The sequence below is a fragment of the Mchenga conophoros genome, linkage group LG1, assembly GCF_057382185.1.
Source record: "Mchenga conophoros isolate Kocher_MC1m ecotype Shallow Benthic linkage group LG1, M_conophoros_male_GT1.1, whole genome shotgun sequence".
In the NCBI taxonomy this organism is placed as follows: Eukaryota; Metazoa; Chordata; class Actinopteri; order Cichliformes; family Cichlidae; genus Mchenga; species Mchenga conophoros.
The window spans coordinates 20,024,365-20,601,080 of record NC_140526.1 but is presented as its reverse complement, the minus strand read 5'-3'; the positions used below and the strand labels follow the sequence as shown (position 1 = coordinate 20,601,080).

The following is a 576,716-nucleotide window of genomic DNA, read 5'->3' as shown; positions in this document are numbered from 1 at the left end:
CAGACAGAAGGACAGGTGAAACAAGGCAATGATACCAAGGTTTTTATCAGCTTATGATGCTACTTCTTTTCTTTGCTTCTTTTGTTTTTACAGATATCGTTGCCAAAGCTTAGCGTTAAAAGGCTGTGTGATGTGTCTCCAGCAGCTGAAAAATCCATCCCTAAACTTCGGTCTATTATACTCCCTCTGGCACAAACAGACCTCCACCTACGCTTTGCTTCATATCAACGTGCCTGACATTTTGCAGTGTTTGACTGACGCTTTATCTCTGCCGCAGACTTTGTCTGAAGGGATGGTGTCAAGATTATGCCAATTTCCCATCTTATGTCAGGACAGTGAGATGTGGAATAAATTCTAACTAAGGAACTAAATGAAAATAAAGTCTATTGTTTACCGACTGGAAAAAAGTTTGCGTACATTTACTGGCAGAGATTTAGATTTATGGAAGCACTTAAAAAACATCCACCGTAAGTAGAAAGCTTTTCCCCACTGCAAGCATTCATCAAATAATGATGCAAAAGTGATGGTTCTTTATTGTCTTGTTAAACTGAGATAAACATTACCAGTAATAAAGAAATTGGGGTTTCGCAGCTACAATATCAAACTGTGGGTATATTAAAGGTATTGGTGTCTAAGAGCACATTAAGATTCAAGCAGTCACTTCAGAATGCTCTGAATACCTTTGATCATCTGTTCACATATGAATACAAAATATTAGCAGATCTTGTGATGCCATAAACTTTGTGAGAGAGAAACACAGCATTCATTTTTGTTTTACTTTATTTTGATTTATCACTGCCAGTGTTACAACCATGTTTCCATGGGCTTTGGTATAAATCTGGTATAAATAGACAGTTGTTGCTTTGGATGTAGGCTGGGGCAGCTGTGGTTTAGGTAAATGGGATGGTTTGAAATCTGGCTCCACTAGTCTGCATGTATCCTTGGGCAAGATGCTGAATCCTGAGTTTCAGCTATTGAAGTGTGTGTATGAATGTTAGGCAAAACACTTAGGCGTAGAAAAATGTACTTTTATAAATGTATGTGAGTGAGACTTGTAGTAAGAAACTACTTTGAGTGATGAGATTGAGTAGAAAAGCGCTATATTAGTACAAATGGTTTACTACTTATTTCAGGTTACTTTCACACCTCTTACAGCATTAATTTTTATGAATGATTTTATGAAAACTGAGAAAAAGATCTGCATCTGAAACATGAAGTTATGAAGAGACTCTAATGTCTCAGTGCCTTTTCTTTTCTCTTATTCTGTTCCATTTAAAGATGCAATAGACATGTCCAGTCAAAACAATATTTTAAAAGCAAAGTTTTTTATGCCATGCAAATTAATTTAATGCACATATATTGTATATAATCAAAATGACCGTGAAATTATTTATTATTTTTGAAGGATTTCCTTATTTTGCGATTCCTCTGAGGGCATTTTTTTTAATGTAATGTCAGTGTAACTGGAAATCGAATATTTTTAATATGCACATTTAAAGAAACCCTAGCACTCAGACAGTAATATGCAATTTCGCCCAGTTATTGGTTTGAACATAGTATTCCTGAATTAGATACCCAATACAGCAGAAACATATCAAATAAATTAGAAATGGGAATGGCATGTAACAAAGTGTCCCTGTCTGACATGAACCTATCTAAAACTCCATCTCCATTGGATCTCCCATCTCAGCTTGGAGAAGATGTAAAAATGATTTGGTTGCAGGTTTTTTGTTTTTTTTGTTTTTAACAGAACACAGATGTGTTTTTCATGCTGCTCTCTCTTGTACTTAAGACGTTGTGAGGACTCAAAATGCTGGGGAAAATAAGTTATATTAAAAATTTGGACATTGACAATAAAAAATCTGGACCCACCCTATGTTCTAGGGCAGAGGTCGGTAACCTTTACTAACACCAGAGACATTTGCATTAGAAATTGTTTTATGAAGCCACAAAACATATTTTACCTTTACAATGAACATGACACAGCCCATTAACTATAATTTAGCCATTTAACATAACTAATAGTTGGAACTATTTGCTTACCACATGTCACCACTCTGCAGTGGGCAAATTGTGATTATTTGGTACTTTAATATTTCTTAACATTTAACATTTTATTTTTCTTGGAGCTGTTTTGTTGCATTTTTGAATTCATAACCCCAAAATATTGAAATATTGTTTTCTAACTATTTACTTATTTTTTTACAAACAACAACAAAAGAAAATACAAAAGAGTAGCTTTAAAGCTATTAAGCCCATTTTGTGTTTGTGCAAATGGATCACAATAAGTAAACATATAGTGGTAAGTAAGTAAGTAAATTTTTATTTATATGGCACATTTCTAGATAAAAAGATCACAAAGTGCTTCACAAAGTATAAAATAAAAACAGACAAAAGTTAACCAATCTCCCTTGGTTTTCAGCCTTGTATGCTGAAAAACAAGTAGGCCCTGATCACATGACCTCAGGGACCTCCTAGGGACATAGGGCTGTAAAAGTTCAATGATGTAGGCTGGTGCTTGTCCTTGAAGAGCTTTAAAGGTCAGAACCAATATCTTAAAATGGACTCTGAATTCAACGGGGAGCCAGTGCAGCTGTATAAGCAACGGTGTTACATGAGAGTACTCAGATGTTTTTGTTACAAGCCTTGCTGCAGCATTTTGGACAATCTGCAGACGCTTCAGGGAGTTTCTGTTTAGACATGTAAACAGTGAATTACAGTAGTCCAATCATGATGAAATGAATGCATGAATAACAATCTCCAGTTCAGTATAAGATACTATAGGGCTCAATTTAGACGTGAAGATTTGACGTGAACATCCAGAGTAAGAGCAGAATCAAAGGTTACCCTGAGGTTCCTGATAGACAATTTCACAAATGTTGAAAGAGGACCAAGAGCATTCATTATGTTAGGTACATGTCTGTCCGGAGCACATACAAGGACTTCAGTCTTTTCTTCATTAAGTTGGAGGAAGTTGTCAGCTATCCAACCTTTGATGGATTCTAAGCACTCGTTTAGAGTCTGCAGCTTAGAAACATCTTAAGATAAGATAAGATAGGATAAGATAGAACTTTATTAATCCCTCGGGTGGGTTCCTCTGGGAAATTCGATTTCCAAAAAGCACAGCACCGACAGAAGTTACAGTTACAGAATATTATATATATATATATATATATATATATATATATTAGGGGTGCAACGATATTCGTATCGATATTGAACCGTTTGATACAGTGCTTTCGGTTCGGTACGCATATGTATCGAACAATACAACATTTGTAATTTATTTTATCAATTTTCCTTCTGACGATGCTGTCTGTGTGGAGCGCTCAGTGAATCTGTGTTCGACTACTCCGCCTAGGCTGCACTGTCCAGCGCAGATCCACTGAGCGCTCAACACAGACAGCATAGTCAGAAGGAAGAGCACAGGGCAAGCTAGCGAGACAGAAGTTAAGCTCTCCTTTTAACATGGACCTCCCCCACCCTCATTCAGATCTGGCGTTTGGAATTATTTTGGTTTTCATGTGACGTATGACTCTGAAGGTAAGCGAGTCATGGACTAAAGTAAAACAGTATGTTGGATGTGCCATGCAATGCTCAATTACATTGGTGTGAACTAGTGTGCTAGCGCAGTTAGCTCGTTAACGTGTTGGCCGTCTAGCCCCATGCACAGAGCGATCGGCGGTAGCTCGTTAACGGAGATTTGCCGTGTTGTGGCGTTAAGGTCATTTCAACGAGATTAACCTGAAAGCACTAGTGGGAACACAACGAATATGACTGCACATTTACGCCGACATCATCCTAGTGCAAAGACAAGTGGAAGCAGACAAAAAAAAGCAAGCATGCTACTAACTTTAACCGAGTCATTTAGACAGCTGTTAGCACAGGATTCTCCTTATGCTGCTGAGAATATAGCCCAGAAGAAGCAGATAGTATAGCTTTTATTTTGGAAAGAGCCATTTCTCTGTAATAAACTCTCTTTTCCAAAGATGAGTGATTCCTCAATCAGATACAGGGCTTGCAATATCGCTAGCCCGACGTCCCGGAGCTAGCGATTTTTTCAGTCGGGCTACCTATCTCTTCCCTGCCCGTCGGGCTATTGTAGGAAAAATATATGTCAATGCTTTTGCATTCTTTCAGAAATGTAGCTGGGTAATTATGTCATTGGCATCGGTGAGCCACTGTCAATATGTGACATATTGAAGTCGCGTTTGAATTTGCGCTCGTTTTTTTGCTTTCACTTTGCAATCGTGCGAACTGTGTATAGAGAGCGACAGCACTGATCTGTGAGTGATGATAATTTGTGCACCAATTCCTCTGACATGGTCTTATTAATCGTTAGCTTACTATGCAAACATGACAAGTGAAATCTCCCGCAGCTTACACATGTGAGAGGTTGATCGCGCAGAGAATCGCTGAGCTTATGTGAGTGAGTGTGTAAAAGCATTTCAGTTCTGCTGAGCCAAATAAGACAGGTCAGGGTGAAGAAGTGACAGCCAAAGAAAAGCTTACCACAAAACGGAGAAGTTATGACAAATCAGACTATAAGGCAAAAAGAAAGTGCAGCTTTATGGTTTCATGGACAAAAGAATTTCTGTGGCTGCAATATGATGAGCTAAATAACCAGGGCTGCACATAAGTGGTCCGCAGGTGCGCATTCGCTGTCAAAATAAAAAACACGCACAAGGGTTAGGGTTAAATTTAAAAACTGTACTTTTGAGTTAAAATATATATTTATAATTTTAATAAATGACAAATTAAAAATGCATGAACATTTTTTTGTATCGAAAAAATATCGAACCGTGACACCAAAGTATCGAACCGAACCGAACCGTGAATTTTGTGTATCGTTGCACCCCTAATATATATATATATATATATATATATATATACACACACACACACACACATACACAAACATATATAAATACAGAGACTAATATAAATAAAATGTACGAAGGGGATAAATAGAATAAATAGGAATAAGGTTTAAAATTCAGGAATTCAGGTTTAAAAGAAATATATAACTGGATGTCAGGTCATGAACAATAAAACAAACAAAATCAAGTTTTAATTAAATTTTGATTAAAAGTGCAGCCACAGATAAAGAATACCAATGAAATGAAAGGAAAAAAACTGTCTCTCATTGTTAATTTGGAGATTCAGAATATGAGGGAAATATCTGTATGCAAATCCTTAGAACAGGTTTAAAACCTCTAGGTCCTGTAACTCACAGAGTGAAGGTGACCATACCTTCAGTAAATATACTACTACTATACTACTAATGTATCTTATTTGAAGGGGGTCCAGTGAGAAGATGTGACTGAATTTTCAAGGAAGGAACCAAAACCCTGATGTGTACCTCCATTTTTTTTTGTAAATTCATATCCTAGAATTCTCTTCCAAGCTGGAAAAGTGGTACGGACGGCATGGTGTTCGGAAAGATGTGCTTCACCTGTAAGTTTTTGCTGAATGTGTGCTGGCTGCCATCATTTAAATGACAGTCTCGCAAAGCACTATAGCAGACGCTGCAGGTGGAGGAGGCATTCGGCTCTCAGCTCAATATTCCTTGAAAAACACAGAATTGTGCCGAATAATTATAATTTTGTTTAGATTTATGTCACAATCGTCACTTAGAACCATTTCAGGTGCATCATTTCTATTTATGACTGTTTTTGTATATAACTCTAGCTGTGTATGTCACACTGGTTTAGATTTGTTTTAGATATACGTTACCAAACTTCCAGGATATTCCTGCAAACACTTTGGTATACCAGGTAAACACTTCCCATCCAAAGGTTACAGGATTGGTTTTTCTGTGGCATTTGATGCTAACCTTTCTGAATTAGCCCTAAGATCAGTGTCATGTGATTATATGGTCTTGAGTTCATCTCATCACTTGTATGTTTTGCTTTTTAGAAACACGCTGTGCTTCCTGGATCTGAACTGAATCAAATCATGCCTGAAAAATTTCCTAAAGAACAGGCTATGATGTTCCTTTGACTATAATAAGAAGCTGGCTCATCTCCTTGGATTTTCTTCCTGACCTTGATCCTGTCTGAAGGATCTTTGTTTAGTTTCTTTTAAACTTTACTAAGATTTGGAAAACAAAGATACTTTTTTGGCTGGGTAATTTTTTAGTAGATACAGTCTCTTAGAAGATTATATAATTGCCAACAAAATTAATGTGAAAATAATCATGCTGCACTTAGTTTCCAGCCAGAATCTGGATCAGTCTGGAGAATCCAAAATAGAGAGAAATATTAAATAGAAAAATTAAATATTCCATGTCAAATATATATATATTCTATACGTTCTTAGGACTTGGTGCCCAATCTTATAGTGTTGATCTGATGATGATCACTCCCCCCTTGCCATTGCATTTATGTTGTACCTCAGTAATCTCTAGTTGTAATAGCAACTACCAAGACAGGTGTTGCAGGTAATATTTATTAAGTGAGTTTCAGAATAATTGTGTGAAAGTTAGATGCTTAAATTCTTAGAACCTGGGTAAAATAGTGGAAAATGAAACACTGAATTCCAGGTCTGATCTGTAAATATAAAGACATCTGGTATCTTTAATTAAAAAGGAAAAAAAAGTTAGAGTTATAAAAGTTATAAAAATATCTATCTGGCCAGTGTCTAATATCAATGTCAGTAAAGTGTGTGTGTGTGTGTGTGTGTGTGTGTGTGTGTGTGTGTGTGTGTGTGTGTGTGTGTGTGTTATTGGGTTTCACCATGGATACAGCAGATATTGTTCCAGTGGCTGTGAATCATTCTGTCAGACTAAATGAGCTGTCTGATAATTAGGGTTACTACATCAGCATGCAGTCATTGTTCAGACAGCTCCATCTCTCAGCTTTCTGTCTCTTTCCCATTCCACTCTCCTTCCACATTCACACAAGTTGTTAATTAAATTTCTTTATTTAGGTTGCCCATTGTTTCACTAATACGAATTTCAGGGTTTGATAAGGTATCGTGTGCCGACCAATTCATGACCAATCTCATGTCCACTGACGACAGCAAGTTTAACTACCCCCAAGTCCAAGAAAAGAAGTCAACAGCATCAACAGCAGACGTGCACAGCAGAATGAGCCAAGTGGCAATTGCAAATACATCACTTTTGTGGTACCTTTATAAGAAGTCTAACAATAGTACAAAGGCCAGTTTCCATCACTTTCAAACAGCGATCCTAACCATGCTCGTTCATGGCCACGAAACCTTGGCCTTAATGAAACAAGATCCTTCAGTGTTTCAGAAACGGCTGCAGATTGGGGGGAAATCTACTACACTGATTTCTGTGGAGCCAACAGTCTGCTTATTGGTGTGTCAAATGAAACACACCAAAGAAAACATGGACCAATTAGATCAGGGATGACTTGAAGTGCCGATAATTCGATCTCAGCACACTAGAACTAATACCATTAATAGAAAGGCTTGGAAGACTGGGAGCCACAGTGGTGTCCTAACTATGTGGTCAACCACCTGGACCAGTTGCTTGCTAGAGCTGTGGCAGAGAAGAAGACACAGTATTGTAGCATTAAAATATGATGTATGACATGTGTATAAAGGAAAAAAATATGCCATTGGTTTCAGAGGTTGGAAGTAAGTAGAAAAAAAAATACTTTGTTACTCTACTTAAGTACAGTTTTCAATTATCTGTACTTTACTTGAGTAGGTTTTGTTTCTGACTACTTTTTACTTTTACTCTCTACATTTTTAAACAAATATCTTTACTCTCTACTCCTTAAATTCAAATTCAAAACAGGCTCTTTACTTTTTCTTTAATGCATTTGAGAGAAGTTATTATTTCACCTCCAAACATCAAACCAATTTGAGCCTAAACAGGAACACATGAAAGGCAGTCCTGTACCCCCAGTAATCACCAGACGATGTCGCATAAAAAGAGACGACGTGTACCAAAGTCTATCAGTGCAAAGAACATCAGCAAACACACAAACGGTTTGTGTGCAGTTTGTCACATGGTGTGTTGGTCAGACACGGCTCATGCTCAGAATTAGGTTACATGACATGTAACAGTGACTTTAGCTGATGATGCTGAGATCCATTGACTGACTTCCAACTATCTAGAAAAAGCATAAACAGTGTACTGTCAGTGTAGAGGATGGAAAGCATACAGGACAACTCACGAAACATCTGCCCGCATCTGGTTTAATTAAGTTGTGGTTCAGCTTGAAGATATGCAAGGCTTATTTGAGAGTTTAAAAATGTGTTAGGTAGGATGTAGAATTATTGTAGAGACACTGACACTGCCCTGGATGCAATAAAGGCCTGAGTGTGTCATGAATTTTGGAGTAGATTTCTAGGAGGCCCTCCCCCACTTTGAACTGTGAAAGTAAGACAAAGAGAAGTTAATGTCAAGTGGAAATTCCCCAGTGGAGACCTGGGTGGGGGTCTCAGTGTTTGTAATATGCTAACTCTGTTTTCTCTGTTGTGCAGAGGAATTTGGTGTAGCTTAGGTGAGGAGATTACTTTTATGACCGGCAGGAAGTCACGTACGCAGAGACACACACACACACACACACACACACACACACACACACACACACACACACACACACACACACACACAGTGCTTAAACTGTTACACTCACACATCCACACGCACACTCACTCACGTGCACTCACACATACACACAGGTACGCACATACATTCACTCACGTGCACTCACATAGACACACAGGCACTCACGTGCTCGTGCATACACACAGACACAGAGTTTGCAGCACACCATGGGAGTTTTATGATGTGGTCACTTCTATAAAGCTGGCTGTAACAAACAAAGGAGTGGAAAATCTGCAGAGGGACACCAGCCTGGCACATCTCCCCTTCTAGAAGATGCATGCTTAAATGAAGATGAATAAAGATGAATAAAGGTTTTGTGAAAATGACTACTGAGCTCCGGTGGCGTCTCTGGATGCCCGAGGAATAAAAAGAACCGGGGTGAAACTAATTTCGTAACAGTCAGCTGGGGTCAGCTGATCAGAGCCGACACACTAAAAAAATCTACTGGAGCTCTTAATAGAAATGATTTTGACTTATGATTCTTTTCCCCACACTGAGCCATTACAGCCAATCTAACCCCCCTGCTGAATCCAATTTAACCCCTGACTGTACTGACTGACTGTTTAGAGGCAAAGTCACCCTCTACAATGTAGGCAACAGAAAATAATTCTCCTTCTTTTTCTTCAGATTCAAGCTGAGTATAACTGAATTTTTTTTTAAAGTTAGACTAAAGTTGTATTCCCATCTAGTCAGATTATTTTATCATTATGTTAATATTGCACAAGGTTCAGTTAGCTTTGAACAAAAATAGAAAGATCCTCCAAAGAATTTGTACTTCTACTTAAGTACAGAATGTCTGTACTTCTGTACTTTTGTCAACTCTGATTGGTTTGATTCTTATAGGTGCTTCTCTTCAGACAGATGGAAAATTTTAAAGATTTTATTTCAGTATGCTGAAGTTGTAGCACAGATGGCTTCATAAATAACAAGTATTATAGAAATGCAGCATTCTCCTTTTTTAAAACGTGTCTTTTTTTAAAATTATGCCTCAGACAATCAGTAATATAAAAATAACTACAGCCTGTATAATCACCAGTGACTTCTCAGACCACACCTATTAATGACCAAACAATTAGACCTTATGCTCCCCTTCTGGCGCTCTTTCACTCAACACTCTGCTGTGAGAGCATGCTTCCAGCACATTTTGATCTCAGTTTTACACCTACAAGTTTCGTGACAGACAGACACAAACAAACTTATAAACACCTACCAAAGTACTCAAAACCATCGTACACCGTACACAAACACACACAAGGTTAAAACAATACCAGCGCCGTTGTCGTGCCTGGTAAATATTTGCAAGGAGTGCTTGGATAAGTGGGGGCATATAATTTGATTTGTGGGTTATGAAATTGTTGCATAGTAATTGACTGAAATTGCATCTCAAGTGGATGTTTTGCTAGAAGCAACATCTTAGCCTTCGTATATCCATTTACAAACAACTCATCTCTCACTTGTCCTTCCATAAGTAAGAGGAATTAAGTTAATCCCCTTTCAAAACACTCAAATAGCAAGGATACAAACATTTTCATAAAACCTTACTAGACACAGAAAACACAATGAAAGCTGGAAGCAAAATGGTCTACATATTTTCTTTCTACAAGCAAATAATGCTCTCTCAATGACATAGACAAATACATGACTGTGGACCGTGTAGGAAAACCAGAGAACATCCACACGAGCACGGGGAGTATATGCAAAATCCGCACAGAAAGGATCAAGCCAACCGCCGGGTGATCGTGCTAACAGCTGCATCCACGTGCCTCCCTCCAGCGAGTGCCATTAGGAGTGAATTGCATTGATGTTAAACTTACATTATCTGTTGTTTAGTCCAGTGGTCTAAGAAATAAGAGGCCTTGTCTCCTTCACTTTATTACCCAGCTCCGCTATACTTTGCTCGCTAGCTTAAGTTCCCTTTCAATCTAATCAGCAAGGTAAACCAGCAGATTTATTCGTTTAATCTCATATTCATTTTTCCTGCTACTGCTATGATAAATCACAGGTGCTGGGTGAGTGGAAATGACAGTAAATGGAGGGAATGAAAGAGAGTTGTCAAGTCTGTGACACATGGGGATGCAGCAGTCAGAAACACATTTCTCTCTCTGTGCCAGCATGTCCATATTGAAGCCTCCACTTGACAGAAGTGATGCTGCAAACATCCATATTTATCAGCACCACTGCTGCCATGTTAATGATTCATAGATGGAGTCATTGTTAGAATATCAGCCCATATAAGACATTTGTGAGCACTTTGAGTGCTCAAACAAGTAGAAAGGCGCTATAAGCACCAGTCCATTTTAGATTGTTTTTTGTTTAGCTTTTCAATCATTTTATTTTATTTTATTATTTTTAATTAGATTTAGTGACTTAGTAAGCTGACCAAGACATGACTGATTGTAAGCCGTAATTATAAATAGTTAAATTTTCCAAAATCATAAAATCACATCAAATTTGGTCTAGATTTTTTAAAGTTTTATTTCATACATCACTTTATATCTTTTGATAAAGTCAAATTTCTGATCCTTTAGCATTTATGTATGCATAATTATGTTATGTTTTCTCTTATTTTTTGTTTTGTTTTTTATCATTAGTAGCAGTAACTAGTGTTTCTGTTGTGTTTCCCTTGGGCTTGTTTGTGTCTTGGCTTCTCTCTGTTCTCTTATTAAGTGTTAAGACTCATGCTGTTCATCTCCTTTTGGCTCCTTAGTCTTTTAGTTTGAAGGTTAGTGTTCCTGTGATGTCATGTAATAGTTTTGCTTCCTGTCTGCCATTCCCCACTACCCTGGTTGTTTTTACCTGTAGGTGAAAGGAGCTTGCAAAGAAAAGCGTCTGGACTTCTTTAAGTTACTTGAAGACGTTTCACCTCTCATCCGAGAAGCTTCTTCAGTTCTAAGGTCAAATGGTGGAGAGTCCCAGATATAAACCTAGTGGGAGAAAAACCTAGAGGTGAAACGTCTTCAAGTAACTTAAAGAAGTCCAGACGCTTTTCTTTGCAAGCTCCTTTGACTACGATGACCTGAATGACTGAGAACCTTCACAGACATATCTTACCTGTAGGTGATTGCGTGCCTCTGTTTTTCAGTTCCCTCCTGTGTCCAGTCCTTAATCAGCCCTTAATATATACATAAGGTCCTGTCTTTACTTGTTGTGTTGTACTGTTTATGGTTCTTACTTTGTTTCTCTGTGTTTTCTTCTTTATTTGTCCCAATAGTTTATGAATTTTACCCTTTTTGGATCATTTGTTGTTTAAACGTAGAAATCAGCTTTTATAAAGAGCTTGATTTTTGTTAACTGTTCTGCTTAACTGTCCACATGGTTACATTGTGACACTGCTACTCATTTATCAGATCCCAAAATTTTATTCAGATGAATTTAATAAATTCATGTATATTAGAGGTAACAAGGACCAACCAGAACTAAAATTCTAGACTGACAATTAACACCTTTGCTAAGATTTATTGTCATTTATTGTACTGCCATAAAATACAGCTTCAACCCTGTCTTCCCTGTGTCTTGGAGAACCCAGAGAGAACACAAGCACAGGGAGACCCAGCCAACTCAACTCATATTATACTGCTCAAAAACCAAAAAAAAAAAACAAACCCAAGGGAAGACTTGAATAACACATCTGATCTTTACAAATAAAACATTCAAGTTAAAAGTCTTTACTTACATAACTTGTGTAATTAACAGTCAGTGTAAGCCAAAATCATCAAATCTTTAAAGATTTGAGTCAAAATTTTGCCAGAAATCAAATAAAAGTGCTCTTTTAAATTCCTTTGTAAATTTTATACACCCCAAAAAAGTCATGCAGCTTACCATCTGATTAGGCAAATTAGTTTCCAAAGCTTGAGGGCTGAATAATACTGTGAAACTTTTATTATTTTACACGATGCTCCAGTAATGGAGCACTGCCTGAACTAAATCCTGATCTGATCATTAATTCTACTATATTTTCGTCTTCCTCAGAAACACTTGGTCACTGCCATTATTCATTATTTTTCACGGAAATCTGAAAAATTCTTTTAAATTGTGATTTAAGTTTTAACCAGTTTAAGTCATTTCTGCTGTTAACAAGCTATTCTTAAGCCTGCAGGTTCTTAAGCCTGTAGGTTTTTATGTCACGCCATTTATGCCATTTGTCAGCTTATTGGAACAGGACAGGCAGGAAAAATAAACAAATATAGGAAGTACAAATAAAATCAAATCTGAAATATACTCAATAAAATTATAAATGGTTTAACAGGAACACAAAATTTTACAAAATGTAAATAGAGAAAGATATAGACAAGGATGTAGAGTATGTCGATAATTTCTCCACGAAAATAAGAGTCACTGAATGATTTACGCATTTGCCTAACAAGCGATCAATCCTGGGAGGAGGTTGTATCAGGGAAGGCATAACAATGTGCCAAATCAAACATGCAGCACTACCTGCTGTGGTGACCACATTTTGAATAAGGGAGCGACTGAAAGTATTCTTAATTCCTATGAATTAAGAACATCAGTGTACACAGAAATCCTTGTGTTACCTATGGGCTTACCTATGTGCTCAAATGTGGTCTGTGATTCACCGTCTCATAAGGTAAGGCACAGAGTCCTTGTACCTGTGGTTTTTATGCAGCCTGACAGTCAAAGATAGTGGTAATATAGCGGTTCTGAAAAAAACAGTAGAGAACGGAAGCATAGCAGTAAAAGAAATGAATAAATGAAATCGAATGTCATTTATCAAGCAACAAGGTAGATTGTAGTTTCACACCAGCAAGCTGTAGTGCACAATTTGTGTTCATTTTATTCTGTTTTCAGCTATAAAATATGCTGTGTTTGTGATGTTTGGATAATAGATACCCATCTTTTCCTGTTCTTCCATTTAGTTACACCGAGAGAGAAACCGAGAGCACAGGGTACCAATATGTGAATGGTAAACAAGCTTCATATGAGGATGAAATCCTGGGGGATTCTATGGAAAGTAACTGCCTCTACTTAGATAAACAGCAGTGAATCCAGAACAGGAGGGAATGTAGACTGAGGGGGAGGGAAGCAAGCATGGGGAGAGATGTAAGCTCTCCAAGTCCAGTGCTCCATTATTCAACAATGATAGTTGTCACATGTAAAACGGCCGGTTAAAGAGCTAAACAACAGATCATTGAAGATTTTCAATGTGCAAAAATTGGCTGTTATGATGAGCCAATGAGCTGCCTGTTGTCTCAATTACAACTTTTTTTTTAAGATCTTATTTTTTATTCAATAAAGCTGCATTGTCAGACGGCACCATTTGTTAGTCTTGACAACAGATCATAATAATAAAGCAAAAACATTTGTGCATGTGAGCCCGACGGTGGCTGTCTTGTGCTGAAGACGATTGTGGCAGATGAGCATTGTTCTGCTCATTCATAGGCTTTTAAATGCATCCTTGTTTTCCTCAATAAGATTTCATCTGTGGCACCTATCAACTGATGTTGCCTAACCTCTTGTTAAGCTTGATAGAAGTCAGTCTACAAATTACAGTCTGTACAATAATTCTGTTTTCTTTTTCTTCCAGCTGCCTCCTTTAGGGTTCGCCACAGTGGATCATCTGCCTCCATCTTACCCCATCACCTGATCCTCCTTCATCACACCAGCCCTCTGCAGGTCCTCTTTCACTAAATCCATGAATCTTATTTGAGATTTTCCACTTTTCCTTCTGGCAGGCAGCTTCATATTCAGCATACTTTTTCCAATATATCCACTACCCCTCCTCTGCACATGTCTAACTGTCTCCAAACTGCTGAGCCTGAGCTGTGTCTCTGATATATTCATTTCTAATCTGATCTGACCATCTTCAACTCTGCCAGCTTCATATTCAGCCCTGGTCTCTTTATATGGTTCAAAATACAAGATAAATATAAGCTATATGATGATTCTGTGTCTGCAGCTCTATGTGTGAGGGTCTGCTTTCTGCATAATGGCAGGGCCAACAATGCCAAAAACATGACTAGTATTAGTATAATAATTAGTATATGCACTTATAAGCATGCTGTATCTGTATACATAAAAATACATAATGAGCTTTTCTCATTATACTTACAGTGTTGATTTTATTACATTAATTGTAGTAATGGACTGGCTATAATTGGATTATATGGTCTACTAAATGTATTACACTGTCAGTGTAGCCAATCCTCCTGCATCACTCCAGAAATGGCAGTGCCAAGCAGCTGAAGGATCCACCAGCACCACTTTGATTGAAAAGGCTCTTCTGGATAGAAACCTTGTAAGATATATCCTAAGGACACAATCTACCCCAATTTTTTTCACTAGCAGCACCATGAGGTTGAGGTTTTAATTTGTAAAAATGCTTCGATATGTAACCAAAATTATACAAAATAACAAATAGGCCTCCAATTTCGGATCCAGCTCGAAGCAATTCTCAGCCAAAATGCATTCTCAAAGAGCCAATCTTCCTCTTTTTCTCCCCCCCCCCCCCCAATTATTCCTTCAGCCGAAGTTGCTTTTCTTTAATTTATCCATGTACTATTTTGTGTTTTGCTGGCATTCTTTATAATAAATCAAAACCACTGATGTTTCCAAGACCTTGAATGTGACGTGAGCCATACAAAACTCCACCGTACATCAGTATCTGCTCTACTATTTTGTTTTTCCAAAGACCTGAATTCATAAGTAACTTCATCAAAAACCAGCATTTTAAAATGAAGAGTGTTTGGCGCTGGATGCCGGATGCCCAGAGACCTTTTTTTAAAAACCACTTGTGTTATGAATGCTGAATGTCGGCATATCTGGCTGCTAATAAGCTGCATTTTCTGAGGTAAGTACAACTGCAGGAGGAGGAGAAAAATGCTGCCATAACTGTAATTGCCAGGATTTTCAGGCACATTTTCCCCCAGTTGGCTCATTGTTATTCAACCCATGTTACTCAGCATCAAAGGTTTGACGCACAAATGGATGACGTCACATAATAAACATTTCTCTGCACAATCAACAGGAACCAACTGATAAGAGAAAGTCAGCTATGCTTGCAGACACACAAGCCAAGGAGACTTTGATTAAAACTGGCCAGTGCTGTCAAAAGTGGCCAGTTTTAACCAAAACATGTGACCTGAATTGTGGACTTTTCACACAACATGTAAATAATGTTCAGGTCTTATATTATTTACTGTTTGGGGGATGCCTTAGTTTTTTAATTGTTGCACTTGCATCTCTCTTATCTGCCTGATCACTCGGCCACATCTGGATAAAATACCGGAGGCCCGCTGATGTCTAGAGCAACAAATATTGGGAATATAAAAGCAATAAAAGATTAATAGTTTATCCTGGATTTTCCCATTTGTATACTTTTAACGAGACTGGCACACACTCCATTTGATTGGCTTATTGGCCTTACAAATAATTTTGTCATCCTGCCAAGCTTTACCATTGTGAATAATCTTATGATGGTTTAGAGCCTTTGTGGCCAAGGATGTGCTGTAAAGATGAAAGCACAATAATTCTGAGACCTTACTTGCTACAGCTCTTTCAGCTTTCACAATTACTCAACCACACAAGGGTAGTTACTGCAGTTATATAGCTGTAATTCTGTCAGAACTTAGTCTGGAGTAGAATGAACTAAGCTTTAGAGCGAGCACAGGTGACCTCATCTAACACAAAGACATCAATTATTTCAATTTATGATATTCTTGGAATTGAGCACATAAATGTTTTAATTTCAGTTTCCAAGCAATACCGTTCACTGGCAGATTTCACAAAAACTGTGGAGTAAAAAACATAACATTATACTGTGCAAAAGTCTTGAGCCAAACCTCTTTTTTTTAAAAATATATATATTTTGCTTCCAAAAAGGCTAATTTGTTATTTTTAAAATAGTCCCGAGGAATAGTTTTCCATTTCTGGAGAATTTAAAAGTTTCCCTTTGGAAATTGGCTGCTTTTTCACTCATTTTCACTCCAGTTCTCATGCCTGACCATTTTAAGAGAAATGTGTTTCTATGTTAAGCCACCTAACACTGATGTATGAATCACTCCATAAAAAAGGCACCTAAATCATGGGATGAACCAGTATTCTGTCTACATATAACATATAAATCCCAATTTTAAACTGTATCTTTTAGCACTGTTTTTAAGTGTTTATTTAGTTGAATCTACTAAAAATGTCAAAGGTATCACAGTTTCATAGGCATAAAATAATATTTTTGCACCAACAAAGTGGCATGCTATTGGCGCATATCCCGGGATGGTGTTAATCAATTTACTGCTCAATTTTAATTAATTAATTAATGTCCATCCATCCATCCATTCACTTCCGCTTATCCTTTTCAGGGTCGCGGGGGGCGCTGGAGCCTATCCCAGCTGTCATAGGGCGAGAGGCGGGGTACACCCTGGACAGGTCGCCAGTCTGTCGCAGGGCTAACACACAGGGACAGACAACCATTCGCACTCACATTCATTTGCACATTCACACCTAGTGACAATTTGGGTTATCCAATTAACCTATCCCCACAAGCTGCATGTCTTTGGACGGTGGGAGGAAGCCGGAGTACCCGGAGGGAACCCACGCAGACACGGGGAGAACATGCAAACTCCACACAGAAAGACCCCGGCCTGATGTTGGAATTGAACTCAGGACCTTCTTGCTGTGCGGCAACAGTGCTAACCACCGTGCCACCGTGCTGCCCAATTAATTAATTAATTAATTAATTAATGTAATTTATTTATATAGCACCAAATCACAACAAATGCCACAAGGCCCTTTGTACTGAAAGCTTAAGACTCTAACAATCAAACGACATTGACGCCTCATCAGAAATGGCTCAGAGGAAGAGTGGCTGTCAAGAAACCTTTTTAAAGAAGGGAAATGGGAGAAAGGGGTGTGGTATGCTAAATTACACAAGACCTGTGTTGAAAATCAGTGGCAACAGGTTAATCCAAATTGATCCAAATTTGAAATTTTTGGTTCAAATCATCATCTGTATGTAAGGACGGGGTCAGGAAAGAAGTATAATGTGGAGTATCTACAGTAATCTGTAAAACTTTGTGGAGGCTCAGTGAAGCATAAGATTTTGATCCACAATGCAGATCTCCAACCCAACTGATCGCAAACGGATTCATTTTTCAGCATGACAATGATCCCAAACACACTGTCAATGCAGAAAAAGCATACCTGGATAGAAAAACACACAGTGCCACACTATCAGTCATGGACTGGCCGTCACCAGAGCCCAGACCTCAACATTACTGAAGCAGTGTGGGATCATCTTTATAGAGAACAGAACAAAAGACAACAAATGCAAAAGCCAACATCTAGAGAAAAGCTTTGAATGTCCTTCATGAAACCTGGAAATCTATTAATGAAGTATACTTACAGATATTGCAAGAAAGCTTGCCTAGGGAAGTTCAGGCTATGTTGAAAAGTAAACAAATCGTGACTTTCAAATTCATTAGAATTGTACAAACTCAGTTTTTGCTTCATATACTGTGATTCCACGGATGACTGCCTAAATGTCAGTATTTATAAAACACTAATATCTAATTTGGTGCCTTATCTTTGACCCAAGGAATGGAAATGGCAGCCCAGATAAGCTACAGAGAAAGGTTCACATTTTGCTCCACGATAAATATGATTCAAAGGTTAAAATATTTATTTGATTTCCATTGTTTAGCTTTGATCTTTTTACCAAAGATTTCTCTATGACTGAAAAAAATGTAAAAATGTAAATAGCTCAATATTATTTAATCTGTTGTTCCTACCCAGTTCTGAAGCTAACTTATCATTCTATACAGAACTTAATAGTAAATAGAGACTTCAGTATGGTTACAATATGATGTATGATTCCTAAAAGGCTGCTGTATATAACGAAAGCAGCCTTTAATACCTTAGAATCTGGTCAGGTCAGTGGAAAGCAGCTGGATTCAAAATAAAGCTCCCTTACAGAAAATCAGCAAGGCTACCAAGGGACTGTGTAGTTTTCTGCTTGTGTGGTTCTATGTAAGTTGCAACCACTGGTGAAATTAAAGGTCAACACCAAAGCATAATATACCCTCTTAGATATTCTTTTTTTTTTTCAATGTCTAAAAGACCTTTTTCAAAAAGAGAATGAGACCCCTGTTGTGTAAGACTGGCTACAAATGCAACATAGTTGAATTCAGCTCTGATTCTGGGAAAACAACTGAAAGCAAAAAGAGCTTCAATGATATTCAATACTCAGGCTTTTTAAATGGGAGGAGAAAGGCTCTTATGCGAGGCTGAAATTCTAGCCTCACTGTAGGTATTTTTGTACATGGGAGTGAAGCAGAGGCACTGTGACATACAAACATTGTGTAACCGGGTCAAAATGTGCTGCTTAAATTGGATGGATTGTTTTGGGTTTTTGTTTATTTTTATTATTTCTTTAGGAATCTATAGCACCTGATTTCTGTCTTTCACTTCATGCACAATAAAAGATGTTTCTCAAATCATTATATTTGTACTAATAAGTCAGACTTTATTAATAGACTCTCTCCAATGTGTTTTTCAGTGCCCATGAAACACAAAGGAAACCTCATAAATACGGTCCTCATTTCATAGTGTTTAAATCACTTGTTATATTAAAGCATTTTGTTCATGAATGGGAATATTATGAACAAGCAGAGCTGTATAAATGCTATTTCAATGATATTTGTATTCAATTTGCAGTATGATTCATCTGCACTTTTTCTCTTTCGATTTGGTTTTTGCACTTCTTTCTCTGCACTGTCCTTCTTATTTGAGTCTAAAGGAGGAATACATTGATGTGTAGGTCCAACAAGAATATACTGTATGTCTGACACCCACCGCTTTAATAACGTCCAACCTGCCAGGTTGGTTGTGTCAGTGCTGGCGAAACCTTGTTATCAGTTAGACACGGTCAAGACAGACATGAAGTTTTCACACAATCGCTCATCAAACCTCGTGCTATACTATCTCCCCTAAACATCATCCTTGCTGGTAGAATTAGATAGCTTTGCAGCCCACACAAACACCCTCTCTCTCTCATACACACATACGCACACATGCACAGACAGATGAAATCAATGGCTACTTTCCCCTACATCAGGAAGTACTGTACAGTAGGTGGCCAATGGAGGAGTCTGCCCACTCACAGGATATTCAATTGCACACATGTAGAAACTCATCCTCTCTGTATCTCACTCATGTTCGCCTGAGATCAACTACATTTACAGATACAGCTTTGGGCAAGAAGTGCTTGCGTGTGCACGCCCACACATGTAGACTTGACATCGAAACACGCACACAAACCCTCTCTCTCTGTCACATGGAAACACTTTAGGATTTGAGCCACGCAGAGATGCTCAAAAGACACAGATAGATTTATGAATGAACTGTGAGGATATGTGCATTTCTGTCTTTTCTCAGAAATGTGCACTGAATATTTTACTTCTAGCTCAGCGAAAGATTTCATGTGATAAATATATGGATCTGATATTTGCAGACGTGGTAAATAAATAAAGTGCATTTAATTGAGTACTGTACTGAATTCACTCAAGTAAATCTATTATAGGCTACTTTGCACTACCTCTTGACTGCTGAACATTTCAAGGGCCCATATTACTACATGCATTAACAAGAAGTACTCTGAGAGCCCAAACCTACCTCAAGGTAGCTCACTCTCTTTGCAGTATTTATTTTTAAGGGAATAATACTGTGTTTTGTATATATCATTTTATTTTCTTTGTTCTTTTTAAATGTACTTTAAGAGGTTTGCAGTGCGGTAAAAACAAGTACAAAGTGCAGACTTTTGCATGTAGGAGTTGGTAATGGATATTAGGTATTGATTTGTAAATGAGTGGACATGAATAACTTAAGTTTATTATATAATGCAGCATATTTCTAACTAACTAGGCAGCTCATCCTCGTCCTCTTGACAACACATTTTTAAAGATATGATATATTTTGGGGTCAGCTTGAAAGAAAGACAGATGTGAAATGTAAAAATGAGATCAGACTTCAAATGTGACATAACATTTGGATATGGCCTAAAATGTGATATTTAGAATCCCCATACAAGAGTATCATTTGGTAAATGTTGCCAATAGAAACAAAGGCAGTAGAATTTTAATTTTAAAGATAAAAGATAATTTATGAAAGTTTGACCTTAGTTTCCTTTGAAGAAGCAGTCGGAGGTCCAAAGGAACATGATGTTTAGAATCCCCATATGTCTATATACTGTCAGTACAAATGTTAGCAGTAAGAAACATATTTTTAAACGGCTATAGCATTATTATCACTTTGACCTTCAGATCAATCTATTGCCCTTGAAGGAGAGGTCAGAGGTCAAATATGGCATGATGTTTACAATATTTATGTTGACAATCCACACCACACTCCTAGTTGACCTTGAACACCTCAGTGGATGTAAGTCAAATTTTAATGAATTGTTAACATGACCCAACTTTTTCTAGAATTCATTCAAAAGCTATCATGTTTCCAGGCAGACAGAATAACATGCACGCATGCAAATGATACCAATTCGCATTGCTGGAAACTGCAGCTGGTGGAAACCAGCTGCAGTTTCTGCTTTGTAAATAGATGCTTCATCGCTAACAATTCGTATTGTACTAAAATTAACAAATAAATGATTAAGCTTTATTTTTTTATCTACATCAAATGCCACTTTAAAGCAATGTTGCTTTTTTGTTGTACTTTATTCTGAATATTATATTCTTTTGATTCCACTGACATAAAATGTTAATACAGAGAGACAGACTACAGTCACGTTCACATCAATTTAGAATCACCAGTTAACCTAATCAAACTAAATGCATCTCTTTGGACTGTTGAAGGCAGCTGGAGTACCTGGAGAGAGAGTCCAGGGAAACATGGGGAGAACATGCAAACTCCACACACCAAGGCCCAGGTGGATGGTGGAGTCAACCGCATGACCTTTTGCTATTAGACAACAGCGCTAACCACAGTGCCACTGTGCTGCAGCAGAAGAGAATGAATGGATGGATAGACTTTTACCCATAACAGAACACCTGTATAAAGTGACATTGCTCTTTTTAAAGATCTGAGAGCTTGCACCCATTGATATTGGAATTCTACATCCTTTGAAAATAAGAAAGCATCAGGTAAGAAAGCATGCAGTCGAGGGTGCAATGAATATGAAGGAGGGAAAAGGAGGTAGAATATTAACCACAGACCTTCAGTCCATCTCCTCCAGGCTTTGCACTAAATAGAGAGAAATATTCTCATTAGGACAATGAGAAATACATATATCAAATATAGCTGTCACTTCTACTGTGGAGGATCTGTAGGGGAAAAAGTGTGTCACAGGCAGTTCGTCTTGTAGATGTGCTGTGTAGCTTTTGCAGAACAGATTTATCCCATGTGCAGCAGCTTCTCTTCAAAATTAATAACATGTAATGGATTCTTAGGAGAGGAAGAGGATTGATGACTGTGAAGCCAGTGTAAGAAAATTCATTGTGTAGTGTATTTTTAGAAGTCTACATTACAAATATCGCATCTTAGTTCCACTGCAGTTTCACATAGCAGAGAGTCACACAGAAGAATGTTGCTGAAACAGATGGTTTCCTGGTTACCTAAGTGGGAAAGGTCGGTGACACTTTCCAGCCCTCTTCTTACCCTTGTGTCATGTAGTTGCTGTATGTCTATTTATTTATTTATTTGAAGAAGAGACGATGGCACAGATTTGAGCTTGAAAAGGAGGTGAAGGAATGGTTGACACTAATGGTGTGTGATGGTGGAAATTGGACCATGATTGGTAGCGAGACGTCAGGCTGACAGCGTGTATGTCTTCTGTGGGACCTTTCTGGTAGTGATGACTTGGTGTCTGACTCATTGTTATTTCAGGTGATGAAACCTGTCAAGATGGGCTGGCCTGGAAGCTAGAAGGAACAAGTTGACGGAATAGGCTGTGAATAGAGTCAGAAGTGATATTTTTACTTTCTTCCACCTTAGTGTACAACAAATGGGGACAATTTAAATAGTAATGGTGGTGGAAACATGCATACCTGTTTTACAGGCTATTTTGTAGTACAGTGTTGCTGTCATGTTAATTCAGGTCTTTTCAGTTTGATTCACATATAGTGCCAATTCAGGACAATAGTTGCTTTATATTATATTATATTAGATTAGATTAGATTAGATTAGATTAGATTAGAGGATTAGGACATAGAACAGGAAATATGTTTTTTGACCTGCTGTGCTAAGTGGTTTCCTGGTAGTTTGCCCTAATGTGTAGGAGAAATATCTCTGCACATAACACTCAATATGCGCACACATATTAATAGATGTTAGGAAAATTAGCTCACTAAAATAGAATATAATAGAAATGGAAAGGTTAGATGGTTTTGGGCTGATAAAGGAATCTTTCCCTTTATGGTCCTGAATATTTAGATTTATACTAACACTAGTAAGAATTCCATTTTTAGATCCCTTTAAGTTACAGGGTATAGCAATGATGTGGGCAATACCTGATCATGTTGAAGAAACAATCATTTCAGCTAAACCACCCATGATTAATATAAAAAATTAGATGATAATAATAATAAAAACATCCACTTAGTTCATAAAATACTGAAAAGTTAACCGTGACTAGCCTGCTTCTGAGCTGAAGCATGGCTGCAGTAAATGCATTTACCACCCAGCGCTAATTGCCTCAGGTGTGCTGCTGATTGTAGTGTTAGCCTAGCAGCGAACGGCCACATATTTTGCTCATATTTTTGATTTCTTTAGAAAATTTCGTCAACTTTCTTTCTTTTCTTTTGTGTGTCTGTGGTTTACTTATGATTTGTTTCCACTTGTATCACCGTGTAGAACAATGTATACAGCCCTTAACCTCTCGACTTCGGACGACTTCAACATGTCAGAGTTTGACTCTCAGAGACAGCAGGAGCTCTCCCACCGCTCCGTCAAAATAAGCATAATAATCGTTTTGGGCGTCGTGGTCACGTTGGGAAACATTGCAGTTCTCCTGGCTATTACTTCCTCAGTGTCCGGCTGGTCGAGAAACTCTCGGTACTTTCTCCTCTCGCTCACTGCAGCAGACTCTGCGTTCGGACTGCTGGTCATGCCCTTGAACCTTTGGGTGAGTCTGCTAAAGGATTACACTGAAGGTCCAGATGGTTTTTGTCACCTTGTGGCCTTTTGCAATGCCACCGTCTACTCCACCTGCATGTACACACTGGCCATGATAAGCCTGGAGAGGTACATTGCGGTGTTTTACCCGCTTCAGTACTCATCTCTGCTGACAAGGAAAAGGACGCTGTTTCTGATTGCCTTCGCCTGGTGCTTTCCTCCCATTTTACTCTCGCCGATATCATTACCAGATGGCATCATCCAAGTTCATTTTTCCACCGCATCACTGGTCTGCAACCCATCTTACTCTACAAATATTGGATACTCCCTAAGCTTGACATGTGTAATATTTTTCCCTTGCTCTATCATCATGACATTTGCAAACCTAAAAGTCTGGTGTGCAGCCAAGAGACAGAGGTTAAAACTGCGCAAATATGACAGCGCGCGGCGCAGTAGGCTCAATGTGCCTTCCAGAGTGCTTGTGCCTGTGATGGGAGCCTACTACATCTGCTGGACTCCCTGCATGGCAGCAATGATCTACAATGGTAAGCAAAACCTCACTAGATACGTAAAGTGAGTGTGTGAGGATGGTGGATGATTTTCTTCTACCATCCTCATTTCATATATGAATATATCCCATGTAATATAGTCTGTTTATGTCTATAATTGTGGCATTTACTGGGACAAAATATCTGAGAACTACTCATATAACTGGCTTATTTTGTAGCAAGCTTTGCTTTTTTAGGTTTAGATAGTCTTTGATTATATAAGCTTAACTGGAAGAGGTAAACTTCACATGTACTTGTTTGTCTTGGTGTATTTCTTATTTGTGGTTTCAAAGGCCGTAAGAGAATTCAAAAGTAAGTATTTGAATGTGTTTATTAAAAATTGTATTAGATGGCTATTGATAGGTCCATTTCCCTTTAAAAAAATATTTTTGTTATTATTATTATTGTAAATAAAAAGCTGATTTGGGGCCAGTTATATGACTCAGACCTTTTTTGACTTTTCTCATTTACCCCAGCCATGTGCTGTCTTGGAGTAGTCACAACTGAAAAGTCACAGCTGAATATTTTTAGTAGTGAAGACCTTTTCCACAGAGTGCTGTAAATGATCTGATATTGGATGAATATCCTGTGAAACGAAGCCGACGGTTTAGCTTAATCTTTAAAGTGTGCTGCTGTCTAAATGCTGGTTTCACTGCAGTTTCCACCTGATCAGTGAATTTTGTATTTTCAGGTCAAGACTACAAATGTTAGTTTGATGGGTTATATCATTGCTTTCAGGGGTAAGGCAAGCACCTCCAAAGCAGACTTTTTTTAGTTTCTCTCATAATGCCAAGTGAAATATCCCCAGCTCCGTCTCAGGAGGTTCCTTTTGCAGTTATACTAACACTAATTATACTAACACTTTTAGGAATTTGTGTCACCCCATGAAGGGCCTCTGGTGTGAAAATTAGACAAAGAAAACATACAGAGCTACTTGCTCTGTAAAAAGGGAGCAGGTCAAAGTAGCCGCTGTCTTTTGCTAGGTACGTTGTTTTCACTTTGTTGATACTTGCCTTAACACTCATTGTTTTCTGCCTTACAGCAGTCACAGGTAGCAGTATACCAGAGTGGATTGAGTTTGTAGTGGTCTGGCTACCAACTTCCAATGGTTTCCTCAACTGCATCTTCTATTTCTGGATAAACCGAAACTTTCGCAAGAAATTCTGTCTAGTCCTTCAGAAACTAGCTCTGGCCCTCTGCCCTGAATTGGCCAGAACTTTTGGGTGTTGCACCACATCAAAGATGCAGTTTGCATCAGGAATTCTGGATAACAACAACAGTGTCCATGGGCGTTCCTCCAGTGTGTCATCTACCTGCACCTTGCTGTCTGTGGCTTAAGACCTAAAGAGCACCACCGGCATGGACACAAACATGGCCAGCAACCTCTGTACTGTGTTGCATTGTCTGACTGAGCTAGACAACTGAAGCCATGTTCTGACATAGTTCCATACAAGGTAATGAGGGTGAGAACTAAGCTTTAAAAGGGTCGCAGTACGAATGATTTGGTTATGATAGCAAACATTTAAAATTTCCTCTCTGCAGATTAAATCCAAATTTGCGATATCTTGATTGTAATATATTTTTTATTTTTTATCAAACTTCAGAATCAGTGTTCAGTTGACTGGAGCATGAATTTAGAACGGCTTTGGATTTTTTCTTTTACTTATTCACACTGCTGCAGAGATTTAATTTACAATTAGAGACAGTGTCTTTAAAACCACCTTTTATTTGTTTTATAACCAACCAACAAAGTTCTCTGTGCTCCCAAAAATTGACATTACATACAGTGATATAATCAGTCTTTCAGTGTCAGCCTGTTTAAACCTGTTGCACAGGTCACGATTAGCGAATTAGTTCGTTTTAAATTCTCTCTATATGAAACATTTCTGAACATCAGTATCTGATAATAAGCACACTGAAGGACTGAAACCATCTACCTCTTCTTCAATTTAAACTGTGCATCAAATACCTTGGCATATAACAGCTTGGAGAAGCTAACCTTTAAGTCACAGCTTTTCAGTGGGTGCAAGGAGGAAAGTAATTAAGCATCTATACTGTAGAAAGGTCACCACATTTGTGCTGGAAAGAGATAACTTGGATAAGATCTGAGGCTATGGTTGTTTACTTTGAGATATTAAGTCTAAGATCTTCCTCACACTATCTGCACTAAAGTTTTTGTCATGTTATCGGTTTATGTACATTTACAATGAATCGAGATTAGAATTCAGAAATTCCGTAACGTTTTATGCAGTTAATTTTAGCCTTTAGGTTTTCTGCTTGAGTTACATCATTGAAGTTTGTGCAAGGGCAAATGGAGGATCAAAAGTGTCACAAAATTGAAGTTAAAAAAGAAAAGAAAATCTGAATAACGTAATATTAACCTTTTGTATGTATATTGTTTGTGATTGAAAAATTCCTGATTATAAAAGAATTTATGTATTGATATATGGATAATTTATGAAATAAAGCATGATGCCTGTGAGTTGTTTCTTTTCAAGTCTTCAGTTTGAGTTTGATATTTACAGATGTATCATTGCAGAACTGAAATAAAGTTATAGTGAAAAATGTTTGCTGATCCTTTAGCATATATTTTTTTCTAGCTATGCGTGGTCTGATGCTCTACATCAGCATTGTTAGCTTCCAGTTAACATCTCTCTGCTTCTCTATGCTGTGGTATATAATAAATGCTAAACTGTACTATATGCTGTCAATGTTTTACCTGTTAATGTTTTTGTTTCAACTCATTGAAGTAGAGTAGCATTTTGCACTCGCTAGCTGTCTCACTCTCTCTGCCCTGTGACAGCCGGGATAGGCTCCAAATTAATGATGATTAAGTATAGCCTAGTCTATTATTTCAGTGGGAATTCTTTGTTTGAAGTGGTAATATTGAAGCAGTATGGCAAACCTGGATGATTAACAAGCTCAAAATGAAAATTCTTGTTTGTGGTCATTAGATAAACGTTCTTTTCACCCAGAGAAGAACTCGGCAAGTTAGTCTATGCACAAAAAAATGATACGCCATTCTATTTTGGTAATATTTTCACTGTTTTATACTTCTGGGCAAATTTTTGAATAATATGAGATGGATTATGTTAATTGCTACCTACCAGTGTCATGTTAGATAACAGGTTGAGCTGTAGATCCGGAGCTTTTAAAAAAAATAAATAAATAAAATAAGCAGAAAATGATCCTTTGGCTTATGCATAATAGATGGATACAAGTTCGACTGATATTATGCCCAGTATTGCTCATGACAAAGGGCACAAAAATGAAACAACAGCTCGATACATGCATAATGAAGGGAGCAAACTGTGAGGCAGCTGCAAGTGGTCCCATAAGTAGTTTTGCAAAGAATGATGTTAGAAAAAAACCCAACATGACCTGATGAATCTCATGTCATGTGAAACCATCTCAGCATCTAAGACTTTGTGTCCATACGGCTCCACCTGAGCTGTCCTTCTGATATACACATTTTTAATGTTGTCGATTTTGGTCTCTCCTAAGGAAGATCTTAACGTCTTCAACTTCACCGAATCCTGCTCGGTGTCTTTTTTTACAGCACCACTAAATCTAAAACATACATGATGGAGTCTCACTACCATCTCATATTGCTGCATAATACATAAACTCAGGCCTGGGTGAATTTAGTGATTTCATCAGCAGGTGTCCTTTACAAAAGAATGAAGTTCTTCTTCAGCTAGAGTTGAATGTTTTTGATGAACCTAGACAAGTTTTAAAATTTTTAAATTCTTTCTGACATTGGTTCTCTGCATGTTTTTGTCACTCATCTCTCTGTGCACAAGAACAGGATTTTAATGTCCTTCTTTGTTAAGTCACACTAAAAACGTTTTCTATGAATATGTGACCCTTTCAGCTAACTCAAACCCTGTCAGAGATCAGGTGTATTCCCGCATTACCCAGAAGTGATTTTCGTAGCATCTGAGGTGTTTGCCAAGCTGGTCTCTTAAGACACTGAAGTGTTGTGCATTAGAAGCCTCAGTTCTTCTTAAGCCTTACTGCTGCCAGAAATGACAGGTGATTTGGTTTGGGGAATGGTGATTGTCTTAGGGATTCACACGCAGTATATTCATACAGACACCATATGTCGTCTTATAAGAGCTTATCATTCTCTCTGGTCATAATTCCTGCCACAACAAGAAGTGGCTTCACTGGTCTTTGCTGAAAAGGTGATAAAATATCTAATATCTAGCTAGACAGAACACGGATCCCAATAAAGTCCAATGCATTGCTTCTATGGCTTTGGAAGTACAGTGCTTGAGACAATACTGTCAAAAGCTCCCTATTATAAAAATATTTTAATCTGTTGTTCATCTGCATTAGCCTCACTGCAGTTTTGTAAGCAGAATATTTTTACATTTTACTTTAAACTATTAACATTTTAAAGGCTTTAAGGGTATTACATGTTCAAACACCCTCTATCACACCCTGTTATTGTGTTTCTTTGCCCATAAACATTTGGAGATGTATGCTACAGAACTGTGTTTATGAAAATGAGAGAACTAGAGAGATTAATGATTTTAATATATACTTTGTAATGCTGTACCCACAATATTAAACTGCATGTTTAATATTGTGGGTCTCTAGTGTGCTGTCAAAATGGCTCTGAGTAGCGGAGAAATAGACTTGTGACCTCTGGGGATACCCTCATCTGGTATTGAGACATTGACAGCTGATCTATCGGGTATTATAAGTTGCTGGAGGATGCCGACATGGACTGGGTTTGCTCCACTGCATCCCATGTATGCTCAAATGGAAGATGGTGAGGTTTAGAAGCTAGGTTAACACCTTGGATCCCCCTTGGGACAGGTGCAATGGGCACCACATCTGGATGGAGGCTGCTGCTGTAAGAGAGTATGGTTGGCATGATGGGTTTGCTGGTCTGGACCAGTACCACACACATCATTTTTAGGTGTGTGATACATGTCAAAGAAATGTCCACATATTTCCTGGCAGAACATTTCACAGGCACAGAATAATCGCTGGTCTTCATTTTTAATGTAACTGGTTGTAAAGTTGGAGCTGAATGGTGTATAGTTTCACTGTTTCTGGCAAATGCTTAATCCAAGACTTGGCATATTATCATCTTGACATGGTACTGCCATCTTGTGTTTCTACTAAGTATAACATGGCAAAAAAATGTATCTATATTTATATAGAGAGGGATCAATATGTCTATAATGTTGCACAAAAGCAATTGGTATAATTTTATACCGTTGGATTTCTTTTCTGTTTCAGGATTTAACGTTTCTGTCCTACTAATTTTAAGTTTCATGAAGCCCAATACCAGTGTTACATGCACTATTCACGTAGCATTGGAGTCCTTTTTAAATAAACTACAACAGCATTTTGGTTTCTTGAAACAAGCCATACATTTATTTACTTAAGGAATGTGATTCTTTAATGAAAACCTGATTTAAAAGGATAAATCAACAGGCACGGATTTATGCTTCATGTGGCGTGTACTCTAAACTGTGATGGCTCTTGTGGAGATTGTAGACAGAGAAAAAACATCTTTCATTTCAATCACCCTTCCTGCTCTTTTCCACCTTTCACGCTTCCGGCAAAAAGTAGCTACACTATATATAGTAGTTAGACTATAAACTGCCTATGAGAAAATCAAATAAAAGTACTCGCCTGGAATTTTAAATTAAATCACAATGGGGCCATGATTACATTTCTAAGAGATACTATAACATTTTCTCTCACCTCTATATAAAAAAATTAAATGACTTCATGTTATAAATCTGTTGCTTATCACACTGGGCTACAGTGTTAGATTATAAGGGTTTTAATGGCATCTTTCCAAGGTAGTTGTGATGTTTGGTCTTAATTTGAACCTATGAAAGAGCTGCTGCTGTTGTTTAATAGCAGTTATAATTGTAAATGTTTACCAATTATCATTATTTAAACAGCACTAGTCGGAGGTATGAGGAACGATTTGCTAATATAACTGTGGTAAACACATAGCATACAAAGCTGCATTCAGTAAAGCTGCCTTATTTAATGATAAGGCCTTTTCAGAGGCTACCATTTAAGGTGCCAGTTGAAACAGAAGTATGTGTCTGTACTGCATGTTGCCTGACTTCTTGTTTTTGGGCTGTTTCCATGTTCCGAGCATCCTCCTAGCACTCAACAATAACTGAGGTCCAGCTTTTGGCTTGAAAGAACCCATTTGGCCATGTGAAGAGTGGAACTTTCCAAGAATCAAATTGCTTCAAACCCTTCATCAGAAAGCATGCCTCATCCACACAGTGCCCATTGACTGAAATGGCTTTTCTTTCACCACACTCCAATGTATCAAGAGCAAAAGCTAATTTATTATCGAGCAGGATTTACCAGTGGCCCTAATGTGACACTGAAACATATGTCGAGGAAATAGCAATCAGCAAAGGAATTAATTTTCTAGTATTTTGTATATTAAATCAGAACCTAAAAGTTGTGACGTTTTAGAGCCTTTACTGTGATGATAACATGTTTTAGCTTGTTTTGGGGTTCTTTCTTTCATTTTTCTCTATTTGGCCTTTTTTAAAATTTCGTTTAGACTTTTTGCTTTTAATTCAGCTTAGTTTCAACCACTTTCCAGAGTGTGTTTGCTCTAGTTTTTGAAAATGTTTCGTTTTTGTTTTGTTTCATTCTTCATTTCAGTCTTCATTAATAAATATTATATGGAGGGAAAATTTTTCTAGCAGAATTTAGGAAAATCAGTGCAAGTACTACAATAAAAACAGAACTTTTTGAAAGCAATTGACTACGTCTTGTAGACATCCAAGGTTACATAAGGGCAGTTAAATAAAATTTCTTATTTACCAAAGTAGCAAAAACTAAAACTAAGGATGTGTGTGTGTGCATGTATATATATAGTTTAAATGTTATTTCCCAACTAGTTTTAGTTTTTATTTTAGATTTAGTTAAGTCAGTTCTATATATATATGTGCTTTAACCATGGTGATTTTTGCAGTAGGAGTAAGATGAGAGTGTGAGTGCATCAGGGAACTGTTCTCAGCCCCTTCTTGTTTGCAGACTGACAGTTGAGGTCAGGCAGGAGTCTCTGTGGCCTTTGATGTTCATAAACAACACTAATCTTTACAAAGAGTAGGGAGCAGGTGGAAGAGAGCCTGGAAAGGTGGCAGTGTGCACTCGAGAGATGAGGAATGAAAGACGGTTGAAACGAGACAGAATACATGCAGTGAAGCAAGAAGTAGTGGTAGTGAAGGTCGACGAGTTTGACTACCTAAAGAGGCGTGACCTGCTACGATGCATAGTTTGGAGATGGTGGCACTGACAAAATGACAGGAGGCTGAGCTGAAGATGTCAAGATGTTCACTGGGAGTGACCAGGATGGACAAGATGAGTACATCAGAGTGGTAGGGAGACAGTTATAGTCGAGATGGTTTGGGCACGTGCAAAGAAGAGCGGGTGGATACACTGGACAAAGGATGTTGAATATAGAGACGGCAGGCAGGAGGGAAAGTCACAAATCACACAAATTAAAAGAAAAAAAAAAAGGAAACAGAAAACCTATATACATAAACCCTGATTTACATTTAATTATTTTCAGGAAGTAGTGACTGGCGAATTGCACGTCAAGGCCCATTTTATTGATAGTTTCAAAGAAAGGAAATGGCAGGTAAAATGTATAACAATGATATGTATTCATCTTATCTTTTATAATCAACAAACTTATTTTTGACATCTGCAGTTTTGTACTCGCATGTAAAAATAGCAGCAAGTTCATTCAGAACCTTTGAAATGACAGCTGACATCAATTTGTCTCTATTTGGAAAAAACTTTTTAATTACCATGAAATAAATTTAAATAAAGAATTTGAAAGCTTACCAAAACATATTTAACAAGACCAAATTAGCAACCTAGACAAAGGTTTAATAAATCAAATCAATAACAAATATAGGCCACAAATAATCATTAAACAGGGAAAGACAACTAAATGTAGACTGAAAGATACCCATCTATAGGTCAAATGCCAAACCCACTGATTATAGCCAAAGCTGCTACACAAGAAACACAGACCAGATTTTAAACTCTGCTGAATCAGCTGCTTGTGCCATTCACCCAAAACTTAAAGTTCAGATGCGTTACAATGAACAAAAGCTGTGAAAAAGCACTGGTTAAATAACAAACGGCATAGCAGAGGGAACATTAACAACTTGAAATAGAAATGAACTTTCTTTCAAGGGTATTCTGTCATTCCCTGTCATCTATTATACCTGGGTAATAAGTTGCATTGTATTTCTCTCTACATTTAAATGATTAGGTCATTTGAACGTGTATAAATTCCTGAAAAGAGAACATTGGCAGAAAGGGACAACTCCAAAAACAAATCAATGATGCAATATAATTAACTGCGATTTTCAAAAAGGATCCAACACAGACTTGAAAATGCATTCATAAAAGTGGAAAGATTATGAGTTTGCAACCGAGTGATAAAAGCAATCAAGCATTGCCTAACAGCTGAACTGTGCATAAAGGAGTGAATAAAATAAACCCTTTTATTGAGAGCTAACTGGCTATTCTGACTTTATTAAACCCAAGAAAATGCACTGGAGGTTATGCAAGTTATTATCCAATAAAAAAAGAAGAAGAAAAAAGAAACAGGCTGGAGGCTCGCTTCATCATCGCCCTGCATAACCTCTCCTTCAGCCTACCTATAGCTGGCGTAATGAAGATTCAAACTGTAGAACGTGCATATGAAAGTTTAGGGTAAAGACAACACGTGACATTTATGACAACTGGCACAGTGAAGAAAGCAAAGGCTGACAATTTCATAAAGTCTCTGCCCAACTATCTATTTGGTGCACCAAGTAGACGGACAAGGACAAAAACACTTAATCAAACTACTCTCTCCACTCTTCTTGCTGCTGAGGACGTTGACACTACCGCGCATGTCCAGGGTGAGGAGGTTTTGGTCAAACATTTCAAGGCCTCCGAGATGAAAAGACAGGGATGAAAACATGACGTCGCCACTCAAGAGGACCTCTGCTCAAAAATGAAGTAGCGATACACGATACCAATAACAACAACAGCAACAGCAGGTAACAACCAAATGGCCCAGGAGCTGCTGAAAAAAAAAAAATTACACAAACGTTAATTTGAAAACATTTTCATTTATACAGATATAAGGTGTCATTGCACTCGCCCCTCTGAAACAGTACAAAGAGAGCCTGAGACACATTCATCAGAATGACTAACCTGCTCCCCTCAGACTTTGCGACTTCTGCTTTCTACAGCACAAAATTGAAAAAAGGAGAAACACAAGTTGTGGAACAATGTGGAAAAGTCCAAATACAGTATCGTTTCATGGTGCATGGAACAGCCAATTTACCTTTGCAGTGTCCTTTTTTCTGTCATCCTATGAAGGAAAACAAAAGAAATCATATGATCGTTTTGTGATGCTGAGTAGAATTAAATAAATAAATACTGAAATTTATGTAACCATCAAGTGGGACTGGTGAAAGAACCAGAAGGCTAATTATCCCTCAAACATTCATTGATTTGTTGCAAGTGGAATCCACCAATTAAAAGTGATAATTTGAATACGGTTTGTGTGGTGTGCTGCCAGTTTCTATTAAAAGACAAAGAAACCAGCTCAGCGATTTTAATTATGTGGGAACCTAAGCAAAAGTCATCTGAACAGGAAGACAGCAGGAAACTTTCTTCAAACTCTGCAACTTCCTGTTGCACTGGAATGTTCATCTGGAGATAAGCTGGATTAATTTGCAGCAGTCCAAATTAAACAATTAATCACATGAACTGGACATCTTCCTATTTTTATTTTTGCAAGGCAGACCAGTCTTTTTTTTTCTACAGCCATTTTCTTGTGGCGTTAAAATGAGCAGCTCACACAAACTGTTTTGTAAAAGACCCATAAAGATTGATTTTACAAATAGCTTTCACATTTGAAGTCTAAAGAAACTTTATATGTGAAAGCACTGGATTTGTCTAACTGAAACTGCTGGAGATTCATTAGCACTCAGTGGAAGCACAATGGATAAACAACAGTATGAACAGAAAATCTATCATCTAATGGTATAATTATGGTAAATTAGTAAATTTAACCATGTTTTAAAGTATATTATAAATATTGTGAAACTGTTGGGTGTATAATAGAGTGGCTGATAAGCTACACTAAATTTCCAACAAGCATAACATAAAATATTGTTACTCATGTTTAATTGGATAATATTTTTATTGTATTTTTCTGATGCTTTTTATATTTATGCTGTGATCTCTCTAGTTTCAGTATTTCTTTATGCTCGAATTGCTCAAAACCAAATTACTGCCTCACAGGAAACAGAAAATGTGAACATTAGACTGAATGTGATATAGGAACTTAAATAGAGAGCTACTGCTCATGTGATAGACTTGGTAACAAATCAGTTTCCACCCACTTTTACGTCATCTTATACACGACACCATCTGGAGGTGACTCCAAACAACTTAGGTGCAAATGACTCAATCTTGTGACATTATTTAGTTACTCTGTTTGATTTGGAAGGGTTTAGGCAACAATAATAACAAAGACATAATAATAAAGACATTTAACTTCAGTAATTTAAAGATTGGTTTAGACGTGTGAAAGAAACACTACAGGCAGACAGGCAGTCTTTCCTCCTTACCTCGTGAAGCTCCCCAATGTAATACTGCTGGAGCATCTCCCTGGCATCCGAGGAGTGACCCACATCCTCGAAGCTCTCTGTGGCATCTGCACCCGCCTGCTCCAGTAAAACCTCCTCACCTCCTGGATGCTAAAATCAAAAGTGGTTGACCTGGTTACTCTGAAGCACCTGACATGCACAACTGTTTTAGTATACTTGTTTAAGTTATGAATAATGACAGTATTACAGCTGAAATCACAGACAAAACAGTGAAATGCACTAATATTATAGTCTTCCAGTGTTGGAATGCATACATGGTTGGAAAAGACGCACCCCGGGACATTCTCAGCCATTAGCTGGCATTCCCAGACCTCAACTCAACATTACTTACAGAAATTACAAGAACATATTAGAGTGAGTTTTCAAGATTGATACAACTATTTAAACTCTATTTTCCGTAATTTACAAACCTGCACCTACTCCCCATTTTACTATCAAAATACAAAGATTGAGGGGTGGCTATAGACGTTTGCACAGTACTGTTCAAAGACGTACCACTCTAGGAGCTAATTTTGTTACTTAAGCAAAAAGGTTTTTTTTTGTTTGTTTGTTTGTTTTTTACACAACATGCAACTTTTAACTTCCAGAGTTTTTACACATTTTAGCCAGATAAAGGATTTTATCACAACCAGCCCACTGATTTATAAATCACATTTTTATCAGCTGTGTTTATAAAGCTATAAACATTCAGCCCAAATCGTCTGAAGAACTATCATCGGACAGGGCTAGCTACTACTTGTTAACCAAACTTAGCTAATCTATCCTACAACATTTGGACACCCTTGCAGAAGAAATGATAAAACAATAAGAAGGTTCTTTAAAGTAGGCCAGTCGTAATTGTAGATTATTTATACTGGCGGTTTTGAGTTTAGGATTGGGTCGTTAGCAGCAAATTAGCCGAAGACAATTTGCAAAGCTTACACGTCAACACGTAACGATAAGGATCACGCTCATCCTGCACTTCCAGGAAGCCCAGACAAATGGCAAAACCAAGGGGTTCACGAAGAAGAATTAATAACGACTACTTTAATGACAAAGCATGAGCTACTAGTCAACAGAAAGTCTTTCTTACCTCTTCAAGGAAACTTGAAATGTCATATACTTTATCGTGGATGATAAGCCATGTGTCGTTGCTCATATTATGTACTCTTACGTCTTCTAACGTGTAACATTTTACGCCATCGTCTACTGTTTCGCAATTTTGCTCAACACTGGAGTTACCAGCTTCACTATTCGCGTTAGTGAGATTTTCTTTATTTTCCTCTCCCATTGTAACGTCAGTGCGACTGAGCGACTAGCTAACCTTAGCTTCTCTTAAACCTTAGCTATGGACGTAAAGATGGCTATAGCTATGTGTGCTGTTTGATTAGGCTCGAAAAGCCCCTGATAACACCGCAGGAAAAAAAAGTTAAAAGAAACACAATTTCAGTGCTGAGCAATTATATGTTACGAAAGCATTAGATACCCTAAACCGGTATCAGCAGACATGTGAAACGAACCAATGCCACCGTGTGTTGTTTGACCGTCGGGGCAGTAACCAAAGAAACTGTCACTTTCTCAGCAGTGACCAATCAGGTCGCCCAACTGATGATCACGAGACCATGGCGCAAGCCAAGGTTGTCAAGTGTGCGCTGTCATTGTGCATGTAAGGGACGTTTGCACAGTACTGTTCAAAGGTGACATAACATGTGTTTTACCCATTTTATCTGCGCTTAGATAACACTTTCTTTGTCCCGGTAAATACTGCAGACATTTTTTTTCAAAAAGATTTTATTTCATTTCCAAAGTTCCTTGGCAGGTTTATACTCCTTGGTACTCTCTGAATAGGAATTTTTATATTTAGTATTTTTCCTAATTCTTTTCTGTTTTTTTAAAAACCCGGATACAACCCACAGCGACACTATGTTATCTGCCTGTTGATAAACCCTGTGAAGCACATACTGATAGATCACCCACAGTGTGCTTGTTAACCCTTTTTTGGGACACTTGTCTTAGGTCAAATCTTAGACATGGGTTTTTACTAAGCTGAAGAAAATCTTTAGCCAAACTAACCCCAAAGTTTCAGTATTTCCACTTATGCCTTTGCATCAAAAACACGTTTGTTGTAGGTTCAAACTTTATCATAATCATTTGTATAGTCATTGGACAATGCTCGTCAACACCATAGTTTACTTTTTGGGAATTTTTGTGCTTTTACCAAAACTCTGCTGTTTATTTTATTGTATCAAGGTACTCTTTTCTATTTTCGTTTCCAAAGTTATTTTTCTACTTCATTTTTCTTGACATTTACACTCTTTCCTCGCCTGTAACTCTTATTATTATTATAATAAATATATAAATATGGGTAAAGTAAATAAAAGTAAATAAATATTTTTTCGCAATTACATTTTAGAACTGTGGGATGATATGTTTAGATACAGCTCATGTAGAAAATAAATGAAAAGGAACTTCTAGATTAATACGGATACAAGCTTAAAAGGGGGTTAGAAAGAGAAAAAGAAAACAAATGCAGGCCAAAGAAGCTAAAGGGATGTTATGTAACCTTTACTTAATGGGGGCTTAGCACTTTTCTTATTTTTATTTCTTTTTTGTTTTTTATTTAAGTGTTTGTCTTATAGTATGTTTCGCATTGAGTACCGCAGCAATTTCCTAACGTTGTAAATCTGCTCAACATCTGGCAATAAACCCTTTTCTGATTCTGAACATAAAATATAGAAAAAAATATAAGAGATGTAGTAATCACTTCAAACCAGAAGCGGCGCTTTTTCATATGTACGGTTTGGTATCGCCGTACAAAGAAGAAAAAGAAGAAGAAGAAGGATTGTGGGATTGCAATGGCTGCTCCCTCATCTGTAAACATACGCGTTGAGTTTACGAAAACCGATCGTTAATCGTTTTCTCTGACGCCATTAGTGGTGGTTTTGTGATTCATTTTGTGGTCCATAAGTTGGCCCCAGATGTTTACGTTCATGTGAGAGTGTTTGTATTTTACGCTGACAGAAACACGCGGCATTTTTGCGCCTTCTCGTCTGGACACTAGCAGCTCGAAGGCTAGCCGAGGCTAGCCGCTCAGTCTGAGGTATGTGATAGTTTTTTTTAAATGAAACTCTTACCCACGAGCTCTTTTATGGAGCAATGTTAGCTGCGTAAATATAATGCGTAGAGCTCACGTAAGCATGTTACCAACTACAGCGGAAGCGTATAGAGCCTCAAGTTAGATTTTGATACTATTAATGTGATAGGTACTAATACATATGTGACTTATTTCCCACCAAAGATTTATTTATTTCATTTTGGATCGGGGTAAAAAGTTATTATTGCTACTTCATATCCTGGAGGTTTTTTTTTTCCCCAAACATCAGTAGTTGGTCAATAAGTAAATAATTTAAATGTTATTACTCTGTGGTTTGGATTATTGATTGGAGCCTAGCTTGGACTCTGAGTATGACTGTGAAATGACGGCCTATCGATACAGTGCTGTGAAAAAGTATTTGTCTCCTTCCTGGTAAATATAACCCGAGTAAATACACACGATTGGAGTTGAATCCAATCGAGATGCTTTGCCAGGTGGCTGAATTAAAACAGTTCTGGACAGAAGTGTGTGCACGGTGATTCCTCTGGGATGATGTGAAAGACTCATTAGTAGTTATCACAAGCACTTGAGGCAATTACTTTTTTACACAGGACCAGGTTAACTTTTTTCCTTAATAAGTAAAATCATCATTTAAAATTTAGTTTGATGATCTGCAACATAAAAGTGTAATAAATATGCAAAAAAAAAAAACCTGAGATAGAATGTAATTATGTTATCAATGGTGATATCACCAGCGAAGATTACTAGCACTCCTCATATCATAACTTCTTCACAGATAATGGATGATGACGTGTCAATGCATAGGCTGGAAGGATCCGATCCGACCGTTCAAGTTGGAGGTCTGATTGTAAAGAAGAAGAGCGCTGCTGCAGAGCCCCATGTATTTCGGGCACCCACTCCACGCACATCTTTACTGGGCTTGGATCTTCTGGCAGCACAGAAAAGGAAGGAGCGTGAGACTAAGGAACAAGCAGATTCTAGCAGTGATGACAGGAGTAGCAAGAAGTCAAAGGTTTCCTCCTACAAAGACTGGGAGGAAGGTAAAAGTGACTCTGGATCTGATGAAGAAGACAGTGATGACAATAGCACTGCTAAAAAAGAGAGGTAAGTGTGAGCACTCTACAAAGAATAGATAGAAAGGTATTCCATTCATTTTATGAGCTTAAAAAGCTTTCATTGTGGCTTGTGGAAAAAGTTTTTACAATGTGCTGTTTTATAGTTTATTCGTATATGGGATCGTGACTTGGAAATGTTGCAGAGAGCAAAAAGTCACGGTGTACTTGACTGAGGAATTCTCATCAGAAATGCTATAATGTAATTGAGAATCTTTTATTTTTGTCTCGCTAGCAGGAAGTATCGTGTGACTGGTTCAGAGACGCCCTCAAACCCTGGAGGTGTCAGCGAAGAGTTCAGACGCAGACACCAGCAGAGGGAGAAGGAGAGGCGCGAGCATGGAGTCTATGCCTCTTCTAAAGAGGACAGAAACAGAGAGAGAGACCGAGAAAGGAGTAGAGATAAGGGCAGAGACCGACGCAGTGAAAGAGGTGACTCCATAAATCATTTGGTTTTCTAATAGTCATTAAAATTGACTTTTGGTTTTAGTCCATCCATCATGATTTTAGTGTGATATTTTTTTTTCCTTTTTTTAGTATTTGTAAGAAAGAACCACTCAAAACTCTGGATATTCCATTGTTTTTTTTGGTTTGTTTTTTTGTTTCAACGTTGTAGATCAGGTGATAATGAAAGCAAATATTAGATCAGTTGAGGATGCTGAGATTCCTTTGCTTTTGTCTGTTAGATGACCGCGAGAGCGGCTATAGCCGTGGCAGCAGCAGCAGTCGGTCGGAGCGTTGGGAGCGCAGTGAGAGGAGTGAACGCTCACAGAGGGATGGGTGGTCCGATCGCATCAGCCGGGGCAGTAAGAGAGATGAACCCCAAACTCCACAGAGTCGTCCCAGAGGTTGTTTTGCTTTTATTTGAATTTGTTTTATTGCCATGTACAAAATGTTGTGTATTCAACTTGATCACTTACCTTCTTTTGTTTTTACATAGATTCTTTCACTCCCTCCCGCTCCAACTGGGATGAGGATGACAGTGGTTTTGGCAGCTCAAGGCATTCCCAGTGGGAATCTCCTTCCCCTGCCCCGTCTCACAGAGAGTCCGACCGCTCGGAAAGAAGCCAACGCTCTGGCCGAGAAAGTGAGAGAAGGGACAGGTGAGCAACTGTCGTGTATTGTAGCTTACATTTTTGTGACTCAGGACCTGTAATTTTTATTTCTTTCTTTGTACTGATCAAAACTGATATTATATATGTGACCCCACACAGAATACAATATATTGAATTGCATTTAGAATTATCTTCAGCTCTAAATGTTATCTGGCAGCATGGCTATTTGTATTTTATAAAAAATATAATTCGCAGCTCTTTGCTGCGTATCACCAAGTGTTATGATCATACTGTTATCATCAGTTTCTTAGAGGCTTTTGTAAATATGATTGCACTTTGTGTGAAATGCTTAACTGCCACTCGATGCCAACATCATTTATTTGCTTTTAGATCAGTTAGATCAGGTCGTTATCCTGACGACACGCCCCTGCCTACCCCATCCTATAAGTATAATGAATGGGCCAATGACCGAAAGCATTTGGGGTCCACACCTCGTTTATCACAAGGAAAAGGTACTGTTAAAAAATTGAACCTTCATTCAACATTTATAGTATGCCGGAGAAATTTAATTTCTTTGTCTTTTCTTCAGGGAGGAAAGAAGAAGGTGGTGCAGGAATTATGTTTGATAATGAGAACGAGAAAGAACAGTGGGAGGAAGACCAGAAGGTGAGTACTAAATTATCACTCCTTCATGCCTCATACATAAGCATTTTTTTTCCTGTTATCTGATTATTTAACTGAAATTACAGCAAGCTGACAGAGACTGGTACATGATGGATGAAGGCTATGATGAGTTCCACAACCCTTTCACTTCCACCTCTGACGACTACATAAAGAAGAGAGAGCAGATACTTCAGAAGCAGACTCAAAAAAGAATATCTGCCCAGAAACGACAGATCAATGAGGTACAACCATTCTGCTTCAATATTTACCAAAATCAGAACTGTACACCTGCATGCAGTGGCAAATCTTCTGTGTATCTGCATACATGACTTGCCACTGCATGCAGGTGACCTTTGTGTGTGTGCATGTCTTTTAATAATAGTAATAATAATAATAATACATTTTATTTAAAAGCGCCTTTCAGAACACTCAAGGACGCAGAATAATAAAAGCAACATAAAAGCAAGCAGTTTACACAATCATAAAAGAATAAGCGATAAAACAAATTTCAAATAGCAGAGTGGAGAGGTTATGTGGAATAAGCTATTTTGAACAAATGAGTTTTGAGTTGGGTCTTAAAGAGAGAGATGGAAGAGATATTTCCAGAGTTGAGGAGCAGAGCAGCTGAAAGCCCTGCTCCCCATGGTGGCAAGACGGGGGGAAGGGACAGAGCGAGAAAGGGAAGAAGAAGGTCTAAGACACCGAGATGGGGCGGTGATCTTGTGTGGGCATACCTTTGTAAGAGGCTGTGATTCTTGTTAAAGGATAACGAACGGTGGGAGACCAATCGAATGCTGACCAGTGGTGTGGTGCAAAGGTTGGAAGTGGATGAAGATTTTGAGGAGGACAATGCCGCCAAGGTTCACCTGCTGGTTCATAACCTGGTCCCTCCCTTCCTGGATGGAAGAATAGTCTTCACTAAACAGGTAAAGCCTCTCATCATTAACATTTCCAATCTCTGAGATGTTATATTTGTCTCATGATTACGCTTGAGGAATTTCTTATCAATTTTAGTGTCAATATGTGCGTGTTTGTCCTCCCGCAGCCAGAACCTGTCATCCCTGTGAAAGATCCTACTTCTGATATGGCCATCATCTCTAGAAAGGGCAGCCAGCTGGTCCGTAAACATCGTGAGCAGAAAGAGCGAAAGAAGGTATGCTGGGCATGCAATTCCACTCAGACAGGTTCACAGAAAAGGATTTAGTGACCCTGCCTCAGACTTCATACTGAGGCTAGTTCAGTCTGAGAATGGTAATGGCATTTAGTGCAATGCACAATATAACTTAGTGTGCAAAAGTATGTAAAGCTGCTGCAGGATTCCTTGCCCTTTTGAACACTGAAGACATTTCTTTATAACTGGCTTTGGTTTTGGGATTGTTGTGTCATGCTGCAGAATGAACGTGGGACTGATGGGACACCTGCCTCATGGAATTACAAAATAAAGACTCTAGACATCTAAAATGCCTGAAAGTGTTGCACAGTAGATATATTATATAATAATAATATGATAATAACAGATCTATGATCATATTACAGATTCCTGATTATAATAATGTAATCTGTTAAATGCCCTATTGTGCAAGCTGTCATATACATTGTGTAGTTTGGTATTGCACAGTTGTGTAGGAAGCCACATACGATCCAAATCTCTAACAAATGAAATTAATATGTAAATGAATTGTGATAGGCTTACGAACGCATGTCTTATGCTACTGTTGTCCAACATTCCTTCATTAAATGAATAATCACAATATTTTAATTCGTGTCGGTGTGAGGAATAAATCATTAATGAGGCAAAACTATTGGATGACTCTGACACCAGATGCTGTATTCACTCTTTTTCTGATCTGAATATGTGTACCTGCCCTTAATTATGTTTTCAGGCACAGCACAAACACTGGGAATTGGCAGGCACCAAGTTGGGGGATATCATGGGTATTAAGAAGACGGAGGATGAAGACATGCCAGGGGGCAAAGCTGTAGGAGAGGACGGCAAAGTAGATTACAGGTGAGCTGACAGACATTTTCTCTATTAATAATCTGGCTTGTAGCATTGAAGTCTAGTGTTTGTCTGATCTACTGTATTCATTTTTTTGTTGTTTGCTTTACAGAGCAGAGCAAAAATTTGCAGACCACATGAAAGAGAAGAGCGAGGCCAGCAGTGAATTTGCTAAGAAGAAGAGCATTCTGGAGCAGAGACAGTACCTGCCTATCTTTGCAGTCAGACAGCAGCTTCTTAATATCATAAGGTATTGATACCAAGACTATGTTGGTTGTTTTCCACCTTTAAAATGTGTTTGACATTAAAAGACAGAGGGATGTGGGTGATTGGCTGTTTGGACAAATATTTGTTTATACTCATCAACTAAGCAGTTTATTTGATTTTCTTACTATTTAATGGATGGTGGAATTAGTTACAAGAAACCCGCATTAAAACTGAGATGAGTTCTTTGACTATAACCTTCAATTTTTAATTGTGTTTACTGCAAACTGCAGGGACAACAGCATAGTGATTGTTGTTGGGGAAACCGGCAGTGGGAAGACCACCCAGCTGACCCAGTACCTGCACGAGGATGGCTACACCAGATACGGCATGGTGGGTTGCACTCAGCCCAGAAGAGTGGCTGCCATGAGCGTGGCCAAGAGAGTCAGCGAGGAGATCGGCACCAACCTCGGAGAGGAGGTAAAGCCAACACACTGGAGCCATCTTGCATATTCTGTGTAACACTGCCATCTAGTGGGCAGGAGGAAAATATCAGGTTTGTTAGCGACCTGGAATGTGGTAGTGAATGAAATAATCAACTTCAAGTGCTGAAAAATAGTAGTAGGTAAAGGGAGAACCCATGTTTTTAGAGGGTTTAAAATAATTCTGTTTTACTTCTGTCAGTAGGTACTATCTTTGCTTTAATTGCTTCCCCCCTTTCATTTTTATTAAAATGAATATCTGTGCATGTCACACAGGAGTATTGGGTTAGTGGTCATTCTCTCACATTTTTTTTTTTTTTTCAGTTTCACTTGATTATTTTGACAATGTTTCCTCTAGGTTGGTTACGCAATCCGATTTGAGGACTGTACATCTGAGAAAACTCTGATAAAGTACATGACAGATGGAATCCTGCTCAGGGAGTCACTGAGGGAGTCGGACCTGGACCACTACAGTGCTGTTATAATGGACGAAGCTCACGAGCGCTCACTGAATACTGACGTGCTGTTCGGTCTGCTGCGTGAGGTCGGTACAACATACTTTTATGAGAAGAATACTCGATGATGTCAAGCAAGCTCTTCACTTCTGTTTGCTTTTCCTATCAGGTTGTATCTCGGCGCACCGATTTGAAACTCATAGTTACGTCTGCAACCATGGATTCTGACAAGTTTGCATCATTTTTTGGCAACGTACCTATATTCCATATTCCAGGGAGAACATTTCCAGTTGACATTTTGTTTAGCAAGGTATGTTTATGATTTTATTCCTTATTTCGGGTATAAGAGCCTTTCTGTGAACCTTGTATCATACGGGTAATAAATGTAAATTAGGTTGCCATATTTTTACCTCAACATGAAGCTGTCAGTTTATGAAATACAACTAGTTTATATATTATGCAAAGTCTGGATGATTTGTTGTGTGTGGTGCTTTGTAGACACCTCAGGAGGACTACGTGGAGGCAGCTGTGAAGCAAGCATTGCAGATTCACCTCAGTGGGCTGTTGGGAGACATCCTCATTTTTATGCCTGGGCAAGAGGACATTGAAGTAAGCAACATGACCGTGATATATATATTTCTTGTTTGGTTTGTGTGCTCTCACCAAACTTATTCTAGTTTTAGTAAAAAAAGAGAAAAGCAGAATTTTTGAGAAAACTAACTGAATCAATTTTGTGAACTTGGAAAACTAAACTAACTAAAATAAAATAAAAACATAGAGGAAATATCTTAGTTTTAGAGTCTGGTAAAGTTTTCAGTATTTCCTTGTTATTGCAGGTGACATCGGATCAGATTGTGGAGCGTTTGGAAGACTTGGAAAATGCTCCTGCTCTAGCTGTGCTTCCCATTTACTCTCAGCTTCCATCTGACCTCCAGGCCAAGATCTTCCAGAAGGTTTTTATCACTTGTGAATTAATTCAAATAAACATTTTACGCAAACTAATAACCTTCAGCTGATTAATTTTCTTTCGTCGCTTGCTAGGCTCCAGATGGTGTGAGAAAATGCATAGTCGCTACAAACATCGCAGAGACGTCCCTCACTGTGGATGGCATCATGTTTGTTGTGGATTCAGGCTATTGCAAACTTAAGGTAGCTCAATCCCACTGAAGATATTTTTATTACTGTACAGTATTTAAGGAAAGTGACACCATTGATATTTACTTCCCTTTTTTTCCCTATTCAAAAGGTTTTTAATCCTCGCATTGGAATGGACGCGCTCCAGGTTTATCCTATTAGCCAAGCTAATGCCAACCAGCGTGCTGGTCGAGCAGGACGTACAGGACCAGGGCAATGTTACAGGTAATATTCAGGCCCTTGTCTGCTTTATGCACACTCGGTATTTGTGCAGACACATTCACATGGCACATTACAGAATTTCTGAGCTGGAATTAGTGCATAGTTTACAGTTTTAGCAGTTTTGTTTTTTTAACTCAGGCTTTTTCTTGTTTTCAATACTGAAAGTCTCTTGATCCTTTAAGAGGGAAGATATTCTCATTCTGCCTGCTTTAAAACCCTCTCACAGTAACTACGTGCAATCCGGTTCCACATTACAATTGTAAATGTATTTTTGGCTGAATGGCACATATTCAGAAACAAACCACCCGGGGTTAGAGTCAGGCTTTTATTCTGCTCCTGCTTGTCTAAAAAGCTTGCATCATTCTGGTTGAACTGTTAATGTGTTCACAAATTGTGTTCATGTGTGTTGTGGCCATGCCTTCAAGACAGACAGAGGCAGCAAAGGAGGGAGAGTGCCAGAAGCCTAATCTCTGGAGGATTTCATGCAGTTTGACTGTTTGTACGGCAGGAAAGGAGATCCTTTTAGAGGTTTTACTTGACCTCTCGCTCTTTGGATATATTATAACTTATTATAACATATTATAGAGACTTGCTGACGTGCCTACACATAGTGAAACATTTTGTATTTGAAATGAGCTGTGAGGCCCACGTATGCTGAGATAAATCCTACCCACCTGCTCTTAACACACAAGCTCACAAAAATATACAAAGAATCGGTTTTGGAACAGCTTTACACGGCGCAGTCGAGGCGTTTGAGCAGCTGCGGATGTGAGAGCGCACAGAGAGATTCACGGTGATTTACTCAGCTCGTGTGGAGAATTCCCTGTTCAAAGATCCTTTGAGCGTGTGTGGGTGCCTGCAGTAGGCACCCACACACGCTCAAATCCCTCAATGTTCAAATCATCCTGTAATTATAAGCACCTACACCAGACTGCTGTAATTGCTGAAAGAGATACTTTAACCCATGCTCAGGAAGTTTCCCTGAATTCTAACTTATGGAGTTTCCCTTTGCAGTCGTTCTACAGTCGGGTCCATAAATATTTGGATAGTGACACTTTCTTTGCCTCTGTACATCACCACAGTGGACTTTCAATAAGATAAAATGTAGACTTTTGCTTTCATTCAAAGGGTTTGATAAAAAATTATTGCAATAACTGTTTAGGAATTCGAGACCAAGTTAGAGAATAAGTTCACTGAAAGGAGTATCATGACCGGTTGAGGCCTGTTCCCTCGTGGTTTAACGACTGAAGGATGTTAGGCTGAAAACAAAAAACTAAATAAACCTTTAAGAGACAGCAGAAACTTTAGGAGGGGTCAAATCAACAATTTGCTATGTTCTTAAAAATAATGATTATACTGACCAGGTCAGCAGCTTCACAACATCTAACAAAGTCAAAAACACCATCAAGTAGGTGGGGGTATCAGGAGTTTCCTTGATGAGGTGCAGACCACTGTTTAAAGTCAAGAATGGGAAATCCAGATTAGAGTTTGCCATAAAACATTTAAAAGAGCCCGCACAGTTCTAGGAAAAAAATGTAACAGATAAAAGCAAAATTAACTTGTTCACAAATCATGGGAAGAGAAGGGAAAAGGAAACATCTTCAAACTGTGTGAAAATGACTGAATTGTAATTGCAGTTCATGTAAAAAAATAAATAATGAAAATCTTCCAAATTAAAGCTGGAAGTCTGCATTTCAGTTATTTGACTGTGTGATTTAAAAATGGCACGCAGTGGCTTGTTTTACAGTCCAAAAGCTTATGGACCTGACTGTATGCTCGGTACTTTCCTAATGACACGTGTCCACATAATAACATGAGCATATTTCATCTTCTCCGTTCAAGCTCTCAGTTTGCTTCAAAAACAAGCAAACCAGTTTGACCGTTACTCTGTGTCTCCTCCGCCCGAACAGGCTGTACACTCAGAGCGCCTTTAAGAACGAGATGCTGACCACCACCATACCAGAGATCCAGAGAACCAACTTGGCCAACGTAGTCCTGCTGTTAAAGTCTCTGGGTGTTCAGGATTTGCTCCTTTTCCACTTCATGGATCCACCACCTGAGGATAACATGCTCAACTCCATGTACCAGCTCTGGATCTTGGGAGCTTTGGACAACACAGGTTTGTGTCTAGTGTCCAACCGGAAATCCTCCCCCCATTTAAATTGATTTCTAGTACGTCGACTTTTAAAAAAAAGCGTACAATTATTATATTACAAGTATTATATTTTCCGATTAGTGATGACATAAAATAAAACTAAGTCTAAATGTATTTCTATATCCTCCATTTGTGTTAAATGGACATGTAAAATTATATACCAAATTTGTTGTAGCAGGCTGGACTTAGCCCAGGTCAGTCGTTTTTTCCAGTAGGGCCAAACAATATAAATCATTTTCCTGACGTGATGATAGAGGATATTGGGTATTTAGGAATTGCATTTCCCCTCTGAGCGCTGCTTTGAGCTGATACATAGTGATTGTGACACCCCAAACAGGCACGAGACCGGCTTCTGTAAAGGATGCTGCATTGATAGTGCAGACGCTGCAAACAGGCCTGGAGGAGACAGTTGTGAGGTTTAGCCAGTGGAGTAATTGCCTAGTAACTGATCCTGTGTTTGATTTGACTGGTCGGGTCTCATTTTGGTCTCATCCTTAGCCAGATTCCAGGGGATTTAGGGATTTGGGGATAAGGGGGGACTTTTGATGATTCCCTGTATGGTGTGTTAACAGCAGATTATCTCTGATTAAGGCTTACCTGCCCCAAACTGGCTTCTCTGCTACTCTGCTTTTCCTCCTCGTAAGCTTCTTAGACTCTTTCGTCTAATCATTTAAATCAGAAACTGCAAAGTTTTTTGATCTCACACTCTATTTTTTCCCCTACAAGTATTCTCAGCTGTCAGCAGTTCATTCTACTCTCTCACAGTGAAAGATAAATAAGTGTCACACAATGCTGCCTTCTCCCTTACGCCAGCAGGCTTTTGATGGAAAAGCAGCTTATCCACTCATCTTAATACTTGTCCCTCCTACATTCTTTACATGTCATGTACGTTTATATTGCACACACGCTGAGTTTGTCACGGTGTCCTCTGTCGTCCTTTCAGGAGCTTTGACACCAACGGGACGTCTGATGGTGGAGTTTCCGCTTGACCCCGCCCTCTCTAAGATGCTGATAGTGTCCTGTGACATGGGCTGCAGTGCTGACATTCTCATCATCGTCTCCATGTTGTCTGTGCCAGCCATCTTTTACAGACCTAAGGTACAACTCCTTTTTTTTTTAATTTTTAAGAATGTGATTTGTTGTTTTTTTTCTCGAAAATAAATATGAGCTCCCGTCACATGACTTCTTGAATGTGAAAAGGTTTGCTCCAAATGATGACATGAGAATTGCATCAAAAGCCTGACATCTGCACTGTTTTAGTATATTTTGGTCCATATAAAGCCCAGGGAGCTCTTTGGAGTTTAAAAGCTTTCCTTTTTTTTTCCCTTTCGTATCGTTTCTGCCTCAGACGCGCACTGTTCTGGCTCACTCTTAGCACCCTCATGGCATTATTTTTAGTTGTTGCCTTTTCAGTGGAAAAGCTAATTCACTGTACCAGACAGAAGACAGACACAGTTGGTGACTAGCAGCTTAAAAGTCTGATAATTCCCTCAGGAATTAGTGGAGACTTAAATAAAAAAAACAAAAGTAAAGGAGAAAGTGAAGAAAATGAATGTTGGACTGTGCTACGTGGTGGGGAACATAACTCCATCCTAACAAATTTGACGTATAATATTACGTTTCTGCTACACGCTGGTTAGCTGTTACATTTTTAAACACTAATAAACACTTTTAAATATTAAACTCTGTCTGTGCGTTTTTTACAGGGTCGTGAGGAGGAGAGTGACCAGGTGAGGGAGAAGTTCTCAGTCCCCGAGAGTGACCACCTCACCTACCTTAATGTGTACATGCAGTGGAAGAACAACAATTACTCTAGCATCTGGTGCAACGAGCACTTCATCCACACCAAGGCCATGCGCAAGGTCAGACTTGCACTGCTTCACCTATTCTCTCGTTCACTTTGCACTTGTAAACTCTGCTATATGAATATTGTGCAGTTTTAATGGTTAATAGTGTCAAGTTTGCTGTTTGGGCAAAGTTTAAATCCTGTGAGATTTTCAGGGTGTTACATTATTGCAATGATATGTATTTTTAAAACAATCGTAAGCAGCCAGGTTGGACTTGTTTTGTCTGTTGGGGTCTACCTCCAATAAATCCGGTGTTTGTGCAGGTGCGTGAGGTACGCTCCCAGTTGAAGGACATCATGGTGCAGCAGAGGATGAACCTGGTTTCCTGTGGTTCAGACTGGGACATCATCAGAAAATGCATCTGTGCTGCTTACTTCCACCAGGCTGCCAAGCTCAAGGTACTTTCTTCACTTACGGTTTCCTTCAGTTAATATGTTACACCTGGTGGCGACTGGTTGTGGCAGATTTATAGCAGCATAATTACAGAGTGGTGAAATATCCCCCCTGGCCTCCCATTAATACAGCGGTAAAATCTGAAAGGAAATTTAAAATCATGACTATATAATCAAGGTTCTCAGTTTGACTTATGTGTAGGCAGCTAACCCAAGCAATCATAGTAATGCTGGATATACTTTAAATTTATTTTCCTGCTGTCCAACCCAGGTGGAGAAGCAAATTAGCCCAGATGACCTGCTTTGCTCTGACCTTATAGTGCAAACATAGACAGAGGCACACTGCAGGAACCAGGATCCTGAACATTTAATTTATTTATGCATGTGTTTGCTCCCAGGGCATTGGGGAATATGTGAATGTGAGGACAGGTATGCCATGTCACCTCCATCCTACCAGCTCCCTGTTTGGTATGGGCTACACTCCCGACTACATCATCTACCACGAGCTCGTAATGACCACAAAGGTAAGAAGACTGACTGCTGCATATTTTTGGCAAAAAACAGTTGATGGTTTTTAATGTTGCTGATGTTAACTTGTGCTTTGTGTTGCAGGAGTACATGCAGTGTGTGACTGCAGTGGATGGAGAGTGGCTAGCAGAACTGGGACCCATGTTTTATAGCATCAAACATGCTGGAAAAAGCAGACAGGTAAGTCAAGAAATGGGTGGAGCAGCATGCAGGTGGATGCTGGGGTTGTGGAAGGGGTGAAAGAGCAGGCGGCTCTGACAGGAAGGTCAGAAGGAGAGGTGGGAAATTTTGTGTAAATATAAAATATACATTTTTGTGTTGTTTTTGTTTTGACCCCTCAGATTTACTTTGTAACCCGTAGCTGTGGTCCTTATCAGCTTTTCGGTGTGGTGGCAACTTTTCTTAAAAAAAAGATTTTTTTAGACTCAGGAGTAACGTAGTTTCCATCCTAGTTGTGGAGCACTGGACTGGCTCTTTATTCACCTCAAAGTTGCGTGAGAGAGCGTGGGAGTTTGCCCAACCAGTCTACATGTGTTTTGTGGACCGTGTCCCTGTGAGCATCCTGTGAGTACAGGCTGACTGCCCCGTTGCTATGAACCATTTATTCCCTGTTCAGTCGTAGTGAGAGCTTGGTTTGCGTCGCCAGCAGTAAATCGGATCCTTTCCCATCAGGCCTGCCCTCGTTCATAACTTTTATGGATAGAAATCCTAGTCGCAGCCAAATGGTGTCAACTTTGACAGACTTAGGATCATGTCTCTGCTCTTCGCAGATGATGTGGTTGTCTTGGTCTAATCAGCTTCCACTACAGTGTAAAGTGGCTGGGATAAGAATTGGTACCTCCAAAGATTTATTTTTAGGGTTTACCTTTATTTTATATTTTTAGCAGCAAAGAGGAGAAGAGAAAGATGGGCAGAGAAAGCAGGGGAAGACATGCAGCCAAGGGCTGCAGGTCAGACTGGAATCCAGGCCCACTGCATTTCAGCTGTAGGGCATTCGGGCACCTGCTCAACCAGTGAGCTAAATCAGCATCCAGCACCTACAAGTCTGAGTCCATGTTCCTCGGGTAGATTGCTCACTCTGATTAGGGGATGAGCTGTTGCCCCAAATGGAGGAGTTTCTGTGGCAGGCCTCACAAGTGAGGGGATAGGGAGGCGTGAGATTGACACCTTATGAACACAAGCTCAAAAAAAATTAGATTATGGATACAATTGGCAAAAATGAGCTTCCTCTGAAGGTGGCTGGGGAATAGAGAGGGGGTGAGGGACTCAGAGTTGCTACATCTCAACATCGAAACCAGCCAGTTGAGGTGTGTTGGGCATTTGACGAGGCTGCCTTCTGGACGCCTTCCAGGTGAGGTGTTTCTGGCCGTAGTGGAAGAAGGCCCCCGGGGCAGAGCAGCATATGCTGGAAAAGTTAACCCCTCAGCTGGTTTCGGAACGCCTTGGAGTGCCTCCGGATGAGCTGGAGAAGTTGGCCTGGGAGAATGAGGTCCAGCACCTCCCTCTGGATAAGCGGCAGTGGTAGACAGGTGGAGTCACTTGTTCCAACCTGGAAATATCCTCAGGCAGAAAGACAGATCTATAAGTGAAACGAACTAGACTTACCTGCACCATAAAATTCTCTTCTCAGAAGAGCGGAGACTGTTAATAGCACTGATTTTAGAATAACATGTTAACATTGACTTGTGCATGTAAACATTTCTGTATTCTTCTTTTTAAACCATTTGTCCGTGTTCGACTTGTAGGAGAACCGTCGCAGGGCCAAGGAGGAGATCACCAACATGGAGGAGGAGATGGCCATGGCCGAGGAGCAGCTGCGAGCTCGTCGAGAAGAGCAGGAGAAGAAGAACAACGTCGGCAGCGTGAGGTAAGGCGGCAACAAATCTCCCCTCCTTTTGGTTCTCTACACGGGCCTCGTCCAACAATAGTTCCCTGTGGCCCTCATTTTCCATACACAGTCAAGATTAGAAACGTTTAATTTACCTACCCTGCTGCCAATCCCCTATCTCCACCCCTCCCTCCCTCCCTCTACTCCACCTTTCTCACTCTTCATGATGAGCTTTTCTCACCTCTGGTCCCTCCAGACGAGACAAAAAGAAATAATATTGACTCCTGGCTGACCCCCATTACTGCAGCAATTTAAATTGTGCCATAGCAGAACAGAGAAAGGAGGGGAATGTTCATTTTCAAATTAGACCAAAAAAATTAATTTCACACCCATCTCCGAGCTTTACATAGAGAAATAGGGTTATAAAGACAAATTTAAAAAAGTCCCTTTATTGTTAATTAATCAGCTGGTTTTTCTGTCTCGAGCTTAGTGTGGCCACATCTGTGACAGATATGTTGAAAATAATCACACTCGAGGTATAGGATTAAGAATCAGATTTAAGAAGAGGAAGCTGGGCGTGTGATAATGAAGTTGAAGGCTCTCCTGGGCTCGTGGCTGTCTTTGTCCTCTGGCGGGCCTCACGAGCGTCTCCTCTCTGAGTTCAGTGTGACTGGGATGAAATATGTTGTCGGGCGTGCTTTCGAGTGGCAGCTGCTTATCACCCGTCTCCCTGCTCAGCAGCGCAGATCACTGCTGTGAATTAGTAAACAGCCCTGTTGCTTGTGTTGTGTATAAATGGGGAGCATTGAGTGTTTTTGGAGCCTGTGTGTTTGTTCTATATGAAATGCTTAAGAGACAACGCAACGAGTTTTAACTCCAATGGTTAGCACCATCTCTCTGTGTGGAGTTTGCATGTTCTCCTTGTGTGGCTTCCTCCCACAGTATACACGGAGTCAGGTGAATCAGCGATTCTCAATTAACTTGAGGTGTGAATGGAGTGTGACTGGTCGGTTCTGTCTGTGTTAGCCCTGCAACAGACTGGCAACCTCTGCAGGGTGTATCCTGCACCTCACACTAAGACAGAAGAAGAAAGTGGTTGGATGGTCTTGTTTTCAGAAATAGAGATTTTGACAGTTTTATTCTGTAATGTGCTTGGTCTTCTTATGAATTCTACTCCCCCCCCCCCCCTAAAAATCCTAAATATTAAATACATTTCAAAAGAAAAGTCTCAGCTTCCTGTTGACACATTATGTTGAAAAGCATTTAGTAATAGTAAAGTGTAAATTGCACTTTCCAGCAGGTTCGAGTTACCACTTCTGCTGTTTGAGAGCGGGGAGCATTTAATAAACAAACAATATTTATCAGACAAACTGAACATGCGGTAAAAATCTAATTGAGTGCACTAATAGATGTAGTTATCTGTCATATAGTGCAGTTGCACACCAGTCAGCAGTGATTACACTTTAAAACTTTACATAACATTAAAAATTAGCTGGAACATGTTAGATCAAGTATTCAGATATATTTAGTCCTTTAGGAATGGTCAGTGGGCCAGCTGACACTACACTAAAAAAAAGCATATCACTGTTATAAAACATGCACCACCAGTCAGACATTCATGTTCATTGAGCTTAATGGAGCTACTGGAAGCGTTTGTGTTAAGGGAAGCACAACATTTTCTCCCAAAGTGACCGGTAAGCCAGAGAGCAGGGACAGATTGACAGAAGGAGGTTATGGCCTGATTGTTGTAATTGCTGCAGGTGTGTGTGTGTTAGCAGGAGGAAGGCACGAGAGAAGTGTCAGTGTCACACTGCTGTAATTAAAGATGATAGATTGCACTGTCAGAGGCGTCAGGCTCTACGTCCCAACACTCTTCACAGAGACACACCGCTCTGTCTTTTCATTCATTCTCCTCTTCACGCAGCTTTAAAAAACCCAGCTCTTTTAACCCAGAGTAGGAAACATTCAGTGTTGACCAAACACCGCAATAAGGAATAAAGCTCCTGTTGTGTATGTTGCCACAGGAAGTAACTTGTCTGCACCTGCTTCTCTCTCCTGATTCAGGGCGGTGAAAATCTGCACGCCAGGAAGGAAAGAAGAGGTCCCCATGACACCCAGACACACCCCCGCCCGCTTCGGACTGTAAAACGGCTTCTGGAAGTAAGAAGCTCCCGATCCATTTCCGCTTCTAAGCAGTCACTGTCATCGAGGCTCGGACCACACCAGCAAAAGCAAAAACAGAGCAGCTTTCAACCATTTCTTCCTCCCAGTGTGGCCGTCAGCTGCAGTTCATGTTCAGACCACTAGAGTGAGAACTTGTATAAGGCACAAGACTCGGAGACTAGCTGGGTTGATCAGAAAGCCTCCCTCCACCTCCATCACCTTCACTAGCTGTTTCCATGATGCATTTTAAGGAAAAAGGACTGTGCTGTTTTCTTTCTTTCTGTTCCCCCATAAACAGTATTTATATGTGCTTATTATTGAAAGGCTTTTAGAGAGGTGTTGACAATAATTGTACCTCCACTAAAAACTCAAACGTAATTTTCTATATTCCTGACGGTATTGTCAGAGTGCAGCTGATAAATGGTAAGCTGATGTAAGTGTTACGTGTCTTCATGTCCTTGTATTTACTAGTTCTTGCAGTGTTGTGACTTGAACGACACGTGCCACCTTGAAGTGCTCCTCTACAGACAGAAGCACTATTGAAAATGTACTTGTGGCACGAGTGTCTACTGACTCTACAGTCGTATTGTCATACGCCCTAATACTCACATGCAGGCTTAGGCAATTGACCTTTTTTAACTCCTGTTGACCTTGTTCCAACAACGTACTGTGGCTGATCATCGCTTCATTATTTCACCACGCTGGATTAAATATATAAACGGTGTCACTGTTATGGCAAACATTACCTTTTTTGGTTTTCCTTGAAACAGATGTTCAGAAATGCTCATATGCCTTTGTTGGTGTGCACCTTCCTCTTTACCCTCAGCTGATCAGAATGCCATGCAGCTTCACATAGACTGGTGTGTCGGTTTTTTGTCCTTTTACGTGAAACTCAGCTTATGTTTCTTTTTCTTTCTACATATTTTACAAATGAAAATAAACATTAGCAATTTAAATTTTTTTTTTAAATCCAGTGTAGTTCTGATGCATTTTCTGCACATTCATGCAAAACATTGGTTGGTTTTGCAGTGCTGTGAATAATGATTTGATAAGTGAAAATGATGCAACTCAGTTTTTGCTTATGTATCTATTAAAACTAAGTGGCAAACAATTAATTTAGAAGTCATTAACTATGATCATAAAGCATGTCCGCCGTTAAATCAGGTTCAACACCCAGAGGTTGGGCACTGAAAAGGTAACAATGTTCTCTGTTAACCAACCAGTTGAGTCCTATATTTTTCATCATATTTTATCAAAAAATACTCCAAAAGTCACAAAGAAGAAGTTTGAGAAGAAGATGACCGGGAGGAGACGACCACGACTGGAAAAGTTTGCCAAGTGTTAATAAGGAAGCATCCAAAAAAGCTTAGGTAACAGCTGATTAAAACAAACTGGAGGCTCAGAGGTTTGTCTGCACGTTGTCCAACTACCCAAACGCAGCCACATTGCTGATGATGCGAAATTTCCCCCGTCAGCTTCACATTTAAGAACTGAGGTGAGTGAAACTGATCAAAGGGAAACAAAGTGAAAGCCTCACATCTACATGTGTGCTGATATGTTTTGGATGAAGAGCTGGGCAATTAAAGCTGTATGTAAATCTTCAGGTTACAAGACTGTTGAACAACGCCTTGGATGGAGAGCCAGCGTCTTTATCACAGTCACACTTAGATTTTTTTTTTCCCTTGTTTTTTCATGTTTCTTAGAGGAAACCTTTCCTGCCAGCTGGCATCAATGTGCAAGGAAAGACGAAACGAAGCTCTGTCTGCTTGTGAATTCTACAAATGCCAGCAGTGTTTTCCCTCTCAGCTGACTTCCTTTTCCACAGGCCTTTCTTGTTGGTCAGTGATCGTCTGTCTCACTGTAACTCTAATGCAAATAAGCAATATTATGAGTCCCCTCAATCCCCTCATTTCTCCAAGTCATCTTGATTGAGTGTGGCAGGTGGAGGAGGGGATGGATATAATGGACTCCACCAACTTTAATGAGACAAATCTCAGCTATGGGCTGACATTTTGAAATTGTCCTTGTGAATGACAGTGTCAGCAGTCACCTTTACTAAAGCTTTCCAGGGACGGTGCCTGTAATGATGGAGGAATTAAAATGGCCTCCAAGGCGCTGCATGTAGGAGCCACAGGATTAGGGCGTAAAGCCACGCCTCTTAAACAGGCTCTCCTGCCACACCCCGAATAAAGCAGACGCCTTTTCATGGAAGTAGCTCATCCTCCACGGACTGTACATCGTCACCCCGAGATGTGATGGAGGGATTATGTTAGCTGTTGACCACTGTGAGATTTGTTGAGATGAGCTGTCTCTCACATTAACTGCCCCGCCCTCGCCTTCCCCTCAGTCGAGCGTCTGGTGGCTGACAGGGACAAGCTCCGCTGTCATTACAAACTTAATAAGAGCAGAAGTGAGATTGATGAGAAAAACAGAGGCATCAACTGCTCTTTTAATTAACTCTTGTCCCATAATGGTACCAGGACAAAGACACTGAGCAAAGAATGAGACATTTTCTTTCTCCTTCTACCTCTTTCTGTTTTGTTGCCTCGCTCACCCACAATAATGAACAGCCTTCTGGGACCCAATTACATCCAAGGCTGCATTAGGAACACAGCAGGCCCAGTGGAAACTTCAGCTGAGTTTTCCCTCCCCCCACCCTGCCTCCACACACTGTTACCCTGCTGGAGATGGCCTTCACTTGATTGAATTTTGAATGTTACGCACCCCACACCTCACCCCCATTTTCTGTAGTCCCTTACCTTCAACAGCTCTGAACCCACATGTGGTTTGTGATGGAAACAGGAGGCAATGTATGCTTGTTGTTAACCGTCCTTCACTTTAAAATGGCTTTCGCAGAGTGCCTTTGTATGCAATGCAAATGGGCAGCGGCAATTGATGCACAAAAGCCTGTTTGTGTCTAGTGTCCCTGTAAGAAACTGGAAAAAAAAAGAGAGAAGAGATTTAAAATAAATGACCTGTGGTGTCTTTAAACTACGCAACCATCGATTTGCTGTGATTTTTATTCGTTTATTTTTACAGCTATTCACGTTAGCGCCAAAGATCATGCCAAATTAGTTGTAATTGGGGGGTTTTCAGCACAAAAAAAGGGTTTTTAATCAGTTGCAAATCATTTTTTTCCACTAATTGCTATGATTATAGCAAAAATACTTACTTTTGCTATAAAATTCAGTTTAAATGATGTTTAATGTCAAGAATGTCATACGTGACATGGCCTGCTCCAAAATAACAGGTGTCATTTACAACATGAAAATGGTAAACAAGCTCAGTAATGGCTGAACTCAGCCCTAGTGCAATGGTGCTAAATGCTAAGTGCCAGCGTGATGCTGGGAGGATGTTTACCAAGTTCACCATGTTATGTTTGGGTTTTGACTCTCCTAATGATAACGTGAGTAGATTAGTTTATGTTGGACAATTCCAAAATAATTTCATACTTTAACTATATATTGTTATTATATATTATTTATAGTCGCTCAAAGGCAGCTTGGATCGTCTCCAGTCCCCCCATGACCCCCAGTTGGATAAGTGGAAGAGGATGGATGGAACCCTTCACTTTATCCTTTGTCTTTTAGCTCGTTTCCACCTCGCTTTCAGCCAGCCAAGTAGGTGGGGCTTCTTTGCTCCCAGTTAGAGTTCATCATAGAGATCCTAAAAACAATGGGGGGCCAAGACTGATCTCCCTCACTATTTGAAACACTATGTTCAATATGAGCACCTCCACTGTAATAGTTATACAGGCAGAACTGTGCAAAACTCTCGAGTCACCTTCATTTCTTTATATTTTGCTCCAAAGGGTCCAAAGTTTTTCTTTGAACATTGGATGCTTGTTTATTCATTTTCAGACCACTCTTGTACCTGACCATTTTAGACCTTTTTAAGCCACTTAACACGGACCTGTGAATCATTCAAGCATAAAAAGGGATCCAACTCGAGGGATGAACCAGTGTTGTCATTACGTGAAACTGTGCACACACAAAAAACAATTTTAAATAGCATGTTCAGGCACTTTGATATTAGTAGTAACTAAACACATGATGAAAATCGGTGCCAATTTTGAATCAAAATGTGAAATTTTTGGTTCAGATCACTGTCAGCCCATGAAGACCGTCAGGAGAGAGATACAACAGCACGTATTTGAAAAATGAATCAAAAGCACAAAAGGTCCTCTCGAACCAAATCAATGGACAAATGAACTCATACATGTGACCATCTTCAAGTGGCCATGAATGCACTGGCTAGATGTTTGAGTTCCTCTTTGTGTAAAAACACAATTACTATATAATTGGTCCATTTGCAGTGTTGACATTCCTGCACACAGATATTCACAGACAGGGCGACAGGACCTTTGTAGGTTATGTGCATGTTATAGTTACATTTGAAAGCCTGTAAATACAATCCTTTGGGAGATCCATGTTATTAATAACAATTATTGGTCTTCTTTAGTTTCCTCAGACACCTTAAGCGTTGCATATTGACCGCTATGCTGGAAAGAATGTTGTCCATTGATTTGACCAAGACAAGAACTGATGATGTCCTCTTGGTGTAAAGCAGGAGTGAAACCTTCCATATTGCCAGTGAGTGAAAATCTTACCAAGGAAAATCTATTCGAGCTCACGCTGCATCCTCAATGATGCTCTCTGACAAATCAAAGGAAAGATGGACACAATCGGTTTGGAATGACTGAGCGGTGCAGGACTACGGTAGAAGATTCAGTTTCGGTGGGTGAAGGTTTTTTGTTTTTTTTTTAAAGAGGGTGTTTTAATACTTTTATAGTAATGAAATTACCTTTAAACAGACTAACTTTTTTAAAGAGCGTTATTTATTTTTTAATTTTGGTGAAGCCAACTTAAATATTACCATTGAAACAAAAATATTTGCTAACAGAAGCAAATGGTGAGAAATTTAAGTGTTGCGGCATCGAGTGATGTTTTTACTGGTCCATTGTCTTATCCCTAACCAGCACTTTGTGTATACTGTACTACCATGCTTGGTCTAGATCCCTGTGGACTGCATGGCTACTAACAGCTCATCCACTATTGCTTAGGGGTTATATTTTATTCTAGAAGAAAGACTTTATACTGTCAAACTCAGACATCCCATGTGATTGAAGGCCGATGGGCATGGAACTCTCAGAGCTGCCCTCAAAGCTGCAACAATGCCTGCTTGTGGTGGGTGGAGTGGAAGAACAAAGGCAGACTTGTTACGGTTTAGATGCCTTTATTATTCTTTTATTTGGATGCAATTTCTTGTCTATCTGGGTACACTCATTAAGATTTTGGAGTTTGGCTTGTGGGTCTATTGCTCTAGGAGAAGATGCTTTTTGTGACTCCAAACAAAAGTGCTACACTTTTATAGAAAACAGTGTAAAGAAACTTAACCATGAAATATAGATTATTATTACTTTAAGCCAATAATTTGTTCAACTTAACAACACGAAAAATGTCATTCAGGACATTCTGACTAGGAAAGGAAAGAAACACATCAAACATTATAAACATTTATATTCCACCTTTATAGTCTGGTATTACAGAATTGTTGAACTATTTACTTTAAATAGGTAGTGTATACGATTGAAAAAAAAAATCATTAAGATGTTAAAGGCCCCTCACATTGGAGTGATGCAGTCTGTCCATTTCAAGAATTGCCTTCTTAAGGGTGAAGTAACTTCAAGGACAAGCTCTTCAGCTGAACCTCCATCCAGCTGCCATGACTGCTGGCTGCTGGATGGACAAATGCTGGCAAAGGTTTTCGCAGTGATGCTCCTCCTCCCTCGGCTCTCTGCTCTGCTAACCGAAAACTGCAAAAGCACAAGAAAGAGACATACATATACAATCAGACTTCTCATTAAGGATCCAGTGTTTTCAGAGCCTGAACTGTATTTCTCCCTCAAAAATACGGAGTCCTGGCTTCTGCTGCTTCACTTTTTTTTTTAGTCTTACCAAAATAAATGACCCAACTGTGAGAGTACCTCATCATTAAAAGAGGCAAAAATTCTCAAGTGTTAAATGCTCAGCTACATAAAACGTCTTTCAGCTACTTCCTTGTCACAGTAACTCACATGTTTGATTTTATACAGATGTTTGTGCCAGGTAACCTCCCTGACACAGCTCTTCCATGGATTTTTGTCTCCTTCGGGTCTCAAACCAGAGATCTTTTGAATGTGTGAACCACTACTCTGTGGAGAGTTACTCAGGAACATAACAAGGGCGTTATTTTTTAAATTATTATTACATGACAATGAATCATCCTGTAGTAGATACGCAAACAATCTGTGTACCCTTCTCTTTGTGTTGATTCATGCTCAACCATCCAGGCAAGGAAATCCAAAGAGTTGTTCATCCAGACGTAGCGTTTTCTGAAAACGCTACATCTAGATGAACAGAATCAACCCTTCTGTTTGTTTCACGCCACATCATACTTCATATGCATTACTAAGCTCTGCCAGTCACGTCTTTTTAAGCCTGTCACTTGCACAAATCTTATTCTCAAGTGACCCAGCAGCACAGCACGTAAGCCTCCAGCAGGTGCTGTGTCACCGAGGCCTGGTCGATATACAGTAGCTGAAGGGAGAAAACATCGACTGTCAGCTGACTAAATTACAAGAGCTAACATCCGTCTGTAACAATGCTGTCCAAATCCCCAATCAGCAATCACTTGTTATGGTTCTTTTTGTGTCAAAACACTCCCTCATTACACGACTGGACAAAAAGGTTGATGGCTTTCTCATTTGTAAAACAGGTCTCTAACCAGATGGAAATTCTAACCAAATGCAAATTTGCTCTGCTTATTCTGGCCAAGTTTCGACAGCGTCCCAATCCCTCTTAAGCTTCTTGTTGACCGCGTCTGCCAACTTTGTGTACACAATTGGCTCCTCAGCTATCCCAACTGCATTGTTAATGTCTGCCCTTTTGTACTGCTCAATTCCACCAGAATAAACAGAATCGCACGTGCAAAATTATTTTCCAACACAGATAATTAGCTGAAGAAACAATCCCGACTATGAATAATAACGTGCCTCGGTAACATTATAACTTTTAAGCATGGGAAAAGGAGGAATTTGAATGCCAAGGGAAATGAGCTTATCAAATAAAGCTTGAAAATGTGCAGTGAATGAAATGAGTCAATCATTTTAATGTGAGATGGGAGCCCTGAGGAGAATAAATAAGCAATCGTCACATCACGCAGGGAGAACAAATGAGCATGGTACACAATTAGGCAGGGTCACATTCTGCTAGAGCTGTGAGCGTGGGATGGGCTAATGAGCTGTGTGAGGGAGTGTGTGTCTGTCTGTTTGTGTGAATGTGAAGAGAAAGAAGAAGCAGGAGATGAAATACTAAAAATAAATAAATAAAAATGTTGATGCACAGCGCTCAAAATTCTGATGTGCACACCAAGACAGCCAGACACAAGCGGCAAGTCAGGGGAAAGACAAAGTTGACTTGGCATCTGGGCAAAGTAGATGTGCAGGTAGACAGAGCAATGGGCAGGTACAGCAGCCAAACAGACAAAAAGAAGAGAAGTGCCTCAGAAGGACCACGGTGCGCCTTTCAAAGGCGACTCATAGTTATTAACTATTCAATCACATAAAGGAGAGCTGAAGGCGTGAAAGGTTGCGGACCGAAGCACTTTTGCTTCAGTGCATTAAGAGCCTGGTCCAGCACTCGGGCTGCGTGAAAGAGAAATAGATTGCCTCCCAGGAAGATGACTGCTCAAAGGAGCTGGATTTTTCTCCTTAATAACAGCAATCTGCTGTGAAAATCTAATCCCAAGTACCATTTACACTGAATCTAGATAACTTCTGCTCGAAAAGCGCACAATATGAATTTTTCATTCCCTGATATACAAATAAACAGAACAAGCCCCCCATCAATCAGGGGACGCTCTCAAAGTAAGTGAACTGGAATAGCAAATTGTTAATGAATACCGCGCTGCTAGAAATGCACATTTTAAAATAGCACTGCGAGTACATTGTACTGTGCTGAAATGAAAATGCAACTCTTCTAAAGAGTGTAAAACACATTTGATTGTACAGAAATGGGGGGTACGTGACCTTTCTGGTCATAAAAACAGAAAATCTTAAGTGAAATTCTTGCAGTGTTGATAACCATATACAAAAAACAAGCCAAGCGTGGATACTGTCCCTCAATTGAAGTAATAGCTCCGTCTCTGCCATTAAAGTCAGATATGGATGCACCCTTTACCCCCCCCCTTCCTCTCCTCCTCGCTGGCCTAATTCCCCCTCCTCAGTGGTGGATAAGAGGGATCAGAAATGCATCCATATGCATGGCAAACTATCTGTAGAGGGGATGTTAGGTCTCAGCCTGGCCAGCTTTCTGAAAGTACTGGTAATGACACTTAATGAAAGCTAGGGAGCTGGAGTATGAGAGGGAAAGCCTTTCACCAGCCCCCCACCCTGCATCCAGACCAGGCCTTCAGACGCCATAAATAAACAAACATGCTGCGTGAGAATAGATGTGCTATTTTCCCAGCTTCTCCCATGCCATTCCATCCCTTATTTATCTATGTATTATTATTCCCTGTATTTCTGCTTCGCTTTTAAGACCAGCTCTGTAATCCCGGCTCCCCGCAGGCATTCTGAATGGCCCGAAACATTAGCTGGACGTTGCTCCAGTAACCCCGCAGCCCCTAATGGGCTCAGTTTTGCATTTGTACTCTCCTGCTCTCCACAAATACGCACAAATGCACAGACCTAAACTCAGTCAAGGTTCTGATGTGTCATACATCTCCTCACATTACTAATCACTCTACTTACTCTACCTTCCCTAATGGATTGGCAAAAACCCCCTTCTAGCCCTAGTTAAGCTGTCATCTTTTTAATTGTACTAGATGGCATTCAAAGTAGTGCTTGTGGCTCATGTGATACATTTGATATGGAGGAGTGGAGAAGAGATGGATAGAGAGGGCACTCTGCAGTGATGCCCGTGTAGAGGAGGGCGGTGGGGTTCAAAGTAAACACAAGGAATGAAGGGATAGAGAGGCTCTTCTTAGCACAAGCCCCTAATCAGTACAGTCAACACATAGCAGATTGGGTTCACATCTTTCTCCCCTCCCTCTGTCCTTCCATCACCAAAAACGTATCCCCTGAATCAGCCCCAATTTCCCTGCTTTCAATTTGAGAGGATGTCAGATAAGAATGTGTTGCAGGCAAATACCGGGCAACACAGACCTGGCTTACTTTGAAGCAAGGTGATATTGGTTGAGAAAAATGAAATGAGGCTTCATCTGGGAGATACCATTCCAGCACCAAATAACTATTTCCCAAGCAACACATAAAATTCATATTATATTTAGGGAATAACCCAAGTTTCCATGGTGATAGCTGAGTGACATGTTTACTTAAAGCCTCCTATGGGGTCCTGGGGAACACTAAGAGCGACCAACACTCATCTGTCTGTCTGGCAAGAGGAGAGAATGTCCTTGGGTTAGTTGTGGGGGAAAAGTTTGCCAACTCTGGAGGCTCAAACTGCATCAGGAATGTGAGACCTCTTCCGCCGCCTTTCCATGTCCTCTGATCACCACCTGTCCCTTTGCCACTCTTAACATTTCCCAGCTACAAATGTGTCTTCAGTGTTAACAAGCTTTAGCCATCAGTCAAGGCTGGGCCACACAAGTGAGGTGCACACAAAGTGGGTAGAGGGGTAGATTAGTGGAGTGGGGGGAGTGCTAAACATGGCTGTATGTAAAGGAGAGCCCCCGCTCTGAGACGGAGACAGAAATATGTTGGGGCTGCATTAGCAGCAGGACCCAGAGGCACCACCCATGGGGGAGGCAGACTTCAAACACTGTTGTGCAGGCTGTTCTGGGCTCTCGGGCTGCTGATTTCACAGCCGGGAAAAACACAGACCATTAGTCACACCAACACACTGAGGCCTATGCTAATCCCAGAACAAGAAAAAATCAACATGACAGCCAATAAAATCTGGGGAGTTATACAGCATCTTTGTTTTTCAGTTTGTGTGATGTGCTGGTGAGTGTTTCTATTGACCCACGTTTCAGATGAGCCACTCCAGGAACACTCGTGCTCCATCTGAAAGCTTGCTTCTTTGTCACTGACACCGTCTCTGGAGTCAACCGGAGCAAAAGCAGAGAGGGGCTTGTATAGATTTGCTGCCCCTCATTTTGAAGAGAAATGGGGTCTTTGCAAGGAGTATCATTTTCAGCCGGTCGTGGGCCGTCTCACATTTGAGTTTGCAATGTCTTGGTTGTCAGCTCAGAGAGAGGATGTAGAGGAAAGGAAGCACACTAACTTGCGGAGGGATATTCTGGCAGGGGTGGTGCTCGGACAACCATACCAACAACTTTTGCTCAAGTTTTTAATGGAAAACACTAAAAGGTCTTGTTTGTCGGTGAAGCAAATCAGGTGTCAGCTGATATCATGCTGCTGAACTCTATTTACTGCAATACCTGTTATATAGAGTATCAGCTAAAGTGTAGCTCAACACCAGGCTCACCGTATGACCTCTTCTGATTTATTTCTGTTTCACATACTGAAGCTGCAATATCTGGCGTAAAAAGGCTATTTAAGGTAGTTCGATTAAGTGTTTACTTTATATGCTCGTAGTTACCGATCCTTCACAGCTTAAGCCAAATCAAAATCACCTCTTTTTCTTTACATCTATATCAAATTTAAACCCAGTAAGAATAGACTGTTATGTAGATACCATATTGACCCAACTGTTTAATGCTTTATGGGGGAGGGAGTGAAAAGTGGAGCTGGCCTTCATTTCTAGAGAAAGTTCACATTTTATATAATGTCAGAAGTTTCCAAGACAAAATAAGTACAATTATTCAGAAGTATTGGAATTAAAAAAAAAAAAAAAAACCCCCAATGAGATTTCAAACTGGGGCCTTTCTTCTGTGAAGTTTGCATGGAGTCTCTCTAGGGACCCAGGCTTTCTCCTACATTTCAAAGGAAGCTTAGGTTAATTGGTGATTCTAAATTGGCCATAGGTGTGAGTGTGAATGGTCATCTGTTGGCCCTGCTACAGAATGGAAACCTCTTCAGGTTGTCGCCGACCTCTTGCCTTGCGGCAACTAGGATGAGCTCCAGCCTCCTGCGACCCTGAATTTGATAAGCAGAAGGAAACAGATGGATAGATGTACCTAGGTCTTCTCCTCTGCTGTCTTCTCATTGAGCGTAGCTTTGACCTCAATTTGCCGATTCCCCGCCCTCTTGCAGGTGAACCTGTAAACACAAAGAAAAAGGTGCACTGATTTTCTGTTTCAACTGAGAATAAACCACATAAATATAACTTTCCTATCTCTACTTTCTCTCTCTTGGCGTAGACTAGTTCTTTGCTCCTTTAGTTTCAGTGCCAGCTTTTCATTTGTTTGCCTGCAGCAACGTTGGGATGCGATAAAATGTGCATTAGCTATTGTTGGGATAAAAACCAATTACTACGAAAGTTCAGAAAGATCTTAAGAGTAGGAGTGTTTAATAAAGAAGACTTGGTTAAATTTCAGGACTGACTGGGTGACAGTGGAAAGCTTCTTGTGGACACGAGAACAGTCTAATGCAACACAAAACCTCTACCTTGTACTGGGACTGAGACAGAGGAAGCGAGAGATGGGGAGTAAAGGACAAAGGCAGTAGGAGGCAAGTAAAATATAAAAATCCCAAGGAGCTGTTTGAATAGCAGTGATGCTGCTCTGCAGTACCCTTGGTTTTTTTTTTTGGTTTTTTTCCCCAGACTCAAGCCTGTGAAGTCTTATAAATAAGGCACAAAGAGGCACAAAGGAGCATTTAGAAAAACTGGTTATGATGTGGACTGAGAAGACCTACAGTGATAAGAGTGACATTAAGGGCATAGCTGAGTCTGGGAGATGCTATCATTACCTTTATTAAAATGACACACAACTCCCACACTGCCAGCAGTGCAGCAACCAGACCTGGCCTGGTAGCTGCACTGCATGTTTAAAACTGCAAGACCCAAATCAATGCGAGAGAATAATGAATAAAAATTATCAACAAAAAACTAGTACAGCAACAGACTTTAACTGAGTGCAAGTGTCATGTTTTTATAGCAGGATTAACAAGAGAATGCTGGTATACAAAATAAACTAACATTAGTAGTAATTTGGTGTTGTGCACAGGGAACACAATGAAGCACGAGCATGTCTCAAGGGCCATCAACTCTTTAATGCTTTTGCACCAACACACTGACTCCTTTAGCACATGGATAATAACCATTTTTAAAGTAATGTTAATACTTCTTTATTATTTTAAACTGATATATACACAGCTTTTTTTTTTTTTAATCTGCAAACCCAGGGCGTGGAGCTCGACTGAGTTTTCCAAGGTTTCAGAAAGAAGGATCCTGTCCGAGTTACCGTCAATACTGGACAATCCCTCTCCACCATCTCTCTCATGTTGCACAGCACCTTAAACAAAAGAACTCATTTAACCACAATGCATCACAGAACGCCACGAGAAATCACTCCTATCTGCGGCCATTGAACTTTGTAAGTCCTCCTCCTTTTCACTTGTATTAGTCGATACTCAACATAGCACTGTTTTGACTTTGAAATGTTTGAATAGTTCTTTATTTAAGCATCTGTAAGAAAACATTTTCTTTCTTCTGTGATTAAATGAGTATTCTGATTGAATCTGATTAATGAATGTCACACATTAGTTGGCATTTTAAACTATGATCCTAGTTTTGACTTCCTTTAAAGACTTCTTTTGTTATAATAGCCTTTAATAGACTTTAAGGCAAAAATCTATCCACAGCCTGTCAGTAGCCATCCTGATGTGTCACTCATTTGCCGAGCTTCAGCCTCCGCATCATCATCTCCTGCTATTCAGAGAGTCAGTGGCTGTGAGCACACCAGCGCCATCACAATGACCTTTCCACAAGCCCAGGGAGCACGCAAAGCAGAGGAAAGGCAATAAAAGTAATGAAAGAAGCAAAGGCAATTAAAGTGGTATGTGTGAGGGGAGTGTGGCGGAGATGAGCCTAACTGGAGGCGGGCCTGGAATCAACTACAGCTCTATATCCCCCGTAATCCCTATGTGATCGCAGAGCAACCCTGGTGTGCTCCCAGTCTGATCATCCTCTTGCAGCATTCACCAGCTAATCCGTGAAAAAGGACAGCCGTGCACATACACGCCACATGCACACACATTAAAGTCACAACATGTATGCACATACCATTGACGCAACTGTTACAGTCTGACACAATATGCACTAAACAAAGTAAGGAAGCTGTTAAAAATATATTACCCAAACACACACACACACACACACACACACACACACACACACACACACACACACACACACACACACACACACACACACACACGTTTAGTTGTACTGTAGAAAATGAGTTGCTCTCTCTCCCGCCCTCTGCGGCACAGTGCTTCCTCACGGCCAGTGAGAATCATTAATGCCCTTCCTCTGATGCTGCCACACAACCAACAGCAATTATTTCTAAAAGCAAAAAGTGAAAACAGCTAACACACAAATGTACACAGCACATAATCATTATTTTGTTGTTGTTGTTGTTGTTGGGCTGGCTGTGTGGGGTTGACGAGGTGGCAGAAGCTTGGACTTAATTTTCTCTAACGGAGTTTACTGACCGCAAAATGACAAGGATGCTTTTGCTAAACTAATTAAGAGGCTGCAGAGCTGCTTTTACCATGTGACACTGACAGCACTTAAGGAAGCTGACGCCAGGCCTTCCAGATAAGCCGGAGATGTGCTCCTGGCTCAGGACTCGGCGCACACGCGCACGCACACACACACACACACACACACACACACACACACACACACACACACACACGTGGAGGAAATAAAATACATGCGTCTAAAATCATGCATGGAGTCACCAACATGGATATAAAGAATGGCACTGAAGAGCAAAGAGCAAGTAACAATGTGTACAACAAAAAAAAGTCCAGACCAAAACAAATATAAAACTAACAAAACAAATACAAATGCAGCACTGAGGTCTCCGGTGGACTGAAACCATGCGCTCTTCAGCTGTTAATGTGGGGGGGGGGGGAAAAAACCATTTAATACTACTGCTCATTTACGCCTTGAGCCCAGAAAAAGACCTCATTATCTTATCAGCTTTAGGAATACACAGAAGGGCAAAGCTACGATTCTCCCCTTTTCTTGACAACAGAATCTGATCTTGCCTGCAGTGTACAATTAGTGAACAGAGTGACCTGTGGAGGCCTACTTGAAACAGGCTGTGCGGTCCGCGCTAATGACCAAAATGCTCTGCAAGGGGCTGGCATCGTGCCCCTCCATCAGCTCTGGCCATCTTAAAAAGATACCGCTGTTGAGAGAAACGAGACGAGACTCCTTTTCTTTGCTATTATAAAGCACTCACATCATTGCTGTGCTTGGGGCTCGTAGGGCACTGGCAGCTCAAGGTGCTGCTTAAAGAAGGGAGAGCTGGTGTGTAACTAGACCTGATCAGTATCAGCTGTGGTCCTGGCTGCTTGGATGCTGAGAGCAGTTCTGGGCGAGTGCGATTGCTCTGAATCGTCATGTTAGAGTCAGCTGGTGGTCTGTATTTTGATCACCTCTTTAGTTTTAAGCTAGCCCTCTCCTGCTGGCCTTCGCTCTCAGCTGGAAAATCCTTTGCTGCAGATGAGACGTAACACGGGGAAGACTCGACACCCCACGATTCTTCTCTGCCTCTCACTCAGACAGGCCAATTTATAAGGTACATCTTAAACTCCAATGCAATCACACAACAGCTTCCGCATTAATTTTACTAAGCCAAGGTGAATATGGTTACCACATGAAAGGTTTATTCATTTTAAGCTCCAGTGTATGAATAGAATAGAATATTGTCATTGCACATGTACAACAAAAATATGGGTGCTCCATGCCAACTGTGCAGGAATAAATTATAAATAATAAAACTGCAGGAATAGATAACAAACAGGAAAAATAGAAATAGAGGAATATATACAAAACTAGAGAAAGGCAGGGTATCCAAAAGTTGTTCTAGATTTCTCAAAATTAAGCCTGTCTTGAAATTATAAAAGCCATTCTCCAAGCAGAGAATGACTAAGATAAGCAGACTCAAAATTGGGTTTGTCTCTTCCTAAATTGGATCATTTGATTAAAAAAAAGAAAAAATTTAAAAAAAAAAAAAAAAAAAAAAAAAAAAAAAAAAACCTGGAACAAAAGGAAAGATTTACATTTTCAGAGGTACATTTTTGTGGCTCTGCTTTGTACCTTTGCTTGCAGCTGAACCATACCAACCTCTGGATGGCACTCTGCAGCTCTATGACACACTCCCGGAGACTTCTTACATTCCTCTACCAGCTACAGAAAGAGATAATGGATGGCTGTCAGTTACGCACCTCTGTCCTCATCTCCCCTAATCAGCTCTCTCATCTCATGGAGCCAGAATCCCGGAGTTTCACAAAGGACTAAGTTTTACAGTCACGTTCCATCTTAACTCTGTGGCGAACATTTTAAGCGCATAGGTGGGCAGATGAAAGATACCCCTTATATGCATGAAAGAGATCAAATTGGGATTAAGGAGATTAATTTCTGATGGTAATTGAGAGAAAAACTTTTTCATCAGATTTATCCAACTTTCCAAAAGATGTCAAATGTGGTGTGATTTAATTTGCTAACAGATGAATGGTTGGTAAATTGCTGTGCTTCAGGCTTGTGTCCCTTTGGTTGGTGTTAAATCATATATCGTCAAATTTCATGACTTCAGAAAATCTGACTCATTTCTCTTGGCTTCCTCTGGGGTTAAAAAATAATTACTAGTTTTGAAACACAAATTCAGACTGAAACTAATTCAATTTGGGAGCATGGCTGGAGGGTGACTGTGAGTGGTGTATAAATGGTTCTAGCTAGGCTTCAATCAGAAGACGAGCATGGGGAAACAATCCCCCTTCAGAGATCACAAAACGACCTTGGAAATCAAACAGTGCAGACACTCGGATGCGACCGTATGGCTCGCCATATGGTGAACGTCATCAATGGATAAACACATAAATACAGACAACATTGTTTGTCACAAAAGTGGTAAATTGTCAGGACTGTCTCTTTATGTTTGCAAGCAATTAGATTCACAGATGGCGTTGGAGTTGGGACGTTGTCTGAAGCTGCGATTTGCTGCCAATACTGCAACAAGATCAGCTAAGTCATGTTACTGCAAAGTGGAAGTGAAGTAGCAGTCCACATAAAGTTACAGAGCAGGCCGACAAGCGCTGAGGCGTATAGTGTGTAAAAGTCAACAATGCTCTGAGTTCGGAACATTCTCTGCCATCAACATCAGCGCAAAAACTGTAAGCCAGGAGCTTCACGGCAGACTTTTCCATGGCTGAGGAGCTCCTCTATGTGTAATAAGTATATCCAGTTCTTTTGTCCATATAGTGCTTATCCTGTACCATTGAAGCCTCATATTGTTCCAGTAAACAGACACTACATGCAAATCAAACAGCTCAATTCCAAATCATTTAGTTTTTAACTTAAAATAAAAGAACAGGCCATGAACCTGCTTTTTAATTAGATGTCAAGTTTTTTTTTTTTTTTTTAATAAAAATGTTTAACTCTTAAACAGCTAATGAAATATTTCTGGCAAACCCCTTTAAATAATGTCTGCATTTCAATTATGTCTTGGTTGTTTGATTTAAAAATACTACGGTACTCTTAAGTCCTAGTAGATGTACCAATGGCAGGAATTTTAAAATCCTGTGTCGCTTCATTCTGAAGTCATTACATTCATAAGACTTTCAGAAAACTTGACCTATGATGTTAAGGTTGAGGTCATTGAGATTCACACTCCTCTGAGACTTAGTAGATAGACCTATTGTCCTAGATGACTTGCTTCTCAGGTTATCACAAACTTGGGTGTCCATGCTGCCTCCCTGCTCACTGGATGCGATTTGCTTCCCACATGTCGCACCAAAGCTGACGGCTGGATAACTTTGGAGGGGCTCCAAATGCCTAGTTAACGTGTTATTACCAGGTCATACGTTAATCGATGGTATCCTGCACGGTCATTGTTTTTTTGCCTGGAAGTTGAGAAAAGTTTATTTCGGTTCCTGCTCGCTTTATGTTGCTAACAGTTATTTCGCCTGCAGCCACGTAAAGTCACCAATGTCATTAACTTTCTTCTGTGGCTACTCGCCTCGTTGTTGTGACTTGGTTCCAGTTTGGATGCAGCTTTAGCAAACAAAAACTTCATAACTCCAGTAAGACAGCACATAAAGTCACTGTCTTCTTCATTTGTCCCTCTGTCCCATTTTAGTGATTATTCTGACCCGTTATTCCTGTTGCCTGGCTTGTTTTCAGTACATAAGTACATCCTTTAAATTTAGAAACAGCATTTGGATTAAAATGATTTAAAGTAATTGTGTACTGTATGTGGAAATATCACAAGGAACTGGAAAAAACTGGGGGGGGAAAATGCACACATTACTAAAAGGAAACCCAAAGCTAAACACCGCAAAGGAGGAGTGATTCAAATCCTCGGTTCAAAAGCCAATATTGCCACAATTAATGGAGCAGAAGAGGAAAAAGATTTAAATCCTGATAAGATTCAAGCAGATAAAACATGCACAGCCAAACCAACTGTGTGTTTACAGAGCAGTACACTGAGACACTTGCTTCAATCAATATATTGATGCTTTGTAATAGGCTCTAAATGACTCAGGCTCAAGACTGCTGGGCAGCAAACCTCACAGCTTCTGCTTCTGCACTTGATTTCGGCACAGACATAAAAGACTACCTGAAATTGCTTTGAAATACTAAACATTGTCAAACAGCAAATTACAAAAAAAAAAAAAAAGTTTGTTGACTCAAATTACAAAAATGCCAGTGGCAGAGTGGAAGTGTCAAAGACTGTCCCATAACACACTGCAAGTTGATTTGATTCCCATGAGTGCCATACTGAACTGTGATTGGTTCTCTGTCAAACTGATGATACATTGATCCTTAACTGTCATGCACATAGGATGAGATTATTTGCTCAATCATTCAAAGTGTGTCTGACAAAGGTTCTCCATGATAGACTAGCAACATGTCCAGCCTGTACCCCACCTGTTGCCCTATGACAGTGGGTACAGGCTCCACCAATTAAGAAAATCGATGGATGAAAGGTTAACATTAAACATGTGCTATTTCCCTGCCTGAAGACAAACTTGAGTGTGTTCTAGTTGCTTAGGTATATTGTCTTTCACTGAAGTTTCTTTGTGCTTGGTCCCTAAAAAGGATACGACAAGATGCTTCTAATGTGAGCTTAATAAACATTGATTGCAGTGATCCCAGACTGTAAACACTAAACAGTATATGAAAGCAGCTGCACAGTTTATTTTGTTATACCAAAAGGAAGGTAGACAAACATTAGGACGTCTCCATTTTTATACACAGGAGATCAATATTTTCACTGGATAAGTACAAATGATCCCTGGGAATTAAATAAAACATCATTTCACCAGAACTGGAAATGCAAGCTGGAACCTGCACGTTCTGTGAGCCTTACTGGAAATTAATATGATGGAGCAAAAACATTTTAAGCAGGAATGTGACCATAACTCTTAGGGTTAGGGCAACAGCCATGTACACAAAAAAAACCTAAAGACAATAATTTCTTTTTAACAGTAAGCCCAACTTTACTCAATACTGACAAATCAAGATCTTAAAATTAACTTCGTTCACGCATCTCTTAATTGATTTCTTCTCTATTGAGCCCAACCACAGGAATTAAGTGCTGTAAGTATGTCGTGCATGGAACTAAATCAATACAGCGCAGTGTGTGTGTGTGTGTGTGTGTGTGTGCGTGTGACTGAAACAGACAATGTTTTAACATTTATTGAGTCTTTTTTAAATAACTCTGCCCATAATGATATTGTGTACCAGATGTGTGCTATTTTTTTGATGATCATGTGTCATGTGGCTGAATTAAAAAAGTATGTGCAAGTGCTCTGACCAGGATCTCTTCACCAGGTGAAGAAATGGATTAAATATAAGAGAGTATGCAAACTCAGTGGCCTCTCTCCCTCCAACACGAGGACCACAGAGACAATTTAGAGCCCTTAAAAACCCACAGAGACTAATTTTGAGGAAAAAGGCTAGTGAGCCTTCTGCAAAGCCCATTTCTGTTTTCAGCTTTACTTCTAGATTTCCTATCATTTAGCTATGGAGGAGTTTAGAAAGCACTTCTATCACAATATGCTGTGTCACTGACCGTGTACGCAAGTGTCAGGAGCTACTGGTGGTGAAGGATACTCTGGGAAAAGCCTGGAGCTTTTCCAATGCTCACCTCCCTGTCTTCCATTGACAAGCGAGGTGAAGTAACAGCTAATCGATGGCTAGTGAATTCCCTGTGCACCCCCCTCGCCAAGCTGATCAATATTACTGGCAATTAGAATCCCCTATCTGCATGGCTGCAGGGACCTTGGGGTGGCTCACCAGCCCACAAACACCCAATTTAGTCCTCAGCCTATCACTTAATTACTAAATCCTTCTTAATGCCTATTGGCAGGTGGCGAGCATACTCACAGCAGCCCCGGTCGGTTGATTGAACACGAGACCTTTGGCAAGGTGCTGGTTAAGATGCTCGTGTCCCGCTTCAGCTGGACAGTTAAACATCTGATTTCACACGGGGCTTCCGACCCTAAATGATCCGCCTATTGAGTGACTGGCCCACACACATACATGGATGGTTTGGAATGGGATGAATGGTGGTGGTGGTGGGTGTGGGGGGAATGGGGAATATTATGAGTCACAGTGGTAGCACAACAGTCTGCCACAGATCCGTGAGATCCACAGCAGAAACCTCAAGTACTTTACAGTAAGATCATTTCCTCCTGTTTTTCTTACTAAGTAGGAATAAAATAAGATATAAATGAAATGTAATCTCAAGATAATACTGCATGAAATACAGCATACCTGCAGCTTCACAGTTAATGCCCTGGAGCTACTCAGTTGTCATAACTTCTGCCAGCTCCTCTTGTGGCTGCTGATGCTGACAACAAAGACCTCTCCCACCTGTCATGCAAATCCCTGTTTAGATGTACATCTACAAAAGAAATGTATACAAAAATTAATGTATAGAACCTTTCACTCAAACACATATCCTAGATAAACATTTGTCATTGCTGGAAACCTTTTCGTGGATAACACTTAAAAAGGTGGTTTCCAAAGTCTTTACAAAAAATTCACTGACCTGTTTTAAACAGACCCCCAACCTGGTGCATTTACCTTTTGAAATAATTCAGTATCTGTTTGACCACAGCTTCAGTGTCTTTATTTGCATATATATTTCTTTTTCCATGTGCACCATTGCATTGGGAGGATAGGCATATTTTGTATATACGAAGAATGCATTACCTAAAAAAGGCCCCAACTGAAACTCATGGGACATTTCCATGCCAGTGATCAGCTGGGGCATCACTCAGGTGAATGTTTCTCACAAAATATTAAAACCAGGGTTGGAGACAAGCTGAGTGGACACAAAACTTATCACTGTCATTCGCTTCCCTTATCCCCAAGTCCCCAGCTTCTAACATGATCAATCATCCTCTCTGTTTCAATGTCTTTGTCATTACTTTATTTGGGAGTTTAATAGCTTCTTTTAAAGAAAAACCTCTCCACTAAGACAGGATAGTAAGTTATTGATATAAATAAGTTACAGAAGATTCTAGAACAACATGAAATGTGATGTGTCACAACTGACCTAAACACATAAGCATACTGCCTTGGACCACTGCAGATTTGACACAAACTACTGGGAACTATATGACAACATTTTCTCAAACAGAAATGAGCTGCACTGCCTTTTCTGACCTGGGTCTTTGCAGGGGTCTTGTCTGAGCTTCTGTGCAAACCTCAGTGGGTTGACAGTAGAATATGTTGTGCCACTGTGTGTTGCATCAATGGAGTACTCCCAATCAGGCCTCTTTGCTTTTGCTACTGTGCATGCACAGCTCTTTTCTATAGAAACGCTACTGTCTTCAACAGATCCATGAGTCTGCTCCCTCATTCCATCCACTGCACTCCTGCGGAGGAAGTGAGAGGACATAATGAGTATAGTGTGTCAGAGTGCATGTGTGTGAGTTAATTGCTCAATTCATTTGGAGGTAAGGTGCCCAGTTGGTACCTGCCTCACTGGTTAGGCTATTGCTCCTTGTGCTAACCCTCTCATCTAGAACTGTTACCTCCATTTGACTGCACTGCCCCTTAACAGGACCTCTGCCTGCAGCCGATCCCCTTTTCTCTTTAAGGTGCCTGAGCAAATGTAACCTCTTACAATTTTTGAGGATAGAAAGTAGTTCGATAAGAAGCTCTTCTTTTTTTGGCAAATGTCAGTCTACCTGCCAGACAGCTGTCTTTACCTGAATCTGGACACTTCCACTCAGGTGGCCCTGCGTTTGCACGATGCGTACTCCACTGCTGGATGCCTTGAGCACACCTCTGGGGGAGAGCCTGCGTACACATGCACGCACACACACACACAAACACAAGGAGCTGTCACTTTCCTGTCACATAACCATGGAAATGGCCTGAGGTGAAGTGAGGACAGGTGCCCTGAGCTTTACAAATTCTCTTGAAGGACAGAGCAGAGGAGCGCCTTCCTTCTTCCACCCCCAAGCTATCTCCACACCTGCTGAACTGCACTCACTCAGTTACCTGCCCCTAATTTGGTATTTCCACAAAGATGACATATGTATCAGGCAGAGCAGGAAATGTCCTGGGCAGGGAGAGAACAGCTTTCTGACAGGTGTCACCTCCAATCTGCACAGGCCTGCTTCTGATGTGTTAACTATTCAATTAACCATCACATCACACTGAGTGGGTGCCAGCACCTAATTACCTATGAGACCCTTGCCTGTGAATGGGCTGAAATACGTGTGTGCGTGTGTGTGTATGACAGGTCACATATCATGTTACTGTTAACCACCTCATGATTCACATAGAATATATGTAGATTTTTTTTTACGTGTGTGTGTGTGTGTGTGTGTGTGTGTGTGTGTGTGTGTGTGTGTGTGTGTGTGTGTGTGTGTGTGTGTGTGTGTGTGTGTGTGTGTATATACTCCTTTCCATCCTTGGTTGCTTCCCAGCCTCATCATCGTTACACCTCTTAGCACCAACTAAATACTGCAAGAAAAGAGCCTTTTTGCTCAGAGTAAAATATGAGTGCAAACATTAAATGAAAATAAAAACAGTATCATTTAGCCCGTGTATTAAAATTACTCCTGTCGTGTGGCCCCTTCATCTCACACCATTAAAATAATGAGGTGTCACCGAGCTCTGCTTCCACAGCTCCGATGTTGACACCCATCAAGACAAATCTATATTTCATGGCCACTTACAGATGTATAAATAGCCAAATGAGGTGTGCTAACCATCTATAAAATGGCACTAAAAGGTTGCCAGAGGATGGCGAGTGTCATGAGGCAGTTGCGCTGGTAATCAATCTGAGGTGAGAGGAGAGGAAAGGGAAGAAGAGGAGAGGAATGGGCTGCACTGCATGGCTATGAGCAGAGGTGCAAGGCGGCGCAACAAGCAGGGCAGTAAATCACATCTGCACGGTACGCTCGCCCCACTGACACACAGCCACTTCAACTGACACGGGGCTTGCTCGACAGCCTGATGGATCACCACACTACACTCCATTAAAGGCAAACGGGCACGACGAGCACTGACACAACAAACAATTAGTCACTGCTGTGGGCATGTTCTTAAAATGCTGAGGGCCTTTCCCAGTGATGGGCACAAACCACCCTTATTTGGCATGGAAGAGCATTAAGTCCTTGTTATTGTAATACTAATAAAATAGAAGTGTTGGAATACGGTATAAAAATGATAATTGATAATTATACAGTCATTCAAATGCTTTACAGTAGAAACAAAGAACTGGACTGTTAAAAGGAACTCTGAATATATGGATACTACAAAAGGAAACCAGACACAATATAGATATTACATCTATGGTACAGAGGATATGTTAAAGGAGGTACAGTGACAATAACTGCAATAATACAAACTTTGTCAGATTGGTAAACACAGTCACTGGCCACTTCATTAGTTACACCTTGCTGGTAGCAGGCTGGACCCACTTTTGCTTTCAGATATGCCCTAATCCTCACGGCACAGATTCAACTAGGTACTGGAAACATTGCTCAGACTTTAGTGAATCCATGATGCAAATTTCCTATTGGACACCGAAGGTGGTATATTGCACTGAGATCTGATGACTATGAAGGGCAATGTAGCACAGTGAACGCATTGTTATATTTATGAAATCAGTTTGAGATGATTTGAGGTTTATGACATGGCACATTATCCTGCTGGAAGCAGCTATTAGAAGATGGATAGATGATAATAAAAGGACAGACACGGTGAGCAGCAATACTCAGATAGGCTGTGGGGTTTGAACTATACTCAGTTGGTACTTAAAGTCTTGCCAAGCAAATATCTCCCACAACATTACATGACCACAAACAACTTGAACTGTTGATACAAGGCAGGATGGATCCATGCTGGTGTCTCACCCAGCACCTGAATCTCACAGCAGAGAATGAAACTTATCAACCCAATCTTCTATTGCCCAACTTTGGTTAGCCCATTCAAATTGTAGCCACACTTTGTTTGTAGTTAACAAGAGTGTCACCCAGTGTGGTCTTCCGCTGCTGTAGCCCATCTACAATATTTAAAGGTTTGACATTCATAGATGCTCTTCTGCATTCCTTAGTTGTGACAAGTGGTTATTTGAGTTACTACTACAGCAGCTCGAAGCAGCCTGGCCATTCTCCTCCTATCTCTGACATCAACAAGGCATTTTCCCCCAGAGAAGTGCTGCTCACTCGCTATTTTCTCTTTTCACACCATTAAACTCAAGAGATGGTCGTGTGGGAAAATCCCAGCAGATGAGTACTTTCTGTAATACCCAGACCGTCTGGCTTCAACAACCACACCAAATGTTTAAAATCACTTAAATCATCTTTCTTTCCCATTCTGATGCTCAGTGTTGACCATGTCTACATGCCTAAATGCACAGAGTTGCAGCCATATGAGTGTCTGTGTTAATAAGCAATTGAAACAGGTACATTAGGTATATCCAGCACTCCTTGTTAAAAATCTTCTTTTATATTTTGTTATCATCACAACTGTTTAACTGTGTTGGATTCATATGAAAACAAAGGAACAATGTTTCAGTATTCTTAATAAGATCTTGCATTTGACGGAGATATCCGGATACTCTTCTTACAAGAAGAGTCTGTTTATTAGGCTTGTAGGTTAGAAGAAAATGACTGTGAATGTAAGTATGTGAGAAGCTGCAGTTCCACACTTCAATCACAGATGGAGGTGAGCTCCAGATTAGACCTATAGCCACCTCGACCTTCTCTCCTACTGGTCTCTACCATCATCTTTCTCCCTCAGCATGACGTTCCACTTTAGACCATCCATGCGCTGAGATGATGCCTCCTCGTTGTCTCGCTACAGGCTTGTGTATGTGCAGATACTCCTACAGTAGATAAAGCCAGTGATGCATACAAATGTATGCACAGAAAACCTGCAGTTCAGTCTCCATCTCTCATATATTTTCAGCGCATGCAGTTTAAGTTGTCACTTATAAAAACATTGTTTTAAACTTTTTGTAGCTCAAAGTCTTTCTGTAATACATCTCCATACATGCATCTCCCATACTCTGAAGATACCCTCTGTTACACGAAGATATGAAAGACCACAGAAGACAACTAAAGCGGCTGATCATAGAATTATTTCCATGGTTAAGAAAACGTCACAACACAACCAAGTCAAGAACACTAGCAGAGGTAGGCATCACATTGTCAAGGTCTACAGAGATACAATGAAAACATCGAAAAGAACCTGACTAATAGGGATGGAAGGCAGGAGGAAGAAAGAAAAGCTGATACAATGTAGTATCACAATCTTTTTGCATGGCAATATTATATCAATACAGGGACACTAATTATAAATAATTTCTTACATAAATTGCAAATTACATCTTTTAGTAGTATCCATCTATCCACTTATCCTTTTCAGGGTTGCAGGGGGTGCTGGAGCCTATCCCAGCTGTCATAGGGCGAGAGCCGGGGCACACCCTTGACAGGTCGCCAGTCTGTCGCAGGGCTAACACACAGAGACAGACAACCATTCACGCTCACATTCACTCACGCATTCACACCTATGGGCAATTTGGATTAATCAATTAACCTATCCCCACAAGCTGCATGTCTTTGGACTGTGGGAGGAAGCTGGAGTACCCGGAGGGAACCCACGCAAACATGGGGAGAACATGCAAATACCTGATGGCGGAATTGAACTCAGGACCTTCTTGCTGTGCGGCAACAGTGCTAACCACCGTGCCGCCCAATCTTTTAGTAGTAGAATAATAAAATTCATGCAAGACAGAGGCACTTGATAAAGAAATTTTGAAAAAAAAAAAAGCTGTCCATGTTTAAATCAAACATATGGACTTAGTTTGGAATTTTTAACCAAGAAAGGAACAACAGAGACAGATATGACACATGGGATTTACAATGAGTGTTGTACCAAAGTAAAACTAGGAATATTACGAAGATGAACACCCATCTCGTGCACCAATGTTAGACAGTAACATAAAGTTAAGCCAAGGAAGTAACACAAAGCATGGACATCACACTGTTTGGATTCATATGACTATAAACAGCTCATTATCTCAGAGGACTGGTGACTGCTGCCTGTTGCTGAAAATACCCATAACAGTGTTCCACATGTTTGTGTTAATTTAGGATGGACTCATTCGTAAAATAAACAGATCAGTCTGTCAAGCGCATAACAAACATACATGACAGCTTTTAATGACAGCTTTGTTCAGACTGACTGCTTAGCAACCTTTAGCAGCAATAAAAATGACTGAAGTGAGAGGAACTGACCGAGAACTTCATCCTTTCAGATAAAACAGACAGACAAAACTCACCTTTGGGGATATGCTTTGCAGCTGATGACATCAGAATATATCTCAATATGTTATTGCAATACTCAGCATATAACTAAATGCTTAAAATTACAATAACACTGTACTGTAAGTTAAATTTTGTGATGATATCATATCAATATGAAAAGAATGGATGAGGGGAAAAACTGCCCCTGATCCAAAGCTTACCACACCTGTCAAATCTGCTGGAGGTCATGTCATGGCCATTTATGATTGGGTCAATGGAGTTTATTGATGATGTATGTGCTGAAACAAGTAGCAAGTGAATTCTGAAGTCAGTATGCTACAGACCTGCAAAAATGAGAAGCAACTGAAGTTGGCTGCAACAAAGTTGGCTGCGTGGCAGGGGATTTTAAGGGACACTTGGTGATGTCCATGGCTTACAGACTTTGAGAAGTCACTGACTTCAAATGATTTGTATCCAAGAAAGAATCTTTTAATTAAACTGATATTCTTTTGTCCAATTACTTTTGCGCTCCTGAAAATGGATTAATACATTTACAAATGTCTGTAATTCCCAAAATGTTCATGCAATGCTTTTGTTGCTTTTGTTGTATCCTTTGAAATAAAGCTGAAAGTCTGTACTTCAATCACATCTTGATTATTTGATTTAAAATCCACTGCAGAGGCAAAATTACAAATATTTTCTAATTGTCCAGGTGGTTACAGAACTAACTGCATCATCTCCAGAAAGGTGCCAAATGCCACCTCAAACATCTGCCTTTACACACAGCTTCTGTTCATTATACTGTTGCTTACAAACACACCGTTCCTTCCCTTCAGCCCAATTAATGAGCAGTAACCTTTTTATCAAAATTACAAGCATTCATGAAATGACCAGATCACGTCTAAACACTAATTTTTAAGACCTGGAATTCCACCTTTTGTTTTTAGACAGGAATTCAACTGGTAACTTACTGGGAATGGTAGTATTTTTAACTCCTTATTTTTATTGTTCAATGTGCCATTTATGAAAGCGGCAAGCTAATCTCATACCTGGAGGCACATTGCAGATGCACTCTGGGTATTATGGTGTATCACTGGGTCCTTGAGAACAAAAGGATACTTTCACACATGCAAGACTGGCACTTGTAGAGCTTTTGGAGCTCCGGGGAACTGTTTAGCATCCGTGTCTCATGTCTTTCTCTAGAGCCCGCATATGGCTTTTCTATCTGAGAGAGAGAGGGGCACAGAGGTCAACTTTAACTGGCTTACAGGCTGCTGAAAAAAGACAAGTCTATCCTTAGGTTTGTCAGGGCCACATATTACTCTGTGCCGAACAGAAACTTTAAGGCTTGCAGTCTGTTTATCTGCCTGTAACGGTCACCTAGCTATCGGTTAGTCTTTGCAGTCCCATTCAGAGAGATCGCTACTATAACGCACCCCACCATTAAGACGACTTTGCTTGTTCACATTGTCACTCCAGCGTGTGCTTTCAGGTGGCGCGCTGACATGCCAGAATCGAGACGTAACACAGCATCTATCTCTATGTTGGCTCTGCTTGCATCAAAGTGAAACAACATTTTTGCTCCATTCTAGCTCTTCACCTTTCACACAGACCAGCAGATGTAGGTGCAACTGCCCCACCTTGAACACACCATGGAAAAGGGCTTCTCTGTGCTTGCCACACATAAATAGAGCTGTGCTACCATGGGCTTCTTATTGCAGAAATGTGTCTAAGATGCTTGTAGCTCACTGTGTGTTTCTCCTTTCTGCCTCCTGCTGGTAGGATCATCACAGCTCCAACAGAAAAACCTATGGGACAGCATGTGTGAGTGTGTGCCGTACTCCTGTATGTGTGTGTTTTGCACTGGTGCAGCTGGTGGGATAGAATGCAAGCACCAGTGGGGTTTCAGAGAGAGACAGATGTGTACCTACCATCTTCCTACAGCTCCGTTGCCACTTTAATGACACCGGCTCTAGTGTACATTAGATTATTAGACTCCAGAGTACAATATCCCAGACTGGATAATATTGTTTTTCCTCTGGCTGATGATGCATTACAAAAATAAGGAATGGTGTAACAGATGTCTCTCGGGGTAAAAATAATAAATCACACAGACTTGTAACACGGTCGAGAAAAAATGCGCCCACAAACACACCCACATCCATGAAACACTTCAGTGATTCATTTACTCTCTTTATTCCAACTGAGCAGCAAGCCAGGAGAGAGGAAATGAGACAGAGAAATGGAGGGGAAAAAGCAATTAGTTTGCATTTAACTTGCAAACATCATTAAGGCGTTGGTACTAATTGTGTTGTTTTAAACAGGCGAAATTTGATAATGACTTCATTAGCAACTCACTCTAATGATGACTCCTAGGGTTTAGCGAGAAAGAGGAATAAATACAGGGAGGCAACGAGTGAAGATGTGTGTATGTTTGTTCATGAAAGTGCGACGAGACAGGGGAAAGAACAAACGGACTGAGGCTGAATCACCGTTTAGACACAAAGAAAATGATACATGCAAAAAAAAAAAGTCACCACCGTGGGCTGAACAGGATAAACAGAATAATAAAAGCAGAACAGATGCGGCTAAAGAGGTGTGTGTGTATGAAGGTGTTTCTAAAGCTGTGTGCGTGTCCTCTGTAATGCAGGACGCGACTGCTGGAAAAGGGAAGAGGTCTAATCCATAATAAGGTGGTTCGCTGCATGGCTGCATACATTACTGCAAACATTACTGCATCAATCAGTACTAAGCTGCAGTGTAATTTTCTGACTCCCTATTTCTCTCCCTACCTCATCACAAAGACAACACCCCATGGCTATTTCTGATGAGATTCAGAGGTGGAGAGAGGGAATGAGGGTGAGGAGGAGGGGGTGTTTATGTGGAGCAACCTCTTCTCCTCTCCTCTCCTCTCCTCTCCTCTATCCAGCCCCCTGATTAATTTTCAACTAGATTGCTTGGCCGGCAGTATTATTAGCATAAAATTTCCATGGATTAAGCCCGGCTATGAAACCCTTTCATCAAGCTGCTTGTCTAACACAAAATTTCAAATCTCATTTTGTTTCTAATATCATTTTCATACTAGGGGTGTGATGAGTAGAGGGTCTAAAATGTGGATGGAGTAAGGCTGCTGATGAGGTAGTGAAGGGAAGGGGGGGGGGGGGGGGGTTTCAAAGATAAACAGAGTCATCAATCAAAATTAAAAAGAGCCCAGGGTTTGGAATGAGATCTCATACAAGCAGGCACACGTATGCACTCGTGTGTCTGCATGTGTGCAGGCCTGTATTTAACATGCAGCTGGCCTATCAGCCAAGGTGAGGGCCAGATGAATAGGTGAGGTGGTGAGTGTAGGTTTAATCTGAGCTCAGACAAAAGAAAACACGTGTCATGATCTTAATTCCTCATCCTCTGGCGGTTTATGTCACTGTTGTTTACTTCTGTGACCACGCACGGCACCGCCACACCTCTGCAAACTCTTAAAATGCCTGTCAGAGTTCTGGTGTTTGACAGCCACCACAATAAATAATTCTTGATTATAAAAATATGCAGCGCTGTCAAAGCCCCGCGTCGTACCATTAATTATGAAAAACAAGGAAGGAGAGCGGCAGGGGGTTATTTTAATAAGGATACTGAATCAATGCAATTTAATCAATCCGAGCTAATTAAAAAAAAAAACTATATTGTGAAACAATCAAGGTGTATAAACATTATTAAAATAAATGAACTGTGCTAAAAGAAGCGTGCTCTAATTAAATGATACAAATTGTCATTCCATGGTTGTAGTTAGTTTGCTGACACCTTGGAGAAAAGACTGTGACACACCCGACCAGCCTCGTGCCGTCCACTCCTTCTGCATCCTTAACACTAATCATTACACTAAGGCCATATGGTAAATCTTGCCTTGGCTAGATGGCACATTTTCTCTACATTTGGTCATTTGAAAAGAAGTGGATCATATGTGTATGTGCACCCAAAGATGGTGAACTGTCCATACACACACACATAATTATTTAGACCAGCGGTCCCCAACCTTTTTTGCGCCACGGACCGGTTTGTGCCCGACAATATTTTCACGGACCGCAGATAAATACAACAAAATAAAACTAGTACCGGTACCGAAAAAAATAAGATTTATTTACAACACACGTGAAAAGACCCAGGAAAACAGAGTTAATGAAAAAAACGATAACAAAATAACGCTAAAAACCGATAAAAACCCTGAAAACCATACATTTCACACCTGAGCCTCAACTCTCGCGGCCCGGTACCAAACAACTCCGGTCCGTGGCCCGGGGGTTGGGGACCCCTGATTTAGACAATTAAGATCATTTCACCTCATCTTTTAACTCAATGTATTTCTCTACAGGACAATTTTTTACTTTAAATTTTTTACAATCAGCATTTCTTTCAGATGGTTGAAGTGTAATAAAGAAAGTGTTATAAAAATGTGTATGAAACTATCAAAAACTGTGAGAATAAGTATGAAAAAGACAATGTAATCCCATAGTTTAATTATTCCACATATGTATGTGTTGTTGGAATAAAACTTTAAAAACAACAGTCTGTTTTTTTCACATTTTCACATACTTGTATTGACTTTCTTTGACCATAATAAAATGAAAACGGAAAAGTTGTACGCTGTTTTGCAGAGGACAATGTTCAGTTGTTATTTGAACATTGTAACGCTTAATGAACTGAAAATGCAATATTTTGTATTTCCTCTTTCGCTCTCCTAGGCCTTTACTGCAGCTGCCTTTAATTCGTGCTTGGTTTTGGGGTTTCTCTGCCCTACGCTTTATATTTAATAACAAAAAACACTCTATTGCTGAGAAATGCTTTTGTGTCATTATCCATTTGCACGCTAAAGCTCCGTATAGTCAGTTTTTTCGGGCCCTAGCTGAATCAGAGGAGACAGCATAGCCCTGTACCCTTCAGAATTCCTCACATCATCAATAAACACCAGTGATGTGCTTCAATAGGCAACCGTACATTCTAATATTGAGAGCTTGAAAAAAAGAAGGCAACTCGACTTCTTTAGGTTTGTGAAAATGTTTCACTTTCCATCAAACAACTGCGTATGCAGTGAAGTGAAGTGAGGAGTGTTCAGATTTCTATATGGGAGAAACCAAACAGCCACTCCGCAAACACACAGCGCAACATAGAAGAGCTTTGAGATCCCTTCCCAGGCACTTCAGCTCCCGCTCACACCTTGCCTCAGGTGACTGAATAGGTCCCGTGCTAGGTTGAGGCGAGGTCTCAGTGGTTTCACCCTCAACCCCCGGTGATGGTAAAGCCCTACACCTTTTTTCACACCAGGGCTTATGTGATGACTCACTGATCAACAGTGAGGCAACAACCCTCAGGACCAACTCCAAATGGGACAACCTTCACTACAGGTGAAATACCTGGGACTCTCCAACATTTCTTTTAGAACTGAAGCTTGGATTAGAGGTGAAATGTTTTCACCAGCCTGAAGTAGTTGCCTTCTTTTTTTCCAAGCTTTCAAGAATATATGACAAACACAGACATGTTAATGTCATAACACTGCTTCAACCATTGTTAACCCATGATATGGTATCAGGTCAAGTCTGGAGGAGGTAGGTTTTATGAATGTAACAAGATATAAACCACCTGTTACACTAAAGACCAAGAAGGTCATATTAAGAAAGAGAACACAATACCTTTCCTGGTGGAGCTTCTCCAGTTTCTGTCCAGTTCCCATTTGCAGGATTAACATGTTCACTGAAAACTCCTACTACACTGTTTGCACTGCAATCCAAACACACAAACAAATGACTCAAGGCCACAGTGCTGCCAAAACAAACAAGTGATCAGTGAATATGATTATGGATGGGATTATGGATGGGATTATGGATGCACAGTGACACACCCATGCAGAACAGTTGCTCTTGTTATATTTAACGCTAATTGGAATTCTATGTCCATGAGCAGTTTGTGACATGGAGCTCAAGTCCGTGGTGCAGAGGCACAAACATGCGTGCCTGCTTGCCCGCACACAAGAACACACTTATTTAATGTTCAGTGATTCGTTATCACTTATCAGGAATAATTGCTGCATGTTTGTGCAACTGTGAAATTGAACAAAATCCCACTCCATATAATTAAAGAAAACACAGTGAGCACACAATAATACTGAGAGGCCAGGAGAGCGTGAAGGCACGAATACAACCAAAGGCAAACACGGCCTATTATGTTCTTTCTCTATCTGAACCTCAGACTCGGATCCAACCTGTGGAGTCTTGTCAGGGTGTTCGTGAAATGTGATTTCTTCACCTATCACTGTGTATGTTACATTACCTCAGCTGTCTGAACAAGCTCCGTTTGGAGAAAAAAAACGTTCTCCTTCTCTTGTGTTTCTGACGCTCTTTTCATCTTTTAGCTTCCACCTACTTGTCTCACTTCCTTTCTGTCTTTTTCTGTCTGCTTGCATGAAAATGACTTCCTCTGTTGAGTCCAAGGAAACACCACATAAAGCAATTACTAACAAGCCTGATGTGCAAGCCCCTCCTTTCCCTTTGTGTAGGGCAGGGATAGAGTGGGGCCAAGTGCCCTTCAGCAAAAATGAATTTTCCAATTTCAGTTAGTTCTTCCATGAATAAATAAACAAATGAATAATTGAAAGGAGCAACATAAATAAATAACATCACAAACATTTCACCAGTACTCATAAGTATTCCGGAGATAACTTGGGCTGCATGCTAATGATAAAAACAGTACATGTAGCAGGTTGAGATGCATTATTCACCGCTCTGCTTTAAGCAAAATTATATAAATAAAAATCTTTCATGGAACTCAAAACATCTTCTCAGCATTGAAGTGACAGGCCGGTCCCATTTATAACACACAAGGACACTGTGGAAAACAAATAACTGACCAATCAGCTGCAGGCTGGAATAAAGAAATAAATAAAAAAACTGGCAGCTGTTGATAGGTTCTCCAAGATTCCAGAAAGCTGTCGAAAGAAATAAAAGAATTCTTCCAAGTACTAAGAAAGAGGGAAAAAATTCAAAGTAGTCCAACATAAATGGTGACAAGGTGAATTCTAATCCTGAACAGTTGTTGAAATATTTGGACATTAAAAAAAAAAAAAAGCCATTTTCAGTTACTGACAGAGATCGTCTACACAGAATTGATTTATATGTGAATTCAATTCTGTGAGCAACATTGCATCAGAGGATCTGAACTGAAAGATGGTGATTTCTAGCGTAATGGTTCCATTCTTGGTTGGAAAAAGCCTCGTTTGTAAAGGCATTTCCGACCGAATCCAAGCAGCGCCACACACACTCACCAGAGAGCACAACAAATCTGTGCGTGCTATAAAAAGCCGATGTGAGATATGGAATGAGAACCCAATGCACAGATGCCATAAGCAGGTCTGGTAATAAGAACAGACTGAGGCAAGGGTTATAGAATGATAAATCATTCAAAACACAGAGTCGCAGCAGCGTGACACAGGTTGTAGCAAAGTCCTGGATTATGAATAAAAATATCTGGCTTAAAACCACCGTGTTGTTGTTGGCACAAAGGCGATTAATCACTTTTTTGAAAGAAAGTCAGATGGCGCAAAACTACTGTGAGATAATAAACACCAGTTTTGGTGGGTTTTTTGGAGACCCTGGAAATATCAGTCTGACAGAAATGTCTTACAGCAAGCTACACTTAACTGCTTTAGGAAGCCCATGGATGCAACTTGTGGCCTTCGAGCACAAGGAAAAAACAAGTCAGCTGACCTTGCGATTACCTTTTTTGCTATTTATTTCATATGGGTATGTCCAGAGTTTCCTAATAACTCTGTTAAGTTTGTCAAAGTTTCAAGCAGTTTCATGTGTACCGGTACATAAAAATAAATAAAAAAAATAAATAGCGAATAATGTCAGGATATAAACTAAGTGAATAGTTAGTGTCCAACTAATGCACTCAGTAAACTAAGTCCAGATCAATTCTGGCTCATTCTGCTAATGTCCTACTCAACAGAAAAAGTGGCAAAGGTGCGAATCACATGAAAGCGGTCTTGAATGAGGATTTAAACACAGATTACCAATCTTAATGCGTTAGAATAAAGAACAGCACATCAGCAAACACGGTGGGAGGATGGCCTTTGTCCTCTGTGTGACTCGTTTCTATAAAGCTCATTAAGGGATACTGTTAACATGCTTCCTAAGCACAAACTGTTAATTAAAAACACAGGGCTAATATGCATTTTAACACCACACTTTTGAATGCCACGGAGGGGGAAAAAAAAAATCTAATTTTCTCCATGGTTCTGCTGATTGCAGGCTGAAGCGTTGCTGAAGTTAATTACAACCCTGTGATCTGATGTGATGAAGGAGTGACTGCACGGCACGCTGCCACAAGCTCTCCTCCCTCCACCCCACGACTGCAATCACCCTGAGTCTGCTCATCGTTATTGCATTACCACAATACCCATCTCATCCAGACTGAAGGTTCTGCCCTGTTGTTATCTCCTTTTTGTCTCTTTCTCTCACAGTCTTCATCTCTGTCACTAACATGTCCTACAGTCAGGGGTCACAAGGTTTAGGCTCTTGCAGACACAAGTCAATGCAAGAGATATTTTTTTAACCCTGCAGCTTCCTCCGTATTTAGTTCACAGTTATCTTTCACAATCTAGCAAGTTGGGCTAAAAAACCTGAAAACATGAAGGAGTTTACAATACAATACAATAACAATGCGGCTGTTAGGTGGTGTCTCGAGCCTAAATCTGTCTACAGACGTCCATAGTCTGTGAACTGTGCTGCCCTCACGTCACAGTGTGCTGCTGCGACATTAAAACAACACGTCTGTAACAGGTCTGATAAGTTTTCACTAAAAGACAGTCAGAGAGGGGGGGGGGGGGGGGGGGGAGGTTTATGAAGTGACAAACTCACACAGTGACAGGATCAGCCCATAAAAGTCCATGCGAATGAAATGAACGAGTGTTTGCTGGGTGTGAAAATATACTACGGCACACACCTCTGTAGACCCTTCTATTAATCAACCTGTCCACACTTTGTTTTGAGAGTAATCTCGTCCAACCACCAGAGAAGCACTCAGCAGTAAGTGGCGCTTGGCTGTGCTTTGAAGGCCGTGGTTTATTGCCATCCCAAAGCACGGCAAGACTGTGTTGTAAAAACACATCATCTCAGGGCTCAACACTTGCCTCCAGTTATGCACTTCACACGTGGTGATCTAGCGTGGGGCCTGAAGAACTCCTACACCATTCCTGCCCTTAGCGGTGCTATCACAGTTAGATATGTAATAAGCCTTCATTCGTTTCCAATACAAAACAGACAATCCTACTTATCATCACCTTTGTAAGGTCAACTCAGATCTAGCTCACTTATCTTAATAGGGACGATTAGGTTTTGTTTGTTTTTTTTTACCTCAATCATGCCAAAAAACAAAGGTGAAATTCCTGAAAATTTCCTCTATCGATGTTAAAACCTACTGAGGTGACTTGAGTGTAAAGATCGGTCACCTTCGACTCCAGAAACAGACTTCTTTGGAAGTATCAGAGTCACAGAGTCATTCAGTGTGTGTCTGTGCACAGGTGTTTCTTAATGTTTGTAATCTAAGGGCCAGACATTGCCCTTCAAGCATTTGACACAAAGCTGGGTCAAACACAGCAAAAGATATATGCAAATTTTCTATTAATTTATTTTATTATGTGAGAGATCAAGGCTCATCATTATCAGAACCTAGTGGCATACTTTGAGCCTTTTCAACAATTTTATTTGTTACCAAGGTTTTTCTGCATTGAACAAGTGTCAAGGCAGGGACACCATTCCTTCGAACATACTCTCTCCTCTTAACAAGAGTGAAAGGCACCTTACTCCACAAAAATCAAGTGCCTCTTCTCATGACTTGACATCCTCAAGAGTGCCCTCTTTTAATATTTTAATAATAGGATCAAGAGTGCAAACAAAATTCAAAGCAAATAAAGTGCTAAAATATTTACAATGACACTGTGCTGTGTGGTGGGAGAGTACAGACAAGCTGGGTGTGGAGGATGGAGTGCTGAGATAAAGCTCAGCGCAAATATGTCCATCTCTATAATACAGAGCAGCCAGGGGCTAATGAACATTAGCCACCAGTTCATTCCTGACATTAAAGAGCCTACTGTTTTAGGAAAATAAGGCTGGGCTGACCGCAGACACAGAGTTTTAACACAAGAGAATATATAATACTGACCTGACATTTCAAATCAAGTTAAATTTCATGCTGGAAGGAGTGAAGCACCCTGTCAGATGTTGTTGGCGAAACATAATGGAGGTCTGAAGAATAGTTTGCTGTTAAACTTCCTATCTTTCACATCCTTGACAGCGGAGATTATTTTGTACCAAAGTGCAACAATGTACGTCTGAATGCAACATCCGACCTTCAAGGATGCAAAGCTTAAATGTTTCTGAATGTACCACTGATGAAAAGAGCCTCCGACCACTGGCTTATAGGTGACACAGCTGCAGTTCCTCTTAAAGCAGAAATACTATTATGTTCTCAAAAGGAGGAGGTCTTTGGGTTAAGGCTTGAAGGTCCATAGCACTCCTAGCCTTTTTCTAGATATCCTATTAAAGATCAACCAAAAGAAATGATTAACTGAGGGTAAAGGTACACATGAGCACTTGTACATAGTGGCAAAGCCTTTGCTCTCTACTGAGGAAAACAGTCACGCGAGTGTATGTGTATTCACATATGAGTGTGCTTTTGGTCAATAGGAGGGCCAGCGACCTTTCTTTGCACCACTTGCCTCTCATCCTCCAGCAGTATCTTTGGCCCGTCTAGCTCCACCTGTAGCTCAGAAATCTCGTCTTTGTTCTGCCTCTTTTGCCTCCTTCTGCACAACAACACAGACAGGAGAGAGGGAGCAGAGGTGAGGCGTGCGGGGAATTGAAGCTGTCTGTTTTTAAAGGTGTCAGCACACCTAACTTTTGCATAATACATATCACACCTCAGAGATGATCCATTAGCAGGTTACAGCAAAAGAGCCGAGCAATAAACTGATGAGATATGGCTCCAACAGACACACAAACGCGTCACACACAAATACACACACACACACACAATATCCTCCATTTTTAGAGCCAGATGAGAGGGTGGGATTGTCCCTGCGGTGTAGCCTCGTGTGTGGCTGCATTTAAAACCACTTTTACTTCTGGGCTCTGACCCTACACTGCCTCCAGAGAAAGTGCAAAAGACAAAGTGTGCGATAGAAGGAAAAAAGAGAGAAATAGAGCAAAAGATGAAGACAGAGAGAGAGCCAGACTGAAAAAGGGAAAAAGCAAGCCACCACACCCCTCTGTACTTCCAGACACTGATTTATAATTTTAATATCTCTAATTTCCACAGCAGTGCCCATTTTCCAAATGTCATTTTCCAATTTATGTCAAACCGTGTGACCATTTTTCTTAATACAGCTTATGACAAGCTCGGTGGCAAGGCGGATATGCAATTCAGATTGAGTGTTTTACAGGCACAGCAGCAGACACACTAGGGTGTTTGTGTGTTTATCTTTATCAGTGTCTGCTCAGTATTTTGAAGGGGAAGCACTGAGAGCGTTATACACTCGGGAAAAATTGGGTTTGCTACAAAATATGTGCCTTCGGGGAAGAAAACCATAATTCTGCCATAAATCTAATTATTACAGTTATCATAATAAGAATTATGATGGTGGCAATGATAATGTATTAAAATATGCATTAACGTTAAGAGCTTGAAATGGAATGTGGGCTGGCTTTATGGCCGTTACATGAATATTGATGTTAATTAAAACAGAACCTCTCTTTTTATGTAACACTCCATCTTGTTGTAATGGTAAGAGTTGTACATGGTGGCGAGTCGGATGGAGATGAAGTCATTACTGGCTGGTTTGCCCCACAGAGGCAGTCTGGAGCTCCTCTTTGATGTGCTAGGGTCTTTCCAGGCAACCTCTAATCTCTGTGTGTTAATCTGGATTTTCCCATCATACGTTGAAGACTGCAACTGAACATTAACGGTTGGGGGAAAAAACCCTCAAAAGCAAAACTAACTTTTCTCGAGGTTGGTCACAAAAATTGCTGCAAAATATTTAAGCAGCCACACGCATGATTTTCAATGTTTTGATATAACATTTAGCAGTTTTAATGATGGCTACGTCACTGATCTATGAGCCATTCAAGCATTTAACTGAAGAGATGAACCAGTGTTGTATCTCCACACAAAACAACTCTACTGTTTTGTTGTAAGCAGTCTGTCAAAGAAAAAAAACAAAACACAAACTGGTTCATGTTTCTTTAACCGCCACAAATGAAAGAATATGAGGTATAAAAAAAGAACTCCCAAAGAACTATTACTTGAAAACTTGGCATGTCTTGGCTTTGAGTTCAGTCTGTTCTTAAAGAAACTGAGGGGATTGGACAAGTGTCAGGCTTAAATCAATCCATCTATAGCAGATTAACAGTATCTGAAAGTCATGTTGTTAAGAAAGAGGAAAAAATCCAAATGCAAAAAGACCTGATACAGGACCAGAGGGTTTATCTGACCCTTCAGATGATCCATTTACTCTTCACTGATGCCTCATCAGAAATGGTCTCAGTGGAAGGGTTGCTATTTCCATTCTTAAGGAAGGAAGCAAGTAAAGGCTCAGGCCAAATTACACAAGAAATGTAGGTCTCATGGATTAATAAATCCAGATATGAAGTTTTCAGTTTGTAATCATTATTAATATATATACAGAGAGGAGGTTAGGAGATAAGTACAACAGTGAGTATCTACAGACATCTATAAAACACCGCTCTGTCTTGGTTTTCGGTGCATTTCAGTCAGTAGTTTTAGAGATCTTGCGACTGTCAGATTTGATTCACCATGTAGCACCATCTAAACACCATCTGATTTATAAAGGCTTCATTTGTAAGTATAACAATGATCCCAAACCTGGATAAAAAGTCATGGATTGGCCTCCCCACAGCCCAGACCTCAGTATTACTGAAGCAGTGTGGGATCATCTTCAAGGAGAACAGAACAAAAGGCAGACAACATCCAAAGAAGCGCTTTGAATGCCCTTCAAGAAGCCCAAATAATTATTTCTGACTACAAGAAAGCTTGGCTAAGAGAGGCTGTGCTCATCGTACCACACATTGACTTTCGGGCATTTTAAAATTGTATGTTTTAAGAAATTGAGCTATATATTTTCCTGGGTGGCTCAGGAAATATTCACAGGTGTGTAGGTCTAGAAAGTCAATCCCATTTAATAACTGTTTTATATGCATTTTATGTTTTAACAATAATTCTGGGTTTTTATGGTAATAGTTTTAGTTTTAGCAGTTTTAATACTTTCTGCTTTTTCTAGTTGTCTTACTTTCTTTAATTGCATGTACTTCTTTGACTTTATATAATTAAAGAAATTCCTTCTCTATTTTCTAGCCACCCTTAAACCCACTAAACTGTGAATTAAAACACAATTTCATGTTGGGGTGTATAGTGAATATTAATATACTGTATGCAAAATAAATGTGCTTACTGCCAGCTGCTTGTTGGTAAATTGACATGCGTGTGAAAAAAGGACATTTAGTGAGCAGAAATAAATAAAATTTCTTCATTACGTCTCATAATTCCTTCAAATGGTCTTGCAGTTTTGATACGTCATGTAATGATGTACTGGTACTTCCATTAAATGATAAAGGAGAAAGTAAATTGCTTTTATAATAAAACCAGCTTGGGGAATCTGTAACAACAGTGTAAAGAGGCCACAAGACAATTAAATGCTTATGAGAATTACCTCATTAAGGTTGACATTCTCCACATCCAAGACTACTTGTATATACATTCCTTGAAATGACACCTGACTCCAGGCTGGTGGCTCCTCAGTGTTGCTGGGTTAAAGACAAGCCCAAACAACAGTTCTTGATCAGTCTACAAAAGCCAAAGAACTGCTGTGGCTTCAAGCATGTTTAAAAGCATTAATAATAGGTGGGATCTAAGTAATAGAATAAGGACTTTCTATGGCATTGTGGTGTTACGATCTGCTTAAGGTAATCTAAACAGTCTCACCTCTATCCCTCATCTCCCCTCTGAGCCAAACACTTATCGACTCTCTGAGTAGCGGCCCGCCAGCACATGTTCCCAACTATTGAAAAAAAAGGGTAAAAATAACAGGAACAAGTTGTCGGAAATGAAATTTCAATTCATCCAGTCCCTTTATACACTGGTGCGAGAGCCTGTCGTTGAGAGGGAGGGATCAATAGTGTTTAGACAGCGGGGCAGATTTTCTAAGCGCTGGATCAATAGGAAGGAGAGAGGAAAAAATACCCTGGCTTTTCTCTGGCTGTTGTAGTAAATACGAACAAATCAGTGGCCTTAGGCTAAATGGATTGACCAGCTGTTTCCGAGTTCTGTGTTGTAAATAAAGATCCATTCTGAGGTGCGTAACTGAGGCTCAAAGGCAAAAGTGTCACTATTCAGGTTGGGCCTGCACAGGTTGTGCTGGACCACACAAGTGTCCTGATCAGAAGGTGAGGAAGGCCAGGGAACAGAGGACAAGCCAGAGAGCCGAGGACAGCGAATCACAATAACTTATTAGGGTAGCTCAAACAACCTTTCATACGATTTAAACTTCAATAATTACATACACGGGGAGAACATAGTTACTTTCTTTCTTTATTTTATACATCTGGTTAAGTTTGAAATGTCCAACTTTTGCCACTTTTTATCTAGACCTTCACTGCATTACATAGCACTGAAGTGGGAGGCATTTTTCCACATGTGTTGCACATTTTATTGCCTTCTGAGAAGCATAGCAATACTCCGCTTCACTAATTTGAAATTCTATTGGTGCATTTACTCTTCCTTTCAATCACAAATAAATGTGGGAATGGCAATTTTATTTCTAAAGCACATTTTATTACAAACAAGCTCAGAAGACGTGAAATTTTTACCTCTACTTGCATGTGCCAGCGTCTCTCTCCCATCCGGTAATAAACATTGTACTGCTTCTGCAATGGAAATAGAACATATATTTATAACACAAGTACATAAATATAATCCAAACACCACACAAGTTTGTTGCACTCGTTGGTTTAGCTCTAGAGACAGTGCGGCCATTTTTTATTTATTCATTCATTTATTTAACTGTAGGATCAACAACTACTCGTCCTACATCATTTTACTTACATAATGAAATAAATAAATAACACAGTACTAGTTCTTAATATTATTTTGCAAACCAATAAGTTTAAGCAGGTGTACTGTTTCAAGCTGTATATTCACATTTCCTAGGACATTTACATTTCAGTTTCAATAAAAACGGGTGTTATGCAACTTTGTAACACTGATGATATAAAATGGAGACAGAAAGCAGCACTTCTACAAAAAAAAAATCACTATTATGCTTTGCAAGTATATGACTAACAAAGAGTGACAGAAGAAAACATAAAAACACAATATTTCGACTGATTAAAATAAAAGCTACTACATGAGGAATGTACAGACTGGTTCATGACCTAGGCATCTATGGCAGGTTAAATATCTCCACCAATATACTGAGCTAATCAAGGGGGTGAGATCCTGACAGGATGACTGATGGCCCGATTGCTTTGCACCACCTCTGGACTTATTAAAGAAAAACACCACAGGCCATGCTTTCACAAAACTCATTGGTCAACCACAGTGGAGAAAGTGATGGGTGAAATTCATCACTAAAAACTATCGAGCCCAAACAAAGCACACATTGGGGCACAGAACTACACAAGAACCTCTGGTCATCAGGGTACTGATTGCCTTCAGACTCGGGGAGAAGACACTTTAAAGGACATGAGTGTAGGGAAAAGGATGGCTGCCGAGTCTCGCCGCAGGGTTCACAAGGAAAAATAGAAGAAAGAATTCTTAGACTTTGCTCTGCAGCACTTGGAAACACCATTCGTTCCTCAGAAGAAATGTGGCTCAAATTCCCTTCCTCCAAACATTTTCTTATGCTCAGAAGAGTAACTGTTGAAACTTTATCAAACCGACGCCTGGAGAAAGGAAACCATATATAACCACATTCTCTTTCACTACACCAATCATATTGTTTACTAAGGTATCTTTTTACTGTAAGAAATGCACAAAGACATCACAGAAAACATGCTGTAGAACCGCTGGAACGTAACAGTCACACAATCTTCACGAGAATACATAAACAGAGCAGCTAGACATGTTGTACAACTCATTTGAGGGTAATTTCACAGTGTAATTGAGGCTTTGTGTGTATATGCGCCTGTTTGCAAGTGCTGCCTTTCACTGATTAAGGTGACCTTAGATTGTGCACTTACCGAATCTCGGGCTGAGCAGCAGAGGTTAGAGCACAACTCATTGGCTTCCTGAACACATTACCTTAATGATGCCATTCCTCACGCCTCCATTTCAACACATTTAGAGATGGAGCAGTTACATCGTCTATTAAGACATTCAAATGTCTCCCCTAGCTATTTACCCACTGCTCGAGCACAAAAGGGTAGCCCGAATTAACTGTGACAGCGCTGACTCGTTTCCCTTTCCAAACAGACAAAATACATAGAAAAAGTCATCATGCGGGAAAGGTCATTAAAAATTTAGATTACAGCTTCCTTGCTTTCCCGAAAACCCTTGTCTTTCTCTGCCTGTTAATGGGATTGTTTTAATATTAAAGTGTTCATTATGACAGATTGTGAGGCTGACTCTCAATGCTGCTTGTTTTCCTGTTCCTGGCATGTGATCAAACCTCATTTACCCGACTGGGGGATTGAATGAAATGTGCGATTATTAACCCTGTGTCTGCCTCTGGAGGAGGGGGTGGATGTTTGCCTCCTACACATTTTATCTTTTGGTGCACCTGAGTTTAAGCTGTTGCCGTTTCCTCTGTTCTGTGAATATTTGTGAAAGATTTTTTTTTTTAAAAAATGCCTTTAAACACACAAAATGCATATAAAGTCTGCCAGAAATGTATTTTTCTTCTTCAGTTCTTGTGGAGGTTACTGTCCAATGAGCAGCACATCCCCAGTGAGTGGTCTTTAATGTGCTCATGCCCCAGCAGACTACCTGCTCCATATTCTGGCCCGAGTAAGCAGCTTCCCCCTCCTGTTTTGAGGTATTTGGGGGTATTTTTGGGAGGAGACAAGGGCTATTGAAAGTGTTTATGTTCCTGGCTTGTACAGAGGGGTCTAATGTGTAACACAGAGCACTTCAGTATTCAGACGCCTGGGGCTATTCTCTAAGTGGTCTTTACTTTGAAAACACAGGTGCCCTCCAGGGCTTGATGAGTGGTTGTTGTGTGCATGTGTGTCCATGTATGAGGAAGCAGTAAGCTGGGAGGGCAGATAAAGGGGCCGCACTGTTTTATCCATACATCATCACTCCATGTTATAATTTGATTCAGTATGGTGGTCTTGCAGAAAGCCCTATGCTATTATCTTTAATAATGCAAGAAGGGATTAGGTACTCACTCTCTTCTGATAAATACAGACAAATCAGTTAATTCCACTGACACTCCCCACCAACTGCCACAACGCATGCACCAGTCCAACTCTCTGATTTGTTTTCTTTTGCTCTATAAAGCAGAATAGTTTAGTTTTTATGTCCTCCTCTAAACCAAAACCATACAGTGCACAAAAGATTTGTTATTGTTACAGAAAACTGTAACATAACTTAGATTTTGATATTTGAAAATCTAATGAGGTCTGGAGGGATCTCATAAATTAGAAAAATAAAGCTGCGCATGCTTCGCTGGTGCCGCTGCATAAAGAAACAGCAACATTTTTCATAAAATTAATAGGAGAGGTTTGACACGTCTCTCGCTATAATTACCAGTCAGGCAACCATGACCAAACAAGAAAATGCATTTTATGCCATACTGTAATATAAACATGCAGCTGTCATGTAAATACAGCATGACTGCACACATATTCTGACAGTGCCCTAGCGGAAAAGTAGTTTAAATGAGGATAATGAAACAAAATATGAGTTGGCTATGCATTTCACAGAGTTTATGGTGTCAGTGGGTGCAATGCTGATGGAAAGGCCTCATGGCCATTTTAAAGGCAATAGACCACTTAGCAGATCTCAGCTGGTCCTGATGCCGGCAACCTTGATAATGAGGAGCAGCTGGAGCAACAGTCATTAGACCTAGCCATCTCCACCTTCAGGAACTATCTTTTATTTCCATAAAACCTTTTATCCATTTCTGTCGCTGCTGCTATACTGTCTAACACCGACCCAGGGCCATTAATGACTACAGCAGTATAGTAAATGTCATTACATAGCTTGTCTCATCAATACTTCTAAAAACAGAACATCAATGGCAAAAAGAGGCACAGCAGATATAATATGTTTCTGGTGGTGTCACAATCTTGTAGGTCTAATTAAGCTGGAGTTCAGCAGAAAGGCAGCATGAGAGGAGAAGAGGGAAGGAGAGGGTGACCCAATTAAAACCAAATCGAAACTCAGATTCACTCTTCAGTGTGGCTCACGCACAGACTGAGTGGGAATCTGTGAAAACAAGGAGAACAAGCTTTATTAGTCCCTAAAAAGCTCTGTTGCTACATTAATATTCCAGTCTAATGAAAGCTTAGTTTTCCCCATTTCCCTACACTTGCCTGTCAGTGTTCAGTTCATAAATATTTTCTTATTATGATCGTGACGGGTTTTTTTTCCCCAGATATGAAAAAAATAAATAAAATTCAGAGCCAATTATCAGAATGACAGGTGAAATGGGAGCGTGCTGAGAAGAAATGAAGGGTTGCCATGGTGATATAGCAAAGAATCATAGTGGATACTGTATGTGTGGTCACATGACCGATGTCTGGCTGAACTGCAGCTACGCTCGGGCCCCTGCACACCAAAGGACACTTAACCTCAATCGCTGGTAGCAATCACAGGCCGATCAAACTGAATTTATTGGCTATTTCTGTCTCCGGGTCAGACCGCCGTAGTGCCTGCAGACTCGACCGCATCCAAATTCAGAACGTTCTCAAACCTTTTGACTAATGACAGCTTTAGAGGGCTGGGTACAGAGCTAAGGCATGTTCATGTATGCATTTATAGAATCTACATGAGGAAAAAAAAAGTCATCTGAGTTTTTATATAAATCACAAAAACCTCTGCAGAGATGTAAACTATAAAATTATGGTTATGGTTTTGATGGAGTTACATTTAGGTAAAAAGAGAAAGGCTTTTGTCGGTGAATTTTGTAAAAATATCTGTATGTTCTGATTTAAGAGACTACAGTCCTGAGATAAAGTATTTGCTGTATTTCTGAGTTTGTCACACTTAAATGTTTCAGATGATCAGAAAATTCTGATATCAGACAAAGAAAACATGAGTAAATACAAAAGCTGGTTTATAAATGAAGATTTCATTTATTAAGGGGAAAAAGTTATCCAAACTTTCCTGGCCCTGTGTCAAAAAGTAACTGCCCCCTAAACCTAACAACTGGTTTTGCCACTCTTGGCAGCAAAAAGTGCAACAAAGAGTTTGGCAGCGCGTTATTCACATTGCTGTGGGGGAATTTTAGCCCACTCTTATTTGGAGACTTGCTTAAATTTGGCCACATTGGAGGGTTGTAAAGTATGAAGAGCCTGTTTAAGGTCACGCCTAATCATCTCAATCAGATTCAAATCTGAGCTAGACTACTCTAAAACCTTCTTTTTGTTTTTTTAGCCACCAGAGGCAGACCTGCTTCAGATCAGTGTCCAACTGGAGAACGCAAGTGAGTTTGAGCTTCAAGGCACAAACTGATAGCCAAATGTCTCCTTTAGGATTTCCTGATAGAGAGCAAAATTCATGGTTCCATCAATTACGGAAAGTCGTCTCCTTCTTGAAGCAGCAAAGCAGCTCCAGACCATCACACTTCCACCACCGTGTTTGACTACTGGTATGACGTTCTTTATATGAAAATAAATTAACTGTAATTAACCACATTTTTTTTGAAAGCTGAGTTCAATTCCACTAGCCAAATCTACACCTGCTTACTACCAGACCAGTTGAATCAACTAATCACTTAAACAGATCCTCTCAGACAAAAAGGAAGAAGGCTAAAAGATCTAAAAAAAAAAACCTAAAAAAACCCCCAACACATCATCCTATGATCTAAAGAAACTCCAGAAAACACGAGAAACAAAGTTACTGACATCTATCATTGTTGAAAGGGATATAAAGCCATTTTCAGGGCTTTGTGACTCCAGCGAATCACAGTGAAAGCCTTTATCTACGAATGGAAAAAACTTGGAACAGGGGTAAATCTTCCCAGGAGTCGCTGGCCTACATTTATGCACAAATGACTCACCCAGGAGGTCACAAACAAAACCAGAACAACATTTAAAGAACAGCAGGCCTCACTGGTCTGAGTTAAGGTCGGTGTTCAACAATTAGAGAGAGATTGGGGCAGCAACGGCATCCATGGGAGAGCTCCAAGGTGAAACCCACTGCTGACCAAAAAGAAAACAAAGGCTCGTATCACATAAATAAAAACAATAAATTTAGGAAAATATTCTGTGGACTTACAAGACAAAGGTTAACCTTTTGTTGAAGGCTTGAGTCCTGTTACATCTGGCATACAAATGACACAGCATTTCATAAAAAGAACATCATACCAACAGTCAACACGGTGGTGGTAGTGTGATGGTCTGGAGTTTCTTAAGACCAACACGGCTAACTGATGGAACCATAAATTTTGCTCTCTAACAGAAAGGTTTTGGAGTGGTGCATTCAAAGCCCAGAGTTAAATCATATTTACTCATATTTAATTGACCTTAAATAGGTCGTTCGTAGTTGAAAAACCTGAAATAAAACAATTCTGCAAAGAAAAGTGGGGTAAAATTCCTCCACAGTGATGTGAAATATTCATTGCGGTTCTTGCTGCCAAGGATCACACAACCAGTTATTAGGTTTAGGGGGCAATTACTTTTGATACAGGGTCAGGTAGGTTTAGTTTGAGCTTTTTGTCCTTAATAAATGAAATCATTGTTTAAAAACTGCACTTTATATTCACTAAGATCATCCCTGTCTAATATTGGAATTAGTTTGATGATCTGAAACATGTGTGACAAATATGCAAAGACATCAGGAAGGGGCAACTACTTTATCACAGCACTGAATATATGTGTGTATTTGTGAACTGTGTCCCACTCTGTGATCCCCTTATTAAGAATACAAACCTCTATGCATGGACAAGGATTAATATTTGAGAATGTGTAAAATGGAATTGGAAATGAAATGACTTGGATCAAAAGTTAATTAAGAAGCACCTTGCACAAATATATCTTTTTAGATTGCGCCTGCTCTAACGGTGCTTTAGCATGTAAGGCTTAAACCAGTCTAACTGAACCAGTCACCAGCAGACTTGCATTAAAACTGCTCTAAAACTAGAACAGAACCACATGCTGGTGTTTCAGTCTTTGTATCTGCCTCAATGGAAAGACAAAGTCTGCTTGAGGATGCACTTAAAGTGCTAGTTTTTCATACTGAATCACTTAATACAAAGGAAAAGAGTGAAGCTCAGAAGCAGCGTGGTAGGTTTTTAAAAATAACTCATTATTACCATATTTATAATTTTAGAATATGTATGCACTTTATTAAAAGTCATTCAAAAGTGAAATTCAACATACAGAAATGCAGATGTGCCACTGATAATGATGCCAGAGTGAAGTGTGTGGAACAGAAATTATACAAATAAATGAATAAAAAAAAATCATCCAACCAGAGCAATTATGGATCTAATCAGAGCTTTCTGCATGAAGGTACAGTTCTCCTATCTCGCTCCCATTTGCATCATAACACAGTGTGCAATATTAATTTCCGAGTTTACTGCTTATTGGAAGTGCAAACTATGAAAGCCATTAAGGCTCCAAATAGGAAAGCAATTTGCTGTCACATGGATTCGGCTCTATTAAAAAGAAAAATCTTGTTAACCATTTGGAATTAGAGTCATTTGGCAAAAGGCATTCTGCAGCACTCCAGTAAAATAAGTAATTATGCTTCTCTTCTTTCTGTCCCTCTCTTTCATTTGCACAGGCAAGGTGGGGAGCGGTGGATGGGGAGAGCGACTGGATGCAAAGGTAATTAAACTTGTTGGCTATCTGTTTGGATAATGTAAGGATCAGGCCAGTTGAGAGCCTTGGAGGCAAAAGCAAGATGAGAAACACATCTATTTTTCTTTTTCAGTCTGCCAGCCCCCAGGTTTACTTTCGTCTGGTCCATATATCACCTATCCCACAATCTAAGCAGGCAAGCAGCCATTAAGAAGAAAAAAACAAACAAACTAGATGTGACTATTCCTCAGTTTACTTCAGTTTCATTCAGGTTCCAACTGAGTAAAATCTCAGCAGTTCTCAATTGTGAGTAGCTTACTATTTAAATTAAACCATCTCCACAGGTCTTGATGTGTTTGCCGTAAACATAATGCGTACTTTAAATTCTGCATGTTACATATATTTGTCATTTCTGCCGTAACTTTTCTTTGTTTTGAGAAAAACCAGCGCAGCTAAATTGGGATCCAATAACAACATAGTTGGAATTCTTTTTTGCTGTTGTGTATATATACCAAACAGCCATGAGAACAAAACTATCCTTTTAATTAGGTCCTTATTGTAATGCCAACATATGATCTCTGGGATGCCCTGTGGGTTCTGAGGTGGTGCTTCCATAGATCAGACTGGTTCCGACATGTCCAACAAATGCATAATAACGTTGCGATCTGGATAGTTTGACTGCTATTACCGAGTCTGATTGTATGTCCAATAGAAAATTTGGGCCCATACAGGTTACACAAATCTGAGTCTGAATACAGTAGAAAAAAGCCCTGCAGGTAGCTCAATTGTGGAAAAGCTCCAACACGATGAGTCTGATGTTGCTTTTCTATAACACGCAACTGTCCAAAAAAATACAGCAGCACTGACAAAGAGGAACTGAGAAGCCCAATGACGGATCAGATAATTGGAACTGAAATCAGTTCTCGCTTCCCACCCCCATCACTTGGGCCCTTTCTTGTTTTTCAACAGTTTTTCTATACGCTACTCTTGGAGAGTCGGAAAAGGATCCATTTATTTGATAATGATGATGGGTGGAGAGCACTGTTGGTCCAAAATCTTTTCTTTGAGTTCTCTTGGTAATTGTGATTGTCACTGCAAATATTCCCCGTCGTTTTGATATTAATGCAACCATTCACCCCATGGTAGTTTTTTCCTGTAGAATGAGGCATCATTACCCTGAACTTAAGCATTACAGTTAGTTCTGCTGGGTTGTATCAGTGTCCAGTAGACTTATTTTTGCTTTTAGTAATTTTTTATCCCCCTGCTATGATCTAAATACAAAAATTCCTAGGTTTGGTTTAGGAAAAGGATTCTGGTGAAGTTTTGGTGTGAGACTGGGCAACTTCACTTATTCTATCAAATCATTTACACTTCAAAACATGTAATCTGCCCACAGGTTCCTAACCCTTTGCTTGGCTGATCATCAAGAGAAGCTCCAAACGCTTTAATTTCTATGCCAACCAGACTCATTTCAAGTCAGCTGTTACCCTGAACCTTTGGTTTAGCAGTATTTTCTGGATACTATCATAACCTCTTAATCATCATTATTCCAGATCAATAGTTACTCTACTGATGGCTCCCTCACTCCTCCATGAGACTGAAAACAAAAAATAAAAAAATAAAATAAAGGCGATTTATGGGGTGGCATGTTTAGCCTCAAAGGTGTTTTATGGTTGGACCTGGAGGGCCTATTTAGGAAGCACTGCGTGCTCTGTCCTGACCACAGGTATTGATCGTCAGCAATGGCCATGGCGTGGCTGACTAGTTAAAGCCCTGCATGTGCCCTCACGGGGAGATGAAAATGAGGCCTTTGTGTGTAATGATCTGTGTATGAGCAGGGAGGGGAGGCCACAGAGACAGAGGAGGAGAAATTAAATCATTCCTTTGCTCTTTCAGGAGAGGCACTGCACCAAGCCATGCTTGGCTGCTTAATGTGGGATCTGTTTTTGAGAGGAAAATTAAAAAGAGCGAAAGAAGGGAGTTAGAGAGCAGAGAAAAGAGAGATAAATGGCTGGATGTGGAAAAAGTAAATGAGAGCATCCTGATTCGGGGAGCTGTGTGTGGATGTCCCTAATGGGGTAGGCTGATGTGTGTTGTCTGGTAGCTGACCACCACAGTTACAACTACGGTTACACTGGCCTCTACCGATCTCACACCAGGCCCTGCCAGCATAGAGATGAACGCACTCAATGGCAATTAGCAGAAAACGCTGGTGCATAACAAGTGCAGTGGAGACGCTGGTCTAATTTGAGAAGGGGTGAAACGATGGATAAAATGCTTTTAATCATATGAGGCCTGTTCTTGTCTGTGAGGCTCTGGAGAGCCAAGAGAGAAGATACACATGGTTGTGAAGCCACACAAGTCTCACAATAGAGAAAAAAAAGCACTTCCTCAAATTGGTCAGTTTGCAAACAGCCAGGTTGGGAGAGCTGTGCTACATCTCTACGTTACTGTGAAGTCATTAGTCACAAAAAAAAGAAAAAAAAAAGAACAAATATTGATTCACTCGATTCCACTGTGAATATGACGTTTATTGATGGGCTAAATTCATGAGTAGTCTACAAGACATGTGAATTGGACAATCAAGCAGTGTCAAAATGACTGGAAAAATAGGCGTAGTTTGGGAAAAGAGTGGCACTTCCTTTACAACAGTTGAATGAATCACCTTAAAGCACAGTGATGGTAGGTGTGAAGGCGCCAATCATTGACAACAACTGACACTGTACTGTATTCACTGCTGTAAGTAAAAGGATTCAAAAGATTTTTGTGGCACATCCTGAACAAACAGAACCAAAAAAGGCAAGAAAATAGGCTGGAAAACTTTATCCTCTTCCTTGAGTGAAACACTACTGATTTGGGGTTTTTAACCTTGTCATCTCTTAACAAAAAAAAAAAGAAAAAAGAAAAGAAAAAAACAACAACTGTGGAAACTGAACTGCTAGGGTTGCACAAGACCCTCTGCATGACCCCCATCCTCAAAGCCTCTAACATCCACCCCACAGGGGCGAGTGCCTGTTCATTTTACCTCACAGGCCTCATTAACGCAGCCCTCTGCCATCATTAAGACGTTTGTGGTTAAATTAATTGAAAGACAGATTAAAAATAAATTAAGAAAAATGCGTTGCAGAATGCCTACGTGCACTTCATAAATCACCGGGGCAAAGCCAGGAGCCGGCTTCCCATAATTAACTGCAGACTATTTATTTTATCCTGACGGTATAAATTAGAATTCAGACGCACAGATTATATTAGGGCTGTCTGCCATGCGGAACTGCTGAGGGGTGTGCAGAATATTTTAAGGATACAAAGAGGAGAACAGAGAGAGAGAAGAAGAGAGGGAGAGATAATACGTAGAAAGGCAAACAATATGTAAATGCATACAAAGCAGAAAGATAACATTTGCGTCCCATAGAAAAAGAATTTACTCAGGCAGTGCATAAAGAAACAGCAGACAAAGTAATTAACAACGGCAATCAAATGCATGATTAAATGAAACAACAAAAGCCTGATTAAATGAACTGTGCCAATTGTTCCATCGACTCCTCGTCAGTAAGAGCAGGATACAAATTCAGCTGCAAGTTTAACCAACGCTCCTTGTATACACCGGTGATCAGTAATAGAGATTGTGACATAATACTGGCTAGCCCTTCTCCTCATTCTTCCCTGCCGTTTTCCACCCTCCTGTACTCCAACCTGACCACTTCATATGCAAATGAAAACTAAACCTCATCTGCCAGTCAGTCTCAAACACCCCCCACAGACGCACTTGTGTCTTAGTCTCTCTGTTGCTATCTGTTCGTCTCTCTATGCTACAGTCAGTACTAGCCACACACTGCCTCCTCGTGGGCACAGTGCCCAGGCTGGCATGAAGCCAGACCTGCTCTGCCACACTGGACTGGCAAAATGCTGCCCCTCTCTCTCTCCACACTCCAGATTCCCCACACATCCTTTCATCAGAATGCCTGCGGCCCTCTCCTCTTCCTTTCCCCGTCTTTATTCTGCACCACAGCTGAGATCAACACTTTGAAAGTGTGCCCTCCAACCACCCAGAGAAAAATAATGCTACCACTAGCACTGCCAGGGAAGAAATAAAGAGCTCACACATTTGAATGCTTGGCTATTATGCAATCACATTGAAGGCAAAACCTAGTTATCTATAAACAATATTACATCAAGGCAGCGTATCAGGTATTAGGTGCATAGTAGGGGGATATGAACAGGCAGTGTGAGCCCTGAGATGTATTCAGCTTTGTACGTTTTTATGAATCAACACAAAGAAGCAACTTGATCGTCCTTGTTTGGTTTGACTGTACACTTCTAGGTACGACAATATGATGCGGGACTATTTTTGATTAAAAAAATAAAATATAATGTTCACAGCTGCCCATAGCCAGTGGTATATAGAGGCTGAATTTAAAGACAGAAGATATTTAAATAATGATAATAGTCCATGTAAAAAAAAAAAAAAAAAAAAAAAAAAAAGTACACTTCTTCTAATAAAAAGTGGCAAAAGAAAAATTTTATGTCAGCAAAAGTGTATGCAAGTTAGCAGCTGCCATTTGATTTCACAAGTGGTGCAATAAAAACTGTCTTTTCTACAGTCAGCTTCAAAAATCAATTCATACAGACTGGATCATACTTTTATGTCATGTCTGCAGCGGACTCCCTGATTTTGTTATAGTTATTGTAGTTTCCCACTGCACCTTCAAATTTCCTGCTACCTGTTTCCCACTCGCTGTTGATGTTTTTAAACTCATCACAAGTGAGCGAAGAGGAAATTCTGGCATTTATAACTGGACACAATAACAAAATTAGGTAGTGCATCTTTAAGAGGGTTCCCCCCCCCCCATTGTCTCTGCAAGTCTGCAAGTTTCCCACTGTGACAGCCTCTCAGAGGGAGACTTGTGCACCGTGCTGCTCTCAGCACAGAATCCATTTAAATCCTACTGTTTCACAGGGTTAGATCTACTTCCCCTCTGAGCATAATGTCAATTTCAGCCATGTGTGTGTGTTGTATATTTGTGTTTTGATTTTGGAGAGTTCTATATTTTTCCAGGACTACTGGAGGGGGGGAAGGCGGGTAGAGGTGGAGGGGGGAAGGCGGGTAGAGGTAAAGGTAGAAAACAGCAAGTCGTGATCAAACTGTGCCGATGGTGGCTGGTTTGCTGGCTGGCTCGGTGTCAGTTATGCGAGGTGTATTTTAAGTGCACACATTGCACGAACCAATCACTTGATCAGCTACCAACATTGCTGGAAATGCTACATGAATTACCGAAACTTTACCCGGTCGTCGTTTGCAAGGCTTATATCCCAAAATACTAAGAAGGGTTTTAACAGTCATAGCACGAAAAAACAACCAGTCTGCCTCAGATGTATAATTTGGTTTCCCCGGTGAGTAAAAAGCCTTGGAGGCGAGTGCATACGCAGCAGTCATGTTTGTTAAGATACATGGCTAGAGTCGGCCTTTCTTCTTAAGCACCAGAAAAACCAGTAAATCACCAGCAAAGAAAATAAATATATACTTATTACATTCTGCACACTGCATATATTCACCTCCTTAACATATTGCACAGGCACAGTATAAATGTGCAGTGCTGCACATGGGCAAAAACATGCCATGAAAAATGACAGCAGGGAGGGGTAACTGCAGACCTGGAATATAATGGTGCGGTGGAGCGGAGGAGAAATAATCATACCTAGTGGTGGGGGGAAAGGGGGTGGGGCGGCGGGAGGAGCAATAGGAAGATGAGCCTGTGCCCTGTAGCAGGGAAATGGAGTTCCACTGCTCTGCTGCTAGACGCCTGATTCCCCAATAACGCTGCAAAAGAACTCCCTTTAGCATAAAGCAACAGCAGGCAGCATCTGTACTCAAGAAATACATTTCCCTAACACTTCATAACCACACGACGCACATATTCATGCTGCAACACAGACCATGTATTTAAAGCCGATACTGCGGTGTCATTTGAAAAAAGACAAAACATGCTTAATAAAAATCAAAGTAAACTATCAGACAAATTGCAGCAGTGACACTGATATTCCAGCTGGCATCAATCCTTCATAGAAAGATACAAATCAGTCAGCAGTTCCCTCGAAGGCCTTTAGGTGTCTCTCTTTCACTTCGCATTGCCCAAGCACTCTCTCTCACTGAACGGGGCTCCTCTACTCCCATCTGCACATAATATATACACCATCATTTGAAAATGGCAGCTTTTTGAAAATTCACCTTGATTATCAGACATTAAAAGTGACTTCTCCAGAGCTGAGTGTCTGGCTAGGGGGATGGCTGCAGACAGCAGAACAATGCAGCAGGCTTGGTATTAATGCCTGGCTGTGGTGTGCAGGGAGGAGAGAGGAGCCAGCCCTTTGTTCTCTCCTACAGCCAATTATTTTTTACGTGTGCCTCTTTTCACAACAACAAGAGAGAATTTAATTTTAATGCACTCTCTGGAAAGAAGGGGGGGGGGGGGAGCATCTAGCTACACTATTCTTAAACAGAGATGGAGACTAGCGTCAGCAGTTAAGTATATATGCACACAATTCTGCATGAGGCAGAGACGGATGACAGGGGCAACAAGAATGACATCAACCCAAACACGCACAGCAGCATGAATCCTCTCATGCAATATGCTAAAACACACACACAGCCTCAGTCCCGAATCCATACCAAAACACAAGCGTATGCAGCCCCACCCTTACGAAACAAAGACCAAAATAAAAATACCCTAAAACACCATTATTTCATTATACAGCATAATGGTGCCGCTGGAAGGTGGGGAGGGTTGCATATTAGCATGTGCATACCCAGGACATGATGATAAAAAAGCATGCTGTAAAAAAAAAAAAATATATATATATATATATATATAAAAAAATATAGCAAGGATTCCTGATCAAATGGCATGAAAAATAAAAACCTAGGATCGTTGTTGGAAGGTATGTGGCCAAATATTTTTCTAATTGGAAGGGCACTTTATCTTGCTGTCAGAGAAGCAGTAAAAAGCAGCGCTGTTCCCAGAAGGAGAGGAGCACAGCTTGCTGGCCTTTTATTAGTGCTGGAGCTCTGATATATGCCTCTGCTGTGGGCTTTCATCAGGAACCTGCACCTAAACACATAAACAGACGCGCACATACACGCAAAGCATAGTTACAAAGCAGCCAGTTTGCGGAAAACCCATCTCAACTACTGTTAAAGAATTCAGCTGTTATATTTTATAATGTCCAATCAGCATACACTCTAAAGTAAATTACAGCCAAAAACTTTTCTACAACTAACTGATGATGCCAACAGTAACTGGGAGCATTGTTCAGGTTTACAGTGATAATCAAAAAATAAATAAATAAATGAGTTTAAACAAAAACAAAAAAACAAAAATGAATTCAAATCCAAAAACAACAGAGCAGTGTGAGCACATAAACGTCTCTGTGCAACCACTGTAAAATGGTAGTGCAGTAACCCAGCAGTGTAAAAATGATTAAGTCACTAGAGAATAAAAGATCACAAAATAAAGCAAACACACAGAAGCACTACAGCACAAACTCTTAAATATGCAGTTCATGCATATTTTTTTTCTACACAGAAGCACTAAAAAAAAAAAAAAAAAAAACCAAAACAGACTCATACTGACAGACGCACGGGCACATACAAAGACAGTACGACGGGCGCACACACACACACACAAACAGAACACATGCACAGGCACGCACATACAGCCACACTAACACCACACTGGCTAAATTAAATTTCAGTCCTTGGGCAGACAACTAAACTGCTTGTGTGTGGGACCTACTCTACAGCACAGCAAAGCCAATTCTCAGGAGACGGCGAAATTAAAGGGCAGAATCCTGCCTGTTTATGGTTCTCACTCTCTTCTTCTCTCAATCAAATGTTTTATTAGCAATCATTGGTCCTAAAAGTCATGTTCTTGGGAGGCAGCTGGCATGATGACAGCAGCTGCTGGACAGACAATACCACTTCAGCACAAACCGCTCCTAATTATTTACAACTGCGCGAGAAGCCAGAGAAAATCTCTAATTAACCACAAGACAGCCGTGTGACGAAGGGTTATCCATCCTGGTGCTTCTGTCATGTAAATGTTTTCAGAGAATATCAAATGCAGTTTAAATAATCGTCAAAACTGAGTGTGCATATTAGCTGCAAGTAGCAGCTAACCAAGCAGAACATGTATAGCAGTTCATACAAAAGCCCAGCAGGCCAGAGAGTGTCTGGCTGAGCCAAGAGTAAATATAAAAAAAACCCAACAACAACAACCCGAGAAACCGCAATGGGAATAATAATGTGAACAAAACACTACAATAAAATAAGGCTATATGGAGGATGCCCTAACACAGAAAATCACTATTTTGACTCTCTTGTGTAAGCAGCTGGGAGAACTGTACCTGCTGAATAAGGCAGCCTTGTTGGGCACTCTGCATGTCATGCTAAGGTCTTTGCTCAAGTCTGAAGTCAGAAGAAAGCAAAACAATTAGATTTCTACTGTCCTTGCTTTACAACAACAACTTTTATTTTATATTTTACTTTCTTACAAAATGCATTTATGGAGATTTTCCAATCCCTGTTGCATTGTTAGATGCTATAAATCTATTTAAATTAATTCAGTGGTTATTTTCACTTAAAGGAAAAATAAAGGAAAATGAACATGCGGTATGAAAAAAAAAAAGAGGCAAACACAGTGGGTTATGTTTGTTATGTTAACCATCTGTATGTGAAAGTACATACATATGTATGCACATTCACATGCACGCGATGACCTCCTCGATTTGCCTGTATATTGTATCACTGAGGCATCTCTTTCCCCCTCCAACCCCCACCTTTCACTACTCTTCTCTCCTTTGGTGTCTGGAAGCAGTAATCTGTTCCTGAGCTAGCGCTGCTGGGATTAGGCAGCGACTGGAGATAGGATATATGCGTCATTAAAGCAGGAGGGCACAGTGTTGCAGCAGCACAGACAAAGTCAACAAAGGTGACACGAAGACGGAGGAGACGAATACCAGAAACCCACATGTGCCCACACACGTGTAAAGAAAAAATAAAAAAAAAATGCACATGTGCGTGAATGAAAACAAAACCTCTACTGTATGCCTGCAACAGTGTGCACGCATAAAATCCTCTTTTCTCTCACATACAATTTCCTAAACCTCCAGTGAATAAAATAATGCAGTGTTGCCATAATGGATAACTGAGAGAGAGGCAATGCACTAAACCTAAGGAACTAATGTGAAGACATGTACAGTATGTATTGCTGTAGACATCACAAATAACTATGAATATTCTGTGCATGTCCAGGATGACGACACAGGAAAAATATTCAACATCATTTTAGATGCCAGAATTAGATTTATGACCTGTTTAAGTAAAATATAACACATTTCCTGTAAAATTAGCAGTAAAATTACAATTTACCTCTGTTTTAAAATGCTTTTTTAATAAGAAAATTGCTCCCAATCTGTCCCTCTTATCCTGGCACTGTATAACTCCGTCATATCTTTGCGGTAGCTAATCCTCATCGTCCTTACATTCGAGCCCCACTAGGGGACTTTCTGCAGTCTTTCTCCCAAGCCGTTACAACTGAACAACAAACTCACTTAAGTGCAAAATGACAGTTGCAGTTCATAGTCTGTGATCTATTTGGAATTACTAGGACTTCTTAGGATGTTTATCTGAATCACTTAAGCTGTGCCATATCATATTTTCCGCAAAAATACCTATATAGTTTTTTTTTGCAATAGGAAAATATTGTATTGCGAAATCATCATAGTAATGGCATACCCTTAAGTTCCCTAAAGCATACAACAATTGAAAATCCCAGGCATGTCTGATAGAGCCACAAGAGCCACGTCTCAGCCTCCAGTGACTATTCAGAACCTAACAATGATCTACTTCCACAATCTCCAACAAAGTACTTTGCAAAATATGCAAGAAAACCATTTCTACTGAAGGTGGAAACAACAAACTTGTTTCACCAGTTGAGGCAAAAACACACCGTCAAGTACAAGCAGGCTATGGAGGAGGAGATGCTAACAGCTGGTGATGTGCAACCTAAATGTGAACAAATGACCGACTGTCGCTGTGGCACTCACTAGCTGCACTCCATATGACAGGAAGCGCAAACAGAGTATGGAAATTTATGATGTGGGAACGTGGTGGAAAAACAGGGCTTTAAGCAGCTGGTTAAAAAGCTCGACCCAAGACACGGCATCGCAGGTAGAAAATATTTTTCTATTATTTTATTATGTGACAATACTGTGCAGCTTCTGAAGAGATACAAGGTTAAGTTAGTTATTGTTAAGCAGTTCATTTATATTTTTACTTAAAACTTAGAGGGAAAACATTACTTAGGCTACTTTTACGCTTGACTTATGTTCTGCCACCAGATATAATGCTGTCGCCACTATTGCACTATAATGCAGCTGCTGCTGGCACCTTGTTTCAATAGATTCATATTTCAAATTAGGAAGTGTGTCGTCAATGACAGTAACTCAATGGAAAAGAAAGATACACTTCATTTACTCACACTGCTGCTGCCTGCAAGCTGCGAACATCAATAACATTTTTTGTTTTTTCAGAAATATTGTATCTCGAATTTTATTCAAATATCAATACGATCTTGAGGTTATATCGTCCAAACCTATAAGTCTAGCTATAAGTCTAAGACTTATAGCTATATAAGTCACAATCATAGAAAGTGTTTCCTGGAAGTCATCACTTAATGAGTACAGAGTAATCACTGACAGCGCAGGCAGAAAAAGCATGTGAACTTCTCTCCTGCTGTTTTCTCCAAAAGCTATTTGGAGTAAGGTGTTCCAGTTACTGAGGTGCTCTAATAGAAAAGAATCGGAAAAGAAATTGTTTTGGATGAATTTCCCGGAAATTCTAACTGTTTAGGTCTAATGTCATTATACGTTTTAACATGATTTACTCCATGGCCAATTTTTCTCTTACAAAATTGCTTCCTTGAATTATTTTGATTTCTAAAGATAACTGAAGTAAGCATGACTTGTATGAGAAACATGCAACTTGGGATGGGATGTTTTCATTGAGTAAATCATAGTATTCCTATGTGATATTCAACATGTACATTTTATTAAGTTTTTCTATTTTTCAAGTGTTCAAATGTTTCAAATTTGTGAGACCACTTAAATGTTCTACAACACGTCTGGAGTTATTTTTTATGGATCAAAGAAAAAGATTTACCTTTAAGAAAAAGAGCCTGCAGATCACCAGCCCCACCAGCAAAACACCTGTTAAAGAGGAACCACCATGTTTTAGAGCTCCTTTGCTATCTTATCGCCTGGATGCCCTGCAATCAGCGAGGGAAAAGTGAATATCAAGAAATTTTTACAGGAGGATGACATAGTAGTAGTCCACGGCCAGAAGGTTGGAGGAGGTTGGTGATGCAGTAAGACATAACAAAAATATAAATATAATAACATTTTTTTTAAAAAAGAGAAAAGAATAGAATGGATAAAAAAGAAAATTTGTGTTTTGAAATGTCAACTCAGAGTTCTGACCTTAAACTAACTGAAATGCTGTGGCATGACCGGAAGAAGGCTTTTTGGTCAAGACACCCAGAAATATTCATGAGCACAGCTGAACAGTTTTGTAGTGAGAAATGGTTGAAAATCCCACCATGCCATTGTTTAACTCTGATAATAAGCTACAAGAAACAAATGATGGCGATACTGCTGCTAAAGAAGGTTAAAAAAAACCCCACACTTTTTACAGATTGCACTGCAGTTGCTTGATGTATTCACTAAAGAACAACTATTTGTTTTACAAGTTTACTCATACTACATTAGTCTATAATCGTGATTTAAATGATAATCAGACCCGATTTTATCACTAATTACTGGAGAAATTCTGGTCATTGTAAAATGTTCTCAAAAACTTCCTTGCAGTTGTCTTTAAAAACTGGATGAAAAAAACATGGCTGTCTACAAACAGAAAGGCGGGGGAATACTGTATTATTCTGATATCCTGAGAGTGCAACCTGGTGATTTACTCCAGTCAATGAAAATTAATGGCAATCTCATCAATGTACCTGCCAGTTCCTGACAGAGTAAATGCCTGTTTTAAATGGAAAAAGTCACAAACATTACACTCATGTGCGATTTAAAATCTAATTTCAGTGTAATCTTCCTCAATGAAAAACCAAGGGCATTAAAATGAAGTTGTCCTGGTCCTTTTCATTACAACAGCACAATCAGACAAACAGTGAGGGAAATGACAAATAGATGAGGTGGAAAGTGGAAATGCTGGTTTTTCTATATCTTATCTAATAGCAATGGCTGAGGCATTTGAAGCCACCAAGAAATACAGAATACATACAAAAAGGTGAATATTTTGTAAGTATTTTGCAAAGTGTGCATTATTTATTGTTTTTCAACCCTTACCACATTTTTTATAACAATGGAAACAGTTTTAACCACGTGTCTCAAACTGTGAGCTACTAGAATTTTTTCTCTTTTTTTTAAATGTATGAATGATGAATTGCTGCTACAGTTTTAAACAAAGTAAAATAAAGCAAACTGATTATTATTGCACTGATAGCTTCTCTTCAGCATTTTAAAATACTCGTGTTTCACACCCTGTGGAAATTCTGTCATTACCGTTTGGTCTACAGAGAAACTAAAACTTCTATTCTTCTGTTCAGACTATCATAATACATCTAGAGCCGATTGGAACTTTGATTGCAAGCACCTCTTTGAGCTACTCGTGCAAAGGTTTGGCTAATGCATATCTGCACAGCTGACAATGAATCATTTTGTTATAGGCTTCACTGAACGAACAGCTTGGCTGCTGTTGCTGAACTTTTTGTTCGTGCTCAGGGGATACTTTCTGTAAAACAGCTCATGTTTCTATACAGGTTTTCACTGGCAAATGAATGCAACAGGTTAGTAGAGAAAACTGGTAAATGTAGTTTTGCAATGAAAGAGATGCAAAATCCCAGATTAAAAATAACCAGAAGAGAACTCAGTGACTAAAAGTTTTCTAAAGAACAATACAGTGCATGGTCAGCATCCTGTTAAATTACAGGCAGATATTAGCCTCACTTTGAACCTCGTATGTATTACCAATAGATTCAGGTATAACCATCCATTCACCACTTGCAACAATTTTCATTTTCAGAATTTGGCAGGAGAGCAGATTGCACTGCAAAACTCGTGCTGAACTTCTTTCTCAAAAATACTATAAGGCAGGTTTTTAATATTTCCTGTATGCTCATGCTGCTGCAAATAACCTAGAATCTGTGAGAAATTCCATGTATTCATTGATGAGATGTACTGAGAAAAAAAAAGTATTAATAGAACAAAAAAAATAATACAAATAAGAAACTCCCAACTTCTCACTCTAAAAAAATTTCACACTCAGTCCTTGTCAAGAAATACCTGTGATTGGTCAAAGACTATTGTGAAAGGCCACATTTTTCTAAAGCCTGAAAACTGATGCAAGAGGAGATGCTGGAGTCTAAAACCAAACACAAAAAAAGATCTATCCATGTTTTAACTAATGAAAAAACAGAAAAATATGGTGAATAGTAAAAAATCGTTTGTAAGTCTTTTGTAATTAGCAACATTTTTATTCTTTCAGCATTTTGAAAGTAACATCAGAAGAGCAAGTAAATCTTACCCCTGTAACCCAAATCTATGCTAATACATGCGAGGCTCTTACTAAGGCTAGACGAGCACTAAATATTGCCAGATTCGTCTATGAAAGCGTAAGTCCAATGTTAAACTAGCCAAGTATAAAACAGCTAAAGCAAGCAGTATAATCTCATATCACAGCCTGTTTTCTGAAAATTGTTAAGTCTGTGTATTCCTGCACAAGGGGATGTATTCAGAAGCATGTGCATGGAGCGTGCTGGTCAGAAACTATGGTGGTGAATTCTTCAAGATCTGACCTGAGAGCTCCACTTCTGCTGCTTACACTCCATTAGTGCTTCGATTCTCTGCTCCCATTTGCACCAGGCACCCATTACCTGCAGCTGACAAAGAGAAAAGATGGTGTCAATGTACTGCAGAATATTACAATTCAAATGACCTATACAAAACAGCACAAGTGCATGTCTTTGACATTTGATATTTGGTTCTCATCCTCTGTATATGACTGACAGCGTTTGTTTCAAACATTAATACAATTAAATCCGATTTGAAAACAAACAAACTTAGCACATTTGCGTTTGGTTGATTATTTCTTTGTTGTAACAATGCTTCTTTGCAAGAATCTGGAAAATGCATTTGTAGGCATAGAGCAGAGTTGAGTATGTGGGTTGTGCCCATTAAAATCTTCTCTGCCAATGCCAAACAGCTTGTTTGGTGTCATTTATTGGATTAGATGATTGACGTCTGAAGAAACGAAACATAATGGCAATTTAATATTTTATTCATTTAACAAACAGGGACATATGGAAGAACCATACATAGCCACAACAGTCTGGCACCTCCTCCACATGCTGGTGACCAGCTTGGTCACACAATGCTGCTCGATGACGTTTGTTGCAAGTCAGCGAATGTTTTTGTGCTAGTCACTATGGCTCAAACAGCATGCCCAAGCTGATCCCACAAGTGTTGAGTGGGGTTGAAGTCAGGACTGGAGACAGGCCATTCAATCCTCTTCACTCCCAGATTCTGGAGGTAGTTTCTGATAAACCCTGCCCTGTGGGGACAAGTGTTGTCATCTAGGAAGATAGAGTTCGGTCCAAGACTGTGGAGATATGGGATTTATACTGGTTTCAGTCTCTCATTTCGATAAGTCTCTGCATTGAGATTGCTGCCGAAGATAGAATTTGGATTCGGTGCTGAAGTTAACGTTCCCCCCCATGTTTAGGTGTCAGTGCACATGTTGGCAACACCAGCACAAAAGGGCCAGATAGTGAGAGGCAATGGCAGACCTCCTGGCAGTCCTGTGAGACCGGAGTTTGGCTGTGTGCACTCTTTTCTGGATTGTCTGGGTGGAGACTCGTCGGCCATATTATCTTGCAAACCTTGACTGTAAATCTATAGAAGTCTGCCTAGGGTTCCCAAGTTCTGAGAGGGTGAGGAAACAGTCTTGTTGTAGTGCTGTCTTCTTGGGACACTTTGCGGCTTGTCTCTGACATCCCCTGTTATATGGAACTTAGCCTTCATTTTGGAGATGGTACTAAAGCTTACTCCAAGTAATGCTACAACTTGGTTTTGAGGAACTGTAGCTTGAAGTTGCCTTATGGTATGGCCCTAACCAGGTCAGTCAATATGATGTTAAGATGTTTGGCAATGGCAGAGACGATTTGGCAAGTTTTTCATGAGTGCAACCCAAACACTCAACTCTGTTGCTTAACCCATAAATGCATTTTCCTTACAAATGTGGCACCATTTACGGGGAAATAAACTGGCCTTTCAACAGTATAATATTTATTCCCATGAAACATTTTTACAACAAAGATAAAAAAAATTCTTTACTTTTTGTGCTAAGCTCATAGTATTGATTTCTATTTATTCTACCGTAACCCTATAAAAACTGATTTCAAGTTTAATTCAGTTTAGTTCCTAATGGACATAATTAAATCTACAGCAGCCAAGAATCTAGTGAGCAAAAAACGCCAGAATTTCAAAATAGACAGCCTGCAGTTCCCCTACACCACTAACAGATCAGCCCAGGCAGGTGCTTAATTTGACTAAAATTGAATTGGTGGTCAGATTTCCTTCTTTTTTTAATCCAGTCTTCCAGATGAAACTAATCTGCTTAATCAACTGGGATAGGCCAGTGTAGCGAGTCGTGACTTACACCGTCTAAAACCTAAAAACATACCCCAGAGGAGCTGCTGGAGTCTGGATTCCCTCTCAGACTACATGAATTAAAATACGTTTTATCTTTTTTTGATGAAATGATGAATGTGTTACATGTTTTAATTCCAGAAACAAATGACAGTATGTTACTCATATTGTGTTTCAATGAGAGAGACTAAAGGATTTGATAATCATGAGTGAAATGGTGGGGGATTATTATGGTCAATGATGGCTGTAAGAGTAGTATGAAAACAAAGAAATTACGGGGAGCAGGTAAAACAAACAACAACAACAACGTTTCCAGCTGAAAACACTTAAAGTATGACCATACAATACAAACAGTCTGTCTCCTGAAGATTAGCAACAAGTGAAACAGTCCCCTCAGAACAGTCAGCGAATAAGATATTTTTTTTTCTTAAATTTGTATAGTTTTTTATTTTTAGAGGTGGCAAGAAGCATTTTATTCTCTATGGCTTAGAGAATAAAACCAAAGGCATCCATAAAATCCAGAAAGTTGGCTGCATATATTTGTGAATTTGACTATTTGCCAAAATGCTTGTTGATTCCACTGCTACGGTATATATCTTCTATATTATATGCAACTGTTTGTGAGAAAAATTGCACTCTGCATGAATACATTTAAATTTAAAGTTAAAAAAATTTGCATTCTTAAAATAACGTGCTTTTTAGTCCTATAAATATACAAACACTTTATTTCCACAGCAAAGCTACACAAGTCTAGGTCAGATGACATCAGAAAACTGCATTTAATCAATATGAAGCAACAATGGGATGCAAATTATTCAATGTGCTTATCGAAATGTTGTTCTTCTTTAAAAAATGACACAGATAGGTACATGAAGCATAATGGGTTTGAGTCTGAGGCCTACTGGGAAAAAAAATTACACAAAAAACCTTTGCTTAGCAGGGAACACTATACCTGACTGTGCCGCTCCTGGGCCTGCTGAGTTGGACTCTGTAGCTGCTTCTAATTTTGCTGCATACGACTGTTCCTCTCGAGATCCAGTCAGCTCTCGTGTAGGTCGGGCAGCAACTGAGAGATCCTTGCTTCAGGATGTCCAGCTACTAAACCACAAAGGAGGCAGGGCGCCGAGAAGAAGGGAAAAATCAATCGAGTGCACAGAGACTACACTGTCTGTGCAGCCAAACTGTTCACTCTGTAGCTAAGGCTAAAATGCACCATGGTTCCGATTCTCCAAGGTAGATACTCACATGCAGGCAGAATCCTGTGCTTCTTGGGCAGGCCTATGGCTTTGCTAATTCTGTCATGACTATAGCAGAGGATGAAGCTTCATTTTCTTATTTAAATCTAATGCCTCTTTAAACAAACATTTCAAATGCACACACCGAATTAGTAAACAATGCAATCCAATGGCTTAGATGGAACCTTAGTCGCTGCATTGCCTTAGTCTTCAAAAAGGACAAGGCTAAAACTGTCTGAGCAAAGATTCTGTCACACAAAAGATTTCTGAACAAAATAACTTTTAGAAGATAACACAACAGTGTTTAAGTGTAACAATATGTGGAAATCCTGAAGCAACACACAAAACACAACTGCTTCAGCATGAAGTCTCGCAAGGATAAGACAGACTGTAAAACAGGACACAAACAAACATTTCCCTGACCAGTAAGAGTGGCAACCATATTAAACAGGCCGCTAATTAGTATAACCTTCTTGTGCTAAATCACAAGAGGTGAAGGCAAGGAGGGGGGAGAGAGAAAGAAAGAGAGAGAGCGAGAGAGTGAGAGAGCAAGAGAAAGAGAGGAAGAGGAGGGAGCTTGGGTGAAAGGAAGGGAGGATAGCAAACGGAAGACAAACAAACCTAGATCGTAGGCTTTAGACCAGTCTGCCTGATGCTGCTGCAGTGTCGCTGATGCAGAGGGAGTCCCAAGCAAGATGGAGACTCAAACAAGACCCAGGACAAACCATACAGAATACTCCATGAAACCAATCAAAAACAAGAATTAAAAAAATATTTTATCCCCATTCCTTTTTCTCGACGAAGCTCTGATCTCATCTCACTGTCCATTATTGCTTCTCGGAACAAGTCAAACAAGTCTGACGGTTATTCCTGAATTAAAGATAAAAATTATGCAGAAATCCATTTCACGAAATCGCTTAAAACGTGTCTCATCCGTTAGCACTCTCTTTCTGTGTGCGATCCACACCGATAACCCTGGTCTTGCTTTCTTTCTCTCACAATCGCTCCCTCTCTCTCTATTCTCCCCTCCTAAACTGATCAATACTTCATTTAAATCATGACATTAGCACACTACTACAGGAAAAAGAGGGCGAGAACAAATACAAACGAGCATCTTATTTTAAGCGACACAGTAAAGGATGTTTTATGTCCGAGGACTTCAAGATATGTTGAAAATATAATGCGAAAAACCGAGTACATGCAAGAGTATGGGTTGTACTGCTGTTTTGATTTGAGGTCCAGAGCCTCACACTGATCAATACACATTTAAATTGAGGCTGAGAGAACCATCACAATATCTCATCTCATCAGAACAAGGCAAACATACTATCCCAATTATCATCTCAAATGACTAGTGTCAGGGGACACCAGTCGGATGCTGATAGAGGCATATTTCATATTTATTCAGCAGATTTTTTACATTAGCACCTGAGCGCATAATTGCCTAATATATATGCACACTCACACTTTTATCTATTCACATAATTCACAATGAGCACAATCAATACTGCCCTTTCCATACTGCACCACACTCATAAAGTGCGTCTGCATTAGATCATATAATAAGCCGTTCACAAAACCCCAAGCAAGACTGACTAATTTCCTGGCGCTCACTGAAATTGTGAGCCATAGCAACTGGCTAATCTTCCCGTGCGTCATTAAACCCGGATATTTACCTGAGCAGCCTCGGAGTCACGGGCCTGATGACAGAAGCAGCACATGCTGTTTCAGTCTGTGGACAGTCTCATCCCTGCTGAGTGGCTGAGCAGGGGACGACCAGATCCGGATTTCTCCATTCCGAACATGGGTGAAGAGAGCCGAGAACACAAGAAAAAAGAGAAGAGACAGAGGCATACCGTAAGCCCAACACTAGGCGGGATGTGGTAGAAAGCCAAAGTCGATCAGTCAGGCGAACAGCACTTACATATAGTCTGGCGCCAATGTTGACCAATGAGCAATTAGGTAGACAAGACTAAAGTTATTGATCGGGGGTTCAGGCTCTTTTCTCTGGGCTAACTAGCCTGCCTGAGGTTGTGTGATGGCTGCTACAGATGTGGACTACAACACAGAGAAACACAGTACAAGAGAAAGTGGGAGGAAGGGCAGGGCAGGTCTTTTCCTCCCCAGGCCTTAAGCCTTTGAGTTAGACAACAGACATAATCATTTAGACTGCTATTGATTGCCACAGGCTTAATAAGGCTTTGCATCAAGCAGTCACATACAAAAAGAAAAGGCACTTAGAAGAATCCAAACATCCAATCAAAGATATTATAGAAAGCAAACAGCTACTGTCACTGATAGTTTGCTAACACTGTGAGTGTTGTGTTTCTAATTTCCAGGAGAGAGATTTAAGTCAAGAAACCGGAGATCGTTCCCCAATACTTAAAGTTGGGAGTAAAGAAACAGAAGAGAAGTTGCATTTTAAGGTCTGTAGGTTCTAATAAGTTACCTTCAAAAGACTTAGCTTCAAATTGATAACATGACAGTACACCTTTACCACATTCAGGATAACACCGCAAGATGTAAATGTATTTTATGAACTTCATAATATCAGTGGAGCTTTCCCACAAAAACAGATGACATAGAATCTCAGAGGTATTTCAACAATGATATCATTTTGGCCTCTGTACACCACCGCAGTGGATTTTAAATGAAATTGCCAAGATGTGATTAAAGTGCACTTTAAGCTTTAATTAAAGGGATTTAATGAAAGTATTACATTAACTGTTAAAAAAAACCTACAGACATTTTATATATAATCCTAGAGTTTCTAATTTTTTCAAAAGTAAAATATAAGGATTGTTTTAAGTAACTAGATTACAATCTTTTGCAGTCAATGACTGCCTGAAGTCTAGAACCCATGCTGGATTTCCGCCAGTAGTTTTCACTTGCTATAAAACCTCTCTATTTACATTAATGAAGACATCTACTAATTGTAGACAATTGTGATAATTATATGCCTTAAAGTGTTCTATACTTTGACGGATGTTGTAAAGGGATTTTTCTTAATCAAGGAAAGAATTCTGCGATCATCTAGTTTTTAGCCGTTTTCTCCACTGTATCTTTTCAAGAAGGTACCAGATTGTTGATTTGGGTTTTCAGCCTAATCATCTCTGCCATCACTTGCATCCACATCTATATTATAACCTCCTACTGAGGGTTCCAGTGTAAAGCTATGAAAAACAAGTTCAACACTTTGAATATACTCTAAATATTCTAGCATCTTAATTAATAACAGAATAATGAGGGAACCGGTCATATGTTGCCATAAAGCTCTCAAACCCCTTGAACTGGGGCTGGACCATATCACAGCTACCAGGGCGAGAGGTGGGGTACACCCATGGCCATCTTGACTTACTGATCCTAAAATCGATCTCATCACTCTCATACCTTTCTGATCTTTTAAATTGGTACATTCCTGCAAGATCACTGAGGTCTGCGGATCAATTGCTCCTGGCTGTCCCGAGGTCCAGATTAAAGCACAGAGGAGATCGGGCCTTTGCTGTGACTGCTCCTAAACTGTGAAATGAACTGCCCCTTCACATCAGAACCTCCCCAACATTGGACACTTTTAAAACCCATTTGAAAACCCACTTTTATTCCCTGGCTTTTAAATCAGAATGAGTTTGTATTACTATTTTTTTTTTAAATTTCTCACTCAAATCTTCTAATTTTATGATTCTTTTTCTTAACTCTTATCATATCTCCCTATGTTTTTATTTCTTTTAATTGTCTTAATTATACAGCACCTTGGTCAACAGTTGTTGTTTTAAATGTGCTATACAAATAAATCTGACTTTGACTAAAATCCATTGGAGACAAAATGACAAAAAAAAGTGTCATTGTCCAAAAACCTGTGAGTGTATGCTAACTGTGTATGCTAACTGCTAAGCAAAACAAAAACAAAACATTCACGCAACATCTGCAAAAAAAAAAAAAAAAAATCACTGACACAGGTACTTTGGCTTTTATTTATCTGTATGAGTGTCTTTTATGTTTTTCTTTCTTTCTTAATTTTTTAATAGAATTTACCAGCAAAGCTGTTAAGCAAGGGAAAGTTAGAGCTAATGGTATTATAGCAAATACCACTATCCAACAGTAAGGTAATTCCATTTGCTCAGCCCATATAGCTGTATTACCACAAAGCACTTTAATTCACTACATTGAAAGCAACCAAAATCATACTTTGCCTGCTCACTTGAGTTTGTTTTTCCTTTCTTATACAATTTCAGAAGCAGGGCATTATAAACCTGTTCACTGCCATATATGTCTTGCAAAGAACTAGGAAACACATTGAAAGAAATGATTTCAAAAACACATTTCTGTCCAACTTCCCTTCTTAATAGACAACAAGACTATAAAGGCTGATCCATCCCTCTCTTTTGGCATTTGATTTAGCCATATTATTAGATGCCTTTATTATTTTATTATTTATTTCTATCCATCCATCCATCTGTACATCTTTCAATGCCAAGGACAGATCAAGACTACTGAACAGGATTTTAAGAATGAGTATTTTAGGAAGAGGGGTACGATTGAAAAACATAATTGTAAAATATGGCCATACAAATGTTTCTGTTATCCTTTTAGCAGATAAGATTATCATGTTCATTAAGAAGATGATACTGAGTGGTTGTTAAATATTTGCCAGAATGAACAAGCATTATATGCAGAGGTAATGTTTTCCTCTTTTGTTGTCGCGTGTGCCTTTATATACACTCCTTTCTTGCTTTTTGAAAATCAATTCCGCTATTTCAAAAGAGAGAGGCATGATAATGAAAGGGCACATAAAAAAAAACTCTGAGGCAATTGCTCATTCCTCACACCTTCCATTTCCTCTGCATCAGAAGGACACCTTTAATATTTGGACTTTCAACGTCACTCTAGGCTAAATCCCTAGCAACCACCATAGCAACATACTCTCAGTTCAACGTGAAATGCATAGTAAGTTCCCTGCTGCCACCAGCCAGTGGAAAGAAAAAGAAAGCTGAAAAAAAAAAAACATAGATATGGTTGAAAGACCAAAATTAAGTGGCTCAGAAAAGATATAACAATAGCACAGAAATATTCATATCAATAATCACACATGATCAGATTGAGTGAAGTCAATCCCCCCCCGCATATACCAGTTCTTAAGTATAGCACTGCTGCTAAGCAGAGGGTGCTATGGTTTGTGTGACTGTGTGTGTGCTTTTGATTTTTGATTGTTTTTTCCAGCTCATCTGGATAATCATCAGACACTTCCTCAAAAAAAATAAATAAATAAATAAATCCCCATGTATGCAATGTGTGAGTAAACCTGTATAAATGTAGGGTATTTAATCCGTATTTTATTTGTGCATAGCTTAAAATATTCATATCATATGTTAATTAAAATAGCATAACAATATGATATAAGAATATTTTTGTGTACAGATATCGTATCGATACAGAGACATCAAATATCGATATGGCTGCATCTCAGAGAGACTGCCAGAGTCTTCATCAATCAGCACAACTCAAGGGGACGCACCTGGGTGCCAGCTGGTTCTATTCTGGTGATATTCACAGATCACAGACTGCTTAACAATCTCATTCTGCAGCAAAAAAAAAGTAACTGCTATAAGATAATAACCTTATCTTACTGGACAAAACAGATATTGACAAAGATTATCTTTGCAGACATAATTTGCAGTTTAAAAAAAGGTAATAAAATACAATATTTTTCATTGCTATGCTTAGCATTTTGCAAAAGGTTAAAATTGTGTGTTGAGTCCCACCTCTATGTTTAACCTCTAGAACTAGCATATCACCCTGAACAATATTTTTAAATTTTTAAACTTAAGTTGCTGCTTGGAGATCCGATGCCCAAAAGGAACATTTTTAAGGGACGGGGCTAAAAGTCCAGTCAAGGGGTAACAGGAGCAAAACTTTCTGTTGTTAATCAAGAAAACTGATTCCTAAGGGTGATTTGTTCTATGATACGTGTCATCAACACTTCAGTAAACAATAATCTAACCAACATACCATGTGTCATTCTTCTACAGCCACTGTACTTTCACACTATGCAAAAGTCTTGGATAAAATAGTTCTGCTCATGACTCTTTAAATGGACCTTTAACAAAATTAGATGCTTTCCTGTTTCCTATTTTCTTTAAAACTATGTACCTCATCTTGTTTCTTATCAATCACAAGTTGTTAACCACTGAGCCCACCTTGGATAATCCTCCTTTCTGAAACATAGATTTACAAAACTGAGTTAATTCTTTATTTCATATGGCCCAAAATAAATGACCGAGACCATAAAACTCAACAGGAAAGTATTCATAGAGATCGTGTCAGGAACCCTGGTTTCCCATGGGCTTTTATAGGACCAGAAGAATTTTTTAACCCCCTGGTGGCCTTTAAAATAATCCATATTTAAGGCACTTCAACATTAAACCTTCTCAGACCCAAAAACTACTTCCATCTTTTATACAGTCTTTGATTTATGTATACATCTATAAACTACCACTTCCTCAGAAACACGTTAGTATCACTATACCTCTATATAAAAGATTCTATGTCCTACAAGAAAGGCCCCTGAGCATTTATTCTAAAGCCCTTATGTAAATGATTAACTCTGACATTGCCTTTTCCAAAGTCCAGGATGAGAAAAGGTGGGTTGGGCCTGAGTCTAATAACCACACCATAAATATTTCTATAATACTAATACAAATAATACTATAAATACTACTACAATACACTGATGGCAAACCACCAGCACAGAGACCTGGGTGAAGAAGGGAGCTCTGTAAAGACAGATGTCCATGGCAGTGCACTAGGAGGGGCAAAGGGCCTAGCTATCAAAATAAATGATTAATACACAATATATTCTATATACTATAAAATCAGCAGAGAAATCTGATAAAACAAAAATGTAAAAATTTTGATTTTCCCCAAAGTAGTGTTTAAAAAGCATTAAAAATTGCAAAGTTAATTAACATTATAGAAAGTGTCATCAGAGAAAACTGTTAAGTACACTTGCCTACTCTTTAACATGTTGGTTGATGTTTCTCCCTGTTTAACTTGTGATTGTTTATAACCATAATCTCTGCAATTAGGATTTTTTTTTCTTAAGATGTCAGGATTCTTTGAGGCCATATCTCCTTCTTTTGGTGTCTCTGAGTGTCACTTAGTGTTAACTTGAATCCCACCTTCTTTAGCACAACATATTGTCAGCAATATAAATGTTTACTAAGAGAATAGTGAATTATACCACAGGAGTTGTTTTAGAGGATTACCGTTGAAACCATCTATATAACTACTGTCATTTTTAGGCACAAGGCTTCCCTGGGTTAGAGTTTGGTGGTGCTTTCTTCAAAAGAGTTTTCCCTTTAAAACACTGAAAAGGATAAACCCAGCCATGTCCATAAGTATTTATGGCCGGCGAGGGCAAAAACACACTCACCAAGGTGCTCTAAGTAGCTATTAAACAAGCGTGGAGGTGACCCCTGGTTTTAAGTGGCTCTGTATCTGACAGTCAAAGCCACAGAGGCCATTCTTTAAATGGATTTCCTAAAGTTTAATTCATGAAAATATGAAGTGCTATTCATGGGCAAACTTGTGCAAGAATGCACCCTGGTCTCAGGTTCGTCCAAATTCCTGCCGTTTCTCTATGGAGGGCTTGATTGGTTACCATGGTTCAAAAAACTCAGCAAACATAAATTAGATATGGAATGCATCCTAATCAACCGTATAGTGATAGTGAGATATTATATGAATATACACATTTGGAGTGAATCTTCTACAAAACTCTAAATATTTCAATGCTATCTGGAGCACAAGAATTTCAGTTTATAGCGTCCTATTATGTAATGGTGCAGTTCCAATACATTGTATTGGGTGGCTGTAGCTCAGGTGGCAGAGCAGGTCAGCCACTAATCAGAAGGTTGGTGGTTCGATCCCAGGCTGCCTCCTGGCTGCATGCCAAATATCCTTGGGCAAGATACTAACCCCGTGTTTGCCTACTGGTGGTGGTCAGAGGGCCCGGTGGCGCCAGTGTGTCCGGCAGCCTCGCCTCTGTCAGTGCGCCCCAGGGCAGCTGTGGCTACAATGTAGCTTGCTATCGCCAGTGTGTGAATGTGTGTGTGAATGACTGAATGTAGTGTAAAGCGCTTTGGGGTCCTATGGACTAGAAAAAGCGCTATACAAATGCAGGCCATTTACCGTTGTATTTAATGTACACTGTATTTCGATTGATAGGTATATTACTATAAGAGCCAATCATTACTGTTTCAAGCTTAACAACATTAGCAGCTGCACTTCGAAGATGGCTAGCTGTTAAATTCATTTTGCCATACAACACTGAGCCACACTGCTCTGAGTAGAGATCTAAATGAAAAAGCAGTGTAGATAAAGATAAAAAGCACCCTTTCCCCAAAACCTTTAGCCTTTGTAGCAACGGGGGCTTTGTGAACCTAAAGGTGGCCTCAAAACCGAGACCTGAATCAGCTAGATTGCATCCTATCTTTAATGAATCTCACAAAGGAGGATTATACTGACAGGCTTATTTCCACTAACAATGCACACCCGCTGCCAAATACAGACATGGATGCTATTCATGCGACTGCTGACCCCCTTTAATCCAAGCACACAACAGCTCTTTAATAAACCCTGTCAGTACAAAGATAGGTCAGTGTCCATAAAAGTGACCACCAGAATATTTTCATGGTGTCAGTAACTTTTAGATTTCTTGTTGATATAGTTCCACTGCATACTGAGAAACCATTTCTTGTGTTTTTGACTTGGTAACTCATCTTTGTATCTCAAACAACGCGATGCAAGGAACTCAATCAAGCCGTGTGAACTTTGCAGAAGAACGGAAATATTTGCCTTGCTCCAACATTTGATCTCGAGCCCCTGACAAGGATCTCAAACTGTCTGCAGGCAAATGAGAGCTGTCTGGTATTTCTTGGGCCAATGCTAAATCAAATTAGTTAAAGCCATGTTAATTTCAAGCAGCATTTCATTAAAAAGGAAAGGATAATCACCAACAAAGACTCCATGTCCTTCTGACTAATCTAATAATGCTTCGTTTGTTTACTTTAATCACATATGGCGATTAAGAAGCAGAGACGGGGCTAAATCATGTAGACAGAGGGATTTCATAATCTGCCTGTCATGGCCACCGTCTGATTTCCTTCCATTCGTCACAGTATGTGGACGGATGGGCGGGAAGTGTTTCGACCCTTGGCTGGTGTTTAGAGAGGTGCTCTAACCTCATGATGGGACTGCTCATCTTTAGAAGATGAGGGGGTTCAGGTATCACTTTACCCTGAAGGGACTCAATACTGGAGCCAGGCCACTGGCTCTCATGATATTAGCTTTGCATTTTGGAGCCAGGATGCTAATACAATCTTTACAGAGTTTTGAGCCAGAGACAGAGGACATCTGTATATTGTTAAATTCTGTCATGTCACTTTCCCATCTTCAGCTCAAAGTAAACTCCTAAATTGATTTACTACATAAGAACAACCTTTACATTACATGTTATTTCTAACCATCAAAACATGCTTGCACTGAACCATCTTTACTTTTTTACTTAACGTTTATATTTTTATTGCCACTATGGTAGATGCAGGAGTATTGGAAAAACTATATATTTATTTATAGGGTAACCATTTTATTAACCAGGAAATTGCATTGTGGATATTTCTTTATTTGAGCTGTTGTAAACGCCAGTTACTTATACAAAGCAGCTTCAAGATTTGCTCCTTTATATAGTTTACTGTATTTCTTTAGAAATTCTACCAGATTTTTAACCAGGTTTCTGATTCTTCTGAGCTTGCCGTTTTGCATTGCTACGTAAGAGACATTTATGGTGACTAATTCTGCAACTGGGACTGCAGATGGGGAGACTTTGCTGAATAAGGGACGGGCAATGAAAACACTAGAATTTTTAAAAAGCTCATCAGATCGTTCTCCCTCAGAAAAAAAACTCATTCCTCATCAGTGGGTACGATCACTTGAATGGAATCAATCAATTGTGTTCCGCTTGGCTTTGCTCTTCTTTGCTCTTCGTTTCCAAATCCAATCTCTTCCATGTCATCTCAGAGCACATTTATAAGGGCCCAGCCTCTTGATTATCTCCCTCCCTCGCCTCAACTCCCCCGCTGCTGCATGCTCCAATGTATTAAATTAAATGAGGTGTCTGTCCAGGTCACCCTCACCACAGCCTCCCCCCACCACACCACCCCACCGCCCCCGTTCTCACTGCTGGTAATCAAGGGAGAAGACCCTCCCTGCTAGTTTTGTGCCAGCCAGGCTGCATAAATTAGCATTAATGAGAGCTGGAAAGACCGGCAGTAAAAGCAGGGAGGAAAAGGACTGAAAGGAGCAAAGCCAGAATGGGGCAGAGAGGGAGAGAAATGCAGCTTCAAATTGAACACTCACAAAAGGTTACATTTCTCTGTCGTCTCACCATCTTTCTTTTTATGCTCATCTCTCCATTCTGTACCTTAGCCTCTGTCTTTCCGCTGGCTATCTCCCACAGACAGACTCAACAAAGCTCTGAGGAGTAAAACAGCAGTGGCTAGGGTTCTGGCAATAAAATGAATCATAGATGAGGCTGTGTGAACACTTAACATAATCCCATGGCTCAAGCTCGAAAATACTGCAGGGCGCTAACGTCTTTGTTGTTCATCAAATATTGATGCATACATAATTATTTTTAAGCATAAGTGTGCAGATTGTGCAAATATGTAAATATATCTCAGTGGCAAAAGGCATTTTTAGTATTGGTTTTATGTAAGCAAATTTGATTCTGGTGGATCGTATTAGTCTTACTTACCTAGGGGATACATATAATTATCTTGCCATGATACAGAAGTGCATGTGTGATGTGTTTTACATTGACTGTAAACCGAACACATACAAATACAGCCAAAGTATGATATGATGATCCTGATGATACGGTTGCTGTTAGCTCCTCTTTCTTATTGCAACAACAATGACAATTACAAGAGAAAAGAAAATCACTGCATCACGTAATTCCTCTGCTCCCCAACTTTAATTGGTTAATGCATCCTTTACTGCTGCACCACTCCACTTCTCTCAGTTTCCTCCTCCACCTCATGATTCCTTTCTTCTCCCCTCCACCCTTTTTCATCTCCTTCCACTCCCACCTCATTTAATATCAAGTTCACCCTGGTAATTAAAGTTGAACTACATGTAGGTCTCTAGCTTCAGGGTGGCAAATTGGCACAGTCAGCCAATAACTGCCCAATGTAGTGTTGTCTTTAAGTTTTAACGCCAGCTGGGAGTTTATAACATCTCACCTGCAACTTGATTTTGTTCCATCTTCTGCAAGGTTCACAGTATAACAGGAGTGTTTTGTCTCTGGTGAAAATCCTGTGACTTTTGGCTTCAGCTGCAGAAGATCACATTGGATACGACTCATGTCAGAAATTTTGAGGCAAGAATTCAGACCAAAACTTATTCAAACAGTAGTATCAGACTTGGACATAAGCAACATGAAAGCAGGATTCAACATGGTTGTATAAATGTTTCAGGCTGCTGGTGATGTTGGTGTAATAGTGTGGTGGATATTTAATAGCACAACTTTGGTCTCTTAAGCATCATTTAAACATAAAAGCCACCCATATCCTGATGGGTGACTTTTCTGGCTTCCACTGTCAATTCAACAGATCAACTTTGTGATGCTGATGAATAGGAGAGATCCATGCAGTCATCAAACTCCTGCAACTTTGTGATGCCATCATGTCAATATGGACATAAATCTCTGAAGAATGTTTCAAGCACCTTGTTGAATCTCTGTCACAAAGAATATTAAGATACTAGCAAGATTTACCTAATAAAGTGTTGAGTGAGTGTATATATATCACTTCTCCAACATGATCTCAAATCAATCTCAAAATGCTAGCTGAAAGTCAAATTAACAATTTAAAAGTAAATACAAAAATCACAGACAGTAATGAGACAGGACAGCTGTGGACGGGACAAACTAACAGTAAACATTCAAGTCGTGCTGACAGACAAGTAGAACCTGTAGTGTGTGGGCTGCATGTGTAAACAATCTGGCAACTTTGGTAACAACAGTCAAACATGCCAAATTTACTAACCTGTATATTCTAATTATTCAAAATAAAGGTCACACACATTCGTGAAGTCTCCTGGGAGAAAGCCAGGAGAATCCCGAGACTTGAGTGTTAGCAGATATGTAAAAAAACGGTTGCTGCATACAGAAACATACAGAAAAAACTAAACACACACGTTCTGGTGGTCTTGCATTTGTGAATTGCTAGATTTTTAATGACTTAAGCTGCGTTCATACTGGAAACAAGCTGCAGTAATGTGCCAACCAACCAAACCATATACATCAACGAAAGAACGAAAGAAAAATAAGTGGAAAGATCATGATATGGTCTCCTTCTGTGACCTATATTAACCATTTCTTTCTTTGACATCAGATTTTGGTAAAATATATGCTCAATTTAGCTAGTTCACTAATACAAGATTGATGATGGCAGCTGGAACAATAACCCATCGCCCAACCCTCTATGAATGCAAGTTATGAAAGTCCAGAGAAATCAGGGGTGTTTGTTTAAGCTGCTGGAGTCACAGCCATAAGCAGAAACACAGGACTTGAAATTTGATACTTTTAATATTTGCATATAGTCACATGCATCACCAAGACAGACAGCACCTGATACAGAGTGAACATCTAGACTGGAATTCTAGAAAACATGCCATCAGTTGTTAGAGGTAGGTACTGTGCATATATCTACAGGCAGCTATTATCTGGTTACACACATCTCTTGACAGCAGCTGTAGAATAGACTGCTCTTGGACTCCACTATCGGCTGTTATTAAGCAGCAGCCCATTGCCTGTGCTTGAGCAACCAAGGATAATAAAAATTCCTTTTCTTTAATTAACTTTTATGACCAGCGAAGAGGACACAGTGACACCTGTCTTCTGCAGTGCCACAAATTATTTCTTCCCTTTCACATTTGTGCATATTTTGTGTGTGTGTGTGTGTGTGTGTGTGCGTGCGTGCGTGCGCGCTCTGAGACATCACTGCAGTAAACATCATAAAACATGGATTCTTTCCTTTAAATCTCCCCCTCAATTATCTCTGTAATAATAACCAATACACATGTTCCCCAGTACATGCTGAATAAGGATGGGAATCATTATGATTCCCATATGGTACACCTACTATTACTGATACTGCTTATAGATCCAGTATTTTAATGACACTATTAAAATGGGTTGTTTTTTTATATTTTCTATGACAAAATGTGCATTAATATTGCTTGAATATTATTTAAGGACACCCTTTTGATGACACAGTACCTTTCCCTTTATTTGTAAAAAAATATGCAGTTTCTATATTATTATATAATTTTAAGTTAGCAGTGTAAGGAGTCAACATGTACGTCCACTCTTACAAAAGAACTGCACTTGTTAGCATTAACTCCAGTTAAACATAGCAATGCTATCTCATTGTTCTGGTGTGTGCTTTACGTTTGTTACAACTGCTTCCACTACTGTTCTCAAGTGAAAGCATTGAGAGAGGAGCATGTGGTGCAGGGTTCAGCTGTAGCAACCAGGAGGAACTGAGACAAACAAGCCGTCGATGGGCTGCTCTTGCTTGTCCAGTTGTTGGTCCTTCTTGATAGTCCCAGAAAAAAGTCCTAACATAGAAAGAGCTCAAGTAAAAACAAGTGCTACAAAGAATGAAAAGTTTCCACTGCAGCAACTATCTGTGAACTCCACTGTTGCTCCTTTCCGTGTTCCACCCCACTTTTCAATCAGTCAGTGTTCAACCTAAAAATGATGTCATCCACATCAAGCTACATGGCGATGTTTTGGTTTTTTTTGTTTTGAAGAACTACAAAAAACGTTGAATATGTCGGCTCTGGGTAGTCATACATCTGTGTAAATGTACACAAATAAATGTAACTTGAGGAGGTTTTTGCACAGACACAGACCCTTAATGACAAGACAGTAGTGGATTAAATGAGACTTTGCACTTGTCATATACTCAATTTATCAGTCAGAAGAACTGAGAAGGACTTCTGTAGCTGTATTATATAAAGAGCCTTGACAATAGTAGTGCTACCATAGTTTTTACTAATAATCTACTACACAGTCATCGCATGTAAACAAATAATTTGCAGTAGATGACACTAATGAGAATGCATTTAAACAATAAAGCAAAGTTTAGCAATAGCTAAAAAACAATCTTAGCCTGACACAGTCAAAAGCATAGCGGTAATTCTTTCTTACTAATATAAAAACTCAAATGTCTTTTCATCATCATGAACACCAACTAAAAACTATTGAGAGGAACCACTACTCCTTTTTCAGGTGACATTCATCTCTTGCACATTGTTTTGCTTTTCACGATAAAGAAAAACCTCATAGCTCGCAGAGCAGCGGAAATTAAACCTGTGAAAGATGTCAAGGCTAGGTCTGAATATATGATATGGTTTGAATGTGAAAGAACCTCAGTTTTCAGCTTGGGTACAGAAAACTTCCTGACACTAGTTAGAATATATGTTAAAGTATATGAAATAAGTGAAACATGAATTCATTGTGTTGTTTTTTTAAGGGCATCTTTTGATATACAAAGATTGCAGCATATCCAGGGAAGTGAAGTGAAACTACAATGTACAATCATGTGTTGGTGGTTTTAGAATCTAGGTTTATATTAGTATATCAATAGCCTTTAATTAAAAGGAACAATTGTGAACAACGGTGATTCCTGCAGCAGCTCTCAGTAACATATTCTAAAAGGTATGTAGGAGTACCATGTTGAATAAGGTGGTTTAAAGAAACAAATTAATGTGCATTTTAAAAATATTTAATTTACCTAACAAACTGAAAAAAGGATACAAAATTGCTCCGTTAATAGATTTCAGTTGTGTTTAAAAAGAAAAAGTCACCCACGTTGCTGTACTTGACACCAGGAGGTTGCTTTTAAAAGCCTGAGGTAAAATACGTCCCCTTGGACACTTAAACCAAGCACTGAAACCTTGAGGTTTCAGCTGGCCACAAAACACCAGATCCTACACATTCACAGAATGAAAAAACTCTTTAACTTCAGTTGATGATTGTAAGTATTCTGTGAGGCCATTTTAGAGTGTCCTTGTAATGCAGACTTCTGAAATTCTATGGCAGTGTCGAGAAAGGTAGGGGGTGGGGCCTTGATTGATTGCCAAGGATGAGTGATTAGAAATGTGAGCTGCAATAATGGCCTCTGCTGCCAGGACTGTTGAAGGAGCCAACCACAGTGTTGTAAACATTTCACTGCATCCCAACATGCTTTACTGCCTTTAAAGGGAGGGAGATGCACATTTAATACTAAAGCAAGCTACTGCCAAGGCTCATTACTATAACCCTGTCCCAGAGCATCACCATATTTAGAAAACCATCAGCAAGTCAGATGGTCCTTATCATACGGGGACAGACGTACCCACCATATGCAAGACAACCATGCACATAATGCACAAATACAGAGAAACAATAATACTGTCTACCCACTGTCTGTTTAAAAATTTATTGCATAACAATTGAATAACATCAAGCCCTCAGAAAACTGACAGAACTGGCAAATAACACAGCATCTTTACTTTGTTAAGTTAAAGTTAGAAGAAACAAATGTAATTTATTTTAGAGTCTTAATTCCGGTAAAGATGAAATCAAAGGCTCAAGTGCTGCTCCTTAAAATGAGATAGTTTATGAATGTCACTGTGACTCATTTCTGAAGTGCATACTATATGTGCCCCATTTTTAGCAAACAGTTGAACATATCAGCTGCTTCCAATGTAGTTGGGACACTGACTGTTAATTTAAATATCTTTTGGAATCAGTTAGTCAGAGCCAGTCAGATATTCAACAGAAATCATTTGAGAGAAAAAAATCTCTTCAGCCACCCGCATGGTCCTGCGTACAGCTAACATGTACAAGCAAATATAGTGTACGTCCATAATACTCACAGTTTAGTTTAATCTTGAGAGCACAGCAATATCTACAAGCTGGTTGCTATAAATATCATCTACTTGTCTTGATGCATTCTCAATCATCCAGGAAAGTAAATCTCCAAAAGTTGATTCTGTTCATCTGGATGTAGCGTTTTGTGGGAGAAAAGTTTTGTCACTCATCAGAGTGACTTCTTCAGTCTGAGCTGACTGCAGGTTTCCCCAAATCTTATAAACAGTACATTTGCATAATGACTGAAACCAGCCCACTGAAGGAACAATGGGCTGGGAGGTCAGTTCCTTAATCATAATTATGCAAATTCTCATGACCATTGATCAACAACCACTGACTATAACCCACTGATCAAAGACCACTGATCAATGGCCATGAGTCCCATTCACAGAGAGTTGGGGAATGGCTGCAATCACAGCATTGTAAGATGGTGAAAGATGTACCCTTAGACCCCCTCCTCGATTCAGAGATGGTCTTTCCCTTTTCACGTAAATGGCCTCCTTGACTCCGCGCTCAAACCAGCGTTCTTCCCTGTCCAGGATGTGTACATCCTCATCATTGAAAGAGTGTCCACTGGCCTGTAGGTGTGAACAGTCCTGGCCTGATGAGGTAGCGCTTCTGTGTTGTGCCACCCGCTTCGCCAGAGGTTGTTTGGTTTCCCTGATGTATAAATCCTGGCAATCCTCCTGGCACTTAACAGCGTACACTATGTTACTCTGTTTGTGTCAGGGAACCCGATCCTTGGGGTGAACCAATTTTTTGCGCAGTGTATTTTGGGTTTAAAAGCCACAGAGACCCGGTGTTTAGAAAAAAATGCATCTCAACTGTTCCGATACTCCTGACACGTATGGGAGCTAGGGGTGGGGGAAAAAAATCGATACCGTGTAGTATCGTGATATTTTGTTTGCTAATAATGTATCGATACAGGGACAGCAGAAATCGATATTTTGTTACAAAAAAAGTTTTTGTGCTCTGACTTCAGAGCATGTTGATCCTTTTTCTGAGCAAGAATCCTGACATTCCTTCACTGTCCAAATGTGTTTAACTTTTTTTGGCAGCAATAAACATGACAGTTTACTTATTTTAATTTAAGACATGTTTTATTTTAATTAAGTTTAAAACTTTTTTATTTAATGTAAAATTATATTTCGTTTTAATTTACTTTCAAATTCTTCAGTTGCTGAATGGGCTGCATAGTTTTCATAAATTGCATAGTTCAGAATAGCTATAATTGTACCAGATGGTTGCATTCAGTTAAGTTGGGCTAGACTGTGATACAAACCGTTCAGTTTGTCAACAATAAAACTGACTGAAATGAGAGAAAGACTGAGTGCGAGACTGATATTAGATAAAATGAATATTGATAAAGTTTACCTTTATGTACAGAATCTGAATATCGCAGATATTTTTAAAAATCGCAATAATATCGTATCGTGCGTTAAGTATTGTGATAATATCGTATCGTGGGATGTATGGTGATTCCCACCTCTAATGGGAGCACTACAGGTTTTCGCTTGGGCAGCGGTTGTCCTTCTCTCCTGGATCGGCTGGAGCTTTCTTTAGGTGCCTTTCCAGCTTTGACAAAAGTCCAGCTGGGATAATCACATTTACTAAGGGCCTTCTTGATGTGCTGTTCTTCTGCCTCCCTGGCCGCTGTGTCAGTGGGGATGGTGTTCGCATCCCAGCCCATTGTTCCTTCAGTGGGCTGGTTTCAGTCATTATGCAAATGTACTGTTCATAAGATTTGGGGAAACCAAATCTCAGCTGAGACTGAAGAAGTCATCTGGATGAGTGACGAAACGTTTCTCCCACAAAACGCTACGTCCAGATGAACAGAATCAACTTTTGGAGATCATCTACTTGTCTTTCTCTTTTTTAGCAATAAAAAAAAGTTAGCTAATATAACATGACTCTTGACTGGGAGCAGGCCGAAATCTCTGGGGCTGAAAAATGAAGCTAAGAACAGAAGTGCCAAAAGTGGTTCCTGGAGTGGCCACTGGAGGCTGGCTCCAAAAGCTACTCTACTTTCCCCAGTAGACTCCCACATTAAAAAGCCAGAGTTAAGGCAGCCTCAACTGGTTATCAGAGAAACAGCAGCCTGGCACTGGTTTCACTAGCACTACTGTCGATATGGAGAAATGCAACAACAAATACATAAATGTATGACAAAAAGGGCAGATTTCATAACTGCATACAGGAAACTAAAAATAACTAAATAGGGAATTTGTGATCGCCATATTATAAAGGACAAAGGGCATCTGCTATTCACTTTAATGAATGTGCAAGCTCTCACACATAGATTAAGTTCTTACACTAAGCACATGCACGTGGGAGTGGATTAAAACAACAGTATGCCCCCGGGTGAAATCACTTAGCTAATTATGGTAAAAGTAATAAAGCAAAGTTCATGTAAATGGAAGATAAAAATCCTGGAATAGTGCATACATAATCAACCCACAACACTGACTAACAATGGCCAGAAAACCTAGGAAACTAATAAAAACCCCTACACAGTTCAAAGCACATCTCTGTTTGAATCAAACAGACTAGGGTGTGTATATTAAGGTCAGATGTAGCAGGAATAAATGCTCAAGACCACTGAGAAAGAAGTGTGATATTCATTAAATGTAATCTAAATCAAGCAGGTTTGGGGAAGCTGCTTGATTTAGATTAGGATGGCCAGTCTTTGCTGATGTTAACCACTAGACATGACGCCAGACCACCAACCTATGACTCTCTCCCCCACCGATGTAGGAGCGGTGCTGAGCAGGATCAATGTCCACAAGGCTGCAGGCCCTGATGGCATCCCCGGGCGTGTTCTCAGAGCGTGTTCTGGGGAGCTTGCAGGAGTGCTCACAGACATATTCAATCTGTCCTTGGCCCACGCTGTGGTACCGGCCTGCTTCAAATCCACCTCCATCGTCCCGATACCCAAAAACTCCAACCCATCTTGCCTCAATGATTACCGCCCAGTAGCACTCACCCCCATCATCACTAAGTGCTTAGAGCAGCTGGTCCTAGCACACTTCAAATCCTGTCTCCCCCCCACCCTGGACCCCCACCAATTCGCATACCGCCGGAACAGGAGCACAGAGGATGCAGTCTCCATCGCAATGCACTCTGTCCTCTCACACCTGGACAACAACAACACCTACGCCAGAATGCTGTTTATAGACTTCAGTTCAGCATTCAATACAATCCACCCCTCACAACTCATCAGGAAACTGACAGACCTGGGTATCAGTTCCCTCATCTGCAAATGGTTACTGGACTTCCTGACCAACCGCCCCCAACATGTCCGGCTGGATAACCGCTGCTCATCTACCATCACAATGAACACCGGTGTACCACAAGGCTGTGTGATGAGCCCTTTCCTCTACTCCCTCTTCACCCACGACTGCAGACCTGCTGATGGTTCCAACACCATCATTAAGTTTGCAGATGACACCACGGTGATTAGCCTCATCAGTGACAACGATGAGGCCGCCTACAGGGAGGAGGTGGATCGTCTGGCTGAGTGGTGCGACAGAAACAACCTGCTGCTTAACACCGAGAAGACCAAGGAGCTCATCGTGGACTACAGGAGGAATGCTGACCCACATCCACCCATCCACATTAAGGGGACGGCTGTGGAGCGTGTGAGCAGCTTCAAGTTCCTGGGAGTCCACATCTCCGAGGATCTCACCTGGACGACCAACTGCTCCAAGCTGGTCAAGAAGGCTCACCAGCGCCTCTTCTTCTTGAGGACTCTGAGGAAGAACCACCTGTCCTCAGACATCCTGGTGAACTTCTATCGCTGCACCATCGAGAGCATCCTGACCAACTGTATAACAGTCTGGTACGGGAACTGCTCTGCCTCGGACCGGAAGGCGTTGCAGAGGGTCGTGAAAACTGCCCAGCGCATCGCCGGAGCACCACTTCCTGCCATAAAAGACATCTACAGGAAGCGGTGTCTGAAAAGGGCTGGGAAAATCATCAAAGACCCCAGTCACCCATCACATGGACTCTTCACCCTCCTGCCCTCTGGGAGGCGCCACAGGAGCCTCCGGACTAAGACCACCAGGTACCGGAACAGCTTCTTCCCCACAGCTGTCAGACTCCTGAACTCTGCCTCCTGACATCTGACCCACGTTAAACTCATGGACTGAACATACACACACCCACAATGGACAACTGTACCCTCAAACACAATAATAACATGGACTGAACCACCACTCACAACCACTAGCACTTTATATAGCCTCTGTAGAAACTATCTACACCCTCACTTATCTTAACTGCACTACTGTATAGCTCTGTGTAAATAATCATTCTGTACATTCGATAATCTTTAATTCTACAACTGTTTACAACTTGCATAGTTCCCATTTCTGTATAGCTGTATATCCCAGATTCTGTAAAGTTATTTATTTCATATTCTGTATAGTTTTTCATATTTATATCCTGTTCATATCCTGTACATAGCTTGTACTCACTACAGCCTGTACATACTTATAGAATATTCACAACATACTTCATACCGTGTACATTATAACATACCATAATAGACCCATTTCTGTAATATACTCACATATCTATATTATTGCTAATATATATTGTAATATATCTATATCACTAAAGCACTTCTGGATGGATGCAAACTGCATTTCGTTGCCCTGTACCTGTGCATGTGCAATGACAATAAAGTTGAATTCTATTCTATTCTATTCTATTCTAGACACAATCATCTTGTACAACACAAAGGAAAAACTGTTATGGTATTGGCACTCCTGGGTTAAAAAATAAATAAATAAATAAAAAATCACCTATTCCTGAATTACTTTGGATCAACGAACTAACCTCGTACTCATTTAATATGTTTGCTGTCATCAGTCCACCCATTTGCTTTTCCATTATATTCTTCAGAAGATTGCAAGGCGAGCTGGAGTCCACCTCAGCTATTGTAAGGCAAGATGTGGGCTAAACCCTGGACAAAAATGTGCCTGACATTTATATCATCTATCCATCCATCTACCCATCCTCTTCTGCTTATCCAATTTGGCCTATCCAACCCCACTGTGACTCCAGGTGCCTCAAACTAGATGGTAAGTACTGTAATGCTTGGTCAGGTGGGTTTGCTGGTGTTAACACCGAGATGCTCAATAGTAGCACTAGCAAAGTAGCAAGGCGGTAGCCCAGTAAACCATAACCAAATGTGCTTTTCTGTCGGAGGATGCACTATTAAATGGCTAAGCTGTTACTGTAACGTACATAATAAAGGCAGTAGATTTTGGTTTTAAAGATAAGGTTTGACCTTATTTGACCTTGAAGAAGAAGTCCAAAGTAACATAACATTTAGAATCCCCATAAAACATTCCCTATATGCCTACAAATAATTCCAGTAAGAAACATACAGTTGTTTTAAATAGCTCTTTTTAGCATTATTACCACTTTGACCTTCAGACCTATTGACATTGAAGGAGAGGTCAGAGATCAAATGTAACATATTTTAAATCTTCATATGTTACATTTGATATTGTACCTTCTTTATGTTGACAATACACAACACACTTGTAAGGATCACAGTTTCTAAGGTATATGGCTTTTTGTAAATTTTAACCAATAAATCATTAAGTTGACCTTGAAGACCTCGGTGAATCTAAGGCAAATTTTAATGCATTGTTAATAGGGCTGCCACAAACGATTATTTTGATAGGCGACTAGTCACCGATTATTTTTGCGATTAGTCGACTAATCAGATCATGCGCCCATTGGACGTACAACGTACAGCTTATTGCACCAGCATGAATCTGCTCTTATATAACTATCATTAGCTTACAGCTTTAAGTGTTTAAGGTATGTGCTAACTAAAAATAAAGACAAGATGATTGTTTGTTAAATTTTAATGAAGTTTGCAGATTGTTTCGGTGGAGTTTAATAAACTCAGCCATCTGCTCCTTGCTATCTAAAATATAACACAACACCGGAGTATATTCTCGAGCATCTCACACTTCTGATAATCAGTTGTCTGCTTGACGTTTATTCAGCTGTGTAAAAACTATAACTTTAATCTCAGCCAAACTGATTTACTTAGGAACAAATAAAATACTGAAAAAAGCCAAACAATATCATTTTTAAGTTATCTAAGTGACTTATATATGTTTAACCTGAGTAGCGAAAGACGGCAGTGGGTTTGAAAACGATTTGCCGGCTAGTGAGCCTTGCCCCCGGTTAGCTATCGAGCTGGTGGGTAACAGATGTCTCCGAAAATGTTGTGCGCTTTTGAAAATATGTGGTGGCAGATATTTGAAGTTTACACAGCTGCATTCTTTGGCACTCTAGTGTAGTTACTGTGTGTGTGTTTATAAGTAGTTTTAAACCTTGTGATCCACAAAACAACATAACAGTAAAAGAAGAACTGACTGCGTTACAGTCAGTGCTGGAGCAGCGGCTTGGCTCATGCGCGATTCATTTTCTAGTTTGGACGCATAGATGGGAACATCTCCTGCCCTGATAGCAGCGGGGGGAGGACTATCCTCCGCCCGTGAGCGCTTTGGCACGGGTGAGGTGCCCACGGTAGCACCGCTGCTTGTTGAGAGTAAGAGCGATACGCGCTTTCACGTCAAAAAGTCGTCATAAATAAGTCTCCAATAATACAAGTCGCCAGATTTGTCGCTAGTCGCTTTTTAGGGAAAAAAAGTCATTAAGGGGGTCTGAAAACTCGCTAAATATAGCGACAAAGTCGCTAAGTTGGCAACACTGACTGGGCGCTAACCGTATCATTCAAATATATTGAATGTTGCAATGCTGACAAAGAGAGGAAGTGATGTAAGATTTGCGAATGCGGGGTACCGATCGGGTTTCCGGTACGGATTGGGTAGCGACAAGGCCGCGCTATGAATCCTGGGACACAGCTTCTTCTTCGGGGTTTAATGGCAGCTGGCATCCTTGTACATGCAGTGCTGCCATCTTCTGTTTCAGTCCGTTATTACACTCTTAAATCCTACTACTTATTCCTGCGTCTTTTGGGATCTTACAAAGTTTCAAAACGACGCATCGACTATTAAATTGGTCGACTAGTCATGATTACGTCGACTATCAAAATCGTCGACGTAATCGTGACTAGTCGACTAATCGTGGCAGCACTAATTGTTAACATGACCTCACTCTGCACCTCAACAATGTTTTCTTTTTTTATTTTAAGTTTTCATACATCCTTGTTCACCAAAATGGTACTTTGTAGTACAATGGACGTCAGACAAGTTTCTGTTGCATGAAAATGTCACGTCATGATGAGTCTGCCCAAATGTCAGCATCTGACAAAGTTGGGGGTAAGAATTTTGTCTTTTCAGCTGATGATCAGTAAGATCGAGAATTTTACTTATTTACCATACCTATAGGACTTGGAAGTCTGGAACATTTATTGTTTTGAAAACATAAGATTGGCTTACTAACTCTAGTGTGAAATAATAAAAAAAATGCGTTGTGTAACTATGGTGAATTACAGTGGGGCAAAAAAGTATTTAGTCAGCCACCGATTGTGCAAGTTCCCCCACCTAAAATGATGACAGAGGTCAGTAATTTGCACCAGAGGTACACTTCAACTGTGAGAGACAGAATGTGAAAAAAAAATCCATGAATCCACATGGTAGGATTTGTAAAGAATTTATTCGTAAATCAGGGTGGAAAATAAGTATTTGGTCAATAACAAAAATACAACTCAATACTTTGTAACATAACCTTTGTTGGCAATAACAGAGGTCAAATGCTTACTATAGGTCTTTACCAGGTTTGCACACACAGTAGCTGGTATTTTGGCCCATTCCTCCATGCAGATCTTCTCGAGAGCAGTGATGTTTTGGGGCTGTCGCCGAGCAACACGGACTTTCAACTCCCGCCACAGATTTTCTATGGGGTTGAGGTCTGGAGACTGGCTAGGCCACTCCAGGACTTTCAAATGCTTCTTACGGAGCCACTCCTTTGTTGCCTGGGCGGTGTGTTTTGGATCATTGTCATGTTGGAAGACCCAGCCTCGTTTCATCTTCAAAGTTCTCACTGATGGAAGGAGGTTTTGGCTCAAAATCTCACGATACATGGCCCCATTCATTCTGTCCTTAACACGGATCAGTCGTCCTGTCCCCTTGGCAGAAAAACAGCCCCATAGCATGATGTTTCCACCCCCATGCTTCACAGTAGGTATGGTGTTCTTGGGATGCAACTCAGTATTCTTCTTCCTCCAAACACGACGAGTTGAGTTTATACCAAAAAGTTCTACTTTGGTTTCATCTGACCACATGACATTCTCCCAATCCTCTGCTGTATCATCCATGTGCTCTCTGGCAAACTTCGGACGGGCCTGGACATGCACTGGCTTCAGCAGCGGAACACGTCTGGCACTGCGGGATTTGATTCCCTGCCGTTGTAGTGTGTTACTGATGGTGACCTTTGTTACTTTGGTCCCAGCTCTCTGCAGGTCATTCACCAGGTCCCCCCGTGTGGTTCTGGGATCTTTGCTCACCGTTCTCATGATCATTTTGACCCCACGGGATGAGATCTTGCGTGGAGCCCCAGATCGAGGGAGATTATCAGTGGTCTTGTATGTCTTCCATTTTCTGATGATTGCTCCCACAGTTGATTTTTTCACACCAAGCTGCTTGCCTATTGTAGATTCACTCTTCCCAGTCTGGTGCAGGTCTACAATACTTTTCCTGGTGTCCTTCGAAAGCTCTTTGGTCTTGGCCATGGCGGAGTTTGGAGTCTGACTGTTTGAGGCTGTGGACAGGTGTCTTTTATACAGATGATGAGTTCAAACAGGTGCCATTCATACAGGTAACGAGTGGTGGACAGAAAAGCTTCTTACAGAAGACGTTACAGGTCTGTGAGAGCCAGAGATTTTCCTTGTTTGAGGTGACCAAATACTTATTTTCCACCCTGATTTACGAATAAATTCTTTACAAATCCTACCATGTGGATTCATGGATTTTTTTTTCACATTCTGTCTCTCACAATTGAAGTGTACCTCTGGTGCAAATTACTGACCTCTGTCATCATTTTAGGGGGGGAACTTGCACAATCGGTGGCTGACTAAATACTTTTTTGCCCCACTGTAACCTACACTGTATGTCTTTGTACTCTGGGTACCATTCAATTTCTTATTCAATAAACAACAGTGATAGTTCCACAGTGCTAATGCCGTAAAAATTCAGAACTGTGCATACAATCACTAAGACCATTTTGACGACTTAAGTTTGTGCTACAGATTTTCTTCACTAGAACAAAAACAACACGGTAAATCCTACAGCCCAAAATGCAGGGGCTGACACTGCTCCTGAACTCTGTATATTGTATGAGAAGTGTATCGAAAGACAGACAGAAACAGACAGCTTAATGACTGCAGATAAAAAGAGAGGAGGCAGAGGAGTGAATGAAAGCAAGAGGGAGGGAAAAGGTGTACGAGATGGAGAGAAGAAATTAGGTTGTTATGTACATTGCTGGCAATTCACACATGCACATTCCATCTGAGATCCCATCAGCTGTCAAACTGAGAAAGCGATGGGGATGTGGGAGTGGCAGGAATCTCAACAAGGCCTGAACTTGGCGCACCACTGAGACCTAATCAAAACACAATCACATTCACTGCCAGAACAGATGCACACAGGCCCGCACCCATACATTCATTCTCTCCACACACATTCACACCCAAGCAAAGTCCTAGTCACTCCCTTTCCTTTTCACACAAACACTGTTTAACAAATGTACACATAATCATTCACACACTCACAGAAAAAACATTAACTTGTAGTCACACATGGGCAAACACATTTTGTTCCATGCAATCAAACTTCAGCCTATTTCAAACTATCCACTGCTTCAAGGCAGAGAGATGATGTATGAAACTGCCCAGTTAAATACTGGCTCTTATCTTGAGCTATGACCTGTGACTTGAGTTTATCTCCATTATGCAGTGGTTCATTTCAAAAGCTTCACCTCTGTTGGAGGTTATTGGTATGGGAGACACAGACAGGAACTCTGGTTGCATATAGGGATCAGCCAAATGTGTCTCCAACTGAACTGAGCCTTCCCCCTAATACGCAATCCCTCTAGACAGTCTAGGCGCTGCAGTAGTCGAGCCCAGAGTCCACTCACTCAGGTGTGAAGGCATCACGGCTGACCAGTTCCTAGGTCAGCATTCTCATCGTTAATCCACACAGATAGGCCAAATGCTGACCACTAGGAAGTAATTGCTTGGAGTTGGCCCTGCCAAAAGCTCTCTAATGCAAGAATAGGTGTCTGAATGTTAAGAACATTTTTTTCCCTTGTGATTTATTTGGTTCTGCTAAACTTAGAGATTGCCCTGGGTAGATGTTACAGATAAGATTAGATCAGCTGTGGTACGCTGTAGTTGTGATAAAGCTCCAACTTTACACACATATTAAATGTTTATTTTTCTATCCTATCTGGGGGGGTGGGGTGGGGGGGGGGGGGGGGGGGCGGCAAAGAATTTTACTGTGTGCCAAGTGCGCAAATATATTGCTCCAATGGGTAAGAAGTACTGACTTTGAAGCATTTTCCTATTTTCTACTTTCCATTGAATTTGGCATCCTTTCCTGAGAGAACAAAGGAGGTGAGTTGTCAAGAGCCCTATGAAATACTCCTGACTACAGCAGGAGAAGAGCAGACAATAGAAAACCACACTAAAGATAAACCAATGACAAGATAGTGGAGCACAACAAACTTGACTTTATAATACAAAAACACCATAAATAAAACAGAATACAGGATGCCCTTAAAAAGAAAGCAAACAAATGCACCCTCTGTCTCTTCCTTTTGACATGATTTACTTTGCTACAGTTATACTGATAAGTGGATTTGTCAGATAGTGAAGAAAATTCAACCCATTTACAAAAACAGACATCTTGTGGGGAGTTTGCATAGAGCGTTAGGCGTTTGGCACAAGTGCAGATGGATGACATATCAATGAGACGTAAGATAACACTGGAGATGTTCCCCCGCCAAATCTGTGCCACTAAAATAAATAAATAAATAATGAATACAGCTACTGTATAGAGTGTTGGCCCACTCATTATTATTGTATCTGCCAGCTTCAACCTGGTTAGAACAAGAACACACAACTATAAGTAAAAGTATAGGTTCTTCACCTCACTAAGCAGACTTTGGTATGATAGTGGAGTTTAGAACTGGCAGTCAGCCAAACTATAAGTGAATGAGCTCTGATCTTCACTGTTAGAGTTGTTGTGAAGGAAAGGATAAATGCTGGAATCACCCATTGGCTTCAGGCTGTCCTGTGGGGCCAAAGAGCAGTCTGGCTACACAAGGAAATGAATGGTAGGAGAAAATAACCAAGAAGAATACTACTTTTTTCAGAGAAGAGAGCAGTGAGTTTTTAGCACAGAGACACTTACCTGTCCTTTTCGAGAAGGATTATGGGGTTTATGTGCAACAGTGAAGCTTCAGATATACGAGTCCACAGACAGAGCACCAAAGTTTGATATCAACTTAACAGTGACAAACCATACCATGGCTTCAGAGATTACAAGGGAGAGGGAGGTAGCAGGGGTGGGGGTGGACAATTTCTGACACAAAGTGCAGCGCTGCATACTTTAACATTGTTCTCTCTCTTAGTTTATTTTCCTCTCATCTACTCTTGCCTTCTTTGCAGTCCCTCTCTGTCAAGTGGCACAGAAGCGAACGAGCCGAACGTCTCTGTCTGCTTACTGGGGCAAGTGAACATCTGAAATGACAGAGGGTGACGTTGGCTTGAGTGCTGGAGAAGATGCCTCAGAGCTAAGTGAAGGACCATTAGGGAGACAGTGATAAGATGCATGCATGCATGCAGGGCTACTGAATGTTCACCTTGAACAGCCTGGTGTCATCTTGTGCTGAGGAGGGCTATCACATGGTGAGAGCCCAGCATCAAACTCCAATCAAACTCCATCAAAGCTGAAAGCAAAATCAAACTGATGTCTACACATGCCAAAAGGTGCTGTGACCCCCAATGCTGTTATTATTCATGCACAGTGACTAGCTATTACTGTGATGCCTTCTCACTTCAGCTAGCATTCCTGTATTGGGCAACTAAGCAAAGAGCTTTTAAGAGTTAACTGATGAACTGAAGACTGCTTGTCAAAAGAGACACTTTAAGGTCAAGACAAAGTGTGAGAAAGGTGGCACGCAGAGATGAGCATAAACATTACATCTTTATAGTTAAAGTACACCGCTGTCTCATTTTTATTCAGGCACAGAACCACCAGAACATGGATTTTTACATTTTGGAGGGAAAGTGGGTTTGATGTATGACATTTTGCCTGAGTCTATATGTCTGGTAAATTAACATACACACAAGTAATGCAGATGATTTCTATGTCAAAGCTTTAAATAAAAAAACTTCCCTTTGAAATACCAACAATTGAAGGCCTGTAGATATCATGTATAATAGATATGCACTTTGCTGCTTTCTACATACCTAGAAAATACTGCAGAAACATATGTTTAGGTTTGTTTCAAAAGTTACTATGATGTGTACAGAGGGGGAAAAAAAAAAATCAGTGTATTTGTGCGACAAATGTTGGACCCAACTATAGGGAGTGCAGAATTATTAGGAAAGTTGTATTTTTGAGGAATAATTTTATTATTGAACAACAACCATGTTCTCAATGAACCCAAAAAACTCATTAATATCAACGCTGAATGTTTTTGGAAGTAGTTTGTAGTTTGTTTTTAGTTTTAGCTATTTTAGGGGGATATCTGTGTGTGCAGGTGACTATTACTGTGCATAATTATTAGGCAACTTAACAAAAAACAAATATATACCCATTTCAATCATTTATTTTTACCAGTGAAACCAATATAACATCTCCACATTCACAAATATACATTTCTGACATTCAAAAACAAAACAAAAACAAATCAGCGACCAATATAGCCACCTTTCTTTGCAAGGACACTCAAAAGCCTGCCATCCATGGATTCTGTCAGTGTTTTGATTTGTTCACCATCAACATTGCGTGCAGCAGCAACCACAGCCTCCCAGACACTGTTCAGAGAGGTGTACTGTTTTCCCTCCTTGTAAATCTCACATTTGATGATGGACCACAGGTTCTCAATGGGGTTCAGATCAGGTGAACAAGGAGGCCATGTCATTAGTTTTTCTTCTTTTATACCCTTTCTTGCCAGCCACGCTGTGGAGTACTTGGACGCGTGTGATGGAGCATTGTCCTGCATGAAAATCATGTTTTTCTTGAAGGATGCAGACTTCTTCCTGTACCACTGCTTGAAGAAGGTGTCTTCCAGAAACTGGCAGTAGGACTGGGAGTTGAGCTTGACTCCATCCTCAACCCGAAAAGGCCCCACAAGCTCATCTTTGATGATACCAGCCCAAACCAGTACTCCACCTCCACCTTGCTGGCGTCTGAGTGGGACTGGAGCTCTCTGCCCTTTACCAATCCAGCCACGGGCCCATCAAGACTCACTCTCATTTCATCAGTCCATAAAACCTTAGAAAAACCAGTCTTAAGATATTTCTTGGCCCAGTCTTGACGTTTCAGCTTGTGTGTCTTGTTCAGTGGTGGTCGTCTTTCAGCCTTTCTTACCTTGGCCATGTCTCTGAGTATTGCACACCTTGTGCTTTTGGGCACTCCAGTGATGTTGCAGCTCTGAAATATGGCCAAACTGGTGGCAAGTGGCATCTTGGCAGCTGCACGCTTGACTTTTCTCAGTTTATGGGCAGTTATTTTGCGCCTTGGTTTTTCCACATGCTTCTTGCGACCCTGTTGACTATTTTGAATGAAACGCTTGATTGTTCGATGATCACGCTTCAGAAGCTTTGCAATTTTGAGACTGCTGCATCCCGCTGCAAGATATCTCACTATTATTGACTTTTCTGAGCCTGTCAAGTCCTTCTTTTGACCCATTTTGCCAAAGGAAAGGACGTTGCCTAATAATTATGCACACCTGATATAGGGTGTTGATGTCATTAGACCACACTACCTTCTCATTACAGAGATGCACATCACCTAATATGCTTAATTGGTAGTAGGCTTTCGAGCCTATACAGCTTGGAGTAAGACAACATGCATGAAGAGGATGATGTGGACAAAATACTCATTTGCCTAATAATTCTGCACTCCCTGTATACATAATAGTCAAACATTTGCATACCACTCCATGCTATGGACTCAATACGTTTTTTTGTATTGGTACAAAATATGCAATCCAATTAGTTTGAAACTTCTAGAATCAAAATGGACGATGTGACATATTCTTTCTTTGGACGCCAACCATGGCCATGTTCAATCGTGTTAGCTACACCAGTTCGGAGATACAGATTTAGACAGCAAATAGCCTCAGTTTATGCCTGATGGATCGAACATGCATGCTGACAGCTACTCTCTCCCTTTCTCTCTCTTTCCTGCGCCTTGTCTCTTCCGACCAGTGTTTGCAGAGTTGGAAATTTCTTAAATAATTCATGCTGTTAATAACCAGCACAGTCTCTATGGCACAGAGCAGTCCTGTTCAAACACAGCTATGCGTGTGTGCGTGTCTGTGCAGCATAGTGAAAGGAAACAGTGTTTGAACAGTGAGGTGAAGGTGTATGTATGAATGTGTATGTGATTGCAGTACGAGTTATCACAGACTAGGCAAAATTGACTGATGTGATAGTTAGGGTGGTTATAGGGTGGGCTTCTGTGTCAACACCGGGGAAACCGCAGATTTCTTCCAACAGCGAATGAGCTGAAGGTCACACACCGCACGATCATAAGCAGAAGGCTCGTTGGAACATTTATGATATTGCAGACAAATAGCAGAATCAATGGCACTCTGTAAAGAACACAACAAGTAGAGCACTAATGACAAAGTGACTTAATGAAGGTCTCATCTTCGGTATTGTGGTCATCGTCAACATCGTATCATTATCATCGCGCCCTATTCAAGGCTTTAGCTCTTCGTCTATTGTCTCTTTGTTACAACTGGACACACTGTCTGCCTGTGAGCTCGCCATCTTTTCAGCCTGTCTGTCCGTTTCTCGAGACGGGAGGTGCAAGAAACAAGTGGGGGCAGACCTTCAGCAAAGATGACCTTGGCAAAAGTCTGATGATTTGTGGAGAGCAGCAATATCAATAATAATGAAGAAATTAATAAGCTGGTGCGCTGGCCTGAGGGTTCGGCTGCGGGAGACGGTGGGGGGGACAGTGGCTGACTTTAATAGTCGAGTTGCCGGGGGGGGGGGGGGGGGGGGGGGGGGGGTCATGGCTGGCAGGAAGAAGAGAAGGGAGAAAAGGGTGGGGGGGTCAGGGTGGTGTGGAATAGGGGGTGGTAAGTGCATGATTTCCTTAGCAGCATTGTGGTGCTGCAGTCCATGCTGTCACACGTCAAAGAGGGAGCAAATCAAAGGCAGCTCTTTTGATGAATATAAAACAGAGAGTCCTGCTGAGAAGCACTCTCCCTCCCTCCCATTCTAATCACAGAGCTGCAGAGGCGGCGGATTGCACCAATCCCCCCCCCCCCAGCCCAGCCCAAAATGAAAGGAGAGGGGGGACACGGAGCACACACAATCACAACAAAGGCTGCTTTATAATAGCAATAAACATTTGTCCTTTTGAGACATCTGCACAGACTGATTCTACGGTGTGGTAAGATGCAAGAAAAGCTGTAACGACATCATCAAAATTTTAGAACCTACCAAACCCTGAAAAAGGTCGTCCTTCTATATCTAAAATTGTGCTGCATGCGTTTTTAAGTTGTTGTTTTTTTACCCTGGAAACATCAAACACTTCAATACTCTATCAAGCACTGAGGCACATTTGTTTGCAGCTTGTAGTGTTTTGATAAAAATGCCTGACATTTAACAGCCTATTTAAGCTTTACTTAACAGAACCTAAAGTATTAGATTGTGCTAAAAAAAAATTCCAGTGTAAAAAAATTGAACCATTATGAGGGAAAATATGGAACAAAATATGCTCATTTATTCTCAGTGTCTTTTAAAACCAGCAAAATTGTATTAGGAGTAGCTAATAATATCCCTTATGACAAAGGATTTAATTTAATTTCTTTAATGCCTTATTTTACTATTATTCTTACCCAAAAGTCCCAAATGCAGCAGTCCTAGACACTTTAACCTCCTTTCCAACCTTCAGTACTTCTTCACTTTTAAAAGTATATTCCACCTGCTTCAATTAGTCACCACTAAAGTGTTTTGGCTATGTAGACTGTGTCAAAAGATTTGTGTAAAGTACTTAGCAGTTATTCCATTCACATTAACAGCGAAGTAGGAAAAATGATTAACCCAGAATAGCAGATCAGTCAGCAGAGGACAGTGTGTTGAGCTGTACATTAGTGCTATGTTCAATGCAGCTGAGTCTACATGGACCGAAGAATTGTCATCACTGTATTCCAGCAGATCTCAGCTTCTGTAGCACTGCCTAGATCCACATCCCCTGGGCAGTGTTCCTCTACTGCTCCCCTGGCAGCATTTGTGTGTGACACCAAAGCCCACTCCCACCCAAGCCCTGAGCCTAGAAAGTGACACATGCATGGGTGTCGCTGCCGTTTCACCTCCTGCCTGCTGAAGTATGAGGCAATTTCCTGCGAGTGGTGCAGGGTGAGAGAGAGAGAGCGAGAGTGAGTAGTGGGCTAGGCACAGCACAGCTCTGCTGCTCTCTTTGATACTGTCAGGGAAGAGTAATGGCTCTCTGTAGCAACAGCCACCACCAAACTAATGTAGTGTGACTTTGGTTCTTCTTTCCAATGCATTACCAGCATAGTGAGAAAGAAGGGGACAGGAAGAAGAGAGTCAAACTGTGAAGAATGTGGGAGTAAGGTTAGGTCTACACAGGGCATGACAGAATCTTTTCAGCGTTAGCAGTCAATTTCCTTAAGTCCTAAAAAACAAAGAAGTGACAGGCATGTTTTTGTAATAAGAACATATTTACCAATTTGCTCAACTCTTGCCTTCATGCAGAATGCTATTCAGACTATTCTACCAGGAAAACAGGCACAAGCAAATTCCAGTCTTGTTAGGCAGGACAGCTCCAACTAATCTTTCCAATGATTTGAAGGTCACAGCGCTTTAGTGCAGAGAGCAGCTTAAGGGCCTCATCTAATTGGGCAATCTGCTGTCTCAGCAGCTATTATAGCCTTGGTCATTTTGTCTGACCTTGCAAATTTAATGACAGAGAATACAAAGCTGACCCATCATTTTTGCAAAAAATGTATTGTTTTCAAATAAAAACAAGAAGAATGAAAGAAAGATGCTCTATTTGCAGATCTGTGTACCCCTCTAGTCTAGTAGTTAGTTATAGATGCATTCTTAATGAAACTCGTCTACAAATTGTACTGTAATTATGCAGAATTAAGAGCTGATTCATGCACAAAATTATTATTCATTAGAGCTAATTAAATGGCATGGTCTTTAGGCTGACTGCCAGATGTGTGGCGATGTCAGAGATAGTGAGTCTTCTGTGAAGCCTAGAGAGACAGGCTGTTATTCAACTTGGCCTTGGCTCCCACACTGAGCCTAACATGCACAATCATTAGAAAACCATCTAACAGGCAAGCCTTTCTTTATTTCTTTAAACATGGCAGGAAGTTTGCAAAATGAGTAAGAAATTAAAAGTATTTTTAATGTTATACACTGAATATAAAGTTTCATCGCTTGTATTATTGGTAAATGGCCTGTATTTGTGTAGCGCTTTTCTAGTCCCTAAGGACCCCAAAGCGCTTTACACAACCAGTCATCCACCCATTCACACACACATTCACACACTGGTGATGGCAAGCTACATTGTAGCCACAGCCACCCTGGGGTGCACTGACAGAGGCGAGGCTCAAGGCCTCGGACACAGCGACCGAGACTGTCCAAGCTGGGGCTCGAACCGGCAACCTTCCGATTAGAAGGCGAACTCCCAACTCTTGAGCCACGATCACCCTATTATTACGACTTGTGCTGTAATTCTAAATACATTGTTTGTTCAGATGGCAACGCAGTTTGTTGTTTTATCTGTTTTAAAGACCTGTTAATGTAGTTTATTGTAAAAGCAACTTCTGAAACACATATTTAGTCTTGCACACATCCTGATTGATTACACACAGACTCATCTAACATAAATAAAGGGGAAAAAGATACATGGAAAGACAAAGAGAAGCAGAAACAGTGCAAAAGTGAGGTGTACAAGAGGTGTAACAAGGCAGGGGTTGTCTGGAACCCGTGGCCTAGGGCAGTACATGGAGAGAGATGAGCTGGTGTGCACACTGCAGGGTATTGTCTGTAAACGTTGGGGCTCCTCTAACAACTACTGAGGCTAGGTTTGCTGAACAGTGGGTCACAACCTACTAGCGTTTGGTGTGTTTATCTGTGCGTTTCAACAATGTATTTCCAAAAAACAGCAAAGCAAGCCAAAACAGCAGACAGAGAAAATAAACGGGGGACATATAACAAAAGAAATAAACCAGACCCTTCGTTTTTACTGTAACAATTACTGACACACATTAATCAATGAATGTTTCTTCTGCCTCCTTCTACCGTGAACTGTGGGGCAGATGTGTTTAACAAAGTGCAGCCCTCCCAAGTACCTTCAAAACAGGACCCTTGAACACATAGCACTGTTCACCCGTTATGAAGCCACTGTCTGTGCCTGCCCTCTGCCAAGGCCTCCCACCCACACTTTTTATTTGTTCAGCGTGCACAATGTGACCTGGCCGCGCATATACCTGTGCTTCTCTTTATCTCCTGCTTCCCTGAAGAGAGCTTGTTGAAGCTGTGTTTCCACAGTATGATGTCCATGTTTGAGGAGATTTTTATTTCTAAGGGGTTATTATACCATGCTCATTATTTCTGACCTGATGCTAGCCACAACAGGCACAGCACACTGCTTGAAATGGATGTTCTAGCTCTTCCTAAACCTTGGTATTAAGTAGCCTCTTTGATCTCTCTCCACTGTGACAAAACAGCAGCACCAGGCCTCCTAAATGAACCACTCAGAACTCAAGCAGCGCGCAACAACATCAAGTAGAGCTGGGAAGAAAATATGCAGATCCTCTAGGAACACACCCCAAAAAGGACCTAAGTATAATTAACTACAATGAGCTGGAGGCAGATGTGTGACTCCAAAACATAAAAGAAATGCCTACCTTCAGTATTTTTCACAAATTGCACTGAAAATTAGGAGTTTACTTAATGGAAGTAGAGCATTTCATCTGTTAAAGGTTATTTGTTATCTTCAGGCACCCAGAAAAGACTTCAATTGTCTTGATCTTCACAGGTTTCACTGCCAATCATTAGCATGCTAATCTTGAGTGATTTTTCAGACCTAAAGGAAGCACATGGAAAGTCTTTGTCAGCCCAGGTTCCTGAAAGACCTCTACATTACATATGAGATAAAAGCTTTTTGAACTAAATTACAATACATCCTCCAAACACGGGCTGTTCAAAGCATTCTGAAGTAGTGCAGGTGTTCACTGGACACAGGAGAAGTGAGCCCAAAGGCCTTTTTTGTGATACCATAATTCATCGCAGGTAATAAGCTCTCAAATTACAGACATAGAGCTGAATTCAGCCAACCCTTTACAAAAAGAAACAAACAAAACAAAAAAGAAACAAAACAAAAAACCCACACATTAGTTTTGCCTTTCCTGAGTCTTACCAATAAGCAGATGGGGCCTGCAAGATTTACCAAGTAAAACGTAAGACTTTTAACCCAGACAAAATGTACTTTAAGAACTCCACACCAACCAAAACACAAGAGCACAATGAAAAACCATATCATATCAATATTCAATCAGTACAACCCAAAGATAAGATAAGAAGCATAATATAAATGGACAAATTAACCAATTAAATGCTAAGTGATTTAACACAATTTAGATTATTGCTGTAAACTTCCCCGTTCAGATTGTAAGCTTGATGGTGCTGGCTGAAACTCTACTAAGTCAATTTTGCGTTTAGTTTCGAGTTATATACTTCCCCAAAAAGTCTGGAATTGGATAATAAAACTTCTCTTTTTAAACTAAAGAGCTGGCTTTGGGGGACAATTTTTTGGTACCTTTAGAAATATAGACTTTTAGTATATTTTAAGGTCTTTTTTTCCTGGAGAATAAATCTAGAATAAAACTACTATCTTCAGCACTGTAAGACCTACAAATACCTTCTAAAATGAAAAAACCTGAACCAAAGAGAATCCAGTTTGATTTGTGTTTAAAGCTACGCTAACACAAAAGCAGACAAAAATGGCTAAAAATGGCATAAAGGTAAATTGGTGGATAATTCTCATACTAGCTACAGTAAGGCTAATTTATTAGAAATATATATCAAACATTTTGGCTTGGTGTCAGTCATCCACATCTAGCTGCTACCTCACCAAATCTTTTGACTAATACCAGCTCAAACAGTTCTTCCAACCAGAGATTCACTAGGCTAATTGCTAGGGATCACTACTTTTATTTAACAAGAACTCAAAATCATAATGACTCCTTATTACAAATTCTATCTGCAAATGCACAATGGAAATATCAAAAAGTGCTGACAGGGTGACTGGGAGCAAAGATAAGGCTCCATGGTAATTCACCTCAAAGCAGTGCCTCTGTGAGGACATGCAATGGAGAACTAGGACTGTAACACGTGTGGCAAAAATAAATACGGGGCAACAGAAATTCTCATTTTCCAATTGGGATAATTCACTGCTCTGAAATTGAAATGTATTATTGGTAACCATTCCCAAAAGGAAAAAGCACTTTTTGGGGGTTGATTAGCCCAGTTGAAGGAATACCAGTGCAGATAGGATAATGTAGTTTGCTAGATTAGAAATGATAGCTACACGGTAAAATGACATAAAGGAAATAATAAAATATAACACCTAGTGGAACCACAATGAACGTACACTGAAAATGTGCACTTCAGTAAATAATCAGACAATGTCAATTATGTGAAAATGGGCTGGCTATGGAACATTTCTATTCCGGCACTGGCACAATCAACCTTTTAATGGCAGGCTGTTAGATAATAGCTTTCTGTCTGTTGGCCTCCAGTTTGAGGACCCAACATATCCTTTTCACATGCTACAGAGTGGCAGTGGTAGTAGACTGTTACCTGAGTGTTTAACAGATCCATCACAGTGTTCAGAGACTGATGAAATCCACACTGCCTCAGGAGTAGAAGTGAGTAAGTTAGAAATCAAGAAAACATGGAATATGCTAAGATTCAAATGTGACAGCGCCAGACAAACAAAGGCAACTGCCTGCACAAAACCTTTATAAATGTACAAAACATGCACTCTGTTGCTATGGTCCAGTGCCAGACATCACAAAATATCCCCAGTTGCTGACTGAAGCTTTTACTATTTCATTATTAGCCATAGTTGCTTCCTTAATGCTATAATGGCTACTTATGCTATTGGGTAACTGCTAATAGTTAAGCAGCTAATGCTGAGGTGCGTGCCAGTCAGGTTAACACTATTTAATACTTCAAGGTCTTAGAGACCCGACTTTTACTGAAAACGGAAAAGAAATGTAAAATTCCTCATGAAGACTTGATCGGTGTCGTGAAAGTCAGCTACTTCACTCACAAGTTAGAGGTGGTTCTGCCTGCAGCAATGCTGTATAAAGTAGTGTGTCAGCTGGAGGATGTAAAGATCAATAACGGTATCAGTAATGATGCAAATGAGCATCTAATCTGACACTAATGTTTAGTATCGATTGGCATCTGAAAGTTGATTTGTTTGACAACGCTAACTGCCAAATACTTGTGACCATCAGCAACAATTTCTAAGAGACAACAGAAGAATAATGAGTTTCCTCCTTTATGCTCAATACCTGCCAAAAAAGCACAAGTTCAAGGATCCATTTTGCTCACTCACATATTTCATTCCATACTTTCCCCTCTCGCCCCTACTAACCTAGCCCTCCACCTACAAAGCCCATTCTTCAACACAACTGGGGAATTTCAATCCTATTTCATATCCTAGAACAAATTCCTTCCCTGATTACTGATGCATTTCAAAGCAGGCATCATTATATTTTCAGACCACTTTCTTTTAAAAATGTACTGAAAACCTTTATGCTGGTTCCCAGGGGCCCCCTTCTCTTCTTCTGTTATGCTCTTATTAGTCTGACTCTCCTACTGCCTGCTGGGGGATCCACATTGCTATTCATTTTCTGTATCTCTGACCTCTGTGTGGATGGAATTCATCTGGTCTATCCCTTGTTCTTTACATTACTGTGGAGACAAGCAGCTACTGTCTGGTGCAGCTATTAAAACATAAACACCATTAAATAAAAATGTGGAGCAGTGAGGGATGTGGAAAGAGCCAAAGAGAAGCATGGAGGAAAAAAATGACTTTCTGCTGTGCTTATAGTCCAGTGTAATTGAATTGCAGTCTATTCTGTAATGAGTAATGTTATGTATGAAGTTAGGAAAGAGAGCTTTTACAACTTCCACTGATACACATATTGAATGCAAATATTTAGAATCTATCAGCTGGATTATTCCCAATGCAATATTGGCTCACCTGTTTGGCTAAATTCATGTCATGGATTCTCTTGGGGGAAAAAAAAAAAAAAGAAAAGAAAATGTAAAAATACAATAAAATAAATAAATTTAAAAATCTTGTACAAACTTTTAAGTCCACGAGACCTTGGAAAATTCTAAAACTCTGCACTCCAAAAGACTTTTTCCATTTATAAATTTTTGAATGGCCCTGAGAGCTAGATTTCATCATTTTTTGCAACCCTTCTCCAAACCTCACCAAACTATAGGATGAGTGTTCCACCCCCAAAAAGGTAATTTTTTTTAATTGTATATTTTTAGAAGAACTATTAGTTTCAGTGACCTAAAGCTGTTGTCCAAGGGAAAGTAACTATTTATTTCAGAAACATTTAAATAATTAAGCTGTTTAAAAGACTGCAACATTAAATAAATTCAGAGAGTTTAAATTTTTAAGTCGGTATGTGTACATTGTTGACTCAAGATTGTTTTCTGTGTGTTTTTCTCTGTGTTTATGATTTGCAAAAGAGACTGAGAGACAAGTTATTCATTTTAATTGATGTGGAACCACTAGTAGCCTTTAAAGGACATTTCATTAAAAGTCAGAAAGAAAAAAAAAGGAAAGAAAAAAGTCTGAAACATTAATTAATAAAAATTCGCCCGACAGCAGTCTGCCTTTAATCAACCCAGAGCATAGGTAGGAAAAGAGCAAGAGACAGAATGATGACCAGTGGAGGTAAGGAGGAGCTTTTATTGCCAGAGTCTTTAATGCAAACCACGAGTCACTTGCCCGGCTAGGAAACCCTGCAAAGAACTGCTTGAGTTGATGAGCTCGTCCAGCTGAATGATATACATCGCCAGGCATAGGCGAGAGCTGTCCATTAGTTACAAGGGTTCCTGTAATGCTCCACTCCAGTACATTATTTCCAAATGCATCAGTCAGCGTCATGCAACACAGATAAATTCTAATGGTTAAGATCTGTAATGCATAGCCTCACCGCTGCTATATTACGCTACAGGTTAGGAGGGCAGTAAGAGAGAGGGGGGAAAAATGTAATTTATTTTTCACTGTAGCCAGTATTCTTCCCATTAGCTTCAAACGTGAGATAAGTTATGGACTTTAACGAGCACCTTTAGCCACCAGAGCACGCTGCACACAAGACTGCCGGGAGAAGAGGTGTGTTGAGGGCTAAGGCAGGAGGGACTGGCAATCTGAATGGATGGCATGGATGACCCACTACATGTGGCTCACAGTCCTCGGTGTGATACAAATGCTAATTATACCAGAAAATTAATTAAAATCATTCAACCATGAATAGCAAGAAATTCTTGTGACAACTTAACACCGGTCCCATATAACGTATCTTATATGAATCATAATTTAAAGTGGGGGGCTTCATGGAGGCCATTCACATAAAATGAATGACCACCTTTGTTTTTTTGAATCATGCAGAGGCGGCCTTGCCTCATGCCTAAATACACATATGTTTGTAGATTTGCTAATCCAATGTCATGGCTGCAAAAGGCACAGCTGTCCTGACCTTTCAAAAAGCTGTGGGATCACTTCCTGTGTATCAGACAGGCAAAGGCAGGAGGTATAAGTGTGCACACACACACACATGTACGCACACTGATGTCGCCCTAAAGCTAGGACAACCATAGTACACTAGAAAAGGTCACACGTATCTTAATTTCCTAGATTGTGTGCTTCCGTTCATTAAATGATCAACTAAGCCTGTAAGGCTGTTTCTCACAACCTCATACATAAGTCCAATCTGATTTATGTGTTCGTTATTGACCTAGCAAATATTAGGACCGCATAACTTCAATATATAATGTATAAATAATCTACAAACTATTGTTCAGGCACTGTTACAGAGGTTCAGGTTGTTATTACTAGAAGATAGAGCTGGGCGATAGAACGATAACGATATGTATTGCGAAATAACCTTTTCTCGATAGAAAAATTAAACTATTGCGATAGAATAAAAGAAAAATTAAACTATTGCGATAGAATAAAAGAAAAAAAAAAAGAACAGCCAATCCAAATTAAGTAGCGCAGAACCGAACCAATCACAGCGTCACGTCATGTGACTTGTTACATGCAGCACAAGTGCCAAGGCGCACATGTGTATTTGTTTGGGAAGCAGCCAGCCGGGCTGCCCAAGTAAAGAAGGAAATGAGTTTGCGGACTAGAGAAAAATCAACAGAGAGCGTGAGCGAAGGTTACCGAAGAAAAAAAACAGATGATGGTTCCAATGCCGGAGAGATTGTCGAACGGAAGAACCATAGAAGTTCCATAGTGTGAAGGTATTTCGGCTATTTCAAGTCTGACAAAAAACAGAGTAGCGCGCACTGTAAATTGTGCCGAAAGCAAGTCTGGAAATACAATAAAGCGGTGCATGCGCAATCTCTGACTGGAAGCGCTAATTCGTCATTCGGCTTTTGTCAGACTAAAGTAACTGTTAAAACTGTTTGAAAAGTTAAGCTATACAACAAGGAGAGATTGAGAATTTCCTTTTAGTTCTCAGTTTATTTGATATTGACAAAAGTTAGTCAATTTTGTTTGTTCTTCTGTAAAACAAACTAAGATTTATTTTTAGAATTAATACTTTATTTCTAAGTGGAATTGACAATTTAGTAGTCTTTTGTTTGTTCTATTTTGAAACTTAAACGCTTTAGCGGCTGCGTTTTGTGTAGTTTGCAATATTTGCCTTTATTTATCTGAAAAAGTCTCATGTTCCTTACGTACATCTACCCTGTTGAACTTATTATGGGAAATAAATATTTAAATAAAAACAAGCTGCTAATTATTTCACATTTTACTTGTGAGCAACGGCACATTTAAATCTTACAAATATAGTTATTTGGCTTATATCGTGATATATATCGTTATCGCCTGAAATGAAAAAAAACATATCGTGATATGAAATAAATCTTATCAAGGTTCAAGGTTCTTTATTATATCGCCCAGCTCTACTAGACGATAATAGTTTGAATGATTTTAAGATGAAATAACATTTCAGCATTGCTTATACATCTCACTTGTTTCTACTCAGAGAGAAAGCTTTTTTTAAAAGCTATGTGGGAACACAGAATTATTGCTGCAATATTACATATTCACAAATGTGAAACAATATTACAATACTGTGTGTGAAATAACGTGAAGTAATATTACAAGAATTTATCATTAATCTGTGATTGCTTTGTACATTTCTTTAGGTTTCTGCATTCAGCAAAGGACCATCTCACTTTAGACTTACAAGGTATGCATTCACATGCCGTCTTTGCCTTCTCTGACTTTTGTCTTTAAGTAGCCTTGAGCTACACTGTTTATCCCTCAGAATATATCTTACTGTCAGCATAAAATAAATGTATTTAAACTCTCACTACATGTTCAAATTATAGCTCTATTCAGTGAGCCATTTTTGTCAATGCTAACACATTTGAATGTCAATACTTTAGTGCTGCTCCCTCATTCCACTCATTCAAATAAACAGGTCAGAACCTATTTGTATATGTAATTAAGTATACAGAGACAATGCATGTAGGATTCTTCAAGCAAATACATCCTTCAACCGATAACCTAAAATTCTCTCAGTAAATTTGTCGCAGTTTTCCAGATTTTAAAACCTAATTGGTGTTAGCGCATAAGAAGAGACTACACTGGCAGAGATCATGAAGGAAAATAGCTATTTATTTAATCAAAAGCTAAACCAACTAAAGTTAATGTCCAATTTCAAACTTAACTAGCTGTGTGCTCAAAAGAAAAGACAGCAAGTCTGCAGCAGGTACTACATAGTCTCGTCGTACATCCCATCATGTGCCAGCTGTGTTTATCCCAGTAAAACTGCTGAGGCTTTAATGCAGATGAATTATGAAAAAACTACAAGAGTCTTAATTACTGCACTCCCTCTACTCAGTCTGAATAATGCAAGATTCTGCTTACAATTACGATAATGTGCACTGAATGCAGTAGTCAACATAACTGCTTAACACAGCGTTAGTCCCCTTTGTACAGGTGTGCATTTCAGGATTAGACTCATCAGAGTGCATGTGCGAGTACACAGATGAGTATGCTTCTACTAATGTGGCATGTGGTGCATGCTAAATGCAACCATTTAGGGACATGTGGCAGTGGACGTGTTTACCCTCTGGCACTTGTCTCCGGTTCATCGAGGGTGAGAAGGCAGGGGGGCTGTGGTAGCATCTGCTGGTAAGAGCAGAGGGAAGTGCAATGAGGCAGAAGACATGCACAAACACATCCACACATGCACACAGACACATGCAAATACCTGCACTGCAATAACTGCCACGACGAATGTGAAAATATAATTAGACAATGACAGATAACACAGAGCTTGGCTGTCATGTTGACAAAGCAGACTTTCTGAGCTGCCGATTCAGGCACAGGCAGGCAGCGATCTTATCGACTGTACATCTCACTAAACATTGACAGAAAAATTCTAAGAAGCAGCGATTTAAATTTAAAGTTGGCTAAACTCAACTATCTGACTTGTAGCCATATATAAATGTCACGTTTGGCATTTTTTTACTTGCCACAGCAACAGGGTAGTATAATTCTGCTGTTAAGAAAGGCACATTGAATTCTGACCTGATGATGTTGAGGAGGAGGCTGTATGTGTTTCACAGCAGGATCTACTCACACACTGAAATAAAGGCTTCTGTTAAGCCTCCAATATCAATGTCCAGATGCTGAAATTACACTCAGTGTCTGTAAAAATGTGGAAGCTAAGCAAATTCCAATAAGACTATATTAGATCTTTCTTTTTGATGTCTTTGTCATGACCACATTAAATATCATTTCAGCCTATCAGCCTATATTTACACAGGTACTAAATAAGGCTTTTCCTCATACACCAAAAATAATACCAAAAAACGCTACAAAAAGACAGGACTTTTAGGCATTCATTCTTTATAATGTATGCATGTACTTATGTTTGCATGCATGCGGATGAGATTGAGCGAGAGAACGAGTGAGTAAGCAAGAGAGAGAGTGCATCAGTACACTAGGAAACATGTTGCGTGGGCTTTATGAAAGCTGAGAAAGCCCAACACAGTGAAACATTCATACACATGAGGTAATAGCTAGCAGGTGACTACTTACTCACGTTTTGCTAAAACAAAATTCAACCTCTTATAACATTTTTAGAACCAGATACCTTTTCAACCCCCACCAGATCCTAAAAATCTTATTGCTAAAATTTAAACTATATTTAACACAGACGAAATGCAATTATATCCTTAAATTGAGAGAGCACACTTTCCCCCCCTCCAACAATACATGCTTTTACATAGGCTGGGTGACATTATTCATGGATGGCTGGATTTGTGGATAGATCCATTTGCGTCTCTGTGATTTCAGATGCTGTTAACCAGAATGCTAAAACCTTCATGTTAGTGGAACAAGATTGCCACTTTTATGGGAACGTCTTGTGCTGAAATAAATTCTCACCTCCTAATGTGTGCTGAGAGATCAAGGGGTGCACTGAATGTGGAGGGAGCTGTCAATGAAAGTAACAATCTAGCCTTGCTTCTCATTTATGCTTTTCCTTTAAAACACAATCACTCTGTACCATCATACTGTGGTTGCAGGCTACAGCTATGCTATCACATTCACCAAGCTGATAAATATTCAGGATTATAGTGTGCCCAAAATTCATTTAATTTCATCAAACAATCATATTTTAGGAATTACGTGTATTAAAAGATCATTTTACACAGATTTTAGAGAGCCAACCTAACTGTGTACGATCTAGAAGAATGCATTACAACACATTATCTTGTTCTTAAAGACAGAATATAGTGTTTGATTATATCTGAGTCCAAAACTTATTTATCACAATTATAGTGAAAAAAATCTGGCAGAAATAAATCCACAACAGCAACAGAAGACAAGTTCATCAAAACGGAAACATATAACAAACATTTTCCTTCTCAGTGTGAAAAGTTACGTGAAAATACAGGGGGGAAAAAAAATTTAACCCCTCGGACCTAGATAAATAATCTGATGCCTTGCCTTGTTGGTTTTATTAGGAGGATATTTAATACTCTTATGGAAGAAACCCTTTCCTTTTCAGCTATAAAGCTGCTCAATGAAAAAATAAAAATAGGAAGTGAAAAACTATATAGATCCTAAAAATCTTATTGCTAAAATTTAAACTATATAATACATTCAAATGGACTAATCCATTTTGATTTTATTCATCCAAGGACATTATTGTTACCATTATGAGTCATAACATGTTTATAACAAGTATAAACAAAGATTTCCAGAGTATGTAGCTGCAAACAGCAATGAAGGGGCATAGCGTTTCAGCTGGGCTAAGTTGCCATGACAACTTGATATGACTATGACAACATTTTGGCTGTAAACAATAACAGGCGTAAAACATTTTCTTTACTGCAGTGCCACACCAGAGGTAAGAAAAGTATGCTGGTGGCAAGTCCATACATCATTTGGTTTGGCTGTAAAGGTCCCAACCAACTAGGCCTGTATGACAAGCCGACATGTCTCAGACTTAGCACACATATTACCACACAAGAACTGTTTAGTTAAAAGGCAAAAATATTTTTTTTCTTTTCTTTTTTTAATTACTATTAGAAATACAATGATGTGCAAATACAGTCCCGAATCAAAAGTTTAAGACCACTTGAAGAATGGCAATGGTTATGGAAAAAACAAGTCAAGTGGAAGACCCAAAAAAAGTTCACCAGTACTGAGCCAGAGGATCCAAACGGCTGTCCGTCAAGACACTGGATGATCCTCGAACCAAATTACGCCCGTTACTGGTACCAACTGCAGCCCCATAACCATCAGATGGCATCTGAGACTGAAGGGCTTCAAAAACAAAAATGTCTTCAAAGGCCTCGTCTCCTTGAACGCCACAGAACTGACCGTTTGGGCTTTGCAAGAGAGCACTAAACATGGGACACTGAAGGGTGGAAGAAAGTTTTATTCTCTGATGAGACCTTTATGGTCCTGATGGTTTCTTACATTACTGGCATGACAAGCAGATCCCACCTGAGATGTTTTCTACATGCTACAGTGAAGGGGTGCCATAATAGTCTAGGTGCCTTTTCCTTTTTTCTTTTTCCTTTAGTGGAACAATGGGGCTTCAGGAGGTGCAGGGGTGTCAAATGGGCGCTGGCTATGTCCAGATGTTGGAAAGAGCATCCTTCGTGAAAATTTTTGTAACAAACCTAATGAGATACTTAAATCTCATTAGGTATCCTAATAAGCTAACAAAGGGAAATGACTTAAGCTAAAGATAGCCAGAGTTCAGAGTCAGCCACAAACTGGTAGCCTCGGTATGAGCAAAACATCTAAACGGTTATGGGGGAAATTATGGAGATGAGTTTTAGAAAGAAAAAAAAAAAGAGAGAGAAAGAAAAATTAACGCAGATGTCCTGTTATCTAGAGAAGTTATAAACATATTGGAAAATGATGTAGGTACCCGACTTTTGGCTTTTTATATCAATCTGATGTAACTGTAAAATAAGTCGGGTAATGGTGGGCGTATAGCAACTTTTTCCATGTAATTATTTTCCAATAGCAAGGCACTTTATTTGCAACTGATTCATTGAGAGAAGACCTATAACTTACGCAAGTTTGTGGAAATGTTTGACAATTTATTTTATTATAAAATAGAATTCTGCATAGAAGAAAGGTGTCACTTATAGCTCTTAGAAAGAAAATCATAATTAGCAAAAAAACGGTGTTGCCTTTTTAGGCCAAATGCTTCAATGTTCTGTGCTTCAAAAAATGATGTCCACATCCACATTACATATTACAACTTTGGTGTTGCACAGATGCGTTTTCAATTTTTTTCCTGATTAATAGTTTAACTTGTCTGTGATAAACAGAAATGTAAATATATAAAATACATGACAACTTTTGTTTATAAAAAATTTAATAAAACCCAATATGGTGATATTTCCATGATCTTTAAACTGGGTTTACACAGTACCTAATTTTGAAAAAATAGCTATATGGCCTAAAGGTTACGTGCATGAATGTATATTGGGGCAAAGTTAGAGTCAATAAACCTTGCGGGTGCTGTCCCAGTCGATGTAACAAATTTCACAACTTTTTAGCAAACACTTTCAATACTTTAGTTGTCTACAGTTTTGCTGATTGCCCTAACCAACTACATTCAGTCAGATGACTACTGTGATAATATTGTACTACACTGACCGTGTTTCTCTTTGGTTCAGTCCCGAGCAACATACTGACAAAGTGCTAAAAACTATTTTAATACCCTGATTTGGCAATGAATTTTACAAAGTTGTAGTAAGTAAACAGATGATTGCTGTATAATTTAATTATATATATATATATATACTGGAAATTCAGAATCACTTTAAATTATAGCCTGTACAATTGTAGAGGTGGGGATATAAGTTACTAGCTTCCCCAATGATGGATAGACATATTTAATCCTCCGCTTCATACTGCACCAACGAGAAAGGTTCATCTGGGTAGATAGGGTTAGCATCTATGGGGAAGACTGTATGCTAGTTTGGAAGTTAGTTACATGAAAATGTAATATCATTAGACAATAGGAGTTACTTCGGTATATTCCTGCATGTTATATATAGTCATGGAAACCTTCATGGGAATGCATTTTATTTTTAACGCGTTTTATATTTCTGACAATAGCAATTGTTCAAACTATCCAAACTATTACAATCACATTTTTTTATCTTAGGTATCTGATATAAGAGTTAAAAACTTACAGTACTTGTATGTACCATTTTGCTGAAATCTCAGTGTATTTGCATTCACTAATAATAAATCACACAACCCTGTAATTAAGAGGGCTAATTTATAAAATAATTTCATGCGAACACAAGCTGCAGTGATTGTGATGCTTAAACAATTTTAAAACATGATCACTTTGCTTATTAAAGCAACCAGTTTGTGAAATCAGCCGTACATTAATGCAAGTTTTCTAATGCATATTCATCTTACGGCATTTAAATGGAAATATTACCCCGCTATATGTGTCATTCAATAGATTAAATGCCCTGTGTAATCCCAGAAAGCCCTGAGTACAGTTACATGTCCAACTAATTGCCGCATGAATACCATACATATTGAAATCTAACCTTGGCAATTTCACAGCCTCATTACGGAGCAGAAATTATGACTTAAAAAAAATGCAAAACGAGAATCGTTACAAGATGAAAAAGCAATGGAAAATCATCTGACAGTCTAATTTAGAAACGTGCAAGCTGGAATCAGCGAAACGAACCATAACAGCGTGCAAGACAGAATTTTAACAGCCGAAAGGTAAAATTATAAAATAATAAATAATGCGATGGGAGAGTCAGTATTTCCACACGATAGTTCTCTCATCTTCTATAATCCAAAGTCGTCATACAGCAACAGAGATGGTGAGACATTCATCAAAGCATGTGTATATATATCTGTGTACATTTGTTAAACAAGCAAGGAGAGCGACATGCTGACTTACATAACAACCTCCTTCATCTCTTTCTGCTTCTCATGTGCCCTAATGGACACAAACACACACAGGCATACAGACAGACACACACACACACACACACACGTCCACTGCTACACAATAATTGTCCAAGAAGGAGGGAACAGATGCCCCTTCAGGCTCAGGAAGAGGTGGCACACTCACTGTGCTTGTGTGCAATGGGGTAGTCTTGGAATAAACACCTTTCTACAATCACAATCTCAGCTGTGTCTAAGCATAAGGAAACACAGAAAGATTCCAACTTCCAGGACAGAGGCAGCTGATGCAAAAATATGACGACATGACATCTGGAATTTCTGTGGTTACAAGGCCTGAAGAAGAATTCAGAAAACAAACATCTTTTTTTTTTCTTTTTTTTTTTTTAAAACATTCTAGTCCTCAGTGAGTTGGAGTGCAGGGAAGGATGCCTTTTATCCAACGGTGTCCCTGGTGGCTTTTTTCCTCCGGAATTGTCTCGTTAGCCATTAGCCTCATATCAAATATGCAAAGCAGGCCAATCGTTACAAACGAGTCGTAATAGAATAATTGCAGCAAGCAGGATCCTGCTGGGGAATGAAAAGCCCAAACAATTGGCGTGCAATTTATATCACACATGAGGATGTCTGGTCCTACTCTCCCTGGATTCAGCCTGGATGGCTCTGTGCTGGGCTTGGCTGGGCTGAGTGGTGGCATCCCAGGGTACTAGTGGAGACTGACTGGAGCCCACACACGCATGCCTTGAGATACAGCCTCTCTCTCCTATGTTTCTCTCTCCTCTCCATCCCACCCAGCACTCGGCTGCCTTCATCCAACTGAGTCATGAGGAAATCCTCCACAAGAGGAAAAAGCTGCCAGCTTCAATGGCAAAAAAAAGCATTCTCAAAAGCGGGCATCAAAGAAAAGGGAAAGAGTGAACAACAAACGCTCACACAACAAGACAAAAGGAATAGTCAGAAATCGCTGTCGCTCCGCCCAGTCAAAATCTTCCGCCTTTGTTTTTTGCCTCTCATTTTATTTAGTTTCGCAGTTGTTTTAGAGAATTAGCATCTGGTACTGAGCCTTTGTAGAGGGATTTATGTGCCCCCCTACACATTTCTCCCATACCACCCATTCCCTCCCTTCGCCTTCTTATCCCCCCATCAGTCTGCCAGACAAGTTTTTTCCCACCCAGTCAAAGTACCCAGCCAGCAACCCCTTTTGTGGGTGTGCTTGTTTAGTGTGGGTCTGGTCTGTTAGAGTGGTGCGTGTCGTGCCAGCCTGGATAGGAGGAGAAGCGAGGTGAAAAAACTCTTTGTAAGTTATGGGAACACTATGAGACAGACGCAGGCGCTCATAAATTATACGGCTCATTTGCATATTCTTGGCATAAGACATTATGCAAATACTGGCCAATTTGCATAATGAATTCCTCTTGTTGCCTCAATTGCCCAGTTGCTGCTTTTTATTTAATAATAATAAAAAAAGTGTGAAACAATAATAACAGCATGTTTGAGACCTATGAATCACTTTGGCACTGCTTCCCTGAAACATCAGATTTAGAAAAGACTCAACTTTGATCATACAGCTAAGTAATTATCAACGATAAATTGTGTCCAGTATATAAGACGAAAGAAATAGAGGCAATTTAATTAACGTAAAAATCATATGAAGTCACACAGCACCCGAAGCATCCATAAACTTCTCGCTTAATTATTCTATTCTTATTCAACACTTAAAGCAAGCCACTGCATTGCTAATTAAGAGCAGCGAACATACCCTCCTCGAAAGGGAGGGTCATTTTTATTAAATAATTAAGCTATTTCTATCTCCCGCCTTTGAATCTCATCTGCGCCGTACCAAACGACTAGAATAAAAGGCAACGAAAGAGAAAGCAGCTGTGTCCAAGATAATTATTTAATCAAATATGCGCTGCTGATGAAAACGCTAATCACAAACAAGAATTAAAAGATCATTAGTGCTAGTTTACCCAGTGCTTTATCAAAAATGTCGGAATACATAGTCGTTTGGCTGTTACGCTTCTTATTCGTGTCCGACAAAAATAACAGCAAAACAGACGGTAGGAGGCAGGATAAATGATCGGGAAGCAATTAAAGAAAATTACAAACCGAGCAAGCGAGAGAGGAAAGAGAGAAGTGTGTAGTGTGAGCGAAAAGGCAAGAAGACAGAATTGAGGAAAATATAGCAAAGAAAGAAAAACCAAAGGGTGGTACGGGGCATAGGCGGCTCTCTGATTGTTTATAAAATGTTAGGACAACACAGTCCTGTAGGATCAAACTGTTTAATGTCAACTTCAATCAGCTACAGGCTGATAAACTGGGATTGAGATTCTTCACTGTGCACTGTGACACAAATAGCCACAGCTCGCCCTGGTTTTGTTGCACTACATTAGGGTTGCTATTTGTTGGTCGAAGCTCTATCACCATTCAGTACCAGGGCAGAGGAAAGGCAAAGCAGCACTGATGCCTGGCACGTGGGTTACACGGCGGGGCACAAAACCTGCATTCGAAATTCGGCTTCTAGAATCAATTAACTCAAATGTTAATTAATGTCTAGCCACAGAAGAAAAGAGGGCGAGGGAAGCTGGGTGTACTGGGCATGTGGAAGAAAGGCTAGGGAGAGGAGGAGGGTGAGTAAGAGAGGGACTGAGATAGAAAGGGGATGGGCAAATAAGGGAAACAAGGAGCGAATGCGGTTGATGGCAGAGAGAAGTTGGCACAGTGCCATCCATTCAGTGGTAGCACCAAGGCGGACTTCTGTTCGCTCTCTAGGGTAGGTAGTTAGATGTAGCCAGGGAGACGGAGGATGCTGCTGTCATTTTGGTAGCATCATAAGGTTTTAGTCCCTCTTTTTTCAAGTTTTTTAAAATTCTTGTTCTTTTTATTTATTTATTTTATTTTTAATAATGGCTTGTTTAGTCAATATTAAAAGTTGGAGTGAAGATAAGGGCCTTGAGACGCACATTCGTCATTAGTTAGGACTATCCAAGGAGGACCTTGTGAACATCTGATGAAGATCTGAAGATGCGAGTTGAAAGAACTCCGGGAGCTATCAATAAGATGGATTAGGTGTTGCAGCATGGCACATTGATGAGAATACAAGGGTGGATATCAGGTACTTCGAAATACAGCAAAAAGTCTGCAGATCACAGACTACGTAAGACAGGAAGTCCATTCGAGACGATTGGTGCCAGGTGCACAAGCGTGGGAAACGGTGGCAGCGACACATGGGATTAATTAAGAAGACGTAAAATCGAAAGCAAAAACAATAGGAACTCAAGGATGTTTTGTTGTTCTAGTGATAAAGGGGGGTGTGGCGGTGGCACAAGAAAAAGCTCCTCCCTTACGCTCCTTCTTGCTCTCTCCCTCTAACCATCTGAGGCACCGCTCTCTATGCCAGCCAGCCAGCCAGCCATCTGGGCAGGAGATGCTATGCCAACTCATTCATTTAACAGTAAAGGATATATCTTTTGAAGATGGCAAACCAACCTCGCAGCTGGCATTTAAAGACTTGGGTAAAAGTCACGTGTTTGGAGGATTGCCAAGGAGTAATATGGCACTTACGGGTCTCAAGTGGTGTGCCAGCGGGAACGTAATGGCATCTGGCACGAAATCCAGCGAAGGACGAAGGAAATATACCACGATAAAGCCAAGTCGACACAAACGGATACCCTTCACATACCGGCTGCCAAAAACAATAGCGAACAGAACAAACAGAGAAATTACGGTATCAGATACGACTAATTGGAGTAAAATTTACTGCGTTAATTAGAAACACATTCAATCAAAGGAACGACTTCTCAGGGGATCAAAGAAAAGAAAAACACAACCATGATGAAGCCAGACGAAAGTACAGAACTGTTCAAGTCTTGAAGTGAGGAGAGTGCCTCTTTTTGTGCCAACTCCCTTCGCTCTATACGCAATGTTTTCTCCATTGTAAACTACCATTTCTTATTGCACTGGTTGGCAGCCACAATGAAAGAGTACTACTACTGCAACAGACAGTACCAATCTGCCAATCGCTCGCAAGAGGAGGAGGGGGTAAAGAGTAGACCTAAGGGGCTATGCCTGAAGCTCAATAGCAGCTGTTTACAATGTCACAGACACAAAAGAGAGACAAAAAATGCAAACACGAGGATGCATACTAATGAACTGCCAAAACAAATTATAATCAGCAGCCAGACAGCAATTAATCTTTTTCTCTTTGTTTTCAACTTGTGGTTATCAAAAGTAATAACACGTTCTGTGCCCCACTGAATATTTTACTACTTCTAAGGGAAAAAAAAAATCTGCATAAAAAGATCAGAATTTCTTCATGTGTAGCAAGTCAATCAATAGCAGAGAGCAATGCCGTCATTCTAGCGATTCATCTACATTCCCAACAATTGTAACAGACTTTAATTCCTATAGGCTCGATATACGTGGCAGCCTGAGAGCCAAGCGAGAGAGTTGGCATGGAAATGACTGGAAGTTGTTGGAATGGGCACAGAAAGCATGGGAACAAGGAGACAAGCCGAGTTCAAGAAACATCGAAGGGGAGGTGCTGGCCTGGCTGCAGCCACACTGGGGGTAGTGAGGCCGTGGGAACTCATTACATCTTCCACACCCACACTCCACAGCTCCACGACTTTTTTTTGCCCCCTTCTTGCCCACCACCCAAAAGAAATGAACAAACTCCACCCTTTGAGGATATACCCTCCCGCACTAAACTATCATAAACAGATGCAACGCAGACTTACCAACTGGTTTGAATCACAGTTTGGGGGACTCTCTGGGTTGGAAGGAACGTTTCTGTTGCTCCAGCGCAGTCTGCTGGCATCGGGCACAGAGCCAAGGATGGGCATCGCTGCGAAGACAACGGAGGATTTCGTTAAGTTCGTTTTCGCGATTAATATGCACAATTGGAATTAAAACAGTAATTAGCAACGCATGGATATTCATTCACTGGCACCAACAATTATTGTTAATTGTTTCCCTGGGATTTATTTGGAAGACGGGCATGGTTGTGCAATATGAATAATTAAGGAACTCATCCAAAGGAAGGGATTATAACATCTTTGTGCTTGCTACCCAATACTGGCACTACCAAGATGTCTGAATCTTGTAGTACCACCACTGAGGAAGGACTGCTTGAAAGATGGCATCTTTTTGGGCATCGCAAACGCAACAATCATGATCGCAAGAAATGCGATTAGCAATTTATTTCATAATTGGTGGCGTATTTCCTCTCCATTCATCACATGGAGACACATGGATCTTCTAATCTTTCGGCGCTAATGAACTTTGGATAATCACCCCTTTATTTAATTCCATGGGGGATGTTAATTGTGCAGTGTCTTCATCACACAAATGGATTACAAAAAAAAAAAAAAAAAAAGGGCTTGCACGAGAGAGCAGAATGGAATTGGGGGTGGAGTGTGTGTGTGTGTGTGTGTGTGTGTGTACACATGTGTGTGAGAGAGAGAGAGGGTAAGCAAGAACGGAGATATTTTTCTTCCTTCGTTATATGCCAGTAGTCAAATAATGCCACAGTACTCACAAACAAGCTGAGAAAAGCTCCAACATTGCCAGTGATGTTTAAGTGCTCCCTCTTGGAAAAACCTGGTCTCTTTGCTCTCTGCATGCTCTCTAGAGCACCAACTCTCACATATGAAGACATCTGCCTTCCCTGGTTCTGGATCTTACAAAGCTGGAGTGAGAAGAAACCCTCCTGGAATCTAATTTCAATCAAACTGGATGCTATGCGTGTTATTCAAATGATTAGTGCATTAGCGGCATTAATCTTTGTAAGAGTGGTGTTGGTGCCCTGTCGAAGCGGAATGCAGAAGAGACAACAGACACTGTGGCAGGCACTTGCTAATGTCTTCTGTGCTTAATCATTCTACAGCAGAATGGTTTTATGCATGTTTCATTTGCATATCATTAAACCGCTAAGGCATACGGGCAAATGGCAGCATCGAGTGAGAGAGTGGAAACAGAAAAGCATAAAATATAAAGAGGGGGGGAAAAAGCAACTCATTATGCGATAACAATCTTCAAAGCTGCGCGCTTCGTTTCTGGCAACCTGTCAATTCGTTTAATTCAACATTAATTAAAAAAAAAAAAAAGGTCAGTGCGCTCAGCCTTTTTAGCGAGGATTAATTGAGCACCTTGCAATCCGTGCGAGAAGCCATCGCAGATAGACTGAATGTCTGTTCATGTAGAACTTAACGGATGTTTGTGGATTTTTGAATGGAACAGAAATTAGATTTTTAATTGCGATCTCAGACTTGTGATCAGCAAAGGCGGGGACTGAAAGAAGCAATTTGCTGTGATTTAATGTGATCTTGTGCAAGAGCTTAAAAGTGTTATATGAGTGAGAGCAGGTGAACGCAGGTGTGATTTGGACACAGTCTAAGTGACAGGGACAGGACTAAAACATTGTCATACTTGAAGAGAATAATTGAGACTAATCCTGTTGCATGTTTTTTTTCCCCATGATTCCCTAACATAACAAAACTTCAGGTTACATCTCACATAAACATATCTAAAATATTCACACAACTAAACTTGACACTGGTTATTCCTTTGGAATCAGGCCTAATATATGTGTATTAATTTGTGAGAACTGAGCCCCCACCACCACCACCCCATTCTCCAAATCCAGTGAATTTCAATATTTTATAGTCACACAGGACACAGGTAGAGAAAAGTAATTAAATGTGAACCACAATCATTCCACTATCAAGATTAAATAATAGCAAGCAAAAGCAAAAACCTTTTAAATCATAAAGACCCATAAAGAAGATTCGGAATATGCGACCTTTTTGAAAACAAAGCAAGTAACAAAATTTAAAGTTCAGGTTATTTTTTAATCAAATAGCTTTTAAATAACAAAATAATATCCCAGTGAGTTACAAAATTAACAGCTTGGAAAAACAATCCAGCGACAGTCAAAATGTGACTGCACAGATACCTGCATATGCAACTGCGGATCATCCCCTTTTCCATTTTGTACATCCTTGCTTAATTCTTCCCCTACGTAAGGCAAATCCCCCCCCAAGCCAGAATATTCAAATGAACTGAGCTTCACGCCTCACACAATTAGCCATGTTTAGTAATTTGAGACATGAGTGCCGCAGGGACGAGGGGGAGGGGCGGCACAGATGAGGAAGCAGGTTGGCAGGGGAAGCCCAGTGAAGTGGGCGGGTATAAGCCTGGCGCTTTGTAACCATGGCACATGCAGATGTCGCTATAGTTCTTCCAAAAGCTTCTACCAACCGAGTGGGAACGAGGAATTTATTTGGCATCACATACCTCCACCATGCGTTTCTAATGAGTGAAAACTGGTGGAGTGTGGGAATCAGGCTGGCAGCCAGGGCCAGAGGTACTGATATGGGTGAGACCAAGCTTAGGGGAGATCCCACCCAGTATGAGAGAATGTGGATGCAAATAACGAAGCGGGAGAGGTTAAGCAATACCAGCGAGGTGTCAGTGTATTTCCAAGCCTGTCATAAGACCTAGACATTATGCAGGGAGCTGATATTAATATGCATGCAGGCCCTCTTTATTATGCAGCTCAGCATGCAGTAATATTGCTAGGCTGTTCGTGCCATGCCTTAGTTACTCTCTTAGAATGTTATCTCTCACTGAACAAACACAGCCCTCATTTCTTCTCCCTCCTATTAAAATGTTTAATTACAGATCATATCCATCGAAGCCAATTTGAAAAAGAAACAGAATCTCAAATGACGAGGCCCATCACTGAGAGGAAGCAAGATGACAACACTAAATTGTCAGTAAGATGATACAGTCTGTATATTATAAATGTAATTTCACGGCTTCCTTTAGCATCCAGAATTCATTTATTTGATAGCGGAAGTAGCAGATGTAGTTAGTTATTATTTCTTTAAAAATACTAACTTTTATACAGCGTATAAGAAATATAATGTGACATATATATATATATGTCACATCCTTTCAATCAAAAAATTATTGAAACAAACTACACAGCATATACTACATCCGTACATTTTTACTTGATAAATGTTTCCCAAAATTTCACATGCAATTACTGTGCTAAAATTCAGCATAACTGAAGGTGGTCAAAATATAAAAATCTATCAAACACAACTGCATCTGAATGTAAGAGACTGGAGCTAATCACCCTTCATTTCCTTGAATACAACAAAAACGTGTCACTAAGTTTTCCACAAAATATACACATTGCAAAGTTTTGGACTAGGCTATATAACAGGAAACCTACCTGTTATCCATCTTTCATTTATAAGGCAGCTACATATATAACTCAGTGGGTCAGTGTAACCTCACCTAAGAATTTGCATAGCCATTATTCTTACCTTTATGAATCACATAGACATGTAGTCAGTAAGAATGAACCACCTAGATGTCTGAATTGGACCAGCCAAGCTTAGAAATAGCATCTCTTTAACCACTGTCTTGTCTGCAGTCTGCAGATTAATTGGGTCCTGGTAATTCTATCAGATTATTATTAATACGCTGTCATGGAGGCAATCGTGGTGACCCCCTGGATCTAGCGGGTTCTTTATAAAGTGGTGTGAAGGTCAACTGTCAATCAGCATGCACAATATGATAATCAGTCAAGTCAGAACGAGCATGCCATTAACACCAGCAGTAATGGCTGACGAAAGAACTGTCATAACAGCAAGCCTCCGGGGACGAACACTTATAGATTGGCTGGGAAAGAGGGAATGAGGAATCTCAGTCACAGAAAGAATGTTGCATTTGTGAAATCCTGTATTTGAGACAACAGATGTGGCTGTAGCATTACCAACACCTTTAACTAGCTAAAACACATACTAGATACTAGTTCATATCTAGTATCCTTTTTAAGTGTTTACCAATATAACAATTTTATGTGAAAGGCCAACTCTTCTTCCTTCAAACTGAAGTAAAATTACTTTGCACTTGACAGATATGTCCTGTGTAAAGAAGACTGGGAACTCACTGTACTAACTGAGCAGTGCTTAAACCATACTATGGCTGTCAGAGATATAAAGATGTACCATCTGAGTGTGACTATTCTGCTCAGTCTACTGAGAAGCTGCCCGTTTCAGAGAGGGCAGACTTCACTGCCCATGAGAAATCCACTGGATACTAAAAAGAGTAGGCCATCCTATGGGATACAGTCACTAAATGCCCTTCATGAGTCCTGCATGCTCCATGAGATTCAGAGTGTGTGTGTGTGTGTGTGTGTGTGTGTGTGTGTGTGTGTGTGTGTGTGTGTGTGTGTGTGTGATTGTTAGTAAGCATACAATTTACTGTCTGTGCAACAGAAAGAGAGGAAAGATATTAGAGACCAGGCATAGTCCCTGTACAGGTCAGAGTTTAACAAAGAAGAAAGAGAAAGAAGTAAGTGAGAAGGGAAGACGAGACAGAGAGAAAAAGACAGTGAGCTGGAGTTGAAGTGAATGCATGAGATGAGACAGTGTGAAAGAAATGGTTTGTCTGTGCTATGTCCCACAGGGCCTGAACTGGGCGGCTGGCAAGGGAGCCATTACATGCATGTCTCTGACAGCTCACTCTCTCATTACGCTAGCAGACAGTTAACACCACCATCCTTACACCCCAGCTTTGTAATGTAGTCCATATCATCGCCCAAATACACTTTAATAGTTTTAGTGCCTACTTTGATACACTGTACATTAAGAGCTACTTATAAAGAACGATACTTTAAATTTGAGCTCTAAAGAACCACTTAAAGCCTGGACCATACTTAAGTATTGCCTTGGCATAAAATACTAGAGTAGCCATGGGTGTTTTCTAACAGATAAACTAAGTTATCATCACTCTTGGTTCCCACAACATAAATTAAATGATCTGAAGAAAGAAAATAAACCATGTTTATCAGAATGTACACATCTTTCCAAATTAATTACAATTAATGACAAAACGAGAATTATAGAGCTCTACTTCAGTCAAAATGCACTACTGTATTTAATACTGCTAATTATTCAGAAGGTTTGTCAATATCTAAACAGAGGAGTCAGATATATTGTCAGATGTATGCGACTCCACATATTTGTTGAACATAACGTGTAGGGCTATATAGAAAACATGTCATCACAGACAGCTGCATGAAAGATTTCACAGGACTCTGTACTCCTGTGAAAAACTAAGTACACCCCTATTTCTTCAATAGTAAATAATAGGCCAGGTGCTGCAAATCAAATGCACCTGATTATTTAATCATCAGCAAATGTGAGCACCTCCAAAAAAGCAGAAGTTTTCTATTACAAAATGTTCCCTGGAGGGGACGTCGCAGCAAACTCATCCCAAGGTCAGAGAGAAATCGAAAAAAACAAGCACAATGTGTTAGACTATAAAGGCCCAAGGTAGCATGTTACTTGTTAAGGTTCATGAATGTTAAAGTTCATGACTGTACAATTAGATCAAGATTGAAGAAGGATGGCTTGTTTGGGAGAGTTTCCACAAGAAAGCTTCTTCTATCCAGAAAGAACAGCACAGCTTAGGTTTAATGTGCATCTGAAGAAATCACAAGACTTCTGGAACATAACATGATTGTATAGATGTGTGGCCATAGTGCAAAGCAGCACATTTGGTGAAAAACAAACAGAGCGTATTAGTTAAAAACAACGCTCACAGGACCTGGGCACCTTGCAGACACTGAGTCAACAAGAAATTTCTCTGCACTCCAAAGTACTCTACAGTCAAATGTAACGCCATCTGTCCACCAGAAACTTGGTCATGCAACAGGGTCATAAGTGCATCGGCAAATCTATTTCATTAGATTTCATTCTAGTCAATGGATAGAGAAAAAAAAAAGAATCAGTGGTTTGGCCCTGTTAAATTCCAGACTTGATTTCAACCTAGCTGAAATACTGTTTTGTCATCTTAAGAGAGCGGTGTATAATTATGCCAGCAAATATCACTGACCTGAAACAATTTTGTAAAGAAGAACTGGGCAACATTTCTCTAGAATTATGTGAGAGATTGATAAAGTCATACAGAAAAATATTGCTTCATGTTTTGGTGCTATAGGTTGTACAAGCTACTGAATCACCAGGTGTACTTTGTTTTCTATGAGTCCTGTGAAAACCTTTTTCACATGACTGTAGGTTGTTCAGAAGAATCGCTTTTTATAATTTAATTTTTTACAATATTTTGTAGTACATCAACTATAACAGCATCAAACAGTGTTTCACAACAAGTTAAAAAATAATAAACAAATAATAACAACCATGTCAGACAGAGTCTGCAAAGAGCAGGGGCCAGAGATATAAAAAGAACAACAAATTACATCTGCTTGTTACATGTCACATAACAACCGTTTCAGGGTCAAAATGTTCTTTAAGAACTCAGAAATAAACAGTGTCACACCACTGAGAGTTAAAAGCGTGTAAATTCTTTCAACTTTAATAGTGTAATTAGTGTAACTGTTATCCCAGGTGGTACAATCAAGATTTACCATTTACTAGGTTCAAGAAGTTAGAGCTAAGAAATAAATCTGTTTAGTTCTAGTTCATTTCTTAAAGAGGACTCTCCATGTTGTGGCAAAGGTATTCTTACTGAAACAAAAACTTGCAGCTATAGCTTTGGTTGCAAACAAAGTTCCAAACTACGTGTATCAACAAGGATAGTAAACTTGGGTTAGTTCAAATTTAATAATGAGCTCCCACCCCCAGGGTAGATAAAAAGACTGCTCTGGATTTAAGTATTAGGTTAAGGGTTAAATTGATAAAAATATGCATGCTGTGTGTCAGTCAAGTGTAGCAACTGCAAGTGGCCAATCAAGGGAAAACATACAGCAGGACATAAATACTGAAAATAATAAATATACATAAGGTGACTTTCATAATAATGATTCTGAATTTTGACAATGACAACAGCCAAATACTGCAGCTTACTTTTGCCTTAAAACTGCCTTTTTTATTCCCAGATTACAATTATTTGTTCTGGGCCTAAAGCAGCTGTATCTCCCTTCCTCCACCTCTTTTACTCAAGTTTTCTTGTATCAATTTATCTGTCAGCAGTAAAATATACTGATTCTGGTTAAATTTGTTCCTCTGACTCCATCCATTCTGATAACACATCAGAATAAGGCTATGTCTAGAAAGCAGATCTTCCTAAACTCAGCACGTTGGATAGACATCCATAGTTTTGCTAGAACGAGATGTTCCCTTTTCGGCACGCCATACTCCTCTAATAATACTGAAGTCCAGCTAAAACACTATGAGCCTGTGACACTGAGAACCCTTAGAAATTACATGTTATTCACAATTTACTGTACTGTCTAGAGACAACCTGTCTGGTTGAAATCTCCCCTGTCCCTCCTACTCAAAATGAGCTGAGCCTGTTAATGTGATGAGAAAAAGGCAAAAAAGCACTTATAAGAATAGAGCTAGGCAAGCACACATGAACATGACCTCTGCTGGCAGTGGAAAAATCTGCTGCCTCCACACTTTATGGCTAAAGGGCAATGACAGATTTAATTGGACTGAAAAAGACATTTCTTCAAGACTTTTTGGCAAATCTTAGTGCTAAGGTTATGAGAACAGCTCAAAAAAAAAAAAAAAAGTAGGACCCATTTTTTTCCTGAGCAAGACCATATAAATCTGCAGCTGCATTAGTACAGTAGTACATTAGTCAATTTACTAATATCAGTAAAGAAGAGTATTTTTGAATAGAGCTGTCTGATATTCAACCTAATGCTTTTAAAACAGACAAGTAAATGTAGAGTATATATGTGTATGGCTCTCCAGTAAATTATTGATTAGGATTAGGTCAACATTTACACAATCTTGCTGTTTAGAAGTTGACACGAGCAGTGGAAGGTTAATTGTCTCTTGTAAGTCATATTAAAAAAATATTTAAAGTATACATTGTTCATGCAACTCACTAAACCTGAGCAGAGGACTATAGCACAAAGCCTGTTCCTCACATACATTAGAGGCAAGCTTATATAAAGGTTGCAAAGGAAAGAAGGAGGGAATGGAAATACTGTAGATGAAGGCCTTGTTTGAAAGCAACTGACACAAGAGGCTTATAATAGGGACCTTGAGGTCCATTTTCATTCTTATTCCCACAAGCCAATGACATTAACCAATGTTTTCAGTACAAATCTGTAGAATTGCTTCAGTTAGGGCCAGAACAAAAAGAGAAAATATGCCTTTCAAAGCTAACAGTCTTTTATGCCTTTTACTTCTCATAACCTTCCATAGATTTGCTTACTTGTGTCTAAGCTCTGGGAGGAAGTTTCAATCAATTGATCAAAACGGAATTTTCTTTTCCATATAATTCACAATTTGGTCAATAACATGGTAGAATATTGGTCAACCTCCACAGGAACTCAACAGCTGGACCTCATCTTATCCAAAGCCTTTTAGTAATATTTTTACTTTACAATAAGAAAGATGTGCAAAATCAGACCAAAACAAGGAGTACTATGAACCCGGTTGGGGCAGCATGGTGGAACAGTGGTTAGCACTGTTGTGTCGCAGCGAGAAGTTCCTGATTCGAATCCACCATCTTTCTGTGTGAAGTTCGCATTTTCCCCTCAATGTTTGTGTGGGTTCTGTAGGTACTCTGCCTCCCACAGTCCAAAACAGCTAGAGCCAACTCTCTTGCTTTTCCTTGAAGATCTATGTCACCCTTCTGATAGAAAAGTAATTGTACTGGATATCACAAAGACTTTGTTCCATAGAACAAATTCTTACTAAAACAAATTGGACTCTGTGCGCAATACACGTGTGAAAACAGTTCCAAAGGGAAAGTAATGAACTTCTTTTCAAAAGATACTAGGCCCAATTAATGGATCATTGTTGGTCTTTCCAGTACAATTTCCCAATTCTTTAGATAGCTTCAGAAATTAAGTGAGTGAGGTTATTTGTCACCTCCAAAGCTCTCTTTGCTCTGGACTTCTTGTAAGGTGAGCATAGTGTTCTTCTAAGCACTCAGTATAAGAAATTGATTTTATCCTTTTCATAAAAAATGCCTTTCAACCTTGCCTTAATCTATGCCTTGACACATTGCTAGCATAAAGACATAAAGTAAGCACCTTGGACTTTTTTTTGAATGCAGTATGAACCTTAAACCCAATCTATGCTCGTGCTCCCATATGGAAAAGATATATATAAATCTTATAAAGTTTGTGTCTGTCTTGTGTGAAACTTGTATGAAAAGCATATAAGTGTGAAAACAGATATAAGATCCCTTGAAAAATTATATAATGAAACTTGTATGAAAGTAATGCGAAAGTGGCCACTTTCATGAGTAAATCATGTAAGCCTTATATGATTTACTCATGAAAGTGGCCACTTTCATGAGTAATCACATATAAGTTTTTACTATTTCTTTTCTGTATGGGCTGACTTGACCAACCCTGAAAACTATACACAATTAGTTCAGTAAATAAAGAAGATTCACCTCACTGCAAATGTCATAGCCAAGGTCCTGAATGGGTTATAAATAAGAGACTTCTATCCTTTATTTTGGCAGCACTATACATTACAGCTCATTAATAACTGACTATAGTAGTATATAATGACTATAGTAAACTAATATTTTAATGAGAGTTAACAGTTTATACCATGTAATTAATAAAGTAATAACTAGCTGCAAAAACATAAAAGCTTGGTATCTTCTTTGTTTTGAGTTACGGCCAAAAATATGTGACAGTGACTTTCACATGTTAGGCAGTTAATAGACAGCTCAAATATATCAATTTCCACTCTAGCTACACATGTACAAAGAGAATCAGTTAAAATAATTAAAAATAAAACAGTTTATTTAGAACACAGTTTAAATCAACAACAGCACGGTTTGTTAAAACCACATACAAACCATTATGAAACGGTACATTACATCATTCACTTTGAGGCGCCATTGCAAATATTAAAGCTAAATAAGAGCCTTTGATACAAGCCTACAAGGCCCAGGATTAAATTGGATTTTCCCAGCGGTTTCACAATTTGAAACATCCATCATTTATTATTAAAGATGGAAATCAAGGGAAGAAAAGGAAGTACTGTCTTTGGCAGCACGAGGAAGCCCTGTGCTAAACACCACCCAACTTCTCCACAGCCTTACCCTTTCACACACAAATAACTGTGGGTCCACATCATTACCATGCTGGCATACACCTGCTGTGCACCAAGATTGCAAACCATTTAAACAGCTTCTCAGTCAGTGCATTCAACAGATATCCTGCTGCCAACCACATGGGTGACACAAACACAAGAGGATTCTTGATGCCAAGCAACAATGCAGTCTTAAATTCCCGGATAAAGTAAATTTGGTTGCTTTGAACCAGAAGGCGACCACTAGTATATTTTTATACTAATAAACATGCAGCATCCCCATCAACAATATGTGACATGATACATTTTAGTCATTCTGACAGAGCCTTGGCTAGTTTTAAGGCGATGTCTTACTGGTAAATCTTTTCCAAAGCAGTGATGGTATTAAGCTGCTATTAAGCTCCTTTATGCACCTTGACTTTGCGCCAATCTTTATATTTAACCCAAGTCAGGTCGGATGTGAGCTAGACACACTTGTGCCAAATGTTGGGGTGTTTAATAGATGCTTTTTTTTTTACTACAATATGACCTCTGCCTGTTTTTCCTTTTTTAACTAAAGGGTGGTTAACTGATGGTATAAGTGGTGCGACGTAGTAGCTGTGTTTAATGTTTAAATGTTGCAAGTTTGCCATTTAGCAATGGTCAGTAAAAGCACATAGGTGTGTTTTAATGTGCGGTGGCATCCAGATATGAGTATTATACACAAGTTGCAGAGGCAAAATGAACAGCTGTACAACTGCAGTTAAAAATGTTAAACCTTTAGCTCTTCCTTCTCAAAGGATTTCAAACTTTCTCAGTATTGAGAACTTTTTCACATCTGGTGAAGTAGCCCTTTACAAACTCATGACTGTATTTTTGAGAGGCTACTAAAATAAGCTGCTTGTTTTAATGTTAAACATTAATGTTTATTCTATACATTTCTACATGATGTTCTTTTATCCTGCTGTCTGAAACTGAATCTGTATTATCGTTGTTTCCCAGAAAGCTGGCAGTTCAAAGAACAAGGGTAACTTGTTTATTTGAAAATATAATGTCAGTATTTCGTATCCCCTAAGACCTTTAACCCCACATTACCTAACACTTTTTTCCCCTCTATATTGTGTCATTATTTCATGCATTTAGAGTTGTATCACACATTACTGGAAGTAAAAGCAAATCCAACAGGTACTCAGTGGCACTGAAATTTCGCTAATTCCATGCAAACTCCATGCATCAACAAGTTCAGCAAGTTTACTTGACCAACTACACAAGTGGTCATAAAGTTTGGCTTCTCTGCACATTTGATGAATACCAAAAGCCATCATTGTTGCTGTATAGTTGTAGGGTCTTTCTGCACCATTTCTATAACAAAACTGCCTCTTTTGAAGGAAAATTAATTTTAAAAAAATATCTGAGCTTCAGGTTTACTTAATAAGTTAAAAAATAAAGATGATTTATATGGCAATAGATGCTGAGACAGCGATATGTACACATGCATGATGGATATATAATGTCAGGCAGAACACGGGTTGGGGTCATAAAGCTTCGAATGGCCCCCACAGAAACACAGGCTGGTAGTGCACCTCTCAAAGACACCCTGGAAATCCGTCTTAATAAAAGCTCCTCAGTGTCCTTTTGTGATCCTGCAGTGTATTATCAATACACTGCAGTTAAGTGTTGCAATTAGACCAGCCTTTTTCATGCAAATCAATTTGACAGCACAACAATCAGTTAGTTATGCTAGCCCCTGCTCTCTCATTCTCAACTCTCTCCTTCACTCCCTTGGCCTCTCCCTCCCTTCCACCTCATTTTCTCAGGCATTTGCAGAGGTTGCCACATTTGCATTATTTATCATAAAAGGATAGAATATGCATAACTCAAGGCAAGAGTGTGGTTATTAGTACCGTATAACAAATGTTCAATACAAATTGCAGCCATTTGCCTCACTCTTGCTGAAATGCATTCCCAAAAATGTAACAGGATAATACTGCATTTTAGCTAATCAACCATGGGGCATGTTGAACATTCAAAGCCAAGTAAACAGGTCTACGTTCTGCAGTGTTCACGGGCTACATATTGCATTCCCACCTCCTCTGTGTGTGGAGACCTGATAGTAATTTACCAAAATCATGCCACTTGACAGTTGCCACTAGTCTCTAGCCTTGACAGGATTTTAGCCTGAAACAAAATTCAAATAAACACACACAACTAAATTGCATGACTAATCATCACAAATATGTGTGTCTGAGACCTCTTGAGCAGCAGCTTCCACATACAACCATTATGATTCATGTGCTTTTGGAACAATGGTCACTGAGAATATTAATAGATACCATTTACTCATAGGAGGAGTCCCATCAAAGTCCTGCGTGGAGTTGTCCTGGTATGATCAATGGATGTGCTTTTATTACCATTAAGGAATCATTTACAAGGCAAATACGAAAACAAGTTTTGAATTAGGATTACTTAATCAAACACTGAATCTGGAGTTTGAGTTATGTACAAGCTTTAAATCTGTGTTTGTGACAGCTTGCAGATTTTATTCTTTGTGTAGCGGTGTTCATAGTAGGATAAAAGTCTATATGAGCGTATCTGTTCCACATACCCAATATACTGAGCGTGTGTATGTGTGTGTGTGTTCACAAGGTCTTTTAGTCTCATTAACATGCCAGCCTACTATAAAAAATGATCTAAATTCATCTCTTCATCAAAGTTCTTAGTTAAGTACAGAGGCAAGATGGTGAGACAGTCTGGTAAAATCAGAAGGAAATAACTGCATGTGATCTTTTTTCTAAGGGTCAAATAAATTAAATCTGACAGAAAAAATATCGAGGGAGAATTTAAAAGAGATTAAAAAAATGGAGCTGTGGGCGAGAGATGAGAAAGAGAGCATGCGTCTGTGTGTGACAGAGAGAGAGAGAGAGCGAGAGAGAGAGAGAAACTCAGGAACTGCAGGATGGTCTGTATGCCTTTAAACTGAAGTCTCAATCTTACGTAGTTTTGTTCCTTAAAAGGAAATCAGAGGACTTAGCTGAGGCATTGCCTTCAAAGTCATGAATAAACATTGAACTGCCTTTCTGTGCATACATCATACATCACAAGATGACACTACCTAATGGAGGAGGAATCCTTGCCCTCCAACACATGAATAGGCAGTGAAATTACCCACATGCCGCAGCCGCATGGTTCTAAAATGGACCGCTAAGGGAGAGAAAGGAAGGGGCTAATGGGAAGAAAGGAGGACTAGTGAGAAAAGAATCTCTCAGTAAAGTGGATCCCTGTAATAACCACTTTCTCTCTGCTCTGATAGACCCATGTTAAATGCAGGGGGGGAAAAGTCATATATACTGCAATAATCATTCATAATTACAATGAAAATTGACTCTTTCTGTTAGTCTCCAAGGGCAGTTTCTTAATTCTTGGAAACTACTTGCCACTTGTGAGACCCTTCCTATCATTTCTAAAAGTGTCGATTTTAATAGCATATTAAGTGGAGGTTTCTATTTAAGAGCAGACTATTAACAAAGTTACAGTGAGGCTTTTATGCTATTACTTATTATGCATATATATCTGAAGCCAAAAATCTTTATGTTCTTTACAAACCATAGACTGTATGTGAAGGATGGAAATAGCGCACAGGTCAGAAAAGTTAAAGCTGCATTCTTTCTACTGGCCAGCAAGGAACAAATTCTCTAGTTATACATAGAGTTTATTTGTAAAAGAGATAAACATGGTTGTGTTGTTTAAACAATGCTTAATTGGTAATAAGAAGCTTAAAGTGTGCTACCGTTACACCACCAGCAGCATCTTTAACCATTGATACAGAGCAGGATGGATCTATGCTTTTATGTTTTTTTAACCTAATTCTGACCCCACCATCCAAATGTTGCAGCATACCTTCTGCATACCTTGGTTGCAACAAGTAGTTACCTCAGTTACTGCCCACTTATCTACTTGAAGCACTCTGGCAGTTCTCCTCATATCTTTGGCATCAACAAGGGATTTTTGATGCTAACTGTATAATTTCTTTTTCAGATAACTCTATAAACTCTAGAGATGGTTGTTTGGGAAAACCCCAGTAGATCAGCATTTTCTGAAAAATGCACATCTGGCACCAACAACCACACCACAATCAAATACTCCTAAATCATCTTTCCTCTCCATTCTAATTGGTTTAAAGTTTAGCTGGTCCTCTTGACCACATCTACATGTCTAAATGCACAGACCGGCTGCCAAGTGACTGGCCAATTAGAGGTTTGCATTAATAAGGAGTTGAACAGATATACCTAATAAATGTGTCCAGCAAGTGTATATATTAGATATTGCATATTAAGTCCGCATATGTATGAGGGCCAAAAGCTCAGGCTTCACACTCTAATGCTTATTTTCTGACAGTTAATTCTACCCTTGGATTTGTTATGATGTCATAGGGTGGGAGCATCCTTAATGTGGTCAAGAATACATATTCCAACGAGGTAATTAGCCTCACCCACCTACTGTTTAAACCTTCTGTTTGCAAGGGACAGCCAATCAGAGAAAAGTTGGCTTAAAGTGAGAGTGGCAAAATCCAAAAATCAAAATAGGGACCTAAAATTAAGCAAAATAGTCCCCCTTTTTGTATGTGAAATATGTTTATTAGTATATATTTACCGGTGTGGCTTGGTGCAAAAAGTGAAACTGCTGTGAGACAATAGACCAGCTGCAGAAAATGTCATCCACTAGCTTATAATGGAGGCCAATTGATAAGACCTGGTGCCAAACCCAGAGTGTAAGGTGCAAGTCAAAGTGCTACATCTGGTGAAGAGGGCAATGGCAGACTGCACCAGGGAATAAATCAGAAACAATTGTTCTGCAAATCTATTTTAGTACTTCAATCTGCTTTAAAACTATTACATTATTTTACTCCTTATGAACCAACAACAACAGTCAGAAAAACAGAAAATATTGCTAAACTTATAACAAAAGACCACACAGGCAAATGTCTAGTTAAATCTTGCGTTGATCAATGAATAATTTGTGATAAGGGTATGAAGAAAAGACTCCTCAGCTTGAACTCCTGTATGTCCTCCATTTCCTATCTGCAAGCGTGGGTGCATCAACCACAGAGACCCTAAGGCAACTATGCACAAGACATTTCCACAGAGGATCACTTTGAGAATATCCATCAGGCTGAGATACTAATTAGTGTGAGTCCATGTATGCATGTGAGTGCATGACTGTGCATGCGCATGTTGGAGCAGAGAGATGTACACCTAGCCAGGAGTGAGAGCAATGTTGTGCAGCCGAGTGCAGTAATTTCTTTGATCATTTTTAATGGCCATTCTTTCATGTGAGGCTGCTGCTCACACACAGCTCACTGCAGGTGTCATCTCATTCCTTCAGTTGTGGGATTAGTATGCAGCAGGCAATAAAAAGCCAGGCCATTACACTGTGCAGCACACATACATAATCTCAACACAGTGGGATCATTACCTTTTCAAAGGATTATATCAGCTCACAGTCTACAGAGAGAAACAAAGAAAGCGACAGAAGCTGAGCAGAAGAGGAAAAGGAACCAAAACGAGACATAAAAAAGAAGCAGCAAAAGAGGCAGACGCAGTTACAGAATGCTCTATCAGTCAGCAATGCAATTAATGGAGGATGGACAGGAAGGTAGAGAATGATGGTTCAGTCTTCTATTTAGGGTTTGCTAGCTGAATTCAGACAGAGTTCCCTCTTATATTCTGAAATGAAGTCAAATATTCTCACCTCAACCATTCTACGGTATTCAGCAGACAAATTATTATTTGCAATGTACCATATCCTGTGCCAACTTTGTTTTCTTATTTCACATACTGTATGCTTACACTGTGCCAAAAAACACCAGAGAGGTTCTGACTGTAAAGATTCTTCGGCAGTCCATCACAAGGAAAACAATCCAACCAGGTCTGTGTAGCAAGTACGATCAGACCAATGCACTGCCAATATCCTTGCCATATAGTCCCACACATAATCAATCGAATACACCCAACACCAATAACTCATGGGGAGTATTTACCCATTCAGGTCAAAGAACCACCCTACCCTCATCCCTACTGTGCCTTTCACAAAATCCTGAACAACTATAAGCGAAACAGACAGGTAAAGGTTTGTAACAAGTACTAAAAGCCATTTTTATGATATGTGAATCTGTATAAACCAGCATGTTGTTTTATTATTAATAGTTCTCAGGAGGATCTGCTAGCTGAGAAAGACTGTTGGCTCATCTCATCCACCCTCATACTGTATCTCCCATGGTGGTATGAACCTGGTGCAATTTACGCAGTTTTTATGTATTCATTTAACTCCTATAACCTGCTCTCCATTCAGCCCAAAGCCTTTCATCCAGAGAAAGGGTTTAATGTATAGTATGTCTACATGACGGTATGCAGTCCGATGCCGAATGCTGTATCCAGTGCACTTTTAAATAATGAAACGTACTCAATAATTCAAGGGCTGCACAACAGTATATCACAATCCTAAACGATACCAAATAATTCAAATGATTTATAACTAGATCATAAATCACGGTTTCAAAGATAAAAAAAAGTTTCTATTGAACAACATTAATTTCTCTGTATTAACAAAATATTAAATAGGAATGTGTAATTTATACTGCCAAGTACTTGCTCTTTGCTCTGATGCATTTGTGGTCAATACATATGACTTCTATGTCAATGAGTATGCAGCATTTTCCAAAAAGTTGGGATTCTGTGTAAAATGTAAACAAAGAAAAGCACAGCAAATAATTTTAAAAAGTTAGGACATTTCTATTACAAATTCAGTCTGTTTCAGAGCCCATAATTGCTGACAATGATTTTAAGAAATGTTCATGTGCCCATGCATTAATATGCTCTACAGAATTAGATCCGTTTTCCATACAGTAGCAAATGAAGATGTGAAAAAAAAAAATAAAAAATAGCCATTCAGTTGGTTTTCAGCCGTGACCCGTGCACACAGAGATTTCTCTGAGTCTTTTGCTAATTTTATGTGCCACACATGATGAAATCCCTAAAATCTTGGTAGTTTTACAATTAAAGCTGTTACTCATTGCTCAAATGCTAACCAGTACAGTCTTTTGTTGTCCTTGTTCCAGTGTTTTTGAAACATGTTTCTGGTCACATCTCTGTACTATTTTCAATTAAATGTAAGTTTTAAACGATCTGCAACTTACTGCATTCTGTTTTTATTTAGAGTTTCCATTGTTGCCATCTTTATGTTTCAAAACTGGACGTGCTGAGAAGAGGTGGGTCAATCAAAACAGAGTTAATTATTAATTCACTTTGACCTGAATTGTTCAGAGATGTCAAATCAGACTGCTGTTTTGCCACAACTTTCTACATGACCAGATGTCTTTATGCAACTACATGTATCGCCCCCAGTGGCCGTTAAAAAGAATGCATGTTTAAAGCATTTTAAACCATTACATTTGTTTCACTTTTTTAGACGCAGAAGCAATGTCCATCTTTTATACTGTTTACAACTTCTACCCAGTGTTACTTCAGTTCCGCCTGGCTGTAAACGGTAACATTTTAGCGAGGACTTGTGGAGTTTGTGCCAGCATCTTGCTTAGTTCTGGAATGATGAAGTAAACACTGTAGCAAATTTCAGGGGTAGATAATAATGATGGATTACAAAAAGAAAATCCACTGTTAAAATTTTTACATTCTCCAATCTTTCATTAGTCTTTACTCCACAAGAAGGCAAAACTTAGTACAATAATTAGCTGACTCCAGGGACATAAATACTATAATTCTTCCAGTTTTACATTACAGCAGAGCTGCTAAGCCCTGGTATATGTAAGTAAGCCCATTAATCACCAAGAATCTGATAATATCAATTATTTCAGTAAACAAGGAAGTCCAGTTCAAGGCCTCACCCTCCACTCAATCCTTGCATTAAATCACCACACAGATGGATTTAGTAGCTAATTGGAGTAAAATGGAGCTTTGTGAGGGATAATTGAGGATTTCTTTACCATGTGTAGTAGTGTCTGTAAGTACACAGTCAATTTACAAGAGGAATGGGGTGCGTGAATCTTCACAACTGTTAATCGCACTACATGAATAATAGCATTACAGTTTTTAATGACCAAATATATTTAAAACAAACAAACAACACAGTTAAACATAAAGGAAAACATTCATATTTTTTAGTCAATATCGCTTCATTTTGGTTTTTATGCTTTTTTAGCATCTTCTAATATACATTATCAGTACTGTACAGGACAAACACGGTCATGCCATGATTTTTGGTGGCCTTTAGATAATCTGAACCATCTCCCGCTCCTCACCACTGCCCTATTTCTAAGTGAAAGTGAATTATTTGAAGTAAAAACATCTCCAAGAAATGTCTGACAGGCCTTCTGATTCTCTGGGTGAATAAGGGAAGGCTCCCACTGGTCTGATAAAAGGCTTGGGTTTCTACAGCAAATGATGCCTTTCTCCCGACTTATGCCTACACTCTGCTTTTAATTGGCCTCTTCTGTAGCTGCGAACCCTAATGACTTTGTTCCGGGATTAAAAGCCTCAGAGTGTTCAGGCAAGGCAAGGGTCCTAACCTTTTCTTGCCTGTTTCATCTCTCCTGTTTCAACACTTCCTTGCCCATATTTCTCTTATAAATTCCATCTACAGCCACAAATTCTTTATTTTCCCCCCTTTTTATTTCTACTGTTTGACTGTCTATTTCAATACACTATCCCTGTCCCTGTGAACTCTACTCAGTGCTTCTAGGAAGGCTTGATGAGCCAAGTACTGGAATATAATTTAATGCACTATAATGAAAATGCTGTCAAACATGATACGATAACATCGTGCCATTTGCATACGTTATGTAATGTGATGTTTCATTCACTAATCGAGTTTGATTCTGCAAATACAGAAAATTTAACATAGGCATAAAAATACAGGAGGATCTTCTTGAGAATAGCAACCTACTTAAATTACTACTTAAACAGAGTAGAAGGAATTTCTTAATACTAGGCAGCTTAAGTTTGTCTAAGCACGGAATCAGTAACAGTGAAAGAAGACTATTTTTTATACCCATCTTGTATGGTTTAAAACATATTTAGGTTTGATGTACATTTGCGATTCACTCATTCCTTATTCCAGGATGGCTGTCAATCCCCTGCTACCCCACCACTACCCAATTCACCTCTCTCCTAGATGCCCAGACAAGGCCAGTGCTGAATGATAGAGTAATCGATGTGAGGCCTAATCACCCAGCTTAACTCTAATACCCTGGACTGGTCCACATCATTATCATATCAGCCTCCACACATTTCGAGGTGACATGGTTGGCAAAAGATTAAGGACAATCTTGTAAAGAGGCACCGCACTTTTCAATGTGCTGACCAACCACAAGAGGCCTTGGGAAACTGGAAGGAATATGAAGGAACTGAAGGTAAAAATAGCGATAACGACCAAAAACACAGACCCATAAAAGGACCTCTGGTCTGTTTGAGGCTGCCAAACCGATATGAGAAAATCATCTATGTGGAAAATCAAGCAGGGACGGTATCTCTATCAGAGGCACTTGTCCGTACAGCAAAGACAGTTACTGAATGCCTAAGATAAAGAGTTTGTGTAATTAAGCCAGAGGAAGTTGCAGAAACTATCTATTAATTACTTTGCACAAATTGTACAAAATGGTAACCAACAGTAAATAAGGACAGAAGAACAAACAAGTCTGCAGTTCATCCTGGGAACTCTGGACATCTGAATGAGATGATATGTTTAGGTATCCACTGTTAACAATTCCTCAAAATATTAACCCCAATGACAACTGACAGTAAAACATAAAAACATTCAAAACAATCTGAATTATTCTGGTTAGGCAGAGATGTCTGATCATAAATCATCTGTATAAACTGTCAGCTTGTCTTAAAACAATGCCAGAATTAAGCAACCTTATGCATATCTCATTCAGTTAGTACAGTCCTATTGTACGGCTTGGCTACCAAATAGAATATCGCTTTGTGTGTTTTTCTGTATAATGAAGTTTGAATTTCATAGGAAAATAGGAACAGAAAAAGCCTAATTTAAGTAAAAGGACAAAAGAATCTCTTTGAATTTTATATCAAAGACAAAAGTAGAGGAAAACATTAACAAATCAGACACAACTGCAAAACCTTAATGCCTACTTAAACTGACACAAAATCACTCAGTTTGCTTTTATCAACGTTGAAAATAAGCACATTTCCTAAAATCCTGAAGGGATGACTAAAAGGCTTTATTCACAGCCCATCTATTGCTTAGATTTAAAATATACTTCCGTTTCTATGTTGGCAATCAAGGAAAACACACAAGTCAATGCATGATATCACTTTTACAAACTATCTACAGATATAACTCAAAGTGTTGGTCCATCACAAATAACAATCTGGATGTTTTTTTGATTAAAAGTTAGTAAAGCAAACCACATTAAACTAAAAGCTTTAAAATTAATGTCTGTCTCTCCCTCTAGCCCAGTAAAGTGCGTAACACAGAGCTACCACTCCCCATCATCATAAATGTTTAAGATGGCTAACAAGTGTGGTGTCAACAGCTCCCAAGATAATCAGTGTGTCAATCAATGACGGGTGTGAGGCCAGCTTTTAGAGGGTCTCTATGGTGGCCGCTTAGAGCATGCTCAGTTTAACAGCAGCAGTGGGAGAAAGTAAACACAGTAGAATATAGAGTTGACGATTGACTCCCTGATCAATGCCATTGATCAAGTAGTCCGCAGATTCTCTACTTCTTTGTGTAGGCTGCTCATATTACTGTTTGTCATCCCGCTATCAGGCTTCGAGCTCAGGATCACAGCAACTTCCTAATCAGTCACTACCAAAATGCAACCACCACACTAGAGGGAGACAAAGAGGAGGGTCAAAACTAGGTTTATGCTTAGCTTAGAGATCCTGGCAAAGATATATTAAAATAAAGCACGCATGCACACACACACAGGAATACAAACATAACACACCTATCGACTGTGTCAGTTGCTTTTTGTCTTTATTTTTTCCAATTTTGGCATTTTAGCATTATATTGACATTTATTCTTGATTATTTATTCTTTAAAAAAAAAAAAAAACCTTCAGATTAGAGCTATATCTCTGCTCTGATTAGATCTCAGCACTAATTAATTTATTTTTTATTTTAAAGCTAAATGTTTTGCTTTATTTTCCTTAGACGATGGTGGAGACCAAAACAGAGCTAAGCAAATTAAAGTAAAGAAAACACTTCAGAGAAAGAACACTTGCTCAAATTAAAGTAACTAAACTAGTATCTGCAACAATCAGCTAGAAATTCAAGATATCAAATCGATAAATAGTCAATGTTATTTGATTTTATCTATCTCATTACATATCTCAATTCATGTTGTCTTCTGAAACTTTGGGTGTTTAATAGCATTGTAAACTAGTAAGTCCAAATATGTTATGAAACATCTACAGGCACACTAAAGCATGCTCTCTCAACATTGTGATGCCTGACACCAGTCTCGTGGCTATGTCCTGTCTAGTTGGTGCTGTTTTGCACTCCACCAAAGTAAAGCTACATCAATAGACAGCCAGCTTTAATGATTTATTGACTGGTAAATATACCATGTAATGAATCTGAACAAAAGACCAACAATTTATAGCTAACAGTCACATTCTGCTACACCTACACAGTTTTGAAAAACACTTATGACATTGATAATTCCTATGCAGGATTTTGTTATCTGCAAAACATATTTATCATTCAAGTGTTAAATTAAGTTACAAAAAAGAAAGAAAATGACTCTTTTGATAACGAGATGGAAAATTGTCACAAATGCTCCAACTGTGAGAGGTATTTGCTTTACAAAGCATCTCTAAAGGGGTGGACAAGCATACTGACAATTGGTAAAACTTAAACAACATGGCAAACTTGTTGGTTTAATTCTGCCTTAATGACAGGCTTAATCTAACACATTAAGCATTGCACATGAATAGTTTCTGGCAGTATTCACTCTGAAATGTCAGCCTTACATAAAATGAAAGAAACCTCACAATACAAAGCTAAACTCCCCCTTGATATACAGATGAGGATAAAATTATTAGCCTTCCTATAAGATGTAAGTTTTTGTTTAAGTGCTTTTTTAATAGAGCAAGTAACACAGCATTTCTAAACATACCAGTTTTCTTAAGAAAACATAAGTTATTTCAATTTGCACAAAATAACAATTTCCTTAAAAAAAAAAAAAAATATATATATATATATATATATATATATAAAAAGACCAGCGTCAATATTATTAGCTCCCTAAAAAAAAAACAACGACCTTTTTTGAAGCCACAGCACAAATCACTGCTGTGCAAGGTTGTGCTTTAACTTTGTAATGATCAAAGCTTGTAAAATAAAGTTAAAAAAATTTAGGGTTATCTTCCAATTTGCACACAGTGTTAAAACCTCAGGAAGGTTTTGAGCTATCACTTAAGCAAAAATCAGGCCAAAAAAAAAAAAAGATATCAGTTTATACTTTTCTGGATGCTCACAAAGCAGGAGATGGATATACAAAGTTAGCACAGCATTCCCAAGTGTCCAGAACTGGAAAGACACCTTGTCAAACAGAAGTATGCTATTAACAACCTGGAGAAAGGTTATGCATACTGGAAGCACGTCCTCTGGTCAGATGAGATGAAACTAGAGCTCTTTGGCAATAAAGACACCGATTATGTTTGGAGAAAGAAGGGAGAGTTGGATAACCCAAAACACACCGTCCACACTGTAAAGCATGGTGCTGGGATTATTATGCTGTGGGATGTTTCAGTGTATCTGTGAAAGGGGAATCTCGTCAATGTGGAAGCAATTATGAAGAAGAAGGATATGTGAAGATTTTCAAAGAAATCCTCAAGCAGCCAGCAGCAAAACTGGGTCGACCCCAAATATATCCTGTTCCTGATGAAGAACTACCTCCAGAAGACCACAGTGAAAGTTACTGACTGGCCTGCACAAAGTCATGAGTTGAATTTCATCAAAAATATGTGTGGTGAACTGAAGACCAAGGTCCATGCCAGAATATCTTAAAATCTGGAGAAGCTTGAGAGATTCACCAAAGAAGAATGAGCTAGGACTGCTCAGGAGACGTTTGTGAGACTTGTTGAAAACTACAACAAATGACTCCAGGCTGTTATCCAGCATGAAGGATACACAATTGACTATTAGCATCATAGTGGCTAATAATTTTGATCCCTAGTAGTTTTTGGTTTTGTGAAATAAGTTTGTTTCTGTGCAGTGAAAGTGAAATAATGTTAACATCCAAAATAAATAAAATAACATGGCTATCTTTGTGTCTGCAATGTAGGTTAGTACATATTAGGCTCTCAAGCAGAGACACAATGACCACTTCTATTTCTTGCCATCAATTGAGCTAGTAAGTGGCAGTGAGGACAAAGAGAGAGTGACACATGCAGAAGCATGTTAGCTTTTTAAATATTCTAAAAAACCTCCAATCCAGCTGTAAACAACTTGACCAGGCAAATCAATCCAAGCCAAAAATACTGAAAACCAATCATACAGTCCTCATATAATCCTATAATCTAATGCCTATTACTAGCCAGTCAACTAGATCCACAACAGTGGGTTTCTACACCGACACACAGTTCCATCAATTCTACATTGATGATGAATTTTTATTCTTGCTCTTTTCTCAATGCATCCATTTCAGATGAGATGAAAAAGTAATATTCCAGCAATAAAGCTTGATTTACATCCCCTTCACTGTTCTCCCTCTTCCTTTTTTATTTGATCATTTAGCCAGGATCATATAACTGTATATCAGACACAAATGAAATCAGGTCTCATGCACATTAAGGCCATGTCTTTCTGCAGCTAACATCCCCTCCAACCCAACTCCCCAGCTCCACAGCAAGGCAGGGGCAGAGTCCCATTCATTTTCAGGCCCATTTCCTCCTATGATTAGGCGATCAATCAATCTCAGCATTCAATCTCATCAGGCAGACGGGATTATCTGCCCATCTTCCCCTCTGCCTCTTTCAACTTACTCCATCCCACACACACAGCAGCACATTAACATCAGATCAAGTATCAAACAACACAAGCAGTCTACCACATCCTCTGACCACAAACGGACAGCTTCTCATCTTAGCCGTCTCTGGCTGTCCTCAAAACATGTGCCAAAAAAAGAATTTAAAAAACAGAACAACAAACATAATGTTGAGCAAAGCTTTCGTTTTGGGATCAAATGTAATTACAGATTAAATTGCTTAATTTGATGATTACTTAACTCTACCAATTTATGACATAATTTGTTTGTAAACAATCACAAGCGATCAGACCATCTTTACTCTCTCTCCCTCTGTACATTTATATATGAAGAAGTAATAATGAATAAAATGAAAACATAAATTTAAATTACTTTTTTTGCCATCACTAATATTTCATGTTTCTATTCCCCCCCCCCCATAAGCACTTGGTAAAATGGACGTTTTCCTCACAGCTGAAAATATTTAATGAATTTTCCCTAATGGCAAAAAGCTTTTTGATGTAGCAATGCTTATTCGTAAAACAACACTGATGAAACTGTCATGCTTTCAAGAGACACTACCTTTTAGTAACCACGTGCTAGATTAATACATTTGAAAGGCAGCACTTTCTTCCATGCTCGTGCCCCTGTTTCTGGAGGCAGAATAACCCTCAAACCTAATTCAAAGCTACCATAGTAATACTGGCAAAAAAAAAAGTCTGCAACAACCACAGTGTCACACTGACTTTGAGCAGCACTGTGGACAAGCACAGCATCCCAAACAAAACAGAAAGTACACATAGCTCCTTTGCAGCCTCAATTTCGTCACCTCAGCTTTATCTATGCACTGCATTATTTAGCAGAAATCGCAGTGAATGGCAGCAACTTCCTCTGCCTTTACTTGTTTATTTTGACAAAAGAACATTACGCAATTGTATTTTTCCCACTTTTTATGAAATCTACCATCATTAAGGTTTCATCACCGTTGTAATAGAAATTTGTGTTAAAGCACAGAGCACTGAAAGTCTGGGTTTATGCTTTTCCAAATGAAAGCTGAGCTCAAATCTATATTACTCTCAAACTCTCAATCAATCATGTGTGAAGTCTATCTGTATTCCTGTGTGAGATTAACTGTGAAGTATCTACGTGGTTATTATGGTCAACATGCCAAAGACCATCCTGCACAAGATGTTGCTTTTTTTGATGGGGAGCTACTAAAATAGTGTTAGGATATCAGTGATGTTTACTGAATTAAAAAGAAACATCTCACACATGTGAACATTAATATTTGAAAATGCGAAACATATTTTTGTCAATAGCAGTCCTTACAGAGGCGTGAAAATGCTTAGGAATCTTTCTCTGGGCTCTCAACTGTCCCAAGAAGCTGAATCTGTTGCAATAAATGGCCTTAATAACATACTTTCGCCTCAGCCATTATTCTGCACGCCGTTGTTTTTAATTACATGCCGAGACCTTCTAAGAGCCACGCACACTCCAAGCTCACTTGGCATCCTCTTTACTGGCAACAATTAATCTAAGGTGTGGCACAGCTTTCCTGAAAACATCATAAACCAAACCACCAAACCTACAGTCTGAAAATCTGACAATTTATTTAGGTCTGCTTACATTCTTTTAAAAGTGTCCATGTAATTTCTACTAGCTTCTGGTTTAGACAAAGAAATCATTGTCATGAGCACATCTTAAATCAAGAAATGTGAAAGAAATGCAAAAGAACTAAAATCACATCCAAGTTATCCATGTAGAGCTTCCCAGTTTCTTATTGGTAGGTTTTAAAAGTTCAGTAGTGACATTGGTTAAAGTTCAAATTATCTGAATGTTTAGTATCGTGGTGACATAAGTGACATCTGAGTGGTGTTCAAGTGAAAGAATCACTGAATTAAAAAGCAAAGGCTCATCACCCACTATCATTATAAAGCTGCAGATGGAGATGCAGACAGCACAGTCTGATGTTGTTATTGTCTTCCGTGTGGGTGAGTGATAATAACCCAGGCTGGGGGTAAAGAAGAGGCTATATGGGGAAAAAAATCTGTTTGACTGCATCATATCCTCTTGCAGAGTAGCCTTGACCTACTGCCTGATTTTGATAGAGCTGCTGTCTATTTAATTCATATGGATACACTAACTTTCCCCAGAATGCCTTATCTCAGTGAGGACCAAGTAATATATTTGGGATTGGATTAGTGATCCCACTGAGAGAGTAAGGTATTCACAGGTGACAAGGTGTGCAGACCACCAAATTGATGAAAACAACAACACATCAGCACCTAACCTTGGAAAATTTAGGATGATTATAAGGAAGCATTAACTTTAGAAAACTAACTTTGCAATTCTATAAACCAACATGCCTGAAGTTACAAATGTCAATCAAAGACTGCCTATATCTTTACAATTATGCCTACATATGGAAACTGCCCTTTGAAATAGTAACAGGAAGAGCACAGGCTTCCAGGGATGCTTACTTATAAGTATTTGGTAGCTTTATAGTGAAGAGATGTTAATGTATTAGAGGTAAAATTTAATCAGGTATGGAGTTTACATTTGCAGACTTCAGACAAACTAGTTTCAGGTGGACCCGTCACTTAACAAAATGTCTCAAGTAAAGTTTAATCCATTAAAAATACCTTTATAAAAATAAACAAAATCAAAACACATGGCAATAAAATAACGTTTCTCATAAAACCTTTGATTAACCTGCAAAATACCTTCTTTGTATTGCAAGGTCAGTTGTATGTGTGGATTTTAAGTACAACTGCAAGCAGCCTAATAATATTGTTCACACCCACCACATGCTATCTCTGAGAAAGACCTTTTTAAGCATGTTTTTACATGTTTTGTCACTTTACAAATTTCAGATGAGTCCCTTGGCGACTGACTGGACCACCCCTCTTATTTCAACCTTTATCTACGTTTATCACCTTTGCTCACACATGCATTGTCTTTCTTCTACTTACTGTCATTCCTCTTCTCTCCACAGCATCCCTCCACTTCTCCAGGATATCTTCCACTAGCTTCCCACTCTCAATACAGATCAGTATATCGTTTGCAAACATCATAGTCCATGGAGACTCCTGTCTGGCCTCATTGGTCTCCCTGTCCATCCTTAAAAGGGGTTTTCATTTGGATTGAAGTAGCAGGGTAAATACCAAAAACTGCATTCAAAACAATTATTTTGTGCAGTTATTAGTTCATACACATTTGGATTACTTTTCCGCTGATCTCAATCATGTGCAAGATTAAATGTAGCTAGGTGTCTTTAGCTAGCTCATTCGTTCCATCTACCATTAGCTAATAAAGGTTTGCTAGCCCTACACTAGAGACAGAAAAAGCTACAGGCTACCACTTCCCTGTTTTCTTAAATTGAAAAGCCCGCTCCCTCCTCTCCCGCAGTGTTGTTTAGCTATATTTACAAATAAATTTGAGCACTGGGAGAAACAATTTGGCTAAAGAGAGAAAGACAAACAAACATACAAAACTTAGCCCGACTTACCCTGCACATGTTAGCCACATAATTGCAATTGCCTTTGATTTAGATTAAAACTGTGATTGGGAGATGATTGGTGAATATGCAAATATAAAAACAGACGCAATATTTTTACCTGCTATTTGGTTAATGTAATTTATATATTCTGTATTCAGTTATGAAGGCTCTAATTGTTGTTTGCGAGCTGCCGTTTAGATACTTGTATGTGCCCGGGGCTGTTGATGGGTCTGTATGCAATGATGGGCATAGCTGCGGGAAGTTTATTGTTTTTTTTGTTGATGAGTGAGTATAGGGGTGGGATTTAATAAGTTTTCTTCGTCCCACTCCTTTTTCAGGCATTTTTTGTTTTGTGCATTTTATGTTCAATATAGGTATTTGTTGTGCCTGAAAATGAACAAATAAATGAATGAATGAATGCTTGTATGAGCCAACAGCGGAGAAAGTCGCTTTAGAGACAAGTTATCGCTAGCTTAGAGATACCCTTAAGTGATTGGTTGACACTTGTGGAGGTGGGCAGATGGATCCGAATATCGATAGCATCGATACCAACAGTATCGGATCCATACTAATGCAATTGGCTCAATATTTATTTATGTCAATATACAAGAAAAGTTGAAAGATTTTTATTTATTTATTTTTACTGTGTTAGCTAGTTATTGTAGATAGTGAAAGAGTCAACACTGTCTGGTTGGTGTTCATTAAAATGTATCGTACAGCACTATCCCTTAGTGATTCCCTAACCTCCAATGGCTCCAGTAGCAGAAATAATCTTTCATATATACAATACATGAAATTATGATTACTTTGATTTACCTTTTTCAGACAATTTTGCCACGCGAAATTTGATTTAAAAAAATTATAAATGTAAAGATATTGTGCAGGTATAAAGAAGCTGGGTTAAAATGCAAATAAATACTGTCTGCGATGGATTCAATTTGGAAAAAACTCAAACAGCACTCTTTTTGTTGGGGGAAAATGACAGGCCTTGTTAAGGAGTCCCTGAGGTTTTTTGTATTCTAATATTAAATAAGTTTTGGGCAACTTTCAACAGTAAAATTTGTTCTCTATTTTAATTGAAAAGTTAGAATAATATATTTTATGTATTCAAGAATAGGTAAGCCACACAATGGTGCATTTTCAAGAAATACTATGTTAATCATCAATAGAGATTAAAATTGCCAGAAAAGTGGTTTTTGCTGATGCTATTCCTTATATTTACACAGAATGACACAGTGTTTTATTTTATAGAAAATCAGCTTTTAATGGAAAGTATTTATTTAAAACATTATGACAGTCTGTGAAAACTATTTTAATAAGTCACTGGAATGCACCAGACATCACTTATTTTATTATGTTTCGTTTAGATCATGTGAAACATTTCTTGAGTTGTTCAAGGCTGAGTGATTATGTAGCATTTATTTAAAAATATGAATCTTTATTAACAAGAGATGGAATGCGGACTATTTTTGTGTGGTTTTGTGGCAAAAGATTGAGAGAGTGACTGTAATCATCACTCAGAGGACAATTTTCTGGAACAGATGGCTCTTTATTTGTGTTGGTTTTGCAGCAGTCCTTCTTTTTTGGCCTTTTCTTTGCCCTGGCACCATGCAATTTTCAATAGTGCAAATTATGTCCAAAGGGCGGTTGCTAATCTCATCTTTTAGAAATGCACAGCAGATCTGGTTTGTTGACAGGGTAATGGTTTAATACACATAAATAAATACATCTGTGTTTACATCACAGTCTACATCTGTGAGGATCCATAATTAAATCAAAGATCACATCTTTGGCAGTTATCATCAGATGTAAGTTAGCCAGTCCACTGGCACACAGAGGCTAAAATTTAAGAATCCAACATTTTTTTGAGTATCTCTCATGATTTAAAGAATTATTTCATAAATGTAATACTATATCTTGTATAAAATCTACATTGTATCAGTGCTAGAACTATCTAAACATAGTATTCGTCTGAGTTTTAGTTTGAGTATGAAGCTTCGGAAGTTCTAAAACATTTGTTTGTTGAAGTAAGGAGACAAACTAGAGTAGGATATAATGATGTTAAGAACAGTTTGATTTGTTGATGTTAATTAATACTGATGAGTGAACTAAAATCATCAGTTTAGTCATACATCTTGTAGAAAAGACTGAACTCCTCGGGGCTGGTGTGAATTATCCGTCCAGAGAAAGTGGCTAAGCAATTCTCATAATATGAATGTGACTTGGTAACATCTTTGTTACAAAATAAGATTATTAAAAATATGTCCCTTGGCAACTCATTATACCATCAACTCAGGCCATTTTCTCCTTAAGCCTTTAATTAAATTTGAATTATTACAAAAGTACAGAACAGTCAACAGCTACATGACTTTGAGCTAGAACTGTGTTGTGCCAGCAGGCGGATGACTTATTGTCGGTTCTATATATTTTTTTCTAAGCTCTCCTTGGCATGCTTCCTGGACTTTATAATGTTGACATTTACTTCTGTGTGTATTCAAGATATTCTTTATGTGCCTCATGCATTTATAAGTCAGATTCTCCACAAAGTGTTTTGTGAAATTTATGAAGGCGGAAGTCTTTTAAAAGATATAACGTAGATATTTGTAGATTCATAATTCTGGACTATTTTTTACAATGCAACAGAACTAGGCCTGCTCATTGCATGCAGTTATGTTGATTTATTAACATGTAAGTTAACTGTAAGTCCAATTAGGAAAGAAGTCAGTTTGTCAGCTGCACTGCCATAATAAGGAAAAGAATTTCACAAAAGACAAGGTTGGAGGTTGTTCTTCCCACTGAATTCCTGTTAATAGTTCCTGCAGTGAAAACAATAACAACAACAAAAACCCTCTAATTATAGTATTAGTTAATTAGGTAGGGGTTTTAACACTTTTTGTCAATGAGAGCTGGGAATTAAAGCTAAAGGGTGCAAACATCAGTGCATGTGTCGTTCAGTCTCATAATGCCTATTTTACATGAACAATGAGTCACACAGGAACACATTCAGGCTTCATAAGATTATCCACAATAATAAATTTCTGGAGGTTATTTTTATTTAGAAAAATCAGAACACCCAGATTGATCATATTTATGAAACAAAGAGAACCAGAACTGATTATTTTCCCGTCTTGTTCATTACATTTTTAAACTTTTTATTTTATTTTTTTGCTTGTTCAACTACAATTGTGCAGTGGCATAATGCAAAGAGGTGGATATTTTTCTTCTTCTTCTACTGGGATCATTGGAACAGTGTGTATAAGACAATGGTCATCTGCTTCATCTAATATGCAAAAATAGTGAACATACCTCACTGGCCTTTGGGTAGTAAACAGGATTTACTCTTTAAACAAATCTGAAGTAGTGGATGAGTTTCTCAGCAATTACAATCCTGTACTATAAATTTAGATTAAGGTCCTCTTTCCTCTGTATTGCACATCTCGTAACTGTATTGCAAACTGTATAACATATGTCATTTATATCTCGCAAATATAGTTTAATCATATAGTTTATTTTCATTTCACTGACATATTGTGTATGTGGACCCTGAGCTTTGTAATGTCATCTCTCTATATGCTTGTATGTGGCTAAGATGATAAAAACCTCTTAAATTCCTCATTCTGCCCATAAATGAATAGAACACGGGGTTCTACAGACCACCGTACAATAAAGAAAGCCATTTGTTCCCTCGGGCCATCGCAATCATGGACAGCTAAGAGAATTAACAGTTGATACTGTTTTAAGTGGGCTATTATTCCTGTGAAATTACCACATTAAAGAGTATCTGTACTCAGATCAATCAAAATCTTAAATTTGTGTCATTAATGAGGAGGTAAACTGTTTTGCTCTGTCGATGGTCAAAAAGTGCGATACAAGTAGAAGGCAGGTGACTTTGGGTCATGCTCAATTATGAGATGCACTCAGCTGTAGTTTTGTGCCCACCTTGTTCGCACAGCTTCCTACGCCACAGTCAGTATCTGCCCTCTGTTGGTACCCTCTGTTGAAGCACTGTTTTTCCACCACTACCTTTTGTTTACATGGTGATTTATTGGTTTGAAAATTGGTTTGAACATTTCTCTTCAGTCCACACTACTTTTAAAATACAGTTGTCTTCCTCCCTGATTTCTGCGGAGGGAGGTAATGTAAAGTGAAAAAAGAGAAGGTACATATACACACAGGCATGTAGCAGCATTGTTGAGGTTCAGGTTTGTGATAGAGTGGAGTGCCACAGAACGATTATAGCAATCCCTGACAGGGCCCAGAAATTAGCTTGGGAATTTAAATATATGGGAAAAAGGATGAGGCTGTGTAACATTTTGGAAGGAGTGCCACCACCTATAACGCTATTGTAATGTTTAAAAAATTACGTGGTCATGACTACATGCTCAATAACTGTAGTCGTTTAAATGAGCCATATTTTGGAAGCAGGGATAGATCATGAGTTGAGATATACTACAGCTGAGAGAGAGAGAAACCCTGCAAATCCTCTAAACAGACTCCAAAATAAATCTTGGTCTAAATCGTTCCATTAGTAAGATGGAAAACAAATTTAAACGCCATCACTGCAAGATTTCTTCATGTTCTTGATAAGGAGAAAAGTTTTTAGGTTGCTCTCCTAGACTTCAATATAGTCACTGTTTTGAGAGCAAGCATCCGGCTGCCAATGGGGAAACGTCATCTGTGGGCACTTTGGCAGCCCTCAACTGTGGTGGTTGCTGCTTGTCAGCTATAACAAACAAACCTCTGGGTGCTTATAAGAGAGATCGGGCTGTGGTGAGCAGAGAGGAGCATGACATAAGTCACAGCTGAAGGGTGCAACATAAGCAGCAGCTGTGTTAGATGTGGCTTCAGTTGTCACAGTTGGGAATGTGGTTGCAGCTGCCGTTATCAAGAATCTGACATTTCATGATTGGAAAGTCCAATTTGTAGGAAGTTTGGTTTTGTCTCTTTATTTTGTTTTTTGGCCTTTTTCCTTCAGAATGTTTGATTTTAAGTGAAATAATAAAGTCCTCGCTTCAGTGAGAGGAAGAAAAAGCTGTGAGAGAGCAAGTAGACTGTAACTCAAGCCAAATTAAATTCAGATGACTGGTCACTCAAGAAGATGTCTTCTATTCAGCTCTTAAAACCTCTGGTCATGTGTTGTCCACCTCAGTCATAAAAGGTTGTGTAAAAGATTTCGATGGATTGGGCTGAGTCTGAGAGTTTATCTCTGCATTCATCATATCACCTTGGACAAATATTAAAACATTAATGTGCCACTTCTTTCTGCATGCAGGGCTTCCCACAGCGAGTCTTCTGAGATTCTCATCACGAAGTTCATGAAGTTTATATATGTACACCTTTATCCTGAAAGGTTTTCCTAACTTGCTGCTGTGGGAGGAAAAAGATGCTACCCATGTCAAGACACACATATACATTTCACAGAGGGTTCTTCCAAAAGTCAGCGCACAAATATTTGATTAACAGTAAAATTGGTGATGAGGGGGACATTAAAGGGGCATTATGGAATATCACAACCCCATTATGCTTTGTAAATTAGGAGATTAGATGAAGTGGCTGATGTTGAGAAGTCCTACCAGTGGCTAAAGGCCAGAGATTCTGATGATAGAAGTGGAGTCTTAAGCGACAGATCCAGAGGAAAAGGGATCTAACCCAGGGAGAAAGTAATCAAGGTGCCTGCTATGCAAAGTTTCTCAGGGCCAGCACATAGATGGTATGGCTAGAAGTCACCACCAAAACTATCTCTAAAATCCTGCGGACTTTAAGTTTCAGAACGCCAAGTCTTGACTTACAAACTCAATAAAGCATTGGCTGGACTGACAGTTGTGATAGCTGTAGCAGTCCTAGCAAAGAGTAACAGAAAAAGAAGCAAGAGAAGATCAAGGAGCTGAAGGAACATCCGGGACAGATGTGGAGTGTAAAGCCCAAAGCAGTCCCAGTGGTGATGTTAGTATACAGGCTGTGTTCCTCAAACTGGAAGAGTGACCTAAGATTGCACCAGAGGTCTCTGTTCAGAGGAGAGAGGTCCCATAAACAGTGAGCATGCTGCACGTATCCTTCTGTTTCCTGGTCATCTGATAGAGGACATGAGTTTGACCAAGACACATCACCAGTAACGCACACATGCACACACATTTGGGAGTTATAGGGAAAATGTCCCACTTGGTGAACCCTGAGTGCTACTCATCCTGTGTTCACACGTATACGTTAATTAGATGCTACATCGGATTAGGGCAAGGCAAACATTTTTGTTTTTCAAAGTTGTATTGGCTGTCCTTTCAGCCTGCTTGTGATTAGTGCAAATTTACATATTGTAGGATGATATGTTCGTGTGTGTGCCTGTGCGTGTGATAGAGGGGTAGATTATCAATCTGCTTTATATTTGAAAGTAATTAGAATTCTTCATTTCTGAAGCCCTGCAGAAAGACACAGGGTGGTGGTGGTGGGGGTGACAGGTTAATTGAGGAATAATACCCTTCAGAATGATGGATTTTGGTGACTTGAGATGTCAGAATCCATTATAGGAAATTTAAATTTGCAATTAAAGTGGGAGGCTGGGTGCAGAATTCTTTCATTTTAATTCCCTCTTGCCTTCTCCCCTGTTATTATTAATGTTCTGCATTGAATGTCCAGGCTCTCTCCTTCGGCACTCACCCACTATCTAACACAGTTTGCCAAAATGAGGCTTAATTAATGAACTCAAACATACAGTAAATCAAATAGGTTCTTTTTGTCTTTGTAGAAATGCTGGACGAGCTGGATATTTCATGGCTACTTCATGCAATCACTGAAACGTCTCATTGTGTTGAGAAAAAAATATTAAAAAGTATTCTGGCTTGAATATAACTGGCCTCAGATGTGTGATCGTTGATGAATTTATTTTTTTATTATTTCTTGTCTTGAAACTTGTTTTTTAAAGAAGGCTGAATTGAGTGGTGAAGGGCAGTCACTGTAAGTTAATGCCAATAAGCGAGTGACTGCTGGAAATAATGTTTATTTACTTCACCTGTTTGAATAGCTCATGTCCAAGAAATATGAAACTTTAGATGGCATATGTGGTCAATAAAGTGAAACCTCTCCTGCCTGCTATAGATGAAATAGTTTGCAGGTGTAATATTGCACATCACATTCTTCTTGGTTGTACAATGGTTTATTTTAGATGCAACTGAGAAATAAAGCAAGATTTGCTCAATTAAATGATTCAGTATTTCAGTTAAAGCTTTTTTTTGTGTGTCCATCTAAATTGTGACACGCCTCCGATTACATGAATTCAAAGAAAGAAAGAAGCAAAGAAAGAGAAATGACTTCCTGCATTAAACCTGTGCTTTGAAATGTTCAATAATATGATGAAAGGAGATGATAAACTTGCGAAAGTTATTTTATATATTTTTTCCTCCAACATATACCACAGGATTGAAAAAAAAAGAACAATATTTGGCATCCACTGACAAAAAACGAGGTGATGGGTAAATAAATTCAGAATCTCTTTTCCCCCGTGAGGACTATCTGCTGCAGCAGCACATTAATGCCACTATCAGCTACTATATCACCAGTCAAAGTGACAAATGGTAGACAAGTGCCTCTCAAATATTCAGCCAGGGTGGAGTAGTGCAGGGGTGGTAATGGGATATAGTGTTTTCCTCCATTTGGGGAAAGGACATGGTGTAAAATGTGTTTAGAGAAATGGTTGGAGTAAAAGTTGGAGAAAAAAAGAAGAAGCAGTGTTCAGAATCTGTATGTTTGCATGTCTACATAACCGTGTTTTAGCCCACAGAACGAATGATTGTCTTATTGTCCTTTATCTGCACCCCCCCAACCACACACCTCCTCATCTCCCACATCATTCGGACAGCTGGAAACAGAATTCATCCGATTCGTTCTGCTGCTTTTCTCTCTCCCAACTGCCCCATTCCCCCCCACCATTCCCCCGTCCCCCTCGCTGTCGTAATAGGATCTGCAGGAATCATTCAAAGGCTAGATATAATTTACTGCTTGCCGTGCACAATGCCCCCTCCCACTCTCACCCCCTTTCTCAATCGCACAAGGTGCCCTGCGGATGAACTAATCATACTTGAAATATTATTTCTGCTTCTTATTCCACCATTTTATGAACAGCTCCTTTTTATGGTGCAATGGATTTAACCCCTGCCTGGTCACACTCACGCCAGCCTGCGCATGCAGGAGGAGGGTGGGTGAGAGGTGTGGGTGGAAAGAGAGACAGAAAAGCTTTTGTTTTGGTGTTTGTTGTTTGTATTCGTACATTTGTGTTTTACCCTAACTTGATTTCCCAGTCTTCCAAAAATTAAAATAAAGAGGGATTACTAAGGGAAAATGTGTGCAACGTAGCAATGAACCTCACCAAGAAAATCATAAAAACGAGATCAAACAAAACATACAAACATATCAAAATGCATTCCATATTTCTCTTTTATCCATTTCCATGCCCATTTCATTCATATACACCACAGTAAATGTCTCTGTGCTGATACAGCAGATGTGCTGTGGTCTGCTTTGAAAACTAGATGATGAAAATACTAATAAAGCAAATAAAAACTGTTGCCAGGAATTATATTCGCTTGACCACCTTTATTCTTCAAAACAGACTTAACTCTTTTAGACAAGCGTCTTCTTTACGTAGCCTTCAGTAATATTTCTCCAGGAGCTTTGAAGAGCTTTGAATTCTCCATTCAAAGCTCTTCTCTGAATTTTGGTTGTCTGTAAAGATGATCCCACACTGCTTTGATTAAGCTGAGGTCCAGCTTCTGGGAGGCCAGTCTGATAAAGTCCTGTTTTGTGTTTTTCTATCCAATTCTACTTTTACTGCATTGGCAGTGTGTTTGGGATCATTGTCCTACTGAAAAATGAAGCTGTTGCCAATCAGATGTTTCCAGATGATCTAAATCTGACAGTATTTTTCTGCATTCACTATTCCATCAATTCCACTGACTGAAACTGAGCTCCAAACCATGACAGAGCCTCCACCATGTTTTACAGATGGCTTCCGACACTCACTGTTGTGCATCTTAAGTATGTAACGTTGATAGCAGCTCTTCCACAAACCATTTCAGATGAGGCTTCAGTGAACAGCAGATGGATCAAGTGAAGAGTCTTATGACAGTTCTCTGCTGTTCTTTAATCTATATGTGTTTCTTAAGAACGTGACTTTCACACAGTGTTTAACTGTTGTAGATATATTTATTTAGGCCTGCCACTTCTTTTCTTCTTCTGCTGTTTTAAACGAAATTAAACTAGAACTTAGTTCCGTTTAAACTAAAACTTGTTTCATTCATTTTCTTTCAGGCCACACTTCACACATCAAAAAAGGTTGTATTAATAGAGTGCCTAATGATACAATTTATTTTTGTATCCCATGAATAGACAACAATGGTTCATCCCAAAGAAAAAAGGTCCGGTACAAGGACCGGACTGAAAATGAATGAAAAATCCAACAAAACATTGAAGATCCAAAAGGGTTTGACGTTTTCTGATCATGACCACTTTAAAAAATGATGAGAGAGTCCTTCAAAGCAAAATATAAAAAACATGAAGGGTGACTCCAAACATTTGGACAGTCCTGCATATCTTTTCTGTTTTGTGTAAAACATTATGATGTGCTATAGAGCAAGTCCTGCCCTCTCTTTGAAAAACAAAGGCTAGTCTATGTTTTTGATTTTAATAGTCTGTATATGAGACACTTGGGGATATGAAATTTGGTTTTATTGCAAGACACAGAGACAAATTACAGCTTGGTGAATGTCAAATTTTAAAAAGAAAAAAAAAATAAAGAAATTTTATTAGTTTTGGCATGTATTATTTACTTGGTGTTTACTTAATGGCTCAAGAGACAGAGACAGAGACATGACATAAGTCACAGATATTAGATAATGAATAAAAGAAGGTAAAAAGTTACAGAGAAGGATGAGAGAGATAGAAAGGCAAAGGAAGAGAGGAAGACAGAAAGCAGCTCTGAGCTGTTCACTTGTACTTAGGGAGCACATTTACTTTCCATTGATTTCCAATGCTTTAGTCAATTTCCCGTCACTTTTTATTGCAACTTCATGTGATCTCTGTTTAGCTGCTTGCAGGAAGAAGGAGAAAGTTCCAGAGTCTATAAGACAACTCCTGCAGACCCTTTTGGGGTTTTTTCATGTGCTTTGTTTTTTGCATATAAAGAAAAAAAGGCATCAGGCACTAGTTATTATTCAGTACACATCAACTATAAAAAAAGACAACCAGTTTAAAGATTTTATTGTGCGCATAACAAAATCGTCAGTGTAGGAAAGCAAATACAGTAAAAGAAGATATTCAAATGAACTGAAGATTAGACCAGATGAAACTCATATATCTATACATTAAATACACAACAGACACAGAATCTTGTAAGGCTTTAGGAAAGAAAGAAAAAAAAGAAAAAAAAGAAAAAAAAGTTTTGCTGCTTCTCTTTAACTTAGTTGCAATTCGGGGCTTCTTTTGCGAATATTTTCTCTGTACACAGCATGCAGGTTTGATTCGTATTCCATTTGTTTCTTTCAGTCTCCCACATCTTTCATTGCTTTTCTTTAATGCAAATATCTCATTCACCTAGTTTTTATTTTGGTCTTTTTTTTTTATGTCGTCTTCCATTAGAGAGCATTGCCTGCTGAATATTTGGTTTTGAAATAGCGCAACTCGAAACAAAGGGCAGTTTTTTCTCCCAGCACATCTGCTTGCAAAGGAGACAGAGCCTTAACACCTGGAAGTAATAAAAGACCAACACTGTGTGAGAAAATAAGGTAGGATTATTGTTCTGTGTGAGGAAGAGATTAGGTTCAGAGAAAAGACAGGGAGGCATGCGGCTACACTTTCACCTCAAACAACGGGACTAGAAAGTAGTCACTGATTAAAACTGAAATGAGGGGAGAAAGAACATCTGAAAATGAAGCACGCTTTCATGCCGAGACAACACGCAGAAAGCTTTATCTTAAATGGAAATAAAATAGACTGGAATATTCCAAAGCTGCTGCAGTACTATTACTCAGTTACAATGTCATTATCTTACCACAGCTTAAAATGATACTAGCAGAGAGAAAGCTGTGTTCCATTGTCCCAAATATGATGAGACTCATTTGTTTCATTTTCCCTTTCCCCCCCTCTCTTCTGTATTGAAGATGTTGTGAATTTGTCTTCTTTCTTTTCTCCCAACCCAATCAGCCTGTAATTTTATCATAGAAAATGGGAATCCCCAGGACGTTATCTTACTTTTCATCAATACTGTCCTAATTGACTTCCTTTGAGAAGGATATTTATTATAAATATCTTACAAAAATGAACATTTCTCACTGTGTCTTCTAAAGAACAGTCGAATGAATCCAGACTGAAATGAATTTCTAATTATTTGCAAGCCAAGACGAAGGAAAAGACAAAGCAAGCAGGAGGCATTCCTTTGCTGGTTAATTATTCCGTAGCATCTACACACCTATTTCCACTTGCAGGCCAAGCTCAAACTGCAGGGATGTGATAATCACACAGGGGTAACAATAAATGTGCCTTTTCCCAGATATATGACCTAATAGTTATCCTGCAGAGGGTGAACCGGCCCGGCAACATCCCACATACTCCAAGCAGCCCACAAAACAAAACAGTTCAAACTGGGGGGAAAGAGAGTAAAGGATCGGCACAATCTCTCCATTTCTCATGGCTCTGCCTTATGTTGACTGGAATGACATTAGATGCCAGTGCTTGTTTGTGCTTTAATGACAAGTAAAAGGGGACTGCTGTCTCCATGGCAACAGCCAAGGCTCAATACATCATACCTTATTACAATAGTCAAGCGGGGACGTTTGTATATCAAGGGAAGGGGAGAGGGGAAGAGTGCATTGTGGGAAGATTGCCCAGCATTTATTATACGAGTTTGATAAGTGTAGCATTTAAATGCTGCTCTTATTAATTTCAAGCTGCGGCAGCGGGCAACAGTCCGAAATGGCTTTCCAGTGACCTTGGCTTGGTACGTTGAGAGTGTCGTGTCTCTAGGAGGAAGACGGAGAGACAGATAAAGAGACCAAAAGATGGGCTTTATTTGCTTTAGTGAGTGTTGGGGTTAGCGATGGGCTTCAGGCAGAATGCTGCAGATTAATTGGGTAATGATTCACAATTGTAAGAATTCTAGCACAGCGTACATTCAAATGTAAAAGTCAAGCTACAAGGACTTCGGTGTGTGGCTCATGTTACTATGTAAGTTGTGTTTTTATAAACTAATGAAAGGTCAGCCACCTAAGTGCCAGAACACAGTAAAGCTGTCTATGTTCATACTGCCCTAACATGAAGTACACACACTCTTTCAATGTCGTTTGAACCTTTTAAATATTTGTGAGCATTACAACTCCAACATGTTATTATAACAGCTGCTGAATTTACACAAAACCAAAATATTCAACTCAGATGATAACCCGTCTGGAGTGATTGCCATTCAAATGCCTTTCTGTAGAATAACGCTCACGCTTGTTCTTATGGCTGTCGTTGCCCCTTAGTCCTGTGGGAACAATGAGCTTTTCAGTCATTTAAAAAAAAAAAAAAAAGAGGCATCTATAATTATGGAATATTAATCATGGGATAATCACAGGACAAAAATATATGGCGAAGAGAACAGTGTCATTCCTATTTGTACGTAATCAGTGTTTAATATTTAACACTCAACAAGCTCTCATGCTGAAGGCTTTAATGAGGACTTGTCTCCACGTAAGTCCCTCTTCAACATTTTCAGCTCTTTCTCCAATTGACATTTACTGACCTCCCGCAGAGGACAGACGTGGGGCAGACTGTTCCTCCCACTGGATCTGCTAGAATCTCTGAAATGTGTTCATGGCGGGGGGTTTCTTGAAAAAGGGTTAAATTGTTAATGGCGCATGACTTGTTGGATTTTGCTAGATGCCTGCTGATTAAATTTTAATTTAATTAGCATGCGTCTTATTAAATTGTGAGCCTGCGAAACACCAGTTTGCCTGACCTTTCTTTTAAAACTTCTTTATCACAAGAATTGACACAAGTAATGAATGCGCAAGAAAAGCTGTTCTGAATGTTCAAATTATCATGCTCATGAGTACCACTGAGACACGGGCCAGCGTATAATTCATGCAAAAATACTGACTTTCAGCCAACATTCTTGCTTTATGAATACAAACCGCAATGTATTTTTTATGAGCTGGAAGAAAGACAGAAAAGCAAGTTCATTGCTTGGTAGGTGTCCAGCTCCACTAACGTATGCCTAGCTACTGGAGTAATTACTAAACTTTTGTTTTGCCTATGTATTATTCAGTAGATACAGTATGTATATGTGAGATGTGGTGTGAAGATGTGGCCCGGGCCATTTTCAGTGGTGGTAGTGTGCCCTCCCTCTCACTGAGAGGAGCTCTCATACTGACTGAGGGCTGTCTCAGGCATCTACAGCACACCTGGTCTCCATTATCTCTCCATTTCACAGGCTCGCACCCCCTAACAGGGCAGCCTGGGAATGGGCCTGGCTCTTTCATCTTCCCATCATTATAGCAGCCAGCTCAGGGTCAGGGCCCAGTCTGACAGGCATTCCAGCGGCAATACAGTACAACTGACTTTGGTTAACAACAAAAAAAACAAACCCCAAAACCAAACCAAACCAAAGCCAAAGAAATATTAATGACAAATCTCAAAGCAATTATTACATTAGGAATTCTCCTCAGAGTTGACACTTTCTTCCCAGTGATTCGTGAAATGTGACGCTGCATCTCAAAGCGTTGCTTTTCTTTCACCCGTGCCTTGAACACAAGCTTCCTTTGTGGTCAGTGCACTCTGTCTCACCGGAGCACACACACACATACAGAGTTGTTCTACTATTTGCTGACAAACACAACGGAAAGACTACAGGATCCTGTTATTTCCCTTTCCTTTTCTCTAGCAAACCCTTCAATATAAAAGCAGTGTTTACAAGTGTGTGGTGACATCATGCTGAGTGTTAGGTTTACTCTATTTCTTTAACACTCTTAAATCTTGTCCGCAGAGGGACATTTGAAGACAGATCAAGGAGAAGCCAAATTCTTTTCCTTCAGCTATTTAACTGTTAAAAGGATTTAACAGACCCCCTCAGACAATCTGTGAAACACATTTATGGAGAAAGAATACACCACCTGATGGTTCAGGTCTGACATGGTCCACCCATTATCATTTTGCATATGAGAACAAAATGAGGTGTGATAATTGATCTCTCATGTACTCCAGCTCACTCTCTCACGATACTATCGCGGCAGCTTTGTTTCGAGACGAAAACACTTTCAGGCAGAACTCACCCGAAGCCTTCTTAATGCATCATCACTTTGAGGTTACAGAAATGACACTACAAGAAGCACTTTGAAGTAAAGTAAAATTATCCCTTATTTCTGCCCCAACTAATGATTTATTAACATGTAAGGGGGAAAAGGGTGGAGGGTGGGGGGGGGGGACAAGGGAAGGCAAAGGGCAGACGAAGGATAGAGCAGGACGAACGCATTCCCAGCACATATTCTCTTCATTACCAGTTGGGGGGCGGGAGCCAATCATTCAATTACTGGCTGCCGTCACAGGCTAATATTCCTGCCTGTCAGGGCCCATTCGGGCTCAGTTTTGGTCAAAGTCCTTCTGATGGACCTCATTTCCCATTAAACAGAACCAGAAGGTGCTGTGAAAATGGCGACACCTGATCCTGTGTTCAGGAATGGGAAATGATTCAGAAATGCCTAGAGCCTGCCAAGACACCCTCCACACCTACCCCATCATGAATCCTAAGGGGTTTGAATGCCAGCAAGTTTGTAGGCCACTGACTAAACCATGACAGGTGGGGGTCAACACTGATGTGTATGCTGTGTAGTAGACAGTCTTTTTTTCCTGGGGTGTACAGTGTGATATAAACATATAACAACCTATTTTTAATATAGAATTACCCCCTTTTTCAACGAAAATTAGAAAAATAGCTACTTTTACATTTTGTATTGCATTTCATTTCGCTTTGATATTCACTCATTTTATCTGGTAAGTCAGGCTGAATGAGTCTGACCTGTCCTCAAGGCTGTAGTTTAATTTGTCTTTGACACTGATATCTAAGAAGACAACGTCACAAGGCAGAGGTACACATCGGAGGTGGAAAACCAGAAAGGGCTGTAGGTGTGTGAGGATTATGTGGCTGGTTTTCAGGGTTTAAAATTCTAAAATTCTTGTTCGCCACCGTTAACTCTTATTTCACCTGACTGCCTGTCAGGGGTTAACCCTTGACAGTGTCAGTGCAGACTGCTCATGTGTAAAACAGCTCAGCTTTGGTAGGTCTTCCATAGGCTTAGCTGTAAATGTCCACGGCCTGCTGTTGACGCACTTAAATTTGCTACTTTAATGCGGTTTACACTTGCTTTCATGTTGAAAAACTTCCTACAGCCTTTGGCATTTCTTGTCAAATTTTTCCTCACATCCTATAATGCCAGTATAAAGTTTAATGTAATTTCAGGATCTTTGTGAACACTGTAAAAGGACATATTGTCCTGTTTTAGGGTGGAATGTGGGATGATCCTCACTTGGTGAGCTTTTTTTCTTTTCTAATTTAAAACAATGCATGAGTTGACGCAGCATAACCACAGCTTTTAAAGTCATTTCTGACATGAATCACCCAACATTTGTTCCATGTACTGCCTGGAAAGGTTGAAAAGTGATACTGAAGAGCTTTGGAAACCCCAGCAAGCTATTATTCCAACAAAGCAAGAACTTGGACCTCAGCATGGTAACACCACCCAGCTTGGGTCAGAGTATACAATTTGAGCCTGTGATATTCTATCTAGTGGAGCAGTGATTGTCTTCTGTGCTACAAAAGAGAACATTTCTGTGGTATGTCAGGGGCTATTTGGGATGTTGCATGTAAAAGGCTGAATCGTCTAAAGAGACAAATGACTCTAGGAAGCTGTCAGCTGCACCTTGGACTGAAATGACTGAGTCAGTGAGGTGCATTGAGAATGATAATTAAATATGGGGCCAAAGATTGGCAAGGTGGCCCCTGTACCTTAGGGCCAGACGAGAGTGGGTTTCCGAGCTCACATTGCCCAGGGCCTATGTTAGAATCAGGCGCTAACCCAATTTCACACTGTGTGACTGGGCCTGGCCTGTTTCAATGCAGCAACTGAGTGTGAGTGCCATCTGGTCCAGGCCTGTGAAGGAAATGGCCTTGCTTTTCACACTGATCGGATTAGGGTGTTTAATTCATTCGAGATGTGCCCTTGCGTGTTAATTGGCTCAACATGGCCAATGAATCGCGCCTGTTGCTGCTACAGGATGTCCCCGTCTTTTAACTTACGTTAGAGGTTTGATTCTCCACAGAATTTATTTCCCCCCCCCCAAGTAAGAGGCAGGTTTTTAACAGTGTTTTTGAGAATATGTTTAATTTATAAAATATTATGCAATTTAGTTCTGTCTGAGCAATATAACAGTTCAGAGGTAAATGTGAAATATTATTTGTTAATTATGGAAACATGTTACAAAGTACTTGACCTTCTACAGTGTTGCCTAAAATTACATTTAACACAGTTTGCATTGAACTAAAGTAGCTGCATTTTACAGTTTCAAGGTCAGAATCCCAAGAATGAACTCCTGACAGTCTTAAATAAGCTGCTTTGAGATCCTCTTCAGAAGAACCTGCACTAACCATCCACACAGCCTAACCATTGCCATTTGGTTCTAGTGTAAATATATTATACTAGAACTACAGACTCACTAAACTGGACAGCTTAAAACAGATCAGTTCACAGATGTAATTTAGCTCAGAATTTCTTGCTATTATCTATCACTGGCAGGTATTTCCTGGCTGGATGCTTCAACTCAGTGTGATGCCTTAAATTCATTGCCAAGGTGGCAAAATTTGCATAAAAATATGAAACTGTTTCCATCCGAGTCTGCTCTGATTTGCTCATCAAACAGTCGTTGATGAGCACAATGCTAGTAGCAATCCACTGTTCACTACTGACTTTAAAAAAAAAAAAAAAGGTCTTTCAGTGAATGAATGGATTTTTTATTATTTTTATTTTATTTTAGTGTTCATGAAAAACACTTTATGCACATTTGTCAGAGCCTTTGTCATGAAGACACTATTTCAGGAATACACATGCAAATTCTGATGAATAATTAATTGATAGATATAATTTAAAAACAGTTTTCTCTTGCATTTATTCTCATTACTTACAGAGCATCTCAGAAACATTTCTGGGCTTGATTGGCTGATCACATTAGCAGCACAGCGCCACCTCTAATTAGGAAGAAGTTCACAGTGAAACTTAACACGCACTAATTAGGTTGGAGCACTAACAATGTCGACAGCAAGTCTTAATATAATGCGTGGGCACCCTGATTTTCAGTGGCTTAAGTAATCTGACAAGATCACTCAAAATATAAATTAATTAAAAACTGGAAAGATATAAGAATTATAACTCAGATAATTTTAGAGCTACGGTCAGAAATGCCTTACTGTTAGGTGTGGCTGTGTGCAGGCAGGAATAGGACCCAAGGTGCAGACTCCGGAGACAGACGTGAACTCAAAAAGGCTTTACTTTGGTACTCAAAAATATAACATAACTGAAAAAACTCAAAACAAACTTAAACTGGAGGAATGACAGAACACACAGCTAGGAAACCGGTAGATCACGACACAGACACAGCGAAACACTGGGCTTAAATACACAGAGGGAGCAATCAGGGAATGGGTAACAGGAGGGAAATACAGCTGGGGCAAATCAGGCCTAACGAGACAAGAGGAAGCAAAACCCGACACATTAACATCAGACATGGACTTTCAAAGTAAAACAGGAAACACATAACACAGACTGAACAAAGACAATGACTCATATGCAGGCACTACAAAGGGAACAGAGACGTGGGAACAGGGCAGACACAAACACTGAGTGGACACGGGGATATAGGAACTTAGGATACACATAGACGCGAACTAGACAAGGGGATGCAGGTGATAGGGGAGACAGAGCAACTAAAGAAGACAGAGACATAAGCCATAAGACAGAACTCAAAGAAACCAAAAACTAGGAAGTATAAATAATATCAAAAACTCAAAAACCCTGGGTCCACGACCCAGGCATCCTAACACTTACTGACTGCTACATGTTGACCTAACACATGCGTGGCGGCTCACAAGTGTTGCTTATCATTGTAGCGCCTTTGTTTCTGTTGGCTGAGAATTTAGCTTTCCCGAAACAGTAGAGCTTGTCTGTGTCTTCTTTGGGAATGTCCCAATTTCCCAGGCTTCCTGAAGTATCCCCGCCGAGCGAACAAGTTTCTGTACTGTGCCTTAAAAAAAATCATTGTTGCAGAAATTGAAAAGGGAAGAGAAATTTATTTTTTATTTGTTGGGTAGGTAAATAAGCTACAATGCTGTGAATATTAACCGCCTAATCTAAATCTGGTTGTTTGTGTGATATAACAAATGTCAGCTCTTGTATCCACGGCTCATATGCTGATACAGAATATTCACAAGTATTCTTAGTGGGCCTAGTCTTGCACAATGTGTTTGCTCTCAAGACTCATAAAAGCACAGGACTCAGTTATACCGCCTGGAAACAAGTTAAAAGTTCAAACAGTTGAACTTTTGTTGAAAGTAGTCCAAGCTAACACGGGGAAAGGGAAAAGGCTGAAAATTAAATGGTTCAAAAGGTGCAAGAGATTAAAAAGGAGGATGGGAAATTGTATAAAGCTACAACTTTAACAGGATAAAAGACAATATAGTACAGATACTGGGTCAGAAAATATACTGTGTATTATGTGGCAAAATTAGGAAAAACATCATTAAAAAAAGCTGAAAACGTGACGAAATGCAGAAATGAGCATAAGATGTTGAAGAGGTTATTATTTGATAAGTTTATCTATTATAGAGAGCTATAATAATTAATTCATGAATAATGCTTACAACAAGGCAACCTCCTCTCTTTCTTTTCTCATCTTTCCTAAGCCCCTCCCACCAGATAATCACCCACAGACACTCCTGACTTTTATCTTTACACACATGGATTCATACTTAACTCTGAAGGCACATATGTTACTTTATGTGTAGACTTTTTTTTTCCTTTTTACTACTCACCTGATCTGGTCAGACAAGATGTGTGATTGGCCAAAGTCTGCGATCCAGGAGTGTAGTTCCCCTCCAGACCAATTACCATTCAAAACAAAAACGCACTATATAGAACACTATAATTTAAAACGCTGCTGTGCTGGCTAGCTACTCCACGAGAGAATGGCTGAAAAACAAACTGTTGCATAGTTGACGTCCACAGGTTCGCATCCATTTTGCTCACATGAAAACGTTTCAGAGAAGGCGCCTGTTTTAGTCAGTAGAGAGTAAAATGACTCAATATTTGCAGAACTAAAATTAAATTCATAAAGAAAATGTATGTTGTATTAAGAATAAGGCTTTATTTCACAATTGAGTGTTAAACCTATAGTGAAACTCTTTTAATGTGTCCACTTGACTATAATGTTGTGTATATGAGCATCAGCATAATGGCAAAGCCTCAGATGTTGCACCTTTGTATCTTTGCCTACTGCCTTGTAAAACTATGCATAATAAAACTGCAGTGATATGTAGAAACATCTGATTAATGTCATAGGCCTGTTAACAGTATTTCAGTCACTTCATTCATCAACATCAGTGACAAACCATTCACTGATGCCTTTCACTGTAGTTTGTGCTAAACGCAGTGTTTTTGTACATGTAATCAATGAATACAGACACGGTCTTGAATAATCAGGCCACATGTTATCTTAATGACCTTCTAGTACCATATTACCCCATTAGAGCACTTCGCTCTCAGACTGCTGGCTTACTTGTGGTTCCTAGAGTATTTAAAAGTAGAATGAGAGGCAGAGCCTTCAGCTTTCAGGCCCCTCTTCTATGGAACCAGCTTGCAGTTGGGATTCGGCAGACAGACAGCATCTCTACTTTTAAGATTAGGCTTAAAACGTAATTATATGCTTTGTCAGAAAGGAAAGGCTGGATCAGGTGACCCTGAATCCTCCCTCGGTTAAACTGCAATAGGTCTAGGCTGCTGGGGGATTCCCATGACACATTGAATGTTTCTTTATAAGCCACCCGCCCCTCCTTGAGCCTGGTTCTGCTGGAGGTTTCTTCCTGTTAAAAGGGAGTTTTCCCTTCCTACTGTCACTAAAGTGCTTGCTCATAGGGGTCCTCTGATTGTTGGCATTTTCTCTGAATACATACATTTTGTATTGCGTTTATTATTGTACTATTATTATGAGTTACTGTGATTTGGCACTATATAAATTGTGAATGAGTGGCTGAACAGAAATATTAATCGTTAACTCTTTTTGATGATGCTCATTACTGCAAATATGAATATGAGAATACATTTGAGGTTCTTTTGTTGCTGGTCAAGGTCTGTAAATTCAGTTCTATTTACATGGCGCCAAATCACAACAGCCGCTTAAAGCTGCATTGTAAGGTAAAGACCCTATGGTAATAGTACAATAATAAACAGAATACAACATGTAAAAAACAAAAGGCTTCTTCAGTAAATATATTGGGCAGTCCTTTGTTTCTGGTTTGATTCATTGAGTGTCTATTAGTTTGCTAAGAGCACAAATATGGTACAAAGGTCACAAAAAGAAAAATACTATGAAAGACTCTCCAGCTACTGCAGAATACTCCTGTCTCTCAGTATTGTATAAATTTTGCATTTGAAGTTCATTTCTCCTAATGTTTGGGATTTTTTTGTGGATTTATCCTTTAGGGTTAGATGGCACTTTTAAATCAGTAACATCCACCCACACGCACACACAGTTATTGAAATAACTGAAACTTTGGTCGTTTGGTGTAAAAGGGATCAAAAGGAGATGATTATGTTTTAATGAAATTCATACAAATATCTAATCCATATGGTCTCTTAAACAACAAAAAATCTGTATTTTAAGGGATGCATAAATCTTTTCAGTACACAAGAGAAAATGAAAATCGTTTGCAACCTTGTGCCGAGGTCTGCCGAACAGCAGTCCGCTGAAAGCAAAGCAATCAAACCCCACAACAATCAGAAAGGAGACCAAACGAGTGCGTTTTTATGCTCATACTTTTTTAATGTATCACAATGAGCAAGAAACATACTTGATGAAATATTTTCAAAGGAGTATATTCAATTACCATCTACAATCAACTTAACTAGGACAACAAGTTTTTGTGACAAAAGTTTCTTTAAAAGTCTGAAGTTCCATGTGGTTGTATGTATGTTAGTTTCCATGTAATTTGGTACAGTTTGGAAATCTTCATATAATTACAGTAACAAAAAAGCTAACAAGACTACAGTATAGAAAAGACATCAAGAACAACATTTTTGGTTTAACTTGCTCTTTTTTGTACATTGCAAGGCTGTTTTTTTCTACCCTCAGATGGGCTGCCTGGAGCCACAGAGCCATGCTTATGAGGCTCGAAGGAGGAGTAATTCAAGGAAACAAAAAGAAAAAAACAAACAAAAAAGAAAAAAAAAATAAAAGGATAAAAAAACATTGTGGCACCAGAAGTCACAAAAGGAACAGAGAGCTCCAAGTAACAGTTCATCTTTGAAGTTGGAGCAAATGGTTGTTTGGTTGTTAGTTTGGTTGTTAATTTTGGTTAATATGCTTTTTTTTTTTTCTTTTTCTTAGTGTAACTGCCTCTTTAAGAATGACAGCTTTGAGAACCCATCCCCTCTCTGTGTTGTTAATTTCTCTGTTTAGATAATGTAACCAACAGAGAGAGGGGTGAGCCGCCATTTGACTGGAGAGCTTTACTTGTCAACTGCAGACAAGCACGAGGAAATGAAACGGGTAGCAACATGAACTGGAAGATATGAAGCAAGCATCTCTGTCCATCCTGTCCTGAAATTTGGAAAATGTCCATCAAAGAGCAGAAGCGGAGGCAGAGCTGGAGAAATAAAGGACAGACAGAAAGGAGAAAGAGGCAGCTGGAGCCACTTAAGTTCAGTTTCCTCTAAAGACTTTCCTCTGTGTATGACACACGTCCATTGGTTCCAGAGTCCATTCGCATTACAGAGTTGTCAGTAATCAAATAAGGAGGTGGTTTTTAAAGCTGTTTTGAGCCTGGCTTTGGCTCCCATGCCCAGTTTTGTGTGCCCAGAGCCTCTCTTGTCCTCCTAACAAGATCTCCAAAGCTTCCCAGAGTCCTTTATCATTTCTTTTTATTCCTTCTTCATCTCAAAAAACAAACAAACAAATAAAAGAAAACAAACAGTTGATGTCTTGGTTTTAAATATATCTATATCTGTATACAGGTACACTTTCGTTTTCACAGTGGGCAAAAGATGACCTCTACAGCAAGACCTTGTCTTTATCCCTCTCTTGTAATTGTCCATTAAAATCAAGTATCCCAAATGTAAGGAGGTGGATCCCTGTATCCACAATAGCATTGTGTGCCGCAATAAAATATACACTTATCCGGGGCACGTTTTTTTTTCCTTTGTGTTTCAACTGCATAAAGCTTTGGCCACATTCATATATTCAATCAAAGTAAAAACTGCTCAGTGCTTCGGTATCATCGTTCTCATTTCCAATCGTTATCTTTTAAATTAGATTTTCTGAATTTCAGTTATTCACAATCCAGCTTCGTGGTTCAGCTTGTTTTGGTGAGTAACATATAACCAAAAAATAATAATAATTAAAGGCAAAGAAGAAAAAAAAATTGAATTGATGCTGGCTCTTATGACACGCACGCACATACACGCGCACAAACGTACAACGCACACTTACATAAACACACAAACCCATACAGAGTACATGCTGGCTGAATCTAATGTGAAGACCTCAACTGTGTCTTCCACAAAAGAGCCCAAAAGATTACACTTTGGGAAAAAAAAAAGCAAAAAGTATCATTGAGACAATGAATATAAAGTGGCCAGGTCATAATTTTCGTTTTTGTCTCTCAATTTCAGCAATTCAATTTAAAGCTAGTGTTAATTTATGATAAAAAGTAATACACGGAAAATAAAATAAAATACTTCTAAGAAAATAATACATGTCTGAGATTATCTAAAAAATAAAATAAAGCAAACATATTTTGAGGAAAAACTGTACAACTTAAGGATTGGGGTTTTTTTCAACACGAGAAAGCACAAGTGAACAGTATTTCAGGGAACTGGACTTGAGACGTAGCAAGCTTGCAGACCAGATCTACTGACTTTCAACAGCATGCTGTAGTATTAACACCAAATACCATTTCTCTACAAGATGTAGCATTTTTAAACACCTTTGAGATTGTGCCTTTTTAGTCATTAGGGCAAAATATATTGACTATACAATAGTGGCCAAAAAAGTAGTTCTCCACAAATTTAAATATGTCTTGGTTTTGGTTTAAAAAAAAAAAAAGACAAATTAAAATGATGATATCATAAGGGAGAAGGGCGTGGTACCTACGCACATCCATTTCCATTGCAACAAAACGAAGTAAGTGACTTCTTTGGACATGAAAGCATCCTAACAATTTGAAAACAAGAGACATCTTCAAAAATAACCTCCTACTTTTTCCAGACATAATGCTTTGGAATGAAGATGTCTCTACCTGTAATCTATGTGTGGAAGTGGCACCCTGCAGACACATGCAACAAGTGACTGAGCGACAGCACCTCAGCAAAACGGCCGTTATTCCCCTCTGAGACTAGTTGTAGGTCGACTGGTATAAATGTTACTAAACCTATGAGACGCATCAGTACCAGATGTATTATATACATTTTTTGGTAACCACTATTACTTGCTTAACAAGTGAGCAACAACCTTGACTGGATGGAGGGATTTTCAGCAACGTTCCATGCCAGCACAAAATGACATATGGGGGTCGCTTTCTTCAGCAACCAATGATGCAAAAAATGTACACAACAGTTTACAGTCACTTCAAAAATGAGGAAAAAATAGATTGTGACAATTAAAAGCAATCAAATGAAACAGGATCAGTCCTTGCTTAAGAAAAATCCATTGTGATATTTGGAATGCACTGTTCTTTACAAACGTTATAGATCATTGGCTTTAAACATTGGTCTATTCAAAAAAAAAAGAAAATCGGCAAAATGTCCTTTGGAACATATATTCACAGTCTTCAAAGTTCCGTTTTTGCAACAAGAAAAAAAAAAGGTGTTGCAGAGGCAAGAAATTGGTTTATTGTTTGTTTTAAAGCTTAGCCAAAAGCAAAATGAGCATGCATCTAGGTACTCTTTTTTTTTTTTCCTCAAAATTCTACATTAGCAGCAAAACGTATGTCCTTGAAGACCAGACCTTATACATTTTCTTAAAAAAATTGACATTTGAATGTGACAAAAGTCAAACAAAGATTAATAACCTCTATCTTACAAACTGCAATGGCTCTGTAACGGTGCTACTCCACAATGCAAGGACAAGGGCCCTTTTTGGTTTTTGGTATTTACGTAAAAAAGCCACCTGTTTGCTTGCAAAGAAGCAAAATCGGCAACTCTGATGCGTACTCCTTTATCTTTTAAAACTTTGTTTCTTTCCTCTAAAAACAGCAACAAATTCTCAAGTATAAAGAACCCTCTTTTCTCATCTTTATGCACCAATGGTGAAAGTGTTTAGTCTTTGGATTTTCTTTTTGTCTTAAAGCGTGAGAATTATTATTAGTATTCTTTTTTCATTTTCACTTATGACAAAAAAAAGGTAAAAAAAAAAAAAAAAAAAGACCGTAGCCACACTACATGAAGAACAAAAGACCTGCTTTGTATACATATCTACAAACACAGGAGAGCGAGAGAGAAAAATAAGTGCCGAGAGAGGAAAACGAAGAGTGAAAAATAGGAGTCAGACAGTGATAAGTGCACAAAGGTAACACAAAAATTAAATTAAATAAAACTTTCAATATTTCACCCATTATCTTTTTCATTTTGGTTAGAGCAATACCAACCAAATCATAAAATTTAAATAATGCTAAAAGAGGATCCTGCCTTGTCAGGAGGGGCATTTGGGTTCATGTTTCCCAAGAAGTTAAGAATAAGACAGAAATAAAGTTTCGATAAATTACCTGTCCATAATCTAGACTATCGGAATGACCAAGACAACATCAAATGAAGTGTCATAAAATTGGACAATACAAAAGCTAAATGTACATAAAGGTTTTTTTTTCCTCCAACCTACCATACTGTTTAAATTCGTTTCCAATGCAACATTCTACTTAACACCAAAAATGCTTGTATCTATCATAAATACAGAAGGCTGATTCTTTTTTTTCTTTTTTCTTTTTTAATTAAAACTATTCATCGCCCGTTATCACGTCTGCAATGCTTTCCTTGTATGGGATCATCGGGACTGTAACTTCCCCACTTTGAAAGGATTTCTGATATTGAAATCAGCAAATCGTTTGACCCTATTTGAATGCCCAGAAACAATGCCTTATCAAAATTTAATTCAACTTAAACTTTCTATTAGTAAATCAAGTTCAGAAAGAAAACAATAATAATGCTCATCTCCTGTTGGAAACACAAGGTGAAAACATGAATTTCTGTAACAGAAAAACATCTGTGAGCTGTTGACCTGAGAATAAAATAGACATTACATTATTCTTTCACTTTTGCAAGCCATTGGTATCTGAATGCTTAAATAGCAAGAAAACTGATAGACTATTCTCCCATACAGTACATACTGGCTTTTTGTGGCTGTGCTATTAAGTAGAAATTATTACAAAACAAAGGGACAGCTCGTTGACTTGCATTTCTTCAAAAGGGTTCTTGGGCCATCTGTCAACTTTGAGGCAGTCCATTGCCATACAGTACAGCATTCCTCCACCATTACCCAAAACGTAACTGCAGCGATCTTTTTCTGTTCTCACATATTAGTATGCCTGTACACAGATTAGCCACGACATTAAAAACACTGACAGCTGATTAAAAAAAAGAAATTGTTCACCTCGTTACAGTGTGATGCTGGGAAACCTTGGCATTCATGCGGATGGTATTTTGACCAACCGCACAGCAGGATTAAGGAACACGACAAAGAACCTAAGGCGTTAACCTGGCCTTCAACCTCCCCCAACCTCAACGCAATCCCAGTCTGCAGCCGACATCCCAGTACCAGAAACCACGGGACACACCGAAGGGTCAAGTGTCCATGCCCTGATGGGTCATAAACTATTTTGCTGGCACAATGGGGCATACACAATTTAATGCAGGTGGTTTTAATGTTGTGGCTGATCGGTGCGTTTCGGTTGAGTTAAAACAAAAACAAAAGAAAAACAAAGAAATACAAAAATGAAAACCAGCATGTTGATATGGGAAAACAATCCACTAACATTAAAATTTTTGGTTACAAGCTTTGGAATTGCAGTTAGTCTTTACACATCTTTTTCTGAAATTGGTTTGTATACTTTTAATGTATTTTTAACATTGCTGCTTTTTATGGGTTTTTTTAATTTTTGGATTTTTTTTTTTTGTCTTTTAGGGAGTTTTTTTTAAATATCGTCCATCACTGAAAGCTCTTTTACAATCTGATGGAGTCTGTTCCTACACTAGCAAGATTACTACTACAACTATTACTGTCTTTGACAAAGCCAGGCTGCTGCGGCTCCTCCGCCGTCCTGCCCAGCCTGTTTGCTGACTTCTGACTGCTGTCAGAGTCAGACTCGTCGGTAAAGACGTCTGTTGGTATCGAGGTCTGAACTCCTGAGGTGCTCAATGAACTTGAGGTAACCGTTGAAGGTGAGGACACTGGAGGAAAAGAGGAGGAAGAAGAGGAGGGACTAGCATTGGGCTTCCCAGCTAAAGCTCTGGGGAAAGGGGCCTGGGGCCAGGGTTTTCCGGCAGCTGTGGTGTTGAGTTGGGTAGTAGAGGAGGAGCACAAAGATGAGGAGACAGCAGAAGATGGCATGGTGGCTGATGTTGTTGGCGGGGGAGGAGGGCTGCTGATGGGATGAGTGGCAGACTGCGAGGTAGATGCGGTGTTAGGATTGGGGAAGCAGGCTGAAGAGTGAGGTAATAAACTAGTAGCGTGCTCTTTGGCATTTCTGACCGATCTCTTGATTGTTCTGTGTTTGTGCAATGCCGATTCCAGGTGTTGACTGAGTGCTTTCTCCCCATCCAACGTAGTGTCACAAGCCAGGCAGTCATAGAGACTTCCAGCCCCTACACCTACGCCACCGGGGACACGCAGCAACATCTCTTGCAGGTTTGCCACAGACTGACCGAAAAAGCAGTTCGATTTAAGGTGGGTAATAGCCGCTTCTTCCTTGGTGAAAACAGCTTGACACTTGCGGCATGCCAGTTTATACTGCACCTTGGGGACGATATACTGGTCTAGATGGGTGTCCACAGGTTTGCCATCCATCTCATTCTGCTCGGAGGGTACTGTAGTATGAGAAGAGGAGGAGGAGGACGAGGAGGAAGAGGACGAGGAGGAAGTGGGAGGTTCACTTTGTGGATTGCCCTTTTGCTCCTCTGATTTCGCTGGATCTTTGGCAGAATCTTTGCGATCCCCCAAGGTTTGAGGGGGAACTGAAGTTTGGCTCGCCTTGGGTTGCTGGATCTGCTGAAGCTGCCGCTGCTGCTGCTGTAGTGCCTCCTGCAAGCTCTGCTGATATTGCTGGTAATGCTGCAGTAGGGACCCTGGAGACAGGCCCATCAGTGCTTGTGACAATGCTGGGTTGTAAGGGAAGAGACTTTCCATACCATACATTGGTTGCAGGTAGCCCCCTTGTAGAGCCCCAGGAATCTGAGGGGTATAATATGGGGAAAAGCCAGGCATGAAGTAGGGTAGAAACTGGTTTGTGAGGAGAGCTGTGGGATCTGATGCCAAAGCAGCCTGGAGGGCCTGAAGCTGGGCAGGATCTACCACATACTCCATTCCAGGTGTGGGCATAGAAGTGGCAGGAACAGCTGTTTCAGGTTTCTCCTTTTTGGCGCTGGCAGCAGAAGTGGAAGGGGCGGGGGTGCTTCCAGTTGATGATGGAGTTGAGGGCTTCTCTGTCTTTTCCTTGGCCTTCTCCTTCTCTTTTACTCTCTCAGCATCTCGTTCTTTGGGGGGTTCAGGTCGCGACTGACTGGTTGAGGACGTGGAATTGGAGGTGGAGTTTGAGTGGGAAGTAGACGTGTTGGTCTGGGCTGGGCTGGATGCGGTGAGAGACGATGAGGAGGGAGGCTTGTTGGGCAATCCAGACGTGGGGAGGCTAGGTGAGGGAACACTGGCACCAGGCATGTTCAGGAGGTTTGAAGGTTTTGGAGGAGTTAAAGCTGCAAATGTGTCAAATACAGACAAGAAAATAAGACTTAATAGGTTTTCATTTCATGGTAGTGCAGTGCCTTTTTAAAAGATTATTCAGCTGTAACAAAACTAATTAATTAAACAATACTGAAAGGTGATACAAAAGAGGCAAACGTTTATTTTTATGTGAATCATAAAAAGCTTTGTGAAATGACTACAAATATCACAAAATCAAAGCCTTGTACTTTGTGGTATTTTCTGGTCTAAAGCTTAAGTGTTAGCATTTGAGACAGGTTGGGTACATAATAGCACAACAATAGCAACAATGGCAAAGGTCATTAAATTATGTCAGCTATATTTGCATCAGTGTTAATGAATATATGTGGCAGATGGATTCATAGTTAGATCTGATGCCTGGAAATACACAGTACTTCCTGTAGCAATGGATGATCATTTATTAAACTAGTTTAGTTGAGAAAACCCATCTGCAACTCTAAACCTGAAATGTTAGTAGTGAAAAAATGCCAAATAGTGACGTACCTGAATTAGATGAGTTAAAGCTGGGAAGAGAGGGGCTGCCAACCCCTGGTAAAAGGACAGGTGGGATACCTTGCAGGTTTGGATAGGCCGACTGGAGATTTAAAGCCTGCATTGCAGGGTTATCAAACATCCCCTGCTGCTGCATGGCCTGTTGCTGCGCCAATCCTAAAACTTCATTGGCCTTCTTAATGCGGTCCATTTCTTGCTGGGCCATAAGTTGGCGGACAGTAGCTGGGTCAAAGTACTCTTTCTCTTTATCGATCTGGCTGCCAATAGTATCCTTCACCTTAGAGATGTGTTGCTGGGAGAAAATGTGATCGCGAACAGAGAGGCGAGCGCTATATTTAACACCACACAAAGTGCACTCAGTCTTCGGCCCCTCGTAAGACGTCTGATTTATTCCGAAGTGCTTGGCCATATTGAGCTTTGCCTTTTTCTCCTTCGCGCGAGCATTTTGAAACCACACCTGAACCACTCTCTTTGGAAGTCCAATATCATTGCCAAGTACCTCGCATTCCAGCATGGTAGGTGTCCTGTAGTCGTTAAAACAGGATTTTAACACTTTCAGCTGGAGGTTAGTCATCTGGGTTCGGAAGCGCTTTTGGCCAGGTCTATCTCCACCTTCAAGGCTCCTGCTACCAGAGGCTCCAGGACTTGGTGAGCAGGGGTCAGCCAGACTGGACGTCTCACTGTGGTCAATCATATGTTCATTTTCATAGTCCTTAGCATAATAGCTTGTTGCAGGGCTCACTAGTCCCGAGGACATCTGGTCATCATTTTCAAGGATGGGAGCTGTGCCCCCAGACTTAGACAGGTAATCGCCACTATTTTGGCTGTGCTTTGCATCAGCACTGTCATTATCAGCATTAGCCTCATCACCTGTGGTTGTGTCTGTAATGGCTGTATTCACAGAAGAGCAGTCATCATTATCGAGTTTGCTCTGATCAAAGTTCAGGTTCATAGAGGACATTGTGGCACTCTCAAAGTCTTCCATTCCTTCAACTTTGATGGACGAAGGGCTCAGTAGACCCCTTGGAGACAAGTCCAAGCCTTTGTTCATGGGTGACATGGAGGAGCTTTGTCCATCACTGTTTGTAGTAGGGGGTAGCTGGGAGTAACCTGATGTATCAAGAACATCCATTTTTATTTGCATGTTCTCCTGCTCAGGTAACATACCGCTGAGAGTTAAATTATATCCAGCACGTTTGGCTTCATGCCAGTGACGAGAGCGAATGTGTGCTTCAAGGGCAGTCTTTGCTTTAAAAAGAGCTCGACAAAAAGGACACCTACGATGAGCTTGGGCTGGCCCAACAGCTCTAAACTGGCCTTTTCTCTCTCTGGCTCTGGTATTCTGGAACCACACTTGCACAACTCTCTTTTTCAAACCCACCTCAACAGCAATGTGGTCAAGCATTTTACGCGTAGGATTAGAATCTAATAAATACTTCTGATATAAGATCTCTAGCTGTTCAGGTGTGATGGTGGTTCTAAGCCTCTTGTCTCGCTGTGGCTCTTCTCCACTATTTGTGCTATCGTTTTCTCCTGGACTAGTGCTAGCTTTCTCCTCTAACTTCCTTTTCAGGGAGTTCATAGTGGAGGTTGGGGTGGACGGAGAGGTGGCAGAGCTGCTTGGAATTTGTGGCATCCCAGAGATTAGCTGGGTTGCCAGGAGAGGATTGCTAGGATCAAAAAGCATGAAAGACATGTCAATTGGACGGTCGAGGAACTGCGGGTGGATGAATTGATTTTGCACAGAAAGGAAGTGTAATTGCTGGTGTTCCTGCCAGTGCTCAAAGGAGGGGAAGCCAATTTTGCACTGCTCACACTGGTATGGGATCATCTGCTGTGCCAGTTGTTGTGTGGCAGAGGTCAAGTGTGGATTGAGGCCCATGTGAGAGCTTTGTGATGAAGGCTGGCTTGTCTGTGAGGCTGACAGACCACTCTGCTGTTGCTGCTGAGAAAAGGAAGGAGTTGAATGCTTGGAGGGCTTAGAAACATTTTGGATCTTCTCTTCTCTCTGTGGTCTCTGGTGTTGTACCTCAGATTGAGGTTGGTGCACAATTTCCTGCTTAATGGAGGTTTGGTTTTCTCGCGGATCAGCGGTTATTTCTGGTAACTGCTTGGGCTTCTCATCATAGAGGTTTGAGGTGGTTGCTGGTGATGCCTCCTCTTTCTCGGTGGAAGGGAGGTGTGAGAATGCTGAAGTCGTGGGTGGAAGTGGGCAGAGACTCGAAGAGGAGGGCATTGGGGTGTGACAGGAAGACCCAGAGGGAGTGTAACATTCATGGGAAAAATCCATTGAATCCTCATTTTGGCTGTCATACTGTCCATCCTCATCTTCATCTTTGTAACACAGCTTCTTTTGGTGTTTTATTAGATCAAATATACGCTGGAAAACGAGACTACATTTCTTGCACTGGTAGTTCAGGTTAGATGTGCGAATGTATCGGTCGTTTGACAGTTCTCTTCTTTCACCATCTTTCCCTCCATCACCTTGATTTTCATAATTCTTCCTTGCTTTCTGACGCGCATTTTGGAACCACACAACAATAACACGGGTGGGGAGGCTCAAAAGGTTTGAGAGCTGTTCAAATTCATCATCTTTAGGATAAGCATTGGCATCAAAGAAATCTTGCAGAACTCTTAGCTGGTAGTCAGTAAACCTAGTCCTGGATGATCTCTTGCTTCCATAGTATTCGTGTTTCTGAGGTTCAGGAGAAGGAGGTTTGGAATCAATTTTAGTGTCTTCCAGAGTTGTTGTTGGTGGATTGTTGAAATTGTAAGGCGAGTCTTTATTGCGCTGCCTTTCTTTGAAAAGGGTGTTTCTGAACCAGTGCTTTATCACTTTTTGTGGAAGCCCTGACTTGTCTGCCATCTCTTTGATCTGGTCCTCATTTGGTGAATTGTTGATATCAAAGTACTGTCGTAGGACCCTAAGCTGGTCGTCGGTGATGCGTGTCCGTGGTCTCTTGTTCTGCTGCAGCATGGCTGGTGTCAGTTGCTGTTGGTAGAGTTGGGCCAGGTCTGAGGCCAGGCTTGGCTCAACAGACGGCAACTGGGGAGGCAACTGAGTAGGCAGGGACTGAAGAGACATGGGCTGCATCATAAGTGGGGAGAAGAGCGGCAAATCCATTGGCATGGGTATTTGTGTCATTGGAACTGGTGCCTGTGGAGGTGGCACGGTTGGAGGTGTGAGTGAGGCATTAGACACAGGTATATTTGGGGTGGGAGCTCTTTGGGGTGGAGGAGGAGGTGGGGGTGGAGGAGGGGGAGGTGGTGGAGCTGGAGCAGCCTCTGGTGTAGGCGGTCTCAGTGGGTAGAGCTTATCATAATGTTCTCTGTATTCCTTGGCAAACCTCTCAAGGGATCGGAATGGAAAGAAAGCCTGGTGGATATGCTCCTGGTGACTCTTCAGAATCAGTATGTTTGAAAACAGCTTGCCACAGGCTTCACATTCCAGCTTCTCCAATCCCCCAATGGGATCTATGACTCTTGTTATTCCACCTGGACCACTTGATCCAGTAGGTCCAGCTGTCTTTTTCTGAGCTTTCTGTTTATTTTCATTGTACTGAATTACTAACTCAAACCCAAAATTTTCCAGCAGGGCTTTAGTTGCATTTCCTCGAGCATCTGAAGCAATCCTTGGTGGAGGCAAGCCAGTATCATGGTTTATGTTTATTGAAATATGCTGACTCTCCCTTTCTTTTGGCCTGCTGTCTGCAGAATCCTTATTTACATAGTCCCCATTTTTTTCGCTTGCATGCCTCTCCCTTTGTATTTCTCTGTCCTTGTCATTCTGAGAGGAGGGAGGTTTCTGCTTTAATTCAGCTTGTTGGAGGAGTGATGCACTCTGTTGCAGCAACGCCATTTGGCTCTGAACCTGCAAGTGTGATTGTTGTTGCTGCTGCTGCTGTTGCTGCTGCTGTTGTTGCTGTTGTTGCTGCTGCTGTTGCTGCTGAAGGTGGTGGTGCATCAATTGCTGCTGCAAGCAACTCTGTTGGGCTGAGTTTTTAAGATCTTCAAGCAAAGAGCTGGGGGATCCAGTTAAGCCAAGTGCTGAGCTGCTGATGCTGATCTCAGGATTTAGCTGAAATTCTGCTCCAGGGATGTAGAAAGGAAACAGCAACTGCTGCTGCTGCAGAGGCAGAAGTGCATCAGTTGTCATTGGGAAGTGCTGCAGAAGTGCTGGGTTGAATAGCTGCGACTGTAGAAGAGCAGCTTGCTGCTGGAGCTCTTGTTGAAGCTGTGCTTGAGCTTGGGCTTGAGCCTGAGCCAATTGCTGTTGCTGCTGAAGCTGTTGCTGTTGCTGTTGCCCCCTTGCAGAGAGAATGTCCGAAAATTTGGACTTTTTCACTTCGTGGTTCTCAGATGGTGAGGAGTGGCAGCTCACCGAGGAATTCCCCTGGTTTTCAGTGTTGTGAGTCTGGCTTGTGTGGTTTCCTCCTAGAATATTCTGGGCTGCCTGACTCCCAGAAGAGCTGTGGTTGGTGGAGCTAGTGTTTGAGTTGCTGGCTGGGCTTGGACTTGATGTTGATGTGCTCATGCCGGATCCTCCACTGCTTAAACCAGTTGCGCTTGCAGAGCTAGTGATCCCCCCTGCTGCCTCAAGTTTGGCTGCCCTAGCTTTGGTCTGGTGTAGAACAGAGCGCATGTGGATTTCCAAAGTTGAACTCTGGCTATATGCCACATTACAAGTGCTGCACTTGAATGGCTTGTTGTCAGGGCTGCTGGTAGGCTCAGGTTGACCAGTAGTAGACTCCTGAAGAGCCCTCTTCACCTTGTGTAGGTGGGAGACAGAGTTGTAATGAACCAGAAGGATGTTCTTCTGTGTAAAAGACTCTTTGCATACAGTGCATTTAAAAGGACGAGATGGATCCAGGAATTTCTCCATCGTAAAGTTTGGGCCCTTTCTGAATGGCAATGCACGTTTAGGTTCAGATCCAGAATCTTCCTGCAGTGAGCCAGAGTCACTGCCTGTCGGGCTTTGTTTTTCCTCTGGATCACTTTCATCTCCATCTTTGTCATCCTCTCCCAGACTTCCATGTTCTTCACCAAGGCTTGGATCACCCATTGCCATAATGTCACCATTCATCAATAATCCCCCATACAGCTGCTGGATGTCAGCTTCACTCAGTTCCAGGTGGCTGGTTTCTAAATGCTTCTTCAGCGCCTGTAGTGTTCTGAAGCTTCGCTGGCAAAGACAGCACATGGTGGCTGCCCTGATCACATGATATTGTGAATGGAGTTGTAATTTCTCCACAGTCTTGAAGGCCAGACTACACTGGTTGCAGCGGTACTTGTAGACATGCCGATCTGAAACAGGCAACTGGTGCCTTTTGTTGTGAACCTCATTGAAGTGCATTTGTAGGGAGTTAGAGGTCTTGAACAATTGATTACAGCCTTTCTTCCAGCACAGGAATCCTGTGGCATCCTCCCGTTCTGATTGTTGATCTTCCAGAGGTGACTTGCGAGCTTCAGCTATTTCAGTAGGGAGTGACACCCCTTTTTCTGGATCAGCATCTGATGCATCTGTGAATAAATAAGTCAAGAGAAGATAGCCATTCATCAGATTCTACATTTGCTGAGTGGAATTTTTCCAGTAATATCAATAAAGGACATTCAGTGTGTTAGTGGCATGGAAAGGTGCCAAAAAAACAAACAAGCCAAGCACTGACTAATTACAAAATCTGCAAACACCAACAATCTTTCATAATGTGTTGGTGTGAATGCAGGCCAAAATTGTGAAATGCTTCAGTAATAACAATTTTTTCCAGCCTATGCAATAAATACTGACTTTTCCAAAGTGTAAATACACAACAACAACAACAACAATCTTTATTTATTACACAGGTATAAGGTTGTAGAATGTAGCTGAATCTCATTAATATACACCAAGTGCATTAACATGCTCACTACAGAACACATAGCTTTTAACAAACAGATACTAACCAGCTTGCTTCTTTGTATCTTCAGCGTTAGAGTTGGATGTAGCATGAGGGGTGCTCTGTGGCTCTCTGTCTGGACTCGGCACAGGTATGAACATGCTTGCTGGTAGTGCTTCAGTTGTCGTCACCTGGAAAAGCAATTGTAAAGGAATGAGCAAACAGGTGAGGTAATGTCATCTCTTAGTTTAAACGACTACATGAAAGAATACTGACACAAACAAGAGGATACACAAAGACGTTACTTAGCTACTTACATACATACATATTCACATATACATTCTCCAGTCCCCCACATATATCCATGACAGAAGAAAGGCTACTTTTGTGTCATCCCTCAAGAAATGAGATAGATTTCTTGAGTACTAGTGTTTTTGTTTGCTAATTACTTAACAAAACACAGTACGTACTAATAAAGTAGAAAGATGAACCTAGCTTCCCCCTGGTCTCAGAGGGTTATGGTCAATCGTGAGTAACTGATTGCACAACATCTGTTTATTCTTGCTGCTCTCCCCTAACTTAGCTCATATTTCGCCCTCTGATTGCCCCTCTTCACCCCCAAACCTGACACTTCATTAAACATTCTCATTAAACAGGTCACCAGTGAGCAATATTCCATAGAGTTTAATTTAGTAATAAGACTCTACCTTTGTTAGCCTTTTTTCAATTAACTTTACAAGCAGAGCAATAATCTTCAGTCTACGAGTTGCATTTCAGTTTACATCACCTCTCCCATTTTTCCTTCTGCGTTGCCTCTATATTAAGACTTTTGATTGGTAGTTCTTTCAAGTAATACCAATTAAAGGTGCCTTGCATAAGGGACACGAAAGAGGAAAGGGATCTTGCATATTGCTGGGCCCCAAGTATAAATGTTGGTCTATACACAGAACATATTCTGTATGCTTTCTAATTACTCCTCTAATAACAGTGAGAACACAACCGAAAGTACCATAGCATGTCATATAACCTCTGGGTGAGATCGAAATAGAGCAGAATCTGTCCTGAAGCAACAGGATTTTTGAGGTCTGGTGTAATCCTTTATATCCCAAAGTCAAACACTATATGACAACTGTGGTCACACATTTACCAGAAGACATCCACACATTCCCGTCTTTGTTTGTGTTACCTCTTTATTTCTTAAAAATGAAACATAGAAAATTAGTGCAACCAGCATAGAAACGCTTAAAAAAATTTACATTACAAATTTGACTGTTTCTAGACAACTGCTTCATTAGGCGATTAGAGGCAGGAGCAGAGTATCCCAAGGTCACTTTTAATTTGGACAGCCTAATTGCCAAACATAGTTCAAAATGGCTATCATCCAGTCAGACTCCAAATTAATGAAGCACAATTATTTTCATTACCCCTATCTTCCACAGACAGAAAATGAGACATAAAATCAGAGAGGGAGGATTGGAGGAGTATGTATATATTATACATATAGTTTTCTATCTATCATCTCTTTACATCTATCCATCCATCCATTCATCCATCCATCCATCCACTGAATGTCAGGGAAAAGCATTACAGACGTGCAAAAGAAAGAAAATTAACTGAAAGGAAAGGAAAGACGATAAGTGGACGAATGGATGAAGGTTGTTAGAGTGAATGCATCATTATGCATGCTTGGCAAGAAATAAAAGTCACCTATTTCAAAATTAATCAGGCTCCTCTCAGTAGACATGTGAAAAAGATAAAGTACCTTTCTATCTGCATTCACTAGTTATAAAAAGGTGCTGGCTTTAATGTGTGTTATATTACCTCTGTTCTATCTCTTCTTGTAGTGGTTCAGTACATTACTACCTCTATAAAAGAAATAAATACTGCCGTCTACCATACTAATGTGCTTGCCATTTACTTTCTGGATGGGAGATGAAGATGGTTAGGCAGCAGACAGAGCAATGTTTTATTCGCTGATTGTCCAGCAAGCTATTTAGCTTCACAAGATAGAAGAGAAAAAAGGTTTGCTCAGTGATTTACATAAAAACGGGGATAATAAAATTTTATTTCTCCTTGATGAGCATTAAAAGATGCGAGGACATTTTTTTGCATAGGTACAAAAGTAAGTACCAGTGCACTGCGGCAGGTAAAGATTTCAGGGCTCGTGGTACAAACCAGCCAAATCTTTCCCTGATAATACTGAGAGTGCACACTTGCATTTAAAAAAACAAAACAAAACAAAAACAACAATAAAAAAGAACTCCATAAGCTGTAATTTAGTCAGATTAGTGGTGAATAACAACATTTCAGTTGGTTTTATTAAAATTTCATGAAGTGGTTTGACTGTTCATTATATTTTGATTAAGCAGTGTCACATTTGTTTCACCACAAATTGTAAAAGGCCTTGTTTTGACTGGCATGCAGGTGATCATAGACATGGCAATAATGTCAGTGAACTAATAAATGAACTGGGAGCTAAGAGACCCGCTCATCTTGAAATGATTAAAAAACACAAAAACCGATTACAAGCTCCCCTCCCCAGATGACTTTGATTAGAAGAGAGCTGGAAAAGCCTTTCTGATTATGGGTACATTAAGACAATGAAGAAGAAAAGAAAAGAAAAAAACAGAAGAAAAGTATGCATCTTAAAAGGTTTGATGATTTGCAGCAAGCCAATGGGATTGCCTGTAGCCATTACACAATTAACAGCATTCTTTGTGTTGACTGAGTGCTCGCAATTTAGAGCAGTGAGGGCAAGAATGACACCGATACAGAGGCATTTCAGTGGAAGGGGATTCATTAGCAGTGAGTTGCTATTCTTTTCGACAATAATGAATCCTTACCACAGTCCTTCACCTGACACACTGCTTGTCCCCTGACTGGCCATAATATAAGTACGTAGCAATACTCTCGACCTAGAGCTTTGATTAGCGGTTGCTTTCTTGCCTTCACCACTAAGTATAAAAGAATTTGGAGATAATAACACTCCGAGAGATTGGTCTGTGTGGATAGAAAACTGGAATAAAACTAGGTGCTATACATGCAATAAAGCTTGTGAAAGTTGGAAGGACATTTTTTTTCATCCACTTATTTTTCTCAGCTGCTGTAGTAAATTTGTATGCTAATGCTATGGCAGAGCTAAATGCTAAATGACCAGAGTAATAAAAATACTCCTACAGTCAAGCTAATGAATGCCACCCTAACAAAAGAGAAGCCAATTTCAATATACCTGGAAAAATAAAGATTAAAGAAATAATAAAAATAAAGAAATAAGGAGAGACATGGTAATAAACCCTGCTGTGTCCAACCACATGCAAAATACACCGAATACAGAACTCACTGTGGCAATGAGCTTATCAACGCAATCGGGTGCCACGCTGTGGAGATGTGTGAGGTGAAACTGCAGGTGGATCTTGTTGTTGAGCATGTCCTGGCACAACGGGCAACGTAACATGGGCTGGACAGAGTGCTGTGTCATCACGTGCATTCTGAGGCGATTCAGATCCGTGTTGGTAAACTTGCAGTACGGGCACTGGTACATCTGGGTGAAAGTAAAGACAGAACAGAGGAAGAGAGACGGGGAGGCGAGAGGAGAGGAAACACAGATCCACAAAGAGTTAATGGGGTGAAATGGGTGCACTGATCATGGTGGGCCTGCTTGAAGAGAAGCGGTGGATCAGGGATAGAGTGGGGGCCTCTTCCCTGAAGCAGGCAGATCCCTCTGATCACAGACAAGTGTGTAATACCAAGCACCGCTGAGTCCTGGCACCCACTTCAAAGTGCTCTCATCTGTCAAATACTATATTGATTTTCCACCTTATACACAATTAGCAGCGCAACTGCAGCAGGAAGCCTAATATAATTTTGAGTATATTTGAAAAGAAGATTTCTGCATAATATAAAAAAAGTCGGTGAGATAACCAACTGAAAATTATTAGTATATTTTTGTACTTTTTTTAAAAATGATGTGCAAGTTTTAGACTTTTAATGAGGGCTTGGTAATTAAGGATGATATAACCTTTAGCAAGAAACCTCTAATTCAAAGTCTGGAAAATAGTTTTATGAACATCTGAGGGCATCAATATTCACAAAATACTGTGGTGTGGAACTCTCACCTGCTCCGCAGCACCCTTCTCAGCTGTCCTGGGTCGTTTCGAGGAGAGTGGGCTTTCTGAGGCCTCTGACCGTGAAGAGGGCCTTTTGGAAGGAATTGGGGAACCTGACTGGTGCCGTTCCAAGTGGCCGGACAAAGCTGAAGAGAGACACATTCACAAAGACACACGCAAACAAGGAGGAGAGTTTTTAATTATAATATAAGTGCATTTAATGGTAAATGAGCAGAGGGGTTGTTGTTACAACAAAAATTATTCACATTTTGTCTTCCAAATCTGCTGCTGCTGCTGCTGCTGCTGAGTGATAAATGTCTGCTTCACTGTTGGCTTGTAAGAATATTATACAACACTGGAAAGTGCTAATAAAAATATTAGCTTTCTGCAGGTTGCAGATTTAGGTTTCATACCCCCACAATTTCAGTCCATATGAGGTTCAAAACCTGAGACAAGACATACAAAGTCTTTCTTCCACAGAGAGAAGGCTGATGATCCAAACCAGTATTAAACTACTCTAAACATTGACTCTTTCCGTGATTACCCTTCAGTCCATGAGAACTCATGTGCAACATACATGCGACTGTCAAATTTGACGCAATGCAAAATATATATTACAGTATGATTTTTGTTATATGGCATTATTATTGCAATATTTGGATGGTGAAAAAACAAGTGCAACAAGAAAATAACATATCTTTTTTGGCTTAAACCAAACTTTTTGTTTAAACTGCATAGAGAGAGCTGAGGGGGGAGTTTTAATTCAGGTACCTATCCATTAAGTCACAGTTTTGCCTCAAAAGAAAATGTATTTAAGGAGTGATCACACCGTTTTATGGAAGATTTCAATCAAGCAAAGCTGGGAAATCTTATCAGCTGTTTTGTTCCAATAAGATTTTTTGTATTTCTGCTACTAAATGTCTTCAGCGCATTGTAGGTTGCACGATTAGTCTGTGACAAAGAGGAAAATGGAGCAGCAACATGGGAAAACCTTTTCTTAAAGCATTGACAAAATCCTGACACTACGCCCAAAGTTCGGATGCACAAAATAACAAGCTCTCATTTAACAAAAAAGCTTTCAAAGATAAAAAAAACAAACAAAGAAAAAACCCGCCGCTAGATACAATGACGGCATGAGACTGATGATTAGTCATACCTAAGTATGTTTACAAGATTAAACTACACTTTGGTGCTCACAAAATGTGCTACAGCCATTCTGAATTGGTTGGCAATTCTTCTTACTGCATTCTTTGGATTTACTTTGAATGTTGGTTCAAAGTTGGCTTGTTGGTTGTTTTGGAAATGCCTCCGAGCCAAACACAAAGACAGTAACAACAGACAGTAAATTGTTGCGAACTGCATTACCAAGTCTACAATGCATTTATCGGGACCATGTTAGGAGCAAAGCAAACACTACTGCGAGTGGCGACAGGCATCCGCTTTCCTCCTCTTTTAAAGTGCTGCCATCTCCATGGTGCTATTGCCCTTTTTTCCCCTCAACAAAAATAGGTCTAAACAGTCTGGCCAAAACATCCCTAAGGCGCAATGAAAATGTCTGTTTGTATTGTATGTTTTTATGTATTGTATGTTTTTGGATTGTTACGTGTTGGTGTATGGAAATGTCATGTGATTTCCACTGCAATCCTATCTATCCATATATAAACTTTGAATGCAAACAACGCTAATATCACCAAAATACAATTTCTGTACAGCAAGGCCTCACACAACATCGCCTGCAAACCACTTTAGACTACTCCACTTCATGAAGGGAAGGAGAAACTGGTGGTGCACAGAGAGTCACGACTGTAGTTGAGCAGTTTAGCGTGGGCTCAGAGAGGAGCTAAATCCACATAGAGCCTGTATAGGGGGAGCTGCAGTGGCACCCCACTTTGTCACCAGTGGAAAGAATTCATGGTGAAAGTATTGGAGTTGTCTCGCTGAACCCCTAACAAGCCCATAAAGAGTTAAATTTGCCCTGATTTGTACAGTCCTGGAAGGGCAAATTGAGAACAGAGGGCATTGGTAGGGGAGGGTTGGTTTGGCAGGGGGTCAGGTTAAGCGGGGCTGACCACGCTCCTGCTCCAGACATTAAAATGTCAGCTCCAATCAGGATGAGGGCAGTTGAGCTGATTACCCAGTGGGGGACCTGGTTTTGGCCAGAGCAGGCTGCAAGATCTCCCAGAGTCACCGGGATCAGCAAAGGAGACCCTATTAGGGTCCAGTCACAGTCAATCCTATTAAACACATCCGCCAATAAACAAAGGGAATGTTAAACAAAAGGAACCTCCCATTCCCTGACATTAACCTCTCAGTCATGGCACTGTCCTCACCAATTCATCCTCAACTCCACTTCAGTCCACTCCTACTTCCCCTGAACTCATCTCTCGAGGAGAAAAAATCTCCGGTCACCTTCACATTTCAATTGTCTATATCTTTGGCAAACCCACTGGCATTAAATTTTAAATAAGCATATAAATATTTTTTTTTTTTAAACTGTCTTTTGTACTATTTTCAATTAAAATAAACATTTTTACACAGCACCCCAACATTTTAGGAAATGGCTTCATAATTTTATTTAACAGTAATACTTTTTCCTTAAGGACACACAGCTATCTATATTTCCTACAGCACTGCATGTCATATTTTATAAACACCATTTCTGCACCAATAGGTAGCTCCTTGGCATTCCACCATAATTTTCATACGTCAAGATAACTTTTCTCAAGGACAGATAATGAAACATATCAAAACAACTCTTACAATTTAGATAATAATGTAATTGAAATTCCCAGATAATTACCCAACTTCTTTAACTGAGGGAGAGTTATAAAGTGTGAAAAAAAAAACCCTCACGCAAACATTAAGAACAGTTAACTTAGCAGCAAAGCACATACATACAGTACAGCAAGTAAGCAGGGACAAAGTATCACGCATCCACCCCCCTCTTATCATTAAGAGGACAAACATAACTAAGTCAATTCCACTTTCACATTGCTTTCATTAATTTCTCAATTAGCACCGGAGAGGTGAAACAAGTGGCAGTTTGTGTTGAAAGCACAGCCGCTTTCTAGTTCAGGTGCTTTATGTTCATGAGTGTGTAAAAGTGAGAGCAGAACAGATGGAGGGCAGGGGAGGCTTACTGTGATGCAGTCTCTCGTCACGGCCAGTTAGGACTCCATAAATCAATAGCATTCTCCTAAGACTAGTACACCCCAACACCTTCACCGGCACTGTGACTAACATCCAACTACTGTGTCAGATTTTTTTTCTCTTCAAGGGTGATGAAAAAAAATGACCGAAACATTGACAAACTAGTATGAAATAGAGATAAAACTTTTTGTTTTTGGTCATGTACAGTCTGACATGTTAGATTGGACACTGTTGTCCGAAGCTCACACATGTGACACACATATCTGCAGTGTGAACAGGTGATCCGAACTAATGACCGAAACATTGCCTCCCGATGGAGCATTTACAGTCCATGGTGAGATTTGTTACTGATGTCAGAAGGAGCTGGCAGTTGAAGGTAAAGTCTAGTGTTACTTTGTGGTATTAAAATAGAAGGTGTAAGAGCACAGAAAAAAAAACCCAACTAAATTGCCATCTAGGATAATACTGCAGTCATTAGAAAAAGTCAGTCGTGGAGTTACATCTTCATTACTGGGCCCTTTATGTCTTGTGGTGGAACTTCTAAAAGCTTTAAAAAGCTTTAAAAGCTCCTAAAACTACAGCGTGTTTATGCAACCTCAGCGTTCGTTCAGATCATCAGTGTCCATCCTGTTCACACAGAGAAAACTGGAGTGTCCACGTCTGCCAGTGACCCTTTAACTGCCCAGAGTCTGCCTGCCAACCTGACCTCTTCTGCCCAGTCTCTAGACACAGTGCCCCCATCCGCAGCAAACGTCTTCTGACAGATACATAGAGTGGGCTTTTGTCTGAAAGCACAAAAGCCAGAGCAAGAGTGGAGAAAAAAACTAAGAGTCAATTAGGTGATTATTAATTCATGCCCCTTTTCCGTAAACCAGAGGCTTTTGTGCTGTCGAGTCCCGTAAGTGAATTGGACTTTGGCACCTTGTCTTTCCCCCATAGCTGGACTGTATTATTCAAGCAGCAAAGGGGCTGTCAGCACACTACACCAGTCTCAGGAGCAATCACAGCCTTGTTGTGCTTTCAAGGGGGGAAAAAAAAAAAAGATGGCTGCCGGACAGAGTGACTGACACAGCACAGACTAAATTAACCACAACAGGTCATCTGCCATTGAATTCTTGCAGGAGTGCAATCACAGCTGCCATTAATCTTTGTCCTTGTGAAAGGTTATCCATATTCTAAAATGTGAGTTACAGTAAACGGTATGTAAGGATGTTGGAGACAGGAAAAATGTTTCTTGTGTTTAGGAGAGGAACTCTCCTCCTACAGAATGAGACGAGCTCCTCATCGTGTCCAGAGCCTCTCTCATTACCATAGCTTCTCTCTCACCATCAGTTTTAGGCAGCAGTTATAAAAAACATAGCCTATTATCCATTCTGCCCATGCCAACAAGGTCATATAACTTTACTGTCACTTTGCCCGGAACAGCCAGAGTCTGCCAATCATTTTAAACTTAAGCTCAGTCGACAATTTCCTCACTATAGTGAAACTCAATGATTCTTGCCGAACACCGTTTCTTCTGATCCCCAGCACCCAGAAACCTTTCACCTTCACAGTGCCGGGACCTTCATGCACCCGCAGCTCTCTGCTTCTTGCACCGCAGAAAATCCTCACCTCTATTCCCTCAGCAAGTTGGCCATTAATATGGAGATGATTCAACTCCCCATGCTACAAGTCATTTTCTTTCACCGCTATGCAAACAATACCTGAATATTGTCTTTTCTCTTTCCCCATTTCTATCCTGGTTTTTTTAATCTACGGCCCCTGTCAGAGCACAGAGCAATAAAGGGCAGTGTTCCATCTCACCTCATATTTCCAAGATAATTATTCTGCATTAATAATAAAAAAAAGAGAGAGTGAGAGAGAGAGAGAGAGAGACAGGGACCTTCGACAAAAAACCTGACATTGGGGCTACACCTGGATTTATATATAAAACCATTCTTCATTTACAAAACAAAACAAAGTCCCTCTTATAACAAACTGTATAAGGAGTGAGAATAGCATGCGTTGTGCAGTATAAATTGAGATGCTAATTAGCGGCGGCTCTTTTCATCTATAGACCACTGCACAACTGGATGACGAGTTGTTCACCTTTAAATGACACAGTACTGCTTGGCTATTAGACAGCCTGTGGTAAAACTCATAAACACTGAGCTTTCAGGGAGGTGGCTCACAAACAAGGACAATTTATGGCCTATTATCTTCAAAGACAAAAGGAATTATAATTTCAGGGATGACAAACACTGAAAGGATGTGCTATGAATATGTAAACATTTCCGCTGCTCTGTCTCCTGATTTCTCATGCTACTCAAGGTTTAAAAGCAATAACAAATCACCACCACACTGAACGTCTCACAGTTTGGAGTAACAATAACATAAACGTGAGTAATTTGATTGCAACTAACCATAAGGCTGCAATTTCAACTTTCAACCGCAGCCAGCATTAAGTCTATGTGTTTCCAGTGTTATTTGGGAAACAATTCATAACGTTTAGCATGTCTGTTTGTGAGGCAGCAACAGCACAAGACTAACAGTATTATATGGAGCTCAATAAAAAGAACAGAAGAAGAAAAAAAAAGGAGCAGACTGCAATGCCACAGTGCCGCGTCTAGGGGATGCTAATCATCTAGTTCATTATACAGATCAAATGCAGCAGCCTCGGTGCAGAACACAACATCTGCTTCCCTTACGCACAGCAGAGCTGAGTGCACACACACATGCTGCACATTTACATAAAAACAGGTGGATGCGGAGCCCAAAACGCACACAGATTCACTCACTTACAAATGCATATTACAGGAAACTCTAGCGGCTTAGTCTTTGTTTTGACAGATTTCACAGGTTTAATGTCAATGTTTAACTGAGAATGCTTGAGCAATTTTTTTTAACACATATGTGAGAAAACTGGCTGGAGAAGCATTAAGGATCAAGAAAAACTGACACAGGATTGGCACATGCTACAGAGAAAGCCACAAACTAATGTCTGAGTTGCTTTCTAGTCGAGTAAATAGGTTTTGGGGCATCATGAAGTGATAAAAATACCGTGACTATTTGTACAAATGTAGTGTAAAAACAGTTTGTGAAAGTTCAAATCGGTAAGAACCTGTATGTAACCTTTAATTAATGCTCCAATAAACTGTGTCAAAATCACTCTCTGGGCTCTTTGTTAAGAGAAATAAAGAATTTAGAAGAATGTCTGCAAATACTTACAGATTCAAGATTTCATTCATCACTTGTTTGTGTATATATATATATATATGTAGCTGAAATAAATAGTTTTTTTACCCCTTGCCTTCACCACCTTGCTCCGGCTCCTATAAACTTTTTTAAGTGCAGATATAAAGAATAAAATATTATCAAGCAGATTTTTTTTCAAAGACTGTCCCAGAATTGACAGAATTATATATTTTTCTACCCCTCTCACCTTCCCTCAAACACACACACACACACACACATACTTTGACACAGCCCTTCCCATACATTTATGTTAAATTTGTCAAACCACATTGTGCCCAAGTCTGCCGGTGTATTAACACAACCCAATCCCCACCCTGCACCCACCTTCATGCTCTCTTCATCTTTCTGTCTCCCCTATACTTGCCACCCTCCCGCCCTGCTGCATTCCTATACATTCAGCTGCTGCATAAATACACCACCTGCTTTAATGAAGGTAAGGATTCCATTCCTATGCAGAAACTCTTTCCTTTAGCTTGTGCTGTCTCAGCTAGGTGAAGAAAGTGTGGAGAGACAGAGAGGAAAGAGGCTCATGGCTATCCATTTATACATATTTCATACCTGGCATTAAAAATGACCCTCTGAATTACTAATCATGCCAGATGATTCAGTTGCAGCTGGCACCAATGTGAACATCATGTTGAAATATATATATACATATTTCTGTTTAATGTATTCATTGGATTTACTTGTAAATGTGCATTATTTCTGTGCACGATCAACAGTCAGCTGTTTAATCATTAAAAGTTGCCCCATGTATGCAGAGTTTGCGAGCATATGGCATTTAAATATGTCTGAGTGCCTTCACGTGCACATATGTGAATTATCTCTGCAATAAATAATTAAATAAAACACCAGAATAATGAAGGCATCTTTCAAGAGATGACATGCTGAATACATATGCATTTTACAAAGGCTTCTGATGTACCTCTAAATGATTTTAATGAATACTGAGGAGCTGTGGAACAAGAAAGAAAAAATAAGATTGACAGAGGCTTTAAAAAGGAGGAAGCCTTTTTTCTGTGCTCGCTAATGCCGTCTGTCTGACAGTGACTGTCATTTGTAAGGGAACAATGTTGTGCTCTGTTCCAACAGCTACATGACAACGATGAGAAGAAATACTTCAGTAGTTCTAATGATGGACTTTAGAAACAGCTCAGCTTCAGAGAGTGGGAGACTGAGCACCTTTCATATAAATAACAGGTTGGCCAAGATGCTCATACGCCATATTTTAACATATACACCCCTTGCGTACGCGCTGCACAACATTTTCAGGCAATCACCAGCCCAAACAAGAGCTCCCGTGTTTACCAAATGGATTCTGAGGTCTTCCTCACGCCCCCTCCGCCCCACAACAACAAGATAGGTTTGCATACGTTTTGAATGGGCATTGTATTCATCAATCACAAAAAGTTTGAAGCACAAAAAGAGACCCTTCCATTAAACTACAGCTGTCTACCTTTTGCTGACAACACAGCCTTGAACCCAGCATCCCAATCTACCCACCCACCTTTTCACTGACATCAAACAGAACCTCAGACCTGGTTCCCTAATGCAATGCTATTTTTAACTAAGCGTTTCTAATAAGCTGCTGGGAAGCTGTAAATTTTTCATATGCAAGCACATATTTCCTTTGTGAAAACACAGAAACACACTTATTTGGTGATTAGCGACTGACAGAGGGGAGGAAAGGAACTGAATATGCTTGTATCAAATTGCATGCCTTTCAAAAAGGAGGAATCCTAATGCGAGGAGTCGTCTTCCTGTGCACCACAGGTATGAGTGAATTATTAATCGGCCAGCTCATTTTAATGCTTTTTAAAGTGCTTTATTTTGATGTGCTAAAACATACTTTTAGCCATATTCAGTCAGGCATGCATATCATTATTTCTTCCATCAAAGAAGAGTGTCGCCCTTTCAAAGAGCACAAACAACTCAGCCTCATTTAAAATAGAAGTTCGAATATCAAAGACATTTTACAAAGCCTGGGCTTCAAACACTGTGATGAGTTTTTTTTTCTTTTTTTCTTTTTTTTTTTGCTGCACCTTATAAAAACTTAGGTATGCAAAAGGTCTGAATTGTTTTCCAGCTTTTAACCTGACTAGTGTAAATCAAAACATCCTGCAGTAACACAAGAAGTTAGACAAGTGAGAAGCATCTATCCAAGCCCGTTACTGCTCAGTGTCACGATTATGAGAAATCTCTCTACTCAATAGGAAATGTCTTGACTGCCAGCCTTGTTTTCCGAACACAGACAAGTGAAATAAACTGGGCATAAAAAAGAAAACTCGGGCCATTTTTTTTCCTTCTCAGAAACCAGAGCAGAATCAGTAAACAGAGCTTTTCATATATAATTAGATCCAGTGATGCACATACAGAACGCGCTGTGGGGGGGTGTAGTTTTACATTAAGCTTGTTCGTCATTAAACTTGTGCTTGAGACAGTTTTTCGTTCATTTTCTTATTTCAACCAATCTAATTCCACACACGCTCCAAGTGTCATTAATTCAGCACCTATAGCAGTGCATTCAGTACAACTACAGTAACTTTCAGCAGTAAACTATTTCTTCCAGTTGCAGTGTAAAAAAAAAAAAAAAAAAATCACAACCGCTACAAGAACATAAACTTCTTCTGTTATGAGTGCTATCATCTGTTATGGTCAATAATCTGTCAAAATAATATAGTGCTTCCCAGAAATCCCTCCAACTATCCCACAAGTTCTACATGATGGAAAGTTTAGGGTTCAATGCTGTTTTCACTATACGGCATGATCACTGGTGGTCCAACTACATAAATTAGGTAAGTAAATAAAAGCACATGCATTATCGTGAACTGTATTTACATTAATAATGCCCTCTGATGTGAAAACATTTGTTATAGTAGAACATCCAATGCATCTTGAAAAGTTTACAGCAGATAAATGCAACCTGCCCTGATCAGAGAGTGCTGAGGCCCAAAGCTCCTCCCCTCACACTAAACCCAACCCCCTGCTTAGGAGCCAGCACCTATCAATAAAGAGGACCAGAGATAAAACCATCCTGATCTGATAAGGGAAAACACAGGTAAGTGGTGTCAATGTTCTTCTGTGTGTACAGCAAATTTGAGAAGGGGGCAGTGCTATTCAAGTGTATGTGTGTGGCACACTGGGAGTTACACATGCAGGCCCTGCTCTTCACATCACCCACTGATCAAAGACAAAACATGGGTCACATGTTACCTGAACTTATTACTTAAATTGACAGCTTATTCTAACTGTAGCTGATGAGATGCCTGGGAACATGCAGCATGAAAGAGCAGCCTTTGAAAACTAGATTAGGGAGTTTTGAGAGTATTTTCAATGCTTAGAAAGGCTTTGAAACCTTTGTTAAAATATGTTTAATTTAATTTGGCAAAAGGCATGTTGCTTAGCAATGTTCAGCTGCATGGCCACGTGAATCATGTGAGTAGTAGTCCCTAAATGTGTGTAAATATGAGCCTTACCTGTCCCTTTGGTGAGCTCCTTCTCCCCCCCACTTTCTCTGTCTTTGGTTTGGTCCTCCTGGTCTGTGGTGGTCTCACTAGCAGCCTCCACATCCTCGCTCAGCTCTCCTGAAGGGGGAGGGAGAACGGGATATGTAAATCACCACGCCATCAGAATTGGTGGAAGCACTTAAAGGGGCGGTAGCGTTTTTTTTCTATAGGAGCTTGCAACAATTACATTTGCTGACACACAGTTGCAAGGCTAGCAGACAAAGAGGGCAGAATCTGCTTTCTGTCCTGTGCTGTCTGATTATCTCTGTTAAAAAATAATTCCAACTTGAATAAAAAAAAATCTGAGCTGAATTATAAGGGGGGAGGAAAGTCGAATATCCACTCTTTCTTTTTATTGCTATTGTTTTGTGTATGTATTCAAAACAAAAGACACAAGGACAATTCTCTGTGTTTAATGTGTAGATAAAACTAAAAGCAAGCACATGGGTGCAAATGGCCAGATGGAAAAATAATTGAGCAGTACAGTTCAAGAAAAAGACCCCCATTTGCTTCCTCTCATAACGCACACACACGCACGCGCACACAAACACGCGCGCGCTGCAATCTGTTAGGTTACTTACCAATACAAACCTCATTTCACTTCTGCTATCCCACTATAGCAAATAAAATAAATCATAAATATTTAAAACTTTCAGAGCCACAATTCATTTTATTTTTAAGCCAAGTCAAAGGCAGAAATCCCCTGTAACCACCTTAAAAGCCTCAGCTCGATATATCAGGCCATTTAGAGCATCGAAGTCCAAACAATGGATATCCAATAACGCCATTTGTAAGTAACACACAGAGGAAAAGATAGCAAAAACAGATAATAAAAAGGGCATCAATCTTGTTTATTTCCCTCCAGTGCCCCCTGAACATCCCCTTTGCCTGTTAAGTTTGTTTAAAAGTAGTGTGACTTGCATGGAATAGCATTGATTTGACAACAGTAAACTAGGCCGCAGTCAATCAGTTATTATACAAGTCAGCTAATTCTCAGCAAATGTACTTAAATGCTCTTTTGAAAATGCTTTCATGCATAGGTCTCTACTCTATGAGCTATTGATATATTGACAAAGCTACAACAGCTACTGAAATATCCTGTTCAAGTATTCAGCCCTGCAGTCATCACACATCTAATCTAAGCTCACCACATGAGTACCCACAGCCAAAACCATTTTTATGACAGTACATTTTCCCCAACACTCACTGTTTAGCCTGTTAGTTATGAAACAGAGCCTATGTTGTATATACAACGGGTACGTTTCTCAAACTCAAACTATGTATCATTATTACAGACACACTTAATAACCATACATCTCTAAACCATGTGGCTGTTCCTTTACTGATGACAATGACACATAAATAAAATAGATCTTAATTTATTCTGCTGAATGGGTTTTAAAATTCCTTATGCAAATCAGTCCTATTTATAACTGGAAAATACATTAGAAAAAAATTATCGTTTTGTTATATGACTTTTTTTAGATAGTTGCTTAAGGAGCTTTTTCCACTTTTCTTCATCGCGTATTTATATTTATCGCCTTTTTTTTTTTACGGTTCTCTTAAGTATACACTATAGCTACAAAACCATAAGGGGGTGCTTATATCAACTGTGATATTTTATTATTCTAAGCACAAATGCACAGTTAAGAATAAGCTTTTATTTAATCATAATCAGCTGCAAAAAAACCCTCAAAACAACAACAAAAAAGTTGCATTACTGTGTTTCTTTTATGTTTCCAAGGGACTCTATGAATTCCTTCCGGTACTGGTGAGCTGGATCTTAAACATTCCCAAAAAACCCAGAGATCTGCTGCAGAGTCCCAAAATCCTATAACTCCTACCTGCATAAATCTCTACAACAGTCTGAGAATTAGGATACTGTACAGCTGCATAGGTGCTCAGATTACAAAATAATCCCCAGGTAAATTTTTTTCACCTTTAAAAACGGGGCAAGGTGTCATTTCTTAGCTATGTGACACTTGTAGTGAGACTAATTCCCCACCTACACATTAATACACACTTTGTGCTTAAACATTTCTCTGATAGGCAGCCAGCATTCTAATGCTAAGCTTCTCTGTAACCGCCCCACCTACTCCCAACTTCCTGCACACATGCTATACATGAGCACGCTGGTACTGATTTTTTTCCTTTTCCCCACTCATGTTTTTCACACTTTCTTTTTAGATGTTTAATGATCATGTCACTTTTGGCACACAGAACACATTTATAATTTATGCAGAAATGCAGACATTTCATTCCAGAAGTACCGTTACATCTTTAAGTGGCAAATGGCTTTGCCCATTTCTCATCTCATCTACAACTAGTATTACAGAATGATTAAAGCTGGGGCCAGCTATAATTAATGAAAGGTCACGAGTGGCCTAAGAGTAGGATGCAAATGGTAGAGACACTAAAACTGTAGCCATAGATTAGCTCAGAAAATAGATTAGGAGAAACACTCAAAGCTATGGCAGCAGGCCATTTCTAACCCAAATCTGAGAGATGTAAAGGACAATAGCCTGAAGGTTGTCTTCTAATTAATTGTCTTCATTAACCATCCTAATACAATGATATGAAACAGTTCCATTAATCTAATCATGCAAGCTGAAAAAACCCATTGCCGACACAGAGATTACACTCATCTGTTCTGAGCATGAAAAATATCAGCTTTGCTCTCCCAGTCACTCAGTGGGGACAATTCATGGGCTCCCTCACAGACAGACAGACGCACGCACACACTCCTACATTGTGTAGGTGCTTAGCGGTCTTCCTCTCTTGTGTTTTGCCAGTGAGTGCAGAGGCTTAATCAGACCCATAGGTGTCACTCTATACAAGCTGGGCGAGAGCAACTTGCTCACACACACATTAATGAGGTGAGGGGAGGGTGGTGGTGGTGGGGGGATAGGGGCCGAGCAGCAACAGACAGAAACACATGGGGAAGGGGAAAGGGAAGAAATATGTGGAGATGACAAAAGCAGATGCTATGCAAAAGCTGTCTGGTGACGATGAGACACTGAAAATGGCAAGATTACCTTCAGATGAGAGAGAGCAGCCTTCCTTTTCCCCTGAAGAGCAGTGATTACACTAATGCTAATCAGACTGACAAGCACAAACGGCCTAATAAATAATTGATGGTAACCACTGCACTTTCCAGTATTTCTTCCCAGACTGTGGAGAAGAGCAGCAGCAAGTAATAATAGTCACTCTAGATATCTTTCACTAGGTCAGGCTCCTCCTCCATCCTCGGCCTCAGCAGAATATAATGCTGTGATGATAACTGCCTTTCTTAAAGTACAGAATTCCAGTCCTACCTGAGAACGGCTCCAGTGTTCCTCAAACAGCAGTGACAGTCTGCTCATTTTTAGTTGCATATATAGCATCTCAGTCACTCCACTGTCTTATTTATCTCGCTTGGGTTTCGTAAGTCATGGAGCACCAGCGCGGGGGCAGAGCTCAGCTTCTCCCTCTCCCCGGCTCTCGAGTACTGGGAGCGAGGGTTGAGCTGCGCTTCTCTCTGGGCTCTTGTGTGGAGCCGTGCGTCTAAGCTCTCATTACTCTCATTATGATTATTGAGGCTGTTGTTATCATTTTAACCAGGTGTCACAGGACTGCACTGTAAATCAGAGAGGTGTGCTTCCCCCGCTTTATCCAGAGCCGGACAGCTTCCTTTTCTTTAGCGCTGCACTGTCGGATAAAAAGCAATCTTATTTCACACTTCAGAGACTCTATCTTTCTCCCCTTCTCCTTCTTTTAAAAATCCCCCTCATGCTCCCCAGCATCCCTTGCACCCCTTCCTCATATCAAAGTTAGCCTGACTCTGGACTAGAGGGCGCAAAATGAAAGTGACAGGAGGGTACCATGGGACAATGAGACACAGGACTCATGCTGAGGGCTTTCATGCATTGTCCGCTCCTCATATCAGCACCTCTGTGCCCCATACGCAAGACACCACCCCCCAAAAAAAGCACAACACACAGGAAAACACTCCCACCCCTCGTAACTCCCCTCTCAACACATACTCACAGAAGCTCTGAAGCTACACCTCATAAAACCACAACTGAGCAAAACATGCCCACAACACTGTCAGACACAAGCGGGGCTTTTGCTCATGAACGACCAATAAACCACAACACGGTACTATCAGTAACCATAATGGCCTCTGCACTACAATACATAGGGCTTAATTAAAATGTGGACACATGCAATACTGGAAAAAAACAACTGCTTTTTAAGTGAGTTGCAAGATATTCTTACTGATTTCTGTGTAGTATTTCAGTTGTAATGAGTCATATAGACCTCAGTTATGAAATGCATTTAAAATTTAGCCATGCATTCAAAAAATAGATCAGTGTACCAAAATATACATTAATCCACGAAAGAATCAATGTAGTAAAATCCAGAAACTACACCAAGCACTGCGCACAAAATGAAAGCTCATCTGTCCCTGTACTCTTCTCACTCATGCTCTTACTCCCCCTCTCCCACACACTTTCCTTTTCACATGGAAGCAAGAGTAAGCTAGCTCAGCGCTGCTGGTCAGAGTTACATGTTAGATTCCTGACCTGTCTAAGGGGGGGGGGGGCGACTCACTGGCCTCTCTCCCTGCTGGCCCTGCTGTGACCTCGGGATCTAAATGTGAATGAATACTTTGTGTCTCCAAAGGGCTGAGGGCAGGAAGAAGAAGGGCTGTGGTGGGGGGTAGCAGAAAGGAGGAGCGATGGAGGAGGGGTACATCGGTAGCTAACAACTAAAGAAACTTTAAACAGCAAGTTAATCACAAACAGGAGTGACAGTTCATACTGCCTTCCGGCTATATCACAGCAACCCCTCCTACATCCTTTCAGAACTTCCCTGGTACATGCTCATCAAAACAGCCCATAGGTCCTCCACGGAGCATTTTATCTGACCCACCCCAAACCCCTGTGTTTCAAATTCCTGGGCCATTTTCAGGTAATCAGGTCGTGGTTTTTCGAAAGTGTTTTCTAACAGAAAAAAAAGAACAGAATAATGCACAAAAAGGCTCAAAATTTGCTTTTTGTGCTTTCAGTATGAAAGTAAATTAGGAAATGTTATTGAGACCACGTAATGTATTAAATATTTTCCCTAAAGTGTTATCTCATGGGAAATCATACTAATTAGAAGTTCTTCTCATGATAATGGCATGTTTAGATACATTACAAATAAAGTGGATGAAGTGAGTGCTGCTCTACTTCTTTTCTCTTTGTGTTTTTCTTGAGTGATGAAGGAGAATAGGATCTGGGTTAATGTGGGTACACAGGGACTGAGCATTCAGGGACTGCTCACTCTTCTGCCCCATCTGACACATACACCCACACACACCACTGGGTTCCTTGAATGCCCAAAATGATGGTTCCTAACCAACACATATTATGTCCACAATGGAAGATGCAGGCTGTACTTTTCCCTGCTAGGACAGAGGGCTAAAAGCCTGGATAGGGGGCAAAAGCATCACTGGGGTGTGCTCTTCCATCTACTCTGCCTCAGGGACAATGTCCTGCACAAAGAGTTACTCTGCCTAGCTGCGACTGCCACCCCCCACCATGCATTTATGCTTATCGTCTTCCACCGCTGCCTCCTCTTAAATCAGCCTCCTTTTTATTAATGCATCTTTTTTTTCTTTTTCCTCCAGCTCACACCACAATGCCTTCACCTATTTGCAGCTATTCAAAAGGACCAAACAGAACCGGGATGGGTTGATGCGGAGTGTGGGGGTGGCTGAAGGGTTGCCTTAAATAAAGAAAGGGGGAGGGGGGGGGGAGCGGGAGCATCACCGCTGTCATGAAGGGCAATCACATCAACTCTGAAATATTCACCAGTGGCTTGGAAAATGCGATGGTACAGTTATGACAGGCGAACAGGCGACTCCCCCACTCAAGCCCGCAGTCCCCCGCCCCTTTCTCCATCAGGGCGGAAGCATGGTGGACACTCTGAATATGTATAACCCGGAAAATGTATTGATTTTTCATTTGGCAAAAAGGGACACAAAAATCACATAACCTGAAACTGTCACAGCTCTTTTGTTCATAGCTCATCTCTCCTGATGTTTGGCTTTTGCCACAAACTCTCTTTAATTACCAGGTACAGTGAGCTTCAGAGCCATTCTCCACAGAGACACAGCCACATACAGCCTGCTGGGCTTAACAAGACAGCCCACATCTATTATATATGACATACACCCAGCAGCTTTTGTTTCATATCTGACTAATAAGCGTGCTGAATATGACTATACCCACAGTTTGTTTTGTTATTATACACAAGATACAGTGCAAAAACCTTGGAAATTAAAAAATATTGTGTGCCACATTAAAAATAGCACTTTCATATTAAAAGCTAGCAACGGTTAGTCCCAGCATTTATTTGATGTGCTTTTCTGAAGCACCTCTGCTTAACACGAAATTCTATTATCGATCTAAGTTTTCCCAGGTAACGGGCAGGTGCTTGTATGTTTGTCTGAGGGCACACACTTGTGTTTGTGTGTCCATTAACAGGTACTTATCTGTTTATCTCTCCTTTTAGGCACTGCAGACCAGTACAGTGGACTGTCTGAAAAAGATCTCTGTCTGTCGATTTATCGAATGCACCATTTGCATATCTTTGTAGTGCTTCCATCTGCCCGTGGACCGTTCTGTGGAGGTATTAGCTCAGAAAATCAATGTTGCCATGGTTGGATGTATGTAGCCCCTACCACGGCGCGTGTTAGGAGTCCGGCTCACAGCTCCCACATGGGTCCTATTTACATGAGTCCTGCCGACAGAGGCTTTCCTGCTAGTTCTTCAATCTTTGGAAACTTAAAGTACACAAACACAGCATGCCCCCCTAGAGTGGGCTGGTTCGCCATTCCTCCTCTGTGGTCATTCTGCCTCCCTGTCTCCAACCACCGCCCTGGGCTTGACCGTCTGTTTGTTTATGAAAGCGTGCGCAGAGATAAAACAGAATCTGACAAGGTTATGAATACCAATTTTGCTAATCAATTTTATTTAAAATATAAAATATAGGCCATCATTGATGTGTGTTTGCTCTCAAAGGCTTTAACGGCCTGCTAAGTTCAGATCTTTCATGATAGTTGATAAGGGGAGGGTGGTGTACTGGAGTTTTATCCTACTATTTATTACCGGTACACTTACTTTTATTTATTACATCATGCAGCTGTACAGATATACATGGGACACCGTGTGGGGGCTTAGCATTGATCTATATTTCTCTACTAGAGATTACAGTGAATACACAGGGTAACTTGTTCTCTCGAAAACCACCCAGCTGGTTGCTCAAAGCTAATTGCTAAAGAAAACCAATGATTACGCTGCGCAGGCACTTTAAAACATCCACAAGAGTGCGATCACTTATTGAAAAAAGCTTTCCCTACCTCTATCCATTCAGTTTCTAATACAAATCAAACATAGGGAGCTTTCTTTCACCATTTGTCTTTCTTTCTATTCCTCTTTGCATAGCCCATCCATTACTTTCACATGAAATATGAAAAGGCAATATCCTCTCTGTGTTTGTACTGAAGCGTAATGCAATTGTGTTGTCATTTATAGGAAATAATCACAAACCTCTCTTTCATTTTCCAGTTCAAATAACCATGAAAAATTAGCCTTCAATGTCAGGGAGGACAACAAAGGGATGCACACAGACTATTGCTTCACCACCGCGCTTGACATTTCTCCTTAATAGGAAAACGGGTGGTTGTTCCTATCTTTTTTCCCCAATCTTTTTCTTTCTGCCTCTTTTTTTTAACCTAATTAAAAAGTTCTGCACTCACATCTTTGTAAATCATTCCTACGTCTTTATTCAGCGTGCAGTGAGTCTTTATGTTAGAGTTTGAGGGTAAGAAAACTCCAGTCCTTGCACACTGCACCCTGCTCATTAGCACCCAAAACCCTGTCTGTTAATGGCTACTGTTGAAGGGAGATGTCGCCAGACAACCACTACGGGGCCTAGGTCGCCGTGACTACCGTCCAGCAGCCTGAGAGATAAATAATTCAAGAGCTATCAGACTCCCTGGCAGCAGAGCAGTCCCAAAAACACACACTCAGGACACAGCGTGTAAAGGCCTTCCTAACTGATCAGCATTTAGCCCTTACAAATGATGTACAACTAGATGCCTGCACAAGACCCCACACAATTAGCCTTAGCTGTAGTCTAAGGATCCTTTTAATTTAGAGAAATCTTTATTTTCAGTGTGTGCAGCAAAGTAACGGTAATTGCTTTCTATATTACTGCCATTAAATGCTTAATAGGCAGGTTGTTTTCCACTGCAATTATGTGCAAAATTATCTACCAACTTTGCAGTACAATGATGGGAGATGCATTTCTTTCCTCTGCTTGTAGCACTAGGTAATACGAGAGCGCATGTTAATCTTGGAAGCTGTATTGCACATACACAAAATGTTGCAAGTAATAAACCTTCTATGTTGATATTGTATATGCGATTAGCAATTATCGCACAGAAAATTTTCATATGGTTATTTCTCAGTACAAAGTGAAACTGCTCAGTCCTATTACACTGGTAATGCACCTTCCTACGAGTTATGCGACTTTTCTCTTAAAATACTCGATGCCAACGTGTTCTGCTCCTGTGAGACGAGGATAAATGAAGGCTCTATAAACTGTACTATAGACTAGACAACAAAATCATAGCGTTGTGCCTATTCAAATGCTTTGTTATGACTCATATGATTTTCCCAACATAAGGTATTATCCTTATTTGCATACTTTAAAAACAGGATTTCATCTGGCTTGTGAAGCATATAATGAAATTTCCCCTCAAAAGCATAATGAGAAAGACTCATCTTGTGCAATTAGTTTCTTCTTTATGCACTTCCTGTAATGTATTAATTTATTAATCACACAATGCAGGCAACATTCTTTATTTATTTGAATATGAACACACCTTACACCCTTAATTACAAAACACAACTGTGGCCAGCTGATGAGATGCAATGTACCAACTCAACCATCATTTAAGCTACTCGTCCTTCTAATCTTACTGTATGTTTAGCTCACATTAATCTGTTTCTGTTTAGTAAGCCAAACAGCTTTAGGCTTTCAATTTTATCCGGAATTCAAAAACGCCACTTAAACACTTGACAGAACAGGCCTACACAGTTTTCCTTGGAAGGAGGCTTCTTTACTGTAAAGTTTATTCAAATGACTGCTGCTGCTACTGGTTCAGTTTGAATGTATCCTTTCTGAGAGGGTCAGATGGTCTGTGTTCCTAACTGCATTACTACACTATATATTAATCTGAACAGAAACACAATTTGCATGGGTGTGTTTGCGTGCGCTTATTCATTACATATCCAAAGTTGGAATGGCTGATTCTTCATGAACATGCAATAGCACTGAGAAAGTGGGCTGAGAGCTCCTAGAAGGGTGGATCTGTGCTGCCCGCTGTGCTGCTCTCCAGAGAAGGAGACTTGGAGTGATTACAGTCAAACACTGCTACTCAGTTATCTTTGGCTCAGCCACAGGAGAGCGAGAAGACGAGACAGGAAAGAGGGAAAAAAAATTAAACTGATGATGTGGCTAAAACATGGGCCAGCTGTTCTAAAATGACCAGAGTGACTAGTAGTGTCTGATGCTTTTCTTGTAACATGCTAAAAAAGAAAAGGCACAACACCGAAGCAGCAAACTGAGGCCAAATGATGTTTAGGATGTGCGCTGTCAGACGGACCATAGCCTACAAGACAGTTCTTTACCAAATACTGTCACAGATCAGTCATTTTAAATGTCCATAGTCCATACTTTCCATAGTATACATTTTCTGCCAGGAGAACAGCTATGATTTCTTCTTTCTGGGAGAAGGGGGGCAGGAAGATGTCTTGACCTGCTATCAGCCAACTTCGCCAATATTAAAGATTGACAAATACTTCGATGACACAATATCGCATAAAGTCAGGATCTAAATGGGAATCCACACAGGAAGCAATTCACTCATCGCGCACCGCTTTTCATCTGACAGCTGGTCTAGTGGACATTGCAGACTCCGTTTGCTTAGATAACCCGCTAATGTATTTACCACACTGTCATATGTCACTCAACAGTATCTGGTGCTCTCATTGACAGTCACTCTCCTCCAAGTTGTCGAAAAGTTTAACTCTGGACTCACCCACCAGGCAGCGAGCCTGTCCTCACTTGAAGTCGCTGAATGTCATTTCTATGAATGACTTTCTATGATTTCTGGTTGGCAGATCGCTTCTGCTCACTTCCTGTGTGGGTGCCCCTTAAAGATCACAGAGCGGCATTTGTAAAACATCGGGTTTCCCTACCCGCCTCCTCCGCAGTGTAACGCTGACTCTGCATATAACTATGGAAATGAGAAGGTCTGTTGTGGGTCTGTGTGAGTCTCTAGCCTCTTAAGGCATAGTCAGGGATTAATAACCTCTTCACTATAGAGACCTGGCCTGCTGCTAAATTGATACTGTGCTATACCACATCTTGCATTTCTATTGTATGCATGTGTGGTTGTTAGTGTTGCACTTGTTTTTATAATGGGTGCTGTTATTGTCCTCGCTGCAGAAGACTCTTCTCACTCATTAGCTGGAGGTTGGAGAGTTAGGGGTTATAGCCCAATAAGGTACAAAATTAATTATTCATCTCAGTTGTTGGTGTTTGGGTGCAGCTATGGAGCCTAAAGCTGGGACTCTAACTAGCAGAGGTCTGCCTCTGGAGGACTGCTGGAATAAACAAGTGAAAGAATTTTATGCCGTGGGTGTCAGTTACTGGGAGAAAGCAAACACTAATCACCAAACTAATCATTAAAACAAGCTCCCTACAATAATATGGTTCTCTGTGGATTTGTGGTTCCTCTCCTGTGTACTGATCCAGCTCCTAAAGCTCCATCATGTCCGCAGTCTACATCCTGCTTCAGGCTTTTGAATGGGCCTAGATAAAGCCCCTTCCTTTTTATTCAGCCATGGCTTCTGCTGGCCCCTGCCAGGAGTCAGGACCAGTGGCCTCCTGAGAAGGCTGTGATAAGAATTCATTTCTTCCTATTATGTGCCCTTGTCCACTGCCTCAGTTCATCAGTTCAGTGCAACCAAGTCAATGAAAGGGCCTGTAATGAAGCAATCAGATGCAGCCTGGTTCTCTGGGCCCAGCACTCCATTCTCAGCTCCCAGACTCTAGCTCCCAGTGCAGGGTGTGGGTTGGGGGCGATCACGAGGAGAGAATGGACATAAACTGCATGGAAGCATTAATTCAAGACCTTGTCTTTCATAGAGTGGAGAATAAGCTGCTCTCACATGTGCTTCACACCAGGTCTGCAGTCTCCCGTGGGTTTAGGGAATCATCCGGTTTTAGAGAGCTCCATTAGTTTAACCAAGCTTCAATATCGCCACAAAACCAGCCAGTCAGGTTTCTGTGGGATCGTATGCTTAATTTACCCGCGAAGGTGGTTTGACGGAAATCTCTTTCTTCATCTTCCTCCATTTGCATCAAACCCTTTTTATTCCATTGTCTCCACTCCCTTCCCTTCTCTCCTGCCTCCACCTCTTAACATCTCCTCAACATGTGGAAACTATTATGGGGAGTTTGGGAGAGGAATGCATGTGTTGAATCTTAATCGGTGCCTTAAAGTAGGAGATTCTGGGTCTCCTTTGTCTTGTAATGTTGTGAAAGTTTCATTTCAAATTAAAAGGGGCCTTTTTGATCTACCTAATATTGTTTTCTCTCCCTTTAGGGGCAGGAAATGGTTTGTGTTATCTTTGATCAGCCTGCCTTCCCAATTCTCTCTCTCACATACACACACATATACAGTACAAACACACACATATTTTATAGGCTGTTTTATGGAGCGGTCAGGGTTCAACAATAGGTTGCCAAGTCTCCAAAAATACATCTAACAGAGTACACAAACAGACTGTAAACTTTAGTGGCAACAATGGTACTTAAAAGTTGCTAACACATTTAAAGTCAGACTTTTTTTGATGTTTGTATTGGATTTTATATTGCCTAAAACATAAGGGGGGATGCCTAAATACCTCACTTTCGCCCCTTCATGTATACCTCCTCTTCTTCCCTCTACAGTTCACCTGCTGCCAGCTTTGGCAGAAAAACCCTGCCGCTGGATTCTACCTGACAAGAGCTTCTTAACAAGCAGCAGTCATTAACCTCAGGAGCAGGCAGCTGCCATGTGATGTAGTGCACTCGGCCTGCTGCAGAAGGGCCCTATTGATCCCAGACATACTTGGTGCCTTCCTGGATGTTTATAATCAATATGCAAATGGCCTGCGGCATTGATTCAATATTAATTTTCAATTAGGGAATTCTCGGGGGGTCCTCAGGGGTCAATACAGAACCATTCAGAGGAAAGGCTTGAGCAAGTTGCAGGCATTGACGTTCCTCTACCCAAGACAACTTACTTACTGTTTATTTACCCTGCCCTGCTGTAAGTCCCGATTAAGGCTTCAGATAATAGGCAGAGAGACAGATGGGCCTTTCCGCACTTCTGCAACACCCATTACATAAACAGGATTTTAGTCTAAAGGGCTTGTCCCAACTAATAAGTCATCATTTCACACTTAGTTCTCCTTCTTGTTTTGTTAAATCACTTTAGGTAGTTTCAATTTATGTGTTCATAAAAGTAAACAAGTGCTGTGAATACAGACATTACACATGCAGTCTACAATTCTCACACTTTGATTTTACTTATTTAATATATAACAAATCACAAGCTAAAGTGACTGTTTAGTCCTAGGCACAACTAGCATTTTTTTGGATACCCCCCCATAATTAATTGATGCCAGATGTAGCAGCCATGTAATGCTTAGTGAGTGAAAATCATTTACTGTAAATGAGTAATAGAAGGCATTTCAGCATGAATGACCTGTTCAACACTTTGATGTTTTTAAAGTCAGACTTTTCCAACCACTATACTTTTTCTTTTATTATTATAAAATTCCTGAACAATAACCACGCAGTAAAATGTACAAAAGCGTGTTTTATTTATGCCAAATAAATATGCGATTAATTCAATGATGAGCAAAGAATGAGGTATGGCATTCCAGGTAGGAAAAATCTTACTATATAACTCAGAAAATATCGATTTGTAAGACTGCTGCTTATATTTATGTACAGAGTCTGCATATTTCAGAGAGAGCTGCAGTTTGTTATTTCACTCTTTGTCTTGCTCTTTGTAACCATGAAGAAAATCAGGCTTTTGTGGCCATTTACATGCAATACAGACAAATTCTATATTGTGTGTACGTGCGTTACTCTACGTGCGCGCACACACACACAGAAATAGTTGCACGGTTTTGTAGATGCTGGCCAATGGATGAGTCATAAAACATCAGTATCGGCTAATTCTTTGAATGTCTGAAGAGGCATCTGAAATGTTAGTCTGACTCTGAACACCTTTGTTTACAGTACAGACTACAGAAAACCTAGAGATTTACAGTTGCGTATTCAAGACATGAAAAGTAGAACAGGCTGTGTGTTTTTAGTTCTGTTAGACTGTGTTTGTCTATAACTTTGCTTTAGATGAAGAAATGCCCAAGTTGTAAGAAACATCCTGTTAATTCCAAAGGTTATGAAACTTTTTTCCTTTCAAAAAGGCTCAAAGATTCAGCTGTTGAATGTCCATATAAAGAAACAAGCCGTGATGGATAAGGTAAGAACACTATCTTAGCTGGTGCCATAACGTCAAAGAAAAGACGACAAAAAAGGTGAAGTAAATTTTCTGTACAAAACATAATATTTTAAATATTTTAGATTTGTTTGATAGCCTCTTGAAAGACCGCACAATTATTATTTTTTTCTAAGGCCTGTGAAAATTCTGGGACAGCCTTACAGCCACAGAACAGTAAAGACTGCATGAGAATATTGCCAAGAGTACGACAGAGATAACCTGGTTGGACAATTTGGTGTTCTTTCCTGTAGATGCACTGCCTGAGGTAATTGGTTTAGGGATAACATTAATTGCCACATTGCTCATTAATGGATGAAGCCTTTATTGGTTCCATTGATCAGCCGGACCTGTTAGCCATCATCCTAAGCAATGGTGGATGTAACAAGCTTACATATTGGCATATCAATTAATGCAATCAATTCCTGTCTAGCAGTTGCCATTCCCCCGTCTACCCCACCCCCTTACAATTGGCCCGTCTTTTTTCCTCTATCAAGTATCTGGATGGCCGAGACAAAAGACCCATGCCAAACAAAAGTTCATTAAAAGATTTCCTAATTATTCCTACGGTTGAGGTCATTTAACTGGAGATTGACAGAACTAATGTTAGGGTGTTTTCACAAATGAGAGGTGCAAAATACAATCTACACAATACTGGGGAAAAGACATTTTAACTGATCTGACATAAGTGCTGTAGCAGCAGTGACTTGATATTCTTGCTGAGCTTCAATTGAAAAGTCCAGCAGGTTAAGTGTGGATTAAACTTAGAAAATTAGCATTAGTGTACTTGTGAAGACATTATGACTAAGAATAAATGGATTTGAGCACATTAAGACTTAGATTTAGTTCTGTTGTGTTCCAAGCCTCCTGTTTAAACAAATATGAGAGTGATGGCAGATTTGTAGTAGGTCTGCCCATTTTACTTTATTCTACTCAGGGGGAAAAGCCTACTTCCCTTTTCTTATTTAAGATCAATGTGCCTTTTAAGGAGCCATTGATTACAACTCAGAATCCTCTCTGTGCCTTGTATGCTCCAAAGGGACGACTGACTTCAAATACGAGACTGCCGTGCCCTGGCATAACATGGTGAAATGGGTAGAACATAAGGAATGAATGAGAGAGTAGGGTGTGATAACTGAGAGCACACCATGACAAAGTGGAGGGATTTACCGTTGGGCCCACAGCACTTCATTTGCTTAATAACAGATCATTCTATAAGAAAGTGGCGCTCGGAGGGGGATATCACCCAACGAGGATGTCTCACTTGCAGAAATCCTATTTGAAGACAACACCTTTTGAGCGCTCATCCTCCTCCACGCCTAAGACGATCAACGCGCATGACAGGCCCCATTAATATGACGCCCTGTGTAACCTTGCTCTTTCTCCCTCTCTTCCAACAGGAACAAAACTGATAGCCAAGGAGGAGGGGCATTATGTACCAACTGAGCATGTAACAGGAGGGGTGGTGTTCAGTTTGAGAAGATATCTTGCATATCCTCTTTCTGAGCTAAGTGGAGCCACCTTTTTAAAGGTGGGAGAAATTTAGCGAACAGGAAACAAGAGCAAAGCGCTTTTGGTTTGTGTCTAATCAAATAAAATGCCTGTTTTTCTTTTTTTTTTGTTCCTCCAGGGTTTCCTCATTTCTGAACTGTAACTCACACTACCATGTACAGCTGTGTTACCAGCCTGAATCACATATTACATGGACAATAACAACCACATATCGGTTGACACACAAAGACACTAGTGACCTGGAGCCACTGGTAAAATGATAACAGACCGAAAAAAAGATTCTTTTTTAAATATATACACATGTATCTAAATACAAAGCACACAATTTCTCTATATTGTGTGTGTTTTAAGTGTTTTACAAAAGCTATTAAACACCATACAATACTTAGGAGTAAATGCAACATAGTGTTTAAAAGAGAGCAAAGCAGGAGAAAAGGCAATAGAAAAATTAAGCTTGTGCAATAAATACACAAAAACAGACTTTATTATCCAAACAGATAAACCTTTAGCTGGGTTCTAAAAGGATCCACAGATTCTCAAACTCTTTATGTAAGAATATAGACACGGGCAGGATGATGACACAGAATCATCGGTTCACACATTAGAGGCTGAATATGTCCTGGTCTACTGCAACAAGCACGAATTCTATTCTAGCTATAATCATTTTTTAAATACACTATGCAGACTGGGCCTCTGATGATTGCCACTGCACCTCTGTGAACCATGCAGTGACTAAAAAAAGACAACACGCTTGTTGGACAGTGTTTTGCGTCAAGAGGGAGACCACATGCGCAGGCAGTTGGTCGGACAGCCCCTGCTCGCTCGATGCGGACCTCCTGAAGGCCCCTGTCCCCTGAGCGGCACACAAGTGGGCTGAGCAATTAACAATTTCATGCTGATTGCCTGAAGCATGTTTTGCTATGCCATAAAGATAATAGCATGAAGGGTGCAGCGGCAGCAGCCCCCCCACCCCGCCTCCTCCGGTGTTCCTCTATTGCTTCCATCTCTCAATTCTCTCCTGTGCAATTCACATGTTGGAATGGCGCTCTGCCGTCTTGCTTTATTAAAGGCACTCTCCGTGCTTAGAGGGCGCGTTTAAGAAAAAAATATATAAAGATGACTCCCTGAAGAGTAAACAGGGATGATTATTAAAGGGAAGGAGAAAACTACAGTCTTGGTCTCCCACTGGCTTCTTGATTTGAAAGTCTAATTTGGCAACTGCACACAACAGGCGTGCAGGTAGACAAAACAAACAGATTCCATTCCCCTAGACAGACGGAGCATGCTCAGAGCGGCTACTGGTGACAGCCCTCATCTCCTTCATTCTCTTCCCTGCCACAGCATGACAGCAATCCACTCTGACCATGGAGCTCACCGCTGTGCAACAGGAAAATCTGTGTACCATTAAGCCTCCTATTTGTGCAGATAAAATATATAACATGTAAAGAGTGCAAAGCATGAGACAGTAGTTGTGTAAAGCTAAAATGCTGGTGATCTCAGGGAACGTAAAGATGAAAATGATATGAACTGTAATAAAATGATATGAACTGTAATATCTATTTGGGTATAAGTAAAGGGTTTTATATTTATCCTGTAAAAGAGTTCACCGTGCACGAAGGGAAACAGGCTGACCCACACAAAACAAGAATGCCAGCCACCATTACCGCAGGTGGACAACAGTGGTTATAGTACACAGCCTGGTGAATTCACATTATTAACTGCATAGGACAAAGAAGCATTAGCATGGCTAACCTCTTTTTTCTTTTTCTGATAATTTCAGACTAACCGTATGAACAGCACAGAAAAATTCACATGCCCTTGAACTATACACCATTTGGATGGTTCACAGACATGTAGAAGCTTTCTTTTGTGCACCATTACTTCAGTTCCCAATGTGTGCCTTTCCTTTTCTGAATATGTAGGTGAGACGTTAAAAAAGAAATATTTCTGATTAAAATCCACAACTAAATGATTAACTGAATTAAGTCTGGTGCTCTCAGTATTCAGAAGGCCACATTATTAACAGTGTAGCTCAAGGCGTTCTGTTTTTTCTATGTGAAAAGAAGCCACGCAGACATAAGGAGAGGCAGTGGACAAAGGGTTGTGGCACCAGCACTCTGCCCCGTTAGCCCGCTGTATGTGACACCCCCAAAGCACCACACACCTCACTGGGTTTTGGCTGCCCCCCCCACTCCCCTCCTCCAGCTGAGTGTGAAAGTCCAGCTGGTGGACTGACAGCCTCGACACCTCAGCTGAAGATAGCTGCATTACAGGCCCCATATTGTTTATGTCATGGAGTCTGTCATTAATTTGCATTCTGAAGGAGCCAACGCGCACATACACACTTACCATTCGATAAGGAGAAACATGTTTTTGTGTTAATTTATACGATACAATGACACCCTCCCACCCCCACCCCAGACACACAACAACACACACATACACTTATAAATTGCAGTCACATCCCCCTGCTAGAAGGGGATGATAATTGCGGACGGCCAATAAATTACTGCTGCCTCCACATCAATTATAAGCATCACGTCTGGCAATGAGGAAAATGAGATCTTGTGACAAATTTCATGAGGCTTGGCTGCCCAGCAGCCTTTCTTAACATGCTACAGATAGCAATCCCTTATCTAGCCTCTGTAATGGGGAGCTACGGATAGAGAGATGGAGCTGCAGCCATTTAATTAAAAAGCTGGGGGTAGGGGGTGGAGAGGTGTAATTCATTGAAAAGGCACAGGAAGGAGACAAAGCCTTTGTCTCCAATACATATTTTCCACAACATTGTCACTCATCAGAGGCTAACTTTGTATCTCCTCTGACAACAACTCTGAAGATTTTTCCCACAGTAATTTTGCTCGTCTCTCCGCCGTTCTCTTCTCCGTTTTTTCCCTTCTCTCCTCATTTTTTTAAATTTCCCAAGAGTCCGCTGTTTTCTCCTCTGGGACAGATAGAGCATTTTTTTTTTACGAATGACTGCGGTGGACGGACAGTGGCAGTGAATGAAATGGCCCCTGCACCTAATTGTATTCCCACCTGGGGAAGGCAGGCAAGGGCGGAGGCTTCAAGAGCACAGCAATGAGGATTTATGGCAGATGGGAAGACGGCAAAATAAAACACCAAAAGGGATGGCTCTTAAATCTCATTCCCAGTGCAATATTCATTGTAGTTGCAATTGGGTCTGCTGATGGAGCACTGAAAAAAAAGGATGGGGGGGGGACTGCTGTGTTCAAATTATGGCTGTACTCTCTACTAATATTTAACATCATTAGAAAATCATTAGAAAACCATCATAAAACCTGGGATTATGACCAGAGCATTAAACACAATGATTATTCAGTGTATTCCTTCTCCGCTCTGCCTTGGAAATGAGATTTGCAATGCTGCGGCTATGTAGAGGAAAGTATGAATATTTTTCATAATTACTGTAACATTTGAAAAACATTGGCTTGCATGAATTACTATAACATTATGAAGTTGTGTTTGTCTGCCCAAAAGCAAAGTTTTCATTGAAGCTTGTATGGGATATCATTAATGCACTTCCATGGGGGCATCAGCGGGAACAATGCTGGTTATTTTATTAAATTCTAACCTTACAAGGTTTTACCAGTTGAATGGGTGGCAGAGGCACGCATCATCGTAACCGTCATTATGTTGTAGTTTCAAAGGCGGTGGGACGTGAGAGAGAAAGCAAGTTCTATGCATGCTGAAGTTTCAGAGCATTTAATAAACTTTAGTGTGGGATATCAGCTTTCTAAGGAAAACAGTGTAAAAAAGGAAGAAAGAAAGAAAGAAATCTAGAAAATCAGGTTATGTGACTGCAAATGAGAGCACATATATCTACTACTGTAAGCTGATGTACTCTGCTTGAAGAAAAGGAGGGCCGATAGTGTCAGAGTTGAGTCTTTACTTTTTGGGATTTCTCGGCAGCCCCATTATCAAGAGCAGCCATCAGCACAAAGATAAAAGATCCTAATGGAGCTGGCCCTAGTGGAGATGAAAGGTGCAGAGATGGCACACTGTTATGAATCTCTAATGCAGCCCATGTTTCTAAGGTAATGACTGACTCTCAGGCCCCTTTCATAGGCTTACTTGCTTAAGGCCTGGGCGATAAAGGTCTCTTATTCCTTGTCACTAAGCAGTAAGGAAGAAACCCCAGGCACGGCCCTTGCTCTCATTTATACTCTATCCTAAGAAGGTACAGGGTTTTAGTGAGGGGGGAAAAGCAGATCTGCATCAACTCTGATTCAGTGAACAGATTGACATAATCAGTACAAACTAGTGGCAAGGTTGAAAATAGTCTTACTCATCATCTGAATGTGACTTGTGGTCTGTTGCTGCTCCGCAACTAAATGGTAATCACTGTGATAACAACGAGAAGTGGCAGATAGCATAATTTCGGAGAAGCGAATGGATGTTGAAAATAAACATTTCGCTTTCTTTGAATTACACAGAAGACAGTGAATCTTTTTTCTTTTAAATGTTGTAGTATGCTGTTTTACGATAGGTGAAGAAGAGAAGCAACATATTCCTTTTGGGTCAGGATGAGCAGAAGGCTAATGTAAGAGCAATTCCTTGTCAAGCTTTTCAGAGTAATTGAACTGACACTTATGAGAACCAATGTTCTTTTAAATGCATTACTTGGCAGATATTCAGGCTTTTGTCCCTTAAACTTTGCCAGCAAAAAATCGAGCCCTTTGAACAACAGGGAGAGGTGAAAATACATAGTGAGAGAAGTCTTTTCTGCAGTCCCTTTCACAGAACCTAATGGATTGTGAGCACTTAATGCATTAATCAATCAATATCTCTCACTGTACATCAACAGTGCGACCAAGTTATGAATGACCTCTGCAACAAAAAAGGACACTTAAATGCACACAAGATTGCTCCTAGGTTAGTAACTTGGCCCAGGTTTTTACCACCATGATTACACCTTTGCAAGGCACAGGGCCATTAACAGTGCACTAAATATACTGAGGCTGGTTGTTATACAATTTACACATGAATTTGCTGGAGTTAGTAAAATACTATAAGCCAAAGTTCTTGCCGTATTAATTCAATCTCCTACCTGGATATCCTTCAGGATGTATGACATAAGAAATACTTCACATAGAGCTGCATCCACTTTCTGCATTACACCAAGGCCACGCACGCTTATACCTATCACATTATAATCCGCTATAAGTAGCAGGTTTGGTCACCAAGCAACATGAGAACTGCTCTGGCTTGCTCTTAGGCATCATGAAAGGTAAGTGCACTTTGTCGTAATGTGGCTCAAACACTAATTTAAAGATGGTCCCCATCTTTAGGAATATTAATATGAAAAAAGCACTCTGGGTTGAGAGGAAACGTTATAAGTAGTCGGGTATACTCCACTGATTGGCTGCCGAATGGAATTTTCAAAACTACACTACTTTTAAGATTTACAGATTAATCAGTCAGACAAATTTGCAGCCGAATAAGAAAAACAACTTAAATACTAACCGTCTCTTAATATCTGATGATGTCAGAAAAGAAATGTATTTTCATGACTACAAATCATTCCTTAGATGTTGCAATGACCTTGCGGCAGGACTGTTAACTGGTTTAGCTATGGATTTTGATCATTCTCAAACTGAAATTCTGGGCAGTGCACACTTGTCTACTTTTTCTTTTTAAATGTCTGGATAGAGAAGATAGATGAGAAGAGCTGAGGAAGTTGATGGTAGATGATGGTAGGGGGATTGTGAAGAGTGTTGATAGGGGGCATGGCTTTTTGGGCCCCTTCCTGAGTATTGCTGGAGCACAGAAGTGAACATGGAGACATAGTGGAACGGACAGGCGCTCAGGGCAAAGAGTCAGAGAAAAGAAGAGCTCAGAACAAGAGCACAAACTAATGCTATTGTGGGCAAGTCACAATGGTCTTGAAAAGTGACCGCAGAGGGCCCTTAAACAAAAAAGGCATTGCCATTCACTCTCCCCCACCCAATTAGATTCTTTTGCCCAGTTTAACATGACAAAAAGCAGTCAATTTTTCCTAATTCCTGTTGCTACACCGGCCCCTGTCCTACCTTAACTTCGTTCTACCTCAGAATGTGGCCCCATCTGTTAGACTGACAGCAACTTGTGACATGGATTCAAACACATCCACTGTGTTCTCCGTTCTACATCTCACACACAAATACGCGCCCCATCTCGGGTTTCCCAGGTAGGTGAAATATTCAACATATACATGAGAGGGACCGATTTCCAGAAAACCTCACTCACCAAGCACTGCCAAGCTTATACATTTTAATTTTTTCACTGAAAAATAAAAGTATTTCTTTCTTCTCTAGATCTTAGATTAGATGCAACTAAAGATTGATGTGTTTCCTCCATTCTCCACAGATTGGAATATAAAGGTACTCTTGAGATAGTTGCTGCTCAGCATTTCTGCTAAAAAGATGACAAACTGGGGTAAAAAACACAAATGAACTGATGAAGCGTAGCCCTGAAATTCATCTAAAAACAGTACAATATTGTGCTGCAAATAGTACTATAATTCTATTCCATACAAACATCTGTATCACTGAACAGATCCATCAACTATGGGTTTTTTGTTTTATTCTTTACAGGCACCGTTAGAGGCTAAACATATAGAACAGCATACTTAATTATCATTTCTGACAAGTGTTAAACCACACAAGGCTAAACCTAATAGATGAGGTCATTTCTAATTACAAGAAACAACAGACACCACACCGCTATTGATCTTTCTGTTGGTAAATCCATAAAGTATCCCACCACCATTGCTTAAAACTCACAGATGTCCTGAAATTGTCAAGGTTCAGCCAAATGTAATTAGCAAACACATTTATTTTACATATAAAATTAATCGATTGGTCCTGTAAAAACACACCTATATATGTATAATGATTTGAGATCACTAATGATAACTTCAGGGATTTATGAACAATGTATTTTCATAAGGGGGAGAAACATCACCATCAGAGAATGCTATGTTCACTTGAAATCGATGGTGATATACTTAATAATTTTAGAATATACACAGTTTGTATTTGTGGAGAAATTGCAACACATTGCACAAACCGACTAATACGCGTGTGTATTAAAGTGCTACTGCAAGCTAGAACACATATAATATTAGGGAAAAAAGCTGCCTCTCTCTATAGCAGAACTTGGTTTAACATAAAAGATTAATCCAAAATCATAGTCTCAAAGTTTTTAAAGTACAGATTATCAACAGTACTGCGTAAAACGACGTGTAAATGAAGGCTATGTGTAAACGAAATGAGAAAACTAGGCCAATAATTTGCTTAGAAAAAGCGTGCCGGACTTTTTCCTACCACTGTGCCATTTTTACAGTTGGTAAAATAAAAAGTGTGAAATATGACAGCAATAGACACAAGTGTGCAAACTTGTTTATTATTCATGTCTGTGTCACAGGGTGAACACTGACAGTTCCACCAGAAGTAAGTAATTAAGCACAAATTACAGTATATAGAAATTTGTTGTTGTTAGGCATTGATTAACTGGTAATTAGTGGAAATCTTGTTGTTGCAGTAACTCCTTCTCCATCTCGAGGGTCATGGTGGAACCTTTTCTCACCAGTTTGTATTTATTTGTGTATATGTCAGGATTTTCATTTACAATCTCTTTCTTATCATCCATTACTCTGCTCTTCCATCCTTTGCTCCAGACAGTGGGAAGAAAATCTACAGCCAACTCACAAAACAACAGTGGCAGAGCAGCATATCCAGGCAGATAAAGAGAAACTGAGAGGGACTGGCTATCTATTGGAGGAAGAGGAACACCATAAATATGACTGAGGCAAACAAAAAGCATTCTGTTCCAGATTGGTACTCGGCAGGTGTTCACATCTAGTTAAGCAGAGTTGGGATGTGAGAAATCTATAGAAGCTTTCTTTAACAAATGTTGCCCTCACAGAATAATTATTGTTTAGCTAGTAGACACCACCCACTAACATACACTCTTCTGTATGTGTTCTGCTAATCAATCGCATTGTTCTTCAAAACATGATCTTATTTCATGCATTGGGGCCTGTTGGGAAAAATACCTGAAAGTACGCAGCCAGAGGCTCTAGACCTAAACGTGCTTTGTAATCAATGGGAACTTACCACAGCATCACTGGTGGTATCACACTCAAAGTGGTGTGAGAATTTCTGTTTGCTGCCGATAGCCAGCTACAGAGGGGAAGGGGTGAGGGGGATATTTGTGCACACTAGACAAATCCAGCACAATTCCCAATATCCGTATGTAGAAGGTTCCCTCTAATGTCACACACACACACACACACACACACACACACACACACACACACACACACACACACACACACACACACACACACACACACACACACACAGTAGAGCCTCCCTCCCACACATAATATCCTTTTGTTTTTTTCATCAAACTCATCCATTTCTCTTCATCCACCCTCCCTCCCTTCTCCTCCCCCCCCCCTCCTCAGGTGGTGTGTAGTGTACTGTCAAGCACAGTGTGAATCAATGACTGGTGCTCACGCCCACAGGTAAAGGTTAGAAAGGTTCACTATTGAATTATTTCTGCACTTCTCTCATTGCTGCCATCTGCCTGGCTGCTTTTAGTTGATGCGGTTAAGGCACTGGAGGGGACCCTTTTTACTAATGCACTCAAAACATGAATGCATGTGTGCGTTTGTGTGTATCCCGTATGAGTCTGCATGTTGGTTTATTTGTAAGGATGTTTTCTTCACATGTAACTAACATAACATGAGTTTTGCACACATGAACGTGCACACACACACACACAATTATGCACACTCTGTTCGCCACTCATGCCTATCTATCAGACAGTAGATAATGAATCACAACATCTGTGCTTTCAGCTAGTCTTTGTTTCATGTGCCTTTATTCTAATGGAGCCTTCAGAGTGTGAGGGCAACATGCTGTTGGATAGGGCATCCTTCACTCTCTGGTTTTGTTTTGCTGTCAGCGAGGCTGATCGTCTCTGCTGGACCCAGGGTGAGCTCATCCATAGCACAGATCATGCCCTTTGATCCACCAGCTCCCTCTGGGGGGCACAAACAGCCTTATTAAAAATGGCTAAATAAAACTTTCCTAGCCTCAACTCGATAGTTCCCAAACTTTACCCCAGCTTCCTCTCTGATGCTGCCTATGGTCAAATTGAGCAGCCTAATTCTGACAGCAAGCCGCACTGTTCACCCGATACCAAAACACAGAAACAAATGAAGCCATATATGTTTTTAACAATTTATTGCTTCTAGTTGCTAAACTACCTGGCATTACACTAGCACTGCAATCAATACCACAGACAAAAGAATGTTGGGTATAAGACGATAATGCGAGCCTTAGGGGAAAGTTTAAGTGAGGAGTGTGAACGGAAACTTAGGAAGAAGCTTAAATATTAGAACTATTATATACAAAGAGGTAAAAAAAATTATAGGAGTAGTAGTAGATGTAGTAAATTATTGGGCCACCTGTATTGATTCTACAAGTTTATTCATTACTGGAAGGATGGAGCGCAACACATCAATCCAAAACCTCCAACATGTGTTCAGCTACGTCTGGTCACCGTAAAGGCCCTGGCACCATTTTTCTATCCTCATAAAACCACTACTTTTGAATCATCCTGGAAGAGACCACTCCCATTAGGATAGAAATGTTTTATCACAGGATAAAGGTGTGATCACTCAGAACAACTTTCTATTGATTTGCAGTGACCCTTTCCTGCAAGGGGATAACTGGACTCAAACCATGGCAGCAAAATGCCACCTACAGCAGAGCAGAGCTATCAGATCACCTCCCTGAATGGGTCAAGCATTCAGGCCTATACCATTCTCTCCACATATGCACTTACAGACTTATTGAGAACATGCTAAGGGATGACTCATCTTATCACTTTTTGTTCCCAGATCTCTAGAGAGAATGGTTTGCACCACTAAACACTCAAATGTGTATTCATCTTAATAATGACAGGCTTATACACTGCAGTCCTATTCTAATATTCCTCTCTCTGTTATTGTCGAAGGACTGTTCTTGCTCAAACACTCTGATAACGTTCTGCATCGACATACTCAATCCCCTAAGAAAGAGCTGCTCATGAGAGTTGCTTTTGTGTTTCTTTTTAACTAAAGCAAAAGCATCTTGGCCTTTGAATGTGCACAATTCTTTTAACTTATCCCTTTCACATAGATTTAAATGCAGATGTCAATTTATGCGCTGTCCCTACAGTGAGCAGTCTGTGTGACTGAAACTCCTGAAGCTCCAGCCATTTCTGCCAGAGCAATGATCAATGAACAAAGTCATTTTAATCTTTTTGTGTTGGTATCTCGATACAAAACCTGAATCAGTGGGGTTTGTTTTGCATTTTTGTTATTTTTGTTATATACACCACAAAGCATAATTGGATGCTAATTGCTTAATTGTTCTATGTTCTGCAGCTGCATGGAAGCGTCTGCATTTGTTGCGTTTCTCCACTCATTTTATTTGTTTTTTCCCCTTTAATTTCACACCTGCTTGTATTGTATTGCTTTCAGTGTATTAACATTGCCCAATAATTTCAAAAAGTTATTTTACTAACTATGTATGCATCTCTTGAGAAATGCTCTTTACCATCAAAAGATTTGACAATGAAAGAAAGCTTGTGATCACATTTAAAATAGTTAAATCATGCTATTTATCCGTATGGGTTTCTTGTAAATGGTCTAATTAGAAAAGTCATCCACCTACGCTATCTCACATTTACCTCTCTGGCAGAACTAAAAATAATTTCTCTATAAAAGCCAGATAGAGATCAAATAGACTTCATATAATTTGGTCATTAAAGGGTGTAAACCTGTTTTTCCTTCATCTCATGTACCTATGGCAGCGACATGACTGGTGCTATAATTAAACCCATCACAACCATTATGTCTTTGGCACCTAATCTATTCCCTCCTCCTTCGTGTGTGTCTGTCTGTAACCACAGACTTCTCGCCCTCAGCTCTGATTGACAGACCCTGTGGAGGCTGTGGTCACTCCGTGTGACTGACACGAGGGGCAGCGAGGCTACTGCATTACCTCCTTCCCCTGCCTTTGAGTGCCTTCTGATCCTGCAATCCAGCACCTCACACCACCGATTGTCACCTCTGCTCCAATATCCAGCAGCAAAGGCTCTAGGCCTGAAAATAGAACTCATTAACACGTTTAGTAAGTACAAATGAGATGACTCTCTCCTGATGGACTGTCTATCTTTTGGATCAGCTTTCAAGGAGAGTGTGTGGTAATGACAAGAGAGAGGGAAACCAATATTATAATGTGCTGCCGGCCTGCTCTGAAAATGGGCTTGATGACAGGGAGAGCCTCTTGCACCCACACGGCCTGACTTTCAGTGTGGACACCTATGTGTGTGCTCGTTTATGGTTATGCAAGTTTGCACAATAAAATCTGGCGCATAGTTACACTCACGTAACATAACTAACACGCAGGGTGCAAAACATACAAAGCACAGACAAGGTGGACTAAAGTGAACTAATGTGTGAAAGTCTCACAGTGCGACAGCTTCATTAAAAGGTTTGTATTGCGCTTTTGAGGGCCACTTGCTTTTGGTGTCTTAACATGACTCAGTCTGTCCTAATAGGATTCATCACTTTTCTGATAATCAAATTTTTATGCAAACTCTCATCTTTGAACTTTATGCTGCCACAAAGCCAGATGTATTGGACCGAGAGGCACACCAGGAGTCAGACTTTACCCAACTTCCAGCCTGAGGGGAAAGCTAACTAGTATTTACACGAACGATGGTTCAGTCACCAGACATTTTTATTCACAGCCTATCCCAGAATAGAGTTGCGGCTTTCTGGTCAATTTGCTATTACAGGATGAGCCAGGAGATGAATTCATACCAAGCCTGTAAAGCAGGGGGCACAGGGAAAGAAAGGACTTCCTTGTGTTAGTTTGAGCAGCAGGGTCATGAATTCTAAAATACAACTGGAAAATCTATAAAGCCATCATTTTGGCTTTTTAATAAATGTCTAGTCTTTTGTAATATTTTCAAAATGAACAGTAATGCATTTATGAATTTCCTGGCACGTTTTGCAGACAGCAAACAATTTCCTTTGCTGCCTAGATGCCCTTCGGACAGGGATTAGAAGGCAGGCGACTGACAGAGGCCTGACTGAGCTGTGGGCCCTCTGGGGCCCTGCTCATCCAGGCCTGCACAGCCCTCATCCTCATATCCACTCTGCATCACCAGGCAATAACAGCCTTTATTAAAAGCGCATTGCAGCAGTGTCTGTCTATACAACTTACTTTTAGATTGGCCATAATGTGGCATGTAGAAAGGGTCTGGTGGTTAGGGGCTATAATATCCTGTTTCTGGAAAGGTTTACTTTGCATTTTAACAAGCATGAATAAAGAAGGACATTCCAGAAATGGCTACCGTCTGTTTTGCTCTTGCCTGTGGGGAGCAAAAGCTCTGACCATAGCCATTGCATGCCATCAGAGCGTGGCCGGGCTCACCTCTGATTTTACGTAGCTTTAATAGCAGTAAGTTCGCCGCTGGATGTGAAGATGGTTATAGTTTGATAGCAGTAGATGGTAAAATCCTATAAAAAACATATACATATATATATATATATATAAAGATCAGTAATATGCATTCTGAACACATGGTAGTAATTTGACAGACAGGATGTCAACACACTATCTCCCATCATTAAATCTCAAGGTGAGCTCCACAGTGTTTGGCAAACCCTAAAATATGAGCACCTTTGCTCTATCAGAACATTTTCCACACCATTGTGTATTTTCCAGCGTTTTCTGACTGTCTCAAGAATTATGCATGAGGTAGAAAGGGAGGCATGTGGGGAGGGAAGAGAAATGCCTCTGTTGTCAGGATGGGCCTTGCTATTAGGTGTGTGACCCTGAAAGTGCACCCCTTTTAGCGAAACAAGCAATGGATCTCATACTGGATACCACTATTATGCAGTAATTTGTATGCATCCTCTTGTCTCATTTCCATTTATTAAAGCACACAGCTCCCTGCCCAGTTTCTCAAACTGGTCATTGAAAGTAACACTGATCCAAACCGGAGGTTTATGTACCATTTTCAAGCAGTTATGAAGTGGCAGAGAAAACAACCGCAGAGTTAAAGTGAGATAACCCCTCCCCAAACCAGTCTTCGCCCTCGAATACCCAGGTCTCTGTGTCCAAACAGACGGGAGACAATGACTGGTGGTTGCCCAGGTGGCCCCAGCCCCAGCCCCAGCCTTCTCCTTCTCAGCCTCCTAGGCTCACAGACAGGGATTTCCTCCTGCGATGAGAGCCAAGCCGTCACAGCCCAGCGATCAAGGGCCCGCCATCTGTGACTGAAGCAGATTTACAGCAGGAGCTAATCCACACTGTCAGCTACGTTTGTTTTCCATCTTTGCCTCCACCACGCACATACATAAACTCACTGCAAACTCTCTACAAGTGAGAAACACTCACTTTTTACCCTTATAAAACACTCTCTTCTGAATCTCTTCCATCCACGCACAGACCTAAAGCAAACACTAACCCCTTGCACAGAAGGACATTTACCCGTCAGATCAATTTAATTTTGCCCCTATTAAAAGGCATGATCTCATTTTGCTCTATGCTTAAAAATAATTTTAGTTGTTAAAAATGAGAAACCTAAATGTGTCACTGAGTTACATGCCCCGGTGAACATCATTCATAAGAAATAGGGTCATCATATCTCTCCAACACAAGCTCCCCAAATTCCTCTGCATCCGTTTGGGAGTTTCCTCTGTGTATTAGCTTCTCCTGGACACTTGTACAACCTGATTCTTTACACTGACAGCTGTCAACAATCACTCTAAACACCTACAAACCACTCTTGGTTTCACCTGTTTCTCTGTAGTATCATAAGATATATTTGCTGTTATGACTCTCTTCATAACTGAACACTTGATGGGAATTTTAAACATCTTCAGTTTTCAGTTTCATCCCTGTATCTTTTCTATTTTATCTTTATGTAAATATGCCAGCTGCTATTCTTAAAAAAAAGAAAGTAGTGCACTGGTTCAAGTCAGTGCTGAGCTTTGTTCTCTGCACACAGGGCAGCTGTGTGGGGTTGGGGTCCCTCTGAGACCTTCTTTGTTTCGCCATACATAAAGGGTTAAAGAAGACAAATGGAGGTGGGGCCACAGAGCAAAATGCCTAAGCAGCACATTTATAGTATGGGCAAGAATTAAAACAATGCAGGCTTTTTATCCCCGTGTTAGTCTAATTAAAAAGAAACCTAATTTCTGCTGCCCTTGCTCTCCTTGGACATTCAGCCCGGAGGAGATTTGTGGCAATAAATCCCAGCAGTCAGTGTTTGCTGCATCCTCATAAAGAACATGGATATGCAAAGTTGTAAAACACTCCAGATCACATGTGAGGGCAGCCTAAATTTACTGCACTGCTGTCATAGCAACTTAACAGGCAACTTCAACATAATTAGCCAAAAGAAAAATTATTATGTAAGAGTTGTGCCAGACTACCATTGCATCTCACCTTTGTGTAACACTGGCATGTCTTTGATCACAGAACTGAGGGATTTTTTTGCTTTGTTTGAAAGGGGGGAGGTGGGACAAATTTCATATGTTCTGGCAACAAACCCAGAAACGCAACAAGCCCAGCACCTAACCCAGCAGAGAAAGCCCTCGCAGGATCACAGAACAGCAGCAGGCGAGGGAATTACTGTCTAGGTGACCCAGAAATCCAGGGGCAACTTTGTTTTAACAAACCAGGGAATGTTCCACCACTTTAGCAAGTATGCCTCAACCACAAAAAGAGCCCTGTGCCACAGAAGAGCTAAAGAAGAGGAAATTAAATATTACACTGGGAATGGCTCAATCCTAGCTGAGAGGTGGGGCTGGCGGTCCAGCACAGCTGATGCTTTTGCGGTGTGAAACGGCAGAAGTGAGGGGTGTGGAGTCAGCAATTTTAGAGTTAACGATTATAGACAAAGAGCTCTGATCATTAAAGTAGTAATGTGATCAAGATGCTGAGTTTTTACACACTGCCTTCCACCTAAAAGATCTAGTTTGTACATGGTTAGCTGTCAAGGAATAGAACGAGTAACATCCCACAAGCTAAACAACAATACTACACAACGTTAGAGCCTAAATAATAACAAGAAATGGCATTAACGTCCATCCCGATAATCAAGCTTCATCGTCACCAAAACACACTCTACAACTTTTTAAAAAACTTGTTCTTGTTTTTAAATTCTTGAATCTGTTAAATACCAGTGGTCTTTTTGAGTAAGTGAGAGTTGCTGTAATTTGATGAAGCTCTGCAAGGCAGCAACCACTGCTGACGTGTGTGTACATGTAATGATACCGTGCACACGCAGCCCCGCTGCAGGGACACTTTGCCTAACCTAAGATCCTTCATCCTGGCACAAACACGGGCATCGGAAACATGAAAGCTTAAAAGAGGCGAAGAAAAAAAAAAAAACGAATCATAAACACTGCATCTACTGAAAAACAGAAAACACATTTATTTGCAAAGAGCAAAACAACTCCTCCTGTCTGGAAAAAAGAAGAAGAAAAAAGATCCCAACCCCCCACCCCTTTTAACCTAAATGGCCCTTCCTCTTGCATTGCATGTTCGCTTGTCCACTGTACTGTAGTCATTAACATATTTGGAGTGCAGCGAGCAGAAAGCTTAATTGTCCCTAATTGCTCGGCTAAATATGTTCTCTAATGATTTGCTTCAGATCTGTGACTGCCTTTTGCGCAATTTCCCGGCTGCTGGCTTCATTATCCCTGCCTCCTTGGAACAAAGCGTCTTCACAGGCTGGCCTTTTTTTTTTTCCTCCTACATAACACAGACAGCGAGTATGTGTGCGAGGGAAGTAATGGTTCCCTCTTGGAAGGACACACAATAGAGCCCCTTTGTCAGGGCACAGGAGTTAAAGTGATTAGAAAACCAAATCTCTACTAAGAAAGAGTGTTAATTGACCACAGCTCACTCTTCCTAATCAGTCCATAATAAATGGGCAATTGAGGCACTTTGTTTCAGCCATGCATCTGTTGTTGTGGCGGAGTCTGTGTTTTTTTGGGGGGGTGTTTTTCTTCTTGTTGCATCTGCTCCTGTTGTTCAGCTCCTCCTGTCTTCGCCCTAATGTTTTGCCTCAATGTGTCTTTAATGGCTTCTGTTCTCGCTGCACAACGTTGGCTTAGTAGGAACATTTTACGTAAAGCATAGTAGATCACAACTACAACGGAAGACTAAAGTTGTACTGGCATCTATTGTTGAGTATTGTGTCACACAGTTCTGTATGCGTAAAAAAGTCTAAATGTACAAACAAGTGTAGTGCCCATGCATATAAGTTATGGCTGAGCGTCTTCATCATTTCAGAGTAAACTAAGAGCAAATGAAACAAAAAGGCAAACAAAAAAAAGAGTCATTTAATTTGGAAACATATCTATTAATGGTCACATTTAGTCTATGAGGAATTTTGCGTGAAAGTGGGAAGCCTTTGAACAATTGTGGATGCAAATTGTTAATGACAATTCTCAATTGAGCATGTGAATGCGTAATTGTGTGCAAGACACAGATGTGTAGGCAAAGACATCAAGAAAGTAAGAAAAAAAAGTACCATAAAGAGACACTAAAAGCAAGCCCCAGGGGCGTGTTCTGACCTGTATCTGAAGAAGGGCATTTGCGGATGGTAAAGATGGAGCTGAGGTCCTCCTCCTCCTCTGGCAGGCCCTTCTGCAAGCGCTGAAGCTTCCTGAGGCTCTCACTGCGTTGGTGCTTCATAGAGCGCACATGCTGGATCAGGTTGAGCTTGGCCTTGGTCGAGTAGTTGCACAGCACACAATGGTAGTAGCAGGCATCACCCTCCACCGCGTTTTCGTGCTGCTGCAGGTGCTGTGGGAGGCGAACGAGCGAGAGAGAGGGGAAAGATAGAGATGGAAAGGAACACAGGGAAAGAGAGAGATCGAGAGGAAAAGAGAGAGAGAAAGAAGTTATTGTAGATGGCAGATAGCTGGCTAGGCACCACCGACTCACTTTCACTCACACAGTTGGCAAATGAACAAATCAATTCCCAATCACAGCCCTGTTGTTTAACATCCAGACCTCTTCCACTTCAGGACAACTGTTTGGACTGCACACTTGTCTGCGTGAGTGTCTGTATCAGTGGGCTAAAAGGACAGGAGAGGCCTGGGAGGCACGCAAATCTCAGGGGCCCAAGGGCGGGCAGGAATCGCATCAGCCACCCTTCAGAAGCCGCGGGTCTACAGCCTCACAGACGGAAGGAAGCATTGATCCCCTTCACTCAACAGAAGCTTCCCGTCTCTGAAAAGGAAACTCCAAACATCTGCCTGTTTCACGCATGGCATACTAAATATTGATCATGGTGAGTTAAATCCTCACTCTCTCATAGAAAAAGAGAGGCAAAGCCAGCCGGTGGTGAGGCAGGAGGGGGACTGAGGGAAAATGGAACATTCCACAACAGGACGACAACCTTCAGAGGACAGGAAATCAGCATCAGTATTGACCTGTCAACCCCAGCACTTCCTCCAAGGCTCCACAGCACGCCTGGTCCAGCTTTCACCCACTCTCCACAGAGTCACAACATGCACAACACCCTATAGTGACACCATGCCACAACAATCTCTTGTCACACCACCAGGCTCCAGTCTAATTACCTCCTGCATGGCTCAATCAATGATGCAATGCCAACACAATATGTCTGAACCTGGTGCGAGCAACAGAGTTATTGACCATTATCCTAAAGCATCACACTGATTGTTGCTGGATGTTTACAATAAAAGCCCCAGACCGGGCATGGCTACTTGTGTCATGCCTGTCACGTGCTGTTTCTTATATCAAACTCTGCAGTCTCGCTGTGGATTTCTGTGGCTGCAATCGATGTCAATCACCAAAAGTTTTCCTCTTTTTCCTCTGATCTTATTGGCGCCTGTGTCTCCTGTGAGGCATGCTGAGAGAGTACAACTAAATAATTGTAAAATGCAGAGTGTCTTATGCAGAGAGATTGTGGATGAATATATACCTTTTAGTACATACAGTACAAGTGAAGCAGCTGTTCAACGAAGGCCAAAATAAGGATGAAACACTGCTGGATACACTGAAAGGTATTTCTGCTAATTTTTAAAGCTATAATATGCTTCAATTGTCATTTACTTTGTAAACACAACACTCCCTTGAATCTAACACTATATATATATATATATATATAATTTTTTTAAAGAAAATCCTGTACATTGTTTCTTTAACCAGGCAAAATGCACTGAAGAAAATTAACCTTGACGTTCACCTATACCATTTTTATACATTCAAACAGTATTATCTTCTATGTGTCAGTTTCCCTTTATAAACCATTCGTCAAGAAGACACTGAACTATCCTCTCCTGCACTAGACGGCCTGTTTGGCTGGCTGGAAGACATAAAAGCAATGGAAACATTACACATTTAACCACATTACTTCTAAATCAGGTGTTGACAGGCTGGCAAAAAAAAAGTCATAACAATATTATGCCTCCCTAAAAAGCTCTTGTCCCTTTCTCCTAATGTTTAATTTTCTGGCAATATTCTAATATTGCTATGGGGTTTTCTGAGCTATTGTGTTTCATTCTCTTTGGCTTCATATTTCTCACTTCTACACCTAAAATGTGCATTAAGACACTGCTTCCAGGAAAAGGAATAGGAGGTTTTTTTTCCTCTTTGTGAGCCCCAAGGCTCAGTGTAATAGAGTTATTAGGTGATTGTAAAAAGCTCTGTGTGCTCTCCTTTCTCGCCTCGTTTTAAGCCATCCATGATGTCATGAATAGGTGTTGCTGGATATTGGGGGGGGGGGGGCCTCCTCCTTTTCCTCCTTTTCCTCTGTGCACAAATATTGCATCAGGACTAAGGCAGAGAGAAATCTGAGAGACAGATTTGGTTATAGATGACATCAAATCAATCAAATTTCTTTTAGTCATAGCAGATGTCTTGAAGTTTAAAAAAGGAGCTCTTGCTGCAAATGACTCAAGACTCCAAAAATCTGCAAGAAAACCAGTTTTTAAAAAAGTGACAGCACCTGACCAAGACTTCAAAGCTAGTCTCATGAGGCAGAAAAAAAAAAGTCCTGGGAGTTTTACAGCTTCCCATAAAAAGCACAGGGTTTATATAGGAGTGAACCTGAGACTGCCTGCCCCAGAATCAGCCATAATTCACTATAAACCTCGACTGGCCAGGAAGATGTCCTCAACAGGGCCAGATCTGGCTAGCCCCGTTGTTTGTAGCTCTGTCTACAATGTCAAATGGTTACACCTGTAAACCAACACTTTCCCCATCTCTTATATTGGCCATGACCCAAAGCAGTCTGGAGCCCTTTACAGAGCTCGTGAACGAGAGAGGAGAGTGAGGTGGTCACCGCTCATTCAGTATTAGGGAGAGGACGATGGTGTAAAAAAAATACTTTTGACCAATGAACAACAATGCGCATTTGATCATATCACACTTTCTCTAATATTGATTGCGTGATAGACTATGATCTATCTAACTGTACAAACTGCTTGGACAAAGTGCGCTTGCGGGCCAGCTTCTTTTCCGATTGTGTGCACACATGCATATACACTTTGAATGTGAAACATAATAATGTATGAGACAGGGCCTATGTCTGTTTCCTATGAACCTGCAATGAAGCCCCCAGTTGATAAATCACCTCCAACTGGAGTGCAGGAATTTGGCAGCTTAATGAAAAAGTCATGTTGGGTTGGGAGGAGTTGGTGTGCCTGGCTCTTAGGTTTCTAACTGCCCTATCAAGGCCCCAACTACAGGGGAGCTGTGGAGCATAATGGGGGGAATCTGGCTGGGTCAGTGGCATGGATTCAATACCACTGAACTGTCTAGGAATTTACAGGAGTTATATAGGAGATTCAGCTGGGCGAGTGTTTGTGGCTGCCTATATAATAACATATTAAAAATATTGCAGCAGTGACTGGGAGATTTTTAAACACGATTAAAGGCAATGAAAGTGCTGCAAAACTGCGACTAATAAAACAGCTAAATAAGCGAGCTTTCTGAAGCTTCACATTGTACAGTAGCAGCTGTTACAGTAAAAAATGAAATGCAGTCATAGTTTTTTTAAGCCTCTCTCTTCGATGGAGCACCTTACCTCTTGCTGTGGAGGCTGAAGCAGTGCTCGGTGCTTTTTCAGGTAAAGAGGGACAGGGGCGGTGTGAGCACCACCCCATCCTCTCTCTCACAACTCTACAGTGCACCTTGCCCTCTGAGTGGGCAACGCATGCCTGTATCAGTTTCACCACCCACCCAGAGCACTGCATACATCTGCATTTCCATCCACTTAAATGCAAAGTAAAAGTGGACCTTTAACACAAAACAGTGTGGTTGCAGAGAGAGTCCAGCTAGCACAAGATGGAGGTGGGCATTACTGGAAGGGTGGAAGGGAGACAGAAAGCCGGTAATTCCAAAGAATGGCTCCCAAAGGAGCCGTATAATACAACGTGTACACGTAACAACACATACAAAAGTATAGACAAAAAGAGAATCAAAAATGTACGCATACAAACACGCACAAATACGCACACACAAACACACACACACATACACAGCCGTATACCATTATGATCATACCCTAATTTCCAACATTAAATTTGGCAGTGCTGTTAATACAAAATTAATGCATTAAAACAGATGACTATCTGTGAGCTAAATAGCTATCAATTCTAAGAGAGCTGCCAAATTCCCTCTGTGAGAGAGCTGGTGAGTATCTGCTTGGATATTGCTTTGTAATTGTCTCCCTGATTCTCTGTACTAAAAGCTCTTGTCTGTGTGTGTGTGTTTGTGTGTATGCATGATTGTGTGCGTGCGTGCTTCATGGTTTAAACTGCAATTCACACCTGAAGCAATGCAGTGCACAGCACTCGAGCAGATCTATGATAAGATTACGTCCTTTAAATCGCAGAAGTTATTATTGGGGTACTTTTGATTTTTTTGGGGGGCTTTTTTTGTTATTCAAATATAGCAAAAACAATGCAAAAATTCCAATCAGTGAAGTATTACACTCTGAATGGAGACAATGAAATGTGCCGGTTGGGTTGAAAAAGCAACTAAAGACAAAGGGATGATAAAATCACCTTGTGCTATCGCTTCTTCATCGAGGCAACTTGATACCTGTGCCTAATCTTCAACTAGTATCACGTGTTTTGACAACCAAAGAATCTGCTCTTAGTGAGAAAAAGTGTTGCACAGCAGCACAAACACTTTGCAGGACTCAAAACTGGTCTGGGGCTGGAGGTAGGATTTTCGTGTCCAAACAGACCAAAGCTTTGTGGTTACCATAAAAAATTTTTTTTTTTTTAAGTATAGCATCTGGCATGCCTAATGCAAACAAGAAGAAGAAGACTAAGAAGAAAAATAAACATAAAGTTTCAATATGGATGTCAAGTGGATAAGCCGATTAGGTCAATACTCACGTCGCTTTTCAGGAGGACAACCTTCAGAGGAATGGAGACTGTTACCTGCATTTTTATGAATGCAGGCTGACAATATTAAATCATTGAACATTTGGGCTTCATAATATCAAAGTCTGGGAATGACAAATCCCGCTTCATGTCAGAATGTGTAAATACAAAGCAGTTTTTTCTAGCTGTACGATACTTAAGGCTGAGTGTTTTCAAGATATTTCCAGGCCATCTCAATGTGTAAATATATGAAGTGATTAGTTAAAAAAGCAGTTGGCCAAAACTGACATCTGAATCTTAAAGTTTAATTTAAATTTAAAACAGATTATGTAAATTGGGATTAAGTTGAATTTTTTCAAAATAGATGACCCTTTTCCTCCCAAGCCAAAGTATACTTGTACATGTGCAGATTTGTTGGGAACTTCGTGAATCTGCATTCTGGGATTCCCCTAGAATAGAAGCAGGTTATTCAGCAAAGAAAAGGAGAGCGACTGTGACTGGAGTCAGTGAGTGCTCGTAGTTTGGCCTGTGATTTCCCCGATTGCCAGCAGCACGAACAACAGCTCCAACCACAGGCCCCACTGGGTGCCAAGTGTGGTGGCTGCTTTGAATTAGCCACTGCAAGTTGCAACATGCCTAAGAGTTAGGTTGTGGCTTAAGGGGACTGTGTATTCCAGGCCAAACTGCATACCTACTGCTTCCTGAACCTCATCTCCACCCTCGTCTTTTCTTTTCCTTTACTCTTTAATACCTGCCAACCCTTGTCTGCATCCTGTCCCTCTGTCTCAAAGCCCATAATGTGCTAAGTTGCTTCCTCTACTGTCTTGCTGTAGAAATGATCCATCACTACCGGTGAATAAAACCAGGCTGCATATTTGTCTCTGGGAGGGAAGGGAGAAACAAAACGGACCTCTGTGTCGTAAGTGGGGGCAGCAAAGTAAAGATGGATCACTGTAGGTGTCCTTGGAGAGGATGACTTAACATGGGCCTATAAAACAAAGTAGCTTGGGAGGGGTTATGGAGACACTTAAAGACAATGCAGCTACTGGTGTTCCACACCCACCACTCTTACTTACTTTAACATTAAATAAAGCAATAATTATTGAATTCCATTTGAATGAGTAAGATGCTAGAAAGTAAACAATGGGAACATAATTGCAGAGGGAAGGCAATCAATGCAGGCAGTCATTTGGGCCATGTTGATTATGTAGGCTGCTGTATGTGCTCTGTGTGTAAGAGTGTGTGCACTTTTGTGCAGCCATTGCAAATCTAAGGTGAGCCAAGGGGAGTATGTGCTGTGACAAGGAGCTGAGTAATACACTCTCCCACATGCACACACAAAACAAGAGTCGGGTAATCCCTCCTTCAATAATGACCCAGGGCTCTAAACAATAGCTCTCAATCAGCTGATCAATGTGTCCACATAATTCATGTGCGACTCACTGTCTTTGAAAAAGGAGGAGGAGGAGGATAAGTAAGCAGGCAGGCAGTAGAGAGATCAATGCCCTGTGCGGTGATAACGAGCCTGGGCCTATGCCCACAGGAGCCCCACTCTGGCGTCCAGGGTCTCTCATTAAGAACATTTGGATAAGCATGGCTATACATACATAATATGCACTTCTAATCATAGGCAGATAAACACATTTCTCCCCCTCTTAATGAGCTGGGTCCTGCTTTTGTGACACACAGCAATGACTCCAAAACAGGCAGGAAATGATGTCAATCCCCAAATAAGAAAAAAAAAAAGAGTAAAGCAAATTAACAGCAAGCTGTTGGCCTCCTCTTTCAGTAGCTAATTAACAGCTTAACCTCCTGGTGCTTTTATGAAAGCCATGCTGGGAGGAGCTTGCCAAAATTGCAGTACAATAAGTCTGCCTGCAGGAGGCGAGAGCAGGGTGGAGCTACGGGGGTACCCAAACAACTATTACAGCCACTTGATGACATGTGTACTGGCAAGGTACCATCTGGAAGCTGAATGGGGTAAATCAGGACCTGCCCTGGCCCTTCTCTCCATTACCCAGAGTACTGTGTCAACATAACAACCCTCCATTTTGGACAGCGGTGAGAATAATTACTTGTACAGGGCTGCGGAAGAACATGTTTTTGATTTTCATTTAAGCAAAACAGGAGGCACACAGCAGGCTGCAATATTCAGATTTTGTGTTTCACTGCATAAAGTGTTACTCTCTTACAATAAAGACTCAGGACATTCGGGTGGAAGAGAAATAGTTTTGTGTTGATCTCAGTCTTTTGACTGTGACAGGTGCCGGTGAGACAAAAGATGAGACAAAACCTGAACATGTTCATCTCTAAAGCAACCCGAAAAGGCTGCGATGTGATTTTCATACGAGAGACAGAAAACAGGCAGGTATTTTGAATAAAAAGAAACACACCTGCTTTCGGCACCCAAAGCAACAACTTAACTTCTTAATGCCCCACCCCATTCTTTGAGTTTTCTTTGCAAGCAGTAATAACAGCGTCTTGAGGCCACTAATATTAAACTATAAACCACTCCCTATCTTCTGGCTAAGAAAATGGGCCAACATGAAAGACTATCTGAATCATATCTAGCTTTACACAAGTGTTGGACCCCCGTGCGTATACAGCTTTTTCAAGTGCTTCCTGTGAATGTTTGCAATGCAAACCACAGGAGTACCTGATGAAGCTTGGCTACAGACAAGCAAAGCCATCAATCAAACAGAATCCCCTTGTACTCCTATAGAACGAGTTCCGTGTGATTTAGAGGGATATCTCAGGAATTTATGAAAGGTGCTGCTCAGGTTGTCTGAGGAGAGCTTTACAGGCCTATTAATGGAAGCGAGTGTGAATACTAGATGAGAACAAGATGACTGACTACAGTAGATCTGGACTATGCTGTGCTGTAGGTCACTGGTGTGTGAGTACGTAGAGGCAGAGGCAGGGCTGCACCCGTCCAGCTGACAAAAGTCTCCAACACCTCCCTGCTACTCATTTGTCACTTGACAGCCAGACAATGGCAGTGTGGCCTTGAGGAGCAGCTCTGAACACGAGAGGCAGAAAGCTTGTTAGATGGAGATGAAGGATGAAAGAGTTTGGAGAATGAACCCTACATGAGTACATGAGGAAACGGCAAGAAGCAGGATGGGATTGTACCAAATACAATTAGTCTTCGAGAACAAACATCACACTCTGCAGCGTATGCAGATCTGGCGAGGGAGTATCCAGCAGAAATAAAGACCTCCGGTGGTGAAATTAAACACGGCCATCATCTCGTGTCAGTGTTAGTGATGTATCCTTTTTCCCACTTGTCGGCCATTGCGACTCAGAAAAAGAGCCTTAAACATCCCCACAGCATTACAGGTGACCGAGGGCCATGCTTGCTAAATTGCAGGTGTGCCGACATTCTTCTTGCCGAGTCTATTGTCATTAGCTGATCTCCTTTAGCACCTCTGCACTGACGTAATGGGAGAGACGAGACACAGAATCAAGCCTCCTCAGGCTTGTATTATCTAGCTTTCACCCCTGGCGTTCTCAGTTTGGTAGTGTAAATATTTCATTAACACATAATTGGTTACAGCTTCAGGCTACGCAATAAGGCTGTGATAGCTGTAACACTGTATATATCTGGCTTCTCTGTATCCTTTTTAATGTAAAATTCATAGAAAATGTGTTTTGGGGAGAGGGTGTTTGAGATCTCGTAAAGGGAAATGTTTGGTTGTTCATGTACTGCCCTCACACAAGCTCAGCAGAGACACCAGCTAATTAAGAACAGTGATGATGTGCTCAGCCCGTGTCAATATTTAACCCAGTCTTATGCAGCTATCTTTATTAGCAGCACTGCACTAACAAAAGGAGCAATGTGGCTTTTGAGAGGTCCTCGTCTTAAAATGAAAATTAATGAGTGGGGTTGAGTGGAGGTGAATATACAGAATAGCTCTATATGTGGGCCTATTTGCATGGAACATGAAGTACCTTGTTGCGGTGAAACTGCTGTTGAGTGTTCTTCAAGCAATTCATACACCAAACACCCACCAGTTTCACCTGCCAACTAAAAGCTGAAACTTTAATGAGAGAAAGCCTGACATTTCACTTTTTTTGCGTGTAGATACTCGAAAGCTTAACACTAAACGGCAATACCATCACTTCCATAATATGGGATATTTATTTTCTCAGTTGCACTTATAAAACACGTTTAACAGAGTCGCCACATACATCCTTTTAGCTTTCCTCTTCATTGTTCAGTAATCAGTGCTTAAACTGTTACCTTTTTCAAGTAGAAAAATATTAAACAAAGTGGCGCTTAATACGGTGGCCCCACTCCCCAACCTCAAGGACACAGCCAGCGCCATCTGTACTTCCTGTGGCCTTGCTAAGACGGACTTCTTAACAGGGTCACTGTTATTGCCGCTCATTAGCCAAAGGGGAGAGGGGGAGAAAAATAACTCCATTTTCCATGAAAAAGAAACAAAAGTGCTCATTGATCAAGGGGATCAATTGAGGATCAATAACCTAAACTTTCATCATTTTCAGCACAGCATAATTACAGCAGAGATATAGTTGTCATCACTGAAAATCAAACAAAGACCAGACTAATTGGGAGAGCCCTATTGCTTTGGTCATGCTGGCAAGAAAGCTTTATAAGCCCCAGAAAGACTTGATGATGAACGGTCTTTGGAGCTTCCCAAAATAACTTCGTGTGCCATTAACAAGTGTCATCATGGAGGTCACTGAGCTGGCTGCCCATTCACAGACATCTAATACTGGGCACACAAGATCGCCTTTCTCATGTGTGCATATAGGGTATAAAATGAAAATCGTTCATATGTTTATGAGATGACTTGATTTTGATATATTGTTCTGGAAGCGCATTCTTATTATACCAGCACAATTTGCTGCTGACCTCCTGTGCCATAAAAAGTTGTTTCCCACTGCAGTAGCTGAGCACTGTAAAGACACTTGCAGAGTGGGTAAAGCAAAGAGGCATGGCTGATATAACTTATATTTCACAGCCTGGCATCGCCGCCAAGCCGTCCTTACTTTCCACACCATATACACTGCTCAATCGTGCAAAAAATCTCAAACTATACTTCAAAGCCTACCACTTTTCCCCTTCCTGTTTATTGATTAGACAGAGCTCTTGTTCAGTAATTGTGCAGTAAATCAAGCATGGTGCGCACTAATCTCAACCCCGGGAGGAAAGTGTTAAAGGTAAAACCTGCTGAAAAGTGCATAATTATGGTGCTGTGTGCAGCCAGGAGAGAGGATATTCTCCTCCCTCTCACATTTCTCACTCACTCTCTGCCTGCGCAACCAGAGGCAGCAGGGAGAGGGGTTGGCAGAAGAGCAACGGGAAGTGTGTACAGTTTCTAACCACCTCTCGCTCTCGCTCCTTTACTCTTTCAGTCCCTCTCCCTCTCAGTGCATTCCCAACCAAAGCGCCGGGGGCGCCATGCTTGTAAGGAAAACCACAGCCTTTTGAGTGCCTCTTGTATTTACAAACGGAGGCATGTTGGAATCAAAGGCATTACCACATGACATAACACATTAAACAGTTGGCAGATTGAGAATTTATATGCTGAATAGATATTGAGTTGGGTAAACAGGAATAGTGTCCTTATTGGATCAGTTTAGCTAACAATACTTGGTATGAGAGTGAAACTTACCTAGACCAGAGCACACTTTCAACTGCAGAAGCTCCCTCCTTTCTCTTGCTTTTCCTTCTCTCTTACCACACAGCTCAGGCTAGAGCCCAGGTGGAGACAGCTATCACTTTCCCATCAACTTCCTGTTCCTCTTGTCTCTCCGCCCCTCTTTCTCTCTGCTCTCTCGCTCACTGCACAACTTTTTTTCTGTGCCGTTTTTGAAGTAATACAAAGCCACGTCTCGTACCCATTTTCAAAAATAATCAACGCTGCAGTTCACATTTTTTTCCCTCCTCTCACTTCTCTCATCCTCTTCCCAACAGTTTCCCCATGTTGCTGTTCTGCCTAATCTCACCCCAGTTTTTATTTCACCCTCATCAGCAGGGATCTAAAAATAAATGATAAATGGAATATGATATTTTAAAGCCTTATCTCTTATCTGTTCCTACAGGGGAATAATAAGGTAGTTAATCCTGCAGATCCTACTCAAATTGATTAATCAGCACATGCGGACAATCAAATAAATGATTAATATTCCCCAGTCCTGTGGTCGGACAGTTACCCCTGAAACCATCAGTAATAATTCAGTAACCCTTCCCAGACCACAGGCTGTAGCTAGTCAGCCTCACTCAGCATCAGCCTTCTGATCTGATGTTCAGCAGGACTTTGAACTCCCCACACAGAAACTTAGACACACCAGGGGTAAAGCATTCTGCACCATACTCTCTCTATAGGCCTCCTCCAGTGCTTACCTGATCAGAAGCGTGTATATACAGAATTTAGGTAGATGAACAGGAAAAAGTGTTCTTTATCTAGCTGCTGTTAAAGATAGCAGCACTGGGTGGGAAAAGATCACCATCATATAGTTTCCAGGTGACTTCACAGAAGTGCTATAGAACAGAGAAAAAAAGCTTCCACAAAACAGCGTTACATAATACACACACCAAGAATAAAAATGTTCAAGGAGTCTTTAAAAAAGAGAACATCCATACTTGAAACTGTTTTATGCAAGTACTGGGTAAAGTGCTGCTGTGTTGCCAAAGACACAGAAGCCTGATGACTTCAGGCACTCACATGCGGACATACTGTCAGAGAGACGGGCTATATGACAACAACTATCCCCAAGATTCGCCACATTGAGCACATCTTTCCCTGTTGGTGAACAAATGGGGGGGCCTTTCTATTCTATCCTATTACCCATAGTATTCTCCCTCCCACAGAGGTCACAGAGCAGCCATCTACATGGTGCTCCTCTGCATCTGCCAGCTAGAAGAGTTATTAATCAGGGAGAAAGCTTGTGGCAGAAGAGAGCACCTCTTGCCCTTCACATTTGCACTAGGCCAAGAATGAATGGTGGGGGTGGGTACTATGGTAGGGCGGGAGATATACGATTGCACGATGGGAGTAGGGGGGTATAGGGGGAGTTATCCGTCTCTGCTAGCTTTTGAATACAAGAAGTTATGCAAAGTCTGTAGTCTAACCCAGCAAACAGATACACACTGTATATACCAAATGTATACATATGGGCCCCAGCCCACCCCAATCCGTCCTCTCTGCCTAAAGGAGACTTGGCTTTTGTGTTGCTTCTAACCAGCTGGTTGCCTGAATCAGCACATGTAGCCAATGAAAGCTATTTATGATTACCAAGACACCGTGAGTCTTCAGAATTGCTATGACTTTTTTTATGGCTTCCCAGCATTACTGCAGCCATTTAAACTCCCTCTAAGAGGTCACTAACTTCAAGAGAGATACAGTTTGGGATCAGGTTGAAATTTAGCTACAACACACACTGAAGTCCATTCACTGGTGTTTTGCAGGGCGACGCTATAAGAACTAGAGTCTGAACTAGAAGAAGCTTGAGCCCTAGAGTGTGACTGGCCATTCAGTACTCTTGCCAATATACTTTGTGATATATGGCTTTGTCTTTAATAGGTATGAGCATGGTGTGTAGAACAGTGTCATGAAAAAAAAGCCTCTGGTTTTATATATAAGCGTTACAGTTCACTTTGATCTCTTCTCTTGCTCCACTGTTTATAAATCAGCCACACAAATATTTATGAGCGGAACGAGGAAAATGGCTGGTCTGGTTTGTATCTCTGCCCTCCTTCCCTCCCCGCTGCGTTCTCTCCCTCCCCCTGTGGCTGATGTGTAGATGAGGCCACCGCAGACGCAGAGCGAGCATATAGGCCCCAGGCCACATCCATCATATCTGTTCTGTCTCTGGCTATTGTGTGGCCCCAGAGAAGGTTGAACCAACCAGACTGGGTTAAAGAAAAGATGGCAAATTGACTATGAATAAGAGACGAATGCAGCATGTAGCACATATCTCACTTATCACAGGCTTGTAACTGCTATGTTTGAATGAATTGTATGAGTCAAACCATGAACAAAACAATGAATGTCAGCGTGTGGATTTTGTGCTGTGTGGATAAAGTTGTGCCCCCAACTTGCGCATCGCTAGTTCATCAGTAACAAAACTCAATAAATTAATACAACCATGTTCAATGTGTGCTGCCTTTGGCTTCTTTTTAGCCAACCTGTCTGTTTGTGTGTTTTACACTCACACAACATGCCCTAAGCTTCTGGATCTTTATGCTTTAATTGCTCCCCCCAGCTCTGACCCCTGATCCAGATTACTCTGATATACAGTATCTCCATTAAATTGGGAAGTAGGTAAATATTTTCTAATGACCCTTAGTTCTAGCGACACCATTAAAAATGGAAGGAGGGGGGAAAAGAAAAATCAATCTTCTTTCCTTTTTGCCCTTCACTGACTCTATTAGTTCCCTTTTTTATCGGTTGTCTCCAAAAAATGTGGAGGTAGATCGAGCAGAATGGAGTGTCCACTCTCACTTTGACAGGGCAATGGACTTTACTGAGATGCATTTCAGTAATGAGGAGATTACCGACCTACGGTCAGAAAGAAAAATCTTTTGAGCAGCATCTCCTCTGTCCTTCTCGTAACACATTGGATTTACCGATCTGATACAAAAAAAAGGAAATAGTCAGACTGCCTTTATCTAAACTGAACAGAATGTTGATCCTGCAATCTAGACTCGAGATCATTAGAAAGATAATCCGGTCTAAAGCAGAGAAGAGACAAACTGGACCAAATGTTCCCATCATGTAGTGCACGGAAAGTTCAAGGTTTGAGCAAAAGTATGCCCGTGCGTGTGTCCCCTTTACAGTAAAAAGCTGATGAACCATATGCGTGTGTGTCTGTGGGTAGGGGCAGGCAGGGGTGGGGGTGAGGGGGTTGGGGGGTGGGGGGGCAGTGGTGGACTGGCTTGTCGATCGATGCAGTGATTGGCAGTTAATGGCTTTTCCTGTTCTGCCTTGGTAACCCTGGCCTGATGGCTGTTGCTTCTGATCAGAGATGGCAGATGGTGTTTGATTTTCGTATATAAACCTCTGACTTTGTGGAGATGGCTTCATCATGTTTAATGATTTAAAAGTTAAGTTGAATACTGGGAATACTCCAATGCTGGCTCTCTCATTTAAAAAGCCCTAACCTCCCTTCCAGATGTAAAGACTGATCTCTCTTAACAACATGCACCACAAATGGTTAGTATTCTGCTATAAGCCACTCATTCCTTCAATGATAAATTATTTGAACTGAATTCACAACACACATGCTTTTTCCATTTCATATCATGCAGACATTTTAGTCCCTGGTCTCATTTTACAAAATAGATCCTCACAGGCTCCTCACTCACACACATATAATCTAATGCGATGACTCAAAGAAATTCAAAAATCCCCTAAGATCAAAGATAATCCTAAATATCATAAAATCTATTCCCAAATTATTCTGTCCTTTCACCCAACTAGACGGTAATGATGGCACAGACTAGAAATCGAGCCCATGAATAAGGAGAAAAGGTTGCAAATGGAGGAAAATTGAATGATAAGCTCTATTTGATGTGTAAGAGAAGACCGTAAGAAAGTACAAACGGCAGGTTTGGAAATCTCTCTTTTCTTTTTTAAGCATAATTTCATGTTCTGATGGGTTTGTCATTATTTAGCTCCTCACTCAACAAGGTTGAACTGCTTAAAGTGTAATTCTATGGTTTAAGTCCATTTAACACAACTCCAGATGCTTTGACATTTTATCTCCCATTAAAAAAAAAGAGAGAAAGAGGTGTGCCCAAAAAAAGCGGTTCTCAAAAATGATTCAAAAGTGAGTCAATTCCCAAAAATTCCCATGTTAAAACTGACCAGAAAGAGCCACGTACACAGTCTCAATAGCTAATTTTTAACTTCATTTCAATTGTATTGAGGCATTCGGTTTTTAAACCCTTTCATTTGATTAGGGCTGAAAGTTTGGTGTGTGGTCACTTATGATCATAGTTGCCATTCATCTTCTCAGTCTCAGTGTTGGAAATTCCACTATGCTAGTGCTGTCGGTGACATCTGGAGCATTTTTAATTCGATTATCTGACCAATAATATGGCTTGCTGTGTGCTTTATTGTTATTATTATTATTCACAAACAGTGAAACTCTAGTTAATGATTAATAACCACAGGTTGCTGGGGAAAAATGTGTCATGTGTCAAGCGGTTGCTGGAGATTGCTCGTAGTCGCTACGTAAAACTGGGTTGCAAAGGGCATATATGGTGCTGCACGAAAAATATACTTGCAAATGATTTGGTTGCTAAGAAATTACAGCACTTGCTCGTACATGGATGCATGGATGATGCCAACCTACCTGCAAACACTTGCCAAGCAAGTCTGCATGGTCCATGCAAACTACTGATGACAGCAGCAATCTGCTAGCAATCAAAGCAGTCACAAGAGAGTTTTTTTGGTGCAGCACTGTGTGTTGCACCACACAGATTTCACCTAGCTCACCATGAACATTTTCCCCTATCATCTAATAGTTGTCATATGTGCACAAACCAGTCTGCAGCTCTGTGAGACTGAGGTCATATAGCATTAATTTGTAGGTTTAGCATTGTCTAATAATGTAGCACTCGCATCCATTTTAAAATAATTCTGTAATTAATTCTGTATACATTCAAGGCTATTCATTCTCTCTCTCCACCGTACCTCTCTGACTTATTACAGATGAAGCTCCCATCCCGCTGCCTCAGATCTTCATCTTCTCTTTCTCTCTCTGTTCCCTCTGCTCGTCTGATCACAATGGGAGGGAGGGCCTTTAGCTGCTCTGCCCCTCGACTTTGGAATTCCCTACCCCCGGACCTCAGAAATATTAGTTCATTCTCTCTTTTTAAGTCCACCCTCAAAACTCATCTGTTTAAAATTGCCTATTCTTAAATTTCTGTATGTTTTAACTTTTATCTTCTATTTTTACCATTGTGTATATTTCCAGTTTTTATCTGTTGTACAGTGTCCTTGGGTGCTTTGAAAGGCGCTATTTAAATAAAATGTATTATTATTATTATTATTATTCACCCTCTTGTACCAATATGTTCACTTCTGGCTCCAACCCCCCCAGCATGGCAGCAGTCAAAATAACACAGAGGCTTCACAAACCAACTGGTGACATCATGTTGGCTCGGTCTTTTATATGGAGTCTATTTGATGGGTCTATGAAGAATAGGGAGGCTTTCTGATATATAGAGTAGGGAGTAAATTTGTTAGAAAAGAGTGTGTGATTATTATGATAATGACAGCAGTGTGTGTATGTGCTTGTGTGCACGTGAATGAGCGAGAGTTAGAGAAAGTGAGAGCGAAAGAGAGAGATTTAGGTCACACTGGGACTTACAACTGCAAAATTAATATGCCCTCACTCCTGAAACATCAACAAATAATAAAATACTTTGCTTTACATAACTTATTAAGATGCTCTCTCCCTTATGCTTTCAGCATGCAAATTAATACACTGATCATTTGAATAATCATTTGCATTCCAGATCTCACAATTTCATGTCCAAACTTTAACGGCTCCCGGAGTTCTCGTTTTAACAGTAGCTACACAGACAGTCCTTATGGTTCAAATTATTTTAACATGACTATTCCAACCTAACAAGCATAAATTAAGTAAATTCCTATCTTGTGACAGAGATAGGCCATCTGAAGGAAAAATCAGAGTTTGAATTATTCAGCAGACCTTAATTTTACGGGTACTGTTGACTGTGGTGAAATTATTTAAAAAAAAAGTTGTGGGGCTGGCAGTGAAGGATGATAGTATATTATCTGTGAGTTTAAGAGTTCAGTGGCTATGAGGACTTCCTCTGCTGTCTCAGAGATCTCAGAGGAAAGAATGCTCTGCAAATCCATGTGAAGACTGAAAAGAAAATTTTAAAACACAAACGTGTGAAAGTACTTATGCTGAACAAAAGCCTGCACTTGAATCCCTTGCTTTCATTAGCTTTGCCAAGTAGCAGAAAAGTGTGAGGGTGACCCAGAGGTTTGCCACATAAATGAAGCAGGGTGAGGTGAAGGTGAATAGGCAAGAGAGACGATATGCTGGGGGTGGGGTTTAAAAGGCATGGTAGTTAAACTTTTTTCTGTCTCTCACTCTCTCTCTGTCTATTCTGGGCATCAGTGTGTCATGAAGGAATGTGAGGGCCATAAAATATCAGTGCCCTTGAGAAGCTGAAGAGCATTCTTGTCCCCAACTCTTAAAGCTGTCTTTCACTTACAATCACTTTTCCCGACTCACCCTTCGCTCTTATTTCAGAAGTAAGTTTAAAGTAGAACACAGGTGTAGAAGATGGCACCCATGGGAGAGATAACGTTTGGGAAAATTCCTGGGATTAAAAAACATAATAATAATACAAACTTTCTTTCTGGCATCTTTCATCTGACGCACTAAGTTGAGTTTCAAAACTATGCCTTTGTCTCCGTTTGAGTCTGCACCCCCACACACCCATAGAGCTACCCCTTACATCACTACCTTGTAATTTCCATATAATAATTTAAACAGGAGATTCTATTCTCTGCTGCTTCTTTCGTTTTCATCCCATCATTTTATCCATCTTTTGTATTCAAGAATAAAAGCCATAATGAGAAAACAAGGTGCAAAATGATCTTTTCCAGAACCACTAATAAAAACCGCATTACACCCTGGGCTGCACCGCTTAATTACAAAAGGATGAAATCTTTTCTTCTACATCTGGAGAAAACATTGGCTGCATAAGACTGAGGGATTTACAGCTCCCAGTTCTAACCTTGGACTCCAGCACACAGCAATTAGGCAAAACATGGATGGACAACCAGAGCCATGAACTTCAGGAAGAGATGGCTATTCTCTCTTGACACAAGGGAAAAAAAACCCCATAGGTCCCACAGTTTCAAATAAAAATTGTAGTCCCGGGAAACTGGTGGATGATTTTTTAAAAAAATGTATCCTCAGTAGTAGCCACAGATGGGTAAATCGGACTTTCCAATGCGCTGAGGACACCACATTACATTTTGTGTTACACAACCCATACAAAATAGGATGCCTTGAGGAAAACATCTATCAGCATTATCCCTATGACCTGTCAGAAATCCAGGTAACACACTGCTGAAGTTCTAAAATCCAACGGTAATCAATGCATCGCAAAATGGAACAACCTTAGGGTCTGATTTGTTAAGACAAATAACAACTGGGAAACAACTTAGGAGCAATTGCTCTACAGGAAGGAAAGCAAGGGTCTCACAAGGCTGTCAAATAACTGCATGTTATGAAGTGCATATAAATCAATATCAAGTATATAAAAAAAGACTTACTTAGTAATAACAAAGCATTTGGTACTCAAACATCCTTTTTTAGTCAAAACGGGAAGGTTACAAGGCAAGGGAAATGTTACAACACTTAGGGGCATGTATCCATCCCTCTGTAGAGTGTTGCTGTCCCATGACTCTGCCCTGCTGGCCAAACCCAAACAGAATACCGGTCCCTGTGTGCTCATCCTGGCACCTAAATCCTCTCCCTCCTCTCATCTCTCTTTACCCCCACTTTAATGTACAGCTGCACTAAACACAGACCTCAAAACTGAGTAGTTTTGTGGCCCAGACCACACGGAGGCCATTAATCTGGTGGCTAAGCCACTGATGTATTGATGGCACACAGTCAGTAAGCTTGCCTGCTTCTGTCTCTCCATCCCCTTAGCTTAGGAGCTACGCTGCAGAAATTCACAGGAGCCCTGGTGTGGCGCCCCAGAGTAGCATTTACCTGTAAACTGACACTGTTGGTCTTTCAGGTGTGGTGGCTATACACCACCTGATCTGTTGACCAACTGGGCCTAAAGAACTTGAAGTCTGAAACTCAACTGAGTCGAGCTAAGAGCCACATAGCAGTTTTGCATACACTCACAATACATCATAAGTATATGAGCAGGAAATTCTGCTTTCTGAATCACACACAGCAACATTTAAGAAAAAGAAATTCTGTTAAACTGCTGTCTAGGCTAGTCATATTTCCAAAATAGGAGAGAATTAACGTCAGCACTACTATTAATGTCTTGTGGAAATCAGATGGAAACCATAAATACTTTAAGAATACTGCAGAATACTGATTGTGAGAATAACATGAAAAGTCTTTACTTCAAGCCGGGGATTTACAGCAATTTACTTATTTTCAGATGACAGTCAGTCCACATGGCAACTCATTTTACTGCAGTTTGACTATCAAATTTATAGATTCGAAGACACTGCAGAAGCTGTTGATTACATGGACTGATATAAGGGTCTTTTTGAAGAAGAAATATGACTATCAAATATTTATGTTCAAAGACACTGTAAAAACTGCTGATTATAGAGGCTGATAAGGGGGTCATTTTAAAAACAAAAAGGTATATCATTGCCAGGCACCTTTGAAGTAAGGTTTTGTGGAATTAGTAAAGAAAGACAGAAACAACTCGCTTGAAATATCATCTTTACAGAATTTTAGCAGGTGAGAAGTTTGTCCAAGATGTAAATGCTCGCTCAATAATCTCTCCATCTCCTACGATCAAATTAAGAACTTCATTTTACTGTTTTACTGTCACAATTGCAAAATTTTAAAATAAATTGAAGCCGGGAAGGCTTTATGGGCTTGGGAGCCTGACCTTTTGATTTAGTGAGAGAATCAGTGTGTTGGTAATAATGTTAAGAGCTCTGCAGTGAGGTTCGAGAATTTCTAACAGGCAGGAAGAGGACTTAGCTGGGAATCCCCCCTAAAAAAATACAATTTAAATTAAATAAAAGCACATATAAAACCTTATGCAAATCCACATCTCCACAGTTTCACTCTCCATGTTTTGAGTTACTTTTGAAAAAACGATTTCCACTGTAGAATTGAAAAAAAGAAAAGAAAAAAAGCAAAAGAAAGAAAGAAAAGTGAATGTAACAATATTTTTTTAAACAATTACTTAATTAAAAAAAAAAACTAAAAATTTGGTGGGAGATGCACAGCGGTTTTGTCACTTTAGGCAAGTGCTTTGTGGTGTAAATCTACAGTGAGGCAAAGTGGAGCTTATCTCTGTCTGAAACCAATGAACCTAGTCACAAAAACCTGTGCCTCATATCTGTTTACTTTAACAAACCCATAACCTACACTTTATGCACTTTTCTCTTGCCCAAAAACACACACAAAAAAAAGTCATATCAACAAATAAAAAAAATAACATAACGGCAGACAATCAAAACACAAAGAGCTTTAGGAACAGAAAATTACCAAAGAACACAGAAAATGTGTCACTCTATCTAAAACAAACCCCGGACTGAGCACCTGGTTTATAATCCACCAGATTTTTAACTCTAGCAACTGAGGGGAAAAAAGCTGAGAGCTGAGAAAAGTCTATCCTCCCCTGTCAAAGGAGCTTTCTCCTTCCTCCCTTTTTGCTTTCATTCACTGTCACTGAGTAAGCCCCAGCAACACCCACAGTAGGGCCTGTGCACATACAATCAACACCACCAGCAGCAACAGCTGTGCCACGGGTCAAAGCCTGACCCTTTCTCTGGCCTTCTCAAGGGGTGGGAGCTAGAAGAGTTGTGAAATTTTTGCACACAGCCAAACACTAACCCCTGCTAGCTCCCCCTTACATGCCTAACAGCCGCTCTCTTAAATCCACCCTGGTTCTCTGTGCTGTAATGCTCCTTCCTTGTTTCACCCACCACTGAGTGAGTGAGATTTGTTTGAAGTAAGATGCAAGAGTTTAAGACCCTGCAGGTGACTACTGAAACAAAGAGTGTAACCAGGGTTCTGGATCATAACAATGTTAACTGGGGAGTAAACAGAGGCAGGGGCCGACACAGAACTTCTCTATGAACTACTGAAAAGATACCTTTCATGTGCCCTATGGCATTTTAGATGACACGGCTGCTCTGTGTGTGCGCCTGCCTGTTCGTCTGTCTGTTTGTGTGTGCATTCACACACTTGTGCATGTGAAAGGAGAGAATGGGCTGTCTCCCAGGATGTGCAGTGAGCGCTTTATTAGAGTGGTAGTACCAGTAAATCAGAGCTCAGCTCTTCCTGGAACTGCTGCAACCTTTCCCACTGAGCACTATTACTGAACAATCATAGGCTAGCCATGATAATTAGCAGTGTATCCTCTAGCACCCCCACCACCACCCTCACTCCTGTCTGTCTCTCCATCCACCACCTACCAGTCCCCCTCATAGAGAAATGCGTCATACGTGAGAGGGTAAAGCGAGGCACCCACTCGCCCAAGTTTTGGACACCTCAGATTACCTTACGTTATATTTTTTGTCTTAATAGCAATGAGAGTAAGAATTTGGGCACATTCGTGAGAAAAGTTTAAGACACTGGGAGAAAGATAAAATCACGACAAGCCCAGTCGGCAAGTAAAGCGAGAACTTAACAACAATTCAAAAACCCACCTTACCTACTGTAGGGTGCCATAAGTTGCCTTACTCTCCGCTAGAGAGCTCTTGGACCAAGACCAAATCAACCAGACTGCTGTACACATCCAAAATACACATCAGCATTATTTGATTGCAAAACTACAACATTTTTCCAGAGTTGGAATCAAATCCATAACCTATTTGTGGTTGTTCTCCAACTGCATTCCAATGCATAGTCCAAGAAGACTCGAGTCAATCCCAGTAGTTCTGATCATTAACAGGGAGCGGTCATCATTGCTTGGATTCCCGCATCTGAGAAGCCAGTGCTTCTGCTGAGTAGCATCATCAGTGAAACACCTTAATGCCTTTTCATGTAACCACTAATCCCTTCATTTACATTACGGCCTCTTTTCCTCTATTATGTTTCATCATGATTATTTGCTCTCTGCAGAGTGTGGACATTTTCTTTCCTCAGTGTTCACTGATTCTTTTGGATTGCACTGAGGGGTAAAATAAGAGCAGTAACTCTACACAAGTTACAGATGTTTTCTGTCCGTTAATGGGCAGAACATATGATCAAAAGCCCTGTTCTTAACGGTAAGGCATGGGACAGTCCCTGCGACCGGCTGTGTAAGGCAGAAAAGAGGGAGTTGAATTTTTTAACACTCCTCTGTGCTCAGTAGGGAAGGAGCAGAACAGAGGAAGGGATTTCAGGACTTGCTTGGTTAAAGATTCCCCATCTGATAGTGACGGCACTTTCCCCCCGTCTTTCCATGGCCAAGCGGCATCTGGAGTGGATTTTGTGCTAGCAGACACCGAGGAACATGATTACATTCGGCTAACTGCGCTCTAAACTGATTATGCATGTGCCAAGCTAATGGACTACATTTGCAAGAGGAAAAATAACATCCAATCAATCTCAATTACCGCCGATTGCACCGGCCCCCGAGACAAGGAAGGTAGCCAGCTAACCCCCCATGCTCCTCCCCTTTCCCCCAACCCTTGACTGGAAGCTGAGGCCTGTGGCTTGGCCTGGTTAGTCCCCACCCTTTCTGTCTGGCCAAAGCAGTCGGGCCTGGAGCTAGATGAGTCTCTCACCTCCACACTAAAACACAGTGAAGCCCCAAGGCCTGAGTGGAGAGCTGTATGTATATCACATTAGCCAGTGGAGGGTTCTCTAGGAGTGACCATCCTGTGAGCAGATGGGCGATCATCACGCTGTCATCAGAGCGACCAAAATCCCCATGATCCATGGGAAAAAGAGAAGGTATAAGTTAGTTTCAGTGCACAGGGGACTGAAGCAGAACTCACAGACTTCAGAATTGGTATCTCTGAACTGAGAGCACAGCACACAGGGGAAAAGAGCATCACCCCCCACTGTGTGGTGGTCTAGTGGTCAGGATGACTTGCTGGATCGTTCTGTGGTCTTTTGGAACATTCCAATACATGGGGTGGTGGGGGTGATATTTTTAGAAAGCCCTAATATGGGCCGCATACCACAGACTCTCAAATTATCCCATCCAGCTTAGCCCTCAGTTTAAACCTTCCTTTTTAATTCCAGTAATTACAGGCTCCAATTTATATGGAGCTGTGCACACAAAGGGCCTGTTTAATGCAAACCAGTTTGATTTGGGTGAAGTGTCCCAAGCATCTCCCACATCTTACAGCCTGTTTATGCTGACTTGATGATTTATTTTCTCCCCAAAAAGGTTAAAAATGGTGCTATTTGCATCAGATTTCTTTGGGGAAGCATAAATGAATGGTGATTTTTTCTTTTTTTGCGCATGCATAATATACCAAGTTGGTTTTACAGGCTTTTAGGGCACTGTGGTTTTCTGTCTGTCAGTATCTCTACCAGGACAGTAAATTCAAAATGGTAAGAAAACTGACATTGTCAAGTGGGGAGCCAGTACAGTGAAAAAACCTTAAAACCATGTGCTTGTCCGTTAAACATTGATGAGCTGTAAAACACTGTATTAATTCTTGTTGACTCATGAACATTTAGGTTTTGGAGTAAGGTCTAGGATGAGAAGAGCTTAAAAAGACCACTATGTTCTCTTGAGAGAGCAGGTAATTTCTGGACAAATGCACATACTCCCAGTCAGAAGATCAATTGGTTTTAAGAAATATGGAGCCATCTTAAGAGGCTTAAGTCATAAAAAATGATCATGCCTGGATGTGTTGTACATATTTAATCCCCCACAGCCCAAAGAGCAGTGTGACATGTCTCTTCTCTCCTAAAACTTGCACAGACAAAGAAATAGGGGAGATTTTTTTGGGGGTTTGCACTACAGTTGAAGCACAAAGATGTAGAAGAGGTTATACTCTATGCGGCAAAGCAAAACATGGATCTTTCTCAAAAAGGTGTAAGCATGAGAGAAAGTAAGCCAGAGCTGGTCCATTTTCTTCTAATGGGAGACTGTTATTGGAATTTGGCCCAGTAAGTCCAGAAGCTAAGGTTAAGAGAGGAGGACCAAAGACTGGGAAACACATGCACTGACCTGACAAATTCACAGACTATGTGTTTACACTAAAATGTTAATATCAGAGTGTTTGTGTATGATAGCATTAAGAGTTCCCTAAAGTAGCCAGCTCTGGCTATGAGCACAGCAGCACTGCCTTCCTGCAGTGTAAACCTTGAGTTTGCAAGGAGCAGCCAATCAGAAGAAAGGTGGCTTAAAATAAGGAGGGTCTTTAAGGTAGAGGAGGCTGCACCCAAACCCCTTAAGATAAATAAGGATTATACTGAAGGGAATTAAAATAATTCTTAATATAGTGCAAGAATATAAATATGAAACTGAAAATGACACTATAATGCTATAACGCTAATCTAAAAATGTCCCTGTGATCTCTGTTGTCATGGAGCAAACCACAGAATGACAAGCTAAACACCTCCTGACCTCTTTAAAGTAGCAATAGAAGCCCCGCTTCACACCTTCCCCTTTAAGAAAAAATGAAATTGATTTTTTTTTTTTTTAAATTTTGCTGTTACTTCAATACAAAGAAGCTGTGAGGAGGAAACACGGCTGTCATTTCAGCCGGCCTGACAAACATTCATAATGCTGAATGATTTTTAAATGGACAAGATTTTTGAAGAGGTTCAAAATGACCACTTCACCTTAGTTTTTAATGCGGTTAAAACACCATGCTTGAGGTAGCACATTTTACACATACCTTTTAATACCTCCATTGCACTGTCAACTGAGTTCTTTAAATACTCAAACAAGGATGCTGAAGCTAGATTACAAATAAGGATGACATCTATTAGGCAGCATTCAGTGCTTTGTGTTGGATCCTGTTGTGTGTGTAGTGTATGCTTATAGCAAGTATGTTTGGTCAGTGTTGGTATGTGTTTTGTTATCTGTGCGTGTGTGCGCAACTATGCCAGTTTGGGTTAAGCACAGAGTGGCCGAAGCCGCAGACACACAGGATAGGTACCTAAGTGGAATCAGGCCTGTTAGATTTATGGCCATTTGTTCGGAGAGTGTTCATCCACTGGCTATTATGGAATGATTAGAGGAGAAGGTGAAGCTCCAAGTCCAGCAAAAATCAATACGGCTGTCGAGAACAATTCAGCCTTTCCCGCTCCGAGGAGTATTAGCACCAAACCTCTGTCTCCTAACACTTCTTCATTCGTCTCCAAGTGATTCAGGCCCAAGCTTCCAAAACAGCTACGCCTGTTCTGTCCTGCATGTTCTTCTCATTGCAGCAGTGGGGCCCTGCTTCTATATGACAACTGGGAAGGCAGCAGCTACACGACAAAGCTTTCATTCATGCCTCTGGAGCGCACCGAGTAGCGGTGCAAAGCTAAAACATGTACTGTATGTTGCAGAGAAGCATTGCTTTAACGGGGATTCGTTTTTAAGATTTGTTTTGCATTTTTAGCAAAACAAAGTTCTGAGGTTCAAAGACTAAAAATAATGTCAAATGTGACAATGAGTCTGTATTAAAACACTTCAAATGATGCATTAATGACAGAATTGTAAATCGGCAGCTGTGTTGCATGAACAGGACAAGGCTGAATAATGGGTTTGATAAAAAAAATAAAAATAAAAAACAAACTTGTGGATCACTGACCTTGTACAGTTTAAGGCTAGCCTCATGGCGGGAATTGACAGTGTGCATCCTCAGCTTCTCCAGGCTATTAGTGTAGTAGTCGCAGGCATTGCACTTTAGGTGCACCGGATTGCCTATGGCCACACATTTCAGGCGCCATTCGTTGCCTTTGCCCCCTTCTTTGATGTGGGCCACAAGCTGGTACTTTTGCACATGCTTGTCTGTTTTGCAGTGCAGCTGGAAGTTGGCCTTGAGCTGAGTAGTGTAGTGGCACAACTTGCACTGATGCGAGTCTCCAACAACGGCACGCCACTCCTCCTCCGGCAGGCTCCGTTCAGCTCCCATATGCATGCCAAGCACATCCAGGTTATCAGTGGTGAAGCGGTTGCACACAGCGCACTGAAAGAGCTTGAGAGAGGGATCTATAGTCTGCGATAAACTTTCTCCCAGGGTCATCAGTTCTTCGGACACCAACTGCCCACCACCTAGCCGCACATCCATAGGGATTTCCCCACCTACTAGAACAAAGCAAACACACGAAGAGAAAACAAAACAAAGAGAAGAGAACAGTATCATCAGCTGAGACCTATTCAAAGCATACAGTCTAGATGGCTATTTCAAGTAAATACATGCTTAAAAGAATGTGTCTGGTAGGTATGATATTATGTGAAGGATAATGCTCATTTTTTTTGTCTCTAGCCAACAAATAGCTCTGAGCTAGGAAACAAGAGCGCCTGGACATTTCTACAAAAGCCTTCCAATGCCAGAAAATGAACATGCACATTTTCACTGTTTGGGCTGATGCTCTTTCATCTCCTGCCTGTAAATCAACTCTAAAGGTCAACAGAAAAAAGCAACGTGTTTTCTAATTACAGTAAAGACTTTCCAAGCTCAAAATACCGTGAATCAACCCCACTCCCCTTGTTCACACAATGATGCTTTTTATTCTTTTTAATTTACACTACTTTCCTTGGATTATTTTCCACCTTTCTCTTCAGATTACCTCTAACACCTAACAGATTAAGTCTGCTTGGTACTGAGTCGAACCATAGAGCAGAGGGGGAAAAAACACAAAAAACTGCAAGCACATATCTTATGACACCGACCACATAATTGATGTCTGTAGAGTCTGGGAAAAAAAATGAATGCTAAAAAAACGAGGTAAGAGCCGGTGTTTTTGCCTTTGCTTGCTGATCTTTAATCTTTCACTGGCCAGACTGAGCATGCAGGCTTGACCCTGCCTGGCTTTACACTAAATTAATTCCAGCAGCTTCTTTTTATTTATTGCTGCAGTATGCAGCCTGTTCTTGGACTTTTCTCCATTACCTGAGTTTTTATAGCCAGGAGAGGGAGACCTTTGAGAAGCCCTGTGAAATCACTCACAGACCCAGCTCACCAGTCATGGCTCTTTATGCTCAATCATACAAAACCACAGATGCACATATATGTCATTATACTGTACCTACCAGCTTTTTCCCTCTTGCACTTCCCTTTTCTCTCATTGTCTGTTACTTTTAAGATTTCATTATTTACCATAGACCCCTTGTCCACAGCTAAATTTTGATTGCATGTCATCAGACCAAGCTTTTGTTTAATATAGGCTGCTTTATATTCAAACTATTTTAATGTGAACCTCTGTATATTAGGCCATCCTTTTTTTTTTGTGCTAGGGGATTCTTGAAAAGAAAAAAAAGGTAAAAGACTGAATCTTTCCATTTGATCAGACTGTTTTCAAGACAAATGTTTTAGGTATATAACCATCTGACTTGACAGCTGTATTGCTCCACGGTGTGCTGTAACCATATTTCAGGACAGAGAAGTAAAAGTTGCACCTCTCTTTAACTCCTGCTCTTGATCTCGTATTGTCTTTATCAGGGCTGTAGTCCTGAGTTTTGGGAGCGAGGATAAGAAAGAAGCTGATATAACCTGAGGTCAGCACTTGCCATAAATTGTACCTCTTTAGAAATACACCCTACAGTAAAAAAAAGAAAAAGAAATCCAGAATGAGAGCATAAAAAGTGCACCTCTGTGTCTGTTTGTTTAGGGATCTCGTACTGAGCCTTATGTATTATATGGTGGTACCGTTAATATCAGAGTGTTTGTGTATGATAGCGTTAAGAGTTCCTTAAAGTGTGACCATGGATAACACTACTGCAGTTTATGGGCCCAGACTGTGTAATTATTGCCTCTCTTGCAATATGCTTATTACTACTCACCTCACAGGAAAATGAACCAGATGGCAGAAGAGGGAAAAAAAATTAGTCACAGCAATAAATTCTTGTTTGTGTCTTCAAACTGGTGACAGTTGAAACAAGTCTGTACAAACTGTGTGGTTGTAACTGGTCCTACAAACACTTTGCTATGCTGCTGAATTACCCTTGCTGAGGCCTCTAACCTCCCTTCTTTGACCAAGATTAAATTTATAGCTGAAATTACTGACTTGGAAGAAACAGAGAACTCCAGCGGTGAAGTTCAGCAGCAGTTTGAAAGTAAAAAGCTAAGGCTGGTTGACTGTGTGGAAAGGAGGGGGAAAAGCATAGATTATACATGTTTGGCCTTCTAAATCACCTTGTATGGATATCACACAGTGAGCTTCAAAATTCTGCTAAATCATATCAACACACTGTCATTTGAGTGCCCTGTAAAAGATTGCATGAGTAGGGAAATAAATAATCTTTTGCTTTCTGTATGCTGCCTGGCACATTTATTATAAGAAAAAAAATGTTATGCTGGCCTTGTGCACTAGAACATTCTACCATTGCTGGTAAACACATATCTTATGGCATGAGAACAAAGCAGCTGCCTAAGTACAAATCCGTGATATGCCGGAGTACAGCATATTGTATTGCAGCTTATCGCTTTGGTTTGTTTTTCATTTGATAAAATTTTGCATTATTGTCTTGTGTTCGTGTAAATGAATAAATTAGGAATCAAGATAGAGTTCAGCTAAAAGGTCTAGTTATTGTTTTTTCTTTTTTGTGGGGAAATGCTTTTGAGAACCAAATGGGACATACCAAGTGCAGGAGCCAAGGCAGCCATGTTCGGATCTAGGTGAAAGCTCCCCATCAGGAACTGGGCCTCAGCTCCAGCTGGGTCTATCTTGAGGCTTGGTGGAAGGCTCATGTTCTGCGTCAGGTAATACTGGTAGAGCTCAGCCTCAGAGGGCGAAGGCATAGCACCCAAGCCAAGTCGCCCGTGCTGCATCTGAGTCACATTCTGCTGGAGCAGCATCATGTTGTGCATGTGCTTTTCACTAGTCATGTGAATACGAAGGTTCCGCGCCACATTGGTCTCGTAGTCACACACCTCACACCTCCAAGAAGGTTTGCTCTTCGGCTTGGTTGGGGAGGGGACCCCACAAGGTCCGGACATGTGAGTGGAGGATTGTGAAGGATGGTGGTGGGGAGGGTGATGGCTACTGGCCTGGGTGACTGACGGGACAGCCACCACTCCTCCTGGTGTATGTCCAAACACCTGGTCCTGTGCAGACCCAATGGAGCCTCCATTCTGCAGTGTCTGCATATTGTTCAGGTGCTTGTCTGACTGCATGTGGATGCTTAAGTTCCCCTTTGTGGTGGTGGAGTAGTTACACACCTACGAAATACAAGATCCGTTTTTCTTAAACTGTGATAAAATGATACAGATACAAATTTAATATCCTTAGCTGCTATATAAAATGCACCTAAATCAACAAAAAGTTATCTACATACCTCACACCGGAAGGGCTTGTATCCACAGGTATAGCTTTCTCCACGAGCCAGACGAGGGTGGCTCTGACCACTGCTGCAGTATACGCAAGAGCCTCCAGAGTCTGGGTGCTTCTCTTTCATGTGGGCCTCCAGAGTCTGCTGGTACTTGTAATGCCAGTTGCATTTGGGACACTTGAGTGTCTTGCATGAATTGCGTGAATGCATCATGGTCATGTGACCACCCAAAGAACGTGAGGAACCCAGAACAGTGTCACATTTAGGGCATTCGACCCCACTAACTCCACTGCCACTGGGCCCATGGTTCTGTGAACACTCACCCATTCCTGTTATGTCACAGGAACCCCCTGGGAGGGGGTGCGAGTGGCCATGAGATGAAGGGTGGAGGTGATGATGATGGTGGTGCACGTGGTGATGATGCAGAAGGGCTCCATTTTCCTCCTCTCCCTCTGCAGGGCAATCATTTGGTTCTGGAGCTGTGGCACTATCTCGATTGGCACTTTCATCAGGAGCAGCATTGGTGGACAGAGGCGAGGAGGAAGTGCCAGAAGTTTCATCCTCGCTCCTTCTGACGGCAGCTGTCACCAGTGCCATGGGAACAGTAGGTCCCTGGCAGTTAAAGCTCAGAGGGAGCTCTGAGGTCCTCCCTCCACCATCTGCAGTTGAACCCTCTTCCTTGACAGAGGAGGAAATGGAAGCAAGGGCTTTGCTGTTAAGTGTGGAACTGACTGCAGAGGTGCAGGGAGAAGGCTGGAGAGTGCTACTAGGCATTAATAAAGGAGATTTGGAAATGCTTTGGTTTGAGACAGCTGGTTCCCCCGCTTCACCCCCACCGCTGCTACTGTTACCACCACAGGCCATTGCAGTGCTTTCTGCCTCATCTTCCTCTGCCCCTAATAACAGTTCCTCGTCCTCCTCAGAGCCCCCGGTCTGGCTGGATAAGTGTGCCTTGCTTTCATGTCCCTTAGTGTTCCCATCTTCTCCCTTGCAAGCCAACTCTTTCCCAGCAGGCTCCTCTGTTCTCCCTCCCTGTTTGGGCAGGGCACTGGAGTCTTTGGCAGAGCCTGGGGATGAGGTAAGAGTGGGCGCTTTGGGAATGCTCAGCCCTCCAAGAGAAAGCACTGAGCCTAATGGGGTTTGTTGCTGCTGCTGTTGCTGGAGGCCAGAGTCAGAGTCTTTGTTCAGGAGGGTCTCACTGCCCCCACTGCTGCTTCCAGGCTCTAGATGGACACCACTAAATGTGCCATAGAAGCTCTGTCCAGAGTTAAGAGGGAGCAGCGTAGATGGCAGAGGAGTGCTCTTATTTTTTGGTTCCAGGAAACTTATGAGGGGCTCTTTGTCCTTCCCAATGCCCTGGATAATGGCAGATGCATGCTTATCTCCTAACAGCCGCCGCTCATCTTCACACAGTGTCATGCGGTGATCGTGGACAGCATGAGTGGCAAAGGAACGGGCATAGCCGAAGGACAGCTTGCAGAGAAAACACATGAGAATGGGCTTACCCTTGCCATATAGGGCTAGCCCATCAAATTTGGAGAAATCCACATTGTTGGGAACATCTTTGGATACACAGGACTTCTTGGCAGACCCATCGCTGTTCAGGTAATCCTTGTTGCTTTTGTGCCGCACATCGAAGACACGGAAACTGTGCAGGACAGGGCTAAGGCCTGCCATTGTTGAGGTATTGGGGAAACCTTGGTCTGAATTACCAAACCACTTTCCAAAGGACGAGGCTATGTGGAACGTGTTGATGATCTGTGGGTAAACTGAGGACGAAGTCCCAGCAGGTTCCCCTGGTTTCCCCCCACTCGAGAGAGAGTTTGTAGGAAGCAGGCCGGGTACCATGCCTCCACTACTTTGGATCAACTGACTGAGGCTCTCCACAATGTAGGCTGAGCCATCTGGTTGGTAGACTATCTCTCCAGCCAGGTTCTCCACATCACTACTCTCCTCTTCCTCTTCCTCCTCCCCTTCCTCACTCCCACTCTCAGGTGGTCCCTGTTGTTGTGTGGGCTGATGTCGCAGAAGAGTGGGCATACCTCCTCCCCCTGAAGCTATTGGCATCCCAGGAAAAGGTTGAAGACTAGGGAAACAGTTGTCAATCTCCATTTCATCTAAGTCCTCAGATTCTTCCTCTTCTCCACAGCTCACTCCCTCTTGGTCTTCTTCGTCAAGACCCTCTCCTCTGGGATGCAGCTGGCCTGTGGCAGAGCTATCACGGTGGGTCCGGGGTGATGTCTGCTTTGGCTGCTGCTGCTGCTGAGACTGTAGTTCTCTTACCCTGTCATGAGGTGCAATAGAGTTTTGGGACTGAGAGGGGTAGGGACCAGAGAGAGACAGCGGGTCCAGGGAAGGTGCCTGGTTGGTGCAGGTGACCTGTGAGCTATTGTGATCGTTCCAGGGCTGAGGTGGTTGCTGCTGCTGGGAGGAGCCGAGCCCATCGTCTGTCCCAGAAACCACGGGAGACTCACAGCTGTCCATGCTGATGCCTACATGAGGCATTCATCGCATCCAGGCCTGCAGAGACACAAAATGATTACGATAAGAGGTTAAAGTTGTATTTGGGACAGTAAGCACACAAACAGCACATAATTTATTTGCTATGTAAATTAGGGAAAGATCAGACTTATAAATATGAAAGGAAGACAATGGGGAAAAAAAGGTTTGAAAGAAAAAAACAAGCGAATGTATGGCGATGTATCGTAAGAGACAAAAGTCTGAGATATAATTGGAAAAATGACACCATGCTCATTACGCTAGATTAGGCACTTAAACACAATACCTGAGACAAGCACTAATAAGACTTCCACGATTCATCTTCCTGCCATATCACAAAGGTACCATCTTTTATCTTCACCTTCCAAACAACACCCCTAATCTTATATTCTGCAAATCCTACATCCGTTTTTAATTAACTTGCAGTCAGAAAAAAGGCAGCAACAGTCTAACTTAATGGATCAAATAGATTCCTTGTGAGATAATTAGACATTGAGAAGCCACCCATCAGCATGTCGTACATTTACATAACTAGAAGAAAAAAAAAAGGGAAAACTGTATCTAAAAAAAGAAAGAAATTCTTAACAGTAATACTGTTACCACTCCACCTCCAGTGGTGTACATAGAAGAAGAATGTAATTCATGTGCATTATTGAGATAGATTTGTCTGGACGCTAACATGAGCAATAAAAGTCAGTATTTTCTATGAACCCAAAACACATAAGCTGGTTTGGGACTTCACTGCAGCTGTGTTTAGATCTTGCATCCAATAACCTCCACGCTTAGCCTGGTTTCAAACACTCCAGCCATCCTCTGCCTCTGAAATAATAAATGGGAGCTGAGCTTTCGGGAGCTGGCCATGCCCCGAGCATCTGAGAGACTCAACGCAGGCTGCAATTTAGAGCGCAGAAGAGATAAAATGATAGCGCAAGATACTGCTGAGCTAATAATTTTATTAAAGGGATGCAGCCAACATTGATTAAAGGGGGCAATCGCGCTGAAACCAATAACTCTGGGCTGCCCTTTAACCCAACAGTACTGAATATTACATGAGCAAAGTTTCCCGGCACCGAGCTCACTGCCATGTCCTGGTTGATTAGCACATTCACCGCTTGCACTTGATTTATTTACTTATTTACTTAGGGATGCAAATTTCAGCTGCGATCAGAATGGAGTCTACCCCACACCCTAACATATAAAGCACTGAAGGAGAGGAAAGATTGATAATGTCTGTCTGCCTCTTCATGAATGTCTGATGAGGCTTGCTTCCCGTGCAACATACCTGAGACCTCCCCAGCCTATGTGCACTCAAACTGCAAAAAACAAAACAAAAAAGTCATGATAAAGGACCCTCATTTTGTATTTGGTCTGCTAAATGAAGAGTCAATCGTGAGCAGTAAGTAAAATTAAATAGAGAACCATAAATACACACAAATTTCTGCTAGCATGGTCTGTCTGATTATTTTGTTTACATTCAACAAAAGCTAACCTCAGTGACCCTTAAGTTACTTTGCATATAAAATGAAAGATATTAGACTGGCTGGCTTATTAACATGATTGCTTTATACAGCCAGACATGATTTAGCGATGGCTGCCATATTGAGTGAGGGGATACTAGCCTTACTGGTCTGTATTTATTATCTGCTCCATTAATAAGAGGCTATGAGCTCAACAGCCATTTCACACAAATGGACTGAGGGCAGTGAGAGTAATGCAAGAAAAAACGCGCCACATGTCAAACAGACAGTGATTCTTCAGACTAAAAGCAAGTGGATAAACTGTACGAAATGAAATGGGGGGTGGGGGAGAAAAAGTGACTCGTGTAAATGGACTGTCTCATAGGAAAACATCTCCATGTGTCCTGTCAGAACATGGAGTTTTTCACACTTTGTTCCTGTAATCTATTAGGCCCCTCCTTCAGATTCCACTGCCTGTCTCAACCAGGCCTGGGAACACTAGGACCACATGCACAACTAGTTTTTAAGAGCCCGGCTCAAATCCCCCCCACCTGGCTCTACCCTTCATGTGTTTCATGTTTTGTGGAGGTCCCTCTAAATGGTCTTCCATGCTTCATTTGGTAAACTAGATGATCAGTAAACCTCGATCCCCCAAAGAAGGGAGAAACCCTAGCCAAGCAACAGTGTGTAAAACAGAGGGTTAGACTTGAGGGAGAAGAGACTGGGATAAGGCCAACAATGACCTCTAAAGTTCTCTAGTCTCCTCTTTTCCTCGGGTTTAAAAAAGGTGAGTACAGTACCCATCAATTCACATTACCGCTCAAGATTCCTCAAGCAATTAGCAACAGACAGGATAAAACAATGACTCTTGATCAGTGCTGGAGCACCGAGATAGTTTGGTGTGTCCAGTGCTTACAGAAAACAGAATTGCCCTTTAAAATCAAGATGGTGTAATTCAATAACCTGCAGTGGTTACTGATGAGCAATGGGATTGTCTGGAGTCGGAAAGTCGCAGATGGGCCAACTGATATAATGCTGTTTGTCTCTAGGAGGTCTGCTTGGCTCAGCGACACCTGTTTAAAGTAGGAAAAGCTTTAATCTCTAGGAGGCACTAAAGGAGTCCTGGAGACAAAGAGACGCGGTCAAAGTAGAGGGGAAGTGGAGGAGGCTGGTGTCTTTGTGTGCTGATTGTGTTAATAACCACAAATAAAAATGAGGGAGTAGACCACTAGAGATGACTAGTACTGTTATTATTTACAAGTTACCTTTATGTACTGTTATACATTGCAATATTTAGAAACAAAAAAAATTGCCTTTTGAATACTGGCATTACAAAAAGTGATTCTGTCATGGCGTCTGCCCCTGTTTTGCCTTTTAATTCTGAATATGGGTCCACTGAGTTGACAATAAGCAGGCTGTGCGCAGCCAAAACAAGCCTTAGTTGACAATAAGAGATAATCACAGGGAAGAAAAGGCTGGATTCCTGAGCTGATCTCAGGGAAAGCATGATGATGCACAGATCCTAACTGCAGCATTCACCCCCTACTGCCACCTGCCATCAAAGACTTTATGCCAGAGTCTCCTTGCTCTATTTTCTCTGTGGCGAAAAAAAAAAAAAAAAAAGGTTATGCTCGACCCCCTCCCAACCACAAAGCAGATAAGACTGAACCTTGTGAAAAGGCCTTGGTTTTAATGAACAATGTCAGAGAGTGGGTCTGGATGTCATTTTGTAGGGATGCAAAATGAGATAAGTTTTAAGATATGGGTCCTTTCATTAGGTGGGATTTACTGGCCAACTGAGGCAGGAATTAAAGGCTAAAGAAGCATCTGATTATAAGCATGCCTGATCACCTGCCCAAAGGCCTGGTCTTGCCTTTAGAAGACCCTGGTCTCTAGGGTTTCCTGGGGAATTAGCTCAGACTCTATCCAAACTGTAAATACTGCTACTTAGGGGTGCCCTTACTCTTACTGCACATACGCATACTCACGAGTTGTGAGGGCACACAAGTTTGTTAACCTGCCAAGAAAGACCCCACACAATACACCAGTTGTGATTTTCAAACATGCATCAGTGATGTTCCTTGTCTGTGTCTTGTCTCTGCGCCATCACAGAGCCTGGCTAGCCACCGCAGGGTAAGGGGCGGTTATTGGAAAATCAATGGCATGAACGCTAAGCAAGTTACAGGAAGATGTGGGAAGGAAAGGTTCTTATTGATAAAGCAAGGGAAGGCTTTTTATGTTGCACTAGGGACATGCTCATTGATGGGGAAACCATTGTAGTCCTCAGGCAGAGCGGCGCATGGGTTTATCTTGTAAGCTTGTTTCAATTAATCACCAATAAAGGCATGCATGCATTGCACTTTTTAACATATGTCTACTTTAATGCCTGGTATGGCTTTAAGTCTGGTTTTAAGGCCCTTATATTTTAGTGACTGAACTGATATTTTTAAAACTTCACAAGTGTTTTTTCTTTTTCCTCTTCCCCCTTTTTCCTATTTTGTTTTTTTAACTGCAGGTTTGCTTCCATATAAAGACCTTATACTCCACTAAGGCAAGATGTTGTTAGGTGTGGCTGTGTGCAGGCAGGAATAGGACCCAAGGTGCAGACTCCGGAGACAGACGTGAACTCAAAAAAGGCTTTAATTTAATACTCAAAATATAACAAAACTAAAAAAAACTCAAACTTAAACTAGAGAAATGACAGAACACACAGCTAAGAAAACGGTAGATCGCGACACAGAGAAACACTGGGCTTAAATACACAGAGGGAGCAATCAGGGAATGGGTAACAGGAGGGAAACACAGCTGGGGCAAATCAGGCCTAACGAGACAAGAGGAAGCAAAACCCGACACATTAACATCAGACATGGACTTTCAAAGTAAAACAGGAAACACATAACACAGACTGAACAAAGACACAGACTCATATGCAGGCACTACAAAGGGAACAGAGACGTGTGAACAGGGCAGACACAAACACTGAGTGGACACGGGGATATAGGAACTTAAGATACACATAGACGCGAACTAGACAAGGGGATGCAGGTGATAGGGGAGACAGAGCAACTAAAGAAGACAGAGACATAAGCCATAAGACAGAATTCAAAGAAACCAAAAACTAGACAGTATAAATAATATCGTAAACTCAAAAACCCTGGGTCAACGACCCAGGCATCCTAACAGTACCCCCCCCCCCCCCCCCAAGGGCTGGCTTCCAGACAGCCCAAACCAAAACATCAAAATCAAAAAAAACAAAAACAACCCAACCAGGGTGGGCGGCGGGGGAAACAGGATGGAGGGCCCGAAACAAACCAAACAAGGAGCCAGAAACAACAAAACAAAACAAACAAAAAAAAAAAAATATTATTATAATAATAATAATAATAATAATAATAATAATAATAATAATAATAATAATAATAATAATAATAATAATCAAACACTGGAGCCCGGAAAGCAACAGAACAAAAAAAACAGGAACAAAGTCCAAAACAACAGCACCAAGGCCCAGGCAAAGTCCAAAAGCAAACAAACAAAAGAGCTCACGAAAAGCGCAGAGGCCCAGGCAATAGTCTCAAAAAAGTTCAGGGGGCCGGCCCGGAGGCTGACGGCACAACAGTCCAAACCCGGGTAGGTCAGGGGGGCGGCCCGGAGGCTGATGGTCCAAGAGCCCAGAAAACAGTTCAGGAGGCCGGCCGGGCGGGAGGCACCGACGGCGGCGGAGCAGGTCAGGAGGCCGGCCGGGCGGGAGGCACCGACGGCGGCGTAATTCAGGGGGCTGTCCATGACGGCAATGACGTCCAGTCATCGGCCGGACAGGCCGGACAGGACGTGCAGGAACAGACAGCATGGAGACCTCAGGAGCAGACGAAGCTGAACACTCGGAGACTGGACCAGGCGGAGCTGCAGAGGCAGAGGCTGGACCAGGCGTAGCAGAGGCAGAGGCTAATGGCAGCTGGACGGGCTCCTCGGGCCCTCCAGCTGACGTGGCAGACGGCTGAACGGGCTCCTCGGGCCCTCCAGCTGACGTGGCAGACGGCTGAACGGGCCCCTCGGGCCCTCCAGCGGAGACAGGAGGCTGAACGGGCCCCTCGGACCCTCCAGCGGAGACAGGAGGCTGAACGGGCCCCTCGGACCCTCCAGCGGAGACAGGTGGCTGAAGCGATCCCTCGGACCCTCCAGCGGAGACAGGTGGCTGAACGGATGACCGAGGAGAGGAGCGACGGTGGCGTCGCTTCCTTTTAGACGAGGGAACAGGAACCAGTGGAGAAACGGAGACCTCCTCCTCATCCTCCGACCACACAGCCGCCAGGAAAAAGGCAGGCGAACGGACAGGCGAACAAGGTCCCAGCTGGCGTGAGGAAGGGGAGGAAGCCTGCAGTGGCGATGAAGCAGAGTGTGCGTTGTCCTGCGGCAGCGGTGGGGAAGATGTAGTGAGGGAGAGAGCAAGCTCACTAGCCCTGACTTGCTCTCTCCAGGCAGTAATGGTGTTCCCCAACTCAGTGTCTCTAGCAAACTGGCTAAGCCGGGGATTATGCCGAATGATGGCCTCCACCGCGCTCAGCCCCACTGCCATGGTCCTTAAATCCGGGGACTGGGCGATGCGGTCGAGCAGGCGCACCAGCCGCTCCATCTCACCGTTGAACTCAAAGAAAAAGGAGTCTGCAGGGTCCATGTTCTGGTCGCGATCTTCTGTTAGGTGTGGCTGTGTGCAGGCAGGAATAGGACCCAAGGTGCAGACTCCGGAGACAGACGTGAACTCAAAAAAGGCTTTAATTTAATACTCAAAATATAACAAAACTAAAAAAAAAACTCAACACAAACTTAAACTAGAGAAATGACAGAACACACAGCTAAGAAAACGGTAGATCGCAACACAGACACAGAGAAACACTGGGCTTAAATACACAGAGGGAGCAATCAGGGAATGGTAACAGGAGGGAAATACAGCTGGGGCAAATCAGGCCTAACGAGACAAGAGGAAGCAAAACCCGACACATTAACATCAGACATGGACTTTCAAAGTAAAACAGGAAACACATAACACAGACTGAACAAAGACACAGACTCATATGCAGGCACTACAAAGGGAACAGAGACGTGTGAACAGGGCAGACACAAACACTGACTGAACAAGGGGATATAGGAACTTAAGATACACATAGACGCGAACTAGACAAGGGGATGCAGGTGATAGGGGAGACAGAGCAACTAAAGAAGACAGAGACATAAGCCATAAGACAGAACTCAAAAAAACCAAAAACTAGACAGTATAAATAATATCGTAAACTCAAAAACCCTGGGTCAACGACCCAGGCATCCTAACAGATGTGAGTTTATGACTGATATGGTGTCACAGGAAGTTTAACTGCATGGTACCAAGAAGAAATAAATACATGGCATTATCAGTAGAGCAGCATTGTGGTGCAGTGGTTAACACTGTCATAGCAAGAAGATCCAATCATCATTAAATATAAACAAATACATAAATATACCTCTTATACTTTAGTCATTCTTTATTAAAAAAAAAAATCCAAGATTACTTTCTGTCACTATGAACATCAACAGTCAATACTTGTTGTTAACTCTGTGGAGGTGAAGTCTTGGTTTCCTTGATCCCCATCACTTTAACTCAATTAGCAACAATTAACAATGAAACACAGTAATTTATTATGTGCTGTAAATATTCAGTCTACTCCTGTGCTAATGCAGACATAAAGGTGCTCCAGTACTGCTCCAACTGCAGGAGGCAAAAAGTCACCTCAGGTCGATGGCACTCGGCCTGTAAACAGGGCTTCCCGTAAAATCAATGATCTTCAGTAGGAGCTATCAGTCTGTCTAACAGAAATAGCCATGGCTGTGCTGAGTCTAAGGCAGGGAAGAACAGTGCTGTGTGTTTACATCAGTGTGTGAGAGTAAGGGAGGCTGATCACTGGCCTGTCTGGGAGGTATTTCTCAAAGGCAGCAGAACTGAGGCATGTAGATCTGTCAAGCATGCAGCTAGACAAGGCTTACAACTCACAGATTTTATTACTGTGGTTCTTTTTGTGTACTTTATGCGTTAATCTAATGCTGGAACAAACGTATAAGTTACAGCCAAAATAATCCTTGCTGATTACAATATGAGCAAACTCAAATACCCAGGAGGTGATGTGCTGATTGTTTTAGTTTCACAGTACTCAATTTTAGTAATCATTTTGCACTAGCAAAACTGGCCAGTGAAGGCAAAATTGATTTGTTTGTAGTATCAATTGCCTCCTTTGTTAATAGACCTGAAATAGAACCTTGAAAATGATTTTACCCTTTATGCAACACCATCAAATCGTGCTAATCCATTCCATGTTGCAGAGCGGAAGAAAAGTTATTTAAGACAAATCACAGGACAGAACGGTATGTTGATCATACACAGGGCAGTCTGATTAAATGATCAGACTTGAGCTCAGCTAAATTCCAAAACCCCTCAGTGGGGATTTACACATGGCACTAGAGTGTTTCCTCAGTTTTGGAGGGTGTGATAGAAACAGCATGCTGGTGTAATTAGAAGTAGTTAATTAGCTGTGGGTTAATTACTGGGTTCTGCAGAGCGATAGTGAAAGACCTGGTGGGGTGGCAAAGCAAAGAAGCAGCGAACACACAGCAGGAAGCTCCCAGTCTCCCACCAATTAGCAACCAGCATGGGGAGGGGAGCTTCTCTGGTGCACTCGGAGTACAAATGTATAAGAATCATTTCATTCAAACCTCTGTGCAAGGGAGGAGAAAGCAACGGTAGATAAAATTTTCATGGCGTTAGAAACATTTTAGTATTTTTCTTTTTTGGGGGGGATAGAAAAAGTGGCAAGGTACATTGGAATTTTAGACGACAAGGTGATGCAAATAATACAACAGCCATTAAGTCCACAGAGTGAACGGGAAATATTATAATTACTGCAAAAGCAACTACTTCCTACGGCAACAAAATCATTCTTCATTTTGAAAGGCTGCACTGCATTATTTTCCTGTTATGTCCCACGTGGTTTGTTAAGAAAGCTTTGTAATTTATAAGCGCATAAATTATCCTTGGAATTAAGATATTGATGTATAATAAGAGAAGGGCTATTGGGCACAAACTAATGTTCACCCCCAGGCAACCCAGTGTGCAGAGCAATAGGGTGTCTTTAAAATCGCAAGAAAGACTGTGAGAATGAGACAGAGTGAAACTCTGCAGCTGTATCTTCCAAACAGTTATCTGATAAGTTTGATATACATTATCCATTTCTGCTCAATTTTAGACTAACAGACATGGATATTGAATGATTTGTAACAGTCTGAAATGCAACCTCACATACTTTGGTACGCCGATCTGACTTTCCCATAGTGTGGAATGCAGAAAAGCTGAAAGGACAGATAACACTTTGTGCAGTGGTCTTTCAGGGTTTAATCAATCAGAGAAGTACACGCTGATCAGATTGGGGACGATGCAAGTTAAAAAAAACAAAAAGGAATGCCCCAGATAGATATTTGCAGATGTACAACTGCGTTTCCTGCAGTTTAGCACAACAGAGAGAAAGAGAGAGGGAGAAAGCGAGAGAGCTAAAGACACGTGTCCACTGAAAGGTCAGGGACAAGGGGGAAATGTGCTGATCAAAGTCTTTGAGCCCCCGGACCTTCATTTCTACTAATTATCAAATCTTCCCCTATTTATATCTGCGGGAAGCAGACGGTCTCTAAAGAGAGGATGGAAGTGAAATCTGCAAACTACAGTGCTTTCAAAGCTTCTGTGTGCACTCACTCCATTTCATTTGTTCTACGGTACCAGGATTAGGGTAGTAGAAGCTAAGAGAACCAGTGAGCACAACTAAATGTTGTGAATAGACTGCAAGGCTGAGCAAACTGTAAAATACTTTATCAGTGCCATTCTTCAGCGGTGGAAATGTTACCTGTCATTGCATGGTGCTATACAGAGATGTGGTCCACATACAGTATGCACAAATGTGTGAAGACACACCTTCTTGCAGCTTTCAACTAAGGAAACCACAAACAGACTTGTTAAAGTGATCAATACCATTGAAATATTAAACCTTAAGAAGCCACATTATTGATTGGGACCCAATGATAAAATGGTTTATTATCACAATTGTGGGGCTTTATGTAAATGTTCATCCACCATGTGCTGTGGCTTAATATGAACCTTCCCACACACACAGACGCACACATAAACGTATACATAGGCACATGTGCACGCATACACACACCTTCCAACCCACTCAGCTCTGCTCTTTTACCCTGCCATCTAAAACCTGAGGGATTGGAGGGATTGGGGCGGACAGGGAGTTGTCATTACCACTACTTCTGCATCCATTAAGGAGAGCTGACACTGATCAGCATACTGAGCCTCTGTTGACTGAGAGAGGAGAAAAGGGATCTAGCCCCCTAGAACAACCTGGCAGCTCTGGGATCTAGTCTAAGGGACATCAGGCTGGTGTTACTTTGAAGGCAAAGCATGCAGGTGAGCACAGGACTCAGACTCTATGCGAGGATCACGCCCTGACAGACAGGTCGGGGACAGGTATGACATGTCTATAATGCTGGGTCTTTCTGTCTAATCTGGAAAACAAATACCTTAGTAATGACCCAGTCCTGCACCTGGTAAAACACAGGCTTCACCAGCACCTGGAATTAGACAAATATCTGTTCGCTAAGCATTCTTAAAGCAACACGCTCAAAAATACTTAAGGTAATTTAGAAGGTATGAATATATGATGTAAAGATGCTTTTTTTAAAGAAATAAAATGCAGAGGAGAAACAGCAAATGTGTAATATTCCGCTAAAATATTGGTAAGTATTAAGGCTAAGGTAGGACATTAAACAGTGAGCAAGACTATGAGCAGTTGAGTTAAATGACACAAAGGCCCAGAAGTAAAACACAGAGCCAGTGCCACAAGCCTGCGAGTTAGAGGCCAGTGTTCGGTTAAGTATCTAAACCTGAGCAGGGTGATAAGATCCCTTTTAGAAGGCATGTGAAGGCCAAATGACCAGGAAACCCGAGTAATGTGGGTGAAAGCTGTCTGGGGTGAGAGCAGAGACGTGGAAAGTCATGCAGCGTTATGTGTGGAAAATGGAAACTTACTATCTCTTTTACACACCTCATACTGAGAAGAACTGCAGTCCCATTCGCATAAGCTTGTATGTGCATATACCATATCATGTGTAAGCACACACGCGCACGCGCACGCACACACACACACACACACACACACACACACACACACACACACACACACACACACACACACACAAAGCAGGGATTAAAGAGTGTCCCAGTGAAACCATTCTGTGGAAATTATTTCTTTGCAGAAAAAAAGGCATGAAAGCCAATGGCGACCTGGCCTCTAATTCTAGAGTAGGATATCCTGGATAAATAATTAGAGGGTTGCTTTGAAGACCTTGCACAGCTGAACCATTCACTCCCCACTTCACATTTGCTAAAGTCATTAATGACAAAGATTTAGAAAGGAAAAGCGAAAATCTTTCTGGTACACAAATACTTTTTTTTCTCTTTTTTTTTTTTATGAGGCCTGGCCCAAATTCCTCTCCGCTTAGCTGAAGCCCTTATCCTGGGAAAGAACTGCACGCGTTTTAAACAATAAACCTCAAGGGAAAACTGAATTCTATTGCCCCATTCCCTACTGAATTATGAGGGTTGATTAAGTTAAAAGAATAATGCGCCCTGTGTTTTAAAAGGGGAAGTGGACAAGAAATGTTTCAATGCAGCAGACAATATTATCAAAGCAACAAAGACTTTTATATTTCAGAGCGTAATAAAAGAGCGTAATAACAAGCCCGCTATGAATGCAAGATTAGAACGTACCATGCTCTAATGAACAAACTGACTGATCCACCGTTAGTCCTCATGCTTAGTCACCGCATGTGTCACGTCTTCAGTGGGCTGTGTGGCTAACCTGGATCAATCAAAGCGGGGGAGAATCTGACAAGTAGAATTCCCAACAAAAGAAAATCCACTCACCAGTGTGCATTTTAAATTCCACTGCATACAGCAGCAAAATCTTTCAGCATTTCAAACCCCCCCAAAAAAACAAATAAAAGGAAGATGAACCCACTGAGCAGGGTTTCCATGCTGATGAGATGTCTAATCTTTACACTTTACAAATAAAACACTCATTAATCAGATCTAGATGTAATCATAATGTTAAAAGAAGAGCAGAGCTTTCCCTACAGTTTACAAGGACAACTTCCAAGGTAAACCTTGCATGGTGATGTGCATTTCTTCTGAGTAAAGCTGTGATGAGGAACTGTCAACAGAGGAAAAGGGAAGGGAAAAAAACAAAAGAAAAACAACTTGTTAAGTGTATAACAAGGTGGCCTGGAGGGCAATGCCGAAAGACACCTCAGCACTTGACTCTGTAGTGTGCAGGGAACATCAAACAGCATTTCTGTAGCAACGCTGAGCACTGACGGAGCCGACCACAGTGTTCAGAGGGCCCTTGTGTGAAGAGAAACACTTCAGTTTGTCAGGAAATAAACAGGCAAAATGTGACTAAAAGACAACAATTCCTTCTGCAATAGTAATAAGTGCTCATATGCACTAAATCTGAACCCAGTGTATGTTGGGAGACTTATCTGACATGAGGGAAAGCTACTGCCATTGGAATAGCAAGAAGCTGTATGTGTGTGTCACCCAAAGACGCAAGGATTGGGTGGTAAAATTAACCCTCTGTTTGAAGCTACGAAGATGAAGAAGGAGTAAAGACAAAGCTTACTGAAATAAAATTAACAAATGATCTGAACTGTGATAGAACAGTGCTTGAACCAAAACCTGGCATGCTGCTATCTACTGCACAAGTGTCCATTCACTTGGTGCTGAGGTTGCAGATGCTCAGTGGTAACAGGACATTAAAATATCCTACCCCCGTGGGGACAGGGAAGAGACAGAGGAAACAGACAAATGAGAGGGAGAGGGAGAAGCAAAAACTGGAGTGATATTTTAAGAAATGTGGAGTGTGTTAATAAGTTCCTCTTCTTCCTGTCCTCGCCTGGCCTGGTCTGAGTGTTGTGACAGCTACAGTGCTGTGGAGCTATATTTGAGAAAGACCAGCCCCTTGCCCCTCATCCCCGCATATACACTGCAGCCCTTGTTCATCTTTCCTAATGAAATGGCCACATGCCTCCTCTCATCTCAGAGTTGCTTGCACACTGTAGCACCTGGTAGATATAAATCAGGCTCACTGAGCTGTATTTGGGAAGTGAGGCATTAAGCATGACATGGGCTGTCAAAGTTCAGATCGCACCGACCGCAACATCTAGTTGAACTGTTGTAGAACAGACCAGAGACCAAGAAGCAGGCCTACCATCGGCCTCTTATCTTCTGCCTCACAGCTCTGCATGACATGGCTGCCACATCTGGGCCCCAGCTGGGCAGCTTGCTGAGCACAGTGTAGCCCAACTAAGTAATGCTAATGTCAAGAAACCCTGTAGCACCCATATTACATATATTCATGTATTCATGGTTAAGAATCCTTTTTTTTTCTTTTTTAAAGGCATCAATAGTTTTTTTAAAAAGTGACAATTTAAATGGACATTGATTGCTGTCATTTATCTTTTGGCTTTCTTATCTGTGGGCTTGTGGGTATTATTACAGGTTTTAAGTGGTTAGGATCTATTTCTGAGCAAGGAGATAAAAAAGTAGCTGAGCGCCAGCAAGCATACTGTATGTACCCTTATGTGTGCGTGTGTGTGTTTGAGTGGAATTTTTGTCACGTGATCGCAGAGGCTGAAGGTCAAAGACTGTAAGAGAACCCACACATTCCTCAGAGGACAGGCACACATCTTCAGTGCATGAAGATTTGTAGGTCTGCATCAACTGCGATGCATGCATAAGCATATTGAAGAAGCCAAAGCTCCAGTTTTCCGCCACTCCACCCGTGTACCCTAGAGATTTATACTTGAATATTAAATATTCTCCACCAAGCTTTAGATGTATGGGATAACTCCAAACACACACACACACCACATGGAGGCAGGGCGCTTAAAAAGAAATGAAAATGGTGTGCAAAGTGACAAAAGGGGCTAATGAGTGTGGGGGGGGGGGGGGGGGAAATCTGTTAGAGATTTTGTTGTGGGCTTTTATAGATGATACATCCTGCTCTTATTTTCCATAAGTCACAATGAAGTGTTGAGGTGGTGCAAAAAGATGACTACAAAAAAAAAAGGAAAAACAAATGGACAGAGCAAAGAATGAGGGGACTACATAACTACCCAGTTTAACAAGTATTTCCATTAACAATTAATTATCTTCAAAATCGAGGGGCTCAAGCTAAAGAAAGATGCCTGACGAAGAAAAAAAAAGAGGTATGTGAACAGCAGCAATAACACTGGTTTATGACACATAACATTTATTAATTCAGCATGTTGGAGGGAGTGCATGCAAAGGGGACAAAGACTGTTGAGTATATATGGGGTAGGAAAAAATGGGTCTTACAAGTGGCTTCTGATTGGTGTTGCTATTTGAAGTGAAATTTTAAGTGAAAACTTCATTTGGTTACATTGTTTACTTTGCCCTGGTGCACCCATGCACCCATGCGAATATGCATACAAATACAAATAAGAGGTACATTACATCAAAATGTAAGAGTTTGGGGAACGAGTGAAAAAGGACCAGAGTTGTCTCCCACATAAGGCTAATAAGGCTAAACATATATGTAGGAAGGAATAAAGGAATAAAAACCCCTAAGATTATTTGTTTTTTCATAGGAAAGTAAACCTCAGTCAGTGGCGGCAGATTCCACACTGCCTTGAGAATGGGACATTTAATACACATTTAATTAATGATGTCATTGTTTTGACATTGAAAGTGCATGCCAGCAAACAAGATAAACAAGGTCTAGCGTTAGGAAGAGTGCTATCAGAATACTAAGGGAAACAGAAAGCTGAGCGATCACATTCAAAGCACTTTGAATCTTAACGCTGGGTGCTTAGCTGACTCCATTCAATCCTCCATGTGATGAGAGAATATTTTACTCACAAGCACTCATGTGTAAAGGTCAAATGCATGTATGTTAGACTAAATAGCAGACAGATACGCTGCAATGTTGTGAATGGATTCTCTCAGTAGCGTTACACCAGCGTGGTGGACATAGCTGAGTGTGCTTACACATGCCAGTGACAATTAGAACAACACAAACAGACAGTTATACACAATACACATATACAAGCATATATTTGACACATACACACTATTAATATATGCAGGGAGAGAAAGAGAAAGAAGCCATAAAAGTATAAGACAAAAAGACAACAACATTACACCTAAGACATAAGGCGACAACAAAAGATCAACTCATTCATGGGTGCATGAGCCAACTTGCTTACCCACATTTGTGCTTCCCTCCTTTCACACAGACACAGAAAGAAAAACACGTTCGCATGGAGGCAAGAATTAGAGCAGGGCCAACTGGCTCACCCTGAAAGTTCAAGTTGAGTGCCACTACAAATTACAAGTTGACAGCTTTAACTGTCCCTGGTATGTGTTTCTTACAACATACATGCATGTTGGAGTTTGCTGTTCAAAGTGCCTCTAGACATCTGCTCTGGATAAGATATTTACATGACTCCGTTATCTCTTCATTAAAAAAAAAGGAACACAAAAAAGTATGTAAACAAGCTATGTTCAGATTGGTTTAGTGTAATGATGGCGAGCACCTTTGTCTCTAAAGCTTGGACGAAAAAAAACCCTATAAATTTGTTTTCTACTATTTGTAGTTTATGTTACTACTCTCATTCTGTGTGTTCTTTTCCTTTTCCAAATCGGCATAGAATATCCCTTCAAACCTACTAAAAAACAAATGTCCCAACAATGTTCCTTATGGTAGGATCATCTGCCCCATGTCTAGCAGATGCCCCCATATTTGGGGAAGGAGAGTGATAGAGGCTGTGTAAAACGAGAGGGCACCTAATTGGTTCATAACCTGTAATTGTGGAGAAGTAATTGGAGTGGACTCACAGATGCCAGGTGCACACTATGGAGGTGGGGCAGTGGTTTGCCCTTTGACTGTGAGTGTGTGCTTGCGTGTGTGTGTTTGTGTACGTGTTCATGCATGTCACGGGGTTAGCAAAGATCGGAGTTAGGAGATGGGGGATGGGGGGGGGGGGGGGGGCGGGGGGGGTTGCGACACTTCTGCAGCATAGGTCCCCAAAGAATATGCGTTAGGTGTGGCGTGTGCCTAGTAGGTCCTTAACACCACATGAAAGTCCATGAGCTGAAACTTGAAACAACACAACCACACCCATGGCAAACAGGCACACATATAAAAGTACACACAGCCAAACAATGTATACATGCATACTATATCACAGCTTCATGTCCACCGGCAATGTTTTTTAGCCCGCTGTTGACTGTAAGAAATCTGCAGCTCAACATTTTCTCATGGCTTGCATGGTGGGTCAATGGGATCAATGCGCTCATGGTCCACCTAGCCAATAATACACCTCTAGCAATCAATGTAATGGGGGCTGAGTGTTAATTGGGACAAAGTAAGAGGAGGGTGGGTGATGGAGCACATGGTCCTTTTTGCAGAAGCATCAAAAACGCTGAACAGGGTCATGCAGAAAGCTGCTTAATGTTGTCAGCATGCTTGTTTAATTGATTGCTTAAGAAGTATTTTTGTATAACAAATAGAAACGGTTAGCGTGTGTTCAAGTGCTGCACAGTAAAGAAAAGGAAGTAGTTCAGGGAACATCTGTTTGTCTTGCCTATCACCTTGTGATTATCAGTAATTAGCCAACCCCTGTAGTTGTGTAGGTGAGGTCATACATTCCCGTTATTGGGTAGAAACAGCTCCCATTCAACTTGCCACCTTGTTTCTACACTTTGCTGTTTATAGTCTCTTCTTTAACATTTACATTCTCGAAGAGCACCTCGCCAAAGAATCACTTTCTCTACTTCAAGGTTGCATTTTAAACTGCAGTTACTTTGAATAGATAAAACGGAGGCAAACCCAAAACAGGCCTAAACTTGGTATGGGAATAAAATTAGTAAAAGTTGAGTATAGTTTGCATTATCCACTTTCGTGAATGTTCAGATAAAAACAGCAAATAATCCAACATATGGATTTGAGCTCAGTTGCGAGATGACACTTGCTTCAAAGAAAAGTGCCCTTCACATCCTGCTCTAAAAAAGAACTACAGTATCCTGTTCAAGCAGAAAGCAGATCATCTTCTCTTCACTCAACAGCCGTGCTGCAAACTTACTGAAAACCGAGAGGGTGAAGATGACAATGAAAACAAATCTGCATCGTAAAGTGGGAAGCTGTTTTTGCTGTTCATAGGTAGAGCAGCTTAGAAGTGGTACATCATACACTGTTAAAAATAAGACTGGCATATTCAAACATTTAAGCATGCTTTTGGCAGCAGGTGTCTTTTGATGGAAATCATGAGAAACTTTCAATTAAACAAAAGCAGCGAGACGGGGGGGGGGGGGGGGGGGGGCATAACAGAGTCAAATGTTTACCCAGCTTGTTTAGTGTACGGTTGTTTATTTCTGATGAGAAGCTCACAACTAAAAAAAAAGTATATGTAGAGCACAGGAAAAACCTGCCCGACAGATATTCTGTCTGTCAGCTAAATGGAAGTAGGAAGTGATGGTAAGGGAAACATCCTCCACCAGTACAAACGGTTTCCCCTGTGTTGCCTGTTGTCTCGAGGTTAGTCAATGTAGCATCCCAGAAAAGGGCTGCGCCACACAAACAGCTCAGAAGTTTCACTCACTACAGGAAAGTGTCTCATGCCTACAATCAAAAATGCATTGCTTTCTTTTTACCTTCGTTGACATCAGTAAGAAACTGCTACCACTTGCACTGTAACGGTATAACTTCATGTATCAGTCGATCTTCTTCACCATGAACAACATGGTTGCCACTTATCTGAGCTATTTGCTAGAAGTGAGGACAACCAATAGAGATATATTGATTTTCCACCATTTTGGTGTAATTTGGTGAAGATTAATTAACATCTCGCCTTGCTCTGCTCAGCTTGCTGACACAATGAACAGGGACGGGTCACAGGAAGGTCTAAAGTCAGAACCCAATTGGTCCAAAAACAAGGTGGCCTCCACAAGACTCTTGCCCACCCCCAGCCTCTAAATTACCTAGGCTGACACTGGTGGGGAGGAGTCAGGAGCCCACTTTAGGTCTGTACTCAGGCCAGTGGTTGAACGGGTCAAGACCTCCCCATTAGGGAGCAGGTCAAAGCCACATAACTCTTTAGCTAAGGTGAGGGTCACTGCGATGGTCTGTCCGAGTCGGGGTCAACCAGAGGTCTCTGGCCACTGAGGTTCATGGCAATACAATAAAAGTAATCAATCTGGCCGCTAGACCCTGGTCAATAATATACTCCCAGGCTGTGGAGGGTCACCACCTGTTCCCTGGCCTCTCCTTGGACTGTCCTGGACCTCCTGAAGTGCCTAGATCTTGGATTTCACTGTCCTGAAGGAGAAGTGGAAGTCTGGTGCAGAGAATAATGAAAGTCCACATATATAGTTAAGCACTCTGGTATAAAACCATGACAAATGTATAAGCTCTCAATAGACAGCAACTGCAATCGTTCGGTTGTAATTATTTTACTGCGTGCTCACGCAGTTAAGTCAGCTGTCAGTTAATATCCATTTGGTAACAAATCTGGATCTTCTTTGTCTATAGGTGGCACTTCACGTCACACCAACAAATACCTGGTCATTTCAGGATGCCTCTAGTAGAGAGTAAAATGTGCTTTACCAGAGTCCAGCCTAAACAGAGACAGAGCTAGGCTATGAAATTGACACGGCTCACCGACATGAGCTGTATCCTTTTTTAAAAAATGCAGACATGCCTTTTTATATCGTACTCCTATTGCACTGACAAAAAAACCTCCTCATACACTGTATGGTGACTAGTCAGAATGCATTTTCCTTAATACTGCTAATCTTACTTTCTTTCAGTGTCTTGTGACAAACATTGCCAGCACTGCTCTCTCTCTGTTCTTCCCTCTTTGGCCTCTCACGCTTGCCATGAATGGAGACAGACAGCATCCTTGGCTCCTGCCAGGATGAGGCAGCAGTTAATTCTTGGCTGCCCTCCCTCTTTGCTTAAAGGCAGGTATAGAGTTTCCAACAGCTCCAGCTGGCTTGATACAATGGAGATCTCAGTGCAAAGGCAAAGTTCCAAGCAGGTGAACTAACCTCTCCTCCTTTGCCTTATAGGCCTTATCAGCCATATCAACAGTGGTGCCACTAACATCCCTACACCTCCACCAGAGCTGACTGGAACTTTCTCAAGTTCCAGTCACCCTAACCCTTAAGTCTCACACCATTGCCAGGCTGTGTGCCCTTTCTCATAAAGAAATATAAAACTACAGTCACATTTGAAACACAGCTTAACAAGAAGCTGGTTCACGGTCAAACACCACTATTCATCAAATGCGCTAGAATAAAAATGTAATAAAAGAATGTAAAAAGTTTGTGTCTAAACACATACATGTTTTTAACATGAGACGGGTATTTGGACTCATTTCTTATCTCCATCTCATTCCTTCTTTCCTTTCCCCCCTCTGCTCTTTCCTGCCAACAACATGACATCTCATTAGGCAGTATAATCAGCATCCTATTTGCATACATCTGTTTTATTTTATTGATTGCCTCTCATTCGTTAAGATTCAGGGCATATAATTAATGACCAACCCCCTGGTGCCACACCCTGGGGACAGCTAATTCCACTGCATACCAAGGGGATTTCAGCAGAGGGCACAAGTGGGCTTGTCACAACGGGCACCGGGCCAGTCCTGGTCCCCTCCCTGCCTCCGGCTGTCCTTGGTCCCAGCCAGCTCCTCTAACAAGGAGAGCCCTTCCTGGGCCGCGTTAACTAAAAGGACAATTATCTTGAGAACAATGATGCTTTTCACAGGGGCTGTGTTGTCATTAATGCAGTGGATCTGGTTACAGCAGCCAGCTTAAGCTAATTAACGAATGCTATCTGTGGACTCTCATTGCTTCTTAATTAAGTAAGATTCATTTCAAAATGGGGACAGTCACTTTTTGAAAGGAGAGCTTTGCCTTTGACTTTTGTTTGAATTAATTTACTTGGTGAGGTTTGCTTCGCATGTCTAAACAACTGCCACTTAGCTGCGCCACACTTAACAAACACATGCTCAGCAGTGATCTAATACTTACGACCGACTTCAACGTAAATATGAACACAGGCTCAGATTGAGAAAGAAATATTCTTTTAAACAACAGCTTTGCATACGGGCAGTAATGCCAGAAGCAACCTTGCTCTTCCAGTTTATCTGTGGCCACAAAGCGATTTGTTCTGAAAAGCTCCAGTCACTACCAGCCTTGTGCTTCCTTTGACAAAAACACTCTCTAGACCCTGATGTTTTAACATCCGTCTCCACCATTAAAAACATATTCTGATTAGAAATTGCTGACTGACTGACACGCTGAATACTGTGGGAACAGTTGCTTTCCAAAAAGACAGCTGAGTCTGTTTTTTCTTTTTCTTTTTCTTCTTTTTTTCCAAGTTGCCTGCTGACCTTTTACACAGGAGAGGACTGTTAGTCACCAGTCACTCAGCACTGACTGACAACATGGGGAAAACTGAATGAGAGATATAAGTGTGTGTGTGTTTGTGTGTGTGTGGGGGGGGGCATGCACATGTTGGGAGAGAGAAAGAGAGAGGGAGCAAGAGAGGAAAAAACAGAAAGAGAGAGAGAGAGAGAGAGAGAGAGAGAAGGTCAGGAAGTTCAGGCTGTGTAAAATCTCGCAGAAATCTCCACATCTTGGACTGCTGCTGTCTAAAGATGGACAAACACACGTGGAGGTTATGATGACACATAACCCAATTCATAGCCTTTCCATATCCTTCAAATGACACATATTTACTGCTGTCTCAGGACTCCACGAAAATAGCACTGACTCAAATGGCAGGCAGCTAGTAAACCAATCATATGCAAACTACTGCTCTAAAATGCCGCTTCTAAGGTCATGCATTTTCTGTATCTAAAGGGTGTGTGCTGGTTCAGCAGGAGCGAATCAGATGTGTAAACATAGACACACATGAGTGCAGGGATCTGGTTTGGCAACTATATATGTCCTTACTTGCTGGGTATTGTGAAGGAGGTTACAGCTGTTGATTGTGATTAAAATGTAAACATAGGCCGAGTTCAGAGAAAGGGCGAGTATGTTAGTTTGAAGCTTGATCAACTCTCACAGTTCTCCACGCCCTCTAAAATTCTCTTATTCTTCACTTAGCCAGCATGGCTGGGCAGTGTCAGAAAGACATCAAGCACATAGTGGAAAATAAAGACAATGATCTTACTTCGGTTCGAAGTTCATGAAATGAAGAAATGGAAGCCCAAGTTTACCTGACTAGGAGAAAAAATGTCTGAAAAAATTAAGGCGCTCATCTACAATGATCTCTTAAACTATCAACTAAAAGTGAGGAATTATCTCCATGTGGTGCCCATTTCTGGGGTCCCCCTGACCCCATTCTGAGTGCTCTTTCTTCCATTTACCCTGCTTTTAGCCTCTCAATGTGAAAAATGTACTGTTTTAAGTAATCCTTGTTTGTACTGACCATAATTGATTGGGTAATCCTGGTTTAACATGCACTAAAGCCAGTGCTTAAGAAACTATTAGGAGGGCTAGCAGCTTAAAGAGGCAGGATCTATCTATGGCTGACTGCTAGATCTCTATTTTTGTGCCTAGATGTTGGATGCATTTTATGATTTCTTTCCGTGGTTACCCTGTCTACTAGTCCTATCTTCCCCACATATATCCGTCTTCTTATTCTGTTTAGTGATACAGTAGTAAATTCACATGCCAACGTATTGGCAAGACAGTGCTTGGCTTATCCTCTGAACTTGACAAGAAAATCTCCTGGCATTCTTCCATCAACCTAGTGACACAGTTCCTGTGGTGTTTAGGCCAGCTTCACCTAGAGCCACAACCCATCTCCGCAGATGCGATGCCAAAAGTCCCTGTCAACTCGACATGACACACGCCACCCTGCACAGTCTTCACTGTGACAACCCTGTCATAATCAACACAAATCTCTTAGCGTCAGCATGAGGAGTAAAGGTATTATGAAGGTGGAGAGAAGGGAGAGAGAGGAGGTAGAAGGAAAGGCGGTAACACTAAGTACAGGTCATGATACAGTCTCAGCGGCTCTGGGATCAAGCAGCAAGTGTGAATGTGGTTGTGCACCCAGGACAGTCAGACAAGGGGAAGGCTAATTCCTGCTCCTCCTTCTGCCCAGGCTGCTGTGGCTTGAACATGACGCATTAGGAGATGGGGAGGTCTTTCTCTCTCTCACACACACATGCATACACACATATACACACAGAGAGGAAAGAAGAGAAGGAGAATAATCCCTACCAAGACCTCTGCCCTAATGGGGCCCACTACTGTAATTACAAGGCACAGATTTCAGATCAGGCACTTAAGTAGCCAGCTAAGAGTGCCCAGAAAACAAAAAGCTCTGTAATTATCGTCTGTCTCCTCTCTCCCCAGTGTAACTTCAGTTACCTGTCATGCTGCTGTTTTGTCAGGACTTCGTTGTTTCCTGGATTCTCCCTAATCCATGGCTGGAAGCAGCCCTGGCAGTGCGCCTGTCTGTGCAAGATGCACATTTCAGCTCGCGGGGGCGAGTGACGACATGGCACACAAAGATAGCAGAAACCTGAGTCCTCGCAGCCCCACAAGCACATGAATGCATTTTTTTTTTTACAAGAGAAGGGAGGAAAAGAAAGAGGGGGAGTGTTCAGTTTGCTCTAGACAAAAGATCCATTGTGCAGTGAAACTTTATATACATATTAGAAACTTGAAACCCAGAGCCTCAGCAAGCAGGATTCTTGTAACTGTGAACAAGATAACATTACCTACCATTCTTTCCTTCTGTCCACAGAAAAAGAGAAAAGCTTTCAATTCTACTTTTTTTTCCAGGATCCTTTTCTTTATCTCGGATTTTTTAGGGTCATCTAATATCAGCGATAAGAGAGCTGCGGTCTCCCGGCTGTTTTGTGGCCCATTAAGTAACACATTCCCCAGTTGGAGCAGAGCAGGGGGCACAACTTGTCGACAGAGATTTGCACTCAACATTCTCTTAGCTTGCAGCAACCATCTGCTTACCCTTTCAGGTGTTTCAGCAGGAATGCTATGCCCATTCCTATACTTACTGCTATACTTCACCTGCTTCAGGCTGGAAGGTATTATACATGCACTTCCTCTGCTTTACAAATACTACTCATCTGTCTTCCTAACAAGATTAACACATACGTTTTTATTATACGCCACAGGAAACACTGTCTTATATTACCTGTACCGTTCAAGGGAATATTTAAAAAAACAATGCAACTGGAAACTGAGATAACTACATGCATAGCACTAAGCATTCACTATGAGCCATACATAACACATCATTAGATTGGGGTGGTCTATATGTGCAAGAAGTTTTTTTGTTTTTGTTTGTTTGTTTTGAAAAAGGAGAAACTTGCAATTATTAGAAACTAAAGCGAGTTCAGTTCGGTATAAGTAAGTCTGTGTCTAAAAGCCTAGGAAAAGTTCCCAACATAGTGACATCATCAACTTCAGACATGTAATTAACCTATTGCCGCCATGCAGTTAGGGGCAAGACTGGACAACCAGTTTAGTAATAACAACCCTTACAACTTATAATTATTTTTCCCAAAAGGACAAACACTGAGATGCACACCAAAAGGATGACCTGCCAAAGAAAAAAAGAAAAAAAACCTTATAAACACACACACACACACACACACACACACACACACACACACCAGCATTAAAGAAAAGGTGAGGAGCAACTAATATGCAACACTGGTCACATACAATTATCACAACAACTAGTTTTAAATATTGTTTATGTTAAAGCAGAGTGAGTGTGGTTTACTGCACAGGAACACTGCTGCGTAATTAAAACAAGCATGCCACTTTTTTGGTGTTTTGAACATGGGTTAATGTTTACTTTTGAAGGTACTACATAGTCATTTTATTATTGACTTACACTTCAAGCTGTGTTTTAAGCAAATTAGAAGTGTAAATATGCCTTATGCAACTTTACTGAACTGCCCTTTGATATTCATTTGCTTATTTTTTTTATGCTGTCTCTTCCCCAAGTAAGTAACAAGCTTTACTGGGATTTAGGAAGCATCTATTGAAACCACATTAACCCAGTAAAAGGTTAGTCATCCCCACAGGGTACCTTGGCACTCTGAAGAATGAACTAAATTTAAAAGTTACTTACTGTAGGATATCTTAGGGGATTATGTTAAGGTATGAAAACCATCTGTCCAGGTACATTTATACAAATCACAAAACCCTTTACTCTGTAGCAAGAAACAAGAAACATGGGAGATGGGTGACTAATCCTGATGCTTTCCATTTTAGTTCTGGCTCAGTCTTTATTTCATAAAGACATTCTGGGAGTGTTTGGATAAACGACAGCTTCCATTTTTACAAGTTCTATTAATATGAGCCTGAGGTGGATGATTCATTGTGAACCAGACCTGGATTTTGTCAGCCTTACTTGTTCCATGAATACAAACCTTAACTTTTTCCATTAATATTTATCCAATTAACAACTATGACCAGTACATATTTGTCTGTTCACAAACTGTACTGTGGCCCGGTGAACCTCTCTGTTCCCGACTCTTTTTGAGTTTACTAATTATAAGTGCCAGGAAAAAGAAATATAAAAGCACAGTGTTGAACAAAGAGCTAAACACAAGCGTACCATTTGGGGGCCTCAACAGATTTGCATGAGGCCAGATTAGGTGATTTCCAGTCAAATGATGTAACTGGCACCTAAAGCGAGGAAGTGTGGGTGATCCTTTGTTACCGCTCTCCAACACGAAAACATCATATCAAAGAATTGATCCCATACAGGTACGGGGGAGTGCAAATAGGCTGGGATAGGGTGGGTTTTGTCTCAGCTGAGCTTAAGTAAGCATCAAGTCTAGTTTGCTGTGGCTAACTTACACACAGGGAGCCGTAAGAATAAAGAGGGCTCTAAGTTAGTTTTAATAGGCACATTATTTCTACCCCTAACACCCGCACAGGCCCCACTTTGAGCCATTGGCTGTTTGAAGTTGGCAACAGCTGTAGTGTTCCAGCCTTTATTTAGAGGTCAGCATGCTGACTTCACTTAAAAGGAGAGTGGGACTAAAGGGGAGTGCGAGAGAGAGAGAGAGAGAAAGAGAGAGAGAGAAAGAGAGAGAGAGGGAGAGAGAGGGAGAGAAGAAAAGGCAGTGGGAGGAGAAATAAAGAACAGAGAGAGAGTAAGAGGTGAAAGAATGAGTTAAAAAAAGAAAGAGTTACTAGTGTGGCAAGGGATTAGCTGAGGGAGAGGTTAAAAGTTTGTGGAGTTGCATCTGGCCTCCTGCCTGCTCTGTTGTTTATTGCCGCCGGCGTGAAGATCTGGTGCCAACATTAACCGCACCTGAACCACTCCACAGCATACACACACACCAGGACAAAACAGGAAGAGGCATGCACACAGCCTGCACTTTACTCCAATACTTTGGCAAGACATTACAGTGTACCAGCTTATTCTCCTCTATATACCAAAGAGTGTGTGTGTGTGTGTGTGTGTGTGTGGGTCTGTGTGCGTGCATGTGTGTGTGCATGTATGCATGCGTGCATGTGTGTGTGAACTGCACTCACAGATGCCAAGTCATGACTTCTTATTTGTTAATCCCCTGTTGCTTCTATTACCCCTTGTCTATCCCTTTCCATCTTTGTGCTCTGTCACTCTGGATGACTGCCTGGCTGCAAAGCCCTAGCGTGCCTCAGCCAAATCTTTCTAACTTAGTTGTTTCGAAAGTCTGGTGTGACAACAGTTCCAGGTCCGCTCAAACCCCCACAAGATGTTCAGTGAACATAAGACAGATGGATGTTCTCATGCTCGTTGTAAGAGTATTATGTGCCATCAGTGAGTAACACAACACTGAACGGACCAGAGAAATACACAGGGCCACTGTGGGCAGAAATCACACACAAAGAAGAATGCAAGGATGCCACCCACCACAGACCAATAAGACAGACCCTTCTCTGTTCAACTTCTCTCTTTCACTGGAATTCCCCCTTAATATTGCGCCAGCTTATATTGTGTAGCACGTGCATGAATAAGTACGCACACGGAAATATACAAAATTATGGGGACCCATGTGGGCCGGAAAAGGGAACAAGTTTGGGCAAAGATGGTTTGAAAACACTCCGGGGATTAAGGGCAGGGTACTCCTTTTGCCCCAGGCTGTATAGACAAGCACAGCAGCCAATTAGTACAAGATACCAGCCCTACCACCCTTCGTCCCTCAATGCCTCCCCCCTCTGTTCAGCTTTGCCCTGGTCTTCTGAACTTGGTATGGTCAAGGCTGGAATGCTGAAGCAGTCATATTCACATGCACATCAAACGCGATTAAGTACAAGCCCTCTGGATTTACATGAGTCCGTAAACCTTCACATCTCGGGCTAGCTTCTCAAAAGCACTTGGCTTCCTCCTGCCACAAAAGTATCCAAGTTCATTTTGGTCTGACACAGGCCCCTCCTTTGCTTGTGGAAGTAATACCAGATTACAGAGCAACTGTTGTTAAATGATGATATGATGTGTTTTTCTTGTTCTTTTTTTCCCCCTCTCTTTGTTTGTACAGCTGTTCTTCAACAGCGGGTCATCTCACTGGTTTGCTCTTGTATGGCTTACTTTGTGCAAAACTGACATCTCATTTCAGTTTGATATACATGTACAGATTTGGGTGTGACGGGGGACCTTCTGTGATATAAACAAGGGTACTTAATCAGTGTGTATCCCAGTAAAGGCTGACTTCATTCCTTCCTTTTCCTTCGTCTCCCAGCTAAGCCTCAGCTGTGCATGATTTGGCTAACTCTTCCGAAATAGTACTGTGAGGGTTAACTTTTCCGCCTGTGACTCAGGTACATGGGACGTGTCCTAACAGGCGACTCACAAATCGAGCACCTCGTACCGCATAGCCCACAAAAAAAGGTTATTTTCACCAGAGCAAGAAGGTCTAAGAAAACAAAATGAGAAGAGGAAAGATGAACACATGTATTTTACAACATTCTTTTCTTTGTCTAATCAAAGAACGCATGAATAAAAGATACACTCATCAAAACACCCATTCATAAAACTTACCACCTTTAGGTGCTTGTGGTGAAGAGACCAGGGAAGACATAATCCCATGGGGAGTTCAATGGGCACAGCAAATTAGAATATGCAGGGAAAGATAGAGTATACATACATACCCTCTCTACATACCTCTTTCTTTCACCGTCTCCACACACACACACACACACACACACACACACACACACACACACACACACACACACACACACACACACACACACACACACACACACACACACGGCCCAGCAGGCTGGAAGCTCTCCCAGGGCCCAGATGCTCTCTGTCAACACCAAGATTCCAGAGAGGAAGCAGGGCTTTACAGCAGCAAGCTGTACACACAGCCAGGACCTGCAAAGACCAGGAGCCAGGAGAGGACAACCTGCTCCATATAAACACAGACCTCCCTGTCTTCTGTCTGAGCCACTGGTTTTGCTTCCTCGCTCGCAGAGCTCCTCTTGCTGGCTGGACCCCCTCTCTCTGCCTGCCACCATCAAGAGGTAAATAGCTATTGGCTGCTCAATAAGTGGCTTCAGTGCGTTGGAGTGAGGGGCCTTTTTTCCTCCGCACTCTCCCAGCCTTGACAAGCATGTATTGACAGAGTAGTTACACACTAACCCATTGGGGGAAATCCTCCACATTGTGCCCCAGGCAGCTGATAAATGGAACTCATACAGTACCTGTAAGCATGATCTCCTACACATGGGCACACAAAGTGCATCTATGCATACAAACAGCGCACTATTACCACACTTACACTAATTAAGGAGAATAGGGGGCTTTATAGGGGCTTTATGACACACATTACGATGGACGAATAAATGTGTGTAAGGATAAAGAGAAAAAGAAAGGGGGGTTACAAATAATTATATACCGTCTAAATCTTCATAAGCTGTGACACAAGAACTTAAGTTCATGAACCTTTGGTGCCTCAGAAGGTCGCAGACTACCAGATTATCCGAGTTCTACAATTTGGAAACTCTTAAATATAAAATTATTTTAAATGGTAATCAAGGACATCGGAAGTACTTTTATGAACCAAAATACAGAAATAAGACACAATGTAAGTGAACAACACACCCAAAAGACGCTATGACTTTCTCTCATGTTTCAGCACAGACGACAACTAACTTTTGCCTGAGCTTGTGCTTATCAGACAAACTAATTCTCAGTCTAACTACAACCATACTCACCGTCTCTCTTTGCCCTCCTAACCATTTGGGCTAAATGTCATATGTGCCACGGCGAACCAGGAAAGGATTTAGTGACAGGGTAGAAAAGGAGGAGTCAGCACTTGTCCCCCCCGAACATTGGGGCAGAGCAGTCTCATGTCATCCTCTCTCTCTCCCCTCCACCCCCCTATGTCCGATCCGCCGCAGATAAATAGCTAGGGGTGCAGCAGTTGCTTTCACTTTGTGATATGATGTCAGTAACCTTCATTGATCTGCAGCCAGGCAGGCAGGCCTTATCACTGCTTCTCCCTTGTGATATACTGTGATCCAGGGCCCTGACTGCTTTTTAATACACTGCACTTTAGGTAACAGTGTCCCAGGCTAACCACCCTTGCTGCTAACACCTGAGGCAGTATTTTACAGCAGTGCTGTGATGGCCAGTGAGATTACTGAGAAACTAACTCTGGGAAAGTCTGCCAGCAAAATGATAATGCTGAAAAAAGTGAGCCGCTGGAATGACATGTTAGGAATTCTGTACGCTGATCAAATGTTGTGGCACGACTTCACCTCCGAGCAAGCGGCATGGAGACGAGAGGCAGTCTCGAAGAAGAAAATTCCAGGAACTGTGCATTATAAGAACTCTTGCCACTTTTCAGAACCCTTTCAATCCTGTGGCTTTGTTTGATGCTCTACCTGCGCTGTATTTTTAAGTCTAATCAAGCACCTGTGACAGAACATAGAGCCTCTGTTGACAGAGCACAATGCTCTTCTCAGGGGTGAATTTAGTGCTGACAGGCACTTCCTCACTCCAGATTTATACAAGCACTCAAGCTTAGACAACACCTGAGGTGATTGCTGAAAGTTGTACCCTTATCATGAGAAGCCTTACACAAATAAAATTAAGAAATAAGGTACCCAATGCTCCAGTGTCATGCCTTGAAAACTGTAGTTAATTGCTAAAAGCATTTAACTAAAAGCATTTAGCATGAGTGGGCAAAGACTTTGGAATACTACTTCCATTACTACTCCTGAATGTGGCAGTTAAGAGACTTTTTAAAAACATATATATTCACAAAGCAAAGTCATATTTAAGTATAACTACATAACCTATTATATACACAGAGGTTTACTCCAGCTAACCACCACCCCCATGTACATGGGTTGAAGAAGGCTGCAGATAAAGGAGACTGGACGACTAGGAGGAGAATTATCCCAACTATTGATTTTAGCTGTTGGGTATTACAGAAGGAAACAGTGGGTTTATCAGGCCAGGATCCCTCTGCACTTTCACTAACTAAACGAGTATTTTCCGGGCTTATCAGGCAAAAAGCCTATTACTGATGGTCTCAGCCTCCCCCACAACTAGACAAAGAGGAAGGGTGACCACCATTATGCACCTACTGGATGGGTTTAGTTACATGGCACTTTTGGAGACCTCTAACACTTATCCAGCACTTTGCAAACCCAAAATGATGTCCATATTACCACTGCATAATACTCCTTAGGGGTATTTCACATTATATTTATGTATATTTACGGTTATCTACTAATGGACTTATGACCTCCTCAACTATCTACTCTCCATCTTTCTCTTCCACTGTCTGCCTCTCTCTGGGTCAATATCATTTCTGTGGGTTCTATATATGAAGACTATAACCAGAGATAATGGGAAGTGCTATAATCCCTGAGAGGAGGCTAATACCTGCCTTAATCACAAGGGGAATAAAGTATATGTTTTAATTACGGACCAAAAGATCTAGAAAGATACCTGTGAGGTACCAATCCCAGGATCCTCAGTGAGCAGGTCTTATCTGTGAAACCTGAGGAAAACCTTGCATGTATGCACTTTGCTCTGTATTAGCCAGCATGAATTAGAAGTACTCGCTATTTTAAGATGAAATTATACTCAGAGACATTTTGACTGTATACCCATTTCCCATTGTTAATAATGAACAAGAGTAGAGACTGAGAAAATTTCCCTCAGCAATTATCGCAGAAATCCATAGACTGATCAATGTGCAATCCCAAGGATTGTCTTAATACATATAAAATATAGACAACACCACGTGTGCGTATGAATGTGCATGAATTTATTGTAGCGTAAAATGACCTCAACAAGATGAGAATATTATTGAAGAAATAAAAGCTGGGTGTAATGATTTACATATTTCATCACAGGCAGCAATGAAAGTGAGTGATTAAACACAGAGCATGAGAGGAAGGGAGGCGGTATTGAGAAGAGCGAACAAGATAAACTGCTAAACAGAACAAAATGATAAAGAAATAAAACTACTTCCCAAGTGCATAATGGCACAGTAGGACATGCTGGATAAATATGTCCACCGTACGCTTTAGAGTCTGTTAGCCCAAGCCAGTCTTAGTTCTAATTAAAGACTTCAAGAATAGCACTTATCCATTATGTCAACACAAAAGTGCACATGTTCTAGTCTACAAGACAAGAGCGAGCCTAGAAGTGGAGGTGGGTGGCACGAGCAGTGAAAGACGACAGAGAATTGTGGCCAGACGTGGCACCCATGAAGGGGCAATGCTCATCTGCCCACCGGCCTGCCTTTATGTCTCCAAGTCAGCCCTGTAATTTGCTTGGAGCGGAGATAAATCTTATCTCGGAGACCTGATTAAGTTTTTAATTTACACTCCAATCAATAGCCCAGGTCTATTGGCAATGTGTCTAAAACTCTATTTACCAAAGGATTCCCTGCTATCAATTGATCAAGGACCCGGCAGCCATAAATTATGGGAACATGTGTGCGTGACAGAGGGGGAGACAGAGAGTAAGGGTGCCAAAATAGCCTGTGAGTGAGAAATTTAAAGAGCTAGGTCATATTTGACCAATTGTAGGACAGGATAAAGATAGGAGCTATAACCTCACCTGAGAACCAATCAAACTCACTTAGAACTCAGCTTAATATGCTTTGACAACATTGGGCTTAATGTGCTGAGGAGTGGATTGTAAATGAGTAGCAAAGCTAAAGCGAAATGCCCAGTTCACCTACTCTCACACGACCTTCCAAAAAGCGGCACCCAGAGTGATCATATCAAAGGCCTGAAAAAGTAAGACCTCCCACTTCCGACCCTTTCTGCATGAGTGCCGTTATCTGTTTACAGTGCCTCTTTTCCCAAAGGAACTTTAAAAAGGAATCTGCTGGAGACTGGGTTCCCCACACAGAATTCCTACATGCTTTTTCTATGCTAAGCATCCTGTCTGGGAAAACTGAGGGAAGAATTTTACAGGCACCCATTTACACTCCTAAGACATCCGGAAACAACTATTTTCTGTTCTTTATTTTTGGGTACTGGGATATTTGTTGAGGACTTTAAGGATGGAAAGATTTGTCATGCTGAAGCGATGAATAATCAGAAGTGTAAACATCCAGTTAATCATAACTCTCCTCACTTAATTTTTGATGCATGTTTTGTAAGAAGGCAATGGTAGTACCATTCTGGCTCAGAGCTAAAGGGCACAGATACAGTTCAGACTCCTCTCTGCTGTTCCCATGCAGAGGAAGTGAAGGGGAGGGAAAGGAGGGCAGCGTTATCACCGTGGAGAAAGTGTCGTCATGGCGGTTCTGCTCTGACCCTGCTGACTTGCCGATTCCTTAACATGAGATCATTTTGGACAGCTGACCTCAATATTACTGTGCTCTGATGAAACAGATCCAGTGGAGCGCCTTATTCTGCTCACCCTGCCTACAAAACATAAGTGGGACACAGTTCATTTTCAGTTTTATTGCTGCACCACAATTAACTGGAATTACCGGAATTAACATAAGCAGAGCGAACGGGCCATTTTCCTCCCTCCTTATCATTTTCAGTGAGACATAAAATAAACACAAGTAGGCAAACTGGGCTTCCCACAATAAGACTTTCTTAAAAACTCTCTGGCTTCATTTTCTATCTGGCTCAAGTTTCACACTCTCACACTCCTGATATTTGACAAAGCAGAGTTATTGTTAAAAAAAATAAATAAAAAATGAGCGCGAAACCATTCTCCAGGTTTGTCAACAGGTTGGCCAATGGGGCGCCACATGTTTTTCGTGTGTTTAAAATGACAACATACAATAATAAGGCAGAAAAATATTGTTGTAACAAATGTTTGGGCGGATGTTCTGTACTACTTTGTCATTAGCGGAGAAGCTGTCTGGTAAAATCAGGCATAAACATGTGTCAGAATTACTTGTAATTATAGTTGAAAAACTTCCGCATGGGAGCATGAATCACCTCTGCAGCTGGCTTTCATGGAAGAAAAGAACACAGTACCCTGCTATCCTCACCTTCACAACTGCAGCGGGGGGAGGGGAGCAGAACATGGGAGACATGCAGACTAAAGAAGACAGACGGGCTCATACCAAGTCAGAGAGCCCAGTTTGCTGGTCCTCTGCTGGATTATCTAAAGAGCCACCGACGGATATGTGTAATCAGCCCCATCCCCATGTTTTTCTCTCTCACTCTCTGCCTCTGGCTAATGTCTCCGCCTGATTCGATTGAGGCAATTAGGCAGTAATCTATAGAGCTAGGGAGTGATGGAAACATTTCCCACTGTCCTCCTCATGTTTCTCCGAGCTGCTATAATTAGCTAACTTTGTTTCTCATTAAACATCAGAGCAGTATTTACATACCCAGATCCAATTTGGCTCTGTGGAGCCCATTCCTTTTAAACCGTCTTGAAATCCTGAAACATGCCCGTAAACAAAGGAATAAGGGAGCTGCAATCCTACAATTAGTTCAGTCAAACATTTATATATTCGATGGGTAGAATGCAATATAGATATAAATGAACAGGTTACAAAAACAATTAAAAATAAAACATGTACGTACAAAACAAAGTGGATGATCATTCAAAAGAAGGGTGTTGGTTCTGATAAAGGAGGGAAGGAAGGCCCAGTTGATCTGAAGTTCTGATATTATAAATGGATGACACACTTCCATCTTTGGTTTCAGTGAGCCATCACAACTGGAATAGCGGGCTCACATGTGTTTCCTTGAGGCTTATAATCATTTTAAATATTTTTGCAGGAACTGAAACAGTGAAGAGCAAGACTGCAAACTTAATTTGAACCAAAGTTTAACATTCTGGAGCTCTGATTTGATCATCATAATTATGTCAGGTATTTGATAGAAAACAAAAAGTGAGTCCTCTCATTTGCACTTCGGTTGGTTTACACACTCATGTGGATACATTTCCCCCCTTATTTATGAAAGTGATGGCTGAAAATCTGCACTGACATTCAATGCCAAAGGAAATGCAGGAAAACATCAAAACCTCCATTCCTGCTGAATTGCTCAATAATGTGTTTAAGTGCACTACAAGCACCACATTGAGCTAAAGTACAGAGCTCACAGGAGGCGTGAAAGAATGCCAAAAGAGTGGACTCTCTTTTAAAACTATGCAGGCCTTCAGCAGCTTTAGACGCCACCCAGAGTTGTACAACAATCGCAAACTTTTCAGTTGATATGCAAAGCAGCATGGACAATTTCATGTCCCCATGGTAACAGTACCCCTGTTTTGCAAAAATGTAATGATTAATCATGCTTTTGATAACAAAGGACAAAAACATTGATGCAGCTTGAACATGTGTCAACGTATGTGTGTTTTCAAGTGTTTTTTCGGTCTCTTCTGGATCAGCTCAGTACAAAGCTTACACTATTTCTGTACTTCTTTTACTTGTTAAGTTGATTTTCTCTATTCAATTGGAAAAAATTTGTAGCTGCTTTTCAGTTTCAGACAACAATCACACTGAACTCACTGACAGACAATTAAAACCTCTCATTTGGTATGGACTTCTGCAAATGCAATATTTATTTACTACTACTGCTGCGGCTGTTTTTTTTTTAACCCAAAATAAAAACAGCCACAACTAAAAGTCCACTGTAGTCATACTCATCAATAAACTGACACTGAGAAACTTGAGCATCACCTAAAATCAGTAAGTGTGCACTAAAGCTAACAAGCAGCTTAATGGCTAAAGTTTAATTCAAGTATAAAATATTTCTTTTCGCTTTTTTTTAGCATTACGGCCTTAACACTACAGTGTGTGTGATGTACACATGCATTTTCTGACTAGAATCTGGCACAAACAAGTCACATCGACCGAATTCTGACAGGTCTGACGATCTGAAAGCTTTAACAGGTAAATGTTTGAATGTGAATGAAGCACACAGAAATCCAATCTACTGCTCTGCCTGTCTATTGTACGGTGTAGCTTGAATACATATGCAGGAGTACAGCCGGGGCTGAAGAAAAGGGTAATTCAATCAGCAACATTCCTGCATGACACAGATTCACTTTGTCAGTTGAGCTTTACCAGTAATTCATCTTTCTGAAAACAGACACTATCTCAACAATAATTTCTTTCAACTCTGATACCTGGCAAAGAGGTGCCTGAAAATTTAATAACAGGTTTTTATTGGCTAACACCACAATCCTTTCAGATCTCACCCTATCAAGAGTAAGTTTCCATTTCCTGATGTCTCCGAGAGAGCAAAATCGACCCGTGGAGAATGTGTAGTGAGACGCAAATGGTAATTCCTGCCATTGTGGCTCAACTCACAAGTGACCATACTTTTAAACAAACCATATGAACACACAAATGTGCACTGACTAGTAGTGGAATGCGTAAGTAAACAGTGCGAGGGGTAGGGCTGTATGTAGAAGACCAGATGGGCTGACAGGGGGACTTGTCCTGGGAAAGGGCTTTCCCAAACCCATACACCCCCCACAGTTCCCCTCTGGCCCTGTGTGAGGACTGCATGTAGCCTGGTCTGAGCAGCAGAGGGTTAACCGCACTGCCCAGTCACAGGCGTGAAGTGAAACAATGAAATAATGGCAGTGAGTGAACGCTCAAAGGCAGGGGGCACAGTGGGTGTGGGAGGGCAGGGGCTCGCCATTGGCTCCTGCAGATGTTGCCGGGCTTCAGCGGGTCACACAATCACACGTATTAGCATTCCTGATAGAGGGAGCCCGGATTAGGGAGCTGAATGCCTTTCTCAACTCAGTCAGAGTTTGAACACAGCAGAAAAGCAGCGCGGAGAGAGAGAAATCCCAGAAATGCGGTGATGAAAGGTGGAGACAAGAGCATAGGGGAAGAAAAGCACTCTCAGACAGTGTCGAGGAAGGCCCGCTCACAGAAAGAGCAGGCACAATGTTGCTGGCAGGAGAGAATTGCAAAGAAAGGCAGTTGCAGGAAGAGGAAGATTGACAGACAAATTGTGCCAAATTGACTAAAACAGCTAATGAAACAGTTTAACAAACAGACAATAAAGAGAAATCAAGCATGTGATAATTTAATGGTTTTGTGAGGGTGGAAGAGGGAGTGTATATATGAAACGAAGATTTCTATTTGTGGCTGAATGAGTGAATGAGCATAGACAAACGGCTTTCTTTCTTCTTTGTATGTCTGAGAGAGCGAGTGAGAGTGAGAGAGAGCAGAAACAAAAGCTTTTCAGAGTGTATGTGTGCTGTCCTGTCCCTCTTTCCCAGGACAGAGGTCTGGAGAGGCCTCATATTTCTGGCTGCTGTCAGGTCAGGGTGAGAGGCAGAGACAGCAAGGGGCAGCTGTTTTCTATGAGGTAGTCCGGCCTCCTCACACATGGCCTTTGATCCATTTTGACTTCCTTCGCCAACCAAGCTGCCCCCCCCCCAAAGTATTTATCATTACATATATGTGTGTGAGGGTAAGTGTATGTCAGCAAATGAAAGTGGGAGTTGCTATAAGTGTAGTAAGGGGTGCAGGTGGTGGCAAACTGTGGAACAAACAGTGAAACTTGGGTAGTAAAATGAAGTGAGACACAGCTCTAAACCAGGTCTTTTACTCTCTTCCTCTCTCTTTGTTTTAGCACAAAACATTTTCACAAGAATGCAGCAAGGCCAGTCTGATGTAGCTGCATGCTGTATGGAGAAAAGTGAGTAAGATATTCTAATGCACACATTTTTATTTCAAAAGAAACAATAACCCATATCATATTCTGAAACAAATAAAAGTATCATGACTGCAGAAAATCCAGGTGTCTGGACCTACAAAACAGGGGAAATAAAGCCTGTCTTTTCAAAACTTAAATCACACGAGCACATGATGATCCCGTGAAGTCACAAACACCAAGTGATCCTAAAGTGTGTCCTCACACACACACAACACTTTTATGAATTGGCGAGAATTAGCTCAAGTCTAGCATTTTTTTCTTTAATTGTGAATTACACAGCATTTACCTTTAAATTCAAGGACTTGTTGTACTCTCATTACTACAAATAGCAACAAATGACTCAGAAGTCTGTTTTATTCACGTTTGAAACTTGAGTTGTATACAGTAATACAAACAGGGCTACCCTTGATTATTCTTTGGAGCATTGTGATTTTATTAGCAAGCACATCTTTGCACAGGTGCCTAGGAGGAGACTCCGTATTTGGAAAATCTGTAGTGCATCCTGCTGCTCTAAAGTCCCTGACAACAAAGAAAAAAAAAGAAGAGAAAAAAAAGCAGCAGTGACAGTGAAACCACACAAAAAACCTTCATATTTGGCAGTTAAGGGAGGTGTACCTTTGTCCCCAACCAATGACTATCAGTGGCTCTACAAGTTAATATTTGCTTCTGCCTGCTCATAAATTTGCATTGCATTAAAACCTGACCTAAATGCATTTTTATCACGCAACGTAATTAGCTGAGCATTAGTTGTAGGAGAGCGAGAGTTTTATGTGGTTGAATCCTTTCTGAATGGGTGGTGGCTAAACAAAAGCTATGGGAGGGATGGCTACAGAGTAAAGAAGAGCTGGGCCACCAGATGAAAGAGGAAATAAACAGGGCCAGAGTGCTGCCTCTTTAATCTGCTACATTAACTCCAGCACCACAAGGGGAGGAGCCAGCAAGCAGGCAAACGGCACAGGCACACAAAAGGGGAGTGTCAATGAGGGGGTAATAAGGAAAGACAATGAGTAAACAAGCAGGGGAAGTCCAGGCTTGGCGTGCTAGAAACTCCCTGCTTCTCACTGCCAGGCACACACAAAGGCCCTGCTGTAATTAGCTACCCCAATAGGTTGTTTAGCATTTGCATATAAATGCCCTCACAGGCAAACGCTAAACACGCTGACACAAGCCATGCCCAAAACAGACGTTCGCCACACCTCTACCCTCCAGGAGGTCTCAGGGGTCCACTTATGTTGGGGTACCCCTCCCTCCACCCCGTGCTTGTACCCACTACAGGCAAGCTGGCATCCATTACAAAAAAGGCGGACGACTCACCATAGTGCGGGTACTCAGTTCTTGTTTCTGGCGAGATTGTGAAACACTGAAGCCAGGCTTCCTGTTGAAGGCCCCACATACCCATCTGTCATGTGAAAGTACATTTTACCCTGACCACAGGGCTCAACGAGACACAGAGTGCAGGTGTCAGTCTGCTGTTTTGTTATAACAAGGCAGGAAAGAACTCATATATATTCCATGTACAATTAAACAGCCATGAACATCTGCACATATGATTGCGCAGTTGTTAAAAAAAAAAAAACCCATAGGAAACAAGTGTTTGGTCTTGATCAGGGTCAAAACTTACAGCCTTGTTTAATGTTCCTGGTCTAGTAGAGAAAAAAAGGTAGATGTAGCAGGAGAGATCAAGCTGACCGATCAAAGACAGAGCCTGAAAACATTAAAAAAAACTTTTCACGCATTTATGTTCCATGATTATGTTTCATGCAAAATGTTTTAACAGGACATGTGCTTCAGTTATACACTTCCTCTTCTGTCTGCTGTTGTTCTGACAATGGCAACTTGTGAAAAATGTCAAAAAAAAAAAAATATGAAAAACTACAGAAAGGAAGGAAGTGATGAGACTGGTGTCTGCCCTCCCCCTGCCCTGACCACCGCCTCTCTCTCTTCTCTCTTTCCTCCAAACCCATATTCTCTCCAGTGTAAACAAAAGCTGTGTCATCTACACACTTGTCCTGCTCCTGGTGCTGCTGGGAGGGAAAGAGTTCATCCACACAGCTCCTACGCCATACAAGGGCTACTTCCTGTGTTAATCCTCAGCACAGAGAGCGGTTTTACCAGTCTACTCTGCTTGTTTGCAAGAGTTTTTCTGCGCATTGCTTGTGGCACAGGAAGACCACAGAAAGAAAAGCTATCCGCTAGCATTAAACACTTGGTTCTCACCTACCATGTGGCCTGTTGTTCCCCATCAGGGCATGATCCGACATGAGGAAACACCTGGCTCTAACAAAAGCAGGCAGTAAGAGGAGCCTTTTTTACAGCCTTCCTCGTCCTCGTACAGATACCTCGTCTGATTTGCAGGGACAGCGCTGGATTTACATAAGACATACAGCCCAAATTACACAAATGAAGCCTTTTTAAAATCTCAGTCAAATTTGCATGATATAGAGTTGTTATAGGGGAAAAGACATTTTAAGGCTCCACAGAGGAAGGAGAAAACATTACATTGAAAGGGAGAAAGTAGAATCTTTATTGTCAAAGAATTGGCACAAGCATGTAAAGAGGAGAAAAACTGTTGTAACAGTCAGTATCCGTTTTGAGTCTAGCTCTTACCTCAGCCTGACTTCCTATATGTGGTCAGGGTGTGTTTTTTTTTACTCTTTTGTACAACAATGCTTGCAACGTGTTGCCACCTGAGTAAAACTGAAAAGTCACAAGTTCAATAAAAGAGGAAAAGAAAACTTTAATTAAAATGAAACCAAAGTCTAACAGACGTGAAGAAGTTATAAAAGGGATGTTTTAACCTAAAGTCATTATTATAAATTGCCATTATGCTGTCTTATTCTTACATTGGTCTCCATATTCAGCAGAAAAACTAATAGCTCCATAAACTAGCCGGGGCCCCCATCTTCATTCATTAAACAGTAGGGAAAATGAATTCCATGGTGACCAGACGAGGCGAATGACGTCACAAAGCCGAGGTCACCGGTCTGTTACGGCCCTATAGCCTTGTCTCAGCCCCATGGGACTTACCCCACCCCCTCCAGCTTAGGCCAGATCTCAGGTCTGTGACACTAAACATCAGAATGAAAGCCAAACAGTCTACCAGATTTACGCATCAAATACATAAACGCCACGGCGCTGTCATAACGAGACCTCAGCTACTGGGTGCAAAACAGCGCTGAGAACATATGTGGAAGTATAAGGTATATACGAGACAACAAATGCCATGAAACTGGATAAATATACATTTATAGTTGCTTAGGGAGGAAACGAGAGTATGCCTTCTCCTCTGCTGGCCACACACACACACACACACACACACACACACACACACACACACACACACACACACACACACACACACACACGCAGAGTTACACTGTACATCTTCAGTTTTCGGTGTTGCTGTGTGGGAGTCTGCACTCTCTAATCAATTTATTATGAGGCACTGAAGTCCTTATGTTTGTTCATTTAACACAGGGAAAATGAGAAACAGCATTTGTTTTTGGTACAGTGAGACCCAGAGTGAAACCCACACGTGTCTTCGGAGGAGGAAAGCAAAGAGAGGAGACGGGAGAGGCAAAGGCACACAAGACAGAGACACCATTCAGAATAACGTAGAGGCTTGCAGTAATATCGTGGTTTTGAAGAACTGCTAGTTTAATTGCAGGTTGGTGTCCCATATAATGTTGCCTGTGTGTGTGACACCTGCCATAAATGGTTTTAACTCGGGACAGTGGCAATTATAATTGAGCCAATCAGAAATCTTTCATAAATCCATGGACATGCTCACTGCAAGAGGTAGATGCTTATTTGACGAGGTGAGACGGCGACAGACGCACATGCAGTATATCTTCTTTTTAATTACAGCGTCTGCCAAGGTGGGACTTTGCTATAAACAATCATCTGTGCATTCGAACACGGTAACACCACATTATAATAATACATTCTCAAATGAAATATGTATATCATGACCTGCATTTGTTTCATTATTACTTGTTTTAGAACTGAAAATATAAAATAATAAAATACAGTGTATAGCTTAAAAACTGAAGGATCCAAGCCTGCTGTCATTTATTCAGCTGGTGCTTTAATTTATTCATTTCATTTGATAATGACTTAGGTGGTGATCAGATTGTATGTATTTAAAAAAAAAAAGCACAATTCCATAAAAATCCATCATACTATAAAGCTCCATGCTGCTTTATATTCACTGAAAGCTAATAAAGAAAACATATATATTGATATTGTTTTCAGGAAAGGACCATCACAGCTATTTTCTTTTATATAATCCAACCAATCACAGCACCAACTAAAAAAATGAAAGAATTTCGTTTCTGATTTACGTGCACCTTCCAACAAAAAACACACACAAAGAGCTAAAGTTCTTCTCACTATGCAGTTAAAAAAATATATAGTCATGTAGGAGTAATAAAATGCATCAGCATGTTATGTTAAATGTATTAGTAAAAATATAATACACAGAAGGTATGCATACACGGTACAGTGAACACCGAGGAAAAAAGGAAACTATATGCAGAAGCTGAAAGAAAGCTGACATCTGAAGACTATGGAGGCTACAGCACTTAGAGGCCATTTTATTGCTTTGCTGTGGTCAAGTGAGGTGCACTGAGCTCAATTCCACCACAACAATGGCAAAGAGGGCCGCAGAGACAAAAGAGGGCTATCCCTGCTTCTTAACCCCTTCACTGCTGGCAGATCAGTCGCCTAGGGCACCAAGCAAGCAACACCAGGCCACCTCAGGAGAAACCAGGGGAATGACAAATGGCAAGTTTTGACTCGCATGCTCTCTGTACGACATCTTGTAATGCACACATGCCCACATTTAGTTATTTACACAGACAAAACAACAGATGATGTGCGCAAACTCCTAAATAATCTATCGGCGAACAGATGAAGCCGGCTGCCTTTTATGAACAGGAAGCAGCAGTCTGTAGCTTCATCTCATCCTTGTCTAATGCTGAAATACACTACAGTCCTTCCATCTCCGCCCCTCCCTCGCCTTCTCTTTCTCTCCATCCCCTCAACGTGCAACATGGTCGGGATACTACACATTTGCAAGTGAATTACACTTTTTGTTGGGATTTGTATGAGAGTGTGTATGTGTGTGTGCGTGTGAGTAAAAATAGGAAAGCGGGTGTGAGAGGGAAAGGGTGCTCCTGCCATCACTCTTTTCTTTTCTTCTCTCTGTAATCCTGAGGAGGATAAGCTGTGAGGTACACAGAGAGGAAGTGCCATAGACCTGCTGGGGTCCAGCACATCCCAGTGGTACATTCCTACCGCCCAGCTATCAGACACTCATAACGCATAGACAGATGCAGACTAATACCTCCTTAGGCAGACATAACTACTGTTTGTCACAGTCTCAGAGCGGAGTAGATGCTATGCAAAAGCACAGAAAGGGAATTAAAATCATTATGACCTAAATCTGAAATCAAAACTAAAGCTACAACCAAGAAGTGAAAAAAGAAAATAGAATATCACTGCATTAAGAAAAAACACTCGAATTGCAGTTTTACCTCACTGTATCAGTGAATCAGTCAGTAAGTAAATACAAAAAAAGTCAAATACAGCTTGTTTATGCACGTGTAGCAGTGTTAACACAGGGCACAGTAGCAGAGGAGAATGACTTGCATGGAGGAACAAATATTAGCATCACTTTCACATAGTATTTGATCTGTTATTTTAAAACACACACACTTTAATTGGTATTAATATAAGCCATGATTTTAGGTCATTAGATGACCCTGGCATAAATTAGCAACAAGAAAAAACGGCGTGCTGATGGCTTCTTTTATATAAAATATTTATTTTATTACTAAATGCTGGCATCTATTCAATAGGTCAATTATATGAATAACATAATAATAATATTATAATAATAAAAAATATATATGTATATTTATTAGACATATATAGACACGCACACACGCACTGAAAGCAGGAGCTATGCAGCTGATGCACTGTCACTTTTCTGAACCTGTCACTCCCTCTCCCTCATGCAACCCACACACACCCACGCACACACGCACGCACGCTTACATTTCGGTTACACAAAGTAGATTTCACAGACACAGATAAACAATACGAGGGCAGTTATCACTCCACAGAGCACAGTAACACAGAGGAAGAGGAAGAGGATGACAAAGAAATAGGGGAGGACAAAAAAGACGGCGTGTGTGTCGTCAGAGTCACAGGCCAGAGGGGCCCATGTATTGTTCCAGGGCTCAGTGTAGAGAGAGAAAGGCAACCTGGGCTGCCTCTGTCTAAGCGTCCTCCATGTTTTATGCATTCTGCCCTTTGTGATGATAAGCACTAGCATGGAGGGTGGAATGCTGGCCTCCAGGGTCCAAGAGAAGGGTGGGCTCATGGGGGGCTGGGGTGCCGCTCAGTTCAATTTTGCAGCCCTTTGAGTCCTCCCTGTCATCCCTACCCTGCCCGCGTGTAGGCATATGTAGCCTTATGCCGACGCAAAACCGATGTTCCTCCCATCCCTAAATGCAAGAGCTAGCTGCTGCTGCCTCAGATAGGATGCACAGTCAGTCATAGCTACCACACACACATGCACAACACACACTCACCTTTTACGATACTGCCAGTATACTGCCGGGACAGGCATGCATCACGCAGCTTTTCCACTCACAGTCGATACAGCAACCCAAAAATAAAACAGTCTTTATCACTGTTACAACACCGCTATCTATCAAGCAGCCTTATTTGCTGCAAAACTGATATTGTACATTTATTACAGAAGCAATACTGAGATTCTAGTCAAGGACGGAGATGCACAAACACATTATAATCCCCTTTTCATGACTTCCACGGCACTAATTTATTGTTAGAATTGAATGAAAATTTGTATAAATTTGTGTCACACATTATTGTACTCTGTTCCATGGCAGACAGAAAGTCAAATTAGACGTCACACTTTGCTCCTAAACATTGGGGGGGGGGGGGGGGGGGGGGGGGGGGAGTGTTCTTCTCCTTCTCCCCATCTTTCTAATGTCTGTATGATAAGAGAGCGATGTTGCGTTCTCACAACACAGGTCTGCTCTGATTTGAACGCTGGCTTAGATTTTTGGAAACTGTTTAAAATTAATAAAAGCATCGACTACAAAAACAAAAGGGTATCATATAAAGACCTTGATGGGGAACACTCAAAAGATATTAGATTTTCAGAACGGCAGTATGCCCACAAATCTGAACGCTGCTGCGTGCACACATACACACACACACACACACACACACAGACACGTGCGCATCTTTCTCAGTCATAAATCTTGTCTACCACAATGATTTAACCAAGATTGTTAACACGATAACATATTGTGAAAGAGTAAACCACAAAAAAAAAAAAAAAACCAACCAATTTCACTTAAAGATAAAAGGATGACACTGAAGATGAAGAAAAGCTCGGAAGAAAAAATGACAGGGAGAGAATTATAAGGAAAAAAGGAATGGCTTTCTGAGGATAAAGAGGAACTCTTTTTGGACACTGGGGGCCACTGGGATTAGGGATCAGGTAGAGAATTCATGCACACACTGTAGGCATGCTTACGCACACACACACACACACACACACACACACACACACACACACACACACACAGACACTAGAGTATGACATCCCTTCTATTCTCCCATCCCACTTTCTCACTATCTGTGTTTAACTAAGACACCCTCCTCCCCCTGCCCGCTTCTTTATGATAGCATGACACAAATACTGCAAATACTGGCCTCGGCTGCAGGACAGCTGGAAAAACTGGTCTTTGTTGCATGACCATGCATCAAAATCACACATCAAATTCAAAAGCCATCGTCTGTGATCACTGCCAGTCACATATATTGTACTATCTGACTTACATGCAGACAATACACAGAAAGGAGGAAATAACTGTCTGGTGACTGTTTAATAACCGTCCAATAACAATAATAATAATAATAATATGGAGAATTTTTTTTTTTGCATAAATCAGTATGGATTTTTGTTTTCTATATGTACATACACACACTTTATCTGACACAAGTGAAACTGTGCTGAATGTCTCCTACATGGCCCAAGCCTACTGTTTCACCCAAAGAGGGCTCTCTCCGACAGAGGACATGGCAGCGAGCTCTCCCACGGCACCGGTGCCCAAGCACGGAAAGGTGGGAGTTAAGGAGAGCGAAACGCAAAAACACAGAGAACAGGATGGTAAGTGAAAGAGGGAGGAGAGAGAGAGAGAGTGAGAGAGAGAGGGGAGATGGAGAGGAAGAGAAGGGGTTACGACAGCCAGAGGCGCTGTCTCCCCTTTCTCTGTGCTACCCCCCCAAACCACGGAACAAGTCCATCTGTGATGACTGCAACTCCCCTTTATCTCGTTTACAAAACTGGACCTGCTGTTCCCACTCATTCGGTCAAGTGACACCTGAATTCTCTGAATATACCTGTCATCAAATATTGTAATGGAAGATGAGGGGGTGGCTAAGTGCAAACAGTGGACAACCGATTTGTTGCCGTGCAAGATCAATGGCAACTGCACATCTCCACAGCAAATACTGACATCATATCAGAGCTTTACGACACCAAATATTGCCTTCATGTTATGAATAACAATCGCAACACAAAGAACACAGAAATAACCAGGTGTGAGTACACGATAAATCACAACCAGAATCACGCTTCACAACGAAATGCACCACAGTGCTATTGGGGTGGAGAAGAAAATCAAATCCAGTTGATTTCAAAGAAAGAAAAAGAATTTAGATACTTGTCCATCACGTTCACATAACAATCCCACCGTGTGATGTCAAAAAGATAAAATTATAACACTAATAAAATTCTGATAAAAATAATTACAATTAAATTTGGGAAATAAATCCATAAGCTATATTTTTTTTTCTTTTATTGTCAACATAGGGAATATACTACCTTCATATTTTGCTTAGGTGATTTGCCATACCTATTTGTGTTGAAATGTTTTGGATTTGTGGAAATATTAAAAATGAGCTTTTGGCAAAAAACACTCTTCTAAACAAAAATGATAACCTAGTCTTGAGAAAGATATTAACGGAGAGGGAGAAATAACTCTGATCACAAGAAATCAAATCAAAATAAATACGATGGCCTCAAATATTTCTACACAAGCTGTCTGTGGTAAATACATCACTCTGGTAGCACTTTAAACCTGAGCGGAATACTTCCACTATCACAGTCAGAGATGAGCTTGAGATACTACAGTTAGCGACACCAAACACAGCTCCTGACAATTTGTGAAATAGATTACACAAAAATAAAGCCAGTGACATTCCTATACCTTTTCCTAGAACTGTTATAATTAAACATAAATATGACAATGAGGCAAGACAGGAAAATCAGACAGGTGAGATGACAGTAAACATTTCTGCTGTCTTTGTTTTGTAAGGTAAGAGGGAGAGAGAGGGAGGATGTGGAGCGTTAACTGTCAGGCAGGGGAGGAAGGGAGATCACTCATGTTTTGGCACAGCAGCCTACCTGTCCTATATTAACACCTTTAAAATTCGAAGCACATAAAAGTTACTGTTGCAGTCGCAGAAAGACACTGGAATACAAAGTACAGAAGAAGAAAAAAATGACTTAAATGTGAATCAGATTACCGATAAAAATGCAAAGAAAAATAAGAATGCTGGTCTCTCCTCTCTCTGGCAGTGCTAATCTCTTTCTGTCTGCTCCTCTACAGCCTGAAAGGTAGGGATCTGTTTACCTGACCTCTTCCTCTGATTGCTCCTCTATGGCCCATGGCTATCTGACCCCTCTGCACTCCTACCCTCAGCAGCACCCCCACCCCTTTTTTAAGGGGGGGGGGGGGGGGGGCTTTCTCTTGCAACCTCTTGACTACATGAACGTTTAATTGTATTAAACCCGTTACTGATCTATTTTCGTTTCTCCCATCCTAAAATAAGTCTTAATCCTGCAGATGCTGACAACCATACGGGCTTTGTGTGGCTCCCAAAACATGCCAACAACTAGCCTACCATCACCCTGTTCCCCCAGCCAGACCCACTCTCTCCCCATTATCCCTCGGCTGTTTGCGAGGGGGTTTCCTCTCTGTCTTTTTTATCTCTGCTCTCACTCCATGACCCCTGTTCCCCCCGTTTCTTGCTGTCTGACCTACCCCCCCCCCCCCCCCCCCACCCTCACAGACAGACACACACAGCCTCTCACCCCCCTTTCTGCTTCCCCAAACGGTACACATATCCTATCAATGCCTCTGCTCGCTCGGAAAAACCTTTTTCTCTCTTTCTATTCCCGACTCTGTGTCGCGAAATATATCGCAGATTACCTAATCATTCTCGCCGCTTTTTTAAAAAGCCGTATATAGACCAAGTCCTCCTGAAAAGTAGTCGTTATGTTTGAGGATATTTACAGAAATTTTCATCTTTCAATTACAGTCAAGGCAACAGAATTTCCGATTTTTTTATTTTTTTCCGATCAGATTCATGTTTTTTGGGAGGGGGAGATTAGTTGGCCTATCAAAGCTATAATCAACTGTATTGGGGGGAAAAGGCCTCTTCAGCTGAGACCATCTCTTTCAAAAGGCGTGTGTTTTCCACTCAACAATGCAGTCTGTTCTATTTTGAAGATATCCAGTTTGACTTTCTTTTCTCTCTCTCTCACTCTTTTTTTTTTTATTCCTACAAGCGATCACTAAATGCATTCAGTGACCTGCAGGTTTAGCCTGGACCACGCTTAAAGTTTCCGGCAGTAACTTTGGAATGATAGTGTCTGCTTAAGGTCAGTCAAATGAGGAAATGTGTTGTTGTCTTTCTGGTCAACGTTTCTCGGGGAAAAGTCTTTTCTTGAAAGTCAAGGTACGGTAGCCAAGTAGTTCGAGGCAGAAGACGCAGGCTGTCGCCGTCTTCCCTAAAATGCATGTCTGCTCTGTGCAGCGCTGCTCAGACTCTCAGGCTGTCCGTGTACAAGGTCCTGCTGATCCGCTCCTGTCACGAAGGAGACCCTGGGCTCCGTTTTTCCCTCAACAAACCACATTCACATTGCACACACCGCGCCCGCAAACACAAACCCGCTCATGCACGCACACACACACACACACACACAAACACACACGTCGATCGATTTGCATGTGACTCCGTCAGTGAATGAGCGAGTATCGACTTAAAAACAACGCTTGAAAGAGGCAAACCGCTATGAAAAATAAAAAAGAAAAGATGGACAAAGTGGGGTAAAGGGGGGAAAGTGTAGCTAGAGGAACTAAGGCAGGGCGGAGGGATTGCCCATTTCAGACAGAGACGTGTCGGAGAAGAACAAAAATGTCTTTATCCAGAAGAGGATTTTATAAGCACACGACGTTGGTGAAACCCCGTGGATGTGGCAAGTGTGAAATCTGTCAAAATTTAGAAAGAGAGAGATGTTCCCATCTGCCGGACACACACGGACCCCACTAGCTGGACTTGGAGCTCCTTTTCTGGGCAGCGCTCATGTGGAGCTGCCGCTGCCCTTCGTCCGCCGCTCAGCACAGCCCTCTCTCATTGCGTTTGTGCCTCAAAACACGTTTCTCGACAACCACAAACCCTCTACACCTTTCCCCGATCCCACCGAAAAGCACACATTTGTTTTAAAACCGTGCTTTTTTTATCCCCCCCCCTCTCTCCACGATCAACTGCTTGGAGTGGATCGCTGTCTTGCCTATTTCTTATCTTCCATTCATGAGGAGGAGAGGACGGACGCTGATGTAAACACAGGTAACGATACGAATAAAAATCGAGAATAAACCAACTACTTGCATGAAATGAACTTGTGATCGCCAGCCTTTTCTCACAACGTGAGAATAGCCAGGTCCGCTACACGAAAAAACTACGAACAGATAGGAGAGGAGAGATTCAGATAAGTCAGACAGCGAAAAGAATAGGATCGCTGAAACAGAGGAAAAGAGACAAACGCAAAGTTGAAACTTACAATTTCTCGCTGCCGGTTTGTGATCCTCGCTTTTTAATCCAGTATTGAGATGATTTAGCTAAAGATCCCATCAAGGCAGTCCCCTTTTGGTCAGTTTGCGCTTAGGGTGGCAAAAGAAAGATCATTGTTGTTGCGGAGTGTAAAAAACGAAGTAGGTACTATTAGTTGTTAAAGGCAATATAAAAATAATTTGGATGCAAAGCAGGCGATGAGTCTTGTGTTAGAGGGAGCGAGGAAGAGGTGAAAGTGAGATCTGATGATTGAAAAGAAAAAACTCTTTGGATCTTTATTCCTGCTAATTAGTTTCCTGCAAAAAATGGCTGTGATTAATTCAGTGCGCATGTGCTTCATTACACAGGCACGAAGGGAAGGGCTAATTAGCCGCCTTCTGGATCAATAAGATTCAGCAAAGGAGAGAGCTCGGGAGAGAGAGGGAGGGAGGGAGGGAGAAAGAGGAGGGAGGGAGGGATGGATGGATAGATACAAGTAGAAAAAAAGAGGAAAGTAATGATCAGGAATTGAAAATATGGAATTAAGAACAGCGGAAAGTAAGAGTTTGATTAGAGGAAAGGCAGCGAAAGTTAATAGTGGAGCAGGCAGCCGTAGCAGGCAAAGCCCGGTGCCACGGACGCAGCTTTTCTTCCGCTCTTTTTTTTCCTCCACTTTTTGAAAACGTTTTCTTGTCGCGGTTTTTGCTTTTTAAAATGAAAGATATGCACATGTTTCGGTCACTTAAAGCGCATAAGCAGCCCGGCTTTATTTTATTCAGTCTCTTTTGGGTCCATGCGAGCCAATTTGGTCTCGTCAAAGCTGCACGGAGGGTTATGTTTCTTCTTCTTCTTCTTCTTTTTTTTTTTTAAGTGAGTTTAGATTGTACGTTTAAAGAAGTTATTGAAAACCAAATCAGACTCTCGGCAGCTGAAATAACCAGAAAAGTTCGCCTGCTAGTCATCGGCACAGTGTACCTGTAACCATTCAGCGACCTGTCGTGTTTGCAAAGAACTACAATAAACATTTGCGGGGGGGATGATTATTTTTTTCAAAGCGATTTCCACATCTATACAAAAGTGTACTGTAACAGCAGCATGCAGGATGCCAGGGTATAGCTTACTATTGTAACCCGCAAAAAACAAAGGGAAAAAAGAGCATGCTTAGTTCCCTGGATATTAGAACTAACAGGTTATATGTACGTGTACATTTATACATTTTGAAGCATTAAGAGGAAAGCCACTTGCCCAGAGACTGAAGTTGGCATTAAACAGCGGTGTTGCGCGCCTTCAAAAATGTCAAACTTTGATCAACTTCGTGTAGATCGACCCTTGCAAAAACATGGAAGGGAATCCTTTTGAATTCTTGCGTTTATTTCCCAAATAAAAATCAAATCAAATTAAAACAACGGTGACTGGCTCAATGGTGAGACGTATATGAAAGTCTACTGCAACTTTAGAGCAATGAGGTGTTTCTCAACTCGCATAAAAATGTGTGTGCGTATATTTAAGTGAAATAAAGCAAACAAAGCCATGACACCTGACGGAAATGTGAAATTGTCAAATTTGGTTTTATAGAATAAGACAGAGCAAAATGCAAGTTTGACGGAGAAGGTATGAAAAGGACGTGTCGTCCTTACAGTTACAGCCAGTTCCAAATTGCAGACCAAATAAAATTCAGCACAATATCTTATAGCAGTGTTGGAATATAAAATAATTTGTTATTTAAGATATTAGGAGAACCCCATAAAAGGTTTAAATATTTTTTCTTTTTTTCCTGTAAATCTGGCAAACTCGTGAGAGCTGCTTTTATTCGTACAGTATGCAAAGAAAATTCAGCTTCTTAAAAAACTCCAACCAAATAAAGAACTTGTTGAAACCACAACCATATACATGTGTGTTATATCTAATTTAATTTTAAGGCTATTTATAATGTGCATAAGCCTGAAGTAGCTATTTAAAAAATATACATATATTGTTTCTTACCCAGCACATCAGTGAAAGGCTTGCTGAAACACAGAGGAGTGATGGGGAAACAGGCTATCAAGACATCTATTACTAAACTGATTTTGTTTGTTGGCAGCATCGTGTTCAATAAGTGCACCTTCTCTTAAATAATAATAATAACACTATAAATGTGTGACAAGGTGACAGAGTTGTGTCAGGCGTTTTTTTGTTTGGTCCACTCCGGTCTGTATGCATGGAATTTGCTATGCTGTGATAATTACACTGATATTATGACAGGAAGCCCAGGTGGTCAGTGTCTCATCTCCTCCTGAGGTGTTTCGTGTTCAGGAAATTCTGAAAGCCTTCATGATCGATCCGAACATGAATTTGTTGAGGTTCTGCGTTTGTTTGTCTTAATAATATTTCCGTAAAGCACGTCTCCTCTGTAACTGATGTCCCATCGTTTCCTCCGAATGAAAAGACCGCATTGCAAAAAATCAGCCTTTGAGTCTCTCAGTGCTCTTTGGTATGATAATTTTATTGTTGATTCTCCGAGGAAATGGACAATCCCTCACTCTTAGTGTGCACACTTTCTGTGCAAACACTTCCATATAGAGTCCCTGGTCCACTGAATACAAGCAGTAGCTTTCCCTGATAACACAACGTGCCATGTTTATTGAAACAATACGGATTTGTTAGCCTGGGTCTATATGGTGAATTCAGACGCAGAGTTAACAGTTAAAAGGCAAACATAGCCCGGCCGAAACATTGCCCAATCATACAGATTCAAAGTACCCAGTATACAAAGCTTTGGTAAGAAACGACTTTTAACCGGGTTAATAAATCTACCGAACATGTATTTTGTTTGTTTGCTTGTTTTCGCGTGTCTCGGATAGAAATGCATGGCACAGACAAATCTAATGTGTTTCATTTTTATTTATTTTTTTCGAGGATCTCACACAGCCGATGTGTTTAGCCTTTTGTGATGGTGCAGTGGCGAAGATGGTAGATGAATGCTAGACCATATTTTATATTTTCCAGGGGCCTTTGACTTAAAGGTTAGAAAGGTTATGAAACCCCATGGGACCCGGCGTTTCTACAGATCCAATAGCATATATTCCTTTGAAGAGCCTATGAAAATCAAACTTCTTACATTGTATCCTATATGGCCAAGACCCAACTCCCCCCTTCCATCGCTCTCTTTCTCTCCCTCCCTCCCTCTCTGTCTGTCTCTCCCCCTTCTCTCCCTCCCTCTCTCTCTGCTGGTAAAATATATGGTGTGCTGTAACACGGCATTTCCTCAGCACTTGCCTTCCACAAGCCACGGTAGGCACTGATACCTGTTTTTAAGCAATGCGGCATCGCCTGTATAGCATGCCCCTCTTAGAAAAACAAGACAACTGCATCGCCCCTTCGAACAGCTCGCATTTTTGCAGTGTGAGAGGCAGTCTGCAGGAATCTCGAGGATTTGCGACGTGTCTGCTCTCTCGGGAAGAAGAGATTGTAAAAATGAATAGGTTGAAAACAGCGTGCGAGAGGAGTTAAAGGGGCTGCGAGATAATAAAAGAGTGTGGTGTAATTTGAGGCTTGTAGGAGGCAGATTTGAGCCAGTCAGTCGCCTAAAGCCTAACAATGCAAACTTCAGTTTACAAATTTATGCAAAGGCCTGATTGATATTACTCCATCAGCGACCATATTGAGTATAGTGTAGGCTAAATCAAAGGCAGAGCAGTCAGGCAGAGGCCTTGATGCTTTTAGGGCCTATGCATCACTGAAAAGAGAAAAAGGGGGAACTGACAGGGTCTGAAGCTTTTGTGTTACCACCATTCAATTGCGCCTCTCAGTGGGAAGGATAACTGTCCACGTGCCAGCCTCAATAGGCATACATCGATGAGTGGCATTGCAAATTCAACACAACCTGTGGCTATGACAGCCCGTGGATATGACAAAGAAAGGCAGAGGAGCTTAAAAATGCAAAATTCTCCGTAGATGCGGAGCACATGAAAGTGCTTGACCATATGAAGGACTGCAAGGAACAAAACTGTGCATTCAGAGGGCAGAGCCCCCCTCCCCCCAATAATCGTCACTAACGTGCTTGAACCGGCACTCTGTGATGGTTGTCAGAGACCCACGTGTAGCACTTGTCAGCTTTTAGAAATATTTACTTTAATGTGTTCAAATTAAATTACATTTACTTTATTTAACAGATCGGCTACCGTGCTCCCGTGTTACGCGTGCCCGCGCGTGTACGCCATGCACTCGGAATCCCAGACAAAGCACAAAGGGAAACAGAGGAAATGAGCAGGGGTGAAAGTATTTAAAGATGAAAGCTGCTATCGAGAAAAGTCATATAACTTTATAAAGAGATAACGACCATTATATTCCGAAGGATTTAGGGATTTAAGATGTTCATAGGCTGCAATATTAACAAGAGGAGTGTCAGTCATGTGTTCAGGCTATGGTAAACAGATATGAAAAGGGCATCAGGAAATTCTTAAGGAAACCGACTGAGCGAGCTTATGCTGTGAAAATATAAATAAAAATTGCGTGTGGACTCGAAGCTCAGGCTGAGACACAAAGGGAAACAACACAAATATTTTTTTTAACGACGAAAATTAAATTGATTTTTCTTTTTAGTGAAGATGTTAATGACACATTTAAAAGACGCCACACGCACGGCCCGCGGGTTCGATCCTCCGCTCAGTGACCCCAGCTGGGCTGATAATAGGCTAGAAAGACTGGAGCCCAGGTTACCCATCTTAACTGTAAATACAGACATTTAAAAACTTTTCAATATATTATTATTTTTCATAAAAAGGTACAACTTACTGATGCGGAATAATTTGAAATTTTGAGAAAATACAATTTTCTTAAAATCATGTTTGTTGTTCTTTTTCCCCTTTTCCCTCACTCAATAATCAATCGAATGTAACAGTTGAGCCTGCGCTGTTTACCGCTGCAGAACCCACGAGAGAGGCTGGTGTCCGGCTCCGTGTGTCTAGGGTGGATAGGGCAGCACAGCCAGGTGCAATGGGAGCGCCCTCTTATGTTCAGCCTGACCACTGGGATCAAGTAGCGCATCAGCTCTTTCATGGAAGCCAAGCGCCTGCGGACCCAGGGCTTTGCAAAAGCGCACCTTTGCCTTTGAGTCTGTGGTTGCATCTTAAAAACGGACTCGAATGTAAACGAGGCACGCAAACACGTTCAGGTTATCGCGTGGACAAAATAGGCGAGGGATTTCAACGTTGGAAATCACAGACATTTCAGTCAAACGTGTTTTTGTTTATTGTTTTTTTTTAACCGACCATTAAGGACACGAGATTCACTCCGAAAATTATCCTAGTTTTGAAATAGCCTCTGACTGACCGAGAGCGAAAAAGAACAACATGCCCAGCTCGGATCAAACCGAAATTTTGGCCTAATTAGCGGGGCGTCCTGCAGAAATCTGCTGATACACAACTTCAGAAAAGAGACAAATAAATAATCAAAAGTGCAGCTATTCCACTTCTAAATTAACTTTTTACAATCGTTTTGGATTGGGGACTATAAATGTAACATGCTTTGCACTCTACACATGATTTCCCACCATCATCCTTGAAGGATGTGTGCCACGTGCCTTGTGGACAGGGGAAAAACATCTTTTTGCAAACCTTTACTTATAACTATTTTATTTCCTCGGCTTTATTCTCTAAACCAGCAATTTAAAAAAAAGTAAACCTACACACGCCTGTGGCCTCTAGCTTTCTAGCCCCCCACCCTCCCCCTTTTTTCCCCTCCATTTTTGGCACCCCCAGAATGTTCCTGACTGGATGCAGCTGATCACTGTGGTGGATCTTTTGTTTATCAAAATCAAATGCAACGTTTGGACTCTTCTTTGGTGCTCTTTCACTTACACTCTTGCCCATCACATATCACATAGTGTGTTGGATCATTTTATTCATATTTCACATGCTTTCTAGATTTATTACAGTATTTTCATGGATCTATTTGTTTGCTTGTGTATTTTTTCTGTAATGTCTTATAAGGGGATATTCTACCTGCTGTTGTATTTGCTTGTTTATTTCATGTGATTTTATTTTTTATTAATTTTTTTTTTATATTGCTCTTTTATTTTAGGTTGTTAATCCAGTGCTTCTGAAATAAAATATTGATATTAAAAAATTCCCTTGGACAAATATGCCCTGCACGTTTCTTTTCTTTTTTAAACTCTTTTGAGATTGCATGCTACATCTGAAATATGTCTGTTGACAATGTAAAATTGTTTTTATTTTTTTAACCTACATGTTAACGATAGATACATACAAACCAGCAACACGGGGGTAAAGCTTACGTCATATTTCTGAATGCTACATGAAGTGTAAAAAAAAAGAGAACCTGCTTCCTGCTGCTGGTGTTGTGATTTTAGAGTTTGGGATAGAATAAATGACGAGCGACCGTCTGGTCAGTCTGCCTCATTTACATGAGAAAAAAGAAGGCATATCAATTCCTCTCTCTCATCCATTTACTCGCCCTGCCAGTACTGCCTTATTAATGATCAAATGCATTATTCAGAAACAGTTTTGACGTTTGGATTTTGGAAAGACGGTCGTGTTAACCCATAATTATTCTGTCAATATTCGAAAAATGTCGTAAAACATTAAAAAATCTCCGATGTTTTGCTGTCTTTGCTTGATTGTACAGATTATTTCCCCCTGACCACTGCGACTGAATCGCATCAAGAAACACACACACACACACACACACACACACACACACACACACACACACACACACACACACGTTCCCCCAAAAATCAGCGAGCGTGACTCCTTGTCTCACTCTCCCTGTTTCTCTGCCTCCTTCCCCTCTGTGCATGGTTTACATGAGCGTGTGTATCTGCGTGTGTGTATGTGTGTGGTGGTAGTGGGGGCATCACTCTGTCGCATCATATTTTATAGGCAGAAAATTAAAATAATACTAATACTAATAATAATAACAGTTGTTGTTGTTATTCTTGTTGTAATCGCCGTAGTGGCGAATTGCAAGTGTACAAATGTTTCACAAACCACTGTAAAAACAACAGCACAAAAGTGCGTGTGAGCAGTGATATTCTACAGCAGTCCAGCCTCATCACACCTCACCTCTTTCAAGTACACAAAATCATTTTCAGCCACTTTCTTTTAAACTAATGATTTATATTAGCGATTAACTCCACACACACACACACACACACACACACACACACACACACACACACACACACACACACACACACACACACACACACATAGATATACATATATGTTTTTCTCTTTTCGTATTTTTCTAAAGAAGATGTCAGGTTCTGCGCAGATCTAAACATCTTGCAAGTGTTGCCAGATAGAAATTCCAAATCAGAAATATATATTTGGAAAAAAATAAATAAAAGCGTCGAGGAAGAACACGCGTTGAGCTAAAAACAAAACATAAGGCAAAGGCTTGTGTAAATATTACAATCTACATAGTTTTAAGGACAAATGTGATAAATTTCGTATTTAATGTCGAGATCATTTTAAAGCAACGCACTGTTAACGGAGGAAGGAAATAAGCGCAGACTAGGCCTTCTGATAATGCATATTTCAGATCGGGGGATACAGTGAATAGTGGAGAAATCCTTAGAGCTGCTGTCACAGATACTGGGTGTGAGACAGGCGGGACTCGTGGGGTTTTACGCGCTTTAGAGAGGCTCACTGAAACAGAGGGATCCCAAATCAGAGCCATATGACCACTCCAGGCAACAGCTACTTTAGCTGATGGTAAACCGACCCAAAGAGAAGACTCGCAGATCCTCACAGCGCAAAACTTATTTAAATGCCACTTGGTGCTCGCTGAATTTTCAATCGAACGCGAGAAAGTTAGAGTTAATTTTCCTTGATGTAAAGAAATACCCCCTAACAACACAACGAGATAAAATATGACAGGTGGAAGCGACATGGAGGGCAAATACACAGATCCAGGACTGTCGCCAGAGGTCAAATCCAAATCCTGCGTCACCCGCAGCCTCTGGGACGCTGCACCATATTTCTGCAGACAATGGCCTGTGTCACACGGGACAGACACAGTTTCAAGTTTGCCTACCGTTGATTCACAAGAATAAAAACAGTAATAATCATCTGGCAGGAACAGTTGAATGCATAAATTTAAAAAAAGCACCAAGGGAGGACTTAGAGGACAGAGTTTGAAATAACAGAGTATCCACCAGGTTATATTATAAGGCTTTAAATATGCCAAATTAACCACACAATTGGTGATTATTGGAGTGAGAATTAATCAATTCAAATCAATGACAGTGAATAACAACACTGATGGCAATTCAAGAAAAATGATCCATAGCAGATATAATGCACAGGTGTAGCTCAATCTAAAGTGAACACAAAGACAGCTTTTGATTTGTCTTTATATATTCAGCGGCTATTCAGGACCTATTTACTACACCCAGTCAGCAGGCTGCGACTCAGACAAGTGAGAGAAGTGAAGACAGACAAGGTTGGGATCGTAGGGAATTTTGCATGGAAATCAACTACCCATATCATACCTCTCCACACAACGCCCTACTGATGCAGAGACAGCATCTGTGCTGCATCTAGTTAAGAAACAAAGCCAACAGGCTCATCCAAAACCCCACGCTATCAAACCTCCAGTACTGTGAAGAAGCCCTCTGGTTGTGTGAAAGCAATTTAAGCTGGTCAAAGCAACTGAGGCAGAATTATGGATGCTTAACCCCTATCAGCTCTCCTAAACCTCGTCTTGGTGGCAGGCAGCCCCACCTATATGCTGTGTGTGGTGAGTTGGAAGGGTTGTGGTCATGTTCTCTAAATACCTCAGCGGAGGTGAGTGTTCCTGAAGCCAATAAAAACCGGTGATTAATGGTGCTGTTCTTTTTTTTTTAGGTGTTAGCTTGTTAAGGGATTTAATAGCAAAGGTGTTTACTTTTTGCAGTGACAGAAAAATTACAGGAGCACAGGGCTAAGACCTTAAACCAGGAGGTCTGCACGAGCGTTATTGTCACCGGTGTCGTGTTACTACAATATATATGCAAATATATATGTATAATAATGCAATGAATGACCATAAAGATGGCTTATAAAAGCAATTCCTCAGAGGAAAATCAACTTCACAAGTTGAACTTTTCAACTTGGACTCGGAGCTGTCACGCAGACAGTCAGAAGCCTTGCATATGGCACAGGGATGATGCTCAGTAATGACACCTGTATCCCTGCTACTAGGAGCACGCATCTCACATGCCCTGCCATCGTGCTAAGATCACTTCTGTATTATGTATTTTAGCGCGTGTGCAGCAATCAACTGACCTCGTTGCTGTGACAGAAATGCCCTTTACCTAATTCAAGCACTTTTATTTTTGTTGTGTGTCTACTGCATATGTGACACTGGAGGTTTGGAGGGGTGGCAGGAAAGGGCTCTTTTACTTTTTACTGTGTTAAAAAACACACAGGCAGTAACACAAACAGTGACAAGAGAGTGACAGATGTGTTAGCAGCAAGCAGGAACAATGTAGTAACACTTCTAATTCTGTCAGATAAGTAGTTACTAAATCATTTGCAACGCTGTGCATCACTACAACTTTGTGGTGTTATCGGCTGAATCTGATCCACTTATACAGTTGTTTTGCTGCTTATAAGGGCAAAAAGATATCAACATGAAAAACTGTCTTTGAATTCCAAAAGGTCATACCTTCCCTGTGGTCAAATGAGCGACAGTGATGTGATATTCTGTTTCATAGCTTAGAGGATAAAATGAGTGCGTTGAATCACAGACACATATTAATTCACTTCATGACTGTTTGTAAATTAATCTTGGAATCACCAAGTTAGTCTCTGGCTCATATTAAGCTTGAACGTTACAATTAAAGGAAAGTTCAAGCTTATAATAAATCCTTTTACATTTCAATGACCAGTTTTAAACAACAGAAGTAAATCTTTGCATCTTTGAGTGGTCACTCAGTCCAGTCAACTGATTTCTGTACATTGGGGCTGTGAACTGTTTAAAAATTATTTTTAGATGCCAAAGTAAGCATGGATTGCTTTCCACAATGAAATGTTTAAAATGTCACAGAGTTACATCTCCCTTTCTTTTGTATTTTAAGAGTTCATTTGAATACATTCACTAAAAAAAACATAACCAGCATCTAAAGCAATGTATAACCCCCCACTTTTTCTACATATGTACTGCATTTTACTTTTACAGTTACAGATTAAAATGATTACTCTGTGTATATTTTATGTCTATATTTTTATCGACTGATTGCATTATTTTTTTTTAAATTGTCAACTAAACCATCACATCCTGACACAAGTTCCCTTGTTACTGCGAGGCTGATATTAACCCCTAACCCAAGCCAAAAAGAGCGAACAAGTAATGGCAGCTTCGGATTTACTACTGAGGATGTCACAATAGGCATCTATTGCAAAAGATGCCCCAATACGCTGTGTTTCTCTTAATGCTATGAGACAATTCCCAGAGCCACACGCCGACAAAGCGCACTCACATGCAATACAAAGCACGTAACAAGAATGGTAACCCGTGTCGCCTCTGTTTTCTGATCTTATATTTTTGATATGTTAAAATACATTTCCTCAGGAAGAAACGGGGAGAGAAAGTGGAAGGCGGTTTTCACATATGCTGTTTAGAATTGTAAATGTATTGCATAGGCCCCGCTGTCCAATTACATATATCTTTCATGTATGAAATCATGCATGTCTTTTTCTCTAAAAGGGGAGGGCTGGCACAAAGGGAGTAACCCCAACAGTAGCAGAACATTGTGCTGCCCACTTGAAAAATAAGGTCTAGTGTCGGAGCCCTGGAGCTGTGGAGCCCTGGGCAATAGCACAGCTCCATCAGCACACAGACCAGGGAGGGGAGTTGCTTTCCCCCAGACTGGAGCCCTTTCCACTCCTGACTCCTGCTGTATTATTGTTGCCCTATTTGTGAGGCAGCTGACCCTGTGGGTCCTAAATCAGACTTTATAGAAAATACATTTCAGATCACGTCCTTAATTAGGTCCGAGATGATAAATATTGTTTCATGAGCTTTCAAGTGTATTATTTTTGCCAGCACTAAAAATATCATTTAAAGATGCAGGAGAAGAAAAACATTTCCGTGTATTTCTTTTTATTTTTTTAAACAACAACTTGCTGTTAAGTATTCAATTTCAGTGACCCAAATTTTACTAAATGACTTTGAACTTTTCGAACAAATCTTTTTAACTCCTTTAAGACATAACTCATGCCACTCAGCGTGTCCTGTTGCTTTTATGTTTGCTCCAGTACAGTCACTTGATTACATAAACAAATTATATTCTCAATTTTGCTTGTTTTCAGAGTGCAAAGTAATACATTAATTTTTGGTTGACAAACCAAGATGAACATATTTGCCTTTTGCATGATGAAAAGGAAATTGTTTGCTACATATGTGCAAAACCTTAACCTCAATCTTTATTTTACATATGACGCTATTTGACTCATGCTATGCTGCTCAGCCAGAAGTTTGCTTATTATCTTATCAAGCAGAATAACTTAATATAGTCCAGATAACCTGGGATCAGGTCTTAATCAATGTGTGAAGCTACGTTGTCAGTGTTCTAAAAACAACAACAGGGAAACCCTTATGAAACTTGGAGGAAAGCTTCTTTTAAAGTCAATCAAAAAAAAGAAATGCTTATTTCGTTAGCCCAAAAAATGCATACATGCGTCACAAATGTGCCCCGTTGCATGTTTCTGATTCAAAACCATGTTGTATATCGTTTTTGCACAAACCTAGTCTCATGCAGTAAAAGACAATATACAAGCACCAATAAACACACACACACACACACACACACACACACACACACTCAGCGGTGACATTTTATCAGCCTGAAAATCACTTTTGTCCCTTTAAACTTCAAAACACACACATCTTGGAATATTTGCACATCCCATTACTGACAGGAATACTGATAACTGTAATCGAAAGCAAGAGAGGGTATACTGTAGGTGTGTCATAGTGTAAAAATAAAGTATATTTCCTGTCCACAGGCCTGTACATTTTCATATGATGGTCTGCAAGTTTATGTATCTGTACAGCATGCCTGTGTGACACATAACCACGCCACCAACGCTAAGCTCTGGCTGATCACTGGCCCAGTCAGCAAGGGGCTGGTGAAGAACCTAGGATAAGCATCTATCAACCAAACAACCACAATCTATTCCGATCCTCTAATCTGAGAGGAATAAACAGGTGAGCAGAGCATGAAAGCGGGGCATTTATCAGCCAGACTTTCCTTTACCCCAAATCTGAGGGAGAGCTAACCATGTGAGGGATACAGAGGGGACAAGTTAGCTTCAAAGCCCTGGAGAAGTTAAAGGGCTTTGGGTTTGGACAGCAGGAGCAAGGGGGACTTCACAGCCTTACCTGATGGGGTTTTTGGTCTGAGTTTCCAACACACAGAAGCCTCTCTGACTGTGTTTTCGTTTCAAGTGTCTGTTTGAAGTCAGCAGGCAGAAAGGTCACACCCTCTTGGTCACAGCAGGTTTGTCGAAGCAATGGTGGATGGCCAGACGCTATTGCTAATGTTCAGGCTTTCTTTCTTTGTATTCACAAAAATAATAAAGGAGAATGTAAAGCTATAGATCTGGTGCCTGGGCACCTGAAGAAGTTTTGGTGATTTACTCCTAGAATTCCAGGTATTTCCAGGGTTTTCCAAAGCTATACGTTTTTGGGATTTAGGGACTCCCGGGTCACAAGAAGAGCAATTCACAATGACGCCATCACCTGGAACGTGAAACAAAGAAGAAGAAGAAGAAAAAAGACAACATCAGAAGCATGTTTTGAACGCAATTAAAAATCACAACAACCATGAAAGAGTTCCAGTGCAGTCTTCTAAGAGCAGCGACAATATCTTTACCTCATCCCGGAAATATGAGCACACAATAAATGTCTTTCAAGAGAGAAAGACCAGAACAATATGACTTCCATCAAGACTTCAAAATTAATCAGCTCTTTTTAGAGTCAACAAAATTAATCTATAATTATTTGGATGCTACTACTGCAGGACAGCCTCTTACGACTTCAAGATTACATTTAATAGCAAATGAACTGCTGTGAGTAATTTCTGTTCTCATACCACTGAAGACTTTTAAAATGAAAAATGAAAAAGATTTCCTGAGAAACTTAATTTCCCTGTAACCGGAACAAGACATATTCCTGTAATAGCATATATAATTGCCTGTTCTGCAGAGGATCTCCAGTATACGACAACAAAGTCTCATAGACAGTACATATTTATTCAACTGTCAATTCCAGCAATGAAAAAAAGGAACATGTTAAAAAAAAACGCCTTTGAATTCCACATGGGCCTGGTTTGTGAAGCTGAGTAAATATGCTTGTCATATGTTCCAATAGTTCCACAGCGACAGAGATTTAGTTTGGGAATACAGGCGGGAGAGGCAGACAGCTTGTGATAACTGAATAGTTCTTTTGAAGCCGCTTCCATTTGGAAACATTGTGCGATTATTTTTACCTCTGTGGTTAGACTTGAGTTAAAGCCCATGTTTAATTGTTCCCAAGAGTTCTTAGTGTGGCGCTGATAAGGAGCTTGGGGAGCAACATTTAAAACTGCAACAAAAATAACTAGACTCTTGCTCATTGGCCACAGGTCTGATAGAGTGTCAACAGAGGATACACAAAGCAAAGAGAAAGAAATGAAGGTGCGAAGAGAAGAGAAAGAAAGGGAGACGGGGGCAGACATCTTGTGCGGTTATGATGGGCTTGCATTTGAAATGTTTTATCGGGGGTTTTTTTTGCTCCTGGTCTTGATTTTAATGTGCGGTCAGCCTTTCACGGCATCCAATCACTTCCATTTGAAATATCAAATCGAATAATAATCCTTTCGAGCCACCTTAAATCGAGAGTACACAGTGCGCTCCTTGCTAGGGAATAAATAAATTATTTTCATGACAGGATTTTGTCAGCGGTTACAGCAGTCAGAAAGCAGCGCTGTTAATTTGTCATCTCCCTCTTCCCCGCTCTCTCACTTCGTCCAACGCCACGACTTCCCGGTTTGTCAGGGCGACCTGTGGGAGTGTATGTGTCGGATCAATAGCCCACCCACAGCAGAGCCGCGGGCCATCCCTGACCTGGGCTATTGATTAGGCTTGGCTCAGCTGCCAATAGCAATGTGCTGGATGTGACACCAGGATAAGATGGGAGCTGAGGAAGGGGGATTCTGAATTGCCAGTGGCAGCCCCATAGCACACCGCAGATAAAAGTCAATTCCACTTAACCAAATCACTGACAACTAAATAGTTAGCACACAGAAGAATGCTATGAGTCTGTGATGGCAGCTGCTGGATGGCTGGGGATTTCCTAGCCCCTGACCTGTGTCGAAGAGCACAAAAGGCCAGGGCTGAAACACTGTGACACATGTTTGTCTGTCTTTCATTGTGGTTTCTCTTCACTCGGCAAGCTACACCTATGTCATTAATAAATCTGGAACATCTTTAATCAAGGGCTGATTACTGATAAAATACATTTAGACATTTAGTAAAAGTTACTATTTTCAGAAAATCCACAGTTAACTATAGCTTTGGGTCATTCTAGTAAACTATTTTAATTATAATGTTATTGTTTGTCGACAGTAAATTTAGTATTTGCCAAAGTTAAGCTATTAATTTACAATTTATTTGCAGTGGTTGTTATATATATGACATTGTAAGTAATACTGGTTCCAATAAGGAACACTTATAGTTTTTATACTTCTTAACAAAAAGTCATTAGATATTTAAAAGCAGGTAATAACCACAAGCTGTACAGATGTGCTTCATGAGCCTGCGTACATGGAAGCAATGCAGCTGTACTGATATTGTCAGACTCCTTTTGATCCATCTTGCTCCCGGTCATTACCAGCCCATATTAGAGTAGTTTACATGTCACTTTACCGGTCCTCGTGAATGTAATTCTGTGGCTACTGCCTCCATGTGCATTCAGCACCTATCTATGGCGCCATATCTCTTCCTGTAATTGCTGAGTGACAGAAAAGCAATACTGACCACTTCATTATAGGACAGCCAGACTGACTGGACACTGGCCTCTTTGCTCTAGGTCACTCTGGTCAGACTGACCTTATCTGCCCAGGTCGTCAGGGGTCAGTCACCCAGAATCTATGAGGACGTTACAAGACTTGCTGTGGGTCCCGTACAGCAAGGTCGCCTGACCCAGGCAGACTGCTTATATCACAGGTATTGATTGCAGATTGTCTACTTCAACTGACGCTAGCCTAATCTCCCGATAGTGGGGTCTCAGGGGCTTTAGTGTGAAGTTAAGTACTAAAAGTAACAAGAGGGAAGCTACTGGATACTAGTGATGGTATGCAAAAAATATGGGGAAAAAGTTTTATTTTTGCATTGCTGTTTGGGGATGAAGCTCTGCGAATGCCAATTTTATAGAGTAATGAATTAAGTAGGAAAATGCATTGTACAACTACAGTAGGGTAGTGTTGTAGCCTGTTCCTTCTTGCTGTCTGGTAAACAAACAGCATGCAGGAAAAAAAATCTGCTGTTTGATCTCAGTGTGCTTAATTTAAAATCTTTGTTCAAATCATTATTATTTCCAAAGAAAATGAACTAATCCACCTGCAAAAGTTAGCTGCAAGTCTTTCAGTTTGCCGTGTTTATCTACTACATATGGATGAAGATATATGACATTGTTAGTCAGCACCTATATGTGTATTTGCATGCATGTCTTTGGCAGCTTGTCTGTGTGAGACCCTTTATGTACATACTAAAGCATCCCTGATGCTCGTTAGATCCCGTCTCTCGGCAGCTGCTTGGCACCGTTCATATTAAATCACAATAATGGCAGATGAGCTCTTGCACTAGAGAGACAAGCATCTATTTGAAACTGCATTTTATTACACTTTGTTCCATTTAATCAAAAAAAACTATGTGAAAAGATAACCCGGTTTTAAAAATCCCAGATAAACAGCAACGATTGCATCTTTAAATAATAAATGATCTTCTGCCTCTTACAGACGGGAATATAACTGAAAATAATTGAAGACAACAATGTCCTATAAGAGCACCACTCGAGCACTGCTGATTCAGAATCCCTCATAACTTCAAACATTCAGTCATAAAGTATAGATAATCCGTAAAAGAACGGCATGCGTCTGTTTACAATTTCCTTCTAATTAAAGCTACAGGATAGGCTCTACCTTTGTTAAAGTTGATGTGTGTTTGTTAGACTTGCCAAAAAACTGTACCACTGGCAAATTAGGGGTGGAATACAAAACGAAACAAACAATAACACTCTAATATGATCTGCAGTCAAGGAATAAATATTTCACAATCTGTCTACATTTGACACACTTTCAGTTTGAGAACAAAGGATTCTGAAACAACAAATTGCCCAAACTTAGTCTTGAGACAATAACCTTTTTGACCTGAATTAATTCACACAATAGTCACTTCAGCCTGACTGGGTATGTAATTGGTCCTCAATTTGTTTAGAATTTAATGACATATTGTTACTTCTGTTGGTGATTAATCAAAAGGGAAAAAACCCCGAATCAGATCAATAAGTTAAACAAAATCCAATCATGACTGTAAGGCATGTAAAAAAAAAAAAGCATTAATTGGGCAAAAGATGACGGTATGCTACTTTATAACAGGGTGAACTGAAAGTAATGGAAAAATCAGGTAGGCAGGATGCTGATGAAGGTGATGCATTTCCATCTTCCTTCTATGAACCACGCCTGCAGTGTGCAAGTGTGTCTAAGAGGGATAAGGTAGTGCTTGATGATTAATCACTGGACATAATAAAGCTTCTCCCCATGAGCACACAGTCCAGCTGATTCTATGATATGATTGGGGCCGATTAAAAAAAAAAGAAATAATTATTCCTTACAGTGCATTCATAGTACACTCTAATGACATCTTCTGATTGGACCTTGCGGAGAAGATAATAAGGGCCGTCTTCAGAGTGGTCTCTAAGATTATTTCTTTAACTTCATGAAATGGGGCCACGGGCCTGGATGCTGCAGATTTGAGGATTAAGATAAGATGACCTTTCACATTATGTTGCCATGTATAAAAGATGAAGTTTACAGTGCCTCATTACATTAGGCCTTATCAATGGTTGGAGCCTCTGTGAAGTCCCTTTGAACATCACAATGGTTTTTTGAGGCTGGTTTACAACAGGCCTCTACCCCCCAGTGTGGGATTACACTGCCTGTGTGTGTGTTTGGGTTATGGTTTGTATAACAACTGTTAATGTTCTAAAACAATTCAAAAATACTATACAAGGTGTATATACATATATATATATATTAGGGGTACAACGATACTCGTATCGATATTGAACCGTTCGATACAGTGCTTTCGGTTCGGTACGCATATGTATCGAACAATACAAAATTTTTAATTTATTTGATCAACTTTTCTTCTGACGATGCTGTCTGTGTTGAGAGCTCAGTGGATCTGCGTTCGACTACTCTGCCTAGACTGCACTGTCGAGCGCAGATCCACTGAGCGCAGGCCAAGCTAGCAAGACAGATGCTAAGCTCGTTGCAACATGGCAAATTGAACCTTCCTCACCCTCATTCAGATCTGGCCTTTGGAACTATTTTGGTCTTCATGTGAAGTATGACCCTGAAGGTAAGCGCGTCATGGACAAAAGTAAAACAGTGTGTCGGATGTGCCACGCAATGCTCAATTACATGGGTGGGAACTACTGCGTTAGCAGTTAGCTCGTTAACGTGTTGACGCTGTCCAGCCCCACGCACCAGGCAATCCGCGGTAGCTCGTTAACGGAGATTTGCCCTGTTGTGGCGTTAACGTCATTTCAGATTAACGCTGACAGCACTAGTGAGAACAAAATGAATAGGACTGCACATTTACTCCGACAGCATCCTAGTGCAAAGACAAGTGGAAGCAGACAAAAACAACAAGCACGCATGCTACAAACTTTACCCGAGTCATTTAGACAGCCGTTAGCACACGATTCTCCTTATGGGGACCTGATATGTTTAATATGCTGCTGAGAATATAGCCCAGAAGAAGCTTATAGTATAGCTTTTATTTTGGAAAGAGCCCATTTCTCTGTAATAAACTCTCTTTTCCAAAGATGAGTGATTTCTCCATCAGATAGATTTATTTATTTTTTATTACTTTGTTGTTTCAGCAACATTAAATTTAAAAACTGTACGTTTGACTTAAAATATATATTTATAATTTTAATAAATGACAAATTAAAAAAGCATGAACATTTTTTTGAATCAAAAAAATATCAAACCGTGACACCAAAGTATCGAACCAAACCGAACCGTGAATTTTGTGTATCGTTGCACCCCTAAAAAAATAAAAAATAAAAAAAAAAAATAAATAAATAAATATATATATATATATATATATATATATATATATATATATATATATATATATATAATTAAATATAAAAAAAATTATATAAATTGTTTGAATATACAGTTTATGTCAAACAGTTCAGACCCAGCCTGTGAATGTTCATGCTAAGCTTTCAGGCTCAGACACTGAAAAAAAGAACAATGGAGAACATTTTTATTTCCACAGTTCTCCGAAATAATGTTGTCATTAGTGTTCAATGTTAACATCTAAGTGTCCAAGAAAAAAAAAAAAAGAAGGAAAAACTGGAAATGGAAGGCAAAATGTCACTTGTTTCAAATGCAAACCAGCATGTTTAAAACATCTTTTTGGATCAAGTGATATTATGTTGAAACTAGAACCTGCTGCTGAAAAAATGCTGTCACTTGTTTCCAGTCTCCAAAAAAGTGAAACTACATTTGAAACAAGTCAAGTGATGTCACCCTAATGGCAGATTTCTTTTCTCTTGTTGTTTTGAGGCTCGTAAGGACTCTGATGCTGAGCGACACTTCTGGATCCTTCATCTTCAGCAGAACCAGACTCTCTGCTGGTCGGGATGAAGAGCTATAGGCTTCAACAGGCAGCAGACTACTGGCCAACATCTCCAGGCTTCTTTGATGTGGGAGGCATTGCTTACCCCTATAACTTACAGCCCAGCTCTGCAGGGACTTATTTTTATAACCTCCATTATTTTCTATCATAAATATTCAAATCCAGATCTTAAATCCAGAGCTTAGTGAGGAGAATAGCCAAAAACAACATGCAGCTCTTCAGCTTCCCCTAGCTCTCGCTCTTCTATAGAAAATCATTATGAAGATTAATACAGAAATCAAACAGAATGCTGAGACGAGACTGCAGGACGCAGTAAAATAATGCACTCGAGATGGAATTTTTGGTCAAGGATCTCTGGCTTTTTTGTTCTTTGTTTGTTTGAGTATTTTGACACATTCTGCATTTCCTCCTTGTGGCTGTGAATTAATATTTTCAGCTTGAATATTAATCCTGATTCAGTAGTGGATTAGTTTGCCATTGTCCCCTCTGTGCTGAGCCCTAAATAAAGGCGCTGACATGGAGAGGAAATCTATACCTCTCTGCCCTGCAAACAAAGACCTCTGCACCCAGAGATAACACATGTCCCTGCAATGCAGACCCCCCCGCCTCCAACTACAACTCTACCCATGTGCTGGATCCTACCATCTCCCTCTCACTTTTCTTTCTCCTTCAACCCTCAATTCCACATTTCCCCTTCCTCTCACCACTCTCTTCCTCCCCGTCTCTTTCTCTCTCCCCCAGAAAAACTTTGCCATGGTAGATTTGCAAGGCAATTGTGCCCTTAAACCGCGCCTCTTCCTCAGCTTATACCATGCATTTTCCAGAATTTATCAAAGAATACAATGGGGTTATGCTTTCACCATTATTCTTCAGGCAAGAACAGTAATTTAAATGCACCAGTACTACTGAAGCAGGGCGCAGCCCTGCTGTCTCACTATGGAACAGAGAGAGATGAAAATGCGTTACAAAAAACGCACAGCATTACTTTGTTGACCTTTCCTGTTCTCATAGTTTACAAACAGCTGTGAAGCTCCTTCCTCTGGGCTCTTTGTACATCAGAGACTGGGACTGATGGAGGCACGCCATGCTTAAATGAAGGGCTTTTTCTAACTTGCCTCCGTTGTGGCTCACAAACACAATTTAACAAACACACATTTACTTTATTTTTGCCACCAAAGCAGTTGCCAAAGCGAAGGAGGAAATACATGCTGAAACAGATACTGCGTCCTTTTATGTATGTATACTGTGCATATCATAGCAGACAGTCTATTTAAAAACAAAAGGAAAAAAATCTAAACATACATAGATCTCAAAACACCCACCCACACATATTACGATTTATTTTCCCATCCGTTGCAGTCTCATCAGTGGGCAATTTTTAACCAGCGTTCCATTTTTACGGCGAACACAACTAAAGCTGTACTGTTATTTTTTTGATGCCACTAAATGTGTGCGCCACAGTTCATCTCAGACTTTGAATGAGCTCCAATACACTGTCCTCAATGACACTAATCAGCATGTAACTGCCAGTTCATAGGATGAGATGTATTGTGCACAGACACGTGTGTTTTATCATGCTATCGTGAAAGCAAACGGGAGCGTCGAGTACCATGTTTCAAACGGTGGTTCTACACATGTGCCCTGAGGCTGAATGCCAGGTGAATATTAACAGCGAGCTGCGTGAGGGGTAGAAGATGCATAGGACGCAGGATCACAAGGACACAAAGTTAGAGATGGAAAAAAAGGAAGAAGGAAGAAAAACAACAGAAGGATTGAGGTGGATGAGAAGTGAGGGGAACATAAAGGGAGCAATAATAAAGGAAAGTGGGACTGAAAACAGTAAAATATAACAAGAGGAGAAAAACGTGGACGACTGCAACAGACAGCTGGACATGGACTGGGCCGGTCTGCAGACCTGGTCAGACTGATGAGAACAGGCAGCAATAGTGATGCCATTATGTCGTTAATCAATCCACTGGTGTCTGCTTGTCTGGGTGGGCAGATACTCACAGTCTAGAAGGGGTTAATGGGAAATCAATGAGAGGGATGTGCTTATGAGCAGGACAAGGGGAAAGAGGGACAGGGGGTAGAGGCAGAAAGGCGGGGAGGGGGAGATAGGAACATTGTTTCCTGTGATAGCAGCAGTCTTCCCAGATGTTATCTGTCATTCAAAGAAACACTCTGGTGACCAGATGTTTAGGCTCATCGTGGTGGAGTGGGTACACATCCTAGTGGGGGATCAATATAGGTCAAGTACATGGTAATATTTATCACTACACTGCACACACACACACATACACACACACAAGGCGCTGATGTCTCTACAACACAGAGACTTGCGCTGTGAAGAAAACTATGCACTTGGAATAAAACAAAATAAAATAAAATAGAAAAGCGCAGCCTTCTGATATGTTTGTTTTTTTCAAGAGGCTATTTACTGTATCTGGTGTTTTTTCATTAATATGCTCCATATTGACCTGGATCAGCAATATCTCTTTCCTACGTCCATTAAAAGAAACAAAGGGAGGCGTTGATTTGGACAGAAAGGTAAAATAAATACAGCAAACATCAGCCAGGGTAGATCTCCAAAGGCCTGGAGGCATTTGGGGTGGTGGGTGGAGAGTTGGAAAGGGGGAACCCAGAGCAGGTCCCAGTGCAGTGAGGCTCTTTGTAGTTTGAGCAGTCTGAACTAGCCAGAGGCTTACTGCTCTAACCCATACCACTCAGAGAGACTGTTTGGGGGAATTACACCACAGAGTAATAATTAATCAAGTAAATGCTGAACTGCTTTGATTTGGATTACATTAACATATTATCAATAATGTATTAATCAAGTACAAATAAACACCTCTGCATAATAGCATACTTAAGTAACTACGCTTCCACGCTTAACTCAAAAAGTTTGGTGGCAATGAGGAAAACCACAGCAAACTACAGTGGAAGCAGCAGAGTCTCGCGGCTTTGGAAGCAACACCTCTTGGCACTTAACGGTCTTTGTTCATCAGCTTCCTTTTTCATCAGCGCATCAGCCATTTTCAAGAACTTTTACCAAGAGGTGAAAGAAAAATTATGAATTCATTTATTTACTCTTAACAATGTCAGAAGGCATCACGGGGAATAAATAAACACTGATGAAGCACTGAAAACACAATACACGTAATTTGTGCAAAGCTACTCCAGGTTTGATTCCAAAAGTAGCTGAGTGGATTGAGGAGAGAAAAAAAGCAAAGAAAAAACTTAGTCACTTTTATCATTTGCAGAGGAGTCGAATCAGCTCTGCTTTTGTATTTTCACTTAAATACATGTTCTGTTTTTCCCAGATAAGTTGTGTTGTTTAAAAGCATCCGTTCTCGCCTAACGCTTTGTTCATTGGGGGAACTTCATGCCCAGGGATTTTCTAAACACAATTCATCAAAGTGGAACGGCAGTCTTTTTTTCTGCATTCCTAATCCTTTTTGCTGCAGATGAGAGATTTGCTGTTCAGACTCATTAAGATTAAAGCGTTTTGCCAGAGTTATTTAAGAATGCAAAGTTCCATGTGAGACCTCTCAGAGTTCAGAACAGAAGAAAATCCTATTGACACGCTCGGTGCACTGGGGGCTGATCTTAGCCTATATTTCTATATTTGGTGTCAGTGATTGAGTGATAGCATGTGAAACAGTTTCCCCCGCTGCATTTGTGCTTTAGAGTTACAATCACTTTTCCGTTCTTATAATTAAAAGGTAACGGGTGAGCTCCTTTTTCTTCACTTGTAAAATTCATTTGGCTGCTTATGCACCTATAAAAACATGTGACTATACCATCTGGTTTTAATACGAATGTGTAGTTTATTGGCTTTGATAACTAAATATAAACTGGCAGACAAATTAGTTGTTTTGCGGTTAAGGGAAACAATACATTATGGTCATAGGCTGTAAATGTGCAGTTAACTAGGCAGTATTTAGCTTTCTGGTGTTATTTTGGCAGCAGAGTTTGGCTGGGGTGAAATTATCAGTCATCTGGTTGGACAGACAACAGTTAACGTTTAGCTGGAGGTGATGGCAGTCTTTTAGCTGAAAAAGAAATTATCATTGGATCGGACTGAGTGTTAGTCTTCTGCCTAAGGATTTTTAATATTAGCCTTTTTGGCCAGAGTCTCAGTAGTCTCTTGGCTGTGCTCTGAAGCTCCTTTCCCAAACTTTCCAACTCCAAGTGTCGCAATCTGGTTCCATTTTACAGCTGGCCTTGAGATTGTAACAGAGCTCCTTTCTCTCCCTCCTCAACCACATATTTAATCCCTGTGCTTATGTCAAACTTAATTACAGGACCTTGTACGAAAAAATAACAAGTGAGCCTTGTAGGGGTGAGAGAGAGAGAAAAGAAGAGTATTAAAAGAGGGATAGAAAAAGAGACACGGGGAGAATGTTAAGAGGTGTGAGGAGGAAAAAGGAACAACAAAGACATTTAATCTGTAGACTCAGCATGCTAAATGACCAAACAAAAAGCTTTGATCTCAAGTACCTCTTTTTAGTTGATGCTGGAACAGGCCCAATCTAAGTCAGCACAGGCATTTAATTCATGAGCTCTCAGTGGCCTAAAACACCCCCACCCCCCCAAAAAAACAATATGTGAACTAGCACAGTGCAAGCATAGTATCTGCTTTGCATCTACTGTATACATCTATAATGGATAACTGCTTTTCAAAGACGCACAGGCTGTAATGATAAGAAAGTGACCCGCGAGCGCCCACATTCATATCCTTTCAGTGAAAATCCAGCAAATTCTCCAGAAACCCCCCAAATCAAAAAAAAAGAAAAAAAATCATTAGACTGAGACAGTCATTCAGCTCGTGCACGTGTGCGTTTGTGCACCTAAAACTATTTACTCTGTAGAAGTGGAACAGCTGGGGAGAGAGATGTTTAGTCTGTCAGTTTAAAACTATTACCTCAAACTCTGAAAATATGAGCTGAGCCTGTCGTGCATCGACACAGGGAGACAGCACTGTGAAGAACAAACCTTTGAAAAGTCTAAATCAATTTTTGGGGGAGTAACATAACAAACGCTTCAGCGCAGTGAAGAAAAGGGGATCTCTTTTTTTTAACAGTTTGAAAAGCACATATTCATACAATCTTCATAAGGCAAAACAGCATAAATGCAGTATACATGAAGCCTTTTGAAAAGGAAGATGACAGTGCAGCAGAAAGGGAAGAGACACAGGGATACTCCTCAGAGATGCAGACAAAACAAACAGGAAGACCATCACTGCTACATACAGAGCTCCATACTGTTTCCCTACACCGTTCACACTCAACACACCTCACCACCCATCTACCCACCCGTCCACCCTTCGGGGCAGCCTACTGACTAAAGCCTTCCCAGACTGGACTTGAGTGGTCAAGCAATGGGCTACAGGAGGGAGAGAGTTTCCCATGCCACTGGTGCTGGAACTGGCGCGCCACCCGGAGGTATTTATAGCAGGCCAGCACTAAAGGGCCGGGAGAGAGGGCATGCTTGTTTTCCTTTCCATTCCCCAGGCACTTTCACCAGGCCTCACATGTGGGTGTTAAATATATATCCAAATACTGGGAGCAGCATTGTGGGGGCAGAGAACAGAAGGTAGTGGGCTCCATTGGAATTGGAGGGAGTTCGGGGTGGAGGGGTGCAGTGAGAGATGGAGAACTGAGAGAGAAGGATTGGGAAAACAAGTCTGATTTGTGGGGAAAGAAAGAAAGAAAGAAAGAAAGAAAGAAAGAAAGAAAGAAAGAAAGAAAGAAAGAAAGAAAGAAAGAAATTGGCTTTTGATGTAGTGAAATTGCAAAATGTGAACAGAAGAAAGGAAGACGAATAAGTTTGTGTGGGCTTCCAAACTCAAATGGGCCTTAGACACACAAGTAGGCTCACTGCCAGCTCCAGGATGCAGTCTACACCAAGACCAGGATCAGTAGTGGCTGAACTCAACACAGATTATATGTAGACTCCACAGCGGGGGGGATAGTGCAGACAAAATAAAGGGACAGTTGCAGGGAGGTGGAGTGGTCCTCCTGTTGTGGCTTCCTTAACTTCAAACAATATCTGGCTGCATCTACTATAGTGGAAATACTCTGATGTGTGTCTCTTTCTATCGCTCTCTCTCTCTCTCCTTCTGCATGGGAATTCCAGAGTGACATTATTACTATGATGAAAACAGACCCCATAAATACGGAGCACTATGATGAATATAACAGCGATTATGGGGGCAGCGATAATTAGATCAGGAAAGAAAAACTCATTGAAGTTTTCTCTGTTTTTGTGTTTGGGAATTCCTTTCAACCTTGTGTCTTAATGTATGAGGAATTACAGAGCCAACGGTAGCGTGGTAAACATGTGGGTCTCTATGAGGGCCTCTTGGGGCCTCTTCAGTGATCCTCTCTCCTGTTTTAGCTCTCTGCTCCCACTCACATCTTGGTAAAAGCCACCCTGCTGTCTGCTTTTTTAATGATGGTTTGGCCAACAAACAATTAATAGGCTGCCCCACAGATGCTGTTAAAAATGAAATAGCAGGAGCGCTCCCAAAAGAGGCTATCCAGCAACTGCTGCTATCTTTCCATCCAGGTTTACTCATCAGGTTTTAACCTCTTCAGCAGCTCTCTCTCACCTACACAGTCTCAGCTTAGATCTTTAAGCCCTAAGACTACAGCTTTAAAAACACCCTGACCTGAGCCTCTGTCCAAATCCCAAATGTACAGCAGCCATCCCACTAGCTGACTGCGTCAGAAAGATTCCACCATAGCCTCTGTTTTTTCATACTTGTGGGAAAATAGCAGTTCATGTTTCCTTGGATGCTTCACACATTCCTCACCCTGTCTTCACATTGCAGGGCCCCAGAGTAAGGGTATGGCCAGAGCCACTCGAGAGGAGGTGCTTGGCAAATAAGAGGTGTGGCTAAATGAAAATGGAAGGGAATTATTTGTGTTTATTTAGGAGGGAGTTGCTAGGCGATGGGAACTCAAATAGGCACTAATTACATTTCCCTGAGTTTGATGAGTATAACAGAACTTGGACAGGAACTTTGGAGCTCATTTAACTTCTCAGAACACAGCTGGGAATTATAGATAACAGAACATCTGGAAGTCACAAAAATACTTCTCTAGCGTCTAATCCAGACTAATTCAAAAGCTGCCACATCCTGCACTGAACGACAACCCAAAGCCAACTCAGTGACAGTTCCAATATTACAACTTTTGTAGTAAAAAACATAGACATCTCTGAATGACGTTTGAGTAATTTGGGCAAAGGTTCATGCTTTCTAGACCATACAGCAGCCTCTCCTTAAAATTGAGCGTTACACTGAAAGGTCACGGAAAAGTACCTCAAAGCACCGACAGTTTACATGAACTCACACACAGACTGTTGCACTATGCAGTAACACTCTGTGCTGCAAGTTCACATATTCGGCGCAAGTATCAAAAACACGACTACTTAAGTCCCGTAATGAAGCTGCAAAAAGCACAGCCAAAACACACAAAGCCACTGAGAGATGCGCACAAAGAATACTCTACTTGGCCACATTCGGGATTGGTCTCATCCCAAATTCCTGACCTCAAAATTTCAAGACAAAGGTAGCTGGTCTTGATTTATGCATGCTTCAACACAGAATGGAGAGAACAGGACATAGTAGGGAAGAAATTAATTTTGATCCTGAAAACATTATTAATGGTAATGTTTAAAACATCAAAGCCCTGGCTGACAGAGACACAGCATCTTCACTCTGACAAGCTGGAACAGATGAGCTCACTTGAGTCAGTCAAGGTGAGGCACGGGAGAAAATGTAATTTGTCTCTCAGTTGATTTTCATTGAGATTTTGTGGCGAGTATGTGGTTCAGAATAGGTCAAAATCGTGTAGCTTGGATATGTTCTGTGGAAGGACTGACCGTGATATAAAGGACAGTACCTTCCTCTCTGCCATTAAGCTTGTGTGTTTGTCTTTGTGCTATTAGTTGGCAATGGATACTCAGGAGCTGGTAGTTTCCTTTTAGACCAGCTGACTAAACCCACCCCATGCAGACCACCAGCTAGAACATATGAATCTCAAGTTCATAATGACTGACTGAGCCAGAGAAGAGACCATCCTCTTTCTGTGTGGACTTCTCACTTTAGCTTTGGGCAAAGGGATAAAGCTTCTCTTACTCCCACATGTTCATTTACCCCCCACCATCACACCAATTGAACCAGCGAGTCTGGGGGTAGTCACATTGATATTCAACGCGCATCTCCATCCCCCAGCCACAGCCATCCCCACTGGAAACATTATTTCATTACATGTATTATGCATTCAGCATAAGAGAGCTGGTGAATGTGCAGTGTGCAGATGCTTGTGTGTGGGTGCGGGCAGGCTCAGATGTTTCCCTCTATGTATACATGGTTGTGACATGCCTGTTGTAAAAAGAGTTTTAAAGAGGGTGTAAAAAGTTATAATGCCTCAGGGATGCAGCATTAATGGTACTTGGTTTACTTTGTGAGCACCAAGACAAAATATTTATTCCATACTATTTGTGTCAACATTAGAAAAAGTGATTTTGCAAGTTTTACAGTGTAGCGGGACAAAGTTCCCCGCAGAGACAGAATGAGTTTCCTCAGTTCATCTGAGTATGTGCACCCACATGTGAATGTATACTGTGCCTCATGCAGAGAAGGCGATAAAGAGATAGACAGAGAGAGCTGAGTGAAACAGGGGAAAGAGACCAGAAAGAGATGAAGATAGAGAGACAGACAGACAGATCTTTCATATGGCCCACTGCTCTTTGGGCCCTGATCCAGATGTCACCAGAACAGTTTTTATTTGTTAATGTCTTGTTTTAAAAGCCCCCTTAAAAGCGCCTGCCGCTTTTCCCTCAAGTCTTTAAGTGGCTCGACACAGTACACTCTTGTCTGATCCTAACTGGAATCAATTTGGAAAGAAACCATTTCACCTCTGATTAAGCACTGCTCTGTCTCTGCTGTGGCATGCTGACCTTTCCAGAGGTCTGTCTTATGCTGCTAGGAGGAGCCAACCAGATGATGTGCTAGGCTAATTACACTGATTGACGTCAGCAGGCCTGGCATGAAAGTGGCTTGTATTTGAACCTTCGGCCATTTGTCAGGACTCACAGTTGCATCTCTGTCGTGGGCTCTCAGTGTCACAAGTCCGATTCAACAGCTAATTTCATTTGTATAGTGCACTACTGTACACCCAGTCACTCTTTCTAAATCTCCCGTCACGTTTTTCCCTTTAATTTTCATACATGAATAATCCTTTTTGTCTGACACGAGAGGCAGTCAAAAGAGCGACACCTGCCTGTTCTCTTGTGATACAGTGAGCCTAGTGTTCCTGCCCCCCGTGTATGTTAAGCAAAACTTTAACTATGTTCAGTTTAGGGTCAAATATAGACTCACGCCAGGCCAGTAGGGCACCCATAAGCAACTGTGCCAAATTCCTTTTTGATTTCAGTGTCTTGGATGCGGCTGCCCTTGCACACCACCTCTCTGTGTGACCCATGTAATCGTCAAGCATTTCTCATCAATTCATCCCTCTCGCTCTTTTCTAAACTCCTGCTATGAAGCTGCAGTCCTGGCAGTGTAGTGCAGGTTGAACATCTGTGCGTATCACGGCCTTGTGTAACACATAAAACATGGAAGTCCCAAGAGCTATAAAATCTTGCAAACCCACAATGCTTTGAGAAGAGAGTTCAGAGGCAAGAAGTCCACCAGAGACCGGCCCTCAGTCCAAATTCCAAGCACTTTGCCTCATACACCCTGAGAAACGTTGCCTAAAGAGAGGCCTGATAGAGAGAAACCTCACCTCCAGTTCAAGCGGATTCCTCTGCCCTTTTATTTGCTCTCGTTTGGCTGCAGGGGGAACGTGCTCCACTCTGACCTGGGGGCACTCATCCAATCAGCTCGCTATCTGCTGCAAGGGCCTCCATAATAGTGACATTTTTCCACCTCGTCAATAAAGTGGTGAAAGCCACCCTCCACCCGCTACTTGACCATTTAACTTCTTCCTGAAAAGGCCCTTTCTTTCTGTCTGTCTCTGTGCCTGGCTGAAATCAATAAAAGCAGAGCAAGGAAAGAGGCCAATCCAGCAGCTGCATTAACTGGTGGTCTCAACGGCTGTACAAAGAGGATGGCTGGCAGAGAAAAGGAAACAGGAGAGCGGGCAGCTCAAGTCTTTCTCATTCATACAACACTGAGAGAAATCTGCTTATTACCAACACTCGGCGTTGTCGTCTGGTATGAACAAGGAGATTCTGAGAATGATGAATGAAAAAAATTCACTGCTACGCCATCCCACACGCACACCCTAAAAGTCATAAAACTGAATAAAAACTGAAAACCTGCATTTATTCACACAGACTGAAAGGTGACAATCATATGCAACAAAATTGACATATATATTAACACATATATAAACTCTGTAGTCTCTAATGATCATTGCTTGCCATGGCTCATTTAGTAGCTGCATTCACACATCACCACATGTCTGCAGTGATTGACATAATGGCATCAGAGTGAGAACAAAATGTCTTCCAATAAAGGAGCAGGAGGGAGAAAATGAGAGAGATGGGTTACATCTATGCCCGTGCTGAAATGAGTGCAGTGCTTTGTTTGGTTATGCTGTCTGAGCTGAAATTGATTTCTGTGAGAAGCATGCACCAAAGAGCCCCTGCATTCAGATGAAATAAATAACACACTCTCGTAGAGATGGGAGGGTATGTGGAAGAAGGAACAGAAGGTGAAAAATGGGATAGCGGAGGAGGGAAGAAACAAAGATGGATGAGGTCAAAATGAATTTACAGTAAAAGGGGGTAAAAGAAAGAAAGAAAGAAAGAAAGAGCTGAGATAAAAATGAAGGGAATGTCTAAAGGTGGTGGACTGAATGCCATGTCTTAAGTCTAGCACAGCATTGAAAAAGACACAGCCTGGAAGACATCTGGAGCGGAGGATAACAGCCACACACCACTCTCCGACCACAGACAACATGATGAGGGATTAAACTTCATTACAACATGTTATGGTAATGAATGGGCTGTGGCTAGTTGTGGATGTGTTAAGAGTAATTATCCTTCTCCAGCATATGTGTGAGTGACACTTGATTGCGAACGCCATGGATTCCCGTGATTATGATGAGCACACATGCACATACAGACAGTATGTGCATGTGTGCTCATCATAATCACGGGAATCCATGGTTAGTCAACTGGATATGGCCTAAAATATCCAAGAGGTCTTTTCCACATTGAACCAAACAGAAGCGAGCTAATTAAAATGCAATGCGGCAAGAATAATCTCTCACAATTAGTTTTAACACCATTCCTCAACAGAAGATGAACTTGGGCAGGCCCAGGCATTGTGGTCTGGGCCAGCGTTTGGGTATCTGGGTCCAGGGTTATTGCCAGAGAGGGAGGGGGACAGACAAAGCCGCACAACCCAGAGATGTGAGGTTGAATCTCGGTCACTTCGACTGCCTGTTCTTATGGCTGACAGATGTTAGTCTGATTCAACAAGATTTGCGACTCTGGAAAAAGTTACACCGCACTGTGCTCCCCGCTGCAAATTTTATTCTCTGTGCAATGAAACATCTCATACATCATCATTTAACAAGACATAAGCAAAAGCCCCTCCCTGGATTACAAAGTCACTGATAAACTATGCCACTTGAATCTACGGTTGCAATGCGCTGAAGTATTTAAGTGTTTGAGCTGGCCGGTCTAACAGTATAGTGTTCCCTAGTTGAGTGACAGCGTGCTTTTAAATGCAAAAACACAGAAGCCTGCTATTGTTGACGTACCGCTGCTAATGTTGCTAAAGATCGACAAGGACTGGAAAACTCTTTTATTTATCAAAGTGTGAGAGTCTGGAGGGAATCAAAGGGGAAGTCCTGTCCCCAGGCTTGCTTACATCATCCTCTTCACAGTAGAAGAGGGACATGCTGTGAATAGGTGTTCCCCACATCGGCAACCTATTAGTTCCTCGTGTTTACTAATATTTGGAGTTGTGGCGTTGTAAGTGTTTTGTTCTGCGTAAGGGAAACAGACACAAGGCTTCTGTGTTGGCATATTTCCCAGAGTGGGCATGCGGACATGCAGACAAGCAGGGTGGTATTAAATAGAAAGAGTCTTTTCCCCAGGGAGGATGGAAGAGTGAGATGACAGTGGATCATTAGACTGGTGTTGCCTGCAGCTTGCTAATTTATGCAAATTAATTTCTTTGCTGATGCCAATGCTTCCCAAGCAGTCGACATCGAAAGCCGAACGGGTTAAACAGCTCTACTCTCCTTTGGTGGTCTGGGACGTTTAGCAGCATAAGCTAGGGAAGGCTGTGTTATACCAGGCAACAATCACACAAATGCACACTATGCCAGCCTTCTTCCTGGCAAGGCATCGGACAGACAGCCAATCAGGTCCACGCTGGTTCTCTTGTAGACGAATGGCATGGCACGCTGGCCCTCTTGTCGCCCCGCCTACCCTCCCCGCTGCACCGCAGCTGCCCAGAATGATTTTATAAACATTTTGCCAGTGGATCAATACCTGTATTGATCAACCATTGTGAGAGTGATCCGTCTAAAACCCAGAGCAGCCTAGAGCTCAGAGATGGGAGGAGCGAAAGAGAGAGGCTGCAGAGAGGATGGAGAAAGAGAGAGAGTCTGCAGCTACAGTGAAAGGGAGAAGAGGTGCAAGGGAAGAGAAGGGAATCTGAGAGAGAAGCAGATGCAGAGCTGAAGGCAGGTGGAAGGAAGATTTTGGAAAACGCTGCCAGGCCGCTGGGATTGGGGAGAAACCAATGGTAATTGCTTTCTCGTTAAGGGAAGGGAGGGATAAGGGCGACTAATGACTACTGCGGGTAAGTGACGGAAGGGTAGAAATAGTGTGAAGAAATGTGTACATGTATGGACGAAAGGGGGTGACTCCAACACCCAAGGTGGCTAATGTCTGCACTAGTTTGGCCTGCTGTAGTATGTAGCACTTTAAGGTTGTTGCATGTGTATAAGTGTGCATGACTGCATGAGGTTCAAAGAGACTGAGTTTGTGGAGAAGTGAGGAATCTTGCTGATAAGTTAATTAGATGTTCCACAAAGAAAAGCCGAGCTTAGTTTATTTATTACTAACTGTATTTTTCTTTTCTTTGTTTTTTCCAGGAACACCCTACCTTTTTTTCCTCTTTGAAAAGTAGTACTTGGAATGGTCGGTACTTTTCCTTGGTGACAAAGAAGGCCCAGCACACAGAGCTGTCATGAATTCAGGTGATACAGCAAAATCAAAACTGGATATTCCTGGGAAATCCTGGACCTCTTGGAAAGTAAAAGTCTGCAACTTGGACACACCCACATAGGAAGAAACAATGCAGTTCTAAAAATCAAAATGGCTGAATGAAGATAGTGTATGCTATGGAAAACAGTTTGCAGTATCGCAATTTTTAAGTGGTGCGGATATAGCTGTCTTTGGGATTTTAGTTTTCACATTTTTACAGATCATTGGATTAAATAGACTTTTAAAAAATATTTTAATTATGTGGAAATTTTACAGAAGAGAGGACTTAGTCGACAAAGCTCACCAGCGAAAATTAATGATCGATTTAAGGCCACAAACGGCACTGCAGGAGGAGGAGCCAAAAGCTTTTGGGATCATCCTCCAAATCTAAAGGGAAATTAAGTTTCCATTGATTGGTTTTAAATGTGACTATCTTGCACATAACTGAGTATTTGAGAGGAGATAAATGCTCATTGATACTCATGAACTCACTATGCACTGGAGTCCTGATGTGGAAAAACAGAAAGAGGCCTCTACGCTCTACAGGTTCACTCGTTGTGAAAAATCAGTTGGACTTGACAAATGAATGTGATGTACCAAGGGAAAAGGCACATGTAATTTTGTTAATAAACTGCAAAAAAGAATTTAAAAACATAGAGAGACTTATATTGTTTTCTATGTTTGTGGGACTATTTCCCCTTACCTGTGGCAGCACTTCTTCACACTAAAACAAATCTGTTTAACAGTATGCTGCTCTGGACAGGGTGTCAGGGTGGCTCCCAACAGAGTTCAATGAATCTATGCCATTTTCTAATGAGGGAAAAAATTAAATCACAAATGTATAAACGTATATTTTGTAAACTTTTATACTTTCATGTATGAATGAATACATTTTTTCACTATGGTGATTTTATATGACTTCAAACAGATTACACTTTTTGACAAGTGCAGTTGAGGGATTATATATTGTGGCAGAGTTTGGTTCTGAGCTACTACTTGTATCACACTTGAACTGGATTTCAAAAAGCAGATGGAGTATTGGTAACCAGGACATTCAGATGATGAGAGGAAAGTTAGCAACACCAGGATGAGAATACTTGTATCAGACTTTGTCAATATACGTAATGCACACATTACATGTCCAGCAGCAGCAGCAGCAGCAGCAGCAGCAGCAGCAGCAGCAGCAAGCAATTTTAACCACTGCCATCCATAGTGCTTTGAGTAAAAATGTTTCGATCAGCTTAGGGGTGAAAAAAACAAAACAAAAAAGCTGTCACAGGTCTCTGACATATGTGTTAATATAAACAAATGTCCCTAAAGTGACTAATTATCACGACACCTAAATAAATCTGAAATATAAAGCTACAGTGCAAACTAGTATAATCTATTTATTCAAGATAAATGTCCATATTCTTAACATGAACTTTTTGAGTGGCAAACAGCAAAGATTCAGGACCTGTGTTAGAACAATACTGGGGGTTGCACTGGTGGGGGCATGTTTAAGGTACTACTGCACTAATATAATTGTGAAAATACAGTACAGCAAATGCAGGTGGTGTACCATATCATGTGGCAAAACGCTGTACAGGAAAGACAGGCTTTACAGTACAGTTACAAGCTGCATGTTTTGAAGTACTGCAACAAGACTGTGTGCTAGCCTTTGTTTGACTGGCCAGTGCAATGCCTTGTTGGATGACTGTGTCGTCATTCAGCAAACAGCCCTGTTCTGTTATGTTGGCATCCTTCCTGAAACACTATCCTGGCACCATTCAAATGAATGAAAGTCTTGTTTGCCCATGCAAAGCTAAAGTTGATTAGTCAACAACCTTGGCTGGCTAAAAAAAAGTGGACGAAAGAAAGCAGTTGCAAAGGTTATAAATTGCACACTTACATTTGCATTACCTACTTGTCAAATAAATCAGTTTGTGCCATAAACCAACAAAGCCTGAGACCTAAGAGAGTTAAGCCAGGAGTTGATCGATACAGCCTCAAAATTAGAGCTTTACCCATTAAACAATGTTTCATCATAATTACATAAACATCCATCCATCCATCTTCTTTTATTGGTTAGAACAATTAACCAATAGCTTTTACTTTTATTGTTACTCTCCTTTTGTCCATATCTGCTTAGTTTCAGGAAGATAAACACTTAAGCCATATCAACTCTCTCAAAGATATAATTCATGTGCTATCAAAGCAGAACTGGGGTGCTGCAGTCATTTCCTTGTTTCCTTTTATCCTTTTCGTTTGATTCCTACTGTCAAAAACAAATCCTTGGACGAATGCCAAACAATAAATTAGGGTCTTCATTAAACACATCAAATCTAAATTACTATTCAATTAACAAGGCAGTCAACCTGAACTAATCAACCAATTAGGCTGTGTGTGTACACAGAAAAGCCAACAAAAGCGCACGAGTCCCCTGGGAAAGCTGTAAAACACTGCAGAAGAGTGACAGTACAAATGAGAAGAGACTTGTTTAGCAGGGAAAAGGAGGATGTGGAAGTGGCAGAAGGTAAATGTGGCACTAAGATCACTACGAACCCCATTCATCTCTGAGCAAAACAAATAAAATAATTAAAAATGGAATAAAGTGTCCATAAAAAAAGAGTATCAAAGGAAATTTTAAAAAATGTGGATACCTACGAACTTACAAGATCTGCAACCGACTGTGTGTTTTGATTGGTATATTTTCAGGTGTTTCTAAGCAATATTTTTATTTCAGAAATGTGTTAAAAAATAAGGCATATTTATCTTCTGCACATACACATGTTAACTGATCATAATATCCATGTTAAGCTATGTTTTGTTAGTTTTATAATTTTTCATTAAATAAAAGTATCAATCCTGGAAGAGTGCTTTATCAAACAACTCGATAGTGTACATATTTACCAGTATATAGTGGTGCTCAATGACTGCACTGGCTCAGTCTTTTTATGGGGGACAGTATTTTAACATTTACTGACTTTAAATGAAGACTACTTGAAAACACAGTCGCACAACATTTGTCAGAAAGTGCAGAGAATCTGCTAAATTAACTGTGCTAATTGTGGCATTTATCTTTGCTGAGTGTTGTGACAAAGCTAAAAACTTTGTCATGTCACATTCAGTATTTTAGGTCTGGCAGTATGTCTGTGTTGAACGTACCTTTGGGCCACACCAAATGTGTTCTTCACTCACAGAATGCAACCTACAGGGAAACACACACAGACACACAATTACTTGTTTAAATACATATATACATATGGCAAGAGAGCAAGAAAGAATAAAGCCAAACCAAAGCAGGATTTGAATTCACGTTTTTAGCCAGTATAATTAGCTGACCATAAATATAAAAATATAAACACACAACACTGATAGAGATCTTTCTGATTTAAAAAAAATACAGGCAGGGACATTTCTACCCTTTTAACCCCTCACATCTAAATGTCTGCATCTGATGGTGCTTCACTACAGGCTAAAGGGGGTTGCAGAGAGGAGAACGCCATTATTGTACCAGTAAATGTCAGAACAACCCCATCTAATTGTGCCATTACTAATTCATGTTTATTAATGCAGTGATGTATGATGGCTCCACAGACAGACTGAGTTTGTCTGTGCCTGTCATGTATGCGTTATTCTTTGCTGATGAGGGCTGTAGGGAGTGTGTTAGTGTTAGACTCAGTGGTGGCTGTGGGGGCAGATGGCGCATGTAGCGACAGTGCCAAGTGGTGTGTGACTTTAACATGACGGCAGAGCGGGTGAGGCGCTGGACTGGTGTCTTCTACTGGCCCAGTGCCAGGGCCCCCGGTCCCCAGTGCCCCGGCCCCTCACTACGCCAGAGCCTCTGGGCAAGTACCGCAGTTATTGTTTTCACTGCCAAGCAATTAGCAGCACTTAAGATTTATTTAGTCATGCTCTCATGTGTGGTAATTAGCTTGGGGCCCAAGCAAGCCTCGTCATCCAATCACCTATTTCGCTCACACCAGAGCAATGCATCCACAGGAGACAGTGAGGGAATGTGAGGGAAGATGCAGGAGCTATAGAGGGTGGGAATGTGAAGGGAGGTGGAGCAGAGCTAGAAGGATTACAAGAGCACCAACCCAGCTCTCTGGATCAGCACTTTTTAAGAGATCTTCAGGGGCCTGTTGGCTGAATGCATAGCAGGAGGAAAGGGCAAACACAGCCCAGTTACACTTTTATGGAATGCTTTGTGGAAAAACACCCCTGACACACACCTCGGCCTGGCAGCTCGGTTTGTCATATGGCCCAGGGGGCTCTGCTAGCCTATCACATGACCATTGTAATGACCTTAAAGGGCAGCTTCCTCAACAAGATCAGACCACTCCCACTGGCTGAATCGCTGTTTGGCAAATGCAGTTTGGGTCAGTGCATAATATGTGATGCATTTGGTCTTCAGGCTGGAATAAAAAAATATGTAGACACCTCACCAAATAGATTATGCAAAAGCTGACAAGCAGGGAAAAAAAAAAAAAAAAAAAGACAAACAAACAAGTTTCCTTACTGTTGCTGATCCATAACCCTTTTGGGGAATTTACATAATATCAAACAGTATATAAATGCATGAGTTATGTCCTAAATTAGGTGCATGTGACTGGAGCAGCTACTCTAACAGCTTGAGGATTGAGGGGAATCAGTGCATAATACCTTATATTATCTACTTCAACAAGAAATGGTTTTCCCTTTTAAAACAGCCCAATGCAGAGTTTTATAACAGTAGCTCAGAGAATACATGTGAGCACATGAAGGTCAAAGGCAGGTTAAACTGCACATTCACATACATATGCACAAAGAAAACCCATCAATCCATGCTGGTTTTAGGTGGTGGGAGGTAATTTGAATCACTAAACTTTAAAATACAATTTGTGGGAAACTATAGGCTGTGTGTCACTGATCGTGGAAAAGCAGCACAAATTGCTGACGCAAGACTTCACAATCAAATTTTTTTGTTTAGTCTTTTACTGGTGGATCATTACAGAACTGGTTCTACGCACCACCTCAAATGGTCTTTTGTAGGACAGTTCAATTAGTGAAATATCACTTTCCACCTTTTTTTCCTCCGGGGGAACTGTGACACACCAAACCAATCAGAACCTCGCAAGCCAACCCCTGACCTTTTTCATCTCAATATGACTACCATTACAGTGCAGAAAATTAGAAGCGTCCCGCTATTGTTCAGTAGCGACGGGGGTGATGGAGGTTATTTAAAGATAAATGCTTTAGTGTTCATGATCCATGCTGCAATCACATGGATCACCACTAACACAGAGGAAAGGAGAAACACGTCTGCTAAAGCGGGAGTGCACATGCGCACATAAGAGGCTATGTGCTGATGGATTCATGTTGATTGTTTAGTGGTGATGTAGCCCTGCATTTGCCTGGTAAACCCGTCTGTCGGCGTTAGAAAGGCGGGTTTAAGGGGATGCTTTTGTATTATTATGTAAGTATTCGTATGAACAGCATTAAATGCACAATTTAGAGGACAAATTTTGAAAGGAAACACTGATAGCTATATAGCCTTGATTTCAGTGGTCTCCATAGGCAACAGGATCACTGCTGGCTGTCTTATAAACATGAGTAGTGAGAGGGATAATATTCTCCTGGTAACAAAGCGATTAGATGGCAAATGCGAATGGAACTGATGTAAGACTGCAATGACATGATAGCACGATGTGGCTGTGAAAGGTAGCTGAGCATTTTTTTTGCACACTCTCCTGCAGGTAAACAATATTTACATTCATATCGTTCTTGTGCTGTTATAAAGGAGTACTTCTGTGGACCAGCAGTGTACGCAAAAACTAAAATCCAAGATGACAGTCTTTCTTTAAACCATGAAACATGTGACAAAATATGTGCTAAGTATTAACTGTAGCAGCTAACTACATGTAGTAGTACAATTTTTTTCTCTCATTTAGCAAATTCTCTAAATGTATTCTATGAAAATAACTAGACTTAATATATAACTATTTTTTTTACTGTTAACCCCACCCAATCAATTGCTATATTTAAAAATAATTTTAAATATAATTAAAAAAACATGTAAATGAATCAAAATACAGCCCTAAATAATAATGTGGCAGGCACTTGTTTCATATCCAACATTATGACTAGAGCTACAAAAGATGTTGCTCTTTTGAAAAGTAAAATAACCAGAACCTCATACGACTGAAAGAAAAACATGTTTAATATTTAGCTTAAATTAAACTTAACTATATCCAACTATTGACAAGTGTGAACTGCAGACAAGGCTTGAAAAACAAAGGATTTTAAAACATGCATTAATTGGCTGACTTTATTTAGACTGGGGTTTTTTTTTTTGTTGTTGTTGTTGTTTTTACATCATTATTAAAATAAAATGTAAAAAATAAAGCAACAATTTGTTCTAATTGTCTACATCTGAGCTTGTTTTAGGATTGTCTCCGAATTCATTAGGAGTCTTTCGTGATTTACACACAAAAAGCAATGTTATCACTGTTCAAATAAGAGTCTGAAACCAAATGACACCAGCAATTAAGGTTCTGTCCCATATTTCATAGTTTGGTCATCTTAAAATAATATTTTTTAAAAAGTATATTTTTAAATGTGCACTGTTTGTGGCAAGAGCCACTGACCATGTGGGATTTCTGCTAAAGGACTTGGAAATGCTCTCCTCAGTGTTGGGAAGGTTACTTTTAAAATGTATTCCATTACAGAATACAGAATACATGCCCCAAAATGTATTCTGTAACGTATTCCGTTACGTTACTCAATGACAGTAACGTATTCTGAATACTTTGGATTACTTAATATATTATGATGCTTTTTACAACAACGTGAATGTACTATTGCTGTGTGATTTATTACTGTTACTGAAGGTCCGCGACTCCAAACTGTAGTAAAGGGACCTCTGACTAATACGGCGGGGTCCCTGTCGGCTCGTAGCCGAAAAATAGCTTTACTTTGTTGTGTGGGTCAACTTTTCTTGCGAGAGACAGAGAGAGGCGTTGAAAGGCTGCTCCAACGAAACTTATTGTTTTTGGAGGAAAACATGAACACGGTGTACAGTCGAGTCTTAATAGCTTACTTACATCTGGGCTCGTCAGGCACTCTTCTTGGCTGAAGTGGTTATTATTATATTTACATGCTTCCAGCTCCCGTTTTTCCTCGATGACAACTCGTACCTTTCCACTCCCCTTTTTCTCCCTCCTCGCGCTCACAGACCCATAACGTGTATGGCAGTCCATTCTCCCTGCAACACGGACTACACTGCCCATGATGCTACATTCTTTAGAGCTATGCTTGTAGCATTCTGCCTCTTAGCTTAGCACAACAACAACAACAACAACAACGAAAAGGCGCTCTCTCCCCCAGGAAACACACAGTCGCAGAGAGAGAGAGAGCGTCGCCCTGTAACCATGGCAACCGTAACGCTGCCGCCTGGAACAACAGAACGTAGCTGTCAAACAAAACCCAAACACTCCTGACCCGCGACAAAATGAAACAGGAAAGTACCGCAGTGTAATCCATTTATTTCAACAAAGTAACTGTATTCTGAATACCACCTTTTTAAACGGTAACTGTAACGGAATACAGTTACTCATATTTTGTATTTTAAATACGTAACGGCGGTACATGTATTCCGTTACTCCCCAACACTGGCTCTCCTGAATATCCTAAAACAGCAGGACCTCTGCTTGTCTATCCAACATATGTCAATAGAAGGATATTCTTTCAAAATAAATGAATATATTAATATTTTGTTCTTTTTTCACTTCCAACATTTGTTATTATCTATTATGATGCATGCATAATGCTAGAGAGGGTCACAGGATAGTCCTGCTTTAAATGTTATATTTCCATGATTGGTTTATTCTCTCCATTTCCTGTTCATTGTGTGCCAGCAAACTCCATTGTCTGTGGGTAGATTCTGCTCGGCCCTCAGAGGGGCCATCCCCAGGGAGCACTGCATCTTTTATTAATCAGGGGCGCTGCGCCACAGCCCCGCTTATCTAATTTAGCAGCCCGCCTCAGATACAACTATGTTCGGCTTGGTGTGGAAAGAAGGGACGGGGTTGTGGGGGTGCAGTTGGGTGTAGACAGAATGGGGGTTGGGGGTGCTTTCTTTTGGTTTTCTTTTTTTTTCCTTAGCATGGGTGATGCATGGAATACTGTGAGGGAATGGGGGAGACAGAGGGGAGATAGAGACTTATCAGACACCTCGTCACCAAGTTTTAGGACTGAATCACAATACAGCAAATTACCTTCTGCTGACAATAAAAAATGAGCATGGCCCCCATATGAAAAAATAGGATTGTCAGGAAGAGGTGACACATTGATTGCTTAGTATGCGCATCCAGAAGGCTGGGGTTCAGAGGCGTCCTCCCTATATATATGTAGAAGAGGTGCAGCAGTGCACAGCACAGCCATGAGGGAGAATGAGAAATTGAAATGCCATGTTAGATTGCCGTCCCTTCCTCAAGCCAATAACTCTAGTCTCGCCTAGTCTAGCCCATATTAGCCCGCCATATCATAGTACAGCCATGTGTGTTGCGATCGACCTGCAATCAAAGATCACAAAGGAGAAGTCAGTCTGGTGTTCACTAACACTGAAATGTACTGAATTCTGATTACGCGCACGGAGTATGCACTCATGTAAACACAGGACAGAAACTTTACTTTATGTGTTTAATATTTTCTGGTTGTCCCTCATCTCTCCCCTCTCATCTGTGTCATAGCTCAGATGAATCAGTGTCACCGGTGTTGAGAGCACTTACTGTCAACCCTGGTGCCCCAGGCTACAGCACTGATGGACACAAACTATAAAATATCAGCCCCCTGGGGAGACATCACTCAAGCACTGCCCCACAGCCCCAAGGGGGTGTGATCTGGTCAGTCTGTATGTGTTTCTGTTAGTGTGTTGAGAGAGCAAGAGGGCAGTGCATTTGTCTGTGTATCTGATGTGATCCTGTAAGTATGGTCTATGTGTGTAATCATGTGGACAGTTTCCGCATCATTTGCATGGTAAAGAGGTCAAAGTGAAGGTCATGATGATAAAGAATAAGAAGAACTGATGTTTACCTTCTTAATTTGTGAATCCTGAATAGTCTCTTGTGACAAAAAAAAGAAAAGAAAAGAAATATACAAGATAGAATCTTAGGCTTTCTTAACTTTTTCATTTATGAACTACAGCAAACGCCAAAGCCCTTCGAGAAAATTTAATCATTCCATATAAGCCCAGTCCCGTCATCTAAAGCTACAAGCAGTCAACTGTATGGGAAAATCACAAATTAATCAGTCAATACAATCAATGGCACTGTCTGAGGACATGTCCTATATCAGCTGATAAGTGGTATAGCCTCCCCCCTGCTTGTTTTAGTCATACACAGGGAAGGTAGGAAAAAGCACACGACTGGAAGTGGAAGACGGAGAAGAGGAAAGTCACGAAGAGGGGTGGGGTGAGATTTAGCTTTCCAGGCATGTGAATGAAAACTCCCATCCTCCACAGGTCACTGGGCTGCAATCCCTTTATTTCGATTCTGCAAGGTCAAGGTTTCTGCCCGGCTTTGCTTGTGTGCAACAGCACGTATGTAAAGTATAAGGAACGTGCTAAAGTATAAGGAACGTGCTATTGCAGCATGAAACACCGTATATTAAAACACCAATTTGCACATATTTGTCTGTTTACATGCTGCTACCAAACTCTAAATATTGACTATTCATGTACACTGAAGTCTGTGGCTGCCTGATTCACCTAACAGAAGTATATTAACAAGGCTCCTCAGGGATTCAAGGACAAAGGCATTAAGAGGAAAAGGAAGCAAGGGACTCAAGAGTGAACTGCAGGCTCACGTTAAATTGTACTATTATACATTACTCCGTTAGTGGTTTAAGACTTCAAGAGAGGCTTGGAGGAAGATATAAATGCAAATAGATAAAATCAAAGGCAAATCACTGTAAATTTTATTATTATTCCTCAGCTAAGTGCCAAAATGGAATAGCCCCAACATAAGGCCTAACATACGAATTGTATGATGAAAGCCAGTTACTCTTAGTGCCGAGCAAGCAAGGAAATGACAGAAGACAACAAAATATTCACTAATATGGCTGATACAGGTATGCATCAGCCAATCAAGTGTAACTGTCATGGATTTTGTTTAAGGATATTCATTGAGCCTGGTCAATACCGCTAAAAAACATCCATGTGTATTGATCATAGGTGCCCTTTTAATGATCAGACTTGGATAAAATAGCACTTCATCTTTAAGTCTCACTAAACCACTTGTGACTTTTGATCTGGCTAAGCTTCTGTGAAGCAATGCAGGAAGGAGCAGTTTGAAGAGGAAAAAAAAATCAAAGAAAATATTCAGTAATGTGTGATATAATACACAAATTCCAGATGCTAGTACAGACAGTCTCAATAAATGTTACTTCCAAGAGCAAGGAGTGTTTCAAAGAGGAGGTGAAACACAGCCTGTAGATCCCATGTAACAGTCACTTAAGTTAAGCACTAGTCTGCCAGGACACCACACAGTAAAACTCATCTATAATTTGTGATGAGTGTAATGCCATCTCCACTTCATGATTATGTGATATTCTTCACCTCTGCCATAGCCAGTGAGGCCAAGAGCTGGCAGTCTTAATGAGGTGCCTCAAAGTTCAGCTTAGGGAGAGGAGAGGTGGGAAGATGGTATGATGGAAAGAAAAGGAATTTAGGCCATAGCTGGATAATAATGTAGTTTTAAGAAATGAATAAACATACATATATATATATATATATATATATATATATATATATATATATATATATATATATATATATATATATATATATATATATATATATATATGTTTTCTAAATTATTACCTGAGTAAGTTACTTGGTTGTGTAAAGCGTTAAGCTCAAACAACTACATATCTTTGGTTATCCTAATGAACCATAGTCACTGATAAAAACAGTCGGAGAGAGAGTCATTATGGCCATGCCCTGTAATGCAGACCCCCAAAAACACTTGTTAAGGGAAGCATGGCATACTCATTTTGCTGAGGATTACGTCCACCAGGGAGATCTCATGAAAGAGCCCCTTAGACTCATTTACAGCAAAGTGAATTGCTGTGCTCTTATGACTGGTCTAGATGTTATGAATAAGTAAATAACAACATTTTTCCAGTCGTTTAATCTCTGAGCACTGCAATTAGTAAGTCTGTAGTTTGTGCTGCCTTTTTTCTGCCCTTATTATTGTTATTGAAATGTCACGCTCTTATTTAGCTCAAGGATGAATAATAAATAAGCTATAATTACTGTCTTGAATGAGCTGATGGCTTGGCTAGGTCAACGGTAAAGAGAGACACCCCCAACCCCCCCCCCTCCCCCCCCCACCACCCCCAACGCTCCCTCTCTCTCTCCCTCTCTTTTTCTTCTCTTTCCCTTCTTCTCCCTCTCTCTCTTTAATTGGATCTTGTAATTAGTTTCTCTGATGGATCTGGGAGGTCTGAGGCATCCTCTACAGCGTTCATTAGTGTTCTTGGAGGAGGGCGCAGCTTTTTAAAAGCTCTGCCTGCTTCGTCCCTCACATGTCATAACACCAGATATGATTCTGCTCAAATACAATAAGAGCAGCATTTTCAGCCTGGTTCTGTTTTGCCTATGTAAACGCCATAACAAAGTAGCTCAGGACTGTGGACCTTGAGGTAAATGTAAAGGTAGTTCCCGTATAACATGCATGGAAACATACTCTTTTTTTTTTTTTTTCATAATTAATCTTTTGACGAAAAAAGTCAGAAACTATACGTTTCAATCCTACATAAAGATGGTGAGTACATGGAGAGGATTACGAAAGTCCTATCTAATTCTCACTTATTGTATATAAATAAATAAATACATGAAAAATAAAACAAAACACTGACAGACAGTAGAGACCTTCAGTGGTTTTAAATCTGAGGTAGGATGTCATTTGGTTTACTACAAGACAACTGACCAAGCAGAACATATTATTATTTTCTTGAGACGCACACGACACACACACACACACACACACACACACACACACACACACACACACACACATATATAAATACATACACACCCAAATACACACAGTGTTCAGACCTATAATATACAACCCCCCCTCTAGCACCCCAACACCATTTCCCCCCTTTTCTTCCCCACCCTCCGCTGGCCTGGCTACACTAGACATCTCTCCCTAATCAGCAGCCTCGTCTCCTCAGACTGGTTGCCATAGTAATATGCCAGCTGGTCGACATGGCAACCACTCTGAGGTCCACTATTAAATGAAGAAGAGTGGAGGGAGGGATACGGAGAATGGAGTTGGGATGAGAGAGAGACAGAGAGAGAGAGAGAGAAAGAGGAAGAAGAGGAGAGATGGCAAGAGACAGGGAGAGATTGTCCAAGATGGGAGAAGGGGTATTAGAGGTGGGGTAGTAGGGGGAGGGGGGCATAGAAAAATGAAAAGAGGGGAAAAACAAAAAAAAAAACATAGAAAAATGAGTACAAGGAGAGGGAGAAGGAAAAGGAGGGGCAGCATGAAGAGATAGAGCTATTTGAGCTACCTATGCACTGCATGGCATTAAAAGCTTCTGATATGTGTCGCAACAATGCCATTAACTTAATGCATGACGTAATTTACTTAATGCCTTACACTTATAAATTTATACACATGAAAAATGCATGTGCGGCCTGTCTCCGCTGAGATAAAGGATCATAAACTAATATCACATTTTAAGAGCTGCTTACCATATTATTGTCAATCTACTTCAGATACACCTCAAAAATGACGTAAAGTAACATTTACAATGTATAACAGCTTTATGGATCTGAGGCCCACAATCATGACTGGTGAAAAGTTTATGTTAGAAGAAGAGAAGGAGGTCACATTTATTGTCATTTTCTCTGGAACAAAGCCAGGTTGCAAGGTTTTTATCGTCTGCTTGATAATAAGTAAAGCATTTCCTTTAAAAATAATGTTTTTTGTATGTCGTATACTGTAAATGACTTACCTCACACTGGCTTTAAAAACATTTGGCATCTTATATGTGAAATGTGTCAGTCTCTAGTTTCTAGAGCCATACTGTCATTGTGCCATCAGTGGTGCACTCATTCTGAAGTGAAAGTCACCAGGGCACACATATCTCACTCTGTCTCTAGTGCAATCTCTGACAATCACTCTTTCCTCACCCCTCCTCCTGTCTCCTGTAATGCTTTCTTTCTCTTCTCATTTTTTATTTGCACCTCACCTATATCTTGGTGTCTCCAGCTACCACTGCACAGTTTTTCCCTTTCATCAGATTTTTTTTTATCCTTCCTTTTCCCCTTTGAATGGATATCTCTGTCTTGCCTTCTCTGAAAGTCTGATTCTTTAATGAATGAAATGCCATTCCATCAAGATGCCACCACAGCAGTGACACAAAATAGCATTTGTTGCCTTCTGTGTGAAATTCCTTTATGAATTGGAGCCCTCTCTTTTCCCCTTGAGCATCTTATGAAAGATAGCTAATTGCATGTCCACATTGTACCGTCAGTCCCTGCTTCCCTAGTGCACCATTCAGAGGCAATTAAAGTGAGCTTAAACAGAGTAAGAAAGTGCGTCATCCTCTTAATGCAATTAAGGAAGTGTGCACACAAACATACAGTAACAGACTGAAACACAAAAATAGGAACACATAGAACAGAGAAAAAAAGCAAGTGGAAAACATTAAATTATCAGGCAATGCAAGCTCTTAGCTTAGCTGTTTTATATATGCCATTTCATACTCTAGCTTTTGGTGCCATTATTTTATGTTAAGATTTTAAAATATAAACATAAAAGGCTGAAATCCCTTTTCTCACTACAGATTGTAACCTTGCATCTTAATGTAAATACAGCAAAATGTACATATACGTACATTTTCTGTGTGTAAAGCATACTTAGGAAGCAGAGTTCCCAATCTTTAGTTATTAGGCTTAGCCTGGAAAAACGAACATGCAAACCACTTTTGAGTGTTTACCTTTGAATAGAGCACAGCAGGAAGAATAAAACTATTACAGGCGTGTGCCATAGTTAGAAGTAGAAACACCATTTCCTAATATGCCTGAAATTTTCTTTTCATGTGGGGAGAAATAGTTTGATGTAATAAACAACACACACCTTGAAGTATAAATGAAAACAGACACACGCTGCCTCTGATTCACAAGGTAAAATGACAGGCCTTTGGACACACTGGGATATTTTTGGTGTAACAGTCACGCTCCAACACTTAACCCCAAGCCTCTGGCATATAGCATGTAATTGCAAGCACTGTATGATCATCTAAAATCAAGAAAGACTTCATTACAACACTGCAAACTTAAACCGTGCTCAGAAGTGAATAGCCTATGTTTGCACAGTCATTTTGCATGTGCAGCTGCCTTGTTATTTGTGGGTAAATTCCACCTATTTCTTTTTATTTCAAAAGCAGAGACTTTTAATTTGAGTTAAGGCAGCAAAGATTATTTTACAATCCCTACTGAGATGGGCTAGAGAACATATTGGGATGACTTTCCACTGCTTTCTAGATCTTATGCTTTGGGTGGTAGGCTAATATTCACAATACCTTCATTAATATTTTGTGGGATGGCAAAGCAAAGCCAAACCAAACCAGAACAGACTAAAAGCTTGCCAGTCAGTGGAGGTTGAACAATCTAATAGAGGAACAATTTAAAATAATAATAATAGTAATAAACAAAAACACTGAAACTGAAAAATATGTAGTATTAGGATTTATGTGCTCAAAATGGAAAAGAATGCAATCGCATTTACATTGGTTATATAGCTCACAGGTAAACATATGGTACGCACACATTGTAACACTCAGCAACTGAAGTTTCTAGCCATGCTTATTGCCTTACAAGTCATAAGAACAACAAATTTGTCCCATTTCACCTAATCTGCCCGTCTGTCACCACTGGACATAGATTACACAGTAAACAAAGGACAGCATAAGCTTTCACATCCAAATTCCAGTATTGACAAGAACATTGTACCTGATAGTCATCTTCATGTTGACAGTCCCTAATCGTTTTTTCATTCTTTATTTTAATTTAGCCTTTTGTTACTAAAAGCATATAGTTATTATCCAGATGTACATTAATGACCAAAAATACCATCAGAGGTAACTCAGGATGAGAAGCACAATAAGGAAATTTGCAGAACTGCAGAATTACATTTTTCAAACATGGTTAAGGAAAATTAGGTTATTTTAGGGAAGGCTGGGATACTTTTGCTAGTACACTGCAAACACTTGATAGACTTTTTACTTGTATAGTGCTTCAATTTTGATAGACTAGTATTGTCTTAAATGAAACACGCCAAGAAGTTACTGGAAATAACAATCAGCAACATTTGACAGTGATTTTTAAATGCTGTATTTTATGACTACTTTAAGCTTGGTCAGGCTCCGGCCTTACATTTGATGTAGTCTTTTGAAGAGAAGAGGACAATCAGAATCATCAAATAAAATAAGAAACCTAAAGTGCCCGAGAGCTATTGCTGCTGCTGGCTAGCTTTGGCACTGCCATCAGTTCTGACAACCTCTCATGGGTGTGTCCCTCTTGCTGAAAATTAGAGATCACTCCCTTTCAGCTACAACGCCAAGATGGAGACCACTGAGGGTGAAATGTGAGTAAGTTTGTTTATGACACTGCATCCATAAACTGTAAAGGTACAGTACACAGACACAGATATCATCTAATTAGCGATACAAACAGGCTACCTCAGTACTTGAAATAATCTTGGATTATCTGAGCCGCACAACAAGCGATAATGATAGTCAGAAAGTTCCATTAAAAGGCGTTATCTGGGGAAGTATATGTTTTGAGATACAGCAATATTCTGGTTCAGTACGGAAAAAGTCGACAGTAAACTGAGGCACTACAAATGCATTTGCATGACATTTTTTTCTAATTCAAGGCAAAGTGCTTTTGCTGTCTGATATTCAGTCTGATGGGACTGATATTCTGGTGGGAGAGTCATCCATCTTGTACGCCCACAATCAGGGCAAGCAAGGCAAGCAGTGCTTGTTCAGTGAAATATAAAAATAGAATGAAAACATGCCAAAATAAATCGGAAACAGTGTTCTCTCATGCCTGTTTACATCCATCTTTTACATTACTCTCATCTTGCGGTTGCAGCTGACTATTGTCTCTGGAAACAGAATTAACACTTTTTTAATCCTTCTGTATTATATTAACATATAAAATAACCACGCTACACACTGCTCAAGCCTTGTAAGTCAACGGTGATTGTTTAAACATCTTCAACAGTAATAGTAATCTATTTAAAACTGATGGGCAACAGTTTTCTGTAGAATAATTATTTTAACTTTTGATACTTTATTTATAATTTGCCAATAATACAGTTTTATGTAGTTAGGGGTTTATAGTATTTTATTGGTACTTTTGATAAAGGAATCATTCTTAAAAAAAAACCTCCTTTGCTACAGAAATAACTTGAGAAGTAATAAAATTTCACAATTCTTCAACCACAAGTGCTCACCATCCACCCCAAGCACCTCTTGCCTTATTACAAGAAAGGAAAAAAAATTATAAGAGCAGGCATTCATTTGTTTAAATAAATAAATAAAATATTTTAAAAATGTTTTACCTTTAAAAATACTCCAGGTAGTTATTATGGCTCATGTGGTCCAGATAAAATAAAGAACCACATAAAAATGCAGTTCACATATATTTAGTGATCTTTCGATAGTTTGCTTTATTTTTTATCATTGTGCAACACTATTTCATTAGCTTTGTAACATAACAAATGTTTCCAGATGGCACATTCACTTATAATAAACTGCTAATATGCAGGGTGAATGCACCATTTCTACTTATTTGCCTTTAAGAGATCAAAGTATAACACTGTTTTGTAACTTTATAATTCTCAGAAATACCTTGAAGAATAAACATCGTAAAACAAATGAACAGCAGTATTGCTTTTTAAATGAGAAGACGTGCACATTCAAGGCCATACAAAAAGTATGCTAGTTTTGTTTGGACAAGAGATATTTGTTTGTACTGTGAGAGAGCAAGCCTAAGGTTTGGACTCTGTGTCCTGAAGGGGAGTGGCTCCTTGTAGCAGAGATATCATGCTGTTTTTTGTCAGTGGAGTGCATGAAGAGACCCACAGGAAGAACTGTAAACCTGAGGGTGTTTATGGCTGTCTTAAATTAGTAACCAGCAGCTTGCCCAAGCATACACTTCTCCTAATGTAATTACAAAACTGATCAGTACTTTAGACCCTTTGAGTTTTTACCAGTCCCAGATGTAGTGTTTCTTTACCTCCCAAAACCCCAAGACCTCTAACTTCTTGTTTGTAGTGCTGGCCTAGATTTACCTAACATTTGCACTAAAATATTGTATCAAATACCCACGTGCATACAAGTGACCCAACAGGAGAGTAACTTTGTGTTTGATAGTCTACAGCTGTGTCTACAGCAAAGAAAAAAAAAAGAAATAAAACATATCTGTCAGTTTTTAGATAAACTGCATAAACTCTACACTTGAAACATGTTCTTAGAGATTAATTAATGCTTTGAGATATTTCTACATTCCTTCATTCAGTGTCATCGTAATTTAGAAAGAAAAATATTTTAAATGCCATATTTTACACTAAAAATTAGAGACTTTTAATGTTTATTCCAGTTGACAAAGAACATTTTAGTCCATTAATTTTTAAATGAAAAAGACAGACAAAAACAAACTTGAATGATAAATATTCTATATGGTACAGCTAATAACACAGCAACAATATTTATCCAAGCCCTTATGAAAATGTGTGTGAAACTCTATTTTTAAAATATGGTGGACGGAGAAGGTGAATTGCAAAAATATTCCACACTCCTGATGACAAATGGACAGTAACAGAACAGATATACATGCAGACTATTCATAGTCGCCTCACAATGAACCACTTGACTGCGGTGGGGGCTTTGGCACCTCTGTTATTCATCTGGCACAGTCACCATCACAACCTATTCTGACACCAAATGTAAAGTCCAACTGCCCTCCAAATCCCTCCCAATTATAAAAGGTCCTTGAGTTGCTGTTTTGCCCCCTCTCCAGCTCCTGTCTGATTACTGAGTGTGGGGTGAGCTGCGCAGGCAATCAGCCGCAAAGCGCAGAGGACCAAAAGGACTGGGGGGAAAAAAAAAAAAAAATCCAAAACACTGCAAAAAATAAACTAAAGGGAGACTACTGGACCGCAATTACAGGCCATCCAGTCAGGCCTCTGCTCCAGCACTCAAGAGCTGCCGTGATTTCCGACAGAAAAGGTTATTAGTTTTTATTGGAGGAAATAGATGCTGGGTGGCTTTAAATGGCACAGTAATGCGGTGGGGTGGGGGCATGGGGCGGGGTCTGGAGGGAGGCCTCATGACCCAGGTCTCCCAAGAGTCCCATTGCCCTGCCAGAGAGACACACAGAAGCCATCACACACCCGCTCCCCTACCCTCAACCTTTATGCCCTACAGCTCCTGCGTTAACTCCAAAGCTCTGGCCTGGTCTTCAGCCGTGACCTCAACCTGCACAACTCACTTCTTATTTTTCTCTTTGAAAACACAAGCATCATTCCTGATTTGTCTAAACCATCACGTCTTTCTCTGTCCAAACCTCACAGGCGAAAGGAATTTTTTTTTAAAATTATCATTGTTTTTAACATTTTATCACACAAAAATATTAACCACAGAACAAACCAATAAAAGCAAAATTAATTCATTTGAAATAAATGTAAAGGGACCAAATCTTTTCAGGTTGTCATTGTCTCTATGATAGCGGTGGCAGATGTGAAAACATTATCACTAAGCATGGCGGCTGTGTGTTTGGTTGGCCAGCTGTAATGATTGACTGCAGACTTTTTGTCATGAGCACGTGTGTCTGCGACTCGAGAAGGAGACGTATGCAAGCGTATTTGCCTTTGTGCTAGGCTGACAGTGTGTGTACTCTGCTGTGTGTGCCGTTATTTTAAAATGTGTAAGCTATGATGTGCCTGAACCAGATGAAGTGTACTCTGCAGGAGCTGGTGTTTCAGTGTCCAGTATATAAATCATGCTTTTATCAGCCAAAGGAAAAAAAAATACTGAAATGTTTTAATGCTTTTACTGCTCCGTGGATATGATCCAAAAGCTCAGTCTTTAGGTGTGTGAAATGTAGTGACTTTGATTGTAATGTGTGTGTGTGTCAAAATATGCCACTGTATGTCAAAGTAGATAATACGCTAATGCAATCTTTTGTGTGAGCATGTGCGTGCATGTGTGTTTGTCTTCATTGTGCTTGCTGTCCATACACCCTTACCCTAATCTGTATTCAGGGCAGGTAGGCTCCAGCACGGACCCACAGCTCAGTAACTAATGGAGGGGCTGATGGGAGCCTGATGACGACCACAGGGCCATTTGTGTACACACAGACACACACATACACACACAGTGCACATATACAAACACAAACACTGGCAATTTCCAGGCGCAGCTGTAACCATCATGTAGCTAGTAGCCTAGCAAGTTAATTACACTAACCATTTAAAATTGGTGTTTTTTTGTTTTGTTTTTTTATTTGGTGAGCAACCGGTACAATCTGATACATTTTTTTATCATCTTTCTGAGCAACAATTATAGCATCATCCTTTTTCTTGCGTTGATTTTGCTGCTGCTGTTTGTTCCTGCTACTTTTTTCAGATTTCGGTCTTTAATTGCTTCCACTACAAACTTTTCTAGCGAACCACTGCCCCTCTAAGTTGATTGCCAGGAAGTGCAGGGAATTAGAAAATTAATGTCACACAGGGGTCACTGCATTAGAGTGGCATGCACATAAACTCTCAAAATGCGCTTGCTCTTTTCATATTGCTGGAAAACCTGCGACTTAAGCTTTACATAGGCGCTTGTAATGACTATATGTCTCACTACCACTGCAAGTGCACAACCCCGTTAGGCAAAGATTAAAACAGAAACCAAAAGCTTACCCGCTTACCCGAGACAACAAAAAAATATTGTTGTGTGTTGACCCTATCTATATATACACACATACACAATGATCTCTTCTGGTTGACTCTCATTTTTTTCTTGTCTTTTCCTGTTTTCTCCTCCTCCTCCTCCTCCTCCTCTGCTGAGCTTGGGCCAAAGAGCTGACAGGCAGTGACCTAGGAGCCTTTAAGGCTCCAAGGGAGAAAGGTAATGGGCCCAACCCGGAACGCACTCTCACTCTCTACACACATGGGGCTGCCGGCTGCTTTGATCCAGTAGCCCCTGCTTGGGTCTCCTGACGCCTGGTGAGGAAATTCATAGGAACAACTGGAAGAGGCCAGTGTTTATTCAGCTCCTTTAATGAGCAGGGAGACAGATTATCGGGGGCCTAAATCTCCCCAAAAAAATACAGGGAAAGAAAACTGCTGCTCCTTCCAGATGTTGCTCTAAAACCAGTCACTCTGAAAGAATCCGAGTGAGAGCGAGAGAGAGAGAGAGAGAGAGAGAGGGATGGTTTGATTATGCAAGATGGTGGGACTTGTGGTCAGCAGGAGAATTTCCTTTTGTTTTCTCTGTTCTTGTGTCTGTGCAGATGTGGGAGCTGGCCAATCCTTTCTGGGTGAACCCAGAAGACAGCAACCGCCCAGGCACAGTGGGGAAATCCAGGGGCTCCGAGGGGGAGTTTGCAGGCATGTGTTATTTTGTTGAAAGGGGGGGTATTTGATGGTGTAGGTAACCAAAGCTCTCAGGCATAAAGCTTTACTTTAAACAGTTTGTGCTGTCTCAAAGGGAAAAAAAAGAAACTATTTCCTGAGCTTGTCATATGACCCCCAAATGTGTTATTTTTTCTGTTTTTACACATAGCCTCTTTGTTATCCTAATTAAGATAGTAAAGCAAGTGACGTAGGATCCGACGTGCTGTGCGAAGCCTGTCTGTCCTGGGAACTGAAAGAGAAGACTGATCCACACATGACCCAGCACATGTCTACAGTCTGTAGAAAAGAAAAGGAGCGCCTCTCTGCCTACAAGAAGACTTAGACTGTCTGTCAGGCTCTTGACCCTCTTGCCTGAAGACTCGCCAGATCAATACACCTCTCTATTGTCAAATCATTTAGGAGAGGATTACGGGTCAGCCACTGGTCACAGATCCTCACACACACAGGACAAAGGTCAGTCCGTGCTGCTCATTTACATGTTATTCACACACATCGGCTCTTGCTAACCTGTGGTACAGACTTGTAGTGGAGTTCGATCTGGCTCCAGTCATTTCCTCAACCTTTTTCATGATGTCACACTTGCAAATTAGCCCCTTCCCTGTTCTATACAATCAGACCATCCTTCAGACCAATGATGTGCTACAGTAAACTTTCTAGGTTCAAGTTCAGGGCAGTGATAGAACTCAGAGTTCAAGAGAGGTGTACTGTGTGTGTGTTTGTGTGTGTGCTATTAATAGGTCAAGTTTATTAAAGAACTGCATGCAAACTTGAAGATGCTGATCAAATAACCCTGTAATGCTTGTTCATTCACGTGTATAAAGAACCAATCTATATGATGCATGTGCAACAAAACAAATGATCATGTTAATACAGTAAGTCTTTTTCCCAGCTATAAAATTACACTTGAGCACATTATTGAATTACACTAAGTACAATTTTACTCGTGTTGAATTAGAAGCAACTGTTTAAATCACCACTTACATTACAACCCTATAATATAATCTCATAGCAACAAGTTGTTTTAATATAATCATCAGCTTGCCTTAACATCAGTCCAGTTCTGAAATGAGTTATTTAAAGTTAGAAATATGTATCAAGGATTTGTGAGGACAATGGCTTTTTTTAGACTTAGATAGCTGCACATCATATTGGCTATACATTACCTGTGTTTTCTGTTACATTCATTGCTTCTTTGTCTCTTTTCAAAACTTGGAAAAATATAGACAGTTACACTCACCGATCACTTCATTAGTAACACTGTAATAGTACCCGTTTTCCTTCAGAGCTCTCTTTGATTCAACAAGGTAATGGAAACATGCCTCAGAGATTTTGGTCCATATTGACATGACGGCATCACACAGTTGCTGCACATTTGTCATCTGCACATCAGTGATGTGATTCTCCTTTCCACTGCAACCCAAAGGTGTTCTAATGGAGCAAGTATTGTCATCTCATTGACATGTTCAAGAAACCCAAGAGATGATTTGAGTTTTCCTGCTAGAAGCAGCAATCAGAAGATGGGTAGACGGTGGTCATAAAGGGACGGACACTCAGGTAGACAGTGGTGTTTAAACGATGCCCAAATTGTGCCAAGAAAATATCACAGCATTACACCACTACCACCAGCCAGAACCACTTATACAAGAAATTATGGATCCAAGCTTTCATGCCATTTGTACCAAATTATGACCCTATCATCTGACTACAACAGAAATCGAGACTCGTCAGACCGATTTTGGTGAGGGCGTGTGAAACGTAGCCTCACTTTTCTGTTCTTAGTTCTTTTCTTTCTACTGCAGTAGCTCGTGGTGTAAGGTTTGATGTGTTGTGTGTTCAGAGATGCATCTTCTGCCTACCTTGGTTGTAACGAGTTGATATTTGGGCTACAATTGCTTACCTATCCCCTCAAAGCAGTCTTGCTATTCGCCCCAAACCTCTGGCATCAACCTCTTGCATTTTTTCCCAGAGAACTGCCACTCACTGCATATTTTCTCTTTTTCAGACCATTTCCTCTAAACCCTACATATGGTTTTGTGGGAAAATCCCAGTGTATCAACAGTTTCTAACATAGAGTCAACAGTCAACAGTTTCTCAGATCAATCTCACTAACACCAACAAGTGTGCCATGTCTAAAGTAACTTGGATCATCTTTTTTCCTTTCTGACACTTGGTTAAACTTCTGCCAGTCATCTTGACCATGTATGCATCCACGTATACATACACACGTTTCTCCCATTTAACTGACTGATAAGATATTTGCATCAACAACCAACTGAACTGGTGTACCTAATGAAGAAGCTGGTGAATGTATATAGTTTACCTGTTGGTAATTTTATGCAAAACTTTAGTCAAACTGACTTTTGGAGTGAAAAAAAGGACATGGAAAGCCTGCAGTATTCAAACAATTTTTTGAGCCAAGCTAGGAACCTTCCAATTCTAAAATTAGAAATTTTCAACACTCTTCCTTGCAGTTCAGTTCAACCTCTGACATATTTTTTAGACTGTCTGGCACACACAGCATGTTCAAGATCTATCCACAGATTTTTAATGATACTCATGTCATGGTACTGTCAGGGCCAGTCCAAAAGGCTCTGCTTATAATTTTTAAGTAGTTCACGGTGAATTTTGAGGTACACTTTAGATCACCGAGTTAGTTTCAGTTTCTTGACTAACTGCATGATATTTTTATCCAAAAGCTCCATGTTTTTGTATTATCTTAGTATTAAGCTTAGTATTTCCTTTCTTCAAACTCACCTTTGGTAATTGTCATTAAAAAGCTAAGTTTTAAGGCCTTTTGTCCAGCACTTATTTCTAAAATGACTCTGGCTAATTCACATGATGCTTTTCATATTTCAAATTATACCTTTTTTGAACAGGTTGCTGCTAAGATTTAGTAGACCCTATTTGTGTATCATTGCTTCATAGCGCAATTGCATATCACTACTCCCGAGTCAGGAGCTACACCTTTTAGCAGTTCCTCTGCAATCATACAAAGTTTTTGCTTTCCCTTTCTGCCCAGCAGGAACGCAGTTTTATCTGAAAGTTTTCTCGGTCTTAAAGATCTTCTTACTTCCACGGTTCCGGCAATTTCTTAATGACATTTTGGACAGTGGAAATTGCAAGGTGGAAGCGCTTTGATATCTTTTTATAGCCTTCCTCTGCTTTGTAGACATCAAATAACTTCATTTTCAGATCCTCAGTCAGTTGCTTAGAGGAGCTCATAGTTGTTGACTGTTACCACAAGGTCTAAAGAGTCAGAGAATTGATCAAGCTCTGTACTGTCATCAGCTGACAATTCCTAAGGACAGCTCTTCACCTGCCCTACAAGTCCTAACGAGTCAAATAAGGCCTGACAAGTTTATGAAGTCTGAGTTTACAAGAGTCTGAACTTTCTAAATGTGCCACATATTTGTTCAGTTTTTCTTTTCTTTCTCTCCTTTTTTATCAGTTGTATGTCTTTTTATTAGATTGGTTGCAAAATGTGTAGTTTCATCAATCTTTTGCATACAATATTATTTATTATGAGCACAGTAGAGTTTACGCAAGTAACATCATTTACAATAACAAAAGAACCCATTACATGTTGGAATTAATTAAAGATGTACCTATAAGGGTGTGTCAATAAGACTGACTGCATACCATCTCTTATTGTTTAAACACATAAAGCTTTATCTGATACTTTTTTCACTCAAGTTTTAAAGGGGTTACTCTGAGATTTCATATAACAAAAATTCAAACTTTTCTCAAAGAAAGTACTCCCTCTAAAGTCTCATACATGCTCTGAAACTACAATGAAAGAAAGACAATTTTAGAAGGAAACACTTACCAACTGTGAAACAGAGAGAAGCTTCCTTCACAGTCCTGCAAAACAGAAGAGAGGTGCATCATTGTTCACAGTCTTCAGTTGTGTACCAATCAAACAGATATCTGTAAAGGATCAAACGTTAACCACACAGTTCACTGTTCTCATTAGTTTATTACAATTACTATCAATAAGCATTTGCCAGCAACCTTCTTAGTGGGCAATATTATCTTCCCAAGGCTGTACTAAGCTTGCAACTTATATGCGAGTGGAAAAAAACAGAATAATCTGGGAAATCACAGACAGCCATTATCATTACATTGTCCTGTTGCACTCATTTTGTCTGCAGGCTCTGTACTGTTTGTTAAGAAATTATATTACAACCTGAGGGATAATAAAAGGACACTATGCAAACATGTGTTGCATAAAATACAGAAAAAGCCATCTAAAAGACTTTCTCTTTCTCAGAAAAGAGGAAGTCTCAGAGAAGAGAAAACAAAAAACTACTCTTCTTTTTATACACCCATTGCCTTCTTTTAACATCCAAACCGCAAACACACTCCAGCTCATTGTTCCTTGCTCATCCAAAATGTAGGTCTCCTATTCAGACCATTCGTAATTAGCAATTCTGAGCAGAGAAAATAATTTCATCTCTGCATGCTATAGTGTATACTGTACTCGATTGGACCCACAAAACATTGCGCAATCAAATGCAAACAGCTTCGAATAAAGCCTTTTCTCCACTGGTATCAGAGAAATTGCATCTTCATTATGCTTTTATACGTCTTTCCCTTTGTGTTTGTGTTGTGTAATTGTGAGAATGACACGCGCCCTTCGTCCCGAGCACTGTGCCAAAAGCAAACCCTACTAGTTGTGTCTGTGTGGCCATGAAATTCAAGCTTGAGGTTGAAAAGACAGTTTTCAAGCAGGGAAATCTCAACCTTGGAAGCGCAACCTTGAAAACAATTTTCTTTCTCCTTTCATTTATTATGAAATAATTACTGACAGCACAGCAGATTCCTCAGTGAACAGTACACCATAGTTTAATTTTGGTGAACAAGCCAGAGCTTAGAAAGCATAATTGCTCTACACTCTGTGGCAGCAGAAAAGTTTTTGCCTTAAGATACCATGAATAAAAACAGATTAATTTATAAATAAACGTAATATTAAAAATTACACACGACACGCTGAATTTACAACGGTCATAAACTAATCTAAACAATTCCCTGCGGTCGAGGCATTGAAAGTTTACTTGAAATGTTTAAATGTTATTAGACATTATCAACAGTGAACTAACACTTGCCCTCTTCTATGTATAGTATAGTGATGATGCCAATCAGACTTTAACCCTTGCCCTTAGACAAAGTAAAGGCATCCATTCCCCTGACTCCAGGTCAGTAAGTAAGCATGTATTTTTGGATGCCGGCTGCTGATTGTGTATGTACTTTAATAAGCAGGCTGCAGGTCAGTCAGATTTATGGGCCCATGGTGGGGTGGAGGGACCAGACTCCCTTGGCCTCCAGCTTCCCTCTGCGCCATTACGCCAGAGTGAGATATAGTGGGATATTGATCCCAATGCCACTTCATTTCGCAATAACTATTACATGATATTCTCCCGGGCTGCACGTGTCTTCTGATTTATGCTGCCTTGCTATTTACATTAGCAGTAAGTGTTTTTCTATACCAACTGAGGAGGGTCTTACAGCCCCACGAATGGACATGTGAACATTCACATTCCATACCATACATGTTTTTGCTGCCTTTGATGCCTTTTTTCACGGTAGCGGGGGTGCTTAACACAGCACTGCCTGCTAGGTGAGACATAAACATATTGAAGAATACATCCCAGCCTTCATTACAGTTGCACGATTGACCTTGAGGCAATGTTATTTTCTGCACTATATCTTATTTAAAATACCTGCTTCATTATAGCCACACTTTGGAACGCTATTATATTCAGGAACACAGTTTGAATTATTTCACAGTATTCGTTCTCACACGCTTGTCAGGGTAGCGTATAGTCAGCATAAAGAGAGCAATCACAATAGACATGATTGCTACGTCTACGTAGAGAAACAAAATCATTATTTGTGTTAAATTGTGTAGATATTTGCATTTAAATCTTATATTTGCGTCCAATTGATTAGTAGTACGCTACCCGACATGCTGCAAGTAGCTGGAAAAACCAAAACATGCAAAAATTCAAATAGAAACGTTCCCATTTACAATGTGCTTCTGTGTGCTTTTTTTTCTAGTGGAGAAAAAAACACATGGAAAAAAAAATGAATTCTGTAAATTTATTTTGATTATGTCATATGAAAGAAATTGTCATCATGATCAGAACAATTAGGATAAGCAGCCTGTGCCCCCCAGAGTTCCCACCATTGGCAGCTGCGTACTCCAGAGCTGGATCTTTGCCAAAGTGGCTTTCCACGCAGCACCAGGCTGGTGCAGATGTTTGTTTACACACACAGGAACGCTGTGCTGGTGGCAGAAAAGCAGACACGAACGGGGAGGAACGATGGAAGACAGACCTTGTATAACGCTGGCATTCCCACAGGCAGCCTCCACAGGGGGGCCTTCGCCTCAGATGCTGTCAGTGCTACATGGACCACAACAAAAAAAACCCCAAAAAACAATAGGACTAATGACCCTTAATTGCTCTGGAGCTGTTTAAAATCAGATGAGCGTCACATAAGCTGGAGTATGTAAATCAAATCCCCCACCTCTCCCCACTCTGCCCCCTAAGCTCTCTCCCCTGGCACAATAAAGTCTTTTTCTCATAAGGGGGCGGGCAGCTTAGCAGGCTCGCTGCCAAGTGAGGGGAGCTGGCAAGCGTGGTAATGTGGAGACACTTGTTGCTATAACGCTCGCCTGTTACGCCAGCACATGGCAGAACTGGGGCGGCCGAGGGGCGTGTGAGAGGAGCAGATGGGCATACTATAGCCTCCACGTGCTTCCAGATTAAACACGGAAGCAGAAAGAAAGCGTGTTCTGCTCTCAGGTTTCAAAGCTGGCAGACACTGTGTGCATGTCCCATTCATTAATAGGGCCATTCATATGCAACACAAAGTTTGATTGTACACAAATGCCCCATTAGGGAGGAAGGGGGCAGTTGCCCGCGAGTGTTTGCATACGTGTTTGCATATCTTTGAAAGTGACAGCATTCACTTTGCGTGTGCTTAAAAGGATTGTGTTAGGTTGAGTTGAGTTTGGAGATTGAACACTTAAATTGGGTTGGGATAAAAGAAAATTTAATGGAAGATTTTTTTAAGAGTTTCACAGAGATTACGCTGCTGTTTGTTAGCATGCTCACACTGTGCATTCTGAGCTTATTTGGCATACAGCATACAGTAAATCTGATTAATTTTTGGAGAGTTTGGAGATGAAAACACATCTTTATCAAAGCAGACTGTAAATGACAGCGTTACTGGATAAACTGAGTTTAGTCATTGTCGATACTGTCTTTGCTGACTGAGCTACCAACCACGCAGATGGCTGGTAGCTCATTGAGAAGAGAGCAATGTCCTCTTGTGCCCCTGGTGTCCCACTGCTCCCACCAAACCCATTAACATCAAGCCATGATGCCTTTCTTATACCTGCGTGCTCGTCTGCTATGTGGAGTTTCTAGTGATTTAAACACAGCAACAAACCTGTCCAATTTTCAGAGTGACATTATTGATAGCCTGTCTCTTCAGATTGTAGGTAACTGTTAATGGTTGTTTTATGGTGCATGTGTCCAACATGATGTGCACATTCTTTCTCGTCCTCTCTCCCACTGTGTCTTTTCCTGTTTTATTTGAGTGCAATTATTACCTCAAGATCACTTTTATACATTTATTTAAAGAAAAAAAAGCCTTCTTCCTATCCAGTAACACTCACAAAAAAAAACCTTTCAGGAAAATGACCTGTGAAGCACAGCTGCAAAACCAACTTTTTTGTCCCTGAATATATTACTGATCGCAGATTTTTTTTTTAAATATATATATTATGACTCATTTGTTTGTAATATTCAAGTTAGCAGTGGCATAATATTTATTTCACTCTGCGACATAAAACTAAAGGATGATTCTTCTTGTCCCAGATTGAGCTGTGTAAAAAACTGAATAATAAAGTGGAAAAAGAATAAAATTCTACCGCAGCGAATTCGGGGCAATCTAACATCGATAAAGTGTGTTTCTGTGTCCGTGGTGGTGTTTTGAAAGGCCAGCTCCCCACACAGAGCACCACCTCCTCTTCACCGCTCCACTCTTTATCCACTCCAGTGTTTTCTCCCTGCGAACCTGTATCCCCTCTTGTCATGGATTAGCCTCCATACTTGCATGAACAAAGACTCAGTCAGCATGTGTTTATGTGTTGGTCCATGTGTTGTGTGAAGAGGAAATGTGTCTCCCACTTATGTCCAGATCTTAGAGGACCCCAATTTGTTAGGCATTAATCAGAACACCTGCTCAGAGAGCTGCCTGTGTCAGTGGCTCACTTTGTGTCCCAGTGGTTCCCTGACTGCCAGGCTTTTTGTTTCCCCACTTCAGCCATCAGTGTCATTTGAAATCAATTTAATGATTGTGCCTGAGACTGATTTGAGAATGCAAATGACGCACGGGGAAAAAAGAGAAAGCAATATACAATGAAAGAAGATAAGAGTGGGGCAAAAAGGCCAAGGAAAGAGGACTGTGCATTATTCCGGCACTAAAAAGCACGAATTCATCAAGTATTGTTCCAGCACGTGGGTGTAAACAAAAGAAAGAACAACAACAAAAAAATGAGAGAGAGAGGGGAAGAAAAAAGCGGAATTTAGCTCTACACCACAACAATGTCACTATCCTGCTGAAGGACAAAGCATAAAGAACAACGTTTGAGAAAAAAACTGAGTAAAACACTATGACAGGGCGAGGAAGACTAGGTCAAAGAGAGGCCAGGAAAGAAAGGGAGTACAAGAAAGAGGTAGCAAAGGAAACAAATGAATAAATTCATGGGGCACAAAATGAAAAGAAAGATGGAGGGGAGTGGAGCAAAAAGAAGGGGCCTGAAGTCATCAGTGCAGATTTTTATTGTCCGGACACTGGAGGAGCACACAAAAGCACTGAGAAGATTCAATTAAGTATCATATGCAGTGACCTTATTGCCATGGTTACGGAACAGTGGAAAATATTAATCAAGCCTGCTACAAGCAAAAAGATGGTGGAAAGTAGAGATAGAAGGAAGACGGCAATGAGAGATGCAGGGTGGAAAAGACGGAGAGGGGACAACTGCACAGTCCCCATGCTATATGTGCTTGTGTGTTTGCTTGGTTTCATGTATTTTAATGAGTACAGCCGCAAAGGTTCATGACTGTCCCAACCAGGCTTTGAATATCAATATGCATTATTGAGTGTGACATTTTTGGTTTAAAAAAAAAGTATTTATTTATTTATTTTTTCTTTAACAGTGCCACCATCAAACCTCAAAGGTTCACATTTGCACAAAAAGGAGTCACAAATGTGAAATGAACTCAATTCAGAACCCATTTCATACGGGGTTAAACTCACTTCACAGCTCACAAAGATTTGTTTTAGCTTCCTTTCTGTATCCCAGGTTGAATTTTATGTGGCCCAGTGTCTGCTGAAGCTTTTTTAGTGAGGAAATAAAACAATCCATCTACATATCTACAATCAATCACACAAGCCCGTATCCATTAATAACACAACTTGCAAATGTTTGCCACATGAAAATGAAATGTTTTCATCCATCAGTGTGCTTCGTGTTAGTGTGTGTGTGTGTGTGTGTGTGTGTGTGTGTGTGTGCGCGTGTAAGGGTACACTTACACACGGTTCTAAATAAATCCTCTAAAAACCAGTGCTAGCATATTGTTACAGACTCAGACAGCAAAATTATGACGATCATTTTCAATCATATTCCATTATGATGTTCCTCTCAGTCACATTTCCCTGCACACTGCAGAAGGGGAAAGTTGAAGATTGTTCTGTTTGATGAAGCTGTAGAGTGTTTGCTCGCTGTCTGCAGGGACTGTCTTGAAAACAATCTATCTGAAACTCCCCCGCTGAGCAAAATGTTAAATAAACAAAGACGGGGATAAACAAAATCCCTCCATTTCAATGTCACTGAGAAGAAAGCCAACATTTTTATGCTGCGATTGTGAACAGGAGGTGGCAGCCATAACTAGATCATCATTTAAACTCTGGACACATGGTGAAATGATTATTTTGCTCAAAAATAGTTAATTATAAATATTGTAGCAACCGAGATATAATTGCTGCACTTGCGTCAGCCACGAGGCGGTATAGTAATTCTCCCAACTCATGGGTTCCCTATTATGGCCTTGCTTGTGGAAGAACTATTTTAGATCTCTCCTGATCCTGTTATTGATATTATTTTATTCTAAATATACTGTCCTACTTTGTACTAGTTCAGATTTTTGGAACTCTCAGGGGTAGAGAGTTAAAAAAAAGTTCCATAAAATTAAATGTGTTATCAGTCTAACTGTCTATCTATCTATCTAGACAGACAGACAGACAGACAGACAGACAGACAGAGAGGTATAGACAGATAGAGCTACTTATGGCAGCAACACAGCCATTCATACATTATATGCTTTACTTTGATTAACTCCATATTTATCTGCAGTTATATGCAGTTAACACAGAAAGTTGAAGTCTGAATCAGAGCAGAAGCTCCAATATCCCGATGCTAAGGATGGCTGAGCTTTCTCCATAATGGCTCTTTTCCCGCTTAACAAAATTAAGCAAGGCACTTGAGTTGAATATTTTAAGTCTCAATTAAAAATGTGACTTGCTTTTATTTGAAGTGTGTGAATTTATACTTCCCATGTTTCAATTAATTGTTAGAAATACTGCACTCACTCATCCATGTTGATTGCGCTATTTTTTTTTCCCCCCGCTCTGGCATGGCGTATGTGGTTAATTAAGGACTTAAATGAATAATCACAAAATGTTCATTTGATTTTGTGTCTCTACTCACCAATAATCGAATAATCATTTCAGCCCTAAATTACAGCTGCATGTGATAGCCAGACTGCTAGCACACACACATGTTGTTTATCCTCTTCTAGGCGCTGCACTGAACTTCTTTGTACCGAATCAAGATCAACAAGTTACGCCACAACTTGCAAAGTGGTTGCAATCTCCCGAGGTATGTAATTGTTATGCCCATAATGGAACATTTAAAAAAAAAAATTCAATTCAATTTTGCTTTCATTGACGCAATAATTTCTTTTTGAACTTTCAACACTTTGATAAAAGAATTGTATTTATAAAAGCTTGTGCAAGCTAACTGTTTTATGCGTGATTTGCAGAGTGGCAAGCAATGGCCATGCAGGAAATTGGCCAATTAAGTCATAACTGAGTGATTTGAATTCAACAGTAGTTCAGTTCTCTGCCTGCTCTAATCTGGAGTCCTACTCTCTAGCAGAGGCGGCTACAAGAACCTACGGGTGAGGCGCAAGTGTAGGTGTAACAGGAGAAGGCCCGAGCAGGGAGGCAGTTAAAGTGCCTGATGTGACCATGACCACTTCCAGAAACAATTTAATTCCACAGCTTCAGCCATCTCCAGCTGATCTACTCCTCCAAGGTCATTAACTGTGCCACAGAAGGTCACATGATTAATGAGTGACAAACCCTCTGGTGCAATAACGTGTATGAACGTGGCCCATTAATTAGACAGAGGGGCCAAAGAGAATGAATGGCCAGGGACAGCTTGGCCCCCTCACAACCCTGTCCCTTCCAGACACCATTTTTCATTTTCATCTGCACAAACAGACAAAACCGCGAGAAAGAGCACTCATAGTATTCCAAAAATACCACACATGCCATGAAAAAGAAATCACCTTAACATAAATTCCTTGCAATAGTGTGATTGTTGTTTTTTTATATACACACGTTAACTAAAGAATGTACAGTACAATTATTAAGACATCAATCAAACAGACAATTAAAAGCCAAGAGGCTTGCTGCGTTTAAATGTTTGTGGTTCAGTGAAACTAAAAGGGTCCAAATGGCCCTCAGAAGAGCTGTGTGCACTGGATTCAGGTTGATCTGGGTATCAAGCATCTGAATGTTATGTTGTTGCAGTCCTTTTTCAGGACTATGATAAGCACTCTGCATTACTGAGGGCAATCTCCAAGAGGAAATGAAACATTCTGCTGCCACAGACTGGCTTTATTGGAAGACAACAAGTCCGGCCTCTCAGGATATACAGATCAGGAGATTTAATTGATGCTGACCAACTGTCAATGTACTCCTATTGCTGGAAAAAAAACAAGAGTGTTTAACACTCTTCCATTGTAAACAGTTTTCATTTCTCAGTCTAATCAACTTAATGCAATTCCAATAAGTCCATTTCTTAGAGTGGCCTTGTTGATTTCAAACCTCATAGCCTTTCGTTTTATTTTCACCAGCGCCAACAAATGTAATAGCCGCTAAGTATATTGGGCAATAATATACAAATGCTCTACATTCAGTGCATGCATTTCAATTTTACCTTGAGGTCATAGCATTATGGATATACCCCAATGGGGTCATTAATCATAAATACAAACACTGTATGTAATAACAACCAGTGGGGAGAAGCAGACTTCGGGGGAAGGTTTCAGAAGAGGACTTGTACAAGACCAGGGGACACAGTGGTTATCTGTGTAAACAAATCTCATCAGTTCACCCACTCCACCTGGGTCAATGTTTCCCCGAGCTGGCACACAGTCAGGCAACATGTACACAGAAATACACATTTACGATTGTCATTGGCCCAGAAACATAATAAGGAGTGACAGGGTGAGCCCAAATCACTCAGAGTACAACCAGGAAAACAACATCTTTTTGGAAACAGGGTAAATATGCGCTGGGATATGTGTGTTTGTGTAATGATGTTGTATCGTTATATGAATTCTGGGTCATAGAATATTTATCCGAAGTTATGAATATGGAAGGAAAGTAATTTAAGAGACATGCTGGTAATAAACATAAATTTGAAAGGTACTGCTGACATTTTTTACACAATTTTTTTTATAAATGAAAAATAATAAGAAAAAAAACCTTCTTGCGTCTTATCAAGCATTCAGAGAACCCTTTGACCCTTCTGAATAAAAGCATCTCTCTGGAGATTTGACACACATCTCTCAGCACAGATCTGAAGACAGTCATGAATGTTGTTTGCCCTCTGATATATTTTTAATATTCAGATCATATCAAATATGTCCTCTTTCAATAATTGATCTATCTATCTACTAGCAACATAACACATGCTGGGATTTGGCATGTGATTTCTATGCCTCAGTCAGTATATCTTCTTCCCCTCTATTCAGTATGATAAGGAGGGCACCGGCTGCTCTCTAGATGTGATTTACTTGGCCAAGGGATATACCCTCAGCGCGTGCCAACAAACCCTGTGACCACAAACTGTGGGTCAGTAACACTTTACAGCTGCCTTTTCTTGTCTCTGGGATCAGAATCAAATGGCGCCGCATATAAGACAATGACTCTACTATGTTACAGCATGTGTTTCGATATGTTTTAGTTTTGTTGTATTTCGGCTCAATATCTGTTCAAGATATCAAATAATTCAAATACAAGCCAGTGCTTCTTGACAAAGACGCCTTCGCTTACAAAGGTCATGCGTGCACTTGGGCGTTTTGTGAAACGAAAGCCCGTAAAACAAATGACGTGTAAGATATGTGCAAAAAACATTTTTCTTTCTAAAGGAACATGGTGCAACACAAACATATCAGAGCCTAATGGAGTGAGTGTTTTTCATCCTGTCTTTGACCACCAGCATCTCCTGTGGTGGCTCATTTCCTTAGTGCAAGAGGTTCCCACCCTCCATCGCAGACGGGCTTCAGGGGGCATGGTGGAGAGAATACGAGATGGAGGGAAGGAGCAAAGTAGAAGAGGGAAGCCATGCTGGGAGAAAGGAAATCTTCCATGTGCAGAAGCAGAGTGGCTAGAGGACATTTCACGCTAATGGCGGCCGGGCCAATTGAAATGACTGCAGCACTGCATGATTTGAAGGTCAGGAGACAGAGGATTATATTCCAGTGGTGGCGGAGGAGGATTGGAGGAGTAAAATGGTACCTCCCGCCCCTCCTCCTCCCCCTCCTCCTCCTCCTCTCCTGAATTATTGCAGAACAGCCAAGATGGAATCAACATAGCACCAAACCCCAGCATCATTACTCTTACACCCAGCACAACATCAAGCACATAGCATTGCTCTGGTCTTCCCCGTGCATTCACATCATCGCGAGAATCTCCATTTGTGATTTGAAACAACACAACAAAACCATCATGCCCACTCTGCCACACGCCGTGTTGTTTTTATCATGTACTGTAACCAAAACAAACTAATAGAAAATTAGATTTTTTATGCCATGTCAGTTAAACATAAAAAATAAAAACAAAATATTATACCTAAAATAACAATTTTGCATGTGAAGGCCAATGCATGATAATTTGTTTTGTTTAGTTTTTTGGAGTAAGATGCCAGTGCTCTTATTGTTATCCGCGAGAAGACATGATGATAAAAGAAAGATTTGAATGTCCTCTTGAAGACATGGATGACACAGTAGATAAAACACTGAGGCTGGAAAAAGCACCGTCTTTGGTCAGGCTTATAGATGAGTGTGCAAAAGTTACTCACACGTGAGAAAAGCATAAAGTGATTACGCACATGACTGCAGTAATAAGCTGTAATAAGATGTAAAATGACCATACACATTTACTCCAGACATTGTGCAAAGCAAGCCAATGTGACTACATCCCGCTTCCTATATGCAAGCAAACATGGAAACAACAACAAATGAGGCAACAAGGACGTCAAGCAGAATTTCATAAATCAGGGACATTAATGTAATTAAACTAATTCCCTGTAGGCATCAGCTTCTCTATCTGCTTGATGTGATTTCAGAACTTCTTGAGGCTGTGCAATTTTTCACAGTCCCCATTAGACACTGCGCACTGTCTGAGGAATTCTGACCATCAAAGCAAATCAGACTTACGGATGCACCTGTTTCAGTCAGACAGAAAAAAAAAAAACGCCGTCTAAAGCAGCAGTGACGTTTCTTTAGATGCAGCCATTTCCTGTGTCAGTAAACACTTTATGTTTGTAAGCAGCATCCAATCCCGGGTGCTCTACAGCACCACAGCAGAGAGGTGGATAGCTTATAGGAAGGGGACAGATGTCACTCTTTGTACAAAGCCAATAGAGTTTGTAACATCGAAGGACTGAAGCAAAGACACTAGCTACCATGCCAGCATTCATATGCTAACAAAAGCCTCAGAACCAAATGAGTGAATTTAAACTCAAATATCTTGCATTGCTCTATTGTGGTGTGCTATAAAGCACTGTTCACACAAAAGGATAGGAAAAACAATGGACCTTAAGCTAATATTGCTGAACCTTCTGCAGCCAGCATGTGAAAAAACAACAACAAATGTGTCTATTTAGTATATAAAGAGAAGGAAGGAAATTAGAACTTAAAGTGTATGAATATTTAGTTCATAACAAACTGTATCAAGTATTATAGGGTTAATGTTGACTTAAATAAAAAGAAAAATCATCTTAACATTTTAAAAATTTTGCATTCTGACAATGACAAATTAATTTTGATTTAAAAAAAAAAGTTCCGCTTTCCACAACTTGTAATTTATTCTTTCAAATAAAAATTATAATAAAAAAGTAAGATTTTTATGCATTTAAATCAAAATGAGATTAATGAAAGAAAGATAAATATGTTTTTGTTTTTGTTTGTAATTACATTAAATTAAAGTCACATTACGAAGTTTAGGCAGTAACTTTATTAGAAAAAATATTAATTAGAATAAATGTTTTTTTTCGTAAGCATACCACATCAGTGGTGTACAGGGTGGAGAAACACAGGCTGTGATTTTGCTACATTTCTCCCCCGCTGACTACTGTGCTTGTAAAACTCCAGAGGAGATAACAGGCAACTAGGGTAGCCCAGTCAATCCAGTGCATGTTTGAATGGCTGACCATGTTAAGCTCTTAAAGCAGGCATTAATCCAGGATTTTAGGAGCAGAGCTAAGTTTGGCACGTTATCATGGCAAGGCCCAGACCTTAGACGGAGTTCAATCACTATGCAGAACCACTCACAGCCTCAGTCACACAGGCCTCAGACATGACTAGCACTGCAGCTGGACTGGAATGAAATAGTAGGTGTGCTAGAGACACAAAAAGTTTTAAAATTCTTGAAATGATCAGTGAGTCTATGACTTTCCCCTTAAATATTTTTAGTTTATCTTAAACTGAAGTGCAGATATATATAAAAGTATTACAATTAACACCCAGGGTAAGGGTAAGAGTTTTATCCAACTAGGCACTTCATCTATAGTATGAACACAGATGAAGCGTCTTTATTCTGTAACGTATGGTTGCGAGGCATACCCAAAGTAGTGGCTCCCACAGAGCCTGAGTGACCTCTCTGGCCAGCCTCAGTCTCTACGTTAGCGTCACACCTCCAGATGTACACAGTCCAGAACAGAGCTAAGCACGCAACCCAGCACTCCCTGCTCTGCTCGACTCGAGATACACACATACCAGCTCAGATCAACATCAAAGATAGTTGTGCAGACAAACATATTAAGAGCTGACAGCCTTGACCATGCATCTGCAAAAGTAGCATCATCATGATTTAACAGTGGACAAATACCCATCGGGCAACATGACAGCGGCGAGCACACAGTCACGTGGCTGCACGCACATACATACACATGCGCGCACCAGTGTTAGGGTGCAGAGAGCCTGGGCCAAGGCTTAGGACAAGAACATGGGCTTAGGAAACTGGGTGTTTGTTGGCAGATGGGGGATATTAGGGGCTGTGTGTTGACTTATAAATCTTCCTGCACAGTGTAGGACCTGACTTATCATCTGACATATGAAAAAATACCAGAGAAGCAGTAGACAAAAAGAGAGGAAATTAAATGAGAGCGGTATAAAGAATGGGAGGAAACCAGTATTGTAGCAGGCATCTGTTTTCCTCCTCATCCTCACCCATAAACACAATCTGTATGTGGAAACATACACACCACATGTCAGATCTGATTCATGTTTCTACATTTATTCTTCTTGTGTCTTGAGCACAACAGTAGCTAACCGCCCGGCTAATACACATGTCAAAAATAGTCTCGAACACTTGTAAGAATACCAGCTACTTCCTGTGTGGATTTCTGGAGCTTAGAATCTGGATCACCACTATCTGAAACCCTTAATTTATGCACGAGTCTCTGCCGTTTTACTGACGAGAGAAAGATTTCTATTGAAATTTATCAAAACTTTCAAAGTAGTGGTCTCCTCAACACAAAGGCAAAAAAAATATGGAACTGAGCCCTCTTTTATTTTGAAGTGTTTGAAAGAGTGGTGCAGTTTTTGGTTGTTTTTTTTTAAAGTAATGTGGTCAAGTGTCTTGAATTTATATGATATGACAACAAGAACATTTAAATATAGCATGCTCACTAACTAAATGTATGTGCACTCGCAAATGTATATCAGTTTATTAAGTACACTGACCTAAATATTTTGGAGTCTGAAATGTCATCTGTGAGATGGATCTTTCATTTAGGAAGTTAAAAAAAAAATTTCTTTAGATGGTTTTTAGGAAGCTCTAGATTTAACTTCAGAGTCATTTTGAGGCTGGTGATGTTGGTGCTTTTGAATAATATTGCATTATACTAAGAGGTGTTTAATGTTTTTTTTTTCCTGCCCTTCATTCCATTTATATGACTGAGAGTAAACTAAATTTGTATTTGTTATGAATATGCCCCCATAAAACTAAAAAAAAATAAATAAAAAATGCCAAATTGATGCTTTAAATGGCTGTCAGTAAACACTGTGATTCTTTTGATTATTTGTATGCACGCTCTATCACCAAACTATCAGGGTTAATATTACTCTGAAAGTAGAAAAATAAAAATTGTTAAAGCCCACACTCACCAGAGTAAAACATATTTGATATTTTGAACACCTGCCCCTGAGCCATGTCAGCTCTGTAAGTGGACAGATAATTCTCCAATCAACACTTGTCAACTCGAAATAATTGCAACTGGAAAAAAAAATCATCAGTTATTAACAACGGGAGAGTTGCTGTGCATGGTATTTGGGTTTATATGTGGTTTTTAGTGTGAGGAGTAAGTGAGGGATGGAGAGAGAGAGAGAGAGAAAGTCCAAATGGATTTTAGCCCTAGAATAAATCACTGTCGCCACAGAAACAGGCCGACAGCTGTGATGGATGGCTGAAATTTTTGTGTTGATGTCTTTAGTATTGCTGACAATTTGGTAGTCCAGGCTTTTTCACTTTTCCTGTGCTTGTGTGTGGCTAAACACATCTAAATTCTGGCACATGCTCATACCTACACATCAGTGTTTCACACCAACTCAAAATCTGCTTTTGGATGAACAATATCCTTTGCCAGATTTTTTTTTCTTTTTGTGGGGGGCTCAATTCAACAAGAATTTCAAATTAAAATTTTGCAAACTTCCGGGCGTATATTCCAAAACCTTAAAAAAATTATTCAACGCCTCATTATCTGTAATATTCAATTTGCATTAAATGTTCAATTTACAAAAAGCATGTTGCATTGCTAAACTCAACTTTCTCTACTGAGACTGTGGAGACCATCTTGTGTGTGTGTGTGTGTGTGTGTGTGTGTGCACCGTAGTCACATGGTCTTTTTGCACCTGTATACACTGACCCTCTCATTGGGTAACATGCTGCCACATGACACAGTGACGGTGGTGTGTTTGGACCATATACTGACTCTCTGTCTGTCAATGGCGTCTAATGGTAACGGCATCAACGCAAACTGAGGATAAAGGAAGGAATTTTTTTCTTTTTTGTTCATCACGACCGTCCTGTTATCTAGTCCACTATAGCCCTTCTGGGTGTACTCACCACACACACACACGCGCACACACACACACACACACACACACACACACACACACACACACACACACAAACGCGACTTGAACATTACTTTAAATTCTTAAATCTAAAAATAAAGCCCATAATACACTGCACAGTACATTTAGTCACTTATGCATAAAGTTATGTAAATACAATAATTCCAAACCATTACATACACACATGCTAAACACACACACACCTGACACACACATGCACACACGCACGCACATGCATGCACGCACAATAAAGAACTGGGCCATTCTAAGCCAGCCCCCCCACATCTAGTGTTTCCATCTGCTCTCACCTGGCAGGATCAAAAAGAGCACACTTCCCACAAACTTAGAAAGATCAATACTTTCTCCAGCAAAACACAGCAGTCACAGCCTCAGTCCCAGCTTCACACTACTTGTACTCAAACTACTAAACACTCAAAGAAAGATTCCACAAAGCAGAAATTTAAAAAAAATGTACTGACCTTACTGTCTTATTTTCCTCCCTTTTCTCTCTGACGTCCAGTCCCCTCTTTTTCTTCTGCTGGTTCTTGTCCTCTAAACCTCTGGTCTAAGTAAGTCATGCAGGAGCTGCTTCCTGCTCCTGCTCAGCCCTACGCCACTGTATTAGTCTGATTTCACACTCTGCAGCCTAGCCTCCCGTCCTGAAGGGGACGGTGAATGTGCTGCTTATTTAGAAGCCGGCACGCACTACCTGGGCTTGTAGGCAGCTGTTTAAAGCACGAGGCAACATCCAGGGTGCATAATACCCCACACACACACACACCTTCTCTCTCCCTCTCGCTCAAACACACAGGCAAACACTCACTAGCTGGCTGGCCCACAAGATAGGGAAGAGCACATGCATACACACACACACACACACACATGCACTCACACACACACAAGTAAAGTGAAATACACACACATGCAAGAAGTCTGTCAGAGGTCTCTCTACCTTGGCTGGGATAGCAGGCAGTGTGAGAGTACACACACAGGCACACTGAGATGGGCTGGCCGCTCCGTTCTGTCTCCTTCTCTCTAAGTATTTAGAAGACAATTTCAACAAGGGATTGCTCCCAATCTACTAGTGTGATCCACATGGATGAGTTATAATATGCTTGCCACTCTCTCCCTCTCTCTTACCCCCCCTTCTTCCTCTGTTCCCTCTCTCTCATTCTCTGTCTCACTCTTTCGCTCTCATGCTCGTTGTTTTAGCCTATTATCGAGCCGTCACCGATTTCAGTTCAGGAGGAAAGCCTTCCCTTCTTGGATGCTATATTTCTCTTCACTCTAGATGTGCATGAGAAGGGGCCAAAGACTGACTCCACCTGAATGCGTATTAGTAAAATGCATTATTTATTACAAAGCTGCATTCATTTTTTTTTTTTCCTGATATGCCGGTGGACATGCGGGGGAAGGGAGCAGTTGTGGCGACTGCATCAGCAGCGAAGGGGTGTATTTGTTATATGTGTGTTTGGTGGAGGCTGGGGTGGTGGCAGGGGGGGCAGGGATGAGGGGTCAGGATTTGTGATAGCAGGGGTCTGAAGGGAGGTGAAAAGAATACATAAGATATGATTTTAATTTATTTATTTATTCAATGGCTGGGATTGCCTTATCATCCAAGGTGCTGCCTAATGACATCACTGCTGGCTCCAAGCTGTCCCAAATCACACTGCCACTCATTTTTTCATCAAAATGATTTATACCTTTATGTGTGTGTGTGTGTGTGTGTGTGTGTGTGTGTGTGTGTGTGTGTGTGTGTGTGTGTCAGTGAAAGAGAAAAAGATAGATAAAGTACAAGCGTGAGGTGGACAGACAAATAAGCCTTCTGTATCAAGTGAAATTATTATAATAAAAATGATTTAAATAAAAATATTTACTATTAATATTATCCAAAAATCAAATTTACACAAAATTCATTCAACACAAGCAATTTCAACACAGAGTTTCAAACTTTCATAAAATAGGTGAAATGGTTGCAAATTCATAGTCAGACTGAGTCATATTTTTGAGTTTTAGCAATTTAAAAAGCATTAAACTTTTGATTTGAGCATATCCCTTTAAAGATGATCATATCTCATTACGTTTGGTGCTAAATATTCCAAAATTACTGCATCGCTCTATGGTATGTACAATAAAGCAATTACAATATTCACAGTAAATCATTTTTAATCTACAGTTCAATATCCCATTGACACATTTATATTGAAATGGATTTGATTAATTAGCATATGAATAATCATTTGATTTAACAAAGTTTTAACCAATTAATTAATTAATTAATAAGATGATCAATTTAAAATTACATACACACACACGCACAAAAAAAATAACCCTTTTTGCTCCAATATTGAAGGGTTTTGTCTTTGTGTTTTAAGCAAAGAATTTTAAGAAAATATTTGTGATTGTAACAAAGCTCTGACAAAGCTTGAAGATATTAATAGAAACTACAATAAAACTAGTGTAAACTTAAAGTAAACTTAGTGTAGACATTGCAAACATCTGTAACACTGGGTTTCAGGGCCTGAAACACCAAACCCAAAACTCACTTCCTCCTGTTAATGTATGTCGAAAAAAAATGAAATTTTGTGATGTAACTTAAAAAAGAAGAAATGGGTTTTTTGTGTGCACTCTTTGTGTTAACTATAGTTTTAGTTTAGCTAATTTCATACTGTTGTAATCTAAACCACTACAAATAATTAATTATGAAAGAATGAGTTCAAATTTCTGTGTAGTATGAATGGCCAAACATTGAGTAATTAAGTTTAGGGCCTGCACTTACACATAAAGAAGACGGCGGGAGAGGGTGGAAATAGCTGTGTAAGCTGGAGTTGCCACGCTGGTCAACAGGCTGCTGCAATATGCACCCATGAGGGCAAACAGCCAGGCAGGAGTCATGACTGCAGAGTGGACCCCCAAGACTATGTCAGCACTATCAGCCTCCTCTCTCTCTCTCCCTCCAAGCAGGAGAATCACTCCAATACAACAGAAACACAAGAATCTCATCCAATCACTCAATATGTAGGCTGTGAGCCTCTGCTGAATACCTAATGATCATTTTCACCACATCGCAGCCTAAACTTGAACAGATTTAATATTTCTCATAAAAGATTTAAACAAAGATGCATTTAACAGCTAACACACACAGAGATACACACACGCACTTACTCAGCTTAAAATCCACAAAAGATATTGAAAGTTAATTGTTTACACAATTCATGACTATCCATGTGACCCTCACCGTGCTGCACTTTATTATACAGTCTAATTCAGTCTCCAGCTGCCTGTCCCCAGTAGAGCCTGTTAACTGCTTGGTCCTCAGCCACAGGATGCCCATCTTCTGTACCTGGAAAAGGAAATGATGTGGCCAAAGGCCCAGCTGGGCCATTCTATCACTGCTATTAGGGCTTAAGTAGAACTGGAAAATTACTCCATTGGCATTAACAGTCCATCTCAATCATTTTAATACTATCATAATCATGAGAATTTCTAATATTATTTTTAAAAGCCCTGGTATAAAAAAATGGAATTTCATTTCCTTTGCTTAACTATCTTAAATTGAGAGAGACTAAGTGAATGGGGAAGAAAGTGATATCTTATGAGACAGGGGGGAAAAAGTGATCTAGAGTCACCTCTAATCCTCCTGCTGCTGTGTCCAGCACTGACCGGCACACTGCCACACACTTCCATCTGTCTGCTTACTGGCCTCACCATGGTACAAGTTACAAGGTGTAATTACTATATAAACAAGACAATTAATAGTTTAACCCACTCGCTCTTAAAGTCCTCCTCTTTCACACAACTGTCATCTGCTCTCCAACCTCACGCTCCCATCTGACCAGTGACATAAAAACCTCCCGTGTGCCTGATATCCACTCGGTGCGCATCATTTTCTAGACGGGTAACCATAAAGCATCGCTAAACACTTTAAGAGTTAATGTTTCTTCCTTCCTTCTCCTCTGTTTTTCCAACTTTCAATTTTCCTGAATAGCATTATTATGTTTTATTAATATCTTTGAATTATTACTCATTTTCCTCTTAAAATTGAGTGCTTTAATTCACATTTGAAGTACTCATCAGGACCGCGCAGCGAAATGAATGTGGAAGGATACATTATATTTGCAAAAATGCAAAGGGTGAATTAAAAATATATAACAATACTAAAATATTAACTATTAATTTCAAGAAGATAATTTGCCAAGGAAAAAAGCCTTTTCATTACTTCTATGGCTCCTTTTCCTTTTTCTAAGTGCACCTTCTGATTGTGGCTCTGTGAATGATACGTAATTAGAATATTCACCCGTGTTTCAAATAGAATATTTGATGATATTAAGACTATGAGACAGCCACATAAGTGTTTACTTTCATGAAAACAGGGCACAAAATGGATGTGGGTGCTGCATGATGGAGGTGATTCAGTGTATTTTCATGTCCAATACAATATCGGATAGAGGGGTTCAGTCAAAAATAGAAAACAGCACCAAAAAAAAGATAGTTTCGACTATTGCTCCTTCGTGTTCACTCTTTATCATTTTTTTCTTTTTCTTTTTTTTTTACAATAGTGAAGTCTAATTCCCATGATCACCCTTGAAAGCGTGACCTTGTGCTGTGTGACAGGAGATAGCCGCAGCATGAAGACAGGACGCCACTTATCATCAAGGGACGAGGTGGCTGTTTAATTTCACACCACCAGTGGCTAAAACCCCTGTTAGTGAGGAGCGCCACAATGGCAGCTACGCTAGGGGAGCAGATGTCCTAGTGAAGGGGTGTAAAGAGGGAGGAGGTTAGGTTGGGAGAAGGGCAGGAGGGAGAAGGACTGATGGTAGTGGTGGTGTGCTATCTGTGTGTGCCGTGCTATCGTCAAGTATTGTGCTCAGAGCACAGTCTGACCCCGTGCGCATGCCCAGAAAAAATAGCACCTTTGTCCCTCATACACACACACACAGAGAAAATGAACCACGCAAATAAACACACAAATGGTCACCGTGGCATCTGGCCATCCTTACGGGAAGGTAGCTGGACTGGGAGAAGGCATGAAGGAGCAAAAGGTGGAGATGACGGCGATGCACAAGAAGAGAGTTTTGCAGGACGGCCAACGCCACAGACGCCAAAATCACTAAGAGCCCAATTGCTTTCTGAAGAGCTTTCCATTGTCTGTCTGTCTGTCTTTGATGAACTTGAGCTCTGGCCTCCAACCCAGTGGTCTTTCTGTCTAATCCTTAGCGCCCCTGGCTACCCTTCACAGCCCCTCCCTTAAACCTTCCACACACAGACACAGACATAATATACACCCTTCAACTGAAGCCTGACATGACTGCAGGGTTGAACAGTGACCAGCGAATCCCAACACAGCTGAATATAAAACACAACAATAATGAGCGGGACAAGAAAATGGCTTCCCTCTCAAACATGGCTGCTTACTGATGGCCAGACGCAAGCCGGGAGAAAAAGGTCACCTCTCTCATCTTTTAATACACCCCTCCCTCCCCCAGCACACCTTCTATTGCGGTGTTGTGTTTTTTTTCCCACATATATATATATTCTTTTTCTCTCCCCCACTTTTTCATTTCTTGCCTCCCTCACTAACACCTTCTATTTTCCCTCCCTGGTCATTCTCCTTACCCCATTTCGTATGCGGACGTAGGCTTATTGTTCAAGAGACAAAGGAAGGGGATCTTAGGAAGAGACAGGTGGCCGCATCAGAGTGATGAGAAAATTACGAAATTGAAATCCAGCTTCTAAAAAACTCTCCTTCTTGGAAGGTAATAAAAAAAGGGGGAAATAAAAAGTAACTGTGCCCCTTCTCCTCTTCGGCACAACTCAGCAAGAAAAGGAGCAACCCCACACTCCCGTCCTCCCCCAGTACAATTTCAAATCCCCTCTGAACACCGCAGTCCAGTCAGATATATTCATTTTTCCTCACTTACTCCCCCAGTGTCATTTTTCTCTATTTTCTCCATCGGTTGGTTATGCAGAGAATGTTCCAAATGCATTTCGACTGCTTGATTTCTATTTTCATAATATCAGAACATCAAGTTAAAGAATATAAATGTTTATTCAGCAGAGTGGGGAAAGCTGGTATATGGGTGCAGTGGCTCTTGGGGGAGAGAGTCCATGCTAAATCAGTAAATCACTCCATCTGGAAGATGAACGGCATGTTTTGGAGTTCATTGCCTTTCGTCTCGGGCGAGTGGTCGGTGCAGCAGCAGGCCCAGCAGGCTGGAGCGGAGGTGTCTGCTGATGTGGATGGTTACAGCAGGATAATGAAGCGGCGACCGGGGGCTTGGCCGTGTTCTGTTCACCCCGTCCACCCTGCTGTGAAAGGGCCCACCGCCGAATGTGGCTATTAGCCCGTCCTGGTTTTGAGCCGTCATAAGTTCCTAGCCTGCTGGTACGCCCCGTGGAAAGTGCCTAGCTGTGAAAATGTCCAACTCTTGTTGCAACTTTAATCTTTTCATTCATCAGTTAGTATTGTGTTGGACTGAGCAAGTGTTCACTATAAATAAACTGTGAAGAAAACCTTCCAAGAATCCTCACGTTTATTATTTCATCCCCCTCTTCATGACAGACAGCTTGCCAATCTCAGTTTATCTGTTGGAGAGGACTTATTAATAACTAAAACAACCTGTCCAACGCCTTCAGCAACACACAAACCAGTTTGTTGAAAGCAGAGAGCAGCATTTAAACTTTAACCAACCAATGATGGGCTTCCACACCTGCTTCAGTCCTACTGTGAGCATTTTCTTATAAATGCTAGGTCAAAATAATCACGCACCATTCCCCCTCCAAAAAATCACAAACAAATATGTACGTGTTGTCCTGTATGATTCTTCAGTGGCTGGTGTGTTTTTGTTTCAGTGACTAAAGTGAATACCCTCAATCGTACTTCCAAAATGGACAGATAAATAGAGTACTACTGCAAATGCAACTTTACACTACTGAAAACAGGAGTAGTACCATCATGATCAAAAATATGTTAAAACTTTAGCTCACTTGATGAGCCGACAAAAGGCTGCAGCATCCCAGGTTTGATTCTGTCCTGGACCCTTGTCTGCAGTCCTTCCCCCTTGATCGCTACAGTTCTGTCAAATTAAGACTATTAAAAAATTATAACTGAAAAATTAAACTTTGACTATAATCTTCTTTTAATCTCAAGTCTTTTTTCCACGGCAACATCAAAAGAGTGCACAACGCCCCTTCCTAGATGACGTTTGTATTTCATGATTTTAAAGATGTGTTTGTGGTGTGTTTCCACAATCTTTCATTTTCATACACAGTAGATTTTGCACTATACTGTGATTCTGTCGAACACAACTGTGTGTAAACCGAGAGCGTGTCATGAAACAGACTGAAGCAGGCACCCTCTCTTCTCACCTGCGCCTCAAACTGGGATGTGAGGCGCAACACATTTAAATAACTTGATGGAGTTTATCAAAATGACAGGCAATTAGACTGGCTCTGACCATGGGTTTGCGTGCTAAATGAGAGTCATTTGAGTAGTTGGATCCATATATGTTATATAAAAAGGAGTGAGAGTTTTGGAGCTCCACATCAGCTCCTGGACAGCCCTAAATTAAATATCCCCAAAGTCCATTAGGCTAAACAGCCTGAGGAAAGACTTTGTCTCACCACAGAAAAATGACAGTAAACTCAGGCAATCATGCTGCCAATCAATTATGCATGAATTATATTTTTCTTAGACTGTGTAAAATGTCTTATGTTAATTCCCCTAAGTATACAACGCGCATTACTCTCAAGGCATGTATCCATATGCATACCATCTAAATGAGTGTTTTCCTAAAGATTTATCAGGCCTATGGTGCCAGCTGAAATGAAAACACTGAGGATGACTTGCGATTCCTCCATATCAACTGTTAACTGCAAGCCACAGGCAAAGCTTGGAGGCACTCAGTGATGATAACCTACATGGCTGTAAATCTAGTGATAGAAAACATCCCCGGAAACTAAGAAAATATCAAGGTGTGCCAGTAAAGTCTTTCATGGAAGCTGCGGCGTGTGGTAAAGGGAAAAAAAACAGGATGAGGCAGAAATGCAGAGAGAGAGAGAAGAGGAAGAAGTCAGAGAGAGGCTGAGGTTGGAGGGCAGGCGCTAGCCTTGACCTGATCTGCCTTGGCTATAGGCCTGTTGAGCCGGTGAATAGTGGAGTCCCTGAGGTCCCCCATTGTGGCCCAGATCTCTGATAATGACCTTTGTCTGGCCATGATAGCAGGAGACAGGTATTGGCAGGCTCGCTGACCAGTGTCAGTGATGTGCCAATAATTGGTAAGTGTGTTAATAACAACTGACCTAGTGGCCTCTGTAAACGGACCAACTTCTATGTTGGAGGAGAAGATTATCACCTAGGATGCAGCTAGGTATGCTAAACTTCCTTTAATAAAAAAAACAGGTGATAATATAAGATTTTATAGCACAAAAATACTTGTGAAACAGAGTGTTGCATTTTAAAATGTACACAAACATATTATAGGTTTATGTATATTAACCTCCCACACACACGCACACAAACACACACACACACACACACCACGCACAATTTGAATAATTTATTACATCTATTAATTATCATCTGCCAGAAGCAATTTAGATATTTACACATACACAAGCACAAACACAGGCTCTTCTTTTCTCCTTTCCAACTTCACTGACAGCTCCTGATGATCCCCGCTGGCCCCCTCTTATATTACATGCAACACAATCCACCCTTACACACTAATTTGTTTTCTTTGGCTCTTTTTCTGTTTCAGTGTGTAACTGAGCCCTTGAATATATACAGATTTAATAGAGCTAATAGAATCATTATCAAATTCAGATCAATATAAATTTAGCCCCAGTACCCATAAAAGGCAGCAATATTGAAATACAACACTGTCTGTGCTCTTTCATTCTTCCGCCTACAACTGACGCTTGCTGCCATCAGACATGAATTACCAGACAGGCACATTACAGCTAATAAGAGTCTCACAAAACACCCTTTATTAATGCATGAGAGAGTCTTTGATCCTGGAGAAACTTTCATAGGGAAAGCAATAATCAACGTACCTCAGACAACACAATAAGATGCTTCCCATTACCTTGAAAAAGTCAACAATGTGGCTGAGGTCAAATAAACCTGAGTCTGTGCAGCATGTCTCAGAAGGGATGGACAATAAAAAGCCACCAAAGCTCAGCCCCACGAAGCTGCTTTTCTCTACAGACCAATCCTATTTTCATCATTTTGTCAATCAAAACTTGTAAAGCATGAATCAGCCGGCATTTAGTTTTTAGCCAGTAGAACTGAGTCATACGAGAGTTTAGTCGGGATGTAAAATAGATTATTAAATATAATTGATCAGGATAACAGAGCGGTGCAAGGCGTTTCTTTTTCAGGACTGTGATTATGACTATGGGGCTTGCATTCATATCAAAATTCCATTTTTTCATTGTGAAATTAAAGTTTTACAATGAGTAATTTTACTGCATCACTGATAATTTTAAAGGGATATCAGTTCTTCTTAATAAAGACTTTGTACTATCCAATGTGGCAAAATTGCTATTTTCCACATGGAATAACAGAGACCTAAAAAAACCATCTAAAATATACATTTTTTTTTAAAAAAGAAAAGAGGGTAATCATTTGTAAGCATCAAACTCAACACTGATACGTACAAACATCCTGTCAGACACACTGAACCGTTAGTGCCCTGCATACCTGTTCACACTGCATTTAGTTTGATAAACTCAAGAAAAGTTAACTTTCCTTGTTTAACAAGAATCAATATTCCGAAAGTCTTCCCATTTCCCTTTTCCCTTTCAGCACACCTTTCAGTAACAGCATTTGCCCCACCCACAAATGATCCATTGGAGGAAAATTTTGCTTTAACTTCTATTCCAATAATCTAGATTTTGACAGAGCCTGTCACATTATAAAGTCTGAACATAGTTACAAGAATTGTGAATGATACCCATGATTGAATTTTATTGAAGTGGTCAGCAAGTCAGCTCATTCCCCACAGAAAGCCCGGGGGCCTTAAGGTGGTCAGTGGGGAGCAGCTTCACAACATCTCAGCGCTGCATGATACATAGTGAGCGGAAGGAAAAGCAGAAGAGAGGACCCCTATTTGAGACAGAGGTGCCATGCCAGGTGAATTCATGACCTAACTATTTAAGACAAGTGGAATATATTCCCAGTTCAGCTGGGATGCATTGCTTGAGCTCCATCTTCGCACATATGAGTTCTCAGAAACCTTGCATACAGTGAAAGTGGTACACACAAACACAGCATGACGGGGAAAAAAGAAAAACTGTACCGCTTAAACTTGAAGCTGAACTTTTGTTAGCCTAAGAGTGTTTGTAGCTTAAGTGTCATTTTTTAAATATAACCATAAAGCATAAAGACCCACTACTATATCCATGTTATAAAAATTCTCATTTAATGTAGTTTATTGTATCTGTGCAGAAAAGCAAGAAAGAAGGGATAAAGAAAGAAAACATAGAAAAATACAATCATACACAAAATTCAGAGGTATTGTGCCTAAAAGAAAATATTCCAAAAGCAAAGGCCTTTAAATAGTCAGGAAGAAAAATGCATTTTTTTTTTTATTAAAATAAGACACTGTGCTAAGCTTTTTCCAGATTTCGTTTAGATAACCAAAATAGCACTAAACAAATTTCTTGTATAAAAAAAATCACATATAACAGCTTATCAGTTTAATGCATTGAACTGAAAAAAGATCCTTCGCTGAAAACAGATTTTCCTCCCATCTTAAATGCAAAGCTGCTGTGATTACGAGAGATTTGTTTTTCAACCCCTACTGCGGGAGCATGCTAATCAACCTAAAGGGTCGGAGGTCATGTCTGGACAGAGAAAGCATCCCAAACTGGTCACAACAAATGCAGAGGAACATCTGCTCTCTGTGCGTCACACAAAGCTGTCCCCTTGGAGCCCCTTGCAGCCCTTAGGAGCCTGGGAACGGCTCAAAGTCAAGGGCAGCCTCCACAGACCAAACGCTGACTGGACGCAGTAGCAGTCTCTCAGTGAATTAGGGTAATTACCAAATGGTGACTAAAATATTTAAATTTTCAACAGGAACAAATTACAGTTTAATGATGAATGATGAATTTCACTGTGATTATCCAAAAATTACAATTATTTTTTTTAACACATTTACTTAATTAGACCAGCTGATACATACACACACTCACACACACAAACTGACAGGCATGAGAAGCGTTAGTGAGCTGGAGCCTTTCTTTGATTTAAAAACTTGAAAAAGAGGAAGGCTAAGCTGCACGGGCCAGGATGAGGGATTACTTTTTTCTAAACAACAGTAGCTTGAATATGCATGTAGTACATTACACACATGCGGCCCTGATGACAGAGAGATCACCCCCTAGACACTCTCACTCTCTTTCCTTGGCAGCCTAACAATATGCTTGAAAGAAACCATCAAATGATGTCAATAGTTGGGTCAATATCTCAGGATGTCTCAGTTTTCCCTCCAGCAAATGAAGAGCATTATACAGATCCTCCTGGGCGAAGCTCTTACCACACAACCAGTGGCTACAGTACATGCACTGCCTCTGCCGAGGGACGGCTGATATATGTTTTCTTCTCTCAGACACCAACACATGCGTGCTACATTTCTCCTGTCTGCGTAATGTACTGCTGATCTACACCTGCTGGGCCCAGGGTTGCCTAGGTATACTCTATTTGCTGACAACATCAATCACTCAGCAGGACTCATTATTGCCATTTAAAATACATTTAAAGCGATTCACTGAAGCTACTGTCCAACTCGGCATGGACGCGGTGACGCTGATGTGTTGCTGTGAAAAATGTTTCACGGTAGTATCTTGGATGGGACCAGATGGAAACCCTTGTGCTAAGACGTTTGTTTCGAAATGAGCGAAAACCTTTCAATCAAAGCAAAGTGTCATCATCGATCATCATCAAACAGGTAAATTGCCTCTATTTTGTTTTCTGTCCCTGCAGACACGGTGACGTTCTCTAAAGATACCGGGTCATTTCAACAGCATCTCAATGTCAGCAAGCCCGACAGGCCTACTGCGGAGGAGTCTATAAGAGGACACTGAGCTTCCCGAGCTCTCAGTTGAGCTTAGTAATAGACACAGCCACTCTAATTCCCCTTCAATTCTCACCTAAAATCGAAAGCTGCCAAACGCAGCCTTAATTACATATTACCCAATCAGAGCTTTGGTGTAACCCAGTGCTTGCTCCCTCTATCCACCTTACGAAGAACGAAAGCAATGTATCCCATCTGGGATGTACACATATTTCACCGAGGGAATAAACAGGACTAGAGGATATGAGATGGATATATTATGTATATAGGAAGCAAGTGTGAGATTTAAGGAGCAACCTGCTTGCTCAGCACAGAGTGTGCTGGAAAAGCAGGATTATGGATCTCGTCTTATATGTAACTGGGCAAGGTCTATTGACCCAAATTTAATTATTTTAGCCCCCCTCCACCTATTCCCTTTCCCCTTCCTGTCGCCTTTACAATGACATGCATCTATTTTTGTTGATGCTGTTGTTTTTGATATCCATATAAATGTTGTAGTGCTTAAGGGCATGCATGCAGAAACAAATATATTCAGAATGTAAGTTGTTGTTTTTTGGTCATATCATAAAATACGTGTAATCTAACCCTCTGTTTGCTGCCCTGCGTTTAACCGATGCTTGCCTACTGTGTACTAAAGGCATCTCCTACAGGCGAGCGAACAAACCAGGGAAGTCTGAAGGCAACCACAGTAGACATGCAGCCTTTTTCCATCCTCTCTAATCATGTGATCGGGGTGTCGGCACCACATACTCAGTGTAGGGAGGGGCAAAGCAGCACTGAGCTCACCACCATTTTGTGTGGGTACCTGGCTCCTTCTGTGTGAGTACCTGGCTCATATGTTTACCTGCATATGTGTTATTAATTTGCGATGGGCCAAAGTATCATTCGTGGCATGCCTCATTTAATGTGTTTTTGCAAGGGTGCATGCATGACAGGCGCGTTTCTAAAGGAGCATTAAGTGGATGCTGCAGACGAAACATCACGGGGTATCAATGCACCCGACTGCTGCCCGTTCTGGATTTCATGTCATGAATTTTCTTCCTCTCTTCTTTCTCCTGGCTGTGCTGCCGACAGACCCCTCTCCTCCCTGCCATGTGTGAAGCGCATATGGTGAAGTGAAATTGCTGTCTGCGAGAGCATGCCTCTGCCTGTCCAGACTTCATCAGAGGGATTAAAGAATGGGATGAAAAAAATCAAAATAAAATGATGATAGCGGGACCATGGCTTCTCTCTTTTTCTTTTTCTTTTTTCCCTGCACCCCACACTCTAACCCCCCAGCTCTGTTTTAAGTAGAGTGGAACATCAGATGACAGAGAAGGCTCTCTTGCTGGGTTGCAATGGTTTGTAAGAAAGGTTGCCCGGTCGGTGAGCTGCACTACGTTTATTTGGCTCTGACAAGGGCTCACTACAAAGTAAAACGAAATTACGGACAGTACCGTTCCTCCCTTTACCCAGCCTGTGAAGTTCACTGAAAAGCTGTATCCAATTAAAAGAAAAGTGACTCAGCGGTGCAGCAGCAGCTTTCTTTTATGATTACTTAGCCATTTCTTTCTGATGTGTTCACTTTTTTTTTAATATCATAAACAAACAAAAGACAAAATCAGTCACAGCATTAAGGACAGAGAGGGAATGTTTGTGCTGAGGTGGGGTGTTATATTTGCAGTGATGGGAATTTTGGGGGAAAGGAGTGAGGAGAGTGGAAAGATTACAGGATATTAAGGAGTAATGGATGTCACACCAGGCCCCTATAGCAAATTCCCATATGCTTTCATCATGACTCGATGAGACTGATCAAGGGAACAGGACATTACTTGGTTTCCCAGTACTGTTATTACCAAGGAACAGTAAATAGTTATTGCAATGTTTATCATCCTGAAAGATAGCTATTATATAGCGAGCCAGCACCTTTTTTTTCCACACTCAATCCTCTTATAAATTATATTGCATATCATAAGTGGAAACATAAAAAATATAGTTATTCTAATGTCATCCAGAATTACTTAGAGCCTAAAATTGCAGTCAAATCTAATAAAGTTTGAGCAAACATTTTGATAGCTGAGAAAAAAACAAATGTTGATTGAATGCTGTTTTTACTGTGAATTAACACATATTTCAACAAGCAAGGGAAGCGGTTAAAAAGAAACTTAAAGTAATCCCAGAAGAAGGCAACTTGTGAAAATGCATTACACAGATAAGGACTAAATCAAACTATAAATGCAGATGTGGTTTTACAGCAATCCTACTAAATTCTAGTAAACAGGAGTCTATTCTGAGGTTTATTCTGGGATTTGCTAGACACTAGATCTGGCCCTGTATTTGAGACAACAAAAAGGCAATCTTGACATCTTGCCCAACCAGCAGATAATATTTGCTGTTCAGAGACTGGCTTTCTTTTGTTCCAGGTTCTTATAAACCCAAGGCACTTGAAATTTAAGCCCAGTTCAAGAAATATTATTTGCCACAGGGTGAGGTAAATCTCTTGGTGGGGCTTTTCAAAGGGTTGCCCCAGGTTTGTTTACAATTGATCTTATTTAAAAGTGGATTTTTTGTTTTACCTTTCAAAGACATACTTTCTGCCATGATCTTATAGGTCAAAAGAATGATGAATGTTGTTTTTCCAATTGAAGCAAAAAAAAAAAAAAAGGTGAAATAATCAGAAAGTAATATTATAGAAAGCCCTGTCATGCCACTGGTTCCTCCCAGATCTCTAGCCTGCACTTGTACAATAGAAAACACATGCAAAACAATATCTCCCACTACAAAAAAAACAAGACACAGACCCCTGGTGAGGAATCAGATTAAAATATTTCATTCATGTGATTTAGCGACATGTAAACTGGAAAATAAGAGAAAAATTCAGTCATATTCAAAGTGTGTGTAAGCCTGTGTTTGCATTTCTTTGTTGCCAGTAAAAAGAAAATGGCCTAATAGTCTCGTAAAACAGCTGCTTCTCTCATTGTTTAGGGAAGCAGCATGCAGTTTTTATTCAGCATTTTTCCTCTGAGAGAACAGCTGACCTGACACCTGACCAATCCACAGAGGGAAGAAAACCCCACTCCTTTTGCTTCATCTTTCAGACAATTACCAAAATCAGTGGTGTAAGTAGAGCCACTAAGTTATTATTTAGCTACATTCTCTACATGAACATGAACTTCAGCAGGGGCTCCTGTGAACAAGGAGGGCAAACGCGAAAGAAAGATGGGGACTGCAGTTACAGCCAGGGACTATCCTCCAGGGTGGGGAGAGTCCCTTTACTGCTCAGACAGGCCATGCTGGAGGAGGAGGTCACAAGCCGAGGAGGTTTAAAGCGTGCTGCTCATGGGGAGCAAGGTAGACAAGCAGAGGGCACAGCAGCAGGGACGCCCCGGTAAAGACCCCTTCATCTGGACTACACCTGAGGGAGCCCACGGGCCACCCAGCTCAACAGCACACGCAGCTACTCACAGACACACAAAGAGCTGTGTGTATCCACACAAACATGTGGAGAGATTATTGGACACTTGTCATATGGTGAATTTAAAAATGAAATAAATACAGCAGGAGCAGATCATCAGAAAAAATGATGAGCAATGGACAAGCAAACTATACAGATGGGAAATCATCTGATTAAGGTGGTTATTATGGATAAACTTCATACATTTATGATAATGCTCATTGAAATATTTACATCTTTAAAAAAAATTGAAACTTTGGTCTCACTGTGGCAGACCTGCTAAAAATTAGGATTCCACAGTTGACAGGGTAAATATTTTTGTGTTTGAGTGTGTTATTTTGTCTTCAATAGCTTCTGCTATTGAAGGGCCCAGGCATGCATTTTAAATTACATCTATCTATTGAGTCTTACTTGGGCTTATGAGTGGGTCCCTAGGGCACCTCCATTTTCCCAGAAACTCCCTCCAAGGCTGTTCGGGTTAACATGCCCAGTTTGACTATTATATCAATAGTTATAAATGACTTCATTGCACCAATAGGCAACTTTCTTAATATACTGGCCCCACATTTGGGAAGTTTTACAAGCTCGTCCTGTGGGTGTAGGTCTGGTTAGTGTAGTTAAGGTGCAAAGTTTTTCAAAAGATGTGTCACAGTCTAAGGAAACATAAATGATTAGACAAGATGTAACATCATCGCTTGCAGTGTTTCTTTATAAGATTTCAACAGCTCCAAATGTTTCGAGTTAAGTTGCAAAGAGGCAATGATGTGCTCAGATACAGTAGCTGCGGTGAGAGGTGAAAAATCCCCATTGATATCACATGGCCTTTCTGTACCTCTTTTGTTCTTATGGGATAAGAGGTGATGTCAGTTCACTCCCAAGCCTCCCTAAAATGCCCCCAAAGCCTGGCTTCTGAGTGGGAGTGTGTAATCGGTCCTGGCAGAGTGCTGGTTAATGGGGGGCACAGGGCCATGGGTTGGAGATGTATTCATGTGCATGGCGTGGCGCCTGGACCCAGGGTGACACTTCTTCATTCCTGCTGCCTCAGGCCAGGATTAGGATTGCGCCCAGCCTCACAAAGCCAACCATAATGCAAAATCATTTTCATATTAACCTCGTCTCTCCTCTCTGGGCCTGACAGTGGACAGGCCTGCTCTCTTTGGTGCTCAAATTATCCTCAATTACTGGGGAAAGGCCAGGCGAGGCGACGTCACCTAACCTTCACCATCTGTTAGGTTCAAAGCTTTAGTGGTCGGCCAGCCCGCCTGTCTCCTGCCTCTCCTGACCTTTCCGCCTCGGCCAGCTCCTGCTCTGTGCGCCTTTCACCCCCAACCCCAATCACCCCCCACCCCCACCTCTCCATGATAGCCCTGCCCTCTCTGGACACAGATGGGAAGTGCATGTGCGCACATCTCATTAGGTGGAAAAAGGTTATGTCACGCTTTTACAACAAAGATATGAATATTCAAAACTAAACACAGAACGACACAAAAGCCGTGTCAAGCCATAGGTTAAGTCGGCCTCCTAAGCCTACATGTTTGAATATGGTCCGGCTTTTATTGGCTGTAGAATTCGAATAAAATTTAAAAAGGGATTTGAAACAAAATCCTCTTCTGTTGGATTTTCTTGTTTGCTGCTGTAGTATTTAAATATTCCCAGAAAATAAGGTGCATTTGCAGTTTACTTAACAAATGAAAACAATTTACATTTAAAATATTGTAATGATTACAACCCTATTTTTGTGAATTCCTGTGGTTCAAACGTCTGTTAGTTTCCGCTTCATTTCATCAAAACCTCAAAATTTTAAAACAGGTCTTGCTTAAGTCTTTTTTTTTTGTTTTGCTCTGTTTTTTGAAACAAATTTAAGAATTTAAAAATGATTTTTCTCACATAATTCAGAAGATATTTAATAAAGTTTTGTGCATTGCTGAAACTGGGTTTTTATGCTTTTCATGCTTCATGCCATCTACTTTTTTCCATCTTACTGCAAAACTTGGCTTTAATTAAACATTCTTCTATACTTGAGATTGTGCTTGTGAAATATTGAAAAGCTCTTATTTTGCCTATAGTTGATGCACCTCTTAATAATGCAGGCTCTGTTTTCTGTTTGTTTTCAGTCTATGTGTTTTAGCAGTTCCACTGTGTCCATTTGGATTATCCAGTCTGCCTGGCCACTCAGGAGGGCCTCTTTCTCAGGTCATCTGGCAGGACCTGATGGCTCTGAAATAACTTTTAATAAGTCTCCTAAATAATAGATGGAGTGTTGGCTAAAATCAAGCTGGAGGAGCAGGGCTGAGGACAGCAGGCTGCGGAGACATACAACAACCAGGTCCTCGGCACTTCCCTTGCCATCATCATCATCAGCAGCAGCAGCAGCTATGTTCAGTCTCTTGCTTCACCTCCTCTCCAGACCCAGACTCTCTGGGGTTAAAGGTCATGGACTTGACCTTGCAGCCCCCAGGAGAATGTTCACTTTAGGTTTGGGATATAATTTAGGATTTATTCAGCAGGAGGCCCCGTCTCAGGCAGCATTATGCCTCATTATCCTTGGGTGCTCTCTGTTAACAGGGAACAGCCCAGACGAGGCACATCAACACTCAATTTTACTTACATATTTGCAATCCCACAATCAATACCTAAAAGTGACAACATTTTTTCATTTAAATACAACTCAAGTGACCTAAGCTGAAGTCAACACTTATTCGGCACCATGCACAAAAATTATTTCTGATTTTTTGTAGCGATTCTCAGATAACCATTAAGATATTATAAATTAATATGCATATGCAAATAAATATAATAAACAGAGGATAATGGAAATACCTTTGCAATTAATATGAGAAATTACCAGTGAATTCCAGATTAATTATGATGATAGCAGTAAAAGTGCAATCTAATTTCAAATGTAAGTACTTTCATTTAGTGACTTAGCATGATTCCAATTTTACAATAATCATTTTCATTTTGATCTCAGAATATTCTCAGCCCCAGAGCCTAAATATTTATAAAAAATATGAAATTTTAATTGAATTAATTTATTTTAATGGCGATTATTATTAAAAAATGTTTAATGGGAGATGATCAAACTTAAAACTGTACATTTAACAAAAATAATGTGTCTGAATGAACTAAAAACATATACATATGCAAATGGTAAATAAAAGATAAAGAGTTTAGCATTCCTGTCACAAACTGCATAAAACGGAGTGATATCTTTCAGATGCAGGCTAAAAAAGAGTGATCATTTCTATTATGTGGGCTTCACTCTTTAAGTGGGTCCCTGTGGAGGACAATTTTGGAGAGATCTTTCCTGATAAGAAACAAGCCCTGCATGCATTAATATTACATTAGACCCAGTATATCACAGAGCCGTCTGCTCAGTCAGGTAGAGAGCTTTTCATTGACATCTCCTTATCATGTTAATATTACACTCATCAAAGAAGACTATACCATGGAGAAGGAGGGAGGATACGACAAAACGTGCAATATTACGGATTGTTCTTATGAGAAGCCTAAAAGGAGGAACAGACAATAAAATGGTTATTTAGGTCACATATTCACTGTAATGCGCAAGAAAGAGACAAATGCCGCAGGAAAGGCGTCGTTTGGATGTGCGAGTGCGTGTGTCTCGGTCGAAAAATATGACATGCATGGCTGGTCACACACACGCACACTCAGACACACACGACTGTTCAATGCCGGCAGCAGGAGGGGTGCAAATCTCCAGCGAGAGGGAGACAGGTGCAAGGCTCTGCTCTCTATACTGTAGCTTAAACGCATTTGAAGTCCATTCTTAACACACACACACACACACACACACACACACACACACACACACACACACACACACACACACACACACTCCCCCTTTTTATTTCAACGAAGATTATTCTTCTACTGTGCTTTTGTTGGCTGCTGTGTGCGCGCTTGGCTGTGTGCGCATGTCTCTGGGAGCTTTACATTTTAATGTAAGGTGAAAGCAGAGGCCAAAAAAAAAGAGATCATTTTAATTATTGGTTTTTTTTTTATTGTTTCTTTTCTTTCTTTCTTTCTTTTAAATATATGTGGTCGGGTTTCTTTTCCGGGCTGTCGGGCACAGTGCCATCCTCCTACGGAATTAACCATATCACGCTCCTCTAAGCACGTGTCAGGTTAACAAAAGGCGGAGCGCTTAAAAAAAGGCTGAGGCCGGGAGGCGGACGTGTGCTTGTTTCTGTGCCAAAGTTTGTCACTCTCATTTGAATGTGAATGGTATTTACCACTGAGAGCTGCTTAAGGAGCTCGTGCCTACAATACACAACCTCCCTTTTCTGAAGGATTTTTCAATTAGCGCCCCCACCCTCCCCTTCTGCACTAATCGGGGCTAATTAGGCCTTATCGCGGGGTAATAGCTTGTATTAATTGCCTCGCGGGCCAACTGTTGAGGAATTTGACGAGTGATCCAATTGAATCTGACAAGTTTATTCCGTCTATTTAATATTCATTATATTCTAATAGGACACTTGTTAGCATGAGTATACCAATTAGGGCCAATCTTGTACTCAACATGTTGTTTTTTAATCGTTTTCGTAAATATATATATATATATTTATTTATTTATTTAAAGTTTTCTTTAATTTGTTCTTGTTTTGTTGTTGTTGCTATTGTGAGTAGAAAAAACTTTTTTTTTAAATTATGATTTTAATTGTGAAAAGAGCGACATAAATAATCCCAATTTTTTTCTTAAGACTAAATTATTTATAATATAAACCTGACTTCAGTGTAATTTAAGTCAGAGTAGGGCCTGCTGTTTAATCTTTGCCAAATCGTTTTATGAGCCTCCGGATAAAAAATAACCCCAAACTTTTTTTTTCATTATTTATCAAAGTTTAGCGGTAGAAAATATGGATAATAAACCTTCGCTTTTTTTTTCCGAGCAGGCAAACGAGTAGTATTGGGACCTGCCACAATCAAGCGTTTCATCTACCTGAGTTTGTTTTCAAGATTCAAATCTAAACATCATTTATTTATCTTCAACCTCGGTGTCAGCCCCATCTCTTTCCCCACAACAGCGAAATAATAGTGTTTATTTAGCCTCCGTTATTAAGAGTTACTTTCAGTCATTCAAAGACCAAAGGGATTTCAAACATGACATCATATACTGCAAGAACTGACATATCGTGTAGAGGATAGGGCCTGTAGTCTTACATAGCCCAAACTGATGTGCAATAAAAATAGAAACCTGAAACATCAATGCAGGATGTAAACGGATCTACTGGCGAGAATGTTTGATCATTAATCAATTAACATTTATGAAACAAAATAGCCCGTTTTGTGGGTAAAAAGGAAAGAAAAAGAAAAAAAAAGAAACAAAGAAAAAACAAAAGAGGATGATGAATGTAGCAGGACCATCACCAAGACATTTAGAGTCGAGTAGGCCTTACAATTATTTGCTTGCCTTCTATTTATGTTGGTTTCCAGTAAGCCACAACCCCACCCTCTGTATCCTAAGATGGGCCGAAATTTAAAGCAGCTCTGGACAGCAGCGTGGGTGAGGGTAACGGGTGGCTGCAGTGTGAGGGGGCTAAACCCACCCTAAGTTGACCCCCTCCCTTTTTTTGTTTTGAACTCTACACATCACTTACCTTTCTCTTGGCTGAATATTTTATAGGCCCATCTGCATGCTGCTATTCAAAGGTTCAACATTCATGAGGCCTTTATCGCGGAAATTTAAGAAATATATACCTTCCTGAATATAAAATTTTAATCAATTTCAGGTTTCATTTCTTGATCAAAATTAATGCTGTAAGCCCGCAGAGCAGTGACACGCAGGCCAGTGTGGAGCACGGGAAATTCATAATCGCGAGATTTGTGTAAAAAACTGAACAAACGCAGATACGCAAATATGAAGGATTATATATATTTTAGAGAAATATTCAGGCGTCAGAGAACCAGTGGGTATTTGTCCTCCCTGTAAGAGTCGGTGAGCATTACTCACCCCTGCGCTGGGTGTAACAGCAGTCACTTGAAGGCATATGGCTCTCAGCTGCCCCCCCGCATTTGAACCCCCAAGCAGCTCCGGTGAAGTTCAAGGTCTCTGAAGCCAGTGACCATTACGGGAGCAGCGCGGACGCAGACAGAAGCGCCTGCTGTCTACATCCTGCCTGTCTGCCCGAATGTTCCAGCGCCAAATAAATAAACAACATGTCTTTTTTGTTTATTATTATTATTTGTATCATTATTATTTTTTTTATTATTCAAATGCATAAAGAGTTGTAGACGATACATTTTAAATGAATCTCCACGAAATGTAAGACTTGAGAAATATCGAATATAAGGTGGGTCGCCTACTTCATAAATATATTATTTTCCATTTAAATCGTTTAGACCACGACGGAAACTGAGAATCAGTAACCTTTCATTTTTAAAGTTTGTGACGAGGCCACCCAATTAGATTTTTTTCCTCGTCATGTAAAAGTAAACAAAAAAGCTTAAGCCACACACTTTTTTAAAGCTGTATCGGGTGATTTGGGGCAAAATAGTAAAATAAATAAATAAATAAAAATAATAATAGTGCAAGCTGTATCATTACAGTGGTTGTAATACTTCTAATTTGGAAGCAGCTTGACTTCATTAAACCTTCAGGTGCTCATGTTTAGCAAAAGGCCGACAGTTATCTAAAAGCATTACCTGGCATGTTTTTTAATCGTGCTTATTTCTTTATTTATTACTAATTATGTAATTTTAATTTCACGTTTGGAGTTGTTGAATGGCCTGTTAAATTTTAAAAAAAACTGTCATTAACACTTTCTTTATCTCAACTTAAGAACAAAATCATTTTATTTTAACTGTAAGGAGAAGCTCAGGTGTTCAGATTCAAGTAGTGATTTGTATGTGTGAGGCCGGGTTTGTGGTTTCTCCAGAGTCAAATCCTTTGGAAAAAAAAAAGATGGAGTGAGGAAAAATTAAGTTTTTCTGATTTCCAGTCAATTTAAATAAAATTGGTTGTTTATTCTTTGGGTGAAAATGCTTTATTAATAAAGGCACATTCAGCTCAAGGATTATATAAGCAGCATTTGAGCAGCAAAATGTTTTAGGTATTATGACAAAATTAAACGATGATATCTGGTCAGAAATTTTTCTTATGTGTTTTTTGCCAAGTGGCAGTCACAAGGAAATGTGCGACTAAACATTTTAGACTATGTTTTGAAAATGACCACATTTGTTTAAAACGAGAGATGGAGAGGCAGAATGACAAAGGAAGGAAGAGGACAAGAGTAAGAAGATGCAGAGGATACAAAGATGAAGTGGAGGAGAAGAGGGAAAAAAAGCAGAGTGGAAGGTTATGAAGCAACAAAATCAGATGAATAGATGCAGCCAGTGGATGATAGGTGGTCCCAGGTGTCTCTAATGACATCAGCATGTGAGATATCCTGCATCTACATAGTGGAGGAGATCCTGTTTCCTCAGAAAGTCTCTCCACAAGAGACAGGTCACAGCCAATAGCCTCTGCCTGACATATAATTGGTGATATTGATTATAGGTTATCATATGCTGCAGGCCATTTGTAAGATAATGCTGCAGGGGTTAATTTGTCAGCCATTAACCTTTTGGACTGGTGGATGTACGTGTAAATTAAGTTTAAAACAACTTCTAAATGGGTTACCTAGTGTCATCTAATAAATGGAATGCTAACATATTTAAGACATATTACAATACAACACCAAACAGCTTTTGATGGCAGGTTTTTGGGTTTTTTTGTTGTTGTTGTTTTTTTGTTTTTGGCAAAAAAAAAAAAAAAGACTGCTGAAAGCCTTGGCACATACTCTCCAAATTAACCCCCTCTGAAAAGTCCCAGAGCAGTGCCTACCATAAATTCTTGTGCTGACCCTTTAGAAAAATCTCTCTTCATCTAAAAATGAGAGTGACATTTACAGGAAACGCCTTTTCCTCTTTTCTCACATCTGTGAAGTAGCTGTTTGCCTACATACCTACAGGACTTCGAAAGTTGATCTAACCTGTCAATCTGACTAATGGGACGAGGGGAAACTCAAAACAGTGGCTAAAGTTTTTAATTATCCTTTTACCAGGTCGTGTGAATTTAATGCATATTGTTTAGTTTGGCAGTAAATAGAAAGAGAATAAACCATCATTTGGAAAACTAACAAATGTACTACTCATACTGCAACTTCAAGTTTAACAACCATTACTACCTTCAATACCATTTAAATTAATATCATCTTTCATTCTTTTTATTGTTTATTATTCTTATAATAATTTTTAGGAGCCCCACATTTTGGTGTAAAGAGGGAACAATGTTGCAAAGCAGTCAAACAGACTTATATGCTTGAGAATTATCACAGTTTGCCACATATTGTGCTTTTTTTTTTAACTCAGCAAGGAGTAACACATCAAATACACAAAATCACAGTAAAGAGAGAAGCTGTAACCTTTGTGAAAGTCGATCAGAGGCGATCAGAGGTGTAGAAGCACCTAGTACAGCCCAGAGCAGTAAAGACAACCCACTTCAACTTCAAAAACATGACATTTGCCACCTCAGAGCAGAAAATGTGTCTCTCTAACTCTACACCTGTAAACCTGCAAACCCACACATTGTGGAGCAAAAACCGAGCCATTCTAATTCAAGAAAACACTATTAAAAGTTACTCAGTAATGTGACTGCGTGCACTTGAGTATTGTCTTGCGTACAGTATGTGCGAGCGGTGTGTGTTTGTGTGTGTGAGAGAGAGAGAGAGTGAAAGAGTGAGGAGAGAGAGAGAGAGAGGGCGGGAGAGAGACAGTGTGAAAAAGAGGAAGCATGAGTGAGTGCTAGTCAGCAAATCAGTCAGTCAGCAAAGATCAGGTGACAAAGTGAGACAGAGCAGGGCAGCTCCACAGAGGAGGAAGGCATAGGTACCTGTTTGGAGTAGTCTGCTGGCGGGATCAGTCGTCCAACTTGGCATGCATTAATTATCCTCTTGGATAGATGGGTGCTCTATAGGCTTGCTTCTGACCCAGCATCCCTACTGTCCCACAGTCAAAGAAAAGGCTGGATAGGAGCAAGAGAGAAAGAGGAAGAGAAATGGGACAGGGGGAGAGATGAGAGGGAGACAGAGAGAGAGATAGAGGGGTGAGTGAGAGTCAGATCCACTGCTGCCCTGACACCACGACTGGTCCACGTGAGATTGATCACACACTTGCACTCACACTGAGGCCTCTGCGGTGACAGGGGGGAACTGCCAAGGAGTAGCATGCTTTGTCTAGCCTGGGGGACACACATACACACATGCACGGACAGCCAGAATGCTGATGCACACGCTTGCATGTAAGTGACGTACACAGACACGTGCACGCGATGACACAGAAAAACACAAACGCACACGTGGCCCGAGACTCACACGGTAAGATCTGGGTTACAGCTATAATTAAAGCCTTTTTTTTTTTTAAGTTGAAGCCATCATTTCACTAAAATTGGACTTAATGTGCGTTTTACTACTTTTCCTCATTTTGCCATCCATTCTCAGAATTTGGTGATTCAGGAACCTTCATTAGCATTCACTGACTGCCCCCCATCCCTGCACATCTGTTCAGCAGTCTAATGCCTGTTATGTTGCGGAGCAGCTGAAAATGGACAACAAAATAAAAGGGGTCAAAAGTCTGGCACTGAGAAGCGAGGAGACTGTGATTACACACAATAGACAATAAAAGAGATGCATATGAGCAGCGGCAGTGTGCCTGGCCTTTGCACCTTCAGGGAGGACAAGGTTCACACTAATCTCATGAATGGCTTATGTATATATACATACACAAATATATGACATCTAGATCCACCATAGAGGAAGGAAGTTTAAAATTGACATGTGGATGTTAAAATGTGTTTTTTAATGAAATTGCCCCTCACTTTTTTTTAACTGTCTTCTTATGATTCAAAGTTAAATGTTTAAAGTCTTTTTTAACATTTTTTTTATTTTAGTGTCATTTTTTAAATAAATTATATACAGGCCGCGTCCTTCCATTACATAGATAATGTAAGTCAAATAAACTTGAACCAGTGAGATATGAGCAGTGATGGTGATGTTGAAAATCAATTTGCATTGCATTACCAAATATAAAGGCTAGTACTTCAGTTCTCTATTACTTAGAAAAATCACATTTCCCAAATCAACCGTCTCCTTCAGCCATCTTCTTCTGTCACCAACCAGGAGGGGCTGTCTCAGTCAGCTGGCCTTTGTATGCAGATTTATCCAGATGGACATGGCGTCCAGACCTCCGGTCCCCCATAGACCCTCTGGCTGAACTTGACTCTCATGACCGCAGAGGGAAAGGATGGGCCCCTCACCTTTGGTGAACCCTAGCCCCATCACCCTCACCTAGAGTATGGCGGCCTACAGGCGGGCCCACCTATCCAGTATCCAGCATTAGCAATCATTCTAGATTAAATTCAGGTCACTTTCCCAACAGCTATCATCACAGATAGCTGATCAATACTGGGACATTATCACAGAATGCTTCCTCAAACACAGTGTCAACATACGAGTTTTGGCCGGGGAGTGTGTGTGATCACTGAGGTGGAAAGGAGCCATGGCCTGGTGGTTACACAGAGGAGCCTCAGAGAGGAGAACCCTTTGAGCAGAGCTTGAACCCTGGGGGGCTGCAGGTTTGACTGACTATGTTGCTGAGCATGCTGGGCCACAACTTAAAAGGAGATCAGAGCGTTGTACCTCAGAGCAGCAAAGCCCTCTTCCTTCCTCCTCGTCTTTGCCGTTCTCTTTTTCTGCACACTCGCAGCCTAACAATTTTTTCATACTTGCCTACCACTGAAAATTTCTTTGTGAATTCTGGACTAAACATGCACAAAACCTGCAGGAAATGAACAAAAAAATTATCATAGCTTTTCTGTGGACATCAGAGCTGTTTCAAGGACATATTGTGACATGAAAGTTTTTCGTTTTACAAATTAATGAACATCACATTCTTGCTAATTACAATAAACAGATGCTTAAAAAAAGATGCCAGGTCTCATAAACAAATCCCTTTTTTTGTCGGTGGATTTAAAAAAATGATTCTTATATAAACAAACATGGGTCTGTGGAGCCTTAAGGACCCATGTCCCACTCTTTTAATAACCCTGTGACCCATAGGTGCCAAAGTCAGCATGCATTCAAGAGTTGTTGTCTTGCTTGGTTTCCCTTAGGGCCTTTTCTGCCATTCTAACCTTGTTTCTGATCCCGTCCTGCTCTGTGCTTTTCCCTCATGTCCTGTCTGGGTAACGCCATTTTCCCACTCCCCCTCGGTAAGTGTCTCATATATTGGCCTTATCGGAGGTCTATCTACACCACACAACATTTACTTTGCAGGAGCCCAGCAGAGAGAAAGCTTGTATCTTCATCAAACACCAGTCAGCAGAGAGAAAAGGGGGATTGAAGGACTGCTTTATGAATTATTAAGATTAAAATCTTTCTCATATTACCTATCCTTTCCTCCTTCCATTCCATTTTCCTGCCTTTCTTTTTCTTTTTTGGTTAAATTTTAAAACATTTATATCCCTCTGTTCCTGAGTAAACGAGCTCAGGGCCGATTTTCCATTAAAAATAAAAGTTGCAGAGAGGGGGGAAGAGAAGAAGGACGTAGCTTGGTCGGTTTTAGGTTTTAGTCATCTTTAATCAGCCCGGTGTTTCTGTGCTGGGGAAGAAAAGAGTCAGATGAAACAACCGGGTAATGATTTTTTTTCTCTCACTAGTTTTTTTCAGTCTTGGATGTTGAAAACTTAAAAGGAATGTAACAGAAAGGCTTTCTTACCTTTTATTATTACTGTCAGTGAGTCCTTGCTCATTTTGACTTTGTTCAGTGGTCTAAGCAATTTTGGAACTTATTAAAAAAATGATGCATTAACAATGTACTTGCCATTATCCTGGGTCAGGTGTTTCTGAATGGTGGATTCATGGCTCAGAGCCTGAGCATTTCTTTAATGATAGTCTGACTGTATCAAAGAGACTAGCCTTAACCTCTGATATGATCTTTTTCTCTTTTTTCCACAAAATGCCTTACCAGCTAGTTTAAATTGCATTAATTCATTTGTAGAAAATACATGAGCAGAAGCTCGTGGTCTTTTTCAAAGGCAGCGATTTCCCTCGCATAAAATACGCTGCATTTCTGCGAAGTGTTTTGTTTGACATGAGGAAAGAAATTGGTAGGTGGTGTTAAAAACAAAGCAACAAGAGCTGTGGTTCATTTCAATTTAACAGCACAGCATCTGACTTCATTAATTAATTCAGCCTGGTATACATGTCTGTTTGACTGACATAAAAGTTATTTGTTCATACTCTAACATGAACTGCCTTGATTGAGGACTGACTGAAAGAAGCCTAGAGAGTGTTTTTATAGTTCTGCCTTTGTTAAAAATTTTGCACATAAAACAAGCAGAGGCCCGAAAACCATTATTCAAGGAGACGACTTATGTCTGACTTGTGAGTATGTTCGCTTCTCTGATGGGTCATCATAAGCGGAGCGTAAAGATCAAAGGTCATAAGGCCCCACAGGAGTCATCGGGATCCAGGAAATAATCCGAGCACTCCGTAGAGGGCACTCAGTGTCGGCTGTGGACAAGTCATACAAGAAGTGAGAGTTGGCCGCATCACAGCGAGCAGCTAAAACAATGTGTGCATCTCACATAGTCTGTACTCCCAAGCCTGCTATTTATGATGCAGATGCAATAAGGGGAGCTTACCAATGTGGTCATACATCCTGAGTAGTGTGTGTCTAAATGTGCTCTTAATAAAATATTTCTGGGGCTGTGCAGAGTCGTGGTCCCTGTGCTCATTAGAGGTCTCTGACCAGCTTGATAAGTGCGGCTCTGCTCCATAATGATTTATTAAGGTGGGGGTGGGGAAGGCTGGTGGGTCCAAACTGCCTCAGGACACTCCAACCACAGAGACATTTAAGGGTAAAGGCTCGGAATAGAGGGTGCCTCTGAACAGATTTACATCATCCAAGATGCATTTCAAAATGAATTATGTAAGATGAAATGAAATACATAGGAGTTTCACAATTTTGCCGCCTTTTTCCCTCGCTCTTTTTTTTCCTACTCTTCCGTCTTTGAGAAGCTCTCATTGAGCATCGCCTTGAGGTAAATTCATGGCCAGGTGCTTTATACAGCAAAGCACTAATGGACAGACAGGGGGATATATAAGAAATAGTCTTTAAAAATGAATGGAAGTGAGATGGTCAGATGTGAGCAAATACACACGTCTCACTAACTGGCATGACCTAGGACAGACCCGGGACTGATGAGTTACACTAACTCTTCTTCATGTGGGCTCAATGGGGTGTCAGAGAATTTGTAAGGCTGGTGTTTGGTCTGTCGCACGTCTGCGAGGGTAAATTTAATTTAAAAATTAATACCAAACCTGTGCTTTTTGTAAATATGGTCTTTATATAAATGTAAGGCTTTCGGTTTGATAAAAAGAAAAGCTCTGCATGAGATCGAAGTCTGCAAGGTGCAAGAAAACAACATTTATACAATGTAGCATGTAAATAAACGCATCCAAAATGTCACCAGTATTTTTAGGCGAGCTGTGGGGACTAGTTATGATACATTAAGGAAAAATCAAAGATTGCAAAAGACTTTATCTCAAAATGTTATCAATGCAACATGGAGGACCTTTTTTGCTGCTACTGTAAGTGCAGCTGTAATGTTCAGTAGTTATAAACTAATAATGGTCAATAAAAACGCATGTTTGATAATTCAGTGTCTGACACCAACAAAATTATTAGTAGAATAGTAAAGATAAGATAATTGCTATGAGATGAAGTTGGGTTGAATGATTCGATCTGTAAAGCAGGGTTTGAACAGGTGTGAGCTTGAGCTGGTCAGCAAACATTATGAGACAGGAGAGCTTGAGAGGCTAGTGAGTCATGGAGGCATCTCTACAGAGAAAAGCTTGGTATCCTCCAACAGAGGAAACAGGCTTAGTGGTTGGAGGATAGATCTTTTTTTTCCCTTGCCACAGTTAATTTTCAAATCTCCAACATCCTATGGCTGTCTGTTTTTCTTCTTCTTCTTTCTGTTTTTTCTGCTTTCGTTCTTTTCTTTTAAAATGAAACTGGAGCTGGGGCGGTGATAGTGATAGATGGCTCAGCGCTCTAACACTTTATCCAATCCGGCGCAGATTTCATCCAATAAAGAATCACTTGTGCACTCTCAAACTAAATGGAAGTCAGGCAGCGGAGAGAAAGGGTCTGCCGTGTGTTTCTGAGCTGCGAAAATCAAATTTTCTTAAAGCTGCCGCAGCACTGGCTGGCGGAAAAGGCAGCAACAGCCATGACTGGCCAGGGCCACAACGTCTGCACACACAATTTAATCCATCACAGAGCGCCTGACACCATATCAATCAACCTTTCATCAGTATGCCCCCCCTCCAACCACCCCACCCCAGGAAAAAAAACAACAATATTTCTATTCAATCACCTCTGACTGAACCAGGCCTGCAACCCAATGACCAATCAGGAGGACCAGAAAAGTCCATCTGGTTCAGAAATCCTTCCGCGTCAACATAAGCATAAAGTGGAGCACTGGACAAACACTGTGATTACAGAGCTTTTATTTGGGATACACCATCAAGTTGTCTGTCCTTTAACTTTTACTGTATGATGCTGTCCCACCACCTTTCCACCTTACCCCCTCCCATTGTTGTGCTTTGTTCCAGGAATATAGTCACTCTTACCCCCTTATGTTTCCCACAGGCTGTGGCTCCAGTGGCCTATGATTTATAATTCATAGGGGCCGCTTTTATATGGGACCTCAGTCTACCTGATACTCTGCCACTGGGCCTGTCCCAGGACAGTGGGAGTAGGGGGGGCTCTTCATTACCCCTGGCACCGAAGTACTAACCTGACACCCACTTCTTTGAACCACCAAAAATATATGTAAATTGAACGTAATAATCTATTTTTCCCAGTCAGTGTGCAGAGTCACATTTCCAAAACAGATGCTTCTTATTGGCTTTTCTGTCAGCCATTTTGTTTTTAGTCCGCTCTGTTGATCTGATTCTTTCTGGGATTAATGCAGTTTAAAAATTTAACTGAACTTCCATTTTCCCCATCTAAGCATGGTCCTTTTCATGGGCATGAGTGACGGTGCTCTTCCTTCAGGACCTGTAAAGCTCAGGTCTCAGGGTATGCACATTACTTCCTGTCTGTTTTGCTCTCTGCTCTGACCTCCCTGCATACCAGAAAGGTCTCCAACCCAGGCTGTGCTCTGCACTTGGTTCTCTTGGCCTAGGGCCCTGCTTGGCCTCCATGCTCCACTGGCTTCCTAAACCCTGGTGAAGCTCCAAAAGGCCAAACACTGTAACGTATGCCCAACCACCCACCAGTGTCTCTGGTTTGGCAATTGGGGGCGGGGGGGTGGGGGGAATTGAAAGATTGCCAGGAGCAGCTCAAATGACAAAGAGAGAGCAGCTCAGCCTAGATCAGACGTGTGTATTATTGTTGTTGTTACTAAGTGCTCCTGACTAATTATTCCTCCCTCATTTGCAAACAGAGCTGCTGCTAATTTACATATCAATGGGGCGAGCGAAGGGTATGATGTCAAGGAGTGCGGGTTAAGCGTGTGGCTAAGCTTGGGGAGCAGAGGCCATCAACCCTACAACAAACAGGACTCCCCCCACCCCCGGGTCCCATACCACCTCCCATCACTCCAGAATCCACAACACGAGCATCACACCCCCTGCTGTGTTAGCCTAATAAACAGACGAAACAGAATGGAAGATAGGCTGTTGTTTGGGCAAGGGGGGGTGGGGGGGTGGGGGACTGACTGACATAGCGAAGAGCTCTCTGCCAAATCAGCGGGTTGCCCCTGGATTAGTTCAGTTGTAACACAACCCCACGCTCCATGGAGATCATTTAGGCAATTATCAAGAACAAGGCCTGCTGCAGTGTTGAACAGCTCACTTCAAAGGCCTACACCAGATGAACAGTTACAGCACACTGGTCAATTTCCATACAAGCCACCCCTTCCCTCCCCACTCTCCTTCACTCACTCCTCTTCTACTTATGCCTCTAGGCATTTTGACTGTGCTAATGAACATAACACCCCCTTACCCACCCCAAACACACACTCCTAGCTACTGTATGATGAGAAGTTCATGATGCGCTCTCTGTTGTCCCTATGAAACGCAAAGAGAAACAGGCTGCAGCGAAGGACAAAAGTGCCTGCCAGACACATCCCTTGCATCTGCCCCTGTTAACTGCGAGAAGCTGAAAGGTTTGCTATTTTGAACATGCAGAATATTCCTCTGCAATTTGTAAAACAGACGGGGTGCTGAAATGAAAAAAAAGGCGTCACTTTTAAAGTTAGTTTTCTTATCCTTTTAGATATTGATGGTAAAAGATTGAGGCTTCAGACTGTGCCTGACTCATAAAAATAACCACAAATTGTTAGTTCAGATGCACATTTCAAATAAAGATAATGGCTTAAAGTTTTCATTTTCCCTGTCAGTGTGATTTCTTTTACTTTTCACTGGTGGCACCCCGGTCAGTAAGTGTGCTACTGCTACATAAACCTCTAGTAAGCTGCTGAAATAAACTGCTTGACATAAACTAAACAAAAAGTCAGCTGAACTACGTGAGAGTATAAAATATATGAGAAATACATATTCAGCAGTAACCTTTCTGCGATCTAAAAAACTATTACTAACTGTGCTACTTACTTGTCACACAATGATAAATAGCTTTATGAAGTTATAATGTTGCTACTTTTAAAGAAATAATCAATATGACTGACAGTGATTCATCAAATCACACAGAACATCTCCTCCATACAGTTTGGCAATTTCCTTTAACTTTAATTAAGGGCGGGATGTCTCAGCAACATTGCTACATTGCCAGTTTCCTCTCTTTGTGTTTCTTTCTGCAAGAACACAAAGGAAACGTATAAAGAAAATTACAGAGCCTTATTAAGAGTCTTTCCTTACTAAATCTGGACATCCCAATCCAAGGGAGAACAAAGCTAAACCCTATATCAATTTCATTTCTCTATCTCCTCTCTGGTTCTCATACACACACATACACAGTGACCAACTGTGTGGCACTGGACTTTCTAATCAGACTGGGTCATGTTTTATTGTAAAGATCCTAGACAAACATGCAAGCAACTAGATCCTCCACTCAGGATAGAGTTTCTAATCATGCACTATAAATTATTCAGCCTAGAAAAATCTGCCCTCCCCAAATGTTTATTGATGCAGGACAGACAGTGTCAGACTGGTGACATAGATACGGAACCTGGCATCAAAGTTCGGAAGGAGCCACAGGGTGAGGAAAGGGGTTGGCCCGGGTCAGAAAACCAAGGATGGATACCCAATGCGTCAGATGAGAGTAGCAACCTCACCCGTGGAGGTAATCGATTGACTCCGAGGATGCACGAGAGCAGTGACATAAGAGCCGCCGATGGAATGAGACACAGAAATTAAACGTAGCAAATGCCTAAGATGAAACAGCTTTACAAGAAGTTTATCGACAAAGTTACAGGAAAGAATAACTGGTGGCAGGAGGAATACTGAGGTTACCCGTTCATTCGGCGTAGTTAAAATTAGACAGACTGCACCTTTATATTATATTAAGAAAAATAGGTTATGTTTGTCTCCTCAGTAGTAAAGTGAGGTAAAGTAACTGCTGAATTCCCACATATTCCGATGAGCCTTTTTAAACCAAATATAACAGCACCCACTTGGAACCGATAACGTAATGTTTTCTTTAAACATATTAAATTCACATGTGGAAATATAATATAACATAACCGCCTCACTTTCTCCTTCCATCTCCATCTCTCTCCTCTTTTCTTAATATTTCTCCATTAGATCAGAGTGTGTGTCAGAGAAAATGGCTAATTTATATTTGTTGGAGAGATAAACTTGTTTCAATTTTTAATATAACGAGGATGAAATATCAGACATCAGCTGCAGAGCATGAAGGACAATGTTTTTTTATCACATAAATTCAAAGCTTGGGAGATGGCATGTGAAAATCTGTGCGTGTGTGTGTGTGTGTGTGTGTGTGTGCCATCTAATGGGAAAATTATGATTCAGCGGTGGTAATGCATTGGCAGAATGTTGGCAGTCTGTGGGCAGCTACAGACACAACTTCTAGCTGCAGAGAGCATCTCTTGTCAGATGGGGGCAGTGTCAAAAATAAGTGGTACAACTGCTCTGTGGGCTACTCTTGCTTGTGTTGTCAGTCCACCAGCCAGCAGTGGAGAATCAAAGTTATAACATACAAAGTGTGGAAAACAATGAAAAGTGTCCACTGAAGCCACTCTGTACTTTTCATGCTGTATTTTTGATCTTTGATGTTTTTTCACCATTCCTGTTCTTGCTCTCCACCCTGTTCCGACCAAATCAGCTTTTGACCAACGCACATCAAGTGGTTGGCATTTTGGAAACGCGCACGGGAGCACGTTTGCCTTGATTGGAAACTCCTCTCTGTAGGCTCTCTGTAGATAAATACATACTCAAATGGACACAATCACAGAGCCATACGTTAAGCATAAATTTGCAAATTATTTCATTGTGATTTTTCTTCTTCAATTTTCATTATTTAACTCCTCTGTGTGACTCTTCAGCGTTGCCATCAGAGACTGCATTAAGCCACAAAGCCCCTGGCAACAATTTCTCAAACATTTCACAAATGTATTTCATATATCTTAACGGGTTATTGGCTTCACTTCTAAATAATGTCATATTTTGATCGCGCTGCTGTTGCACAATGGCAGATCACTTAGCAGGAAGGGAACAAAAACGGCCAGCTCATCTCATGAATGAGATTGTTCTTTTTGTTTAAAGTTATTATTCAAGTATCATCACTGCGCATCTGTGGGTGGATGACTGATTTGATAAGATGGAATTTCTCTCCTCTGTGGGAGCTTATTGGAACAGTTTCAACTATGTGCTTATCAGCTTGTTATAAGCTTCCATCGTCATGTGTGGATCATCTGTGAACTGAAAGGTAGACAAGGTAGGTCAGAATTATAAAAAAAATATCAAATAAGTTCTCACTACTCAGATTAATCATCATTACAAATATTTATGTACTTTTAGAATACTGAAGTACTTCTTACTCTGTATCTGCTTTTCATTGTGCAACAGAGAGACGGGCAGCCAGAGACGCAGGTGACCCATTGGGTTTGCAGCTTTACGATCTATCTGTCTTGGCTGAATCCATGTCAGTAATTCTGTGTATTCCAGCCTGATAATATGTGTAGGAGGAGGACTGGGAGAACTTCGGCTCTGTTTAGCTCTCCTCTCTCTGCTTCTGCTGGTCTGAACAGAGCAATCATAGGACCGACGCTACAGCATGACACCCCTAAGATAAGACAGGTCTGTTGCCAAGAAATACTTAGTGAAGACCATCTCAGTGTGAGAAGAGGGTCTTCTCCAGGAACAGCTGCACATGCTAAATGAACTTATAAAAAATAGAATAACACAAAGTCCCTCGTTGAGGTTTGAAAGTATGATTTTTTCAAATATTGTAAATATGTTTGGCAAGATTTGATTCACAGTTATATTATTTTTGCAGTCCTCGTGACCAGGACTAAAGCCTTTACATAAAAACCATTGTTCACCTAATATATATGCTAGCTGGGCAGCTGTGGCTTGAGTGGGTTTTCTACTATCTGGAAGGTTGGTGGTTCAATCCCTGGCTCCTCTAGTAAGATACCAAACCCTGAGATGCCCCGATGGCTTCATTGAAGTGTAAGCGTGTGGATAGCGCACATTCATAGAGCGCTTTTTGTCAATACAAAAAGTGCTCTATGAATGTGCGCTTTGCACTATTTTTACTACAGCGTCTTTAGTGACAAGCAAGTTGAGTGTTCAATTAAAATAGAAAAGCGCTGAAAGACCATTTACAATACAGATATTCCATTTAAAGGTATGGCTGCATCTAAAAGAAATCTATACAACATACTTGTCAGACTTCAGCGAACTTCTTTGACCTTTCTCTTCAGCATTATCACACATTTGTGCTGCAGTTAACCAACTATTCATATGCTATTTTTCTCTTTTTCAATGCTTTAAGCAGGTTTTCACACACTATGAAAGTATGGAATGGAATCTTTAAACTTTCTTGTAAAATACCAGTACCACATCGTATTTGGTTACAAATACGAATGTAATTTAAAGTAGTTTTACTTTCTACCAGTTGGCTATGAGTTCCACTATCAAAATCCCAGTTAATCCTTATCCCAGCTATACCCATTAATGCATGCATCCTTTAGCTTCTCGTGTGTAATATGCAGTCATGTTATTGCTTTATCCGCCAAAAGCGCAACTTCTGCAGATGGAGGAGTTCCAGCATGACATTCCTGCGTGCCGTCTTGTCCTTTAAAGAGATCAGAGCTGGCACCTCTCCACAGATGAGGCACAGGTCAATCATGCAGTCAGCGCAACAGAGCCTGCCTCCATCCCCACAGGAGCACTCTGACCCTCTCATCTAAATATTGCATGAATTACATGTGCTGAGTTTCCTGTACTGAGTTAACCACCCCTAATGACAGATGTTCATCTTCTGTACAAGGACCTGTTAAATTTAGCCCCCAGATGGTGATACTCTGTACCCAATCTATTTCTAAGGCGCCGTTTTGGTTCAGATTTATATAGTCTGAAGAGACATGCAATACATGGTCGTATATTACAGCAGGATATGATCTTAGCATTCTATAGCTGGGCGGACTTTGGTCTATAAGGTCTGCTGTGACATTATGAGCTGATGTCAAATACTAACCACACTATTTCTTTCATCTGTTCTGTCACTTCACTCTAAATATACAGCTCAATAAACTCCTAAAAAACATACTCCAATAAAGACCATGGCATCAACTCAACCTGAAATCAGCTCCCACCATGAAAGAAAACTAATTTACTCACTTGTACAGTATCTGCCAGAGTTAAGGTGGGTTGAGAGCCAATAATTATTGGCTACTTCAAGTCTTGTGGAAATAGTGGCAGAGTGTTTTATAAATACTGACATGAAGATATCAACAAAGTCCATATGATCAAAACGCATTAGATTTATTGCCTGGAAGCAAGCTCAACATTATGAAGTTTAATCCCCCCTGATCTATATCAGTAATTGCAGTGCATTACTTCTAATTATGGCAGCGGCATTGATAATCCTGTTAATACAAATCAGATAGGGTGAGGAATCAGAGTTGAAGAGGGCAAGGAGGAGAAGGAAGCAGTAGGAGAGAAGCAAGAGCACAATCCAATTTAAACAGCAAAACAAATTTACTCAGAGAAATCAGGGAAAATAACGTAAAAAGAAAATCCACCAAATCACACAAATGCTATATTTACTTGCGGCTTAGTGTGTAACAACTGGCTGTCATCCACTGTCCTCACTGTATTTTTTATTTACTGATTTACTCGTGTAGGCGATGTCAGTTTGTCACTACATCAAGTTGGTTGAACTGCTATCAAATATTGCACAGACATTCATGGTCCCTAAAGGATAAAGCCTCTGAATATTCCTGTAGGTTGACATTTGTGGTTGTTAGTTATAACTTCTTTACAGCTTTTTGATTGATTGCCATTAAATCTAGTCCAGACTGACACGACTCCCAAACAAGGAATTCAAATGACATGAATGAAGCTTGACTTTTCCCTTAGTGCTACTATGAAGTTGGCATTTCTGTTTAAGATGGAGATGTCTTTATTACTGTTGTTTGGGGAGGTTTGTTGTTTTTGTTATTGAAATTTGGTACAGATATCCACGAGGCTGCCTATATGAATTTTAATAACTCTGATAACACGCTGAGATTAAAACTGCAGTTTCTTTTCATTATTTTGTATTCAATTTTATTTCTATAGCGCCAACAACTGTCACCTCAAAGTGCTTTAATATTGTAGGCTACAGACCATAAACTCTTAAACAAACAAAAACACACAAGAAAAACACCACAATGAGCAAGCACGTGGCGACAGTGGGAAAGAAAAACTCCCATTTAACAGGAAGATGCCTCAGGCAGAACTAGGCACAGGAAGGAGCAGCCATCTGCTGGTGGAGAGGGGAAGAAGAATAAAAAAAGAAACTAATGACTGAACCAATCTTAATCATTTTCACTATTTTTTAGAACGATTACAATGAGCTTTGTTTAGATGCAAGGTTAGCGACAACAGTCAACGGCTCTACATATTCCAAGTCCTCCGCATGTGCTGACTAGCGTTTACACACATCCAATCTATTAACTGCTCACCGCCCCATCTCAAGCTGCCCCGCGTGGAGATGCTTAAAAAAAATGACTTATTTTAGAAATGAGTCTGCAGGGGATCTGATTGAAAGGTGGCGATAAAACAGGCAAAATGGAAAATGTATGAATGGCGTAGAAAACAGATGCAGTTATGCAGTGAAGGCACATCCCTCCTGTGTCCATCTACATGAATCCAATGGGGGACCATGCAAAATGATTTTTCTCACCCATTTACAATTCAAGTAACCCTGTTGCACAGCGTGTTATTAAAAGTCTTAAATTTTAGAAATATCTTGCATTATGTCAATAAAGCGTCATTAGTGTCCCTTAAAGAAGCAGCGGAAGATGGGACTATCATGAGAGGAATAAGTGAATGAAGAGAGGAAGTGACTAAAAGAAAAAGTTAACTTTCTCTTATTTTCCCTTTGTTTGCCTCAGGAAGGATGTTAGTGGAAGAGAGTGGAAAACTTAGGCAATGCTTGAGCTCCTTCATCCTGCTTATTACAGTGCCGCCCCGGCTCTCTGTCCTCAAGCCTTTCTGCGCCTCACTATTTTAACTACACCTGTCATTTGCGGTCCAGTCATTTTACCTCTATGCTTGGCTTTCTTACCCCGCTTACAGGGACTGTTAACTGGGCCTGTCTGTCATGCTGGCTGGGGCTGGATCTTGGGCTGAGGCTGGGGGCAGATTTAGGCTTGGGTGAACGGTGGGAGTGGGGCAGACAAGGGTGGGAGTGATTTTGGAGGGGAGGGTTATAATGAGCTTGCGGCAATGCGGAGCTATAGGAACACTGCATGGTTTTTCCCTCCGCTGTGAGGCATCCATCTTAACAGCTGCAGAGACGGAGCAAGAAGAGAGAAGGGAATGAGAGGAAGAGATGCAGCGACACAAAACAGATGTGGTGCATTCGATATTTCTTGCTACCTCATTGGTTTTGAAATTGCTCTGCCTTTTTCTCTCTCATTCACTTTCTTCTTCTTTCATATATTTTCTAGCTTCTTTGTGAATTTAGTTTGCATTAATATATTATCTGGCTGTCTGATAGTGTATGATCTCAATCAGGATGCTGCAGAAAAAACGTCAGAGACATAGATAAAATATACTTGAATTTCTTGAATTACACTGGGCTACACGTTCAAGTAAATGTAATCACTTGAAAAACTGTAAAACTAAACAAAACAACTCACAGTAAAAGGATCATATAAAAAATACTACAATTTATACACAGTAACAGCCAGTCAGCATTCATTTATGTGGGACTAACACTGTTCTTAAGTGAGCTTTTGCTTTTTGCAGTTTTTTATGCTTGAGAATCAGCTATATTGTGGGTATTTTGAGAGTTTTTAATTATATACACTTTAAGGGTCCCCACAGAGAGCTTTTAATTAATCAACAGAGAATTACCGGGCACAACAACAAACATAAACCCTTAGCAAAATGCAGCAGGATAAATATAAAATAATAAAGTCCTCAGCACAAATCCAAGAAACACAGTCAGAATCACTGTGTTTTTTACATTCACAGGTTTGTAAACAGCCAGCATTTAAGATTAACAAAACGCACATACAGATATATACAATAAACTCAAAAATAAAACTATAAAAACATTATACTGACAGAAAGACATGGCAGCTCACTATATTCACCTGAACTCAACAACAAGAGAAATGGAAAATGAGAGAGAAAACCACTCGTTAGCTTTGAACCTTCCTCCAACGCAGAAGAGTGGATAAACAGAAAGCCAAGTGGCAGTGCTTCTGTTTCTCCGCTGCCAGCTACCTTGTTGGTGTTGCTTTATTATTTCATTAAGTGTAAATCCTGTCAGTGCCATTCCACCCCCAGTCTGGTCCAGTCCTGCCACTCCACCCTCAGCAGGTTAAATTATAATTTAATTACCAAGCCTTAGCCGCATAAGCTGCTTGGGAGCACTGGCCCCCCAGAATAATTTGAAAAGATGGTGTCTCCCCTCATCTTTGTACTCCTGATCTACCAGACCTGGGCCCTCTGGAGGCCCACTTCAATATCCCACCTAATTATCTACCTCAAATCAGGCACCTATTACAGAGAAATATCTGTAATTAAGTTGGAAGGGAGAGAAAAAAACCTTATTGTTTGAGAGTTCTTTATAGGACTTTTTTTCCTCCCGAAGAGATGGCTGAAAGCTGTAGGTGTGCCCCGAGGAGATGTTTCTCCAAGCTATTTCTATCACAGACTTCACTGTCTGCAGCAGTGTCACTTTATCAGCACTCTAAACACAGTGTAACATCCTTTTAAACTGCAGTTCATTACCAGTCAGCTGCGACCCCCATGTGATAACACAGGAAGTGATAATCGATGAAACTACAGACATCTGGGGGTCAAAGGGGATTTATTTAAGGGTTATTTGTATTTAGTATTATCATCACAACAGCCCAATTTCTGTTTTTTAAGACAGAATTATTAACAAGTCTTTCATTTCAAAATGAACCTGCCACATTTGTAGTTTCTTTATTGCATAAGAGTGAGAGTAGCTTTAATTAATCATCTAAAATTTTAATAACAAACTAGGGATGTAATTTTTTTCAGCTGTACAAATAACCTTTTAATAATTCGCTGTCGTCACAAAATAGGTGAGCTCAGTAATTAGCAGCTCTGTGATAAATTGACATAAAACAGAGCAAAATACAATATTTTGTCACATTTTTTTGATCAAAGAAAAATGTGTACAGTAAAAGTAATAGCTGTAAAAATCGTCACTAGTGATGTTGTGTCAAGGTATAAGACGCAAAGAGAAACAAACCTGTAAATCAGCTTTGACAGTCATTGAGAGGGGCAATGACAACTATGTTTATTGTGTTGAGAACAGAAGAAATATCTTTTCATATGAACTTCCTTTGTCTGCATTTATTTGAATGTAAATATGGCTCAGCTAGTACTGGTTTATTATTCCTTGTCAGATGATCTCTCGCCAAAAATGAATCATTTATGAGGGGATTTAGTTTCAAAGAGAAATAAAATCATAAACTACTATGGCACAGGTTGTAAAAAAACACTATAATTTTTTTTCTGTCCCAGAATAATGGTGTAATTTTCTTTGCACTAATTTAACACCACAAAACTGAGAATTTCATCCAAAAGAAGGCATTATACGAGACTGCAGGGAAATGTAATTTGCAGAAATCAGGGATCTAATACAGTTTATAACACCACTGAAAAGCAGAAACTACTAATTTGCTATTCATACTGCTTTCATAACATATCTACAGTTTAGTTTAACTCAACCATGTCAGAGCATAAAGCCCTGTTAAAAACCCTCTTCACATAAAAGGGGCCCCTTTTTAACAGTTTTTTTTTTTTTACTTGTGAGACAAAGATAAGTAAATACAGAGGAGATAATGAATAGACTGGAAAATGAGCGTTACCACTCTGCACTGTTCAATCTTGGGGACAATTGCAGCATTTTGGGTAAAATTGCTTGCAACCCCACCACCACCATCACACCCCATGCCCATCACACACAGATATACACACCTCTAACACACGCACACACATACATACTCTCTCATCTCACCCCCTCTCATCCTATAATCCTCTGGCAAAGCCCTCTCTGTCCATGCGGACCCCCCACCCAGAGGGACCCTGCCAAGGCAAATTAGGGAGGGGGTGGGGGGTGCTTTTGTTTCGCAGGACTCTGTGAAAAGAAAAAATTCCAAATTATTTCTTGAGCTGGAGCAATTTGACATGCTGTGATAACTGCTCTGTCAGAAACTTCTTTGACATCTCTGAAAGAGAAGATTTTCTACCACAAAACCAGCGCTCCATTTAAAAACAGTCTTCAAAGGAGCCACAAACTCATTAGGCTGTTTAATTACGGCCTGTTCGCGTCTCTCTCCACCTATCCATCATCTCTGTCAAAATAGAGGCAAAAAACAAACTGTCCCCATCAGAAGTGGTCCGGGCTCTCGTCACAGCTTTTTAGTTTTCTCTTTTTGTCACACATCATCCTCTTGGCACAATCTCCCTTTTACTTTGTCCCTTCCCTTTTGTACCTGGTCTTATTTTGCGTCTCAGAGAACAATCTCTCCTCTTCCTCCCTTCTGCTCAATCTATCATTCTCCCCTTTGTATTTTCCTCCAAACCAATAAGTTGGGTTGTTGTCTTGCTGTTATCGCCGGCCCTTTGTATAGATGACCCACTTGTGTTCTTAGGGAAGTGATGTTGTTTGACCACAACTCACATGCTACCTTTCCCCAGCAGTTACATTTGGAGCCAGAGCCGACAAGTATTGGATGTACAATCACAGAGCAACAGCCCATAAGCAATCAGATTCAGTGGCAGAAAGAAAATGCCCTGTTTGCCTCTTCAAGTGTCTTGGTAGATGGAGAAAACCGACTATATGCCTGCAAATAAGAACTATGTGTGTGACGATGTTTTTTTAAAGCACACATACATGAAAATATATTTAGAAAAGTTTACTAGTATAATGTCATCATGTGTCAGTTTCCTAAGTTAAGTGGAGTGTAGAGGCGGTTTTTAATGAACCACAGGCACACTATAAACCTACTCAATAAACATCCTCTAATTATTATGTCTCATGGTGTCACCTTTGTTGACCCTTGGAAATATTTTATATAACCACAAGTGGGAAAAAAACATTACTGTATTCCAAGCATCCACAGTTCACTTTAGCTAGAACTTCTGCTCTAGTTAAATCACGTTAAATCCTCTTAACATTGATCAGCACATGTCGCGAAACAGAACATCCACCTTAATAATGATTTAAAAAAACAAAGCAAAATACACATAAAACTATCGTCTGAACAGATGCATTAGAAAAACTATTGTGTTTCACGTATTATGCACTTATTATTCAGCCGTCAGTCACATTTTGACAATCTAAACTGACACTTGATCATCAAAACTTTGAGAACTACTAGTCTACAGTCTCAGCACTCTACTATTTCCTGTTTTCACGACTTGAGAGTTAATGCATCACATGGGGTTGCTCAGTACAGAGACACAGACATGAAAAAAGGAGACACTGGCATAAGCTGTAATTAACAGAATTTAAAAAGCCTTCAAGAGCTAAAAACAATGCAGATCTTTAAAATGCTAAAATGATCAGAAACACAGCAACTGAGGTGGGAAATAATAATCACTTATGGCAGGATTTCATTGGTTTACATTAAACTATAAAGTCCATCCCATGTGACTGTATACTGTACGCCTGTAAAATCAAATGTAATCCAGGACAGTTGTTTCATAAGAAGGTTTTTCAGATTACAGAAAGGTGATCACAATATTCTGCTCATCTCATGTTTGTAAATGGTAGTGACAAAAAATTAGAACGAATATAATGCAGCTCAGTGAAACACCACTATCTGTTACAATCGCTGCAGTTTGATTAAATCAGAAAGCTACAACACCTTCCAAGTGTAGTCGGCTTTTTCTGTACTGGCAGAGTACTCGGTAAAGTGAGTGCTAACTGGAGATATCTTTTACTCTTGTGCAGTGTTGAGGAAAATATGTATTTTCATGGGGTCTGCCATTGCTTTCATGAAAGAACACAGTCCTTGTGGTCAGACATAAAAACAGCACTCTGTGTGATCGTTTCAAGACTTGGGCACTAAACAGGAAATTTGACTTTTACCGATCCAATTACAGCAGCTCTGCCTCACCTTTCGATGTTGTACCGTGCAGCAAGCCATGCAAACAGAGCACTACATCTCACTCTGCCCCGTTCAAACAGGGATGTCAGCGATTATTCTTATCTGAAGGCGAACAACTCCTTAAAAAAAAGAGGGAAAAACTCAAAGAGATTCATTCTACGGTTTTCTCAATAACCCCTTCAACATCACTTGTGTTTCTGAAAACACTCAATAGCTAAATCAAACTGTGTCACTCAATACACTTTCCCACCCTTTGAGATCAATGTATTTTACATTCTTCATCCCTGTCTGTCAATATCAATGATGGAAGAATATCAATAATGACAGCTACATTTGTATCTGTACCATTTCAGCAGTAGGATCTATTCCTCTCTTGCCCTCTTCTCCCTCTTCACCCGCCAGCAGTTACACAGCTCATGTTCAGCCAGGCGCACACAGGATATTAGCTTCTCTACCAGCAAATTTGCTTTTCACATCTATTTCTTTCTTCTTCTAACCAGTTCTTGGATGGCTTGTTATTGAGCTTAGTGTCCACAAATGCCATTGATCCAAGCCACAACTGAGATCCATACTCGGGCACTTTAACACTCTCTCAGCGTGTTAGTAATACTAATCCTGCTCCACCGGCAGGCCTATTGATTTTATAGATTTCCCCGAAAGTTGTGATAATGATATATCATTGTTAAATTTGGTAGAACAAACTGCTTTGCCAATCTATCAATGCAGTGCAGGGGCTCTGATTTTAAGATGGCCTACTGGTCTACTGTCATAGATTTCACTGTCAAACTTTAGAAACTAGATTACATAAAAACAGAAGCACACTATGGACACAGTGTTACTGGATCCAAATCCAGAGTCAAATCCACCTTTCTATCAAATATCAATAAGTTTAGCTTTCATCATTTGCATCAAGTACTCAGTTCACTGCCATCTGTAATGAAAGAAAAAATATAAACTTTTTAAGCTATATCAATACAAATCAAACAACACCTGAGACATTTCTCAATTTCTGCACAGCCCCGCCCCCACAATCCTCCTCCAACTGGAAGCAAACTTGGCCCCGCTCACTCTCTAGTTGTCCTCATTCTTGCTAATTCTATGTATAGACTTTGGAGACCCCTTTAGCCATTTAAAAAAACAGCAATAAACCTAACAACTTTTTAGACAAATCTTTCCACACAAGAGTTGCCAGTACTGCCCCAAGAGCACAAGGTCTGTAAAAGCAACCATCTCTGTTCACAAGTGACAGCAACATTCAGCTTATTGCAGGGCAGCTGACATAAATGTAAATGAACTCCACATCTCTCTTAGTGATCGTTTTATATGTAAAATATCGTCAAAATCACGTCTAAATGATATCTATCCTTATTTTATTATCAGTTGTAACAGTTACAAAAATACAGATTTTAGATGAAGCAAACGGTTGGGAAACAACATCTGGTTAACAGTGCAGTCTTAACTGGATGTGTTAAAATGACATTGTTTAATAACAGAAACAGAAAACAAAGATAACTGAGAACACTTATTGGGGATTTTACTGTATTAAATTACAGGATATCCGAGGCGAGAGTAGGAGATGGCACTTAATGTTAGCAACACATACAATGTGGAGACTGACAACACATTTTTTCAGTACATTTTTAAAAAGGGAAAGAAACCATCTGAGCGGTCACAAAAAACCTCCTCCTTCCCCCATTCAGAACACTGATGATGGGTCTTGGATTGGTCTTGGACCATGACAATGATCCAAAACATACCACCAAGCCAACAAAGAAGTGGCTAAGGAAGGAGCACATTAAGGCCATGGAGTGGCCTAGCTCGTCTTCAGACCTCAGTCCAACAAACATCTGTGGCGGAAGCTGAAGCTTTGATTTGCCAAGCAGAAGCTAAAAAACCTAAAGGGTTTTAGAGAATTTCTGTAAAGAGTAGTGGGTCAAAATTCCTGCTGATATGTGTTCAAACCTGGTGACCAACTACAAGAAACATCTTACTGCTGTGCTTGCCAACAAAGGTTTCTCCACCAAATACTGAGAAATGTTTCCCTTGAGGATCAAATACTTACTTTAGTCAGCTGCATGTAAATCAATTTATGGCTTTTGTGTAATGTTTTTGTTTGTTTGTTTTATTTTTGGTTGATATTCTATCTCTCTCCAGGAAAATGAAACTGCCAGAAGAATAAGCGACTGCTCACTTCTTTGTAAGTGAGCAAAGTTACAAATTCAGCAGGGGATCAAATAATCATTTCTGGCACTGCATATTGGGTATTTCTTAATCTGCCAAACAAAAGCTATGGTTATGATCCAAATCACCAAGCCCAAGCAAAGACATAATTAAAATCAATTACACCGACCAAAAAAGGTTTCCCCAACTTTTAGCTTCAATTAAAATATATGAAATGATAATTAATTGACTGTATTGTATACACTGATATGACAGCTGCCTTTTACATCAGATTTCTCATAAACTACTTGCTGTAATCTAATAAACTCAAAATACTGATTTGATGCCTAAACTACTTTTATCACTGATGCACCAGTTCACTGGTAATCATAGTTATGTTACAGACTGGCATGTCTTTTCATTCATCTATCTATATTCTACTATATTATATATAATAATATATTATAATAGTTATTAATTATTATATAATTACTAATAATATAATGTTCTATTCTGTCTGTCAGATACAGTCAGCTTAGAGTGAGCACATTAAAAAACTGGTTTCAGTGTAACTGGTAAAACATTAACATTAATTAGTTCCAGCTGGTTTAATCTAGTTGGCAGTGACATTAGTCATTTTAAAAAGTAAAAGGGTCAATTAGTGTCATCTCTAAATGAGAAGCCTTCTAATGTTACAGTACCTGCATGTTTTAACACTGATCTTTGCTTGGTAAGTGATTTGTTAGCACCATGCCTCAACGTTGGGGTATTTTGATTACCAAGAACTGGATCCAACCCAACAGTGAATGAATAAAAAACATCATACATGCAAATGTCACGCCAATTAAATGAAGGCTAAAATCGTAGAGCCCGCGCACTGGTTTGATCAATGAGAGCTCTTACGTGAGGGAGGGCTTGTGGTGGCACATGGCCTTAAGTACCTCCGAAATACATATAGCCTGGACACGACCAGACCCACGGAAGTGAACTGCAGAGAAAAATGAGAAGAAAAATGTTTACTGTGAAAGCATGCTCATATTATAGCTGATGAAACATTGGGGAGTGGAGAGCAGGGAGCAAAGGAGGCAGAGGTGAAAGATAAGGCTGGGAAGGCTGTGGGGGTGGGGGTGGGGTGAGGTGGCAGAGGAATGAGCACAGGGAATAGTGAGGTCTGGAGAGAGAACTAATGGGCAACACGGCAACACTTCAAACCGGAGGCGCAGCAAGGCAGCAGTGGCCTGACACAGCTGAAGGCCTCAGAGGAGTGCCAGGCCTATTAGAGCAAGATAAGGGCCTGTTTGGAGAAAGCATCCTCTCAATGGTGCAATGGGCAACTACACAGGCATGGGCATCAATTAAAGAGAAAAAATATGACATAGAAGTAGGAGCACATTAAATAAAAACAACAAACTGCCAGTGCTACTGCCCTCCCCTCTGAAGGACTGGGAATGGGCAGGGAGCATCAGTGCTGAAATATGGTCGATTTATTCTCCACAGCATTGTCAGTGTGGGGGGAGTTTATGATGAGGTGCAATGTAAAGGGGAGAAAAGAAATGAGTCTAGATGCCTTCTGGACACAGAGCTCCGCACAGAGATGAAAGATGAGAGACGTGGAGGCTCACCTAAAAAAACTCGACCACACTCTTTACAAGAAAAAAAATCTTGCCAGTGCTATGATAACTAATTTAGCTTTAATTCACCTTCCATTCCTTCCCTTTATGCCTGAAGGCAGGATGTGATATGCCAGATTGCAATGCCCTAGTTTGGTTATGGTCATGGAAACTGCCATCAGATTGTTTGACCTGTTTGAAAAACTGCACTGAATTAGAGAAATGAACCTTTAATTAGAAGAAAATCAAGCAAATTATACTCTCCCTTTGACAAAATTTGTTTTTGCTGCCTAAAGAGGTCAGACCACGGCATCACCTACAGGGTGTTTTATATCTTCAGCCCAGCAGTGTCCTTGCAAGGTGCCTGTCGACTGCCCTCTGGAAGGAGGTGTGGGTGGCAGACGGCCTTCATGAAACACCAGTAAACAACAATGAGTTGAACTGACACATGCTGCTGATGAAGGGGGAAAAATAGCAAGACTCTCCTGTTTTGTTTAGAATATGGTGCAAGAGAATGCAGGCTTTCCTTTTGGTTCGAGTTGGGTTAATGTGATTTCTGTTCCGCCTGTCGGTTCCAGAGACCCAGCTTTGTGAGCCGTGGTCAGGTGAAGCCTGGACTCAGACCCCTATGGCCATTAGGGTGGAAAGAAGACAACCCAATAAACAGAGAAAAGCTTGATGTGCACAGGTCACTGCACAACCAGCAGTCAAAAAGCATCTTACCCTGGAGACTATAAAAGCGATAACATGCAGTGGGAATCTGAGCGCCTTAATTACTGGTCACTCCGTGACTGAGGAGATGCTACACAGATTCTGAGTAAAACTGTGCTGGCAGCCCAGTTTTAAGCACAGACAAGAAGTTGGGCATGTGAGCATATCTTAGCTCTCTCCATACTGTAGACTGTAAATAAAGGGGGATAGAGAGATGGATTGACATGCTGAGGTTAAATATGATCCATTAACTATTATATAGTGCATCTTTTCCTGTTTACCAACCTCACCCTAGGCTTCGCCATTTGCTATGCAAGCTATTTGGCCCTTTTAAAAGCACCGAGAGTGGAGCCAGGAGTAAATCTTTAAGGATTTGACTTGCAAAAAGCACCTCATATATTGTTTATGAAAAAAACAGCAAAGGTTCCCCTCCCTTCACCTGCCTCCGAGCATGTTAGTTTTATTTACTTATTTTTAGACATGCACTAGTTAGGCACAGGCATACTTGTCTGACTACATCTTTACAAATAAAGATAGACTGTGTCCTCATCTGTCATGTTTCATAAGGAGAGTCAAAACTATTCTATTCACGTTAAAGATTCTTGGGTGACATTTTCAATTGAGTCAAAGAAGCAGTATTTTGTACTTTACCCCTAAAGAAAGGACACAAAATGGGGGTAGGATTTAATAAAATGTGGAAAATTCCATCATAACATTGAAATATTATTGGGGAAAAAAGACTTGTCACCATGTGTCAACTTGATCCACCCTGCAGAAACCTCCTTTTGTTACGAACATATGGAAGAAAAGGGGAGAGTGGAAAAATTACCCTCCATAATTGGCATCCTGATCAAGGACAGCCATGGCAGCTGAACAATACAACCTTTAATTTATCAGAACTCATTATGAGCTACTGCTATAATGCCAAAGGATATTAGAATAAATAGTGACAGAGAGCAGGGGAATCAAACACTCTGCCGTTGAATGCTTTTGTTGACTGCGAGCGCAACTCAGAGGAGTGACAGAAGGAGAGTGTAAGGGTGTGTGCGCGAGTATTTGTGAGTGCACGAGAGCGTACTTGATCACAGTTCATCCCAATCATGACCTTAACGGATAAACATGACATTGAGCAGAGGAGGATATTAATAGGCAGAGATGCCCTCTGCCTTTGTGTTGCTTTGATTGTAACAGTAAGGGGCAGAGGAAGAGGTGAGTTGACATAAGGGCCCGGGGACGCCATTTCGTGCTTAAACACATGCGTCCTCTACAGGAAGAGCCTGTTCTTCAACAGATGATGGACGCCTTACAGCTGAGTTGTCAACTTTGACGTCTGGAGTTGATGCCGTGGAACAACACGAGAAAGCCACTTTGGCTGTATTATTTATCTGTGCACAGGTGCTTTTTCAGAGTCAGCACCATGCAACAAACAAGAGGAACAAGAGGGGCACCCATCAATACATAATCACTGTGTGTTTGTGTACAGACAAGATGTGTGGAATGGAGATTTTACACAAGTTAAGTCACTATAACAGCATAAACATCCATCCATCAATCCATTCTCCACTGCATATCCAATAAGGGTCGCAGGGGGTTGGAGCCCATCCCAGCTGTCATAGCGTGACACTGGACAGGTCACCAGTCTATTGCAGGGATAACACATGGGGACAGACAACCATTCATGTTCACACTACTTAACCTGCTATGCATATCTCTGGACAGGAGAAAGCCAGAGTGCAAGGCAACTTCAAACTTTTGTAAACAGGGACATTTAAGATTTTTCTATATCTCTGCTAATGCAACCTAAGCTACCAGAACCAAAACGTGTCTCTTTGTTTAAAATCTTAGTTTAGCGGCAAGAAATATTTTAGCATCTCTTTTACAAAAATATAGTAGTTGTACCAATACAAGTAGATTTACATGATTCTTGATATCTAATTTCATACCACTGTAAAAGAAAACCATCTTTGTTCCATTTAGCCTATGGAAGATGGTTTCATGACAACAATGAAAGCAGTCTAAGAAGAAAAGCAATGTGCATTTTGGGATAACAATGCAAAGTAGTTCCACAGCTGACTCTTACTGCCTTTTCTTATCAACGAGGTGTGGCGGAGCAGCGGCAGCTGCACCAGTCGCCATCTTCCATCTGTAGTTGCTTTTCCTGTGCTTGTGGGTGTCCCTTCTTCTGTATCTTGGGTGGCTGTAGCTCAGGTGGCAGAACAGGTCAGCAACTAATCAAAAGGTCGGTGGTTCGATCCCAGGCTGCCTCCTGGCTGCATGCCAAATATCCTTGGGCAAGATACTAACCCCATGTTTGCCTACTGGCGGTGGCGCCTGTGTCCGGCAGCCTCGCCTCTGTCAGTGAGCCCCAGGGCAGCTGTGGCTACAATGTAGCTTGCTATCGCCAGTGTGTGAATGGGTGAATGACTGAATGTAGTGTAAAGCGCTTTAGGGTCCTTAAGGACTAGAAAAGCGCTATACAAATGCCGGCCATTTATGATACCACTCAGTTATAAGCAAAAGAACAGAGTATAAATAAAGCCTCCATACCATTGGTAGTGCTACCTTTGTAGTAGTTATGGTATTAAAAAAATTAAAAATTACTGTTGTATTTTTCATTTCTGTTATCAAAAGATATTGAAAAGCATTAAATGTATCGATTCTGGTGGCATCTGTTATCACATTGCTTTATGTCCAAAAATAAAAAACAAACAACAGAAAATAAAAGAAATAAAATTATGCTTAATCTGAACATATATACAGTATATCTGATGTAATCCTGAAATCGCTGTCTCTGGTTTAAAAAAACATATTCAGTCTAGCTTTCATCTGCCCACTATTCCCTATCGATTATTTCCCTCAAACCTCTGAGTAAACTGTTGCTTGATACACTTACTGGGAAACTAACATTCTTTTTTTGACTTTGTTTAAGAGCAAAACAACAAATGAAAAAAAAAACCCTTGCAATGGTCAGCCAATATAAACAGGCCCAAACCTAACTTTTTAGTTGGTTTCAGAGGAGTGGAATAAACCCATCCTTAAACTGATAAGAAGAAGAATTTAACCCTACTTTGTCTTTACATTTTTTTCTGTTCATTCTTTGCATCATGACACAAATATGGAACAACACACCCTTCCACTCCTTCCGGCTGCTTATTACCAGAAATGATCTTTTGTAAAGTTTTTTTTTTTTTTTTAAGTGAATAAAAGAATTAAGAGCAATACAATAACACAATCTACTGCACTAAACAGATGATTGGCATTTATCTTCAGGCAGCTGATCAAGCATGTGTCAAAGAGAGAAAACTGCCTTTGACAAAGACAAATGCATGACATATTCATCATTTTTACGCATGTTGCATTGTTCTCAATCAGTGCAACCCACAAATGTGTGCATTTAACTGTAGCCACTGGCAAATGGATGGGCACCACTTTTAAAATGATATACAAATTATATATGCATCTATCAAGAACTGCTCGCAGCAAACTGGATGAGCAGTGGTTTGGGTTTATTACGTGACACTACAAACACATTAACTCGCTCCATGTTTAGTGTTCAGAATGACCCTTGCTCTTGAGCTTTTTCACCCTATAACGGAAGGGTTCATCGACAAATTCACACAAACAGTGTTACTGTTACGTGTATGCGCACAGCACCTTTGTTTAATCTGCCTGTCCCTGACTTGCCTCAGTTCAGTCTCATTTCTTCCCTGCACACACTGAAAAAGCTCCTCCACAGCCAGGCAAAGACTCTTCTCTCCTAATCTCCTGAAACACCAGTACAACACAAAAATGTTCTTCTGAGCTTCTGTGAAATATCTGTGAAATTAGCGAGAAGTGCTCGAGTCTCTGCGCAGAGCCTCTTCTCACCTGGAAAATAAGCCTGTGCATTTACCATCTACCTTGATACAGGTAAAATGGACGGCACATGGACACGGCAGCTGAAGTGGTAATATACTTCTTGTAAGGGATCAAATTGTCCTCAACACCCCTCCCCTCTTTATTACCCAGGCTACTTCACTAGTAGCGGTGAGTGGCTTCATTGTGCAGCTGGTAGTTCATCTCTCATTAGTTGCTAGTGTGTGCGGCAGAATTGGGCCAGGACAGGTTTTTATGGCTAATCTGATATATGGTGTCGAAGACAGTGCAGTCTGGCCCCAGACCAGAATACAGACAGAGGTCATCGGGGTCCAGGTCAGAAAAACGATACACTTGCTCTCGCACACATAAACATGCACACGCATTACACTGCGGTGATTGCATTGAGCGATAATCTGTATAACTGAAAATATTATGTTTGCACAGTATAGATAAAAATGTCATATTTTTAATATCTGCGACATCCATTTGATGTAATATAACAATTCAGCGTCAAAAATGCTTTTACCAGCTCATAATACATAAGTAGAGGCTATTTAGAGGTGCAGAGATCACTAATCATCCACTGAGGCCTAATGCTGTCATTTGCACCTCCGCACATGGCCCCTCCAATTATGCCACCAAAATTCAAACCTCTATACACCCACACACCCTCACACATTACAAGGACAGGACACAGTGGCGACTGACACTCAGCGCAGGAGCTCATTATCACCTTCCGCTGGCTGTGAATGGCTTCCTGTCCTGGGCACCGTGGAGGACTTTGGTTGCAGCCCTTCTCTTCTCGTAGCAAGGGAGGGGCGCATCCTCTAGTTTATCTGGCTCTTGGCCCTGGGCCTCAGCACTAGCCTCCTCAACACTACAGGAGCTGCTCTCTAGCATGAAGACATGATCCGAGAAGAGGGCAAGTCTACCAGTCAAAGCTGGCAGGTATAATTGCACTGAAAATCACTCTAAATATGCTCCTTAAGGATCCCAGGGCATGGGAGATGTCAGCCTCAGTCCCATGCAGTGAAATATGTTAAGAGTGGAGTCGAGCTCTCTTTCGGTCTGCCATGCACAAATACACACTTCTCATACTCGCCCACATTCGACTGCACACTAACGGGGAGCATTTTGTGTATGTGTGTTCATACAGTAGATACACATATACACAGAGACCCATACACACACACACACACACACACACACACACACACACACACACACACACACACACACACACACACATTTAACAGAAAGAGGACAGATGAAGCTGTAGGGCTGATTCTGCAGGTTTTCCTGCTGGCATCAAGTCCACTCAACTGCGAAGACATTTCCTCATTAGCCAACCTCAGCTTTAGACAGCTGTGGGGCTCAGAGAGTGTTCATAACTGTATATATGAAGGTGTGCACAGCAGGCATGTGTGCGTGTGAGAGAGCAAGGATCATAGCATAGTGTAAAAGTGAGTGTTAGTGTGTGTGTGTGTAAAAAAAAGTGAAGGCAAGGAAAGACGAAAGAGGCAGACGGATTCTCAAAAGTAGAAGAAAACAAAAACAATCAGATCAGAGTACAGTAGATTTGCAGCGGGTGCACTTCAGTGGTGGTAAGAGGTCTGCCAGCTTGACCTGCATCTCTGACCCACGTTTTTTTGTGTTGCTAACCCTAACTGTCAGAGGTTTTGGGCTCTGTGTCCTATGCTTCCCAGCCCAGGCTAAGCTATGTTCCAGAGCCAGTCAGAGTCAAGGCCAAGATCAGAGCTCCGAGTGAGGTGCTACATGTTTTAGCCTGCCCTAGCCCCGTTGCAGAGCAAGAGAGATGAAGGGATATGTGTGAGATAAATCACTAGGTGCCTCACCTTGGGTCACCGATCACACCAAAGGCCACCAGCAATCTCTATTTGAGGCACTGCATTTGCTGCTTCAGGGCTTTGCTCTCTGGCCTTGCTATAAATCAGCATACAACATCTTAACCCCATCTCTCCCTGTTCTTTATACCCCCATCCAAACCCACCCCGCCCCATTACTAAAGATTACATTAAAACTGTAAAACTGCGTCAGTTTATGAGACGCTTCCAAATAAAATAACGAAATAGCAAAAACTATGGGTACTAAACCTAATTTTATTACATGAATTAAGCTGGTATTAGGTAAATATGCTCTTTAATTAAACAGAATATATTTAATCTAGCATCTGCAAAAGCAAACAGAGTGCCAGACGCATTACAGCTCGCAGCTTCCTTCACTAATAAATCTTAAGCTATGGCATAATAAATAGACTGTTAAATGTGATGCTGTGTCAAGATGAACAAAAACATTAAGAGGAAAATACTGCAGTGACGTGACTGCTACAAAAATATTAGAAAACTGATAATCACAATGAGATTGGAGTCTTAAATTGTTGTTTAATTTCCTCTAAAACACTAATAGTGAAGTTCATGGAAATCACTACAATACTGATAAAATATAATTGGTGCACAGATACAAGTTCCACCTTGAAAAGATAAAGCCCATAACTCTCAGCATACCTTACTAAGCTACATGGTAGATGAAGAGCACAGATGCAGATTTTAATAAATGGTAAATAATGTTTTTCTTTTCTTTTTATTACAGACAAACCAAGGTTTATGTTTAAGAGCAGGCATAATGCCAGTAGTCCTGTCAAGATTCTTTCTGCCCTTTGTCCTGCTTTAAATTGTCCTCTCTTAATATGACACAGACCCTTCTCCAGTGAAAAGGCTTTAAGGAAGCAAGAAAGAGAGATCGTATCCTGGGAATAATAATTGTCAGTGTACCCCAATGTGTTTCAGGTACTTGACGTTGTGGATACGCTTACGTAACTTCACTGTAAATTTACAATATCTAAAATGTTAAAATATATACTATGAAATTAAACTATTACATCATACCAGCCCTTGGATCATTAATATCAGCCAAACGTTTCACCCCATTTCACATATTTATTATTCATCATATCCAAAACACGGATGTTTATGAATCATTTTTGACCACAAGTAATGTCAAAAAACACGCCTAACCCATTTACACGCTCCAAAGTCATAAATGAGCATGGTTTGGTTAATTTAACATGACGCTAGCTTGAGGAAACAAAAAATAACAAAAAACACAAATAAATAAATAAACAAATAAATGAAATGAAAACTGTTTTAGCCAGTTTTTGCTTACAAATGGCAAATGTTCCAATAAAACTTATATTTCTGGGAAAAATCTGAATGCCTCTGAGGTTTCTTTTTTAAACATATATCTAAAAAAGTCAAAGTCAAATTTAAGCACACCAAAAGCTTCCACATGCACGTGACTAGCTTTCCCGACACATCTTTTCTGACTTTTCCCACCTATGTTTGACTTAAGTCAGCAAACTTAGAGACACCAATCTTTTTGAGAAAAGGTGTGCTATAAAAACGGGGAAATCATACTTATGGAGCTACCTGCCTGGAAACTCTTTGTCCCCAGCCTGTCCAAAAGACAGTCTGTCAGGCTCGTACTACCCTAAGTGTGACTGTTCTCCTTCTCTTCCATTTCCTCCTTCTCTCCTCAGGTGTCATAATGGCAGCAGACCAGGCCTTGATGGAGGTGAGATGGGAGCAATAAAGAGTGATCCACAGGGAGCAATGCGGGGGTGTCACATGTATGGCATTGCTGTATCACTATGGAACAGCAGGCCTTGGTGCTGCAGGAGAATGCTTTTACACTGAAGGAATGCTGCAGGTGATACATACAATTACATGACATCTAGAACCCTGACAGGCTGACACCCACAGACTTCAGCCATGTTTGTATGTGTGCGCATGTGGGTGTGAGCATATAACTGTGGGTTGCAAGGTAGAGAATGAACAACAACAGCATAAGTGAAGGAGGAATGAGGGTCCAAATTTATTTTCCAGAAAAACGAACATCCTATTAAGACTGGAAAATCAGTCGTTTCACTCTCAAAAGGTTCTACATCAGCCATTCAGGAAGAATGCTAATAATAATCAGAACGCTTGGGCAGGAAGGATAAAGAATTTCAAGGAAGGATAAAATACTATGGCGCAGTTTGGCTTATAATGTGCTCATGATTGAGGGAAAAAAAGGGTACAGTTGAGAAAGTGTTGCAGAGAGGAGAGAGAAGTAAATACTAAGAGTAATTTTGCTTCTTCTATTAACCTGATGTGATTACAATAGCCTGATGGGCTGCCTTATTTCATGGAATATTAAATTCAAAAGTGGCTCAGAGGAAGGACGCTGCAAAGAGGGGGAAGGGACCACATGTCTTCTCATGTTTACTTTTTCAAATGACCAGCAGCCCTGTATACATATATATACATATACATATGTATGTATATATCCACACATGTATATATACATACAGATTAAGATTTTTGATTATATTTGCTGTAAATGACATATTACAAACACTAAACGAGTAGCTCATTTTCATTATTATTAGTAAAGTAAAGTGAAAAAAAAATAAGCATGTTTCATTTTCTCCCCATTCATCCACAACAGTCCAGCGATGTTAACTGTAGGATTTCAGAGAGGCAATTGATTTTTCAGGCATAAGGTCAATGTTTATGGATGGGTGGATACAGGCTGCAGTGAAAACAGTTGTTCCACTTTAGCAACTACAGGAAAGCATGTGATCAACACAGATTTCATGGCTTGTGGCTTTACCTTGTTGGTTTTACCATAGTATTTAGTGTAACACACATCACTCTTTTCCTCATGTAGTCACTCGAATTCTGCAGTTTCTTTTCTGTCTCTCTATCGCATTTAAAAACTGCCATGCCTACAGCATTATATTGGTTTGCAGTGATGGATTTTTTCCCTTTAAGCCTGTCTTAAAGTGTATCTTTGTAGTTAGACGTTAAAATATTTAGTCCCTTTTGAAACGTAACAGAAAAAGACTTTCAAAGTCACAGAGAAAAAAGTATATGAATTAACTAATTTCTAGCCACATTTGTCATAAATCATTATTAAGGCTACAACAGTTTAAAGATAGAGCTGGATTAAATTGTTTAGAATGAAGTTCATAGGTACATGGAGAGCAAATCTAAACAATTTCTACCAATCCAATATGCAGAATTTTTTTTTTCATTGTCATTAGATAAATTTACCATTTAGTGGACAAAATTGATTTAACGGTAGCAAAATGTCAACTAACTAGTTGAGATTTTTTGTAACTAGCTGTAACATGTTTGCATGGGCTCTTCTAAATACAGGAAGTGGAAGAATAAGAAGAGGAAGGGGGGGAAAGACACAGCTACTCTGTGTTAATTTAAAGAATTAATTCCATCCACTGGAAAAACTGGACTTGTGTTGCCTCATTTCACCAATGTACCTCAGACATTTCGTCCACATGTTTTATAACACTTAAAAACACTAAAAAAAAAATGCAGCTGCCCTGTGATGTCTAGAGGAAATGAAGTTAGAAGGCAAACTCATCATTAGTCTTTAGATGAAATCAGATGAGAGTGAGTGTTCAAGCATCGTTATCCAGACTGGGCTTTTATGAGCAAACACTGTGCCGTTGTATAGTATGGGATGCATAATAAGCACCTCTACCCTCTGGGAGAGTGCAGCCAACAGTGCGGCTGTGCTGTGTTGTGATAAACCTCCTCTATCAGCATGTATCTACATTAGCTATCAGCTCTCTGGGTGTAATAACAGAATAGGACACCACCTCACCGGCTTTAGAAGAAAACCCTCAAGAGCAATAATAAAAAAGTGCATCAGTTTTCAGCTTGGCAATTATGTTCTTTCCATATTATGACAAATTCTTCACGAAAGTGTCACAGCAATCATTTTCTATGCAGTGTGAAATTCACAAAGGGGGTTCACCTTGCCAAATAAAAACAACAACAACAACAAAGCTATACTGCACGTATCAGAAGACATGCAGATACTTCGTGTGTGTCTGCATGTGCACTACTAGGTAGGACTGCAGGGTGGAGCCGTGAGATAGGATGCCACCTATTATTTAAACTGAAAGATCTCACTCCAGCATCCAGTGACTGCTGTTTGTTTCACCAGCAAAATTAATGCCTACGACTTCAGTTTCATTAAAAAAATGCTATTTTGGACTAATATTGAGTGCAGTGCTACCCTCCCTAAAAATCTAATGGCACAGTATGGAAAATCTTGCTTCCATTTCACCAATGTCGGATTCCTGCTAACTACAATACAGGTAAAAAAAAAATGCAATCTATTTTCCTTCTTTGTCCCATCTTTCTCCCCTAAACCAACAGATGGCCACCTCTCCCTAAGCCTGAGTCTGCTGGAGGTTTACTTCCTGTTAAAAGGAAGTTTTTCCTTCCCGCTGTCACCAAAACGCTTGCTAATAGGATGGTCACATGATTGCTGGGGTTTTCTCTGTTTTATTTGTATTATTATAGGGTATTTACCTTAGAATATAAAGCGCCTTGAGGCAAACGGTTATTGTGATTTGGCACTATATATATATGGAATTGAATTGAAATGTATTTATTGTTTGAACTAATCTATACATCAGTTTTAGCGTATGTGTTGTTCAATATGCACTGATACGAAAACTGCTTTGAATAATTTAGATATGTTGATAAAACCATTGTTTACGATATTCTTAACACTGTCGACAGGACATGCAGCAAAGTATAAAGAGGTGTAGACAGTGGTGCAGTCAAGCAGTGTTTTCACCGTAGCACGGTATGTTGCTAACTATTTTGTAAAGTACATTGCTGAAAAGTTAATAAACAATGACCCCTTTGTGTTCCCACTCCGTGATGATTGGCTCCACTGAGTCTGTGAGTGAATGAGCAGAGAAATGGGGGTGTACCGAAGAAAACTGATTGACCTAAAACCAGACAGCTTTCACATTATGCGGGTGATGTTTTTCTGCTTTCTCCATGTTGTCCTTCAACTGACCTACATCTTCATGCTTTGGCCCAATAAAATTAACTTTTGTGCCACATGTTAGGAAGGTGACTATTACATGCAACCTGATGTCTGCTACCCTTTAACTGGCTCTGAAATAAAGAGCAGAACACCTCTGTTTTAGGGTCCTACGGCTAACAGAAGGACCAATTAAAATAAATAAATAAATAAATTTCCAAACATTATTTTATTGAGATCTTTACTACCTAAAAAAGATAGTAAACTCCATAATCCAGTTTCAGGCCTTGAAATCAACACATGGGTCTGTTTTGGTGTGGTGTAAGGGGAAAAGAAGCAGAGGAGAGGGTGGAGAGAAACACCACATACAGGGTGTTTACAGATCTCTCCAGGCTCACCACATGAGATTACAGTCTAATGTTTAACAGACCAATTAAGGTTTTTATAGAACATGGAGCCTTTGTTGCAGGAGGGCTGGCACAGCATTTCTTTACTCTCTCTGCGTTTGTGGATTCGGCACTTAAACACTTTCATTCTAAACTTACAATCACATTCCTAATAAGGTGCAAAGAAATGCAGGTATTGATCAGAACAAAATAATGTAAAGATAGAGACAGAGGACAAGGAGGTTTAAGTGAACTACAGCGAACCCTTTATATAAAGTGATCGACAGACTTCAGAGACACTTTTGTGGCGCAATAAAAGTGAGAATAAAAGCTACAAGTACTTTGTAAGAGATTTCCTTGCGAGGCACAGGTAGTTTGGAGGCTACAATTTGGAGTGCAGCTTCAGTGGGTGAAAAAGGCATCCCACAACAGTCACCAGCAGAGAGGATCACTACAATGTTAGGAACACAGGCTTCCACTCTGCTTCTCCCCACTGGTAGGCCTAATCCCCTTGGTAGAAGTCTGAAGCATGGAGGTTGTTACCACACAAAACCACAGGAGGAGCAGATTGCCCTCCTGTGTCACAGTCTGACGGGCTCAGCCTGGCGTTTCAGGAGGGTGCACAAAGGATGCCTCAGCACACAACACAAGCACATAGAATAACTGTGTCTGCACTTTTTGTTTTAATTTCAACATCTACTTGAAATGTAACTAGATCATGCAAAAGACATATCTTCAAACATACAGAACATGGGTGCATGACATCAGCCATTCTGCAGGCCGCTTTGCAACCCACCTCCACACAGGCTGCTGTAAGTGAATCGGTTGTTCTGTATTGATACCGTCCTGCTTCTTCCCCTGACCCTTCCAGCAGGCAGGCACGCTCCTCCCACCTTTTGCTTTTCAAGTACGCTTGAAGATGGGTGGAGTTTCACAAAAGAAACACCACCAGCAAATATAAAACCAAGCAGAAAGTAAAGGATAATTGAACGGTTGGTATGTTTTTTGCTTATTGTGTCCTCTATAAAACTTAGGCTGGTGTAATGTCTGAATAACAGATTTTATCAGTACAATGGAATATATACAATGCAATGATTTTTGAGATATGTGTCAATACAAAAATACTGTTTGACAGTGAACGTCATATATTTTTCCTCTAGTATTTCCTCTAGTAATGCAATAAACACAGATAGCGGCTAAAATATTTGCAGTCATGTTTAGGCATTAATGATCACTAATGCTTTTGGTTGAATGATAGTCCAGCATTTTTCTTTCTTAACATAGTTTGTATACAAATTTGTACCTATAGAAACATTCACAGCAGCTTCATTTGTCTAAGGATGCAAGAGCAAAAATATGTGCAGATCTGAAAGAAAATTGTATTTAACAACCAATATGTGTGGGATGAACAATTTAAGGTTGTTAAACTTGTTTTAAGGTACATTTTCACAAATATGCACTTATGTTTCAAGTTGTGGTGTGGCTTTATTAATATTTGACAAGTCCTTCAAAACTTCAACCAAACATTTTGTTACCTGCGCTTACACAAATGATCAGGAGGTTCACCTTTCTATTCTGAAGTCTTGCAAATCATTGTAACATTTATAGCCAAGTCTTGCTTTATTACCTAGAATTCCAAAGTTCGTAGATATACGTGCTTTGTTTCATATTTCCAAGGGTGCTGTTTAATGCGACATATATTAATTGTGCTTATACTTATGTCATTGAAATTTAAATATATATATATACACTACTCAATTTTCTGCATCGGCTGTAATAGCGTACCCTTTAAAACACCCTAGAAAAAGGCCAAACAAATATAATTTCACTGTGATGCTGGTAGCCACGCTATTCGTTTTATTTAAATACCACCATAGGTGTGATCGAGACAGATTTATGGTTTGAAGATTCTGTGTTGTGAAATATTCTCCTTGACATTTATAAAAGACAGCATTTAAATGAGCTCAGTCAGTATATATATAGACTGTAGTTTTATCCACAGTGATGAAGTAGGGAAGCATGATGTTTGAACCAGGTGTAACATGCAGGTGAAGAAGGAGTGGGCTGTTTAGCAAAGCTGCTCTCTCTGTGGTCATGTTCTATCTCCTCTCTCTTTGCACTAAGGTCTGTTATCAACCCAGATGATGTAGGGAGATACAATGGTGTGTGTGTGTGTGTGTGTGTGTGTTATTTTAGACTTTAAATTACAGCATCCTAATAGTAGGGTGTAGTCCTTCATTCCAAATCAGCAAAGGTTTGCAAAAAGTTGGAAACAGTGCTTCACTTTATGCTTAATAGACTCAAATCATGTATTCAAACCAACTTCGGAGGAAAACATTTATATGCATAGTATGCTTTTTTTCTGCCACTGGAACTTTTGTACGAAATTATCAGAATTATCCACAGGGTCCACATTGCTGAGCCATGTACTGTGTGGACAGACTCAGTGTTTGACTCTCTTTGGCTAACTAGGTTCTACAAACCTTTCTAAAGTATAGTACATGAGTCGTTGAGCACCTTAAAATGAGGACTCCCACTGGTAATTGTCACTAATTGTTCTTCCAACTACTGAGGTCTTCATCGCCATTCATTGAGTGCATATTACTACATGGTGCACAGTAATGACATGCTCCTTTTTGGAAGCATGCTGTAATGGTAGGCTCTTTATCCAAACCAATTGTTTAGCTAAAAATGCTGCCAAGAGTTCCATTTTTTTTGCTCTTTTCGCTGCAGTTCAGATGACTAGTTTCAAATCTGTTAAGACTCATATTCTTTACTGGGTCAAAGACGAAATGTTTTCCAGTGTGTCTACATAAAAAGGGCAACAGACATGTCTGCAACTTGCTCATTCTTCATTGTTTTTTGTAAATTTGTAAACAACTAACAATATACAAAGAAACCTTATCAGGTAACCGTGAAGGTGGGTAGAATATTTATAGACTGACTAGGATTTGAACAAATATGAAAATCGGAACAAAAAGTGCAATAGCGATCATATGAGAAGAAACGATCACCATTTAATTGCCTTAATTTACACCCTATATGACAGCTGTACATGTATGATCTCTCATGCCGAGTCCACCAGGACCCAGGACATATATATGAACAGTCATTCACCTGTTTTCAGGTAAGGACATCAGTTTATGCAAATGTTCGCCATCTTCTTGAAAACGATGTTTATTTACCCAAACGTGCACCTGTTTCTTCGATAAAGACCCAGCATGAAAGTGCTGCAGAGCCCCCTGCTCCGCTACATATGACAATAGTCTGGTCTGCCAGGGTGCAAAGCACAACAACCTCTGCTCCCAAATTAGACCTACCACTGAGCCCACTGACAATGGGATGTTGAGATGCAATTACCAAAAAAAACCTACCACCCCTCCACCTAGCCACCCATACATACACACCCATTCACTAGCACCCCCTCTCAATGTACACCCCAAATAACCACCGACTCCACACTTCTCAAAAAATTCCTCCCCTTTTCTCTTTCCTACCCCTTCTTCCCCCAAATTTCACCCACTTTGGAATCCACAGGCAACAGGAATCTGTGTGTTTTGTTCTATGCATCTATAGGTGTCAGTTGCGCTAACAGCACCGCTGACCGGTGTCCGAGTCCCTTCAAGTCAAAATCCCGCTGGGTGGAGACCTCTGTTATTTAGCACCTTTTTCTCCCCTTATAGTCTCGTGTCTCTCTTTCTCTCTCATTATCTTTTTTTTATATATATATTTCTTTATTCTTTTCAGATTCTGTCATCCCTTGATCTTCTGGATGCTGCAGTTACACTCGAGGTTGCGCTGGAAAAGGGGAAGATAATAGGAAACAAAGTGAACACGTTGGTGGGAGCATAAAGGTGTTGACGTGAGGGAGAAAGAAAACAGCACTCAGAAGTAACCTTTAAGCAACATGGTCATTAACACCTCCATTACAAACCATTCTGTATGAGCAGCTCTATTAGTCATTCAGAGCCCACGCTTCTCTTCAAGACAGCCATACATTTCTTTTCTTTCTTTCTTTTTGAGCAAGACAGCTGGATAGTAGAAAAGACCTCTTTGTTTTCTTTTAAATAACACAGTCATCATCATCACTACCACCAGCTGTTAGTATGGCTCTTGCATTAAACTGATCTGCCTGAATTCATTTACACAGTCAACTGTAAACTATGATATGGCAGGTCAAAACTGAACAGCTAGTCCTCGAAAGAAAATGTTACAGCAAGTAAAATGACCTCATTAAAATGTCACAATTTCACAAAATAAGTATAAATGAGGTAGTTTAATAAAAAAATTAGGCTGTGAAGGCGTAACAAAACGTAAACCAATATTTGCCCATTAATTTATTTTTTATTTTCCTTAAATGAAATAATGAAAGCTATCCACAATTTCAGTAATATTATCCAAATTGTGCTTCTAATCACACATTTACTTCTTGTATTTACCTATTTTGGAACTTGCTAATCCATTTTTGAAAAAGCACCTTTTCCTCCTCACCTTTATTAAAGCCACAATAGTTTTTAAACTGAATACTTGTTTTTTCTATGCAATTCTACTAAAACTTCACCCATTCACCCAAGTTGTTTCATAATTCAAATGGAAAAAATTAACAAGACAAGGAGTCATTAACACCTTAACCAGGTGTAACGGAAAAAGTGATTTGTTAGAGGTCTGAAAATAGGTCCTCTTTCCCTACTCATAATTACAGCTTTGAAACATATTATCTTACAGGTAAGGATTTAGAAAGGTCTTCCACACAGTGCTAACAAGGCCTACTGAAACTCCAAAGGACCATGCATAAGTCTTAATTACATAGGTGAATATTACTACCCATCAACCCCTGCTGCTCCAATATTAATTACTATACAACAGACATTTTATCTCACCCATTTTTTTCTGGCTTTGCCTATTACAAAGTTAACTTTCTCTCACTTTAATTCTGAGTCATATACAGCATATTTTTAATTCCTGTAATAATGGCATAAATGCCAGACAATTCAGTGTAGAAATAACATAGACAATCATTTAAAAGAGTAAAATAACATACCAGTGTGTGCCCACTAGATGAAAAACAGTCATTCAGCATAGTAAAAGTTTCGTTCGATGGCTTGTGGAGGAAACTGTACAACAAAATGTATTTACCTGTTAACAATTCTAAACTATTTGAGATGTTTTAAGTTTTTAGTACCAATACATAGTATGTATTTTTGCTATTGTAGATTTCTTGAAATATGGTGACATTCATATTTCATTCATATTCCACACAAGCGGATTCTTTTCTTTTACACAGCAATAGGAAAATTATATATACATATATATTATGTCAACTTCTGTTTATTCTGATTTTATATATTATATCTGGGTTTAATCATTGCCAAACAAACAAAATATATAAAGTGTATGCAACTTTTATAAAGCACAACAAAAATGGGTATGTGCAAATAGGAGCACAACCAAGGACCACACAAATCCATGCACCACACCAAAACATCTTGTGAAAATATGAGCAAAGTCAATTTCAGCCGGGGTCGTGCATGGTGATGCTCTCTCTGATATTGTAGTGGTCACGGTCTGTGTGTATGTGCTGTGGACGTGAGTGGATCCAGCCAGGGGAGTTAGTGCAGGGGTGGAGGTGGGATGGGGTGCTGCTGGATGGGCCGAGGGTTTCTTTGAAGTCTGGATTCCAATTAAACCCCTGACTGAGTTCTAAGCGCACAAGAAAAATGACTGGGGTACATGACATGGCCAGGTCCCCTCGTCCAGCCAAGCCTTTCCATTTTAGCCTCTTTGTCTCCATGCAGCTCCTAATATTTATGATCACCCCTCCTAACATAACCCCCACATCAGGCCTACACCCCCCCCCCCCACCCCCCACCCCCAATCCAATAGTAAAAAGAAAAAAAATCTGGATGGGACTTGAAAACAAGGATGGCAGAGAGGAGAGTCGTTTCACTGTTCAATGCAACTGAGAATACTTGAGGTATGTCCAAACAGAAAGATTAGGTGAAAGTGGAGTAAACAGAAGAGGTAGAAGACAAAGACAAAGTAAAAGACAAGGACAGAGGTGAGTGCAATGTGTAGAACAGGAAGAATTGCCTTTTAGAATTATGCATATTATTGAGCAATACAAAACTAGGGATCTTGAACTACTCACCAAAGATTTCCATTTATTTGACAGTAGGTTTTTATTATTATAAACTTTCCTGTAAGCACTGATTTCCATTTATTCAAACTGGAAAACAAAAAAATAATTTAATAAAAAGATCAAACTCAGTAAGATCTATCCTGTGCAACACATGTAGCTAAGCCTATTAGAATTCATGTCAATAACAAAAAAAAAAGTAAATCAAAAATAGAGGATGCTTTTTCTTCTTCTACTGTAGGCTCACTTGTCTTTTGATTAGCATTTCCTAGAACGACAAGTACTGCGTTTGATTAAACAATCATTTTACGTAACAAAGCAACACAACAGCAGTAATTTTCAGTAATTCTGATCTCACCAGCTAGCCCCTCACAGTGAAAAGCGGTGCATGGAAGGGGACTCTCGCACAATGCCAATCTACCTTAGAAAGCACTGCGATACATCTTTACAAAACCAGTATCTGGCTGTTACTCCGCACAGTTTTGTTTTCTCTTGAAAAAGTGGTGGTAAAACAGTGAATGTGCACCTTAGCTGGGGGACATGTTTTTTGTTGAAAGCGAATGGAGAGAAATAGTGGATTTCAGAGGTATCAGTCCTGCAAGGCAACCGCAGGCAATTCATACAGTACATGGCACTCCGTCTAAAACACACTGCAGCTTTTCTGTTTTTATTTCTGCACCTTCCGCACATGAATTCCATTCTCTTGCACGCTCAGAACAACACGCAGTAGGTAACGATACATACTCCATAATTCATTCAGCATTGAATTTCATTTCCTTTTCTTTCTCTCTCTCTGTCTTTTCACCCATACCCTACCACACATACATACAAAGTGCAAAAGTACAAACGTGTATTGTTTCTCCTCGAACTAAGTAGTCAAACATATAATAACTCAAATACACAACTAAACACACAAACATGCTCTGAAATAAAATACTGAAAAGTGTCACAGACACCTGGTCAAATGCTTATATGATTCCCAAAGGAACCAGCCTGAATAAACTACTTCCTGCGGGAAAGAAAGAAAGAAAAAAAAATGGAGGCAGCAGGTTTGAGCAGAAAGATGAGGTTTATATGATGTCTGTTCTCAGCACAGATGGAGCTGGAGATGGGACGAAGCAAGAAGGGGTTAAGACTGGGAGCCAGCAACCTTTTATCACACTGGAGGGAGACAGGGAGCTGAGAGGCGTAGAGTGGTAAATATTTCAAGATGATAGGTGACATAAACAAAAGGTTTACTCTCATTCCCACTTTTTAAGTTGCAAAATTTGGGGCTGGTAATTCATAACATGCAGGCCTCGCTGACACACTAATATGGCACTGAAGAATAGGGCCCTGCAACTCGACACACAAAAAAATATATACCGTTCATAAAACACAGTTTCTTCTGAAACGCTGCAAGAAGATTGAGTCTATTTGTTTAAAATCAGACGAATAAGCATACTCATACTCAGAGCCAAATTGCAGATTTACTATTTTAATATTAAGATAGACAAAAGTGAGAAAGAAATGCAGTAAAGGGGGTGCTATGCATGGAAGACTATGGGGACTCATGAATCTTTGGCGACTTAATCATTCAAACTTTGTTTTGACATCAGTTCTTTTCTCTTGATGCTTGAACTTTTTGAAGATTTTTTTTTTTAGGCGTGTAAATGAATCACTTTCCTTTCTTCAAATCTTGGCCTCCCTTCCCCATCTGAGCCATGGCACTTGGCCTCTGCTCCGTGTCAGAGAGCAGTCTGTCAGTGCGCCTGTGAAAGCCAGATAACCCTTTGATGGAGAGTAGCGGTGTTTATTGTTGTCTGTACCCTCCACCTTCCCTCCAACACATATGAAGATTTATTGAAGGAGAGGGCTGAGCAGCGGGAGCCAGCACTAACATGGCAGGCCACGATGGCAACAGGAAGGGAGGCAGGAAGAACAGAGGCAAGAGGGAAACACACCAGGGGGCGATGGGAACTCCTCTGACCTGCCTGTAGAGGACACAATGCTCAGGTAGAGCGGCCATGACGGCTTTTGAGGAGGAAAAATAATTCCGGGACCGACTGTGATTGTCTTCCTCTAACAAAGGTGTGGCTGGAACGCTTAAAGGGAGGGATCTTGGACATAAAAGAAATATAGAAAGCATAGCCACTTACAGTATTGTTAAGTACAAAAAATGTGATTATGTACTTAAATCAGTATTTACATAAAATATAAAATTGCACAACAACAGATATAGTTGTTGGGGCATTTTTTTGTAACTTTGTATGTAAAACTATAAACATGTTAATATCATTCACTAAAGGGAGTGCTATTGCACCTTATACTACATGCATAAGGTTAAACAAAGCAGATGAAGCAGTGGTCTGTGCAGAAAATGGTATTTGTAGCTTTTTCATAATTTCCACCTGTGGTTTTAAAGAATGTGTTCTAACTATGATCCTACATATTCCCTCCTTTTTTTCAGACATAAAGTGGCTTTTGGCTTTGAAGTACACATATATGGTGAATTGTTACAAAAAAACAGAGGGAGGCAAAACAAAGTGAGATGAGATGGACACAGAATGAAAGAGAGGGACAGAGAATGCACAGCAGCGACTCATAGTGCCCTCTTCTGCTCGCAAGCTGCATGATGCATGTTTTCCCAACTATTGATCATCAAAACACATGTGCAAAGCACCTGATAAAGGACAGAAGTCCTTCGTTTTTCTTACATTTCTGCACATGCACAATGATTTATATCCTTATTTATAGTCATAATGAAAAAATAAAAAAGCTGATGTGCAAACCTATAAACATCAACACATCAAACATCAGATATCGAAAACATGTAGACAAGGTCTGAAGGCACCACCATTAAAAAAGGAGATAGCTAGCACTGATGCATTCATCACATGCAGTTCTTACAAGTAACTGGGCACAATTAAACTTTATTTATTTATTTTTATTTATTTATTTTTTTGGGAAGGGGGGGGGGGGGGGGGGATCACCCTGAAAGCTTAATTTATCTTTCAGTGAATCGTGATACCTCATATAGATGATATAATCACTCTATACAGTAAGAACACTGATCTTTGGCCCAGCTGCAACACACTGTACATATACATATGTGTGACGTGGTCAGGCATGTTTTGATTAGAAAGCTATAAAAACTGAAAATCTTGAGCCAAATTGAATTTCTGTGAATTATCTAAAGGCTCAGTAACAATGACAATTTAATACACCTTTGATGAGATTTATCTCTTTTTTTCTGTTAACTGCATTCAGGGAAGATAAACTACTTTCACCGATGTATATTTTGCTCATATTAAAAAAAAAATCACAATGTCATTACAAACTGCACAAAGAAACGTAAAACGCGTTGATGATGAAGTTCTTGGACTGAAAAGAATGCAATAAGTTAGTAAGTTTTCATTGTGTGTGCATAAAAAGAAAACAATATATAGTTGCCCTTGGAGAAAATATTTACTGTATACTCTATATGTATAAGTGAGGGCTTCTTCACTGAAATGGTAAATGTGTGTACAAGAAACCAATGGCGATCAGACTTCTGTGCGGCTGTGAAATGATGACCCAATTTTAAACCCATATTTGATTACCTGGTTTTATTAAAATTGGATCCAAAGAGACCCGTTCCCCATTTGAATTTAATGAAGGCTGTGTGGCTGACAGGAGGCTTTTGATTTATACACTGTTATTAAATCCAACAAGAGAGCCAGCCAGGTAAGCAGGCAGGAGGAGGTGGAGAGGAGGGACAGAGAGAGAGAGAGAAAGACAAAGAGAGCAGGACCCAGAATCCTGGCCCTGCACCAGACACAGCAAGACTCGGGGCCCAACAAACCTTCTCTTCCTCTAACCCCCCGCCCCTCCACCCCCCACCTGCTCCACTCTGAGGAGTGCTGGAGCAGAGAACAGCCAAGGACACATGCTGTGTGGCACCCCTCTCTCACATCCCTCTTCTTTCTCTGATACCTCTTCCATTATTCATATTAAAATACAGACTGATGTAAAGATGAATAATAAATGCAGTCAACACAAAACAAAAGCTGGCAGACCAGTACTGTCAAGGTGGCCACTTGACAGAAATGAAAATTTATTGGGTCCATTTATCTTAATAATGGGTTATTTTTTCTAAGACATAACAAATTAAACAAATTAAAGTTTCTCCACTCCTGAGATTACTTTTGCTTTAATGTGTTTTGTTTTATCGTACATATTATATATATATATGTATATATATGTAGAGAGAGAAAGAGAGACATATAGATATATAGCTATAAATAAGAGAGAGAGAAATAATAAATAAATAAAAGGACACTAAATGACTACACCTGTTTTGTAGAAAGAAATGCCATACCTCGCAGATCCCTTCCTCTTTGGAAGTTCAAAGCAGCTGTTTAAAATACATAAGCATGCTTAATATAGGGGAGCCTCACACTTACAGTCCCGGACTGTACTGCAAACAAATCAGTCACTGACTCTAAGACACTGACCAGAAACTTGTGTGAAAAAGACAGTGGATTTCTCACTTTTGTTTTGTTTTTCCTGCCAGGGTTCAGAAACGATCGAGTGAAAATGCAAAGCATGGCTGCTCTGTGACCAGCTTCAGGACGGAAGCAGTGGGGCTGCTGACGAGCAACGTTTCCTGGAGGTTAGTGTCCGGTGGAAAAGATAGATACTCGCCAGACACACTGGCTAGACATTTACTCAAGATGGAGAAAGATACAGTGTCCCCCACCAAATCCGCATCCCTACCCCCCACTTCCATCCTAGCAACAAAAAAAAAGAAAAAGAAAAAAAAGGGGCAGAAATCAGGAGAATGAGAGACAAAAACATTCAGGGAAAAAGTCTATCAGATTCCAGCCCAGCGTGCCTCTTTTAAGATGATTAGATAAGTGCCTTTATCTTTAAATGTGTTTTGTATAAATGCTGTCATTTATTTCTAGCACTTCAGACAGCATGAATCAAAATGTCCTTGATGTTTGCTCAGTGATTAATATTGTGAAGATTCGTCATGCAGAGTTTCACAATTAATATGGGCCCAACACACTGAGTGTCTGCCTGAATATCTAATATAAAAGCAAAATGGGTGAGGATTGCATTTTGTTTTTAATGTTTTGCTCAAGCGGAGCACTGCTGTCATGCCTGTTTTTTTCAGGATGTCAGACAAAAAGAGAGGAGAGATGGAGAGGGAGGGATCCTGGAGGATGGGGGGAGGAAAGGAGGAGAGATAGAGGAGCTGCTGACATGCACTTGTCTTCAATCTCTTCGAATCCATTGCACAATTCATCTGCTTTGTCTCTACTGCCACGGCTGAGGACAATCAGACCAGACGCCCATTAGATTCCTCATACTGCCCCCCCTATGTACCCCTCCCCACCCCATTCACCCACCACCCCCAAACACCTTTTTTTTTTTTTTTTCATGTGACATGCTGACTGAAGGAGAGGCAATGCAATTCACAAGCCTTCCCAAACAGGGAAATGTCAGGAAGGGAACCCACATCAAAACCATGTTGTCATGGAGATATAGTACAGTCCAGAAATTACAGACTAACACATAAGCATCTGCGATATATACAGTATACACACACAAGCTTCTGTGCGCGTCCTAAGAAATACATTTACTTTCTGCCTTTGTTGTTTGTTTTTTGGATAAACAATATATGAACAGTAAAAGGGAAAAAAATGGCTTTCTGTCTGGTGATGTTTTTTTCCACACTAAATCGCTCTCCTCCTTTAATATATTTTGGTGAATACGATTTTAAAAATGACAAAATTTATAAAGAATACCAAGAATAATTGCGACACAAAAAGCAAATTATCATGTTTTTCTTTTTACCACAGAATTTTAGAAAACGTTCGGTTAATTTCCAACAAAAGGAACACCATTTTTCTTTGTGGCTAAAAAGAAGCATGTTCAAAATTTACAGGAAATAATGCAACAGTTAAAATGAGAAAGTAAAATTCTCACTGAAAGTAAAACTGCATTCAGTTGGTGCGAGTTTGTCTGTACGCTCAAAGACAGCGTAATCGACCCCGATTCTTTGGTGGATGTGTAAATGCTTCCGCTTCGGGGAAATTCTACAGCAAGGTCATGTGACCACTGTGTCCATCCACAGTAGCCATTCTTCAGCCAATAGTGTTATCAGACGAACAGCGTTCCTGGAACGCTTGGCATTTCGATGATCTCTTCTTGCAAAAAAAAAAAAGGCCGAATGAAAGAGTGAAGGGAGAAAGGAGATAAAAAAAAATGTGCTCCTTCACCTCACTTGTTTAGGAGGCTGCCAGCACTTAGCTTCAGCTTTTGAGAAGAGCTAGACCGGCTCTGACCTAGTGCAAGAGGATCTTCTATCCCAACAGCCATATTCATACACCACCAGGCCTCACTGGGGTCACTTTATTGAGGTTACTCTGCTCTGCACTACATAAAAAAAGAGGAGATTGAGGGATATTAATGGTAAATGTGGCATAGTTACTGCTGTAAAACCCCTTCTTTGCCCTCCCTTTTTTCTTTGTTTGGCCAGAGGAGCTGAAGGCTTAGGGATAAAAGTACTGCTCAAATCATGAGACAGGGATAAAGCCAGGAAGAGATAGCGAGCTCTGACCCAACGACAGAGTGGTGGATAATTAAAACACCCAGGGCCCCCGAACTGCCCTCATCCATCTCTCCGTTCTTTTTCTCTCCTTTTCTTCCTTCGCTTGCACACACTAAGCCTCTCCCATCACCCCTCAGAAAATGCACATACACATTCTTACATCCTCAGATAACAAAACATACAAGACGACACAAATGCATATTGAGATGTGATGCTGAAATTCTACCAGTGAGATCCACCAATGACTGGCCCTCTGGGTAAAAACCATAAAAAAAGGGAAGCACACGTCACTCCCACTGCCTCTGTGCAATCTGTTTATTTTTCATTTGTACATTTTTAAGGATCATGAATGATTCCTGTTTTTATCTGATTACTCCCAGACAGTCTGCCTCCAGTGCCTCATAAAAACACAAAGGATAGGAACAAAATGGCGCTTGACCATGTAGTCGGTTTAATTTAACAAATGTCCCTCTGCTTTGGCTTCTAATAACATTCTAAGAGAGTATTATTATTTATAAGATGAAGCAAATAATGGGTTGACTTCTCAAGCACAATATATTCCTTCTACTAGGAAACGCTCCCTTTAAAAGTGAACTGAGAGGAAATTAACCAAAACCTATAGCAAAGGCGTGCATGCTGGAGAGAAGATCAGAGAGTTTCTCCACGCCACCATGAAAAAAGAAAAAAGGACGGTGATGTCTGCATGTCATCTAGGCATATAACAAACCAAGCAAATGTCAGGTGATCACAATGTTCCAACCATGAATTGCAGCTGCTAGCCATGCTCTTAGGCAGGCCATACTGCCCTCTCTTGGTGGCTCCACGACACTGCTGCTGAAGCTTAACAAAGCAGCAATTAGATCATCAGTTTGAGTCTTTTATTTCTTTTGAGGTCTTCATGCAATTTAATGCTAATACTAAAAAAAACTTTCTGTCACACACTGGTTCATGATGATCACTTCCTGATGATTTAATCTTACAAATATTTCCTTTGCTTTTATATTTGATGAAGTGTGGCTGACTGAATGGGGCTGGTTAAAACAGAGCTGGCTCCATATGACATTTGTGTGGTCGTTGACCCAGCATGATAGAGCTGCAGAGTCCTATGAATCGCCTGTGAATGAGGAAGTGTGAAAGGACCGCTGCGCCTGGGGAATCGCAGCTCGAAAGGACCCCCACACATTACCCAGACTGAAGTCATTACCAGCGAGTCTTTGATTTCCACATGCAAAAAGTCAGATTTAGGACCAATGTGTTGCTCCCCTGGAGAACCGCTTGCAGTGAGTGTGCTCATGCGTAAAGGCTGTCTGACCAACGTTTCAGGAAGACAGAGGGCAAAGAGCTAGCACTGATGAATTTTGAATGTCCTCAAGATGATTTATTAGAGCACTTAAAAGATCTGTAAGATGTCCTTCACACCCAGCTCACCCTCTAATAGACCACAATGTGAAATGGAACAGTCTTTACTAACCCTGGCACTGTTTACAAAGTCAGACACATTTGTCTGTCACAGCATATTCCTTAATATACTATGAGTATAGTGTCTCCAAGCTGTATTCGACTGCAGGGAGAGGGCAGTTAATGTGGGAAGCGATGGCTTTCTGCATGTGTGTTTTTGTTAAGTTGCAGCTACAGAGGCCGGGGAAGGAGTCAAGGGGCGTGAGAAAAAAAACACCTGCTGTTCACTGACCCGCATGGTTGACTGCAAGGTTTGTCTGGCTCACTCCTTGGGAGTGAGGCTGAGACACACTAAAACACATTAAATAAATACAGTGAAATTTAAAAAAAAAAAAATCCAATATGTATCCAAATTAGTGTCTTTATTTTTAGGATATTAAAAAAAACAGCCCTTTCTTTCTGAACACTCTTCGACACTATATGTACACCAGACTAGTTATTTACATAAAATTAACACAAAATATAATGTCAGGTACTTTTTCAGTTGTGAAGAAAAGCCAGTTATTGTTTTTTTAATTCTCTCCACTTATTGTAATAAATTGTGTTACATTTTAAATAATAATGTTAAAATTTTGCTGGTGTAAAGCCATGTGGTAAACTAACCTAGTGCCCAATAAATTGAATGTAAAAGACGAGAGAGAGCGGGAGAAAGAGAGGAGTGGCTGTATCTTTAAACTGAAGTGAACTGAGAGCTGCCTGCTGGCATCTACCACCCATCATGCATGCAGTAGCAGTCAGCAGTGCAGCTCCCTGCACACCTGACTTGAGCAGAGAGGGTTAAAGTCAGCGACAACGGATCTAGCAGCTTTAGTCCCCAGAACAGCCAGCTTACACAGATAAGTGGGCCAGGCTGGATAAGCCTCACTGAAGTATTCTATTACAGTGCCAATTACCTCTTGGTAAATAATATGGGGATGTAGAAAAAGCTACTGACAGGAAGTGGAATGTGTGAGTCTAAAAAAATCTTTTTTCTTTTGTTTCCCTAAATAAACATTTTTAGTCACAGACATCTTAATGCAAAATACGGGAAAGAGAGAGAAAAGGTGTCTATTGCATATTCAAATATCTCAGCCAGCCTATTGTTTCATCATCAAGTGCAGCCAAACTCACCATGGTCAGGCCCAAACCAGGCCCTAGCTGGCTGTTCTCCAGTGCGGCCTGAGCTGCCTTTCACAGCAGACACCCAGAAACTGGGTTCTCTAATAGGGACAAATTGGCAATGTCTGTGCAGGCCGGTGCTGTGTGCTAGGAGCTGTGAATTGATAGTGATGCCTAATGATCCCCCTGGGTAGATCAATACCAATAATCCTCTTTCCCGCCTATCCTCCTCATTGACTATAGAGAACATGGAAGATCTGTGGAAAACTGCAGCCCAGAGTGACAGGGCCAGGAGTTCAAGGCAAGGGCTCCAACTCCCACACATTTAATCCAACTTTCACTTTACACACAAACACACACACACAGAGAAGTGAAGCCAAAAGCTAAAACAGAGACCAACACTGGCATCTTTTCACCTTTCTCAAAGACCGACATAATATTTATAGACCACAGACATATCCAGCTTAGAATTACAGCTGCACATTTGTAGAGAGGCAACCACAAACATCCAGATGGTCAAACAAACACACGTCTATGCTCCCCACTACCACCAATACTCACATGCAGCAAACTGTACGAATCAAATCAAAACTATCCCATTCTCATGTACTGGGTGATCAATATTTATTTTCTCTTTATGCATTTATTAGTGTGTTCAATTTCACTGGCGAGGAGGGCCTACTTTATATCAATTATTTGTAAAGCACTGTAGCCACAGGCTCCAAAAACTTCAATTGAGATGTGGTTTGTAACAAAGCAAATCTGTTCAGTAATGCAATTATACAACACCACCACAAGAAATATATGATGCCACATTATTCATTTTCTTCTGCAATATTGGAAAAGCATTTGTTTAAAATACCACATATTCAATATTTTCCTGGGCGTGCTGTTTAACAACCAAATACTCCTAATTCACAGAATACAGCTTTATTTATCTGAATTAAGTGATTTATTTTCTGATGATTATTTTTTGATATATTTTTTCCTCAAAATTAAAATATGTTTACAACACCCCACTCCCCCAAAAATCAAATTTTCATCGAGCTTTGAAAGCCAACATTGAAAATATATTTTTTACTGAAGGAGAAGCTAGCTGTGAAGCCCATGATATGTTGAGCAGCACAAGGGTGAGGTGAAGCATACAGTCCCAACGGACCTCTGCGTCCATCCGTGTGTGTGTGTGTGTGTGTGTGTGTGTGTGTGTGTGTGTGTGTGTGTGTGTGCAAGCTCGGCAGTCATAAAGCCTCACATCACCCTATTGCACCCCATGGTCGGCAGCTGATTACTCCCACCAAACACATCCATACACTTTATCCCAGCTGTCACAGTGCATACTCATTACCCCCCCTCCTCCCACACCAGCCAGCTGACTCCACGCGGCCACACCCGCCTGGACACGGCTCCAGGGCCATTCTGGGGTTTGCTAATCATAAACTAGAAAAGAATACATTTATAAATGTTCTCTTCTCTTTCCAAGTGCAACAGTACGTGTATTGGTTCTCGCTTTTCCTACGAGCGGCCGCAAATACAATTTTTTGTCCAGAAATGATTTCAAATCTACACCAAATCAATATTGCTTCAATAATTCCATCAATTATATTATGTGTAAATAACTCTACAAATTCTATAAATATTCCACCCATCATGATGTCTTCATTAAGTATGGATTCTGGTGTCAATCCAGTCAATTCTTCCACTGGGGGAAGAACCAAATCATGAACAAATAGAAAAGTAAAGCAAAACTGAATCTGTGTAGCAAATCGATAGCTGCGGAGAGAAGTAAGGTACTGTGAATAATACAAAGTTTGTCGAGATGAGGGACATATCTATCTCCTAAACAAGCCCCCATACTGACCTTACCCACAATAAGAGAGCTATCCCAAATTGCTACAGGTGACTGAGGTGTGTGTGTGTGTGTGTCCACGTGTGTGCATGTGTGTGTGTGCTGGGGTGTCCCAGTCATTTCTGTGGTGGGAGATGACAAGAGTGACACACTCCAGCTTCTGTCACACAGTAGGTGTTTCTCCTAAGAGACCCAGGTGTCGTGTCTCAGATCTTTTCGGCTTCATAAAAACACTGCTTCAGCCAGCGCTTCAATCGATCATATACTCCATACGCCTTTGCTGTTGCCACACACAGTTATTTTAGTGCTCTGTGTTGAAGGCCATAACAATTTACAACGAGACTTGGTAAAAAAATAAAAACACACACACACACACATTCAGAGTTTATATTTTAAACTAAATTGTAAACGTTAAAATGCTGCAAACTTACCATGAAAAAAAGAACAAATAAGCCGAGTAGAGAGGGGAGAATATGAGATCCTCGACAATTTTCAAGAAAAAATGTGAATCTTTCTTTTCTTTTTTTCCCCCACACAATCTCTGCGCAACTCTTCAAACATAGACTTTCAAAGACACTGAGCCGCATCCAAAAAGGAAACTAATAGGTCAATAGGCTTTAAAAATAATTTTTAAAACAAACATGTCTTAATTTGTTACATTATATTATATAAAAATCCCCACAAATAAATATAATATAATATCTGATTTGTTATGTTAATGGTAAACACTGGATTTGTACAGATGGTAAAAGGCAAAGGTATGCATGCATCTAATTTGATGCAATCATGATTAAAATCACTGAAAACACAGGAGCGGTTGTAGGTCAAATCAAGCATAAAATGCTATTTCAGTATTCATTTGTAAAATGACTTATAAACTGTGAACTCTGTGCTTGCCAGCGTCTTAGCCTTACTTATTCCTTTCTTGTTTGTTTCCTTATCCCACTGTCCATGCCTCCCACGAAAGCAAAGTGCAGGGCTTAAACAGGAGCATTTAATTCATTACATCATTATGTCATCTCATACTAATCTGCACAGTGGCCTCCGCTGCTTTGACATGCAAATGGATTAGAAAAACGTCTGGGGAGGTAAAGGGGGTGGGAGGGGGAGGGGGGCAAAACAGCAATCATCACGTCTTGTCAATGGGGTGAAAATATGCCCCGAAGCTGCTCCACCATTTTTTTCCCTCTTTCGCTTTAACTGTATTTTTCTATCCATTTTTCCCCCCTCTCGTTTCCCCCTCACCGGCTCCTCTCTTTTCTTTTCTATATCTTTGTCAGTGAATGCCCCAAACAAAGCAGCAGCGAGATCACACCAAACGCTGGCAATCTGTTGAGGATCAGGCTCCCTATGGAGAACATATAAACAGTAAAGCGTGTGGCACACACTTACGTCGAGCCTCCTCCCATTTACACATGCCCCTCATCTGCATATTCACAAAAAAAAAAGCCCCTCTGGCTTTCCCTCATCAGCAAAACCCCTCCCCACGGCCTCATCAGCACACGCCGGCTTGACTAAGGAAAGGCAGCCGGGCTGCAAACGTGTGTTGGCTGAGACCACACATGCACATCCAGATGATACACAAATACACACAAATGCACAAAATCAATTTTTGCACATGCTGTATACAAATGTGCAACGGCAGAGTAAACAGAAATCAGAAGGAGAGTTAGTGAGATCTGGTGATGTGAGCATTGGCCGTGCTCATCTAATTTCCACCCCTCCTTCCTCTCTCCCCCCCCCCTCCCCTTCTCCTCCTCTCCTCTCGTCTCTCTCTTCTCTCATCATCAGGTACCTGGTGACGAGCGGCCCGTGATAATCCACAGCCTCTAACCAATCAATCAGCAGCATCGTAATCAGCAGCGCAGAGAGGGAGAGAAAGAAAAAAGCCCATAACTTACCCCGGGTCGCCTCCAGTCTGCTCAGCACAAGTAGAGATCTGGTCAGGGCTTTGGATGCAGTTATGCTGACTAGTTCACCAGAAATATGAGAAATATTCTGATTCTATCCTTTACCCTTATTTTTCTTTCTCAAAAAAAGTAAATTGATATATTTCTCTGCATCATAAACATGAAACCAACATATAAAGCTCTCCCCCTCCCTTTTCCTATTTCAGTCTGATTTTCACCCTACCTCTCTCTCTTCCTCCCTCACTCTCTTCCTGTCACTCTCTCTCCCTATTTCCCTCTCTCCTCCCTCAGTGTCTGCCTGTTGCAACAGTGTGGACATATACACACTATACGGTGAAGATATATATTAAGAAGCATGCATCTCTGTGCAGAAGATAGAAAAGGCTCGCTGGTGTAATATCCCGCAGATCTGCTGGACCCTGTGTGTCTGTGTGTGCATGAGTTGGGGGGGTGGTGGTGGTGGGAGGGAGTAGAGAAAGCAAGGGAGGGTCAAAGCTAAATGTTCTACAAAGAACAGGGGGACCGAATTGACTTTTTTTTTTTTTTTTGCTGTGAATCAAACACATATTCCCTCCCTCCTTTCCCTTTTATTCACCCCCACCCCCAAAACCCCATTTTACCCCCACCCTACACCAAAACCTCCTTCCTTCTTCCCAATTTCTGCTCATAGGCATTCCCTCTCCAGACATCAGCATCCTTTGAGGGGGTTAGCTGTCTCTAGGAAGAGGAAGAGGTAACGCCGCCTAGCAGCCTTGTACATTTTGCCTTCAGGGTGAGATAGCTGAAAAGCCATGTGCTATCATCATTTTTTAGGTGTGCAGGGAAAGTAAAGACAAGAAAAACATACTGGTTTTACACAGCTCCCCAAAAGATCTGATGCTGAATTTAGCATAGGATTACACAAAACCTCTCCTCTGAACCTCTGAGCAGAACCCCCATTTCTACAGAGCCTGTGATTCCTCTCCTCCCCCACACCAAAGAACGAGGTGTAGAAACTCCATACAACCTGCAGCTATTGCATGGTGCCTAAGTTTAGTTCTACAACACAGCTCAACCAAACAGGCTCGCAGAGAATGAAATGCAACAACACTGACTGTTCAAGGAGCCTCTCTGTGGAGATATTCCTAAAAGAGTGCACTGCGTTGTGTATTTTTGTATCCCTGTACATGCAAAGAGCTGCGTCTCATTGTCCTGTTGTATCAGGGTGTCAAAAGAAAATACTAGAGGGTTCAGACGGCGCAGAGAACATAGTGAGGAGGAACCTTGGAAGACCCCGCTGGCCTCAAGCAGGCAGGGGAAGGGTGCTGGCTCACTACTGTACTACTGCGCTGAGAGGGAAAACAAAGCCCAAAAGAAATATAACGATGCCCCCCACCCCACCCCCAGTACTCATGGGGTTCCATGTCTTGGTTATATTAAGGCAGGGCTGTAAGAGTGAAGGGAGGGTTAACGTGAAAAGGGAGGGGAGAGAGGGTCTGTTGGTAGCCTCAGACTCCTATCCTGTGCACAGTGTTGTTTTATTAATCTTGTGTATTTCTGCAGCTGCAGCCCGCAAAACCCTCAACTGTGAGTCTCCTCTGGCCTCTTGACCCACAGACCGCACCCCTCCTCCCCCACCGCGCTGATTACTCTGCATGGTTTCTCCCCTAAGAGTGAAGGGAGGTGGGTACAGGTGAGTTAAGTACAATGTTGGACTGCCACTCAGCCAGGGGAAAAAAATACCCACACAAAAGACAATAGGCGAAGTGAATGACTAGCCTACACAGAGTGACGGTCCTTATGAAACTCCAGCGATGGAACAATAGGGGAGTAGAGAAGCTAAAGTGCACTGGTGTACCAGGCTAGATGAGAAGCCTCCATGTTCTCAATGAGGAGAGACAGAGAATTTACGCAACATGGCAGCACTGTGTTGTAATGCATCAACCCTACTGAGAGCAGCACTGTCACTACCACTCTTCATCATCAGCAGGAGCAAAACACCAGCCATGCATTGTCTTTGGGGCAAAAAGTGTGTGTGTGTGTGTGTGTGTGTGTGTGTGTGTGTGTGTGTGTGTGTGTGTGTGTGTGTGTGTGTGTGTTTGCGAGGGTGCAAGCGCACAGGAGCACTATGTCCATGCGTTTGTGCGTGCATGCATGTGTTGTGTTTGCGTGTGTATGTGTATATGTGTCCGCCTCCACGGCATCCATATTAAACAGTTTTGGAGGTGACTGTGCTTTGCTGGATGTCATGAATATAAGAGAAAGCATCCATCTTCGTGGAATACAATTTCACAGGTAGTGACAGTAAAACTGACTCTACCCTCTGACTGCAGACACAGAGAGAGAAAGACACAGAGGATGGAGAAAGTAAAGATATGGGAACACAGACATAGACAGACGAGGCTGCCAGACATCTTCTGATTTTCAGCACACTGTTAGATTTTCCAGCTGCATCCCGTATTAAACTTCGGCTGTTATGTTCTCAATGGTTAAATTCCATTAAAGACTAACCAGGCTGATTGATTCAGCTTTATTCAACGCATGCTGACCTTATTCAAGCTACAGTTTCTGTGAAACAGGCCTAATATCTATTCCAAACTCATCAGGGAGACTGATATTAGGTCACTTTTCAAACTCCATCCCACGCTTAACAAGTAATTACAATTTAAGAGATGCAAAGTCAAAAGCGAGCAAAGACATCTATAAAATGTATGAAGTTGAAAAAAAAAAGATTTAAAAAAATCTTTCTCTGTATCAAATCCAAAGCCAGAGAAATGTTATCATTGATTGACCTTATTCTGAAAGAACATTTTATGTAATAAAAAAAAAAAAAATATATATATATATATATGACACAGTGGCATCTGTTTCAGTTAAAAAGACTTAAAGAACACATAAAATTATCCACATTTCACATTTAAACTGTGAGGGCCGTCATTTCTAATTAATTACCAGATGGAAACACATGCATGTCTTCATTTACAGGGATTTTTCATTAATGGCGTGAAAGTGGAATTGCAGGTGGGAATTTGCACAATTATTATACCTGGTGTATCACTTCATTTAATTAATCTCATTAACTAATCAAGGGGAATTCTTCCTGTCTTACAGATAAAAGTCACTGTACTTAACACCAAGCTAATTATCTTAATCATGAAGGAGATAATGAAGTAATTAGGGCAATTAAATCACAATTAACGCCATGAGAACAAGTGATTTTTTAATTCATAGAGTCATTTGTGGGTTTAGGGGAAAGAACATAAGATGTGCTTTATGTTACCTTTAAAGGAAAACATTACAAGCAAAGGGAAAAACTATAAGGAATAAAAATTAGTTGAGGTGAACAGTGCATGGCTAATGGTAAATGACAGCTGTCTGAGAGGCCATCACTCTTTTTTGAGGATGGAGGAAGATACCCCTTTTGTCATAGCCAATCATTCCAGCCTTGAACATAAGCAGGGAAAACAATGTCAAGTTCAGGTTGAAAGAACAAAGAATCTAGAAGGCAGAAAAAAATGCACCAAAAGAAACATGGCTCACATATGAAAACAACTACAGCTGAGCTGATAAGCAGCAGAGCCCAGATGCAGAGGGGAAAACCCAGTGATAGTAACTGGCTCCTGCCATCTGAGAATCGAACCACCAGGAAACATTACAGTGTGCACTCTGCTCTCTTGTTTTCTGCTCTCTTTACCAGCATTCACAAGAAAACATGGTTTTCCTCCTACCAAAATCCTGCATGTCTTACAAAACATTTCGCCAGTGAAAAACCAAAGTCCACGCAAAGACGTGTTTTTGTCAACTGTACACAGTGTTCCAGTTTGTTGTCTGTTCGGATTCACCTCAAAGAGATGTACGTGTAATTCACAGACACGTAGACGTTTTCCTGCCATGTTTTATTTCTGTTTCTGCCGTTGCTTTTTGTATGTTAGTACACATCCAAAGCATCATCACGGGGAGCCGGGGATACTGTCGATGTGTGCGTTTGTGTTATTCACAAGCTTGGTTTGTGACTCTCTGACCATTGCATTCGCTTCAGCGGCCATCTCCAGGAGTCGCCACACGCTCCGTGAACATGAGTTGATGAAAAACATGAGTGACAAGATTCATGGCTATCAGAGCAGCTGATGAAAATGGTAAGGCGAGAGGCGGATTCAAAAAAAATGAACCTTTCTCTCTCTTTTTTCTTTTACTTCTATTCAAAGAAGAGACGGGAAGATGAGCCATACAGATATGTCAGGAGATGGAAAGAGAGGAGAATAAAGAATAAATAAACACACCTCCCTGTCCCTTTTGTCCCTAAAACTTAAATACCTCAGCCATATCAGGGCAAAACACACACAAAACATTATACTTTACACTTAGAGCATTGAAAGAAATATGTTTTTTATTAAAATTTATTATTTATTAAAACTACCTGTTCTGCACTGTACTCATGCAATTTATAAAATAGAATTAAATTATATTTAATTTAATTAAATGCGTTTAAATTACTTAGTTAAATTATATTTTAAAAATTTAACATTTAGTTTTATTTCTGTTTCATTTTGTATTTTTTGGTAAAATTATGGAGAAAACCAAAATAAATAAGGATACACTAAGAAAATGATATTAAAAATAATCCACAGGTAATATCTGCATGAAAATAAAACTGTGAAAAATATATTTCAGCATATCAAGAAATGTAAAAAAGAATTACGGTAACGAACATTTGTGACATTTTGGAAATTGTTTAAACTAACCAAAATTAGACAACACAGAAATATGTTTTTACTTCGGCGAGGGCTTTCTCTGTTCGGTACAGCACGGCAACGATTCCATCATGCTTGACTTTGCAGACACGCCAGGGATTTAGCCTGATCGGGCTGGGACTTTTGCAGTTCGGCCAGTACTAAAGCATAACAGCCTCTTTCACTTTCAGCTCCCTCAGCGGGGTCAACTGATTCCTACCAGATGCATCTCCACATAAAATACAACATCAGACCGAGCAACGGGAAGCTCCACAGAAAGGTTTAAATAAACTGTAAAGCAAAATACAAAAGCAGACAGCAAGGATGTGAAGGATTATGGGTTTTTAAATTGTATAAACATTTTTTTTTATTCTTTAAGTACATTTTGAATATATGAATATAAATATTTTACTGCTTTGATTTTCATTTGTAATATGCTTTTACATATTTGATTTGAAATATAATCTATTACAAAATAATAAAAAAATAAAATAAATTGTAAACTCTGAATACCTGCTTTCTTTACCTAAATTCTTCAATCAGTCACTTCAGAAAGCAAATTTAGAAAAACTGCATACACAGTATTATATAAACCATTTGAAACACTTGAGAAAACAGCATGTTTTCCTACGTTATGAAACAGGGTAAAAATGGCACACGTCACAACACCTGTGCTGCGGCCGCCCAAATTGGTGGTGCAGCAAGAAGCGAGGGGCTCCAGGGACAGAAGGAGGAAATGGCTGCTGTGTTTGTTTGAGAGGAGGTTAGCAGAGGGGCAGGCTGGATTCTGCTGTGGCCCAGATTTCTTCAATCCCTTTTGTCCATTTACTCCATGTTTGAGTGACTTTATAGAGAAATTGCTTTTATTGTGTCCACTCAGGAAAAGTAAAAGCAAAAATACCCCCAGCGTTTAGTCTGAAGACAATGCTCACAAAAGCACCGAGGAAATGACATACAAGCCAGGACCAGAGCATCAACAATGTGCTGTACTTCTGCTCCGCTGCTCTGAATGACAGCTTACTGTTAATGATCGAGTACCTCACCACATGTTGCTCCTTCAAGGAAAACTTCCTGTCTTATAACAAAAATTTCTCAACGATTCTGAAGTATAAGTGAGATGACAAATGTAAATCTGACAGAGTAGAAATGGACGCCTATACAAAGCACGAGCTCGTTATTCTGATGTGGATGCTAAACTTTAGCCACAGTGCAGTGACTCTCGTGTCCCCCGTGAAACCAACAGCAACTCATTCATATTCTCAGGCCCACAATTTGAACTAGAAGAGATCTCCAGACCAACAGTTTTCATTAATGCGCAACCTCTCCAACAGGTTTCCTTGCTAAAACCTTCCTGTTGATTTGAATGCAATGCTGACAGACAGAGAAATCAAGGCTCCACCTCTTTGGCAGAGGTAATAAGCCAAGGTGTAAGTTACAGAGAGGTACATGCATCCATCATTCTTCTACTACATGACATCAGTCTGTAAACAAGAAGAGGAGAAAAACTATTACATAACACTGCTCTGGATTTTCCTATTAAAATGTTATTGTATTTATGAATAAAGAGTGTTGATGGTCTCTCTCTCTCTAGTACATATATATACATATATATATATTCCATAAATAATTGCCATCCATATCTTTATTCTTTTGAAACCCCTTAAATCCAACATTTACACATCTGAATAACACTAATGGCACCAAGAAACACTTAAGTCCTAGCATTATCGAGCATCCTACTGACTTTCAGCAGGCGCTGCATACACAAGCAGGTTCCATTACTTTTAGACAACTACGCAGGCTTTTTTGTGATAGGAATCTACTAAAATAAAATCTTGCAGCGGATAAAAAGCCGAGTACTGCAGGTGAAGCAGTATTCAGTGTGTAATTCTTTAAACCCCAAAAAAGTCTAGAAAAAAAGACAAAAACACCAAAAGGGAAAAATAAGAGAAAATATTTCTGAAATTGTTATTTCTGTACGCATTTCATTTTAGAAATTGTGAAATCACTGTCAAATCTAGGTTCTGGGCTCGCATACAGCCGAAATAGGGGCATAAAACTAAAGCATTACAATTCACATTATTATACACGTTTCCTATTCCCTTCTCTTGGATGAGCAATTTCAATGGTTCCTCTTCCATGCCAGAAGCATTTGTGAACATAAATGATAACACGGGCTTTTACGATTTCTGTGCACTTCCTTGTTTTCTAGCTTTAAGAAAACCATAAAGTCCTCTGTCTGTACTGTATGTGTTAAATGAAGTGTGCAGCATCCGCATGAGTGTGCGCGCATGTGTGTGTGCGCGTGTGCATGGTCACTCACACATGTTTGAATAACATGCTGAGGAAGTGACAGACTAAAGCTGCATGATGGGGGAGGACACAATGTGGTATTTTTTCTTCCATGAGCCTGTTTTTTTTTTTTTCCTCTTTTTTTTTTTGTGGACTGACCAGACGCCATTTCATCACCGACAACACAGGCCCCAAGAAGACATCCCAGGAGAGATGCAAGATGCAGAAGGATGGCAACTGCACCACAAAATGAAATGAGAAGTCAGGGAGGTGCAGAGAGAATGAAGAATGAAGACAGGAGGGGAAGAGAGGACGGCAACTTGACAGAGAAACAGAAAATGATACAGCAGTGCTCTCTTATTAATGCCAGTCCACCAGTCAATGAATCTAAAAAAGCTTAGTGGTTTTGTAATATCTACGTCATCCACCTGTTCTGTGTCCTTTTCAGAAAGGACATAAACACGCACTGGAAGGTTAGACACTTCAACTTGTCTGCAACAAAAGAGACGTCTGCATCCTGTTAATTTGCAATTCACCGATTCTCCAGTGATGCTGTTCGAAAATCAGCCTGCAAACAGTTCACGGCTAGTTGGCCAGTTGTTGCTATCGTAATTTTTGTTGTTGTTGTTGTTGATGTTTTCTTGTGCATCTTTTAATGTCATGGTAAAGATGTCAACTGAGCATAGGGTTATCCTTGGGCTTATCATGTCAAGCAATACAAATTCATTTCATATTCATCAGAATGGTTGTTCTCTGCAGGGGGTTCATGGCGCTACCTATCCCACTCCCCCTTTTCTCTTTGATTTGGCTCATTTGAGCAGTGCGGTCCCCGGCAGCTTGTTAGAACTGCCACCTCAGTGACTCTGCCCCCTGGATGGAGAGAGAGGGGGGAGATGGGGGAGATGGCAGAAATGGAAGGGGTGCTCAGAGGGGTGTTGAGGGGGTGCTGGATGATAGGTTAGGGAGGCCTACCCCAGAGCGCTTTCACAAGTCACGGGTGAGCAAGCAAGGTTCAGTGAGTGAGAACTGAGAAAACCTAAACGAGGCACACCATCTACTGGCTAGGCACGAGTACTGCTGTCTGCTTTGAGTGAAGAGGTTGAGAAGAGAGCACTCCCATCAACAAAAGGTCAAAAACAGAGTCTCTGTCTATTGTTAGAACTGCTTTCACTCTGAAACTGCCCATATTTACTGAAATATTACAATGCTGAGCTCTGACAGATTCAAATGACTTCATTTGCCATGGCGGTTGCCAAATCTGCCAGAAGAATCTATTATGTTGCATCCAAAGCAGTTTGTCAGAGCAGCCACAAACAGACATACAGATGCATGCATGCAAAATGACTGAAAATCAAATCATTCAGAAAACCAAAGAGGCAACGGCGAGAAGGGAGCTTGTCCTTTTTTATTATTATTGACAAGCTCCAGAAATAATACCTTTAGGTCAAGGGACAAGAGACTTAACTGCCCAAATTACCCATAATGACTCACATCTGTAGCCTGCGCCTCAGTTTCACTTCAATGTAGCTGAAATGTTTAAATGCAAACCTTTATTAGAAACGGGCGGGAGAGTGATGCACGTTACCCGCTGCAAACGGGAAACGCGGGAGAAAATGATTTCATAAAAAGTGGGATCATTGTTTTCAACCTTTATCTATTTCCCAAGGTCACGTTCATTTATCACAGCAGGGTGTGCAGTAGACACTGGACAAAGACTTGAATATGTAATTGCAGGTGAAGAATAAATAGTGTGATGTTTGGGGATGAGGGGCACAACATATTCAGCATTAAGACTTGGCCCGACTAGATGTCCAGACATGATATAACCTTGGGGATGTGCCAGAAACAAAAAGTAAAAGATAAAAGGGGGTGGAGGGGGGGTTAAATGCAGACAGGGGGGTACACATACACACAAACACACACAGGCACTCACATAACAGCTGAAAGAAATTGCATGGCACAAACCTATTGAGAAAACATTTTCATTTTCTTCCATCTGTACATACATAAAATATGGTGAGGTGCCATTACTGAACCCCGTAACTGCCCTCCATCCTCCTTCTCTTCACCGCATGAAAAAAAAAATCTAATTTTCCCATCACTGTTATAGAATCCCCCCTCCAGACGCGTACACACACACACACACACATGCATGTACACCCCGAGCAGCCCCACCCACCATCAATTCCGGCCCACATTCAGGCTCCCCCAGCCCCTCCCATCTACACACTCATAGTGATGCACCATTTCTTTCTCTAAGCAAGGCTCCATTTTGTAATAAGTTCTGATCAGTGTTTTACCAATTTACATTCAATCCTAAGAAAATGTAGGAAGAGACTTGGTGGAGGGGGAAATGGTGAGGATAGTGTAGCAGAGAGAAACGCACAGGGAAATAAGAGTGAATTATCAAACATCCAGCTGGAATTAGTGCGAATTTACACCGTAGTTGCACGATGCTGGAAGTTTTCTATGGCTTCAAGTGCTCGTGGCTGTCTGTCACTGTTTTCACAGCTAAGTGGTCCAAATAAAAAAGCTTGACTGGCCTTTTATATGTATTTGTATTTAGCCACAAAAGCTTCCTAAGCACTAAAGAGAGAGGTGATAATGTGAATATACTGGCATTTTTAGCTAGCTGATGGCAAGAAAAAGGTAAGGAGGATATAGCAGCTTTTTTTCTGCATTTCTTGCTGCTTTTACGATAATGAGTAGGGAAAAATGTACACAAACCTTTTGAATCAAAAAGAAACTGTGATAGACATTAAGCTAATATACCGTTAGAGCCCGGTTATAATACGTACTCATTTATTGTGCAAACCCTTTAAAGGAAATTGTGGCCATCATTTGAGTATGCATACAGATCTTCAAGATACAGCCCTCGAAAAGAACTAAACACAAACAGCATCATCATAAAGTAATTCCTTTCAATTTTAACTTTAGTGTAAACATGGCTTATTTTGCACAGCATTCTCCACAGTCAATCATATCACACTGAGATTGCATTAGCAATAAGCTACTGATACGCACTGTGGCAGATAATGAATGTGACCATCTATGGACATGGTGCGATTAAGTGTGACCACAAGGCCAAACAATGTGAAACTATTACTAGAATGCAATAAAAAGGCACAATCAAACATGAATCCCCTGTATTACTTACTGAAACATCACCTACTTTTTAAGGCACGGCTAATCGTTGATAGCATCGACCAAAAGAGTTTTTTGGTTTTTTTTAAAGAGTGGCAGTGATGTGATAGCATGAATGATATATTGAACCACTCCAGATAGCTAATGCTGGTGTGCGTATCACTTTTTCCTCTATGAAGCACCGGACATGTGAACAGGAAGTAGAATGGAGGGCAGAACTTCCTAAGGTCCATAGCCAGCCATGACCTGAGCGCGAGCGGACAGCTTTTTGGGGGAAAGTTAATGGCTGGTTCAAATCACGTTAAAGGCTGTAGAGATAGCCAAGTTAATTACAACATCGCTGAAGATAGGCTTTTTTCCCCTGAATCTGAATAAGTTTTTCATTAATGGTGTCACAGGGATCAGCAGTTATCAGTACCTCTGGAGGGATAGCAGGGAGGGGGGAAACAATCACTGATTCTTTCACACAATTTCACCATCTAATTTCCGACCATGCATTTTGGAACAAAATTAATTTCCTTGGCTATCTAATAAATCAGAAACAAGTGATTGCTGCTGGTGCCAATCCAGGCAGGCACAATGAGATCTCTCCGCTCTGCTCTGACAGAGTGAATTGCGTGTCCCTGCTGAAGCTGAGACGCGTCATGCAGACTGGGCTGTAGGTCTGCGTGGGATCTCCCTCTTCAGCCATTTCTCTACCATCGCACTCACTCTCATTCACATCAAGGTCTCGCTTTTTCTTTTACTGGGAAGAAAGCTTCGTCAATAGTGCTACATTCTTATACATTCTTATCTAGAGCTGTCCTCCATGATCCCACTCCTTCTTCATTAGCTCAAGTCTTCTGTGATGACATTTGTTAATATATAAGATATAAAAATTACCCACTCTGCGATTTCAAGGTGCATAAAATTAGGATTAGATTGGCTTACATGACCTGCTCCACGCTACATTATACATGCAGCATCTTGTAAGATTCAATGCATGTTTTCCACATGGCTTACCTCTGAAACAACTGGGGGGTTATGAAGATAGGCTATATGCTAAAATGCCTCAGGCTATCTTTACAAGGTTATAGAGCATTAAGAGTTGGAATGCACACCCAGGGAGACAAGGGGGTGAACCTCGTACGCACAAATGCATACGCTCGAACACTAACACCATCACCACACTCTGCACCTCAGCTCTAAGGGTGCTCCCTGGGTAGCGCAATGGGAGAAGTTGGGGGCAGGGTGCAGTGGGTAGGAAGGGTTAAACGATGGTGTTGTAAAACATTTATCTGCTTCAGATAGACCGTTAGATAGGTTGAACCTCATCCCCTGCCATTACAGAATTACCCTAACTGCTGCCATAGTGTGGCTGAGCATAGACACCGTGCCCAATCCCTCTCCGCCATCCTATTGATTTTCACACCCTGAGACAGTGTGCTCCCAAAGGGCAGTAAATTATAGGGCGTTTTACAGGGAATTACACCTGCACCGGAAACTTTACAGGGACACGGGTGTCACGGCCCACTCTTGCTCTCTCTTCTGAAACTGGACATGGAGAGCTCAGTTCAACCATTTTATTCACACACATTAAAGCGTGCACGCAAACAACTATATTAACGGCGGTTTCCCCAGCACAAAAGGAATGTATACCTACAGCTATGGCATTCAAATTCAAACAGGCATGTAAGAAAAACATTTCTAAGTTTATTTAGAAGGCGTATTACTTTCCCTATATAAACACTATAACTGTAAAATAAGGGATGATGCACACATGATTCCCTGGGTTTCATACAAAGAAATCACAGTTCTAGTCTGCAACTCCTTCAGAAATGTTTTCATTTTAAACATCAGCTAAAATTAAGTTAAGCTCCAATGCAACAAAAAAAAAATCTATCATGCATAGGCATGACAGTGCCAGAAAGCAAAAGTAACTGCTTAGGTTCCACATGATTAAATACAAATGTTATTCAAACTCTTTAAAAGTACAGTTTTCTTGTATTAGAACATAGGATACAGTAGTTAAACTTCCAGATGTGTTCTGGATCAGATGACGTCGGAGCTGTAGGTGCTACTTTGTAAACTATATGCCTGTTTGTGTTTATGCTTTGTTTATTACGTTTCCGGTGTTCAGCAATGTCAAGATTGACAGGCATGGAATTTTGCCTTGAGGATAAAGGTTATTATAGGTAGGCTTAATACCTGTAACAAATGCTAAAAAATACAAGCAAAGGCTATCTTATAATAAATGTCTGCCACAAGACCGAAACATTAAACTGGATAAAAAACAGACATTAATTTACCACACCAAGCTGTTCATACTTCAAAAAGCACCAAGACCGCTTTCCATCTTCTTGCACAAAAGACAACTATGCAACAGATAGGCAAGATATAATGCTAAGCGATTACCGCTACAGTGGTGGAATAAGGAACCAAGGAAGGAATTGCAACTAATAAAAGCTCCAAAACTCTGCAACACCTGGATATATATGGTTTCTTTTCATTTCTTCTCCAGCTCCACTTTCTCCTAGTAAAACTAGCTCTCAACAGCAGCACTCACTGACCTCAGGATAGCCCTGCAAACATCAAAGACCTTTTATCTGTTCCAGGTGTGGGCTGACTCATGCTGTGTGTGTGTGAGAGAGAGAAAGTGAGTGAGAGAGAGATGCAGATGATTATGTACATGAACAGATTCAGAGATCCACAAGAAACTTACAAAACTAAAACAGGAGAGCAATACAAACTCATTTAAGTCCCCAAGCATGTGAAAGCAATAGGATAGCCTTGTACACAGGCACTGCTCAGGCCCAGTACTTTGTATCCAGACAATGTGTCTACACACAGCTGAGACAGATTGAAGTTCACACGTAGCATCGGAATGTATCTCAAAGACATTTCAGTTAACCCATGTGATTAGATTTTGCTTCCTGCATGGCTGCGATTTGATTTCATCAGCGACAGACTAGAAAATAATGCCACACAGCTACAAAAGAGGGCCGCGGTGTGTGAGCACGGTTTTTAAAACACGGCCAGGGTTATTTAGCATTGATAAATTATCTGAAGATACATTGTGCAGTTAGTCCTCAATGAGCTGTTACTGCAATACCACCTGGTTCACATAAGACAGACATACATCCACACAAAACATCGCCTGCAAAAGATGACAGATAAATAGATAAATACAAACATGCAGACTGGTACTGAGCAATATGCTGCACAGTAGTGACCTCAGCTCTTGGCTGCTCCCCCTTACTCTGTCTGGTTTCAGGTTAAACTTGACCCCACACACTTGACCTTTGGGGCTTGCATAGTGCTGGTTGAGCTGAGAGAGGCAAGGGCACAGCTGTGAGGGAGGGTCCACGGCAGGACAGACTCCCCTCTGACAAAGGGAGAAATTCAATTGAAGCATATTAGTGTCCAAGTAGTTGAATATCACTCATTCTAGCTAACTGGAAACATCTTTTCTTCAGCGCTCAAGGCAGCTTCCATTAACCTCTAAAACAGTGGGAGGGTCAGGGTTGGGCGGGTCACACAGAAGAGAGCCCAGCTTCAACTTTGCCAGCACTTCCCTGCAGCACTCTATTTTTAACCTGTGATACATATTGCTCTGGTCATTATTTTCAATGTTTCTGTCCTGCACTGTCAAACGCCTTGCAGGTTTGATGTATGAATGGTGGTCCATCACTTACATTGTTCCCCAGGACAACCAATGAGTGTGTGGTTCCCTGCAGTGGGACAGACAAAGACAGATACATGGGCCTGGCTCAGGCCATGGGCACCAAGGGACACTTCTCAGGACAGCTTACAAATAGGACTGAGAGAGAAGGGATGAAGCTGAATAAAAGCTGATACTCCACAGAGCTGTTCAACCCATAACTGTCACCTCTGCAGATTGAATAGCCATCCCAAATGAAGATAAACTATCGATCCACAGAGTAATATCTGGTGTTTGGTAAGTCTACAATGAGAAGAAGAGTTGCCAGAGAAAAAAATTCTCTTGCTATTTGAATATTGATCTCAATAGAAACACACAGACTTTCCAAGAATGAAACAGGAAGGTATTTAGGAGCTGAATCCAACTTCACTCTGTGAGCTCCTTTATAACAAATTAAAAACAAGAGGAAAATCATACTGAAATTGGGTCCCATCTCGCTGCAACCTCCCTCCACCCACACCCCTTTTCCCCCCTGCCATCCCCAATGTCTCTTTTCTGCACAATCAGTGTCAGAAGAAGCAGTGAGGAACGGTTTGTGAGAAACACTTATCTAGCACAGCGGCAGAGCCCTGTTCCTACACCCTTTATCTCACCAGGAGATGGAATTCAATATACAAAAACCCCATCATGCAGCAGCATCACGCCTGTGCTGGGGATAAGGGCAGGGTTGCCAGGTAATTGGTTGGTGGTGGACGAACACAAGGTTTGAGACTACCCGTGGAGGAGTGGAGATTACAGGAAGGGGTGGAGGGACTGGGTAACTGGTAGTCAGTGGGGGGGGTGGGGGTTCTTGACAAGCTTTTTCTACCCCCCCCCTCCCCCCTTCTCCTTCATCCATCCATCCTTACCCCTCCTGTTCATGTAATCTGCAGCCCCACAAATGTACACATGTGCTTGTTGGCTGGTGTGTGTGTGTTTTTTTGAGCGCTCCAATGAATAACGAAAAAGGTCGAGTCTATTTGTATAGTCCCTATGTCACAACATTACCACAAGCCCCCTCCAAATAGAGAAAAAATTGCCTAGGCCTACTTTGTTTCTATTATGCAAGTTTGTATTTAGCATATGTGCGCACATTAATTAAGAAAACCCATCACATCCATGACATTTAAATTAAAATTAAAGCAGATAATGTCAGAAGAACTGAGTATCATCGTGGAGCAAAAATAATTCCTTTCCTTTGAGATAATGTAAAAGGGGATTGGAGGGTGATGATCCTGCACGTGCAGTGGGAGCGGTGAAAGAGAGAAGGTGCACAGGAAATCCACCGGTACACCATTTCCCGTTTTCCAGCGACTCCTCGAGATAGCAGGCACAGTGAAGGGAGAGATAAAGGAACATGTGAGAGAAAGAGAAAGAAAAAGTCATTTCTTTGATTTATTTATGATGGAATGAAGGTATGCTGAACGCATCAGAACATGCAGCAGTGGTCATACTGTCAGGAAAGATGAAGTGTCTTCATAGTCGACTGAGCGAAGAGCAGGGAAACGAAAGAGGGGGAGACAGAAAATTAGAGGGAGAGAGAGAGAGTGGAGGGTGGGTATACTGCAGAAGGGTGTTAACCATCTCATCTCTACCGCACCACCGCACTCGCCACAAAATGGCTACTTCGCTCCTTCTGACAACCGGCACCGAGTGTGTGTGTGTGTGTGTGTGTGTGGGGGGGGGGGGGGGGGGGCATCTGAACCACCGCTATCTCATCTCCCACCTCTGTAGCCTATTCTTCAACCTCAACTATTTCTCATATTTATGGACTCGTTTCATGCACCACTCTGCTGAGTGGCTTTTTTACCTACACGGATTTACAAAATTGAATTAATCAATTAAATCCTCATTTCCTTATTTTTTCAAATGAGTCTTTTCATAATTAAAATAACCTACTTTTAACTTTAGACAAAATAGTGTCCTTGCGGCTGCGGAGAAAAACTTCTGTGTAGATCCCGTGCATAATGCATCAGGAACAATGCAGTTAAGTTCTGTAAACAGATGTAATAGATCCGCAACATGTTGGTATGCCGATGAATGTGAGAACTTGCAGAAAGAGCAGCTAAAAAGGGAAAACGGCACCAAAACACCCAGAGAATCGCATGTTTTCACAGCGTGCTTCAGAAGTGAAATCAAAAAATAAGCATGCACACTGGAATAAAAACAGAGCAGCTAGTGAGCAAGCAGATTGCTGCCTAAAACACAGGACATGAGCTCATGACCAGAACAACATCCCCCTCTGCAGGCAAAAAGAACACAATCACTGTCCACAAAAAGAAAATGCTTTATGAACTAAGATGGAACCTTGGAGGCCATTTCCTTTATTACTTTACATCTATTTTGTGTTATTGTGTTCCTATTTGAAGACCACTTCAGAGAGAACACTTTAAAACAAAGAGACGTGTTGCTTCAACAAGCAGAAGAGAGCCCATGATTCATATTGCCAAAGAGTATACGTGTACATCACACGAAGTACATGCATGCAGCGAGCCTCATCCCACAAAGATTGTGATAAAATGTAGGTTTAATTGAAAATGCTGATGAACACCAAATTGAAAAATAAAATCAACTTGTTTCCTCCGCTCCCTCGTCCAGCCTATCCATTCTGCTCTTATAATTATGTAAACAGAGCCATCTCCAGTGGAAATCACCTTGCCATAAAGACTGAACTGTGTATTCCACCAGCTAAGATTTAATGGGTCACAGACAGACAACGGTCCAAAACTGAAATTGCTGAAGTTTTTATACTGCTGGAATTGCAGATAGATGTGCATTTACATAAACTAAGCATAAATGTACTGCATGTTCAGGCCTGTTCTGAATCTTCACCTTATAGCTGATAAAAAAATTGAATGTCTTCTGTTTCGGTTCAAATAAGTTTGATAAATGCAGAGAGTAAAGCGAGAAAGTTCAAAATGGTGAAAGAATATCAGCAAACACACCACACCAAACCTCACATCATTCGATTTTGAGTTTTTCAGGTCAATATAAGTGACAAGAGCGCCTTTTAGTGACTTTAATCTCTATACAGACACGATTATCAAATGATTGGGTCACAGATTCAGGACCATATATCATCAAAGCACAACAAATTATTATCAAATTATCAGCTGCATATCACTAAATTAAAAAGAAATACTATTACCATTCCCAAAACACATATAGCACCACATTTGCTAAGTAAAGGTCTGTGATAAATATTGAATACTGTAGACACATGACTTTCTTTGTTGTAGCAGCAAAAGCAAACAATGTGCTTCACTTACCTGCGCTAACTTAATCTAAAATAATGAATCACATCTTTATTACAGTGTTTACTATTTGTAGCATATGATTTGAAATCACTTTAAAATGTAAGATAACATGCCTGCCAATACCTGTACATTATCATTCTGCTCAGAAAAATTAAATATAAAAAATAAACCTGATTAAAAAATATCCCAGGTGCTTATGTGGTATTGGTTTTTGCTACAATTTATCGAGCGATTGACCTGGTACTTTTCCCTCTGTGTTGTGGACGACTTTACAGCAGAGCCTTTGAATCAACTGATGCTTTAGCACAAGCCCTCAACTCCAAGGTTATTTCTTCAGGATTTCCTTTAAGTTCTTTAAAGAAGAGCTGGCATTTGGAATACATATTATACATAAAAACTTGGTCAAATAAACTAACAAAAGTTAGGAGATCAGTGGCATCAAAGCATTCCTGGGCTGGCTCAAACCACACGATGAGCCTTGTGTCTTTGTGAGCAGACGCTCGTAGATGTTCAGCACATTTTGGAGCCTGGCTTTAGATTTTTTCACAAGATTATCTTTTGGTCTTTGAAGCACAGAACCCACCTGCTTCAATCCTAACAGCGCTACCCCTCCGGTTTCCAGGCTGTGGCTCCATTGGTCAACATAAACAGCACCTATAAGCTTTACCCTCGGGGGGGATTCCTGTTTATTACTGACCAAAGTCTGTGAAGAAGCCCTGCAGAGATCTTCAAGAAAGCTCTGGTAAATATGCTCCCTATGAAATATGAATCATTTGGGAGAGTTGCTGGCAATCTGAAATAATTCTGTGAGTACAGACAAAGTCAACTTGGATCCCTGATATAGTCTTGTGGATTTTACCTTAAGAGGAATCCAAATAATCAATGTGACAAGTGAATCTGCTAAAAAACAAATAGCCATATATTTGTGAACTTAGATCAAGATTAAGTGCATTTCAATTAAAAACTGCTTGGAGTACCATAAAAGAATAATCCACAAATCGCTTTTTATGAAACCAGGAGTTAGCAAGCAGAGGACTGAATGAAAAGGGGTCATCTTGCATGCTACCTTCAAGGTAGAATGAATAATAAATGGGCTAGCAATGGACACAGAGAGGTGTTATCAATATTTTAATACTCGCCCCTCTAATTCGAGACTTACTTTTTCAGACTGCCACCAGTGTCCCAACACGTATTCTTAACCTTTACTTGGCAATATGCTGATTGCACACACGCAACCTTGGAGCTGGAAACACTGAACTTTGGGATTAAACCAAATAGAGTTACATTCATGTGACTCATAAGACGCAACGTAAGGCAATTGAAAAACAAAACATTGCTATTATCTGAAATTAATTATAGATTTTTTCAAGTATGTTGTTATAATGGTCATTGTATTTCTCTACAGCTTTTCCTAGAGATGAAATTTAAATTGCATGAAATAAATGCATTTAAACAATTATACTAAACTTAAGGTTCTCAAACTTTATTTCTTTTAACTTTAGTTCCTATGCAGTCAGCTTCAAACACTGGAGGCAAATGAGATCTATTCCTCTGTCAGGCTTTGTGTGTAAATCCTTTTGTCGTCCCCTCTCTCATAAAGTGTCGCTGTCCTGATTACCCTGCAGTGCGGTAGAGAAGCAAATGCATGAGCGGGAGCGGAGGGAGCAGGGTGAGGTGGGAGGTATGCGAATGAGATGCTCACTGACCCTGCCACCATCACAAAACACCAGTCTGATCTAATAACCTGACTGACTGAACGAGCGGGTGGATTGGTACATATCAGTCTAGTTCTGCCCAGCCGCAGCTCTTGCTTAAGTATCAACCACTCCATGAAAGCCAATCATCAGCCATCCACCACACAACAGTACAAAAACTACTGTTGTAACTTCTAGATGTTGATGCCTGAAATAACAGTAAAAGTAATTTCGCTCACAACTGGACAAACGCAATCTGTATACAGTCTGCATTTTCCCTCGATTGGTAACTTTTAAATAACTTTCCGATCTTCACTGGATGGCACCACTATGAGGTTAGGCCAATATTTAAAAAAAAAAGATTAAATATCACAAAGCTAGCCTTGTCAGCCAGAGACGTATCCTTATACCACCGTCTAAGCCCCTCTGAAGTTAAGTGTTCAGTTTCGATCAGCCAACAACTGGGATGAAGTTAATTTTTTAATCCAAAACACTCTTGGAAAGTTTGATTCCTGCTCACTCCTATCTCTCAAGTGCGCACACCAGGGGTAAGTTACGCATATACTGAGCAAAAGACTGAGATCACCCAAGTCACATAGATTCCTGCACAACAGCCCGCAGACAGGCCTATGCGCTACTCCTCAGAAATCAGCAAAACGGACAGTAACACCAGGGACTGGCTGCATCTCACGTCTGTTCGCATTAAATGAGAGGCTGACGATGTTAATTAGGCAGAGTAAATTTACATCAACAAATTATGTAAGTAGCTTCAAGAGTAACAAAGCGTGATACCAGTTAAGTCACAGTTTGGCAAGCGCTGCCCTGCCACTTCATGCTGATGTGGCCATGGTCGATCAAGCAGAGAAGCCTCAAATGCCAATTAGACATGAGTGGGTAATTGTGTCGGGGGGGCTGGTGGCACAAGGGAGTTTGTTACAATGTCCTGAGGCACTCTGTGTTTCCATCCTTCCCCGACATAGAAAGTGACACATCTGAGTTCACTGATAGGGAATGTTTTTTTCTCACACACTCACGCACACGCACTAACACACGCAAAAGGAATGACTGCTTGACTGTCAGGAAAAAAGAAGATCATTGAAAGGAGGATTTTAAGCAGCTACACTTTTACAGTTTTTGGTAGAGTAGTTTAGAAACCAATATATGAAAATGAAGACAGTCTCACTTACAGTGCCATGAAAAAGCATTTGCCCCCTCCCGGATTTCTTACGTTTTTTCACACTTACGTGTTTCAGATCATCAAACAAATTTGAATTTTAGTCAAACACAACCTGAGTTAATATAAAATGCTGTTTTTAAATGATGATTTCATTTGTTACAGGAGAAAAGCTTTTCAAACCTAGTTACTGGTTGTGCCACCATTGGCAGAGAGAAATGCAGTCAGTCGTTTGTTTTATTTGGCAATGAGTCTTTCACGCTGTGGAGTAATTTTAACCCCTCTGCTTTGCAGAATTGTTTTAATTCAGCAACAGCGGAGGGTTTTTGAGCATGAACGGCCTGTCAATGCATTTCAATCTGATTTAGGTCTTTAAGACTTTGACTATGCCACCATAAAACCTTTTTTTTTTTTTTGAGCCATTCAGAAGTGGACTTGCTTATGTTTCGGACCATTGTCCTGCTGCATAACCCAAATACACTTGAGCTTCAGGGCACAAATTGATGGCTGGGCATTTTCCTTCAGGATTTTCTGTTTCCAGCAATTTCAGCCAGTCTCTAGGTCCTGAAGCAGCTAAGCAGCCTCAGACCACCACACTATCACCACCATGTTTGGTGTGATGTTTTTTACTATGAAATGCTGTTTTAGTTTTATGCAGATGTAACAGGACTCAAACAAGAATAAACACCTTTTGTCTCATCAAACCACAGAATACTTTTCCTAAAGTCTTTGGGGAACATCACTTCTTAGGAAGTAACTGATGGTTCGGCCAGCTGGCAAAAGGCAGTAGAAATGTAATCCTGCTCAAACTATAAAATAATTCTGCAAAATAAAAGAAAGGCAGTAATATATATATGCAAATATGTGCATATACCAGCTCACACAGCCAGTGAGGTACGCAATGATGGGAGCATTGACATGTCACAGTCGGTAGCTAGATCCCCAGTTCGGTCTGTCCACATCTCAAAGCGTCCTTGAGCAAGAAATACATTTGTAATTAGTGGAAGAAAACACAGAACAAGTCATTAGTTCTGTTTTCCCACCACTGTGAATTGAGCCTTTATACAGCCACCTCTCAACTCAGCACTGTTTGATACAGTTTGCACACACTCAGAATATAATAAAGCTCTTAAAAGAGCACATCAAAAATTAAAAAAAAAACTGCACTATTTATAACAAGGACAATATTTACACATTTACTATTACTTCTTATTTGTTCATCATTAGTAAAATTGTTTCATAAAACAACATACTGCTGAAAAATGCATATTATCTTCAAACTGATTATAAACTGCAAGCGTTTTATACAGTGTATACTCATTTAGGTAAGATTAAATGTATCTACTCACAAAGAAATGGGGTTTTTTGTAATATAAATGCTTATCAGGAGGGAAAAAACATTTCATAGCTGGGGGTATTATTAAAAGACTGAGTGCATTAAGTGTGCCAGTTACTCATGGCTTGTTCTGTTGTGCAAAAAGTAAAAGCCAGTGTCTCTGCTCTACTTTTTGAAGCACTACTGGTTTCCATCAAGCCCTGGCTGTGAAGTCCTCCATCTCTCCCTTTCTCTCTCTCTCTCTCTATGTCTGTCTCTCTCGCCGTCGCAGCAGGACTTGGTAGCCCAGGATGCCCACCCACATCTCCGTTTTCTAGGCTGCTCTTGATTCTAATTGGCTCAGACCAGTCTTATACCTCAGTAATACTCGCATATTAAAACTCATATGGTAACATTCTCTCACCTAATGGCCACACAGTGAGAGGCATTTTCAACCACATTACTTCTTATTGAGTTACGGAGTCCCATCGTTCCAAACACGACAAATTTAATTGATCCAGTCTATAAAAATCTCTGTGCCACTGTGAAGGACCTGTTTCTTAGGTTTATTTATTTATTTATTCGCTCTGTTTCCCCACTTTGGAGAGTGAAGCACTGCATGAGGCACAAGGAAATTAGTTTTATTCCACTCCTTACAAAAAATGAATGGATGTAGAGGAGAAATTCAAAGGTTTCAAAATTAGATCAATGGTCTCAACAATCAATCAAAGGCAGGGTTCCTCCGGTGTCCGCCTTAGTTGTAAGTTCAAAATGAACCTTTAAAACAGCAGGTACAGAGTCCACTCTTAAGTGAAGCACGCAGGGGGGACCAAAGCTGTGGAAAAAGCTAATAAAAAAAATATAAGCACACAAAAAAGAGAGAAGAAGAAAACAGCCACAGCACAGATTTTATATTTCATTATTCCCCATTTTTGTATTTTCTGACACAATTTTCATATTCAGTAAGATGCTTGTTCCAACTCCAAGTACAAAAGAGGCATTCAACATGTGCCAGCCAGACCAGCTGAAACTGACAGACTGCAGCCATCCGCCAAGAATGTTTGAAAAGGAAAATTTACTTTGAAAACTTTTTTTATGCCGTGTACATAAAAAGTATGTTTATGCCCTGACATTCACCCATCATACATATAATGCTGCTACCAACTACTGAAGATACTGAGCTCAGCGTGATACTTAAGTGATTAACCAAAAAATAAATATTATATCCAGTGGAAAAGCTGGGGATTGAATAGAGCTGAACATTAAAACACTGGCCTTAAACTTGCCTGTTGGGGGGGAAAAAAGTGATAATAAGGAGAGAAAAGGTGGACGAATACTGAGGTAATCCTACCAACAGAGTGCTTCCACCATGAAGGATTTAACTATTCCCAGCAACTAGATAAACCGGATATTATATTGCAGGGCAGACTGTCTCGGTATATGTGCGTATGCAGTTTGCAGTGCAGGTAAGATATGCGTATGCTGGAGGAGGCATAACCTCTGAAAATGCCGTGAGGTACGTGGAGAGGTCGGTAACTTGCCAGGGAGGATTTTGCGCTTTACTGTAGTTTAAAAGCAGCTGAACTAGATTTTTGTTCATTAAACCTTGTTTCAGGACACAGAAGTCCTCATTTATTTCCTTTCCTTTGAGGAAAAATCCCTGTAAGTCTCATTTTCCTGATTACAGTTTTAATTAATGATGGTCAGTGTTATGGCTCGTGTTCATATCACCTTTCTCCTCTCAAATGCTGCGTAAAACAGTTCAGATAAAACTCAGGGGCAGAGAAATATTTTCTCTTATAAGCATTTTTACATTATAAATATATAATATGAGTAATACAAGTTGACAACTGCTTATTAAATGCTAAATCAAACTCTGATTGATCATAAAATCTTTCTTTAAGTAAAATCAGGCTTACTGCAGCTGTTAAAAAACAGGTATGGAAGAAGACATATGTTTCTCATACCAAACATTCTCTTGAGTTCACAAAAAAATGCATCTTGATAATTTCCATTCACTTGCTATTACTATTCATCCTCAGAACATCAAGCTCAGGAAAAAAAGCAGAAATGTGGTGCTTCTAAAGTGGCATCATGCAATTAATTACATATCCATCAGAGTAACCCTGTGGTTGAGTTATCCATCAGACACACTTAATTCTAATAATTTAAGAAAGGAGAAAAATCACAAAAATGCTTTCATTTGTTCAATTAGCAGAACCTTCTCATCGAGCTTCTCAGGTCTAGGACTCTCTGAGTGCCTGTTCTTTTCCCCCATGTCTTAATCTATCTGGTTACTTTCCAAAACATTAGCTATGAGCTTTTAATAAGAAGGAAATTAATCATACCAGCCAATTACTGATCTCATCACGTAAGTTAAAGTGGCTTCAAGTGGAGAATCTAATAGAGAACAAGTTTTGGAAAGGAGCTATTGCAAATATATTTCAATGTACACAAGTTTTAAAAAAAGAATTTAAAATAGAGTGAGGTAAAAAAAAATCCTTGAAATCAACATTCAAATGCTCCTACAAGATGAATACTAATGAACTTTAGAAAAGGGACTGCTGGAAGAAATTGGGAATGGGGCAATTAAAGAATGCCTGAAGCAACTTAACAGAGGACAAAGCATCCAGTCTTTCTAATTAAATTCTGTGGCAGACACCTGGCCTTTCACCTCCTCCTCCATTTCCCTGTGCTCCCAAGTGGCAGTCATGAAGAAGGGTGTCTTACAAGCCTCATACTCCTCTTCTTCACTTAGGGTGCAGCCTGTCTTATTCATGGACAAACACTCCCAGCAGATCTAATCAGTGCTGGTGGGCTGTTGTCATGCACTAGATATATCACAGTTACTATTTGCCACACACCACATGCGCGCACAGAATTATTTCTTTACAGCCTCACTCAAAATTCAGGAATTAGTGAGAATTGAAAGTAGGTTCAGACTTGTTTGGACCTTACTGCCCGAGCCTCGGGGGCTACGGGATTTGGGGTTGGATGCTTGAATCACTGTACATGTAGGTTCATCTAGGTGCCCTATCATCTGAACCGGCGATACACATGACACACTGGCACAAGCCTGCAGAGGGTGGAGACGCCGTTCTTGGCGATTAAAGGGAACACAGAGTACAGGATAAGTGAGGCTTCACAACCTTGCTCCCATAGGGACCTCTTAGAAGTACAAGACAGTGAGAAGGAACAAGTGTCAAAGGGAAGCTCTCTGGTAATGGTACGGAAGTTAATAAAATGAAGGCAGGTAATGGAAATTGGTTTTAAACCACTGGCCACATTCCTCCTGAGATAGAGATGGCTTGGGCTAATGAAGCCTGACAGCCTATTCCACAGCAGTCCCACACTTACAGCACATTCACCTCCAACACTGTCTCCTCCCACCATCAGGACAAACCAAGGTAAAGAGGATAAAGTTACAACTTCACATCGTTTAACTACTGCCTGTTATCTAGTTATTTAACACCCAATCAAACCCTAAAGTGTGCAGTGGCAGCACAGCCCCTCTCACATCAAGTACACTGAAAATTCTCCCCTTCTGCACAAATAACTGAGTCCTGCTCAACCCAAATAGTAGATTTACTAAGCTTTATTGTCATTTTGGTCACTCCAGATCTCAGCAACCCACAATTAACTTTGCAATGGCCACTTGCCACCAGATCTGTAAGGGTGGGTTTTTTTAACTACCACCTGCTTTAACTTCTTTCCTGCAGAGTTGATGCATTACCTCATATAGTGGAGAGAATTTGTGTTTTATCCAGACTTGAAAAAAAAAACACTTATGAGTTCATTGATTCATATTAAATAATTCTTATTAAGGATGGCATAAAAGTAGAAAATAGTTTTGAAAATCTGCACACAGACTGAAAAAGAAAAAAACAACCTTTTTTTTTAAATCTGTTCTAGAAAGTTTCCCAAGTTTAGGCATTAAAAAACCCACCAGCAGGAGATTAAACTGATTAAAAACATCATTTGACATATGATTAATGTCATTTTGGTACAAGATTAGAATTTTCACACACTATTCATTAGTGATTAGTTAAGACCTTAGGTGATCTATTTACAATGGAGATAACTATTTTTAGACAATTAACACTTGGAGCTTACCTAATTTTTAAATGAACCTTCTTAGGGTTAATTGCGTCGAGCTGTTGCGTGATAGAATAAGGGCAACCATGTCAAGGAGGAGGAAAAGTCTTGAAGTTGTACACTGCTTAGCGGGCTGTAAAGAGGAGACAGATTATGGATTGCCCACTGTGTCCTCATAAAAATGTAATGTCAAAATGTTTTTTTCTTCATGTCCAGATTAGGTCCAAGTATGGCATATCTCATATATGCTTTATAGGAAAAATCATAGTGGGTGTCAAAGCCAAAGGCTAGATTACAAAAATGTATTTTGTTTTTATTATTTATTTATTTAGTGCTTATAAATTGAAAAGAGAAGCCTGTATGAATATAGCGTATGCAAAAAGAGAGGAGGGTCAGATAATGCAGTTAATCAACACATTATGGCAAAAGAGCACTAAAAACTTTGAAAGGCAAGAAGAAAGAGACGGGTGCCCCTCTAACACTCCCCAGAGTCCCTCGTGCAGCAGACTTTCTTTAACCTTTTCCCTTTTTTTGCTGTTTCTTTTTTTTTTTTTTTTTTTTTTTTTTATTGAGAGACAAGTGTACAGTAGTTTACAATGACAACACAATCTGTTCCCCTCACATATTTTTTAGTTTTTCTTACATGAACAGACACAATAACACACACACAGGCACATCTACACACACGCTTAAGTAAACAAACAAAACAAAACCTAATAAGAAACCCAAAACAAACACAAACCCCAAAAGGGGAAAAAAAAAAAAAAAAAAAAAAAAGGGGGGGCGGGGCGGGGGGGGGGGGGGGGGGAAGAGACATGATATTAATCAGCTGGTAGAGCGTTTAATGACTTGCAATAGTCCACGAAGGGGCCCCAGATAGAATAAAATTCTCTGTATTTGCCCTTCGCCACAAGGCCTATCTTTGGAAATCTTCAAAGCCACCTTCAGTTTCTTTTTGGTTTAGAGATGTGATGTCATCTCTTAAATTGCAAAAGGAGTAAGATGCAACGTCTAGCCAAAAGTGATGTAAAGGCTAATATTTTGAAGTGTGTAGGGTCGGTTAGACCAGTGTTGACTGGAAGCCCAAAAACAGCTAGAAAAGGGTCCATGCAGATTTGGGTCCCAAGAGCTTTGGAAAGAATAACTGAATACTGACTCCAGAAGCCATGGAGTCTTGGGCACAGAAAAAACATATGGCCTAGGTCACATGGGGTGGCATGACATCTCTCACACTGATCCATCACTTGTGGGTAAATCTCAGACAGACGAGACTTTGAATAGTAAACCCTGTACAACACCTTGAACTGGATGAGTTGTAACCTGGCACAGGACGTACTATAACGGACATTGGATACTGCTTTCTCCCATTGCTGATCCGAAAAAATTATTCCTAACTCCTGCTCCCAAGCCCCCCTAATTTTAGCAACGGAATGGACATTTAAATCCATAAGTTGTTTATATATTAAAGATATAATTGACTTCTTATTGGGTTTAAGGGATAAGAATTCCTCCCACGGTTGGACATTTGGGAGAAGAGGGTAGGAGGGGAAGAGAGCAGAAGTGCAATGCCGTGCCTGAAAATAACGGAATAGATTGGTAGCCGGAAGATTTGTTTCTGAACACAGGTCTAAAAAAGTTAAGAAAGTGCCATCTTTATAGAGATCCTTAAATGTATTAATACCATGACGCTTCCACTGTACATAGGTACCATCAATGAGGCCAGGAGTAAACAGATGGTTCTGCGTGATGGGCATGTGTACTGACGCAGAGATGTACTTAAAATGACTCCTGAATTGTGACCAGACCCTTAGACTAGACTGTACCACGGGATTTTGGGTGAAATGAGAAGGCTTAAGTGGTAGTGGAGAGAATAATAAAGCTTCTAAGGATGAGGAAGTGCACGACAGGCGTTCCAGTTTGCACCACAGCAGGTCTTGAGATTCAAGCCAATGGGTCAATTTGTGAACATGAGAGGACCAATAGTAAAATAAAAAGTTAGGCAAGGCAAGACCACCATCAAATGTCAGTCTCTGTAATAATGATTTCCTCACCCTGGGGTGTTTCCCTCCCCACAAAAACGATGTAACTAGCTGGTCTAACTTTTTGAAAAAAGCTTTAGGTAAAAATATAGGAATACTCTGAAACAGAAATAACAATCGAGGCAAAATGTTCATCTTTACAGCATTGATCCGACCAATTAGGGACAAAGGTAGCGATTTCCATCTCTGAAAATCTGATTGAATTTGAGTCATTAAAGGGGAGAAATTGGAAGAGTATAGAGAAGACAAAATACGAGTCATGTTAACTCCCAAATATTTAAAGCCAGCAGGGCTAAGTCTAAAAGGAATGTCAGATTGTTTAAGTGTAAGACTTAAAGAATTTATGGGGAAACATTCACTTTTAAGAAGATTTATTTTGTAACCTGACAGAGAGCCGAACTTGTTTAGTAGAGACACAATCGATGGTATGCTAGATAAGGGATCAGAAACATATAGAAGCAGGTCATCTGCATATAAAGACAATTTTACGTCAAGGCCTGACCGGGAAATACCACGAAAATGAGGAAGGGCCTTCAAAGCTACAGATAGGGGTTCAATTACAATAGCAAAAAGTAGGGGGGACAGGGGGCAACCCTGTCTCGTCCCGCGTGACAATGAGAAGTAGCCAGAGGAAACACCATTTGTATAGACACTGGCTTGGGGTGCCCTGTACAACAGTCGAATCCATGAAATGAATCTGTCCTTGAAACCAAATCTTTGCAAGACCGCAAAGAGAAAGCTCCACTCTACACGATCGAAAGCTTTCTCAGCATCAAGTGAGATAACTACTTCTGGATTAGTGGTTGAGTGTTGGGAAAGAATGACATTCAAAAGCGTGCGGACATTAAAGAACAGCTGGCGGCCTTTAATAAAGCCATTCTGTTCATCTGAAATAATAGTAGGAAGAACCTTTTCAAGGCGAATTGCTAAAATTTTAGCCAAGACTTTAACATCATGCTGTTTCTTTTTTAAATAAATGTGGAACTAATGTGTTTTTTCCCCTTAAAACATAAGCAACTTGTCTTTCTTTCCAGACACCTAGACCAAAGAGTAATGGGAGAACTGGGTATATGGAGCATGCGCTATGGATTTTAAAAGGTTTCCCACAAATCTGACAAACTTTCTCTCCAGTTTTGGTATTGTTTATGTAAGCATATTAAAAGCGCATTTACTGGAAGCACATTTTTAAGCATTGTAATTATTCTACTGTCAATAAAACAATGCTACTGAAAATAGCAAAAGTAGCTATAAGCACAACATATCATTTAAAACCGTTACAAAATGCTTCAACAGGTCTACACACTGTATCAAAATAATTAAATTGGCATCAATTAAAACACCTTTATGAGTTTTTTTGTAAATTATCATCTAAACAGAGTGACAATGCTTCTGTCTTACATTAAAGGGGGAAAAGGATATTTTGGGGGGCAGTGGGTTGTCATAAGTACAGACAGTTTCTTTCGAAGGACATAATGCATGCTCTTTCATGATTCTCTTGGCGATAACACATAATCTAAGATTCCCTCCACTGATAAAGGTTCTCCTGCACACCCTAGTGGAAACGTAAGGCGAATGTTTGAAGTGAAGAAATACGCCAGTCCCCTGTTATTCAGAGCATCAAAGACAGAGAGAAATATAATCTAGTCCCAACTCCCCTGAACATTTATAAATAAAATATCAAGTAACTGAGACCCTAAGACAATCCCCATCATGCCAGAGTGGCAGAAGAAATAAGCATGGCTGATCACGAGGAGGGCAGCCAGGGGAGAGTATAAATCCCACCGGTGTTTGATAGTTATATTTAATGAACTGGAAGCATGGGCAGTTTTGCTGGGTCCCTGTGCCCCAGTTTGGCCCACACTCACACAGATCCAACCTTCAGAGAAAGGTGCTCTGTCTAATCTGGCTTCATTTTATGCCTCTTTAACCATGACCAATGTATTTAAATGGCTGTTTCTTTGACAGATGCTCAGTTCAAATTATTCCTAACTGGAAATTTGTAGGAGTGATATTAAATATCCTTCAGGCCAGGGTGCCTAAAGAGAACATAGGAACATCAAAAGGCCAAACACTTCAAAAACTAAAACTAATGATCTTAGCCCACCTCCAGGGAAAAGGAGGGCTTCAACTTTGTCCAACATCCCCTTGGCCACAAAAAAACATCACTCCTTTAAATGGAGATTTGACCATTTGCCCAACCCTACTACCACTGCATTTAAAAGTGATTTAACAGGAAATACATAATGTATATCTTCCTATCACTAAATCCACAGGGGGGTAGATGGGGTGAATATGCCCCTTCTTATCCATCACATCTAGCCACATCTTTAAATAAAATAAAAATCTACAATAGAAGCCTACAAAATGAGACACTTCAGAACTTTCTCCCTTTAGTGTATTGTAGAGTGTGGGACTTTTTGACTGCATCTTCAAAGAAATATTAAAAAACCCGTGGTTGGTCCAAGTCTGGATCAACACGACAGTAAAGTACTCAACACTGAAGTAGCTTCACCAGCACAAGGCCACTGTACAGAGTGGGGGGAAAAGGTATGGCCAGAAAAACAAAGAAATATGGAGAGAAGGAAAACAGCTGCAAACTTTCACGTTAAACCATGATGGGGGCTGACAGCAGTAATTAAGTAATAACAAACTCTCCAAACTGTGCCTGTGAGTGGGTTGACTGAACAGGCGCACCTGGTTATACAGGGCAGAGATATCAGGGGTGAGAGAAGCGACGAGGTGGTTTTTTATGCCTCCGTGCCAGCAACAGCTGTGGCAGGAAGCATTATGTTTTCTGTCCATTTGTCTGTACGGACATCCGTGAGTGAGACTACCCTTTTGTGCTTATGTTATGAATGCAACATTTCTTGAATGCTAGGAGGAAATATCTGAAAAAAATGGCCCAAGCATTCACCTGGACTTGGAGGAAAAAATCATATTTTGATGATCAAGGGCGAAGGTCGCTGTGACCTAATAAAACAAAGTCATGAATTCAGATGTTTAGTTACGGCAAAATTTCACTCAAATTCCCAGCAGGAAAAAATTATGAAATGATGGATTTTCATATCAAGGGCAAAGATCAAATTCACATCGTTCTGCAGAGACATTTTTCTGGAGATTATTCAGTGCTGTAACTCATGAACAGAAGGGGGAATTGTGACTATATTTCACATTTGATGGGATACTGAGTTAATGGTGCACATTTTTGGTGCCCACCTATTAAATTCCATTAAACTCTTCACTAGATGTATTATGGGTCTGAACAGACATGAATTAAACTGCAACTTAAGTGTTACGGGCAGTCATTCAAGTTTAACCTAATATCTGTTAACAGAAGCCTTAAAGGGAATATTTTTAATCATTTTTAAATTTTATTTTCCAGTATCATCACTATAATTTAGAACTTTTGAATTTTTAAGGGAAAAGCTTTTCTCTGTTCAGTGAACACCTCATACAAAGCACAAAAAGCAAACTACCAACAATAACAGTACGATGTCAGGGGTTTATTTAGAGATGACAACAATTGCTACTTAAATGCGCAGTATGACATTTCTGCCACTAGGGGTCTCTCGTTTAAAAACAAAAACAACATTTTTGAAGTAGCAGAGCATTGTGGGAGTTTTTCTCAATGTATTTAAGTTTCAGTAAAGTTAGACCATGTAATGTTAATTGTTACCTTATCCTTACATGTAGAACATTAGCTGGAAAATTCAATCTTGGGGTTAGCCAAACACTGTTATCTACGGTCAAAACAATAAGGAAACAATCCATTAGTCTGATAACTTAGCCTTGCCAATTTTTCAGGGATTTTTGTTTCTGTTCATTCATAAGTTTTAAAAAAATTAACTGTTGTCAGATGGAAGCTGACTGTATTCTATAGTTATCCTTTTTTCATCTCTGCATGGATTGTTTACCTGAATACCAATGTTTACCAAATCCTGCTAAGACGTGATTGGTCAATAGCACAAAAGTGGCAAAAGTGGGATACAAATAATCTGCCAATAATCATGTCCGTTGCCTACAAAATATGTTTCATGTGAATATTTTAATAGAACTAAAAAACAATTATACTAAAAACAACATTACAATATGTTGAGATTTTTAACATTACAGTTTGCATTGTATTTAAGTTTAATTTCATTCAGTAGCACTGAGGGTTTTTACCCTCCAATATGAAGTGTTGAGATGAAGTACTTTTAATCAGAGACTGTACACAAGGCAAAAATGAACTAACATTCCTTTAGTTGTTATTGGTCATTTCAACATAAAAGTGCTGAGAATTATCCCGTATACCTAAAGAAAGAAAGAAAAACATCCAGTATATATATGAAACTTCTTCTTCCCTCTATCAGTAAGTGGTCTATTCATGTGTGTTTTTCTATCATCAACATATAACAATACCAGATTCTACTAATATGTAAAGACTTCATTCTTTGAGGCATTCCAAGAAAATTTCATACAGTACAAACAGAAAAACTGAACCACGACTTTAAAGAATAACAGGGCTGTTTTAAAAAAGTGAAATGAAAGGGCACATTATGTTTTCGTTTTTTGTTGTTTTTTTAAAATTAAGCACTTTCTTTTCCAGCGAAAGCAACACTTACTTCCTACATGCAATGGGGCAAACATAAAGGCACACGTTAAACTTAATTTCCTTGAAGCTGTTCCTGCTGGCGTTGCTGTGGAAAGCAAAGTCTGCCCATTCCAGCTGAGAATTACTGACTTCTTCATGAGTCAGAACGAATACCTGAACAGATTAGTGCAAATAATTTATGACACGACTATTTTAAACACCAGTGACATGTTTCCACTGCAACAGCCAAACAGCCAAGAAAGTCAGAGTCTGATGCTATTTCCAATAAACACTGTACAGTTTCATTAAAAACAGGTGAAGAAAGAACCACACTCACTCTTGCCAGCCTGTGACCTAATATTTAGTTAAGGAATGCCACACAAAGGCAGACTTAGCACCATGTATTCCACGGTTTGAGTCCCAACCAGTTTATATTTAAAAGCCCTTGAATATAAATATATGACAATATGTTTTATTTTAAGGAAGTTAAGGCTGTAAAGAAAAAAATATATACAAATAATTTTTCAAATTAGTCTTTAAACATCTCCATAGAACACACAATAAAGATCCTCCTTTGTATGTAAGCCACAAATATGCAATATAATGCTTTACACTTCAAAGAATGTGTCTACCTCATTATTTCCCTCGTAGTACCGCCTAACTCAGGACACCAACAAGTATCAAATTCTTTTTTTCAATTATATATAATTCAGCAATCTAAAGTAGCACCAGTTGGTCTTTCTACAGTGAAGCACTGCCCAAAAGAATCAGAGCTCTCTGTGACTTTAAGTCTATAAGAGTTTGGTATTATCCAACCATTAAAGTCAATCAAATCAGACTCCTGACCAATTCTAGGGAATTAAACCTGATTTATGTATGACTACTAACAACAGTAGCAGGGTGTATATGTATATATATATATACATATATATATGCACAAAGTCCGCCTCTCCTAACAGCAATGGACTCAAAAAATGTTAGCTATGGCTGGCTGGATGTAAACCTGTAAGTATTAACACAGAGCAGCTGTCCTCTAGCCCTCAGGAACTCTGAGCTCCACCATCAGAAGAGTAAGCTCACAGTCCTGTTAGCCACATGCCACATGTATTTAATTTTCAACATCTGCTGGCTTCATGCTTCTATGCTTTCCATTCCCAGTGCACATTCTTCACAAATTCAGTAGCTTCCTTCTTCTGCATTTGTAAATGTTGTTGATTGTGGAAACCATCCATGTTTACTTTGAATCCCAGGCCATTTCTGGGCCAGCTCTAATTACTTACAGATGCTGACTTTGCTGCTTCCATGGCTATATTTTTGAAGCACAGGCTTAGTATTTCCATTATAAGGTATAAATGTATAACACACTGCATCTAAAATAAAGTGTTATAAAAACTTTTTGCACAATGCCAGCTCTAGTTTTAGTATTTTCATATGAACTTTGAACTTTTTTACAATCACAATTAACGCAGATCTGTTAAAAAATATTTTTTTCTACCTCGCCGTAGACTCTTGGATGACCTCTTGCTAAGTCACAAATCAGCATTAATGTCTCAGTGAACTCACACGCTGTTACTTTCAATATGCAGCAGTGCACTAGACATGCTTTCACTGCTTGCCAACATCAACGTTCTCTATAGAAAACACTACCCTGGAGGCATCATCTGCACAAAAATGTCTGTATTTTACTTTGATTGTCGGGCTCTTGAATAACATGTTTATTTATCCCCCATGCCTCTAATGTCTGACTGCAAAAAGGGAAGAGGGAAGTAAAAAGAGAGAAAGAGAGAGAGAAACTCTTAAGGAACAGTCAGCTGCTCCTTGCCTGAGGACCTTGTCAGCTCTTACCTGCTCTGTTTGGCGGCAGTGTAACAACAAATTTTACACAGTCTGGGACATAAATTGGCATTTTGAACTCTGGTTATTCCTCCGGTATAATCTAATTAAAAGACACTGCCAGTGGGTTAGAAATCAGAGCATTATAAAGTTTGATAGACAGACTGACATAAAAGTGTTTCCAATTTCACAACATACTGCGTACAAGTGTAAAACTTCAAGAGCCTTGGCTGGAAGAGGTTTGGGCTAACTGAATTAGTCCAACTACACGCTCTGTGGTGACTATAAGCACAATATTAGGTGCTGAAATAAGATTTCCCATATTTTCAGCTTTGAAGTCCATCCAAAGATTTTGAGACTGACGTTAGATGTCATGCTTCCAAAGAATGAGTGAACCGGTTGCTCTATGTCCACCAAACCTGTTTTTATTTTCTTTATGGGCATGAAAAAGTATAAGGTTTCCTGTTGACTTGCCAACTTTGACTTAACTGAGTCAAAACTGGGGGCCGACAGAAAACTACTTGAGGACTGTACAACATGACACTTTCATGACGACAAAAAAAAACTAGACAAATGTTTCGGGTTCAGTTTAGAGACGCGCTGATGATCACACATGTGCAGTACCGAAGATGTTTTTGTTTGCATCAAAGTAGATGTCTCTGTGTAAGACACCTTTTTTATGTAAACATTTGAACTAAAAACATGCAAATTGTAGGATTTTTCTTGTCAGTCTTTAAATCAGTGCGGAGATGCAAAAACGTGGAAAATAAAGCATATTTTCTATCAGTTCTGAGTTTTTATGTATCAGAATATGACAAAAAAAATCATCTAGTACTGACCATGTTCTAAAAAGTGTAAAAAGCAGAGCGTGAAACACTAAGGACACCCCATGATACAGAAGCTACCTTTATTACCTTCGTAGTAAAGACGTTGAAGTAAGCGTTTTCTGTATGTCTTTATTAGTCTCTCGTATCAATGTGGAGGAATTCTGGCCCACTCTTCGTTATAACTTTGCTTCAATTCACTGAGGTTTGTGGGCATTCGTTTATGCGCAGCCACGTTTAGGTCTCACAACAGTATTTCTAGACTTTGTCTTGGCCATTGCAACACCTTGATTCTTTTCTTTTTAGCCGTTGTGTTGTAGATCTGCTGCTGTGCTTGGAAACATTGTCCTCTGGCATGACCCAACCTTTAGCTGTAAGATAGATGGCCTCATATTTGACTCTAGAATACTTTGGTATAGTGACTACATGATGCCCAGGTCACGTGGCTGCAAAACCAGCCCAGATCATCACGCCTCCACCGCTGTGGTTGACAGGTGATATCAGGTGTTAGTGCCAATATGCTGTGTCTGGTTTTTGACAAATGTGGAGATGTGCTTTATGGCCCATTTTGTCTTGTCTCTTCAAAGCACGCTGTTCCAAACACAACTTTTCAAACCTAAGCTGTGCTGCCATGTTCTGTTTGGGTAGAAGAGATTTTCTACTAGCCCTTCCAAACAAGCCCTACTTGATCACAGTTCTTCTAACTGTGCTGTCATGAACTTTAATGTTTCACATTAAATTTAATATTTTAATATTTAATATTTAAGGACTGTGGACTCTTGAGATGTAGCTCTTGGGTTTTATGCAGTTTCTCTGAGCACAGCATGGTCTGACCTTGGGATAAATTTGCTGGGACGGTTACTGATGGGAAGACTGGCAGCTGTCTTGAATGTTTTCCACTTGTGAATAATCTTTTTCACTGTAGAATGATGGACTTCAAATTGTTTGGAAATGGACTTATAACTCCCCCATATTGATGACGGCTGCAATACTTGTTTCTCTAAGATCACTGCTGATGTTTTACCTCTAAGAAAACGTCCAAAGCTTCTGTTTTTTTCAGAGATGTTCACATTTTGTTAATCCAGTGCGCTCTATGAGAATGGCAGTGTGCACACACCCCAATGGAAAAAGACTAGAATAAAAAAAGAACATTTGATACCATCTGATTGGGATTTTAGGGGTTTTTTTGGGCCGATTAGGAAAGAAGGCCTGGCTACTACTAGAGAGTTCATGGCTAAAGCGTCTTTACTTTAGTTAAAAAAAACTTACTTTGTGACAGTGAAAATTCCAGGTTTGGGCTCAGCATACCATGCTACACCCACCTACAGTATTCCTATACCTGTCTTGTCCCACAAGTGATACCCAGTGTTAAGGCTGGAGAAACAAAATCTCAAGCATTACTAAAGCCACCAAACCTACCAACAAAACAGCACATATAATAACTTATATGCGGCTGAAAAACGAGAATTCAAAAGAATAGAAGTAAACTCTACCTTTAGGAATTTTACCAAAAAATAAACCACTTTAAAAGAATATTTAAACAAGAGAGAAAATGTCTTTCTCCCACAAACTCCTCATCAGTTCAATTTCTGCGACTCTGAGACTAAGTAAAAACACAGAACTGTAACTGAGACAATATATTATAGAAATAACCCACAGCACAATGTGGGACCTGTTAAGAGACTATAAATAATCATAAGGCCCTCCAAAATGTCAGCGACAGCTGTGCAAAATGTTAAAGCCAATAGTCAAACAAAGCAAGCAGGCCAAAGACATTTTGTGTAGAGACTAAAACACACAACTTCACAGAGCAGGATATAGTAAATCCTACTTATCAGGAAGCATGAGACAAAAGCTGTCAAACAAAGAGGAAGCAGCTAGCTCATATTTTGCAAAAGAAGACAAGTGTGACCCCAGCAATTATCCACACATTAAGAACAAATCAGTTCTTTAATTAGATCCACAAACAGTAACTGTTCATTTTCAATAACAACCTTGCTGATCTGGCCTGTTTTTGTTTGTTTTTTTAGCCCCAAACACTATTTTCTTGATCCCGAACCCTTAAGTTCATGGTGTTTAAAGACTAAAATAATCAGTTAACAATGTGTGAGGGGAGGCAGAAAAGAAGATGCAGCAGAAGAGAGTTTAAAGTTGCAGCATATATAAGTTCTTTATGCTGGCTGGGGAGAATTGGAAGAAAAAGAAATCTGCAGTAACCAGATTCTTTAAATTAGTGTTACCAGCTGAAAACAATGCACATCTTTTCTTCACTGACTGGTCTGATCGACACCCACTGGGGCCGTGGGCTTCCTCAAGAGCCGGTTCAATCTTCAAGTATAATTTTCCCATTAAAAAAAGTGAAAAGAGGAGCATTATGATGTGGAGCAAACAGCTCACATTATGAATTGCTGCCTCAAATTCTAGAAAAGACGGACATAGAGTGACGTCAAAGATTTACTTTGAAACCTACTGCTGTGTTGTTTTTATGGAAAGAGAAGATACCACATTTGTACAAAAGGCCGGAGTGCTAGTTATCAGATAATGGCAGCAAAGTTGATTAGCAAGCCACACTAATAGGCCGAGGCACAGACACATATACCTAATTATCACTGATAAGTAAAAGACTAAATGGACTAAAAGAAAATACTAGAATTTCACTCACCAAAACTGAAAAACAAACTACTTACAAAGGCCGTGCTGCCCAGAAAACTATATTATTTGTCTGGCGATCCATTAAAAATGCTCCAAAATGCATCAACAGCACAAACACAGTGGAAAGGTCTAGTTCAGTGAGTCCAATTACTTCCTGTGAGGCCTAGCAGACACCAAGAAAGTACAGCTACCCGTGTCATACATAAGAGTGGCCACTGCTCTAACTTTACCTGGATGGATAAAAAAAGAATGACGCCCAGCAGAATCATCATTTAGGAGGAAACTAACCATATAGGGTAAAACTGTTGTGTAGCATGCTATAAACATGCTTTTTAATGCTGTACAGTTGTGCATTTTAACATGGAAGTCTTTGTAGATTAAGTTTACAGAGCCTGCCTCAAGTGGCCACTAAAGGAACTGTAGCTCTGTGTTTCATCGCTGCTGTCCAGTAGATATTACTAGACGATATAATCAATTCTACTTCAATATGATAAAACCCCATTAACATTTTCAATTTGCTCAACAGGAAATAAAACTTTAATGAGGAAGTACATTTAGTAGGTTTGTTGACTACCTCTTCTGCTGACTTTACTTGAATATGTGTCTCATCAACTGTCTCATTAACTCATTTAATACAACTAAAAAACCATATTCTTGGCATTCCTCAAAATATTTATAACTAGATTCCAACATCAAATGTTACTTAATGCTAGTACATTTGATGTCAGCACTCAGGATCCTCACAATGGTACTGTTGTCTCTTTGAAGAAGTGTATTTTTTTAGTAATCCTATTATCAAAATGGAGTAATGATGCCCCACCAAGCTTAGCAAAGAATTTCTCTCTGATACCGAAGTCTGCAGATGAAGATGTACCTGTGCATAGTGACAGACGGTGTTTGTGCCAATCACAAAACATTTTAAACATGAAATATATCACGCTACATGAAGTGTTATGTCATCTTGGAACAAAAAATGGCCATATTTTCTCATATTCATACTTTCTTTTTTTCATTTGTCTTTGTAATTCTTCTGGTTCTCGTGTCATGTCAACTCATTTTCAGGTTATTTTTTTAAGCAGTTAGGGTGACAGCAAGGGTCAGGACTAGGGTGTCATCAGTTAACGCTACATGGTGTGAACTGATCCACAAAAAACACAATTTTACATTGCAAAATTATTCAAGATAATTGGTGTTTTACTCATTTTGTGATACCAAAATGCAGCGTATTTTGACTTCTCTGACCTTTAAGCTGTCAAAGCTCAAACAAAATGCAGTCAAATCCCATTTTCTTTGGCTGAGCAGCAACAATGAGTACCTTTAATTTCTGTGTATACAGCTGGAATATAAGCGCAAGAAAAAATGAATGCAATTGTGTCTCCATTTGCCATCTGTCAATATCTCACAGACATTGCATCCCTTTCTTCTTTTCATAATTTTACATGGTAAATTTCCTGAGACCATAATGAGAACGAACGAAAGAAAAGAGAACCATGAAATAGCTACCGGGTATTGTCCCCTTCTCATTCTTCTCAGTCTATGATAGCAAAGGGTTTTTATTAACATTATTTAATTATCACACATTATCTTTTTTTTTAACACTGGTCCATCTCAGCCGGTGTCCTACTCCCACTGTGTGAGTTTGTAATTTAATAAAGCTTCATTTAAAAGAGAAGTTGATTAAAAAATTAAGCTCCAGTGATCACCACAGCCTCAGCCCTCCCTATTTTATGAAAAGATCTGATATTTCATATTAAGAACATGTCGGGCAGAAATTATCACCGCAGGACAAGTTAATGCTTTCCATACAGTCGTATGACAATGACAGGAAACTCCACTACAGAGAATGCCCCACTAAAACGCAGAGAATGACAGGGGCTGAAACAATTTCAATTCTTTTACAGTAGGTCAGACGTTTTTTTTCTCCATATCCCTGCTGCCTGCCTATCATCTAACTGTTAATTTTTTCATCCATAATTCACACTTTCCTGCTTCTTCTGACAGCAGGTGACTGTCAAAACTTGTCTTACATGGCTGTAAAGGAGATTTCTTATACTTCGACCTCTTTCCAGCGAATGATGACACATTAACTGCAATACCGGATTGAGGCAGGAGAAAAATTCCAGCCTTCTGCCCTCTGCTTGGTCTTACTGTAAAAAAACAAAACAAAAAAAATACCAAGAGTCTAATTACTAACACTCATACAGACTCTTTGAAATACAAACTCCTTAAGTCATCCCATCTGTGCACCAAAGTGTATATGCACACGAACTCAGTGATATAGAAAATGTGCAAGCTGTCAGTTCCTACTGTAAAAAAAAAGGGGGGGAAAGTAATGATAAATGCAATCTCTACACTGCAGCTTAAAGCTAAATACCTTCTCGCTGCTGAAGAAACATAATCCACACAATTAATGCTAGAAAATTATAGCCTGGATCTAGTGGCAGTTTTGAACCATAAGTTATTGATTTGGAAATGAAAACCTGTACTCTTCAAGGTTAAATCCAGTCCACCCTCATTACTGCTCTGTCCTTGAGAGGCCCGCACCAGGGCTGCTGCAAGGAGTAGAGAGGACTGCTTTAATGAAGGTGAATTTAATGGGATTTAATGTAGCTGGGGGCAATGGAGCAGCAGAGATATGGTTTTAACAAAGAGCAAGGGACCAAGGGTACAGCCAAGAGAGCAGCCATTTTCCTTTCTTTTTATTTATTTCACATTTGGCTGAGCAGAGTAAAAGCACACCACATTTTCGTCTGACTCAGCCCCAAGAGTCAGTGGTTACATTTCTGAAGTCAGGACAATACAGGCCTCTAGCTTTCCATTGTAACAATCCCACAGATACTGCACAGAAGATATCCCTTTGGAATCAATGGGTAACTATGTTTGTTTTATTTTTGTATGAAGCTTTTCTTTTTAATTATACCTTTAAATATAAAAAGAAAAACAAGTGTTTTTCCCAGAAGGTACGTCAAATGTTGGTTCCTCAGTATTGTTTTCACAATAAAACGCTTGTGGTGGAGTGTTTTATCTTTCAGGAAGAAAAAGAGAAATGCTATTGAACACTGTGTACTGAAGGTAATGTGATTCAAGATAATACGATGATGAAGGCACTATTACACATTCACAATCATCCCTGAAAATCGTTAGGGAGCCCAGCAGGGATAAGAGTAAAATATTTGATCATTCGTACACACACAACTTTTTAACATCTATTCTCTCTCTCTTCCGTCTTACTGAGGTGGATGTTTTGACAGATTAAGCAATGGCATGATAGCATGCCTCTCCAGTTCAGAATTGTGTGTGTGTATGTGTGTGTGTGTGCGCGCGCACGCCTTAGGCTCCTTAACACAAAGCTTTAAGAGAAATAACGCTCCTACATTTTTAAATTTATTTTCCTAACGTGATTCTTTTATTAATTGTAGAGAGCTCTCACAAATGTTGAATCCCATCTGCCTCGTGCAATTTGGCTCTCAGCGGCGAGGTCACGATCACATGGCTGTGCCTTCAGCTTTTCTGAGCTTGATGTGAACAATGTGCGCTTTCTGCAAATAGCCTTAAATGGGCCGCTTCTACAGTAACACTCCATAAATATGCCAAAAACCTCGAACAGCAAAAAAGGAAAAAAAAATCACTTTTATACCTGTTTTTAAAATGCTTGCACAGTCATTTCTCCTTTTCTCTCTCCCTTCCCTTACTCTTCCCACTCTGGAAATGTGCTGGAGAGCTGACAGGGTGCTAATTCACAAACAGAAAGAAAGGGCAAAAGCAAAGATGTGATTGTAAATGCCAGTGCAACAATATAATTCATGCAGTGTTTGTTGTTATCGGTGACAATTCTTAATAGTCGCATTGGGCATCGGCCAAACTCCTTGCTGATCATTGCTTTCCCTTCCTCTAGACATGCAGTGCATCTGTCCATCCGTCACTTCTTCCCTAGTCTCTCAAAAAGAACCCAAGCAAAAAAAAGGGGGTTATCTGCTCTGAATAATAGTCATCAGTGCATTTTAAATGCTGAAACACACTGCTGATACACCACTGTAGGAGGCAGGATTAAAAGCTACATTTCTCTAACAGATCAAACACAGAGCACATTTTTACATATATATATAAACCCAAGGCACAAGCGGCACCTAATTAAAGTATGCTTTTCAAAAACACTAACCCATATCCACGTGTGGATATGATATTTGAGCAGAGGGCAGCAGGAAATGAAGAAGAGGGCAGAGGCTATCCAGTCTTGCACTTTTTTTCTGTCCTGAGACATTTCTGCACAATCTGATGAAGACGCTAAGCAAGGGTTGATTGACAGGGGTGCTAACCTTGTATCAGCGGTCACAAACGATTTACAATGCATAAAGACAAGCTAAAGAATACAAAACGTGCAGGGCAAATGTTACAGCGTTTGTGATCCATGGGAAAGTTGCACACCAACCAGATGGATAATCAAAGCGCTGCTCACCACACTTTTTTACTGTCCAATCAAAATAACCCTTTATATGCAGTGTCATGTAATTAGGTACATTTAGATTCAACATAATGAGTCTTTTTCCCAGCAGATACTTTGACTCATCACAATAACAAAAACCTGGGTGTTTCTGATAATAATAACAATGGCTTTGTTCTGTTGCAGTAAATTGCTTTTTTTTTTACATCTATGATTTTTCCACTGTGACATGTCCACAGTAAAGAAATGAAAATGTCTCTGTGGAAAAAAAAGAGCCATAGTCACAAAAGAAGATCATGTCATCTTCCATTCTAATGAAGTTAATATAAAATCCTTTGAGGATTTATTGCATAGTGCTTATAATATGATTGAAAAGGATATGTTTTCAGTGAAATCTCATGGCTTCCTTGAGGACCTCCCCTGCTGACCAACCAAGAAATCTCTTCCAGACATTTCTCTTTCAGAAGATTGTCATCTTTATTTGTAAGTGAAAAGGGAACCTTGTCACTGCCAGTTAATTTTTTTTTTTTGAAATGACTAAAGAGCTATGATAGCTATAAAATGAGCCGCACTGTTCACACATCTGCATTTTCCATCTAACCTTTGATTTGCATTGGTGCCGTCTGTAATCCCTCAAATGTGACTAATGGGAAATATTAAGCACAGGTTTAGGAACAAGTGCTTTTAATTAAAATGCTGGCTCACAGAGGAGCTTGGAAAAAGGGGAGGTTTTTAAACATTTTTCACAGCACTCTTTATGTTTTTATTATTCTTGCAGTTCTCAGATCTTAAAACAAAGAAAGACTATTTTCAGAAAAAATCTCCAAAGTTAAGTAAAGTCAAGTAAATAAATGGCATTTTCTCCACTGACGCTTTAGAAATGGCAAAAACGTAGAGGCACTGCTTCAAACTGTTCTTAAACCTGATACACTGAGCACTAACACTTTTTTAAAATTCTGGATTTTCTTTTAACAAAACAAGGAAGGACCTTAAAACAGATGGGTGGCACAGAAAAGCGGCTCTAAAGGAATAAACACAAAGACTTGCTTTATTAATTCTGACAAGAAAAGAGGCTCTCCACTTAAGCCATTCTTGAACTCCTGTTAACAGTAGTCTGTTCAACCCACATCTTACGTTACTTAATCAACAGCACTTCAAGACTTTCAAAATCTCAAGGTCATAGTGACATCATGACCTTTGAAGAATATCACATAAGGACGCATTCACTATAACAACACTGATTTAAGAGCTAGCAGACTGAAACACTTGGCTTTGATGTCAAAACTCACTTCACTGCTGCTAGCAGCTCTAAAAATGAAACATAAGCCGGTAATAATCGTGCCATGGTTGTGATTCATGTGCATAAAGTGTGCATAAAGTGCTAATTTGATTCTTTAACACTCACAAAAAAATTAAAAGGGGTTGACTTGAAAGCAAAAGTTTTGAAAAGTGGTTAACCATGACTATTCCCCGAGATGGAGATTTTTAAAACACTTTAGGATATATAGTCATCTGACTTCTTGCCAAGGTTAGTTTAAAATGATAGATACAACTCAGATGTGCGATGTAGCTACATCTGTATTCTTGTTTTACAAGAAGTTATCTGCTGGTGCTTGGGATGTTCTACCGATTATGCTAACTGGTTACTGTCGGCTGAACTCGCAATGGATACATACACATAGCTGCTCTCACTCAAGCTGCTGCTGAAGCATCGACATTCCTGCCCTCATCTATGGCTATGAGCTGTGGTTAGTAACTGAAAAAATGTAACTGCAGATACAGCAGAAATGAGCTTCCTCCGAAGGGTGTCTGGACTCTCTCTTACAGACAGGATGAGGAGTTTGGGCTTTTGGGAGGGACTCAAGAGCAGAACTCCACATCAAACTGAACCAGTCGAGGTGGTTTGGGCATCTCAGTAGGATGCAAAATGAATGAGACGTTCCAGACATATTCTACCTGGAAGGAAGCAGGGAGCAGACCCAGGAAAGGCTGGAGATATTATATCCCTCAGTGCCTCACTGGTTAAGCTGGAGGAAGTGGCTGGGGAGAAGGAGGTCTCAGCTTCTTTGTTTAGATGGCTGCCCCACAACCCAGACCCAGACAAGCAGCAGAAAATGGATGGATGGATGGAGAGTTCATGTACTTTAGACAGTGGGGGCATTAAAGTGATTTCCAAAAGAATGGCTGCTTAAACAAGTATTTAATACTGATGTAATTTATTTACTTGAAAAAGTTGTAAACTGTAAATATTGTTCTGATGAAGACACCAAGAAAGACCCGTCTGAGCAGCTTCAACTGGCTTTCATAAGCCAACAGTAGAGAATAAGTCAAGTCAATTTTATTCATAAAGGTCAGAATCAAAATTGTTTTGAATGGCTTTGAAATCTGTGCACCTGCCAAATTTCCACCTATAACATATTATATGGCCAACTTTGTGGATGCACCACCACCATGTTAATGCACATGGCTTTGGAATGAGACCGTTATTATATCAGTCATTAGTAAGAGTAACATTTGGGTGTTTGTGCACTTCACACACATGTGTGTCCCACTCCCACAGGAGAGCTACTGTACTCAGCGAAAATCTTCATGCTGGTATGATCGATACAGAATACAGAGCGGATCAAACGGGTCTGATCCCGTCTTGAGCCTAATCATGGTCCAGAAGGTCTACAAAGGGGGACACAGTGTCAGAATTAGACCAGCAGCGGAGGATGGTGGCCTTTTTTTTTGTCACGTGGTTTGATCATTACATATGGAAGTTGGACGCACTGCTGGAATGAAGCGAGTCAGTGTGATGTGCTCTGCTACAAATACATGCACTTTGATACATACCAACCACATAAACACTGTTGCACTCCTGTTCATGGCAGAGGTATTCCCTGATGGCGCTGGCCTCTTTCAGCAGGGTAATGGACACTGACACACTGCAAAATAGTTCAGGAATGGGTTGAGAAACATGACAAAGAGTAAAAGTTGTTGACTTAGACTCCAAATCCCCCAAATTTCAGCCCAATAAAACATCTATAGGATGTGCAGGAAAAAGTCTGATCCATGAAGCCCCACCTCGCTACCTAAAAGGACCTGATAAAGGATCTACTGCTAATGCATTGGTGGCTGATACAACACTTTGTTCAGAGGTCTGGAAGAGTCCCCCTGAACTATGTGGCTAGTAAGCCTACGGGGAGCAAAGCTGTTGTGGCAGCAGAAGATGGACCTATACAATATTAGTTTTAATGCTGTGTCTGACTGGTGTATAATGTGTTTTGTGATTTATTTAATTCTTTCTTTCTTTTTTAAGCAGGGGTGGCAGGCTACTTAGTTTTTACCTATCAACAGCTATAAATCAGTTAATGGTGTTGCACGGTTACAGTCCTATTTAGTGATTACTGTTTTTTTCTATGACACAAATTCACTAAAACAATGAACTAAAGATGTCTCGATATGCAGCTTCATGCTCAAAGTTTCATGAAGCATTTAGCATTACTGCTAGGCCACATATGAAGCAGGACACGGTGCCTTCATTAATTAATGCCTATGAAGTATGATTACAAAAAATAAATAAATATAATTACTGACCCTTTTTACATATTTTTACTCACAAAATATTATTTACATGGCTAGGTAGTCATCATGTAAATGGTGCCGATTTGCTTTTTCAAAACAAACATGGGATACTGCTGCACTTTATATGTTAGCTTTATTTTCTAACCCTACTTTGAATGCTAGGTGATACTGTAGGGTCAGGGTAAGAGAAAACAATACAGTGTCAGTTATGGAGATAATTTAGACAAACTACCGGAAGTTGGAAGCTAGTTATGTGTAACATTAACAGTTGCAGCCCTGCGACTATCTAGCTATCTTAAGCGCTTTAATCTTAAATTCTACTTGTTTTTAACTTAAATACTTCAGTGTTGGCTAAGGTGTACCATTTTTCTGGCTTTTGCAGACATTTAATGGTTAACAATGATTTAGTAGGTCGGTGGTTTTCACACTCCAGTAACGGGCATACTGTCATAGCTGACTTTTAGCATCCTTTTCCCTGACTTAAAGCCCAACTCTTAACATTTCCGTAGTCTCTTTAACATTAGGACAACGTACTTGTGTTTTGAGGACATCGTTCTGGCATCTTAATGACTGAAAACCTTCTCCGTCCACTTTTTTCATTCCTTTCCGAGCAAAAAACTACAGGCGACAGCCGGAAGTGACGATTCTCCTGAAACAAGACTTATTCTTTACAAGAAACAAGTACACAAAAAACAAGTTACTTTACTCATCAGGGCAAAAATGTACAACAAATTATAATTTAACTATAAACAAACTTATTAGCCAAATCGCTTCAGCTAACAAGAATATGAACAACTTACCACAGTTTCATGAAACGTTTTATATGCATCTATTGCATTGGACACCACTTTAAGTTTCCATGTCAAACAACGTCTGTGTTTCATAAATAGATGGCTATTTTGGGTAGGTTTTTAACCTTAAAACTAAAAGTTATGTTAAAAATTACTTATTTTTAACTTGTGTTATTCAATTGGCCATAAGGGTCTCATGGCACAAGCTTTATTCAGAGCCTTTTGCAATTCACTGAAACATCATAACCCCTGACATTGTTACAATAAAAAGTCCAATAAAGCTTTTCCTGTTCCCATCAAAGGGTCCTGCAGCTGTAAGCCTTCTAAAGTTTCACCCTCCTTTTCAGCTAACAACACCCATCCCTCAGGAATACTGTGACAATGGAGCTGCAAAGACAAAGCGCTCGTCACCTGTGTAAAGTCTGTATGTGTCTGTCTGGAAAAGACATTGAAACAAACAGGTTGAAGGGCCAACCGGAGGCTCTTTCTCTCTCAAAATGCCTCCCAGACCTAGTGGTGTCTCTGACAGGCTCTCTCCTGGTGAGCTAGCCTCCATGATGAATGACCACCTTTCCACTCTTTATCGCCCCACTAAATCATGGGCTTACCATGTTTTTATGACCAATTTTTGCTGCTTTGTTTTACTTTCCTCTAGTTTTGAATGAAACTCCAAAGGCTGAGGGCTTATTATTGAATTGGTATTCATGTTGAGATTGGAGATCTAGCTTTATTAATCAAATTCACTGAGACAAATGTGTCAGACCTTGTTTGGACCCGAGTAATGCTCCACGGAGAGATGCTCTTATCTAAAGAGCATCTATTTGTAGAATATTTTATGTTTTTATTAAAGGTTTCCCTGCGTGGTGTTGTACAGCACTTCTTTATTTTATTTTTGCTGTAATTCTGGAAATGTATAAATTATTGAAATGAATTAGGTTCGAACTTGGAGTTGGTAGTAGCCCAGAGATGAGATGGGCCAGGGTCAGGACATAGAGCCTGAAAAAAGGCTGGACAATTGAGATTGCTCTGAGTTTATGCCTGTCCAAGTCCTTATAGGCTTGCTTCTGTCTTTAAATCTGTTTTCTGTTATGAAACCCCAAAACACATTGCAAGCTTTGATATATTTATTTAATTTTGCAAAACATAAAGCTGTATAAAAATCTAATGTTATTTTAGATTGTTGTGTCAATATAATAGAAATAGTAATCCTTAACAAGGTCTTAGCCTTCCTGTATCTACTTCATATTAAAGTTTTATAGTTAGAGCTTTCTGCAAGTTTTCTGCCAGGGTTTTCTGTAGTGTTTATATCAATAAGAGCTGAGACACCATAGAATAAATTTAGGTTGTCTTCTGTAACTGAAGCATCAAAACTGTGGTAATGATTGAAGTGTATAAATCGTCTTTCTTTTCTACTTTGTATAACTGGTCAAATAGTCTTATATTGTAATGCACCAGCTGATGTTACAGCTGGAATGTTAGTCGTGTGCATGATGACGCTTGTTGGTGTTTAGGATCAAAGAAAGTAAATCTTGAGTAGATGTGCAACAAACATTTTGATCTTGTCCTTTTCCAAGCTTTGGCTCCTGCAAAGCAAAGCTCTGGCCAGATGTAGTGTACTCTGTCTCCCCCTAGTGGGCTTAGAAAAACCGTCTTTTCTTCTGAGTGACAAACTTTCCAATCTTAGGGGAATAACATGGCCTACACAGATAGGAGGAAGAAAATTAAAAAATTTTAATTTATTAAACATTTAATGACCAAGAGCTGATCAAAAGTATTTTGCACATATTTTGCACATAATTTTCACTATCCTGCTTATCAGTGATGGAAAGGGTAGACAATCAATATTCACAACTCATTTTTAACCCTTTTATGTTAGAAACCCACAAGCCATAGAAACCCATTCTGTAGTCCACTTATGGCTTTGGGGGTTTTATGATCAATCAATCACCTAAGCAAAGCTTGAGTGTGTGAGCCACTGCCAGGGGAGGTCTGACCCACGGCCTAGCATGACATTGAAGGAGGGAGTGCTACTCACCCAGGAAATCCCATTACACCAAAGTATGATGGATATCGGTACTGGGGAAGCTCATATGTGGTCTGACATATAATTTGTTATAATTTGTAAAAAATTGTGTGACGATGCTCACCTTTCTCCCTGTCTTTCACATTTTTAGAATTCTGTCCCTTAACACACCCTGACTTGAATACCTGAAGTCTAAAATCACACATCGTGGTATATGTGCTCTCTTTGTATCTCAGATCATACAGAGTTTAGACTGTGAATGTCTATCCTAAAGTCTTACACCACAGGTATACTTCCATCCTTTTGAATCTTACAACAAACAGAGCATCTCTGATTTTTAATCGGAGCTATATTTTCAGAAGCAACAAAAAGAGCCAAAATCAACATCAGTTTTTTTTTTTCAAACAGGTCAGTTATCTTGCTTTTAAAAGTAGCAAGTATACATCAAGCATACATGAAGTATACATCAAGCTACGGTTTGCTTTTTGCGTTTTGTTTTTTTTCCCTGAGCTGTAATGGCATTTTCTGAAGCAACCGCAGTGAATGAAGAGACAACCTCGGATTTTGCACTTTTGTACAGATAACCTGAGGATTTCAGCACTGATCAATAAGACCAAATATACAATAGTCTGCTTATGTGAAAAGGTGAACAAAAGAGGGATGTCTGTCTCTATCAAGCAAATAAAATACCTTCTATCAGTAGAAGGGAGACAAAAACAGCGATCCTCCGTAAATAAATGTCACTTGTGCCCCCTGCAATGTGGCACCGTCTTGTATTACTTACCTCAAAAATTAAAACAAAAGGTTAATCAGGCATGGCCCGTACTCTTCTCAACAGTCTCCCATTCTGTTTGTTTATGCTACATCACTCTTCAGTGGCATATTGATTGTCCAAGCTAAGAGAATACCTTTCCTAAAATCAATGAAAGACATCCCAGCATGTAGTCTTTGGATTTCTTTGTCTTTATTTGATCACATTTATCTTCCTAATAAAGCTAGATAAATAAATAATAAAAAGAAGAAAAAGAGCAAGACATTTATATTTTTAACATCTAACTAACACTGGTCTTATCTATTTGTGCTCGTCACAGTGAGCCAAGTTTGTCTCTGAACTTTCCCCTCGATATGCTTTGCAGATACAGATAAGAAAAAAAGCAAACGGACAACGACCCAATTTGAGTCAATGACAGGTTACTTGAGAGGACCGTCATGGTGCAAGCTTTTCAGCACACCACAAGAATGTTACAAGTGACATTTTAAAGAAGATTAATACCTGTAGAGTGGCTCAAGAGCACAAAGACAAAAGCTTTCAAACAATAGTGGGAACGAAAAGAATTGGAGCCACACACGGGAAACTTGTGAGGGATGAGAACTAAGCCGAATGCATGACCTGGAAGTTAAAATTGACACTGCTGGAGCTTTGCATATCTCAGAAACCCTTCACAGAGTCCAGAGACCATGAAGCTTACTGGGACTATCCTTAAACTGGAGTGCACTCATGGCAGCACAGAGACTAAACTGTTAAACAACATGATGCTGGTTCCTCTACGAGCAAATAAAACAGGTATGATGAGCTTTCACCTAAATTGCTCTTGATTACAAGTAACGATCTTCAGAGTGTTGTCCACTGTCACACCAAAAGATACTGAAACTGCATAACTGAATATTAAAAAGAGATCTGCTTTGAAAATGCATCACTTTGGGGATCTAGTTTTTGTTTTTGTTTTTTATTAATTAGTCCAGCTAACCTTATTTTAATACTTGAAATTACGTCCAAGTGTGAAATGCCACAGTTTCACAGGGTCCAAGGTCCAAGTCCATAGTCCATATCGGGCATTGTTGCATAAAAATGTTTATGTATAAGGCATAAATTATCAAAATAGTTGCAGATTACTTTTTCCATAGGTCTACATCAGTTTACATTCTGATCTATTGTCATTCTAATTAGGACTCTGTTGAGCTGAATCAGCCCCTTTCCTTGCCAATTTAAATGAAGAAGCTTCACTACTAGGCTGCTCTTTAAATCCAGATAACTGCGAGGCAAATGTATTCTAATCTCTTAATTCAATCTAGCTGATCTTTGGCCACAGAAAGCATTTCCTTGTTAAATTGAAAATCCCTAGCTGCTTCATCTGCCTAAACTAAGTGTGCAATTTACAGACATTATAGCTGGGGGCATGTAAAATATGTGCATTAGTGCAGGAATATTACACCAAGATGGCATATTTGATGGTCAGTGCTTTTAAAGCGAGACAGTCCTGAAACAATAGGGGTAAGATGCAGTTTAGAGCAACACGGTGGGAGGCTGAGTGCCCAGTGTAAAATTAGCCAGAGGAGAGTAGTGGACTTTGGTTCTTAACTGGCTTCTAAACTGCTTTAATTAAATGGGGAATTACCTTTTACTCATGGGTACAGTGTTCCTTAGGGGTCCATGCCATTCATATACAGCTGATATCATTACCTATAACCCTGCTTTTATTATCCTCACACTGTTCCAGCTATGAAGCAGTGCGAAGATGATTCTGAGGGGTTCAAAATCAGCACCTTTCTGCAAATTCATCTCTGTGTACAAAGGTATTATTTTCACGGAGGTGAAATATGATTCATTACGTGTTTCTGTTAATGGGTTAGATGGAAGTGTAACATAATTAGAAAGCAGAGTACAGTTACAACTTAAATAGATGGTAATCAGAAGCTACAATCCTAAAATGAATCAAGGATGAGCTGATCGGAGTTGGTCAAAATATTCTACGTGACCTCATAAAATACTTTTTGGCAGAATTCAAGACTTGGTTAGCTAATTGTGACAAAAACATCACATACATGTCTAATATGAAAAGATAATGAAATGGTGATATTTGTAACATAAGATGATAGCCAGAAACGCACAACCACACTAATGCTTGTTTTCCAGACTGCTTCTTGTTTATTACACACTTACTCACCTTACACCAGCCAGTTGGATGGTGACTGTTTTATCACATGTAGCCTGCCCTCAGTCACAATTTGAGTTAAAACGCAAATGGAAACAGAAGCTCAGAGACAGGAAAAGCCTCTCCAACTTATAACACTGCTTCTCAAAAAATGCCTTAAAGGTACATTCTGCAATCCTGACTCTTGCACAATTTATCTCCAAGAGGTCAAAGGTAAGGTCTGGACAGACATGGAGGTGAAATGCAACATAACAGTGTGGTAGACACAAGGTGGTTTTCAGTGTAGTTTTCACTCTAATGTAATGGGGGGGAAGAAAGGTCAAGGCAAAATTGTGTTTTCTTTCTTTCCAAGTAAAACATCTCTATCGGTAACTCACTTGATCGGTGTTTAGTTTAGGTAACATCATTTTTTGAATGTAGCTTTCATTCACAGATTTACATGCAACAATAATGTAATGCAGTAATAAGTGGTTTAACATGCTTTAAGCTGGAACATTTAGATTCAGGTGAAAACATTTTAGTTGTAACCCACCACTGAAAACAAGATCATAAAAGATCCTCTGTATCACATCACAAGTTTGTTCCTATCAAAGTGGACGTTCTTTGGAGTATGGCCATCTTTCTGTTTGTGTTGTTTAGAAGCAGCTCAGAGATATTTACTTATTCGTTTGTGACCAGCTAAAAAGGTTCATAGAGAATCCCACTTTCTTACAGTGGACGGCTAGTCAAACCTTTCCTCGCAGGCATATTATCTGAATATTTTCTGCTGTCCCATAGGTTCAGTAGTGTCAGCATCCTCCTCATCCCTGTCAGGGGCCGATGGCGCAAAGACGCAATGCTTCATATGTGCAGACAGAGCCACAGGTAAACATTACGGTGCACCCAGTTGCGATGGCTGCAAGGGCTTCTTCAGGAGGAGCATTCGCAACAACCACACTTACAGCTGTAGGTGAGTACTATCATAGGGCCAGCTGATTGCTGTACAAAGCATAACAATTTTTCTATACCTAAAACAAATCACCAAAATATTAAAATGAAGTCTTTGGTTCAATGGTTTAACATACTTTGAGCTATAACATTTATATTCAGAAAGTACATAACTAGCAAATTTAAAAAAAATGAATAATGGAGCCTTACTTGACCTCTGCTGCTCACTTTAAACCTGCAGATTAACCATTCAGTGCAACATTAGCGGCGTAAATTCTCTGAAACAGTTCAAGACTGAACTGTTTGTGCTTGAGATGAAGTTCTTATGCAATACGACGCATTCGTTTCAGGTTCGATAGGCAATGCATTGTGGACAAAGACAAGAGGAACCAGTGCCGCTATTGCAGACTACGAAAGTGTTTCAAGGCCGGAATGAGAAAGGAAGGTTAGAGTTAAGATTTTCTTTTTTGTGTAATAAAACTTTCTTTTAGTCTTTAATTTGAAAAAAAAAAAATGCACTTAGCTATAACAACCTACCTAAAAAGGTTCAGCTGTACCTTATTGAGAATATCCAGGACCTCACATTTTGCTCTGTACTTTTACATTTAAACCTGTCTACTTCAGTGAAAAATAAAACAATCAATATCACTTCATCAAAAAAAGCGGAAAAAAAAATCTTTCTTGAGAAACAGTGAACGTGTCAGTGTCAATTTCCAGGTGTGTTTACGTGGACCGTGTCTATCGTTGGCTTTATCTTTTATCGACTCCTACTGAGAAGCAAGGAGAAAGCGATGCAATCAAAGGAGCCTCGTTTCACATGAATAATTAACACAGCTGAGCACGGCCAAATATTTGCTCTCCATTTTTCTGGACAGCAGTTGCTCACAACCCTTTGAAGTCACGGCCAGCGGTGTGCTTTTAAACGTGTATTTCATTAATTTGCCTGATTTGCATAACATGTTCTAATAACACTTTCAAGTACAGCTGTTGTGGTAACGGATGAGTAAAAATATTGAACAAGTCTCCAGTATCGTGTTATTTTGTACTCGACCTCCAAGTAAGCCGTGTAACTGTTTACTCCAAAACTAAACTTAATTTATGTTCCACAGAAGGCTCATTTGTGACATTGTCATGCAGCACCATGTCAGTGAAGTACAGAGGGACCCTGCTGGTGCTGCTGCTGCTCCTTTTCCTCCTTTAGTTTGATTAATGTGCTCCAGATTGGTTGCTGAGAGGACACCTCTGATGACTGATTACTCTGACACTTGGTTGTGTTGTCTGACTTTGTAGAGCCATTTTAGAATTAGTCTGAGGCCATCCAGATTGCCGTGTTTCTAATGACACTTGCGGATGGGTCAACAACATGTGATGACATCTTCCCTTCAAAATATAATCTTAATCAGCGAGCGCCCAAGCCTCCACATCAACTGTTACTGTCAGTAGCAAATGTAAAAAGCTGTCAAAAACAAAATGTCACATTAAAGCACATCAAACCGAAGAAAGTCTACACGGCTGGATTAAAATATTAACGTCACCAGGTTTACATTTAGATGTACTACATACTTCTTATTGGTTCCCCATACTTCCTCTTCTGCAACTTTATACTTACCAGTGATAAACCTTGAGTAGGATGTTGCCAGCATTATATGAAACATAATTGTGCACCCATTCATATCACATTTCATCATCCTCTCAGTTATTTCATATTAAGGAATGTAACATTTACTCACTCGATACTCCTTTAAATCCTGGAATAGAGACACTTAAATATGCAAACAGAAGGAAACTTAAAGAGGCTCCCGGAGAATTTTATTTTTATCCAATTTGTGCCACATTTCCCGAGTATGCAGCATTTGGCGTGGCTAATATAGCCATAAACAGCAGCTTCAGTGTCACGGGGGATAGAGGGACTCTGTTGAGATGAAGAGTAGGGCATTTCTTTCGGGATGTATTTGCTGAGGAGGCGAGTAAAAAAAACAGTCAAGTGCAGGACTAATGTGCGGAGATGCCAAGAAGCTTGCCTGATGGTTCTTTCCTCTCTTTAATGTCCAGCTGTTCAGAATGAGAGAGACTGCATCAACAGTCAGAGAGCCAAGGAGCAGACAGTGGGCACTTTGTCCATCAGTGTGCTGCTGCAGGCAGAGACCACTGTTCAGCAGGTAACACACTACTGGTCTTAGATGTTATGTTCTTTGGCAGAAATTAATCCTTTTTTAATGTGTATACCACTTTTTTTAAATCATTTTAGAAATGATTTAAATAAAGCTAAGAGATGAAAAATTCTAAGGTTACATGATTTTAATGAATTCATTTTGGTTCGCAGTAAGCCAAAAAGTTAACTGAATTTAACAGAAAAGGAAAATAGTTTTGATCCTTAAGTATTAAAGATTAATCTGAAGTCAAATAAATGCAAGACCGCAAAAAGATGTTAGAGCACACAGCTACTGAACAAAGTGATTCTTCTTAACTGCCCTGCACTTATGAGCCGTCTTTTAACCTTACAGCAGTTACAGAAAGCATTTATTTGAAGGACCGTTTGGGTGCATCTCATGATTAGAGGGCAGCCACTAACACTTGAGCCACAGGCGGCCCACTCATGTGCATTTGCATGATATTTGAGCCGATGTGCTGTTTTTAAAACAGCAGTTATCTAAATTCATTTTTTAAAAGTCTGTTATAATTGTTACACTTTAAATGGAGACTAATATCCAAATTGGATGAAGTGTGCAAAAAAGGGTGTAGTCGATAACACTTCTTATACCTGTAATTTGTTAAGTGCTATGTAACAAACTGTGTTGACACAATGGCTAATATGAAGAAGTAATGTGATGTTACAAAGCATAAGAGTTGGTGTGCTTTAGCATTTGTTATCAGGCAGTCTTCAAGCAAGTTTTAAGTAGCACAATGTCACGTCAGACAGTGTCTCTTAGAGTGATTTCTCTTGTTGTACATGTAAGAAAATAGGACTTGGCATTGTCTGCTTTTACATAGTATAATAAGAAACTCAGTAGGACACCATGTAAGACTGCAAGTGTTTGTTATCAGGGTTTACTGCAGCATAGAGAGACGGTTGGTACACTAATTACAGCAATGCAGGAATTCTGAAATGGATTGTTATGTGGTCCAACTGATCCATTTAAAAAAAAAGAATGTTTGTGGTTTATCTCCTTAATCGCGCACATACACTAAGGTTTACATCCATGGTACCTGTTTACTGTGAATTCAGATTATACTTTGTTTCTTTCAGTTCCCAGCACTTCTCTCTCCTAGGAGCCATGACATCACCACCAAGAAGACAGCAGGTGTGGGAGAGGTGTTCGAGTCCATGAAGCAGCAACTCCTCCTGCTGGTGGAATGGGCTAAACACATCCCAGAGTTTTGTAGCCTTCCAATAGATGACAGGGTACAAAGAGGAATGAACCTTTTATACTAAACAGCTAAGATATATCTGTCCATGCCAAGTTTGACTCTTTATATTATGTGAAACCCGTGTATGTGTGCTTGCAGGTAACCCTTCTACGAACCCACTCTGCAGAACATCTTATCTTAGGGGTAGCAAGACGCTCACTGCCTTACAATAATGTCATTCTTCTTGGTAGGACAGATGTGTTCTCTGTAGTATTTTGTGCATTGTAGCCTGAACTTCACACTTAAACTTCTTGGACGTGAATGACTATCTTTTTCTTAATTGACTAGGTAATGACTTTGTGATTCCACCGAGAGGTGCAGAAGTAGAGATATCCAGAGTGGCATTCAGAATTCAAGAGGAGCTGGTCAAACCTCTCAGAGAGCTGGTCATCACAGACAAAGAGTTTGCTTGCCTCCGGACGATTGTCTTCTTTGCCCCAGGTTAGTTCAGTCAGCATGTGAGAAGGTGAATGAGGTTGATTTCTGTTTGCCCTTTTCTATTGCACTGAAAAAAGGCTGATTTTTTTATGTTCTCTCTTGGTTTATTGTTCTTGCCAATTTCAGCTATAGTTTAGTCTGAGCGGTCTGAGTTCAGTACGTTTCAGAGAGATTTTCTAATATCAGGATGTGGTGGCATTCTTGGCAGTCAGGCAGAGAGGCTGCCTGCTTAACTTCATTCCCCATTTACCTGTTGTGGTAGGGATAGACCGGAGGTCCAAACGGTCTGAACTGGCAAACATATTCATCTCTGTCCAAGACAGAGATGAATATAATCAGTCATATTCTAGGTTTGATTTCAATTATCCACATATAGTTCATTCAGCCCTATTTTTTCATTTGCACTTGAAACACTCCCATCACGCCTTTCCCCTAATTATACAAAATTAGCCTTGTATAAGTAATCACACCTGTCAAATAGATAACATTCAACTGGAGAAAAAGTTTGTGAATTTGCTATATTTCTGGATAATTATTACCGTAAAACGTCAACAGACTCTCACACAAGTCCAACTAGCTTCAACTTCTATTGGGTTTCAGCACTTGAACACCATCCTGACGTTTGTTGTCTTTCTGCACCACCTACTGTGCGTGTAGATTCAGTCCACAGATAGATATCTTCTGTAAAATAGTGATTGCATAACTCAGAATTCATTGCTGCATTAATTAAGGAGAGCTGTGCTGGCCCAGACACTGAAAGGCAGGCCTAATCAACAATGTCTGTTTTTTCATGCTTCAAACAGAATAGTTCTTATTTAGACTAAAAAATCATATTTCACATAATCTATCTACAAAACATTGTTCCAACAGGATTCTGGTTTGTCTTCATGATGATCAGTTGGTCAGTTCTTATTCAGTGCATTTCATTCTGTGAGGATTGTTGATATTATTTTTATCATTGTCTTATTGTTTCTTTTCTTCTTTCATTTACATTTTAAACTTATGGTTACCCATGCTTAGATTAAATTTGACCAAAGTGCATTTATTTAAGTGGTTCCCTTATACAATATTATATTTACATAAGACTTTCTTACCTTATGTAATGCAGACTGTTCGGGACTGAAGAGTCCTCGGGTGGTTCGACATCTCCGTTTCCAGGCCCATCTTCTCTTAGAAGAAGCAACATGTGAGCAGCGAGGAAGGTTTGGGGAACTCCTGCTGATCCTGCCTCCCCTGCAGAGTGTGGCCTGGCAGATGGTTGAGACTCTTCACTTAGCACAGCTGCTTGGCGAGGCCAAAATGGACAGCCTGCTGCAGGAAATGTTACTAGGGGAGGGAACTGAAACGGGACAAGGAGTCTGTACAGGTACAACAATCTGCTGCTGTGTTTAGTTAAAGGAAATGTACAAGAAGTCTAAAGTGAGCTTCAACTGACATCAAACTTGAAGCTGAGTCATTTCCAATACGCAGCAGTATATATTTACACTAACTTTGCAATTTTGTATTTTCAGTGTTTATTTTCTGTCACTCTTACTGTGTGCTTCAGTTTGTCCTGTGCCTGCAGGAAATGACCCTACTCAAGACCAGCAGAATGACCTGAATGCTTCACCTGCAACCTTCCCATCTGTGATCTGTCATGCTTCAATGGGTGAGTATTGACTGATCAAACCATCACTGCTAATGTAACAGCTTATTTGAGAAACTTTGATTTGGAAGCTATAGCTTTTTAGTAACGACGTAGCAGATCTTCCTACTTTTAGCGGTTTTACGACATCAGAAAAAGAAGCGTATTTAAATCAGCATTTAATGGGTAACACCTGAAGCTGAAACGGAAAATAACTGATATGCACTGAATCCTCGTGTGCCATTAAATTTTTGTATCTCACACAGCTCCTACAAGTGGCTTCCTTGCTGCCCACATAGACTGGCACTGAGGTGTACAGACATGGAAAGTCTGCCAGCGTGCCCACAACATACCGAAGGCACCTGTCCACACCAAGAAACCCCTTGAAAAACAACTTAACTGAAGAAACCGGGAAATTTTACAAGTTCGAACCAGCAAACATACTAATACTCACACTCAGCTGCATACATACATAGAAAATAATGTTATTGTTATCTGAGAAACAACAAAAAATATAAAGTTTATATTTTATACAGGAACTCATGAAAAATTGGAATAATGACATGCAACACTTTGTAATGATGAGTGCAAAAGAAAGCTAAGGCACACACTACAGTAAGTATGGTTAACTAATTGCTAACAAATTATAGCATAATACGTAGAAAGCTGAAATGCAAAATCCATCATCTGTCAGCAGAGGGCACAAAAAGCCAGTGCTTGAACATATTAGTTGGAGCTGTGGGGCTATTGTTTTATCCCAAATGAAAGCCTTGACTAATGGTGTCAACAATTTGCAGCGGAAATAATTAAAGGAGTGTAATCCCCACTGTCAAATCACTGCAAGGAGCGCAAACGTAACAGAATATTGCCTAAAGGAAAAAAAAAGAATATTTTAAATAAAAACAGTTATCACCATCAACCAGATACCTGTTGTACCTGTTCCTGAAAGAATTCACTTAGATGAGCAGTGAAGGTTGTTATTAGAAAGGTTTGATGTAATGAGTAATGAGGGCTCAACAGCACTGAAGCTTAGAGGCTCAGCAGTAAAACTCAGTGGCAAAATTATGGTCTGCAACCCGTTTCTTCTTTCTTGCTACCCTCATTGTTTTGTTACCTTCATCCCCACAAAGAAATCCATCCTCTCCTCTACCATGGAGGCATGGACAGCAATACTCACAGCAGTATGTATAATCTAAACATAGTATTGACTGTTAGGTCCATTGTCCTGAATATCTACCACATGTGCTTTCCTATAAAACTAAATACTTAGATGTTGTCTTTTAAGACAACATCAGGTCGGTGACATATTAGCCTATTCTTAACTAAGAATCATCAGTTTTGGAAGAAGTATATAAAACAATATGTAACTTTAATGTGGTTTGGTGTAATTCGAGAAAAAGAATTGCTTCTTCAGCAAAGACCCTGGAAATTTTCTGGAAGTTTCTATTTCCTTTACAGCAAATGCAGAACAGTGTTTGGCACAGAAAGTATGCCCCAACCACATGTTTGACGCAGAAGAAAAAGAATAAATACACTAAAAGAACTGTAAATTTACGATTTTAAAAAAAGTCCTTTTTCTAACTTTTCTAACTTAAATAAATACATTTTCCTGCTTGTTTATTTTAATGGTAGAGCACAGAAAATTAAAGGAAAGTTAAAGAAAGGGGTTTTTTGTGAAAAAAAAAAACAAAAACGTTCTGTCTAAAGAAAGACCTTTTTTGATGGCTGAATCAATAGATAGTGTAGTTGACTCTTTCTCTATTGCCCTGAAAAAAACAACAAACAAAATGATTGTCCAGCAACTTTCCACAAACTTTTCCTGAAGTTAAAAAAAAGAATAAATGTAAACAACATGAAGTGATTACAAAATCTGAGGTTTCAAATTTATCTGTGTTGACCTACATTCACCAATCAGCACGTGTGGGAGAATTGAGAAACAGTTTTATCATGTATGGGAGGATATTTGGAAACAAAAAGACGAGTGGAAAAATCTTCAAATGGGCATTTTTTCTGAAAAGCTTTCTGTGCAGCAACACAACTCTTAAGTCAGACTCAGGTACTTTTAATAATATACGGTGCCAGCAGGACTGCTTCACTGAATATAGGCTAAATAAACTTGAGTTTCCCAAACAGACTCTGTCACAGCATTCATCTTTGAAGGGTTCAGGTTAGGGACTGTAATTACGCAATCATATCTATTTGAACTGACAAATAATTAGAACCTGATTGTTCATTTTTCACATACTCGCCCAGCACTGACTCTCACAGCCAATCAAACAGTTAATTAGGCTTTTAAACGGGAACACAAGATAGCTGCCAAATTGGGGTCCTTGTCATACTCGGGTTTCATTGTCACTGTAAAAAGGTAAGCAGTGACACTGCTGTGATGTCTTTTTACTTCCCAAGGGCCTGCTGTGAGGCAGTCTATTGATCTGTCAAGCTCAGCAGAGAGCGAAGTGATGCTGAAGTGTTAAAAGCTGAATACTTGCTCTCAGTTGTCAGTGTCATCCCTTACATTCACAGTGGAGGGAGTCCAGAGGCAGGGCTTTTTTTTTGTCTCTGCTAAATGTTCTTTTAAAAACAATATTTAACCTCTTTAGTTTCTACATCAAAGATCAGCTGTCTGCTTTTCATGTAGGAGAGTCACAAATTTGTTGGAGCTTCTTGGATTTCTGCTGTACAAATATTGTCCTGTGTTGAATCGCCCTCTTAAAGGGCATAAAGGGCTTGATTATGACACAGTAATATTTGGTTGTGCCAGGAATTCAGAAAAAAGAAGGGAAACGATAATATCAGCAAACCAAGACATGTTAACGATCATACCTTCAGCCATTCAAGTTCTAAAGTTTTTATTGAAACCACACGAATTTCCAAAATTTGATGACCTGTACCATTTGGAACAAAAGAATAGTACACAGAGTTAAGTAAGTTAAAGTAAGTTAAACTCGGATTTGTGAAAAGAATAAAAGAAAGACTGAGAAACTCTTGTGGTAAATCCCATAGTTTAAAGACAAACACATGATTACAGATTGTTAGTATTCTAAAAAAGTTTCAAACTCCACAGATTGATGCTAAATCTCCACCTCATGGTTGACATCCTTCGAGAAAAACAGTACTAAAGTAGCATTGATTTTCTGGAGGAACTCTGCATAATGTCCGAGTGGTATGTGCAAAAGAAGAAACCATTAAAATTTGATGTGGATACTATGCATCTTTTTAAAAATAAAAAATAAAAAACATCTGAAAATATGGCATTCATCTTATTTTAAGATATACTCATTTCTGTATTACAAGAGTTATATTTTGCTTAGTCAATGACAAGAACAGCTCATGGTGGAAAAAAAAAAGCTGCAACTGAAAGGCTTTGTTTTACCCAATCTTGTAAAGTTGCTAAATGTTGGTCTACGTAACAGTTTTGGGTTCTATAGCCAAGAGACCAAGAAAACATAAAAGAGACGAAACAGAAATAGTGGATCAGCCACTGTATTACTTAAAACACTAAGTACATACTTATCAATTGCAGGTAGCAACACTTTTTTGATAAAGCTTATAGTTAAGACTAGATCAGTTGACCCTGAACAAACCCTTAATATTGCTGCACTAGTCTCTAAGTGCTGCAAGATTTCATGTAATATACTGTGATGCACTGCGCACTTCTCCTCCACTCACCTCCTTTCACTCCCTACATGTTTACATAGCTCTGCAGAATGTTGACTGTCTGTGCTCTTTCTTTCCTTGTGTCTTTCTTCTTTTCTCTTTTCCCCACACCCCTCAGCTGGTCATGGCAGATGGTTGCCTTGCCCTGATCCAGGTCCTACTGGAGTGTTTCCTTCTGTTAAAAGGAAGTTTTTCCTTCCCATCGTAGTAAAGTGCTTGCTCATAATTTAATTGTTGGGATTTTCTCCCAAACACTGTAAAGTACGTCCATTACACTAAGGTGACTGTTGGTTTGATCTGTTGACCAGTGAGTTTCAGACCTGCTGCCGCTTATACCCTGAAGATCGCTTGTGTGATTTTCCATTTAGCTCCCATACTCTCCATCTTACTAACTTCAAACAACTAAAAAAAATCACCTTAACTTAAATAAAACCTACACTATCGTTGCCTTACATTTCTATTTCTGTCTTGTACTGAAGTGTGCCTTTGCCACTATTTCTAGTCATTTGCCATTATTATATACTACCATCATGGATAACAGATAGTCCTTTTTGCTACCAATAGTATTGCTTTTGCATCACAGGTGGGAGAATTTCTACGTATACATCCAAAAATAAACACGTCTGTTTCCCATTAAGGCAAAGCTGCATGTGTCTTTCTATCCAGACCAGTGGGTCCACCGCCCAGATGTTTTTTCTGCCCCCCTCAGGTAGGATGAACAGACAGCAGACTTCTTTGTATTATGTGTTTGAAGCTGTTCAACCTAAATATAGCTGTACAGACAGCTGCTCTTGCTTTAATTTCAATCAGGGATCCTGAAGGAACAGGTAGAACTGAATGTTCACTTAAATTATTCTGTTGTTAAAAAAACAACAACAACCAAACAAAAAAACAAAACACTCTTGCTTTGAAGTAAAAGTGATTCCTGCTGCGTCCTTCTTGAAGGGAAAATGTTGTATTTTTTTTTTCATTTGTTTTGTTTTTTAACCCTTCTTTCTTGAAATTAAATCCAAACAGAACAAAGGTTCATCCATCCCTGGAATGTAGCACTTATTGTTTTCAGGCTTGTATAGATAACCGAGGAAGAAAAAAAAAGGATCTGGTCTGTTTTTAATACTCTTACAAAGTTATATAACTGTACTCTACTGCCCAGTAAACTTTAGATTATTTAACTAACGGAGACAGACAAAAATTGCAGTGTCACCATAAATCCAGAGTTTAATAGTGTGCCAGTCTTTGATCAGTTGTTTAAGTACAACTATAAATAGAATGGATTCTTCCTAATGCTGCACAAGGTCTCTGCTTAGTGTATTTTGGAAAAGAAAAATGTCCTCAAATCCACCTTATTGATATCATTTTGAGTCACGGCTCTGTGTTGAATGTATAATTTTCACAAGGTTCTTAAAAATGACGAAGAAGGCTTACTGGTCCAAAATTCACAATAATAGAAAGGAAGGAAACATGACTGCTGACACCACAGTACAATGGATTTAAAGATTGCCCAAAAAACGTGTTTGTTCTGTAGAAGTTATGGAACACAGGCCACGGCATGCTTTCTCTGAAAGATTGATGATTTATGTAGTTTTGATAACCCGAGAAAAGGTCACTTTAAATAACCACTCACAGCAAAGGCCCAGATCCACAGTCTTCTAGATTTCCCCTCCAGGCTAAAAACTTGAAAACAGCCACACAGATGGAAGTCTCATAGTCCTGAGCAACTGAGAAAATCATTCATCTACACAAAGGCGTTATACAAAAACTCAGTGTGTCTGCTGTTTATTAGACAATATAGATCATCAGAGGCCAATGCACAAAAAGACAAACCAATAACATTGGCCTTTCCCACTTACAAGATTGTTATAGCACTTTTATCTAGTTTTCTCATGTGAAACAGTGCGTGTAAAACACCCTTTTATACCGATTGTAAAATACTTGCTTTGAAATAGGTGCTATAAACATACCCAGTCTGTCTAATGACCTAACCTTACCTAAATAAAATGTGAACATACTACATACCTAAAATGTAGAACAACAACTACAGACCTCATAAATAGCCATGTGTAAACCCTTACAGGGAATTATTAATTCTATCATGAATACACGACAAACTGCAGAAATAAAAGGTGAACTCTGTTGTGTTTATACCCAGTTAATTACAACATATTACATTGATATTCCTGTTAAAACTTATGAGGCACAGTACTTGCAGAAGGCAGCACTTACTTGTGTTGCCTTTGAGTCCTGAATGAATGCTTGTTTAGCACATTTTCAGTATAAACTGGCTGCTACTTCTGTGTTGACCTGCTTGGTTTGTTTGGCCAGGGGAATTCTGGGCAAACGAGTTCAGACGGCGAGGGGTGACGTGGGGACGCAGTAACAGCTGTGTTTGCTAGGACAAGGCAGAGACATGTGTTTGGTTTCTCCTCTGTGTACCTCCCAAGAGCTCCACAATGCTGAAGTTTGGCCACTTGAATAAAATGCACATCCAAATTAGGGCAATCCACATAGTACACACAAAAATACAAAGAGAAAGACTTGCGATTGAGTAAAAAAAATGAAAAGTTGAAAGTTGAGTGAGAAGCAACACGACTGGCTGTTGGCCACTGTGATGCAGGCAATCCTTGAAATCCCCTGCTTACACAGTAAGAACCAAAACTGCCACATAGGCTCATAATTTGGGTTTTTCCACTGTGAAGAAGGACACAGAAGCACAGGTCTAATCGTCCACGTGTTCTTTGTTGAGTAATGTCTTCCATGGTGTGCATTAGTTTCCAGTAATCAGTGTATCATGTACATGTACTTATATCTTGGTTTAAGAATCTGGTAATTGACAGGTGACGTCTTGAAAGTCAGATGTGAGACATCGAGAATTAAAAATTTTATGGTTATGTACCAACTCAAGAACAGCTGTGTTCTCGGGAAGAAAGCACAGCCATGTTTTGGTTTTCTTGTCTTCATACCAGAGCACTACAGCGAGAGAGAGATAGAGAGACAGTGGGAGAGCACTAAAGTTGTGCAACAGACTTGCGCATTTGTGATGCATTTAGTAACCCCTCGCAGGCTGGGTTTTTCAAGTGCAAAGAAGCAAGTGCAACATGTGAAAAGAATTAATAAAACAATTGCAAAGTGTGTGTGTGTGTGTGTGTGTGTGTGTGTGTGTGTGTGTGTGTGTGTGTGTGTGTGTGTGACTTACTACTGGGTCATTGTGTCTCAGATAAATCAGACCTAACTGGCTTTTGCAATTTAATGTTTGTTTGTTTTTTTATTACTGTGTGTGCTGAAATGCTGGACTTTTATTCATCTTCATTTCTTAACAATCCAATAGTCCGGCAATTTTTGATGCTTCTGTCCCAAACTACAGAGCCTGATTAATTTTGATGGTAAGAACAACTGGTGAAGATTTCAGGCTTTTATCCTAATATTCTGTGATATATTAATGTTCAAACATTGCTGCAAAAAGTGACAGTTTTTCAAAAAAATATATCTTGAAAAGTAGTTGATATATGAAGCTAAAATTTCACAGCACGTATTATATATGTTCAAACACTGTGCTATAAACATTGTAACAAAAATGGAGATAGCTGAGCAGGAAGTGTTCTGAAAATTGGTTGATTTGAGATGGAATTACCCTGCTAGGATCTATTAGTGAGTCATTCATGTGTTATTTATGCGTCTAGACTTTATGATGCTTTATATGATGCAATTCACATACAGGATCCAGCAACTTCACGGCTTGTTTGCCTGCATGATGTCTGTTCTCCATCTGTATGCCTGATGACTTTAATCCTCTCTCTGTCATAACTGACTTTCAAGACACCACTGCCAGTGACCAGATTAGAAGCCTTCTTAATCCAAGACATAAATTTACATGATACACTCATTTGCTGGAGCTAATGCACATTCTGAAAGACATTACAATAAGTACTAAAAGACAGATCTTCAGAAATGCGTTCGTTTATACAGTTAAAATGTTGGGTAGTAATAAATTAAGGCAAATGATTAAAGTTTCTGTGAAAGTTTCTTTGCCTTCCTGTAGCAAATATCCTGCAATAACCTTTAAATCTAGTTCACCTCTGATACCTCTTTCCCTAAACAAATATGCACAGTGTAAAACTTGATTCCACGACCTGCCTCCTTTCAGTTTGAAGCCAGCCTGAGATTTACCAATGATTTTTGGACACATAACAAGGAAAATAGCAGAAAAGCAAGACTTTATAAACTGCAGCTCACTTCGTCTCAGTCTTCTCTAGCACTTTTTCTGAACTCAGAGCAACATCTGGCTCAAACCTGGAACCACGTCTCTGACCTTTTAAAAGACAGCAGGTTTTCTAGCGATATAAATAATACAAAATGAGGTCAACTCAAGATTTATCTGTTTGCACTACTTTTGTGAAAGTGTTAATATTTTAAGATTCAGTAACCTGGTAAATATTAACATTACAAATGGGGAAAGTGCACTTTTTGGTACATAATGTACCACATAAGGAAGAAAAGGACATTTTGTCTTGTGTGGAATTTCCACAAAACCAAGTGTTTTGTAAGATGTATGTTTCCATGTGGCTCTCAAGCTGGGGACCATCCAACAGCTTAAACTGTCAGAAGAGTCATCATCCGTGTCTTCTGTTCAAACACATTTTATTGTCGTGCGGTGAAATCATATTTGTTTAACGACCGCTCTGCTTAGATTGGGCGTATATTATTATTGCGTTTTCATTTTGTTTTGAATTCAGGCCAGTGTTTCGACTGACTTTCGGAACAATTTGTTTTTATATTTTTTTGAAAAGGCAGTAGCGCCCGTGCTACAAAAGGGACTTCAAAATAAAACAGAAGCAGCATTGGTAGTCTTTTACTATTCAAATTAAGTCATCTAAAAGCATACAGCGTAAAATTATTATAGTATTTTAAGCAGAAATTCATAATTAAGCACTGAGGAGGCAAAAAAGCAACCTGTTATGAAACCGTTTTTATTGTCTACTTTACATAATACACTTAGGAGAAAGGGTGGGTGGGGGTTGGACTGCGATACAACACATCTACAACTGCACAAGAGTTGCTAGCTGTAAATAAAAGCTATGTGCGTTTTCCTGGAATTAAGTACAGCTGTGTGGCAATGGAAAGGAAAATGCATGAAGACGATGAGAAACACTGAATAACACAGACAAAGTGGGACAACGTAAGCAGAAAAACGTGTTTGTCATCTCTGTCTCAAATTAGCATGTGTGTGGCTAAAATGCTTGTTTTTTATTAGTTTTCCACAGTTTTAACTATTTATCTCTGGTACATTTAGTGCCAAGGGTTGATATAATAACAACACAAAGCTAAAAACCTGTTTGCAGACAGTCTAGTTAGTAAAAGTGTGCAGAAAATTAAGCACACATGTTACTCAGAAACAGAGGTGTGCTATAAATTAGAAGTACCCAAAAGGTTTGTTTCCTTTTTCAAACTAGCATCCAGCGTAATGGTTACCTAAGAGGATTTGAGATTAAACAAGTTGAAAAAGAAAACTTTTTGAGCTCCCAGATGACATGACTCTTTTCTACCTTTATATTTGTCCAAGGCCATTTTGGACAATAGTTGAAATCTGGAGAAATCCTTTGGAATTCGGAGCAAAATATAGTGCAAAATATAGTGACCAGTATGCTCCAGCAGGAAGCAGCATCCTACACAGCAAATTCAAAAGTGTTAAATTTTTTGGTGTTAATAGTCTCCTTGCAAAAGTAGAGTTAATTTTACTCTAAGCAGAGTCACATTCTTTTAATGTAACTCTGAGGTGTAAAATGATAGTAGTTAAAATCGAGTGTTAAAAATGAGTGTTTCTCTGTCAAATCTGGAGGTGTTAAAATGGAAACATTAACTCTTGACCTCTTAACTCTGAACTCCTAGAGGGGCTATGACACCAACAGAGTAAATTCACAGACTCCGCCCTCAGCACCATAGGCTCTGTGGTATCGCAAGAAATAAGTGGTTATATAAATATGAGTATACATAATAGTTATTATTCATAGATACCTACATCCTAAGTTCCTGTTAATCTTCTGAAAGAAACAGAATGAATATGTTGTTACAATGGTAATGCCAGGAGAGGCAGTATTAGTTCTGTGTTACATTAATGTGTAAGGAAGTGGAAGAAGAGTGTGTCCTGTAGGAGGCAGTAGAAAATGGATGCTCATGTTCTGTACATGCCCTGAAAGTAAGGTTCAGTAAACCAGTGCAACGATACCCCGGTGTAAGGCTCAGTTATTGTATTTTTATTTTTTTGAAGATGCAACATAAGGAGTTTGGGCGATCGGACTGAAAGAAAAGAGAAGAAAATAAAGTGATGGAGTCGGCTACAGGTTTGGCTAGCTTTTCAAAGAATGCAAAAGTTTTCGGCTGGAAATAGAAGGCAGTGACCTCGAAGCGGAAATGGCTACAATTGGTACGCTAGTAGCGTTCGATCCAAAGAATCAGACTTGGGATGAGTACACGGAAATACTCGAGCAGTTTTTCGCAGCTAACGGGATCGACGATGCAGAGAAACAAAGAGCGATATTAATAAGTGTCGTCGGAGCAGCGACGTACAGCTTGATGCGAAACCTTCTCAGCCCGGCCAAGCCCAAAGACAAAACCTTCCAAGAGCTGGTGCTTCTGATGAAAAATCACTTCGATCCGAAGCCCAGTGAAATTGTGCAAAGGTATAAGTTCGACTCTCGCTCCCGCAAGCCGAATGAAACCGTCATGGAATATGTAGCGGAGCTGCGTCGCCTGGCACAGGATTGTAACTATGGCAACACGTTACAACAGATGTTGAGAGATAGGATCGTCTGCGGAATTAAGGATGACC

The 576,716-nt window shown here is 40.4% G+C and overlaps 7 protein-coding genes and 1 long non-coding RNA gene across 12 annotated transcripts; 4 read left to right on the top strand and 4 right to left on the bottom strand.

The window, feature by feature from the left end:
• Positions 1–23,210: 23,210 nt before the first annotated feature.
• Positions 23,211–26,686, top strand: LOC146583299 (histamine H2 receptor). The gene is made up of 2 exons (XM_085280583.1): positions 23,211–24,201; positions 25,247–26,686. The coding sequence occupies exons 1-2, from the start codon at positions 23,400–23,402 to the stop codon at positions 25,540–25,542; spliced, it is 1,098 nt and encodes a 365-aa protein (XP_085136709.1). The 5' UTR covers positions 23,211–23,399; the 3' UTR covers positions 25,543–26,686.
• Positions 26,687–31,801: 5,115 nt separating this feature from the next.
• Positions 31,802–36,448, bottom strand: cyb5b (cytochrome b5 type B). 2 transcript variants are annotated; one of them, XM_085269733.1, is made up of 5 exons: positions 35,971–36,448; positions 34,860–34,988; positions 33,566–33,592; positions 33,433–33,464; positions 31,802–33,298 (listed from the first exon to the last, which is right to left on the bottom strand). In XM_085269733.1, exons 1-5 carry the CDS (start codon positions 36,166–36,168, stop codon positions 33,208–33,210), a joined length of 477 nt encoding a protein of 158 aa, XP_085125859.1. In that variant the 5' UTR covers positions 36,169–36,448; the 3' UTR covers positions 31,802–33,207. The 2 variants fall into 2 exon arrangements, with proteins under 2 accessions (XP_085125859.1, XP_085125854.1); XM_085269728.1 differs by having other exon boundaries at positions 31,992–33,301; positions 35,971–36,447.
• Positions 36,449–37,712: 1,264 nt separating this feature from the next.
• On the top strand, positions 37,713–55,200 carry dhx38 (DEAH (Asp-Glu-Ala-His) box polypeptide 38). Of its 2 annotated transcripts, none has more exons than XM_085269722.1 (27): positions 37,713–37,977; positions 38,768–39,096; positions 39,343–39,536; positions 39,791–39,952; positions 40,045–40,207; positions 40,550–40,671; positions 40,749–40,825; positions 40,909–41,064; positions 41,587–41,748; positions 41,868–41,975; positions 42,706–42,830; positions 42,934–43,071; positions 43,319–43,505; positions 43,866–44,051; positions 44,132–44,272; positions 44,461–44,571; positions 44,799–44,915; positions 45,004–45,111; positions 45,209–45,321; positions 47,229–47,437; positions 48,417–48,571; positions 49,180–49,335; positions 49,584–49,718; positions 50,111–50,236; positions 50,325–50,420; positions 51,986–52,107; positions 54,133–55,200. In XM_085269722.1, the coding sequence occupies exons 2-27, from the start codon at positions 38,771–38,773 to the stop codon at positions 54,212–54,214; spliced, it is 3,777 nt and encodes a 1,258-aa protein (XP_085125848.1). In that variant the 5' UTR covers positions 37,713–37,977; positions 38,768–38,770; the 3' UTR covers positions 54,215–55,200. The 2 variants fall into 2 exon arrangements, with proteins under 2 accessions (XP_085125848.1, XP_085125843.1); XM_085269717.1 differs by having other exon boundaries at positions 39,340–39,536.
• Positions 55,201–59,446: 4,246 nt separating this feature from the next.
• On the bottom strand, positions 59,447–199,910 carry LOC146583296 (uncharacterized). The gene is made up of 14 exons (XM_085269711.1): positions 199,699–199,910; positions 199,163–199,310; positions 171,887–171,993; positions 161,794–161,852; positions 130,490–130,581; positions 120,869–120,982; positions 118,910–119,055; positions 116,106–116,189; positions 95,083–95,139; positions 75,599–75,689; positions 75,051–75,254; positions 74,154–74,283; positions 65,374–65,455; positions 59,447–60,046 (listed from the first exon to the last, which is right to left on the bottom strand). Exons 8-12 carry the CDS (start codon positions 116,178–116,180, stop codon positions 74,186–74,188), a joined length of 525 nt encoding a protein of 174 aa, XP_085125837.1. The 5' UTR covers positions 116,181–116,189; positions 118,910–119,055; positions 120,869–120,982; positions 130,490–130,581; positions 161,794–161,852; positions 171,887–171,993; positions 199,163–199,310; positions 199,699–199,910; the 3' UTR covers positions 59,447–60,046; positions 65,374–65,455; positions 74,154–74,185.
• A 20,860-nt stretch (positions 199,911–220,770) lies between these two features.
• On the bottom strand, positions 220,771–509,207 carry zfhx3b (zinc finger homeobox 3b). Of its 2 annotated transcripts, XM_085269700.1 has the most exons (15): positions 508,796–509,207; positions 455,210–455,341; positions 415,905–415,939; positions 394,545–394,587; positions 371,617–371,976; positions 309,061–311,574; positions 308,365–308,944; positions 305,372–305,868; positions 280,143–280,374; positions 248,284–248,391; positions 238,433–238,569; positions 237,658–237,858; positions 234,385–234,508; positions 228,436–233,964; positions 220,771–227,924 (listed from the first exon to the last, which is right to left on the bottom strand). In XM_085269700.1, exons 6-15 carry the CDS (start codon positions 311,557–311,559, stop codon positions 226,180–226,182), a joined length of 11,652 nt encoding a protein of 3,883 aa, XP_085125826.1. In that variant the 5' UTR covers positions 311,560–311,574; positions 371,617–371,976; positions 394,545–394,587; positions 415,905–415,939; positions 455,210–455,341; positions 508,796–509,207; the 3' UTR covers positions 220,771–226,179. The 2 variants fall into 2 exon arrangements, with proteins under 2 accessions (XP_085125826.1, XP_085125830.1); XM_085269704.1 differs by lacking the exon at positions 455,210–455,341.
• LOC146583295 (uncharacterized) lies at positions 312,307–318,693 on the bottom strand. Its single transcript, XM_085270279.1, has 4 exons — positions 316,608–318,693; positions 316,447–316,493; positions 316,355–316,387; positions 312,307–312,444 (listed from the first exon to the last, which is right to left on the bottom strand). The coding sequence occupies exons 1-4, from the start codon at positions 317,683–317,685 to the stop codon at positions 312,307–312,309; spliced, it is 1,296 nt and encodes a 431-aa protein (XP_085126405.1). The 5' UTR covers positions 317,686–318,693.
• Positions 443,636–444,098, top strand: LOC146583294 (uncharacterized). The gene is made up of 2 exons (XR_014893116.1): positions 443,636–443,702; positions 443,958–444,098. It is a non-coding gene; the product is annotated as an uncharacterized LOC146583294 (long non-coding RNA).
• Positions 509,208–558,064: 48,857 nt separating the features above from the next.
• Positions 558,065–568,078, top strand: hnf4b (hepatic nuclear factor 4, beta). Of its 2 annotated transcripts, none has more exons than XM_085269691.1 (10): positions 558,065–558,470; positions 560,617–560,788; positions 561,117–561,211; positions 562,819–562,925; positions 564,014–564,169; positions 564,274–564,361; positions 564,463–564,615; positions 565,721–565,978; positions 566,177–566,260; positions 566,503–568,078. In XM_085269691.1, exons 1-10 carry the CDS (start codon positions 558,365–558,367, stop codon positions 566,544–566,546), a joined length of 1,263 nt encoding a protein of 420 aa, XP_085125817.1. In that variant the 5' UTR covers positions 558,065–558,364; the 3' UTR covers positions 566,547–568,078. The 2 variants fall into 2 exon arrangements, with proteins under 2 accessions (XP_085125817.1, XP_085125810.1); XM_085269684.1 differs by having other exon boundaries at positions 566,159–566,260.
• The last annotated feature ends 8,638 nt before the right edge of the window (positions 568,079–576,716 follow it).

Coding starts and splice junctions, on each gene's coding strand:
- LOC146583299 (XM_085280583.1), top strand. CDS start 23,400: ATGTATACAGCCCTTAACCTCTCGACTTCGGACGACTTCAACATGTCA. Junction 24,202..25,246: donor GGCAGCAATGATCTACAATG/GTAAGCAAAACC, acceptor TCTGCCTTACAG/CAGTCACAGGTAGCAGTATA.
- cyb5b (XM_085269728.1), bottom strand. CDS start 36,168: ATGGGAGAGGAAAATAAAGAAAATCTCACTAACGCGAATAGTGAAGCT. Junction 34,989..35,970: donor TTTCAAGTTTCCTTGAAGAG/GTAAGAAAGACT, acceptor TTTTGATTTTAG/CATCCAGGAGGTGAGGAGGT. Junction 33,465..33,565: donor GAAAAAAGGACACTGCAAAG/GTAAATTGGCTG, acceptor TTTGTGCTGTAG/AAAGCAGAAGTCGCAAAGTC.
- dhx38 (XM_085269717.1), top strand. CDS start 38,771: ATGGATGATGACGTGTCAATGCATAGGCTGGAAGGATCCGATCCGACC. Junction 44,572..44,798: donor CTGGGCAAGAGGACATTGAA/GTAAGCAACATG, acceptor TTGTTATTGCAG/GTGACATCGGATCAGATTGT. Junction 50,421..51,985: donor ATGCTGGAAAAAGCAGACAG/GTAAGTCAAGAA, acceptor TTCGACTTGTAG/GAGAACCGTCGCAGGGCCAA.
- LOC146583296 (XM_085269711.1), bottom strand. CDS start 116,180: ATGGGTGCCTGGTGCAAATGGGAGCAGAGAATCGAAGCACTAATGGAG. Junction 95,140..116,105: donor AGCAGAAGTGGAGCTCTCAG/GTCAGATCTTGA, acceptor TTTCCATTGCAG/AAGCAGTACAATGTTTATTA. Junction 75,255..75,598: donor GTGGAAGTGTCCAGATTCAG/GTAAAGACAGCT, acceptor GCAGGAGTGCAG/TGGATGGAATGAGGGAGCAG.
- zfhx3b (XM_085269700.1), bottom strand. CDS start 311,559: ATGCCTCATGTAGGCATCAGCATGGACAGCTGTGAGTCTCCCGTGGTT. Junction 308,945..309,060: donor ACAAGCCCTTCCGGTGTGAG/GTATGTAGATAA, acceptor TGTATTTCGTAG/GTGTGTAACTACTCCACCAC. Junction 238,570..248,283: donor GGAGCTCACCAAAGGGACAG/GTAAGGCTCATA, acceptor GTCTCTCTTCAG/CTTTGTCCGGCCACTTGGAA.
- LOC146583295 (XM_085270279.1), bottom strand. CDS start 317,685: ATGGACCCTGCAGACTCCTTTTTCTTTGAGTTCAACGGTGAGATGGAG. Junction 316,494..316,607: donor GTTGTGCCGTCAGCCTCCGG/GCCGGCCCCCTG, acceptor TTGTTTTGGACT/TTGTTCCTGTTTTTTTTGTT. Junction 316,388..316,446: donor TTTCCGGGCTCCAGTGTTTG/ATTATTATTATT, acceptor TATTATTATTAT/TATTATTATAATAATATTTT.
- hnf4b (XM_085269684.1), top strand. CDS start 558,365: ATGAAGCTTACTGGGACTATCCTTAAACTGGAGTGCACTCATGGCAGC. Junction 561,212..562,818: donor GGCCGGAATGAGAAAGGAAG/GTTAGAGTTAAG, acceptor TTTAATGTCCAG/CTGTTCAGAATGAGAGAGAC. Junction 564,616..565,720: donor GATTGTCTTCTTTGCCCCAG/GTTAGTTCAGTC, acceptor TATGTAATGCAG/ACTGTTCGGGACTGAAGAGT.